At 45.4% G+C, this 576,716-nt stretch overlaps 5 protein-coding genes and 4 long non-coding RNA genes across 11 annotated transcripts; 7 read left to right on the top strand and 2 right to left on the bottom strand.

Annotated features, from left to right (window-relative positions):
• Positions 1 to 14,094: 14,094 nt before the first annotated feature.
• On the bottom strand, positions 14,095 to 16,904 carry LOC311440485. The gene is made up of 3 exons (XR_014695437.1): positions 16,739 to 16,904; positions 16,458 to 16,495; positions 14,095 to 14,463 (listed from the first exon to the last, which is right to left on the bottom strand). It is a non-coding gene; the product is annotated as an uncharacterized lncRNA (long non-coding RNA).
• On the top strand, positions 16,733 to 33,429 carry LOC311440484. 2 transcript variants are annotated; one of them, XR_014695436.1, is made up of 2 exons: positions 16,733 to 16,958; positions 17,484 to 17,842. It is a non-coding gene; the product is annotated as an uncharacterized lncRNA (long non-coding RNA). The 2 variants fall into 2 exon arrangements; XR_014695435.1 differs by lacking the exon at positions 17,484 to 17,842 and adding an exon at positions 33,024 to 33,429 and having other exon boundaries at positions 16,836 to 16,958.
• Positions 33,430 to 94,541: 61,112 nt separating this feature from the next.
• Positions 94,542 to 95,525, top strand: LOC311440786. Its single transcript, XR_014695581.1, has 2 exons — positions 94,542 to 94,626; positions 94,999 to 95,525. It is a non-coding gene; the product is annotated as an uncharacterized lncRNA (long non-coding RNA).
• Positions 95,526 to 121,999: 26,474 nt separating this feature from the next.
• On the top strand, positions 122,000 to 146,285 carry LOC311440696. Its single transcript, XR_014695546.1, has 3 exons — positions 122,000 to 122,161; positions 145,553 to 145,648; positions 145,768 to 146,285. It is a non-coding gene; the product is annotated as an uncharacterized lncRNA (long non-coding RNA).
• Positions 146,286 to 162,288: 16,003 nt separating this feature from the next.
• NEGR1 (neuronal growth regulator 1) lies at positions 162,289 to 400,862 on the top strand. Of its 2 annotated transcripts, XM_084527909.1 has the most exons (8): positions 162,289 to 162,569; positions 272,689 to 272,921; positions 309,565 to 309,690; positions 323,347 to 323,478; positions 345,844 to 345,964; positions 350,876 to 351,027; positions 374,270 to 374,311; positions 400,325 to 400,862. In XM_084527909.1, exons 1-8 carry the CDS (start codon positions 162,400 to 162,402, stop codon positions 400,447 to 400,449), a joined length of 1,101 nt encoding a protein of 366 aa, XP_084384035.1. In that variant the 5' UTR covers positions 162,289 to 162,399; the 3' UTR covers positions 400,450 to 400,862. The 2 variants fall into 2 exon arrangements, with proteins under 2 accessions (XP_084384035.1, XP_084384034.1); XM_084527908.1 differs by lacking the exon at positions 374,270 to 374,311 and having other exon boundaries at positions 162,293 to 162,569.
• A 65,981-nt stretch (positions 400,863 to 466,843) lies between these two features.
• Positions 466,844 to 478,694, top strand: ZRANB2 (zinc finger RANBP2-type containing 2). The gene is made up of 10 exons (XM_084527601.1): positions 466,844 to 467,063; positions 467,138 to 467,190; positions 467,298 to 467,406; positions 469,080 to 469,162; positions 470,569 to 470,645; positions 471,224 to 471,361; positions 471,781 to 471,953; positions 474,285 to 474,371; positions 476,162 to 476,326; positions 476,862 to 478,694. The coding sequence occupies exons 1-10, from the start codon at positions 467,008 to 467,010 to the stop codon at positions 476,923 to 476,925; spliced, it is 1,005 nt and encodes a 334-aa protein (XP_084383727.1). The 5' UTR covers positions 466,844 to 467,007; the 3' UTR covers positions 476,926 to 478,694.
• A 3,551-nt stretch (positions 478,695 to 482,245) lies between these two features.
• On the top strand, positions 482,246 to 493,567 carry PTGER3 (prostaglandin E receptor 3). The gene is made up of 2 exons (XM_084527853.1): positions 482,246 to 483,157; positions 490,489 to 493,567. Exons 1-2 carry the CDS (start codon positions 482,315 to 482,317, stop codon positions 490,774 to 490,776), a joined length of 1,131 nt encoding a protein of 376 aa, XP_084383979.1. The 5' UTR covers positions 482,246 to 482,314; the 3' UTR covers positions 490,777 to 493,567.
• Positions 493,568 to 534,127: 40,560 nt separating this feature from the next.
• CTH (cystathionine gamma-lyase) lies at positions 534,128 to 552,822 on the bottom strand. The gene is made up of 12 exons (XM_084527486.1): positions 552,625 to 552,822; positions 550,096 to 550,177; positions 549,475 to 549,570; positions 546,874 to 546,983; positions 546,162 to 546,293; positions 543,996 to 544,053; positions 542,995 to 543,072; positions 542,536 to 542,688; positions 542,176 to 542,297; positions 540,377 to 540,429; positions 538,181 to 538,319; positions 534,128 to 534,853 (listed from the first exon to the last, which is right to left on the bottom strand). Exons 1-12 carry the CDS (start codon positions 552,784 to 552,786, stop codon positions 534,827 to 534,829), a joined length of 1,212 nt encoding a protein of 403 aa, XP_084383612.1. The 5' UTR covers positions 552,787 to 552,822; the 3' UTR covers positions 534,128 to 534,826.
• Positions 552,823 to 554,985: 2,163 nt separating this feature from the next.
• Positions 554,986 to 575,545, top strand: ANKRD13C (ankyrin repeat domain 13C). Its single transcript, XM_084527485.1, has 13 exons — positions 554,986 to 555,497; positions 560,400 to 560,441; positions 563,088 to 563,192; positions 564,140 to 564,225; positions 565,621 to 565,666; positions 566,764 to 566,830; positions 568,492 to 568,636; positions 569,395 to 569,526; positions 570,502 to 570,663; positions 571,364 to 571,443; positions 572,877 to 572,975; positions 573,687 to 573,787; positions 574,803 to 575,545. Exons 1-13 carry the CDS (start codon positions 555,128 to 555,130, stop codon positions 574,931 to 574,933), a joined length of 1,566 nt encoding a protein of 521 aa, XP_084383611.1. The 5' UTR covers positions 554,986 to 555,127; the 3' UTR covers positions 574,934 to 575,545.
• The last annotated feature ends 1,171 nt before the right edge of the window (positions 575,546 to 576,716 follow it).

Raw genomic sequence — 576,716 nt, 5'->3', positions numbered from 1 at the left:
GGGAGTGTTGTGTGGAATGACATTCGCAACACTGAGTATTATGCTTTTGACTAGCATGTTTTGTGATAAATGAACAAGGAAAAAAAAATAAAAATAAATAAATCCCCTTCCACCCGTGCTTGCTGCCACAGTTTTCATCTCTTGGTGGCCCCAAGGCCCCTCCACCTGGGCAGACGAACACCACAAATAGCTGGTGTGGCAGGGCTGCTCTTGGGTGCTGGAGCTGGATCTATGGGCAGCGCCCCTCCACCCCAGCGTGCAGGAGTCAAAAGCTCGAAACCAGCAGATATGGGCATTTAAAAAATGCGTTCAGGCATATCTCTTTAGAAATTAGCTTGTGCTAGGAAAGACCGTAACACATCTGTTCAGGAACCGTCATGGGCTTTGCTTTTCTGACAGGTAGGAGAAGTTTATCTGACGAGCTGGCTACCTGCACTGGGGGAAGGTTCATTTTATGCAACGCAGTGAACAGTAGGAGTGTGCATCCAGAATTTACGTTTCCAAATAGCAGACAACACTCATCTCGAGTCAGCTCACCACCTGTTAAGATGCAAACTTAAGATCTTTGTTTTCTCCTGACTTCCTGCCTCTGCTGCTAAGACACAACCAGTTTTGTTGGAGTTTGTTTATTTGCTTATTTTTATGCTAAAAGATTGGAAGGAACTTTGAGGAGCATCTGTACACTCCAGTTATGCTATTATCTAATGATTTAGGATGTGGCACAACTTATCTGGTAATATGGAAATCATGTCATGTTTGTTAAATTAAGGGTTTAGTTGTATGAGTTAACAGATTTAATTTCTTGGGTAATAAACTGCTGTGAAATGATTTCTGAGTCATCCTTTTCTTGCCTTAGAAAATGCAGAGGCTGCAGGAGGCATAGTGGCAGGGGGCCCTGCACCATGGGACAGGGGACTCCCGCTGTGCCGCTGCCCCTCAAGTGCTTCAAGGTATTCATCCTCAGGGTGGGAGGTATCTGCAGTCAGGAGTCATTCTGCCCATCCGGGCAGACCTCTGCAGTGTCGGAACAGCTGAGGCCTTGCCTCTGTTTGTTCCTCCCTTGTAGGATCTGGTCAATTGTACTGATGACCTCAGGTCTCTGCTCCTCAGCTAACTTCTCTGGACAATCTAATTACACTATTCTCATCTTTTTCAGTATATCAATATTATCCCTTTAAGATATGAGATGATTGTAGATACAGCCAGAAGAAAAACAAACAAACAAACAACAACAGCAACCAAAACCAAACCAAACCAAAACAAAACAAAACACCTCCATGGACAGGTAAACAGAGTCTGAACATAAAACTGATCCTGAGGCATATCCTGCTTCTATCTGCTCTTAAAGAAGAGCCATCACCTTGTAGGGTCTGACCTGTAATCAGAAACTTTCCATCTCAAGGTTCTTTCAACTGATAAGACTGTAATGGCATTACAAACACATTTATCATCTCATATTTTCTCTCCCACCTGCACAGACACTTCAGATAAGGCAACGCGCTCAGGAGTTATTTATGATTAGTGTGACCATTAGCTGCATATGTGCGTGTAACGTACAGTTTCTGTAATGGGACTATAAATCGTTTCAATTATTCATCTTTCTATATTTACAGCAGTGACACTTTTTAATATTGCAACTTCTTATTCATCTTTGCTAAATTTACAGTAGTGACATTTTTTTAATATTGTAACTTCTTTCCTTACAAGAGGCAGCTACGGGTCTCTGTCGGACCGAAATGAAATTCTTTGGGAAGTGATGAGAAAAGCTCACTTCAGTTACCCGACAAAGAGATCTTTATGCAAGGAGCTTCCCAAAGCAGATAATGAAGAAATATGTGCCTGCTTATGTATGCAGCTAAACCAGCACAGATGACTCACCCTTTGATCAAGAGTCATTTGAAGTAAGGAGCCGCCTTTAAATGAAGCAAAGTATCAATGTAAATTAAAACAGGAAAAGAAGCATGACATGTTGGTCCCAGACCTACTATTGACTCCACTAAGAACAAGATCAGACTCATTATGTACCCAATTAACCAGACCTAGCAGTAGACATCAAGTGGGCACGGGATGGGCTCTGGCGCAGCACACGTTGCAGCCCATGAGGGCTTGCCAACATCAGCTTGGGGAAGGCTTACCCCAGGCTGGCTTTCACCTGTCATCTAGGCACAAGATTAACCTTAATCAGAGCTTGACGTGTATATCCTTTCAGCACAGGATTAATTTGACTACAGCTCACTCCAACACAACATATTGCAGAGTAAGTGGGACTCTTCCTGGCAGCCCAGCTTCCCTCACCTGCTGCTTCTGGACAAGAAACGACAACTGTGTGGCACCTCAGGGTGGGAATGGGGCAGCCGGTGCACTGGGCTTCTCTGTGGAGATGAAGCAGAGCCCAAGCTCACCCACCAGATTCCTCACCCAACTTTTGCTTTACGGTGAGCATGACCCGAGCCACAGGTTGGGTGCATCGTGCTTGCTGCTTGCCAGGCACGTGCTGCTTCAGGAATGGAGGCAGTGGGACTGATTTACAATCACCTTTTCTACTCTTTACAGTGATGAAAAAAAAAAAAAAAAAAAAAAAAGGCAAACTGAGGGAATGGAGAGGCTGAAGGTCATTTGAATAAGAAGGGAGAAAAGGAAGAAGAAAGGTGGATATACAGACCAGACAGACAACTAATACAGAAAAGTAAAAGTGGTCCTACATGGTCACTTTCAAAGTTAATCTTAGCAGTAAAATTCTGATAAAATTATTTTTAAGAGAAGAATTGCACCAAGTTCTTCTGCAAACCAGGAAAAGAATGAGAATAAGGCGCTTGCCAGCAGTGTTAATCCCAAAATTGGGATTCAGAGCTACAGGCTATTGCCAACACCAGAGCTGGAAGAGTGGCTTATGATCATCCTCACTTTTTTGCTCAATTTTATTCATCTCTAACCAGCTCTGAAAGCTCAGGGAGCAGTAGAGTTATGTAACTGCGAAGGCAGTTTATAAGCAAATGCGTTTGAAACTCCTGAGGGGGAAAAAAGGGAACACACTGTGTACTGGCCTGATCTCACACTTTCTGAAGTCATTCTGTGTTTTTCCTCTGACTTTAATTAGCTCTGAATCAAAAAAGGAACACTGCAGAACAATCTCAGTATTTGGGGATTTAATTTATTCATAAAAATCTAAGTGATAAATATCCTAACAATTAATCTGAGTTGTATTAAGGCATACAGTGAAGTGGCTGATTGTTGAATGTCTAATATACCAGTATTATCAGCTCTATGTCTCTCTCGCAAGGTGATAAATGGAGGTACCAGAATTGGTGAGATATGATCACATTTTTATTTATTGTTTGGTACGATGCCCTGTCCTAGTCATGGAGCTGCAAGCAAATTGCAGTTTGCTTATCAATGTCCCTGGCAAGGCTGCACTGTTGGGCTCTGCGCTCACCTGCCTTGGGCCGGTGGGGCTCTGGGGGTGCCCGTTCCCCCATGCCCCCCTGGCCCCAGTGGTGCTCCAACTCAGCAACTGCTCAAGAGCTGTGTTCTCACTGAGGCGGGAAGCAGATCTTTCTCATTATTTTCAGCAGACACTCCTGTGCTCTCAGTAGGGCTTGTTTCTGCCAGCTCATTTCTGAGATGGGTGGTTAGGAACTCAGAAAGCACTACCGTGGCTCTCGTAAAGGAAAAGAAGGAAATGGCAGACAATGCTGGAAACTTTCTTTAGAGAGAAAGCATCTGAAGATTAATGGAAGAGAAGGAAATTAGCAAGGACCTGACCCCTCATTGTGGTCCTGGGGGAGAACACCAGCTGCAGCAGTCATGACCTAACAGTGAATTTTATTAGAAATTTTATTCTCTGATGAAAAAGTTTTGGCAACATGCCAGTCGGCACTGACAGCCAGCCAGATGCGGTAAAGTCCAGCTTCATGTGGCAGACCTTGCAGCTCTGCGGAACTGAAGTCAGCACGTGCAGCCCGTGGCTCAGCACTGCGCCACCGCTGCCTCCTCTTTGCGCCTGCATGCACCGCTTTGTACCCGTGGCGGCTCTTCTCACATGCGGATACGTGCATATCACATCTGCACAGAAATGAATACAGCAGCCATTTCTTGCAAAAGCAATAAGTGAATAGAAAGCAGAGTATTAGATTATTTACACTGTCCTATATTTTAAAGTCAAAAAGACATCCCCAGCATGGTAGGGTAGAATAGGAATTTCTGAGGGATTCGAAGCACTAACAGAGATTGTAATGCTGATCAAGATGTACGACCTACGCTGATGAAAAATAAAATAAAAAAAAAATACTGAAGAAGCACAGTGTTCTAGGCGTTTGGAACCTTGACACAAATAGGGTCTCCTTGGGTAGAAATGATTTCTATGCAAAATACAGTAAGTAAATAGAGTAACTTACCAGAAAAAAAAAAAAAAAATAGTTCAGATACCCACAGAGGTATTTCTAAATATCAGGTCTAAATACCAGGTCTAAATCAGAGATACTGAAAATATTCAGGATTTAAATGAGCTCATGAAAGGCAATAAATTAATAAATAAATAAAATTGTGCGTGAATACTATTGTGCTAATAAAAGTATCACCAGGTAAATACATTCAGCTGAGACACTTGAAAGCTTCAAGGACAAGTTCAGGTTGATTTTATGGAGGTTTTGTTTGGAATTTAATCTCACTAATTATTTTAATAATTAAAAATGTTCTGCTAAAACAGGTTGTAATTAGCTAATTATTTGCTCTGTTTATGTTTCCTGCTTACTTACACATTTTCATTATTCTGCTAATTTTGAATAGAAACTCTTCAAAACTGCTGGTGCTTCCATCTCAAGTTGTCTAACCGGGAGGAGTGGGGGCACATGGGCCCTCCCCCTCCACTCCTGCGGGGCACCCGATTTAGGTGAGACTCAGAGCCAATGTCGGGAGCCAGGGAGCTTCCGTGGTACAGAAGTGGTACCACAGGAGGAGCATCAGGCCCAGCACATTATTCTCCCTGGCATCAGCTGCAGAAGCAGAATCACCACCAGCCGTCCCCAGTGGCACAGATCGGGAGGGACTGGTGCCAGCCGTCTGGCCCCGGCTCTTTTGGATTGCTGTCTCAGGCATGACGCTGTGGTGGGGCTGCCCTGGCCACAGGTTTTCCCCTAGGTGCCTTCTCTGTCCTGGGCTGAAGCTATTTGCTAACCATGTGCCACTCCCTTCCAGTCCTGCAGAAAAGCTGCACTGGTGTTTGCTGTTCCATGCATGTTGTAAAGACTTGTTTCTCCTTCTCTGCCAGCATGTGATGCGTTGCCGTGATAAAGGAGAGATGCAGAGAAATGCTGGCTATACCGCTTTTTTTTCTTATCTATGCTCCTGCTGATGTTGTTCCTGCAGTGCTTGTTGCTGCTGTGTCTGAGTGCAGGAGTAGGTGCATCACATGAAGCAAGTATTAAAAGTGGGAGCATGCATATCATACAGGAGCAGGTGTATCACATGCAGCAGGTGTATCGCGTGGAGCAGGAGTATCACATAGAGGACTGCACACAGCCACCTGCTGCCGACACGCCTCCTGCCCCAGTCTGGCTCCTGGCTCAGCAGTTTGGGGTTACACTATAATCCATTCTGTGTGCAAAGCTGGTTAGAAAGAAGCTCATTGTGCCTTCTCCTTCCATCCTGCTTTAGGGTTCACATGAAGACTGAGGCATGGTGAAGTTACACTTCCCTGTCTGTGAGAAATTCCCAAGGAACCATCAGGTGAAACTGGGGATTCCACCTCAGGAGGTCTTCAGAATTCACCTATGAACTTTTTTAGTCTAAGACCAGAGAAAATATAAAAGTTGCATATGAATGAATTTCAGGAGAAAACAACATGAAATAATGAGGAGAAATGTATCCATATAGGGAAAGGTTTAGGACATTTATTACTAATATATAACAAAGACAGTTAAACATAGATAGATGACAGCTTTGATGAGCCTTTATTGCACAGTTCTTTGTGCCTCATTAACTATAGAGAATAAAAGAAGACTACAGGACTCAAAAGACAAATCTGCTCATAGCGCTGACGAGCGATGGACCTGGGGAGACAAAGGACATGTTCCGTCACATTTGAGTCGCCACCGTTATAGCAAGATGGGTGCTGGCGATGCAGTGAGCACAGTGCAGGGGGAGGCTGATGGGAAGGAATTTCTGGGGTGTTGCCCAAGGCAAGGGAGCCCTGTTTGGTACCCAGCAAAGAGAGACACGGGACACCCCTCGTGCCAGGGAACACCCGGCTCGCTGTTACCATTCCTTCATCTCCTGCACTTGCTGTGTATTCGTCATTGTCCCACACATGGCTGGTGTGGCTGCAGGGCTGGGCCAGGTGGTGGCAGCGGGGCAGCACAGTGGGGGCAGCGCAGTGGGGCCTGGCATCCCCATCCTCCTCATGCATGCCCCGGCCTCAGGCACTCACAGTGCTAGCGAATGCTTGCATGCAGATGTAATTTGATTTCTAAAGGGGCACACTCTGGGCTGCTCGCAGAGGGTTGAACTGCTAAATGACCACGTGTCTGGAAAATTAGGTTCCTAAGGTGCTTAGCCACCCTCAAATCCTAGCCATTTAGGGACATACTGCCTGTAATATTTATGAGCAAAACTGTAAAGCAAGTCACTCGTAGGTTTAACAGGAAACCAACAAACAAATAAAAGAATAGCTAATGTCCATTGGGACAACTGATACTCCACTTGCATTGCATTTCTTAACATCCCACCAATCTGTGTGTGCATTGTTACACATCTAAATATATTTGGAAATCCACTCCAGCTCTGCAGCTCCAGCTGGCTGCTGCTTTCTGGCTTGGTGCAGATGTACCCAGTACCCAGGGACAGCTCTATGGCTGTGGTTTGGACCACTCCTTTCAGAGAGTGGCCATGCAGGGTCTGACACTGTCTGACTTTGACAGTCACTGAAGTCTATCAGCTGCTTTCCACATACCTCACATGGATATGGCATCGTCCATGCCCACAGCACAGCATTGCCTTCCCCACAAGAAACATCAGTGAGCAGAGCAGCTGATGTGCACAGCACTCCCTAGAGAGCCCAAATCTGGGAAAAAGCAAAGTGATTTGATGAGCTACAAGAGACATGAGTAATAAATTGAGAAGGGGAAGAGAGAGTCTTATGACAGGTACAGGAGACTGTAATTGGTGCTAAATGCATGACTGAAACCTTGCAGCTATTTAGAAGCACAACACTAGCTCAGCTCTGTCCTCTTACAGCTAATTTTGAGGACACATTGTGTAGAAAAATGTGCCACTGGTTCATAGCTGAACTTCAGTGGAGTGGTGTCGATATTTCACCAGAGAAAAGAAGCCTCCCTGGAGCTCAGCTCCTGTGAAGGGCTGCAGCAGCACATCCTCTGCACCTGGCTGCACTGAGCCAGGTCTTCAGCACCACGCTGGGCTTGTCCAGGCTCAGCTGCCACAGGCTGTAATGGCCTGGCAATGGAGAGACGCTATTTGGGATGAAATTGAAGTGTTCTGGGAAACCCTGGAGTCAGCAGTGAGATGAAGCCAGCAGAGTCAATCCTCGCCCCTCGCAGCAGGCGGAGAAGGGCTGGTGGGCAAAGTCCAGGCGGGGGCAGCTGCAGCACGGCTGGGCCTGGGGATGGGGCCTCAGGACAGGGTGTCAGGATGGGGCCTCAGGACGGGGCCTCAGGGTGGGCACTGCCTGGCACTGGTAAGCACAAGGCCTGTCACAGGGCCGCCCTGGCACTGCGCTTGGTTCCTCCTTGGTGTCGGGTCTGGGCTTTCCCTGGGTGCTGGAGCTAGCATGCTGCTTGCAGACTCGCCGGGGCAGCCCCAAGGGTCCATGTCATTAAAGCCTTGCATGGTTAAAGTAGCAGCCCAGCCCCCCATCCCACCCCCCCATAGGTTTTGCTTAACCCCATGCATGTTTTGAATGCTTTTTCATTTCCCCTTTTTTCCCGCCAAAGTTTATCATTTCCCTACCGATTCTATCACTTGCCTTAATCCGAATCACCTGTCCAAAAGGGTTTGGGCTGCATGTATGATGCCTTCCTCCTGACATTACTGCACCAACTCCCACCTCAGCATATGCTGAACACTGCTATGCAGGCCCCTGGTACCACTTTTCCCTCAAGGTACAGAATTATCTCTTCCAATTATTTTCTTTTTTATGAAGAGAGTTGCAATAACAATGCTTCTGTGAATTGCTTTTGCAGATAAATATACCAGGCCCTGTTCCTGAAGCAAGGAAATAATTGTACACACCTAAATAGGTGCTTTCCCCTTTATCTCTGATGTTTGCTTTCTTCTGTCAGCTATCTGATGGGTTTTCTACCACTCATTTCTTGTTCCTTCTCCTCATTCTGCTATCCTAGTTTATTTTGCTCATTCTTCTGATAATCCAGTGAAGTCCTCACTGCAAAGGAGGGAAGAAAAGAACTTTTGATTTTCCATAAACTACTTGTGGACTCTAAAACCATTAAGATAATTCTGCTCAGTATGACTCTGCTTTTATTCTCCAAGCAGCAGGATAAGGATCAGCCTCCCAAAACACAGAGCTCTTTCAGGAGGACAAGTAATGCATCGTCTGATGGCTGCTGGGTAGAGGATAGATTCACTTCAGCAGGAAAATTCAGAAAACAAATTCATCAAGCAATTTGGGGTACCCTACCAATTATGAACTCAGCACGTCCCCTTTGTAAGACACATACTAGACATCATCTATGCTGAATGCATTATTCTGTACAAAGCTGAACCCAGGCCAGACTTTATGTTTCTGCCACAAACTGTAGGAGGAAATCTTCTCCTGAGGTTTACTCCAGATGAATTTTCAGCACACTGCTAGGGAGCTGTGGGGAGGGTCAGTTATTAGATGCTGAGCACCCCAGGGTGCCTGGCCTGGTAGCCTACATGTGCCCAGAGGTTGAGGGAGGAGAGGGAGGACAGGTTGTTTTAGAGGCTGTGGTAGAAATGTTCAATTCTAAAAAAAAAAAAAAAAAAAGGGACAGAGTCCCCAGCTCTGCTGTATTTGCAGAGTGCTGCAGCTGCAGTGCTGCTGGGGCTTGCCACCTCCCACCTGCTCAGTGACATGGTGCCGTCACCAGACTCTACCAGTAATCACATTAATCACTGTGAAATGCATTCTCAGGAGAAACCCTAAATACCGTCACACAGGAGAGTACTATGTATTTATTCGTGAAGGGCATTTCAGTCATACCTGTACCCACTGATTCTAGACAAAAGTTTCTTTTAATTTCCTGTCTCACAAACAAGTAGTCAGTATACTGGTCTCTATATTAAAGCAGAATAGCCTCATTTTATTTGTCCTGTATTTTTTCTGGAACACTATTAAAGGAGAGAAGAAATGTGGGAACCAAAATCTCTGCTGAGTTCATAAAAAAGACAGAATGAAGATGTAGAGCATCTCTGGTCAGGAAGCTGTTCTCTGTCATCTAGTCATTGATATGCTGCAAGCATATGTTACATCATGTGGAGTACACCCACCCTTTTGCTGCTTAAAATATGTATGGATATAGATGTATAGATAAAATTCACTCTAAGTTGGAGAAGATGGTTCAGGCTGGAAAAGCCTGAGCGCTCATTAAAGAAAAAAAATAATGCCAGCTATATTCTTTTCCTCTAAGGGATGCCATTCAGCTAACACTGGTGTGGACTAAACACACTTCATACGCATTTCACAAAAATATCTGCTGCTTTGTCTGTATTCGGGTTTATTTAGGTGGTGTAACTACATTACAGTGTTCTTGCCTCTCTGTCTGAGCAGAGGAGCATCGTTAGCATTCACCCTTTCTCCTGCTAAAGGAGCAGTTGACGTGCTGGCTACAAAACGATACTGTAATTCAATTGCTGGCACATTAGGTTTTTTAACATTAAGACTTGCACTATAAATTCCAATTCTGTATTCTGTCAGTAACTAACAAATGCCGAATTATCTCCTTCCTTAGACATACACCATTGGAATCCATTTAAAGTGCCTAATGATGTATTAATAAAGCATGATTTTCCAGCAGAGTTTCTGAACTCCAGCCACTGGCGCCAGGACCAGTGCTGCCAATCAAATTAGAGTGTCATCACTCCTCAGTAAATAAAGGTTAATTGGATGTACAGTATGACAGGATCGGGAACGTCAGACATATCTATGGCAGGTTTGTTCTTACTTGAAAGTCTGATATTACATCCCAACTGGCTCGCATGCCTGCCCTGATGCTGCTGGCAGCTTCTGCGCCTCTTATTTTGGACATGGCCAGTTAAGCATGTTCTTCACATATACTGAGAATCTTTGAAAAAGTTCACAGACAAAATATTTAATAGCTTTAGCACTCTGGTGACCTACTGATTCCTACAGAGGGTGGGGATCTGAAGGAGTTCTCATCTTTAATGATTTCTACATAAGCCCTCTACAGAAAGACCTTTGAGGGATGGTGAGGTGCACGAGGAGGTGTTGGCTGCACTTCAGGGGGTGATGGCACAGCTCCTCGGTCTGATGGCTGTACCTCGGCCGGACAGCCCCGCATCCTGCCTCTGTGACTGCCTCGTGCTGGGGGAGCGGTGGGAGCTTCCCAGGGTTATCCTTGCCATGGCGTTCCCAGGGACATCCCCGCAGCAGCCCCTCTTCCCGCGGGTCCCCTTACATGCTGGTCAGGGGGAGGAGTGTGTGTGTGTGTGTGTGTGAGCAGTTAAAGGCAGTCCTGGTGCTCGGGGAGGCCACTGGGTCAGGGCCCCCCAGTGCCCCCGCAGCATCCCATGCCCTGCCAGCATGGCAGGGCCAATGTGAGAATCTTTGGGTGGCTCTCCAGGGAGCCTGTTAGAACACAAGTAAGTAGCCGAATAAACACAAAGCTGTATTTGCATTAAATAATGTGCAGTTTAGCATGAGCTGGAACTTCATCCCAACACATCAGGGATTTCGTTATACAAAAAGTCCGTCCTGTTTTTCAAAATCCATTAATGTATCTTAAGTGTCTCTTCTCCTTCAGAGACTCTCATTCAAACTCCCAGCTTTTGTTTAGTCTTTCGTTGCTAATTAACCCTCCTGAGCTATTTGCTCCCCGTTCTGCTCTGGAGGCCTGACCTTTCATTGAAGACATCTGATATTTTCAAGCTTTGATTAAAATATTTCCATTAAGTGCTTTTTCAATGAACAAAGGGCTTTTGACATGAACAAAAATGTAATATCTGAAATATTTGGCTTTGCTAAACTGTATCAATTTTACACAAAATTGCATTAATTGTACAGGCAAAAAATATCTTCAGTGAAAAAAAAAAAAAGTAACTCTGAAATGGAAAGCATTTTAGGTTTTTGCTTCTTATTTATAAATATGTTCTTTTGAAATCATGGAATGGTTGAGCTTGGAGGCACTTCTGGGTCCATCTGCTCCAACCCCTTCTCAGGCAGAGCCACCCATAGGGGAGGTCCAGGACCATATCCAGGAGGCTTTTGAAGATCTCCAAGGAAATAGGGTGTCCAGAGAGGTTGTGGAGCCTGTCCCAGTGCTCCATCACCTGCGCAATAAAGAAGTGCTTACCGATGTTCAAATCTGGCAGCAATAACCGCAATTTAGAAGACACAACCGGTTTTAAACTACCCATGAAAAAATATTGTTTTTTAGGATCATTATGTTTTGGTCAGGCATTTGAAAGGAATCACTACAGAAACAGATACTTAGGTGGCAAGGTCAGGGTAATTTGCCTCAGAAAGCTCTGTCTCCTTCCAAGGAAGCCACGTGGATTTTTGCCTTTAACTCTGAATCTTTGGTACGCAAACACCACACTGGTGGAGCTGACCCTTCAAGACCGCACATCATGAACCACAATGGGTTAATCATAACTTCAGCAGACCTTTTCTGTTCTGCTTTCAAATGTGCATACACTGGGCTGCTCTACAAATCTAACAAGCTAATTTACAATAAAAGTAAGCCCTTGAAAAATGATTGGTTGGCACTAAAATGTTTCCAGCTTTATAGTATCATAGCATGATATCATTAACCAAAATGAGCAAAAGTCTGGGAACAGAACAAAAACAAAGGGACGACTCTAGTAACAATGGAAAAAGGGACAATGAAGGCACTGTCTACTGGTTTGTAATACAATGCTGACACGCACTGCTATTGCGTGTTAATGCTGTACCATCAGTGCATCTCATTGTCAGCGCTTGTATTGTGACAAACACAATGCTCATCAATTAGCAGATTCGTGGGCATTGGAGAGAACTCATGAGTCTCCCATCCATTTTTAATGGGAGATGTAGTTTGTCCCACGTTTTCTGTTTCACTGATATATAAAGCACACAAAGATAATGTAAATTGAAAGCAACAATTCTAGGCTGAATTCAGGTCAGCTAAGTGAAACAAACCTGCCTGGGAAGCCTCCAGTTGAGTTTCTTGGTTTCTATAGAAATCAGGTATCACACGAAGGCACGAGGTCAGCACATAATCCCCAGTCATGCATTTTAGTTTAGTTTACCATATTTCAAAGGATTTTCAGGTCACCTGTTATGTTTTTCCTTATGTTTCAGTGGGAGTGATGTACTGGGGTGCGAGCGACGAAATCACAATGTTGTCATGTCAGCGTGTTAGCTGGCTGCCTACGGTACGTAGTTCACCAAAAGCTTCCTCTTTTCATCATCCTTTCAATTCCCCATTTTTGAGGTTTCCCCATCCCCAGCCGCGCCCATTTGTTTATGGGATGTGGCTGTGCTTCACCTGGGCTGATGTGTGAGCCCTGCCTGGTCAAACTGACTTTCTGCTGTTACCTCCTGTTTCTCCTCTCTGCTTATGTTTCTTCCTTCTACATACACCCCTTTGCTATGTCAGGGCTATTTCTGCTCCCCCCGCCACCCCGGAGTTGCCCCCGCTGTCCCACAGCTCAATGTCTGCAGGGATGGCAGAGCACAGCATTTTTCTTCCTTTCTCTTACCCTGCACTTTCCACCCTGTTTCTGTGTTGAGCAGCTCCTTTCTGATGAATTCTTAGATATTTAGAAGTATGAACAAAATCTGAATTTCAGCTGCTCCTTGGGAACAGCAGAAGAGCCCACATGTGGGGGGGATTTAAGGCCCCTCAGAGAGAAAAAGGCTCGCTCAGAGAAGGTGAATTTCTCAGCATCTGCAGAGAGGGAAGGTCTTCAGCAGCAAAGGCAATGCACTAACCTGGCACCTTTGGCAGTCCATTAGGCTGCCCTAAAATGAATGGCTTTATTTTTCACCTTACTTACAGGAACACCATGGCTTTTTAAGTGCTTGTACTAATAGCAACAATGGCCATTTCCTTGTGGGCCAAGCTACAAAAGATTACTACAAAATGCACCCTGCTTCTGTATGTAACTGCATTTTTGTTCTTTCTCATGCTTTAAAATATGCATTTTTCATTTAATACGTTGCTGAAAGCACCTTCAGGCATGAACCTCTTCCTGCAGTATTTCCACAGCCAAACTGTAGTTGTTTCAGAACTCTGTCACAACACACTCACCTCCATCAGGAAAGAGAGACACGCATGGTCACCGTAGAGGGCATCCTCAGTGCCAGGCAGGGGAATGCTCTGCTTCAGCAGAAGCAATAGGGCTTTCTGCCCCTGTTTATCACATCCCATCTCCAATTTATTTCTTGGTTTTCTCTTATTCCTTTGCTACCTCTTCCATAGTAAGGCTGGATTTTTAGGAATGTTGCTTGCTCTCCTCCACACTCCCCATGTCTCTGAACAAAAAGTTTGTGATGGAGCTAACAGGAACCTGCAGCCACCTACCCCAGGACTCGGTTAATTCTGATACATGAGTTTTCTGGTGTGGCATGAACTGCTTCCAAGGACTCCTGAGCATCCCATGTCCCTCCAGATGAGTGCAGGTATAGGAGCAATTGGTAAAGGAAACCAGTATTTGTGTGTGCAGTTTTAACTTACATAATGGAAAAGTAGCTCTCTGATCAATTAAATCAGATGATGTCCAGTCTCTCTTGAAACAGATGAGAAAGTAACATCCCTAAATGTAGGCATTTGTGTTGTTGCCAGATTGGATTATGGGTTTAAGACACTGCTCATTTTCTTGATGAAAGAAGCAGTAAACAGCAGAATATAACAAAAAAAAAAATTGGACAAACTTGGCTCCATTTTCCTTGTTATCCCACCACTTTTAATGCAAAATTTCTTAGCATATATCAACATTATCAAGATAGAATTTGTGTCTCCCCAAATATTTGTGCAACACCACCCTGACCTTTCTGTTAACCAGCATAGCCCTTCTCATTTGAGTGAGTAACATCTTCAGCAGCAACACCACTGCACAGCAGCTGCAGGAAGCACCGACCTCCATCATTTAGGAAGATTCAGTCAGAATTGATGAGTATTTACCTCTTCTGCCCAGGCCCGCCAAGGCAGATGCAGCACTGCGTGGGGCAGACCCTGGGGGCTGGCTGCTGCTGCCCGCCACATGCCCGCAGCTGCACTGCAACACCGCTGCTCTCTTTTGGGGGACCTAGTGATAGCAAGAAACATGTTTAATTCTCCAGCCATTCTGAAAATGAAAAAAGGAGATAAGAAGAGTCAAGTACAGTGGAGATGATTTCCCCTCCTACCACAGACTCTTTGGAAGCTGAAAAATTGACTTCTATTTCATCCATTTTAATGTTGAAGGGTAGGCTAGCCATGGCTTGACATTAAGATTGTGGGTGCTTTGTCATGCCAACACTGCAGCTTCAGAATATACAATGGAAAAAGTTATATTGATGCAAGATTCTGCATGAGATTTCAGTGACAAATCTCACAGCGTTCAGACCAAAGGTCCAGTGCTGCCTGTCCTCACTTCCCCATGCACACACACTAAAGCAGGGCTATAATATCAAAAAGATACTCTGGTGCGTGCAGTTAATTCCAAAGAAAGCTGTTTTTAAAAAACAGGTTTGTACTTTGTTCAGCTTATTTTCCAATTCTGTTTAGAGTCTCCAAGGGAAAGGAAAGTGTTTGTTTCTATTTCAGTGGTTTTAAAGGTAGGTCTGTGCTTCAGTGCTGAGACCCCACCCAAAATCACTCAATTTCCAAACTCCTAAACCTATGTTCCACTTTGGGCTGGTTCCAAGTTATCTAACCTGGGATAATTTACCATTCTCGAAGCCAGAGCACTGCTTGCCGGGCTGCACCACAATGATCAGCACCATGGGGCTTTCGATCAGGTCTCCCAGTACACCCTTGTCCATGCACATTTATGTGGGTATTCTGGGCATGCCACGAGGCCTGAAGTAATTTCCATCACTGCCAAGCCCAGAAAAGACCCAGGATCCTGGTAGGAACACGTCTGGCTGGAAATGAAGACAAGTTGCCTCCATTTCTCATTCCCAGATAAATGGCTGTGGGGAAGAGTATCCAAGTAATGTAAACCTGGCAGAAATTTGTCTTTTTTTGGTTCTCCAGCTTTCCCATAAAAAGAGTCAGTTATTGTTTAGCTGCAAAATATGCTGTGCTATATCAGCCCATGCTTGAGCACAAGGCAGGGTCAAGGTTGGCTTGATCTCAGAATTAACATGCTAATGATCTTCTCTTGGAACCACCCTTCTGTCTCTGTCACTTATTCTTAGCATTCTTCTCAGAAGTGCATTTCAGTATATTATTACCTCACTATGTGTTTTCTGCTCTTCCCTATGTTAAATTTACTTATCTAGCATTCCCAAATTGATAGGATTTCCATAACATATTTCAAAAACTATGTTTTAATTTAAAGCATGTGGTTTTAGTTATAATATGTGTAGATGCCAATTCTTTCAGCATGTGGTAGCACAAGAGACAGATAAAGAGGTGAAATTATTTGTGTGTGTTTTTTTGTTGTCGTTTTGTTTTGTTACATTGAAGTCATATTATTCCAGGGAAAATAAAACACAGTCAACAGAATGTCATCTACTCTTTAAACATCATTTCATGATCATAATGATATCATTACAAATGTGCTTCAAATGTATGTGTAACAGCTTAGGGATTGCCATCCATAACAAATTCCTATCTGGGACTTGTTTAAATATAACAATCTGCCTTCCCAGATCATATTATACCAGTGAATACACACTACTCCTTGGAATTAGATTTCTATAAGGAAAGATTAGCCTTGTATAACATAATGTTGCATTTTATTGTTCTCAACTATACTAAATGTAAATCATGTCTCAGTTACAATAATAATTCAAAGAGAAAATGCAAAAGGAAAGACATAAATATGAAAAAGAAAGATAGGATATATAGGAACACGGTGCTTTTGAAACTTGGCTTGAAAGTAAAATACATACCTTTTTTACAATGCTCTGATACTATTCAGTTACCCAATGAATTTCTGTGAAATAATATCATATCTGCACCTTCCTGAACAGCACAGTTGGAGGAGAATGTGAATGAGACAACATTAACTGTAAGCGAAGCCCCTTCGAAAGATGTGCTGCCTGTTCCAGTTGTGCATTCATATAGCAATTAAGAAATCTAGAAGCTTACCTAAGTTTGCTTAGGTGAAAGAACTGAAGAAAGTGGTCCTAAAATACCAACATGTGGAAAACAAGTAATGCAACTCCATGTTTAAGTATTGCTTTCATAAAAATAAATAAATAAATAAATAAATAAATAATAATAATAATAATAATAATAATAATAATAATAATAATAATAAGATTGCAAGCTTTTTAGCTGCAGTGCGTAGGCAAGCCCTTGCAAATAAAGAATGCTTCCTCTAAACCACAAATATATTTGCATCACGAAGACAGAGACACTGCACTTACCCTTGCACAGCTAAGGAGCAGTTAGCTTGGAAAAGCTGCTTGTGGCCCAGGGGAACATCAGCCACCCAGGAAGGAAGGCGGCAGCAGCCAGCTGGCCACAGAGGGGAGCAAGGTGCAGGGAGGCTTACAGCTGCTCTCCTGAGAGCAAGGATCTGCAAGGCAGCCTGGCTTCAACCAGCTGGAGAAAATCAACTGCTTTCCTCCAAGAGGCTATGAATGGGTAAGGCTGAGGAGATGCATGTGCTATGGGAGCAGGCAGGGGAGCAGCTTGGGGGAAGAGGTGGGGTGTTTGTATGGTGGTGTGGTGAACCTCAGCACAAGCAGTATGTGGAGGATGTGGGGCTATAGCTGCCTGGCAGGCACCGAAGGAGGTGAACGTGAACTGGTGAAGGCTTCACTCAGGTTTCTTAACGGGTCCTGTCCAGCTATGCTGTTCTTTCTCCATAGAGGTCTTCTTTGGGATTAAACTAAAACTGTGTCGTTCTGTAGCTACAGTTCAAGCTTGACTTAATGTCATACTTGGAGTATGTTTGGACCTAAAAATGAAATACTCTGGAGACACTTTAAATTTGGCCTGTAGGGTTTTTGCTGTATTCTTTTTGCTGTATTATTTCCAGCAAGTTCTGTAAGAGTACATCTGGTGACGCTCCCAGCATGGGAAGGGGAAAAGAGGAAGACTAGGTCCCTGCAGTGAGTGCTATATTATCAAGAGCTGCAGAATACTGACTTCTTGCCTTGTCTGCAGTGGCGTGGAAGTGGCTTATCAACAAGGCTGACCTGTCCTCCCAGGCCACGTGGAGGACCCATAGTGGAGATGTCTTTCCCTGCCTCCTTTCCACAGTGCCCTGCGCAGCCTGGCCCGTTGTTAGCGGGAGGGGGCTCCTGCAGAAGGCTGTCCTCCTGGCACAATCCATGCAGCTCCATCGCAGTGCTGCTCTTCCAAGCTGTGCTACTCACTCCCACGCTTGCTTTGTGGAGCATGCAGTTTCCCTGCTTCCAAGAAGTAGTAATACAAAATAAGAGTACAAAGGTCTGGAGAGGGTCAATGGGGCTGTAGAAGGAGTCTTACAGCAAGAATAAAGACAGCTCTAGCTCTTACTCTGATGAAAGGCCAAATCCTGCTTTTTTCTTATAACACAAATTAATCCCTGGTGATGTACAACTTGGGTTAGTAAGAGCACTAACCAATTCTCCTGTGTATCAAGCAAATCAGCCCTTCCTGCTTTAAACAGCAGTTTGTACAGATGTGTAAATAGAAAATGTTGTTTTGCTTCTCAGGGGATCTATTGTTTGGTGGAACAATAATAATAGTTTCCAAATGTATTTCAGCATTAAAGCATGTGTATTCCTGTGAAGATCGGCTTTGCTTACAGGAACACAAAACCTCTCAGTAATTACCAGGAAAAGCTGACTCACTCTAAGACTTTTCCATAAGAGCCAAGATGGAGTTCCAGAAATCTCAGGCTGAGAAACCAGCTTTGATGCTGCAACCTCATTCCTTATGGGGATTTCTAGTTTCCTAAATTCATCTTATTATCACCACATTATCCTTCAATATTTCATGGCATGCACTGAGTATTCACATGTGTTATGCCAAGAGGAGTCCATGCTTGATCTTGTTGTTAGAGGAATAATGGAGTCACGCATAAATGTTTCTGTGCATCCAGGAGACTCTGAGATGTAGAGTTGGCTTATGAGAAGGATATGATACTGGAAGAACTGGATGCTTTCTATGCTGTTAAAACCAATGTCGTCTAGGCTTGAACAGAAGTTAATGTCCTTTAGTTTGCATGCAAAAAGGCTGATAGCATTCTTCTACTGGTAATTTGGACTTTCACCACTGTAGCTTGTGTGATTTTTGAGTAGTGAGGATTTGAAGCATCATGGGTATGTTGCTTCAAAAAATCCAACATGTTGAACCTCCTCTTCAGGTCTCACCCTGTCTCCATTAGCACAAGACATGGCCAGGTGGTGATCTGGGGCTTTGCGTCAGGAGACTCTGAGGGAAGACCTTTCTGTATCATGTTAAGGCAGTTTCAGGCCTCCTTTTTGAGAATTGGTTCATCTTCTACGCTTAGCAGACTTAAAACCAGACCCATTATTAGGCTCTGAAAGAAGCCATTTTTTTTTCTTATAACTTGAAACAAAAGCATGGGATGGTACACCCCTGTTTGCAGATAAAATCTTCCTGACCAGATGGTAGAGCAATAGGAAAGGTTTTGGGCAACCGCCACTCCCCTCTCAGCTGGGGGGACAACAGAAGGTGGGTGTCCACAGTGCAAAGCCTGCACGGGACCCCGGGGTGGTAATAAATTAGAGAGGAGAGCTGGAGCAACACCACAAATGAGAATTTAATTACACACTTCTTGTGTTTCCTGAGACTGGTATATGCTGGCATGGAGTATTTTCTGAAGGAAATGAGAAGCTGGTAACTGGTGAGATATAGCTGTAAAAATCTGTATGTAATGAGTCCTGTACTGAATGAACTGCTCCATTAATAGAAATTGTCTGAACCTACATTTTTGAAATTTGTGTATCTTGAGCATTTGCTCAGCGATAATTTATCACTTGAGGAACACAGCACAGAGTAAGTGTGGTCAGACTGTGACCACCTTCTCCTTCTGCTGATTAATAGAAGATGGGCTTGGCAGGAGGTGATCAAGAGTAGTCAGTCCAGGTATTCAGGAGGACATTAGGAGTTCTGTGGGTGCTTGACCTCCATGAAGTTACAACAGATGGAGGTGACTGCATGTTTAGTCTTTGAGTGCTGCAGACACACAAGCCACAGTCCTTAATTACCAGCCCACTCCAGGACGTGTGCGGAGAGGTGGAGGTGAAACTTGTGTCAAATGTTCAACAAGAAACACCAGGGTTTTCAGAGTGTTTTGCAAATCTTTGCAACATATTTGTGTTTTCTGGCTTTCTGAAAGACAGGGAGCAGAAGGACTGATAGAAATAGCTTGTTGAAGCTAAGAAGTACTGGGGACTTTAAAAAAGCAAACCAACAACAACTCCTACCAGTTGTGGTGGTTTCACACTGGTAGATAGCTAAGCACCCCAGCCACCAAAACCTTGCCATGTAAGCCTAACACATCTTTAGACAGACTAAAGATAACATGCAGTACTGGATATATCTCAGTACCTGTTAACTCATGAGTCCATTGGTACACTTAAGAGAAAGTCAGCCTTCTAACATTTATTTATTTACTGTTTGTGTTAATATTCTCACAGGCTTTACAAAACCTTAGGGCAATCCTTTAAAGTTGGCTAAGCGTTTAAAGCTATCTCTAAATTCTGTTCTTTTTAAAGAGTAAAACAAGTCAGAACCTTCTGTTCATGATGCGAAGGAAACTTCACTGAGAAAATGTGTAGGAGGCTTTTTATAATACACCTAATAAAAATATTGCTATAAAAAATCAATGAGATGAATAAATGTAAACTTGAATCTAAAGTTGTGGAACTATTTTTACATCAACTTTTGAAGGTGGTCTAAGTATATTCTAGTGTGATAATGCTTTTCTATGTCCACAATGCCTATCCACGCTTGGCTGATGCAAGAAGCAAGCCAGTTGCAGGAATCAAGTAACAGCTGTTGTCAGGGGAAAACAGACACGCACAATTCTGAGCTGCTAATGTAATGTGAAAAAGAAATGGGTTGCAAACAGTGCTGTTGTGATACCAGCCACATGAAACTCTGCATGATAGTCTGCAGAATGGAGTACATCTCTCATCCCAAGGGGAGCACAGGGGCTGAAAGGCAAAACAGCCCAAACATCAGCAGCGATGAGAGGTTAGCTGTGTGTGAGGATGGCTTCATGCTCTCATGACCTGTGAGTACATGCCTCTCCTGGGCTGGAGTTTTCTGTGCTGGATCTGCCTGTAGGCAGCGGTCTTTTTCTGCTTTACTGACAAGTTTTCGATAATTGTGAGTTCTGAGACTAGGAGGTGGAAAACATTTTTATAACTAACAATGAATAGAATGTGTATTTTTTTATTTATTTTTTTTTTGGCGGGGGAGGGAAGGCTCTGGTGAAAGTGGATGGTAGCTAGTGCTGATTATAGAGGTGGTTCTTAATTAACATAATACCAATGTTTAGGGAGAAGAAAACAATTATTTAAAAAAATAAAATAAAATCAAAATGGATGCCTTGGGTTGGTCTATTTTAGAGGAATATTTGATTCCTAACAGAGCAATGCCCTCTGCCAGTACTAGACATAGGTGTCTTCACTGGGGACCGAGTTTTAACCTTTGTGTTCAGGACCTAGTCTGAAAGCAGGTGTGAAGAGCTTGCTGTTGGAGAGAGGTGCTGCAGGCAGCAGCAGTCTGCACTGAGGTGATTTCCTGATGCACTGAGCAAGCTCTTCCCTCTCTCCAGCCAGAGCCAGGATGCCTTGTCTGAATTTCAGAGTTAGCCTCTGTGTGGCCAAACAGTACTCTCTGCCCTCTGATACAGCTGGGATCTTTATGCCCCAGGCAGCCTTTCACTTGTGCACCTTTGCCAGAGCTCTCCCTCACCTCCTGCTTCACTTTGTTTTCAGGAGACCAAGAGGACTTGGTGCTTCCTTTGGGACCACTCCAGCAGTGGATCATCTCCTAGTGCTGGATAAGGAACAGCTGCTAACTTTCCTAGGGATTTGTTTGTCTGGCCTTGACTTCCAGCAGTTTCCTTTGCTACGTTTTTCACGGGGCACTGTAGTACCCAGTATTTTCTCTTGAAAGCATTCAGATGCTGTAATCTAGTCCCCTTTCTGTTCAGCAATACTAACCCCAAAGCCTACTGAGCTCTTTAGGTCTGTTACTGTCCTGCGTGTTTTCTTAAGGTCTCGAGTTATTTCTGTGGATCTCTTCTCCTCTTTGTCCTCACAGCCCTGACAGGAAGGCTCATTTGCGTGGGGCCAGAGCTGTGAGGAGGGCTGGCCGAGGTGAGCAGCAGCACAGTGCTGGTGGGTGCCTGCAGGCTGCCGTGCTCCTGCTGGTGCTGATTGCCACTTGCGAGTTGTTAAAGGAAACTTTGAATTGTATCAGACCTAGGAGAGGTCACGGGGGATCCTCGGTAATAACATTTCCCTACCTCCATCATATTCAGGGCCGAAAACAGTTTTTTGGATCTCATTTATAAAGCTCCTCATGCGGAGCAATTTCATAATAATATGAAGTATATGCAGTTTCTTTTTTCGTCCAGACAGAATATCAAATGCAATCAGGGCTGTTTAACCTGTAAAGCAGTGCTGATCGGTGTTAGGTATATTTTTGACTTTTTAGCACTTTGGATTTAATTGTGTAGTGCATCGCATGCACTGCCTTAATTTGATGACAAGTGATGTGGGTCATTTGGCTGGACCATTTGAAATGCTGATGTGGTTCTGGTGCTTTCCCATCACTGAAATCCCTGGTATGTTAAAACATACCCCCCAAAACACTCTTGTTGCTTTTATCACCAGACCTTTAGAGGTGTGAAATTCAAACTATCTGGAACTCTTCCTCCTTCAAAGACATTTCTTCTAGGATTTCTGTGGTAATGTCTGAAGTTTTTCTTATTGATTACTTTCCCATTTCTAATTGGTATTAAAGATGGCATTTCATTATGTTCCTTCTAGCTGAGAGCTCTTTCCTGATTATGGATTTTCAAGGCTTTTAACAAACTTATTTTAAAATAATTCTCCTCATGCTTGTTCCCACCAGTACAATTCAACTTCCCTTCACTTTAAGAAGTAATGCTTTGATGGTTTCAGTCTGTGCAGACATATATTTACTAAGTAGGGCTGCTGCCTGCCTGCATGGGGAGCATGATGTCAAGCAGAGGTTCCTAGGAAGCCATCAGTAATCAGAATAGTAATTACTCCATTTTTATCATCATGAAGTCCAAACTTTTCCCCCCAGGTTTCTTCATTACTTTTAAAAACCAATGATTTTACTATTGAATTGAGAACCTCCTGTACACAACAACCAAAATCAAGCCACAAAAGTCTTTTGCACAATGTAACCCAATAATTAAATAAGTAAATTATCCTGTTTTCAGTTGGATTCAGTAGACTGTGCTGATGTTGCTATACCTCTTTCTGGGCTTTGAGGCAGGCTGCTGAGCCATGCATGCTTGGGTTTCCTCCTCCTGAGGCCAGCTGGGACCCAGAGAAGCAATGCTGTCCCTGGAGTGGCCCTGCTGGAAGCCTACATGGCACTATATAGCCATAAGAACCCCAGTGTTGCCAGCTTGTTTAGAAAACTGACATACCTTCACTACAGGATTTCTTATTTCAGAGACAACTTTAGTCAGTTGATTCTGAAGGGGAGGAAAAAAAAATATTTCATTCTTTTCTAAACAGACTTTAATTTTTTGTTTGCATGGAAAAACCACTTTGACCTAATGAAGGTTAAAGCTGCAGCACAGCTCCACAAACTGCCTGATCCATGGATGCCAAGCAGAGGAACTGCCCCCAGCCCTCCTGCAGCCCTCCCGCTGTCCTCAGGGGCCACCCCAGCTGCAGCTGCTCTGTTTGCTGGTGCCGCCTCTTCACGGCACCAGCCGTGTGAGTAGATCAAATATGCCTGACTTTGTAGAGTGCTGTGAAGAGGCTTTTCAGTTCTCAAGGCAATCAGCACAGCATCGTAATGTCCCCCTCATTCAGTAGTTGACTGAGCAAGTCTGGGGGCTGCCAAGGAGAGACCTTGCAAGAAACCTCTGCGGAGAGGAGAAGCAGCGTGTGGCTAGTAGGGGTAACCAGACTGGGCAGGCCGCTGGACTGCCCATCAGCTCGGCCTCTCTTCCTTCAGGCTCAATTTCCATGGTGTGCAGGGTGAGGGAGCCTGCCTGTTGCCTTCCTGTTTGCATGGAGTGGTCCCCACAAGGACGGCAAGGCCTTCTTCCTTGGCAGACAGAGCACAGGGACCTCTCCTTCACCCCTGGCAGCAGGGCTGCATCTTCCCGTGGTGCATCTGCTCTCTAGATGCTAACTATGAACATGTCCAGGGTTCTAAAAGCAGCTGTTGGTGTGAATGCTATTCCTTAATTGAGAATAGCTGTAAAACCTTCATATGACCTTATTATGAGTCAGGTGCAGACAAGTATAAAATGTTTTGTATTACATTTAAAATAAAGTATCCCACTTGCTGTACCTTACTCCCACAAACAATTAAAGAAAGTGGTAATTATCGGAATCTATTGATAGCAGTATTTGGCTTAGACAATGGTAGAGGTAGAAATGATAATTCAGGCTTAACATGTACCGTAAGAAAATTGAAAGACCAAGAAATTGGAAATTTATGTAAATTTCCAAGTACCATTTATAAGGTTATGGAATATGTGGGATACGTTCTAACTAGTTCTACAGATATAGGTTGGGTTGACTTTCTAATCTGAATAGCTGCTTTCCTTCAGAGAACACCCTTCAAATAGCAGCTTTTAAATTTTAGGAGAGTAAAGAGAGTTGCTTGTGATTTGATTGAAACATCCCATTTCCACCATTGTTCCACCCTTCCTCCTCTTGGGATAAGTGGAGTACCTAGTGGCACATGCAGTGACCAGGACAGCAGATCAAATGTATCCACAGTAAAGAGCTCTTGCAGGTCCCTTTTTGGTTTTGTTTTTTTTTGGTGTGTGTGTGGTTTTTTTTTGTTTGTTTGTTTGTTTGTTTGTTTAGTCATCTTGTTTGCAGAATGTGGAGGGTACTTTTGGGGAGCAGGGGGTGTTGAGCACATACTCATATGCTACAAAGCACAACTCTGAGGCTGTTGGATGATTAAACTCTAGGGGCCTTTGAGAAACCAGAAGAGTTTATAATAAAGGGTACTCAATTATCTCTAAGCCAAGATATTATCAAAAAATACACTTGTTTTGTTTCTCTTGTAGGCTATAAGACCAGCAGTAATGGGAACAAAGGCCTCCTCACTGAGCACGTGGCTCCAGCAAGACTTGTGAAGTGCTCAGAGCTGGGGATGTGGGGGCTGCTGGTGGGGTGTGTGTTATGTCTGGGGGTGCAAGCCGAGCTCCTGCATACCCTCAATTAGCCCAACATCAGCAATGTGTGCTTTATTACATCGCCTCTGCTGGGGAAGCTAAGGGTTCCTGTTATCACTTACTCCCTGTTACCATTTATTCTCAAAGGCAAGAGGAAAGCGTTTTGAAACTAAGGTGAAAACCAGCAAGTTGCCTTCTGAAGCAGCATCTATTCTTGTGTGTTTTCAGTTGCACCTGCTGACTCAGCAAAACCCACCAGCTTTCAGTAGAATTTGCTCTTTTCAGGAGCACCAGAAGCCTGCAGAGGAGTGGGTGGGTTCTACGTTATGTACAGAAACCCCCACAGGCTCAGTCTTACTCCAATTCATATTCACAGAAAGCTTCCACTTATTTTGAAATTGCATGATCAAGCTGTAAATTCCCCCTGTGGAGCTGATTTTTGTTCATGTTTGCAACACTGCCTCAAGACCAAGGCAGAACTTAACCCTAGGAGCTTAACTCTTGGGTTGACCACAAGTCAGGAAAACATCACACATGTTTTTGAACTCGAGTTGAATTTTAATGTTCATGATGATCAAAAGTCTTAAAACTATATTTGGAAATTGCTGACCATCAATATATATTTTGTTTTGTATCTGCATTTAGAATACGTTTCTAAAGTATACTTGTGAGTTCAGATAAACCCTGGTTTTAGTTGGGGGTTTTGGTCTTGAGAAAAAGACCTTGTCCCTTTAAGGAGTGATAGGAAAAATAACTTTACGTTTTTAAAAGAACTGTGTAACTTGTTCTTTAATCTGACAATTTCCATTTTCATAAGTCTTTTCTCCACAGTTATTAAACATCTTTAAAATATAATTTAAAAAATGTAATAACCTTTGTCATCTGTTCTACAGCTTGCCTTCAGCCAGTGCACTAGTTGTGAATACAGAATTTGAAATTAAATTTACTAATCTCATAGAGAAAGGACACTTTAGAAAATATTGCATTCACAATTTATACTGCCAGAGCAAGCTAAGAACAACTAATTCTATCAAGTAACAAAATAAATTATACATTCTCTCTCCTGGTTGAGCTAAAATATTTCACAAAAATCATTCAAAAAGCTTCTCATGTACAACCAAAGGAAAATACCAATTAACCACAGTCTCTCACTACTGATGAAGTGGGACTGTTTTTTTCTTTCAAGGTAACAGGACAGAGGCTAATTATTTTTTAGCAGATGGGGCCTGGTGAGAGGGACAGGAGAAATTGCTCCACTCTTTAACGGATGCTGTAGCTGCTGGGCACAGCCCCGTCCTCCTGGGGGTGCTGGGGTCTGTGCTGAGCAGTGTGTGTAAGGTGGTGATGCCTGGAAGTGTCTGCAAGGGCTCCTGGTTGCAGGAGGCTGCTCATGCACTCCAAGTCACCTCTTCAGCTTACAGTGCACAGCATTTGCTCATGCCTTACAGGCAAATTAAGGCTCTCTGGAGAAGGATCTCTACACAAATGTATAGATGCAAAGTGGAGTTGTATATACAACTGAATATATTATTTTATGGTAAAATGAATAAATGACACAAGCAGGTTTGATTTAAAGACAATACCACTGAAATATACTGTAACCAAAAGAAGTGATTCCCTCAATTCAAGTTTTAAATAATTCAAGTGACTCTGAAATCAAGGTACTGATCCAGAGAAGTTAAAAGAATCGACACTATACAAGAAGAGTGATTTATTTCTGTTGTGTGACTTTACAGCTATCTGCAGCACAAAGGAATGGTAAGCCTGCCAGGGAGCCCCCCTCTCTGCAGGCCCCCAGTGCTTTGCTGGGTGCCTGAGGCCAGCTGGCCACGGCAGCGGCATGCCCCACAGTCCATCCCGTGGAACCAAGCAGTGACCTGGGGCCTGCGCTATTTATTGTATGTGGTTGCTGTAAAGGTCAAAGAGCTGTCCTGGGGACATCCCCAAATCTCCCTTTAACCTCATTAAAGTCCCCAAATGTTACACAAGTTAGTCCAAGAGATGGTGGCTATTGGTGCAGCCATACATGTGTATGTGGGATTTGGTAGCAGACAGTGACCATAATTGATATCTTCCTTCCTCTTTGCTTTCTTCTCTATGTGTTGGGATTGCTTTGACTTTATAAACTAATGCTCATAACCCACGTGGTCCTGATGATCTGGAGTGTCCAGCTTGGACTGACTTGGAAAGAGGTTATTAGGAAGCAACAGTTTTAGGTAGATTTTAAAGGTGATCTAGTATTCTGAGCTTAAGTTAAATCCACCCAGGAAAGTACTGGAGCAGTTTATTTTTGCTGCAATGTCATTTAACAAAAATTCAAATTAATTTCAAAAATTCAATTTGTATATGCACATATTTTCCACGTGACAGAAGAAAAAGGAGCTCCCCTTGAAAAAGACATTTATAGGAATTAATTCAGAAAACATAACTAAGTAAGATAAACCTTCCCTTGTATTGTTCTAACCACTCAGTTTTTATGTGGCTGTCTTTCTGTCCATGCTCTGAGTGAATTGCTTGGAAACCAGACAGAAATAAATGGGGAGGAATCAGCATGCTGAAAACAGAGTGCTTTGATTTGTCTTCTCATTCAGCCTCTACCTGTCTGGCCTCTGGAGCTGACCTTTATTTAATTGGGACAAGGCTGGAAGGATCATTAGAAAGCATTAGGTTCCTGTGTCTATTCCACCATCTATTTGTGAAGAAAGGACTGTCCATAGGGCACATCTATAGCTTAGCAAAGCAGGTGCTGCCTCCTGTCAGGGCTCTAACTGATGCTTCAGAAGAAGTTGAAATAAAACTCTAACACACCTAGAAAATTGAGCAGTGTTTCTCACTGAGGTGGCATTTGGAAGTGTAATCTTCAGGTACTCTATTTTGAAGAAGAAGATTTGTTAGAGGCAATTTCCTTGCTCATAGTCCTGGCCTGCAAGCTCTCTCTGCACTGTGCTGAAAGAGAGAGATTGTTAATGGAAGGAGGGAAGATCATGCATCAGGCAGGCATTAAATGTGAGTGAGTACCTTTTTGGACAAACAGTGTATTGCTAGTTATAAATGTAGCTCCCGTTTGTGTGCCAGTGATGATGCATGGTGAGCGTGCGCGCAGGTGTGCATGCTTCACGTCGCCTGGGCACAGGAGGAGGTCACCTTTTCAAAATCAGGCTCTTTTGTGTTCCCCTACTGTGGCTGCTGTTCTCACAGAATGGATTTTTTCTTTCTTTTTTTTTTTTTTTTTCAGAAAAGGTGCTTGAAAAAATATTCTTTAATGAAATGCTTTGGGGTATGTAATCAGAATTTTTTAATGATTCATGTCACAAGTGCAAAGAATTTTGGCTAAAGTAAAAGGTAAGATTTTTTTTAATCATCAACATGCTCATTATTCACTTCCCACTCTAAGCCAAGACAAGAAAAACAGCAGCTTTCTGATGAAAAGAAGAGGGATCCATCAGGTCCCACTCACTTTTCATGAACTAAGCACTGATGTCAGTGACTGTCAGATTCAAGTGATTTTCTCCATAAATCTCCTCTTTACTTGCAAAAAGGAATCATTGTTCCCTAACACTGCACAAGCTTTTTGTTCAGGTTTGCTGTGTATAAAATTTAATGAGAACAGGCACAGAACACATCAAGAGCTGAGCATGTGTCAGTTAGGAAATGTGTGTGTTTGAAAACCTTTTCCTATAATTATCTACATTTCCAGTTACCTACTCAGGGATGATGAGGGGAAGGGGGCTGGGCACTCACTGGAAACAATGGCTTCATGAAAGGCAAGAAGTACCTGACTGCAAGAATTGTAGGTGGATGGGGGAGAAAAGAGGGAGAAATGGGAAGGAGCTAAAAGGACTCCCAAATCAATCGTCCCCACGGCAATATTGCTACAGTCATTTTTTTTAGTTTGAAGTTTTTGGGTAGCGTTTCTTGACAGACCACTGCTTGCTATACTAATTGTGATCATCTGTTTTGCCACGTTTGTCGTGCCCATTTGTTGTATGTGTTTGCACCATGACCCCGTCCCAGGGACATGGCAGTCCATCTCCCTGTGGTGGTGCAGGACGTGCAGCACGGCTGGCAGGGTGCCGGGGATGGCTGGTGCTCCTGGCAAGGGTCGGGCCGGCCGTGGTGCCATCCTGTGCTGGTCGTGGCAGGCTGTGGGCGCAGCAGTGAGTGCACGTGGTCACTAGGAGAGGTCCCCTCTCGCCTGTGTGCTCACCTGCTCTGCCCCTGCGAAATACAGCCTGCCAGAAGTCGCCTTTTTCCTAAATAGTCTGTGATCATTTCTTGCCACGTGAAAGAAATACAAGTGATGGCAGTACTTGTTGACAGCAATGTCTGTGCTGGCACAGGGCTCACTGTTTTGAGGCACGAGGGTGTTATCAGGGGCCCTTTCACCTGCTGCAGGGGAAGGTCTCTGCAGCCCACAGGCCTGAGCCACCTTTCTGGCGCATCCAGGGAGGGCCGGCTCCCTTTTCTGCTCCTGCTGGGGAGAAGAGCAGTCTCCCTGGTTTGTCTTCATTTTGTGAGAAGAATGACCGCTTTGGCTGTCATGGTTTAACACAGAAGTCTATTTTTTCTTTAAGGACATTTCTTTTTTCTGAAAACAGGCGTGGTGGGGCCTTCAGGCCACGCGGGGTGGCTGCAGCGAGGCCAGAGCCCTCCTGGTGCAGCGGCCGCTCGGTGGGGCAGGGCTGGGGACCAGGGCTCCATGTCACGGCAGCACCCTCTGGGGAAAAGCACCGGCTTCACACACAGCTAACAGACACTGTCTGTAGCAATGATGGCATAAGTCATGTAGGGACTTTTTTTTTTGGCACCCACAGTCCTTTTATAGAAATAATTTCTTCTCCTCTTCTCTCCCTTTTATTTGACCATCTGCCTGCAGTCCCCCTGACCTGCAGTTCTCCCCCTGACACTTGGTGTTTCCAGTGGGGCTCCAGCTCCAGTTATTGGAAGAAAATCACATGTGCTTGGAAATCTGGTCCTTGAAAGAGAGGCATGGGCATTCCTGGGTACAGAGGTGGTGCCCCCTCATATGGGGTTAATTTGTCCTCCTGGGATGGTGGCACGAAGTGAGAGGCTGATGAAGAGCTGCCGCATGCATGGCCCTTGGCCTCCACCCTGTGCTGTGCCCGTGGTGTCTGAGCTCCTCCTGCTCTGCTCAGCCCAGGAGCTTCCAGTGCTCACCCCTCAGAGGCACCTGGTGCCCCTGCACAGGCTTTAGCAACAGGTTGTGCTTTAGCAGCTGCCACCTGAAAAAATGCTACTAACCCACGAGAAGAGTTTTTCATACCACCTTCTTCCCATTGCCCTGGAGAGGGGGGCTGAAGGCTCTGCTCACAAGCTTTTCCTTGCAGCACATGAGCAGAAGCACGTTTTGATTTGGGGTTTTGCCCCATTCCTCGTGTACTGTGGCATCTAAGGGTGGGAAGGGCTGGGGTGAGCTGCATGAGCGGAATAAAGTGTTGTCTTTCCAGTTCTCAATCCCCGAAGCACAGAGTAAATATTTCATCTAGTTTGTGATTGGCTGCTACACTCCAGTAGTTTAGTGGGAATGTTAATAAAATGTATGAAACGTGAGCTAGGTTCAATTAAAACACAGTACATGGAATTTGGCATAAGCCACACTGAGCCTGAAAGATGCAGCTGTCAGTTGCTTTTTTGACTCTTATCTCCATAGCAGCCCATTCAGTATTTGCCTTGAAGTGATTTTTGAAATGTTTACCAGTATTGTATTTTGGGCACAGTATTGAATTAATAAAAAGAGAAAGAGGTCATGCCCATAATTTATGTTTGGCATTACAGAACTTGCAGCCTGTCAATAGCATTTTAAATTTTTCTTTCCAATCTATTAAGGTGTTTAATTTGATTTTAACCTTAAACAGTAAGGGTTGGTAGTAGCCATCAACAGTAAATTAATATTGCTGTTTTGTGAGTCATTAATTGCTATGGCTGCATTGCAACAGTAGCTCAATAAAATAAAATTTTGATTTTCACATCTCGTAGGTGGTGTATCTGGAACTATGGGTTATGAAGCTGCATGAAATCTTCTGCAATTAGAACAGAGTGATCTTTATTAACTGGCCTGTGCTATGCAAGACACAGCCAGTGTCGTTCTCAGGTCTCTGATTTACTGCACTTCATTTATCGAAGTGTGTACATGAAAGCAGAGGTAATTTCCCATAACAGGGGTAGGGTGTGAGTACAATGAAGCCTAGATAGTAAATAATTGCAGCCTCTTTGAGATCCTTTTATGCAATGACGTTTTATTGATATTTCCTCCTGATCACTCTCAGCTGAGTACAAGAAAAATAAAATGGGCTACCAAATGCCTAGAAAACCATTTCAGAAAGATTATCTGAACATTTCCACGTTCTATAAATTTGACAGAGCAGTGAATGTGTAAGGGATTGTTGCTTCCAAAGGGAAGGCATCATAGTAAATGATGCAAATTGGCAGGATTACAGAATATAATGAATCCAAAGAAGATTTTAAAATATAATTGGAAAGGGTGTCAAAGAAAAAAAAAAATGGTTAGTCTGTTTTATCTGTTATTGGGACTTGAGCTTACATCCTATTAAGAAATTTAGCTGTGCCAGAGAAAAAGATGAAATGTATCGCCGACATTTGTGAGCACTATTACTGAACAGTAAACTGTGTGCAGGGGTGATTGCAGAATAGTTGTCGTGGGTTTTTTATTGTTCTTTAACTCCTGAGGGAAGAGAAAATCTGTTTCTCAGAATTTTTTTTCCTCTGCATTTTGACTTCTTCTGCATTTCCTTATGCTAATCAGACTTGTGTGATGTGAAGTATGATTATGGAAAGTGAATTAACTGTTTCAAGCTGCTGCGTCTCTCGCCTGCAGGAACAAGTGCTAACAAGCACCGCTGGGTGCGGGTCCGGCCCCCCCACGGCACCGGCAGCCCGACCCCTCCCCGGGCACCCCGACACCTCCCGGGGCGGCCGTCCCGTCCCCGGGGCCGAGCCGGGCATAGCGGGGCCGGGGGGGATGCAGGCGGCGCAGCCCCGGGCATAGCTGGAGAGGGGCGGACAGCCCTGTGCCGGTTCTCCAGCCCTTCTGACAGACGGAATCTGCCCTTCCCTCGAGTACCCTCATCGCAGCATCACCAGAAAAATGCACTGTCATCCTGCCTCCTTCTTCCTCCTGTCCCCAAACCTTACTGGAAAAAAAATGGAAAACTGGTGCTGCGGTCCAGGAATGTGAATGAAGATTCTGAGAGCCCCCAGGCACGAGTTCTCTGACACAGGACAGCCTGTGGGTGTTCGGCTCCCAGAGCCGCCGAGTGCAGGAGGGGCCCTCCCTGCACCCTGCGAGCAGACAAAACGGTGTGGCTGCATCGCGGGGACCAGGGAAACAACGAGTCAGCTTGATGCCAAAGTGCGTGTTTGTTACAGGTATACGGAAACTGAGGATTCGGGTAGCCTTAAAAAACAAACACATTGCATTAAGCGATGTTGTGCTGTAGATACTAGACAAAATACGCGTTGTCCGCAGCAGGCAGCCCCTGCAGTCCCTGTGCTGGTAACGCAGCTCCTCTTCCAATTAGACCCCGAGAGATGCAGCTGACTTCCGAGGAATGAGACCCTGCATTTAATCGTTTGAAAGGCTAAGAGAGAAGTCATTTTCCTGTAACAAGGAGACATTGTAAAGGGTGACTAAGTGGAAATGCTGAAGGCACTTAAATAATAAAATGAAAATGAAGGTTAAAAAATATGTCTTTGAAAACTGTACTGAATCACTCGCATGCAGTGTGTGTTGCTTCTTGCAGCACAAAAGCATTTTAACTAATTAACATGCTCCAGTGCTGTTTTTTGTTGTTGTTGTTGTTGTTGTTTGTTTGTTTGTTTGTTTGTTTGTTTAAACCAGTTGTTTAGCTCAGGCCAGGCTGTGATCTTGCCAGAGAAGAGGAAATGAACATGCAATGTTTTACAGAATATAATGTTACAGAAAGTGCTGGAAAACGCAAAGTTGCAAAGTAGACCAAACAGGACTTAATCTACACATATTGATGCTAGCAGTTCCTCTAAACACAAACCTAGATCGCCCTTTTCTGCCAGGTTTGGAAGTTGGGTTTGCAGTCCATAAAAGAGTAGGTTTGTTGGCTCCTGTTGTGCCCAGCATTTCTTTCAGCGCAATCCAAGTAACATGTCAGAGGTCTGAGCGGTCACACGAGTTTTTCTTCAGCCCTGGAGAAGCTGCTTGAAGCTTCTTACTGGTGGTCATAAACAAATACAATTGTTGGGAATAAAAGCAAGTCCTTTAGCATAAAAAACAAATGATTTCATAAGACTTATTCTCATTGTTTTTTCCCCTCCAGAGATGGAGCACTGCCCACAGACCCGAGACCACCTCCCTTTGGCTGCGGGGGCTGCGGGCACTGTCTGGTGCTGACCACCCAGGGCTGTGAGGAGCTGGTTCAAGTCCAGTCCTGCAGGGACATCCAGGGAGGCCGAGACTCCTTTCATTGGGAAAATACAAATGGAAATGAGATAAACCCTTAAACAGAGCTAAGCAAGTGATGAAGTATATAGTCACAGAGTTGGCAGCAGCTTTGACTTGCAAGGATCTTCACTCCAGTCATTTCCAATAGTTGAAATTGAGTGTAATTTAGTTTTCAAGCATGTAAAAATTAACTATCTCAGAAAATAAACATGCCATGTACTTAATATAGCAAACTCTGAAGGGAAATGATGCTACAATAAAGCTGCCTTAACAGTAACTGATGCCATTACAATCTGGTTTTATTGGACAGCTGCTTCTGGTTAATGAATTGATGTTTGAGTTCCCTATTAGGTTATTTTAGAAAAATTTTAGCAATATGTCCTGTCAAAGAATTCTTGTCATTATTTTATCATTATTTTTAATTCTGCTCCTTGTATGTAGTTCCTATTCCTTTCCAGCACAAATCTTGGAAGAAAGTGGGAGGAGAGAATGCAGAGTCTTGAAAAGCTCTCTGCAGTATTTCTGTTACGTTATCTGGGGAGAAGCTGTAAAAAAGAAAGATTTGGGTGATGTTCATCAGCTTTGGGAAACATCAAACCTTCTGATGAGCAGAAGTCATTAAATGACTGTTGATGGCAGTGTAAGAAACAAGTGCTTAGTCTGTGTAAAAGGACTTAGTAATAGAATCGGCTTCATGACAATCTTAATGAAGAAAAGAGTGTGAGAGGAAGTGTAGAAATAGGCTGAACTAGTTGAAGCTGATGACAGTGAATGTGAACCCAGCTGGAAGTAACCAGCTATCAGAGCAATTACAGCCTGGTGTTTGTGGAGCGGGTGACGATGAATCACGGTGGAACAATGAGGAATCTTTTAACAAGTGCAGTAATACAGTGTGCACCCACTGGGCTAGAGGAGCCACTGGGAAAACTCTGTCTTTGTGCGAGCAAATTATTCCCTTGTGTCAAACATTTAATTTTGACAAGAAAACACATATGCTATAGTACCAAAAGAATAATTCTCTGACTTTTTCTTAAATAGTCGGGTTGCAAATGGACCCAGGCCTGTTATTCGTGTTTAAGAGGCTGGAAATCACAGAATCACAGAATTGAAGGGGTTGGAAGGGACCTCAAAGGATCATCGGGTCCAACCCCCCTGCCAAAGCAGGTTCCTTAGAGCAGGAAAAATTCATGCTTAAAAGAAAATGTTACCTTCAGTGCGTAGTCTCCAAAAGCAATATGTAAACCAGTATGTAAATTGATTCTGTGAAGAAAAAGAAAAAAAAATTGACCTGTCTGTCATATGTAATGAGTGACAGGTAATAGGATTAATAAACCATCAAATTTAAATGGTAATAATATTTATTCATTATGTTTTTATTTCTAAACTACCTATTATACTAGGGCTTTAACTCTCAATTTTCTGATGCTGGAATAATTTCTACAGAGCACAGTAAACCACTTGGACAGTAATTAGCTGTCCTGGAAAAATAACAAATAAGCAAACACTGTTGCTGTTTTTCAAATAGATATGGAAAAAAAGTGATCTGATAAGGTTCAATCACTTCTGCCCTTAGCGATTTATAAGTAAATTACGAATCAAAAGATAATTTCAAGTATGCTGTCACCTACTCAATTGTATGGCCTGTTGACCATGACCATGAGTTTCTGGCAGTAACAGTAATGATCCTGGTATGTCATTAAACAATGATAAAATAAATAAATAAATAATCCAAAGATGAATATTTGGTGGGGGGAGGGAAGGGGGGAGAGATATTGTTAAGTTTATCTTTAAAATTAGATTCCAATTAACAGTTTTAGCATCTCTCCTTTTCCTGGAACTCTTAAAGCAATTTTGGACATACTGGAGATTTCTATGAAGCAGAAATCCTGACCTCTAATTAAGAGTTAAGGTAATTGAGAGATACAGTCAAGCTGTTCACTTTGGTGCAGGGCATGTCTGTAAGCAGCCTCCGCAAGAAGGCACCATGTCCCTTGTGGCTCCATCAGATGTGTCAGGGAGGACAGCTGTGCTGTTTGCACAAGTGCCACGATTACCCCGCCTGGTGTGCTGACCTGGCACTGCCCCTGCTCTGGGCCCTGCCAGGACATCAGGTCAAGTTTGGGCTCAGAACAATCACTCGTTGCTTTCCGCCTTCTCACTCCTTTTCTACACAGTAGCACGGCTGAGTATGCTAAATCAGACTTAAATTTGCTGTTTATGCACAGGACAATGAGCAGCAGCTGCCCATTGATAATGGTGTTGATGCAGAGGCTGTGTTGAAAATGTTTCTAAAGTTGCTGAAGAAGCAGAAAAATGTATGTTTCTTATTTGAATGAGTTTTACCTTTTTATCTAGAGACAGTGTGTAGCTGAGGAGTCTCTCAAAAATGCCAGGAGCCTGAACAGCACCATAAATAGATTCCTGAATCAAATGTAAATTAAGCTTTCTGCTGCGTTTCTGTAATAATCCATCCAAAAAGGAGCAGAAGCTAAAAACCATAATAACAATGGGATAAATTATACAGTCCCACAATTTTCCTAGCACTGCTGTTAGCATAACACTAGATTGATGTTGTACCTATTTTTATTTTTGCTGCTGGAACAGTCCTTGTCAAAGAAAGGAGGCATACGATTTTCAGTATCTAATGTATTTTGTGAAATATATGGAGTGCTGCACTAATATGACCTTTTCAGAATTTTTCATTTCAATTGGCTGGTCACCCTGGTCCTTTGCAACAGGTTAGACTCCCCTTTTAATAGGAAGAGGAGGAGTGCAATGGTCAACCATTCAAAATACTGAATATTAAAAAGGTCAACAGAGTATGGCACAGCAATGTGAAAATGAGACAATGCAATCCCAGATACCTCATTGCAGTGACAAAAATTGTAGCAAGAAGAGAAAATGTCACAACACGAATCTATTTCCAGGAAGGGAAGGGGGCATTGTGTAGAGTGCATCTGTCCTTGCTGCAGTTACAATTGCGTGTGTGCAGACTGCACAAAATCTTTAGCAAAATGATTCTGAATGTGTACCAAAGATATTTCCTCACAATCAAATTATACTTGTGCAAATAATGCTGGGAAACATGGGAAATTTACAGATTCTGGATGATTTTGTATTTCCTTTTTTCCATGAACAGTCCTGAGAACTGCTCTTTCCTAGAGGTCAGAGGAAGATTTGTTTAAGGCTTGTCCTTTTCCTGCTTTCAGCCATAGGAACGATGCTACAGAAAGCAACAAAAGCTGCCCACCCGCTTACCAGGCCCTGCTGCCCTCCTCACCCTGCCCAGCCGCACTGTGGTTGCCATGTGCATGCTCACTGTGGGCACCGCGATGGACCTCCTGGTCCTGGTCCTGGTCCGGGTTCTGGTCCTGGTCCTGCTTTCTGGGCTGGGGGAGCAGGGCCCTGTGGGGCTTGGCCGCTGCTGGAGGAGGTGGGCTCCTGTTCCAGCACCTGCCCAGGCCACGTGCCCACCCTGACCATGCCTGGTGTGCACATGGCATTCTTCAGCTTGCTGTCTTCCTTCATTTGAATTATTATTATTTTTTTATTAATAGTCATCAGATCTTCATTTTCCATTTAAAACACTTGTGAACCAAAATAACATTTATAAAGACCCACTCGTAAAATCTGCCGGGCTGACTGTAAATGCACAAACACTTTCATGTTTTTCCAGTGCCACAAAACACTACGATAACTTGCTAAAAGTTGCTACGGTAACTATTTATTTTGCCTTGGAAAGCTAAGTCAGTGTGTGATAAACATAGATCTAAGGTGCATGACTCGAAGCACCCTAGTTTGCAAATGGTAGCCTATAGCTACCAGGGACCGCTATTTTAAAAAATCCAAGCCTCAGAATTAACATAAATAAGCTACAATTGAAAATGGGATTTCTTCCCACCTGAGGCAGGAAGAATTAACTCACAGGAATCCTATCTGGCAATGAAAGCACTTCTCCTTTGTGTCCTCGGAGAAAGAAATAGCATTACAAATAAGTTAAAAGAAGATGTCCCAGACGTGTGGTTTTATTACAACCTAATGGGATTGCACTGTCGGGCTATGACAGACCCAGCACTTCTTTCAGAGCACTTTAAGCTTGGCTGCTTATATTTTCACTTGGGCAGTTGTAGCTACCAATCATCCTTGTTGGAGGTCATATCTTGTCATCATTTGGATGCACAACTCCTACCATCATCAGTGGAATGGAGTGGCACAGAAAGCCCCAGATTTGGTCTAACTGCCTGCCAAACTGGCATGAGCATGGCTCAGTTCATGCTTCTGATCAAGTGCCATCTGCAGCTGCCTCTCAATGAAACAAAGCAAAAATCCTGGCAGCACAAGGCACGTCCCCGCTCCCACCTCTGGAAGCCGGCCTGTCGGTGTGGGCCCTGCTCACAGGCCAAGTGCAGGCCACGAGGAGCGGCGGTAGCGACGTGGTTTGGCCAACGTGTTCCTTGGCACGCAGAATGCTTTTGCACGGGATAGGTTCAAAATCGCCAGGGGCACGGGGCGGCCAGGACTCTGCACCTGCCTGTCAGTGGAGAGAGCAGCTCCGTCCCTTCAGGGCAATGTGAAATGGTGCCCTGCGCAGCCACTGCCTACAGGTGAAAGCCATCTTCAAGCCTCTAATCCCCTTGTGAATTTGGAGGTTATGAAAGGTGGACCTGAAGTACTCTTCCTCATGACTTTAAAGAAGTGAAACTCTAACCCAGTGATTAGAAAAAGCCTAAATCAGATTTGAAACAGCCTGGAAAACATTCCAGATCAGGCACACACATCCTGCCTGCTGGGACTACAGAAGCACATGGCACCAGTGGAGACAGACCAGCGCTAGCAGGATCTCAGGGGCTTGTCCTGTGGTATTTTAGGAACAATGTTCCCAGAAGGTGCTGTTGAGTGCAGCAGTGTTAATCCTCCTTGCTATTCCAGCCTGTGCAGAGACGTTTAGGGTTTTTGCACTGAGTACACTTAGCAATGACTGTAGGCTCTCCAGCACGGTGTTGGTGAGAACCATGCACTAAAACAGCGGTTGAAAGAGGAGCTGTGGCTGTTGCCCGATGCCCACTGTCACTGAAGCAGTGCAAGAGATGCCCTCGCGCAGAGTGCTCCTCACCTGTCTGTGCTCCGTGTGGGGCTTGTATGGGTTGTGGGACATAACCAGAACCTCAGGGACCTTCAGTAAACTAAGGGGGGAGAACATGTGCATCCTGACCCCTGCCTGCCTTGCAGCGAGGAGCCTTCCCAAACCCAGCCTGAGAGTGCAATGGCACAGGTGCTTCTGAAACAGTCTTGGGAATGCAAAGTGATGATGTTTACACCCCAAAATAATTTAACTAAATCTCTATTTAGATCCAGACCCCAAAAAGCAAATGGATTTTGATAATGAATATTGCCAGACTATCATTACAGCAGTGTGGGAAATCAAGAAACAATAAATTGGTATGGAATAGCAGGACACAGGTTTGGAGCTGTGCCCACTGGGTCTCCATTCTTCAGCCCAGGCTGACCTCAGGCTGCTGTTCTGTACCCGTGTCCCCATATCTGCTGGCTGGACAAGACAGAAACGTCTACCTGATGGCACTGCGTGTCCCCAGTACGTCTTCTTTGCTACCTCTGACCAAGTGAGCTGCTCTCTTTGTCTGCACTCTCATGCATAGGTACAAAAATACACACACAGACAGGAGCTGACCGTCTCTACCCCACGAGTAACACAGCCTGCCACTTATCTCTGTGTTGGCAGAATGTATCATATGTTATTGTGTCTCCAGGGTATTTCCTTCATTTATTTCTTATACATCTCTTACTGTCCCAGTTACTTCTTGATCCATTTTCAATCCCATTTTCCAAACTCCAGGCTAACATTAAGCAAGTACTGTTATTTTAAGAATGTCATTGCACTAAATGACTCATCCTTCATTTCCTGTCATAATAATTTCTAATAGTTTTTTCTCCGTGATAAAAGTTATGTGATTTGTTTCCTCCTCCCCCCCCCAACCTTCTCTTGCACATAAGGTATTTCTGGTTACTTCTTGACTTTTCTAACTTTAAAGTTCCCACACCATGAGCCGCTGTTCAGCTCCCCAGGGAGCACCATCAGTGGTGTTCAGGCAGCCTTGATCAGGCAGGGAGGTGCTGCAGCAGGGAGGTGCGGGACAGCTGGGTTGGGGCAGCGCAGTGCCACGGTCCCACATGCAGCAGTAAAAGGGTCCTGGTGGCAGAGGGGTGCTGGATCCTGGGTGTTCTGCTCACCAATTGCTGGTGGGAGTGATCCCACCCTGAGCAGCGCACTTCGTGTGGAAGTGAGGTCCCCAGCAGTGCAGCCGTAGCGGTATCAGCTCTGATGGATGTGGCTATAGGATCTCAGGTTTGGAACACAGCCTGAGGAGGGTCACTCGGGCTCTGGTGATAATTCTTATCATGAAATAGCAACAGACTCTCCTGCAGATGCCACAGGGCAGCAGTGGCTGCAGAAGGTGTGTGCCATTGCTAGCGGTGGCCCAGGAGCAGGGCGCAGCGTGGCTGTGCCCCGACACCCCAGCCCCATCTGGCTCCCACCCCTGGCCCCGCGTGGTGCCTTCCACCCGTGGGCAGGGGCACGCTCCTCGCCTTTTGTGCTTCCAGGTGCAGTTGGTGGTGGTCCTGCTGCCAGCCCTGGCCTCACATGGTGCCTGCCAGCTGAGGGCAGGGGCACGCACCTCGCCTTTTGGTGCTTCCAGACATAGCTGCTGCTGGTGCTGGTGCCACAGTACTTTGCAGAGAGTACTTTGTTGTTCTGCTTTTCAGCATACAGGAGGACAATCGTGAACATTTCATAGGGAGGGTCTGATCCAAAGCCGAAATGAAAGGAGGAGAGGTTTCCTGACCCCCTGAGAGAACTTTAGATCAGGACTTTCTAAACTGTTCTCTCGCTTCTCTGCTGGATGTTAATTATTACAGCTTGCAACTCAAGAATTTTGTTCTCAGTCATATCCTAGTTTTATTCTCAGTATAGATGAACGACAAATTATTCATTTCCTCTAATCACAGTGGGGTTAGGATCTTTGGTATGCAAGTGACAATATTAATTGCCTGGCGTGTGGTCTTCTGAAGAACAGAAGTTAGAAAGAATGATTCCACACCCCGAGTCATTAAGAGAACAGTGCAATTCATTATCTGTGTGTTATTATTACTAATGACATAGTAATAGACTCCACACTAACAATAAATATCTTTTTATAACCTCAGCGTTTTACTTAATAGCCCTTTTCACTCACAGGCAAATGTTGGTGTCAGCCTCAGCCGCAGCCCACCCCGTGTCTCTCACGGGGAGCTGCCTGGTGCCCCAGCTGGCAGCAGTGTGCTTCACCAGCCCACCGTCACGGGTGCCTCACCAGCCCACGGTCAGCACTGTGCAGCAGTCGCAGCCCCTGGTGCATCCCCAGGCCCCCGTGTGCTGTGGGAGCGCAGCGAGCTGTTCGCACCGGGGAGTGCTTACCCCGTGCAGGACAGGGGCAGAGCTGCCTGAGCATGCTGCCTGGGTGCTGGCGTTCAGACATGCCAGGTCCCCACCTTGGTCAGAAATACATCTTCTGGCAGGGAAAATTCCTGCTAATACTTTGTTTCAGTATCTTCAGGAACAAAAGCTATCTAATATATGTATGTAAATGTAGATACTTGATCTCCCTCAAAAACCTGGACCATCACTGATCAGCTGTGCCGTGCCCATGGCATTTGCAGATGACCCATCCTGGATCTCTTTGGTCACTGCGGGTCTGAGCTGTGCTGTGACATCTCCTGGCCATGAGAGGCTCTCCTTGCCCAGCAGTGCTTCGGAAGTCCCGACTCCTGTGGATGCAGCGCTGCACAGCACGATGCTGGATTTCTCCACCTGTGCTGGATGTTTTGGTTCCTACTTGAGAGTATGCATATTGAGATAGGGAGGGGGTAGCGCCCATGTTGTGAATACAATGAGTCCTCAAAACAGCTCATAAATCAAGAGTCACTTCAAGAGGGAGGCACAGCATCTTTTTTTTTCCCCTGGGCTGCTATCTGAGGCTTACACGAACAAGCTGCCAAGAACAGGCGTGTGTTTTTTTTTTCTTTTTTTTTTTTTTTTTTTCTCAAATGACTAACTTCTTGCTCTCAGCACAAGCACATTTATATGTGGGGATGGCATGAGCCTTTCAGAAAAATGATCTTAGGAAAGGTGCTGCTTCAGACACAGCCTACACAACCAAATCAAAGGTGTGCTAAAATCCGCGCACTGTGCCAGCTCAGGGCACCTGAACATTGCTGATCTGGCTGGCAGAGCCCACGTTTGCAATCCCGTCTGAGAGCTCCTGTGTAACATCAAACCCTGAGCAACCTGAAACTACCAGGGCATGACGCAGACATTTCTGGTTTGCTCCGGGCTCGGTTTTCCCAGTGAGGGGCTGGTTGCACTCTGCTCCAAGTGACCTAATGAAGCAAGGAGTGGGAAGGTGTTCCCCAACAGGGAAGCTAAAAATACTGACTTCATGCAGTGGGTATCAATAGCTAGTTTAGGTTAGACTTTGAGTCATGCAAGGCCAGTACACATGCTCCTTGTCTTGCTAATGAAATCCCTACAGCAAAGGACTGACCTGCACATCCCTTCTTTATAATCAGGGCTGTTTTCAAGGGATCCAGACACCAGATTCTCTTGAAGCCCCCAAACTCACCCACAGCTCTGCACCCCTGCATTTAAAAGGAGAGGGTGAAGGCCAGAAATGTTGCTGAAGTTGGGGGAAGAGTGAGTTCTACCTCATTTCCATTGTCCTTTTGGCCAGAAATTAATTTCTGTCCCTTCTGGCCTTTCTAGAAGGTTTAAGGTAAAACACCCTGCAACTGGTCAGCCACCAGGGCTTCCCCTGCTGCCCAAGGGAGCGGGTCCCCATCTCCCTGCTGACCACACTCACGAAGAGCAGACCACTGGACTCGGCGTCTCTGCTTCTCAGAGGGGAATCTGCTCTTGGAAAAACACCACCTAGAGACGTTTCAGCAGTAAAGTCTGTTCTGTCCAGCCAGAGGTGTACTGAGGCAATTCTGTTTGCACAGTGGAATACAAAATGATTTATTAATGACGGGAAAATCTGCACCCTTGAATATATCCCAAAGCAAGTTTGAAGGTATTGAGACAGGGTCATTACTGCCCACTCTATTAGCAAGACCTGGAAATAGATATTTTAACTTTAATTGAATTTCATATAAGTTGGAACCTGGCCTTTTACAGAGGTTTAATTTTAATTTATTGCAGACTCAGGCATTTGCTTTAGGCTCACCAATTTAGTCTTCGGTGCTGCTGAAGACTTTTTACCCCAATTGCATTCTGGCATTGAATGTGGAAACCTTAACTAGAAAATCAGCATGTTTTTGCTTTGGTGTTTTCTAATTTAGAAGTAAGTGTGCCCAGCAGGGACCAAGTGTCTGACATTTATTGCCTGAAGTTGTTCAAATTGTCTAGTAGCTAACCGGGTTAAATTGGCTGTTAGAAGTTGAAGAGAAGTCTGTGTCCTTGTGGATCTCCATGTGTTGTGCTTCCTCAGCGACTGAGGGCAACACGCTCCTGCAGTGACCTTACGTCCACGGCCAAAGGTCCAGTGGGTACCTTCCAATCCCTGGAGCCTGTGGTCATGGTCTGCAGAAGTCCTGCTTTAGGAGCATCTGGGATCACAGGGTTTCTGATGTGAAGAAAAGAGACATGTATTGGCTTTGGTGAATAAATGTTTTTACTTGGAATCTTTTAATGTTTTTAAATCACTTTTTTTTTTTTTTTTTTTTTTTTTTTAATGAACGGGGAAAGCTTGAAGTTTGTGTTTTTAGATGAAAACTGACAAATTTTGCTGAAACATCTCCTTTAAGCCTGTAGGAACAGTGGTGAGATCTCAGGAGCACCCCATGGGAAGTGTGTAGGTGTGGTGCACACTCAGGGTCATACACCAGGAGCATAACTCCCACGGGGGTTATGAGACAGGGGGTTATGCACCAGCTGCAGGGCAGGGTTTTCCTATCACTGGCTGACGCTGGGCAGGGCATGGCCTTCCTCATTCATTCCTCCTGTCCTGGATGAGGTGGAAGAAGAAGCAGACTAGGTCTGTCTTTGGTCAGAAGATAAATCATAAGGTGACTTATGACAAAGGTGTCTTTTCTAGAGAAATCCTTTCCGTTTATGGAGATTTTCTGTGGGCTTTCTGCTGTGGAGAATCAAGATCATGCTGAGGAACATGTGAGTCCATTTCAGTGGCTCAATGCCCAAGCACTGATGTGAATTTTGGGCTATTTCCACAGCGATTCTTTAGCACACTGAACCACAATGACATTTGGGATGCTAAGCGTGCTTCTAGATTTTCCTAAATTTCTCAGTTGGTAAGATGGGGATTCAAATGGGTTCTGAGAAGAAACGGTCAGTCTCAGAAGAAATGTGGCCACTCCACCTGCAGTCTCCCAGTGAGCTCTCAGACTACTATATCTGTGAAAACACACCAGAGCAAAGAATGGAAAAGATGTGTTGATGCTACCTCTACAGGCATGTCCAGGCCAGCAGCTTCTCCCGGACATGTCCGATTAGCTGTGCCAAGCACCAGACCCACCAGTGGAGGTGGCACCATATCCCACGGCCCCACCATGGGGCCAGGAGAAGCCCTTGGTGCCTCCTCTTGGTGTCTGCCAGCAGCTGCAGAGCGCCGGGAGCACCATGCCCAGGGGTAGTGCGAGCAAGGCAGGGTCTGAGAGAGCGCGTGGAGCCACAGGAACCGCCTGGGCGTGCTTAGTACATGTGTTAAATTATGCCATAGAAAAGCAAGTTAACGTTTTAAACATACTGGAACTGTTTTTAACTTGTTTGTTTAGAAAGCAAATATCTATTTCATATTACATTGCGTTGTTGAATTATTTATTTACAGCTCAAAATACCTGCATTATTTGTGCTAGCTGCTATTACAATCCCAAATTAATGTTCATTTATTTCTCCACTTATGTTGTGGAGATTGCATTATGACTTTATCAATTGGCTTTTTTTTTTTTTTTTTTTCCCAAAGAAACTTATTTCAATCCAATTTCTAATGTCATGTTACAGACAAATGAAAGCAAAGGCCCCCCATATTGTATGTGAAATCTGTAATACCGTGGCTCTAGAGTAATGCCTTAAACAATCAAGCTAAATATGTCAAGGGACTTTTTAATACGCTGCACTGATGAAGCAAGAGTATTAAATTTATTCAACCATGAAGAAGACTTTGATTATCATACACCTCAGCTATGCTGCTATGTGTTGACCATGAGGAAAAAAATAATAGAAAATGAAATGTGATTAGTTCCTGATGGGTTGAAATGCCTTTAATACACGTAACATGGAGGGAATTCATATTAAGAGCTTCCATCAAGATTTTTTTTTTTTCATATCTACTCGATAACACAATGAATCAGTGTCTCCAATGTGTGATAACACTCTTATCAATATCTGAATGGAAACATATGGGATGGCACAATTATTGTGATTTCATTGTTTGCTGTGTTAAGTGAGACACGTATTGTGCACATCTCTGAAGCCCTGTAAATAGCCATAGCAATTTTTACTTTAGAAAACAGAAGCTATGATTTCTTTGTGCCACTTCTTGTGAGTAGATTTGATCGTGCAGATTTAGAAAATTGATTAAGTTACAAGATTTTAAAAATTATTTTTGAGCTGAAGCTCAACAAAAGCCTAATTTTAAAAGCTCAGTAGAAAAAAAATCTGTAATGCATTTGAGTGAGACATGATTATAATATGCATAAACCATTGTCAGTAGATGGAAAAATTATGAGAAAGTTTAAAAGGCTAATAATTAGTCACCTGGCTTTGGCAGCACTACAGTACTCATTTTCTGTTTCCTAGGCAGATGCTGGCTTTGCAAAGCTAGAGTATCTAAATTATTTCTAATAAAGGGTCTAGTGCCTGTGTGCAGAGTACAGACGTTTACAACTGAATTATTACAACTTTATGTTTTGCTTCCCCGCCGCCTCCACATTTACTTCACACATGCTCTCCGAGAGTAGCTGTCAGTGATGAAGCACAGAAATTTCACAGAACTCACTAAGAAGTGTGAAGTCAAGTTTGAAACGTTGAGCATTGTTAATTTGTGTGCATCGTTTGTAGAGGCAGAAGCGATGCGATTGAGGTGGAACTGGGAAGCCAGAGGAGAAAACAAAAGTCCTGCACTCAGGGGCTCCGTGCCCACAGTTGACCTGTGGCGGGGGGGGACAGGCGGTGTCCTGGGGCCTCGATGGGGCATGGGGTGGGAGGATGGAGGGCTGCATGGGGCAGGGACGGCCGCATCCTGCTGACCCGGGGTGCCTCTGGTGTCCGCAGCTGGTCTGGTGTCTGCACAAGATCCTCCTGGGGGGGCTTGCAGCCCCGGGGACAGGCACGAGCAGTGCGCTGGGGTATCGTGCAGCCTCTCACCAAAATGTGAACCCTCATCCGATGGGTGATGGGCTTTATGGAAATCATGTAGCATTGAGCTGGCTGCTCTCTCTGAGTCCAACGTATGACAGATGAGAGAGCTTGAGAATTTGTGTATTTTAATGGCGTTTCTGCTGAAGATGATAAATGCAGTCTTCATCTAACAAATTCAAGGTTTACTTTTTTTTTTTTTTTAAAGAGGGACATGCATATGGTTAGAAACGCTTGCAACATTAATAATACTTCGCTGCAAGAAAGATTGATATACGCAGCATAAATACTCATGCAACACACATTGCTTCTGGTAGACAAGTAATATTGCTTTTGCCTTCAATATCTGGGCTCAAGATTGAAGTCCAAAGCAGTTCTTTTCCTTCTGAGAGGAGTGCATTCCAAAGTGATTTCACTTGTGCCTTGCTGATGACTGCACAGGTAACATCATGTTGCCCCGTTCCAGGGCACGACCAGCCCATGAGAATTCTGTCACAGTTTTAGATACTTCAGGGACAGAGTCGTGGCACAAGCTTCTGTGTGCAACACTTGAGATAATGGGAAATCTGGAGGGGCCGGGCTCTCATCAGCTACAATCCCACCTACAAGTGCCCTCTGCAGATGAGCAGCATGGTTCAGCGGAGCGCAGAGGAGAGGCAAGTTTTGCAGGGCTGGCACTGTAGGTACTTTATTTTCCAATAACAGCAAGAAAAACTTTCTTCCTTGTCTGTGACAAAGTCATTTAGGGTTTAATCAGGCTGCTGACCTAGTGCACAGTTCTTGCTTCTATTGCTTGCTGCCCTGTGTCACTTCTGCACTGTGTTGGCACAGGCTGCCATGATGCTTCACTGGAAGACCGAGCCGTAAGGAAGGTGTGGAACATCCTCAGCAGTGTTCTGAAGATACAAGTGCATGCAAGAGAACCAGGGATGAAAAGCATAAACACAGGAATAGCTGCATGGGATCCCACAGAGCCCCTCCAGACGGGGAGCTGCAGAGCAGTGACAGCAGAGCCAGGGGTGAGGCCACGCCACCAGCACCTCACACACCTGGGGCTGCACCTGGGAGGTCCTCCAGACCCAGGGCTTGTGTCTTCCCATCAAGCACATCATATTCATTTCTTTTCTCGAAATTGTTTAATAGCAATTTGAGATCCCACAGCCTCTTGGCATCCTCCATGCCCTGTGGCTCTGAGTTCTGCTGTTGGTCTCTGATCAGGTTACCCTCCCTCTCCTTGACATTCAAGGGAAACTGAAATGTATTTTTAAGCATATTATGATATAGCTCAGATTATTTCAACTACATTTAAGAGTTAAATTTCAGCTTCAGCTTCATTACGGAGCAAGAGGAAGCACAGCTTCTGAAGAGACAGCTAGAGACATTTTCCTCTTAGAGAAAATTTCAAACAAGCACTTTTGAATAAGTTTTGCAGATCATCATTAAATCAAGCTGGATGGTCACAGTATTTAGAAGAGAGAGATGTCTGGTCAAGCAGGATACAGCTTCTTCTTCACCTCGCAAAACTTTGATGCAGGAATTGCAAATTGTGTGGCGCCCTTAGGCAGAGTTAAAATAGATTGCATCAACTGGGGGGAAAAAATGTTATGAGAAAAGCATTGGTAAGAAACAGCCTGAAAGTCAAGGCTTAGGAACGATTAGGATGCTGTTCCCCATTTAAGCAAATTGTATATGAGTAGTAGATCAGTATAAATGTCTTGATTCATGAGAAGAAATTATTTGCTATTTCCTTCCAATGTAGCAGTAGGTAGAAGAGTAGTTAGCAGGAGGAGATGAGGGCTGCTGTTTCAGAAAGGCTCCAGTGCTTGAGATGCTGCTGCCACAAGGGTGGGGGCAGGTGTCGGGGCAGGCAGTGGCTGTTCTGCACGAGTCCCCACAGAGTAAACTTCAGCAGCACTATGCAGAGCGAGTGCTGAGTCGTGCCATGTGTGAGGAACCCAATTAATATTTCAGTAGGATTCAGACAAAAGTAGGGATAAAAAAAAAATGACAGATTCACAGTTCATGGAATAATATTTGCTGATTGAGAGGCATGCAGGGTTTTTTAAAAAATATGGGGGACATCATTTGCAACTTGTTCTTGTGAAGAGAGAAGTCCCATGACACATTTCAAATATTTGGCACAGCTTTGTAACTTTATCAAAGAAAAGCTTCAAAGTGAGAACTTCGTTCTGAAAAAGAAGGGAGAAAAATAATCAATAGAAACCACAACAAAATCTAAGATCAGGATAATCATGTTGTAGCATCAAAAAGGTACAGTTTTTGTGCTTTTTGTGATGTTTTCTGCATGACAGTTTGGTCTCAATGGCACAGTGAAAATAACTTTCTTGTCTTATGATTGACAGGAAATTTAAATGCCAGCAAACAAATGCCAGTAGGAAAAAATCTCTTAGCTCACATATTCTACACCTTAATGTCAATGCCATATTGGATCCAACAGGTTTCCTTGGAAGCTAATGGGTAATTGGACCCATATGGCACCCAAAAAGTGCAATTTTGGGTTTTCAGAATGAGAAGTTACCTGGGAAACTGTCTCCGTTTAGATACTTATCAATATTCAGCGCTATTGCCAAGACAAGATAAAGGAGTAAGGCGGAATTTGTGAGCTGTGGGTAGAACGGGCCAATAAATGCGTCGGGAGATAGTGTAACCGTGCAGTACTTTCTCCTGGTATTGAACTGCCCATCACGGCAAAAATAAATGTCAGCTGCGTTTTCTACAACAGCAACACCAAATAGCCCATATCTGAGCATTTTTTATATTGCTGCCTTTTTCAGTCTTTTCTCTCTACATGTTTTATTAAAGGATTTATATGTTATTATCCCCACCCCACCCCCCTTTAATCACTTTTCCATCAGTACATCCTTGGATTAGTGGTCAGTCACTGAGGGAGAAGTGCATCTGGGACGTTGCCAGGAGCCCAGCTGTGATGCTGGGGACCAGTGAGGCGCGGAGCTGAGGCGCAGGCTGCGCTCTGGCTCTGCAGGTTGGGAGCTCCGGGAAGGCACCAGGGCACCAGGAATGTCTGCTGGGAACCCAGGGCATCACCCCAGAGCCGTGTGGGGCAAGGGTCTGCCTACAGGCCCGTCCCAATGGCCTGCACACGGCCGTGCTTTGAGCTGTGTCTGTGTGGCGGCAGCCTCTGTGCGGAGGCCAGGCTGTGAGGCCTGATGGGCGGCAGCCCGCGGGGGCCCAGCAGCAGCTGTGCTGGCTGCAGCATGGTAATTCCTGGTCATTCCTCCTGGAGACGACACCCCGGGCTCTGCAGCGAGTGGGGATGTTGCTGCTGTGATCGGAACAAGTGGGGTCGTTGGTAATGCGCAGCTTGCTTAGCACTAGAAAGGAAGAGGAAAGGAATCATAGGAAAGTCATAGCAATTGCTAGCTACGTATCGACACCCATCGTGGTACTGATTTCTGTGGCACACCTGTGAGCAACGCTGGAGATGGGGCATTGCAACAGAGCAGGCACACTGCCTCTGATTTCTTATACAGTAACATCATGCTTTAGAGACGTGGGCTCTGATGCTCCTTACCATCTGCAGGAGTGGCCAAATGAGCCCTGGAGGCTGGATTGTGTGCTGAGTTAATGATGCGCCATCGCTGGATGCCACGTTCAGGGAGGCAGACTTCGGAATGAGAGAAAAATAATTGTTTTCCATGAGTGTGTTTTGATGTGCTGCTTGTGTGTACTGGCACAGGCCTCTCATTAGCTACAGACCGTCTGTGGGTAATGTACGGGCAAAAATTCTTTCTTTCTGTCTACTTTGTCTATAAAACAATAAAACAACTTTAATCATAAAAAAAGGAAGGGCCAACAGCCTACTTTTGTGATACAGACATTTTTATTAGGTCTGAGACTGAGAATGGCTCTTGTTAAGAAATACTGGTTTATTGCAGTGAGCTAGGAGATGAGATAAGGGCAAAATACCAAACACGCACGCACAGCCACAGAATGTGTGAAAAATTGGAGTGATAAGGTCTTTGGAGCAGGTTCCTGTTAAGGTGATTGAGGTGCCACGCTGTATCATATTCACTGGAGAAGTCGAGGAAAAATGTGGTATAATCAATTAAAATTGGTGCCACTGTGCCCAGGCAGGGCTGTCTAAAAGCTAAGTATAATAAATACATTTCTTCTTTGCTTTCTGCCAAGGTTATGTGACTTTGCAAACAGGCGGTGTGGCTGCAGAAAGCATACCGCTGCCAACACAAGAGCCTGTTGTGCTGAGACGACCCGTACGGGACTCGCCTTGAGGGAGAAACCGTGGGGGCAGCGAGGCAATGCTCCCCCCCCACCCCAAGCAGGGACCTGCTCCCCGAGGCAGCAGTCCTGGAGCACTCGCATCCTCCCAGACGTGCTGAAGGTTTAGCCTGCAGACAGCTTCCCCCCATCCCAGCTGGGTGACAGCCTCTGTCCCAGTGCTTCCCGACGGACCCTGCTGCTGCCCACCTGAAGGCCACCTACAGACAAAGCGGGCACTACTTGTGCTGTGGATGGCCTGCAGCACCCACGACACTGTTTGTGTGCAGCTGGATGGACTGCAGGACACATGGACCGCAGGACACACAGACCGCAGGACACACGGACAGCAGGACACACAGACAGCAGGACACATGGACAGCAGGATATTTGGACTGCAGGACACACGGACAGCAGGACACATGGACAGCAGGCCGCTGGAGAACAGTGCCCCGTGCCCGGGCACAGCCAGGCTGCGATTGCTGCAGGAGAAACCCTGCGGGCAGCAGAGCGAGGGCGGCTTGTATTTGTCCTCTCTCCTCCCGTGCACCGTCGTTACAGCGTGTGGGTTTTGTGGCGAGATGAATTGGGTACTTTAGTTAATACTCCCATTATGCCCACACAAAATGCTGAACAAAGCCTCCCTGTCCCTGGCACTGCACTAATGTTATTTCTCAATTACTTTTTGTTAAGCAAATATGTAGTGTGCTTTAAGTACTGCATCCAATAATTATGTTGAACTCTTCAGTACTGCGTGATGGCTTTCTTACAAACCCCTTCATTATACCTGTCATATGAACTTTAAACACTTGGCAATGCAGTAAGATTACGTTTGAAAAACACAGAGATTATTTTTACACACGCCACCTGTTAGAGAACATTTGGGAGTGCAAAATTGAATGAAATCGAGGCATCCCACGTGGAGAAGATAGTATATGGAATGTCTTTAGTAAATAAGCTTGTATTTTTTTTATAAAAAGAGACAGAAGTAGAAATGTTTAATACACATACACACATATGTTGTCTGGAAGGCTTTGTTGTTCACACACACAGCTGCAATTTATGTGCCAGGAGCTGTTGATGTTAGAAAAACAGTATCTCAGTTCTCCTTATGTTAAGGCACAATTTTAGATACAACTCTAACAAATAATGCCGCTTCTCGTTCTCATTAATTTTAGCAAATAATTTTAAGGATGACTGAATTCTTTCAAGAGAATGCTGCCACTATAGAATGTGACTAATTAAGAAATTTTACATTTAAAAACTATTACAGTACTTTACAAGACTAACTTTAAGTACATAACCCATTTTATGGAGAACTTTCTTCTGTTATGCAGATAAATGTGTTACTCCAAGGCAACTCTTCTTCAGGACACCGTTCCACTATAGCCAGGAAGACAAAAATTCATAGTGTGGTGGGCACGTAACATTTTCAAAGAGGACTGTTTTAAGTTGCTGCCTTAATGACAAGGATGGAAGTTTAATTAGCACAGTACTTCTATCTAACTGCTTTTGCCTGTTGAGAAAAGCCCGGTTCTGTAGATAGATTTCATTTATTTTTCTCTCTGCAGCCTATAAGTCCTCTGAAACACTGGCAGATGCACGACTCTGTTTATGTCTCAGCTATAGCTAATTCAGAGGATTCGAATACTTCAAAGCTTTCAGTTGATTATTTTCTGTATGTTAGTTACATTTCAAAGTCAAATGATTTTTCAGTGAAAAAATCTATTGTCATTTAAATTGGGTTTGTTTTAAAACATCAAATAAGGTTCAATAAAATTTTGTTTTTGAAACACTAAAATCAAGTATTTCAATAGAGTTGACATATTTTATTTCAACAATTTTAATGGAACATTTTTGATCTTTAATTTCCAAAGAGCTTGTCCGAGTGAAGTCATTAGTGCTTATACTTAAAAAAATTAAGACTTTTGAAGATGAACATCATGACAACATTTCAGTTTCATTAAAGCAAAATATTTTTATTAATTCTAAAAGACTTTAAAATGTGTTATAAATTTCAATTTGTTTTAATTCAAATTTGAAGGAGGAAAATTGTTTCATTGAAGCAGAAAACACAGATCTTCTGCAGATGCTTAGTGAATTATCATTTACGAAATTGTGTCATAAGTTGTTGAAAGCAATCATTGCTTTTGCTGTCCATGGGAGCCGTGAGGAAGAGGCAGACACCAGCCTTAGCCTTTACTCTGCCCAAAGGCCTGCACTCACAAGGTCTGCTCCAGCTCCACTGGATGTAAGATGCTATATCCATTTGGTAGCCAAACACAGTTGTTTGCCCTTCATAAATAAATTAACATCTTTGGCAAGCATACAAAGTCTTTTCAGAACAGCGAAACTTTAAAAAGGAGAAGAGAGAAAGCATATTATTCACATAATCAGTGGAAAATGTATTTTTGGAGGATTAAGCATAGAAATACATGAAATGAACCCATTACTGAGTGTTTGCTAGACAGTCAGCAGGGGCTCAGGTGCTCCCAAGGCCGAGCTCGCCTCTGGGTTGCTTTCTCTGTGGTGGTGCTCTGCCCCAGCATCGGCAGTGCAGCCCCATGCTTGGTGCTCACCTGAACCAAGAAAAGAAAGGCCATAAGAGGTGAGAAGGTTCATAAGAAAGGCCATTAGAGGTGAGAAGGGATTTTGTTTGCTGTTTTACCTCATTCAAGAAGGAGGTGAAAAGAAGAGGTAATGCTGAAGGCAATGACCTGTGCTTTGGTGTCAGAGGGTACATGAGACAGTGGCGTTATAGGATAACTTGAACAGAAAGCATCTTACTGACCGCTCTGCTCTGAGTTCACCAGCTTCGGGGGCAAACACCCCACCCATGTTACTCTGTTCTAGGGAACAGCCACAAGCACCTGCCCACAGCCATAGCCAGCCACATCCTCGCTTCACGGCAGCAGCAGACAAGCAGGTCTGTGTGCAGGAGGCATGCCATGGGAACAACCAGGGATGGCTCTTGCCCCATCGCCCCAGCCCTGACACTCTGCCTGCCTCTTTCCACCTTCCCCAGCCCTCCTGCTGTGCTTGCCATCCTGCAGCACATGCACGAGACCCAGACAGCCGGTGGGATGCATGGGTGGGTGCACGGCATCATGAGGACAGCGTAATGAAGAGCTGCTGTGCAAAGGGAGCTAGAACAGTATCACATCATATCTGCTTGCTGTTGGAATTTAAAAATGGTGAAGCTGTTCAGGGACAAATGAAGTCCTTAAATCTGTACGCATTGATCGAAAAGTAAAATCCTCCTCCCTGCAGATCGCACGCTGCCTGTGCTGTGGCCTCCCCATTCCCCAGTGCACTGGGGAAAGTTAATTCAATGAGAAGCTCCCAGCACAAATCTCTCTGCATTGCAGTCTGCGAACTTAATTTAAACAAGTGTTTCCAAGAAATTTCATAGCAGGAAGGGACATTCCTCTGACTAAAGTGATTACATTGGCAATGTCTGAAATCAATTAAGTGTTGCTTTGGGTCTTTATTGAACCAATCCACCATAAATCTGGTCCATTATGAAGGCAAACACTGCGCAGAGATGAAGGTGGGAATGGCTCAGCCTACCCAATAGCTTTTCACTGCTCTGCTCAGACAAGGGGTTTCTCTCTAAGCCAAATATTTCAAGAAAAGTCTTGTGTAAATCTCGGGAGACGCATCTGGCAGTGGAGCAGTGCCAGCACAGCGCACAAGTCGTTCTAGCACAGCAAGGTATGCATAGTAAGTGAGTTAATTCAGCAATCCAACACAACGTCGCTTCTCCTCGTCCTCAGAATCTTGCAGCTGCAATAATAGAGAATAATAGAGAATTACCTTGAAATATTGTCTGATATCTTTAAATAGGGGTTACTAGTATAAGCAAGCTTCTTCAGGGTTTGGCCTGTGGTCTTCAAGTGATTTATAAAGTTTGTTGATAAAGATTGGTTATAGAATTTCTATCAACAGTTGGTTTACTGAGGAACTGGGTCTTCTAAAATAAAGTGACAATGTTCATTAATCTGAAATACTTTAAAAAACATTTTCATTTGAAAAGAAAGTCAACAGTTTCTCCAAGATTTTTTTTTTTTTTTTTTTTTTTTTTTAATGGAAACGTTGATAATATATATATTTTTTCTTTTTCCTCAGAGTCACACTTTCCATGCAAGGGGAATGTAGTCTTTTAAAATGTATGCCATGTTCCTGTTAAACACATTTTAGGAACACTGTGTGCACAGGAAAACGTTCCTCTGCATTGCTATATGTCACTGTATTATAATCAAGGAAAGGCAAGAGCCTCCGAAGCACTACATTTGCAGTTTTGCACCCACCGTGTGCCGGTGAGTGCCGAGGTGGGCGTGGGGCCCTAGGGTCGGTGCTGAAGGAGGTGCACTCGCATCTGCCGCAGCAGAACTGCTCAGCAGAGTCAGGCTGCTGCTGGACATTGATCCCCAGCCCTCCGCTGCAGCAGTCGTGCCATTATTGTAGCCTCCTAACTTAATTAATGGTATGAACTTTGAGTTCTCAGAACCTCATTGATTTGGAGCAAGTGTGCCCTATCAGTTTACGGAATACAAATCACACCCGGCAACAGCTTTTATTAGCTCTCTGCAGCCTGGAAGCCTACCTGGTGCCATGTAAGAAATGAGAGCGGTATGCACGTATCTGAGCTGGGGAGGTGGAAAAGAGAAGAAATTTGGCTAGCAGAGGTGGAGTTTGACCTTTATTATCAACCTGCTGTGTTTGGACAGGTCCTTGTCTCCTGCAGTGAGCAGGTTTTGAGAGACATCAGAGGACCAGACCCTGCCAGCAGCAGTTTCCTGTGCTTTTTTTCCGCCCCAGCTGTTTTGAAAATAATAATAGTTATCCAAAACACACAAAGGAAGAATATGTCCTGAAAATACTTCAGAAAATGATGACTGTCTGAGTTGTCAGAAAGCCTGAAATAAGGATGCATGGACTGTACCTACTCATCTCAGTGTATGTATGTGGCACCTCAGAGGTCCTGGGATTATACGAGTCCCACAGCTGTTGGCACAGAGCATGGAGCCAGGCAGAGTCCCGAGGAAAGAGGCAGAGACCTGCGACCCAGCTCAGGCTGCTGGGCTTTCCATGCAGGCAGCAGATGATGGTGTTGGACCAGGTGGAAATGAGTCAGGGGACAGGGCCATGGCCTGTCCCCACGCCCCCCTCCTGGTGCCGGTAGGTGCTTGGCCATGGGCCACGCTGTGCTGTGCAAAACCTGCCAGGTCTGCCATGTGCCAACTGTCACAGTGTCCGGAAAAATCAGTGGGGCTTCCAAAGGGGAAAGGAAAAGCCAATTATCCAAGTGAGTCTTGAAATAATCAAATTATTTTTCACTTAATTACAGCTATTCTGGAAAAATATCAAATGATTGCCCTACTTTAAAAATCTTTGACAGCACTCTTTTATGAGGAAATTCATGTATATTAATGCCATTAACTGGAATGATCAGTTAGATAAGGACACATTAATTATATCACCGTGAGCATCAGGCTAACCAAGAGGAGAGCACGCACCCATCTACCAGCGTGGATGGTGCTGGGAGCAAGGAGGGGGGATGGGGCCTCGTGGGTCCTCAGGGTCCGGGCTGGGCCACCACTGCTCCCGCTGTGGGTTAGAGACACAAAGGTGCCTAAGAGCTTAAGCACTTCCAGCTTGATGAAGTATAACATTTTAAATACAAAATGAGCATGCTTCATACGTAAATGTCTTTTGGAAAGATGCCTTAATGGCAGTTAACCACGAGGCATCGCCGTTCTGGATCAGCTTGGAAGAGCCAGCACTGAAGCAGAAAATCGTCAGCAGGTCTCAAGACTGGGAGCAACGAACCAGCACGCCCTGGGGAGCTCGTGGCAGAAACAAAAGGTTTAGTGACACTGAGACAAAATACAAATGGCAGAATTAATTTCGGATTCTGGATACCTTCTGTCCCCTAACTGCCACCCCAGAAAGCCTCTTCCTGCTGACAGGAGCCCCGTGTGCTGTGTCTTGCTGGTGCCCACTGCTGCAGGAGGTCCGGGGCCAGGTGGGCTCTGCAGGCACGAGGCACCGGGTGGGCACTGGGCACACGCTGCCACGTTACGGCTGCTCAGCGCAAGGCAGTGCAGTGAGGGCAGAGGCTTTCCCCCAAAATCGTGCATTTGTCACTGAGGCTGAGCTATCCACTCCTGCTCCTGCTCCCGAGTAATTCAATTTTGTTCGGTGTTCAGGATGGGAAATGGTCTGTGCTAGCTTTAGTACCTGTGTGGTGTGGAGATTTGGCTCTGTAGTGTTTCCATTGACTGCTTGTCTTTTTCTATGTGAGCATGGGGAAATATAATGGAATTTGCTGCTGCATTTACTGCCCTGTGTTTTTAAGCATAATCTCTTAGACTCCATTTGTGATATCCGGCTGGAGCCTAATAGCCCAGGCAATTTTATGAGTGATCAAGACCTTCAGCCTTTTCTTGCAGCGTGCTGCCTATGTCCCTGGACCACACCTGCATCACTTCCAACCACTGACATCCAGCCCCAGTCATAACAGCTCCCTTTTCCTATCCTCTGTCACCATCAGCCTCACCTCTTTCTTTCACAGATCCTCTTTTTGGGTAGGTGACTATTGCAATCAGATCAAGTTAGTCATCAGGACTGAGGATCCCCCATGGATCCCACAGCAGAGGATCTCCAGGTGAAAGGAAGAGATCATGTTGGAAGTGAAGTCCAATTGTCCGTGACAGACACACCTTTTTCACCTGTTCACAAGACCTCTGATGACAGAGTTTCCCCTGCATCCCTTTGCTACAGGCACTGTAGGGCGACAATTGACTTGAAACATCCTCCTCATTAATTTCACCCCATTACTCCCAGTAATTTCTCTCTTCTACCACTGTAAACAAATCCCTCACATCCTTCATGTTCATGCCCTTCCAATATATGTGTCAGCTGTTATGCCCCTTAAACATATTTTTCAAGTTGATGCAACTTCGAGATTTTCATGGTTAAGTAAAAATTGAATGATGAGCGAGAACAAAGCCTGCTATTATGAAGTAAACCGAAGCATGTGCTAATTACTGCACACAGACAGTGTGCTGAAGGAGGTGAGTTTAAGTGACACAAACATTTTCTCCTTCACTTTTACAGAGTGTGCAGCCTCACATGCCTGGCAAAGGCCAGGAGAAGGGTTGGATATCCTGGTGTCTCCTGAGCAGAGGATGAGCATTCAGACCAGTAAGGTTTAAAGGAGGTGATGAAGCATAAATGACAGGCAGCAAGACATTGATTTGCATTTGAAACGTGGTGTGGACAGCACAGGGAGGAATAATAAACACATGTCTCTTGGAAAATTATGCCCCAATGAGAAAATATATAACTGCTTCTCCAATAGAGGACCCTGAGAAACCTGGGTTTTATCCTCTTCAGGCAACACAGTTTCCTGGCTGTGGGCTATCGATATCTCCAGCCTTTGCTCTAACTACAGGCGCAGTAGTCAGTGATGACATCTTCCCTTGAAGGCAGGGGCTGTGAGCTGCCAGTCTCTCACCCCCAAAGTGGATTTGCAAATAAAAAAAGAGCCCCAGCTCCTGATCTAATTTTTATTAGAACTTATAGTAGAACTTTATATAAGGAACTTTTTAAAATCCCAAACCTGCTCCTGTCCTGCTCCCAGTGCCCAGCATTGGCACAAATTTCCCCTTGCTTTCTCAAATATGACTCAGACTCAAAGGCACCCTTACCCATGTCCTCAGGCTGCGTACAGCCCCTGGCCATAGCCATGCACCGGGGCTCAGTTTGTCTGCACTCACACGCCAACCAGCTTGTGATGGCCCAATTTACAGCCAGAAAGGAGGAAGGAAGTACAGCTTAAAAATTAAAATGGAGGAAACAGCCTGCTGTTTTAAAGCAAATGACAAAATTGCCAGGTAACATGACTAACTGAATGCATGCCACCTAATAAAAGTTACATTTTTAGTGAGGGATGGCAGCAAAACACACCATTAAGTATGAGGAATACTGACAGAAATAAGAGAAGCAAATGCTCGGAGCCATAGAAGAAAGGCTGTCTCCATTGCCAGTAAAATGAAATCCCATCTCTGCTTTGAGTCTGAGAATTCTGTTTTATTTCCTATTTTGTCTGGAAAAACCCAGTAACAACCAACGCACACTTTTTGCCCTGCTTGTTGCACACCTCCCCACCTGACCCGCAGCGGGGCCGTTCCCCACCATGGGTGCTCAGACCCCAACAAACCCAGACCTTCAGCATCTGCTGCTCCAGCCGCCTGCCCTGCCAGCCTTCTGCTGCCAATCCTAGCCCAGTAATCTGCTTTTACTGGGCAGCTGCCAAGAAAAATAGTCTCTTAAATGCCTTGTATAGTGCCTCTTGGCTTTATTAGCATTGTTATTTACTGGTTTTCTGTGCTCTATCTGCATTTTCCCCCTAGGAGATTACTGTCATGCTCACTGCTGTCCTGTGTACACAGAAAAAAGCAGAACCCTTCTCAAATGTGTGTGGTGCCTATTTTAAAGCACATTATCATGACCATTTCAGCTTTACATTTTAAGATCTACCAACGCTCGCTTTTGATCTCTGTTTCTTGTAGCTGGTTTTCTTAACCCATCACCAATGCTACTAATTTGCCAAGAATAAAGTGCCACTTCGTCCACGGCCTACTGGGAATAAAAAAAAAAAAAAAAAAAACAAGCCTCCCTTTCCTCAGCCGCCGGCAGCTCCGTGGCCCTCTGCTGGGCTCTCCCAGGCACGGCCGCGTGTCTGGTGCTGGGGAGGGAGCCCGGGGCTGCGGGCTGGCAGCAGCTGTCCTAAAACGTACTCAAGGGAAGTAATAATATATATATATATATATATTTATTGTTTATTTATTTTTTTTTTTTTGTGAAAGTCCACATTGCATTACTCTGTGAGCACCTGAGCACCTACCAATTCTTTAATAGCTACAGTAAATTTATTATCAAGAGCCCTTTCCTTCTTGTGATGCTTCAAAACTGCAGTTTTGCTGCTTGAACCTTTTGTTTCCTTCTGCTTCAGCAGGCTCATTCCAGCAACCAGTGTGTTTCAGAGACATTGCCTCCTTACACCACTCAGTGTGCTTAACGTGCAAATTCTTTGCCTCAGTCTCAGGGATTTTAGTTCATACACTTTTAGCAGCATAATTAAACTTTCTTATTTAATTAGAATTGAGAGAGAGACATTTCTCAGGGAAGGTCAATTTATAGTGTTCAATTTACAGTGAACTATCTGTGGGTTTGGGGCAAGATGAGTTTCTGCCATTGAGCAGTGTTCCAAGTTTCAGCAAAATGCCAGTCACATGGTGGCTTAATCGTAGAATATCCAGAGGTGGAAGGAACCCACAAGGATCATCAAGTCCAGCTCCTGGCTCCACACCAGCTGCATTTAGGGCTTCCCTTGCTCCTTGCCTCCCCAGTTGGAGACGCTTGGATCCTGCAGCTGCTGATGGGGCACTGGGAGGGATCCCACGGCAGCCCTCTGGTCAGGGTTCACCATCTCCAAGATCCAGATTTGGGTGCAACAGGTCCCTCATGTCTTGATAGGTCTATAAAGTGCTTGTTTCCTTCAAACACTTGAGACTTATGTCAAGACATAATTCTTCTCTTATCCTTTAAATCCTTCTTCCTACAAAAAGTGACAGCTCTTGATGAAATGACAATATGAGGCAACTAGTGGTAGCTGCAGGTTGTCAGCTGGGGTAACTGGAGGGCTTGGAAAGTTTAATTTCAATTTGAAATTATTTTATATGGAAAACCATGAGTGATAGGGTTATAACAGCAGCTGACAAATATGACCACATCTCTTCCTGTTTGTTTCCCATTACCTAACTCTTTGCCTTTCTTCCTTTTAGTGTCATATACACTTTTGGAGTCATGTTTCAGTTTAAATCTTTAAACTTGCTGGGGAAGAGGTACTCTCAATGTTTTGTTTCTGCAGAGCAACAAATACGGAGGGTCAGCAGCTGACACTGTTATCTGCAAACTGTAATTCACTGGCTTGATTTAATCTCCGAGAAAACGGGTAAGCATGATTGCACATGACATCCAGATTCCCTCTGTTGTCAAAAGCATCCAGAATATGGTGCATCCTGAATTTTCAGAAGGATAAAATTGTACCAGGCTACTCAACCAGACCATAAGTTCTGCATTTTTCAAAGTTTCATGAAGTGGCCTTTTCTGAGGTCGCATTCAGATGTCCGGGGATGTTTCTGGAGACCAGCACCCCTCCTGCAGGTAGCTCCAGTGCCAGCTCAGCACCCCGACCTGCTGGTGCTGCAGGGGAGGAGCAGGTGGCATCAGCGTCCCTCAGCAGGACCTCAGGGCAGTGCCACACACATCTCCACGTCTGGCCTCCCATCCCCGAGCACCCGCTGTGCATGCTGAGGGACAGGCTGTGACTACGACCACCACCCTCCTTGTCCCTCAGCGTACATCTCCGTCCCTGTCCCATTCCTGTAAGATGCCTCCTTCTGCCCTCTCCGGAGACCCAGCAGGGTAAGAAATGAGCTCTTTCCCCAGGGCATCCCCACGTGGCTATCATGGCAATGACTCCAGTGAAAGTCACCTTTTTCAGTCCACTGTTATCATGAACAGCACTTTAAAAAAAAAAAATATATATATATATATATACACACTTTTTTTTTTTTTTTTTTTTTTTAATTTGAAAGTTTGGTGCAACCAACAAAAATTTTCACTAAATATAAATATTGTTTGTTTCTGCTCTGTTATGACAAGCTTCTGTTTTTTACTTTCAGTTAGGTGAAACCCACACCTTTTAAGTGCAGCTATCGGGTTTCTTCAATTTTTTAAGAGAAGGATTTTGATTATATAGAAATCTAAGCTCAGAAGGCTTTGGAAATGAGCAGTATTTGAGCCCTCACCATATTTCTGTTGCTGAGAGTGCCCATCCCTGTATTTTTCACTTGCAAATATTTAGCTAACATGACATTAATTATGATTGGAAAATGATTGAGCCTGTGAATTGTGAGACTGTTCTCTCTTAACAACATAGCAAGTATCTCTTTGATTAGATTGCTCTCTCCTTTCATTACTGAACAACCTTAAGCTTAAAAATAAGTTAGAAGTGAATAATATTTGTGTTGAGAGACTCTTTTCTGCACACTAGTGTATAAATGTATGAAAGACAATACCTGCTCTTATGCCCAGCCAGATCAGTCTCCTCTGTGATTGCTTTTCAAGAAATAAAAGTAAGGATCTACTCTCAAGGACTAAGCACACTGTTTCCAACAGTTTGGCCATTTGGATTCTTCTGTTTGCAGAACCACCATACAAAATTTTCCTATTTGCATTTTCTTGAGCAGGAAATAAACTTTAAAAAAAAAAAAAAAAAAAAAAAACAAAAAAAAAACAAAAAACAACACACATTTTCTAAAATAATGTGCCAAGAACCCCTCCATATTCACCTAAAACACATGAAAACCTGGGCCTTGGTCCCAACATACAGCAAGCACCTGGAGTTCCTGTTGTAGTCTCAAGATCCTCCTGTGAAAACTATGAAACCATTTAATCAGCAGTGCTAATTAAGCTCTCAGGCCAGGTTTGGATTGAGCTCAGAAGGGCTTTATCCATTGGACAGCACAGACCTACACTTCCACCTACACTCCATCCATCCAGATGCTCATGCATAGGCCTATTTATTGTCACCATATGTGATCATATAAACTAAGCACTATTTGGTGTTCATGTGATTGTGTTCCTGCTGCGTGTGTCCCTGTGAATGCTAAGGCATGTTGGCATGGGAAGGTACTCAAAGGACCAGCTGATAAAAAAGGGTTGATCTCCATGTCCTCTGCTACTAGCATCTGTACAGTGCTGAGGATATAAAGGGAAACCCAGGGGTGACAACAGAGCAGTTAGGGTTTGGCCATCGTGATTCTCCAAGTCTGCACCTTTTCCAGCCTCACTTCTGGGAACCAGGGCAGCAGTGGAGTTCTTGAGGCAGCTGCTTTGTCTGGACAGCTAGGCTGGCTGCATCCACACATTTTCCCACCCTGCTGGAGGGTAATACCCGTCATCTTCCAGAGGCATCGCAGGAAAAAGTCCTCATGGAGGTACTTGGTGAGAAACACAGAGCAGAATGCTTTGACCTGGGAGCAGAGGATGGACGTCTCCCTCGCTGGAGAAGAGCGTTGGTTCCCAAGGACACCCAGGGAGAAGAGTTCCCCTCTAATGCTAGTAACGTTCATACCAAGGAATGTAGTCTCTCAAGTAATAACTGTGGATATGTTGGTTTAAAATCTCTTCGGTATCTTAATCCTTATACATTATAGAGGAACCTGTTTAATTTCCTACGGAAGCCCTGGGATGAGATGTAAGACAGATATGGATTTCTCACCTTCTGGACGTAAGTGCAGCCCAAGCAGGCGATGGCCTTCTGGGAATCCTGCTCACACAAGAAAACAATCAAACAATGACAAAGAAACATCAAGTAGAGAACTGTTTGCTCAATAACTTTCTTTCATAAATGTGTTATTTGCTTCTCGTGTTCATCACAGGGTGACCAGGCACCTCCAGCTGAGTAGTGTGGAAACACATTTCCAGGGGGCCCCTCTTACCACACCACCATTAGTGCAGTTTGTGTGTTTTGATGTGTTTTGTGGGGAATGTGAGAGATCTGCCAGGGTCATATTTTTTTGATACCTTACAAGAGTCCTATAGATCATGTCCAGTTACAAAACTTTGTAGATTTTTTTTTCCCATTCATAATCTAATTGAAAATTGCATATGTATCTACACAGCAGCAGTGCAGTCAGCTCTCTTTTAAAATATGTATTTTAAAATAATGGTGATTTTTGAATGAGATCCTGTAGTCTTTTCAGCTTTTCCAGGTAGCATAATAGCTAAATTGTCACGATCCATATTTGAACAGAGAAGGATCCCCCTCTGAATGCATGTATGTCAGAAAGGGCTATTTACTATTTAGCAGTATTAGAAAACCACAATAATCTGCTCTCCAGAGGGTAAAAATTCAGCAAACCTGTATTTTACTAGAGGACTACCTGAATTCCCATCAGGTGACAAGGCAGCATGTTTGGTTATGAATTTTATTTTATTAGTGATAAGAGTCAGCAGGGGATGACTTTCCTCTGAAGAAGTGTTGCATTATTGCCTTGGTTTCTAATCTGCAGTGTAAACTAGACCTGCTTATAAAATGATGCATATTTGTACCTTGTCCTTAATTTGGTCAAAAGTCCTTGTAATCCTATACAGTTTATAATTCATGACCTTGAGCCTAGCTGGTTTATGGTTATGCATTTCAAAGAGGGTGGAGCAGAAGTCCATATAGGTAAATTTGCCTGAAACCAATGCAGTGTTACCTCTTGTTGCTTCTTAGTATAAGTACTCTCAAAATAGAAATAATAAAAAATTATTGTTTGTCATGCTAAGAGAGAGAGAGCATATGAAAGCTTTCGGCATATTTGTTTTCATCTTCTTAGTGAAACTTCTGGAAAATGATTCTACACGTCTATTCATAGTGTCAATTACGCAAGGTAGGATTTGCAAGAGACTGATTTAAAAATAGCTCACGGATCTGTGCTTGAACGGGCTTTCCAAACAGGAAAGCACAGAGCCTCCGCTGCCCACCGCAGACAGCAAAGCAGATGCACCGTGTGAACAAATGGCCCATCTATCCGCCTCCAGCAGTGTGCAAACAGCACCCTGAAACCACTTGTTGTCCAGCCCCAGGAGCCTGACAGCTGTGACCAGTTGGTCCCACACCCATCTCAGACAAAAAGGACAAGTGTGCCGAGAACTAGAGTACAGATTCCAAGTCAAATGAGTAGCTGATCCCAGTCTGGCATAACACATAAACAGAAATTTAAAAATAAATTTCCAAATAATAATAATAACAACAACAAACAACAGCAATAACAATAATAGCAACAAGCATTTTCATTTAAATCCGCTTAAAAAGTAAGGTAAAAAGAGAAGCAGCTCATTAAAAATGAAATTATATCTGTTTAACATTCCAATTAAAATATGTTTTGATGTAAAACTTTTGGTCTGACCCAAACCAAATTCTTTAGTTTTATATGTAATGAAAAAATAAAAAATTAAAAATTAAAGAAAAAAAAATCAGAATTAACTGATTTTCTACCATATTTTGTTTCACTGCAAATTGAGGAAAATCTGTGAATACAACATTTTTATTTATGCATACATTTGGCATTTCCTCTGGAAATCTATGGCTCTCCTGAGCCTGGAGACACCCATATGAGAGTGAGAGGAGAGATTGCTGCTCATGTAAATTTGCTTAGCTAATTCTGAGCACTCCAGCAAGTGGGAAAATGCATCACCGTGGGACTCAATTCCGGCAGCAAAACCCAGGCACGGAGCAGGATAAACAGACTGTGGCCAGTTTGCACCATGCCTGGGCTGCCCCAATACTCTAAGCTCTCAGTCAAACTTAAATTAAGTTGGTTTCACTTTGTTTATGAGATCTAGGCGCATTGTTTCCCACAAGGTATTAAGAGTTCAGAAATGTAGTGTGGTTCACTTTAGCTCTATACTAGGCTTTGCAAAATGTTTGATCTGATATAATCTGAATTGCACACTACAAATGCCGTACAAAATATTTATTTACAGTCTTGAGACAAGGCAGCTCGACCTTTTTGGCGATGCTGAAATGAGCGAGCAGGAACACGGTGCATGTTCAGCAGAACTGAGCCAACACATCCTTCTCCTGAATTGCCTTTAACGCTGCATATCTGCTAGAGTGATTCTATAGTGATTCTCCCCCTGGTTCTCTGCGGATGCTGAGGTGGTCTTTGACCACTCCTGTTCCTGCTGCGTGCTCTTTGCAGCACTGCCGTGGCCAGGAATGCTGCCCCACGTGCAGGGGGCAGCTGCTGCCCCAGGAATGCTTCCTTCCTGTGGCTCACGCCATCCCGCTGCCCCTGGGCTGGTGCCGGGCAGGCGGCAGCACCTGGCCCATCTGCTGGTGGTGGGGACCAGCCCTGGACACTGGGCTTTGCCCAGAATTGTTTGAACACACTTTGTTTAGTGAAATTAATAGCTGTCTTTTAAGTCCCCTCCTAGAGTCTGCACAAATGCAATTGAAGATAATCTTGAAAATTCAAATACTGCAGAGAAACAGCAACTAAATTATCAAATTATAAGTAAAGATCAGTTATTTTGTTTCAACCTTTATAGTGAAAATTATTTTCTTATTAAAACAAAATCAAAGAGCTATTACTGTTTTCCTGTTTTTTTAAAGAAGTAATGAGCAGTAAACTCAAGCAATTATTCACATGCATTATTAAATGTCACTGTTAAACAACTGCATATTACGGAGAGGAAGAGACATCAATTCGTGGAGGAAACTTGGGGCTGATTTCATACTCTGTGAGCTTTCGTTCTTCAGTGTGATGCCTGAATAATTTTATGCACAGCATTTCAAATAAAGGTAGAATTTTCTTGATCTCTGTTTGACTATGAGTTAAATTGAAATGCTTCTTACACCATCTTGTGTGTTAATTCAACCAGCAAAGCCCTCAGTGTGCTCCTAAATGATACAAAATTAGATACTCTGTCACATTTTAAATATGATATGTAATGACGCTAAAGAATTTGTATTGCTTTTACCAATTCACTACCTGAGAGTTTTCAGTTCTCTTTATGCCTGACTACAATTACTCCAGCGATGGCAGTTTTAATGAAATGCCACACTTTAAAACCAAGAAACAAGGTCAGGCAGCCAAGGGGAAACTGTCCATAACCTTTGGAGAGGGAGGAGAAAAGACACCTTGAAAGTTTTCTGTCAAATGCTTTATTAACTCCCATGGTACCTAAAGGATAATCAAAGTGGTGACAAGTTTTGTTATTACATTTTTTTCTATTTAAGATATTGTTATTTGGCACGCTAGCCTCTACACTAATGGGGAAACAAAACATCAATAAAATGTGATTCAGTACGGAATATCTTAGCAATTAACATACAAACATATTTTTTTCTAATAAAAATATAATATTTATTCTACTTTTAATTCCAACTTTTCTGCTATTTCATGTAGGTGTTAGTGTTGGTTTAGTTGCCTGTGCTATAGGCTTGGTATTGGTAGATTCCCACACCGTAAATATGAGGTTGTTGCTGGCTACCAGGACGTGTGCATGAAAATAATACAAATGCTAGATCGGCTATTGAAATAATTATACTCTTCAGCCTTAGAGGTGTGAGATAGAAATTAATACCAAGGAAAGTACAGACTGCTCACTACTGAGAAGTGCAGGCAAAGGGGGGTGTAGTGTTGTTTTCCTTGACAGAAAAATCTAGCATAGAATGCAAAAAGAATACAAAAGAGTGGATTGTGTGAGAAATGATGGTGTGGCTAATTTTTCTCTATTTGTTTTGTTGTCTTTTAGGCAGTGACCCATATCATGCAAATATTACGCTAACCATGAAGGATATTGAATGCAGACTGCTCTTACACAGTTATTTTGATATTGTACAATATGCTTAATAACGGATTCATTTAGAATTTGATTGATGCAAAGTCATTTCATCTTCTTGCTGGATGTTTTCAGATGATGAGTATGAGTCTGAATCTATTATTATGGCAATCCATTAGACACACCCCAGCCTTCCATTTCTCCATTTCTGAAGGCTTATCTGTATATATGGCCTTACACACAAATACTGATATGGATGCTCAGTACCTGAGCAGCCCCATGGACTTCAAGAGAAATACACAAATAGCAGAGTTTACAGCAGGACTAGCACTTTTGTCTCCATCATAGTTCAATATAGCAATTAGACAAGAAAATATGGGAAGTCTCCTGAATATGTGTGAAGTCTTCATTTTAATTACAGTATATGACACTGCAATTAAAAAAATAATAATAATGCTGTCATTTAATACGGTGTTACAAAATGTGGTTTTGAAACTAGAATGTATGTTGCTGTAAAAGGCATTAAATACCTGGTACTTTTTGCAAAAATACAATTTACAGTATTTTGCTGCATTAAAAGTAAACAGTCCAAGATTTCTTAGAGATGAGTTGTAATTCTACCTCAGCATTTGAGTACTCAACTCAAATCTCCTTTACGGCAACTGATTTGCAGAGGCATTTCAGGAAATATGAAGTCATTTCAAGCGCAGCATCTAAAAGCTGGAATATCCCAAACCACAGCTCATCTTTGAAAACGTTGTCCTTAAGGACTGTGGCAAAAATTAAGCACAGTGTGAAGGTCTAATTTTCTGAATGACAGCATAAATCATAACTGGAGGCAGTTGCTTAATTAAAGCAGTGCAAATAAATGACTTTTCGATATTCTGGCAGTTCCAAGAAATCCAGAAGTCATTTCAGGTCAAATAAAATGGTTCATTTAACCCTTGATTCTCTTTGATATATATATGCATAATTATTTTTAACAGCAGAATGTTTAAGCATTCTTTAAGCATTTACCTCTGAAACTGAAGAATATACTGAAAGACATTTCTTAACTAACATGATAAAAATATAAGCTGAAATTACATCATAGATGACTCTTAAAATTAAGTTTTCAAGCCCTATTAGTTTTAACTTTACATTTTCCTAATGTCAAAATTCAGAAAAGCCTGAGCAAGTTTATGACACTGTCACCAATACTTCTTTCTCTGTCAAAAAAAACATTTTTGCCCATTTCCAGCTGTAAGCATGTGGGGCAGGATGGTGAGTGGGGCCGAACCAGAGCCAGAACAAAACCATGGCTTTTCCCCTGCTGCTGCCACCTGCTTGCAGGAGGCTGTGGAGACACCTGCCAGGCAGACGTAATCAGAAAGCAGTTGAAACAAATGGCATTAGAAAGACAGACGTGAGAGCTTTGGCTTGAAACAATTTAAGTAATTAAAAAAAGAAATGACAGTGAGTTTCAGAATCCCTGAAAGAGTTGGTGCTGTGGTTGGCTCTAGCACCCATCTGCCACTTTGTCCCTGGCAGTGGGCAGTAAAAGCCCCCGTTGCCCTCCTGTCCCTGGCCACAACTGAATCTGGTGCTCGGCCTGCTCAGCCATGGCTTTATCATGAAAACCAGTCAGAACAAAATATGTTCTGTGAATTTGCAGCACTGATTGCCTACCCATTGCGCTTGGTGCATAAAGCCCTGGAAGCAGGAACAAGCAGGGCCCCTCTGCCTGGCCGGCGGGATGGAGACAGCCATGTCCCCGCTGAGCTCCTCCTGCCGCGCCCCATCCCGCAGGCTCTGGACGTGCCTCTCAAGCCTTTTTATCCCATGTAAGTTCATTTCTGTCGGTGTCAACTATGACCACGCAGTAAGGAACAAAATGGAAACAAGGCAGCTTGTTGTGTAAAAACTGAACAGATGGGGAACCTATATTTAGAAAACAAACAAATAAAAAGGGTAGGGAAGGAGGCACTTGCGTATGAAAGGAGAGATTTGTGTGACGTCTAGCTTGGTAGTTATTATTATTCCTGGGCAAATACAGTGGCCAGCTAATGTCAGTCGCCTACACCAGATAACACCTGATTTTGAGATCAGTCATAAGTCCTACACATTCCAGAAATGGCGATAACACCTCCAGAGAAAGGCCAAAGTGGGCAATACTCCACGTGTGACCCCAATAAATGCCTTGTGATAAAACTGTTGGTTTCCAGCAGTCACATTTCTAGACTCAGTTGAACATTTTACTGTCTCTTGACTTCCTGATGTGCTGAAGGAGGCAAAAGGAATTCCCAAATAACACGCTATTCATTTCTTCCTGACATCTCAGCGCGATGTTTAGTGATCTATCAATCTCCTATTACAGAGCATTATTATATTCTGCCCAGGCAGGCTTCCCCTCGCCTGTTATTTAGAGTGGACCTCTGTCCTCTGCCTCTCATAAAAAGGCTTAAAAGAAACAGCAGTGCTATATATAGACCTCGCCGCCTCTCAGCACCATCTTCACACATGAAAGCACAGTATGATTTGAAGAAAAGTGTTTTCATTTTAAACAGTTTCAGCATCAGAGTTACCAAAATGTGATATCATTTTACACTGCAGTAACAGCACCGAGCCTGCTGCTCCTGCTGATGTTTGCTTATCTGGTTTTTATACCTCAATTTGACATGTTAAAAGTGAGGGACTAATAATCAGGCTTATTGACATGTAACTACTGCTAAACTGACAAGAAGGGAGAAAGAGAGAAAAACAGAATTTAGAAAAAGAACAAGTTCTCTGCCTGTGGAGAATCAACAATTAAGTACCGAGTTTTTGCTTACTGCAGGGAATTACTTAGTATTTTTCTGATCAGTGATGTTATATGATTGACTTCACCTCCACAAGACTGCACCAGCAGAAAAGGAGACACGTTTTCTTTGATGTTCGGTATCTCTGAAAACTTTACAAAAATTATATACATTACTATAAATAGAAGTCATACCTTTCTATCATTCTAAAGCTTGAATTTTAAGGACTTTACACCTTTTTTATTTTTTTCCCAACAATGAGTGAGTTTAAGGTCAAATTTAGTCTCTTGTACACATTAAATGAACTCATTTCCATATCAAGTAGTTCACTCATGGCTTCAGGGCTGACCAACATAATTCTATTTTCACTGTAATTCAGCAAAACTGTTTTTCATATACTTAAGTCTCATTGACTTCAGAGGACACTAAGCATTACCTGAAGTTGTTAATAAATTCAAGTCATAGACAGAAGTGAAACCCAGCTCAGTCAGAGGAGGATGACCAAGAGTCACTCATGTGAACCACTCAATTATAGAAAGAACCAGTGAAAATCTACAGATGTCATGGAAACAAAACTTTATTTTATTTATTTATTATTTTTTTCCAGATTGCTTTATACCTACTTTTGTTCCATTAGGAAGAAAGGGGAAGTACAAGGAGAAGTAAAAAGGGGTCTGAGACATCGGGTCATGAGGCTAATTTTGTGAGACAGTCAACCAGTTTTGCAGAACAAAGAACTTTCGACAAAAATTAAATGCACTGCCAGAAAGCATCCAGACGGCTGAAAGATGAATTTTCAGTGCATGACAGAAATGTGGTTTCTCAATGTAAGGATAAATAAAATTTTAGAAAACTCACTTCTTTTTTTTTTTTTTTTTTGGAAATATAGCATTATCAACCACAGATATTTCACATTTTCTTAAAGCACATATATCAACTGCATAGCTTCAACAACTAATGCACAAAAAAAATCTTACTATTTTCATTTTTATATGTTAACATGGTAGCATTGAAAATAAAATTGCAAAGTCACATATCTTTTCTATGTCTGACAAAATTGCACATAAAAAAACAACTGCAAAAGATTAATGACACAAGCATTTGTGGTAAGAATATGAAAAGTGATCTGGGCTATATCCCATGCACATGCTTATATGGAGGATGCCATAAATATCTCTTGGAGATCCTGACATGATGGGCTGCTGTTCCCAGGCCACACAGAATGGACCTTATGTCCCATTTGCTCCCTATATCCCTTGCTTGTGCTAGCTGATGAGTCTGCGAGACTGTGTGGCGTACATCACAACCTCTCAGTGCATCCCTGCAGTAGGCACAGCTCCACGGGCACAACAAATTCTGGAGACAGACTGACGGTGGTACAGACTACGGAAAAGCACTGCTCCCAGAGATCATAGTTGCTTCCCAGGATTAGTGGTTGTGACTGAGGTCTTCAGAACAACCTACACTAATTTAGAGCAAATGGTCATAGCAGCAGAACATGTGCTTTTGTGCTCTTCATGACTCAAGGCAACAGTGGTGAAGAGCAAAAGGAATTTGGCAGAAGTCAGCTTTCATCTTGAGATTTTTCCTGAGATGAACTTACATCACGATCATGAAAAGCGAGACAGACAATCTCACAGTGCCAAGACCGTTTGATACTACAGTCACAGTATGACAGTCAGGGCACCTCTCTTGCCCATGGCCAAGACCTTGATGAAATCACTGTCTTCCTGCAGGCTTGTTTCTTGTGTACACTGTCTGTCATTATTTAAGATTTCAGTCTAACAAAAGAAATCAGCAAGCTAACAAAGCCATCCTTTATAACCTTTGCAATTACTTCTATGTGCCAGGAAAACCATCACCAATGCTGTAACAGTGGCTGCCCATAGCTGCAGTACCACACTGTGTCCTCCTGCCCTGCCTGAGGCCTTGGGCCTGGACATCATCCCTTGTCCATTTCAGCAGCTGCACCGGGCAGAGAGACCATGCAGAACCGGCACCAACAGGAGCATTATCAGGCTCTGGAAAAGATGGCTGTAAGGAGTGCCACTCACGGAAATCTAATCGCTTTCAATCCATCTGTATGAGTTGTTTACTCTTAAAGCTCTTTAGATCCTGCCAAGGAAGGAACTTCTCAGTCACAGTACTTTTTTCCTCAAGATGCCTCAAGTTTCCATGTTCCAATAAGCATACATCACAATACTCTCTGATCACGTTTAGAAAGTCGAGGTGACTGAGAGACAGATTTATCACCAAACCGACTGGCTTACAAGACACTTGATGCTAAATAGCTGCTTGTAGTGGCCTCTCCAGAGCCTGCTGCTAGCACATCATCACAGCTTTTGCTTTTGGTCTCTAACATTTCACGCTCAAAGCCATCACACAAATAGGGTAATGCTGCTGTTTTGCCCGGGGCTTACATTAAATCACAGTCCACAAAGACACCTAGCAACTGATGTATGGGAAGTGCGACAGGATCAAGTGCTGAATTGGACAGAGAGATGATTGCCCTCTTGGGGTGCAGCTATGCTACGGGTGTACAGAGCAGTGACCTTGCTTTCTGTTGGATGGATATCCACACTCCGAGCTGTCATATGAAGAGACTCTGTATTTTTTGGGGTCATTTTTAGTTCTTTCCTGTTCCCCACTGATGCATGCTGATGCAGGAGGATCTTAAATAAAGAGATTGCATTTATTTCTACTTCAGTGTCCAAACAACACCCCCAAAACAGAATTTTCACAATTCTTACCTTCTACCTGACAAAATGGAATAGTCAGCAATACATAGAAGGCAACCTTAATTTTTGTGCAGTATCTCTTCTGGCTGCATCTTAAGCAGCAGCATTTTGTCACAAACTCATTTTCCAAAGCACATATTCACTTCCATATATTGGTCTTAAATTTCACCTGATGCATCTTAAAAGGTCTAGTTTGATAAAATTAGGGGGCTGAAAAGAAGTCATATGAAAGACAACCACAAAGAGTGTGTGGCTTAATGTAGGTCATCTCCCACTTTTAACTTACAACTTCATTTAGCTCCTAGGCATGTAACATCTATTTGACCTCAATTAAACTCACTTATTCCTATTACTCTTCACCTTTGCATTTGGCTCTTTGTTTTACAATGCACGCAGATATATAATAAAGAATAATTCCAATTATTCTCTGTGTGTGCTGATGGATTATAGATGACATACAGCTTGGTGGTGGGTGCTTGGATTTGGCAAAAAAGGGCCAGATATGAGGAATCTGGGAAAACTCTTCTCTAGTTAAGAACCATTATCTCTGCCAAGTTACAGAGCCCAAGCGTGCTGCTCTGACTTTAAATGAGGGAAGTGGCTGCCACAAACTCAAATGTGGTTTTAGAGACAAAGTCAAAACATTCATCATGGTAGTAAACATCTGCCAAGTCTCATGCCTTCAGTTCACTGCAGGACCAGATCTGCGTTGGGCAGGTAATGCTCATGTTCGGATTGGTACCAAAACCTGGCAATGCTCTTTGATGAGGTCTCTGGGGCTGAACTGTCTCAACATATTTCACGTCAGTCTACTTTCACAAATGTGGCATCAGAACAGTTTCAATCTCTCTGTCTACCAAAAAACAGGGATTAAGTGCAGTGTATGGTTGCAGCACCAGATGCATAGTCAATGACAAAACTTTAAAACAGACTTTTTTTCAGAATACTATTTAACTTTCAATATTTCATTTTTATAATTATTTCCTTATTAGTTCTTCTGAAATATAGTAATTCTGATACTGTCCAAGCTACTGAAGACATCTTAATAACACAAGAAAATGTAAATGGTTTAAAAAAAAAAAAAAAGAGAGAGACACAAAAATGCCAACTTCTTTTTTTAATGGTATAAACGAATACAGATTCACCAATGGAATCATCTTGATTTATGCCAGCTGTAATTCTTGCCCACAACATTTAACGGCTTTTATTAAATATTTAATTATCCTTTTGAATATTTTCCTTGATCTCTGCCCTTTTCTCCTGGGACGGATTCCCAGGCAGTCAACACTGACACGACTTCTATAAGAATATTAAATGTTTATAGTGATTTTTGTATTAGTTGATCTCAGACTACTGAAGAGAGTGGAAAGGATTAGTCACCTTGCCATTGAAATGGAATATGTGCTTCACTCTGCTCTGAAAACGATTTGCCATCAGTTTTTCAGGATAGAATAGCACATGCAGTGAAGAACACAATGGAAGTTTAGACAGAGCCAGAGGGTAATTATTCCTGCTGGAATCTGGCCAGGATGGCAAGATTTACCTGCACCCTTCCTTCAGGGAAGGTGTTGTGAGACGTTTAATACTGCAGTTGATTGTAGCTCCCATTTTACGTCTCATTCTGAAGAGGGGTCATGTTCACTGCTGTGGGATAGAGACTGTCTGAGACTAAGCAATGCAACAGGCTACATGCATGATTTTCTTCCTTTTTCAGCTGCAGTTTGTTACTTTGGGTTTAACTAAGTGAGAAGCTTTATTTTTCTTAAGACATAAGCCTACATCTCAGAACAACACCCAATTAAAAACAAATATATTTCTCTTCACTGTACTCTGCGTGTGCAAGTACAAAAGGTGCTGGCTATTTTAAAGGATTTAATGGACTTCTTTTACCCATGGTCTTTCTGGCTATTGGGTGAAAACAGCGTAATAACTGAAGGCAAATAGCTGAATGTGTTTTTGACAATGACTTGGTTCTGAAGGTGAGAATCAAGGCAGCAGTCTGGCATGTGCTGTTCTTTCAAAATACATGAATCAAGGGATTTCCTCATGTAAAAATAGTAATTAATTCTTGGCTTGTTTTAGGTAGCTCCAGCTTTTCATAGAGTATCCCAGCGTCTCAAGGAGCTTCTTCAAGAATTAAAATGAAATTTGGCACCTGGAATGTCCTTGCATGTTCTTTAAATGAACAAAAAGCTTCTTAATTTTAGATATGTGCAAAACATTTTGATGCACAAATACTGAGAAGAAATTACTTTCTGCTTTACTTACTTTTTCAGCAAGGAGACTGAAGGGTAGAGTGCTTATGTGGTTCTGAACAAACATAAAACGCTATTGCAGATATTAAGCTACTTTGGCTGAAAGTAACTAGAAGGAATTCGTGGTGTCATTGCCAGCTCACCAGAGCTATTGGATCAGCCCCTCACATGGGCGTGCTTGTGAGACAAAAAATCGCTGGTAACACCGTGACATTCTACCTTTTTAAATCCATAGAACACAGCACCACAAAATGTCACAGGCTTTCAGTTTGGAAATGATGTTGCTTTAATTAATATACGTAATCTGAAGCGGAAGTGTAAAATCCCAGCTGAGTTGAAGCCTAATGGCACATGGTGCCTCCCTGCGTGGAGCCCTGCCATCAGGTTTCCATGGCATTACGTGTTGACAACACAGAAATCAATTTTGACAAATGACTTGCTTTCCTAAACCTGTAGCAGTTTAACATTAAAAACATGGGGAGACAACACACAAAATCAGCCACAGAGCCTGACCAAGGGAAACCAGATCAGCCATCACTTCCTGTTAAGAAGCAAACTGTTTAACAGAGTAAATGGCTTTTACTTCCAGATAGAATATGCTGTAAGAATAAGAATCAGACTTGCACAATGAAGATCAATTTAAATATATTTGTTGTCTTCCATGCAACTGTGAGTTTGGACTGTTTGTGTACATAAATAAACACACATTTACTACACTGAATAAACTTGCAAATTATTCTTTAACTACAAGAAAATACCAGATACAAAATCATGGAAAAGTTATTAAATGGGACCGGTTTAAATGAAGGGTAGAATGTGCTGTCCTGTACTGGTCTGATGAACCAGTACATAACATATTGGTATTTATGAACCATAATAAAGATTTTCCATGTGGATGATAGTGTAGCCGCAGTATTCGGCTGAAGAATGTAGCTTAAGCTTCGCTCCAGCTTCACTGATGTGGGGTGTTCAGCCTTTAACTGCTCCTCTCGAGCAAGCATCCCAAGGGACAAAGGGTCTCTCTGCCCCTCAGATAACCTTACTAGAGCCTGCAGAGGCAATTACCTCCACTTCTCACACGGGGAAGTCCTGACCACACTGGAAGGGACGGGATTGCTTCAATAAGTCCCCAGCCTGGCGCCCCAGGGCCACAGCTGAGCCCTGGCACACTGAACCATGCCCTCGTCTCAGGGCATGGTGGGGAGCACAGACCCCACAGCCCTCAGCTGGCCAGGGATGGGGCTGGTGTTTTTGCTTTTCAGGGTCTGCCTGTGGTTAGGCTCCCAGGGCAGCCAGGGAACCTGCATACTCAGAGCCCCTGGGAGGGCCGGTGAATTGGCAGTGCTGCAGGCCCGCTTCACAGAAGTGATGCAAAAATTCTGAGTCAACAAGATTCTGCAGCCATTACAATGCTATTTTGTGACATGTCTTTGCAAGGATTATAACAATAAATGGCCTATACAAAGCTATACTATTTTAAGAGAAATTTCACAGAATTATTTTTAAAATGTAGAACCTCCACTGCATCCTGTGCATATGCATGTTATGCAGCTCTTGGAGCAAATCAGGCAGTGAAAACACGGTTCAGTCAAGGACCTGTTCTTGTCTTTTAACACCTCTCATTTTCCCGATTTCCATCCTCTCCTCATGTTCTTTCTAATCTTTTTCCTATCTTACACCTTTGACTGTCAGGAAGGGCTAATTTAGCTCAGTAGCACTCTTGTAAAGTGAGTGGAGATGAAAAATGAAAAAGCCAGCCATAAAGATGGAGTTACATATATTCGGTATGTAACGATTGTACTTAAGATGTACTTAAAGACAATGGGCAGCACCTTCATTACCGTGTTACTGGCTTTTACAGCAAAGTAACCCATTGCCAGGAAATAAATCCCAGGATCTTATTTTAAAATTACTGTGATTTTTCTTTCATGAATATCACAAAAATATCCTCAAAAAATTATGAAAAATTTTGACCAAAACTGAGAGTAGCAAAGAAATTCTGCATCCAAGATTAGCAACTTTTTATTCTTGGAAATATCAAGAGGTATCACAGAATTTTACTTATGAGAATATCTGTCAGAGGACAGCGAATCAGGGGTGGAGCAGTGGTTTAAAGACTGAGTGCTTTCCTTTGATCTGCTCCAGCTCACCCCCCTCTCCTATTTCAGTTTCTTGTTCATTTTTAATTTAAATGTGTGCTTGACAGAAGTGTTAAAAATGTCACAGAAATAAATTGTCACTGATACATTTTTAAATTTATGTTTGCTTCAGAACTGTTGGCAGGCTCTGAGATGTTGTACTGCGCGTCTCTCTTCAGAAATCAATCATCGATCACAGTGAGATGCTGGGGCCTTCCAGATTATTAGGAATTAGCCCAGCTCCACTCCTACTGGGGAAAAGCATCCACAATGACAGCAGGGGCAGTCAGGGTGTCAGTGAAGACCTCTGAAAAGCGTGCTCCATACAGTCAGGCCCATTGTGTGGCATTTCTGTGCCAGAAGCATGCAGCCTTCCCCCATGCTGGCAGTCCTTGTCCCACCAGGGAAGCTCCAGGTCTGGGGCCATGGCTCAGGATGGGTCTGTCCTCCCTGGTTGTTTCACACTTCCCAGTGGAATTTTCTTAGATTTTGAACAAAAGCCTGTACCAAAACCAAATCCTGCAGCAGGAAGTTTGAGAGATCAGCCACATGTTGCATAAAGGCTCTGGTGTTTAAAACCTGAAACCAGCTTTCTCCATTTGAAGCTCAGTGCTCTTGTCTTGGAAGAGACTCTCTTCCAGCAGCCATTCCCCATTTAGCCTCTCCGTGCTCCACATGACTTTGTGAATACCCTTCCCCACAGCTGGCTTGTTTCAGTTTGACGAGCACACTGAGTTTAAAAGTGAGTCCAAGGCAGATGCTAGCACAAATCTATGATGAGCTGCAAATACTTTAAATATATCATGGCAATATATAACTTTATTAGTATACCAATTCTAATTCTCACTACATATTTTCTGGAAAGAGTAAATGAAATAAAATCCCAGTCCTGCTAGTTAGGTTTAAGCTTCATAAGGTGGGATTTACCCTGGTTTTTATCCCAGGGAGTTTACAGCTGCATAGAGTGTCAGTGGGATTTTTCATAACAACAGCGAAGTGCTGGGAGAATGTCAGACGCTGTGTCTGTGCTTTATTCAAAAAGTGCAGGCACTTCGCAGGTCAGGTTCTGGGTGCCAGCAGGCTGTGCAGGACTGCAGGCACCCTTCATTTGGACGTCCCCACCTCGGCCCCATGGGACAGGGACCAGCCACAGGCGTGACCAGCGCTGCCTGCGTTGGCCAGACTGGCTGCTGCCCTGCCACTGCCAGCGGCATGGGGACAGAGCGGGGCGCTCCGTGATGATTAATGGCCTGACATCGCTTCTCGCCACTCCTCTGCTGACAGTGCTTCACGCAGGGATTGCTAATCTTTCCATCATACTGCACAGGCTTGCACATTTCTAAGCAAATTTGATGTAAAAAAAAAAAAAAAAAAAAAAAAAAAAAAAAAAGGAACACACAAAAGCACAGGAAGAATGATATTTATGCTATGATGGATGAAATGAAGCTCCCATTTTCACTGCAAATGGTTGGACATATGGACTATAATTGGGGAACTTTTAAGCAGAGATTTCAACTATATCTCACCACAGCAGTTAGTACAGCTGAAATGCCTGACAAATGAAAAATAGCATTGCTTCTCACAACTGCAAGGTCACCAGCAATTGATAGTTTGAATATATTTACATACACTTTCCTCCTTTTCTGTGAAGAAAATGTATCAATACGGAGGTGATTTTTGCAAAGATTTGATGTTTGCTGCTCCTGGAGACAAATGAGGTGCAGGCAAAGACAGCTTCAGCAGCTGGGCAGGGCAGTGGAGATGCTGCTTTCACACAGCAAAGCAGAGCAAACCTTAGTCACAGAAACCTGGGCAAGGCCAAAGCTCCCCAGGCAGACACAGAAAGCCCATTATTGTCACTGCGGGCAGGACCACCATCGGGACAGGCTGTGAGCTGCAGAGTCTGGGCAGCAGCTGAGCTGGGGCTGTCCCTGCAGCTTCATTCCAACAGTGACTGGCGTTCCCCATCCCCATTTTATCTTACTGCCTTGGAACCCTGTCCCAGTTTCAAGCTAGCTGGGAAAAGGGACAAGGAAAGAAAAATAGCAATGCCCTTTTCATCTAAGGACACGGGGTGGGAAGGCAGAGCCCGCAGCTCAGCCTCCTGTGATTCCCACAGCTGCTGAAAAAGATGAGATGTGTGATGTCTCTGCTCTCTCTTCCAGAATTGTGAGGACACAGAGAAGAGGTGGTGTCTGGTCCTGGGTAGGACGACCTTGGACACAGCTCCTACATGTGTGCCTGTGTTTGGGTGTGAAGCCGAGCAGTGTCTGCACACTTGTTTGCACAGCAGTAGCCTTGCAGGTGCCCAGGGGGATGTGCTTTTGCTGACTGCAGTGCAACCCACCTCGCAGGAGGCTCTCGCTGCCAGCACCTGTGTGCTCTGAGCCAACTGACACAAACACGGGAAGGGGCCGTGTCAGAAACAAGAAAGCTTGTTGGAGCTTGGCAAATGTTCTAAAGCTTGGCCCAGGAGGTATGCACAGGGGAACAGCCTACCTGCAGGCCATGTGAGCTGTGCAGGCAGGGCTGCAGAAAAATCTGTTCTCAAGGATGCGCTGCAGTGTCGCCAGCTCCTGAAGCTCACCCTCCTGGCGCCCCTCCGTCATGCACAGCTGCTCCACCAAAACCTCTCCATGATGGAGGCCCACAGATGAGACTCTTCTCATTTACAAGGATCACACAGGTGAATACTTCCCTAAGGTGGAAAATGGTACAAGCTGACATTTTGAAAGGTGGCTAGAATAAGAATTTTGAACGTATTTATATGTCTAAACTCATAAAGTGCCATGGGAAATTGCTATCACAGTCTCTGTCCAAACACGTTTTAGACAAAATCATAATGAACGTAAAAGAAAACTAATGAGAAAATTTGAGGAGTACAATTTGCCTATTGCTTTGTAGCTCATACCTACAAATTGCTTAGCACAGTTTTGTTAGTTACCCTGGGAATGTGAGTGTGCATGTACTTTTCTGGGTTATTATTATTTCTATCAGAAGACAGACCTTCCACATGATAACCTGCAAGTTCCAAACGATCATTATTAGCAGATCAAATCCCAGCACTATGAGGAGCATATTAACACCACAATTTTCAGGTACAGCTCTAATAATACTTACTGAAAGGCAGTGCAGTGCACAGAGCTACACAGTACTGCTGCTAATGTCTGAGTAAACTGCTTCCCAGATTGTTTTATGGAATATTCATCACTGTGAATTTTTATAGCTCTCACAGTATTATTATCCACCCTTTCCTTTTGACCTTCTCCAGGCAAGGTGGTTTGTTCAGACCAGTCCAGCTCTCAAGGCACCCATATTGACCACAGACCAGCTGACAAGTTTTTGCCATGCACGAGCTGTCTCCAGGACACACTGCAGCTCAGTTTTAATTGAATGCCTGCAGCCTCCTCTAATAGCATCAGTTAAATGGCACCATTCAATATTTGGACAGAGTCGCACAGACAAGTGTTCAAATAGCACACCAAGAAAAAAGTGAAGGAAAAAATTAAGCTGGAGCAGAGGTTATAGAGCTGGTTGTACTGACTGTTATCTGAACTGGAAGCTCCTGACGTTGGACTCCTCCTGGTGTTCGCTCCCTCTAGAAGGGCTGTGGCCCTTTGCTGCCCCAGGATGGCCGTGCCCCCCTCGGGGCCACCTTTCCCACGCTGCCTGCACTGCCTTCCTCACTGCTGCTCACGCTGGCTGTCCCCATCCCCATCCCCATCCCCATCCCCACAGGGCTACAGCACCCTGCTGGCAGTGATGTGGGGGGAACATCTCCTCCTCCCCCCCTCTGTGGCTGCCAGCCACTCTCATCTCAAAATCTTTCTCTCAGTATGCTTCTGTGTGGGTGTAGATTTCCTCTGCATCTAGCAAGGCCCACACAGTGCCACGGATGTCCTCGAGCTGTCATACCTTCCCCGTCGGCGCAGACTGGTGTCCTCACAGCTTTCCCACACTCACCACAAGCCGTGCACTGTGCTGTCCGTGAGGCCGCGTGTGGGACCTCTGTACAAGCTGTGATGCATTGTGCTGCCTATTTTCTTTCTCTTGAATTTCATCCACTTTAAAAGTTCAATTTCCTGGCAACCCTTTCAGCTGCCGAAGATTTACGCTGTGGTTGAACGAGTGCTGGCAGCAGAGACCTGTGGGCTCTGCTCGAGCCCTGGAGGGGTGGGCAGGGGCCGGGGAGCTTCCCACACACCTCAGGCCTGGTGGAGCTGCCCCACGCCACCATGCAGCTTCCACATCTTGCTCATGTATGGGCAGGCAACACTGCTGGCAGTGCCAAGTGCTGCTCTTGGTACCTTTTTAGTCTGAGCAAAGGTGGACCAGGATGAAACCACAAAATTCATTTTCATTTGCAACAAAAATCAAAGCCTGAGCCCACGTCTTCACAGACAAAGGGCAACTGCTCATAATGGCTGTATTGTCCAGCCTCTACTCCTTGGTAATTAGTATCGCTCAACAGTCTGCAAATGACTTTTTGCTAAATTATGGTAGATTGTTTGTGTTCTGTGTCTGCAATCAGACCCAGAATTCTGCTCTAGAGTGCTTCTAGAGTTTGCAGATGAATAATGTATGAAAGGATTTCATTCTAAATAGGCTACCTTTACGTGTCACTCTAAAGTTATGAAAAATCAGAACCGAAATCATACCGATCTTAAACTTTATGAAAAGTTTGAATGTCTCTGAAAAGCTGGCATGTCACTGGTGAAGTTGAAGTTCACTGGTCTGCCACTCCCAGTTTTTCTTTAAACAGCATCTGAAAACCAGGGCCTTTGCAGCAGTCAGAGTCTCTTTTCCTCTGCTGATTGAATGTCCAAAGGGCCTTGCTATTAAACAGGATCAGGGGGTTGTTTCCAGAGCTGTAACGTGTCACAGCAGTAGGTAAAACTTGGTGAGTATTTTTGTCAGGGTGTGTAGTATTTTAGATATTATCCACCACCACAGATAGCTTTACAGATCATAGCTGTGGAGGATGGATGCTCCCAACAGCTGGATTTTCACCTTCCCATTCTCGCTGATTTATTCCCATGTCTGTGGGCATGCCACAGACAGTACTTTCCTTGAGTTGTTGAACAAAAATCTACCTTGACAGAAAATCTTGCATGAAAGGAAAGCTGCTATAATGTTAGCGGATTTGATTTCATTTAAGGCATTTGGAAACCCAAGAAATATTAAAATAGAAGTACTTTGAGTTGTCTGTTTTGTTTTCTCTGAATGCAGAGGGAAAAATTTGAATAGCAAATGTTTGAGTTCACCAAGGAATAATAAATCTACATGCCAGAAGAAACTTCTCTTTCTTCCTAAAAGCTGTAGGTAGAACATTTCATGTTTTACACATCATTAGATGACACCCATTGAAGTCATGGGGCATTAGAATATACAATGTAGTTTATTTATATTTTTTTTCCTTAACATTACATTTTGTAGAAGACTTTATGTAAAGTCTTGACCATGACTTAGATAAAAAAGCCAAGGGATGGCTCTGGGAGCCTTGCAGCCAGAGCCCACACAGCAGTGGCATGGCCCAGATGGCATTGCTGGCCACTGCTGCGCTGTGGGGACACCCCAGTGCCACCAGTGCGCCTCTGCCCTGGCAGCCAGAGAGTCCAGCATCTGAACCATGGGGCGAGAGGACAGGGACTGAGCTGTTCGTATGAAAAAGGTTCATGAAAGAGGCAGATAAAGGGTGCACATGGCGTGCCACGTCAAGTTCTGCAAATGCTAAGAAGACCTTTGTGCTCGGGCTGAGCAGCACTCCCTTGTGATCGCTGAGTCCCGTAACTCTGTTCCGCACTGGTTCGGCTGCTCATTATCCCGGCCGAGCAGATCATAACACGGATGATTTGAATGCTTGTCCAGTCCTTGCCATTATATAAATTATTTTCCAATATTATCCCAGACAGAAATACAGTGGCATATAAGGAAACGTGGATGCTTTGTAAGAGAGGGTCATGATAGATAAAAATGATAATGGGCACTGTAGTGCCATAATCAAAGTCTAATTGTCTCATTAATTAAGAGCAATATTCGGTTATGTATTGGGTCCTAGAGTGATTATGACTCAAATGCCTGCTAAAATGTGTGAATTTATCTTCTGGCTTAGAGTTTTCAGCCAGGCAAAGCATTTGGTAGAGGTCAAAAAGTTCAATTGCTGCTTTAAAATGTAGTTGAACTTTAGGCATGAATAATCATTGATCTGCTGTTCAGCCGCGCGGTCCTCAGATGCCTCTGTGGCGCGGGGGAGTTGTCACCGCAGCTCTGAGCGCTCTCAGCCTGCACAAGGAGGGCAAGTCGCTCTCCTCGAGGCACCGACTGGCCTGGTGCACACCCGCTGCTCAGACGGGGTGCTCCGTGGGATGCACCCCACGCACCAGGGTCACCTCTCACCATCATGGGCACATCCTGGCACTGGCTTGCTGAAATACAGGGCTGCCAGAAAGCTGGACTGAAAACAATGTAGGCACTTGAAAAGGACCCAGACCACTTGCCAGTCCATTTCCTCATTCATTTACCAACAACTGTATGAGCACATTTATCTGCAAACACCTAAAAATTTCCCCCCCGACCCAATTTTCTGACACTGATCAAGCTAATTTCAAAAGTTCCCTGCCAAATATGAAAAGCTTGTAACACTGGATGTTCTGGGGTAATTAGATCAAGATTCAAGCAATTTGCTGTAGGGCCTGAACTCAGATCATCCTTCATATGTCTCTTTGCTAGATCTGTCTTTAAATTAGATTATAATGAGCTTGGCAGCACTATTAATAATACAGCAAATCATGGGAGAGTAGGGTTTTATTTCTTTGGTATAACGTGCACAATCATGCTGCTTTTGCTTATATATAGTAGGCAACTGCCTCAAGTTTATAACTTTTTTAATCATAAAAATCAAATAGTATGAAACATGACTTTCTAAAAATTAACAATACCTAAGCTCATTTAAAGTAATAAGATAGGTTTAATATACAAAGTTTAATAAATTATTCTGAAATGGCATTACTTAGTTTAAATATCACTAGGGTCCTATCTCTGGAGGTTAATTTATTTAAAGAGCGCAGCTCCCAGTTTTAATGAATGTAATTGAAGAAAACTGGTTCCTTCTAAATGATTCGGTTTCTGCATCCTCAGGTCGCAGCAGGAAGCTGTGAGGTGGCGGCGGGCGCAGGTGGCAGCCGGCGGTGACGCACGGGGCGGCTCTGCCTGGGCAGCGGGGGACCGGGGCTCTGCCAGCAGGGTGGCACGGCCTGGGGACAGGGCTGGGGGCAGCCTGGGGACAGGGCTGTGGGATGGCCTGGGGACAGGGCCAGGGGACGGCCTGCAGGCCTGTGAGCAGTGCCTTGGCTCCCCAGCCGCTGGCATCGTGCAGAAGGGCTGCCAGGACGCACTGCCTGCTCATCCGCAGAGCCAGAGGGGGAAGACGGGTCTCTTGGGCAGGCACGGGGAAGGAGTGGTGAGGTCCAGAAAGACCCAGCCTTGAATTTTCACCTGCGTGTTAGTGAGAGGTTGGATGCAATGCCGCTTGGGCAGTGGTTGGTGAGGCTGGAGAAGATGGGGCTGGGTCTTGCTGATGCATTGCTTTTCATTGGAAGCATCAGCAGTTTTGTGAGGATAGGAGTCAGTCTAAGGAAAGCTAGCAGGAACCTTCCTCAGGGTTCTTTACTGAGACTGGTTTAAAGTTTGATTAATGACTTTGGCATAGAAGGAAGGAGTTTGCTATGAAATTTGCTGATGACACAAAATTGAGACTGTCAATACGGGGGAGGGTTGGACTGCTATACACAACAAACAAGATGACCTTAAGCATCATAGTAATGCAATTGGGATGAAACTTAATTGCATGAAGTGCAGGAACATGCACCAAGGGTCTGACCAGAAGCAGAGGGAAAAGGGCCTGACCACGCCGACTGGCTGCATTTTGCGCATCATCCTCCCCTCCGGCAGGATGAGCACAATACACATCCTTACCCGATCCCCAGGCTGTGAGAGCTCACTGTTTCTGGAGGGCCAGAGGTATAGTCTTGGTAGTTTCAAGAGGATTGGTTGTAGATGTGGTGTCTGCAACATGTGGTGCAACCATCATTAGCAGTGGTTGGATTGACGGGCAGTGTAGGGTACCACTGATCAGCTGCGAATCTGGAACCGATTGTGATTAGTACCGTGTTTCTAGCTGTACGTAATGTGTTCTGTAGATAGAGAGGAAACATAAATCATGTTGATTCTTCTTTTTATATTTTATTTTAAAGAAAAAAAAATAAGCAGGGATGACGTTTCATTGAATTTCAACTTTCTGGAGCAGCTGAGAACATGGTGCCATTTTCCCAGGCTGGTTCAGTCAGCCAGAATTAATGCTGCCGGAGACTGAATCCCACTTCCCACACCTTTTAGAGAATGGACATTTCTCATTGCTTTTCTCTTAATAAAAATGTCAAAAAGAGAAACAGACCATAAACAAAAATAAGAAAATAAGTAAATAAGAAATAATTCAAAAACAAGTATTTACATGCCTTGGAAGATGGAGATCACAACATGATCTCTGTGCTAGAATACAGGAGTGGAACACTGGTTTTCATTCAGGTGAGTGTCTGCATGGGGGGAGCAGACAGAGCCGGGCTAGAATTACATCAGAGAGGCTGATCTGAATCTCAGCCAGCAGCTGAAGCGAGTGGCTGAGGATGCCGGACCTGTTAATTTTGTGTTTCTGGTGATTTTCAGTGAGGCTCCATCAGCCTTCTAAACCAGTCCTTATGTATTACATATATTAAAATCAGAAACTTACTTCCATGTATCTAGAGTGACATAAACACCAGCATAAATGATCTTGCTGTTTCCTTTTTCTCACATTAAGGAACAAATATAGATTCAGAGAGGGAGAGAGACAGCAAATTAAAATAAAATGCTTCTTCATGAGTTGTGCTGCTCATTGCTACGAGAAAACATTGACAGCATCCAATACCAAAGACAAGATACTTATCCAGACAGATATGGGGCCAGCTGAAGAGTTAAGCTATTAGCAAAAAGGAAAAGCTTCCCACACCTAAGACATGATTCTGGGCCAGCAGAGACCTGCCCCTCTGCAGGGTGAGCTACAGCAGAGGGTTTGTTTGGGCCAGCATGCAGGCCCATGCCTCACTGCCTGCCTCACTCCCTGCAGCAGTGGAGCACTCGAATGAGGATATGGCAGAGCAATGTCATGATGCACACACACACCAGCTTTAAGCTCTGTCCCCTCTATGCTTTTATCTTACCTTTCATCGCATAGCCAGTAAAAAGATAAGTTGGGCTTTCACAGTTTGACCTGAATCTGCAAGACTGGCAGAAGCAAGTATCTTCTGATTTCCACTCCAAACAATTTGATATGCAGCTCTCAGAGAGTCTAAAAAAAGAATCCTTTCATCTCAGTTTCCTGAGGTATTTTTTTGTTGTTGTTGTTTTGTTTAACCATATTCTAAATTCAGAGATAAAACCCCAGACAATTTTATTGGATTAAGAATGACCACAAACAACACAGAGTGCCTCCCCATAACATTAATATGCTCATAAATTATATATTTTTTCTGTGTTTCTCTCATTACATTGAGATCATTGGACTTACTCTTCTGGACACTATCTCCTTATATCTCCCTACATGCATAAGTGCACAGGTATATGTTTACCTCTAGTATCAAAATTGAGCAGAATAGTAAATTAAATTTTTGACTAATGAACAAATCCACCCATAATGCTATGTTCTTCCATTGCTTTCCACAAATGCGAAATGTGGCCCAGGCCCAAGTCACCAAGAGATGAGACACCCAGTTGCATTGCCACCACGTTGTCATCACTGCTGCATGCTGGAATTTGGCTGGGGGTGGTTTCAGTGCTAACCCAAATATTCATAACATATTAATACAAGCTACTAACTGGAATTCGGTTGCATGAGATGTCTGTCAGCTTATTTCTGAGAAATCATTGCTGTATTTTGTTAAATCAAAAGCTAACCCAGAGCACTATTTATTTCTTGACAAATTTCTGCCTTATTTTCAGAATTTTTAAGAAGTCCCAGTGCATTTTCCCAGCAATGCCAGATTCCTTGTCTACCCAAAATGGTCCTGAAAGGTCAGTGATCCTCTGCCTACCTAAAGATGTCATGTCCAGCCCCCTCAGTGGAATAAATTACATACCAGAGGGGGAAAAAAAAAAATGAGAAAAAAAGAAAGCATGATAAAAGGAGGAGAAAAGTTCCTAATTCAACTATGCCAGGCAGGGGGTGGTTCTCATTTTCACTTTAAATAGATTCTGGCTCCAGCTTTTATTCTACTATTTAAGAGCAAGAATAATTACTATAGTAACCTCACAGCCTAACAGTACTCGCTGCCTGCAAAAGGAATCAACCCTACAATTAGACTTGGGGTGGAATAAGGAACTTCTTCTCACAAGTAAGTGTGTCAATATTTTGTTCGATAGGTAGATTATTATCCCTACTTCAGGGAAGAATAACTGGGAAGATAGCTTTGGTTTTTAATCAGTGACATTATCTATCAGGGTATAAAAAGAAGCTTTTAAAAATGCATTATCCCTGGGTTGCTTTGACATGACCCAACTTAATGGCGCGTACATCTCCTCAGTCATAAAGTACAACACTTTAAAATGAAACTTACCTTTCTTAGGGCTGGTATCTTCTTCCTTATCAACACGAAATAGTGTTCTGCACTTGTGGGGGGACAGAAAAATAGTAAACTCATGAGTTATCAGCATTATGCAAATATATTAGACAATACAGAGATCTTCTCAGGAGAACCTAAGATCTTTCCCCAAGCATGTGCAAGTCTGATTCACACACCGCACACCTCATAGAGACAACGGTATTTTTTCCAGGTTGACAGGATAACTAATTCTCCTTTCGTGTCAAGTCTGTGGTTAAAGCTTGGATGCGGAGTTCCTTGGGGAGCATAGAAACACTCGTGTTAACTGCAAAGAGTTTTTGGCTCATGTCTTGCTCTCTGTAACGAGGTAAGAATTTGGGGATTAATCACTGTGCCTTCCCTTCCTTGTCAGACGTAGAAACAAGGACCAAGAAGAGAGGAGAAAGAGTTTCCTTCTGAGCTTGGCTGGTAATTAATCATGAAGCATGAGACTTTGTTTGCCAGCAACCTAGAACAGTGACTGTAAATGATCGTCTAGAGATAGGTTTGTGATTTTATTTTTTTTTTTTATTTTTTTTACTCAGTAGTAATTTTTCTGGCTAACTCTGGCAGTTGAAATTACATTCAACTTGAGCTTCTTGGATCTCCGCAGTACTGAAAACCAAAGAAAATTAAAGGATAGTGAATTTTGCATAATTTCACTCATGCTAAGAATTTCCAATTAGCAAAGCATAAATTGATCCTCTTTGCTTTAATATCTTGTTGTTTTTTTTTCTTCTCCCGCATACAGATAACAGCTGAGTTTTAATTCATTTTAATTCTATTTCCATACATAACCATCATGCACTGTGATAAGTATCTCTCCTGTACACAAATGCCTTTGAGAACTAACCATCAAGTACTTATTTAACCTCATTGTTAATGGGAATAATAGCGTTTATTGTACGTGTTTATTTTGCCTCATTTATATAGCAAATTAACTTTTTTACACAAACACACCAGTATTTCTTTTCCCATTGACATTCTTCCCAGCTAGGCTCCACTTTCTAGGTCGCATTCCCTAAAGGTTTTCTACATCTCTTTTAGTGTCCCACTCAGCTCATGTAACCAGATTTTTATTCTCAGGATTATTATTAAATATCATTAAAATGTGACAGAAAGTTTTACTGAGCCAAATAGAATTGGATTCTTACAGGAAATACAGTGCATTTAAATCATGATGCAGAGGAAAATTCTATTTTTCAGAAAATAAATGCTAAGTCATTACATAGAAACATGTGTGCTGCATTATATGTACTATATTATGCTAAGAAGAATAAAAGACTTTTATTGTTATTTTCCAGCTCCCCAAGACAGCTTTTTTCAGTGTTTTGCTGAAAAATTACTCAATTTAAACCAAAGTATAATAAAGAATCTTCCAGTGTGAGTGGATATTTTTCACCATGGAAATACGTATAGTGTAGTTGATAATAATTACAGACTAATGAGGAAAAGAAGACCAAATTTCTCAGCATAGCGTTCATTCTTGCTGTGACACTCACTTTGAGTTCATCAGGCTCTCGGAGTAACCAGAGGTGTGATAAATGAGATTTACACCACTCCTCACATCTAAGTGTAAATAAACGGGATCCTGGCAAAGGTCCTGGTGCTGACCAGCGGTTGTGCAGAAATCTGCCTGAGACAGCGCTGTGCCGAGCTGAGACCTGGGCAGTGCTGGAGTGTCAGAAGGTGGCCATGGGCTGCATGTCTCCTACAGAGATGGGTGTTGTCCAGCACTATCCTGGTGGTGTGAGCCTGAGGCAGCAGGAAAGTTCTGCTGTTTTGCTGTTTTGTTTTGTTTTTTTAACCTAACCAGGTTAAAAAAAAAAAAAAAAAAAAGTGGGATGCTTCTCTGCCTGCCTTTCAATCCTCATTCCGGTTGGTGGTTTTTCAAGGTGATGCAGCTCCCATCCTGGAAGTCCTGGCTGATTACTTGTGCTATGATGGAAAGTCTTGTTTTCACATATACCATTTACATCCAGCAAAGTTTATGTCTGCATTCAAGGCGATTGTCACTGATCTTCATGATTAATACCTTGCAATCGCAACACTCGCCTTTCCTAGTTGCCAAAGGGGCTGATGATAGCAAATTAGTTAATTACAGATCTAATCAAAATATTAATATCCTCTGTGTTAGTAGTGGATGCACTTTGTTGTCGCTCCACAATCATTGCACCGGAGCCATGTACAGCCCACACGCACCCCACCCACAGCAAACCACACCATTACCAGTGGCCAGGGCTGGGCTGTAGGGCTCAGCCAGGGGCTGAGATCAGGTCCCAGAGCCACCCCCCATCCCTCCAGCTGGGACTGGTTGGGGTGGCAGGTCACCATGCTATCTTCCAGATAAACAGACCACCTTTTATACCTGGAATTCACAGCTTGGGTGGTAAAATGAAAAATTCATCTCTGGGATTTGGGTTCCAGAAGGGGAAAAGTTAAAAAAAAAAAAGCTGATTCTAGTTCTACCCAAAATAACACCTTATATAAACATATGCAGCTAAAGAAAAGTAGCATAAATGCACTCAGAGCAGGTATAAACCAGTACAATAGGAAAATGTAATTTGACTAGCATCTTCTGCACACGGAAAGGAGAGGGACTGGGCAATCTGAGCTTTTTCTGCTTTGGTGACCAAACCTGGTTACATTTTCTTTGCGGTGTAACTTTTTCTCAGCTTTTCATCTCTATTATCACTAAGGGAAGATGAAGTGTAATATGGACAGGAATGAAGCACACCATTCTCACAGGGGGCTTGGGGCTGGGGACGAGGGCTGGAGGGCACTGGAGACCCATGGACGCTGCCATGGCCGGTGGCACTGACCCCACTGTGGTGCCCAGGGCGAGCTGACCGCCTCCACCCAATCACTCAGCTGATACCCAGCTGAGGACTTGGTGATAAAACTGTCACCACATTAATGCACTCCTCGTTTGTTTCCCTATCGCTTTCCGTGTCTTCTGGAAGATGGCTTTTTTTCTGCTATTTAAAAGTTTGAGAAGTTTCTCTGCAAATTACTAAACATGTTCATGCATTCCTGGGTCTTCACCTCTTGTCACAGAAAAAAAACAAAATGGAAAATATAACCATATGGAGGAGGCAGTAATAACAGGATAAAATACTGTTGACCTCTTATCACTTTCACTTGAAATTAGCATTTATTTTTTTTCTCATTTGATGCACTGTCATTACAGGGTATGCATGTGTTTTAGTATTTTTATTAATAAACATGGTAATTTAACAACCAGGTTAATGGCAGTTTTAATGAGAAAGAATATTAATTGGAGAGGATGGGAGATCTTTAGTGGCTGTGGCTTTTTCCTTAGGATCTCACTCACCCTGTCCTTGAAAATCCACAGCATATGTGCCAAGGGTTGGGGGTTTGTTTAAATGTTGATAGTTAATGCACACAGCTTGTACTATTTTGTTTCATTTCACAGAGCCTTTTGCACAAATACGGATTCATGCCACCCCAGCCATGGGATTTACAGATTGCTAAATCTTAAAAGGTTTGCATAAACAGGCGTCTTGCTATTGATAAGACAGACAATATGACCATCTGTCTTTCTTCTGCAGCCAAATGAAAATGACATAAAGTATGGGTCTTGTCATTTAAAAACTAGTAATTTCCCGGCTCCCGTTAGCATTAATTTCAGCCCTGGCACGGCAGCGCAGCGCTTGGTGGGCGATGACTGCCGGCACGGCTGCACGCAGCCCCAGCACGGCCGGGCCCTGGCCAGCCGGGGAAGCCCCCGGCCCCGCACGCTGCCCGTGCTCCTGGGCAGCCCTCGCCCCGCTCCCGTCCTGCCCCTGGTGAGTGCTGCTCACGTCCAAAATGCCCCCAAAAAGAGATGACGCTGTTCAGAGCAACCTGGGGCTCGGCGGGCGGTGTCCCTCCATCTGAGCAGGCATTTTGCATGAAGGCTGAAGGTCAGCCTGCCTCTGTCCCTCTCATTTGTCCTTCTGCTCTGCAGACAACTTCTCTGAGGATTATCCATCCTGCCTCATGCACTCAGCTCCTACCGCAGGCCCGACCTGCCCGGGCAGCAGTGTGGAGCAGCCTGGTGTGGACCCAGGGGCCATGAGTCCTGGCCCCGCGCTGCATGGGCTGATCCTGCCTGATTCACCCCAGGAATGTTGAAGTTCAAAAGGCAAATAAAAGCAAACAAATGAAAAATCCCACCACAAAACAGATTCGCTGAGCTGCTTGTACTTGTGGGGATGCTGCACACGCAGCAGCCAGCCAGATTTGCCATGGAGATACTCCGACAGAAAGCAGGTTTTCTCCAGTGAAACGAGAAATCACCAGCTCTTTAAACCAGTTTGCAAAATGAGCAGATTTATGGTGATTGTGTGATAACAATCTACAGTTTACACTGTATAGCAGTTTTTACAATATTGTCTTAATGCTGCCATCAGAACATTACAGCCAATAATGGTGTTTTCAGGCTCTCCATAAATCTTGCATGGCTAATAAAGTGAAACTGAAAATTTAGCATATATACAGCAATTCCCAGCTTGCCTCTTAATTGCTAACATTTTTTTATTATCCAAGTATCGCTGTGCACACGGAATACCAAGGATGTGTTTTCAGACTACCTGTCATCACACCGGGTACATGGGAAGACCACCCTCCTTCTCCCCCTCACTAGCGGCTGATGTACAGCTTCAGTGTGTGACTGCAGTAGGTGCGTTCTGCTGACGAGTTCCCAAATGCCACCTGCACCATTGCACAGGACATAGGAGTCCTGAGACTGTAACACTAGAGCTTGCTGCAGGTCCTCTCCCTTTCAGAGTCACGCTGTCAGTGCTGGCCAAGGGCAGGCAGGTTCCATTTGAATCCAGGAAAACAGCACGCAGCTTCACTCCTCACCCCCACTGGTGTACGCACACGCTGCTGCTCAGCCATGCAGCTCACAAAGGAGAGGTGCTGCTCGCATCCCTTTGCCCACTGGCACAGGCACTGCCTTCTGCCTCCTGCCTTGGGAGGAGCAAGGCTCTCCAGCACTCCTCTGCCAAATCTCAAGCGTCTGTGGCTTGAGAGGCTGCTCCCCAGGACATCAGGGCTGGCACGGTGCTTCCCGTGCTCCCTGCAGGTCCTGTGCTCCTTGGGATGCTCACCAAGCACAGGGCGGCTCACAGCCCTTCAAAGGCATGTTTTAAGCTTCAGCTTTGACATTTTTCATGTTAAGTCTGAAGTGAACCTTATTTTCCTGTTTTTCAATGGAGACTTGCTGTTTGCATATTCCATTCTGCCAATAACTTCTAGGACAAAATTTCTTTATGCTGAATTTGTGCAGTGTAGCATCTTTACAAAGCTCTAAGCAGTATGCAGATGATAGCGTCTCCAGATAAACAAGAGCAAGTAGAGCACATGGATTTCCCTATGACCAAGCTGGAAGTGGAAAGGCCAGTCCTGTCCACGCCATACCAAGACTTCTTTCAAAGTGAAAAATTCCTTATGGTGAAGGCCCATCAGACGAAAGGCGAGGAATGGTGCACGCTCCCACCTCCGCCAGCATTTGATGGTGGTTACGAGCACAAGCCTTTACCAGACCTGAGGGATGATGCTACAGGCCATCTTCCCCCTCCAGTCACATGGATGCAGAGATTCAAAGCACTGATGTAAAAGCCATTAGTTTTCATCTAAGTTTTTTTTGAGACTGGTCTGCAGGGATTAATCAAAAAGTTTTGCAAATCTGATCACACTATGACTGCAGACAACGTGATGAAAAGAAGCCCTGGAGGTCAGCCATCTGCCAGGAAAGGCAGAAGGTGTGAGTTTTCTTCCTCGTGGTCTCATGGGCTTCCCTGAAAATGCAACTAGTCCGTGCCCACCTCTTGCTCACAGGGCATACTAAATCAAAGATTTATCTTTGAGCTCTCAGTTTTTCCTGGGTAAGGTGCTGTCATTTCCTTGGGGTGCAGAGGACGGGCTGCAGCAGCTGTGTGTCAGCAGCTGGGAGGGAGGAGACAAAAACAGAGAGGGAGACAGCCCTGCAGCCACCAAGGTCAGCGCAGAAGGAAGGGCAGAAGTTCCCCTGGGGCCTGTGGGTAGGCAGTGGTGTACCACAGCAGGGCAGATCTCCACGCTGCAGCCCATGGAGAGGAGCCCACGCAGAGCAGGGGGTCTGGGGGGAGCTGTCACCCACCCATGGGGGACCCATGCTGGAGCAGTTTGCTCCTGAGGGATGGATGGACCCCGTGGTATGTTGCTGTGTGGGAGCAGTGCTTGAGGAGCTGCTGCCTGTGGGCAGCCCCTGCAGGCTCAGTTGGGGAAGGACGGCATCCATGGGAGGGACCCTACGTGGAGCAGGGGCAGAGAGGGACCGTGAGGTAGCAGCAAGGACGAAGAGTCAGGGACTGACCACAGCCCCCATTCCTCTGCGCTGCTCAGGGAGAGGAGGCAGAAGAAGGATAGAAGGAAAAGTGGTTTTAGTTTGCTTTTAGTTCTCACTGATCTGCTTTGTTATCAATAGGCAATAAATTACATTAATCTCCCTTGTCCTGCATCTGTTTGCCTGTGATGGGAAATGGTGAGTGACCTCCCTGTCCTTAACTTCTTCACTGAAAGGGTTGTGAGGCACTGGAACAGGCTGCCCAGGGAAGTGGTGGAGTCACCATCCTTGGAAGTCTTCAAAAGACGTTTAGATGTAGAGCTTAGGGATATGGTTTAGTGGAGGGCTGTTAGCGTTAGGTTGGAGGTTGGACTCGATGACCTTGAGGTCTCTTCCAACCTAGAAAATTCTGTGATTCTGTGATTCTGTGATGGGAAATGGTGAGTGACCTCCCTGTCCTTATCTCAACCCATGAGCTTTTTTTTCCATCATATTTTCTCCCCCTGTCCTTTTGAGGAGAGGAATGAGTGGCTGTGGCAGTGCTGACCTGCCCATCTGTGTTAAACCTCCACAGTGCTATGCTGCCAGGAGCTGTATACAGAAAAAATATGCAGGTATTTGGTAGACATGCAATCATAACGTAATACGTCCTGCTCCAAGCCATGGGTGTACAAAGATTTCAAAGTTCAAATGCACCTGCTTTTGTATTTCTTTGCTTCTTCATACATGATTACTTTTTCACCCTGAAATTTGTGTCTTTATGGCACTTCACTTTGTGTTCCCATCCACCACAGGTTATAGATGGAGCTGTGTACTGCAACCAGTTTTCCTTTAACTGATTTTTAAAAATGATATATGACTTTAATTGCCTAACTCATTCCAAATAAAATAAGACTAAAGGCAATTGTGAATGCCATCAGCTGGAATAACATAGTTTACTTCAGCCTTTTTTTAAATCTTCCATTTTTAAACTGTTCTATTCCCTCTTGCAAAGGTACATGGTAAAATATATATTTTAAAATGGTGTACAGCACCACAAGTTGTGAGCTGGGAGAGTAAAGGGAGTCTAGAACAATTCTGAAACCTGAAAAGTATTTGCGGTCGCATTATACAGCATATTCAATAGGAGTTTATGCCCCCAAAGCTCTGTGAGAGCCACCAGTGGCAGAATTCAGCTGATTTTCCAGGGTTCCCATTCCATCAAGCCCCCAGGGGTGCAGAGACATGGGGCATTGCCCAGTTACTCCGCCAGGGTCTAGTCGTTTTAGGACAACAAACACAGGATATGGCAATTTAGCTCAGAAATGTCTGCAGTGCTTCTATCTCCCGAGGCTCTGGCTGCACTGTCCTGAGAGAAGGGCGCGGTGCAACCCCTGCTGGGTCCACCCATGTCGTGCATGAGGAGCTCCCAAAGGCAGCAGCATGAGAAATGTCTGTAATCAGAGCAATTACCAGGTTTTACGTTACAGGTCAGTCTTTTATTTTTTGCCTTGGAAGGGTTTTGCTGAGTTTTTGCTGTGAATTAAAGCAAGCTGAAATGGTTTAATCAAGCAGAAAATGGTACGAAATCTTTTTAATTTCTCCAAAGTGAAGCAGATCTACTTCACTTCAACCCAAACCAAGTTTTCTTGCTCAGCTACAGAGCTGAAAAATATTGTTTGCTCAGAAATATTTTAAATCTATTTCTGCTTCCCACCTCAGCTGAAGCCTCCCTAGCACACTACATGCATGTATATCCCAGGCAACCCAACCGTCCTGAAAGGAATATGGAGAGAAAAGCTTGCTTCACCAAGACACGTTTGCACTACTTCACAAATAAGTGACTCCTATTCTTCTCTCAGGTAGCAATCCCGTGTTCAGCATTTGGCGTGTTTTCTCAGCTGAAGCCTCCCCAGCAACCCAGCCACGGGGAATTTGCGGGTGACCTCCTGACCGCGTGCACCAAGCCGCAGCTCAGACAAGCGGGTGGCAAGACAGCACCAGAAATCTTCACAGCCACAGAAAGCCTTTTGGATACATTAGAAAAGAAATGAGAAGCAAAGGCAACTGTAGGAAAGAAGTTGGGTTTTTCTTTAGCGGGTTCAAATGGGATTTCCTCAGAAATATGCATTTTAATCCAATAAAGGATCCCCTTCAAAGCCTGGCTTTCTCTTGAGCTATGTTATCAAAGCAAACTCACAATTTCAGCTGATCAGATGCCAAAAAAAGAAGCTTCGAGTGAAATGCCCAGAAAATTAGATTAATCAGAGTTGATACGAATCAACTCTGACAATTCTGCAGCGTGGATGTGACTGAAAATTGTGAGATAACTGATAAAGTATTCCAATGACAATATCTGATTAAAATAAATAAGTTCTTATTTTCACAATAATTTGTTTAGCAGTGTCACACTATGCTCTGAACAAGAAATGACAAAAGCATCTTTGTGATATAATTACTTTTAAAAAATGCTGTTAACATAACAATTTGATCTAACTGTTTTTGAGGTGTCCCTGCTTAGGGCATTCATTCCTATGACAACAGAACTGTTTCTAAATGTTTCAGCTATTTCGGGGCAGAACATCCTTAAAGGGAATTGTCCTGGTAAGATATGCAAACATTACAAGAATGATTTCAGAGAAAAATAAAATTCAGAAAATCCTCTAAAAGTGGCTTGGGACTTACAAATGTGGAAACACCTTCAAGTCTCACAAAATATGAGCATGAGGTCCCTAAAAGCAAGTTTTAGTAAACATCAGGTGGAAATGTGATTTGGGGCACGGCCTAACAGTAAAAAATAATGTGACATTCTTATTTCTTAGCCATATGCAAATTAAAGATGTGTAATATTTTCTGTTGTTTTTATTTTATACTGAAAGCTTTCATGAACAGATATTTCAATGCAAATCTAAAACACATTGATCTAGCACTTTGTTTCTGAGGTCAGGATTTCTAAAGGAAAAGTTAAATCCTTGCTAAAGATTAATCATATCAACATTTTTTTTTCCTTTCAGAAAGACAAAAGAAAAGGCCAAAGCAACAAAATGCACTTTGCAGCCCTTCAGGTACAAATCCTAAGTTCCTCAGCTTCCTAAAGTGGTACCATAAAACATAATTTACTGTAGAATTAAATTATCCCAAACTGGACGAAGGCTGCTTGTGTACTGAACAAGACTCAACACAGAATTTTAGTGACAGCTAATTAGCATTAAGAGACAATTTGAACTTTTTTTTTTTTTTCTCTCTATGTTTTTGTATGGACCAAACTTTAAGAACACATCAAGATAATTTAGGTGCTTTCTGGAAAAATATTCCCTCCAGACATCGGCTTCTTCCTTTCTCCAATGGTTTTGTGTGCCTTCTTACCAGTTTGGGGCAGCCTCGATGCTTCTGCTTGGTTTTCTTTGCTCTCTGGAGCTAATTAGGTGGTGCAGGCCAGTTTGTGCTTTGGCAGGAGTGACGCAGGGTCCCTGTTTAGCAGCTACACGAGTGCCCACTGCGGCCAAGTCAGCCCCAACCAAAGACACACACAGAGACCCAGAGCTGTGGCTGGTACCACAGAGCAAAGAGCTGAGCCGGAGGGCGATGAGCCAGCGCTGCTCCCAAATCAGCCTGGGGAGTTCCCACTTGAGTGTGATCAGGGTTTTCTCTGGCTTGTACCCAAATTTGCACAAAGACAGTATGCCCCGCTGGGCAGCGTCAGGCATGACGAGATGCTCACTGGTGTGGCTGGGCCCCGCACGCAGCAGGGCTCTGCCCGCACTCCCCCCTCGCTCCCCACCTCCATGGCATGGGATCTGAGCACCGGGCTTGGGAGGGAGCCAACGGCAGGGCTGGGGCCTGCAGGCATGCTACTTGGTGCGGCAGCACGAGGCCTGGGAGCCCCGTGAGCGAAATGAGGGCTGTGCCGGGGGCAGCGGTGCAGCCTGGCTCCTCCTGTCCTGCTCCAACCATGAGGCTGATGCTGCTCACCGTGACTGGCCTCCCCTGTAATGCTCACGTTTATGGGCATGTGGCCATCGGACAGAGAGAGCAGCAAGTGCCAATGCTTCCATCTTGTTCCTCAAGCAGGCACTTTCACAATATTTAAGGTGTTTATAAGGTACATTCTTCACGTGAAACATCTTTCTTCTCATAACCTTTTCCACAATGCAACTCTCATTAATTACCCTGAGTTATGGTGTGATACAATCGTTATTTGCCACGTGTAGGTTAGTACAGCATATTTATCATCTGGTCTGTTTTACCAGTTAACAGCCAAGGACAGCTCACACGTTTGCATCCGAACCTTGCATGGCATGGGCATATTCACGAGAGGGGCAATGAGGGGGAAAAAGAGAGAAGAATGCCAAGCCGTATGTAATCCTTGTTTTGCATTCAGATCAGAAGATTGGATCCATATGAATTAAAAGCAAATAGTTTTATTTCTTCTTCAGTGAAGATAAAGACTGGTGAAAAAAAACATAAGGTGAACCATGAAGATGCCTATGAAATGATCAGTGAATTGCCAGAAGGTACTAAATAAAGTTCACGGGAAAAAAAAGAAAAAAAAAAAAAAAAAAAAAAGTATTCATGTTAACATGGGCTGCTTTCATTCCGTGGGAATGAGTTGTTGCATACAGGACTTCTGAGCCCCTCGCAGGCAGATGAAGTCAGTGTGCACACAGGGACAGCCGCGGGGCTGTCTGCAGCATGGGGCTGTGCCGGGGGGGCACCCTGCTCGGCCGAGCTGTGCTACAGCCCCAGCCGGTGCTGGGCCGGGGGGCTCTATGGCGATGGCCATCTGGCTCCCCTCTTGTGTCACCTGTGTCCTGAGCTGTTTGGGTTCGAACAAGATGAGTCTTCTCATTCTCATGCATGGTCCTATGACTCTTGTGGCATCTGACCCCTTCTGTTTTCTGAGTAATTCACATGGAATGTCTGAAAATGTCAAATTCAGATGCAGGCAGGTATATTGTTACTTATAAGATGCTCTTGCAGGTAAGCATTCAATTACCCAAGCTGAACCAGAAGCACTGCAGAAGCTGTGGCTTCCCGTGTCCTTTCAGAGCTCCCATCCCCTGAGCACACCCGTGTGTGGTGGCCGCGGCAGGCAGGGAGCGCAGCCCGGTGTGAGCAGCACTGCCATGGCCCGGGACAGCCTCACCCCGCTGGTGGACGGCAGTGCCAGTGGGGACAGGCACACCACAGCCACGTCCCACAGTGGTGGTGGCTGCATCCATCCCGCCTCATTCCTATGGTGAGCATCCCTGAAATCCTGCCGATTTCACTGGGGCTCTGGGAGACGAACCTCAGCAAATCCCCACTGAAAGTTTAAGGACCAGCATTACGTATTCACTTCTGCTAGATTAAACTGATTTACAATGTGCTTTAATGAAGTGTGTTGCTATGGTGAGGCTACTTTCAAGGGCATCTGTTAAAAAAAAATGCAGCAGAAGAGTAAATTGTCCAAATCAGATCAATGAAAAACCAATTTTTACAGCGTTGCACCATTTTTTTGCCAGTTTTGGCTTAGCTGGGCTAGCGGCAGCCCAAGCTGAGAGGGCAGAGACGAAACCATCCCCAGCCCCGAGCAGAGGAACTGCAGTGCTGGTGCATCAGGTGGTCGGCCATCCCCACGTGGATCTCCAGTAACGGAGCGAGGTGAAGTGGAGGCAGAATGTGCTGTCAGGAAATATGAAGCCATAAAGACCCTCAGTTATTTTGGCATTTCTGAGGCACCGCTGAGCTCCCAGGAGCTGCTGGCAGCCGCTGCCCGGGGGGCTGGGGCCTGCCCGCTGAGCACATGGCGATGCCGCAGATTAAGCCATTTCCTTTATCTTTCTCTCCAAGGCTCCTTAATTAACTTTTCTATTGTGTACCTTGATTAGATTACTTTTCTGCCTCTAGGCTACTTTTCCCACTTTATAACCTCCTTAAAATGCAGTTGCCTAGCTTTCTAAATCATATAGCATAATAAAAATTAGTTCTAACCATTTTTTTCAAGATTTATAACACCCGTCTTGCTATACACAACGTATGCAGAGGAAAAACAAGACCTGTTTGCAACTGGGTCTTGCTGCACACACACACCCTTCCGCTTCCCTGCAGGGAGGGGAACGTGTTGCTGGAAGGGATGTTCGGCAGCTGAGCCCGGGGGTGAGCAGCACGGCCTGCCCGTCGTGCTGCCACCTTCTGCCCCACGCTGCAGCTTTATCTTTACCTTTCGCTCTTGCTGCACAGCACGCCTCCTGCTTCAGGTGCATTTACTTGTCAGCATCCACGAAGGGTTTTAATGAAGGAATAATTGATAGCTGCAGCTAAACAGAGCATCAGCCTAATGACGTATGAAGCTGTAGCGGCTGTTGGCTGACGTACAACTGATTCCTGACGGAGGAGATGGAAGCCTCTTTGTCCCAAATCCAAGTAAACCCCTCCTGCTCTTTATCCCAAAATCTGTTGCTCAGGATTTTCAAACCAGTAAAAAATGTTCCTACAAAAATATTGCTACAGTTTTAGGACAAAAAATTCTCTTGACTACTATTTCTAGATGAAGAAAAAGAGGAGATAAAGGAGAAGGAGGAGGACGAGGAGGAGGACCAGGAGGACGAGGACGAGGAGAGGACGAGGAGGAGAAGGAGGAGGAGGAGGAGGAGGAGGAGGATGAAGGCTCCTGCCCTCTGTGCCAGCCAGCAGCACCAGGTTCCTGGCTGAGGGACCAAGCCTGAGGAAGAAGCATCTCCAACCTGATGAGCAAAGCTCAAAGCACAAAGAAAGCAAAGAGAAACATGGAGCACAGAGCAGTTAGGCAGCTACCCTACCAGAGCCAAAATTAGCTCAATCTCTTTTTTTTTTTTTAAATATTATTATTATTTTTAATCTTAACTGGGATGCTCAGTTTTCTTTCAGTTATTTAGAAGCTCCTGAAAAGGCACTCTCAAGCCTGAAAATGATTGCTGTTGGGTCTGGGGAGCAGAGAGCCCAATTTTCCTGGCTCGAACAGACATGAAGGCTGTTGCTGCTCATGGCTCTGGCCAAAACACTTTCAAGCCCTCCTCCTTTGCTGCTTCCCACATGTTGTCTGTTTGCTTCTGTCTGGCATGGTAACCTCAACATAAATCACTCCAAACGAGGTCAGGTCCCAAGTTCTGCTCTGCGGTTTGGAGACTGGGAATTTACTCTAAGTTTTGGAGAGAACAATGGCCCTTTAAAGAGTAGGGAAAATGTGCTTGCAGCGTATAAACAGAGTTGAAATAAGGAACAACTATTTGAGCAACAAAGCTTTTTGCCATAGGACTGGCTTGCTTATTTAGTGGTGGATCGTGAGAAACGCCAGCCTCTCTTCCCAGAGCATCTGCCAGCCCTTTGATGAGGCAGAGAGCAGCAGCACAGTGCTGCTGTTAAAGCAGGCCGGTTCGCTTTCTGATGTGTATCTGCTGTTTTAGCAGGTATTTGTGCTACTTCTTGATTCAGTTTTCAAATTTCAAACAGAACTTTGTCACATGATCAAAGTAATTATAAAGGTCAAGGTATTTGCGACACAAAAGAGCAAATATAAAGGTCCTCTTCCTCCTGTCACTGCTGTCAAGTAGAGGTCACAGTTCTGCCAAATGAGTGCTAAGATTTCAATGACAGAGCAAGTGATGCAGCGCTGGTACAGCTGCAATGAGGCACCTTCCATTGCACTCACAAAAAAAAAAAAAAAAAAAAAAAAAAGGAAGTCCCCAACCCCCTTAATAGTTTCCCTGATCGCTTTTGCTGTGTTGCAGACTTCACTTGCCACTTACATCATTAACAACCTGGTTTAACCTACACAGGGAACGGTGCTCAGTCATCGCTTTGGGGTATTTCTGCTATTAGCGCTTACTCCTTTTGCTGTCATTGAGACTTCAGTAATAGTCATATCCTTGACCAACTAATTTGGAAAGGTCAAGCCAAACTCAGCAGCACTCATTAAGGTTTTATTGGCTGTACTCTAAGAGCAAAGACCAGGACAAAGCAGAAGTATTTCTCTTGAGTGTGGGCACTTGCATGCTCCAGTTCAACCAACCCGACTCCTAGAGGTATTTGTTCTCCCCCAGCAATGTATGCAATTTCATCAGGTAAAATTGAAAATCCCACTGATGCATTTGCTACCTTGACAATATAATTTCTCACTGTTTGACCACAAATTCTATTTAATTCATCCTGGGTTCAGATGATACGTAGCACTCCATAACAAGGGCTGTTTCCGAGTGTGCCCTTAAAGCTCTTCCCCTTGCCTCACTGTGGAGCTCAGACAGCTTTTACATATTCCCTGTGGTGCTTTTTTCTGTACTGAAACCAGGGAGGATCTGTCGCTACCTAATCTGAGCCTACCCAGGTCCTCCAAGTGTAATGGGGAGACTTCTCCCGGCCCCCAGCACTTTGCCCCAGGCCTGGCTCTGCAGGCAGAAGTCTCGGTGCCCCTGGTGCGGTGCTGACCACACGAGACTCGGGGATGCACGAAGTCCCTGGGCAGAGCCACGCGGGCCTCATGCTGCGCAGAGCTGCCAAAGGACTGATTGTCACGTACAGCACAGCAAGTGCACCAAGATGTTTTAGATACTAGAAATTCAAGGGATGAATACTTCAAAGTTTGTTTTAAGAAATAGTAGGAATTGGTGGAGATAAATGGATGTAAAGATCAGGGAGCTCCTATGAGAACAAAGACTCTGAGGATAAATTAGATACACTATTTGAAATATATTACCCACTTTTAAGTAACGCATAATTTAATCTGTTGGAGCCAGCGTGCCATGCTACAGAAGTCCTTGTTTTGGGCCCCATTCTTCATGCAGCCTCCCTCCCGTTCGTCAGCCACCCCCTGGGAGTGCGGCTCTGCCCCAGGCAGCCCAGCCCTGATGGTGCAGTGCCGGTGGCACGGTGCTGGTGGCATGGTCCCGTGGCACGGCTGCCCCACAGGACGCCCCCATCCAGGGCAGCTGCCTGGGGCCTGGGCATGGGGCTCAGCACCAAGGGAGCTGGGGCTGGGAAGGGACAGGCGCTTGTGACAAACATTCGGGGAGAACAGGCTTCCTCCCAGCAAAGTGCCGTCCAAAGGAGAGCAAGCACCGAGGACTCCTCTCACTGCTCCCTTCTTTATCTCTGTCATTTGCAGGGTTGGACATCTCTGTGTCATTTCTGTCCTTTGTGACACAAACCGACACCTTTGTGTCCTGAGGATGTGAAATACTAAGGCTACTTGCTGGCTGATAGTGTAAAATGGAGTGTGCCATAAGCAACAAGGTGAATGCAACAAAGGAAAAACAATTGAAAAAATGACAAAACAGAAACCACTAATTCTTATTAGGAACAAGAAAATAAGAGTTACTGAAAGAAGGGGTTCAAGAGCATGGCTTGAAACTGGGAGCAGCTGTAGAAATCCAGTGTCAGATATCAAACTGCTGGAATGAAAACCTGGATGCTACAGATCTTGGAAAATACATCTCAAATTCCGTAAGAGATGTGGGTTTCCTATAAAGCACGATGATTCCTCCACTTAGGGATAATAATCTACATTGTTCTCTGAAAGCAAGATGTCAGTAGCATAAACCAAATAAGTAATAAGCACTTCTTAGGAGTCATGAGGATAATGGTTCACAAGACAAAATGAGGCGGGTTATTTTTCATCATGAAATACTCTTGAGAGTTAGACAGTCGCCTGGGTTTTCATCCAGACATTGCAGACCCAAAGGAATTTTGTTTGAGTGTGACAGAGAGCGGGAAAGGTTTCTGTCTCATGAAAATTCATTGGAAATTACCTTCTTGTTGCTGGGAAGGCAATAACATCTAGCTGGAGTGGATGCACTGCCTAATTCATATATTTCCCGTTTTACTGTAGTTTGGTCTGTACTATGCTCATGATCCTACCCAAAAGACCATGGTACACTGAGGGGCATTTACACCACCTGCATGGCCTTGGCTTTATCTTAAAGTGAAGCAGCGTGTTCTCACATGAGCATCCCTCTGCTTGACAGGAGAAAAGAGAACTTGAGTTATTTTTCCTAAGAAAATCATATAAGAGCTGCAAAGACTAAAAGGCTGAGGCACTTCTACCCAGGTAGGATCTCACAGCTGGCAATGATGGGACGGGATGGGACGGGATGGGACGGGAGGGCTGCCCAAGGCTGCCCAGCTCAGGGCTCCTGGCACCTGGAGGGGCAGTGGGTTATCACCCTTCCTGCTTTGTCCTTCCAGCAGCAGCTCCGATAGGGAGCACCTTACTCCATACAGGTTGGAGTCTGAGTGCCTTTGTTACCAACACCATCACAACAAACAGCTGCACCAGTGCATTACAGGGACTTGCAAACATTAGCATGAGAAGATAGAAGGAAGCCTTGGAAAGCACACAGTATAAATAAATTAATATTTGAAAAATTGCTTGTGCATTCTTGACTCTTTAAATAGACCAATGATACTTTTAAAATGCATATAGCGTTCAATTTGCTGTATTTTTAGGAGAACAGCAGGGATGGTAGGAGTCTCTTTGGGAGCTCTGGAGCCAGCAGAACGCAGTGCTTCCTCAGCTTTTCTGCGCTAGCTTAATGGCTGTATGCTCTCTGTGCTCGGCCGTCCCTCCCCACTTGCTTTGACATGCACACTTTCCTTTGCCACACACACTCCAGGCATCCCTGCAGCCTCTCTGCCCAGCAGCACAGAGAGGTCCGATCCATCACTTCGAACCCTCACAGCTCTCATGGGAGAGAAAAGAAAAATCTTCTTGGCTTGCACATCATGGTGGAAGTATCGTTAGGGTCAACGTCTTTTCAAATTGCTCCCTATCTTCTTTCATCCCGTCCTTTCTGAGCCCCGCTAGCCTAGCAGAGGTGAAAAGCTTCCTTTTCATTCCAAAAAGGAGCCACAGACAAAACCCACAGACATGCATTAGAACTGCAATTCATCCCTGATCGTGATAGAGTTGATTCTGAACTGAGATAAGGAATTAAAAGAACACTTTTTTTCCCCACATTTCTTCACAAAAGACCTGTTTATACCAGATTTTCCTGATCAGATATAAAAAAACAATAAACTATTTTTACCTGATTAATTTAAAATTGTATTTGTGACATTCTCTTAATCGCTAGCTTTGTGCCTACCTTAAAAGAAATCCAAACACCATCTGCATGTCTAAAGCAGAAACCACACAGCATTCCCATCACACCTGCCAGTGGCGAGCACTGGTGAGCACTGGTGAGCACTGGTGAGCACTGGTGACCAGGGCATGGGGCCCTCGTCAGCTTCGGTAGGGTTCTGAGGGTCAAACACTAATCTCACTTTCTTTTGAACTGGAAAAATAATGACATGTGTTACTACATAAGAATGTATAACTCATGTAAATCAGGGCACATGTTATTTGTACAAAGGAAGACAAAAAGCTGGGGCCATAGTGCAGATGTCAAGTGAGTCAAACAGTCTAAATGTGCAGCCCTGGGAGGTGTGGGCACGAGCACAGCATGGTTTCCTGATGGACGAGGCCATCCTCCAAGGAGCGTGGTGTTGCAGACAGTGGGTCCCCGGCTGCAGGTGGCCCATGCAGGGTCACCAAGGGCTGCACCCACGCAGGAGGGACAGCACCTTCCCCACCGACCCTCTCGTCACAGTGTTAACTCCAGGGGTGAGTTAACACGTACTGGCCAGAGGTCCAAGGGAATTCTCATTGCTGATGCCCAGGCAGTATTTACTCAGTTGATAAAGATGATCCTTCATCCCCCAAGACTATCCATTTGACATCTGTTATGTCTACAAGGAATTTCTTCCTTCACTGCTGCTATAAAGAGCAGCTTTATAATTGACTTCAGTGCAAGGCAGACCACCCTATATCCACACACACGAATAAAAGATCGAAAACAGAAGCAATGACCTCAATCTATTCTCCAAACTTTCATCATCAGTCTCTACAGCTTCAGTCCTCTTCTTTCAAAGCTTGCCCTTAATTTAAAATTCACAGCATGTGCACACACACACACAAAATAGCAAAACCTTAAATGGCACAAATCAACAAATACGGTGATGCATTATCAAATTAAAGATTAGAAATAGAAATGTTTCTTGTAAAGTATAATCCTTGCCTTGATCCATGCATTAAAAAAATCAATAAAATAATGTGCAACAACCATGCAAGGCTTCTTTTAATGACTTGTGTCTTAATAAATACCATATTCATTACAAACCTCCATCAAAATATATTATCTACACTTGCCCACGCTACTTTTCCTTGATTAGAAAGCTTCACCTTGCTAAAGCATGAAAAATGGATAAGAATGGAATGGAATACAAAAGGGCTGCTTATTATTTGTCAGTTGGCAGGCTTTGCCCTTTTAAAGTAGATATCAAAATTTTAAATGTGATCTTATAATAGCAGCAAATTTCTTCTGGAGCCATCTGTGACAGATGCTGTGGAACTGCAGAATATTTGGACACTATTGTATTAATATTAGAAATGTTGCGTGTGTCTTTCTGGGCTTAGCATTGCTGGCTCAAGGAAGACAGTAAGGAACACATCCTGCAGGAGATACAGCCAAGGGGGAGTAATTAATGCTTTTCTCCGAATCTTTAAAGGTGCAGGCAACAAATCCCGCAAAATAACAAATTTCAGACACATGCTTCCACCCTTGTGGAAAAAAACAACAGCAAAGTAGCTGCAACGTGGGAGGCAGCGTTCTGCCTTCACCCAGAGGCTGAGGGTGCCCAGGCTGTGGCCAGAGGTCTCCCAGGACCCCCATCCCTGGATGGTCCCTTAAGCTATGAGCTTAAGGGAAGGAGCATCCCGGTCACGTCTGGAAAGGATCCGGCTCCCTGTGCTCAGCCCACACAGCGCCTCACACCAGGGCTGGTGCACACCTACCCTGTATGGCTGAAGCTCCCTGTGGGAGCAGGAAGCTGTCCTGAGAGCTGGGCATGGTGTGTAGCTGCCAGCAGCCTCCCAGCCTGTGGGACTGACGTGATGGCCCCGTGCCCCGTCCCCCCACCCCATGCCCCTGGTCCTGGCCATGGGTGCTGGTGCTGCCCACCAGCCCTCCCTCCACAGCTCCTCAGCATGGGGCAAAGCAAGATTGCCACGTCTGTGCTCACACCCTGTGCACAAGGTGCTGCTGCTGGTTCGCACACAGCCCCAGCAGTGCCTGGAGCATTTCTCGCTGAGCGTGGTACCTGGGAAAAATATCAGTGTTCGTGGCTTGCGTGTGCGTTGTTTGTTTGACTTCAGGTAGCACTCTATCCATTAGGTGAAATAATAAACTCTCTCTGTTTGCTTACCTGAAAGCCATCTGACTCCATCTTTCCCTCTTTGATCCATGAGCACAAACACCAGGAGACCTAATTTCTTCAAGATATTTACCAGAAGACTTAATAATGATTGAATTGGATTTATTGAAGAGAGACAGCATTTTTTATCTTAAACAGTACCTGAGACCCTTTTCCCCAGCTGCCTAAACCAATTGATCTGATAATAAATTCCACAAAATGAGCAAACAGCCAATATCAAACTATGTAAAAAAAAAATAAAACAAAACATTGCCCTCCTGAAATGTTATTATCTAATAGAGATCAAATATTATTGCTACCCACATATTTTTTCTGCCTTCATAAGCAAGGTCTTTTCAGATCCATTCTCCTGCCTGCTCAGAAAACTGCTCAATTTCTTCTAGGGAAATACAGCTCCTAGTTTTCTGTTTGGTGTCCAAAGCGGTGCCCAAAGGCTGCACCCACGTCAGGACACGCAGTGTGGCCGCATTTGCCTTTGTGCCTTGAGTAGGGCAGGGACGGGACTGTCCCCTCACTGTGCAGCAAATTTTACTGAGCTTTCCTGAGAAGTGGTAAACTGCTATTTCCTCTCATATCTCAGCCCAAGGAGATAAATTCGAATGAATAAATCAGCCAAATATGCACATTTCAAGGAACTATGTGAAATTTCAGTGGAATATGCAAAATTTAGCCTTCAGCTCACTTTTCCCTTCAAGCAGATTACCCCTTTCATCAGCAAATCACCGCTCCCAGACCAGAGAGAGCATGGGTGCCAGCATGCTCAGGCAGTGCTGTCTCCATGCAGGTGATGTGCACGGCTGGGCTGCCAGCTTTTAGTCTGGGGGATTTCCCTCGGAGCCCCAAAAGCAAAGTCTCCTAGCGCTGCCTCTCAGACAGAAAGCGATACTCTCAGATTTGTGAGGCCTGGCCGACTCCTGGTACATATACAGCTTAAACACTCTCTAAAGTATTTCTGAAATATCTGGAAGTTTCCAAAAAAAGAAAGTACAAATAAAGTTTTGTTTGTTTGGTTGGTTGGTTTGTTTTGTTTTTAAGTCAGTGCAGGTGATTAGTGCAAGTCAAACCCCCCTCTTCTCATATATGCATTCGGAGTTCTGATGGCACTAGACTCTGAAATCGTTCCAGTAAAGTGGAAAATTAATATTCTAATATGTCTACTTCTCCAGCAACAAGAAATAAATAAGGTGGAAGTCAAAGAGAAGAAAATGTTTTAGTATTAACCATGTATTTGAATATTTATAGCAACTTGCCATCAGACATTTGCCTATCAGGGTGCCTGCTCACTCATATGTACTGTAAACATGGTGGGACCACAGCAGTAATTATTTTCATGTTGTATAGAAAAGCAGAAGACAATTAATGTCCTAGTCTTCTGGTTAGCCTTTCCCAGCACGTTCTGCCCAGGTACCCAGCACACCCTGCCCACCTCCTTTGGCTCCCACAGGAGCAAGCATGGTGCGGGCAGGGGCAGGACGCAGGGCTGGGGCTGGGGCTGGGACCCCCAGAGCCACGTCCTGGATGGAGCAGGGGGCTGGCGGTCACCCGCACCCGAGGGCCACAGCCCCCCTGTCCCGGCCAAGGCACAGCCCTGGTAATGGGTGTGGAGACAGGGACAGCCAGAGGGACAAGGATGGGCGTGGGGACAGCCACAGGGATGGGAAAGGAGATAGGGATGGCCACAGGGACGGTCACAGGAAAAGCCCCAGGGATAGCAAAGGAGACGGGGGTGGCCATGGGGATGGCCATGGTTGTGGGGATGCTGATGGGGATGGCCACAGGGACGCTGCAAGCATCACTCCCAGGGCCCAGCTGCCAACCACCCTCTGCACCCAGAGACATGCACAGGGCCCAGGACATCCTAACCACTGTGTTTCCAAGGGCTGCATTTAACTTTAAATTCTGCTATTTGTAGATATAAGTGTCTCTAAGTGTCAGCAGCAGGGGCTGAGTAGAGCAGCAATACCCACCTGTACTTCATCTGGGTTTGCTTATGATAGAAATTGTGGCAGAGGTCTTTGAACTACAGTCTGTTAGTTGGAAGCTAACAGGTACTAGGAAAACGTGTGTACTCTCACTTTTCTGTAGGAATGCAAGGTGCTTACAAATGTGAGGAAAAATGCCTATATTTAGATTTTCACTGATATTTATAAATATTTGTGTTTGTTTAGAGCATACCACTTCATGCAACTTTATGTGACTGTCACGAGTGCATGGACTTGCTGTGAGGAAGTTCTCTGCAGCTTTGAAAGGCAGCCACAGGCGGGAGACACCGCTGGCAGTGCGGGGCAGCGCGCTCCTGGGCTCGGGCACACTTGTAGTGCCAGGGAGGGAGCAGGGCTCCGAACGGCGGTGTGCTGTCGGGAGCAGCAGCCAGATACACAAGAGGGGTCTGAGCTGAAGCACTGCCTGCGTTTGTATCTCAGCTTCACTGCCGTGCTGCTTGTGTCTGCAGCTGGTGCATGCAAGGCGCGCAGCACCAACCCTGCGCTGGCACCGGCTCCTCGCTCCTGTGAGACAGTCAGCATAAATGCACCAACGTAGTTCACGTGTGTCTGTGTACATATGAGTATGTTTAGAGAGAATTTTGTAAGAAAAAGCATATTGATGACTCAGGGGGTGGTGTGCCATGCAGACCACACAGGACGCGCTGCGCAAAGGAGGCAAGGCCCCAGGCAGGCCGCAGCCCCCCCAGGCGGTGCTCGGGATCTGTCAGGTCACACTGAAATCATGGAGGTGTGAAACTGCACAGGTGGAAATCCACAGGTTGCAGAAGTAAAAAGAAGTTTTACCAAAGCCAGAACATGCTGTATGCAATAATTCTAGGGCTGCAGAAGCAGGCTTCCACCTGCGGCTCGTACGGCAGGGCTGTCTGCACACTGTGCGCTGCTGTTTCCTGCTGGCCGCAGTGCAGGGTCTGGAGTTTGTGTCTGGAGGATTTACAGTGGACACCTGCAGCCTGCTCACATTTCTTGTACTAAAACAAGCAGATCGTAGCCCTGCAGCTCCCACCAGAAAACACCTGCATTGTATGCGATGTCAGATTTCCCTCTCGGCAGCAGGAAATCCATACGTAGTCCTTCAAGAAAGCCCTGACCCACTTAAGGATGACTGACAAACATGATCAGCCACAGTGAGCTGGCACCAGGCACTTTCTCTGTTTTGAAGTACGCTAGCTCCTTTGTAAACTCAAGACACAAAACTTACACTGTAAGGTACGTTATAATTAAAACACAGTCTAAGAATTCTAGTCTTACAATGCCACTAAATAATTATGGCTTATTCACATTTTTTTTTTTCATATCTTATGTCTGCACTTTGTGATGGCTGAATATACAGTAGGAGTGAATCATTCATTTCCGAGTATAAAACTTGTATATTGTAAGGCTGAATTATTTATATTATTCCTGTTCAGCCCTATTTCTATTTACATTCTTGATACTGAAAAATATTCTTTAAAGATGAATTTTAGCAATTAAAATTTAAAGACAGAATTTGACAATGCACATTATTAAATCATCAGAAACCAGGACAGTAAAACTTAAAAATACGCCTGGTATCAGCCAGCAGTGATGTTGTGAGCTGTTCCGAAGTGGGTCACAGTTTTCCAAAGTAGACGTAACACAAGGCTTGGCTTCCCCCTTTTTTCTTTTTTAACATCTGTTAGGACACTTGAGAGCACATGCGTGGTGCTGCTCACCGTGGGCTGCGCCCTGCCACTGCACTGCCTGCGTGGCCATGCCCTCTCTGCCTTTGGAGACAGCCCTGCTGCTGCAAGCCCTTTGTGTGCTCCCTCCCTGAGGCCCTTCTTATTTGCCCATCGCTTTTTCTGCCCATGCAGAGTTGTATCCATGCAATAAATCCTGGGGAAATAAAGAACTTATGCTAGCAACAAGGATGTGATTTATATATGCTGTGTTGTGCTATATTTGTAAATAAAAATGTTTGGAATAATAAAGCAATTTCTAATTAAATGTGCATTACAACGTATGCATAAATTAACTTAAAGGATATAAAACACGTAAAGTCTAAAACTGTCTTTAAAGGCAAAGACTTGAGGACAGTGTCAGTGCTGCATCATTGCTGTGGTTCTGAGCAAAGAAGAGCAAAGCGAGTGCAGCAACGCAGGCAGGTGAAGGAGAAGAGCAGTGTGGCCCCGCTTCCAAGGGCACTTTCAGAACTTCAAGCTCCTGGCATTGCCAGTGCCAAGCAGGCTTCCCTCCTCTGCTGCACCCCACCAGCTCCGCAGGCTGCCTAGGCACTTTTGAGGAACTAAAGGTTCAGAGGTTTGATTTTCATGAGTAAGGCAGGCTGACGCCCAGGTTCCCAAATTTGTGTTTTGCCCAGCAAGAATGTTTATATGGGGCTGAGGCAGAACTGGGAAAATCTGCACATGCACTTTCAACAGAGACCGAGCCGGCTGGGGCAGCCCCGCTGTGGAGCTGGCCTCTGCTCTGATGGATTTTAAGGCTAGAAGGGATCATTATGCTCATGTATTCAGACAGCCTGATTAACAGGGGCATAATAGAATAGCGGGATTAAAAATGATGGGAAATGATTATATTATGTAAATTCAATCCATATTTAAATTGTGAATGCGCAATTTTAAAAAAGTGGAAAAAGGTAACACGGAGCCTGTGACAAGCCTTTTCTCCACCGCCTGTGGTGCTGTGCACACGTGGGCACGGAGGGCTGCAGGGCAGCTCTTCGGGCAGGCAGCCAGCGGCAGTGCACCCTGTGCTGCTGGGCACGGCTGATGGGCAGGGGCACAGCACCCCCCAGCCAGCTGCACGAGGTCCTTGCTGCACGGCAGGGATGTGGTGCTGAGGCTTGTCCTGCTTAGAAGAACTAAGAAGTTCTTCTTAGGAAGAACTGCTTTACTGAAAGGGTTGTGAGGCATTGGAACAGGCTGCCCAGGGAAGTGGTGGAGTCACCATCCCTGGAAGTCTTCAAAAGACGTTTAGATGTAGAGCTTAGGGATATGGTTTAGTGGGGACTGCTAGTGTTAGGTCAGAGGTTGGACTCGATGATCTTGAGGTCTCTTCCAACCTAGAAATTCTGTGATTCTGTGATTTGCATTTCGTCCTGGTCTGCCTTGCCTCGCAGTGCTTTCTTGCAGCCCGCTACGCTCAGCAAACCTCTGTCCTGCCCTAACCCTCAGCGCTGGGGCTCAAGCCCTCTGCCACAAGATGCTGCCCGAGCCCCCCGGCCCACACCTGGTGCCCTCACCCTCAGCTCACCGCTGGCAGCCAGCCTGCGCTCACAGCGCTGGGCAAGGCACAGCACCAGCGCATCCCTGGGAACAGGCAGTACAGGGAGGAGGGTGCGTTTTATGTAGATTTAATCAAAAACTCCTCAGAATTAATTGGCTGAAGTGACTGGGAAAACTGACAGAGCACAGTAACCCTGGGGACCCCCCTCTGCCCCATGGGAGCGCAGCGGCAATGTGGCACGAAGGGGCTGTGAACTCATGCCCTAAAGGTGCCCCAACCCTGCCCAGCCCCTGCGCAGACGTGCGGTCACAAAGGCAGCAGTTAGGTATTGCTGTGCAGGCAAACAGCTTACCCAGTGGTACGTTCCAGTTTCTAACCCAAAGGCATAGCAGCCGTGCAAGGCTCCCTGTGCAGGGAATCACGGGGACATCATCTGGGGACACCTTCACAATCCCTGCTCTGAAGCAACCTGCGCTCCCTGGGAGCAAGGAAGGTGCTGGGCACGAGGCTGCCGCTCAGCAGAATTTTGGAGCTGCGGAAATCACTCAGAGACAGAGCCTGAAAATAGATCCGCCTTGGTTTTGTGTGTTTAATCCTATACTGAGACACAGAACCTTCTCACTAAGGTTATCCCAGGGAGTGCCTGAGCTCCCTGCCAGCTGAGATAAGAGATCTAGGATGACGCTGTCAAGAAGGCCAAGTACTGCTCTTGAGACCGTCTGCAGCTCTTGTAGTACAGCGGAAAGAGCTTGCCACACCATTTTACTCAACAGCAGGTAGATTTTCCTTATTACACTTACAAAGTGGGGGTTTTGCATGTTTCATGCATGCTTTTATTTTACATACGCCCCCTGTGACTTCATGAACATCATTATGTTCTGGGCGTTATTCATCTAGCTTTTCTTTCACTGCTGATAATAGTACTTTGGACTGTTTTCAACATTCATTAAGTCTAAACTTCCAATGCAATTGTTTTTGGTCTGAACTGGTTAATTTTCACTGCCTGACAGTAAGTCATGCTGGGCTGGTCCAGAGCCCTTCAACAGGCGGAGCTGCTTCCAGTGCTGTGTGCCACGGAGCGCGGCTGTGAGCTGACCTGGCACCAGAGCCAGGCACTGGGACACACCTTGGCCACACTCACCGGCATGGGCAGCTCCCCTGCGTGACCTCGCTGCCGGTTTTTGCGAAGCAGCAATTGCAGGCCAGCTTGTCAGCATGGCAGGGCCTTCACAGAGCGCTGCAGGAGGTCCTGCGGCCCCTTGGGGCTGTCCTGCACAGCGGCCACTGCCCAGCTGGCAGAGTCTGCATGTCCTGGTGGTCAGGGGGCTCGGAGAATCAGGGTAAGAAGAATCCAAGTGGACTCACTCCCCCCATGTGGTGCCATCATGAGACAATTTGACGTTGCCTGTGATCCCGAGGTGAGCCAACACATCACTGCCGATACAAATGCAGCTGATTTTACTTCCTTATCCCGGTTCAATTTCCAGGCTGGCCTTAACACGCAGTGAAGGCTGGCGTAGTTCCTTTTTTCCCCCACTGCTGGGGTCTGAAGGACACCATGATGCGGTGCTCTGGCAGTGCAGGCACTGGGCGGGAGGGGACCCACCAAGGGCTGGGAGCCCGTGGCCGGGCTGCGAGGGAGGCAGCTCGGGGCCGCGCTCTGCAGTGCGCAGACAGGCACGGGTACACGTGGGTGGGTGAGTAGATGGCATGCACACCATATGCAAATGTGGTTAACTCTGCTTCTCTTCAAAAACCCAGTCAACATCATGGTCAAATTTATTAACCTTTCCAGATAAATACATGTATTTGGACAAGAACGGATTCAGACTGTGAGCGTAGGTGGGATTTTGAGAGCAGCACTGGTGGCAGAGCCCAGAGCTCTTGATGTGCCTCAAGTGGGATGCTGCACTCATTTCCCTGGGCTTTTCTGGTCTCCTCCTTTTCTCACCCAAACAGACTCTCCCACATGCACCACCTGATTATTAGCAGGAGATATTTCCTTCTAATGCTTTATTATCTCCATAATGATGTTAAGAAATACTGAAATCTCTATATTTAAATTGCCCTGGTAAAATATAATACATTAATCATAAATAATTTATATGAATCTGTCCTTTCTTTCAACAAATGGAGACACTGCATCTCTCAGCAGTGTCATAGTAACATCCTTTTCACATAACATTGCTCTGTATTCCCTTATAAAAGGAAGAGTAAAGAAAAGGGGGAGAAAGAAAACTAGCTGAGTATTTCTTTTCTCTCTGCGATTCGGTGGGAACAATCCCCAGCAGATTTCCTCAAGCCAGCCTTTTAATTTTACGTAACACTAGCAGGTGAAGCACGGAGAGCTGCTGCCGGCGGCTTCAGCTACTGTCAAAAGCATTGCCATTAGTGTATCTTGTTTTATGCTGTTCAGCTTACAAGAATAATGACAGCAAATGCACTCCTGCTTTCAAGAGTGGATTTGTATCATACATAGCATTCTACTCCATTTCATGGAAGCGGCTGGGTATAATTTTAATTCATTTTCTGCCATTATATCTTTTTTGCTGGATTGTTTATAATTCGCCACTTCTCTACCCCTTATCTAACTCCCCACACAGAGCAGGGCTTTGCGACTGACACGCCAGCCCTCAGGAACCCGCTCGGTCAAACAACAGAAGAACGCTAGCAACTTTAATGACGATTCCCCCACTGTACAAACACCTGTGCTTGTGGCATACTGAGCTAAACCTCTGGTACCGAGGTCAGTGATACTGCTTTATCCTCAAATGCTGAGAGGCAAAGGCACCGAGCGGCAGGAGCGGTGCAGAGGCAGCAGGGCCGGGCCAGGCAGGTCCCGGGCTGTGGCCGGCAGCTGGGGATGCTGCGGGATGGAACAGGAGCTGCCACCACATCCCCGTGCCCTGTGCCAACCCTGCCTGCACCGCATGGCCGGCACTTGGGCGCTGGGCCTTCTGCTGGAACAGGGGGAACTAAATGGGCATCCGAACCGCACAGTTCAGCTGAAGTTCATAGAACCATGAAATGTCCTGAGTCGGAAGGGACCCACAAGGATCACTGAGTCCAACTCCTGGCTCCACACAGGACCACCCAAAAATCAAACCCTGTGTCTGAGAACATTGTCCAAACACTTCTTGAACTCCAGCAGGCTCGGTGCCGTGACCAAGGGGTCTCTGGGAGCCTGTGCCAGTGCCCGACCACCTCTGGGTGCAGACCCTTTCCCTAACCCCCAGCCTGACCCTCCCCTGTCCCAGCTCCATGCCATTCCCTTGGGTCCTGTTGCTGTCCCCAGAGAGCAGAGCTCAGCGCCTGCCCCTCCGCTCCCCTCCTGAGGGAGCTGCAGGCTGCTCCCCACCACCCCCCAAAAAAAAAAAATAAAAATTTTTTTTAAAATCCTTTTCCCTCAAACATAATCAAAGGCTTTATTTTGGCATGGGACATTTTAACAGAATGATAATATGTCTGAGAGCTAGGCTTTCCTTCAGAGAAAAACCTACAGTTTTTGGCAAGCTGTAATTGCAAAGCATCTACTGCCTTTATTCCACAAAACCTTTGGTGACTGTGAGCCCCTGTAGAGAAGACAGGGATGGAAATTTCCAGCAGAGCTGTGGGAAGAGCTGATTTTTTTTTGTGCTGTGACTTTTAGAGGCACTTTGACAGACCCTAAGCTGGAAAGCTAAAGTTTGTTTTCTTTTTTTATAGTACCCACAGTAAAAAAGAAATCATATTAAAAAAAAAAAAAAAAAAAAAAAAAAGAAGTCTTCAAATCTTAGGAACTTTTTTTTTTTTTTTTTTTTTTTTTACTAGCAATGGTGGGAGTTGCATACTGAGGTGAAGAATAGAGTATGATCTTACAGTACATTTTAAATAGCTTCTGAAACATAAGCAACCCTAATTAACATTCTTATGGCACTGGAATTATAACAAGAAAAGCAATTTAATCTGTAAAACTCTATTTGTCACAATGACAATGATGAACAGAGGAAAAAATGTGAAGAGGAAAACAGAAGAAGGAAGGGTGGAGGAGAGGCATCTCCAACATTATGCTATTAAGTGAGGGACAAAAATATTTTTGGAGAGTGGTGAAGACAAAGCAAAAGAACCTGACCATTGTACTAAGCACACAACTGGGGAATTCTTTCTCAAGTCCTTTATTCTGTGGGTTGTGTTAATGCAGGTCTGCTTTCCCTCAATCTTTACTAAAATTGAAATAGATGAGAACAATAGTGTCATGATACAAACAAACTAAAACAATTCTTGAATACTCTGGCTCACCTAAATTAATGAACATCTTTGTGCATATGTTTACAAAGTGGCAGAGATCAAGGCAAAGATTGCCTTTATTATTTTTGAACACTTTCAAGGACACTGATGGCACTCAGAAAATAGGAAACTATCTAAATAGTGATCATTTCTTCAGACCTCCATCAAGCCTGGCTCCAATCGTAAAGCCCTGGAGGTTGAAAATGCCGAGCAGTGGGCTGCAATGATCAAAGCAGCAATCTGAAGGAAGCACGGACAATTGGAGATCAATTTTCCAACCCCAAGAGGCAGGAATTATGCTATTTAAAAAGTTAGTTGTTTTTTTTTGTTTTGTTTTGTTTTGTTTTTCCCCTCAACATGACTTCAATTATTTTTTGCCATCAGGCTTCTCTGTCCCGGACTTTTTCTCACCCAATGGTTGGTCCCCCAGACTAAAAATCAGGGAAAAAAAGAAAAAAACAGTGCTGTGCCTGTTGCAAAGACCAGTGAGCATCTCTAACCACCATTGCAGAGCTCTTCCACGCATCTGCTTGGGAGCTGCTGAGCCAAGAGAATGTGGCTAGGATACAACAATTCCTTTTGGTTTTCTTTAGGTTTCAGCTTCTTCAGCTGTAATATTTGTAACACTTCCATCTTCTGTATTTGCTCAGCTGAATTTGAAACTGTTCAGAGATAGGTTTGCTTGACAACTTTGACGTGTCCAAGTCCGTCCCCCTCCCCCCTGCCCCATCCTTCCCCCTCCCTGTGAAACTCTTCCTGTGCTTTCTGTGAAATGCTACCAAAAGGATGCTTTGGTTTCCAGGTCATGCAGAGGGCAATGCTTGCACTGGTGATGTGCATGCTCCAGCTGCAGGCAGGGCGCCTTGGCCACGTGTGCTGGGGTGGATACCGAGGGCCTCCCCACCCCATGGGAGCATCCTGCTGGAGTGCCCAGCCTGTGTCTGCACAGCTCTCCTCAGGCTTACCCAGCTGGTCTGCTTTGTATTCCACACACTGAGGTGCTCTGCCGAGGTGACACTGCTCCCCGGGGCCCCAGCCCTGCCCAGTGCTCCCCAGTGCTCCCAGAGCTCCACATTTTCCAGCAGGAGGGGCTCAGCTTTCACTGATTGCTGATACTTATCCACTCTGCCCGCCTGTATCTATTTACCTGATTCTGGTTAGTCTATCTGATGGAAACCTGCAGATGTAAGTGTCCCAATGTTTATTTTTAAACTTAATTCTCCACAGAAGGATTTCTTATTAACGGGAGCACCTGGCCATGGAAGCATTGCTCATTCTTCTGAAATACAGATTGATGATGATCGCATTGCTTTTGCAGATGCTGCTGCAATGTTTATTCAAGTGATGTCTTCCATGCACCATGCATCATCTCTAGCTAGAAAACTGTATTACTCTTTAATAAATATTTTGCCTCTAATGTCTTGGTGTGAAAAGATTTATGCACTGATTGCTTCTTTCAGCCTATTTGTTTAAGGACCTGTTGTTTGCAGAGCCCCTGCAGAGCTGCACAGTGCCAAACACCCCAGGGTCTCCTCCAGCAGGCACCACCAGCCCCTCCAGCCCCACGCCCTGCAGGAACCTCCACCAGTGACTTTGCTGGCCAGAAAGCACGTCCCTCATCGTACCTGAACAGCTGCCCCAAGCCAACAGGTCACTTCTCACCCTTCTGAAACCAGACATCACACGTGAGTTTCACCACTGTACTGCCCCGCGGGCAGCAGGGCTTCAAACAGCTGCCGAGGAACACCCTCCTGTCCCAGGGCACGGCACTCCCAGGGGCTTCTCCCCTGCACGCTAATTGTTATCAGGGTTTCAGCACCTTGTATTTGTTGATTTTACTGATTCAGAAACCTGTTTAGTGAAACTTCGCATACATTGCAAAAAGGGTTTAGCCTGAATAATGAGGGGAATTTGTTTTGGAGAGTGAGGCCCGAAGTGCAGACAGATCACGTCTATGAATGCCTTGCACATTTGACCATTTGATTTTATGAAGGTACACAAGATTCACTTCTGGAATGGCAGTCTTTAAATTTCTTAATTAAATTGAATAAGCTGATGTATTTAGTTATTACAGAAACTTTCTAACATGTTAGTATTTATTGTATCTTTTTTTTTTTTTTTCAATAGCAGAACAGATACTTATTTCACACTATAATTAAATAGCAAATACCACATTCTGTTAGAAAATATGAAGTGGAGGCTACACTTATGATACATGAAACATGAAAGAATTTATTATCCATATTTTTAAAAGTACTGTCACATCTGGACAATTTTTAATCCTAACTAATGAACAAAGAACAGCAAAAAACCAACGTGGTAGTCTGACTCAAAGGATCCCAGCAAAGAAAATAAATTCACTTTCTGTCTTTCTCTCATCTCTGCACGTGCTGTCGTGGCCTTGCAACAACTGCCTCACCTGCCTTCCCAGCAGACAGAGGCAGTGCACAGGGTGTGACACAGCCCCGTACATTGTGCTGCCACCAGCTCCCAGGCCACATGTGCCTCAGACACCTGCTGTGCTTTGGGAAGAGAAATCTCACCCCTCAGCAGCCCAAACCACCGTCCTGTCACCTATGAACAGCATCAGGACCTGCACTGGCAGCCTGCTCGGACACAGGGTGCAAGGGTTTGTGTGGGGCTGCACCTCCAGCACCAGGCCCCCAGCCTCCAGCTGCTGGGCTGGAGCCGGCTGGGCTGCACCTCCATGGCCCGGCTTGCAGCGCTCTTCCTCCTTAATTAGCTCTAATTGAAAGCAGCATTCACCTGGGGCTTCTGCACTGTTACTGATGCTGGCTGTGTATCTGATGGTTGACTGCATTTGGGTGATAAATGCTGCATTTCAGCAAATAAAACAAATCTCTCTATCAGCCCAGCTATTATTGGCACTGACGCTTGTTTTTATGAGTCTCAGGAGTGATGTGGGAGTGAGACCAGCTCGGCCTGTGAAGTGGTCTGGGGAGAAAGAAGCCTACACTATGTCCACCCCCAAAGCCCCCTTCTATGTCTTTGTCACCCGGTAGGATTTATGTTCCCTGCCACATGCAAGCAGGCGAAAACTGCAGTCAGATTGATTTATTTGGGGAAAACTGCTCCCAACACCAAAGCAGACCTGAGTGCCATTTAGCCGGAAGGATGCCTGGAGATTCTGAGGTCCAGTCAAGTCAAAAGCCCAGAGCTTAAATACACCCACACGCCTGTTTGCTGCCAGAACTGGAGGGAGCTGAGTTCCCAAGCACCCAAAGCTCTGTAACATCAGCACCTGCATCTCTCTGCAGCCCATGGTCAGTGCAGGTCCCTGGGGCACACCGAGTCCTGGCGGGCACCGCGGGGTCTCTGGGGCTGGCGGCAAGGCACCAGCACCACGCAGGTGGGGGCCAGGGACAGCTCAGCCGCTCTGGCGAGGAAGGATGCCAGCCTGCTGGATTCCCCTGGCAGCTGCTGATGCCACTTCGGATCCGCCGGACAAAGCTGCTTCTGTTTTCCTACTACTGTAGATTTGTTTGTAGCCAAATGCAGTCACAGGCCCAGGACACAGTAATTCACTGTCTGATACTTTGAAAAACCTGGACAAACTTTAAGTGTCTACTGCTAAAAAGAAACTTTTATTTCAAAAAGCCCAGTATTAGTTTGATGATTATATCGCAAGATATTTTTGGGTACACTGTGAGTTAATTAGAGCTTCAGGTTTCATTTAGTGACCATCATAGTTAGTTAGTTAGTTAGTTAGTTTAGTTTCAGGTATAGAATAGTGTTTGTCAATGTAAAGTTAAACCAACTATGAATGATTAGGGATCTTTGCAGCTTGGATAACAAAGTACTACAGGCTTGATGAGAGCTCTAAACATGCAAGTAATCCCAGGTTAATGATCTCATTCCCATCTTTGGGTTAATCACATAGACAAATAGCAAGGCAAATCCTGGCATACTTATTTGCTCCTGAAGTAGCGGAGGAGATAGAGTTGGCTTCCTAGTAAGCCATGGCACAAAATAAAATATTTCAAGGTGATGCTTTAAAGAAGTGCTTCCCTTTTGTTTGTTTGTTTGTTTGTTTTCGTTCTTCATATTTTACTGTAGATTAGGTATCTTACAAGATTTTTATATTATTTATTGTTTTGTAGGATGGAAATTAATTCACATATATTACTGCAAGGAAGTCCCCACTGGTAAAGCTCTTGCTAGGAAAAGGTTATTTGTAATGACCAAATTCGTCACTGTTTGGAATCTCATAAAGGTCACAATAGAAGGTTTTCACTTGTTTTAAATAAAATTCTGTATTTTAAAAAGAAATGAGCTTAACTTTCATTTCATAGAAATATCAAACCTGTTTGCACTGTAATTTACTTTTTGAGCTCTTGACATTTACCCAGCTGCCTGTCTTTGGAGAACAATCTCTTGATTTGGCTGGGAAGCTCTCACAAGAAAACTGTCAATTACAAATTACAGCATGATGCCATGCAAAGTGCCTGGCTCCTCCGTGCTTCAGAGCGACCCTGGAAAGCGACTTGGCCTGTCGTGTGCTTCCAAAGCTGAGCCTGCTCTGCAACGTTTGCATTTGGTAAACAGGGAGTCCTCCTGGTACGCTGTGCCTTCCTACTAATTAAATGTTACTCAGAGGAACAGAGGGAATGGGACAACAAGTTAATTTGTGTGGTCATCCTGCTCAGCATATGAGGAAGGGAAAAAATGGTATATAAATGGGCAAAAAGCCTGGGAGACCTCCAGATTATGGTTCATCCAGGGAGGAGCAGTTTCTGAAGTCCTCCTGGTGCAGGAGGGGCATGCCTGGCAGGAACACCGGCACTGCCGTCTCCCTCAGCTGCCTCAACTGCTGCCTGGGGAGTCGTCAACCCATCTAGAAAGTGTTGGTTTTCATAGTAGACCCACAATGTAACATATTTTACACATTGTGTAGGTGAAGTTCAGTCCTCCGCAATTTGTCAGCATTTCAGACCAACTGTTTGCTACTTTTGTTATCCAGGTGGTAGGGTAGAACTTAATGCCTTCCAGCGTAACCAGTGGGTTTACTGCAGATAAAGTGTTATCTCCTGGCCACCCTTCGTTCAGGAGGATGCTCACAGCCCCTGGAGGGCCCCTGCTGCCTGTGCTCTCCATGGACATGGTGCTGGGGGGGACAGCGACAGTGCCCCACAGGGCACCACACTGCCGAGGGGGCCAGAGCCACTCCACTTTGCTGTTGGAAGAGACTGCTCTTCATCTGCTAAATTATTTTTTTCCAGCAACCTGAGCATTTAAGTAATAGCCTTTCAAATCGCATATCAGGGTATTGGAGGTGCATGCATCAGGGCTCAAATCACATTATCAATATAGTAATATGCCTAGGGAGCAGAGTTATTCACGCTGAAGTCATTGCTGTGTTAGGAGTAACAGTATTTAAAAATCTAGTGCTGGATTAAGAAAACAACTGAGTTAATAGGAGGCTTATTTAAACCATGCAAGCCAGCTGAGAGAATAGGATCAGTCCAATTAGTTCCAGAAATATATCTGTGTAATGTTTCCATCAGCTAACGAAGGAGATAGAAGCATTATGTCACTGCCATGCACGCTGGGTGCCTAAATAATAGTTATTTTCTCAGATACGTATTAGACAGTAACTACTGGCAGCTGCTAATTAACTCTTTCATGTGCCGACACACTTGACTTGCTCCTGCCCCTGCCCCTCTTCTGCACTGTTCCCCCAGGATGTGACCTGGTGCTGCCTGGGCAGCTCCCTGCCCATCCTCCTCCTCCTCCCAGGAGCAAGGCTGCTTTCCCTAAGCTGCCACACCACAGGTTTGCTGCCTGCAAGACATCTCTTGGTCATTTGTCCCCCTGCCTGCCCTTCTTCACTTTGTTCCTGCCACCCTTTCTCCTGTAGAAGAGGGGCTGAGCTGAGCTGAGCTGAGCCATGAAACACCACAGCTGCAGCAGCCAGGTGGGCTGCCCCGACACAGGTGGGGTGGGGTGGGCTGTGCCTTGATCTGCTCTGCTCCTGTCTCTGCCTTCTTGTCCCACTGTAGGGAGAAGGTGCCCCTTGCACGAGGGAGCTTCCCCAGCCCCAGGTGCAGCACATCAGCTGCGGGGCCGGCCCGCATCCTAAAAGAAGGTGTGGGGAGTGCAGGTGCTTGGTTTGCTTCCTTTGCTACCTGGGCTCCAAACGAGGAGTAAGCTGCAGGGCACTGGTCCTGGTAGAAGGTGTAATAAAGTGGGGTTTTGTGCTGGAGCAAAATGCAGATATAGAAAAGAAGAGCGTAAAATTATGAAACTTACCCTAAGCGTCTGCAGGGTAAGTGTTTCTGTTATTTTTACATTGGCTGGGCTGGTCTAGGGTCTCAGTAGGATTCTAAATAATGAATAGTGTTAAAACTGCCTTTTCCTTGCTTGAAGGGAGCCTTTGGCAACATGCATGAATGGGAGATGTAAGTAAAATGAAAACTATTATCTCTTATTAAAAAAGGATAGGATTGAGGTTGTTTTAGAACATAAACGTGTTGTATAAATGTGTGAGGGTTGTACATGCTGTCTGAAACATTCTTCAGTTTGCTGGGAAGATTACAAGGTGTTGGAGTGCTTCTCTCTTGATTTAAACTGGTGGCATTGTGCAAAATGTACTGATTTGAATTTATGTGATATGTGGTCCAAAAGTCATGGAAGTGTGAGCTATAATCTCAGCGTAGTCATTGCAGCGACTAGTTTGTATTACTGTAGGCATTACTTTACTATCATAAAGGATAAATAGCTAACATCAAGTAGATGTATTCAGAGGAAGTTTGGAATTGGGTGCCACGAGTGAATCCTCAGTCCTTGGTCCAGCTACCCATGGATTTCAGAACAGAACAGTGTCAGTCTGTTGAGATTGAAGCATTGCACATGGACGGATTTTCTTATGCTTCTATTGCTTCAAGAGATATTTTTTTTTCCTGTTCGTTAATGCAAGCAGAGTCCAGGCAGCTCTGAAGCATTCACACAGGAGCACCAGGCCCGAGGGGTGCTGTTGCTGGCAGTGGCTGCAGCCTGGTGCTGGTGGCACTGGGGCTGGTACCTGGCCCTCCCGTGAGGAGGGGGCTGCCCCCAGGACCCCCGGCTGTGGGTGCTGTGCCCCCCAGTGAGCTGCCTGCAGCCAGCCAGGGCTGCCTGCCCCTCGTGCTCCTGCCCTGGCGGGTGGGCACAGCCTGGTGGCTGCAGCTGTGGCCTGGCTGGGGACAGAGACCAGACCTCCAGTGACAAAGCACACGAGGTACGCTGGCTATTAGTGGATTATTTACGGAAAGCATGTTGGCACTTCTGAGGAAGCATGTATATTTGTAGCAAAAGCGTTTGTAGTCTCTGATTGCCATCAGATAAGTCTTTCTGTTTTGACACTTGGGGCTTACGGTCCTCTTCCTTTTTGTAACAGAAACGAGAGAGTGATTTCTGCTTTGTCCTTCTTTGCGAATGTGCTTCCTACTCAAACTGGTATTTGCAATCTTTGTGCAAAGATATTTTTCTCAGCTGAGTCTAATCCTCCCCACTTGACTTTTTGAAATGCCAGGCATCTCGGTGATTGAAGACAAAGAAGCTAAAGGTGCAGCAAGTGTTTCTAATGACTGCACTTTATCAGCCAGCAGAGATTGTTGCACAATGTGTGCTTAAAAATGCAGGGGGTAGCACACTGCTTAGCTGCACTTGGGTCCTGCTTTTGTAAACGCTTGAAACTGCATTGCAGAGGGATGCATCAACCTCCATCCAAACCAGTGATGCAAATTGCCCTACTTATCAACCACAAGACTTCATGAATATAGCTATAAAAATAATAACAAAAAATGTCAGGAACTTGTTCTTCAGCAAGCTGGCTGAACAAACGAGCAATCTGTTTTCCACCTGGGATATATGATCTACATCTAAAGAGAGCTCGCAAAAATGTTTTGTACGTATATCTAATTAGCTTATTCTTTTCTCTGAAATGCTCTCATTTGGGATGGGAGAGATACACTTTGACAACTCATTTGCTGTTAGTTAAGTCTGTGTTATCTACCTTCTGCAGATGGTGGAAGTGTGAAAGGGGAAAAGAGCACTTATTTGGCTGGAAGAGGGGATCCCTGGATAAAGGTCCATGGTATGGGAAGCTGGAGTAAAGCCTCTCCATGGTCTTTTTTTGCCTAATATATATGAATGGTATTAAAGCCCTGTGAGGCTGGCAGCCAAATGTTCCCGCAAATTTTGGCGATGTTGATCTCTATTGTGAATCACTGGGTAGTTAGACAATCTCAGAATGAGAATTGTTGGTTAAAAATGTCTCCTTTTGATGCGTTTCTCCATAAACTTTAAATCATTGGCAAATGTGCACTACATTGTTTGTTTGTTACAAAGACTATGAGGTGTTAGAAGATCATGAAGTTTGCTCTGAGAGAAAACACTGTTCATCTCTGGATCTAGGTAGAGAGTGAGTTGTTCACTCCTGTTCCACGTGTATTCCCTGGGCTCCCGGCACCTGCTGTGCCCCTGAGAGGCTGCACGTCCGTCAGTTCTAATGTCACTGCAAGGTTTCTCCTCAAAGCCTCTAAGCACTCACCTGCAGGTTCTGCAGGTCAGTGCTGCAACTCAGTCTTTTTGTAAAACATTTTAAAAACAACTCTGAAACAAAGCTTGTTTGGATGAGAAACGGGAGGAGCTTCTTTTCCAAATGATGTGTTGAACATTGCCAACCTTGAACCTTCAGACACTTGAACTGCAATAGGATAGAACACCAACAATTAGTTGTTGGGGGTCATTACTAAAATGAATATGGTATCACACGCAGGTTAACAAATAGAACTGATGGCCATTCTTTATCAAAGGCTCTAATTGAACAGAAAAACAATTCTGTGTGTCTCTTGCCTCAGAGGAAAACTTAGCCATGGTGGAAGTTGAAGTGCAGAACAGTATGAAAACATTTATCCTCAGCTTGTGGCAGTTGAAGATAAATATTTTATTTTTCATCCCTAGTTTCTTTCTCAAGTATTGCTATTGTAGAAGCTAGGAAAAACAAGCAAACAAACAAAAGGTATGGCACTTCTTGTGACTTGATGGTCGGCCCAAGTGCCTGGCCTCCACCAGTGCTGAGAGCTGGCTGCGGCACGGCATCCTTCGTGTGGGGCCGATGGTTTGTTCCAGGAGGCCAGGTCTGTTGAGATGGAGGTGACTCTTACTTGTGGTGAGGCTGTTGACAAGTTGCTTCTAGCTGCTTAAAGAATTTGTTTTTGTGACCTGTTAAGCATCATCTTGAATAAAAGGAAAACGGTTTCTGGAAAGATGGGCCTGATGTTTTACAGCAAATATAACCCATGTTCACCTTGATTCTTGCCAGAAACAAAAACATGATAGCTACTCTCAGAGGAAAATAACACTATTTCTTTTCCCATTAGATTGATCACTGTGCACAATATATTAGCGAAGTATACATTAAGGAAGGGAGAACATGAACCAGAGCCCCTTGGTAGTTCCCAGTATTCAAAGCATTGGAGGAGCACAGCAAGTGTGTCACAAGCTTCAGCCGTGCTCTTCCTACAGGTCAGTTTAATCTGTTATGAAAGTATCATTTTTTAATAAGACACAATGGATTAATATGGGGCTGTCACATGTGGTGTGAATCTTTCCTCTCTAAATATATTCAAAAATCAGCTCTGTTTATCACCACCAAACTATACCTACCTACAAGGAATGGTGATAAACTACTTTTTAATGACATGCTTAATCTAATAATTGTAGGAACAAAGCTAATAAAAAGAACCTTTTGTTTTGAACAACACGGATTTAATATATTGGAAATTAAAGTTTGAACTTAATGGAGAAAGTAATTTAGATGTAAACAACTGGTCTGAGCCAAAAGCCTGGGGATTTGAATAGACCATCATACATCACAGCGAACGCTTTTAAGATCAGCTGGGTTGTCTGAATTCTTCACAGCAGTTCCCGACATGAACAAACCAATCTGCTCTGGACCGTGGAAGCGGAGTGCAGCCTTTCTAAGCTATGGCATGCCCTCTGCTCTTTGGGCTCTCACCCAATAAATTTTATAGGTTACTTCATTTAATTAGCATAATTAACATGAAATATGCGCAGGTTTAGATGTTCATGACAAAACAAATATAATGTGCCACTGTATGTGTGGATCACTTTTAAATGGCCCATCAAGAGATAAGTATTAATGCATGGGAGGTTCAACTTCCCTCTCTCCCTTCAATGAAGTCTCCTTCCCAGTAGAGTTTATTGGAGAGGGATATGGAGGAGAGCCCACTTTTTTTTTCTACAAAATAATTAAACAATAACAATCTTAAAAGGTCAATGTTCTGCACTTAATTACTGTGGGCTGGAATGAGGATTGCTCAGAGCTCGTTCTTGTGACATGCCAGTGCAGGCAGGGCTCCAGTCTGGGGTTATTGCTCTGCAACTGATGCTCCAGTGTCTCTGCATGTCCTGAAGGCACCATGAGCAGCTATACTGCCTTCCTGCAGCCTTCAGACCCTCAAATTTCAGGCAACAAAGGAGCCTGTGTTCAGTTGCTGGTCTTATGTGAGTGTGATGGGGTTAAAACTGAGGTTTCATCCTGGGCAGCTGCAGTAGGAAGCAGCTGTGGGTCTGCCGATCCCCACTGATGTCCTGAATCCCCAGTCTGCAAACACTGGAGGAGACCTGCGCTATGGCTGGAACTTGACCGAGGTTATTCAGGAACTCCTTGCTATCCCTTCTGACAGTCCAGCTGTTTTTCAATCTGTGTATCTCATTATTTTGGAATGGGAAGTTTAGAACAAATTACGTGGTAATTATAGCTCTGCTTAGCATCTATGTCTTTAGACTGTTGCACTCAGGAATAAGGCTGTCAAAGTTATGTTAACAAATGAGAATGTGTCACAGAAAAAAGCTCTTCCATGTATACATTTCATATACAATTTATATCTTCTAAGATATTTTGGCTAAGAAAATGATTCCTGCAGAATTTACCCTAAGGAAAAATATGTAAATATTTATGGTTGAAGTCAACAACGAAACATGTGAATGCCAGGGTAAGATGTGTGGTTTCAGTAAGTGCCATTGGCTGCTGTATGAATAGCCATCTTAAAGCCCCTTTAAAGAATGACTTCAAGAAGGAAGGTAGAAAGCATTATATTAACAGTTAAATGGGTTAAGCTGAGCTCATGATCAACCATGTATTATTTTCCTGGGTACATATGGTTAGAATTATGAGGTCAAGGGCAACTCATTTCTGGCATGATTATGTTTCTTTGGTGTAAGGATTTTTTTCCCCCATCTAGTCAACTGGTTTCAAATTACAAAGAAATCTACCAAAGAAGAATAGATGTGCATGAAAAATATCTTCAGAACAAGTTAAACCTTTATTGAAGTATGTAGATGCTGCTGTGAAGCACAGAACTAAAGGAGATCCTCAGCACTGGTTGTGCTTTGTGGTGTCCACAGTTCCTTCTGGCTGTGGCTGAGACCACAGGAGCCCCAGGACAGATCCTCAAGCCTGGAAAGCTTTGTGGCTGGACAGCAATCAGCTCTGTGTTGTATTCAAGTGTGTTGCATGGGTATAAACCTGTCTGGGAGTTGGCAGAAGTCTGCTTTGGATAACTGATGTGCTGACTGGGGGAGTTCATTGGATCCTTCTTGCCATTCTCAGATACTTTCCCCCAGCCCGTACCACCGTGTTACAGCTGGGACTGTTCCTGGAAGGTGAGAGGCAGACCAGAGGGAGGTCAGGGAAGCTGTAGCAGCTCCCAGGTGTAATCCTGTAGCATCAGCTGTGCCTCTCACTGTGCTCGTTGTGATCTGAGAACAGCAAGGGGGGGCATACTGTGTGTGATTTGCGCACTCATGCAGGCCCTGCTAAACTGTAGCTCCTTCTCTTTGTATTGCTGTTTCACACACAAATTGCCATGTGAACTAGTTATGCCTCTGCAAATATTTTCAGTGCTGAATGATGGTGTACAATGAAAAAGAAGCAGTGTTACATAAAAACTCTGAACTGGGAGACCTGCTATCAACTCAGACAGAGGCATTTCCCGTAGTAAGAAGGTAACGACGAGGTGGAGCGCTGTACCTATTACACATGGTAATGGGAAAGTTGTTTGCCAGTAGTCACAGAGACAGAACTGAAAAATGCAGATGTTGTGGGCCAGCTTGACTAAACTCATTTCCAAAGCACTTTCTTAGCTGGATTGTGGACTTAAGATAAAGACTTTATTTTTAATGGGCACTGATAAAAAAAAAAAAAAGCAATGAAGGTGAAGATGGTCTGAATGTTTCATCTCCCATGGGGCTCAGAGCTAAGAATTAATGTGAAGATGGAAGCTGTCAATTGTTGTAAATTTTAATGGACTTTTCTGTCTTTTTTTTTTTAAGGAGACAGATATATAATTCTTTCTTTTGAAAACTGATCCCTTGTCCAAGAATGGGTCTGGTCTTCTAAATTTCTCCTTACATTACACAGAGAAGACAATTGGATTATATGAGCTTAACAAAATAAACAAAAATAAGTCATCTGATGTAGCCCTAAGGTACAATCAACTGTAACAAAGCTATTGTGAGAGATGTCTTAAATTCTAAATATTATACAAACTCCTTCGGTCCTCCATCTTCTTGCAGTTTATGCTAGCTACATTTTTAGAGTACTTTGGAAAGGCATGTATATGGTTGGACATTTTCATTTATTTTTGCGTCTGTTTTTGTAAATATAAATGTGTTTTTATATCAAAGAAATAATTATCAATATCTTCTATGAATGCATACCTGCGCTATTCATCTCTGAGTTGGGGTAATTCCCACCACTGCTGCAGGAAGCAATTTCTGTTTCTCTGTTTATGGATTAGTATATAGCTTTCCAGGGGACTGTTTTTGTGTAAGTAGAATAAATACGTACAAATTGAGAGCTCTAAATATTTGAAAGACTAAAATATCTTCTCATTTTTTCAAGTAGTTTCTCTCAGTAAATGCATCATTGGTGTGTGCACATCCTCCCTGTTAACTCTTGCTGTGTGAAGATCTCCACTGGCACCGAGGTGGAGAAGGGTTAATGCCCCAGCACGCTGCCTGCATAATGCAGCTCAGAGCTCGCTTAGGAAATGTGCTGTTTGTTTTCCCCAAGATGAAGTAAGTGCTGCAAAAGGCTTTTATGGCTCAATCCCTAGCTCAGCAATCTCATCTTGCACTTTAATATTAGTTTACAAGCTGCAGGTAGTGAGTGTGTGCTGGAGGCAAAACAAACAGGTACTGCATTAGAACAGGTGGGAGTGAGCACAAGCTGAAACATCTAGAATCCACGCAGAGAAGGCTGCACCCAAGGTCTTCAGGGCTCCAAAACACATGTTATTGGTACAAAACCCTGTACCTTGAGTCTTTGGAAGCTCACCTGCTGCTGAGTGATGAAAAGAATGGGATTTCTGAGAGAAATTGCATCTTCCCTTTTATACAAAGTTAAAAGAAGGTTCCTATAAGTATTATTGCATGCGATCAAAACAGGAACTTATTCAAATCAATTCCATGGATAATTGCAGCAATCGTTACTGACGTTGTTAGGCAGTGCTTTGCCCCCACACTAGCCATTAGGCGTAGCCCTCTCAGTATCTAGGGAGGCAGATAACACTTGCTCCCTTACGAATATCTTGCAGCTGCCAGTCAAACAGATGCTTAGAAGGAAAATACAGTCTGATTTCAGTGCCCTGTGCTGCTGTGTGCTGCCCCAAAATGTCCCTGAGCGGAGCTGGCTGGCGGGAGCTGCCCCAGTTTGTTTTGGTGCCGCTGGGCACTGCATGGAAGCAAGGCGCTGTGTGCCTGCATCCTCTCACCTGGTGCACCCCGCGGGTTTGACACGGTCTGCTTAACTCATTAAAAGCTTGTTGCTTTCCGTTAGTTTAAGGATGCAGTCATCTTTGAAGACTGGGCAGAGAGAAGTAACGTACTGCTGGCTTGTTTTCCTGAGAGGTGTTGAAGTGCTTTTTGGGTACCACATAAATATGCTGCGCTTGGGCTTGTGCTCAATGCTGATCCCAGCTTGTACCTGTGTTGCCAAGCTTGATGCTTGTAAAACAATATTCCAAACAGGAAATTTTGATTTATTGATGTGTGCTTGTACACTTAGATGCACACAGGCGTCCCTTCAGGCTGCAGTGGGTCCCATGGAAAGCCGGGAGCCACACACTGATGCTTGTGGGGCAGTGCCGTGCGGGCTGGGAAGAGAGCAGCCCCACCAGCGAGCCCTGGGCTCCCAGCTCAGCCTGCCCATGGGCACGGCTGGACAGCACTCCTTCCTGCAGGTACATCGGTCCTGGTGCTTCTGCAGCTGCAGGGCGCAGCAAGTCGGGGCTCAGTGTGCCTGGCCCTGCTCCCTGTGGAGCTCTGCATCCACAGCCCTGAGCACCAGGCTTGCGGGAAAGTTTGAAATGTAACTGAACCTCCATCAAATGATAAAACAGAAATTAAACCATAGGAAAACCAGCGTACGAAAGCAGTTTGCCTGATTCCACAGCCTTTGTTCGTAGATGGTTTTATTTAGATCTGCAAGTTAGTCCAAAGCGATAAAAGCAAAACACTTGCTGGATAAATCACAGCACCAGAGCTGGGACTGTGTGAACTCTCCAATTAAACTTGACAACTCCTTAAAAAATTTAATCCCACAGATGCAATATGACAATTCCCAAAGTGTAGAAGGAGTGTGGTATGTTATATTCAGCTGTTTCTTCATAGGACTGCCGAGTCTGCATTGTGCTTAACAAGTAGAAGGTGGAGAAAATTCAGTTAACACATTGACACCATATGTGAAAGCCTGCTCATGTCACTAGGGTGTAAATTAAAATAATTTGGAACTTAAATGTTTACCAGTGGGCTTTATTCTCCTTCCATTTTCTAACTCAATAAAGACAGCATCAGCAAGATTCAGAAAGCCTTACAGGAACTGACAACTTCTCCAGTTACCAGAAGATTTCAAGGAAAGAGGGGGGGGGAAAAAAAAAGCCAGGAGGGGTTAGTTCTTACCTGCTACCTGACAACTGTCACTGTGCTTTAAATACTCCTTAATTTAGTTCAAGTGTTCAAATTAAACTTTCCAGTAGCTGTAGTTTGCTTTCTCCCCAGGTATTCAAGATGTTCAGCACTGTGATTAATTGGACAGGCATGGCTTCTTATATTTAGAGACCACTTGAAAGTGGAAGTGAGAAATGAATTCTGCCAGGAGGGTTTGGGCTGTTTTTATGAACAGAGCAGATCAGATGGATATGAAAACAACTTTCCAATTTACAGGAGCCCATCTCCTCGCTGGTTAGGCCAGCACTGCACTGCTGCTATGGCTGCTGCAGGGCCATGTCCCTCGTGTGCCCCTGTGGTGGGCGGGTGGTGGCAGGGCTGAGCCCCTCTGGGCTGAGCAGCTGCTGGGGGAGAAACTGAAGGGGGCATGGAACAGAAAGTGGTTAAAAATGGGGAAGGAGTTTCCTATATTCAAGCATTATGAATGGGAAGGAATGTGGCTGTTTCTTTACAAAGGTTTGCCAGGCACCTGAGGCAGACCCCATCTTAAGGAGTCAGCACGCTTCTGTGCTGAAACACAGCGACACCAGGGGCAGGGGAATGACCATACTTTGCTTTTTAGTTATTTTTAAATGAGCAAACTACTTAATCTGAAGTAAGATGATATATCACACCAAAAACATGCTCAATAGGCAAATGCACCTCAGTTTTTTTCCTTGCTATATCTGCTCTTCTACACTCATCCCCTGACCTTGACTTCTGTAGATACCTCCCAGTTGCTGTGGAAGTACTGCTGGGTCTGGTATAAATGCTGTGGAGTTCGGCAAGCAGCACTGAAATCTGTGTTCAGATTAATGTTCAATTTATAGTTAGAAGTATGGTGAAATACCCAGAGTCCTAAGTCTTTTTCTTCTGCGTGTTTATTTTCAATCTTTTTTGGGGTTAAATGATAAGGATATACTTGCCATGGAAAGTCAAGCATAGCAACCGTGCGATGAACTGAGACATAAAATAACAATTATGACTTTGCATATTTATGCAAGCTCAAAAATTGTTGCTGAACACTTACTGCAACTCATCCTTCGTGCTTTCTGAAAACAGCTATTGCTCCATAAGGTATGTGTAACTTGAAGAGCATCAGCTTGTCGATCCATTTCTGTATAGTGTAATCGATGTAGCAATGCTTTGCATAGCTTAGTAACCAGGGTAATTTGCATGTTTGGCATGGAGAAACTAACCTGGAGAACTTGTAAGGTATCCTAGGCTTAAAAAGATAACAAAACAAAAACAGTTTCCTGAGCCTGACTCCTTCCTGGCTCCTGGTCTCTGCTGGGGCTGTGGTGCAGACGAGCCAGATGTTGCCTGTGCTCAGCAGAGGTCATCTCTGCCTGCCCTACTTTCTGCGGGTCCGGCTCGCAGCACGCTCGGAAGCCAGGCATTAGGGCTCAGCCCTCGCGGGGCACTAATCCTCTTGTCGAGCACTGAGCGAGGCAGCAGCTGCTGCTGTCACTTTCTGCGGCTTCCTGAAACCCCATGTCCTGTGCCCGGGCAGACCTGAGGTTTGGGTTGGCATCAGTAACAGGGTGTGCGTCCCTAGCCAGCCCCTTGGCTAGAAATGGGGCCAAGAAGTAATAAGTGACGTTAATCCGATGTTACTGTGGCATCTAAAAATGCTCTGAATTTTTACATGCTTACTGAATACTCGCAAGAAGCGTGCTTTTGCAGTTGGCTGCTTATTGGTACTTGCCAGTGGCTCCTGGGGACGGGTGCTGGGGCAGGCCCTGGGGCACCGGCTGTGTCCCATGGGGATGGGGACAGGAGCAGGAGGCTTAACCCTGTTCTGCAGAGTGAGCTGCTCCTGCATGCACTTAAAGTGGTTTGCTGCTTTTCTGCTGCTTTTCATCATGTTTTGCGGTATGTCAGAGCAGGGAATGCTGCAGAACTGACCTCCCCATGCGGCCAGGCTTCCACCCCAGAGTATGTGTCCGTGCCCTGGCCAGGGTATGGGGCCGGCGGTGGGCTGGGGCCGGCAGGGCACCCACCAGCCCTGCACGTGGGGCTGGTGTGGTTTGTGCGCTGAGGTAGCAATGGGTGGCAAAATGTTGGTGGCTGAGTTAATGCATGGCTAGGTCAGAAAAATGGAGGGGAGCAGAGAACTGAGGTAAGTACAACACGGTGATGGAGATCCTGCTCATGTAATCCTTCCCAGTGCTTACTGGCTGTGTGGGGACCTCAGGCACTGGTGTGTGAATGAGGCCATCCGAGAGCACCCCGGGGCTGTTGCAGAGAGCCTGGCCCTAACTGGCAGCCCTGTCTGAGCACTGGGGGCCAGGGTGGGAAACAAATGGGCTTTAAAGATTTTTTTTTTTTAATTTTTCCCCTCATGGGTTTTTGCACGTGTATGTATCTTGTATCCTGTAAGGGTGCTACTCAATGCTTCTGTGGCAAATGCCACTGTACCCCATTTCAGACAAATTTAAATGTGAGGTTCCACACTGACCTTACTCCAAAATCCCTGTACATCTTCCCATGGCAGGCTGAAGAGCAGACTGACACATTCTGCATCACCAGGACAATTTTGTGTCTATACTCAGGGTGATTAATTGCTGTAACCTACACTTTTTAAATGCAAAAGCAATTAAATAAATCTTTTTATGTACACTCCTTTTCATATGAATCAATAGATGCTAAAGTGTCTCTAAAGCCTTATTTATCTTGCATTAAATCAACTATAATTGTAAAAACATTCCACAGCATCTGTGATCCGAGTGCTGCTGCCCCTTCAGCTGCTGTTCAGGTGCAAGGTTCCCATCTCACCCCTGTGGCAGCCAATTTTAATGAGCCTCCGTCACAGACATCTAGCTGCTGTAGCTGTGCAAGCTGCCACTAGCCGGAAACCAGAAAACAGGTGAAGGGAAAGCCTGAATATGTGCTTTCCACACTGCATGTTTTTAAACCTTGTTGACCGTAAATCATTTTTTTGGAGCACTGAGCGAAGTTCTGAGCCTCGCCTCCAGCTGTGTCCCCACTTACTGCCCGCACACCTCTCTCCTGGGCATGGGGAGGGCTGGCAGCTTTCCTGTGACCTGGACCTGCTGGGCTCCGGTGCCTTCTGTGAAACATCTGTACATGGTGCTGGGCAAACCGTGGCTGTGGTGAGGCCAAAACCAGACATGGAACAAAAACCCCACCTCTGGTGGTATTACAGCAGGAGGCTGGGTGCATCTTCTGTTGAAGCTAACAGCACACAGCTGCCAGAGGTGCTGGAAAGGGCAAGTGTCTGTGCTCACAAGCTCTTCACCTCTCACCATGCAGCAGTTGCTCTGAAAACACACAGATCCGTCTTGTCCACTGAAGACACATGCACTGAAAAGCCCTGTTTACTGGGTAGGTTTTCTTAGAAATCTTTGCAAAAGATAAGGTATGCATTAGCTTTGACAGCAATAACCAGTATTGGAAGAAGAGATGAACTCTGCATAATTGTGCTTAACGCCAGCACTGTGCCAGCTCGGTGTACGGGGTTTTGGGGCAAAGACTGGGGAAGGGGAACGGCTGGAGCCTTCTCTCCAGGAGGTGCTCGTACCCTTGGGTTCCTGGGCCATGAACCAGTGACCGTTTACTCTCCTCATCTCTGGTTTGTTGTATTTTTTTTCCCAGAGGACTGTGAATGTGCTCATGTGCCTGTACCTCGTGGGAGGCTGAACAGGCTCTAGCTCCTGGAAGGCACCGTGCCAGCAGCGGGTGAGAGGCGCCGTGTGACACGGTGCGGATGTTTGGTGAGCAGTGTGTGGGCACTGTGCCCAGGGTGCACCCCAGTCTCCTTGTTCCACCCTTTAATCACAGATACTCTTGCCTTTCAGTCCTCCGGGATCTTCCTTGTCCTCTGCCATTGCTACTCCATAACACTCTTAGAATGGGTTTAATTAAGCACAAGGTGCTTTGTACCCTTAAAATCTGTTTATTTCATAAATTTGGCATGTGAGCTGAACCCCTGCAGTAAAAACTGTGCTGTGCCTCTGGTCATGACCCACAATTCTATGTAGAGTTGGTCAAAAAGGTACACACTGTTCTGGCTGTCTCTGGGCCACGATCCAGGAAGCTGCAGACCTATATTTTGCTTCATCTTTGTCTAATATGTTGGGAATTTCCTTCCTAAATAATTGGATTTAGGCCCTAGAAACAAAGCAGCCATGGCAGCATGGAGCTTAGCGAGCTCACTCGTTTTGCTTTGCAGGCAGGCTGCTCAGATGGGATGTTTGCTTATACATGCAGACACCCCATGGTTTAGAGTTCACAAATATTACTATTTAATATCATATGAGTTCTAGGGGGAAAAATAATCTTAGATAGAAAATACATAGCATTACCTCACTTTAGCAAATGATTGACTTCTTCATGTGACACCTGCAAATTGAAGCCTTGCCTTGTGGCTGTAGTGGGACACCTGGCTAGAAAAGGCTCAGGGCAGCTGCTGGATTTGCAGGATGAAGCTGGTACCTTTGAACTCAGCTTTTGCTCTACCAACTGGGTGGGCAGAAATGAGGCATGCATTTTTTTAAACTTCTTGTGTTTAATTTTCTTAATATGGTGACTGCTTTAAGCAATCTTCTGAGTTCTGGCATCTGAAACACACAATGAAGAGATACTAGGACATGGAGGTTTTCAAATAATTTCCATTATATAATTCTGGCATTGTATGCTACATGCTTATTCGTATTTTTAATTCCTGTCTTCAGGTGTGTTCAGAAATTGTTATACACATTTTTATACAGATATTGCTAATAACTTAAAATGTTGTTAGCATTTTTGCAGTCCTGAAATGTATGAACTGTTATTTTCACACCTTTCCTGACATTCTTCTTTGAACTGATGAAGGCACGTGGGAAGCTCGGTGAATGAATTACACAACATCTCTAAACCTTGCGTAGGCTGACTCATCAAATGCTCAGTTTCTTTACTACATAAAACACTGCATTTCCATGAAAAAGTAAAGAACCAGCTCAGTCCAGCCCTGCCAGAAGGCCCAAGCAGCCTTTCTACTCAGCCAGTAAGAAGCCAGTACTTGGTGGTTAATAACTTATTCAGTTTTAGTCTGAGCGAGGCTCTGGCTAGAGAAGCTCAGATGTCTCCAAGCATGGGCCCTGCTGAGGGTTACCCAGGGCCAGGCAGGTGAGGAGTGCATACGGGGTACATTTTCCCTTTGTGTCCAGAGGGAAACACCTGGGAAAAAGCTGTGGGAGGAGGGGAGTGGGCACTGCTGCTTGCTCCCCGAGGGACGCGTGGTCCTGGGCGCCTGCACGGCCAATCTTGGTGCCAACATCACCTCGGCACAGGGGTGAGGGTGCTGGCTGCCCCTTCCCGGGGCTGGATCTGCACAAGGAGGGAAGGTGCTGGCTGAGAAAATCAGGCTGAAATATCAGTGCTGCTGCAGAGCTGCACGAGCCTTCCTGCAGCTGATAGCCCACGGTAAACTCGCCTTGGTGCTCTGATGAAAAGTCCTTATATAAAGATAACTCTGCACACAGGATGCTTTGAAATAGCTCTTCCATGTTGCTATCGTGTTGCTTTGATAAATAATTCTTTGTTTTTAGGAAATTGTCTGATAGCTCTGTATCTCTAGCCTTTAAATCCTGCCAGAGTGGGCTGCGAATTCCCAGGCTTATTGGAAATGGGGTTAACACGCAAAACCCTGCCCAGAGCTTGAGTCCAAGAGTTGGTGGATTTACTCTGTGGCAGTAAAGCTGTGAGACATAACAGTTTAGGAGCAATGTCAGAGAAAGAGGGCTGAGGTATAGCAATAAGAACGTCCTATGCAATTTTTCCATGTCTAATATGCGTGGAAGTGTGATAGGACCACAAATGATTTGGACATGACTTTTTAATACCAGGCTTATGCAATTTAGATCTTGAATTCAGCAGGCAAACCTAGGAGGTGTTGGTTTACCTTGCAGTTTAAACTCTTAGGGGACTTCTGCTTTGCATTATCACATGCAATTGTGTACTTGAGGCAGCTGAGTCTCTTTGCACTCCCAAAATACAGCAAAAATCCTTCAAGACTGAAATTGGAACTGATAGAAATATCAATGGCTTAAAAAAACAGCTTATATGTCTGCACTTCTCTGTGCTAGATAATAAGTAGGCTCCTGGTAGCAGGAGAGGAATACATGAATATCATGTCTATATATGCTTTAAAAAAGCAGAACCACAGACAGAAAAGCCCTTTGGGTCTCTGCCTCTGATCTGAGCACACCTCGGCTGCGCTGCAGCTGCCTGGATTTCTCCAGTTCATCAGGGGTCCTGCAAAACCTCGCTGCATTTCAGCCCCCAGCCCTTCCTGTACGCTGAGATAAGCAGCCCCAGAGCAGGGTGCGTCTCTCCAGTGTTTGCTGAAACGCTAGGTTTGCTTGTATGTGGGGGACAGGATTTGTATCTGTGATCTTAACTTCATCTTCCCTGTTAATAATGATTCCAGTTTTCCTTTTCCCCATATAGTAACACTTACCTGTGCTTATCACACAGTCTGTGGTTGAGCAGGGTGAAGGGTGACAGGGCTGCTCTTCTGCTGATCTGGCTCAGATGTAAAAAAAAAAATAAAAATAAAAATAAAAAATAAAAAAAGTATGCACACTATGTATACATATATTTAATGAAATATATATTTGTGTGGCTCACTTTATGTTTAAAGTAGTGGAGAGGATTAAGACTTCTCCAGAAGTTATGATTTTTAGCCTGTAGACTCATCTGCACTGATGGTCATACAGTATTATCTTTTTGTAGCAATTTATGTAAATGTGACAAGATTCAAATTGTTGCCTTAGAGTGCCAGTATAATTTTACTGTATTTCCCTGATTGCACATTATACTATGTTCTTCCAGAGAACTTTTGTTTTATCTCTTGAATGATAATTGATATCAGATATTCATATGTTGTTCATCATTTGTGTTTCTTCTTCAGATCTATCAGAGAGAAAAAGAGCATCTCCCTCCAAATTTGATGCTAAGAACTGAAAGCCTTTAACAGTTTGAAACATGCTAAATCACGTTCTATGAAACAGATATTACTTATTTTTCAAAATTAGTTTTAAAAATATATTTTTTCTGTTGATAGATCTTTGTTTTTTAAACTTACTTGCCAGCTTGCAGTATGTAGACATTTCTCATGGATGAAAATTCCAGAGGATGCTCAGAGGATTTTACTGAAGTAGTCTTAAACACTCTTGTTGTAAGCTCATTTCATATTATGAAAGTGGAAAAAAAACAAGTTAATCTTGCTGTGAAAGGGAAGTATTTTGCATTTTACTGAAATTATATGCAAGTCCCCTAACAGTGTAGGCAAATAACTGCTCAGGCATTTGCAGAATTGATTGTTTTCAGCTACTTTAGTTCCCAGCCAGGCATCTGAACTGCTGGTGGAAGTGGTTGCTGCCCTGCCAGGGGTGCAGGAGCTCGCACAGAGGGTCTCTGCACCCAGCCTCCTCCCCGCCAGCCTGGGCTCTGCAGCCCCAGCCTGCAGCCTGGCCTCCACACCCTGCTTGGCTCATCTTCTGCTCCTCTCAGTCCCCTCACTGCTGGCACTTGTTGTGGTGGATCCACCACTGGCTTTGTGTGTTCCCAGAGCACCTCCTTGCACACCTCTGTGCTGTCTTGAATTGCATTCTTTGGGGATGCTGTGTGGTCCTGTTGCCAGTGTCGTGCTTCCTGAGCAGTTATTGCTGCTGTTTTCCTGCCTACAGCAAAGCAGCAGATTGGATTTAAAATAGTTCATTTGGGATCTTTTGTTTGTTTACCATTATATATTTTTTTTAACCACAGCTGAAGGCAGCACATGTAAGTGTAACCAAGCTCTTTTGCCTGAGAACATGAACCTGTCTCGCTGTCACCCCACCTCGCTGTGCCCCTCGCTCCTGGCGGGCTGTCCTGGGGCTGGGCATGGCGCCTGTGCTCTTCTCCATGCAGTGCTGCTCACCCCCAAATCCCAGGGCTTCTTCCTGCCATGGTTTTCTCCTCCACTCTCATGCTTCAGAATCTTGCTTTTCTGGTCTCTTAAAAAATCTTTGAATTCTCAGAGCAAACGTTTTCTTGTCTGCCGGTGTCCGCTACAGTCATATTTCTGGTATCTCGTTGCCCTGGCATGTCTTCTGCTGCATCTCCAGGGAGCTGTTCCGTCTGCCCCTCACCTTTTCTCTCTAAGCAGAGTTTTTTCCCTCATGTGCCAGCTGCCCATCTCCCACAGGGCTCACGGTGCCCACACCAGACCTGTGGGTCCTGCCCTAAAGGGGCTGCGAGTCTCGCTGCCAACAGCCCAGTTCTGGAGGAATCCTGGCTGAGCAAAGCATGGGAGGAGTGTGGGGTTCCTTCTAGAAGTAGATACTAGTCATTGAGCAAGCCCACAGACGAATCGATAGAAAACAAAAGTGGGTTTGTACTTGCCTATATACGGACCATTTACCAATGTTACTCTTAATCAATGTGGGAGGGACCATGAAAAAGATGGGGGTGGGAGGGATGGGGAACCAGGAGGACATAGCAGTAAATCAGTGGGAAAATAATTAATTTACTCCTCTTAGAAACAGATTTTTAAAACTTTGGTTTTAAATCTTAGTTTTTCTTATTGAAAAAAAGTAAGCAGTATTTGATGCCTGTTACTCAAAATCTAGACTGGAGGGAGGGCCATTCATAGACTTGCATTTTGTGTTTCAGATACTCCTGCTGCTGCCAACAATAAAAAATAAATTATAGATTCAACCAGCAGAAGGAATTTACTGGAGAATAGATGTTTCCATGCTCTGTATGCATTCTCTGAGCTCAATTTTAAACACTGAGAGCAAACCAACAGCAAGCCAGCTCTGTTTTCTCCTGCAAACCCTTACTCTATATGAGTCACACTTGCTTTCCTTCTCCATTTTCTTCCCTTGTATAAAAACATATTTATTTATTTATGTCTTATGTTTCTGTGATGGTTTCATAGGGCAGTGTTTAAACCTTGGAAACTAATAGCTGAATGACGTAAAAAGATAAGTTACTCTCAGTTCTTCTATGTTGTAGAAAAGCAGGATGTCATCCACTGAAATGACTGTTCAAAGCTTTCACGTATTTAAATGTCTTATTTTTCTTATCTAGCATGTTAATTTTGTGTGGCCAAGGTCACAACTTATTTTATTGCAGATCTTTGTTTAGTCTATTTCTTGCTCATTTTAGGTCAGCAGCCACTATCAGCATCTGTCAGTAGTTAGCTGGCTTTCTGAAGGCATGTACTGTAAAAGTGCACTGCCATCTCTGTGTCTGGGTTCTGTGGTAGCTTTTCTGATTATTTACAGTGAAGTACTAAAATTAAGGTATAAATTATGTGAAGATACCTCCAAAGTCTGGAGGCTGATAGCAGTCCCAGAGCTGTCATAGCTGAGCGGGTCTGAGTAACCTTGCTGAGCTCAGCAGCAGCATTATTGCCTCTGTTTCAGCGCTGGCCGGAGCGAGGGACATGGCAATTCCTTTCCAAAGAGATTTGGGCTCTTTCTTTCCCTAATTATAATAATTGAATAGTATTTAATTACAAGACTTTAAGTGAGTCTTGCTCCTTCCCATTAGCTGATTTATTTGAAATACCACGTTTCCACCCACAGTGCCAGTGCAGTGGGCACCGGGAAGCTGCTGAGCAAACGGCAGCACACAGGCAGTGCGGCTGCACGTGGTAATGCTCAGCGTTCATTATGCAGCCTGTCACGTGCAGCATCCTGAGGCTTCTTACCTTTTCCATTTGTGCCTGAGCTATATTCAGTAATTCTACAAGTGTCTGCAGTTGTAAACAGTATTTTGAGTCTTATATTCAAATATATGCATTTAAGCACGTAAACATCCTCACCGTCAGCTGCGTGCTAAGAAATAGTATCAAATTTCTCTCCTTAGAGGCTTGGTGCCAATGTGCTTGCAAACTTCAGAACCGAAGACATGTTCCTTTTGTAGAAACCCCCCTTAGACTTGGGAAATGTTTCTCTGCCTGCAGCCTCCTGCCACTGTGCAAGGAGGAAATCTAGAACCTGTCCCTTGCTGGCATGTGGTTTCTTTGTGGAGAAAAGCCACCCTTGCTTTTATTAATTGGGGTCAGTAGACTTCATCTGAGTGCTGCCGAGTGGTCACTGCCATCCCCTCACATCAGGGCCAGCTTCTCCTGGGCCCAACCCACTGGAGGCCTTCCTCCTGCTGTGGGAGGCCATGGCCGGCTCCTGGGGCGAGGGGCACAGGCTGTGTCCAGGGGCTGTCAGCCCCACAGCACTTCTCCAGCCACGTCCCTGTGGCTGTCTCTGGGGGTGAAGCTGTGTGGAAGCTTCTCCTGAACATGCCAAGGCCAAGCCTGACGAAGCTTTGTGTTCATGGATGGTGCTCCATCTTGTAAGTACCTTCTGGTGCCATGGGGTTAACGTGTGCCTTTCTGAACCTCCTTACCTGAGAAATTCCTAGGTAAACGTGTGAGTGAGGGCACCCTAGAGGACTCAGAGCACTTGTTGCTTCAAGGCTGAATTCCCTTTAGAAGCCCCCTCCACACACACACACGGTGTTTGATGTCAGTAATTCTCCTCAGAGGTTCCTCACCATGTTGGCCCTTGCCCCCCTTTGCTGTGGCCGCCACTGAGAGTGACGTTGTCCTCTGTGAGAGGTGTTGCATGCTGCTTGTCGTTCCCCTTGTGCGTGTTGCTTCTTTTGGGGTTGGAGATTGTGAATAACGGAAAGAATTATGCATTAAAACGCAGGTACAATTTCTGTTTCCCACCTGAAGGAGTAGGGTTTTTTCAGTACTTACTAAATTTTGGGAAGATAAGGCTGAAGTGCCTTGTGAAGACTCAGAAGGATCTGAGGATTTTCACTAACGCTCCTAGAATTTATAGCTTAAATGATGGAGTAGGGGCAATAGATAGAGACAATTTTCCACGTAGTCTGTTCAAATTCTCTGAAGGAAGCCTGAGATGGACAGTTTCACTTTTATATCTCACTGGTTAATTGGTTGCTCTTCCTTAAAAATTTACAGTGCAGAGTTACTGTAACTCGCTTGCTACCAAGGATTCACAAGTTCAGTGTTTTCAATTCTTCTTTTATACACACTGCGCCTCTGCTGTTGTTTTGCTGCTGCTGGTGGAGGTCCCCTTTCTCCAAGATGAGTGAATACCCAAGTGTTAGTGGTTGAACTCCGATGACCTTTTTTGTGGCTTGTTTGTGTGCACGTGTGTACGTTCAGTAGAGAAATGGAGTCTGTATTGATTTCCCCCCCAGCACTCCCACTGTAAAACCAAAGGATGGAGTCAGTCTTTACAGCAGCCCTGCCAGTGCTGAAGCCGGTGTTTCTGGGTGAATTCATGTGCCAGCCCACTGTGGGGCTTCATCCCAGCTGGGACCCAGCTTCAGATTGTTACACTTGTAAATTTGGAAGTGTGCTACTGAGCTATGCCTTTCTCTTCCTTATGAAAAATGATCAGAAGTCTCCTTCAATATCCATATTTAAGATGATTTCATCACATATATTTAGAAATCTAAATATATGAAAATCAGTATATCAAAGATTAGAAAACTTGCACATGGAAGACTGCAAGAAAAAGGGGACATTCTGATTTTTCAAGTCTAGTTCAATTAAAGTTCATAAAAGTGGGAAGGAGCTAAAAGATAAATGTCATAGGAAAAGTGAAACTATGTTCAGGATTTTAAACGATCAAAGCACTCTCTTGAAAAGTCAGTTGTCAAATTCTGGTGCTGTGTCAGAGCTCTTTGTGCCAGTCCTGAAGTAGAAAAAACAAAATATTGGTGATGTTCTGAGATATGAGCAAAATCATTCTTTGCTTTGGGCAAATATAGAAGGTAGAAACATTGCTGCTTATTAGGAGATTTCCCCCCTTAAAATATGTATTTTAACTGTCTAGATATAGTGTTCATTACTGCAGGCAAAATGAAATCTACACATATTGAATTGCCTCTGGCTAGCAAATATATTTCTGGGGTACACAATGTTTTAAGCAGGTAGCACAGAACAAGGCTGCAAGCCAATCTGTCTATAACTAATGGAGTATTCACAGCATACTTAGAGCAAAATAATTTTAAAAGAAAAGTCACCTGCCAGTCACTAACAAGCATGCAGATAAACTTTAATAAAGTGATTTCTATAGAAAGATTTACAGTGGAAGCACAAATAAAAATCAAATCTAGCTTATTAAAAAGATCTCTAGTCCATGCACCCACTTACTAAAACATCCATCAATTCAGTATGTTTTTAATAAGGCAGAAGATTTGATGACTAAAAACTGTGGTTTGTGAAGAGTTTTAGTTTTAGCTGACCCAGACTCTTCATCTGAATTTGGTCAAGGCAAGTGTTTAGTCTCATTGCACCATCCGTAGAGGGGGCTTGGTGAGAAATGCTTCTCCTCTGTGAAGGGCTTTAGATTTTCACATGAAAAGTGTTAACAAATACACCTGTGTTTGCAGGCCTAGCCTTAAATAATGGCTTCTTTCACACTTCCCAAGGACTTTCTTTGAAATCTACTGCACAGTTTGGAACAATAGAGACAAATCTTGCTGTAGTGTGTGGTCCTTTCAAAAGTACAAATCTTCATCCATTGTTGCAACTCTATTTTTACTCCTTGTATTAGTCAGCATCTCTCTGTGCCAGAAATACAGTTGTAAATCCTGGTAACTTCAGAAAAGTGTCTTCTGTTTTGCTTGCGTGTGATGTAAGCCTGACTAGATCATGCCTAAATATTATTGGTAAGAGTGACCCCAATAAATATAAAGGATATTTCTTAACACATATAGGTTAGAAGATTAAGTGGGAGAAAAGGGAGTGAGAAGTATGTGCTACCACTTGTGAAGGCATCTCCATTCTCTGATGTTCAGAATTGTAAGCTCAGCCCATGGTTCCTGTTCTCAGGTGATCTTGTAGAAGCATTTGAAATATTTTCATAAATATTTAACATAATAGGTGTTAGCTGGGCATAACACAGAGGAAACCATTGATTACTTCAGTCTGAATGGGGCTGCATTGAATGTCCAGACCAAGCCTTCAAGTGACAGAAGTCTTGTCCTCTAACAAATTTCTTACAATCAATGGGGACAAAAATCCAAATTAAATGAAAACATCTAGAACCACAGATGCTGAAGCCCAACTATTCTCCTATTTTTCCCTGACAACTTTTGATATCCTTATCCCTTTTGACTTCTCACTTATTCCAGATGGAAAGCAGAGTTTATAAGAATCCAGCTGTGGATGTTCCTCTGTGAGTGGCTCTCTCTCTTTGAAGAGGAGCTGAATGTGCTCCTGTAGCTCACCCCAACCATGTGCCTGAATGATCACCCACAGCTGCACTGAGGGCAGCTCTGTTTCCTGAGAGTATTTGCTGAATGTGCTAAGGCACTGAAATAATAAGAACATATATTAGCCACACAGAGGTTATCTTGCTAGTCATAGTCATCATGAACACTCCAAAATACTTTCTTGGGCTTGAAAGGCATTATTGCTGCCATCAGTTATCCGGCTGCATGAAGGCAGTTGAAAAATGTGCACACTTCTGTTCATTTTAATAAATAGATATTAAAAGGCTCAGAGGAGATGTGCCTCTAACCTGAAACAATGCGACAAACTATGCAGATGGCTTGTTTTTGAATTTAATTGATGGGCTTCAGTATTAGGATGGGCTAACATTAAAGGCATCTGCTGTTATTAATATTTCTGGTAAATACCTAGGCTTTTTTGCTTTTATCCACACAGACACCTAATATGAAGGCAATCTGTTTTCTGATGCTCTCTTCACCTCATCTGCTAGTGCACTGTTAAATACTGATAGCATCAGCGCAGGTAATGAACTCAGCTCCTGGCCGATAATATTGTTTATCATATTGATGAATGTATAGACTTCATGAATAGGTTTTGCTATTGCTGCACAATAGCAAAAACGTCTTGTGGAAGATCTCCAGAATTTCGTGCCTGACACCCACAACAGATGAGTATTAGGGCAATTGGGGTGACAGGCTCATTAGTATTTTGAGAGAGTGAGAAGTGGAGAGAAGCGGTAATGTGGAGGTGCAGTCAGAGCATTTCAAACGACAGCACGCGCAAACATGAGCCGAAAATGCATGGAAGAAATTCCCGACTGCTCTGCACCTTCAGAATGTATGGCTGGGCTCTGCCCCTAGCTTGAGCTCTCGAGATGTCAGCCAAAACCTATTAAAGTATTACTGCACATCTAGTAACCTGCAAGTGGCTGTCCAGGCACCAGATGTTTCACCATACCAGTAACGATGTATACCTGGGCATTGTCTAACCACCAGCATGATGCACGGGGGCATTGAGGTGTCTAAATGTCGCCAAGGTGTAGTGTCCCCAGGTACGGTCCTGTAACCCTTTAATCACAACCTCCATCTTCAGAGTAAGCTCAGCTGTCAAGTCATTGCTAATTTCAATTTAAAGATGTTATTGCCGGTGTAAATCTGGCTATTATGTAGTCTGCGTCTTGCCAAGAGGTTGTTATCTCTTTCTTCTAGTGCCTCAAGTGTAGATAAGGAGATCTGTTTGTTGCCTCGTTGCCTTTCTGAAAGATAGTATTGCTGACAAGAAGTCAGTTGTGCAACGCTCCACCTAGCACTGAGTTGTTGGTCAATAAAAGCCAACAAATCAGATCTGAGTTTTATGGAATTAATCTGTAGCAGCTAATGCTAACTGTGCTTCCAGATCAGGTCCCAGCTTGATTGTTCTGGCTGCATCCAAGCTGCTGCAAAAGGAAACAATCTGTTCTGACACTGCGAAGCCATCTTACTTTGTTTAATGGTGAGAGAAGTTTCTTTGTCCTTTTCTACGTCGTTCTCCCCTGGCTGGCTGCAGGACTTGCCCCTGCTGCTTTGTACGGTTTCTGCAAAGACTCTCACAAAGTGATAGGATTATTACAGCGTTTCTTAGGGGGCTGCCCTGGTACCTGGGGTCTGAGCTGAGATTAACTGCGTGGTGTGACTGGTGAGAGAGACCTGTTCGGGATGAGAAGCTCTTGGTGCAAGAAATCCCATCGGTGCGCCACGTCCAGCGCTTCACCTCGCTCCCCCTGGCAGCAGGGGGGATGCTCCTGCTGCTGCCCTCCTGGCCAGGCAGTCTGGGAGAGGGAGGTGTAGCAACAAGAGGCAGGTAGCACCCGCCTGTTTTAATTAGAGATGTTTTTACTGTGTTTACGTCCCCACAACTGGGTGAGCCTTCTAAAGAACATCGATCTAGTGCAAGTCGTGTCATGCACTTGGCACCAAGCAGAGGGTGTGGCTGTGCTAAGGCTTGCTGGTCTCTTCAGAAGCAACTCTTTCAAACTGGAAAAAAAAAATAAAAAAATAGATTAAGAATAATACAATTCTGTATTGATTGTTTACCCTTTATTTACTGGATGTCCCTGCAATGAAAATATCAGATATAGCATTGGGCTAAATTCCACTATTTTTAGATTTGCCTCAATGGGATACTTCCCATGTAAGGTGGTACCAAGTTTAACTGAAAATCATTGTTTTTTTCTTGACTTTTTAAAAAAAAAAAAAAAAAAAAGAAAAAGAAGAATCAAAATCATTGGATAAGAACCTTTATTACAAGTATTTTTTGTAAAAACACTTCTGAATAAGTTCTACAGCAAAAGAAAGGAATTAAGTTGTCACTGAGCTTATTAAATGATGGATTTTTTTAATGAATTTTTCCACTTACGCATGTTTGAAATATATATTGGTGCCAAAGATCAAAATCTTTCTGAAATTTGAGAGGGAAAGAAATCTATTTTGAAATTCACCTGTCAAGCATTCGTGCCATGTGGGATCTTGAAGACTAGCAAAACTTTCATTGGATATTAACCTAAATAGGCACCTGGGAGGGGCAGCAGCAGCCTCCACTGCCTCTGAGCCATTTGGGCATCTCTCCTTCTGGACTTCCAGAGCTGTGAGGCTTTGTCATGGTACCCGGTATCAGGATCTTGACATCCAAAGGGATGTGTAAAACAATAATCTGACACGTGTTGTGGTTCACACAGGAAATGTGACCTATTCTGGAACAGTAAAACATTGTCCTGATGTCAATTCTCAAGTAATGAAAGTGAGGAGACAATTATAATGAGCTTTTCCAAAAGAAAAGTTTTTGTTGTTGTGTAGAAATCTCTGGCTGCTATCTCTTGCAAGGAGAGAAGTAAGGCTGATGGGCTATAAAGCCAAGAACAGATTGACTGTATGACAGAAAAGCCTAATCACAGGATCATAATACAGCTTGCTTAATTAGATTACAGCCAAAAAGTAACATCCAGGATCTGAATACAAGTAAATAAATAAAATAATATTTTTGCTGTTAGCCCACTGGCCCGCACAGGAGGTGCCGAGGTTCTGCTGACGCCAGCCGTGGGACCCTTACTGTTTGCAGGGCACTGGTGACACATGGTAAAACACATGCAGACTGTGCTGCATAGCCAATACAGTGCATGACCAATACTTGTAACAACTGCACAAAATGTTTTTTTACTTAAGTAATTACATTTTTCCTGTAAGTGCCACTGAAGTTTTGCAATTTTTAATCAGTCAGTTTTTGTTGCAATTCATTTTCCGTAGAAGTGCAAGCCACCTCTGCTTCTTGGTGGAGCTGCCTTTCTGTAATCGTTCCCAGTGAGTTTCCCTCTGTGGTCTCTGGAAAAGTGATTTTGTTTTTTTGTATCTCTATAACACTGGTTGCTAATAATTAGAGTTGGTTTTAATACTTCATTGTGATTACGCTGCAGTAAGGCCAGCTACATATTCACAAGTGGTAGGTTTAAATGTCTCGTACCAAATAAGCCTGAGGTTTATTTAGCTGAAATGCTAAACAGCTAAATTTAAGTTTTTAACTAGAATAAAGGCCTACTTTTTCTGTGGCCATAGAAATTGTAGTTAGAGCTCTTCTTTTTTCCTGTCACTTTCCTTTCTTATTCATATATACATATATATATATATATATATATTAGTGCAGCACCCTAATGTAAGGATTGACAAATTAATTCTATGTGATTGATACGCTTATTTTGAGTTAGTCTTTGCCAGAATGTGAGCTGCAATGCTATTCTGTTTTGCATTTGCAGTTTGCAAGTAGAGGCAGGAGAGGAACATGCTCCAGCCTTGGTATCTGGCAGGCTCCTGCAGTAGAAGTCATGCGAGGTGGAGCTTTCCTGCAGCAAAGTTAAAAATGTCACTGGCGAAGTGGCACCCAGCAGAGTCCTCTGAGCATTGGGCTTAGAAAGGAAAGTAAATCACCCTCAGAGAAATGGGTGCAGAGATGGGAACAGGGCGGTGAGGAGGCACAGGCCGGTGCTGCTTTCCCAGAGGTGCCAGCGGGAGCAGGAGGAAGGACGTGAGCAGCAGAAGGGCCTCCTCAGGGAAGCGCCGTGCCTTCCAGCTGTGTCCCTGAGTACGGTACACACAGAGCTTTCCTCGGCACTACTGCCGTGAGTGTTCAGTGTTTCTTAACAGCGCCTTGCTTAAACCTCACCTGTGTCCACTTTAAAATCAGCGGATGAGACTCTGTTATGCTGCCCAGTTGCCGTGGCAGCTACAGGGATGAAGTTCAGTTTCAGGCTGATCTGAATGCTCAGGCCTCTCCAAAGGCACGTCACCCCTCATCTGTCCCATGTCACACACAGGGTAATGCTTGTGACATGGGCTCTGTCTGCTGGGAGCACGGCAGCACCGAGATGTTACGTATCATTCTGCTGATGAGTGAAGCAGCCCATAAAAAAAAATAATGCAGTAACTGCCTCCAAGTTGTCAAAACTTCCATGCTTCCAGAGCCTTGCAAGAGGCCCGGGACACACTCTGGTACCCCATCTGACCTTTCCTCTAGCTGTCACAAACCAAGGAACAAAACGTCTGACTTTCATGGTAATGCTGCCCTGAATTACCATGTTTCTCATGAAAGCTGTACATCAGTGTGCAGAGCTGCCGTAGTGCAGGGGTTACACAGCTTCCGAGACCATACAGATTTTGCATTTTCAGAAAAAGGCTGTGCTAAATAGAATGTCACCGTCGTTGACATAGCTTAAGTCTGCTTTAAATTTTTCTATGAAACAGTTTCTGCAGTAGAGGTTTTTGAACAATACTGTTCTTTCAACAAAAACTACTCAAGCACTTGTTAAGAGAAATAATTCTTTGACCAAAAGTGCTCAGTTGTCAAATGTTGTCTGGGATTTCTTTTTGCTAGAGCATTTTCTTTTCATAAATACCATTGCTGCCACTCACCTGCTGTAAATAAATCACTGCCTGCGTAAAGTTGAGACACTTCTGCTTCAGCCTGTTTTGACTGGAATCGGTAACAAGGAGCTGCCTTGGAGCCTCGAGAGCCAGGTGCAGGAAGGAGCGGTATTTCTGGAGTTACGGTGCTTGGGTTCTTTAGAGTGGGTTATTCGAGCCTCATTTGGAGGGGGTATTGACCTATCTGATGCAAACATGATAACAAGCTGGTGCTTCTTCCATCTTCCTTACGCGGTGTGGCTGCCATCCCTTCGTGCTGTCAGCGGGACTGCAGGCAGGCAGGGAGCAGCTTTTCCTCTGACATTTTCTGTCTCCTAGGAAGTGGAAGTTGGGCTCCCTTTTCTTATAATACAGCAAAGGTTAATTCGTTCAAGGCTTAAGGGAACAGAAATTTGTTTGATCAATTTTTGATCATCACATGAGTGGTTAGAAGCTGACTATTCAGAGGATGCTGTAGCATTAAAGTCAGCTCCCTTCCTTGCTGACCTCCGTTTCAGCTCTATGTCAGAGCCAGGGCTATTTGTACATACGGTGCCTGAAACCTCTGTGAAGATGAACTCCCCTTCCCACCTGTTAACTTGTTAGGAGGCTTAAATCTGGGGCTGTGGGTAAAGTTTCATCCATTCAATGTGAGAAAATAGGATGGCTGTACAGTTGAAAATATAGATCTCTCTGATTTTATTATTTTTTTCCAAAATGTATTTAATTAGAAGTCTCAGGTGTAATTGCAACTGAATTTGGGGGGTGAAAACAAAGTTTTCTTGAAGCAGGTAAATTAGTGGCAGTGTGTGTTTTGGACAGTGCTTGCTTCAATCAGTCCTCTTCTCGTGACACCTGCCTCTGTAAATGCAGGCAGTACCACAGGCTTCTTAAAGAGGGCTGGATAATAACTTACTCCTGCACTTCTTGATTTCAGCACACACTGAAAATAAACTTCAAAAAAATATTTCCTACTATAAGCGTTACTTATAGGGCTAAGACAGTAGAAATTCAAGAATTGCAGTCTTCTTTGAGTATGTGTGAAAACATGAGAAAGCAAAGGGATGCCAGGGAAGAGCAGAGGAGAGCACAGTTAGGTAACAGAAGGTTTCTCAGTGCCTGAGATAAAGCTGTGTATTGGAGACCAGTGTTTAAGAAAACTTCTGAAAATATATTAGCGAAGTAGTACGTTTGCCAGAATTACCTTCTTGAGCTAGTTTGTATTAAAATACATCTTTTTTTAACCTTTTTATTTCAATAAACAATGGAGACTGTGTACAGTCAGTACAGGAACACCTGTATAATACATAACGTGGTTTTATTTTAATTTCCTAGGTGTCTGAACAAGTTTCCCAGCATATTGGGAATTGCTTCCATATTCCTTTCCTGGTGTAACCACCTGCAAAACCTGAGGGCAGCCTGTGGTGGGGCTGCAAGAAGCGGGTCCCCAGCCGGGGAGCTCCGTCGCCTGGCTCCAGCAGCAAGCCCTGACACGGGCCTGTCCTCCGTGGATACTCTGGAAGAGATCATGAAGAGGAAAAGAAGGAGAGGGCTGGACCTGCCTGGCCCACGCGCTGGGGGACGGTGCCGTTCTGTGCAGACCACACCAGAACACCAAACGTGCTGGCAGAGGACAACTCTGTGAGGCTCTGGGAAGGCTGCCGAGTGGGAAATGCAGTGGTGAAAATGCCCAGCCCTAAGGGCAGAGGGGGAAGGAGCAGTTCTAGCTCCAGAGGTGCTGCTGCCCGCTGCTTCGCTCCTGGCACCCCCCGAGAGAAGAGAGCCGTCACTAGGATTGGTGCTGAGGTAAGGAGCCTGACTTTTTCTTACAAGTGATGTATTTCAGTAATGTGTAGTCACTGCACAGCAGGAAAGGAGCACTGGTGGTACTCTAGGATAACACAGGAGAGCCCTCAGGGCTGTGAGGCGGGCACAAGGCAGTTACATGCACTTTGCTGAGCCTCGCTGCCTTCTGCTGCAGCTGGCAGCTCTCTGAGCCCTGGTGCTGGCTCTGCAGCAGCTCTCTGTGAGCCCCAGGGCTGGCTTTGGTGCTGTGCTTTCACGGTGACTCTGCTCTACTCCGGTGCTCCCCTGTGCACAGCTGCCAGCTGCGTGGCGCCTCATGTTCTTGTTGGGGAGTCACTCTTCCATCTGCTGCTTTACTGGGAATGGCCTCTCAGAGAAAGTTGTGCTGCTGCTGCTCCTTGGTAGCCTGACAGTGGGATTACTGAATGCTGTGTCTCCCGACAGAAACAGTCCCTCTGCATGAGTAGAAATGGGGTGATGCAGTTATATGGTAGGCCTTTCCTGTAGAAAAATGACGTTTATCCTCCAAGGCAATCCTTTTTGGTTTCTTTTTTTTTTTTTTTTTTTTCTTTTAAGGAAGTGAAGAGGATAGAACTTGTCCTGTAACAATACTGCAAAAAAAGTTATAGATATACAGATAAATGATATACTTTTGTAGAGTGAATGATTGAGTTCTTGACAGATTATTTGTAATTGCAGAAGGGGAGTCCATGGTTTAGTTAAAATAGGGGTGGTGGCAGGATGTCATCGTCGCAGGTTCTCTGGCCATAATCGTATCCATGCCTGGCACACAAGACCACATAACAAATGAGAACTTGTGCATTATTGTATTTCTTTGAGCAAGGGAAAACTTCTGTGGCCTTTTATTTCACCTATTTTACACTTGTGTGTGTTGGGGCAGGGGTTTTGCGATCTCTGTGTTTTATCAGCGTGTTTAGTTAACTTTGTGTGAGTGTTGCTGATGGTGAAACTTGTTATTCTTCAGTTTTTTGTTTTTTGTTTTTTTTTTTTTGAGTTAAATCATTTTGGTAGCATTATTTAGTGGCACGATACATTTATTCTGGTTTATAGCATTCCTATTAAGATACTCTCCACAGCCCCCACAGTTCTGCATCCCACCTTGTTGCTATTACTTTGCCCACCAGCCAGTGCATCTGCGAAATTCAGCTCCGAGTGTTTTGATCATGCATTAATACAGAATGGTTCATCTACACAAGAGTAGTAACTTTGTCTTAGAGCTGAGTCAGTTATTTCATTAATGTGGTCACCCTCGTATCATCTGCAGATTTGCTGCAGTCCTGGTTTTGATTTGTTGTCGACTTTTGATCCATCCTTTCAAGCAGAGATGAGTGCGCTGCTACCAGCGCAGAGAAACGCTGCTCCTCACTGCTTGTCTGTCTGCGAGTGACGTGGGGAGCTGCAGAGAGCTGCCAGTACGCCTCCCGAACTGGGGGAGGCCAGGTTTGGGCCCCTCATCTCCTCTGGCTTCTGTGTTCTTCCCTGCACGTGCGTTAATTTCTCTTCTCCACAGCTTGTGGGTTTCCAGGTGCTGTGTTACCTGCAATGTAAATTCCACTAATAAATCCTGACTGCTGTAGCAATGTTAGGAACCGTGTGCTGATTCTTGTGCCTCAGGTACGTCGTAACTTCTGGGAATTGCGTGTGGATGATACGGTATTACTTTTGTAGTGGAGGTGTTATTTCAAACCGCTTGACTAATTAGTAACAAATGATTAGAATTTGAGTATCATTTCCCAGATTTTGCCCTGGGCAGACACACTTCTCTTAAGCCTTCTGTGTTTTGTTTCCTGGAGGGGGTAAAATGCTGCTGGCATTCATTCTAGCTGCTCGTTCTTCTGCCTTTCCACATACTTGGAAAAGCCACAATCAGGGTTTCTAGGATTTCAGTTAAGCCTTGAAATTAAATCCCGAGTTATTTAAAATTGTAATTGCTACATTGTTTAGGTTGGTTCTTTTCTCCTTGATCTGTCAGTCTCAAGCATTTGAACCTTGCATGCCTGCAGTAGGTAGAATATCTCTGCCTGCGTGCCAAATAATTGCATTAGTGCTTCCAGTTTGGCATTGTCTGTGATTTATTCTTGGCTAGGTTTAGCTCACCTATGTATCAGAGATTACTATTTATGCCATAAGTTCATCCTCTTATTTGTGATGCTTTCCAAAAACAGTAGTCGTGAAAGCCAGTAATTCTTTCTGAGAGCCAAACAGGTTAAGCGAATGCTGAATTTGAATAGGCCTTCTAAGCTGAGTTCATAAATCTATGAAAAAAAGAAGTTGCTGCTGGTTTTGTACCTGAAGACACGCGTTCTCCGAATGGACGGTGGGAAATACGAAGTACAACGAGGGGACACAGCAGCGTGGAGGCAGCTGCTATCATACACATTGCTGTGCCGTGCTGCAGGCTCCATGCTTTAAAATAGATATCGAAAAATTAGAGAGACTTAAGGAAAATTATGACAAAGACTGAACGAAGGTCTGAAAAACATGCCTTTACAATTATGAGCTTGAGACTAAATCTGGAGGGTTGATTATTGCCTACAAGCACCTGCATGAGGAAGCCTGATGGCATCATGATCCTTAATCAAAGGTACACCACGAGCTGATGGCAAGAGCAAAGCCACCCCAGGAAACACTGAGGATGTCATTTCTGGTAAGAATGACCTACCTAGAAGCAACTTAGATTCTCAGGCACATGCATTTTGTCTGTTTATTTTTAATCAACATTTAATCGCTTTTAAAGCAAACCTGTTTTCCCAATATTCTGCATTTCAAGATTGAGTTCTTGGTGTCTCATAAAGCATAAGCTCACACGGCGGTTTTTCTCTCAACTGGAGCACTAATAGGAGTGTATCTGGTTACTTAATTTCATGATGTTGGTGGCTACATATTAGCATTAGACCTTTGTCTTCATGTCAAATGTGATTGAAATCAATCAACCGTTTGCAAAGCTGTTCATGGTAGATATGTTTGTATTTGCAGCCTATCTGGTGACAGAAGCATCATTTCCTAAAAGAAAAAAAGAGAGAAGATATGCTAAGGCTTCAGTGGGTTTATGTTTGATGCAAAATGGTTTGTGATGGTATGGCCATGCAAAATTATTTTATTGATACTTTAGTTTAAAAACAGTAATTCTAAACTTTCTAAGTTAACCGAGATGTTCACTTTTAGGATAATAATACCTGACTCAATCTTTTAAAGTTCCTCTGATTGAGAATAGAGATTTGTTATTTAAAAATCTGCAAACGATTGCTTCATTGGCAGGTGTACTAGTGATCGTTCAGGTGTTGTTTTGTTTTGTTTCTTTTGAGTAACTGAAAATGATTGTCTTTAAATGATGTTGAGATGCTTCTCCTCAAAATTTAGCCTTTCAAACAGATCGATCAATTTATCCATATCAACCTCAGCAGTGGTCTGTCTCCATGTTACACGGGGCCAAGATTTGTTAAGAGTATTTCTGATTTGCTCTGCATGAAATGTCCGTTTGTGTGCATAAGCAAGCAGAGCCAGGTAAGTTATGTACCAGAAATAAAAGCGTGTGTGTTGGCAAGATGCACTTTTTTTGATGCATGCAGCTTGTTTTGTAAGTCTACTGTACACTAGCAGATTGTGGCTCATTTCTCGTGGTTATTTCAATTTATTTGACAGATACAGTATCTTCTTAAAATGCTGCGCTGAGGACGGACTGTGAGCATTCAAAATATGAGCCAGACGACTTGCCTGAGATTGGTTAGATAAATCAAGCTTTGTGGTGGTTATTTTGTGGCTTTGCTTGTTCTACTGTTAAATTTCTTCTCGTACAAATTCTTTATTGTTCAGAAGGATAATTGGTCTCTGATAACGTGACCATGAAATTCCATTTCCTTTCTTGGCCATAAGCGTGGCCAAAGTTGAGTTCATTTTCATTGTTTTATTCATGTGTTTTTCCTAGTAATGTCATAACTCTGTTATTATTATTGAATCCAAATGGAGCAGGTGCATTTTCACTTAAAAACACTGTGAGAAGCGGAGATTGATTTCTCAGGAAAGTGATCAACCTTTCTGATGGCTGGTTTCTATCCACCACAGCCGTTCCTCAAAGGTTCCCAGGCCCCTGTTGCTAGTATTGAAAAAAAAAATGACTGATATGCAAATGTTGTTTCCTACAGATTCCGGCAGTGCTGCGATTCAAGCATCAATTATGGAAGTGCTATAAGGCATTTCTTTGTACCATCGCCCAGAGATTTACAAAGTTACTACCTGGAGATTCCTTAGGTTTTTAATCCTAATACCTGGGGAGAAAACATGCAATCCTCACAGACTGCCAATCTAATGTTTTATTAACGAGATTAAACAAGTAAGCTAAATTATACATGTAAATCAAATAGAGAACAGAGCGGGCTAATATGAAGTCAGCACACTAATCAATTTATCAAGTTGGTTTATTTGATATGCTGTGATCAGTGGTCTTTATTTTCTTGCTCTAAAGTGCTGCGTGCCCTCCTCCCTCCCATCCCTTGGAAAAAATCATTTCCTCCCACTTCTGCTTTTGCTACGGGATAATGGGCCCAGTGAATAAGGAAAGAACTGCGTGGCAATCTACTTCATGCTAGGGTGTTTGATGTCTTCCTGCAAAACACCTTTTATAAAGAAAGCTGTGAGAAGAGCTAGGGGGACAAAGTTGCTGTGGAATGGGTGTGATTGTTCTGAGCATCCGATGTGCAGCAGGCACCGACAGCTCGGCTCAGATGGCACAGTGTGCACAGTGTGCCTCGGGGTCACCGGCCGTGGGCTGGGGGAGAGCCCGTGCTTGAGAAGCAGACTGAGGGTGGCTCGGAGGACGCCTGCACAGCGGCTGCTCCAGGCAGCACGGAGCTGAGCGGGATTGAGCAGGGCCTGAAGTGGCTTCACGGCAGAGTAAGGTCTGCCCAAGTGGCATGAAAGCAGGAGGGACAACGGCACTGTGAACCTGTTAGAGGGGCCCCAGAAGACACCAACAAGAAAGATGGGTGGGGTATGAGTGTAGATGGGGTGAATATAGTTTGATTAGCCTAAAGAATTAAAGAATAATGCTCTGGATGAGCAGTTTGAACATGGCAAGGTCTCCTATTCCCAGACAATGAGTGTATACTCCTTATTGTGCTTTAAAAAGAAGAAACAGATAATTTAAAAAATCCCATAATATTATCGTGTAGGTAATCTCCTCCCAAAGGAGTGTAAGTGATACTCCTGGATTTTTTTTTAATTCTATTTTCTCACTCAGAAAATAGGGGGTAGAGTCCCTTGTTGCAATAATAAGGGTAGGGTAGATAATTATAACACTGGGGGATGCTTTTTGCCCTTCCATCAGACCCACAAGGGTTTTTATCATCAGGCAAAAGCATCCTAACTTCTCCGATGCCTCCTGCCCTGCGTATGCAGTCTCTGCCCTTCCATCCTGCGAGGCGTGTGAGCTTTAGGAGCTTTTCTCCCAGGGCTGAGACATTTGTGAGTGGTGTCAGAGGTTATTGAGACAGAATGCTCCCTGATGAGCAAATGAAATCCTAACGTGGAAGTATGATCTGGACTGTCGAGCACACATTCACAGGTTGTCCACACTTGTTAAGTTTTGACACACAGCACATCCTGTCTGGTTTGAGTTATCAGCTCTGGCTGCAACAGCGAGGGATCCCAATACGAGCTGGTGTAAAATACGAATGTCTAGGTTAGGAAATAGGAGTCGAACCTGCTCGTTTCAGTAATGACTGTTCTGCACATCTCCAGCCTGAAAAATATCAAAGGAGCAACTATGGCCTGTTTATAAGTTTAGAATATATTGCAGATAAAATTAGTTTCTTAAAATGACCTTCTGACAGCAGCAAGAACACACACACACAAAACAACAAAAACAAAACAAAACAAAAAAAACACAACCTTTCGTGCACTTCCCTAATACTATAAACGTTTGCAAGCACTACGTCATGCTCTTCGACTAAGTGTCTTGACTCGTCTCAGACAGGGAGAGTTGTAAACGCAACACGAACTCCAGATTTCCTTTCTGTGCTCCACTTCAGACCAAACAGCGAGGGTGTTTACTGCCTGCAGAACAGTAGCCACAAGACACATTTCATGCAGGGCTTGTCTCATCTTAAACTTTTTTCAAGTTACCTTTCCACATAACCAGCTCTGTTCCTCACCTTCGTGATTCAAAGAGCTCCAAACAGTTAAGAACAAACAAACAAACAACAAAACTTCTGTGCATATTTGGAACCTATTTCTCTGCAGAGTTCTTCAGTATGAAGCTTCTTGTGGATGTTTTCAAACTGCACTCACTTGTATGCCTTAAAATAGGAAGATGTAGGCTGATCATAAGTTGACAGTATTATCTATGTATTTGGCATCAATATTAGCGAGCTTCTGTCATTTGGCAATTATTTCCATAGTATACCATATGGTGAAGAAAATGTTTTCATTCACCCACATATGACTACATTTTTGCTGATAGCCTTGTACTGTGTGCAATCTTATCCCACAGAGGATTGGTTAAGCCAACCAAGAACCTAAAGAGGCACGTGTGCTTCTGTCAGGCAGGAGAGCCGAGATGTCAGAACGAGGATCTTGAATGCGAGGGGAATTGCCGTGCTTCTCTCGTGCTAAGAAAGCTGATTTACAAGGCCCTGGGTCAGTACTGCTCTTCCTGCTGCCTCCATAAATGCTAAAGAAGAAATCGTTCCACTTTTTTTTTTTTTCTTTTTTTCCCTGCACTGTTGAGTTTCCCTGCTTGAATAATGATGGACGTGAGATGGAAATGACTTATGCCTCATGGCTTTCAGTGTGTATCACTGTGCGTGTAGCACATCCCTGCACTGCCATGGGGGGAATGCGGCACAAGTCAAGTCTTCTCAGACATGAGAGAATCCGGAGAAGTGACATTATGAACGCCTTGTGCCTGAGAAAGGTATAATTAGAGCTTGTGTTTTATAAATAGGCACCCATAGATTCATTCCTCCTTTGAGAATTCTTTATTATATGCATTTTTTGATGTTGAGTATGGGCTGAGCTTGTTCTGCAGCCGTGTTCTATCAAGTTATAAACTCAGAAAAGATGACTCAAATCTCAGGATATTAGAGCCCATTTGTTCTGGTGCTAAAAGAACGACTTTTTACAGCTAGTAGGTGCTAGCTTATACGATAGCACACCAGGATTCTTGCCATTTCTGAAGTACAGGAAATAATTTTGGAGAGTATTTTACTGAGCCCTTCTGTACGTAGTCACATTCTGGATTATGCAGAAAATGGAAAATGCATTTTATGGAAATTTCAGCATTTGCTTTCAATTGTGCTAGCAAAAACCACCCATTTTTAGTACATGTACATGATTTCTGAAGTTATCTGTGGAAGAGATACTTATTTAAAAGGAAATGTCTGTTAATTTCAATACTTGGCAAAATCACTATTTACATTTTTATATACAGTATTTTTTAAAAAGTAGATAGTTGAAAAGAGCTATACAAACTTTTTTATTTAAAGACATGAAAGTTGTCTGTCTGCGTTTTCTGAGGTTTATCCCATTCTTAACTTTCTCTGTAACCTCCCCTTGCAATTGAAATTTTCAGAGAATGCATTTTGTGGAACATTTGTGCATTGTAACTGATGATGCACTGGAACCCATCCAGATGAGCTCTTTTACACAGCAGCTCTGCGGAAACATCACAAATTGCTCTTTGAATTCTAAAACTCAAAAATTATTTGGGTGCTATAGGTTGTTTGTTCAAATTTTAGACAACTTGGAACACCATCAAAGAAGGCTGAGCTGTAGCTGTATGCTTCTCAGAAGATTTTGCACAGCAGTACAGTGTTGTCCTTACTTATGTGATGTTTTTGTACTAGGAGAGAGGGGCAAAAAAAAAAAAATAGAGAATATTGCCTGAGAATATTAGGACAGACTGCTTCTAATCTAATAATTTTTTTCTTTTTTTTTTTCATTTTAAGATTTTCAATTAAAATTTGTTAACTACTGTTACCTCTGGGAATGTTTTATTCATTACCTGGCAGATTCTACTGTTTTTTTTGCCATTGTAAAATTGTTTCAAAATTCCAAAGCATTTGTGAATTTAGACACAAGATACAACTCTGAAAATACAGAGTAGCCAAGTTTGTTTGTTTGTTTGCTCTTCGTTGTTTTTCTTCCAGGTTGTTCCAAAAGACTCCAAGTTTTCCAGAATACCTATCATGTATTTAGAAAGCAGAAACAAAGTTTTTGTTACCAGGGTTCGTATCACGGCAGTTCTCAGGTGGCTGTTCCCAGACAATGTATGACATTAAAGTCATTTGGCAACTAGGTTGAAATTCTTGAATACTTTTCAAAATATGTATCTCAGAAGTGAACAAATCACAAAATCAAAGCATCTCAGAATGGCTGAGGTAGGAAGATGCCTCTGGAAACTATCTGGTCCAAACGTTGCACAGGATGGCATCCAGGCGGTTTTGAATATCTCCAGAGAAGGAGACTCCAGAAACTCTCTGGGCCATTGGATAGATGGGAATTACCCACCTCATTCTCATGGAGCTCTGGGTAACAAGATTTTGATCTGAGCCATATACTGCAGTGTGCTTGTTTCAGAAGGCCAGAAGTACCTTGGAAATGCCACTGGCGTGGATGCTGTTAGGACCTGAAATACAACACGCACGTTTCCAGCCAATGTTAGAATGTGAAGAAATGGTCAACTTCTTGACCAACTCAGGGGCTGTTAGCCGTTGGTGGTTCTGTCCAAAGGACGCAAAAATGAAACCAGCTGGAATTTGCTGTGACCAGGCATTAGGATCTGACTGAACTGGCAGAGCTCACTGAAAATCAGCCACCTGCCAGCTCCCCACTGTGCCACGCGAGGGGCTTCCAGGAGCAGGTTAGTGCACCCAAGAGCAGCGCCTGGGTCCATGCAGAGCAGGCAGATGTCTGAATTGCTTGTTACTCTGCTCATGATGAACGCTACCTTCAGGACGCTGACCGAACATACCCAGTCTCAGAGTTTTTTCTAGTTGTTCAGCTTCCATCTTCTGTCACTAGCATTAAGATGTTCAGGAGAGGAAGAAAAGAAACAAAAAGGCAAGTGCGAAGTTTGTGAACCAGTCTTGAATATCTGTGCAAACTGTCAAACAAGTACTTGCAAACCACCAATACATGTAGCTGTTCCAAATGACTCCAAACAAAAATACGCTGCCAAATCACAGGAAATACCATACGGCCTCACCACTGCTCTGTGTGAAGTACCTAGCTCCTTGAGGAGAAACTAACGTGCTACAACAGCCACATGGCATTCACAGTAAAGTAGCTGAAGTGGCAGAGTGTGTCTGTGTCCCTGTGTCATGTCCATTCCCCCCCTTCCTGCCCCTGGAAATATTTTTTCTGTGTGTGTGTACAGCTGGTACGAGATTATTATTTTTTTTTTCTGCAAGCTTCCTGGACTGGGGGGAGGTGAGGGAGATTCAGATGAAAGAATTTAGTCTCTGGAGCAACCCTGATTGGCATAGCTGTTATTGACTCCTGACCTGCTTTCTTTCTCCATTGCTCTGCAACTAGCCTGAGAGCCAGGGAACAGGAATCCAAAAGAGAAAAAAAAAATATATTGGCTATTGTTGATTGAGATTTATGTGATCTCCCATGAAATTAATAGAATGTTATTGAGGAAATGTCTTTTCTGCTTCCTATTTAAGGAGGAGCAAATTATTTGATTGTTCATTAAGGTCAAGTAAAAGCGACATCATGTGACTCATTAAAGATTGCAGAGCTCTCCCTAAAATTAGATCTCGACTATTATATCACATCTTTCACTAGGTGATCCGAGTACTTAATGCATCAAAACACTTCAACGGCCTCTCCAGTTCCCACGTGGTTACAGGGCTTCCTCTTCTCCATACCAACACGACATACTTGTGGAAAGCATCGCACCTGGGAAAGGTCTTTCCCCCAAAGACTAAGACGTGTCGCTGAAGATCAGAGATACCTTCCGAAGTGTTCTGTCCCAAGTACTTGGGAAAAGATCAATAGATTTGACAAATGTTGGCAGAGCTGCTGTAATAGAAATGTTTTGCGTACCAGTTACACTAGGAGCCACATTGCACTGGGGACTGCAGGGTAAGGGGCTGAGCTCACGGATCTGTACTCTTTTGTCTGTTTGCTACGAAATAATGGCATTATCTAGTTTGGGTGCTTAGCTTAGTTGTTGAAAGGAAGAGCAGAAAGGCAGCCTTGAGAAACTTTTTTTTTTTCTCCTAACAAACAAAAAAGAAACCACCTTCCCCTACCCGAAAGGTTAACCTGAAAAATAGTGAGGTGTGCACTGATTTGGGAAGTGGTGGAAGGGACCATTTTGCAGCAGAGATGAGGGATTGTGCTCGTATTACACCTGAGAGACTCTGCGCAGTGGGATGGGAGCCGTGCAGAGGAGATGGCTGCTGGACTGACCGCAGCCACTGGTGGCGGTGGGGTGGTGACGGTGGTGGCGTGGGCCAGGCCTGTGTGTAAAACGGCCCCTGGTCAGTGAGGGAAATGGAAATGTGTGGTTAGAGGCTGTCCTGCTGGGAGGTGGGTGTCTGAATGCACGGTGCTGTGCTGGAAATTCTCCTGGCAGCGTTTCTGATGCCCAATGTTCAGCTTGTGCGTGCAGGAGGTTCCCAGGGCTGTGCAGGGCTGGCTGAGGAGCCCTGCATGGGGCAGCAGCAGCGCAGGGAGCTGTTGGAGCTGTCTCCTGGTGGGGCTGCGTTGTGGTGAGGGCGAGTCCTCCACATCAAGCTTTGTGCGCTGTCCTCTCCCCCTCTTCGTTTACCGAGGGAAGGGGCAGGCCCCCTGCAGTGGGGCGCAGTGAGCAAGGGCAAAGCGCCCAGGGGAAGGAGCGTGTCCCCCTAAAGCTGAGCTTAGCGGTAGGGGTTAGCGGAGGGCTGGTCAGTGCCAGCTCAGAGCCGGGACCCGGTGATCTCGAGGTCCCTGCCCACCCGGCAGTAATTCTGTGGCGCTGTGGCAGAGCCCTGGCGGGGTGCTGGCTGCTGGAGACGCTCACCGGGCGCTCCCTGCCCTCACGCGCTGCCGCTGCGCACCGGGAGCGGGGGGGAGCCGCGGGACCCCAGGCCGTGCCCCGGGGGCTGAGCAGGGGGCGTGCGGGCGGCTCGGGGCCGAGCGGGGCCGCTGCGGGCGCCTCCCGCGGTCCCCGTCGCGGCCGCCGCGCGCCCCCGCTCGTCCCTTGCGCGCGCCCGCGCGCCGCCAGGCCGGTTGCCGGGGCAACGGCTGCATGGCAACGCGCCGGCAGCCCGGGGGCCGCCCGCCGCCGCCGCCGCCGCCGCGGCGCGCAGAGCGCAGAGCGCAGAGCGGGCTGGCTGCCCTCCTCCCGCGCAATAGATGCTGCGGCGGCCGCCCGGGAGCAGCCACGCGCCGCGCTCGGGCGCCGACCGCGGGCAGCACCAAGGGGCCGGGGCCGCCGCCGCCGCCGGGGGCCGCGCTCGGGCGCCGCCGGGCCCAGGGGCAGCAGCGCGGAGCGGCGCGGGGATGGCGCGGCCGGTGCGGGGCGCAGGGGGCTCCCAGCAGTGGCTGGCGGCCGTGCTGCTCGGCCTCTGCTGCCTCCTGCCCCCCGGCCGCATCGCCGCGCCGGGCGGCGACTTCCCCGGGGCGGCCGCGGACAGCCTGGTGGTGCGGAAGGGGGACACGGCCGTGCTGAGGTACGGGGCGGCGGCGGGGGACGGGGGGGGAACCGGGGAGAACGGGGGGTCCCGGCGGGGGGCAGCGGGCGGGGGGCGCTCGGCACGGCTCGGGGACGGGAGGGGAGGGGAGGGGAGGGGAGGGGAGGGGGCTGCACCCCGGGCCCGTCCCGGTGGCTCGGCGGGACGGGACGGGACGGGACGGGACGGGTCCCTCGCCCCCCGGTGCCCCCCGGTTCCCCCGGTGCCGTGTCCCGGCGAGGAGCGCATCGAGCCCCGCGGCAGCGCTGTGTCCCCGGTCCTAACTTTTATCCGTACTTTGGTGCCGCGTTGCCGTGGTTACGGGCACCGCAGCTCCCCCGGTGCGGAGCTGGTGCCGGTGGGGCTGTGCCCGGCCCGTCCCGTGCCCGGTGCCCGTCCCGGCTGCGCCCGAGCCCGGCGCGGTGCCAGCGGCTGGGACGCGCCGTGAGCGGCTCGGGAGGTGCCGCCGGCAGGAGCTGGGAGCCGGGAGCCGCCGCGCAGCCCGCCCGGCCCTGCTGCAGGAGCTGCTGGAGATACAGCAGGGGTCTGTGTCGGGCTGTGTGTGTGCGCCTCGGCTCGGCGCTGTGTTTGGAGGCGTCCTGAAGTCCTCGTGCGTTCTGCCTGCGGAACCGGGGAGCGAAGGAAGCACAGCAATACGCCTGCCTTCCTCGTGCCGCTCCGGATCTAACGGTTGCACAGAAGGGAGCTCGGTGAGCTGGCAGGCACGCAGGTGCTCAGCCGGTACCGAGCGTTTTCAGGACGTAAACGAACGTATGTTTAGAGCCACCTCATTCAGACATCGTACAGGTGCTCTAAAGGTTTCCTCTGGGTGGCTTTCCGCCAGAATACGTGCCGTTTCCTAGGCCTGGGGTTGTGTCTGAAACTCAGCGTCTGTGCCGCTGGATAGGTTACATAAATGAAATCAGGGCTTTAAGATTAAAGCGTTGCTGTTGTCTCACAAGCGAGGGAGAATTTCTGTTTTGTGAAGAGCTGGTGTGAAAGGGAGCATGAACATCGCCGCTTAACTCCGGAACAAAGCAATTAGGTGGTGAAATAACATGGGGTTGTAGCTGGGTGGTGTTTTTTCATTCTCTTGCTCTGTGATTAATTTCTTTCATTTCTTACGCCTTTCGTAGGCTTTCCTTCAAATAGCAGCTTGTTTTGTTTTCAGCTGGGAATACAACTTGAAGGGGGAGTGCAGGAAGCCTGCAGGAAGCCTACAGGAAGGCACCTTCCAAACAGAGCACGGGAGACGGGCAGAGCTGCTCGGTGTGTATCTCAGGGTGCGCATCGGTGCTGCTCCTCCTGAGTTCTTCCTCACCAGATCTCTGTAACTTAACATGTTTAAATACACAGGAGAAGAAATGCTATTAGCGTCCTCGTTATTGGAAGCTGGCCGTTTATTTAGATGCAGATCCTGGTGAGCTGGATGAAGCAGTTTAGGGGTTAAAGAGGAGTGTTTTCTTCCAGCTCTGTAGCCCTCTGGATTTAGCTCCTCTCGGTTTCTGTAGGCTGCAGCATCCCAAGTTGGCTGCGTGCAGTAGGTCCCTGCCTCCTACTGCAAGATGGCCATCGGTGCCTTCCTGCTGCCATGTGTTGATTCACCCCTCAGCTCCTCGCTGCTCTCTGGCAATGAGGGCTCGGAAAGTTACCTCCTTACCCATTACAGATCGCACAGCGCTCCACTTAAAGCGTCTGGCGTTCTTGCTTCAATAATTAATGCTAGGAAAGGGGAGCGATTCACGTGGCTTTGAGTCAGCGTTTTGCTGGCCGAAAGAAGATCGCGGTGATTTACGAGACGCACGTTTGCGTTTCCACGCACCCCCTGGCAGGGTGCATCCCACGCGGTGCCCTCGGCTGTGTGCCAACCCGTGCGGGGGGCTCTGCGCCCCGCGGGGACGTGGCCAGCCGCCTGTGTCAGGCCTCTGCCCATGCACCTCGCTCCTACCCAAAATGTGAGGGCAGGGGGCTCGTGGCACCTCCCAGTGAGCACCGCGGGGGCTGGACGCGCCGCAGCCCAGCCTCAGTCCTCGCGATCGCTTTCCATCATCGTCACTACAAATGAGGGCTGACGCCTCCTGTACGGGTTTCCAGGTAAAGCTTCCACGTGCTAACACACAGCACATAAACCCCGCGTGCCCCTTGCCTTGCAGCAGTTAGCTCCCGCCTGTCGAGCCCACGCAGCACCAGCATTGCCCCACGTGCTCGTGGCACCGCCGCGCACACCGGCAGCAGCCGTGAGAGAATGCCCAGCTCCCTCGGAGGGCCGGGGTGGGGTGTGCCAGGGAAAGCCTCTCGTGAATGACTCTAAGGAAAACCCGTCCTTCTGCAAGGTGTTCTTTCTGGTGATGAGCTCTTTCTGTAGCCTGAACAATTAAAAGCTGGGTCTTGTTTGTTTTCAGTCCGTGTTTGGTCCATGCTGCCCCAACGCTGTTTGTTTTACCAGTTATTGAAATCTGAAGGAATTCTGTCTGACAGGCAGTTGTTTTGTATGACAAAGTAATTTGAGGAAATGCTTGTTTTCAAAGTACAAATTCTGTCCTGCACCTGCTCTGTATGCTTCCCAGGTACTTGCCTAGGATTTAACGAGAAGTCCTGAGGAAGGAGAGAGAAAGTTGTAAAAATGTTTTTATGAAAGCAACGGATCGCTACGTGGTGAATCGCTAGGAGTGCAGCCGGCAGTCTGCCTTTGCAGAACCGGGCTGCTCTGCTGACCCTTCCAAAGCCCTCCCGTGAGACAGGGATCGCCCTCGGCTGTCTCTGGAGCCCCGACACGCCGGCAGCACCGGGGAAGCGGCGGTGCAAGGGAGGTGCCAACCGCGGCGCAGCGGGCTGGGAGCAGCCGGGGGGACGGCTCCGCTCCTGCAGGGCTGCGGCTGAGGCCTCGCTGCTCGGGGGGCTGAGGCTGCCTCTGCTCGCCCTGGGGAGGCAGCGAGGGCCCCGTGGCCCTGGGGCTGAGGGCACAGTGGTCCCCAGGCTGGCGTTCCCTGGGCTGTGGCCATGCTGCCCTCGTGGCTTCACAGACCCGAGAGAATGGTGTTTGGTTACTAACAGCTCCTATTCACCTGTCTGTGATGTGTAAACAGATCCCGCTTAGAATCCCTAAAGGTACAAATCTGAGGATGATCAAAATGGTTTCTGGAACAAGCAGCCTCTTTTCCTGCATTTTGTGTTTCTATAGCTCATGGCTGATAAAAGCTAGTGTACCTGGTAGTTCTTTTGTGTTGTGCAGTCACAGGAAATTAGGGGTTAAACCTGGCACATTTCTAAAACAACAGACTTCTCTCTGCTGTGCGGGTATGGAGTAATTTATTAAATGTATGCTGTGGAATACATTAAATGGGGGGTCTTTAAAAGACATCTAGATGTGGAGCTCAGTGATATGGGTTAGTGGAGGACTGGTTAGTGCTAGGTCAGAGGTTGGACTTGGTGATCTTGGAGGTCTCTGCCAACCCAGACAATTCTGTGATTCTGTGTGGATTAATCACTGCAAAGGCTGAAGCCTCCATCAGCTGGGTCAAGGCTCCCAAAGATGTGTGAAGATGTGTGACATCCTCCTGGTCTGGGAGATGGGGCCGTGACCGCAGCAGGGCTGCCGGTGGCACCACGCAGGAGCCGTGCCTGCCAGGCCAGGGGCCGTGCAGCCGCCCCGAGGGACCTCGCAGGCTGGGCTGGCCGGAGCCTCCCAGCTCCACACGGGGAGGTGAGGAGCTGTTCTGCACGTGGAGGGGTCACCAGAAGGAGGTGTCGTGAACATTTGGCATGACCAAATATTTGGAGTGGCTCTTGTTTTCTCACATAAGGCTCAGGTCCTAGATTCATTTTTGGTTTTCTTTTTTTGTTGTTGCTGCGTTCTTGGACGCACGGTGCCTTTACTGAGAAGTGAGTTCCTGCGTGCTGGCTGCTCTCTGATAAATAAATGAGAAATTATACACTAGGCAGGGTGTGAAGCTGCGTATAAAGAAGTCATCACAGAAAATGAAATAAATTCTAGCAAAGAAAATGAGAGGTGTTTATGGTAAATGCACTCAAGTCCCTCCCAGGCTGGTGTCCGGAGGTGAGGTGTCACAGCGCTGCAGCACAGGCTTTATGGAGCGAGGGGTTGCAGCTTTCTGTCTTGTAAACACGCTTTGAGGCGTGTTAATCGCTGTCAAGCTCGCTGATTTCTTTATCACCGTTTGACTGGCCCAGGTGCTTGCTGTGTTTTCTGTTTGCTGCCCTCTTGCTTTCCGTCTGGATGCGGTAACGGCCGTGTTTGAGCCACTTTGGAATCGGCCTGGTACGGGGACGGATTCTGTTTTGGCACCAGCAGGTTGGCAGCAGCAGCAGCATCCTAGCCCACGCCTCCAGCTTCTCTGGCTCTGCAAACATCCTGGTTTCCAGACCAGGCTTCCCTTTGCAGGGGGTACAGCAGTGTCTGACCGCAGGCGCAGGGGAGCCCTGGCCAAACAAAACCTTCCTGGGACCACTTCCAGTTCCCGACTCTGCTTCCCCTGGCTGCGGGCAGTCAGGAGTGCAACTGGAGGTTTGTGGTCGTCGGCAGGGGTTCTCGTGGGGGCTCCGTGCCAGTACTCCTGGAGCTGTGAGTCCCACAGAATCACACTTCAGTGGTCCCGAGGAGCAGCCCCCAGCCTTGGCCAGCTCGGCGAAGGTGCCCATGTGGCTCAGGTGGGGGTCAGGCAGGGGGTCAGGCAGGCTCTCACCCCAAAGCTGTTGGGGTCTTCAGGGGAGGGCTGTGGGTGCCTAACTCGTGTCTAAGTTGCTGAGTGGGGGGTGGTGACTGTTGGGCTTGGGAGTTCAGTGCCGCTTTTGCCTTCCCTTCCAACAAGAGCTGTCCTTCAGCAGCAAATGGTCTTTGCCAAGGGAGCTGCAATGGTCACGGAAAGCTGGTGACACATCCACAAAACATTCTCCATCCGCTGTCATTCACATTACTGGGGAGTGGCATTTGGAATGAGAGTTTTGTAGTTTGACTAAGAGAAGCCTATCAAGAGCGTATGGCTTATTTAAACATTAAGAGACTGTGCATATTCTGACATTACAGTCCCTCTGATGCGCGTCCGTACACCAGTGTTGGATGCAGTTGTATGCAAGCATGTACAAATGCAGGTTTCTCTTTGGGGACAGGTGGTGAAATAAATATAAAAAGAAATCCTCTTTCCTTTATGATTTCAGCAGGTACATTTCTTGACTTCCGTACTCTTTTGGTATTCCTGTGCAGTTCAGGATCATAAATTATTTGGCTGTGTGAAGCTTTGTTCCCGTTTCTCTGAAATATAGCTGTGTTACGTGTAGACTGAGGTGCACACACACCCCTGTAAAATCAGGCTGGTGTTCGGGTAACAATTGCACGTTCCAAATCTCTACCAATTTTTAAATAAGCGTATTATGGCACTCGCCTCTCATCCATGCGGTTGACACACATAAATTCATAGAAAATGAAGGTAATTTATCTTTTTAAACCACTGCGAGTGTTTCAGGTGTTACACAGAGGAAACAATAAAACAAGGAATCAGGAGTGAAAAAAAGAGTTTGGTCCAAAGGGCTGTTTGATGGAGCAAGAAACAGACCTGATTTCCCTTCTTGTCATCCCGCACAAGAGGTGGCCGCAGCCCCTGGCCCAGGGCAGCCGCCGGGCCCCCCAGCCCAGCAGCAGCAGGGGGCATTGGCTCCGCGCTGCCGCTGCTGGCAGGAGCCTGACCCAGGGCTGTGCCTGGAGGCCCAGAGCTGTGCTGCAGCGGGATCGGGGACCGCTCTGGAGACATCTCAGTGCTTTAGAGACGTGTGTGGGTGGGTGGTGCGGAGGGGCTTGCACTCCACGTGTGAACATGGGTGCGCTCCTGATGCCAGCTCTGGTGCCGTGGCTCTGCGGCTCCCGAGCACGGCCATGGGTGAGTTCTCCCTGGCCGTGGTGTGCTGTGGTGCCCTGCAGTACTGGAAGTGCACTGAACTGCTTTAACACGGCAGGCCGGGCTTTCAGAGGCATTCTGGCCCTCTCTTGGACCCCTCTGCACGCGGTAACAGAACCAGCAGGGAGAAGGTGGCGATGCCGGCACTGCCGCTGCGGCTCTAACCCCCGTGGCAGGGGTGTGAACCAGACGATCTGTGAGGCCCCTTTGAAGCCAAGCCCCCCTGGGACTCTGTGAAGGCTCCCACAGCCCCGGCCGGCCGGTGGGAGCCCGTCCCCACCCCTCTCGGCCCCCTCAGCCCCGGGAGGTGCAGGTTTCTCGCCCTGCCGTGGCTCCATCCAAGCTCAGCGAGGTGCCGCGGGTGGCAGTGGCAGCAGCAGGCAGCCCAGGGCTCCGTCTGGGTCGGTGCTGAGGGCTGCCTCACCCTGCTTCAGCTGTGTGTCAATTGTCTGGAAGGGCAAGGAGCAAAGACAAACCTTTGTCTCCCCGTGAGTGCTATTCCCCATGAGGAGCACGGGGAGAATTTTTGGTTAAATAACCCTCTGTTAAGGCTCTGCCTGCTGGCAGAGGTGGGGGTGGTCTTCGGAGTCCTCTTCGGTCTTGGCTCTCTGTCAGTCTTTGAGAAGGGATGATCAGTACGAAATCCACGTCCTTGTGTGAACAGAAAGGTCCCGCTTAAAGCAGAGGAAGGAACTCTGCGAATTTGTAGATTTTCCCCAACTCAGCCCAGACTTCGGTTCGAGGTTCATGCCAGTGCAGCGATGTGCTCCTGTAAGCCGTAGGCAGCCAGGGCAGTTCCTTGTGGTCTGTGGCTGTGTGAGCACCCCGCGGCATGGGTCAGTGTGCGAGGTGGGTGTGCAGGGACACCCCCAGGGAAAGCCCCGGTGTGCAGCCTGGCAGAGGGGGCTGAGCACAGCCCTCCCCGTGCTGCGGGGCCGCCGTGGCCCCTTGTCCTGCACAGCCCTACCAGACACCTCGCGCCTTGGCGCTGCCATACCACGAGCTACCGGGCTACCCGCTGGTTTTCGGCTCCGCAGAGAAAACAAGCCAGAGACCTGACGGTCAGCATGGCCCGGCACTGGGCTCAGCATGGGGTCTGGCTGCTCTACCTGCTAGTGGTGGTTCTGCAGTTCCTGGGCATCTTCAAGCTTATATCGTCGCTGTCTGGGGTGGCTGTGGACGTATGCCAGGGTGGAAGGATTATGTCATTGTGCACAGGCAAAGTTTGGATTTTTATACCTGCAAAGCTCTTTCAAAAACACGAGATGAGCTAGAACATGCTCTGTTTTATAACAGAGAAGCTGTCAATCTATTTTAAAAGATTTTCCCTTGGCAACAGCAGACAATCTGGTGGTCAGACAGCCAAACAGCTATCATTAGTCATGCATAATTAAAACAAAGAGAGTATCCAACTGTTAGCAGTATCAGTTTTGTCTTGGAAAATCTAATTAACATACAATACTTCTTGCAGAAATCTCCTGCAATTTTTCTTATGCAAACGTCAATGTAAATGAAGGAAATTATATATATTTATGTGCAGCAGGCTGCGTTTTTTCTGTGTTTATTTAAATACACAGGAATAAGATATCCGTCCAGTTCAGTACAGCATCTGCGATGCACCCGTTGAATTTACATAACGCGCTTCTGTTGGAAGAGTGCAGGAACCTTACTCCCTGCAAACACAGGCATACACAACGCACGGTACAGTTGTACGCCTTGGATACTTCACTGGGTTCCCGTTAAAAATGTTTTTGGCTGGGTGTGATCCACCAGCACAGGACTGCCATGGGGAACCAAGGGCTCCCTTCCTGACCACCCACCCCCGTTGGGCGAGGACACGCCTGCTGGGTTTATTCTACGTGGGAGAAGGAGATGCAGGTCTTGGGCCCTGGTTTCCTCGGGACGGACCGAAGGCTTGTTGTGTCTCAGCGCACGGCTTTGAGGCTTGCTCCACGTGCCGTTAGGTGCAGAGGGGATGGGGCTGCCCAGGGCATGGCGCGGGCATCGGTGGTGTGCGGGGCCGAGAGGTGCTGGGGTGCTCCGAGAGGTGGGAAGCTGCACCACGAGTGTTGTAAGTAACCAGCTAAAGAAGAAAGCAAGGCTCCAAACCACGCTTATGCTTCTCACTGAGATGGTGGCTTCTGGTAACCTCGTCCAGAGGCACTGAGGCTGTGCTACCAGCTACAGACTGGGCGTGCTCCATTAGGCGGGGGTGACACTGAAGGCAGTTCTCTCCAAGGAAAACGTGATGGAAGAAGGGAAGGAGACGTTTCAGACAAAGTTCTTGTTGATTTAGCATGATTAAGACGTATGTGAGCATCCAAAATAAATGGTGGCACCATCCCGCCTCGCCCCAGCAGTGGATCCCGCAGCTGCCCTGGGAGGCAGGGTTGGTGCCGGCAGGACTCTGCCCCGTGCTGCCGCCGGCCCCTTCCTCCTGCGGCCTGGCAGCCAGCCCCGTGCTGCCACGTGGCTGTCCCCAGGTGTCATGCTGGTACCTGCCTGCTGCTTCCTGAGAAGGTGCTTGGCCATCCCCCCGGCAGCTCTTCTCTCCCAGGAAAACCCTTCGGTACGATAGTGTGATTTCTGGCTAAGGTGACAGATACACAGATACACAGGCACACGTAAAGGTTTTTTGTTTGTTTTTTTATAGACCTAGTGCTGGGTTTTTATATTAAAGCTGTTAATTTGATATAGAGGCTGATAGTTTCTCTTACCCATGAAATTGGAGCGCATTCCTCACGTCTCCAGCTGTCCCCTAGGGCGAGCTCAGGCAGGAGGGGGCTCCCCGGGCTCCTGTCCTGGCTGCCCCCCGCCTGGGGAAGGATGCTGGGTGCTCGCGGTGCTGCCAGCGCGGGGAGGGAGTGGTGGAGGAGATTGTGCTGCTGGTAAACACAAATGCTGCCGGAGGAAGTGAAGCCGGATTTTGCTAAACCATTTTTTTCCCTTTTTTCCCCTGCTCTTTCTGCTTGTCGATGCTCACTGCCTAGAACTTTCTCTTCCACTTGTCCCCTGACCTGTTGTGGGAAGTGCTGCATGTGCCAGTCGGCTCTGTAAGTGGCAGGATAAGGTTCCTGGTGCAGCTGAGTGCATTTAAAATCCAAGTGGGTAGTCCAGCATGACCCTTGTGTGAAAACTCTTCAATAATTTTTTTAGCATGTTTTAATAAGCCTGCCACAGTGCTGAAATATCTATGAAAGCGTTTTTACCTCCATTTCACTGGTTCTGGGTTTTAATAACAGCGGTGAAGGTTTGCAGAGACAACATGTTGGAGCACTTCATTCCCGTGGGAACAGGAGCACAAGACCTTCTCTAGAAGATAAGCAATATGCGATTGCTCTCTGCAATTTCTGGTTTATTTAATCCAGCCAATTTTACTCTCTTTCGAAATAAGAGACCTGGTAACAGCGAAAGCACTCGGGAGGGCTGTGCCAGCCAGGAGGGTGTTTGCTCCACAGCAGCCTCACCCTGCGCAGCGCCAGGGCCGCGGGCGCTCCCGGCTCCCCAGCCAGGCAGCTCCGGCAGGGCAGAGGGGGTGTTCTCGGGTATTTCTTCGTGAGCTCAAGCTAGTCTGGAAAGCTCGTAGTGGTTATTATTATCGGTGGGTGGGCACTCCTCCACCAGAAGGGGAGAACCCGTGCAAATAGCACAGCGTGGGCCTGGCGCAGCAATCCATCGCCGCCGCAGCCGAGGAGCGGTGCTGCTGCGAGCTGGGCACCAGGGCCTGCCTGGGACACGGTGCTCTGGGGAAACAGCTCCTGTGCCTCGGTTCAACCACTGTAATCCCAATTTGCTGGTTTTTATTTATCTGAAGGAAGTTTCGTGGGGAGGGTAGCTTAGCACACCATGTTTGCCCGTTCTCCGTGACTGTGAGTGCTACTCACTAAAAACATTCAGCTTGACACAGGAGCTCCAGGCATAACCTTAGCGTTTGATAAATTGTGGTGTCACTTAATTTTAAAGTAGAGCTGTAAACGTGTGACAGAAAAATGAAAATGTTAAATATTGAAGCCAATATTTTAAGTAAGTGATACATTGCAGTCTGGGGATAAGCGCGTTTTTACGTTGTGCGACACACTTTGACATAAAGTGTATATTGCTACTGCTCAGATTTCATATCGGATCAGCTACTCTGTGCTGTATGGTACAGAGCAGCCTGTCCTGTGCTGGAGGTTGGGAACTCTGTGATGCTGTGGTGTGTGTAGGAACTGGGAGGGCTGCTGGTGCCATCCAGGTGTGTGCGCAGGGGAACGCTGCGCTGCATTGGGTGTGAAGGGCGCTTGGCACAGCTGGTGCTGGATGTCAGAACCACGGCCCATGCCTCGTTCCTTCCCAGGGGAGGTTGTAATAGCCGGGGCCTCTGTGGACTTCTGCTTGGGTAGCTTTGGACCCGTGAGCACTGAGATTCCTGCGAGAGAGACCAGTGCCCACAGTGGCTCCCTGGGGGGTTCCTGCCTCAGCATCCTTCACTTGGTGCGGCCTGGCCCCTGAATGGGCTCACACAGGTAAAGCACACTGTGAAGCCCAAACGGATGGGCCATACTGCAGTGAAGACTCAGCAAGATGTAAAACTGTGAATTTTCTCTGAATTGGCTGAGTAAAGGTCAAGAGTTCTTCCTGACAGCAGAGGAGGAGAACTTCCTTCCTTGCCATCACCCATGAGTGTGAGGGAGAACAGCAGAGGTTTAGGTGCCTCAGGTGGAGAACAAAACTGTTCGTTTTCCACGAAGGCTGTTCTGCCTGTTCAGGACACCCAGCACTGAAGTGCAGAGCAGACAACAGCAGCCAGCAGTCACCCGGAGCTGTGGGCTCCCGACTGCACGGCGATGGTGGCAGTGGCCGGCGCTCCACCACGGCACGGGGAGCAGGAGGCTGCGTCCTCCTGCATCGAGGGGCACGGCCGGGCTCTGCTGCCCTGGTGGTGCCCAGGCACAGCCTGTGCATGGGGACAGGGTGGGTGCTGTGGTGCTGGGAGCGAGGCAGGGGTTAGCCAGGGGCAGACGTGGACGTGGCAGGGCTTGCAGGGAGCCCGTTGGCGGTTTCTTAATTCTCAAAGGTGTGTTGACTTCCCTGAGTGCCCCAAATTGTCCTCATGTAGCGTTTCCTACTGATTGATTGTGGTTTCTTGCTGAAGGAGTAGGAGTTACAAGGCATGCTATACCAGATTTTTAGGTGGATGAGACTCTCCTTTAGCTTAATTGTAACAGAAATTGGGAAATGGTCCTAGAAGAACTTGAACGGTGTCAGCACACTTTGAGGTGGATTATAGGTGAGGTTGTACCAGACCGTGAATGCTTACCATCTGCAGGAGACTGATTGATTTGGGGAGTGAAATCCCAAATAATTCAATAATCCTGAACTGTCCTATCAAGAGTTTTTCAAAGGTGGCCAGAGGTATGTATGCCTTGGCAGAAATAAACAGAGAAATACAAGTAGTCTGTGTTTGTCTACTGTGGCACAAAGCCCGAAAGGCTGAGGTCTTTTCTACAACATAAATGAACCCAGCCTTGTTGAAAACACGATTTAAAATCGGAAACTCTATCAGGTATAAAAGCAATTATTGCAGTTATTCTGTTTCTGACCATCATAATGTAGCAGTTTTTAATGAGGGATTTGAATCAGATGAACTAAATTAGTTAAAAAATGAGCACAGCTGTATATGAAGGTCTCAGAAAGGACTTACGTTATTAAATTGACTTATTTTAGAATCCGTGCTTATGAAGTATTGAGTCATCTGTTACAGTGCGTAACTGAGCTGTGATGAAAGATCTCATACCTAGTGAGAGTCAAAAAGGCAATGTGTTTGCAGGTGTGTGTTGCTTACAGAACCAAATAATGCATATTAATATAATGTTGAAACATGCATGTGTACAGTATTTATTCTTTTTTAATTTGATGGTATATTAAAAAATTACAAGTTAATGCATTAAAAACTACGTATGCACTTATCTCGATGTGTCATGTCATAATTACCTTGAATATTATGCGTTTACCATAGCAATTAAATCAGTAAACTGACAAAATCGCACACTTCTCAAATTTGTTATATTTACAGAAATGTTGGAGTGTTTCACTGTCTAACTACTCCTGTAGGTCATCTTGGTATAAGTTAAGTTGTATTGCAGCTCTCAAGACACTCCTTGTGATTGGACTCCCCAGGCCGCTTCCTAACTTCTAATCACGCTCCCACTCCAGCAGCGTTATATTGCTAATAACTAACTGGAATGGAAATTAGAAGTAAATCTAAAATGAAATATTTTAAATGTCGCTGAAGTGCTACTATAAACAGTCAGAAATAAGTTGATCAGTCTAAGGTGTTTGCTGCACTGAGGCTCTCTCATATGCCAGGATGCCACCCCAATCTTCACAATCTTTTCAGTGTGGCTGTAGCAATGCGCTAAAGCTTCCTTGCATCTCTCTGCAATGGCAATGGTAGTTTCCCTTCCACAAAGAAAATTCTGACCTTTACTGTTGAAGTTACTTTAATCAGGATTTTTTAGTAATGCATTTCAGGGTGTAAATTTACATAATGGTTTGAGAATCGTGGCATGCACCGTCCAAATAATTTAGGAAATCCTTCGGAAGGAAGATGTTGGTGTGTTGAATTGCATCATTCCTCATTAAGTCTGGAAATCCTTCAGGGCTGTTTCTGGAGAAAGAGGGGCTACAAAATAAACTGTTGATCAGACATTTCAGCTAGAAATTAAAATATCAGCATCCAGTTCCAACATCTACATGACTGTTGCCCTCCAGGAATTTGGAAATCCATGCTTCCAAACCAGGAGATTCATCTACTAGCAAAACGTGCACCTAGCACTTGTTGGGGCTCTCGTGGAGAGGAGCCCTTTCTTCTTCTGTTTGTTCTTCAGCCTCATAGTCCTGCTTTCTAAAACAGCCGTGCCCTCCGGTGCTGCCCAGGGGCTGGCTGACCATCCGAAGGCAGTGCCAGTGCTCCCCGGTGCCTCTCTGCTCCTGGCGGCACGAGCAATGAGCCCGTGGTGCCCGGGGCTGCTGCGTCCCCTGCCAACAGATCAGCCATGTACCAGACACGGCAAGTACAGGGAAAAGAGCAAGGCTGCAGTTCTGTGAAAGATCCCAGAAATCGTCAAGGTGTCTTACCATGAAGACCTGCCTGAAAGCTCCTGATGGTGTGGCACAGCTCTGCGGCTGCAGGTCGGGGGGTCCTGGATTCGGGGGCCACGGATGGCGATGCTGTGCTCAGCAGTTACCTGGCTGGCAGGCGGGGTATGGGGGGTGCTCTGGTGCTAGAGCTGCCAGCCGTGTGTCCTCTGAGGTCACACGTGAGGATCCCATCAATCTTCCAAGGAAAATGTTGCAGTAAGCCCACACAAGTTGTTTGCCCTGTAGGAGTCTCCCTGGCAGTACCCGTGCAGTGAGCGCCGTGCCGGGCTGTCTGAGGGGGCACCCAGGGCCGTGGCACACAGACGGTCATCTCCGTGTGTCCCCTGGCACTTCCTCAGCTCGGCTTTCGGCCTGGAGCCCTGCACAGGTACGGAGCGAGGCCAGGGGCGGGTGAGAGCGCAGGAGGCTGTGGGGAAATGACTGATGGTCGGGGCGCGGGCACCAACCCGCAGGTGCGGTGCGTGGTCACATTCACAGGAGCCTGGGCAATGAGTAGATACGTTATGAAAGCAGCCTAATTATGATGAGCAATTTTCCCCCTGGCTGGAACAATTGGACTAGAAAATTGTGCTAGGCTTTCCATTCGGAGGCTATTAAATAGCAGAAGAAAAGAGAAGGAAACACAGTTTTTGTCGCGGTTACATTTCCTTTTTTTTTTTTCAGTGTAGTCTTGCACATGGCCAGGACTTAATTTAGAATTAATTTAATTATCGCGTTCAACACGTGACTTTTTTCCTCACCTGCACGTTCAGCTCCTGGCAGAGGCGGGTGCAGGAGCCGGAGGGAGGCTGGGCTCACTCGGGGCACCCCGAGGCTCGGGCTGGGCGCGGGGCTGGCTCCGCGAGGGCACGGCCGGGGAGCTGGGGCATGGGCACAGAGCCGGGGGCAGGCAGTGCTGCTCGCAGGCCCGACCAGCAGGCAGAGCTCGGAGCCGTCTGTGGTGATCGAGGGGTGAGGGCAGGGGGAAGGTGGCGAGTCCCGAGCGCCCCCGAGCCCGTCAGCGGGTATCTGTGGGATGCCAGATGCGGCTCGACGTTTCAGATGAAGCTTGGGACGCAGCTGTGGAGTGGAGAAGATCCGGGAGTCATTAGCACAGATACAGCACACTGATTTTCTGTGGTTTTGTGTCCTTCTGCCTGTTCTGCCAGGACACTGGAGAGCTGCCACCCCCGACAGACCTGGTGCCTGGGTGGGCCCGGCGTGACCGTGCCTTGTGTTTGGATTTCTCCTCTTTGTCTTCGTGTGACGTGTCTAAACGCCCGATCACGAATTTTTGTCTCTGTAGGACACGCTTGTGACTCATTCCTGCTGGTTTTGTCTCTGGGCAATGGGTTCGAGATGAGTCCTGGCTTTGGAGCTGAGCAGAGCGCTCTGTGTGATACTCGTCTCGCCGGGTGCAGTGGTTTTGTTCACATATTTCCAGTTAACGTGTGTTCTTTGACAAATACTGCTACGACTTAAGTGGTAATATAAATAATTAATATCTTCGGATGCCTGGGATTTCTAAATATAGGTGCCTGGCACACCGGAGTAGTTCTACCACCTGGCATGTTATTTCTTTTCTGTACCTGTGGCCTTCTGTCCCCAGCAGTAGTTCACCTTTCTCTCCCCACCATCTATTTCAGCATTAATGTTTGCTGCAATGAAGCTACTCATGCCTGGGGAACGCATTATTCTGTTTATGAAAACAGTAATAACCCTGAGCGCTGCACATAGATCTGGACTTAATTCAAATAACTCTCGAAGCATTGCTCTTCCAATGGATTATGCTGATTCCTGCTTTTTTTTTTATATTAGCTAGGTAAAGTGAACAGTGAAGGAGAAGATTTTATATAGCTAAATTTATTTCTAAATCAAATATAATACTTCTAGAATTACTGTCTTGAAAGGCATACTTTTTAATATTTTAGACACATCTGAATACATTTTACAAGATTAACCAAGTGAAGGATCACAGGGAATATTGTTGTGAAGCATTCATGGAAGTAATGCTAGTGTGGCAAATGCAATACGAAGCTAAGGATGGCTCAGCGCAGTTCTATCTGCGAGCCACAAGTCGTGGCTCAGGGAAGAGCCAAGCCTCGAGCAGCGACCAAGGGAGGAGACACCCAGCCAGTCACTCACAGGGTGTACACGGGGTTTTCGTGTAAAACCTACGGCTAGTTAACCTGCTGATTGCAGCTGCAGCAAATCACAGAGAGGATCCGCTATCTCACTAAGATTACAGTTCATGATAAAACATTTTTGGTTGCAATGCTCAGTGATTGTGAGTACATAAAACAAAAGCAGCCACCAAACAACGCGTAGGCATGAAGCTTCAGATGTTCACTGAGCATGAATGGGTTGGAAATTGCTGTGGTGCCTCGCAGGGGAGCGGGGGCTAGATGTGCATTAACATTTTTGGAAAGCCTTTTGAATTCTTAGATGGAAGGTAATACATTGTAATAGCAGCAAGTAATATTATTTGGTACAGTAGCAAATGATGTTCAGTATTTACAATTCATCAAAGTTTATGTTACCCGGAATACAATTTCTGTGCAAATGTTTGCTGTCTTTGGAGAGGACTTGACACATTATTCATAAGTTAAATTACAATATCCAAAGCGCATCTGCTAGTAAAATTTCTGACTGGGTGCAGAAGATCAATACAAATCTATTCATAGCAGACTAAAATACTTCTTTTTTCTTGTTTAAGAACATTAGTTTGACTACACGGGTATGCTGATTAATAATGTACACCCGTACCTCTGTGACGGCAGGATCAGGAATGTTCTTATGCTTTATCTGGAGAAGAGTCAGCAACCTTCCCCTGAAACAGCCAGAGACATTCATTGGACTGGTCTTTGAAGGCGTCAACCCCTTTACGAAGTTGCAGTCTTGCACATCAGTTAATCAGTTGATAATAGAGAAACATTCAGGGAATGAGTAAGTGCCGTGGGCAGTGCTCAGCTCTAGTTTTGGCCATTTTTAACAGCGGTGGCTCCGTGGGGCTGGGGTTAGCTGCTCGAGGTGCTGGGTGTTGGATGGCGCCGTGCCACTGACGGGCACGCTGCTGCCGAGTGCCCATGGGTGCAAGGGCGAGCCCCGTGCTGCCAGCGGGATGGAGCAGCTCCCGCACACCTCCTCTGAGAACCGCGGCTGCGTCTCCTCCTCTGGTCTCCCTTCTGCCGGCACTGTGCAGTATTGCAGATTGAGTTATTTTTGGAAAACACTTACTGTAGTTAGCCCCCCCCCAGCTCGCTGACGTGGAGTTTCCCCATCCAGCAAAGCTCTGTGATTGCATAATTGCGGCCGTTGTTCTGGGGAGCTGCACTTTTTAGCACGCATTGGGCTTTAACAAAAAGTGGATAGTTCCTGTAATGGCTCCAAAAGCACTTTCACTAGCAAAGGAGTTCTTTAAATAGTACTCGCTGAGCGAACCGCTAATTTGCATGACAGCTTGATTAAACGTAACCTGGTTCCACACGTAATTTATTTTGAAATTGTCGAACATTTCCATTCCATCCCATTTATTTTAAATTAGTAGACTAGTTCAATTAGATTATTTAAGAAAAAAAAGTAATTTTTATTATCTTAATTTGTGTAAACTCAAATTCATACTTTAAAGTGGTTTGAAAGTGGTTATAAATAACAAAGCTGTTTGTGTCAGCATAAAGATCTGTTGTACTTGTTACTGTGATGCATAATGGAATGAAGAATTAGGGCTATTAATGTTCATCTTTAATTTTAGAGGAAGTTCTGTTGCAAATTTTGCTCTGTATTACAACAAATATTCCTGACTATGTGGTTTCTGGGAGAAATGAACCCGAAAAGATAGCATATAAGAATTCATTTTACACAGCTCTTCAGGAGGACGCTGTTCTCAACAGAAAGGGATTGCCAGCCTGGGAAGGTTTCGGAGCTGCTTCTTAATTGCGTGTGAGATGGCAAGCAAGAGTTGTTTTGAACAATTAGTGATGCTGAGCTGCTCTTGCATTTTTCTTTTCTGCTTTACTCTTGGTTCAAGTAAATCCTTTGTAAAGATTTCAGAAGTCTTAAAATCCAGCCCTGGCTGTGCTGGGTCTGTCTCAGGCAGACCCTAGACAGCAGGGAATGAAGCTATGCCAGGGCTTGTGCTTGTGTTCTGGGTGCTTGGGAGTTCAAAAGATATTTGCAGTTATACAGGTAGAAAAAAATACATCTTCTTTGAAGCTGGGCTAAATGACAATACAGTTTAGGAACTTTTTGTTAAGCTGCAGTTGGAATAATTGCTGGGAATACCCCTTCAGCTCCAGGCGAGATCTTCCCAAATTTATTTCTAGGTTCCTTTCGTTAGCTTCTCCTTCTAGGGGAAGACCTGCACAGCAGTTAGAAGTGAATTTCAGATCGGATATGAGTATGGACCCGTCAGTTTATCTGACCTACCACCTATTCCAAACTGCTGTTCTCTTGGGTATGTCTGCGTACCTACCTAGGTACAGATTATGTCAGACTTCATCAAATGTGTTTTGATCACTTTTCAGAGTGCTGTTGTCATTATTTGTGTCTCATGGCAAGACTTAATAGGAAGTGTTTGTTATAAATTAAATTTTCACTATTGGAAACAGTAGAGAAGGTTCAGCTTGCATTCTGGCTACGTAATGGATGCTACTTTTGTGGATAGTAATAAGTATTTCTTTTTAATTTCTTTCCTTAGACCCATACTAAAGCTGTTTTGATGATTCATTGACCATGTTAATTAATTTTAAAGGCTTTCTTAAAATCCTCTTTTCATGATATCTTAAAAAAATCTAAGTGACATGGGAGCCTGCAGCTTATTTCCAATGTAGTTTTAACAATTAGGATCCTAAGTATTTTTGACTTGCTTGTGTCTGAGTTATTTCTGAAACCAGGGGAAGAGGCTTCTGCAAATTGTAACCTGGTTATTGGTCAGGCCCGCTGGGACTGGCACCTGCACAAACCCAGCGACAAGCAGTGCCGGCACAGGAGCAAGAAGCTGCTCTCCTTTCTGTCTCCATCCAGCTCATGGCTGGAGCTGTAACAGGTTTAATAGCCGACCTGCGGTGCGTTTTTCCCAAACGTGTTTGTGAACATATCTCTATTTGTTTACTTTTCAAACTTATCCTTGGGATTGTTAGTTACACAAAGCATCTGAAAGGCTTTTTGTGGTTCTGCAAGGCAGCAAGGATTTTTAGATTGGTTAAAGTAACTTGTAAAACATGTCAAGTGCTGATTTTTCTGTGCATAGTAATTTTGTGTCAGGAACAGTAAAAATAACAACAAAACCCAAAGGCCAGGTGTGCTGTGAAATATGATTTATATTCATGCTAATGTAGCATAAGAGATATTTGATCAGGGCGGGTTCATCTTAATTCACTGCTGGAGATTAAGGTTTCTGGATTAGAACCCAAATCTACTGCTAAAGATAGAAACAAATGCTTTCAGAGGGCAATCTGGACACCCGAAATCTGCGTATGAATGTCTTGGGGTGGGTGGAATGATCTTCTTTAAATTAAAATAATTTGTAACTTAGGAAAGCCTTTGTTAATGTATGGCCTCTGAGATTGGTGGCGTAAACGAGTTGAATAAATCCTAAACCCATAAAAATACTCTGGAGAAAATCTTATCCTCCTGGAGCAATGTATGGCAGACAAAAAAATCTCAGAGCCACTGGGCAAAGAGCTCAATATACTCCCCAGGAACATTGAAAATGAGTGTGTAGAGGACAGGCAGGAGTTTTGCCAAAACCCAGTCAGTTTGCATTTATTGTCATCCAACTTAACATGGCCAGCTGCACTCTTCTTGAAAGCTGCTTGACTTGTAAGTCTGTCCTCTTTATTTATTTATTTGTTTATTTATTTGTCCCATAAATACATCTTTTAAAGGGTCCTACTCCATGTCTTTGCTACATGGGGAGGCTTTGGATCTCCTTTATTATTTACTCCCTCATTTCCTGTCTCTGTTCTTGGCAATTTAACTTGCTATCTGCATGAAGATGACAGATACATTTTCATTTGAAATTTGCATCCTAGATTTGCAAACTAAAATAGCCATTTCTTCCTCTGAAATCTCTTTGTAGATGCCTGCCAAGGAGATCAAGCTTTACTTTTTTCAAAAAAAAAAAAAAAAAAGAAGAAGATCACATCTTCATTTCTGCCCATCTCTCCCAGATGTCCTCTCTGCTAGCTCCCTCTTGCCCACACCCGCAGCCTGGCTGCCTGTGCCCCTCTCTCGGTTCTCCTGCCCGTGCTGCCTCTGAGCCTTGCTGGTTCCTCCTGTCCAACAGCCCCAGACTGGAACTTTTGACCTGTGAAATGAGAACTCCTATTCAGTTCTTTGTCAACTAGATTAACAAATTATTTTCCTCTGATTTTAAGAAACACAATCTGCTATGCTCCATTTCTTTATACCACCGTGACAAATGTTTTTCCAACTGTCCTTCTGGTATCCTGCTTCAGTTTCTTCTGGCTCCAGCTTCTTCGTCTCATCCGGGATAATGTGTTTGTTTTAACATTCAGGTTATCAGGTAGTAATAACCAGCCATGAAAATGAATGTCTTTAATTTGGCCACTGCCCTGGATGTGACAGTGACAAAGACAGCTCATTGTCCGTGATGGGGCGTGTAGCACCTCATAGGTCTTCATCTACAACTCTCACTGCTAAGTTTACAATTACAGAACGGAAAACAATGAAGACAGAAAGGAGAACATTTTACCATTTTAATGAAAGCACCGAGACATGTGACACTAAATATATTTCTAAAAGATAATTTATTTCCTAAATCACTTTCACTTTTGAATATGAATAGTAGTTGTGGAAGAAAAATACCTGCGTCTAATCTGGAAGTGAATGAGCATTGGGAAAAATACTGTGGGCATGCTAGTAAATATTTATTTGTGATAGATGTGCATAAGTGAAAGATAGAATTCAGCATTCACTAAGGTTGAATCCATCTCATGTTGTAATTTATAAATTCCAAATTTATGAATATATGTATGAATGACTGAATATAGACTCTGCTTTGAATGCCAGCAGTTGAAGGTCATGCCATATTTCATTGGAAAGCTAATATTCCTGGTGTATATAATAAGATTTCACATCTGATCTCAAAGTAATGATTACTGGAGCGTTTTAATACTCTATTATTGTGTAAGTAAATGTAAGTATGTAAATATTTTTCTTACACTTGAAGAAGCAAGTACTGTTTCTGTTATGTAAGAGGTACCCGATCCCATCAGTGTTCATGGCCATGAAACCTTACCAATAGGAGAGGCTCAGACTAGAAGGAAACAGTACGTTGCCTGTCTTTACATCAGTGTTAAAGTTTCCAGCAAGTAGCCGTTCTTCTTCTGAAAGGAAGTGGACTGATGCCACTTGGGAATCATGAAATGCTTTCTGAAGCAGGTGTTGAACACCATCTAGGACTGATAGCCATCCATCACCCAGGGGATCTGGATGCTCTGAACCTTGCAGTGCTACAAAACTTGGCTGAGAAGATCCCGTCTGAGTGAAAAACCCAGCAGATTCAAGTAATTAACAAAAACAGTACTATGTATAAATATATATACATGTATAGCTCCTTTATGAAGAAGGAACTGCTCCAAATCGATCAAAGTTCCTTGAGATTTGTCTGAAAGGCTGCATGTACTGAGCACTGGCCTTACTGCTGCTCACTGTTTGAGTTAGTGCTATAAAAGTTCTTCTGTTCTTAAACAATAGGGCAAGTTGCAACACCAGTAGGGCTATGGTGAGTGGTTTGAGATCTAGATACGTACGAGAAGAATCATCACTGTGAAATCAGCGCTGCGTGGTGGGAAGGGGTATTTCTGTCATTGCCCATGGAGTCAACCTGGTAAACTAGAAGCATTTCTGTGCTGTTTTCTCCCCGCAGTTATTTAACAAACAATTTATTCATGTGTCCTCTGTTCATAAACCCATAAATCTTTTCTATAAATAAGCAGTTCAATTTTGCTTTAATAGTCAATTCTACCTTTGGATTATGGAAGGCGGTACTTCTAGAACCAGTGATTTCTGCCAGGAAAAAAAAAAAAAGAAAAAGATGCCTTGGTATTAGAGCATGCTGGGCTCTGGTTCCCTCCTGAAAACCCGGCAGTGGGGACGCTCACCCTGCTGTTTGATGCAGCACTGCTGAGGAGTGTTTGCTTAAAGTGCCTCACTGACATCTTTCAATTCCGGATGCATATTAAAATATTGCGAGTAAAGAACAAAATGCCCGAAGCAGTTACTACTGCTCTGTTTTTGTATTCTTTTGGGCTCTTTCTTAGCTAGGCTTTGACTTTGTCACCAACCTGGATAATGAATGCCGGGAGAGTCGACGGCTGCTGCTGGTTAGCGGAGTGAGCTAATTGGAGGGGCCTGCATCGGTGACAATTAGGAGGAAGAACAGTGGAGCAGATCAATATCCTTGAGAGCAGGCTTTGCGTCCGCTGGGAATCTCTGCCATGACGGGGCTGCCGTGTCACGGAGAAATTAGGATATAGCTGATTGCTGTGGGTAATTTATTTGCTTCAACTTTTATACCTATCAGGTATCAGGTGTATGTTTCACACGGTAAGCTGCATTAGAGATTCAGGTATCAGATTTTGACTGATACCCCGCCAGCAGGCTCAGGATGCTGCAGTGATTATACATTTATATTATTTTCCTTTGTGAGAGTGTAACATTTACGCACGTGATGCGCTGTCTGGTATGTTAATTATTAGGAAGGTGATTAAATGCCTGCTGCCGTGGCGGGGCGGTGAGCAGCGTGGTGCCGAGGCAGCAGCTCGCCCGTCCCCGGGTTGGGAGGAGCGCGGTGCCGCGGGGTGGGCAGGGAGCGGAGCGGGGCCCAGAGCTGGGGCCTGCAGCTCCCCGACACGGAGCCAGCTCGGACAGTGCCTGCGGCACCCCCGTGGTACCATCTGGCATCCTCGTGTTCCCCTTCCAGCTGACCACAATACCCAAAACGTGAAAACACCGCCTGTGGGTAGAAGCGCTCACTCGGCATTCTCAGGCAGAGATTGCAGGCGTAGGCATAGAGTCAGTAACGGGGGAAAAGACCTTTTGGAGCATCTTTCTGCCAGCCACACTGATGAATTCACCGTTTCTGAGGCTGCCAGAGGTGGATGGGAAGTGCTGTTCCTGCTGGTCGGCCTTGCTGAGGTGCTGGTTGAGGAGCGGTCGCTGTGGCTCCACAGGTTGCTGCTGTGAAGACGAACTGGCTGGGTTAATGGGGGGAAGACCCATGCACATCTGGCACAGGATGAGCTTGAAGCTTCCTGTGTGATTTTGGTTTAAAAAATATTGCTAAAAGTTTTCAGAAAGTTTCTGCTAATGTGCCAAGAAGTCGGCGGTGCCCGTGATAAGTCACGTTGCGGGGCCCTGACAAGCGGCGCTGGAGCTCGCTGCGAGGCGATACAAATGTGCCTGCGCCGCCGCTCCTGGCATTACCCAGATGTAATGAAGATATCCTGTAATCTTGAGGATCCAATTTACTAACTGTCAGTGTTAATGTAATCTCTATAGAAGTAAAACTCTGGGTTTGACATTAACGTGGACATAGACAGAATCCATTTCAGGTGAGCATAAAAATTCAGTCTGTGAGGTACCTGTGACTGTCACAGGTGAAAATATTTGCTAATGAAGTGTGTATTAGTCCTAGACAGGTAGAGAACTCCCTTAGTCTCTTAATTTACTTTGAATAATTCATTAGCTAGCACTCTTCACCCATGACAGTCATAGGTAAATCCCAGGCTGGAGCTGCTAATTAAAGTTGCAGGATGAAGGGAAGCTACTAACGAGACGCTAGACGAGTCCTCGAACAATACAGAGGTAATTCTAAGCGCAGGAAGTTTTATTGTTGGTTTTCACAGAAGGGTAAGGAAATGCTGAGGAATTTACACTTGTTATAACAAATAATTAGAAGTGTGTGTGAACGTAAATGCGAGGCTGAGCGAGGGCGAGATGCTCCCCCGGTGCCAGCCGGTGCCTGCAGAGCTGCAGAGCAGTCCTGAGGGATCATTCAACAGCTTGTTGTGAAAATTTGTTGAATATTTCACATTAAAAAAAAAAAAAAAAAAAAAAAAGATAAGCAATGAATTTGTGGTGTTTTTTTTTCCAACACATTTTGGGATAAATATATAGCTAAAATATGACCCGTGTCAGCTTAATAAAAACTTGTTACCCATGTGATGATCTGTACATGCGCTGTTGTCAACTGAAACTCCGTAGTGTGTTTGTGGAATGAAAACATAAACGTACACTTTTGGATGGTAGAAATTAACCTTTTGCTGTTTCTACTGTAACATGAAAGTTAGAACCCTCCAAATAATGTTTTATTGGAGGCTACAGAAGATTGGATCTGTGCTCTTACTGCTGCCTGCCGGGTTCAGCACACAGAAACATCTGATGTCGGAATACATTTAAATTGTTTTATATTAGGAATGAGATCTCTAGAAATTTCTGTGGGAATATTGGGGAGGATAAAAGCACATCTTAATGCCTTATTTCAATATATAAAATACAACAGTGTATTTAGACAAAATGAAATGTGTTAAAGCAGTTTATCTTATTTAAAGAAAGTGTTTAATAGGAAAGCCTGCAGAGCAGAGCTTCACCCGACCTGGGAAAGGCGAGAGGAGTAACTTCCAAAGCACAGAGCAGCCCAGGTGCCATAATCCTCCCGAAACTTCTGGGGACAGGGGGCTGGGGGACAGTTACGCGTCCACAGGTGCACATCAACGTGAAAGAAAGGGTATCGCACAGAAGGCAGCTTGGTCTTTTGATCTGAACTCCAGAACAAATATCTGTTGTTACAAAAAGTGGCACTTGATGTGGAATTACCGGAAAGAAGTTGTGCCAAACCCGCCGAGTGTCCCTCACAGCACTGCAGCAGGATGTGGCGCTGCCGGCAGGGAGCGGTGCTGGTGGCGGCACGCTTTCCTGGGGCCTGCCTTGTCCAAGGGGAAAATAAATAGAATTTCCTTCTTATATCTAATCTAAACCTACCCTCTGTGAGCTTAGAGCCATTACTCCTTGTCCCGTCACTGTGCTCCCTTGACAAAGGAACTTTCTGGAAGAGCAGAACATGAAGTGGTTGAGGTAGAAATGTAGTGGTAATGGCGAGGATGTTAAGATTATGGAAAATGGATCTCGTGTTGGTGAACTAGCTGGTAAAGCCAACAGTTTTAAAGCATTTTGGTGTATGAACCACAGCAAACCCCCCTGTGCTTGGGAAAAACAAAGAAATGTGAACTGCCATATAGCTACGCATAGATCCCAGGCCTTAACAAGGAAATCTCCTGATGAATTCTCTGTAATTTAGCATGTTCTTGGGTTCCTGAAGGGATTCGAGCTAATTCCATTTGCAGCTCCCAGCTGAATGTGCCTGTGCCACGTACTGCCCCAGACAGTCACCGCTGCTGACCAAATGTCCAGGTGAAGCGCTCAGCCATCGTCTGACATAGCTGGCCGACTGCCGGGCTCCTCCAGCTTCTAATGAAACTTGGCGTTTGGAGAAGTTGAGCAGATTCTCTGTTTTCATCATTTTTCTGTGGGATACCAGCAAATATAGAAACTGTGATTTCAGAACCACATTTTGATGCTGTGCAGTCTTCCCGTTTGGGGCGCTCTGCCAATTGCTGCTGGTCCAGGAAGGCTTTGTGCTTGCGAGCAGCTCTGCGGTGATCCGTGTGCGGATGTTTGCAGAAGGTCTAATCCAGCAGTACGCTTTCCAGTTCATACAACTTTCTGATTTCATTCGTGCAGCAGGTGACTTTGCACCGACTGAAAGTGATTTTGACCAAAGCCACATTGTGATTCATTTCCCGTCTGTATTCAAGCGGGATCTATTTTTATGCTTACATAGAAAATGGGGTGACTACAGACAACTTGCATGCTCTCCTTAGAGTGTTTTCAGCTGCAGGTTACTGAGATGAAACAACACTGTACCTATCCAATAAATAAGGGATAATACTAATTTCCCTACATCAGAAGAATCAACAGTGCATCCAAAGAGGTGAACAAACTGTAGCATCTGCTAAGAAAGACAAAAATAAATCAAGGGTTTGATTTGTACAGACCATTAATTGGGTGTTTCAGTGCGTGTGGGTGAGGGAAGTAAAAATTAGTTTGTTTTATGCTGCAGTTCTTGCTGTGGAGAAATTTGAAAGAGAACTGCAGCAAATCAAAGGGAAGATGAGCAACAGTGGCAATCCGAACTGTATCAGCAATGCGTGATATTTATGCCTATAAAGAAACCACTTAGAGAAATTAAAAGTGCAGTTGTAATTATGGATTGGTCCCAAAAGCAAAGGGAGCCTGAGACCCTGTGGTCCGTATAAATGCTTACCTGTGCAAGGGCCCGTGGTGGGTTTGGATGCAGCACTACAGACTGAAGCCCCTTACTTTGCAGCAGGTTCTGTGCCTAAGGCATCAGCAAGTAAAGAAGCAAACCTCTCTGCAGAGCCCCTTTGGCTTGATGACTAAATTCCCTTTCAGTAGAGACATGTTTGGGAAACGTTTACATCACGGAATGGATGCGGTGTGTTGTTCAGGGCTTTTATACCCATCTTGGATCTTCTAAAAGATGCCAGAATGTTTTCTTCCACCTCAGTCTGACTTTGAGGAAGATGAAATGCAGTGATGTACTGCGCTGGTGACACTGTTGGAAAGGGATCCTCGTGTCTAAAGCACTTAATGTACAGGGCAGGGAGGTTTAGGAGCAGGAGGTTTAGGAGCAGCTGATGGCCTGCTGTGTGCAGCACGGAGGAATTGCATTGCATTGCAGCGCCCGCAGCCGCGCTCAGCAAGGAGCCAGGCACACGGGTCTCGGTCCCGTGAGGCTCTTGGGAGGCAAGGCCCCGGCACCCCATGTGTGTGATCTTTCAGCGTGTTTGACCTTGGCGGCTCGAAGCACGTTGGTGCTCAGCGCGGTGCGGGGTGGTTCTCCGCAGTGTCCCCGTGGTGCTGATGGAAGAGCTGTTCGTTCTCTCGCATTAGTGAAGAGGCTGAGGAAGCCCCGGTGGCTGAAGAGCATCCTGTACCTCAGGCTTTGTTTTGATTCCTCCAGACCCCTTCTTTTCCAACAGTAATGTATAAAGACACACAACTTCACCCTACAGCCCTACCGCCCACTTAAACAATGTCTCATTCACTGAACCCCAGTACTCACCTCTATTTCCACTTAACTTGCACAGTTTTGTTTTTTGAACTGTGAACTAAATTAAAGAAGTGCTCAGAGCGGTGTGGTCTGCTGTCACAAGCTGATGTGAACCATGCCTGTGGTCCTCAAAGTCCGCCTGTGACTGAGGAGTTCACAGCAGGCAGGGCTCAGGGAGGGAAACTTTGAGAAGAGCTGGTGCAATTGGCTATTTTCTGAGAAAATGAGGAAACATTACCATTGCACCTCCATAATAAAGTACATTGAATTGCAAATGGCAAGCACGTAGTTGTGATTTAAAATGCGAGCAGCTCTTGCAAATCAATACTAGCTATATAAAAAGAGTTCAAAATGATAATAAGAATTAATCCTACAGAGAAATATTCATGGCAGTCATGATACACTGATTTCTGCCAGTCACGGCTTGATTGCGTTTACAGTTACATTTGTGGTACTCTTGATAAATCCGTGATTGGAAGATAATGCTCCCGTCTGAACTAAATGCATCTCGGAAAAAGTCTCAGGACAGCGAAATGCAGAGCAGACCCCAGGCCTCACCTCTCCGGTCAGCCCAGGTTTGGGGCAATGGGGCTGTCCCTGTGCTGGGGCCCAGCGGTGCCGTGGCTCACTGACAGCCTGCTGAAACCCACCTGCCCCTGGCAGGGGCCTTCACCACCCCGGGGAGCTCCCCTCTCCCACAGAAAAAGGAGGAGATTTCTGCCCCAGCTTTCCAGGAAGAAATGGTTTGCCTTGATCTTAAATGGGGCGTGCTGGCACCAGGAGCTCCCTTTCCATGGGCTGTGACTCTGCTGGGTTTTGTCCTGCTATCTAGAAATAGGTGTGCTCTGTTGGCACTGGTGCACCAGGGTCCTGTATTTTCTACAAGTCCACGAAACACCATCGTTATTCAAAGTTGTATGTTCAAACAATTTGACTTGCTGGGATGCGTTATGGATAGCGTATCTGGGTGCCTTGTGCTTGGTTTTGTTGTAATTCCGGTTAGATTTTGAGAAGACCGAATGCTTTGCTTTCTAAGCTATGAACATCATATTGCCACATCTGCTCTATTTTATTTTTTTCTGACAGCTTAATATTAGGCGGTTTCTTCTTTTCTCACTTTGTTTGTTTCACGTTGGTTTTAGAGATTTGAACTCTTCTCTCTGGAAGCTGCTCTCTTCCTAAAGGTCCATTACTGCCCACAAACAGGCAGTTTGTGATTTCAAAATTGCATTTAAAGCTTAGAAGAGACTTTAGGCAGCAACCTTCTTTTCTTGTTCATGTGTAAAGCAACCAAATGATATTTGGAAAATGAATTAAATAATTGCGGAAACCTTGGAAAAGAGTATGAAAATTTGCAGACATTTTCACATAAGAGCTTTTTTTTGGTACTGTTGCACATTATTAAATTTACACAGGAGCCTTAAGTGATTTCTAAATCCAGGCTTCATTGCAAAACATATGCCTACTTCAGTTCCTCCACGGCATTCAACCTCTAGTGAATATTTTGTAACACATCCTGTTATTATCACATCCTTCCAAATTACTTTAGCTTTCATCTTCCTATGATCTCCATCTAGACTTGTGCTAACACGTTCTCATCCACGTGTTTCTCTGGTGGGATATTTTGCCTATTTCTCACGATCAGTCTGTGGATCCAGAAGCTCTTGGTGTCTGGGGAGCCCCCACGTGTCTCGGAGGCACCGCAGGACTGCAGGAGGTGCAGAGGTGCCCCCGCACCCCGCACCCAGGCCGGAGGGTGTGCGCTGCCCACACAGCGGGGTCTGGGGCACATGTGGAGGGGAGCTCGGAGAAAGGCTCCCTGCATGCAAGAGCTGCTAAAGATGAAGTTTGTATCTTCTCCTTCTCTTTCTTCCATTCTTCTCCTTAATATGAGGATTTTTATTTTGTTGATTCATAGGTTATCTAAATATGAATAGGTCCGCATCAATCAGCACTGCTAGCACTGCAGGATGAATATAAACATTGTGTTCGGTACTTCCCTAAAAGAATGAGGATGTGTCTGAAATGTAAATCCTCATCCTGCAGTCTTTTCACATGAATCCTTGAAGCCTAACTCTTTAGGTTTTTTCCCTTTTTCCTTAACATTAATCAATTATTTTCCTCCGGAGTTCTAAATCGGTTTGCAAGAATTTATGTTATCTCTGGCTTTATGTTAATTTCTGGAGGTTGGTAACAATCAAGTATTATACAAAGCACAAAAGTTAGAAATGAGAAATTTTCACTCATTCCTCCAGATGAATGTTTGAAATGTATATAGTCTGTTCAGATTTCCTATTTATTCAGTGACCAAGTTTTAAATTGCACATGGTAATTACTCGCTGTTCTCCATACTAACACATTCTGGAGCACTGAGGGAAAATTACGGTGCGCTCCTCATAGTGTGAGGAAGTGAACGGAGGCAGGATGCACCCCATGCAGGGGCTCCAGGGAGACAGAGCACGTGTACTGCTGCCCGTACGGAAGGTGCGTGCCGGGTTGTAGTGGTGCCATTGCCATTAAGTCAAGCTGCAGGTAGAAGTTTCCTGCAAGCCCTATGTGTGAAGGCAGAAAAAGATGACTCCCTGAACCTAAAAGCCTTCCCCTACAAATTGGGGCCCCTAATTGTTACTTCAAACATAACAACCCCAGAGCTAATCCCAGCTTGGCCCACAGCACCCAGGCGTGCCCCCTGCTCCGAGCTGGCACAGCTGGAGGCCAGGGCACGAAGCCGTGCATGGGGAGCAGCCCCAGTCAGCCCCAGCATCCCGCTGCTTCACGGGGCATCCCGCAGGCTCCGAGGACAAACCGCCTCGCTGCAGGGTGTTGTTGAGCTTCTGCAGCATCTCCACAAATATTTGTATTTAAACTCGACAATTAGAATGAACAGCAAACAGTGCGCACGAAGAATCATTAGCAGAAAATGTGATTATTGCACCTTACGTTTAAAATGGTTTAAGTTAGTATTCTTGACAAATAAAACACCTGACCTTTTATTAAAGGGGATGATTGGTGTTAGTAATTAAAATACGGTACGCTAAAGATAATACATCTTCCAAGTATCCCCGGCTAATTTGTCTTTTCTTTCCTCATTTGAAGATTTTTCTCACTTTTTGAGGTTTTTCTTCTAATGATTCTAACTGAAATAGTTTACTGCTTATTGAACTGAAAAATAATTCCCTAACCTTAAGCTAGAAGTTCTTGGAGATACATGGGCTTCCTTGCAACACGAGAAACACTTTGCTGCTGCACCTTTGTCATTTAACAGTTTCTTGATGTTGGAAAGAAAAATGGTCAGAGATGGTACTCCAGCAATGCGGGAGCTGCTACACTCAACCTGCATGGCCACAAAAAATTGGGTTTTCAGTCCCCTCATGGTGATGTTCTGCAGTAGATGGTTATTGAGGTGTCAGAGGTGGAGTTCAGTTGACGTGTCAGATGCAAGAATTCACACTCCACTTTCAGGCTAAAGTCCAGGCCTGCGTGGGGTTGGTCATAACATTTGCATCACGTTTATCAGCTGAGATTGAATGCTACTGCTACCCTTGGTTGAGCACTAAAGTTCCAGGTGCTGTTTTCCAGAAAACCTGGCCGAGTGCTCTGCCTTCCTGGAAGCGGCCAGGCCTTGCCCCGGGCAGCGGGGGAGCTGCGGCTGGTGTCGGCAGGGCTGGCACAGCCTGCTCTGGCGTGCTATCAGTAGCAGTGTAACAGGTCAGGAACGGGAAGAAAAGCTTTTTTATAACTACAGTCAGGTCAGTGGGATGAAATAGGAGTTCAGGACTGTAGGATTTCAGAAACAAAAGGCTTCCAGAGAGGTGGTGAGTCCTCCCGGGGTGCGTTGTGGTTGGGTTTATGTTGGGCAGGAGAGCAGAGCTCTCAGTTCCCTCTTGCATCGTTTCTGATGGTTTTTCACTCGTTGTGTGCATTAATATGAAAACTGTGTATGGCGAGCACCTTATATCAGGGGTGGTCTCTGTAAATTTAGATTGATTTTTATGGTCTTTGATATATAGCTGTTAAAGCATTAGTTCTCAAAGACTTTCCTTCCTATGGTTCTGCGTAAAGTAGTGGTGGCCAGACTTTTAGGGTATTTCAGAGTCCTACAGGTTTGGACAGGCAGCTACTTCTCTTTCTAAGAACTGTCTGAGCACACAAATTCCATGTCATTCAGTGGGAGCTGAATGTTGCTGAGTAGCCATTTCTGGAGTTCTGTTTCAGTCTTTAGGTAATTCAGGTGTCATTTTTAATCTTGCCACTAATGTGCTCTATGCAACAAAAATTTCAGCAGTGAAACTAGCTCATCTCTTACCTAAAACTTACTAAAATTTATTCTCCTTTTCCTTACCACCTGAATTTTCCATTCCTCCATACAAATCATGATAGTCAATTTTTAATGCAAATGAAAATGTTGACCTACAATTACAGAGAACAGATTCAACCAATCTTTATCATCTGGGGGCAAAGGCAGACCTTTTGTATTGTAATGCATTAGTTAGCCAATACATCTGAATTTACATTTTCTTGGATGAATATCTGGAGCAATACTTGGAAGTCTGAAGCTTAGTGCATTTTTATTGTAGTTAGCAGCTTTTGACTTGGTGTAACCCACTGTTTACTGAAGGTCTCGCTCAGTCTCAGGTGATTGCGCTGCACGAGGGCATCTCAATAAGAGGTAAGAGCAGACTCTTAAGGCAACTTGATTTAGCTTCATTGATGGCAATGAAACGATGGCAATCTAGGTGGTTGAGAGAGAGAATAAATCTAAAACATAAAATAACGACACAGATGTTCCCACAAACAGGAGTAAGTTTCACTTCTGCCCAGGAAAGCCCCACCTCACCGCACAGCCGCAGGAAGCGCTGCAGGGTGAAGCTGGTGAGCGCCGTTTCCCAAGCTGGAGAACACGGATCAGGGCCCTGAGCGGGCTGGGGAGGAGGTGCCCAGGATGCTGTGGGGGATTTGGGGGATTTGGTGTGCAGAGCACGGCATCCCTCATCCCTCAGGCATCTGCTGATGGCTTGGTGAGTGAGCACGGTAAGCACGGAGGGCTGGCCGGAGAGCACGGCCCTCACAGCACGGCCCTCAGAGCACGTCCCTCAGACTTCAGCATGGGAACCTCTTCCAGGCGGGTGCAGCAAGGACTTGGCCTGTCGCTGGGTGGGGACCCAACCCGCATGGGTTGATGAAAAAATTACCTCCTGGCTCCTCCACACCCCCTCCTTACATCAGGAGCAGAGCTGGCTCCCCGCTGTCTAAGCAGAAGGAGGAGCTTTGTGTCTTGCGCAGGAAAAGCAGGCACAGACATATTAGGTCCTTTCCTGTGTTTTCTGTAGGCTTCGGCCTCGTGTGCAGAAGGGGCAGACCGTCAGGCAGAGGGGTTTGAGGTCTGTCCTGTAGACAAGGCTTCTCAAAGCTGCGTGTTGAAGTGCCTGGTTTTGAGGCTGTCGTTAGCTGGTCCTTACGCTTGTAATTGTGAAATTTATCAATCAAGAAAGAGCAGATATTTTTACAATCTTTTAGATGCTTCTCAACTGAATCCTGATTAAATTTAGGCTCTTCATTAGATTTCTGCTAAGTTTTTAGACTAACAGAGAGCATTTGAGAAAGTTTGGGCATTTTCCTGTAATCAGGTCTCCATTATAAATGCTGCAATTCTGTTCAGCTGCTGCTCGCCTTCGCTCTTTGTTCAGCATCTCCCTTGGGTTTGGATGCGGTAATTGATAGGATCGCTGGAAGGACTTCCATCGGTGACTCACTGGGTGGGAATGCTAAGCATTCCTGCGGTGTGAAGCCTACTCACAATTCGATTGGGAAAAGAAAATGCCATATTTCACTGTAGCACAAAGGCTGCATTGACTGTCATTTGCAAAATAGTTGAGAAATGACTAGTAACTGCTAATTTTGGGTGACTAGCTGTGCTTGTGTAACGCTGTGAACACGATAGGGAAATGAACCCCTCAATAAATAATTGAGCACTGGGCTTTCTGCAGTGAAGGCCTGCAATGCTTCCCGAAAGTACTTTGTGAGATCTTGCATAAGTTTTCCTTTTTTTTTCTATTCAGAGACGAATACTTGTAATGAGTAAAGGGAGAAGAGCAAGTCACAGCAAGACTGTTAATGAGAAAACAGATTTATGTCTGTAACTCGGATGGAAAGGACAACAGAAACAGGGAACAGGTCAGGCACCCACAGCTCGGCTGGGAGCACCTTGTGCCCAGGCAGCTCTCGGAGGTGCCAGAGGAAGGGTCCTGCGGGGGCAGCACACTGGGTGCCACACCAACACGCCACAACACTCCCCAGGCAGTGCACACCCTCACATCCACAGGCCCTGGTCCTCCTCATGAGTTGCTGGAGCCTCCTCCTTGGTGGTATTCAAAGGACAAGGTCCCAGGCAACCACCGCTGTCTGATGCCTGTCCTCACCGCCACTGCAGCCACTGAAACTGCAGCGGTTTAGGAGGGCTTTGCCTATACAGCTGGGTTCTGCCTATACAAAGCACAAAGACACGTTATATATTATGCCAGGGGAGACCATCCTTTTTCTGGGCAGAAATCTAGATAGTTCTCACCAATTCCATCCGTGTCAGAAGTTAAAAGGCAAAAACCCGGTAAGACATCCATCCTTGTGCGAGGTGCACTGTGAGGCTGGGAGCACGCATCTCCCTGCTGAATTCATGTTTTTGCTAGCTGCAGGAAATGCTGCTCTGCCTTCCTCCATCTTAGCTCGCTGCCTCCTGAGACTTTTGTCTTTCCCCATCACGGAGTGTTTGCAGTGACTTTGAATTCAGATGGCAAAGCACGCGGTGAGACAGCAACACTCGTGGTCTTTTTCAGCTAAGCTGGAATAGGAGCGTGCTCAGGGAACTGTTCATGTTAAGAGCGAGTTTCAAACATTTTTATCTGTGTTTTCAGAGGACCTTCACTCACCTGACCCTCCCGACTGGGAGCAGGTGCCCATTCGGAGCACCCCTTTGCAGTGGGGTGGGCACGACGGGGATGGGGACGGGAACGGGGATGGGGACGGGGATGGGGATGGTGACGGGGACAGGAGGTACGCCGGGGTAGCCAGTGGATCCAGCAGGAGGGAGCGGGTCGGTGCCCAGGGCTCCTGAAACCTGGAGTATCTGCAGAGCAGCAGCGTGAGGGAGCAAGAAAAGCAGCTGGCTCCAGCAGCAACGAGCGTGCTCCTGCAGCGGCCGGCTTCCCAGCTGGCAGCGCCTCGACGAGCTGTGGGCCCGGAGACGCGGCCCTGTGCCGGCACAGCACTCTCCGCAGCACGTCCCTGCGTCCTGTCCTCACGAGCACAATTACTGGACTTTGTAGAGCCTTTCAGATTATTAACGTCGCTTGGATCAGTTTTCCTTCTCTGATTGTCAGACTTATTTCTCATACCTCCTACTTTGATCCAGGTTTTCGCTTATTGCCTAATCATTACTAAGAGATGACAACAAAAATGTCTTGTGTTATCTTCCCCCTCTCAGTGTGAGCTCTCATTAGCTTTGAAGTATTTTATCAAAAAAATAAGATAAATTTGTAATTGGGCATCTTTGCTGCAGGCGAGACTATTTTTTAACAAGATTTGCTCTGCAGTTTTCACTTCTAGATCCTTTCTGTTGAACTGACGATGTTTTGAGACACTGCAACAGGTTGCCCAAGGAAGTTGTGGGTTGGCCTAGATGATCTGAAGGGCCCCTTCCAACCCAAAGCATTCGGTGGTTCTGTACCAGAGCCGAGTGCTGCCTGCGGTGCCACTTGCACAGTGAAGAAGGGCAGAAGGTCAGCACCTCGTAACCTGTCAGTGTAGCATCTCTGGCGCTCCCTGAAGTCGTGCCATCTTTTACCAACGTTACATTGCTAGTCTGAGACTGGGAATGCTCCTAAGGGTGGAAGTAAGGCCGCTGGAAATGCTCATGACCAGGGTTTGGTGCGATGCAGGTGACCTAAGAGCAGGCAGAATGAACCCTCTGGGATTACAGCTCCTGCTCCCAGGCTGAAGGCAGCAGGATGGTACGACGAGTCCTGGAGGTCTGCAGTGCCAAGAGAAAGGCATGGACAGCAGAGGTGGGAGGGGACGGGGGCACAAGGGGAGGTTTGGCTGCTCCAGGCCATGATGCGATGAGGGAGCAGCAGTGATCAGGGCTGCCCCCAGCCCCCTGCCCTCCCCCTGGCGTGGCCGCAGCAGCGCTGCCCAGCAGCGGGGCGAAGGAGCGGGGCCACGTGTGTGTGTGTGCGGGACTCTGGCTGCAGCACGTCATAGCACGCCTGTGCTTTTTTAAGTTTCAACAACCACGAAACACAAATGGTATTAAATTATCCATTCCCGTCTGTGAGTTCCCACAGTCACACCTGGACAAGCTGTTTTCCTGGCGGTAGGTCACACGCACCACCAGCTTTCCTAAGCCAGATGTGGTTGCTCCCAGCACCCCGATAAATCGGATTTTTGTTCAAAATTAGTACCGCAAGAAAGGAGGTCTGCAGCTACCTGGCTTTGTAGGTGTTGGACTTGTGGAGTTCTAATGTGCTGAATTTCAGAATTAAAAAGCACTTGCAGACCAGCTTGCTGTAAGGGATTTTTTTCTTACTTAACACGCATTTTAATAGAATTTAGTATATATATATATATCTTTTCTCCAAATCTGCTTCTTGTATTTTCTTATTTGCTTAAAGCATTATTGTATTTTTTTAATGAATTAACTTTCTTTTTCTAGCTTTTTATTTTTTAAAGAAAGTTACAGGAAAGAGGTATGTTGGAGCTTTCATTATTTGGGAAAGCAAAGCTCCGAATTAAGGTGCACGTTTAACCAAGATCCTCATTTATAAGGCGTCTATAGCGATTCCACTAGAATTAAAAGGCAGAAATCAATTAAAAAATAAATGGTACGCTGTGCAGAGGTGTCAGAGCAGCAGCACCACGACGATCCCAGTGCCCCACGAGCTCTGGGCTCTGTTCTGCTGGCTGAGGTGGGCTCCCAGAGAAAGCAGTTGCCGCCCTGCAGACCGTGCCCGGGATGGTGCAGAGCGCTGCAAGTGCAGCTGTGCGAGGCTCTCCCCAGGGCAGCACCACGGCCCGTGGGTTCTGGCCATCAGCACCCTCGGGAGTGCCCCCCAGTGCCGCAGCTCCTCGCGCTCCTGCTTCGTGCTGCTGGCAGCCAGGCTGCTGGCTCGCAGAGCGTCCAGGAGAGCTGTGCCTGGCTCCCTGAGGCAGCTCTCGTGCCAAAGGCACCCCGTATTAATTGCAACATAATGGAGGGGTGAAGGTGAGTAACAAAAACATTTCCCTCTCCTCTCCTGTCTCAAAATATTTTGGGGGTTTAATTTCCTTTCCCAGCTGAGTACTTTAGGGAATGTCAAAGTGTTTTTGATACGGTGTTCTAGCGAGAGAAGTTATCACCAAATGGCCTGTTCCTTTTAGCAGTAATACCGTTCATGCATCAGCACCTGCCTCTTCATCCATGGTAGCAGCTGTTTGAGCTGCAAACAGGAATGAAACCTTGATGGCTTCCTGCTCCGTGCTGGAGCGTGCTGCAGCACCCAGCCCCGTGCTCCGGTGGGCCCCTTGGGGACGCCTGTGCTGCTGGGCAGAGAGCATCGTGCCTGTCCGTGAGGGCTTTGGGCAGCCTTTGCCTAGCAAAAGCAAAGACGGCTGGTTTTTGTGCAAAGGTTTCAGTGTAAAATCACTCTGAAATGGAGGAACATGAGGCTGCAATGAGACCTGGGGAGTTTACCCTGAGCGCTCAGGCGCACGTGGGCCGTGCCGTGCAGGCGGCAGGCGCTGCGCTGTTGTCTTCCAGCTCCACGTGGGAGAAGTTACAGGCGCAAATCCCTCAGCAGCAGGGCAGTTCAGAATGATTACACCCTCCTACCTTAACGGGTGGGGGATAGTGCTAGCGAAGTACACTTAAGTACTCCTTTAATTGACTTTGCACCTTGGTTTTCCCATCCTAAAATCTCACAGTCCTGCTCCCAGAGGGCTGTACCGCAGGCGGCTATCCCAGCCCAGCCATAGCCCTGTAAATATTGCACCCTCACACACGCTCATGCCATGCACGTGGTTTTAGAAAAACTCAGCAGAACATCATCTGCACGTTGATATCACTGGAGACAGCTCTGGGGTGAGCTGCAAAGATCTCAGTGAGGCTCTGCGCTCAGCGTACAAGGGGCTCTTGCCAGCATCTCTTCAGGTCCTCCTCTGCTCCCCAGGCTGCCCCTCGGGGCCACCCCGCCATGGGGCTGCCGGCGGTGCTGGGATCACACCCGCAGGAACAGGCATAGCCAGACGCTTGTGTTCTCCCAGTGCAATTCCCTAAAATACGAAGCGAACGAGGTGGCTCGGTTTTGTTGCTGGTGCCCAAGTGGGCAGGAATCTCCTGTGGCATGTAGGTTTTTTTACCCTGTGTTCCCAGCAAGGTGTGCGTGGGGAGCCCCCGGAGAGCCCCCGTGGGACTGCGGTGACCGGCAGGGGGAAGGCCCCGCAGCTCCTGGTGGTCGCTGTTAATTGTGGGTGTCTTAAAACTGCCCCGTTTTGTGCCCGGTGGGTTTGTTTTGAGGAGCTGCTCCGGCTGCTAACGCTGGGTCACCCAACTTGCAGAGACGCCGTCCCGGTGCCGCGGGCAGCTGGGCTGCGAGGCGGCCGGCAGGGCAGCACGAGGGACGGCTGCGGCTCGCTGCCAACGAGGCAGCTTCCAAACTGGATGCTTAGCATAAGTAAGGAGATAGCCAGTGTGATTTCTCATCATTAGGGTGAAACCTCATTCCTTTTCAGTTGCTTTTTCATGTTAATTTTGATGGCTTTCATTGGGAAGATTCAGTTACTTTATTCCTGCTCCATTACAAAATGAAACAATGGTGCAAGCTAAATAGTATTAGGAAAAAATAAGGTGTGGGGAATTGACTGTGATTGCACAGTGGTGGAATAAAACCATATTTTATTGGAAAAATAATAAGTATGGATTGGCGCTGCCGTATGGAGCAGGCTGGTCTTATTAAAGCAATCTAACTACCTATATAAAAAGGGCAAGTATTTGTTGAAACGCTGCAAAGAGGAACTGGGTCTGTATTGTCCATCACTGGGAAAATGCAATTTTTATGTTTAATCTAAATTCCCTTTCTCACTCAGAAAAGTTGTTTAGTATTCCTTGGAAGCTTTATTGATCTAGGAACTCTGCCTAGAGCTGAAAACTGTCTGTGCTGCTTCCACAAGCAGGTTTTGTAAGGGACAGTTGAAGCAGGGACGTTGGCTCCTGTCGAACCCTGGCAGCCCAGCCGCCCCAGTACAGATCTTCCTTCACTTCTGCGTTTGCTCTCCTGGTCGTCTCGTGCTGGGGTGAGGGATGAACGTAATAAATGGTGGTAATCAGTAGAGTAAAAAGTTTCCTACGAGTAGGGAAGAATTGAATCTGCTGAGCTGCAAAGAGTTTGGATTTTTCTTCTTTCAACAAAGATTTTGCTTGTCTGTCGTCGGCGTTGTGCAGCCCCGCAATGGTTCCTGTTTTCAGCCCCTGCGGCTCCTTCCTCTTCCCACTGCTCTTCCTCCTCCTCCTCCTCCTCCTCCTCCTCCCGCCCAGCAGAGCGGCCGTCGAGCAGCCGGAGGGGTGGCTGCAGGCCAGGACATGGCCGCGCCGTGCTCCTCGGCTCCCAGCCAGGGGAGAGGGCAGGTTTTCTGAAGCTCCTGTAGGCTTCACGTCTTTGGGAGCCCCACGGCTCCATTCGCTGGGGCTGTCACACAGCAGGATCAGCAGGCAGGGGGCCGTGTGGGCAGGCGGACAGCATCCCTTCACGTGGCAGTGAGGATGAAAGGCCGGTGCCTGCAAGCACCGCTGCCCACATAGCGCAAATAATGTTAACTATCCATTTTGCAGAAAGAGTATTTCTTTTTAAAGGACTCGTGGTTTTTAAATTACAGGGGAGCTGTCACCACGAACAGCCGATGCCGGTTAACGTGTGCTCAGCTTCCCTGTGGCGCGGGCACAGCGGCCCCTCCTTCGGGTGCAGAGTTCAGCCGCGTTTCGGGGGGCTGCTGTCATCCAGAACACGGGCTTCCAGCCCGCCGCCCATTTGTCTCAAATCAAGCAAAAAGTGTTTGAGCGATGGCTGGTTACGGGGAAGCCATCCTCACAGAACCGGAGTGTGGGGGCTGGCAGTCGGGCCGAGGCTGGGCCCGCACCGTAACAGGAGCCGCGTACGGGGTCCCTGGGGAGCTGCACGGCCCGGCCGCGCTGCTCGCCGCTGCAGTGACAGGGGCTTGGCGATGAGGCTGCCGTTCGGGCACTTTGCCTGATCCCCTCGCTATAAAATGCAAGTTTTTAAAGGCTAGCCTACTTGCCAACTGTTAATTATTGAAAATAAAGTATAACTGCCTTTAGGTTATTGACTAAGCCACTAATTATTAATTTAGTCGCTGTTGAAACAACGTCCTTTAAATAAGTGCTGGTTTGGATGTATTCAATAAATTATTGTCCTTTACTGAAAGGTATTATTAATCTCCCATCACCGTTTAAATGTTTGAATTTGCAATGAGCCGTTCCTGATATTCAAGATATTATTCACTTTGTTAAATCTTAAAGCAGGATTTTCTGATGTGAATACCTAATGTATGTATTTATCAATACTTCTGTAGCACTTGGCACCACAGAATAAAAGCTTACTGCTGCGTATCCTCCACATATCCTTCACAAATCCATGACTCTGTCTTTTTCTAATTAAGTTGGAGAGAAATAGAGAATGCAGACCAAAAAAATAAATAAAAAATCAGCCCTTGAGAGAGTCATCCTCTAAGAGTGTGTGAAAGCAGAAAGGGAAGTTTGACAGAGAGGACTCAAACTTATTAGGCAGATACTGAAGTAAATCAAGACATCCTTCTTGACACAAGAGGCTTTCTGCAGTGTGAAACAGAGTCAGACGTAAGGACTCAATCTATCAGGTATTGGTGATGGAGTTCAGATACAGTGCATGGCAAGTGTAAACACAGCACGGTGATGGACCTGGGTACCTACAAGCTTAGATTTCCAATCCAGGCTTGCACTGGATCCTCTCTAAATCATATTCAGTGTTTAGGTTTAATGTAGGGTATTTTGTCCTTTTAACTTCTGCGTGTCTAAGGAATGTAGGCATTTTCTGTCCTTGCTACACTGTTTGTACTATTCGCAACTATGCAGAAAGTGAATGACCTGCTCCATCTACCTGGATTTTACCTCTGTGAGAGGCATACACCAGCTAATATAAAGAGAGACTGATCTTCGACATAAAAATAGTATTATATTGACCCAGATGGGGAAGGATCTGGCAATGTGGCAGTTAAAATCTTGCACTAGACGTAGAGGAATTTCTGTGTAGCTTCTGTGTAGAGTCTAACTATTTTCCGTGGAGTTATTGGTGTGCTGCTTTTGAGGATCTGGCCCTTCGTAAGTTTGATGATGACACTAAGAGTATAATAACTAAAATATAATGGCTTATTCCTTCAGTGTAACAGCCTGAGGAGATTTTTAAAACTGTAATAACTCTCTTTACAGAATGTATTGTTTTCTGTAAAGTAACTTCTTAATGTGTTTTCATGCTCTGTATTTTTAATTCTTGATTCTTGAACTGGAAGTTAAATTCTGATGTTGATCTGGTGTTAAAATACTTGATACCTATTACCCATCAGACACTTTGCTAGACAAGGTGTGAGTGGTATGCATTGCCTCAGAACCAGTTTTCACTCTACATCTTGATCAAAGTTACATTTTCTTATTTGTACAGGCTCTGATAAAAGTGAATTTAGAACTACTCAATGCTTAGATAATTTCCAAAGGTCCACCAAATTTCTCACGTTGGAGTAAAATACAATGTATATGCTTTGAAGTATTCTATTTAACACCACAAAAAAAAAAAAAAATCTGAACTGGGAAATTTGCAATGATCAAGCAGCTCACTCAAATGAGACCTAAAATTTTCCAAATAGAGTCTCAGAAAATTCTGTCCTTTTAATCCAGCTCCCTTTCTTTCCAGTTGCTTTTAAACACGGTTAGTGCAAAGATTTTTCTATTCCAATCACTTAAACTCCCATCTTTAATGGAGAGAGCTCAGCCAGGATCCTTTTTTCATTATGCATTCCTTTAAAAAAATAATAAATTGCTTTTTCTTTCCAAGACAACGTGTCAGTTACAAACTCGTGGTATCTTTCCAGGTTGAAAGGCTTGTTCCTCATGACAGGTGTCAGGATCACTGGTGATGCAAATTAATATTAAAGAACAATAAATGAGTGGCAGAGGAAATCTTCAAAATCTTCTCCACCTAAGACACTCAGCTGTGGACCTTTAATGCCCATAAAATATGAATTGCAGCTAGGCAAATTATTGAAGGATTCAGAGCATTGATATGTGAAGAGCACGAGAAGATCCAGCTGACAGGCTCTTAGAAAACCAACCAAAGCGTTTTAGATGCCACTTGGGCGTATAAATAGCTTCCATACAAGAGTGGTACTTGGGTAGTTCGGTGTAAGGATCAAAATTGCAGTCATTATTATTCAGGTTTTATTTATTACTCATAATTCATAGCTAAATTATTTTACAAGTACATGTCTCTAAATACTACTGTTTGAAAATACAACTTTTATCATAGAAAACAGGGGTGTGTACTTGGGTCTGAAAGTGAACAGAGAAAACTTCTCGGATTACCTAGGGAAACCTAGCGTTTTGAGAATGTTTCTGTTCCCCACATCATTTTAAGCGTTATTTGTGGCCCTGAGCACTGCGTGTCCACCCCTCTGGTGGGATGGTGCCCGGGGCTGTGCAGGGTCGAGGCGCTCCGTCAGGCCCCGCGCCCCGCTCGGCCTCGCCAGCCCCAGGGACGGTGCTCCCAGGAGCAGCTGCTTTCCCTGCAGGAGATGCTTCCTGTGCCCAAAACATTCCTTCATGTGAGATGCCTGACGCCTTACTGCTCCGGGTGTAATAAATACACAGGGGAATCAGGCTGTAGGTACGCGCAGATCATAAACGTGACTGTATGCCACTCTCCACAACAAGGGAGAGACAACACAGAAGAAAGGGCTCCGTACAGGAGGCTGTGTCTGTGCTGAACCCCTGGGCTCCACTGAGGTTCCCAAGCTTTTCCCAGGGCACACGGAAGGCAGGAGCTGCTCACAGGGCAGCCGCAGAGCGGCAGCGGGCCCACCTCAGCCCGGCGCCTCGCTGGGCTGCGGGGCCTGCACAGCGCCCACACAGCCAGGCGGCGGCACGGCTCTCTCTTTTCCCCAGGCAGACTTCTCCACGTCAGGAACGGAGATATGTCCATGGGAATCCATACTTAGGGTGTCTTCAAGACATGCAAACAACCAACCTTCGGAGAGGCAGCTGTGCATCGTGTTTAAAAGGAGGCTGTCCAAAACGCATCCACGAAGGCAGTTCTTACAGATTCTTTAGGTTGATTCATCCTTTGTTACGAGGCACTGGCTTTGTATGGTCCCATTCACCTTTTCTGCGGTGAATTCTTAATTATAACCTTGGTGTCACTGGGAAAATCTGTAATTGTCTGAGTATTGGTTCTAGCAATTTACTGTTTTTGGAGTCTTCGCTGCTATAAAATGCAGTATTATGAAACAGCACAGGAAAGCTTAGTGTAAGTAATTTTTTAGGATCGATAAGTGCATACACAACTGCAGCTGCAGATACATCTGAGGGGCTGTGTGCCACAGCCATCATTTATACCGAGACTCCGGTCAGACATGCAGGGTTTGTTATCTCTGCTCTCATTGTTGAACTGCTCGTGCTTTCTGTAGAAAATAAATTTATTGACATCTTAGTCTGTATTGATTAAAGCCCAGCTCTTCTTCGGGCATGAATTTTCCTGTTTTTTAACGTGAAAATGCTATGGATAGCAAGCGGAAACAGTGGAAGGACACCTCGCACATTGATAGGCCCACAGCTGGCATGCTTGCAGGTCTTCATTCAGCTCACATTACACAGGTGAGACCAATATCTAATAGATAAAGGGAAAGGTCCCAGCCTGCTGGCATGCTCTGTAACTTGTTGTGGCTATTCCCATAGCCAATTTTCAATAACTCATTTTTTACACAGGATACCTGTGAGCATTCTGCTTAGTTTTTCCTTATATATTTTTAATAGCATGACTCCTGAATTGCTTCTGGTCAATAACCCCTTTACATTGTTGGCTATCTTTTATACATGATACAGTGAATTAAACATGGAGAAAAAATCTTTTGAAATACAGTTTCTATACATGCTTCTCAAACATATTGGTTTAGTGAGACAAAGTAAGATAAAGTAAAGTAAAATATAAAGCAAAATAAAATAAAATCTCCCTGAAGGGGACTGCTTTGTTTTTGTGGAAGTTCAACATAAATATTTATACAACTAATCCCAAACATTAAGGAAAGTAAAAAAGTAAAAATCACTACTGTTCACCATAGTGAAATCCTACTTTGTTGTTGTTTTTTTTTAGCAATATCAACTTGCTTTTATTTCATAACTGTTGGACTAAGTGACCGGAAAAATTAATGATAGGAAATGCTTGCTCTTTAGCGATCACTTTACATAAGAACAAAATCGTAGTGGCTGGACTGTATGTTGTTTTGGCAATAGTAAAGACCATGGTGGTGAAGGAAGGGCTGCAGTTGTTATCTTCTCATCCTCCTACCTTCGTGTGCGTAGGTGCTGGGAAGTACAGTGTCTCATGTATTTGATGCACACAGGGCAAGCAATTGCGTGGCCAGAAAGGCTTCCAAAAGTCTTCTTAGTCCAAAAGGACTTATTAGTCCTGCCTATTTATCACACATCCTCCTATAGAAATGATTTTTTTTCTCATCCTTATATATTACTTGCACCTTATTTAATGCACTTGAGATCTGGGTGGTGAGAGGAGAGAGATGGGGATGTTTTATAAGCGTCTCTGCTTCTGCAGGAAGCTTGCGTTCCCAGCCGGGCAGTGAGCATCTCACCAGGGCGTTCGCACAGCTCCTGCCCAGACTTCAGCGAGAGGCGGAGATGTTTGGTCTCTGCAGCTTTCCTGCAGGGTCCTCTTCTGAGCGCTACGTTTGTGTCCAGGTTTGAGAAGACGAGAGCCTAATGTCCATTCCCTTTCTGCACTGGACAGACCCTTCAAAATGACACTGAAATTCTTCCTGATGTGATGGCCTTCTATTTCATTACATATGCAAATCAGGTAATTACTTGCTGGTATGCAACCGCATGCACATTTTTTGCATGGATAATTCAGAAAATTGTGCCTCAGGTGTTAAATGTTAATCTTTTTCCACACATGCCACTCAATTATTTATTTTAATGCACTTTTTTCACATACACATCTATGTCTGCCTTGACACAAGCAAAAAATTACATCCCTTGAAAATTCAACACTGTGTTAGAAGATAATTGCAGTTTCCCATAGGAGAGAAGAATAGTTCTTTTTTTTTTTTTTTTTGATCCATAGTTTATTTTGTAGTGGGAATAAGCTCTTTGTAGAATATTTGCAATAAAAAGCTTTGAGATTGATTAAATGCCTTAGGTTCCTCTTGGCCATTAATCAAACTTGGCAGCCATTTATTGCTTTGAACAGTGCAAGGCAGGAGAGATAATCCTTTAAATATAATAAGTCCCTTCAATATAATGAAGTATAAATACTAGCATTGTGATGTAAAAGTTATATCTTTTAGTAATGACATAGTAATAATGCATTACTCATAACTGATGCTCCTACTTTCTAAATTTCTGACAAGCACAAGCGGTTTATCATTTATGTGGGGAAAAAAAAAAATTACCTAGAAAGAATTTACCTTTTTAACTTCTAGTTAGTAAACAAGCAAACAAACAAAACAACAAACTGGATAAAAGGGAGAGGAAAAAGACAATCTGCTAGGATGAGGCTCCCCTCCCCACGCCCCCAGCACAGAGCCTTTATCCAGATCCGTGCAAATATTCTTAGGACATTATTTCCCTCACCAATTGCAGAGAACAGCCCTTTATTTTAAGTATTGCAGAACCTTTGGGATTAGTCATCATTTCCTTTCTAAGTGCAGCACAGCAGCACAGCAGCAGGCTGGGTGCTGACCCTTTGGCTGTGGCCACCATCCGTGGCCCCACACGCGCCAGGCGCTGAGCACCACGCGGTGATCCCGGAGTGACGAGCAGCGCTGGGACTCCTGGGGACACCGGCTGTTCGCATGGCATCACACTGCCTTGCTTGTGAGATGCTACGAGGTGTTTAGAAGTATTTGTGAGGTTGCCTGACAGACACATGTAAATGCAGACACCCCAGAAGCTGCCCCCTGGCCGGGCGCCCCCAGATGCCTGAGCAGGGTCTCGCCTCCCCATGCCAACGGCCCCAGCTTTGCTGGTCTCTTTTTCGTTGCAGACAGCAGATCTTTCTGGAACGTGCACCAGAATTTACTGTGTGCTAGAGCCTTGGGTTTTCTAGGACACTTGCTTACCCTAAATATTTTTCCTTTCTAGTCTCCGTCTGTTTGCGGATAGACCCAATTAGTCAGATTTCAATCAGCACTGAGCTCTCGGCCTCAGGTTTAATGAAGGCTTGCTTTGAAGCTGCTACGTCTGAGACTCAGGCGGCTGCTGCTCCCCGTTGCCTGCTTGCGAGAGCTGTGCACATCGCTGCAGACAAGTTCTGGTTTTCTGTCGTGTTTTACTTGACGCCAGAAGGGCCGTTTCATCAGGCGATGGTTCAAGGACTGGAGTCTTGGTGCTGGAGATGGGACCCAGAAGGGGACGTCAGGTCCTCCAGTGGAGTTCGAGCAAGGGGTAGTTCTTGCTCTTACCCAACACAGATTGCCCACAAGAACGATGTCATCTGTTTCTGGATGCCAAAAGCATCCTTTTTCTGCAGCGGTGACCTCTGGTTTGGCACAGCTGGGCAGGGAGGTCTCAACGAGATGGGCACGGCTGCTGCCAAAGGGCTGACCCCTCCAGGGGCCGGGGGCTGCGGGGACTGCAGTAGCAGGGCTCAGGTCTCCAGCAGAACCTGCCCTCGCTGTGGTCTCCGCTCATCAAACTCAGGTTTGCAAACCCCAGTGAAGCCCCCAAATGCTACGCGAGGACTTGTCCTCCCTTTACACAGACTGTTCTGAAGACTTTATACCTGGAGTTCTGCTGATTTTCATTTTTATTATTTTTCATCTCCTTATCTTGATTTGTACTTCTATGGATAATTATGTTTTGCATTCTTCTACTCTGAAGAGTGCCTAAAAATACAAAATTTACCCACTTCACAAGCATCCTTCGATGCATAGGCGCAGAAGATCCCAGAGGACAGCGCATCCTTCTGTTCATGTTATTACAGATGTGCACGTTCCCTTTTTCTGATTAGGGGAGCTTCTGCCCTCATAAATCCCCTGGAGCCCGCAGGAGGGCACAGCGTTCCCCTGGCTGTATTTCACCACTGACCCCTGGGAGTGCAAACCAAAGCAAGTGACAAGAAGGAAGATGCGGGGATCCATTTCACATTACTTCTGTCAAAACGCGCAGGGCTAATTGCCTGCGGTGGTTAGCAGTGCCAGCAGAAGGGAGCTCTGGGGGAGCTGCGGGTGGAGGCAGCGCCGAGCGGCTGCCACGTCCAGGCACAGGAGGAGCTCTCCTTTGGTAGCTGCGCCCATCGCAGGGCAAAGTGACTTACAGAGCGCGGATCTAGCAGCTCCACCCGAGAGCCAAGCAAGGCCCCTCACCTTGCCATTTGTGGTGTTTTTTGTTGTGGATCTGTTCTTTTCCTGTTGTATTTAGTCCTGTCTTGAGTTTTGGGGATGGTCACAGCCGTGGTTCTCTCTCCCTGGCGGCAGAGCATCACTGACTGCAGGGCCAGTCCCTGCAGCTGTGCAGCGGGGTCAGTGCAGGGGCATTCGGAGACAAGAGGGAGTGTTTGACATGATGCTTTCTTTAAACATTTATAACATTACCAAGTTTGAAGTTTAGATATAGAAAAGATACTGGTTCCGAGTCCGGAAAACACACAGGATGCCTTAGAGGTTATTTGTCAGAAATTAACGTCATCAACTGGAATGAGCGATATTGGCATAATCTCTCTGGTTTTATTTCAGAGCTTCAGTGTAAAGTCTTACTTCCGTATAAATTTATTATTTACCTTTGTTGATGGAGACCTTGTCTCAAGTTATTTATCATATATATCATGTATGATTATATTTCAACTTCAAATTATTACTGGCAGATATGTCTATTTTCTGGCACCTCTCTTTATTACACTTTGTGCTGGGCAATTCATTTTTCCTGATCAAGTCAGGGTGTCAGACATACAGGCCCCATGATTTATTACTCTGCTTCCATACTATTTGTCTTGAGTATCCAGCTGTTCTCCAGCTGTTATTTTAGCACGTGTCCTACCTTTGGAAGGTTTGAGCTGTACTGTAACACCTCTAATGTAACTCATCTTCATAATCCAGTGTGATTATATTACGTACGGTAATCATTGCTGGTAATCTTCTTGCTCTTCTAATTATTATTTTTTTGAGTATTTTTATATCCTATAGCTAATTAATAATTTTTGTTGCTCTATGTGGTTGAAACATCAAAGGAAACTGTAGTTTTTGTTCGGGTAGTTCAGAGGTCAAAACAAACAGAACTTCTGCAGCACTGCGTTATAAGCACGTACTCTGTGTTTATTTGTATGGTCAGCAGCGAGCACAAAGGCTGCCGTGAGAGAAATGATGCTCTTACATAGCACTAGAGCCTGTAGCAGTTCAACAGCAGCTGTTTAAGGACATGTTAATTGTTATAAGCATTATCAGATGTTTATTTTAGTAATAGTACTTAATTTGGGTTATAATTTTAAAATTTGACTATATCTTTAATTGGTGACTTTAATTCAACCTGTGATATAGTGAAGGAATTTTTTCCATAAGACGAAGGATGTTTTACCCCATCAAAGTTTTCTACTGTTCCTGATTACATTATTTTATATCCTGTCAAGTGCTGCCTAATTTGTGTCTTCAGTGAAAACATTGCATCAAACTAACCACAGATACAAGGTGTTCTGCCATGTTTGATTGAAAAATTAGTTTGTTTTTTTGTTAGCTTGGCCCCATGGTAGTGTTTGTTGGTGGGTTTTCTGTTTTCTTTTTTTTCTTTTCTTTTCTTTTTTTTCTTTTTTTCTTTTCTTTTCAGGAGGAGGGGTTCACTTTATGCAATACAGGAAAAAAACTCTTACAGTGAAGGTGCTGAGACACTGGAAGGAGCTGCCCGGGTTGTGGTAGCTCCATTGGTGCAGGTATTCAAACCCAGCTGGACGTGGACTCTCCCAACAACTCCTTTACAGAAACTTGGCTCTTTCAGCAGTCAGACACCGACCTCAGAGCCTGCTGACCCTCGGGGCAGACTGCAGGGCTTCAGGGTGCGCCCAGCCTTTAGTCTGGGAGGATGGGGTGAGAGCGCTGGAGCTGGTTACCAATATCCTAGAGTCCTCAATAAAACGTGGTGTTGGCTAAGGCACGTTTTGTTGTGCTCGGTCTGTCCTGGCACGTTCTGTAGAACAGACACACATGGACCTAAAGTTCATTTTGTCTGCTGAGGACGGAACGATTTAAGGATTTTGGTGTTGCATGATTGGTTGTGGAAAGAAGGGATGTATGTAAAGCTGGCTATTCGTTTCCATAACAGTAATGCTAATTATTTTCAGCTGTGCAGTCTTTAAGAAACAGAAATGAAGTTTTTTGGAGAGCTTTAGGACTTGCTGAGGGCAGAGGGGCTGCAGTGGTGTGCGGCCGGGCCATGGGAGGGCTGCAGCTCCTCATCTCCGGGAGGCCCGAGGCCGCCCACCGAGGCGGTGGGGACAAAGCGAGCTGGGCACTGCCCTGCTTGGTGCCGCTGGCCCTTGAGCGGCTTCACTTACATTTTGGGAAACCAGACCAAACACAAATTTATTCCATTTTCTATTCGTAAATGGCTACCATGTCCCTTTTCACATGCCGAGCAGATCTCCTCATATTTAACTAAGGTGTTTTCTGTAGCCTGTCTGCTTCAAGTTCCTATTATTTTAGAACATTTCCTTGGGAATATTTCTTAGTGAGAGGTCTGTTTCTGCAGCTGGCACCCAGTTGGTACTGTAACTCCCCCCCATGGCACAAGCGGCGGGCGATGGGGGGCAGCGGGGCCCAGCCCATGGCACTGCCCAGCACTGTGCCAGCACCGGCACACGGGCGTGCAAGGGCAGGTCCCTATCCCGTGTGTTTGCACACCCATCTGTCATAACGGTGGTCACCCGGAATAGCGGGGAGCTGAGGAGCTGTAGGTATGCGTGAAGGCTTCCAGGAAGTTTGACAAATAGAGAAAGGTGCATATTTGTGTCTTCCTCACAAATTAGAAATAATTTCCCGTTTGTAAAGAAGTAATTTATCACACCGATCATGTTAAATTAGTAGGTGGGCCAGACTCTACTCTAATGTTAATGAATTATTTTGGTGCCATGATGCTTAATATCGAGTCTGGATACTGCCCAATATTTCACGTCGTGTTTTTCCTTTACCTCGACGTATAAGGGAAATACATTATGTGGAAGCAATCTTGTTTTACCAGATTGGAACTGACTCGTGAATTAAACTTAGAAGAGGAATCTTTCTTGTGTTTTAATTATACAAAGACAGTACGTCTGCAGTGCTGTCACATTGTGTTCCCTGAAATGACTTGTCTGGATTGCCATTTTGCTAAATCGGAGGTAATTGAGCAGGGATTATCCACAGCACTGGAAACATAGCCATTGCCTTTGTTAAGCCAGCTCCACAAAGACTTTTTTTGTGAGCAAGCATAAAGTTTTTTAAAGGGCTTGGGACTAAAATGCACAGCCCCTCTGCCAAGTGTTCATACTGCACATTTGTGAGTGTGCGTGCAAAGGCCAGTTCTTTACAAATAGGGTCCGGAGGGATTGTTAACAGCAGATGAAGGTTTCTGTGTATTCACCAGCTCTGGGATTTCCCATTTGCCAACACTAGAAGAGCACTGTATTATAAATGAGAACAGCTTGCCGAGAGCTGTGGTTTCATGTTCTCTGAGAAGAGATGAAGTCAACATGTTCCGATAAATTTGCAATGAAATGTAAGAGTGGGTTTACTTCCAGTGGAATGCATCTTCCACGCTGAGAGGAGGCTGTTTTTAATTATTGCTTCCTTACTGAAGTGCTTTGTAAATGTGGTTTTGTGAGATTCTTTGCGAGAACTTGTAGACATCTCAGAAAGGATTTTGAAACGCTTTTCTGGGGTGACAGCATTAGGAAGCTGGCAAAAATGTGAACCTGTGTTCATAATAGCCAGCCAGTTTCTCTATTTTGAGGAAAATTAAATAAAAACCATTTAATTAAATCATTCCCTACTTCCCCGTGCTGGGACTGTTTGCGTGTGGCAGCATCTCCAAAGATGGGATCAAAGGTCTGTGGAACAGGAGTCCTTCCTGGGAGAAAACACAGCCCTGGTCACACAGCCACAGAGCGGAGAGGGGAGGACAGGGCAGGGCAGGACAGGGCAGGACAGGACAGGAGACGTATTCCAGGCGTGTTTTCAGGTCCACGGGGGGCTCTGGCACAGCTCCGCTTTCTGCTGCGGCCTCTCCAAGAGGGTAATGTGGATCTCCGATGGGACAGGCAGCGTTCAATCAGTTCCATCCGAGTTCTTATTTCACAGCACAAATGTGTCGTGGAAAGGCTTTCAAACAGCACCTGGCACATCATTTAAATGATGCCGCAGGGAATATGCAAGCAAAACTGGGTGTAAATTTAGGTAAACTGTTGTCTCTGGGGTAAATCTGTGGGACTTGTGTTGGTTTGCCAGGCTAAGGACTTTACGTGCAGCGTGCGAGAAGTGAGGCTGCAGTACACGAAGGAAATTCTACACAAAGAATTCAAAACAAATTTGTATTTTCAGGCTGAAGAAATAAGGTCTTTTGAGTTAAATACATCTGTTATTTTCCACGTGCACAGTAAGAATGTAAAACTTTTACGGACAGTTACGTGCAAGATTTGTGTAACTGGAGTCGGTATTTTACATAGCAGTTGAAATCAGCAGCCAGCCTAGTGGCAGTGCAAAGAAGAAAACCACCTGGAAGCAGAGACAGGCAATGCTCGGTTTCTTTCAGAATTCAGGTCTGGACTCCAAAATAAATGTTGGGACCCAGGTACGGCCAGCACCGAGCTGCTCCCAGCCTGGTGCCCACCTTCGGGGAAGAGGAAGAGAGGGAAAAGGGAGAATTTCCTGCAACTCCTACCAAAAAGTGCAGTGCCAATTTATATTCATATTTATAATGCTTATTAATTGTCCAGTTTATAACCCAATTTGCAAATCTCACTGGAATGGTCAACTTAATTAATCAGGTTACAGCTGCTCTGCGCTGAGAAAGATTAAAAAGGGAGGGACAGAGAGGGGAAGAAAAGGAAGTGAACAGAAGGGGAGGATAGGATAGGATAGGATAGGATAGGATAGGATAGGATAGGATAGGATAGGATAGGATAGGATAGGATAGGATAGGATAGGATAGGATAGGATAGGGCAGGGCTTTCAAGTGTGCTGCCACGGGTACGGCACATTTGTGTCCTGCTGTGCAGCCCTGGGGAGCCAGGGCTGTGGAGGGTGCTCAGAGGAGTAGCAGGATCTTACTGCAAGACCTCCAAAAAAGGCTTCCTGAATGATCGTCTGTCCCAGTGAGAAGCAGATACTCATACCCGTATAATTAATTAAATAATTATAAGTATTTGGGGCAAAATATTGCCTTTCCTTTTGTCTCTGACTACCCAAAAATGAGAGCATGGTGCGCTCTAACTAATACTGCCGAATTACTGCCAGCTGGTACACTCCGTGTGCTGGCTAATTCGGCAGCCTGTGTCCATGAGAGCTGCACTGCCTTTCTACATCAGGCTGTTGGGCTCCTCAGTCTCAAAAACTTTTGCATGCTGGCAGGAACAAGCTATTAGGTTTATCACCGGCTTTCTGCCACAATGCTAAAAGTGACACCTACAGTAGCAGAAAATACTCGTCTCTCAGACATGCTATTTAATTCCAGCCATTCCCTTCTGACTTCTGGGTATTACACAGATGGTTATCCTTTACTTGGTGCATTAGAAAAGGGCTTTCCACAGGCTTGCTCACCCGGAGCGTGCGTGGCAGCCCCTGATGGCAAAGCACAGCTCCTTCAAGGACTTCATATTTATCTGCCGAGGCCTGAAATACAAGTGCCTTTAGCCTTTTTTTGTCGATATTGTGGCTTTTGACCCCTAATGGCCTTCCTCCTTGTCACGTAAGGTTGTTCTATTTCAAGGAGGGCTCCAAGCCCTGCATATGGCACATCCGAGGGAACACCCTGCGTGTGGTGCCAGCCTCCCGATGGATGACCTCGGGGCACCGCGCACCATCTGCATCTCCTCAGCACACCGATCGAGACCTCTCCGCTCAGCATACAGGGTACCTGGTGCCGGGCACCCTGCTGCTGCTCCCTTCTCACCCCCCTTGCACAGGGTTTCTGTGCTCCGGGCAGGCTCTCAGGAGGTTTCAGAGCTGGCTGTCGCTGCTGCCGGGGGCACGCCGTGGTGTGCGCGTCCACGTGCTGGCACGCCGTGTGCCTCCCGCGGGGAAACGGCACCTGCCCAGCCTGCACCGAGCTCCTGAAAGGCACGATTCAGGGAATGATACGGTGCCACGCTGTACAACTTGCATTTTCAGTATTCAGAGAACTTAAAGAATTTGTTTCTTCTTGTGAACGATGGAATATGCGACTGCTGAAATATCCCAGCAGGGCCTTCTTAGGCTTTGCTGTGGAAATTGCAGTAAAAGTAAACAGAAACAGAGAACGAGACAAGCAGAAGAAATATTTCCATGAAGCTGACATGGAGCTTTTCCAATTTCAATTCTGTTAGAAGTATGTAAAAATGGAGTGTTAAATAAAAATAATAATAATAAAAAAAAAAGATTATTTATCAATTCTCTAACACCTCTGGGTGCATTATGTGGGTTTCAGCCATACTTATTAAAAGACACAGCTTTGGTGTTTATGACCCTTTTGTAGTTTAGCTTCATTTTTTCAAAGGAGAATACAACAAACCCGGTACGCTCAGTGTGTGTCTGGCTTAGAGGGGGTTTGTGTCCTCTGTGCTGTTGGCCTGGTAAATCCATCCTGATCGCTGCTGAGGTTTTGGTTTCCACACCACACTGCTTGTGGTTGCTGGAGGATGTGGGGATGGTTTCTAATTTCCAAGCTTAGCTATATTATTGGAGCCACCTGGGAGGCGCATCAGACGGGGCTGTGCTGGGACCCGAAGTTCAGGAGCTCCTCAGAAGAAACTTGCTTGGAGAGGTACATGAGATATGGTTTTCTCTGGTGCTGCACAAACTGGGAAAAAAATCGTATTGAGCAACAAAAAACAGCAATAGCAAAGTCAGCAAAGTTTATTATATCTGTTGCTTCCATAGCAGTCAAAGCTTTGCTTGCATACAAGCAGTATATTCAGGGCATAAAGAGCGTGCCCTGACAGGGATACGGTGGCTACAAAAATACAGAGTGCATTTGATTAGGGCAGAATTCATTGCTCTGGTTCCACAAACTGCGTCCCTGCACGCATGCAGAGGTGGTAAAGAATCAGTTTAAAATCCAAGGGAAGGGAAAGGAAGGGACCTGGGGCAGGCTGTGGCAAGCCTCCCTGGGGGCTGGCACCTCCCCGTGCCCACCAAGCCAGCTGCCCTCCCTCTGGTCACCATGCCCTTACTGAGGGGTCACCCGCACTGTCCCGGCGCTGTGTCTGCTCTGTTTGCGGAGGGAATTTTAATAAAACACAATTCTGTGTGGGTCGTGGTGACCGCTGGTATTTATTGCAGTAGGAAAGAAAAGATTACCCGTGAAAATGTGAAAAATGTCTTCAACACACCGTATCCCAAAGCTTTCTGAGGAGAAAAATCCCATTTTTATGATAGTTTAATTGTTCGCAAACTGGCTGTTTGTGACGAGGTAATTCAGCACCCAGAGTGAGTAATGGGCGCGAATTGCCGAGCAGGCAGAGCAGTTATTTGCCATGGTTACACCGGGAGATGCAGAAAGGTGCAATTATTCTGAGAGGTGCTGCAGATCCTGTTTACTTTTTATTCTTACCGTCTTTCCAATGTGCTTTTTCTGTCTTCATACAAACAAAAAACAATTAGGCGTATTTATCCAATTTTGGTGCACAGCACCTGTAATTAAAAGCCTGCTCATGGCCTGGGGGCTGGCGGTGGCGGCAGGGGTGGGTTGGGGCTGGGAGGAGAAGCCGGCGGCCCCATGGTTTGGAGGTGGAAGCTGGAAACACCTCTGGGTGGGTTGGGGTCGCGGCTGTGCCCGGGGGGGCTCAGGCCAGGACGTGTGGGCGCAGTGCTGCACCCGCTCTTGCCTCACTGTGGGTGCCGGTTCCCCCGAAGGCCGGGGAGCTGAGGGCCGGAGGAGCCTCTGGGGCCGTGGGTGGGAGCACGCCCTCAGAAATGTCAAAGGACGTGCATCTTGGCACACCTGGACCACCTCAACTCAGAAGTGGCATAACTGATCAGTTCCCAGGTGCTGTTGTAGTGTCAGCAACGCGCATCTTTGCTCGGGCACTTCCACAAGGCCTCCTGAGCCCTGGGCACCTCCAGCATCCATCCGGGTGTGTTGCCCGGGCTTCCTTTTCCCCTGTCCTTCTCCAGGGCGGCTTACTGTCTGCTGCTGGAGGGAGTGCCGCTTCTGCCCCTCGCACCCCCAGCTTGTGAGCATCCCACCACCCCTCGGAGCTGCCCCGAGGGAGGCAGGGTGAGGACGGGGCCCAGCACAAACCCTCCCGGCCAGCACAGCACAGCACCAGGCCGGAGCAGCCCGGTGCGCTCCATGCTGCCACGTGCACAGCCTTCCTCCCGGGCTCCAGCTGCCTCTGCCTCGCGCCCTTGTTTAGCAGGCATGGCTTTGATCAGTCCCGCTAAATGCACAGAGCTGAGGGGATGTTTGGGGTTTGATCAGTCTCACTAAGCACACAGAAATAAAAGGATGCTTTTTCCTTGAAAGAATTATTTCTCACGTCGTAGGAGCAGGTTAGTGGAGGAATTTCAAAGGAGTTGCTCTCTCGGGTGCCCCTTCTTGCTTGTTCGGAGCCTGTTCGAGTCAGCGGAGCAGGGAAAAGGAAGATGGATTTGTCGTGAAAATACAAACTGTTGGTTACCGCCTTCAGTGCACAGGCAGGTGATGGCCAACCTGAAATTCAGCGCTGCGCTGTCCTTTGCTTGTCAGAAGTTCCACTCCTGTTCCATAGGCTGTTCCCCTTACAAAATGCTTTGAGACAGAATTAAGTAAAATAATAGAATGTGTTGTGACTTCTGCTGCTCTTTCATCTTTCAGAGGTTTTGTTTTAATATTTAACAATATCTTAATATTTAATAAAACTGGAGCTTCTATATAAGCTTGTTACTCCAGACCCTCTGGTGTGACGCGAGGAAGCTGCCCAGCCATAGGATTATTAAAACACTTGATGTACGGTTGTTTGGCTGCTCGGTAACACGCCTCTCTGCGAACAGAGCAAGCCAGGCACCATCAGGTGTCTGCTCTGGCTTTACAAAGTTCCTCTGACAGCCACCCTGAAAACAGCTCGTGCTGTAGACAGCGGCCGCTCAGCCAGCTCAGAGCAGAGGTCGGTGGCACTGCCTCCTCGGTCAGCGCTGGCATACGCTGCCAGCATCCCTCTAACAGCTCTAGCTGCATGCGGCTGTTCTCTTCCCATGAAAGCGTGACTTGTCCTTCCAAGTGTTTTCTGAGCATCCTGGAAAAAAACTCAGACCTGTGTAGAGTTTTATGATTTTTTATTCCTTAAAAGAATTTAAATAAATAAAGCACCACCACTCCAAACAAGCAACTTTAAGTGCATGAGTTGGTAGTGGTGGTGTAGTCGTGTTACTCTGGGTATTCCCTGATGGACTGTGGCTCTGCAGTACCAACCTGTGCTCAGTTTAGGAGAAGACAATCTCCAGCCTGCAGTTCTGTGATGGTAAACTTATGGGTGAAAGTGGCTACACATCCAAGAACTGGATCAAAATCTTTTCATCTTTATCTGTGCAGTTTTCTCTCTCAGTTTATGTTCATGCCGATAGGCGTGGTTTGGGGGGCTGTGGGTTTTATGGAGATGATTGCAAACCAGCAATTAACACTCCTGCTGACTGCTTTTCTCCTTGCTTGTGACATTGTATTTTGTAAGGCTGTGCAGACACAGTGAGAAAAGAAAATTTCTCAAATAAAAGCAAATAACAAACTCAGCACAGATTTTGTGAAGGCTCTATTCCACAAATACTCTCACATTTTCATGTCATTGCTGCATTTAGGTCATTGAGGTATTGAATATTTCTTCAGCTATTTGTTTGAAACACAGCACATCTTGGCAGGAAATACATTTTGACGTCCATAATCTCTGTTCTTCTACCCCCAATACCGTAAGCCAAGAAAAACTCTGACCAGCCTTCAGCCACACTAGCAGATGATGCAAGGTGCAGAGCGAAGCGAGGGAGCTTCGGTCTTCTCACTCAGCGCACTCCAGGCTGCTTCTGTCTTTTTTCCCACCGAGGAGCTCTGTGAGTTTCCTTTCCAGCTGCTCCACTGATTTCCTCATTTCCCTTTTTCTATTTTGTTCTCAGAAGCAGCAGGGAGGAGTGAGCAATCACTGCTTCTGAGATATGCTTTCTAAAAATTTCACCGTCAGGACTTAGGGTATGTTTTTTGGTCTTATTATTTTATGTTTGATGAAAACAGAAGATAGCCAATAGCCAGCATGAGCTGACGATCACATCCCATCATTGCATGCCCCATCAATAGAGCCTTCAAAAGAATTACATAGTGAAATTTTCACACTGGATGTATGTGCATCACTGCTTACTGAAATTGAGTTTGAGTGCTTGAGCACATTTCTACTTTTTACCGTGATAGAGCACGTTTGAAAATGTGATAGAAACTCTTCAGGCCTGTTACAGTATATAAAAGATGCATTTTTCTCCCATGCCAGACCATCTTTGATTTTTTTTGTAGCCAGTCTAATAAGTATTGTTATTTTTTCTTCACATTAATTAATAGCTTGTCTTGTGCTAGTTGAACTCACTGTTCGTAGTGGTGTTGGTCTTTGCAATGCCTCAAATCTAGTATTAGGAAAGTCATAATCCATATGACTATAATTTACTATGAGAAAACACGGGACTCATCTCTATCTGACGTTCTTAGGCTTAACTCCTTCTATAGATTAAACATAAATTAAATTCCCTAGGTATGGAAATTAAAGAAAACTATAAACAGTCGTTGTTTAAAATGCACTTATAGCAGCTGTAATTGAAACGCAGGCAGGGTAACAATAGGGAGTTGTGTTTGCTGTTGTGCTTCGCTCTGTGAAGAGGAGGCGTGCGGTACCACAACAGCCACCGTGAACTCGCCGCCGTGCTCTGAGCTCAGTTCCTGGTACCGGCCCTTTCCTGGCTTACCATCTGCGTGCATGTACAGACACATGCACAGTGTGCTCAATGAATACACGTACATGTTCACACGTGTATATGAACATGGATAACACACGTATGATGCAGCCTTTAAGAAGTATCGGAGCCCGTTGCAGCAAAGGGGGCAGCTCTGCGGGCGCTCCTGCCCGCAGGCTCTGATGGGAAGCAGCAGCAGCAGCAGCACATGGCCCCCCCCACGTTGGAGCTGCTGTAGCACCCATGCTGGAAGCAGAGCTCAGCACCTGCTCGTTTCACTGCCCGCACAGCACTAAGTTGGTTGCTTCCAAACCCAGCGCTGGCTTGTTCTCCAGACAGTGCCCTGTACCCGGCCAGCAGGCTCGCAATACCAGACGACCACATGCACATCCAGGGAGATGTCTGCTGGTGGCCTGCAGGCAGCTGATTGTATCCAGCCACAGAGAAAGAATAAAAGCGTTCCTCCCCAGTCATTTTGGAAAAACGGCCTGCAGACTGAGGAGGTCCCAAGTGCTGGTGTTGCTGGGGGTAAGCTCACTGTGATGTGCCGGTGGCTGTGCCAAGCCTGCTCGGGGTGCGCGGCACCTTCACAGGTCAGCAAACCTTCCCTGTGATTGTAAGAACCGTTTTCAAGATGTGAAAAGCTCCTTATGAATCCTTCCAGTTTGGGTAGAATTTCCCTTACTTTGTATGTCTTACCGGTTTTAATTTGGGTAAGTTATTCTTTGTGAAAATAACATTTATTAATGATTCTCCCGTAAGTTTTTGGCACAGATGGAGCCTGGGAATGGCTCCGCCCCATTGCTTTCAGAAGCCACTGCATATTCTCTTGGCTTCTCTTCTCCCAAGTACAAAATGGTTTTCCTACTTCTCTTGTAAAGAGCTGTTCTTAAATCACCCTTCCAGTCAATTAAATTCATTAATTAAAAAAAGATAAAGATCAGTGAGTAAAGGCTGAGCTAATATATGCTTAATGCATTGTTATATCATGCTTTGTCGAACATACTAGTAATTGCTCATTTAATTTATTCATTTCAGCATTACCGATTTAAGTGTCTTTCTGGACTTTTTGGACTCAGCTGTCATTTTTTTATGTCTGCTGGTTGCATATCAAAATGTCAGTTTGTTATGCTCAATACATTATCTACGACTTCAGTTTCCTTAAACCCTCTAATTGATATGACAGTTTTCACAAAGTTTACTCGTAATCTGAGAATTATTTCAATCCTAATATGAAAAGGCAGCTCTGTTTGCCTAGAGGTTTTATTTGTATGTCACCTTTGCATAATTGCAATGTCATGGGGACTGTTCCTCTCTCAGCTGCCTCACTTTTCAAAGCGTTATTGAAGATAGTCACAGCCTTTATAATATAAGGTCAAGTTGTGCTGTCCTTCATGTGACTTCTCCTGGCATGTCATATCAAGTCATTTGCTTCTTTTGCTTGTTATTTGTGTGCAAAGAAACATGAATTAACATATTGCAAAATAACCTGGTAGTCTTCAGCAGCCCCTGCTGCATCCAGAGAAGCTATTAAATCTCAAGGGCTCTCTATATGTTTGGCCATCCGAGGGAAAAATTGAAAGTTTCATAAATGGTGTGAATTCTCATGAAACCAGAAAGCAAACTGAATTGCACAGGCATCTGTTGAATAATAATGATTTGAAAAAAATTAATTAAAATATATAAATTGAGGAAATATTTGCCTACTGCTCAAAGAAGAATGTACCTGGCTGAACGCAGAATTAGTACAAATCTGATCCTGTCTTGAGACATCATCTAGCAGAAGCCTAGGCAACAACAAAAGACTTTACCTAAAATGTTAAAATAATTATTCTTACATGAGAGAAAAAAATAGATGAAATATTCAATAACATGTCAATTTCTTAAAGGTCTTGAGACAAATTGATCATTGTGAGGTTTTCTAAAAAGGATTTGGTTATAAACTTTCAGCAATAGTCCATGGTAACTTGTGTGTGCATGCGTGTTTGTATATACATACAGAAACATATACACGTATTGTATTTTTCTGTCAGTGGATCAGGAAGGCTAGATGGGCTGTGCACAGGAAGGATTGCTGCAAATGTCACTGCGCTGAGCTGGAGACAATGCAGAGAATGTCAGCACTTCCCTGCGCACGGGCTGGCTCCAGAACACTTTCCTTGTCAGTGTCCTGAGAATATTCAGTATTTTCTAAGTCTCCTTTCTCCAGGTCATTAATGAAGATTAAAAAACAAGTGTTCAAATAGCATTCCCTTCGACAAAACAACTAATTCTTTCAATCGTTTCTTACTGCCCAGAGTCCTAATCATTTTTGCTCTCCTCTGGGTTCTTTCGAGTTCCTTCTCCTTGGAGCTGGTGGGGCTGAAGCAGCTCAAGCGCTGGCTCTCGTCAGCCAGCTGCAGCTGCTGGGTGGGCACGAGCAGCAGCAAAAACACACATCTGCCCACAGGCTGTTTGGTCAGAAATTAAAGGCTTGATTCGAGAATAACAATGTGATTGAAACATACTGGCCTTTTTTATAAGGAGGACTCAGGTTATCATAGTGACTTCTCTTACGATACATGCTTGTGCTATGTATAGGACTGAAAATCAGTTGGAGCCTTTGCTCTCGCTCTCACGTAGCTGGGAGTACAAAGTAACAGCAAAAAGTTAGGCTGGCTCTTTGTTAATTTGGGGTGGAAATGGGAATCACACCAAACTGCGCTATGGTTCACAATGAGAAACCAGGAGCAACCTGCATGTTTGTCCTACTGACAAGTGCTCTGACACTTTCTTGACATAATTTTGGGGTTTGTGTGAATGTGTCCCAGCTCCTTTCCTGCAGGGAGAAGAGGGTTCAGTTTGGTCAATGCTATTTAGAGAGTGAGCACAAGTGAAGGGCAGTGAATAAGAGAGCACCAGATGCAGGAATAAGCTCAAGTATAGTTAAATGACACTTATAAAGAAGATCCTTGTATCTCATCTTCATTTCTATTAACCTGTGCATCTATTAATGACAGGTTGGATGGGGGCTTTGAGCAGCCTGGGCCAGTGGAAGGTGCCCCTGCCCATGGCAGGAGGTTGGAACTGGATGAGCTTTAAGGTCCCTTCCCACACAAAACATTCTGTGATTTTATGACTGTAAATCTATTTTTTTTTTCTTCTGTAGTTTATGTGGTCTAGATCTATGGCCTTATATTATTATCTAGACACCGATTTTAGCCTATGTACTTATCTGTCTGAGATTCTTGTGTAGCTGTATGAAGCTGTGAATCAACCTTCAAACTACCTGATATTCAGTCATAGGCTAAATATTTTAATATTTTGAACTAATTAACTATTGAATAAGGGATTTTTTTTTTAATAGCTAATATTGGTGGCTTATTCATTCTTTAATTTTGTCAAAGTACAAACAAGTCTGGATAAAACAGTTACCAATGAAGACACATACAAGGAACAGTTTGGAAATCTGTTGATTTTGCTAAAATGCCATGTGCCTACTCTATTGTTCCTTGTAATCCTGTTCAGCTTTCATGAGAAACTATGAGCTGAGCTATCTTATTTTGGATATTTACTGATGAATAAATACTTTGTTTGCAACTGGTAATGGCAGCAATCAGGAGAGAAATGATGGTTCAGTGCTGAAGATACAATCTCAAAAATAAGTTCACATGCATATAACAGAAAAACAAGAACATTCATATTAAAAGTAGACTTTGGCAGCAAGAGAAGTACTTGAAATAAGCTTAACCTTGGGCTACTCTGCTTAAGAGTCTCATGTTTTGTAGAGACTGTTAGAGATCAGCAATCTGTGCTGATGAGAGAAGGCACAAGTCAACATCCTCCTCTCTTGATCAGCACTATCTCCTGCTCCATGCATGGGCAAAAATAGGGATAGCACCAGATGTTACGAGGCAGTATTTTTTTGAAGGTAGAATCACTCTAGGGAAGGTAAAGTAGCTATATGTCAACATTTTATTTCTTTACTCCTAATGTATAAGAAGTCCTTTTCCTCTTATCGCTGTACCTTCCTTCTCTCGTCAGTCGGGCGTCACCTCACTGGTGGCAAAAGGTTGGCAAACCCCCGCCACCTACAGAGCTGGCTCACAGCACAGTGCAGCAGCAGGTGCAAGAGTCTATGAACTGAAGAATTTGAACAGAATAATTACTTGTGTTTTTACTAGTTCCTGTAATAAATATATTCTTATGATGTCAGGTTATGCAGAAAAATAAATTTCATCTGAAATGAAAATTATAGAGGAGATCTGATGACAAGGAACAGGCAAAAAGGGGTCACAGGCATATCTAAAAATGTGTTGTTCCTTGCGTCCCATTGGTTGGCCTCCAGTAAGCTTCATATTCAGAAATTCTTTTTTTCTTTGAAATTTTCACTTTGAAGTGCTTTTTTTTTTAATCAACAAATTTATTTTTGAAACAAAATAGTAAGACTAGTGTAAGTGGTATGACTAATAGTGGTAAGAGTACTTTAATAAATAATAAAACCATGTGGGATGGGAATATGCATAACAGAAAGATGGGGACATTCACAGGTAAAACTGATTGGACTCGCTGGTGGTGGTTTCCTCAAGAGAGTGCAGAGCCTAGTTGCTCTGAGTGTAACTCAGACTGGAAAGAGACAGGACCTGTCAAGGTCACTGATATTTTGCTCTGAATGTCAGGCTCTGATTTATCTCCCTCTGCAATATTACTCGAATCTCGGATGGTAAACAGCAATTACGTGCTGTTCTCCTGGCCAGTGTCACAGTGCTCTGTGCGTATCAGGGTCCTGCAAATTCTTCAGCCATTTTTGATCCACCTCCCAGAGCTTTTCGTAGTTTGTTTTATTATAAAAACGATTGATACACTGTTTTTGTATCTTCTTTTTCTTGGTGGATTACATCCAGGGCCACCCAAGCTCTGAAGACTTCATTTTGAAGGTATTTTCTTTTTCTGTTTTACCACTGGTCTTCTTAACCTGCTTTCTGTTAAACCAAAGCATCATTATTCTATTGCTGCTTTTTAGCATAGGTACTAAACTGCCACTGGAAATATAAAGGCATTCAAAAATCATCTTAGAAATGTGCATACTCTGTTCTCTCGTCTGCAAACAGAACGCGTGTGTTATTTTTGTTCTAATTCTCACTTCACTTCAATTAAGAGATGATTTAAGTAGTACAGCTTTATGGTGCTGCCAATTTTCCTGACTTAAAAAAAAAAAAAAGGGGGGGGGGGGGAATAAAAAGGTGCAAAACCATGTAGGAGCCATCGTAGTTAGTGAGTGGCTTACAAAAGCTACCTGAGGCATCTGCGTATTTCTGGAAGCCTTGCTAGTAGCCTTACAGGCAGCTTCCAGGCCTTGCTGCCGGCCTCTCTCCAGCTGCTCGTCCCATCCCAGCCCTGATGCCCCGGGCACGGTCTGCAGCTGAATTCATGGTGCAACTCCATCTGCCTGCAGGGCCGTGCTCCTCCTTGGTCTGCGTCTGCACCAGCACTGCTGGTGCCAGCTGATGGAGAGCAGAAACACGGGCAGGGCTGACAGGCACCGGGTTTGTCGTTCATCTGGGGCCACACCGGGTGCTCCTCCTGCTCCGTTCCCTCCAACAGGCACCGTTCAGGTTGGTGTTGGGACACAAAGAAAGAAAGAGGGTTGGTTCTTCACGCAGAGCAGTTCTGTTGCTGCAGAGGTGTGGCAAGCCCTAACCCCGTAATGTGGTGCTTCAGGAGCCTGAGATGCTCTGCTAACCTGCACCAATTGTTGGTAATTACTGCTCTTCTGATTCATTTACTGATATTGGATTTATAAGACAGTTTGTCTATGGTCCCCATAATGAATTGTAAAGTGATGCCAATGCCTTTTGAAAAAGATGTGAGGTTACTAATTATATTTAGCCAGTGAATTGAAATTGCTAGCGTGACTGTTTGGGACCATTTTGGCAAGTTGCTTATTTGTAAGTAATGAGAAATGTGTATTACTGGAATTTTATTTATTTATTTATTTTGAATTACTCCGTTAAAAAGAAGTTGTTACAGGATAAAGTTGTAGGTTGGTAGGAAAAAAATGAACATGACAGCAGCATTGCAGGCTTAGTGATTGGTATAGATTAGAGGAAATGAAAAATGATAGGATGCAGAGTAGCAATTCAAACATTTGACAGTTTTCATAATAAAAAAGCAGTTCATCTTATGCTGAAAGCCTCTGGTAAAATTTTTATAACTTCTGAAGGGAAACCAAGTGGTGTCCTGAAAAAGGAGCGAAGTATCCAACCCATTTGGACAAGCACAGCCTTGAAAGGCCGGAAGGTTTGTGACACCGCCTGCTGCAGGTGGCGTTTCTGTAGCATTGAGTTTGATGGACCTGGACCTAGAGTGACGGGAAAAGGGCTCAGCACTCACAGATGCAGACTAAGCCTGCTGGCAGGGCTGTTTGAATTCTCACTGAAATTAGAGTTGGCCAGGCTGGGCCCGTGACCTGCCCAGGAGCACAAGGCCTAGCAGCTGGCGGCGTCTCTGCAGCACAGGTACAGGGCCAAGGGGGCTCGGTGTGCCCCCCAGCAGCCCCGCCGCGCCACCTGGGAGGTGGCCATCGTTCACTCACTCCTGTCCCCACTGAGTCTCACCACCAGCCATAAAAATCTACCGGGGCTAGCAGCAGGTGGTGTCACAGAATCCCACAGAGCCCCAGTCGTGCTTCCTATAACCAACACTGTGTAATGGAAGTCAACGCAGCCCCCTTGTCTGGGCTTCGGGTCTGTCTGACGTGTGTGGCACCATTGCAGGTTCACACCAAGCACGGCCGTACCTGCTGCAGCGTTACAGCACTCAGCCTTGCAAGCAGATCAGCAGTCTTACACTTGTATTCCTGCTGTGTCCTTAACGCAAAATATAAGGAATATGGGAAAACCTGCAAGTTTTTATAAGCACATGCTCATGCAATAGCAGTTGGCATTAGAAGCTGGCTGGCAGGAGTTTGCCTCATGCTATTTTGCTTGCTGGGTTTCAAGTGACAAGGCTGTAACAGGGGAAATGTGAGAAAAAAAACAGTAAGCGATTGCTTTAGGTTTATTTGGTGACTGTTCTTTCCAGGAAAAACAAAACAACAAAAAAACAGAGAAACAGCCCCAAGACTGGCTCCATCCAGTAATGGCAGCAGGGCCGGGAATGAGTTTCCTTTTCATTAACTCCCGAGTTCTCCGCACAGCTTCCAGTGAGACGGCGGGGGCAGAAAAGGCCCTGCCCGTGCGGTGGGGGCGGCCGCAGGCTGAGGGCAGCTACGGGAGGGCTGCCTGCGGGGACACGGGGTCTGGGGCAGCACTCCCAGATGTGTCCCAGCGGCCGGGCGGTGTCTGATGGCACATCCTCTCATTTTCTCTCTCATTTTGTTCATCCTGACTGCGTTTTACAGAATTTCCCCGAATCGCTTCAGTTGTGTTCTGGGGCTGTGGTACCCTTAAAGTACAAAGTAAAGCGCTCTCCTTGCTGTTTGGGCCCAGCTGGGTTTGTTTCTCCTGGCTAACGGGTCGGGCTGGGGGATAACTGTGCAATAGGAAATCTCCTCCTCAGGCTGCACAGGCCGGCACGGTTGTGTCCTGCAGCACGGCTCTGTGCTATGACAAACCCCAAACCCTGGAAACATCAGCACACAATTCATTAATGGCTGCGTAAATTTAATGTGATTGCTTTTGTTTAACTCCAGTGAGAGAACATGCTTAGACCTGGCCCAAGCACAGGGCAATTATGCTAATAACATATGTTAGAAACTAATTTAAGACATAAATAATGTATTATTGACCATGAGATTACACTCGGGCCTGGGTTTGATTCCTTCATCACCTCGCCGCAGGGCCCAGACGCCTTGGGGGAGGTGGCGCTGGGGACCCCGGGGCTCTGGCAGCAGCAGTGCTCCCGGGGCCACCTCGTGCCCGCGGGGAGGGCCCCAGGCGCTGCCCAAACCCCGCTCCTGGGCTGCCGGCCTGAGCAGGGAGCTGACCGAGGAGAGGCCGAGCTGCTCCGGCCACGGCGTGTCCCCATGTCCCCGGTGACATGCTGCTCCTGAGCAGGGTGGGACTCCCTCCTTGCAAAGCTGGGGTACAAATCCAGACCTGAGCCAGTTCCCAGTCCTCAGTGGGTAGGAACCAGTGGTTTGTAGGTTCTGGTTGCCTGGCAGCCTTGCTGTAGGAAGTCATTTCATCTGCATTAGCGGAGGCCCAGCCAGGGTGCCCTCAGTGGGCCGCTGACATTTCAGCACCTGTGGTCCTGAACCGGGGGCAGACTCGGGTCTGTCCTGGGCACTGCTCCTCACCGAGCATCACACAGACACAGGGCATCCCTGCTGAGTGCTGCCCGTGCCGAGAGCTGATGATAGCCGTCAGTAGGGGCAGCACCACGTGGCACCAACACTGCTCCTCCGGCATGAGGCCTTTTCTCCTGCTCTCGTTTTCCTCTTGGGGATCCCCTCCCTTTCCTTTGTTTAAGAGTATGTGGCTGCTTTCGAAACCCTCATTTTCACAGTGTTTTCCAACCAGGAGTCTTTCTTCTTCTCTGCCAAATGCAATGTGAAAATACTCTATCAATACTGTGTCTTACTTCATGCCGGTATGGCAGGCCAGGGAATCTGAATGGCGCCGCCGTAACAGGGGCATGTGCTCAGCAGCTGGGAATTGTTTGCTCTGGACCATGCAAATGTTTTTCTGTGTAGGAATTCTTTCTTAAAATTACTGGTACGGAAAAAGATATGTTCACACATATGCACCACTGTTCCATTTTTTATAAAAGTATTTGTTGGGTTGGATCTCGGTGTTTGTGCATTAAGAACAGCATTCCTGCAGTGTGATATGGCATTCATGTTCCTCCCTCACTTAGCTCACTCATTGACTACTTGCTGAAAGTGAGATGATGAATTTGGCGTTCCTGCCCTGCTGCACGGTGCCAGTGGGGTATCTGAGGTATTTTAGCAGCCGTGCCAGGAACGTCAGGGATGCATTGTACAGAGTCAGAAGTTAAAGAAAGAAGAGTGCTTTTCTGGAGTTTTTGGGAAGTAAAGTAGACAATTAACATGCACGTGTGGCTGTGTGGGGAAAGCTTGCAGCTGACCCATGTTTCAGTGCCTGCACACCAACAGTTCTCACATTCCCCAACATAACAGTACATAATTTTGGATGATATTTTAGTTAAATTAAAGAATAATAAATGAGCCTTTATGTTTGATCTCAGCAGTGAGAAACAGCCAATTAGTGGACAGGATTGGCAGTGTAATCCTCCCAGAACCAGTGCTGTGTTAGTTCCGAGCTAGTGAGCACAGAAAGTACATCCTTGCTGCATTGTGTTGTTTATTAAATTTCTCTTTGTGGCTAATAATTATAATTATTTATCACAGCTATTTACTTGTGCCGTGTAGGAATGCACAGACATTCAACTAATCTCTTCAAACTGGCAGCCAGACAGAAAGAGAAGGTGCTGGGAGCTGCTGGCTTCCCCTGGTCCACAGTTTGTGCATCTCATAAAGCTCAGGTGCCCGGCGTGCAGCACGGAGGGCGTGTAGCCACCGTACGGAGAGCAGTGCCGAAGGGGGACCTAGCACTGGGTCCTGGTTTAGGCACCTTGCAGTTCGGAGTCTTTTGCAGGTGCGTGATGATGGTGACCCAGGTGGCACCGCGTGCTGCAGGGCACGTCTCCGATGGCCCGTGTCAAGGAGCCCTGGGCTGGCACCACTTGGAGACGGTGCTGAACCCACCGCGATGCTGAATGTTCTGCCAAGCGTGTCAGAAGTATAAACTGCGATTCACATCTGAAGCATGGAACACATCCAAGACATTTCTGCCACAGTGACCTCAGGAAGAAATTCAAGTGGTTTCTCTCAGAGATTTCCTGAAACGCCGGTTCAATTTTAGGTGTTATATTGCTGTATCTGAATAATATTTCAACTTTTCTTTACTCTCTGAAACTTGTGCTAATAATCTGAAAAGACTTGGCAGGCTTTTAAAATCATTCATTTGATAATTCCTCTTTACCAAATTGCTAGCTAACAATATGATCAGTTAAGAGAAAAAGATTAAATTGCACAAAGATAATTTTCTGAGACAGTGATGATTTACACCGTCTCTTCCAGGTCTGGCTGGAAGTCAGACTGTCTGCTGCCATCAACAGGGAAAGTCGTCCGGCTGTACAGCTCGTCTGCTAGAATTTGTGCATTGAAAATCAAAGCTCTGCAGCGCCAGGACTGGCATTCTGAACTCCTCTTCTGATATTTGCTGAAAGAATTCCATTCAAACAGAAATGTTCTAGCGAACAAAAATGAAATGTCATCTTTTATATCTCTTAAAGGCTTATATTGTGAGGCTGTACTACAGTCACTATAACTCTTTAGACCGAGAAAGTTTCTGCACGTCGAGTTTTTACCAGGGAGCATTGTATATTGTCTTCCCTAAATGTCACTCTTTGTGCACTGCCGCACGGAAGCCTGGACTCAAAGTGACAATGCAAACTTACATAAAACTGCCTTCCTATTAATGTTTCCTTTGGTGTTCATAGTAATTATAATCAGGATTAATTCATTCAGTCTGAGAGCAGATACTATACACTATAGGAATTTTAAAGTACTGTTTTTTGAGCATGGCAATGAACGCAGCCTTGCCTTGCTGCTTTGGTGAATCCAGGTGTAGCTCCAAGCTGCAAAAGGACGCCACCAGTCCCCGTGTCAGGACCACGCGCAGTGCGGCGCTGCTTCCCAGCAGGACAGCCCTACTCATCCTCCCCCTCCTCCTCCTCCTCCTCCTCCTCCTCCTCCTCCTGTCCTCCCCTGATTCGTGGAGTGGTGGCACCCTCTGACAGACCTCCTGTCTGCCTTGAAACTGCCTCTGGCCCCAGGCAAGAGGGCAAGGAGAAGGGAACTCAGTGCTCGCCTCTGCAGGCAGGGCAGGAGCCTGCGAGAACACCTTGGTTCTCCAGGAGATGTTGCCTTCCATGGGCTGAACGGCAGAGGCTGGACGCCCAGCTGGGGCACCTGGCTGTAGGTGTCTGAACTAAGCTGTAAAAAGATTTCCTTAGCAGCTCTGCAGTTAGGAAATAAATCGCAAAAATGCATTGCATGGAACAATTCCTGCCTGAGTTGCTACTGGTGGGTTGCAACTTCATGGCTTTCTGAGTGTCTTGGGGAAAAAAGAAAGACTGTATATGAAATACAGCCATAACATGAGAAATTGCAGTTCTACAAGGGATAGAAAACAGCATCAAGCTGTAATTAAAAAGTTATTGGAGACCTCCATAAGTCTCCAATTCAATTGTATTAATGCAACTCTCCCTCCATCAGGAAGGCAGTAATCATTGCAGCGGTATTTCAGAGGCTGCAGAGATCTGGAGTCTACCCGTTTGGAATGCTGGATGTAATGGTCACTTTCTGCTATCCACCTGCTTTTCCTAGCAGAAGTTAAAATTCTGCAAAACTGGACTCTGTAGTGGGGTCTCGCAGTGCTCATTGTTGCACCAGCCCAACAGTGTCAAGGAAAACAGTTCTGGAGCATTATGCACAATAGTGCTGCTGCTGAGAAGAGGAGACTACACAACTTGTGCTTGTCTGCATATTAATAAAAAGGGAAAGTGGGCTGTCGAAGCCAAGAATTAAAAACTCCTGTTGATTAGCTTCGTTAGCAATCAGTGTGTGTTATTTTTCTGTCAGGCCCCTTTTCTTCCGCAGACTTTCAGAGACGCGTTTAATAATTAGAAGAACAAAAATTGAAGGAGCTCTGGAGGTTTACAGCCAGAAGCTCAGCACTTCTTGCACGGCGTGGCCGGGATCCCTCACTGAGCTGGGGCTGAGCTCTCCCTGTGCTCCTCGGAGCTGCCCCAGCAGCTTCTCTGCGCTTTGGTGAGGGAGGGTGTTGGGGGGTGAAATTTAGGAAGGGCACCATTTTGGACAATAAGGATTTCTCTCTTTTTTGTACAGGCACAAAGGCAAATTCCTGAAATAGCACAGGCTGAGGACCAAAACCAGTGTTCTTAAAAACCACGCATGCCAGGATGGCCTCTGTGGAACTATTCTTTACTAGTTTTTCGCTTAAAAATGCCTGTTTCTGATCTTTTCTAGGAAGAGGATCAAATTAATACTCTTTGCTTAGGACACTTGTTTGTTTGTTGGCACAGCCTGCCTGGTATGTTATTTGCTAAATGTTTCCAAAATGCCAGCTGTGGTTGTTCTGGCAATGTTTTAATCTCTTCAGCAAATCAATTCATTTTAATTGAGTTTATCTAGATGATAATGAAATTACTCAACTCCGAGTCTTACAGACTTTGTGGTGTTACTTTATATACTTTCAGATTGGTAATATATGCAAAGGCAGCAACATTTTCAGTAATTGGGTGCCTTTTTAGTACAATAGATATTACTTCTGTCCACCTAATTGATTAAATGGATTCACTCTGAGCCCTGCAAGGACTTTACCCTACTAGGGAAATGATGCCATATACACTGAATTTAATGTCAGCATTTTTTATTTCTTACCAACATTGCCCTGATGTTACAAAAAAATACATATACTTTTTTTACATGCCAGATCTATGAAAAAGTAATTTTCACTTTACGATGTGCAGTTGTGTGTGTGTATATAGATATATAACCAATACATCTGTTTAGAAAATCAAAGATGCAGTACTGTGAGGAAAACAAACAAACAAACAAACAAACAAACAAAAAAAACAATCAGAAATATAAACTTGTGTTTAACTGAAATCATCAATACATTCTAGAGAATATTGGACTTCTTTTTCCATTTGGTATTTTTGTATAATCCCAGAAGACCTTATGGCATTTTTATCCTACAGCTTTCCAAGTTACAAAACTGAAATTTGAGCATAACTCACAAATGGATCAGAATATCGCTGTTGTGATGTGTTTGCACAAGCAGCAGGTTTGCCAAGTAGCACAGAGTTTGGATTTCACATCCTAATTTTTCAGCTTAGCAAATGTCTCAGTCATATCCTACTACTGGAATTTATAATTTGAGATAGAAGTATCCAATATTCAATATGTTTGATAGGAAACATTCGCTTACACAGCTAACTGTAACTTTTCCTGTGCTGTTCCGTTTCAGATTTTGTTTTGAAATGCATCCATTTGGAGTCGTTTGCATTCAGCGCGCCTCGCTTTGGTGTAGCAGTGTCAGTAATCCACGGCTGATACTCGCTGTCATTTTATTCCTGTCTAGATTCTAAATTACAAGAAAAATGCTTTTCAATTCAGTATGATTTCTTAAATCTTGCAAAATAACCCTAGCTGTAATTTTTTTCATAAGTGAAAGGCTATTAGCATAATAAGAATTTGTAGTACGTTCACTCGGCATTAAATAGGCTGGGGCATCTCAACATAATCAGGAGCAGATTTAAACTTTGCAAAGCAATGTTCTGGCATCAGCTGAGGCACACAGCGTTAACCTCCTCCCTGAGCTCCCTGTGCCCCTCGGGACCCTGCTCCTGCCCCGGCACAACGCAGGTGGGAGCAGGAGCAGCCGTGCGGGGGCTGCTGGGGAAGCGGCAAAAGCCCTGGTAGTTCCTAGGTGTACCATTGCTGGCATTTTCAGTGTTTGTGTGTGTGTAGTTAATTTACAGGCGCCTTTTCGTTCTGTAGCAGCGTGCCAGCAGCTATGGGAAGGTGCAGCCGTGTGTCTGCAGCAGCCACTGCTCCCCTGCGCGGTGCTGTGCGGTGCTGTGCGGTGCTGCACCCCCAGCCAGCCCCTGGGGACGGCAGCTCCGAGGTACCCGCGGCAGGAGGGGAGCACCGCACGACTGGTGATGGATGTTGTGTCAATAGCGGGATCCGCGTCTTTGTGTTTAATGGGCTTTGATGGACTTTTCTTCCATTAATTTGTCTAATTGCTTTTCGAATCCATTTGTGTGTTTGGCTTCCCCAGCATCCCGTGATAATGAGTTCCACAGTTTAATTATACAGTATGTGAAAAATACTTTCTTTTGTGTGTTTTGCACCTCCTGTCTAATTCTTTTCTGACAACCCTTTGTTCTTGCGTTCCGAGAAACAACAAATAATTGTTTGCCATTTCCCACTTCTGCTGCCATACAGGATTTCATATGCATCTTTTCCGAGTGCTTTATCCATCTTCCCTTGACTAGAACCCCTTCCAGTTGGTTAACCATTCTTGTCTCAGTTCTCACACCTTTTCTAAGTCTTGTAAATCCTGTTTGAGGTAGGTTGCCCAGGGTCCCCCCGGAGCAGGGGAGGCCCGGCAGGACGGTGCCCTCGCTGTGCCGCGGCTGGGCCGGCTGCACCGAGCGCCTTCCTCACAGGGCAGCTCTGGGGGAATCTCTCCTGCTGCCTGGATATAGGCGTGTAACTAAATTAGACACATGCTTAATAAAGGGGCCTGCGTCTGCAGATAAGCAGCATCCAAAGCATGGAGAAATACGGTCAAGATGTGTGCATCCTCCCCGTCCCAGTGGCACACGGGTTTGCAGCACCCAGAGCAGGAGCTGGGCTGCAGCCGGGCGGTGGGGCTGAGCGCCTGGCAGGGAGCGCAGGAGGGCACCCAGCGAGGAGCAGGGGCTGTTCACAGGGTGCGTGAAGTGGGAACGTGGAGCACAGCAGTGGGCACACTCCCAGCTGGAGCGAGGAGCACGCCCCCAGCCCCTTCCTTCGGTGTCAGGTGCTGGTGTTTCCCAGCACCACCGTCACACTTCAGACAAGACGGGGTGTCAAACCGAAACAGAAAAGTCATTTCCAGTATGTGATGGCAGGAAGCCGCGGGGCTGTGATGAGAGGTGATGTCCCCATGCAGCCCCACGGTGCTTGCACTGCTCTCCGGCTCTCCTCTCGCCCTGCCCTGGCCCCGCAGGGCACTGGCAGTCCCCCCCTGGAAAAAATTGCAAATGCAAAAATGTTAACAGAAATGAAGCCCTTCTGATGACAAAGAAATTAAGGTCAGGTTACCTGAAAGGCTCAGTTCTCTACCCCTTAAATGCAGTAAATGTAGAATATTAAATGCCCTAATGTGCAGGCGGGGTCACTATATGGCTCTTAGACAGTGAGTGCTAAGAGGTAAGAGATACCTCTTATGGCTGATAAATATTGAAATTATTGTAATGAGATTCATAATGAAGTAATTGGTGGTTTTCTTTCCTCTCCGTGCTTAGGCAAAAACTGCTTTGGAGAGTCTCTTGTCGGTTTGCTGGGGTTAATGGATGGAGTGGAAAAGCACGGGTTCGGAGCCTCTGTGTCCAGTTAAAACATCTCCACATGAGAAGTTAGGTTTCTAAGTTCAGTCTTTTTCTTTTTTTGGAGATGAATCAACAGTTCTATATATTCTGAAACGAAGCTGCTGCTTTAATTTGATGAACTTTCTGCATAATGATAATTCCGAGTTTGGTTGAAAAGTCTCATCAGCTTAATGACTCACCCAGAAGTGCGTGTTTATCTTAAGCAACCGCAGAATCTGTTATTTGAACATGAGTGTGCCTTTTAGCTTATTTGTTCTTTTACCTTTTCTCTCTTAGTCATCTACCGCACCTTCAGACGTCCCTTCAGGTTGTGTATTGCCCGACCAATCTAAACCAAAACAGTAAGGGTAACAGGTTGCTGGCTGGGCTTTGAATGGAAGCACAGGCAGAGAGCAGGGAGGACAGAGGCGCTGCATTGTCTGTTCTGAGGGCAGGAGCTCCGTTTGCCCTGCTCATGGCCGGGCAGTGGGTGCTGCATGCAGCAGGGCTGCTGGCACCATGACAGCCCCCTCCTGTCCTCTGTAGGGCTGCTGTAGCTGGAGCACGGCCCTACACGGCGTGGCTGCGTGCAGCCGCAGCTCTCTGCAAAGGGTTACCGGCATCAACTCCTCTTCCTAACGAGACAGCTGTAAATAAAATGTTTATTAAAGCTGACTGTAAATGATGCAGATCCTTCATTAAATGTTCCTAGGCAAGCAGAACTACGTAGGCTTACCTCATAAAGATTAGAGGCTAAGTTAGAGGGTAATTGTATTCTGCATCCAAATGTAATAAGCTGCTGCTGCTGGGGAGGGTGCGGGCTGCCCAGCTGCCAGGACAGGCGATGAAACACCCGGCTTTACCTACACATCCCAGCACCTCGCCTGAGTTCAGAGCTTAAACTTCTGATCTTGGTGCCACACCGGGGCTGTGAAATGTGGCAGACGAGAGCCACAACCCCACTGTGAGTCCTTGGGGCTGAAGTCCCTCGGACCCTTCTGTCGCCTGCACCACTGGAACGCCTTCTGCATTTTGTTTTTTCCCACCTTGGCTTTATTTTCTGTTTTTTATAGTTTTTTTAATTTGAATCAGACTTCTGGTAGCAAACTGAGAAACGGGGCAGGACAGGGCAGCAGCAGGCAGAACTGGCCCCGTTCCTCCTGGTGGCGGCAGGCACTGCAGCCTGCTCCAGCTCTGCCTCAGAAGCTGACATTTCAAAAGCACGGTGAGACTGTAAGACTGCAAGAGAGCATGTACAGTAAAAATAATTAGTAAAGTAAGATCCGCTCCATAACCTAGTCAATGTGGTGTGAATCTTTCTGCCCTACACCTGCAGAGGGACAGGGTATCCTTCTGCTCTGTTTCTAATCTCTATTTTAATCCTTTGCTGCAGTGTGATCCTAATGAGATCAGAGGCTTAAAATGATTCTCTACTACATTATTTAACATACCAGACAACTTCTGTAACCATGGTTTCCTTCGCATGCCTTTTTCACCAGAGCAGGAGCTTTCTCTTCAGTAGGGATAAATACATTTGTCAGGAAATTCTGATAAAGCCTGAGCCCAACCATGTTTATGGTGGTGCCAAACCAACCACCCTGTCAGTGAAACCAACAGCCTCGCTATTCCAGCATTGTGCAGAAGTGCAGCGGGTCCATAACGAGGGCTGAGGAGTATCACTCACACCGTTCCTACAAAAGTAACGTGCCCCTTGTCCCTGGGGGGTTTGGATGCTCGGTATCCCCTCCCAGGACAGCTAAGCACACTGGACTCGGAAACACTTTGACCATCCTCATGGCTGGGCTGTGGGGCTGGGAGGCCAGCACGGGGCCTTGCAGCCTGTTTGCAGGTCTCCCCCAGGCCCCACGGAAAGAAGCACAGGGACACAAAGAATGCTGTTTGCAGAAAGCCCCGTTGGCCTAACATAGATACATAAATGCGGGGCTATTTTCGCTCACAACACCAGGACAAGAAGACCGGGGCTTGGCGTACCGCCTCCCTGCTCCGGGCTGCCCGCGCAGCTGGCGCTCACGGAAATCAGTGGCCCTGGACCTTCTGTAGGGAGTTTGCTCTTCAGCGTCCCTCCTGCTGTGTTAATGGAATTGCCAGTTTCACGTTTAATGCATATTTCTGCAACCAGAAAAGCGCTTCTGGTCATTTCAGAATTACTTTATTTTCCTTTGCTGTGGCAGAGAAGAAAAACATTGCAACTTCTTCCATTCTCAATTTAAGATCAAGTCATACCAAAATGGTATTTTATATTGTTTTTAGCTGTTTACATTCAGTCCGTATAGCACAACGTTAACAGCTCGTTTACCAACTTGGGAAGCAGGAACGAGAGCAGGGAACGCGTTCGGCTCACAGAATTTAGACCAGCGAACTGACGAAGTGATTGCAACCATACGGGAGAAAGTTCAAAGCACTGCAGAAGACAGGCAAGCAATTATTTTCCAGTACAGGTAAAAGTACTTCATCCCATCAGATTATGTGAAACAAGCAGAACCTGCCATGGGCTTGTAAAAGCTTAGCTAAGCTTGTTAAGGACAAGGATAGGGCCTTTGCCAAAATCTTAAGTAAACAGTGTTGGAAGCTGCCCAGCTCCGCACGGCTCAGCAGAGACAGCGCTGAGGAAAAGCTCCCAGCTGCCGTGCTCTGTAACCCCTGCACAAACACAGAGCCCCAACACCGTGAGCCTCGTAAATCTACGGGCATCTCCTGAAGGCAGTTCGGTGTGATAGGGGAAGGGGCCATGTGGTTTGTATGCTTCTGGTAACTAAGGTTTAATACTTGAATTTACTGAAAGGAAAAAAATACATTTTTTCTGTGTTAGAGTAATCGTTGACATTGGCTACCTGTGGATGACAACAGATCATTAACTCAAACGTGGGTGTTTTCCTAATATTGCAGGAACCCAGAGCTGCCAGCTGCACTAATTGTAGTTGGAGCCTGCTCCAACAGTAAGAAATACGGATGTTTCAGGGAGGGCTGCAATAGAGGCATCTTCAGTTAGGGAAAGAAATAATGGTTAAAAAGGGGAAACAAAACAAAACAAGAAAATCCAAACAAAATACCGTATCTGTAAACTTCAAGAGGAAAATCAAGAATGGCAGTGAAGTGGACAGTGCAGTGCAGTGTCGGGTGCTGCTGCAGCCGTCGTGTGCTCGGACGTGGGAATCTGTGCTCCCCATCTATCTGGTTGCTGTAGCCACTAAGCCCCCTCTGGTTCCTGCTTAGCTCGATACGCAGTTGGGACGGCTGCTGTCACAGAAAGCAGCCCAGGCACCGAGGGGCGTCCTGCGAGGCCCACCGCCTCCCTCATCCCACCGAGGAGCACCGCCACCACCCTGGGGAGAGCCGCAAATGTTCTCCGTGCTGCAGGTTTTCCTGCCCCTTTGCTGAAAAACATATCACAGTACTTGTAGATTACAGTCTGTGGTCACGGTTCTGCAGTTAATGCTGTTGCCCTTGCTCAGAAGACTTCATTTTTCAAGTGAAAAGACAAGAGGCATCATTTTTTGCCCCTCTTTATACGTAGGGTTTCCATGGTTAAGACTGGTGCCTTGGGAAGTTTTAAAAGCTTTGCACGTCCATTTTCTAACTTTCTCTACGTCTCTCATGTCATTTTTTTCTCTAGAAAATACAATTTCTCTTGACTAAGTTAAAATATTTCCTTTCTTATCTAGGTTATTGTTCTACTATCACCGGATATCGCTTCATTTAGATTATTGCTTTCCTTTAGAAGGCTTTTGAATTTATTTATTTTTTGTCTCCAGCAATTGCTCTTAAAACCTATTAAGGATCCTGGAGATTTCAGGATTCCTATTGGCCTGTGGCTCTTCACATAAAATGTTCATTTCTTTGCACTTCAGCATAATTTAAGAAAAACATCAGATTCTGAAATATTTACAGGTAGACATTCTCTGAAGATGAAAATGTATAACAAAGACTGATCATCCGTGTGTCTGACAACTTTCTGTTCCTAAAGCATATATTAGAATACAAGAACATGGTAGATCTGGCCAGAGCTGTCAGACGCTGTAGTCTTTGTTAATGAATTTTTCATCACTGACATGCCAGCCAAATGTTAAGGCTGGATTTCTGAAATAACTGGTTGCACTCTTGTCATCGCCGGGGCTGCTCTGCTCTCCTGTCCACGCGTGTTTCTCACAGCTCGTGCCATCCCTCCGCCTGCACTGCGGGCTCCCAGGGGCTGTGGCTGCACCAGCGAGTGCCGGGGCTCCTAGGAGAGGATCTGTGGGGCAGAGCAGCGGGCCCAGAGGACCACGATGTGCTGCTCCTGGCTGCGTGCGTGCGTGCCCGTTAGCTGGTGCAGCGCATCGCGTGCCTTCCCCTTATCTGGTCCGGCGATGTTTCTTCATAAAGCAGTCCGGCTCGGGTGGTGTCAACCAAAAGACAATACAGAGGCAGGATCCAGGACACCTGCCTGGTCCAAACTAGCCATCTGCTGCAGAGGCATGTACAATGCAGCGTGCTGTTGCCACTGAATTCATTTATAAATTGTAAGCCTTGAAGAACTCTTCAATGATTATCTAATCGATGTGCTCTGTAATCTCACCGTCGTTATTTATCCAGTGCACAGGCTCTTTCTCAGCTTAAACACATCTTCTAGGAAGGAAATCCTTTACCTGAGGACTCGCATGTGACACAGGAAACTTATGTTATCATGGGATGAACTCTCCAGTATTAATTTAAACAGACTTCAAAATCTGTCTTGAAATTTTAGTCACTGCGTATGTTGTGATAGTTCAAAGAGTCATCTCCTTTCAGAGATACTTTTCTTCAAGTGTACTTGGGTACTTTTTTTAGGTCATCAAGTCATATCAGTCCCTTCTAATGACAGATTCGGTACGACTTGACATACCCATTTTAGATAGCAGATCGTAGGAGTGGTTTTATCAGTGTGATATCACCTTAGCTTGGTAGTCCATCCAAATATACATAATAACTTTGTCTGTTACCATGACATTCTTATCTCTACACATGAAAAGAAAGAAGAAGAGACATGGATAGCCTGACCAAAAAATTAAGATAGAGCAAAAATGCTATGAATAAGCCAGAGGACTTAGAGGTGTCGAACTTAGTCTTCAGCAGAACAAACCAGAAATCAGTTTGGTGAGCTGACAGTCCAGTGGAAGGCATGGACCTCAGGGAGGTGGGACGGCACAGGCACCAGGCAGGGAACAAGAAGTTGAGCAGCCGTGTCTGGTTGTACTGCCATGGATACTGCACATGGGTTTTTTTGCACTGAAAGTGCTAAACACAGCTAACAGCTGTAAGAGTACTGGGTGGAGAAATCAGGGAAACGTGCAGTGCCTTTGGGCTGCTGGAGGGCACAGGTACAACTCACCTGTTTCTGCAGCCTCGCAAGCACCGAGCGCATCCCAGGGCAGGGCGGCGTGGTGGGGCGGGCAGGGAACCTCCAGGTCCCTTATGGCCAGGCAGTGTGAGCTCTTCCCCAAATCGTTCTGGGCTCCCTAGAGAGCACCATTTCTAATGCTAGAGCATGTGAAGTGTAGCAGCCAGGGGAAAAGCAGAGAGCTGGCGGCGAGATCATGCACACTGCTCCTGGCTAGGAGCCAGTGGTTATGGGGTGGCTGGTTGTGGTTACCAAGAGGTTTTCAGTGGGGCTGCGGAGAGTCACTGTGGTGTGCTGTCTGCTATAGGGGACGCGCTTACGCTGCTGGAGATGAATGCGATTACCTAACCTAATCAAATTGTTTGCATAGCTACCTAATTTCTATTATTCTATTAGCATCAGAAAAAGAGAATAAATATGCATAAATCAGAAATGATGTTCAAATAAAACAAAGCCAGCAACTATTCTTCCCTGGTGATCAAAGCCAATTAAAAAGTTAGTCGCATGTGTTGCTAGTTTTCCATACAAGAAAATTCTAAAATACCTTTAAAATCTATTTCAATTCCAGTTCATTTATTATATTAATTCATTATAAAACCTTTTAGTTAATTCACTTTATCCTTAAAGGCTTATGACTTTACGATTTTAATTAAATTTCACTTCATATCCTACATTCATTAATATAGTCCTTTAAAAGCATTTATAATTCATTGTCCTTATCCATTTTACAATTAAAAATATTATTGTGGTTTGTATCTCAATAATAAGCAGCAGCTGCATCTCCAAGCAACACTAAAAAGACACTGAAAAACCTCCAACCTTATCTCCACATTTCTTTTTACTTCTTGTATCCTAATCGGCGCTTGCAGAGTTGTCAGTGACTCAACAAAAGAGTCTCTTCCTGGCAGGCAGCATCCCTGACCTTGCTAATTCTTCACATTACCATAAGCTGGAGTACATTTGGTAAAGCCGTCAGTAGTCATGCAGCAGTGGGAGGCTCATGTTTTCTCCAACTAAAGGACTTATTTAGGGGATTACTTCAAAAGTCTGTTGTTTTTTGTTTTTTGTTTTTTTTTTCTGAAACAGAAATGACGATTTTCTAACTAGGCACACTCCTTGGAAACTGTGCTGGTTAGGGTGGCTGTACACTTGGTCGTTAGTAGTGCTCGATTTGCATTATTAATGTGGTTTTTTAAAAACTGTTGTATAAAGAGCAAACTGAGAATACTTTGCACAATCACCATTCAAATGAGAGTTTAAAAAATCATCATCTGGTAGTATTGCCAATGGCCAGCAAAAGACCTCCCATTAGGGTGAATCTGTGCAGATAACAAGAATTCTTTAGGTGGAAACTTGGGTAGAAGAGAGAGAAAGGATGTGCAAGTCTCATGTCGGGTCCAGGACCCAATACCAGCATTTTATAGGCCATTTTACGTACAGAAGACTTGTGGCTGGATAAAAACACTCTGGTCTAAGTTCAGAATTTCAGGTTCTGAAAAACAAAACCCAACATGCATGGTTTAATTTGCACAAAACTTAGCTTGGAAATAGGAGACATTTCTTCCTAGAAAGAGCAGTCAGGCATTGGGACGGGTTGCCCGGGGAGGTGGTGGAGTCACCGTCCCTGGGGGTGTTTAAGGAAGGTTGGAGGTGGTGCCTGGGGACAGGGTTCAGTGGGGACAGTGGTGGGGGGGCGGGTGGCTGGACCAGATGCTCCTGGAGGGCTTTTCCAACCAGAGCAGTTCTGTGATTCCATGTTCCCTGTAGACAAGTTAGGCCAAGATGGAAGGGCTGACTGGAGTCCTTGGGAAGAACGGAGGTTTGAACGACAAGACACAATTATTGTGGCCAAATCCCAGCTGGGAATGCCTCTGGCTGGGCAGCGCTGGCAGTGAAGCAGCAGCAGGCGGCTCACGGCTCTGCTGCTCGGCTTTGCTGCAAGGCTTGGGCGCTTGTGGTCCTGCACTCGTGGGCTGTTCAGATAAAACCGGAGTGACAAATCCTGTATTACCCCCACACCCCGCCGTGGGGCCAGCCTCCCATGGCCCTGCCGTGCTCCCACCTTGCGGCCATGCTCCTTGTGTGCTGCCCCGGGGGAATACGTGCAGTGAAAACAGCCATTTCAAGGTAGTCCTCTAAAAAACACTTCACTTTGTTGTCATTTCTGATTATATAGGCATACAAACAAACATCGATGTCGTGTTAGACACATACATTGCCTTAGGTTGCAGTGCTGAAAACCTAAGAAGATAATTTAATTCCGACAGTGGCATCAATTTGATCAGTGCTCTAAATGGACATTCGATTTAGCGTCTTTTCTGACATAGAATAATTATGCCAGAAATTAGAGAGGAGATGCTGGCAAGTATTTGCATCATATTTTCAGCCTAAAGGGCACAGCTTTTGTAATGCTAATGTTCTACCTTGTTGAGTTTGTAAAGGTTTTGCTCCTCGTGCGCGCTGAGTAGCGGCGTGCTCACGGCCTGGCGCCGAGTGCTCAGCAGATCCCAGCCCAGCGCTGAGAAGCACCACTCCATCGGCCGTGGGAGTGCTATGCTCATTTACACCACTGAGAAAATGTTTTCTGTTTTCTTACCTTCCCACTGTGCCTTTCATTTCTGAAAAGCCAGAGGTGCTTTATAAGCTAGTTCTCATTCACGTATGTAGCTAGGTAATGCTTCCATTGCTGCACCTCATGATATAATGCCTGGGTTTCCCTCTCAGCTCCTCTCACTGCAGAAGAGGGCTGTGTCCCGGTACAGTGCAGGCACTCCTCGCGTCTGCCCACGAGTGCCCTGATCTGGGTCTCATTGATGCTGAGGACCACCGCTGGCAGTACCAGAGCTCACGCTGGCACCGATGCTCTGGTCGTCAGCGCTCCCGCACGCCCCTCCTGCACTGCTGTCCCCACGGCAGTGCAGACAGACCAGCAGGCTCGGTTTTTGCCAGCAGCAGGGCATGGCAGTGTCGGGCTGCTGCTCCTGAGCACAGCCGTGCAGGTGTGTGCTGTGCAGGGACAGCAGAGCCGCTGCTCCTCCCGAGGCAGGACCGCGTGCACCCGCACACACCTGTAGCACGAAGGACTCATCTCGAGAGCAGTCCCATCGTTTGTTACAGAATTGCAATCAATATTGACTAACAAGAAGCTTTGATCTGTATTAATGTCGGCAAATTCTTCAATTTTAAAGTGGTGAAGATGCTATCACATACCCTAGTGCTTTCTTGTCTTGTAATGCGATGTTTAATAGCAAATATGTGGTGGCAGCAGCAACAATGTAAATTGTGTTTGTTTTACATTTCCAACTGCCTCCTGCCTGTTGGCGTTCCGTATCCTACTCAAAACTGATAAACATTAATTTCTTTTTGACCTCGGCCTTTCTGCATTATTATGCATGCATAATTTTAGGCTAATTTGGTTAGCTAACCCTCTTCCTTCTTCTTTGTAGTTAGGTACTTGGACATGAGGGATCTATTTGTGCAGAAAGAAAAAAACAAAACAAAACAACAACAAACAAACATTAAGCTAAAAAGTAAAATGAAATCAGAATTCAGAATGTCTAAATTCCATACACCTAAAATGCACGGTCTTTGTTTCTGGCATTTATAGCTGTGAATATATGACAGCATCTATTAAAGGAAGTGGTTTCCAGGTTTTAAGAGGCTAGTGCTGCGTGGTTCTTGCTGACAGTAAAAAGTTATAATTATGACGAAGATTACTTTTTGTTATTTTACTGCATTTGAGCCCAACTATATTGGGCTGGTCTGATTGACTTTATCTGCTTCTGCAAAGCGTGATGATCCCATAAAAACCCACTGGCTGTCTTACTGGTGGTATGTAACGCAGTGTATGAATAACATTGTGCAGTGAAACCCAGCAGTAATCGCAGGGCACACGTGGCTCTGTCACACGGATGGCACCACGAGAGCATTTCCAGCTGACAGGGAGCTGTGGCCGTGCAGACACGTTGCTGGTGTGCACCAGGGCTGGAGCAGTGGCTGCGTGGTGCTGGGGCTCCCCGGCTCGTCGGGACACAACGTTGGCCTTTGGGGACGGCTGCTCCTCGCGTTTCGAGCAAACCTCTGGGCTGCCTCTCAAGCCTGGTGGTTTAGAACATTGTTTGCCTCTTCACAGCCTGGTGATTTCCCTTCTGTTAAAGAACCAGGCTCTCCCAAGATCTGCAAATATTAATATTATGCTATTAGTGTGCCTAATGGTGATGTGACTTGACTGTTCAAGTGAAGGATATGATGTCTGCTGGGCTGTGGTGCCTCCATCCTGGTGATGCCTGGATTCTGTCTGATGGACGCGAGCGCGATCAGGCGCAGTGGCTGCTGCCTGTGCTGGGCTCGGCCTCACGCTTGTGTAACTGCTACTCACATAACTAATCCCACAAATCCAAGGCTACTACTTACAGAAATGGGTAAATCCCATACACCGGGTGGTGCGGCACAGGCTCCCTGCTGTACATCGTGCGAGCGGAGAACACGCAGGAGGTTTTCTCTCCAGACTGCAGGGTACTTGCTGGAAGACTGGGAGACTTCATGGCTCTGTCTTGGTTCCTTTGTACCAAAGCAGGGTTGAATTGTTTTAATATAACTCTCAAGTGGCAAATTATTTCAACAACTCCACGAGCAACCACATTTGCGCAGTCTGACTGGCTACCCTACAGGCAGAGCCAATTTAATTATGCCGATATGCTAATGCGCACAGAAATCTGGACTCACCTTTCAAGACATCAGAGTACGTCGTCCTTTTAAAGCAATGAGGTCGATGTGGTCAGACTTTATGTTAAAAGTGATGGGTGACAGGTCTATAATTGTCACATTTAGCAAGCTAGCAACATTCATATGTTTCCTAATAGTGCTGAAGCATTTCATGTGACGATAAATACCATGCTGAGTGCAGCGATCACCGTGATGGAGTGCAGTGCGGCTCTGGAAACATTCCAGAAGATCAGGTTTTGCATTTTTATGTGCCATTCCCGGTAACCTAGGGAAGATTGTCTGAAAATCTGTTCATTAGAATTTCAGTATAAAGACATCTTGCTTGCTTTGCTAATAAAATATATCAGCAAATATAGACTTTTTCCTCAGGTGTCTGTTTTATAACTTAAAAACTTTTAATAGCTTTGTGGCACCGCTTGCTGAGAGGCATTATTTTATCTCACAATATTCTGGTCAAAAGGATTTGCTCCTAAGACTGATTGAAGAACTATGAGTGTGCTGGTGATGAGAATTCACTTCAATTGTGTAACAGTTTCATTTAGAATAAAACTGATCACTGTTATATATCATATACAGGTGCAGAAAGTCTTGATGTTCATGGAAAAATTGCTTAGCTATTGATTTTGAAATTTATGTGCCCCATTGCCATTGACACGTGTATGCATGTATGCACCCACCCCACATTTAGAGTATTGAGACTGGGAGACAGACCTTAACCACAGAAATGCATGCACTTAAATGAACCGCTGTCCCTATTTACACTACCAGTATGGATTTATTGTGTAACCTTGGCTTTGGGGAAGTCCTCGTGCCTTGTTGTGCTGGTGGTTAGAGGACAGGAGAAGCCACCCAGTGAAGTTACTTGAGCACGCGTTACATTTCTCAGCAGACATGTACCAGCCGCTGAACTCTGACGGCCTTGGTAAATTCTGCAGTGTACAGAATAGCAGTTTATTATAACTTTAATTTTCACATGAAGCATTTTAAGGAAACAATGGGCTGAAATACCACAGGTTACACCCAGGATTTTGAAACTCTTCCCAAAAACCAGGAGTCCTTCAGGATTCCTTCTACGAAGCTGTATTTTACATTTCTTGATAAGCTGTGGCAGCGATGCCCCATGCATGCACCGCATGCTCTCCTGTTCCCTCCACAGGCACGTTTTTTCTCCTCCTGTTCTTTTCTGTGCCATCTGAGTTCTCATCAGCACCTGCTGAGCAGAGATTGGAGTGTGCTGAGTTTGTCCAGGTCACCTGAAGGGGATTTGTGATAGAGCAGTGGAACTTGTTGGTAGGAAATTGTGCCATTTTTCCTCCTTTGCCTTCTTCTTTACATCCACTGTTTTGCAAGATGTGTGACACATCCTCCCTTGTTTGATTAATCTCCTGGTAGTGGGTTTAGGAAAGACTTATCATAATTGCCCTCTCAAATTTGGCATTGAACTAATAATGATACCAAAGGCACCTCCAGCAGATCGCCCTTACCCTCATTAAAGAAGATGCTTCCTCAGATGATCCAGGGCAGAAGAGTCAGAGAGGAAGATGAAGGAGGAGATGTCCCTGTGCAGAAGACACACAGCGGCAGCATGCCTGTGCCAGTGCACCCTCACCCATCCTGGGGACTCGCTAACCAACCCGTCTGTGTGGGAAGAGCTGTGAAGTGTGCAGGCAGTGAGCTCTTGTAGGTCGTGGGCCACCTGCAAGAGAGCTTGTGGATGTAGCAGGTCCTCTGAAAAGGGAATTGGCACTCATTGCTGCAGGGTCCGTGCGATGGCAACTGCAGCTACGTGCAATTCAGTAACTAGAGACTAATCTTCAATGTTTCCATATTTATTTTTACCATCATCCCTGGGGACAAGTATTTGAGCCAAGAGAGATATAACATGCTGGTTGTCAATGATGGGTGTGCAGCCGTCACCGAGGAGATGTAGGAACCAGCCCACTTTGTACAGTCACGCAGAGTGAATCGTGTTGCTGCCAGAGCTGGCCACCCTGGAGAATCCTTTCCTAAAGCAGATCACACCTGCATTTCTCTCCTGTCTGTGAGCAGATGCAGAACTGTGCTCCCCCCGCTGGCTGGATGCGTGTCACCTGTGTTTGTAGAAGTCTTTGCTGGAAGGAGTGCAAGCCGTGCTGCTGCTCTTTGCTCTCATTTGCTTCCATGAACGTAACCCAGCTCTGTACCCCAGGCTTTCAGTCCACCCCATTTTCCAAAACTGACTTGTACCACATGGCTCACTCATCTTCAAATCAGCTATTTTACCCTTTCTGTGGAAACCCAAGATGCCATAGCATGTAGGACATTTCTCACAATGAGCTGTGTACAAAGAAGATCAGCCAGAAATAACGTTATTTTTCTTAGCTTAGTAGTTTACTGTATGGCAGCAATAGCACTGGAGCTGTATGCATGTGTATTTAGCGAGCTCATCTAAGTACATCACGGGAATTTTGCCTGAAGAGGGAACGCAGGTTTTGGCAACCGTACCTACCTCCGCTTGGTGCCTGCTATGAGTGATTTCAGTGTCTGTGGTTTCGTTTCCTTTTTTTGTTTCCTTTTGTTTTGTTTTCCAGATTTTGTTGTTGTTGTTTTAACTATCGTCAAACCTCCAGTTTTATAACTTTTCCCCAGACTTTTTTGTTATTTTCTCTTCTGGTGCATTAAGATGCAATTATGTACTTTGCCTAATTGCTAGTTACTTAATGTCAACACACAGAATGTGTCTGAAATGTCCTCTATTTTTCTCTGTCAAAATCATACATAGTGCAGAAAAAAAGGCAGCTATTAAGGTTATGTCTTGTCAAGAATTTACCTGAAAAGCTGGCTGTTTTTTTTTGTTTTGTTTTGTTTTTTCCCCAATGGAACTTATCTCACATTTTTGGATGCAGTGCTATGATTACAGGCATCTAAAGTGCACAACCTGTTTCTGTTACATATTCTTAGTTCTTGAAGGACCTTATGTGTGGGACTTATTTAGTCAGAATTATAAATTCATATTTATATGTTTGGCATATTCTTGGGGGCTGATAAAGCTGGAAACATTTTACAGACTAATGTAACTGGACAGAGGCAAGTGCCAAAAAGCATTAGGAAAATGGAAATCTATTCTGTTTCACAGCTGAATGTACCCTTTTTTAGACACTGAATATGTTTGCATATTTTATTTCAAATCTGTATGTGGCAGGGGAAAAATGGTTAAAATTAATAAATGACATAATTAATAGCAGAAATAATAACGGCACACCTGGTTGCCTACTAGAAATATGTTTTCATCTGAAAAATGAGTTTTTTGCAGTTCACATTGGAAGACTACTATACTCTTATTTAAGAGCTGTGGAGGCACATCATACCTAGCATACAATAAGCATATAATAATTTACTCTAAATGAAAGTTACGAAAGATACGGAGTCGGCATTTGGGGTAGGGAAGGCTGGAAAGAGCTGCCCTGGTACAGTTGGCTACGGCTTGTTGTGCTGAGAATAGTTTCATGCTCAACTGGAAAAATATTAGTTTTTCATTTAAATAAACTCCGTGTCCTAGCACAGGTGACAGCAGGCCAATTTAAGGCTGTGGGGAAAAAATATCCTGTCATTTTCTTCTCAGCTGGAAAATCCGAGCCTCAGAAGGACACTTGGGGCCAGCAACAGGTCGTGTGCGTTGTCTGCCTTGTTCTCTGTCGGAAGAGCAGTCCCCTCAAAACGATCCATTTAAAACTCTGGTGTAATTGAAAATTAGCCAGAATTTGGCATTCCAAAGCGTTTTCCACTTGAATCACTGGTTCACAAACATTTCAGTGAGCAACCTCCCCCAAAACCGAAACCAAAGTAAAGGCGTGCAAGAAGCACATCCCTCCGTGCGGCCCTCCCCTCAGCTGTCCCGTGGTAGTGACGCTGGGCGCTGCCCTCAGGCAGCAGTGCCCACACGGCCCTGTCAGCTCCATCGGCCCCGTCAGCTCCATGGGCCCTGTCAGCCCCATCGGCCCTGTTGGCCCTATCATCCCTGTCGGCCCTATTGGCCCTGTTGGCCCAGTCGGCCCTATTGGCCTGCCTGTGGTGGCCCCGCGCGTGGCAGCCCCCCTGTTGCGGGCACAGGCCGCGGCTCCGTGCCGCTGGCACAGGCCAACCATCCATCCCTGCTATGAACGGACGGGCACAGCCTGCAGCTCTGCAGTTTGTTTGGGTTGGTGGGATCCCGCAGTCCTTCAAAACCAAGAGCCTGATTTATTGAGACTAGTCTGTTGAAGTAACGCCCAAAGGCAGAAGCCCCCTGTCCTGCACCTGCAGCCCTGGGGGCTCCCCGTGTGGTCACGCTCTGCGGTGCCCTTCCTTCCCCGCTTCTCTGCCAGGCTCAGCAGACCCCAGCTGCGCTCGCCGTTCCTCTCACTGCCTGTCCTCTCTTTCCCTGGGGCTCTCGTCTCTTCCTCCTCGCCTTATTTTCCATTTCCAAACTCTTTTTCTTCCTGTCGGTGTTACTTTCTCATTAAATTTGTCTCAGCTCTCTCCAGACTGACCGGGCATGTGTGGCTGGCAGGGTACATTTCACTATGCTGCTTTTTGTCTGCTTGAAGTACAAAAATATTGATATTTACAGAGCTTGTTGTAAAAATCGATATTGCACTAGGCAGAGCAGAGCAGCTGCTGTGTTGTAAAGCCAGCCCTGTCAGCCTTAAAAACTGATAGGGTTTTAAGAAATCGGGAAAAGAGTGAGCAAACCTGTGTTTATCACTGATGTACTTGTAGAAACCCTTATGCTGCCCTTGACGTCCCTGGCCAGATTCAATTCTGCCTGGGCTTCAGCTTTCCTAACTTCATCCCTTGGTGCTCGGACAGCATTGCTGTGCTCCTCCAGAATACGAGTTTATGAGACTTCAGTGAACAAGCACTGTGATACCATGATGCTATTTCTTTTCTTGCTTGCAAAGAGATGAGTTTGTTATGAAGCAGACCATTCTCCAGCATCATTTTTGGTACTGCAGTAGCTTTGGTATGTGTCACCCTCAGTTCAAACCTCCTCAGTGTATATTCTCTTGAAGCTGTGGCTATCAGGTGCCTGGTGATTCATGCAGGAGAAAACAGCAGTCAGTTAATTAGCTCAAGGGTGAAGCAGGTAGCAGCTACTTCCTTGCTTCAGAGAATGAAGTTTGTCACTTCTATTTGGAAAGCAGACGTGCTGGCTCCTTCAGAGCACACCTGGGCTGTGGCCCTAAGTCCAAGGCACGTTAGCATTGGCAGGAGCCGTCAGGGGTTTGGGAGCCACTGGCCAAAACAACCCCAACAGCTTTTTGCCAAGCAGAGCAGGGCGAGCGTCGGGACCTGCTGCACCCCACGGCTGCAGGCTTCACCCTGGCACTGCGGGCAGCGAGCCGGTGTGAATTCGGTCCTCAGCAGGTCAGCACCACTCCTCTGCTTTCACACGAGCAGCCTCTGTGCATGGACAGAGGTGCAAATCCTTTCTGCGAGTGCTGGCGCTCCGTTCAGATGGGTGCGAGCACTCGCCCGGCCCCACACAGCTGGGTGGGCTCTGGACCAAGCTGCATGTCATTATGTACCCTAATGAAATACGGTATTGAGACTGAGTTCATTTCATTAATTTCAAAATATTAAATAGTTTAAAAATTGATCTTTTGGGGGTCTTTTTCGCATCTAAGCAGCATTTTTAAAGCAATTTTCTAATTTAAGGACTCCACTTTCAAAAATCTTCTTTTTACATGCCAGAGGGAAAAACCACCCGTAAACAGATCTGTGAATTGATACTAATGCAAATTCCTCATGAATTTCACAGCTTCATGAACCTCTTAGCTCTTAAAAGCCTTTGGAAACCTCTTGATCCTGGTTTTATTTGGCAAATTGTTGTCAATATCTCATGAATTTCTATTTTCCTGAGTGCTAGCTTGCTGTCCACAAATATAATTACAGACTTCCTTTCCTTTGGAATTTGAAAAATTTATCTTTCACTTCTGTTCCTTGAAAAATATTTTGACACTGTCAGTAGATTATGAGGCTTGCTCTTTAAGCTTAAGAGTGGTCTAAGAAATACAAGAATTCCAATCAATTACCAGATGTGCAACGTCAGCCCGGGGCCCAGAGGCTCCCTGGACAGCACCGCTGTGCCGGGAGGGTGCTGAGCCCTGCTCAGGGACCAGGAGGTGCTGGGGGGATTCGGGGGGAGCTCCGGGGCTGCCTGGGGCTGGGGCTGGGCCCTGCTCAGGGGGGGCCCTGCTGGGGCGTGGGGGGCTGGAGGGTCCCCGGGGTGCCTCCAGCCTCAACCAGCCCGGGACTCTGTGAACCTTTCTACAAGATCTTTAGTTCTAACTGATTTCCAACAGCAGACAAGACCAGGGTCTTACTGAAGTTAGTAGAAACTTGATTACTGACTACAAGGATGGGGTTTGGTTTGTTGGGTTTTGTGTTTTTTTTTCTAATTTATTATAAGAAATGGCTTCGTGATGGGAGCTCAGAATGTACATGCACAATGAGTCATTTACTTTTCATCCATATGGGGAAAGGTTAATTGTTGTTCAAACATGCTTTTTGTCTTTTTTTTTTTTTTTTTTCATTCCTATACTAGAATTTAGAAGGGAAATAAGAGCTTAGCCTCTGAGCAAATCATTAATAATTGCTAGTATCACAGTATATGTAAAATTCAACCTTGATAATTTGCTAAATAAGTCCATCTTCCTCCACTTGAAGCTGTCTAAGGGAAGCTATAACTAAGAAATCATTTTTTTCTTAATTCCTCTCAAAAATCTATATCCTGGGATAAGTACTTCTTGCTGACTCAGGACACTTTACCAAAATGAGATGAAGGTGCTCCAGCCACACTTTCCAGTCCACATTCGGAAAATAAGATTTGTACAGAACCCTTCCCCTAGGAATCAAATCTCCAAGCAAGAGCGACGTTCCCGTTTTACCTTTCCAGGCATGCTCTCTCTTTGTGGGCTAACACAGGAGCCTGTCTGAGATATTTCAGTAATTCCTCTAATTAATCTCTATAAAATGTGTTTGCAGTTGTAGAATATTTGCGGTAAATTCTAAGCGCTTCACAAAATCTTAAATATTTACCAGTATGTGCTACCCTATTCTCTGTGAATCTTCCACAAATGGGATTTTTAAATCCTGAAGCAACTCGAATGTTTAAAGTCTGTTTAATTCCTCTCTGTCTGAGGGCTGCAGTGGGTATCTGGCATATTGCTGTCATGGAGCTCTGTTTGGTGCTCAGCAGCACGATGAGTTACCTCCTTGGCCAGACTTCCAAACATACGTGGTGGCAATCGAGCCTGGCGAGCTCACGAGTGCTGCAGGAGCTACCAGCGGAGGACCTGAGCTATCTGCTCAGACCTGAAGCTGGTCTCTTCTGCACCAGGATTAGGGTGAGGATTCGTGAGGGACTCGTGTGACACTTCTGGAGCATGCAATTTGAATGCTAATTATGAGTTCTACATGCCATTAAAGAAAGGAGTTAAAATGTAGATAGTGGGTAAGCACTACAAAAATGCTACCGTGTGCTTGGAAATGGCTTCTCTGATTTGTTTGTATTTTCTTCTTTTTGAATTTCTCCTCTTCTCTCTTCATTTTTTATTTTGTTTTCCCTGATACGGGAGCATAGTTGATATTGAATGGAGATAGCTTATGTCTAACAACTGTAAGGCATTACTCCTGTCATTTCCACAACACTGTCAGTCAGTGTTGTTGGTGGATTTCAGTAGTCCTAAGTACTTGCTGGGAATGGAGTCACTCTGAAATCACATAGTTATGATTCCTGTTGCAGTAAGGAGTGCAGGTTAGATGTGATCACCTACAGCAAAAGGAATTTTGGAGGTTGTGGTTGTTTTTTTTATTTTTTTATTTTTTGTTTTGTTTTGTTTTGTATTTTCCATTTTCCTTTGTCAATCCTTGAGTCTAGAGAGAGAACAGAAAGAAATGAAAGAGCATCTCCATCTCAACTAGCACGCCCCTCTGGCCGCTGCTCGTGGTTATCTCCTGATATCTTCCTTACACTTCATGAAGGAATCAGGTAACACAGCATGAGAAAGGAAGGGCATTTAAATCATCTACTCTCCGATGTCAGAAAACGTGCTGGGGAGAAGAGGCGTGGCAGTAGGAACGCAGACCCCTGGCTGCCTGTGGGGTGGGTGGCAGTGCTTCCACGCTGTGGGCAGGTCGCCGCAGCCTTGCTGGGTGCTGGGTGGGCACGGGCTGTGCTTTATAAAGGGTCTGCAGAGCTGAATGGGATGGGTGCCAGAGCATGGCCTGGTGAGGACGTCACCACTGTGCTGGGCCACAGGCAGCCCCTGGAGCCTCCCGGAGCCCCCCCAGCCCACGCTGCCCCACGGCTCTGCCCCGCTGCGCTGCTCCGTGGTGCTGGGGTTCCTGGGCACGGCTCCTGTGTTTGCTGCACGCTGCCCCTGGGGCCGCTTCGGGCAGATGCCTGCAGCACAGGAGCTGGCTCGTACGTGCAGTTTTGTTCTGTTCCCCACACACGACGTTGCCTGCTCTTCCTCTGCAGTGGGAGCTGGCCGTGTCCACAGGCGCAGCCTTTGCTCTGCAGCAGTTCGCGTCACCTCCTCCTTGACTTTACGAACGTCTCCTCCACCGCATCCTACATCCATGGGCAGCCGCCCTTTGCATTGGCCCCTTGGCCCACTCTCTAAGTCTGGGGTGCCAGGAAAGGCAGCATCCCGTCCCTTTTCAGTGCGATCCCAGGGAGGTGTTGCGAGAGGCTGTCATTTGTCAAGTGGCCGCGAGCCAGGGAGCTGCCGGGTCTGATCGGCTGGCATGGCTGAGGAAGCTAAATGGGACTTGCCTGCAGAAGCAGCTTAAATGGAGAACTGGCAGAGTTCTTTCCAGAAAACTCCTGGAAATTGAGACTCCATTACTCCCTTTGGCTTGAAAGGGCTTTTAATTTGTGAGAAAGGCAGGTAAATGCGGCTATTTTAGTGGCAGTGGGTGACAGGAGGAAATAAAGTTTTGTGACAGTTCAGGTAAGGAAGTTTGACATTTGTACAGTTTTATGCAGAGAAAAGTTTTTGATGTGCTAGTGGTATTTGAGAGTTTGTCGAATCGCCTTTTTAATTATTTGTCAAGGGCACCTAGAGTCTCGGAAATGTATTATTTTATGTTTTACAGGTTGAAATCTAAATAAATAAATGTTGTTGAGAGCTCAAATGACTGTGTGCACAGTGTGCAACAGCAGTTAAAATGCTTTGGTGCATTAAAAGTACGGAATATATTACAGCAGCATATTGAACAATGGTACATCTCATCTGGAGCCACGCATTCAATTTTGTTTGCCTACCCTAAGCTATAATTAAGATTGACAAGGTTATCCACAGAAGGAGAATAAATATTACAGGAATTTTTGATATGTTGACACATGAGTGAAGAACTGTAAAAATTAAATTTCCGGACAACAAATGTGAGTACAATTAAGACAAGGTTACTCCAGAAGAGGAGGGAGGGGGATACTGGCGAGGAAATGCCTTGACGTGGAGCTCTTTCGCCATCGGAGGGGTCTGTGTGCCCCTGGCACCGGGCGAGCACCATGAGCAGGCTGCAGAAGGGCTGGAGTATTTCTTGTTGTTCTCTCTGTGCAGAAGGCTTTCAGGCTGAAACATGAATGCTCCATGTACAAACGCTGCTGCTGTGCTTGTCCTAGCAGCTGCCTTGCTGTGACCTGGCAGCCCCAGCAGGCCGTGGCTGGACGCGGTGGGACGCAGCTCCCCATGGCAGCCACTGCTCCTCCTGATGCTCTCCCAGCACAGCAATGCATTTCTATCATTTTTTGTGTTAGCCACCTCTGCAAGTGTGCTAGGGGCCCTTTGAACCTCTTTCAAAGGTATTCCCTGTGCAGGCACGTGGCGGGCACCGCTCAGCCCCTCCGACAGCAGCCAGCACTGGGATTGCTGTGGAAATCTGAGCCCTGCAGCTCCCCATATACCTAAAGCTTTTCTTCCCCTACTCACTCCTACCTCTGCTCCTAACTTATCTGCTGCTGCTTTTTTTTTTTGACCATAGCCAGCATCACACACTCCATCTTTCATTCCTCTTTTCCCCTGGGGCTAACCACCTACATCCTATTTTAAGATCTATTTTCAGCTCACTCTAGCAATTAACATGCAATATTGAAATAAGTCTGGCCAGCAAAATTATTGGGTCATTCCACTGAAATGCCCATTATAGATAAACATGCAATCAGGCATCTGTGGCAGTGCACGAAGTCAGTCCTCCATTATCCTGCAGTGCATGGATAGCCATAAACACGCTTCTGTACACACAAACAGGATTTGTATTAAAAATATTGGAAATAATTAAGTCAAATTCTTCCCTGGATATAAACACAGAGCTTTCACTGCAGTTAATTGGAGCTGAGTATGTGTAACAGTTGAAAGCTAGGTCATTATTTTTTACAATGGTCTGCAAATATGTAATTTATGTGCAATTATGTAGGTAAATTCTCAGTCTTCTGCTAACAAAAACAAGAAACAAAGGCCAAACATGCTTACTTTTAAAAACCATGAGGTTCCAATTCTCCACTCTTTGCAACTAATATCATCCCTTGAAATGCATAATGTCAATCCTTGCAATCAGGCCCGTCAGTTTTATTCCCGTGCTGCCATCAAAGTGCTGTCAGCGCGGTGATGCCCAGCAGCACGTGCATCCTGCCGGCACCCGCACGCGCTGTGGCTCCGAGGGGAGAGCACAGTGGGGGTAATCCTGTGGCGGGGCAGCACAGCGGCAGCTTTCCCTGCTTCTGCGGATTGTGTAAGTCAAAAGTTGGAACGCAGCAGCTTCGGAAATTTGATTATCTGTCAAAATGATAGTGTGGTTCCCTGAGCCACAGCCCTGCCGTTTTGAGTTTTGTGTTTTGGGTCTCTTCCACTTAGTTGCAAGTTTTTCAGAAGGTCCTTCATGTGACCAGACCAGGGACTTTGGGGGATGGCACTGACTTATGTTTTTGTCTGAGGAAGTCAAGAAAGTTGTGAAATTTGCAGACACCAATCTCTTTGATTAATCAGATGTAATATTATTCCTTTAACACAAAATAAAGCATATTGCATGTACATCTACATCATTGCAGTGAAAGGAATAACAACTTTAATATCAGAAAGTTGCTAATTGTCTAGCCAAGCACCACCCTGAAAATGTATACAGGTAAATGAACATACGTGGCGTGTGTGACAGTATCGGGTGGGTCTGGACCATTTTTTTGAAGGGTTCTTTAATTTCCAGGGAAAGCCCCAGCCCCGAGCCCCAGCACTCAGGCTGCGATACCCACGGCATCACCCCGCAGCGCGGGAAGCTCCCTGCGGGGACATCCTGCACCCACCTGGGGCAGCCAGCTCCGTGGGGCTGGGGCCGTGGGCAGGCAGTGCCCAGCTCATGGCTTGGTCCATGCTTTCATAATAAGCCCGTAAATTGCAGCCCGTTGTCTTTCCTCTGTTATAGATCAGGCTAAATTATTGATGTTTGCCTAGTTGCTGTTAAAAAAAGAAGCTTTATTTTAATATTTTACAATGGGGATGTGATTTTAAGATGAGGAAAAGAGGTTAATGCCGATGTCTGTTCTTTAGGAAGATGTTTTTCTTTTTTGTTCTGGAGTTGCAGATACTGTTTACGAGACAAGCTGATTAATCTCAGTTGTATGTGGCTCTCGAAGATTAATAACCTCATTCTGATTCGTGCTATTTATGGTGCAAATGCAGGATGTTTAAAAATACTGAGAAGATGTGGAGCAAATATTTTCCAGCCATCCCAGCTCACCATCCCAGGCTGACTGTATTCCTTCTGTTCTTGAAACCCTCACTTAAAAGCACGTAGCTGCTTTCTGTTGCACCCTGCAGCAGGACTATCAGCACCGACAGCGTGCGGCTGGATGTGTTAGTGCCTGTGGGGATCAGACTTTTTTCTTGATTTTTTTTTTTTCTTTTAATGCAGTTGCTAGAGTAAGGTCTTTGACCCTAATTCTTATATAAAAATATGCTTGGGATATTGCTTGCAGTCGGTGAAGCCTCTGTTCCCGTTCAGCCCTCGCTTTGCGAAGCAGTTACCCGAGGAGAGCTGCGTGGAGGAGGAGCTGCGACGCGGGGATAATGCCGGTGTGCCCCTGCCCTGCGTGCCCACCCGAGGACAAGCACTGCTCCGTCGCTCTGTGTCTGCTTCTGAGCATTCTTATATCAGTGTGGCTGCTGCATTAATAAAAGCAACAGATAAAAGGAAACCCAGAAACCTAAAACTGGCTCAAAGTGGGCGGGCGGCTGAAACCCTTCTGTGCTCTCTGGGAAGCAGCATTTAAAGTGTTTGTCTAGGAAGGAGTAGGAAAGGTGCATTAGCAGTCATAGCAAATGTAGCTATTTTTAATGAAGTCACTCTTTAGAAATGTCACCGTGAGGTTCCGCATGGACTTTCAATTATTTCTGCCCGGAACGTGGTCAGGTTTGGGGTTTGTTTGGGTGGTTTTTTATTTTTTCTCTTTCCCAGCACTCTGAATTCAGCTTACTGCTGAGAGTCAAGCTAAATTCCTTCCAGTTATATTTAATCAAAAACAGAAAAAAAAAAGTGTTTGTTTCTTATGCTGGAGGCTCCCAAGCTCCACGGGGCTGTAACCCTCTGGTGTTCAGCAGTCCTGTGCGTGCTCGGGGTGTAACAGGCTGCGCCTGCCGGCTGGCTCTTGCCTGGCTCCAGGAATTAAAGAAGGAAACATATTTTTTCCATTAATTTCAATAAACATTGATAAATAGATGTGTGTGTGGGGGACGAATGTTTAAGCAGGATGGCGTACTGCATAGCTCCTTCAGGGCAGCGTTCCCGTTCCTGATGCGGGATGTGCAGCACGCGCTGGGGGGACGGGGGCCGTGCTGGGGGGGTCCCAGTGCCAGCGGCCCCATGGGGCGACGTGTGGTGTCACTGCACTGCTCGGCAGCTGCCTTTCCATCCTTAACAGCATGCTACCTGGTCGTGTTTGGGTTTGGCCGTGACTGATTTTACCTTCAAACAGCCTTCCGAGAAGGTGTAGGGATCCTAAGTATTCCTACAGTGACTGCACAGTGATGGGCGCACAGCACGTACAGTTACTGCATCAGTTGTCATTGATTATGTGCTCGGTGTGTGTAGCTGTGTCATACGGAAAAAGGGGAGTCATACACTGCCTGGGTAGGGACTTGGTTTGTTTTGCTTCCAGAGAGCCACCTTGGCTGCAGTGGAGAAGGGAGAGACACAGGAGGTGCTGTGATCCAGCCAAGCAGCCCAGTTACTTGCTGAGTTACTTACTGAGTAACTCACTGAGTTACTCACTGAGTTTCTCACTGAGTTACTCACTGAGTTACTCACTGAGGACGTTGATGGGGCAGCCCGAGTGCTCCCAGCTCTGCCCAACGCGAGGAGCCAGCCGTACCCAGCAAAGGGCCAGCCGTGGGACGGGAGGAATTGTTGCTGCTTCTACCACCAATTAGCTACAGTTTGTAAAACAAGTGCCCGTGCAATCGTTCTCTGGCCAGCACTGGTTTTATTAGTCAAAAATGCATAAGACATTATTTAATGTAAAAACGTACAGAGATTTGTTTGCAGCTGTTCTAGTTAAATATGAATTTTAATGTACGTGGTATGTTTGCAGTCTGATTACCTCACCTGTTAATCCACTCGGCATTTTAATACAGCACACACGGAGGTTATCAATAATTGATTCATTGTTAAGCAGCCTATTTGTTCTGTGACACCGGCGATGTGAGATCGTGGCTTTCAAAAGAGGCGGTTCTGGCGTTCCACCTCTTTTGCAAGTCAAATGATCAGCTAACGTATTTTGAACATCAGTAAGACAGCTGGATATTTTTTCAAATGGAAAACATAAAATGAAAAGAAAAAAAGGAATTCCCACTAGTTATTATTAAAGGTCTGTGTGTAGGTAATGTACTGAAGGAAACCACCGAAGAGCAGTTGGTTCTTACACAAAGGTTACACAAATGTTGTTGGGTTATATCCGACTGCCTCGGAGCAGTCACACAACCTACAGTCACCTCTGATCAGGTTCAAAAGTGGCTTTCCCAGTGATTATAAAGATATTTGCATGCAGTAAGTCGATGGATGTTTTTTTTTTGTATAGATTGCTCATCACCTCTGCGTGCCCTGGTCGCTCACATCTTCAGCAGAGAACCTGGTGAGCGGTGCCTGGCGGGCAGACACCATCCCGAGGAGCTGCTGCTGCACAGAGGCAGCGGGCAGGCATCAGACCTAACAGGCCAACATCCGTGTGGCGACCGGGCTCATTTCTGAGCTCTGCACGACTGACGCTGAGCAGTCAGCATCGGGTGGGTGTGCCGGGCTGCTTCCCACCGGGAGGCTGGGAACAGGAAGAAAGTTTGGCAGACTGGGCATCGCGTTTGGCTGCAGGTTGGCAGGGCCGCAGGTAAGGAGCAGGTGTAGGAACTGAGCGGCACCGTGCGGGTGCTGCTGGAGCAGCCAGCTTCTGGAGGGCCATGGTTGGCGCTGCCCTGAGGCAGGCTGAGCAGAGCCGGTGACATCCTGCCTTGCCCAGACCCCACACCCTGCGGGCAGCATCTCACGGCAGCCCCCGCGCAGGTGTCTGCTGTGAGCACAGAGCCAGCCGAGCGGAGGTGGCGGTGGTGCTAAGGCATCTGCTGCCTCGACTGCCTTCTGGGAAAGGCTGACTGCTCTGGTAGCGTTTATTTTTGCAATGAATGTGTCTGGTGGAAATACGGCATGGAAAATGAGAATAGGCTGCTAAGGTGCTCAGGAAGCGTTCATCCCATTAGCAGTAGAGGCATAAAAATGACAAGTCTAGGCACAACATTTGAAGATCTGTAAAAATTTAAGGCATCCTCTCAGATTTATAATAACCTATTTGTGTCTTAAGCTCAGTCCATTTTAAGAGACACGCGTAGGCCAGTTCTTACCCTCTCAGTTTGTTTGTGAGAGTGCAGAGCTTCGCGCTGCTGCCCGTCCTGCGCTGTGGTGGCTCAGCATCACCCCACAGGGACAGGCAACACTGCTGCAGCTGGGGTAACCGAAACCCCCGGTACTGTCCTCACACTTTGCAACGTGGAGGTAAAGATAGGCAGACAGTGTGTGGGATTACACAGGGGTTTCGTCTATAAAAACTAAAAAACTAAGCAGTACGTGAAACAAGAGCTCAGATTTATTATCTTATTCCAAAGCCTTTCTGCTCTGCTTTGCCATTCTGAAAGCAAATGCTTTTCTGAACCTTTTCCATTATCATGCGTGGCAAGAGTTGTTTGAATCTTCAGTGTGAGTGGTAGGGAAGGGACTGGATCCGGGATACAGCCTTTAAGAGGTGAAAATTCATCAAGTGCTGGGACTACAGAACAGATGGCGTTCGGGGGCATGCTGCTGCAGTGAAGCGAGGCCTTTACCTGCCTTTCCTCGCAGAGTGCTTAAACAGAGAGACCAGGGCCAGCACGGGGATGTGTCCAGCACAGGGCACCTCGCAGGGACCCCCTGCAGTTACTCCACAGGCACAGTTACAAAACCCTCGAGACACCGATGGGTTACATCGGTACAAAGGCTTACCCTGAGGGCTGCAGACCCTGCCGAGCAGCCCCACTGGCTTACAGGGGTGCTGCTGACACTGGGGAGCTCGCCCAGTGGCGATGACACCTGAGCAGTGCCACTGGCAGCACCAGGGAGCTGTGCTGTTGGCAGCGGTGCTGCGGGGCCAGCGGTGGCTGCAGCCGGGCTCCTGGGTGTGCGCGAGGCAGCGCAGCTCCGGCTCGAACCTCATCTCTTCTGAGAGCAGAGGTCATTCTTCTTCCTCCTGAAAGCTTCGTAATAATGAAGGGTTGCAGCACAATTAGATTTCCATGATTTTTATTTATTACTAAGATTCCAAACAGCAGTATATCAGAAAACTAAATGTTCCGGGAGATAAGCACAGACGAAATCATGTATCAGCCCTAGTAGAAGTCATGTGAATTGAGTTATTTAGTTATTAGTTTGGGTGGAAAATTCTATTTCATGGAAGCCTCTGAGATTTTAAATTTTATTTTCATTTTGCAGTGGGTTGAAAATAACCTCTCAAATATTTCCACAAAAATGGAATTGGTGAAATGGCCTTGTCTGCTGGCTGCACTTCCCTAAATGTATTAGATCCTGACCTGAAATATAGTACACCTGCACGTAGTCTCTGCTCTGCCTGACAAAGAGCAAAGATTTCAGCCATAGATCATTCCAAGTCGGGAGCAGGGACTGAAGCCCAGGCCTATGATCATGTCAGAAACTTCAGAGAAATGGGCTGCTTCTCTTGCGCTGCCTTTGGATTATTTGCGCGGTGATGAAAGAAGCAACAGTGGCTGCTCTCACACAGCACCCTGCCAGGCTGCCGAGAAATTGCTGCAGGGAAGTGTGTAAAAATGCCAAAATACAATACAGAATGCCAGAATATTTTAGTTCTTTTTTTTGTTTGCTTGTTTGTTTGTTGTTTTTTTTTTTCTTTCTTTTTAAAAATTAATATATTTTCACAATCTGCTTCTCTTAAAAAAAAAAAAAAAAAAAAAAAAGGCAAGGGAATTCTCAAATTGTTACAACAAAAATCCTAAAATATTGCACCATTAGCTGACCCAGACAGCTTGGAATTTGCAGACAAGGAGGAAAAATACCAACACAGATGTGCAGCACCCGCAGGGGGTTTGGCGGGGTGGGAGTGCGGCCGCTCCGCTGCACCCAGGACGCAGCCGTGGGAGAGCACCGTGCCCTGCCATTTCCAGTGTGTACTGGGGCACCACTGCTGCTGGATTCCTACTTGTTTTTCTGCCTTTTTTTCTTTTTTCTCATACACGCATCTTCTTTCCCTGAAGTTCTGTCGTGTGCCCTTTCCCCATGGCTCCGTTCCCAGCACATGCCGGCCGGCGCTGGGCAGCAGCTGGAGGCACCCGTGTGTGCGGTGCTTCTCTGAGCGCTGGTGTTAGAGACGGCTTCGTGTGGAGAATGCTCCTCTTCGGCATGTGGTGGGCAAACAGCACGTGTGCACATGGATGCAGACGTTCTGGCCCGACTCCTGTTCTCTCCTTTTCGTCTCGCTTTGACCAGCCTCACGGTGTTGCTGTGCCAGGCCACTGAACCGCGCGGAGAGCCTGGCTGTCCTGGCCGGACTCGCAGCTGCCTCTGTGGCTGGTTATTTATTTCTAAGCTTGCCATCTCTGCTATAAAAAGATTTGCAATACCCCAATAATAAATGCATTCATCACCACATCTTCTGTAATCACTACAGTTCCTGAGCTGCTATTTGGCACTCATTAGCTGAAACTCCCATTCACCTATAATTTATGAGAAGCATACAATTATGTGTTATCACTACTTCAAGTGATTACTACACTGTATGTTTTTAAGATAATGGCATGAAACACTCCATGATGAATTATACCTCTCTAGGTAGCTTTGCTTCTGTCATTAACTCTATTATTTTACTTAAACCAACCTGGAGAGAATTGTATTGCAGGGTTAGCATTACCTCCTCGAACAAGAGTCCCGGGTCAATACCGATCCGATAAAGGACACGACACGGTACACAATCATCTCCTGTCTTGTGTATCTTATTTACCCATAGTGTCGATATTATTATAAGTAAATCTTAAAGTACAACTTGTTTCACTTGGAAATAATGTTTTTTTCATTAAGTCTTGAGTGAAAAATAGGCTATTCAGAAAAAAAATAAATAAAATAATACATGTGAAACGTTAAACCTGAATATTAAGAAATCAGAAGGCAGAGGAAACAGCCCAATCACTTTATCCTTTTTAGAGTGACATGATTTGTGGTAATAGATAGCTCAGACAGACCGGTATGCCAGGAGTTAGTAACTTCTAAAAATACAGAATAAAGGTCTGCAGACCCGTGTGAAGGCCAGTAAAGGATCCCTGTGTTTTCTTTTCATTTTGCTTTTTCTTGTTGCATTTTTTTGTAAATGACCAAGTACCAGGAAGCACTCCTGGCTTGGCTCCCCGGGGCTGTCGGGGTGCAGCCTGGTGTCCCCACGGTGCCGGTGACAAACCCGGTGGCACGAGGGTGGCAGTGCCCTGGGGGGAGCGGGGCAGCTCCTGGCCGGCCTCCCCCCCAGCCATGCTGCCCACCTGGGCTCTCCTCTGCCTCCTGCCACCCCTGGACCTGGCGCAGCCACGCTGCCGTGTTCGTTAGCAAATTGCCGTGTTTGTGTGGCTGAGGAGCTGAGCAGCCATCCCACACTCATTATTTTTTCCCTAGTGTGTGAGACCATAATAATCTCCAGTTGTTAGCCCTCTTTTTTTGTCAGAACTTCAGTGAGGGAATCTTTGTTTTGTTTTAGCATTAAAAATGAGGACTGATGTATCTGTTTTGAATCAGAACTAACCGCAGTTAATTAGTATCATAGCTGTTTTCATTCCGCCATATATTTCTGAATGCTAACATCCTTGAAGAAAATGCTGTGATATTGAAGATTTGGAAAGTAACACAGCGTTTTCATAGCCCCGATGCTTTCTCATCCTCTAGGCAAGATCCTTTGCCTAGATCCATGGTCTCAGAGCTTATGTTGCTTTTCATTCCTTTAATTTGTGTTTCATTGTCATGTGGCGAAAAGCAGGGAAAGAATTTACCATCTGGATTGGCTTTCACCATCAGAAGAAACAGCTGACTTATCTATTGCTGTAAAACAAACATGATGGGCTCTCAAATTTTCAAAGACTCCTCTCCCTTAAGAAATAGTGCAGAATAATGAGGACAAAACCACGCAGCAAATTGTTTACTGGCTGTTCGGCATGGGAAAATTCTTTTCCTTAATTTTGGGAAGTGCGTGTTCCTGTATCACAAACCTGCAGAGTTAATAAATATCAAATGCAGCAGCCAGCACTTTGCGAAGTTTCAAACAATAGGACTGAGCCAGGAGTTACTAAAAATGAAACCAAGACCGTCAGAGCCAGTAACCTTGGTCGGTGCTGTTTCTGGGTCTTCAAAGAGAAAATCTGTGCTTCCACGAGGTAATTAAAAATAATAATTTGCAGCTTTGCGCTGTACCTTTTGTTCATTTTGATATGAAAGCATCTGAGAAAAAGGGTGGGAATATATAAGTAAAAACCCAGCCACAAATGAGTTCTGGCAGCTGGGATGCTTTCCCTGTCCCTGTCCCTGTCCCTGCCCAACGGGGCCACCTCCTGGGGCAGGCGGGGGTGCAGGATGTCCCCGGGGGTGCTGAGCGAGAGCAGCAGGCAGGGCGGATCGAACAAGGAGAAGAAGTACTTCTGCAGCCAGTTTGTCACTACAGCTCGTGGTGAACTTGCTTGGGATTGAACAAATGAATTTGCCAAAGCTCTTTTGGAGCATCCCCAGAGGACACCAGAACCTCCCTGGTTCCTGTGGCTCCTTCCCGAGTGTCCGGAGGTCTGATGTCCGCTTGCGTATGGTGAAAATGGGAATGGCCTCATGAAGAGTTAATTTAATGATTTATCAATTTCGGTTTGAAAATACAGCCTTTGCATCACATACATCCCATAGTTACCACTGCTGAAATCACCTGTTATGTCCTAAAGTCCTAAAGGATTTTAATTAATCTTTTAACTAATCCTTAATTATTTAATCTCTTAATTAATATTTAATTAATTAATCACCCTTTATATCCTAAAAGCACCCTTTAGCACAGAAACAGATAAGCACTGAATTAGAGCAGGGTCTGCTTAAATTAATGCAGATATTCTGGCCCTTGATTGGGAAAATATTTTTAGAGAATGATTAAAATGTTTTTCACAGAAAAAAATAATATATATATATACTTTCAGTTAAAAGTCTTATTATGCTACATTTTACTTATATTCTACTACTTTTCCATTACAAAGTTTCCTATGTAGATGTCACTGCACCTTTGCTCTGCAGGCAGCTGTAATCCCGAGGTGTCTCAGGGCAGCACGGAGCCGGTGGGTGCTGTGCCAGGCTCGCCGCCCCCCTGCCCTTCCCTCTCCATCGTCTGTATCCTCGGCAGGTCGGTGGGCACCAGGCAACTTTGTCGTGCCCCACTACAGGGCACAAAAACTGACCTGTCCTGGCGTTACGAGCTCTGTGTCTGTGCTCTGGAACGGTGGAAATGGCACAGGAGCAGAGCAGGGAGGTTAATTATGCTAATTACTCATAACAGTTCAGGTAGCGTGAATCCCCATTTATCTCAGGCAGTTTGCCAGATAAAACGCTCATACGGTTATCTATTCCTTTTGAAAAAGTCCATGGGTCAGCAAATATTTAAAGAGTTATCTTGGTTTCTGCCTGAACTTGCAGTTCTCCATTCCAAATGGCTGCTCTGGACAGCAGCGTGACTGCTGCGGAGCGCCACTGAACAGGCTGGTTGGTGGGGGAGAAAGTCTCCCTCTAAAGGAGAGTTATTAGCCTTACTCTAATTATGAGTAAGGGCACTGATACCGTGCTAAATGAGTTACTTAGATGCAAACAGCAGGTAAAAAAGTCTCAGACGTGTCTAGTGTGCTCAGCTTGAAAGGGGAAGATGCTGAGACATCGCTCACTTGTTTGCTGTCAGCGTGAGGCATTTGTGTGCTGCCTGCCCAGGGTGGCTCTGATTACGGCTGGTGGGAGGCTCATCCTGGTGGAGGCTCATCCCTGCTAGAGGCTCACCTGCTTATGCAGGATGTGACATTTTTCCTGGAGGGATCCTGCCTGAGCAGCTCCGGAGGGACCCCTCTCCTCCAGCACCTACTTCCCCAGTGCAAGGGCAGAGATGGGCTTGGAGACCTCCTTCCCCAGTCAGGGAGGCACACAACATCTGAACCTGGAAAGAAAACCGACTACAGCTTACGGTGATTTGACAGCTGAGCACTTTCAGAGCAAGGATCAGAGGAAAAAGGCTGATTTGTGCATGCTCCCACTTCAGCACGGAGCCAGAGCTCCTTCCACCACCAACACAACGGGAACGCCGGGACTGCTGGGTGTGGAAGGAGGCTGGGTACCGAGCGGGAAGGAGAGGGCTTGGCGGCCCCACAGCCACCGGGGTGCCGGGGAGGAAAAGCTGCAGTGGCCGTGGTGAGGTGGTGCTGTAGTGACACGGTGATGTGGTGACCTGGTGGGGCTGGGGTATGCACGGGGGACAGAAGTGAGGGGCTTTCTGGGGAAACAACGCAGCACTTGCAGTGTTTGCAGGACCTTTAAATCGAACGCTGCAAAGTTCACGAGCATTTGCTGGGAACCAGTGGCTGCAGCGAGGAAAGGACCTGAAATCTATACTCCATCCATTAGCACCACTTATCTTCTAATGCTGGCCCATCTGCTGCTGTTGCAGACATGTAGCACACACATCTGCAATGGGTTTTTATTTGCTGTGAGCCAGGAAAGGGCACGGGGCTCAGCACAGGGGGGTGAGTGTGTGCGGGGAAGGTGCACCATTACGCACATAAGCCCCATCACATCCTGGCTGAACGCTGCTGATATTTTTTGAGCAGAAAGCATTTTTACCGTAGAGCTTAAGGACCTGCCGTACAATGGAGGTGCCAGGCAAAGCCAAGTTACGTGTTAGGTCTGTTGATGTTGCTGCGAGACCAAGCTTTGTGGGTCTGATTTCAGATGCTGTTTCGCGGCAGCTGCTGGTCTCCCCGGCTTTACATAACTCCTGTTTATCAGACTTTCCAGAAACCGTCTGCAGATTTCCGGCCATTCGCGACACAACAGTCTCCCTCTGCAGGATATTTTAACATCTGCATGTTTCCTAAATAGTGTAGCTTCTTGGGGAAAGATGTTGCTTCTCTGGGTGTCCTCCCCGGCCCATCCCCGACCCCCTGTTTCTCCCCTGCTGCTCGGCCCGCGGCCGATCCCGCGGTAAGGCCGGGACATTTCAGCAGCGCTGCTTTTTGCAGAGGTTTCCTGCGCTCTGCAGAAAGGCTCCCTTTGAATGAAAAGCAGCTATAGCTCAGTGCCTAAACCAATTTCACTGGAGAAAAGATGCTGCAGTAAGCAATAACAGCTCCATTAAGCGCCTCACACCTGCTTTCCCCACGGCGAGAGCTCGCCCACCGCCGGCTGCTGGCAGGGGGACGCTGCCGGCTGCTGAGGGAGCTGGCACCCAGAGCAGCGCTTACAGCACACTGCAGACATCCTTCATGTCAAATCCTTCTCGCTTTTCAGGGAAAAAGCAAGGATCCCAGGGCTTTAGGTACACGCCATAGGCCTTGCCACACAGACGGCAGCAGGACTGCTGGTGTCAGACAGGCAGCCTACACACAGGCGGTTCGTGTCCCACCTGGGGCCTTACTGCTGGGGATCTATGGAGGAAGCACCCCGGGGTGCCACAAGCTGCCCCCAGCAGAGGGGCCGGGGGGTGGGAGCACCGCGGGGAGGCACACGGGGCCGGGGGGGCCCGAAGGGTTTGGGGCCTGCGTTCAGCTGCGGGCCTGTAGGGCAGTGTGTAGGGTTCTTATCCGCGGCTGTGCGATTCAGGTCAAGTAATTGCACGAGGACTGGGGATAATGGTGGCTTTTGGTCTTACTTAATGAAGATTTTTTTTTTGTAATTTTTAAGTACTGGCCAAGCACCATCCAGATTTAGCCCTAGACTGTGCATTTAGGGCAGTTTGGAGACGAGCAGATGGGACAGGCACATGCAGGGCAGGCCTGCTGCGTGTGTGTGCCAAGGCAGGGGCACAAGCTCCACTGCGGCACTCTGGGGGCAGTTGTGGAAAAGGACGTGCACAGCCCTAATTAAACAAGTGGGAAGGGATGCTTTTACGGAGATTAATAGGTCTGTGTTTTCATTATTGGGAAATAATGGACTGGGGAGCTAGGGGAGTGGGAGGCATCAAAAAGAAAGGATTAAAAACTTTGAGGAAACTGGGTGAGACTGTATTTCTCTGTGCTTACAAATTACAGAAGATCATCCCCATTAATAATGATTAGAAACATTGTAAAATACCTTCATCCGCATGACAACTAACATTAAAATCTAGTTTTTATGCTTGTTGAGTAGAGAATTTCTGATTACCATCATCAGTTACAAAATAAATAGTTTTTTTCCAATCTACTAAGTTTAGAAATAGAAGAAATATCTTCTGAGTTCAGCTGTAATTTAATCGATAATTTTCCAAGCAATGTAAAGGTAAAAAGAGCAAAACTCTCTTTTATTCAAAGATTGTTACGCTTTCCTTAATTGTACTCCTATGCTATTATTAACTTATAAAAATAATCGGTGCTGTGCATAGAGTTGAAAACGTGCGCTGGCGAGGTGCTGCCGTGATGCGCAGGGAGTTCCAGCGGAGGCAGAGGTGAGGAGGGGGCATCGGGCACCTCCCGTGGGGTCGGCCTGCGGGGCCCGGTGCTCTACGGGGCTCCGGCATCATCGGGTGCCGCGTCTGCTGCTCGTAGACCCAGAAGGTGCTGAGCAGGAGTCGGGCTCCTCGCTGGAGGACCGGGCTAATCGCGAGGAACTGCAGTGGAGGCTCCCAGTTCCTCATAGTGTTGCATGGAAGCAACCCTCTGCTCACACTCTCTTGAAAACGTTCATGGGTGTGCTTCAGGTCCCTGAAGGCTCTGCAAGCCTCCAGAGCAAATCTTTCCACAGCACAAAACCAAATTTTAGGCTTTTCGTAAAGCTTAGCTTGGCGACTCCTCGTTGAGGCTTTTTATCACGTTTTGCTCCAGTGCTCTGCTGCAGTCCAAAGGCCAAGGCTTGGCTCAGCTCCCCGCTGTGCCCCATCCCAACTCACCTCCCACAGCTCTCGCTGGCTCCCCCGGGAGGCCCTTGTCTCCTCCCTGCCACCTCCTGCCCACTCCTTGCCCCCAGGACGCGACAGCTTTGTTGTTCCTGGTGGTTCTTTGCAAACACTCATCCATACAAAGTCAGTTGGTTACACCCCATATTTGGGGTATGGAAAGACTGCTCTTTAGTAGAAAATTATAAATGCATGGAAAAACTGGAGACCAATCCTTCATTTAAAGGGAAAAAAAATCTCATTTGTCACCCTCGTTCCCCTGAAATTAGGTGTGGAGAGCAGAAGCTTTGCTGCAGTGCCCGGTCCCACGCCTGGGCGAATGTGCAATCCAAGCTGCCTGCAGGACACTTTGGAGCCATAAATGCATTTTCAGAAATGAGAAGTGATTTGTACACAGAAAGGGATTAAATTGGCTAGATTAGAAAACATTTCTGAGATGAATCATTTGATTGCTTCTTCCATGGAGTAAATATGCACTTTATCCATTGTGTATTGCGTGCGTACTGGGAAAATACTGCACATTGGCTGCTATTTAATTCAAAGGCTACTCTGTGCAAAATATTTCTGCCAAATTCTGCAACATTTTCACGTCATCTCATTCTCACAGGGTTAGGGAATATGCGTGGGTTCTGAGTAAATGTAGAGAAAAGGTTGCTCAGGGGTACTGAAGGAGCCTGTTTGGGGAAGGACCTGTATCTGAGCCCTTTTGAATAGCATCTTCTGTTGGACCCGATGTGCTTCCACAACCCAACACGCTCAGACAGTCTGAACAAGAGCCCCAAATGGTTTCTCCTTGTTACATTTGTAGAAATACCTTTTTTTTTTTTTCCATCAAACTTGAAAGTCTTCCACAACAACTAAAACTCTCTTCCATCTTTATCACTCGGTTTTCATGTTTTACACCGCAGTTGTGCACTGCATTCCTGTTGTTAATTAGCACTGCATAAAAGACAGCTGGTTTTATCAGGTTTTCACCTGTATCCACGACACCCCTGCACTAGGAGAGTACAGGCATTAATACTCAAAGCTTCTTTGTTTTACAAAGCTATTGCATGTAAAATACTTTTGTGTATCAGATGAAACAGCCAGAGGTCCCACGTTGCCTTCCGTGCTGCTCCGTTGTGCCTTTTCTCAGCGTGCCAGCCCCAACACCCCCGGGCAGTGTTCATGGGCAAAGCACTCAGGAGGCTGGGCTCGGTCGGACCCGTGCCGCTCCCAGACAGGACAGCAGCCGCCGTCCTGGGGCTCGCTTTAAATCTGATGGGAATCCTGCTTCTGTCGTTAATTCTTAACCACAAATCTCAACTTCTGTTAGCCCTTCTCTTCCTAAGCCAAGCTAATTTGTTCTTATGAGCTGCCCAGGCAGCGGGGCACTTGTGAGGCTGTTTTGTGTGCTGGGCAAGGAGGGGTTGGCTTCATCTTGGTGAGAGTGCCTTCCTGCATGGTGGAGGGGGACATTGACACATAAATAAATGTCAGCACCAGTGTGAAGTGAAATTGTACTGTCAGAAACACCCATCGGTAACTGACTGTCCCCAGCGGCTGCAGAAACGTGCTGTAGAAATACCGGGGAAAGTCTGAGGTTTCCCTGCTTCACCCCAACCCTCTGTTGGCTCTCATCAATATGTCAGTGTTTGGAGGACTTTCAGAGCTGCTCCTTGCACTTGTAGAATGAGTCCAGAGCCCACAGAAGTCCTGCAGGGACCCACAAGCTTCTGCTGAGCTCTGTCCTCAAAGCGATGCTTCCCCCTGACATCCCAATTCTCAGCTATATAAACTGGTTTCTTACCCCGTGCCGCACGCAGCTGCTATCAGAGTTATCTTTCTATTCAGATTCCATGTTGAGATCATTAATTAAATGACTGAATAGTTATTTTCATGATCCATTTGTGAAGAATTTCAGCCCGATGCTTCTAGTTTCTTATTCCTAATGGGAATGTCATTTTTCCCTTTAAACAATGCCACCATATGCTTAAGCTACTAAATCACCATTTTCTTCTATTTAACAGTTTCCATAGTTGCACTATTTTAATGTTTTATCAAAGAGATTTATTGCATTATCTTCTGCTGTTGGATTTCCTTCATGTAAAGAACCTCTTTATCAAATAAAAATGTCCCATTAGTCTGTTGCACTTTGAATTACTTTCCTTCAACTTTTGAAGTCATTTTAAAGCCCTGAGTTCCATTGTGGTCCCAGTGGTTAGCCTAACATTTGCCTGATTCACTCTCCCCATTTCCTTAAATGTAGATAATGGTGATTATTTTCCAGTCACATAGTACCTTTTTAGTACATTTTTTTTTTGGATTTGCAGTTTCCTGCTCTCAGACATGGATCCGTTCAGACTTTTTCCTGCCCTGGACCCCGTCAGATGCTCTGCCTGGTCCGTGCGGCGCGCTGCTGGGCGCTGCTCGTTCCGGGTCCGAGCTGCTCCTCCTGGGCACGCTTCTCCCAGCCTTGTCTCCCCGTGCTTGCTGCCCAAGCTAGCTCTGATTTCTTTTGCTCAGGTCTCACCTCCTGTCTCCTGGCCTCCTCTTCTTGCAGCTAGTGTTTCCTTGCCTGTGGCCAGGTGGTATTTGCAGTATCTCCAGTGCCTGCGTTCTCGCTGTATTCCCGTACTTCGCACAGCCTGTGCTTTGCTGGTATTTAATGGTTTTCTTCCTGTCATTATGCTTGCTTCCTTGGCTCTCTGCTCCTTCATGTGTTTTCCTTGCGGCTCACAAAAATCATCTCTCTGACTGCAGTTCAAGAGTGCATCCCTAGTCGAGACAGCCTTTGCTCATCATTATTTGCAGCCGGGTGGAACCCAGACGGCGCTGCCCTAGCACATGTTGCAGTGCCCCTGGGACTGCCGAGTGCCTGCGAATGCTGCCCAGCCTCCCGCTCTCCCACCCATCACCGGTGTCCCCAGGCTCTCTCCAGATGTTTCAGAAAGATTAATCCAAGCCCTAAGCCATCAGGATCCGTGCCTCTGTGCTGCCGCTCCCGTACCTCCACGGCTGCAGGCAGGGGAAGGCACGAGCTGCCCTTCCCAGCGAGGTGCTCGCCTCTTCCTCAAGAGCCAGTTGCTGAGAAGTGCCATCAGAATTCCTCACTAGCTTCTTACCCGCTTCCTTTATTCCTTCTTATCCCTTCCTTATTCCTGCTCTTACAAGTTTTAGTAACTGTGCTGGATGCCCTGCCCCTGGGACTTGTCAGTGACCCGTTGTAGTATCCCTAAGAGTGCGTTTCTCCTCGTCCCAGTGTGCAAGTGAGCGATATGAGAGGAAAAGCTATTTTAGAGAAATTGCAAATGTTTTCTAACGCATGACACAAAATACTGACAACAGCAGTATATTGCAGGGCCTAATTACCTTAGTAGAAGGTTGTACTGCCGTTATGCTAGGATGTTGGCTTGGGTTTTCTTTTTTGGTCGCATATCTACAGAAAAGATTTTCAATTAGCACTGACCTTTAATAGTCCTACTGGGATTTGATTCTACAGATGGTGAAATGGACTACGGATTAGATTTTTCAATACACCTTGTTCTTTGTATTTTCCAACTGATTACTTTTGGACAGTTGGCAGTACCGGGGCTGGTGCATTCAGCTCACAATTCCCTCGCAATCTCCAGTGCCGTGTTCAAACCCCTGAGGTATTGTGTCGAAATGCTGTCAAACTCTTCAGATAGATGTATTTTCATTCTACAGCTGCACTTTTTACTCAGTCAAAAAAAAAGTCTTTATGGAGGAATACTTCTGAACTACAATGTAGAAAGAAAGGGATCTGTCAGGGGTGCAGCTGCGTCTGTTGCACGGTGTCGGTACTCCCCGGGCTCTGATTAAGGCGACTCTTCTACCCCTAAGGACACCGTGTTTGATGTGATTGTGCTAATAAACAATAACTGTGCAAAAGCTAAAGAATGGCATTTTAAACAAATCATGCTTACTTGTGTCACTACCATACCACGAATGTCTTAAAAAGGTTGTAGCAGAACTATGCTTTACCTTTCATTGCTGTCTGCAGGAAACTCCGTGCTAACTGAGTGCACGCTGACTTCAAACAAGATGTCCTGAGCAGGAGATCAGCAATTTCTTCTCTGTTGAGAAGAAAAAGACATTTTTTAGATTCTAAGGTGTCATTATAATTTTTGGTGGAGAAAGTTTTTTGGTTCCTTAACTAAACGAGCAGAAGTTTATTGCGTCTTAGGAGAAGGACAGCAGTTCTGCACAGGCCCATGGCTAGTCCTCGTGGGCTGACCCTGGATGGGCTACGACAGGCAGGCACTGAGCTGAGCTCAGGAAAAACAAGGCTTCCTCCCTGCTGCTGCACTGAGCACTCACAGCAGGGAAATCAGACAGGGAGAGCATAGCAAAAGACTTATTTGTTTATTGCCTGTTTGTAAGATCGTTTTTTGGTTTTATGATGATTTGCGAATTAACAAATGACTCATGTATTTTGAGGTTCAAGTCTGAGGTACTGTAGCTGTATTCGGTGTAAAAAATCAATGGCAGGTTAATGGTGTTTGAAAATGTTTAGATTTGCGTACTTAATGGTTTCACTTTTTTTTCCCCAGGTGTTATTTGGAAGATGGAGCGTCAAAAGGTGCCTGGCTGAATCGGTCAAGTATTATTTTTGCTGGAAGTGATAAGTGGTCAGTAGATCCCCGAGTTTCAATCGCGACAGCAAATAGAAGAGAATACAGCCTGCAGATACAGGACGTGGATGTGACAGACGATGGTCCCTACACCTGCTCTGTGCAAACTCAGCATACTCCGAGAACCATGCAGGTGCACTTAACTGTACAAGGTATGTGTTTAAACTAATTGCAAATTGTCATGGAAAATGTACTAGAAAAATCTGTGTTTATAGATGGGAAAAGCCAGCTAAGCACTTTTTTTTTTTTTTTTTTTTTGGTACATGCAGCCATAGACTGTATATATTTTATAGAAAGTGTTTTCGCAATCCAATCTTTGATCTATTTAAGTCTACCTGCCCTTCACTGGTCATGCATAAAATTGGAATGTATGTTGACAGTCGGTTCCAGGTCCCAGCAAATAGATAGTACTGAATGGTTCAGCAGTTGACGCTAGCTCTGATTGCCCGTTTTTGGTAAAATTTCTGACATTGCCTGGCTTACCTGCAGCCTCTGCTGGGGGAGCAGATCCCCAGCTGCAGTCATTCCTTTGGGGGCTAGAAGTGGCCAGGAGTCCTAGCAGGCCATTTCAAGACAGACACGTGCTCTGTTGTAGCTCATGATGGCTGTCTCAGTGCACAGTTTAATGAAAAATACCTGAACATGGTTGTTATGTGGAGGGCAAAAATACGAAAGGAAAATACAAGTACAGCAGTTTTGTTCCCTGGAGTGGTATTGTGCAGGTGTCTCTCCGTTTGCTGTAGTCTCCTGTGTGGCTCAAAATGTGGTTGCTTTGCATTGTGCTCAGCCTAGGCATCGAGTATGGGTGCATGCTCACGTAGAGAGTTGGGAGAAGGTTTCCAGCCTCTGCATTGTCACACTGAAACCCAGTATTGCCAGAAACAACCTCACTGTCTTCGTGCTGCCAAGACGTGTTCAGAAATAAGAACTGGGCCGGGCAGGAGCAGTGCCAGGGCTGTGCTGCATGCCAGCGGTGAGCCACAGCTCCGGGGGCTTCTGGCTGTGCCCATCGCCCTCAGCCTGGCCGTGGGGTGGGCGTCCTGTCCCCGGGGCTCTCACCCAGGTGTCTGCATTCAGCTGGTGTGTGAAAGGCAGAGTCATTCATCTGAGCACCTCGAGTGTCTTCTCTGGTGTGTGCCATCACAAACACGGTTATAACAGCAAGAATTAACTCGTCAGCCAAATGAGAGTGAGTAAAGCAGGTTTCTTCCAAAAATATAAACGCACAATTCATTAAGAGCAAAATAAACAGGTTAAGACAAATGTAAGCTGATTTTGCTGTAACATAAAAATCCATAGTTTTTCTTTCAATGAGACCACAATTTTCTCATGGAAGTACTGACTAAGATCCCAATATCGTTAAGTAGAGAAGTCCATTTATTTCCAGGAGATGGTTTTCTGTTACAGGCGCTGCAGAACAGGGGTGTCAGCTTTACGCAGTATTGATAGCACTGTTCCAGGGTGAACAGTTCTTAGTTCTGATTATCTTTGTAATAGCTAATGCCCTCGCACAAGGGGCTAAAAAAATAGTTGGAAATTAATTGCATTTATAAAACATATAAACAGGAGCTTAAAATTAATTAGGCTAACTGCAAAAATATAGAGAAATAATAACTCAATAGTTAAAATATGCATAATTATTAAGCGATTGCATTTATATCTTCAGAAATGCAAAGTATAACCTAAGGCTTTAATTTATTAGTCTTTGGTGTAATCATCATTAACATTTTCTTTTGCATTTTTATGAGTAATAAAGCAATGAATATAAAACAGAAGAATTGAAATGGCAATCTCTATTAATCCATATGGCACACCAGAATCCCTTACAAGTAACACGTATGAAATGCTTCTCAGACTAATTATTCTTAACCGCTGGACCTTCAGACCCCGATGGTTTGTATGTTAGACTCTAACTCTGTAAGCGCTAAGGGTAGTTGTGGCAGAAAGAATATCAGGAGAGCCAGAAAGCCATCACTCAGTCATTTTTACAACTTTTCCTCAGAGGCAGCTGTTCTGTGAAGACCTGTGTGTGTTCTGCTTATATGGGGGCTTCAGGGAACACAGACGGATTTCTTTATAAGCAGTTGGGTTGGGAAGTTGAAATGAAGAAGCTGTGACAGCATCAATTATTATTTCAGTTGTGTATATATTCAATTTCTTCAATATTAATTCAGTTTTATGTAAGAAAGAAGTAGCAGCTCTGTGAATCGCAGCTAGGACAAGAGAACCATTTTCAAGACAAAGCTGAAAAAAATCACCAACTACTTTTTCCTGTGTCGTGCCATTAGCACTTAGCTAATAGCACTTAGGTAATTGCGAGCCCTGCACTCGTGCTTGCTGCTGCCTTCAGCTGCCCAGCCCCGCACCGCGGCGTGCCCGCGCACAGCGTCCGGAGCGGGTCACCCATGGCTGCGCTGCTAACAAAGCTCGTGCTTCACCTTCCCTGTGCCGGGGCTCGGGAGGTGCGGCGCGAGATTTATGTGTCCTTTGAGATGGAGGCAGACCTGTCGGAAAGTAACTGAGGCTGTAAAGGAAACATCAAACAGCTAATTGGTGCTGTAGCTTATGTGTGCTTTCCTCCAGAACGGGGTTCGCGGGGATGACATAATAACATTTTATGGAGGCAGTTTTATGTTTCCCTTTTATATTGTTCATGACTTTGTATTGAAAGATTAGAAATAACTTCTGCTAGTGGGGAAAAATAAATGAAGGGAAAAGCAGATCTTTAGCCAAAGTAAAATCATTCAGTCAAAGGGCTGGGTTTCCATTTACACTGTGAATAAATGATCAGCAGCAGATCTGGAGCGGCACATGAAATAAAGGAGCAAAGAAAAATTTAAAAGCAAAGACTTAGCCCTTTAAAATTCCTCTGCCCTACAGGCTGTATTCCATCGAATAACACTGAAAGAAGACATTCTCTTTCTGAAAATAGCAGAACTGGAGGAGCCAGGGGTGTATGCAGTGGGTTGTAAATTAAATGAATAAAGACTTATGTCTGATCATAAGCTCTCAAATAGGTTAAACTCCAGACTGAAAAATTATTTGCTGTGAAACCTCCACTTCAAAAGCTGTGTAAATCCAACTCTGCTTCCCTCTCTGTCTTCTCTCCCTCTCTCTCTCTTTGGTGAGATCTTTCTATACACACAGATCCCGTAGCTCTCATTTTGAATACTCTCTACTCTGCTATTTGGGCTGACAGTTTCTGATCTTATTTATCTAAGTGTTTCAGAGAATAAATACATTTTAGTGGGTTAAGGATGTCTTAATTTCCGTGACTAAAACACAGAAAGGTAAAGAGGTCCAAGCCACAAAATCAGCATTTCTGCCAGCCTCCCTGGCTAAGCCTGTGGATGGTTCCTGTTTTGTTTTCCTTGGCACGAACGTTCAATAAATTCATCCCGCCTCCATTACTTCTCTTCCACTTTTATCTGTTTTCTGGCACTTTACAAGAGGATCCCCAAACACAGTTTTGGCTGCATTGGACCACATGTTGTACACTCGCAGGTTAAACCACAGATCTTGTGCACAAAAAATTCCCATCCCGTGAGATGATCAGTAAAACAGCTGAAGGTAAGGAGGTGCCACTGCATCCCTGCCCCATGTGCAAACACAGGGAGAGACCCAGCAGGGTTTGGTGAGCTGGCCACCAGCAGAGCCTGACATTGAACTTCAGCCTGCCAAATCCCTGCACAAAGCTGTAGTGAGACCTCCAAGTCAAGTTTAGATCAGTGCTACTTATTGCATAGCTAGACCTTTTTGCACCATGAGAATTATTTGAGATAATTGTTAAAAAAATAAAAAAGCCTAATGTGTCTTTAGTCCCATTTACATCAGTGAAAGAAAAAACAGATGAAAGAGAGGAAGATAATCCAGTTAACTTTATTTCGGTGACCTTATTAAATGGGAGTGAGAATTATGAAGTAATTAATTAAAAGTTTAGAAGGTAGGAGTTTGTAATCAACTTAATCTACATCAGAGCCAGATGCTTGATCTGCAGAGTCGTGAACTGCAGATGATTTAAATATCAGGAGCTTGCTGTAGTTAAGTCAAAAAATGAAATACCTCTTACCATACTACATTGCCCATAATTTTCCTACGGAAAGGTTGCCATTTCTGCCATTTCTAATCTGGCATTTATTCTATCAAAGTGTAGCTTGCATCCTCCGAGCTGTGTTTCCCCTTCAAGGTGCAGAAATACTAAGACACGTTTACCAGCAGCCCCGAGAGTTAATTCTGCCTGTGAGCCAAGCCGAAGGTCACAGCCCCACTGCCACCCGCGTGCAGGTGTCAGGACGTGGTGCTGGGCGTGCTGGCCACCAGTGACGGGGGGCACCGTGTGCGACCCCCTGACACCCAGGGAGGGTCTCTGGGCTCCTTGGGGAATGCAGGACACACCAGAGGCGATTGCTGCGCTCGAAATAGCAAAATGAGGGCTGGGAGGGAATTTCGTGATGTTTAATAATACGTGTGGTGTGGGTCCCAGGACAGAGGGACAAACGTACAGCTTGAAGGACTGCACTACTACAAGACCCCAACGCCTTCGGCGTAGCAGCCCCACTGATGACACGTCAGTGCTTTCCATGAGCACCAAAGTGCTGATGCTGTGGAGCTGGGGACACAAACAGTCTCCTACACTAGTCTCTTGAGGCTATAATTTTGATTTTGGTGTGCTCTATGCTGGGCTGGGTCCACCATGCTCTTGGGACCACGCCGGGAGCAGCCCCGGGGCATGCAAGCTGCTGCCGTGCCCCTGTGCTGCCCCTGGCATCCCGTGCCTGTGTGCAGTCTGTGCTTGGAACTCCGTGCGTGTAAATAATTCAGTTGTCTATGCAAATGCAATTTATAGATTCAGTCAGAAACCACAACCTATATTTTTGATTTAAACATGTATAATATTTCCAAAGTAATACTCAAGGCCCTTTTTCTGTTTAATAAACCTCCTTAATGTCCCCTAAATATTAATGTATTGATTTAGTCTTTGCAATGTTTGCAAAGTCTAATTTGTTTCCTCAATCAGGCCGAGAGGGACTTGCGTTTGGAGCTAACGAGATAAATCTTACCCAAATTTATTTAAAGTGGGACAAAATAAATATGCAAAAGACTTCTAAAATCATATAACAACCACTTTCCAGCTAAAACTGACAATCCATTACTCTTTTAAATTGCCAGCACTCGAGTAGGATGTCAGTTTTCGTTATAAAATTAACTCACAAGTGCCAGCCACTGTTATCATCTTGTCCCTGCTCAGCACACGAAGAAAAAGGCCCAGAGGCATGGTTGCAGGGGTGGGGTGGCTCAGCCAGGGGCTCAGCAGCAGAGCCCCACCGCTGACCACGCCGCCTGCTCCCGGACCCACCTGTGGGGCTGGCTGCTACCAGGGGCTGCATCCGCAGCAGAGTTCGTTAATGACTTGTCAGGACATTTTCTCCAGTTCTTGTATTTTTCATCCATTCATTCAATCCCTCCCACATTCGTAGAGCTCAGGGCATTCAAATGAGCTGCAGGGGCTCGTTCGCTCTGAGATGGGTACGTATGGCTTTTACCCTTCTTTAAAAGCCTTAAATCATAGAAAATGTTTGCATTAGCAGGTGATCTCATTTACCAGGATGTAAATCGGGAATATTTTATCTGAAGTACAGCAGGGCTCTACTAGTCTGAAACTCATAATTCTGTGATGTTGGAGCTGCTTTACAGTCACGGCTGCAACTGAATTTCCATTATAAGCCTGAAATTTCCATCTTCTGAAATCTGCAGGCAAAGGATAATCAACACAAAATAATCATTTGCTCTCTGGTCCAAAGTATATTAGTTCTGTTACATTTGAATTAATTTGAATGAGTTGTTTTGTGACCTGTGAGAGCCTTACAAAAGATGTGTCCAGCAGAGCCCAAGGTGACTTTCAGCAGCTCCTTGCACTATACAACAGTGCCAGAAGCAGAAGGGAGAAGGGAAAAATAAGGCGTAAAGCAAAAACGCACAGCTTAGTTTAATGAGCATAGTAATTGAATGCGAAGGGCAAAAATGTGGATGATTAAATTCTGCATTGGGAGTCAGTTAGCTTAGTTAGGGTGTCCACTGCTGCCCCCACAGCATGGGAGGGGGCCGTGAGCAGCCCCGTGGCTGCGGCCTGGGGAGCTCTGTGAGCACGAGATCACCCCGAATACAGCAAAAACAGCCAGCTGGAAAAGCTGTGTGGCACTCAACTCGTCGAAAGAATGACAAACCCTTTTGAAGGAAAGATTTTAAAAAGGCTTTTAGAGAGACAGCGAATTCGGAATGCTTAGAATGTATCAAAGGGAGCCGCTGGCTGTGTCAGCGCTGTGGGGCGGTTGTCTTCTGGGGCTTATCAGCGTTACAGCAAGCACAGGGCAAATCCATAGCTTTGCATAAGAATAACTGAAGTGGATGGTGTGAATAAAAACTGGGACCCACAAGGATCATTGAATCCAACTCCTGGCTCCACACAGGACCACACAAAAACCAGACCCTGTGTCTGAGAGCGTTGTCCAAACGCTTCCTGAACTCCAGCAGGGTTGATGCCCTGACCACAGCCCTGGGAGCCTGTGCCAGTGCCCGACCACCTCTGGGTGCAGACCCTTTCCCTAACCCCCAGCCTGACCCTCCCCTGTCCCAGCTCCATGCCGTCCCCTCGGGTCCTGTCACTGTCCCCAGAGAGCAGAGCTCAGCGCCTGCCCCTCCGCTCGCTGTGAGGGAGCTGCAGGCCGCCATGAGGCCTCCCCTCGGCCTGCTCTGCTCGGGGCTGAACACACCAGGGACCTCAGCCACCCCTCACACGTCTTGTCCTCTACATCCTTCACCACCTTCATAGCCCTCCTTTAGACACTGCCTAATTGTTTTATGTCCTTCTCATCTTGTGGCACCCAGAGCTGCACCCAGATTTTTAATTTCTTCCTATTTCTACTGAAAGAGCAGATGACCTCCCTACTCTTCCCCATCTCAACAAAAAGACTTTTTGTTAAGGAATTTGCAGCTGGAAGTGTTTGACTTGGAACACATGAAGGCAATTCCCAGGTTAATGCCCCTTGGCAGTGCCTGGCACGCCGAGCCAGTGCCGGGGCTGCCAGGGCTGCTCCCTCTGGGAGCTTTCATGGTCACCCAAGGTGCTGCTCCCACAGAATTTCGCAGCACAAACGCTGATGGTCTTTTTCACTCAAGTCAATACTCTGTCAAGAGTTTCTTGGAAGACTAAAATTAAAATGCTCATTTTTTTTGTCATACTACCTCAGAAATACAATCACCAGCTGAAAATAGGTTGTGGCAATGCCGAGACTTTAGTTACAATTACTTTATTCAAATGCAAGTTCATTTGAACACATCCTCAAGAACCTTATTTCATAACAGCAATGAAGTACAGGAGTATTATTTTAAAGATGTAAAATCTGGCTTATAACACTTTGATGGGTTTGGTTACATGTAAGCACATGCTCTTCTGACTGTTGTTCCTACAGGCTCTATTATTCCTTCTCTGAATGCCTCTTCACAGTCCTGTTGTTTCAATTAAAGGCAATTGGGCTGGCCTGGAAAAACTGAGATGGTAATTATTTTGTTATTCATTACCATCATTGCAACACTGCAAGCAGCTTTGGTAGTCTCTACCCTGAGTAAACAGTGTAATATTTTATTGAGCTTTCTGCTGCCTGTCACTGTGATCACTGTGATTACTGTGATTTATCTGATTCTTTTTTCATTGGATTTCCTGTTATTTACGCTTCTGTAGTTCTAGACTGTCAGTTGACAGGAGGAAAAAGGTGTCCCATGTTTTAAAGTTAATTTTTTCCTTGGAGCATTGTTAACAAAGACAGAAAGTTAAATATATGTGGAAATTATCCCACCTGATGCAGGTTACATCTAGAATCTTTTGTTTTTCTCTTGCAGACAGGGCTTTAATCTAAATGTTTAGTGAAGTTCAACTAGGAGGCTGCAAAAACACTTATTTTCCCTAGATGAATTCTAAGCATTTTGGAAAATCCTTATCTTCTGTTTCTATGAGGTTGAGGAGAAAAGATATAAAAGTATTTTTAGAGTGAAAACTTTGGCATGGTAAGGTTTTCAGTAAGTTCTTCTGCACAGCATTCTGCATAGCAATTACAAGGTGCTACTTCCAGCATTCTGCTCATTCCAAACTAGGAAAGGAACTGATCCACATATGAAATCCACCTCAGTAAAGATGGAATGGAAGGAGACAGTAAAATGGAGCAACCCCTCAAAGAGCACTGTGCCGTGAGGTTGGGTGGTAGATGTGGTTTGCTCCTTGCTCCCAGGCCCAGGTGGGCGCCCCAGGGCCGTGTCCAAGCATCCTGCGCCTGCCTGCTGGGTGCTGGGCGCTTCTGCAGGAACGGCCTCTGTCAGCAGCGTGCTCTTAGACTGACTAAAACTAATGGCAGCTGACATACCAAATATCGTAGCTGAAATACGATAATCTGATAAAAATCTTTTGTCAAGTTCAGTTAATGTTTAAAAAGTGAAATAAATGGCAACTGAATTTATGGTCCCCATCCCTGCTTCCCAAAGAGTGAGGCTTTCCCTGCAGCATCACTTGTCTTCTGGTGCTGCTGAGGGATGATGGAGAGGATCGTGCCTCCATGGACATCAGACTCTGTCCACATGTACTTTTAGAACCCATCGCTCATTTACAGTAACAAATAGACTGTTCAAGGCTCCAGGGCACAAAAGATGATTCATTTTACCACAAATGCAATTAAACGGCACCTCAACAGCATGAAGATTTGCTCTGTGGGAATCTAGGTGCCAGCCGAGTCATGCTTCCCCTCTGTCATGTTAGCCAAAATCCTGCAGTCATTGATTGGAGTGCAGGGGCGGCCACGAGCCCCCAGCAGGGCAGGGGGCTCCTATTTGGCATCGCGTGTGGGTGCTGAGGATGGGACAGTGGCACCCGTCCTGCTTGGCAGGGATGGTAGCGGGCAGGGCAAACCTGGCATTACAGGCCGCACACCCATTGCTCTGCATGAGAAAGGTGACGTTACAGAGAGGCTGGGAAAGTGTTCAAAATATTTATTGATGCTGAGTGTCATGTTTGAAGAGGTGATGGCGTAGCAGGACCACCAGTGAGTCTGAGCTGTCGGACCTGCAAGTGCTGGGCAGGCTCCTTGGCAAGGCTGAACATGGAAATGGCCACGGGCAGCCAGTGGCATTGCAGCCACTCACACATCTTCTGTAGTTACTTACAGAGGGAAAATGAGCGATGCTCTGATCTCAAACATCTCGTAGTTAAAAATAAGCAGTAGGGCAGCGTAAAACAAAACAGAGACATGCCTTCTGCAAACTTCTTAAAGCCAGAGAGAAGAGCACCATGGAAACCTGAGGGCAGAACCAATTTTGTGTGTGTTGTTGTATACCGTGACATCGCCTGGTTAACAGCAAAGACTTGGAGAATTACCCAGTCTTTTGCTGCAATAATGAAATTCCACATTACCTTTTAAACTGCTTAGCTGGCTATATTGCAGGTCAAAGAACTGTAATTGTAAACACTGGGAATAGTGTTCCTAGTACCAGTGCAGGTGATTATGGGCATTTGAATGTAATTAAAATTACTCTAATTAAACAAACAAACAAAAACCTTTATAACACTTCACCTTTTGAAATTATGAAAACCTAGGTGCAAGTTTTCATTAACACATCACTTTGCTGAAGTGCCTCGTGGAGGCTGCAAGCTGCCGCTCTGGCTCTGGTTCCGCAGCTGCGTGCAGCCCCTGCTGCCCGGCGGCCCGGAGCTGTGGGGTCAGACCCAGCTGCCTGTCCGGGACGGTCCCAGCCTGCCTAAATTCACCAGTGCCCAAAGCATTTTCAAAAGGTTGAAGCTGTAAACACTTTATGCTATTGTAAGGCAACACGTTCTGAGAACAAGTACAAAAATGATAAACTGCAGTGATGTGATGCTTTCCAAGAAGATTTGCAAGAACCACTACAGGAGGATGCTGCTGCTAGCGCCTTCCTGCCCTGCGTCTCCCACCCCTCCTGCCTGCACCCCAGCCTTGATCCCACTTTTTACTGCAGACCAAGAGAGAGGGGCTGGAAATGGGGTAAAAATAAAGAAGCTGACAGTAATTTCTTTTAGGGAACCACTGCTAGAGCAATGCAACATGATAGAAATAACAGCCCTAACTTTTTGTTACTTCTTCAAAAAGCAGGCAGTTGGCTGCCAGCTGTGCACCCTGTCACATTCCAGCTCCTGGTGCTCTTTGCTTGATTTTGTCACCGTTCTGAATTTTCTCTCAAATCATTCTAAATTTGGTCTCTTGCACTGTACTGATCAGACATATTGGAAATTTATACAGTGAAAATTTTTTTACATTAGCTATGGACTAAAATCAATGCATTGTCAACAAATAAATAATGACTGTTCTTTTATAGTTGGACTCTGTTTAAACTAGGATTAAATTTATATAACTACTGCTAAAGAGAGAAAAGTATTATCTTGCATTTTAAGAGTGGGGACCATTACAGACTAGAGAGAATGAAAATGGGCACAATTCACAGCATGAAATTGCACTTATGATGCTTAGCAATATGAAAATCCAGCCAGCAGGGCATTGGTGGAGATAAATAAAATCGGTGGATATTTCATCCACATTTATTTTTAAGTGACATGTCCACAGTCATACACCAGATAACTGGCAGGAAGAGATTTTAGAGTCCTTGTGCCTTAATGCCATCTGTTAGTGATGGCTGTACTGGGGTGCATGAGCATATGCACGTGGTGTTTATGTGCCCAGCAGTTGTATTCAGATTTTAGGTTGAATTATGGCATCGTTCAGTACAAATAGGGTGAATATAAAGGCTGAATATGGAGGGATATTTTGTATATTTGTCTTTCATAACAGATATGATTCTGTAATTGCGAGGGATCGCTGTGTTAGCAGTGCGTGTCAGTAGCGAATGTTTAGAAGTCAGAAGTAGAAGATTTGGCTCTCTTCCAGTCCAAAAGTTCTTCTACTTACTGACTGTAATCCTGCACATAACTTTTGCTTTTTCTAACAGGTAAAAATGTTGTGCCCTAAACCCAACCAGTTGTAAGTGTCAATATAATGCGCTTAAAAAACTAAAAACATTGAAATTACTGTCTGGAATTTTGAAACCCTATTAAGCATTAGTCTTATTGGAATAATTAGACAGTAAAATCTGTAAAAGTGTGAAATGACTTGTAGTTTGGGCTCTTCAGAAAGTTGTTGACAGATCTGTTTTAGATTTCCCTTTCTATGAAATTTAAACAATCAAGCTGTCTTCTCTGAGGAACACAGCTGTAATTAGTCTCTACCATTTTTATTTTATTTGTCCCTGTACAGTCTTTGCCGATATACTTCACTTTGCTTCTGTGTCTATACACAGCTACAGAAGCAGCATTGTATCTGCTAACACTTGCAGCAGTGTTAAAGCCAGGACGAGCAAGGGCTGTGCACTGCATTAGATGGGACAGGGCAACGCGCTTGCTTCTGAGGAGGCAGGAGCACGGTCCCTCACACCGGTGTGGTTCTCAGATAATCCCTCCTCTCTGACCTAACAGGGGTCCACAGGCAGCATGTCTCCCAGATCCACTGTGGCAGCGAGGTGCTGCTCATGCTCCTCGTCGCTGCGTGGGGAACGCCGTGCACGTCTGCCCGGGTGTAAGCTGGGCTCAAAGGCCTGTCACCCAAACACGCAAAGCCAAAATGCCGGGCGATTTGTGCTGTAACTTCCTGGATTGTTCAGAGTGCCTCGGTGAAGCATCAGCAAAATTCTGGTCTTAAGTGTGTTAGATTTGCATCAGCAGCTTTCTCCTTTAAAATGGACTGTTATCTAAAAGTACCACCGTCAGCCTTATTTCTGTAGCACCAAGCCAGGTTTGCAGTTTGCAAGGTTTTCTTATTCCCTCCCACCTCGCCCCCCATCCCAACATCGCCTTTGGAGCTCGATGCTCGCCGTGCAAGGAAGCCCAGCCCGGCCGTGCCGGCCAGCAGGAAGGTGTTCAGGGTGTGGGCTGCCTTGTGGTTGTTGTTTTAAATGCTTTGCAATTCATATTTCTTTGTCAGCCTCTTCCCACACTGCTTTTCTTTGCAGAAGAATCAGCTGTAGGAATGAAACTAGGCCAAGCACCAGTAGGAATGGGATGGGGGTTGTAAGCAGTGATGAGGAGTAAACTTGGGGGACCCTGATAGGATACGTGCAATAAAAGGAGCTGGATGCTCCATGCTGCGTTTCCATCTTTAATGCTAGAGAAGCTCATGGCAGAGAGAACGTGTTTGTCTTTTATTTCTCTATACAACACAACGTGTTTGTCTTTTATTTCTCTATACAACACGTGGCATTTAAACCTGCACTGCATGCTGCTGCTCTGCTTCCAGCCATAGTCTGGTTGAAGGAAATTGCGGAGCTTGTGTACCTGCTTTTAAATTAATGACATCCTTGAGAGATGGCATTATTATCCAGAACAGTGTAGAGGATGGTGATTTATATCCTTTGTAGCTAACTCTGCTTTAGTAAAAGCTGATGCATGACCTCGTAGCATACCAGAGTATTTCATAAAGCTGAATAAATTATACATAGGCAAAAATATTCTACCTCCAGTGACCAGTCCATTAATAGAAATCCATACACAGGAAGGGGTGGAAAGATCTCATTAGGAAAATCAGACGACAGTAAAATACCTGAACTCGAACAACTGGAGATTCTGTCAAAGAAAGCGACTGTTTAGGCTGAGAAGAGGAATTCCCTTTGCTTCAGAAGCAGCCGTAGGTTGCACTGCAAAACCAGCAGCAGCTTTCTAGAAATTCACAGGGATCTCAATCCATAAGCACACACACAGAATATTAAATAAAGATGTGACCTTTCTCCATTAATTACAGAATATCTGCAGGTGTTTATAGTTGCAAGATAATCAGCCTTGAAAAAAATACATATATGTGCCATGCCCTTCTTTGTAAGGTTTTTATGTGGAGGCTGTCTGATCTATCACTGGGTGAAGCCCAGTAGGATAAAAAAATTCCCACAGTACTAAACAGTGCAGAGAGGATATTTGCGTCCATTGACGAGGATGCTGCTGCATCTGGTTCTGTTGCATGTTCATACATCTTTCCCTGAGCTACGGCAAACTTTTCTGCATTGCACAGGTGATTTAATTAAACAAAAGAATAATAATTGTGAATTAGCTCTTTAAATCCCACCTCCGGTGTATGAGGATGTGGTTCTTCCCTTTGAATTTAGTTGGTGCTACATCTTTGCATGCCTTTATGAACTGGGAACTTACAGAAGAGGAATATTTTGTATGAGGCGTTTCTTGGATTCATAGCTATGAGAGAATTGCCAAGAATGAACAAGCATGGGGAGGATTTATCGAAGCGGTTCCTTTTCACACACTTTTCTTTCTGGAATCCTCTGCAGCTTAGTTTTGGTTTTCTGGCTTAAGCGAGGGAAGGAGGATGGTGACGATGTTCTAAAGCAGCAAAATCCACCAGTTGGAAAGAGCAAAATAAATGTATATCTTTAAACAGAACTCCCGGTGTTAGTTTAGGAAAAAACCTGGAAAGTGAAGTCACAGATCTCTACTGTAATACCGAATTGTAAGGAATTTGAAAGAAAGCTTTAAAGGACATGGCTTAAGTGTTTCCTGCCTGGAAAATCTCCATTTGAAAAAGTTCATCTTTCATTGTACATCTTTCGTAAAGATGTAAAGAAAACTTTATGGCTTTTATGTATCAGATTATTCTGGGCCAGCGAATGCAGAGGTTACCTGACCTGAGGCTGCATGGTGCAGTCTCTGTGGGGGAAATAAAGATGCTGTTGTTCCCAATTCCACCATCTGAAATACCTTCATACTGAGGTCTAATTTTGGAGGGTTTAGTTTTCTAAATTGGGCCCTCAGCAGAGGAAGCTTCTGCTGCTCTGCTCTCCAGCTGGCAGCAGGGAGAGGATTTTGCCCTTTCCAAAGCTCTGCGGCGTGGGAAGCCGGAGCCTGCGTGCCCCTCCAGGCTGAGCGCTCCCTGCATGACCTCCCGCCTCCCCATCGCCTTCAGGGCCTCTCTTACAGGTACAGCATATCTGCAGGACTGGTAGGAATGTACCCGAGCAAGGATTTTACAAATAGGGAAATATTTCAGGGAAATGACTCATAGTTCTGGTATGCCTCAGTCCTTAGGTAACAAAGGAGCATTAGATGCAGAGTGACTGCGAGGACATCCCGTTTGTACTGACCGACCCAGTGTAACCAAATAGCTGCAGGTTTCATCTGGAAAGGGCCTGCATGTGGTATATGAAATGGTAATTATAATATCATTAATAAGTTGCAAAAAACAGCCCAGTAGTGACCGCAAGCATGAATTAATCTGGAATCCCTTAACAGAAAGCACAAAGGAAAGAAGTTTTTAAAATGTATTTGTTAATACTCAGGGTTTATGGTAGAGAATAATCCTAATTATTCTCTTTTCTATTTGATACTTACAGTGGTGATGTAGAGTTTTGGAATATATTCACTAAGAAAATATTTTTGGCTCTCCTGCCAGGAGAGGTGGCTATGTCAAAGGCCACTATGTCTCAATCTTGGTCTACTGCAAGCCCAGTCTACAAAGAAAAAAAACATGTCATACAAAGAACCGAGGGAACCAATTTCAGCAGAAAAGTTCAGCGAGACCCAAGTACTGCCATACTCAAACGCAGCTGCAGGCTCACAGGATAAACTAAATTAGAATACTGTTTGTAGCAAACAGTAAATCGAAGACCTCTTTGAGGCAATTAGCAAAATCAGAGCCTCCTTTGAAGCAAACAGGCATGAAAATGCCGTTCTTGCACTGATTTTGCAAATGCTTAATTTTACAACTTTCTGGAGTGTCGTGCAGTGTGCTCAAAGGGCAGCAGAGCCGAGTATCTAACACAACACTGAGTTTGGTGAGTTGTTTTTTTTTATTCTCCTGATATATAAGCATATTTTCAATAAAATGAGTGATGAAGGAGAGTCATTGACATAACCCCCACTTCTGGTGAGTTACAGTTGCAGCCAGATACCCTTTTGGATTTCCACCTTACACCCAGTGAGCAGTGACAATGACAGGCGGCAGTCACTGCGGGGACAGGGGAAGTGCCAAGCAGCAGTAAAGGGGAGAAAGGCAGAAAGATAAAACCACGGCTTCATCCAGATCTGAAGAACTATACGTGTTGTTGTTCTTCTGTGATATTTAATTCCATCTGATATATCCAGCAAAACACTTGGTTACAAAGCGAAAATATAGACAGTCCCTGTACCCTAAAGTCACGGTTCACATCTTTATCCTTCAATACTTTAGTAAAACCATTTAATTTTTAAAGGGCTTACATTCACATTTATGCTTTCATCAGATAATGCTCAGGATTTGAATATACCTCAGGATTTTATCTCCCTTTATCCAGCGTGACTAAGTGATATGGTGATATGTTGTTCCCTTGGAAGAACAAGTCGTATAACACTAACTGTTCATTTATAGGAACAAATCCTTCACAGAAGTATTTTGAAGACTTTCCTTAAAGGAACCATGTAATAGAAACTGTACGACGTAAATTACTGGGGCTGTATTTCTTGTATATTATAATTTATGATCGAGTAACAAGGATAATAAATGGTACAAGATATAATATATTGCACACCACACAAGAAAACTCTGTAGCAAAATGAAAACTGTATAGCTTTGATTTTTTGCGCAATCCTATAATATGACTCTAACTTCTATTATACTACAGCTCACAGGTCTTTTATCCTAGCTATTCAGATAATGGCTTAGGGATTTTTGCAAATAGAATAGCCTAGCCCCATGGGTAAATTTTGAAAACTGTGCTCAAGGAGATGCACATACAAAATTTGTTAATTTATGATGTATTTTTGGCATTCTTTTCACATGTGATGTTTTGAACATTCATCGCTTTGGGTTAATGTGTTGATTTAAAAGAAAAAAAAAAAGAGAAAAAAAAAGAGAAAGAAAAAAAAAATGAACAAGAGAGTTGTGAACTTGAATTTGAGTGCCCAGATTTGAATGGATTATAAAGCACTTTAGGAACTGGATAAAACAAGCACATTCATAAGCCTGTGATTTTTAAACCTACCTCAGGGCCAGTACTGCTAAAGACATTACAGAGAAAAAAAAATAAATAGTTAAATTTTGGCTTACTTGTAATGCTTTATAATACTAAGGCCTAAAGTACAGAAATGTAAGGCAGTTATTATATTGTCCCCAACAGATTACTTGTTTTGTTGTCTTTAGGATTCAGAAATGTTCTTATTTTACTTAGACTGAAGTTTTAATGATCCCCACTTTGCCTTTTACATATATTAGTTCCCCTTCTATCATCTGTAAGAGAAAACTGGAAAATTTCCTTAAAAGTTGGCAGATTTGCTAGATTTGCTTTGTTATGTAAAATAGATCCTTGGGGGGAAAAATAAAGATAATTAACACAGAACTTCCATTATATAATAAGAGTTGTTTTATGAAAAAAGAATCTTTCTGTTTGAAATAGTTCAAAGGAAGCATATTGTTTTGTTTTGGTGGTGAATTGAACGGACTGAATGTGTTAAAGTGCTTTGCCCAGAAATACCTCAAAACCCGTGCGTGTGGTAAGAGCAAGCAGTAGGGGAAGCGCCTCGCCGCTTGCTTGTGAGTCGTGCCCAAGGTTTTCACAGTTTGAAAGTACTTGCCATAAGTCTCTTCCTGCATCTCTTTTCAGATTAAAACCTCTCCTTAAGTTAAACAATTTTCTGCAGACACCTCTGTGTCACCATTCATGCAATAACTCCAGTGTTAAACACCGCATTAAATAATGGGGCACTAATTGCCTCTGCCTTTCGGACTGCTCCGCTGTCTTTCAGAAGGCTGATAAGAAGGTGGCTGATTGAATCAGGCTTTTCCAGGAAGATGTATTTTCAATATAAGACCATTATTGCATTGTCCTCGATGGCTTATTCTCTTTATTGTGACACAGACTGAATAGAAATGAAGAACAGAATCAGTACATAAATATTGTGATTAATATTTAATATAGCAATATAGATATTGCTATGCTATAATATGATTCAAAAAGATATTCAATGCAAGCCACCTGAAAAATACCTACAACTCTAGGTTTACAAGAATTGTTTTGCATCGCACATGTAATCTTTAAATGTTACAGTAATTTATTTCCCAATGCTGTATTCATCTCAAACATTTTGTAAGGTGCTGATCTTTTTAAAATTTGCTGAAGATTATATAGCTTGCTTAGACAAATACACCCCTTTGTCACTGTGACTGAAAAAGCAGAAATATTAGGCTGCAAATTTTTGCTATTTCTAATATCAGACTTAGAGAGTATTTGTTTAAAAAATATGAACGTTATGTATATTATATCTCACAAGCTTTCCTACCAAAACCAGCTTTGTAGATTAATGATTTTAAAACATTCAATTTCTGTATCTGATAGACTACAGGCAGTACTTTAATAATGTTGATGAAAAAAATACAGGCCCAAATTAGGGAGATGGAAAGATAAGAACTAATTCAGGGTTCACACAAATACAGTGAAATCAGGAAGGTTTCACCCATAGGCATTCAGTCCTTTTTGTCAAGAGTTTGAAAGCAGTTTATAAAATCCAGATCCCATTCAAGTCAGCGTTAAATTTAAATGCCATTACGTGAATGGGGTCATATTTGTCATTTACTTATCACACGATACGGCCCAAGGGGTGAATTAGGGATGACAGCCCCCTTAATGAGATGCAGGAACAGATAATTAGAATAACTCTTTAGAAATCAGTGCCTCATGCCTTCAGCTTCTTCAGCTGTCCTTTTTAAACAACTTCTGTAACCTGAAAAAGGAACACGGTTTTGGTTAAGATTTGGTTAAGATTGAATGAAACATTCATATTTCCCCAAAGAAATTGTATTGTTCTTCATTTAAATCATCAGTAAATTGCATTCAATACAACATTGTGGCTAAATATTCAGCGGGGTTCCCTGACTACATCCCAGGTACCTGGAAGCACATGCAGATGGCCAGCCCCAAATGACCAATTTCACAAGTGGACGCGGGTCTTGCACCTTTACACTCACTCATGCACGTGCCCATTTTGAGTACTGCCAGGTACAGCAGGGATATTTGTACAAGTAAGTCTGATCCCAGCAGGCAGATGGAAACGTACCTAATGTTCTGATGGAGTTTCTGTGATCGTTTCTGCAGGGCACTTGCACACGGGGGGTGTGTGTCTGCGAGCTCTGCTTTCTGCTCTGTAGCAGCTTGGCTTGTTGGTCAGAGACGTTGCACCACTTCTGATCTGCTCCCACAAGTGCACTTGGCAGGTTTCTCTCATCTGGCTTTTCTTCTTTAATTTCCATTTCTAACGGGGACACTCGTGGCAGTGTGTGCCCTTCAGCAGGGCCCGCAGGCTCTCCAGCAGTGCCCCAGAAGCGCGCTGCCCCCTGAATGCTGCTCCAGCTGTAGCGCGTGAGCTACGGTAAATTATTTCCTTCCTAATTCTGCTTCGAACAGATAGGCTGAGTCTGCTATGAACAAGAAGTAATTTCTTACTCAAAGTTTCCATTAATTTCTGTAAACAAGCCGTTAACAGCCAAGTTTCTGTGTGAAGAGATTCCCCACTCATTTCAAAGGGAAAGATTTTGGTTTCAAGGAACTCCAGCTCTCTGAGGGAGCTCTTTACACCCCATTGACAGCTCAGCAAGCAAAATTTGCATTTTATTTTACTTTAAAAAGGCATAACAAGAGAGGCAGCTATCTCCCTTCCCATGGGATATATGGAAAGTCATGTAAATTGACATGGGAAACTACTGAAACACAGGGAAAGTTGTGAGGTTTCTTTCGTAGGACAGGTGCGGTGCTGCTTGGTTTGAAATTCACGACCTTCCTTCTTCTGTCATGGTCCAGGATGGTGAGAAACGACATCCAGCGTGCACGCCTGGCATCCATAAGATCTTGTGGAAATGTTCAGTTTGCATAAATACAGTTTTGTTTGGCTTTACAAGCTCTGCTTTTTTATTTATTTGGATTGTAATCTTCCCTTCTCCCTGTTACAGCACTCACATTTGGCCACTAGAGCCAGCAGCATCTGGACTTGAGCATTCGATGACTCTTGTGGGTCCCTTCCAGCTCAGGACACTGAGAATCTGTGGCTGCATCACACCCTCAAAGCCCAAATTCGGATTTGTTCCCAGGTTCTCATGAGCTGTTCAGGGCCATCCTGAGGTCAGCACACGTCTGGGTGTGCCTCCTCTGTCACATACGCTTTGGCCCCGGCAAGGAGCCACGGAGCTCAAAACCAAAGTTAACATATTATCTTTTGCTTCAGCCATGACCCCATAATCTTTCCTAAATGAATGTAAAAAAAAAATAGTTCAAGCACAAATAAGAAGTTCCATAATTAATTCATAGTTTTAGACAATTATATCTGCTCCAGAACTGCGGTTGTATGGACAGAAAGGCCTCAACTGGTGAAGTGGTTTTAAGTCTGTGAGTCTTTAGTCTATTTCCAGCATGGAAAAATTCATTAAAATGGAGTCCCAAAACTAATATTTTGCAGGATGTTCTTAATAACCTCTGCTACTGAGCAGTGGAAAGAATAAAAACAATGTTGAGCAAATCCTCAAACCCCACACTGCAAATACCGATTTCATCCTGACAGAAGTACCCACCGATGGCAATGTTTGGTCGTGAGGCTTTCGTGCTGCAGAGGCGCCTTTTAACAGCTGGAAAAGTCTCACTAAGGATCACTGTTAAATTAAAAAATTAATTAAAATTGAAAATGGTGATGGCAGCCCCCCAACCTAGCATCCTAGCAGCGCATGACTGCATCCGGCACAAGCATCTCTGCCGTTGTTTGTATTTTCATGGGACAGGCACGTTAATGGGTAGGAGGACCAAGAGCTTTGCCAGCTCCTTGCTGGTTATCTCTTCTTGGAAAAGGGAGAGTGGCAGAGACCCGGGCAGGCTGAACAGCGTGACTGCATTCTGCACACCCGTCCCTTCCCTTCAAAATCCATTGAGCTGGACGTTAATACGTGCATATTAACATCCCATAATAGTAGTGCTTCCCATGTCCACGCAGCATCATACTGCTTGCATTTACGTGCAGTGGGGGGAGCTCTGCAGAGACTCTAGGGAAGAAATTAACAGCATGGAAAGCAGTCCCAGGTTTAAATGCTATATAATCATCACAGATTTCTAGGCTGCATATTGAGCATAAAAATAAACACCGAATACCTCCCTACCTACTGACTGCATTTGTGAAAAAATAAAAAATCTCATAAACAGCCAAGGGATAATAAAGGACAAATAAGCGACATTCATTTTTAAAGCAGGCATTATGAAAGACCAGCCTAATCTCCTTCCCAAGGTAACTTGCTCCTGGGAAAAGGTCAGGCAGCAGATGGGAGTCACACCATGACGTTAGGGAGGTGCTCACACAGTCAGCCCTGGCTTTCTCATCCAAAAATCAAGGAGAGACAGTCCAGAATGTGTGTGTGCAGCTTGTTGAAAATAATGCTGGAGAAACGGCTGTCACTGACTTACTGACTGGTGAGAGGGGGTCTGTGGTGATTCCAGGAGGATTTGGGACTGATTTCAATGGATGAATTAGATGACATAGTGGAGAATACCTGCACAATATGCAGGTGACATTGAAGTGCAAGTATTTGGGGCAACAGGCTTCAAATTCAAGATGATGGATTTCAGAAATTGTCCGGAATCAATACGATGAAATTCAATAACAACAGAGCAAGAGAGCAGCCCTAAGGAGAAATCAGATAAACAAATGTCTGGAAAGTGCCTCGTGCTTCAGAAGAGGTTAGGGGAGTTGTGGTGGGCCGTGAATGAAACCCCAGACAGCAACATAACACTGCTGGAAAGGAGCAGGTGCCAGCCGGAGACACATCCGTAGGAAGCTGCTGCGTGGGAAGGGGTCAGGGGAAGGGGAAGGGGAAGGGGAAGGGGTCTGTGCCTCTTCTGCTTCATCTGCCCTGATGAAGCCTTAGCTGCAATGGGATGCCCAGTTTGGGAAAAATAGATTAAAAATAAAACGGATGGAGACAAGGTAGAGAAAGTTCAAAGGAGATACAAATAAAAGCATTAGGAAGAAAAGAAATAAAACCAGCCAACAAAAATGTGAAATGTGTCCTTCCTTTGCAGCAGTGAGCGCTGGGGGTTGAAGCAGTCCTTTAAATATCCACCCGGCTGCCACAAAGAGGGCAGGACAAACACCCAAGAAACCTTCAGAGCACGGAGAGCCAGAGCAGGAGGCAGTCTCTGCTCTGTGAGGGGACAGGAGCCCAAGCAGGTCACCTCGGGAGCTCGCCACAGAGCAAGGCGAGGGCTGCACCGTGCCCACGGTGCCTCTGGTGCAGGCGGGGGCAGCTCCTTCCAGCTGCCCTCACTGAACTTTGCCTGCGTACCGTGGGCCCACACCACTGCTGAGGCCTCCCTGACCATCAAAAGCTTTGGGGATCCCAGGAGCTGACACTCGGCAGCGACTCTGAAGGAGGTGCGGGTGGGTGCAGGCCACGGAGCCCTGTGCTCGCCCCTGCCAGGCCGCTGGGGTGGCTGGAGGAGCAGGGGCAGGTGCTGCCTGCAGAGAGAGAGGCGAAAAATGCAGAGGAACCGGGCACATATGGTGGGGATTCAGAGAAGGGGGAGTGATGCAGTCAGGGATCTGTCAAGGGAAATGATTTTAATAACTATTTTGGGAATACAGTGTAAGTGTGTCAGCCAGCCTTACTGGAGAAAAATCAAACCCATAAAATTCTAAGAAAGAAAAAAATGTACGGTTACAAGAAAGCATCTCGGGTCGTTACAGATCTTTTATATAGTTCATAACACAGCAAGAGTGGCAACAAGTCTATTCTTGTTAATCTGCCAAAACCGTCAAATATTCTCATTTTGCCTATCAGATTACCCATAGTGTTTGCCTCCAATTTTCTATTCTAAAATTTTGTTCCTACCACTAGATGTATTTTATACATTGCATAAAAATATCTCAGTGCAAATCTCCAAGCCCACTTATGTTTTATTTCATTTCCAAAGTCTAATCCAAACCAATTTCAGCATTTTACCTGCTTCTCACTTCCCAATGGCCTCTGTTTCTGTTTGTGTATAAATACCTAAACATGCACAACAGCAGCAGCCTGTAACCCAGCAGCCTACAACCTGCACACCCCAAATAAGCAGCCTCCCCGTTTTGCTGTGAACACAATTGTTGCTTTATCTACAATAATACGGAAAGGGAAATACAAGTTTACTCCGAATTGTTACGTTATGTGGCATTGGTTTGAGCAAGCTGTGATTGTCTCTGAGCTGAATTTAAATTGGACCTCGTAGCATTTTGGTTATTGACTGCGAAGGAAAGAGGAATTGTAGGGGTTTAAGCAAATAATGTCTGTACGTCCTAGCCTAATAACCAGCAAATTATTGACATCTTCTGGAGAAATGAGGACAGTGTAGCCCACATCCAGTGGCACAGGAAGAAAGGAAGGATTAAGAACGTTTTTGGCAGACTGTAAGGACTGGGCCATGTGCTGCTTGCAGGCACCAGGCACCATGCTCAGCCCTCGCCCCGCCACCATGGGGGCAGGCACCAGCCCTGGCACCACGGGCTGCTCCCCAGGGCCAGAGCCAGCCTCTGCTGGGGGAGCTGCTGGTTCAGGGGCCTCAGCAGATGTAGGTATTTATGTAATGGCAGCAGATGTAGGTATTTAATGGCACCAGATGTAGGTATTTAATGGTACCTCACAGAGGGAAGTGTCTCTGTGCAGATCTATTTATACATCTTTGCTTTGATATTACCATCCTCTTCCAGCCTAAGTCAGCTGAACTGCAGAGAGATCTTCAGGAAGCTCCCATGGACCATGAGGTTTCTGAAGCATTCTCACTCTTTTATGCAAATTTATTCAGATTGTATTTTAACTGAAAAATGTTTATGCTCTTCCACCCAGCTGTTCCTTCCTTACCCTGTGTAAGGACTTTCTTCTTATCGTAGCCATCATTCCCCTGAAATGCTGGTGTGTAAAGTTAAGCTGGGGGGAGTCATTTTCTGAGCTAGATTGCATGCTGCATTATTCTCACCTCTGACCATTCTCATATTTTTAATCTTTTTTTTTTTTCTTTTTGGTGTACCTATTTTCTGTAATGATACACCATTAAAGCCACATTGTAGTCTAGGTGTGGATGTGCTGAATGTTTGAAACCACAAAATTGGAAAGAATCTTTAAGAACAACCTTTGTGTCTAATATTTATTTACACTATTAATGATTTAGAATAACTTCAGTAGTCAAATACTACCACTGCTACTGCATATTAGGCTTTTGCATTGATTATCTGAGATAACGCTTCCCCACATCCCCCCAGGATTGCATTCAGGTCCGTACAGAAGCAGCTGTGTGGGCATGAGCCGAGTTTCCAGTGCAGGACAGAGGGCTGGGTTTGCTGGGTGTGCAGGAGGATCAGAAGCAGAAAAGGAACCCTCACAGCATCAAAATGAGAAGTAAAATTGATGTAATTTGACAATGAAATAATTAAATAAATCACTTATTTATCAGTCTGTAAGGTACACAGAAAGAATCCCTGATTTTTTCAGAGTACTTTCAGATCGGTATGTGCTAAATTAGCTTAAACAATGCAACTAAAATAGAATATTGTCTGCGACTCAGACCTTCTACTTTGATAGCAATCAGTCACCAGCTGGGAAAACCTTAGTTCTAGCCAGTAGGTTATTGCTTTTTTCTTTCTTTTTTTTTTTTTCTTTTTCTTTTTTTTTTCTTTTTTTTTTTCTTTTAACATATCCATGATTAAGTCCTTAGTGGTTTGATTGAAGAGTGTTGCTTACTGAAGGTGAGAGGCCTGAAATCTCCTGCGGGTAGCGGGAGAGCCCGCTGGGCAGCTCACCTCCTCCCTGCAGGCGGCACGGCGCGATCCCGCACACAGACCTTCCTCTTCTGCACCCGCACGGGAAGAATTCCCAGGCAAAATAATTCTTTTTCTGCCCTTGCTCTGACAGCCCTTATTTTGCACAAACGGGGCTCCTCTCTGCAGCCAGAAAGCATCCCTCTGGTCCCTGCCCAAGGCACACGTGTGGGATGGGAACGCTTCGAGGAATTACCGGCTTGCAGAAACACTTTTTTCTCATTTTCTGTTATTTCAATTTTCTACACCAGGAAGACCACACTGCATCATCCCATAGCAGTGGTATTAGAAGCAGGAATCAGTAAGGGCTGCTGTAACTCAAGTGCCCTGCTTTTCATTTTAACCAATTTCAGTTGTGCTTAGAAAAGTTAAGAATAATTTCATCACCAACAGAACAATGCCGAAGTATTTTCAGCTTGCTAAGTACAGCTGAGATCGTGATTGAAAGAGGAGAAGTACTGGAGTCAGAGGGAAATGCACTTGGTCAGAACCAACATCACCCAGAGGGGACAGTCCTGGGGACAGGCAGTGGGGGCTTTCTGGCCAGTGGGGCTGTGTTCGCCCAAGGGGACGAGCGGGCTGGGGAGCCAGCAGTGGGCACGGGAGTGAGCCTGTGGGCAGCTCCCCACCTGGGGGAAAAAGGTGGAAAGCTGTGAAAGAAAAATAAAATAGCGCTGGCTTTTTGTTTCTGTAAGCTTTTTCTGCTTTAAAACTAGATTTTTGCAAATCAATTAACAGAAATGGCTACTGTATTTTCTACATTTCTTCTGCTTTACAAAGCATCAAACTGCTGATAACAAATCCATCTCAAGGCAAAGAATATAGCTTTTCTATTTCTGTATTTTCTCAGTGATAAATTGAGTACAGTAATGAAAAAATGTAGGAGAGTGATGAAAGGGCTGCAGAGAGAACAAGTGCTCGTCCTTTCCCTTCTCTCTGCATTTACCAGGTGAACAATATGAGTCACAGAAAATAGGGAAAATCTATGGCATCAGAAATTGAAGAATGATTATCTGCAGAGAGCCTGCTTCTTCATTGATGGAAAAATGGTTGCATGACAAAATAACTGTGGGTAAGAGATGAAGATCCTTCGATTTACTTGGAAAAAAGAAAGCTGTCATGTTCACCTCTCAAAGAACTTTCAGCGTCACAGCGCATTGTGCCCACAGCCTTTGTGCAGGGCCCGTCCCCTCGCGCTGCAGGGCAGGCTCCTGCTCCAGGTGAGGTTTTGGGGCTGTTCTCTGCCTCCCCTCCTCTGGAAACGCCGGGGCTCGGGCCGAGGCGCTTGCTGCACGGGTTGCTTGCGGGTCTTTGACTTGATCTCTCCTTCCAGTTCTGCATAGCACAACTCTGTGGGACTTTTCTGTAATTTAAGGCTATTGTTCAGAACAGTCTAAAATAAATTGATTGCTGATAACAGGTAATTTACGGGTTACATACACAGATAACATGATGATAAACTTCCAGTTAAAATATAGAGGATGTTACGGTACTTTATACAAATGATGGTTATACTGCTAATGATACGAGCAAGGTAAGAGGCAAAGAATTTAATCAAAACCTAGTAGAAAAGTACTACTTTTATGAGGTTTTCCTCACACTTTTACATTGACATAAATTGGGAAAAAAAATAATAAATCAAAATACAGCCATCTTTCTTCACTGCCCACCCACGAGTTACTCTATGGGAAGCAGCGTGCCCGTGCCGCTCCCGCACACGAGACCAAGTGTGTTTAATAAGGAAGAGGTGGGGACCGTAAGGCAATGCTCTTCAATCATGCGGCTGTTAAGATCTAATCATGTAAATGCAAAGAAGGAAAAAAACCTTCTCGGTTCTCCCAGCTGGTGACTGATTGCCCTGGAAGCGAAGGTCTGAGCCACGCCAGCACAGGCTGGTGGCTGCTTCCTTGTGTTATTTAGGCTACTAATTTACAAACTGTGCTAAACATGCTCTCAAAACCATACATGTTTGGGGGCTATGTTATATGCTACTGAATGTTGGGCGCAGCTATTCTGTGCTGTCACTCTGTGCTCCGGCAGGGCTGTGTTGGGCAGGGCTGCCCCGAGCTTGCTGCCCCCCGGACCCCCTGTGCCGCCTGCTCGGGCACACGGCCCCCGGAGAGGAGCAGAAGGGTCTCGTGGTGTGCCAGGTTCAGGGGAGGCCCCGTGTTGCAGTGTTTGCCTGTGGCAAAGCAGCAGAATATAATAATATTTCTTGGGTGGCAGTTGTAGTGCATTCTGAAAAAGTAATAAAAAAAGAAGTATATGAAAGTGGAGCAGGCTTTTTTTTTTTTTTTTTTTTTTTTAAGCGTTGACAAATGATTTTAAAACTCTGAAAAGCACAATTATCTTTTTTTATGATAGTCTGTGGTGCAATATGTTCGACTACAAAAATGATTTTGTTGAAAAAAATCTTTTCTGTGGTGCTTAGGGTTGTGGGTTGTTGTTTGTTTGTTTAAATAAGGTATTTCAGATGTGGCATTTAGAGGCGTACAGAGGACTGTGAAAATTTTGTTTACAGGTCTGAGGATGAAAACAGTGTACGTGTTTGCCAGAAAGGCAGAGGATTTATATAGATACAAATAATTTTAAATTCTCGACAAATTTAAGGGCTTTTTGGAACAGTGAAATAGTTGCTTGCTATTATTCGTATTCAAAGCACCCTGATTTATGAGAACTTCTGCATTCTGTACCGTGATGCTGTGACTTTCCCTTACCACTGGGCTGACGGTGATCTGCACAAAGCTCAGCCTGAAGGAGTTCCCTGAGACCCTGCTCAAGGAGCTGGCACCAGGCAGTGCCCGGGCTGGGGGCGGCCTCGCTCAGACACCCCCAGGAGCTGGGCTGGGACTCGAGGACAAGCGGCGAGGCCTCGCCAGCACGGGCGGGCACTGTGCAGGGCGAGCGCGGCCCCGCTGGCTAATTAGCCCCTCCGCTGGATTAGCAGTATCAGCTGCTGCGCGGGACTTCGGCCAGCATAATCTCCTGGAAATAAATTACATCTGTTTCTGCTAATTAATACACCTCACTGTAGTCGCCATGGTCCGCAGTTGGCAATATTATGACTTTTGTGTTGCTGGGTGGTTGTTAGTGGCGAGCTCTGCAGATGGTGCAGTGGCCTTTGCGGGCACTGCTGGCGGTTGTTGTACCCACACCCCCCTTACATTTACATATGGCTCAAACGCAGTCCTTACTCCTAATAGCCACGTCTCAACCTAGGAGATATTTGTTTATTTATTTTCATAAGAGCTTTCCTTTGATTAACTGCCTTTTCTTTTCTTTTTCTTTTTTTATTTTTTTTATTTTCACATACCTGGGTGTTATGGTTGCGTTTGGTTATTTGAGTCACAAGTTGCTTTGTCTTTCTGTCTAACACGGAAAGAGATGGAAGGAAAGGAAAGAAGAGCAAATTAGGGTTTTCTTACCAAAACCAAATCTCAGTGCAAGTGCTGGTGCTAAAATTCATGAAAACTTTTGGAATGCAGAATCATTTGTAAAATGCAGGTTTTCCAGATGCTGGGAGATCTGATGGTTGCGAACTGAAGCCGTATAGATTCTCAATCAGTGGCAAATGGAGTTCATCACTGGTTTTAATAACCCTCATAAGCACACTTTAATTTTTTTCTTTTTATTTGTCATACAAACTAATTATTATGTCCAAGCCATAAAAAGAAGAACAATAATCTATTTCTTATGTCATGTTAGTAATTTCTAGATACTATACAAGTTAATGAAATCAATATGCATATTAGGAAAGCGAAGCGATGAATTATTCTGGCTGCAAAGAGAAATCAATTTTCACCTTGTTCTTTCCAGCACCCACACCAGACAGCTCAGGGCAGAAGCTCCCAGCCCCAGGCTTGCAGTGGTGCAGAGGCAGGGGAGGTTTTTTAAGCGGCCCCTCTCCATTCACAGCCGGGGGATTTGCACCACGCATCGCTCCTGCCAGTGAGTGGGGTCTGGGCCGCTTTGCTGCAAGAGGAACCAGTTTCAATGAGTTGCACTTCAGCAGCATCAGGGTGGAATAAAATTATGGTAGTTATTATTAACATGATCATTATTATTGCACACTTGCTTCTTTAGTAGCTCACTATTAAGGCTTGTCTGAACTTCATTCTCATTCCATTTGTTTTAATTGCTTTGGGAAGCATAAACAAATTTATTTCTCTCTGTTACAAACAGCCCAAGGGAAAATGAACACGTCGCTGTGTCCCTCGTGCCTGTGGGTATGTGCTCCTAATAGAGGTGATTCATTCATTTAATGCAGTAGTGGATATAAGCCATGGTAAATATTTAAACAAAACACTGTGAAAAACAACCAGATAAACAACAGGTTCTGAGAGTGTCCCTTGTCCTTTTTGCTATCATATAATGTGGAGAAATTGCATATTAAAGTTGTGTATGATGACTACTCTCAACAAAGAATTGAAAAAATCAAGTAATGGAAAATTCTGAAATTTTGCAGGTGCTCATCATATACAGAAATGTTTTAGAGAGCACAGTCATCCACGCAGGGCCAGGTGCACATATAAAACTTTGTAAGGAGGGGCTGGCACCCGAGGATCACGCTGTAACACGGGGGATGTTGCATTGCCTGCCTGCCTCGCTGAGAGGTTGAAGTACCCTTTGGTTCTCTGTGTTGCTCTTTTGCTCCGGGTTTTTCTCCCAATTAATCTAAATTAAGTAGAGCAACATAATAGACTGCTTTCTGAACAGAAGATGAAGCTCTGCTGAAATGTAAGGAAAATGTAAGATTTTTATCATCACTTTAAATTTCATCAGCAAAACCAGAAAGAGTCATTTAATTTTTTCTCATTTGTTTTAGATAACACCAAAATGTTTCCATTTATTTTGGACTCTTGGAAGATGACCAAGGGCAAAAGGGCCTTTAATATTTGATATGGCTGGCAGTGTAATGTTGGAAAGGTACCAGAGGCTGGGGGGGTCGGTAAGATGCTTCCATCTCGCAGAACACGAGGTAGCCAAGAACATTTCCTCCGTGCAGCGCTTCCCACGCCCCTTCAGTGGCTGCGTTCAGGTCCAAGGGCGGATGGTGGCACCCTGCAGGATCAGGCTCCTGGTGTATTCCTCTCTAAGCTGTAACAAGGCTATATATAAAGTTCTTAAACAGGAGCGTTGCAGAGCTTGTACATGTTGGTTTGGGGGAATTTCTCAAGCTCCTAGTTCTGTTTCCTGGAGATGCTTTTCCACTGCACTGCAGTGCTGTCTGCCTGGGTAACGTGCTGCCTGTGCTGCTGCTGGCACCGCTCTCGGCTCTGTCTGGTTCTCCTAGCCCTGCAGAGGTGATGTGCGGTGTTCCCGGCACTGCCGAGGGGCCCTGGAGCAGCCATGCCCTGCTGCACCCCATACCTGTACCCTACAGGCACGTCCTGCTGCACCCCGCTTCCCCGTACCCATCCCCGCAGCCGTGCCCTGCTGCGCCCTGTGCAGACACCAGCCCTGGCTGCTGGCACTGGGGGCATGAGCGCATCCCCTGGCAAGCAGGGTGCACACAGAGAGCGAGTGTCACAGGTGTTTAAGGGCACATTTTAGGAGGTGTTTTGTGGAAGTGCAATGCTGCTCCACCTGGTCCCACGCTGCTCCTGCCCCCGCCAGGCTCTGTGCCGTGCCTCATCTCCCTGCTGCAGCGGGGAGTGCTGGCCGTGCCTGAAAAGTTCGTGTTGTCAGCTGCAGAACGAAGCTTCTGTAGGCAGCCTCTGCTTCAAAACTGGTCAAAGATCTTTGAGAACCTTCCTGCTCCAGCCCGGCAGGCTCTGGAGGTCTCTGCTTGCTCTTGCTTTGCTTTGTTTTGTTTTCCCTGTTGTGTTGTTCCCTCCCAGCTCTGGCAGGGTGTGCTGAGCTGTTCCTGTACGGCTGCCATGGAGAGCTCCCTGCTGCTCGGAGGAAAGCACCGGGATCAATACAGAGCTCACCGGAGGCACGGCAGCTCTGTAATTTGAAGTTTGCAGCGGGGGAATTGGTGCCCAATCACTCAAAATACTTAATTGGAAAGTCAGGCCAGGGGCTAGGCTGTAGCAAGGCAGCCCTGCAGCCTCGCGGCTGTTCCCCACAGCACCCACCCGTGGCTGTGGCCGTGCTGCCCACACAAACCCCAGCGGGGCAGAGCTGCTCCCCTGTGGGGTCTGTGTCTGGGACCAGCCCCGGCTCCCCACAGGGGCCTGAGAGGGCTCCACTGCCTGCCCTGGACGCAGATCCCCTGGCTTCGCCTTGGCAAAGACCAGACTGCTCCCAGGCTGAAGGCCAGGCTTGATGTGCAAGCTCACCCATCACATCTAACCATGCCATAGTGCGATTTGTTACAGCTATGGAAAGCAGACATCCAGCTTTGATTCCTTTCCCTGTGTAGTTTCTGCAGTCTCTATACCTCGCCCTAAATGGGAAAGTACATGTATTCTTTTAAAACCATCTTAACAACGTTAATGGCTGTGAAGCACTTTTCATTTTGGACCCCTGCGCAGAATTCAGCTGTGACTTTAATTCATCTGCCATCCCTGCTTCTCATCATGTTCCTTATGCGTTTCTTTAATCTATTTACTGCACAAGTGTTTATTCATTGCTCTGTTGCAGTTTTTTTCTGACCCTCTCTGTCTCCATGTGGGAGAGGTGAAAGACTGGGGCTGCTCAAAGGCCTGGGAGCTCTGGAGGGGATTTAATCTGTCTGGGGAGCTCAGCGGAGCAGATATTAAAAGCTAAACCTGCTTGTAGATCATAGTATTAAAAGGTATTATGGGAAGCATGTATACAAAATGAACGGTTTTTAAGTCTTCCTAAAATGTTAACCTTCCATTGTGAGCATGCATACATATTCTAGCCATAATTAATACATTTCACGGATGTTGGTGATCTGGGTGTAATGATCCCTGAGAGTCAGTAAGGAGCAGAAGATGTAGCAGCGACCAGCCTGCCGGGAAGCATTGCCTCGAACACCGAGGTGCCAGAAATACTTGCTAGAGAAGCCAATTTCTATCGTAGCAAAGTTCTTCATAGAAAATAATTGATAAAATAAAATCTACAATTGTTCATGAGTATGATCCTATTGTGTAGTTTCTGTAATTGTACAGAATTACATTATAGAGCAGGACTGCTCTGCCAGGTTTACCTGGGTGTTACTTCAGTTAATGCATCGCTTGTATTCATTTGTTTTCTAATTCTGTTGTGGAAATGAGTAAATTGTGCAACCTGTTCAGTCTCATTGCAATAAGACTTTCAAACATCTTCTACTAGATTGTATTTAATTTCCCCATTACAAACCCTAGATTAAAGCAGAACCCAAGCAATTAGAAAATAAACAAGGCGTGTACTTGAGAGAAAATCACTTAATCTGCACTCTGTAAGCCTGAAAAACTCTCCGTCATCTACCATGTCGCAGCTGAAATCTTCCCTTCAAAATATCGCAGAGTTCCTGGTGATAATCCTTAGAAAGAAGCACAGGCGTGTGCACTTGTAGATCAGACCCTCCTCAGCTGTGGTCCTGCAGCAGACATGGGGCAGGCCGTGGGGGAAGGAGCACCCTGCGGAGCGGACACCGGTGGGGAAGGACAGTGGTGGGCACCCAGGACAGTGGTGGGCACCCTTGCACTGCAGCCTCCCTTGTGAAAAGAGGCACTTTGCCTGGTTATAGCCACTCTCCTAGGCGTGGCATAAGTGCTATTACGAAATACCACGCGTTTCAAAGCCATGTGTGTGCATTGTTCATGTTGGAGGTGCTGGATGGGGCACCAAGTGCCGCTAGCAGGGTGGCACACGTGCATCCTGCAGGCTCCCAACAGCCATGGGAGGAGAATCGTGAGTTGTCCTTTGGGGTGTCTGCCCTTGGGGTGTCCTGCCTCCGGGAGGCATGGCAAGGTGCAGGAAATGCCACACGAAGGAGCAAATTCCTGCTGTGTGTGGGGAATGCGAGTTACCGCACGGTGCCCGTGCCAATGCCCCAGCCAGCACGGCCACAGCGTGCGTGGAGCGGCCGAGAAGCTCCAGGGGCTCACTGCGAGCTCCTGCTGCAGGGCAGGGCTCTGCCTGTCCCAGTCCCTATGTCCTCCAGCAGCAGCAGGTCTGCCTGCCTTACGCCTGCTGCTGCCTCTGCAGCTGGATCAGGGCCGGGCCAGGCAGTGCTGCGCCGAGCTGCTCTGCTGCTGGGGCTGAGCCCTCGCACCTCACGCTCCGGCTGCCCTCCGCTGCAGCCCTGATCCCAAACTGCATCCCTGGTGCCCCAACACAGCCTGTAGCGTGGCAGGGCGTAGTGCAGGGGAGCCCTGGCACGTGGGGAGTGGATGTTTCCCACCCTCCTGTGTCATTGCTGCTGCCTGCTAGGAGCACACGGGCATTTGCACAGATGGATCAGTCAGCGAATTAATTCCAGTCCAGGAGAAACGGCCAGTTAAGCTGCTGAAACCAGCATCTTCCCTCCCCACTCCATGTTTATGGCTTAATTATGAAATTATAATCAGCAAAAAATCAAATTACCACTGCAGACAGAGAGGTGGGGCGTGCAGCCCAGTGTTTGGTTGAAGAACTTCAGGGTATTGGGGATTTTGGAGAAGAGGCTCTGCAATGCTTCCCTTTCACCAAAAAAAGTCACTCCTCATTGGAAAGAAAGCATATGGACATTCAGCTAAGCTGATACCAGCACAAAAGCTGTACTTGCAGCACCTGGGAGGGATGAAGCAGGTAATTCTGCAGATTCTGGTGGCAAAATCTCTCTTTCCAAAGTCCCAGATGTAGCACTTCTATACTTACAATCCAATCCTTCTCGCAGCTTTTGTATGTTCTGTCGGGTTTGCCTACATTCGGTATATGAAGGGAATTATTGCATTGTGATCTGAGAAGGGATTGGCTGCCATATGTCTTAATGAACGTTACAATGAAATCGTGGTTCATAGCTTACCACCTTTACCGGGGACACTTCCCAAAGAAACCGAGCTGCTCGTCTGGCCACACAGGTTGTGGGCTGGGGCCGTGCGGAGCTGCTGGCAGCGAGGGGCTGATTCCAGCGGGGAAGAGCTCAGCACATATCTTAAGGATCAGGATGAGTCCGTGTGTGCTGAGGCCCCGGGTTATTTATCTGATGATTCTAAGTTGTGATGAAAATCGGGCATCCTATCCCATCTTCAAAAAGCAACAGCAGCCACAGGAGCAGCTCGGCCCTGCAGTAATTCCCACCCCAGCAGTAATCTTTATTACGCTGCATCATTTATGTGCACTTGAATGTAACTGAGAATATAATTCCAGTCCTTGGAAATGAGAAATGAGGCTCGGTGAAGTGCGGGCTCACCATCAGTCCCACGCAAAGTAATGGCTCCCATAATTCTGGTCCGCAGGCAGAGCTATGGGCTCAGACATGCTGTCACCTCCATCAGGTCCCTTCCGCGGCCGAGAGGCACCTGAGAGGCTCCCGTCTGCCTCCTCCTGCCTGCAGGCACCAGCTTGGGTCTGCGTGGTTCCCAGGAGGAAAGTTCCCAATGTTTCTCGTAGGCAAAGAGGTTCCCAGGGGAGTGCTCAGGAGGGAGCCGCAGGTGGACGTGCAGTAGGGCCAGCAGGAGCCTCTGGGTAGTCAGGTCATTCCTAAATCATTTAGCAATTCCTAAATAATTCAGGAATAATAATTTAGCATTTAGGTCATTCCTAACTCATTTAGAAATTCCTAAATAATTTAGCAATAATAATTTAAAATTTGGGTCACTCCTCCTCACACGTAAGGGATGTTTTTGGCCATGCAGGGGACACGTGCAGCAGCCGCCCACCTCCAGCACTGCCATTCGCAGCCCCCGGCCCCTGCTGCTGCCGGGCGGGCTGCAGCGGGCAGGGGAATGGGACAAGGGCCCGGAGGAGAGCAGCGGCACCAGGACAGAGGGAACACAGCTGAGATAACACAGCGGGCTGACTGCTGTACGCAGCGTTGTGCAGAGTGGCTCGCTGGGCCATTATGCCTCGTTCCACTGTTCACATGTCAGGATGATTCAGATGGTCCTCGGAAGAGAGAAACAAATATTATCGAGGAAGCCTTACAAAAATTAAGCTTGTGGTGCTTAAATCATCTGCAGAGAAAGATGAAAAGGGAGGTGATTTATCATGTTTTATGGGTCCTTACTCATAGAAAAGATACTTGATAGTAAGGGGTATGTTCAGTCTTGCAGACAAAAACATAATAAGATCTGATTTCTGAAAGCTGAATTTAGCGAAATGCAATTTTGAAGTAAGATGCTATTTCCCAGCAGCGAAGGAGGTATTTAATCGCTGGCAGTGCTTACAGCAGCGTGAGCATCACCTGGAGCTGTGGGACACGCTGAGGCAGCTCCCTCCAACACAGCCCTTAGCCAAGCCTCTGGGACACATCTGGAGCCTGAGGGTCTGAGCCCAGGCTGCCCCGAGCAGCCCCTCTGGGCAGGCATCCCTCAGTCACCCGAATTTCACTCACGTCGGAGCTGTGCTCCGTGACTGTGGCTTGCTTGTGAAATCACCGGGGAAAGATTTTCTGAATGTTTGCCTTTAGAACGTATGATTTTATCAAAATCCAAACTTTTGACAAAATAGGATGTATTTGGTTTTTGAGCAACGTGGGCAAAACCTGCCTCAAAGGGCGAGCGGCAGCGGCACCGTGGCGCTTCGGGGCGCAGGGTTCAGGGGGCACGGCCTGCGGTAGGACAGGCTTCTGCAGGGTGAATTTGAGCGATGGGCTCATTGCAGGGATCCGCAAAGAGACCTGATTAAGGAGTTGTTCCTTTCCTGGAAATAAATCTGTTGCACATTTCAGCTCCTGCAAGCTCTCTGCAAGGACTGGGTGCTTTTTCAGGTCCTGAAGGGAAGGAGGAAGGGTGGATTACTGCCTCTGAGCTGGGCTGGCAAACTCACAGCTCTCCTGTGTCAGTGGCTGTGTGTAAACCTGTTTGAACTTCAAAGGATGGCAACAATGAACTTCCCTCTCGTAGGAGATGGCGAGGGCTGAGCCTGCCCCAGCCCTCTGATTTCCCTGCAGACGTGTTTCTCTGCTAATTAACAATACACCACACAGACTTTTAATTTTCTTTGCTCACAAATGCATAGCCACGAGCAAGCGCTGAGGATTTGCGGCTTGTTTGAAGCCTCCCGACCCCGGCTCGTTTTGATGAAACAACTTCCAGTCAATGACCGGTGACAGGGCTGGGGAACGTCTGCAGGTGGAGGTCCCAGAGCACGCAGAGCCACTCGGGGCAGGAGCCTTGTTTATCCCAGAAGAGACGAGGTGCCTGGCCCCGCAGGGGCAGCCCGCGGCCCCCAGGGTGGGCACAGAGGTTTGCACCCGTGCAGGGTGCGGGCTGCAGCCACCAGCCCCGGGGCTCGGTGCGGGGCTGTGCGTGGGCACGGCCGTGGGGAAAACTTCCTGACGGTGCCTGCCAGGGGCTGCGCTCAGCATCTAAAGACAAAACCCACCACCACAACAAGCGGCTCACTGTAAACAGCAGCTCGGAGTCATTCAGGCAGCCTGCAAGTGTCTGAGGGAGGGACGTGAACAGTGGCTGATTGTGCAGCGCAGCCACGGCCTTGGCTCAGCTGCTGCAGGTGCTGGTGTGCCGCCCCAGCACTAACCCTACAGCTGCCCAATTCCACCCAGCTGGGGCCCTTTGCACGCCATGAAACGTGGAGTTGGATCACTGAAAGGCAACTTGCTTTCCTTGACACCGCAGGTTGTTATTTCTGAAAAGGCTCTGTACTTCCCAGGGCACACAGAGGGGATGCTGACAGCACATCCCAGGGGATGGACCGCTTGCTGCAATGGTCACACAGGTGTGTGTTGGTGGGATTTGGGCTCTGACAAACGGGAGCAACCCAGTGAGACATGACTGGGGCATTAGGGAGAGAAAAGCTCCAGCTAGGGGTGTCCATTTAGGAAACAGGAAGATCAACATATATTTCTCTTCTCATTTCACTGGTACTCATTTATCTTGCAGAATGCTTTGATTTTAACTCAGTCCTTACGGAAGGTTCTGAAACACCCACGTGTCAGAGCTGCGACTTCCACACGTTAGTTATTAATTACTTACAGAAAGGTGCCTTTCCGAAACATCAATAGGGCATGACTTGTTCCTGTATCGATTTGCTTTCTATAGCAAGCATACAATGAAATAGGTAAAGGAATAATAATCCAAAATGAATATTAATTTTGAAATCCCAAATCCCTGCCTTTATTGCTGGAGTCCCGAGATCCCTTCTTCCCTGTTTAAGGTTACAAGTCCTGGTGCGCTCCTGTAAGGGCAGGCCACTTACAGCTTCCCGTTGTTTTCCATCCACGTGGAGCTCTGCTGGCGTATGACCAGGTGTGTGGATACTACAGAAAGTGGAGTTTAGAAAATAATTCTGCTGATGATTTTCTTCCTTAGCTGTGTTGATATCGTAGGCCAAAAAGAAGTACAAAGCAACAGAAACAAATGTATTTTGGTCTTCTCCATGAACAGATATGACACTCAAAGTACATATGGAGTAGAGGCAATAAGCATCATTGTTTTCAAAAGTAGAAGAAAAAATTCATTTTGTTTTATTTTCAAGCTGTCACAGGCCAGCTCAGCCTTCTCCCACAAAAAGAGCATCCTTCAGTAGCCATTCACTGGGAACCCAATAGCAATGCCTGCCCTGCACAAACCAGAGGAAATTGCTGCTTTCTTATTTGCAGCATTTCTAATCCACGGGCTGTGCATCTGCAGACATGATGGAAATAGCTGTGGTCACACTGTAACACGATTTACACAGCTTCGTTTTGCATAGGTGCATGCTTTGTGTATTCCTGGAGGTAATGGCGATACGCATATCATGGCTCTGCTCCGCTACCTGGGGCCTGGGGGGGTTGCTCTGGTTTGGCTGCTTTCCCTCACAGCTTCCTCTTGGTTTCCTTTCAGTTTCTCCGAAGATATTTCGTATTTCAAGTGACATCATTGTGAACGAAGGCAGCAACGTTACCCTCGTGTGCCTGGCCACAGGGAAACCAGAGCCTTCCATTTCGTGGAGACACATCTCACCATCTGGTAAGTGCACGTAGCTGTCACTTCGAGCTTTCTGCAAAGTCTCACCACTAACAGCTTTTGCATTTTCAGTTTCGGAAGTGGGACAGCATTACTTTTGCATGCCTTAAAGAACGTGTGCCTAACTAGACTTGTAGAAAAGGAAGGCTTCAGAGCAGGTTTAAGCTGAGATCACTGAAAACCGTAATGCTACTGTAAACTGGGAAGGTAGAAATAAAGGCACCCTAAACAAGAATATGTTTTTAATTTGGGCCTGGGTGGCTCCCCAAGGACACGGGTTAGAGGCAGTGTCAGTAATAGCCCAAGACCTCTGAGCCGAAGCTCATTTTAACAGGCTGCAGACGTTTATCAGATAAACCCAGTCAAGGAAATAATGAAGAACACAAAGGACTCTCCACAAGTAGGAGTGAGGGCTGAAGGCACCAACACATCATGCACCAGACTCGATGGAATTTCACTCCCGTTCGACCTTTCAGTCACTCCGTGACACGGTGCCGCTTCTTAGGATGGTTTTATCAAACACACTTACACGGGCATAAGAAAAACTGCAAACAAAATGCCATCTAAACCTACCGCTTCTATTTAATCCGATGTTCCCTTTTGTACTCGTAATCCCTCATCACACATTTGAACGAAACATTTAGCCCCACACGACAGCACCCCCGCAGTGTTGGGGGCAGCCCCGGCAGCTCCCCTCTGCCCGCGGCCACCTCCCGCGCTGCCGCACGCAGCCCCGGGTGCGAGGCTCTTTGACCGGGCCCTGCAATTCTCATTCCTTCTGAAGCGAAGGGCTTTCTGTTTGTTCACACAACTTCTCTGAAGCCCGTGTAATTGCAGGGAAGAGCGGTTTCATGGGCTATTGCAGCTTTCCGCAGGGTGTCATAAGCCCGGTAACAGTTTCCCCTACGAAGCGAGAGTTGGAAAAAAAAACAACTTTTGACCTTTAAGACAATGACAATGAATTCTGCTGGAAGTGTCCATCGAGGGAGTAGGGAAAAAATCAGTTGCAGCAAAAAATGGATTTTAACTAAATGTCAAATAAAATTTTATTGGAAATTGTGGTGATACTTCAGAGTAATAGCTTAAAGCATTAGGTTTCCTACAGAAAGCAGCCATTACAATTTTTTTTTGAGAGGAAAAAAACAGAAGAGGGGAATTAGTCCACTCAGACTGGAGAAGGGGCCTGAGAAAGAGCTAGATCCTCCTCATCTCGAGTCCAGACAAAATTGGTGCACATCATCACAAGGGCTTTCAGTGAACCGCTGATTTTGTGTCTTGACCGAAGGACTGAGAATGGCAAGAGTAAAAATGCGATCCGTGCGGCAAGGGACTCGTTGCACGTACCACGGTGACAGTGGAAATGAAATGTGAGGAAAAGGCACCCACACCTCCCCTGGGGCAGGCTGGGTCTGCTCTGGGGTTCCCCAAGGCTGCACACAACCTCTGCTGGTGCTTGGTGCCTCACATTGGAAAAAAAAAATATATATATATATATATATATATACATGTATATATATATATATATATGTTTAAATGGCAACTCCCGTGTTTCAACGTGAGCCCTTTGCCTCATGTCCTGTCGCTGCCACCCCTGAGAAGTTCGGGTCCATCGCCTTCTGCCCCCATCGGGTACAAGACCCCAGAGCCCTCTCCTCCGCAGACTGGACACGGGTGGTTTCATCCTGGGGGTGTCACGGCAACTTGTTGGCATCCAGGGTCCTTTACCAGCAATATGATGCTCGTGTTTGAGGTTTCTTCTTCCCCCCGCTCAGATGCCTTCAGGGTCCATCTATGTGCCTGATGCCCGTACACCTCCCCCCTCATTGCTCTGCAGCTCCGTGGTGCCCCTGGCTTCCTGCACGCCGTGCCTCTGCATGCACCCGATGCTGTTCCTTGAGCTCCCCCTTACCCCGTGCCCACCCTCTCCAGCCCCGATCCCCACCTTGTTGCCCACCCAGGGCACGCTGCTCACGGCCGTGGGGTCTCGGGTGCTTTGTGCCCAGAGCCCCTGCAGCACGCAGCGGGAGCAAGCAGAGGGTGAGCAGGATGCGTCCTGCCTCCGTGTCTGACCAAACGGAGAAGGCTTTTCCCATCTCAATAACACCAGGCCAGTTCTGGTTCTGGGTCTGGTGTAGGGACAGTTATAAATGGCACTAAACTCCAGGTAAAGGCAGGAGAGTTGAAAAGCTCAGATTTCTGTAAGGGTTTATGTTTTGTCTGCAGCAAGTTACCTTTATCTACACATAAGCTTCATCTGCACTTTATAATTTCTATCAGTTTTCTCCCGTAATTCCCAGTGGCACTAATGAGGATTACGTACAAGCATCACATCTAGAATACAACACTAAATGATATTAAAGAATTATATTTATAATATTCTGGAATTGTTTGTCAAAGCTGCTACTGGAAGATAAGAAACTGAAAACTCTGAATACAAATGATTCAATGTAGACTAATGCCAAAATATTATCGTGATTTGCATCGATGCAGCCTTTACTTGGATAAGGTCGGATTCAATTTTTTTTGAACAAGAGATAAAATGAACCTTTCAGAGGAATAAAAATAAAACGTATTTAGAGGTGATTTTTAACTTAGTACATAAATTATTGGCCTGTAATCTTTATGGTGCATGTTTAACTTGCAGTCATTATGTAAATACATTCATTATATAAATATTCATTATAGAAAGCCATTATGTAAATCCACAAAATCTACACATTCAGCATAACACCGTAAGGAACACAGAGCTGTAGCTTGTAATCTGAAAATCTTCTATTGTTGAAATGTCATCGGAATAAATTGCAGGTATTACTTATTTTGTTCTGACATTTAGGAGCAAAGTGCAGCATCAATAGTTTAAGAATGAAACCAGAATTTTAAAGAATTAAGGTCTGCCTGAGCCGTAATTCCAGCTCATAGCACTTGTAGGCACAGTGTTACATTTTCATTTTTGAGAAGCAACCTCTGCAAACGCTGCCACAAACAGCAAAACCAAAAGCTGCTCAAAAGACTTCAGATCAATGTTACTACTTGGCAAAATCCAGGTGCCTTGCACGTTGAAGCCCCTTCCCACTTGGGTTTTGCCCACGCTTTCCAGAGGAAGCTCTGCCGGGAGCCGGGGCCTTGGCCGGGCAGCCACGCTCCGACACGGGACGCAGTGAGCCCTTTGTGGCTTTCTGTTTGAAGCCAGCTCCCTGAGAGGCACCGAGCTGCTTCCACTGCCCGGCGGGGTGTCTGCCATGGCCCTGCTGCTCCCCTGGGAAGGGCACAGAGCTGGCAGGGCCCGACACGCGTGGCTGCGTCCTGCCACACCAGCCGAGCCCCTGTGTCCGTGCTCCTGGTGTGACTGACAGACACCTGCGGGTAGGCAGCAGTGACCAGGGCAGGTCTCGATCAAATGCATATGGAGAGAGGAGCATACATAATTGCAAGAGCAGCCCCACCTTTGTGTTTAAGGTGCTTGACTCCACCGTCGTGTTTACCATGAGTGTTTTCAGATGAAGCGTCACACATTTCAAACATTTCAAACAAGCATTTTAACCCCAGCTTGTTCGTGCTCGAGCTGCATCGTTCCCAGAGCACTCACGAGCAAGGTTAGGATGTGACACTCCTGCTGCAGTCCCTGGCAGTTTAACGGGGCTGGACCTGCCTGAAGCAAAGCCCCCAAATACCCACCCTGAGGCTGTGGGTCCTCAGTGCAGTGCTAACCTCCGCATCTCCCCCGTCGTGTGCACCACCTGCTCACGCAGACTGAGCAGCAGCCTCTCAACAACAGGCAGGTGTGGTGGTGTGCGTTTTGCTAGCAGGACTCACAGCTGCAGGCAGAAAAAGTGACTGAGATATGAGAATGTCCTTTTTTCTGCAACCGTGCTGTGGTGTTTACTGACCCCACTGTTGTGGCTTATTCATACCAAACGAACCCGTGTCCCCTCTGCCTTCCATGACTCCCTGCTCTGGATCCTCAGCACGGTCCCTGGTGACTCCGAGCTTCATCTTTTCCAGCACTTCCCTATCCTTTTGCCCTTTTCTCACAGCTTTATCACCATTGTTTCCAGTCTAGTTTCCTGTTATTTTCCTAAAACACGAGGATGAGCAGCACATACATATACACATGCATTTGGGAGTGCAGTTTTTCAGAAATTATTAGTTTAGCCGAATGCAGACAGTTTTTCCCATGCTGAGTGAAAGGCCACTCCCTACCACCAGGGCACTCTTGTTTTGCTCATGCAAAATAACAGATTTTTCACAAACACTGAGGAGAGCTACGATTTTCCAGAAATTGCCCTGACTTCAGGTTTGAACATACTCGCATCGTGCTCCCTCTGCTTCACGCTCACATTTCAGTTGCCGTTGGGGGGTGTGTGCGTGAGCGCGATATGACTGAGCTGAGCCTAACAGCGGTCCTATTGTTTCTGGACAGCCCTAAAGCTGCGAAGATGTATTGCATTAATGTATCATCATAGCTCTGTCGTTCTGACGATGTATTAGTGTAATACATCTTTGGCACGCTCAAATGATAGGGCTGTCTGGGAAGAAGGGTCTAAGAGCTGATTCAATTCAATTACAGGACAAAAGGCGATGCCAGCCCCTGAACATGCAGAGTGTGATTCCTGTGAGATGTAGTCTGCTACAGAAGGCTGGGATTTTATCCGGGGGGGGAAGTGTGAAGAAATCAAAAAGGCTTTTTTTAAACTTCTAGCTAAATCCTAAGAAACAAACAAAAGCTTGATATGAGCTCAGCTAATGTCAAATATTTTGTTCCATTTGCACTTCTGCTGGAGAACCACAATTTTTCAGATGTTATCCACACATCCACACGTGACAGAAATAAGAAGCATTTCCTTGACGTGCAAGTACTCTGAACCTGGATTTTCAGGCTGAAAATACTTAACTGACATGAATTATTATCAGATTTCCAGGGCTTTGTGGGTGTACAAAGTGTGAACTTGTCTTTTTAAATGCTGCTTCTATTGATTCAAAATGGTTTTAAAGCTGAAAGTTTCAGCAGAAAAAAATGTTTCTGGCTTATATCTTTTGCCCTTCTAAATACTGAAAAGCTACCAGGCAGCACTGCTGCTGAGGGTTATCCCACACCCACCATTTCCCTCTAACATACTTGCTTTGTGCATGATGGGGGGTAAGAAGCTGCTACCACCCCCCCTGTGCTCGCTGCCAGCACTGCCTGGCAGAGCCCATCCCAGCACTAACCAGGCTGGGTGCAGGAGCTCACTGCAGAATCACATCTCCCAATTTCACAGCCCCACACCCAGCCTGCAGGGGCTTGGGCAGCCTGGGAGCTGTCCCACCTGCAAGAGCTCCCTGGTGGGGCCTGGTGTGGGTGCCAGGTCTCATTCACTGCATCTGCATCGTCCCAAAGAGCTTAAAACAGGTGATTATTTGTGTTCTTGCTTCTTGGTTTGGATTTGCAGTGTGCTGAGAGCCACTGTTCAGTGGTCTCCCTCCTCCAGTTACCCCACCTCTCTTCTCCAGCACAAGTAAAAGCTTTTCTAACAGTGGAGCCATCTCTGCTCAGTGGGATGTCCCGCAGAAGAGGTGCTCTGAGCCTGGATCCAGCGATGTGAGCACTGTGGGGTGTCACGGGCACCTGTGCCACTGGAGACGTGGGCTGCTGGGTGGCCCTGCCGCCCGCCACCTCCCCTACCTGTGGGCAGATTTATGGCCGCGTCATACCAAAAGCACAGCTCGTTCCCTCCAGCTGTCCGGGAAGCAGAATGTAAAATAATTCAGCGCTCTAATCTGATAAGCAGCGACAGTGATGTGCCTCCCTTATGCCATCATCACTCATCTCGCCGGCAACAGCTTCATTACGGGCCCGGCGCTGAGCTCCTCGTTCAGGTGAAGCATTACCCGGCTGAGCCGAAACATCTGCTCCTTGCAGCTGAGCTGGGAGGGCTGGAGACAAGCCAGGAAGCCTCCAGAGCTCCACCAGGGCGAGGACAATTGACGCCAGTGTCAGATGAGGCCGGATAGGCAGAGGTGCCACCACGGCTCTGTGTGTTCCCGGCCACCCGCCCATGGCTCCGTGCTGGCTGTGAGGGGACAGGGATGGGTGCTCGGCCCTCCAGAGCCACAAATGGAGCTCACAAATTGCACCTCTGCTTTGGAAACGTGGCACCAGCTGGTGCCAGAAGTAATGCCTTTGTTTCCAGTGCATGGTGCTGACAAAGACAAATGCTGATCTGGGGCTCAGGTGCCTCGAGGTTGTACAAAGCCTTCGTGTGCTGATCCCAGACTGGGTTTGTGGAGGAGACCCCTTCTTCTTCTACCTCGACTTGAGCTCTCCATTCTGTGCTGGCCGAGGCAGCCCCTTGGCCCTCAGCCCTCGGTCACAGCACCACGTTTCAGGGCTTTGGGCAAACCCCTTGCCCTGCACTGCTCCTGGAACAGGGGTGCCTGCCCCAAACGTGGCTGCGTCCCGCCTGGTGCCCTTCGGCCTGACGGCCTGTGCTGGAGCCCCGCTGGGCGGCAGGGCTCGGTGCTGCCTGCCAGCAGAGGCTTGCCCAAGGTGTGCAGCTCATGGGCTTGCTGAAAGCCCAAAATGGAGCTGCTTCACTGCTGTCACCTGCCTGAGTCACTTTTTCCCCTGAGGTGCTGCGGGCCAGGCCGGCAACTCCTGGGGGACATGGCGAGGCTGGGGCCTGCCTCAGTCCCCATGGCAAGGGGGTGCGGGGGACACCTGGACGTGGTGGGCAGGCAGCAATTGCGTGGGTAGATCAGTCTGTGTTACACCCGCTTGGGGAATTAAAGTTTTGTGATTAATACTGGATATGAATGTAATGGCCCGAATGTGATTCTGAAGTGTTCGGCTGGGGAAGGCACCACGTGCTGGTAAATCAGCGGTCCCGTAACATTAAACAGGCTGGCAGCTTCCCAGGAACTCAGGAGGAAATGGTGTGGAGTTCCACGCAGAGTAAATGAGGGGATTAATTAATAGTTTAAAGGCAGCAATGCAAATATTAGCACTTAATATAAACTGCTTGTTGCGATTCTTTCCTTTGCCTTTGGATAAAGGGAAAATAATGATCCTCCAAAATCACACCTCGCCCGTACAAAATATGATGGCTTCTGATTTCAGGCTATGGGCCTTTTGGCCTTCTTTTTTCCTTAATGATACTCGTAATACCATTGCTGGGGGATACGCGGCGTATTAGGATCCAATTAAGTGACATTCAGCATCACGATCCGTCGCACCGGGGTCAAGTGACATTACACTGGCTGCGATTAGTGGGAGAATTCTTAGAAAAACGTCGTTATTATCAGGCCTGTTCCTGAACTTTGAGCATCCCTTCAGGAACAATTAAAGGTATTCCTAGAAATCCTCATGTCTTTTAAAAACTTTAAACAGCCTGAAAAAAAACCCTCTTGTTAGAATGCAGTTGTCAGGAGAAGAATATTCACGCTAAGATGGTCGAATAATTGGGTCTTTGTGAAGGAACTGAGGGCTGAGAGTAAGATTACAGTCTTAGTGATATAAGAAGGTGAAAACCGTACAAAAGCATAGCATAGAAATAATTATGGATTTTTGACAATTTTATAACAACAGGAAAGAATTTCTTGCTTTTCAATAAAAGTAGATTAGCTCATTAATAACTCATAAAATGCTATGAAAATTTAAGTTTTAATGCATGCTTAGTTTACTGCCCCTGATATTAGTTCATTTTTATTTGAGAGTAATGCACTCCTGAGTGAGCGGTTTATGAATCATTGAAGATATTTCAGTGAAACAAAGTCTTTAGTGTTCAAAACCAAACAACTGCAGATTCCCCCTCTCTCTCCGTCCTTTGATGGAGCATCCTTCACGGCTGTTTTGATACTGGTCTTTGAACAGAGCATGCCAGTGCTGGGGCTTGCACAAATATTTTGAGAAAAGTAACAGCTGATCTCCAAAATCCAAAAAGATTCTCCTTTTTCCTATTTAACTTCTCAAATACATTTTATTATTATTATTCCTTTATGCATATAATTATCGTTTCTACCTTGCCCCATGTTGATGGCTGGAGCACCTCGTGCTGTCCCTGCCCGGGGCTGCAGGCAGATGTCGCAGGCTGGGCACACTCTGGGGAGGTGACAGCGAGCGAGCTGCAGGTACCAGGCTCACAGTACTTCCTTTTGATTTCCTAGAATCATCTCTTCTGGCCATGTTTATGAATAAATCATATTTTAAACATATTGAGAATTATTTTAAAATGCACACATTTTATAAAAACTGGTAATACCTTTTGAGGGATATGAAGAAATATGAAAAAAAAAATAGTCATTAATGATTCATTTAACTCTAGTAATGCCTCCAGTTTCAACAAACTACAGGCAGAAAATTAATGGGAGGGATCAGCAAATGTGCTTGAGTCGGATAGATCTAGCCAAGTAGCTAATAGGATATCACCTGCAGTGCATCATTTTGAGATAACAACGTGCAGAAGGGCTGCCGTGCAGGCATCGAGCATCAGAAAGGCTTTGCGAAGGCTGTGCTGCCGTCCTTTGCTGCAGGGCACACGCGGGGGTGACGCCGTCCTGTCCCCCTCTCCTGGCTGCCTGGGGCACCGTGCCTGCCGCCGGCCGCGGGCAGGAGGAGAGGACTGGCCCCTGCCAGGGACTGGGCAACAAGGAAAGCGCTCATGGGCTTCACTGGGAATAATTAGCCCTTCCCAAGAGCCAAATCCCCACGTGAAGTGCTATGCATTATAAATAAGCTCAAGTGAGATTTAATTGTGTAGCTTTCATATTAAAAAGAATATTTTCCCGTTCTTCCCTACACGGGTTTAATTTTGATTTTGTAGAGAAAGATTTTCTAGGCTGTGTTAAGAAGATGCTCACGCTTAGCTATTTTCTGCAGTAAGAGGATCTCTTCCCAGCTCCTCCTGCCGAAGGGGGCTTTGCATGTCCCGACGCACGACGGCCCTCATCACGGCGGTGAGACTGTCAAACCCTGAAGTAATGATGCCAGGGGAAAGCCTGGCATCTGTGGCAGGCTGCACTTGCACCTCTGCAGAAGTACCAATATTTGAAGAGCTCAGAAGAGATCAAAGAGTGCAATCTGATAGCCATGAATCTGTAAATATCCAGAAGACATGCCATGCAGATACCTAAAAGCACTACTGTCTCAAGTGGGTTGTTTTCTCTTCCCAAATAACATCTGGTTGACCATGTTGTCTCTACGAGTGCTGAAATGGAGCTGTCTCTCCATCATACTGGTATTCGGCTGCTAAGGCAGAAAAGTCAGCACATATTCTGGAGCATGAGCTGACCGTGTGTTCCCTGGCATGAAGTCTGCAACTGAAAGATTCAATATTGCTCCAAAATGCCATAACGTAACGTGTCCCAGGCACCTAGTGCAGCATGGCAGCTGTCCCGTGCAGAGACAGAAACCAATGAATGTAACTTCAGAGAAGGAGGAAAACTAAATGTGCCTGCTTCCCTTGTAGGGCCAGCCTGTACTCCAGTGAGTCAGAGAAGCTCCAAAGAAACAGTGGTGAATGAAATATCCATTGCCCTTCTGTCTCTGTTAGATGAAAAAAAAACAAGAACAAAGGGAAAATGTGTTTTTCTTTAATGTGTTACTTGCTGACTTACCCTTCATGGTAAAGGGACACTGTCACACAGCTTGATCAGAAAAATGCGAATTATTGTGACACACGGCGTCCCTTGGTAGCTGTCTGAGATTTGCATTGCCCATGCGATGAGCACGCACACAGCCGGCTCTCCGAATGCTTCCCTCTGTACCGATATATGCACATACAGATGTAACCTTGTTTGTCTCCACCTCTGAAACTTTCAACTTTGTCAGCCTGTGTTCACATCTCTTTGCTTTTATCAGCACGCCTTTCTTGCAGAACTGCTCTACCCGCTTTTCTTGTTTTGTGCCTTCAGCTGGGAGATCTCCTCCAGCTCTCAATTTATCTGGCAGTTTCAGATATTTTTTTCTTTACATTTTATCTGATTTTTCTTTTCAAATGTGGAGCATGCCTTCTCTAAAGCTAAACGGCCTTACACCGTCAATGTTTAAATGGTGCCTAATGCAAGCTGCTCGGATTACCTGCAGTTCCTGGGAGAGGAGCACATCCTATACAATTACAGCATTTGATGTAATTTTAAACCCTGAATGCATAGCAAGTAATAGTAACAGCTTCAGACTGTGAATCCAATTGCTTAGCTTGTTCTCAGCATCAAGTGACAACTCTGGGAAAGAATCAAGGTGCCTCTGTGCCTCCTGGATCCTCTGTCTCCTCCCAGCCCCTGAGATCAAGAAGGACCTTATGGACTACGGGCTGCTTAAAGCCTCAGTGATAACGGGATGGCATCCTGACAGCATCACTGCTGGAGACCTCCTGCTCGCTGATACTGTGCCCATACGAGGCAGTGTACCTGCGGATGAGCCCATGCCGGGACCTTCACGCCGCACAGGAGACACCAGCCATGAGAGCTGGACGGGTTTCACAGCTCCTAGGCTGGGGCTGTGTTGCAGTTCTTTAATATCCCAGCAAATAAGGGAACGACAACAAAACAGACTTGGCCCAGATGAAGTCCTCAGTGTTTTTCCGAGCTACCCTGGACTTACACCAGATTTTTCCTCTTACTGACTTATGTTTAACACCGGGGGAGGAAAATGCTGCCGTTGTAAAGCTCATCCATCCACGCCTCGAAAACCTGTCCATATGGCTAGGTGTATGTGTGCTACACCTGATGCCAGATACCATATGCGTGGTAAGAAAACACAGTCTTAATTGTGTACTCTCCTGGGGAACTACAAATGTGATGATTAACAGGCACCTCACCACCGGGCAGCAGCAGGAAGCAGGCATTCGAGCTCAGTTACACAGTGTTTCCCTTCCTGGCTAGAAAACCCGGCCCTATAACCCGAGATATCCATGCAGGTTCCTACAAATCCGTAAGCATTTCAGCATGCTGAATTAAGAGGTGCTCTGAAGATCCATCAGGGGCTTCTCAGACCCGAGGCACTCTGGTGGTTGGGTGTTCAGCAAGCAGTGGTTCCCGTCACCCAGCCGAGGCCTCCTGAAACTATTCACTCTATTCACTATTCGCTCCTGATCTATTCACTCTTTCTCTTGCCAGTCTTTTTGGGAGGCATTGCAGAAGCGGATCTGAACAGTGAGAAAACCAAATTGTTGCCTGATGCTCTTCGTACCCCACTATCCCCATACACAATTTATTCTCTCAGATGCCCATGGATATCTTCTTTGAGCTGGCCATGTGCGCAATGTAACATAATGTTACATACACTTATGCATCTATTGTTCACATAACACAATTTAATTTCTTCCATATAGCCACGGGAAATCTCTGAAACTAAAAACAAGTTAAGGAAGATGGAATATTATGTGAAAGAATAGGAAAGATGAAACACAGTGTCTGTATATTCCCCAAGAAAAATATTTATCTCTAATATTTACTAAAAGCTTCCTCATGTGATCAGGATGCAAAATTTCAGGGGGTATGAGGGTTTAAAAATGATTTAGTTTTAAATTTCCAAGCGCGTGTGTGTGAATTGCATAAAACGGGGCTTGCAGCTTTATAAAAATACATACATAGTTGTGCAGCATAAATCAGACCAACAGCTCTGCGTAAGATCCTGTAAATGCAGGGCCGTGGAAGGTGCAGATGGATGTTTGATGGGCGCAGCGTGTCTGTGTAGTGCTCCAGCAGGCAGGACCGCGGGATGCCCAGCCCAGCCCCACAGCACAGCCCTTTGGGGTGCAGCCCCTCTGCCCGCAGCAGCACCCAAGGCTGCCACCAGCACCGCCAGCAGGATTTGCTGTCCCAGCAGATGTGGCTCCTGTTGGTGTTTTTTGGCCAAAGCAGTGCCTGCTCACCCGAGCCGAGGCCCAGCACAGAAACCTGTCAGCTCTGCCTGCGGTGGCCGGGGGCGCTGAGCGCTGCCACATGCAGGTGGCAAAGCACACCCAAAACACAGCTGCAGGCAAGGAACTGTTAGAAAAGCAACAACGGGAGAGGAGGAACTAGGTGCTACGTTTGCATTAAAGCAAAGGTTCAAAGCGGAGGTTTTAGCTGTACTAAACTCAAACGGGAACGGCTATTTTTATGAAGTTCCAGGCACTTAGAGAATTCTGTTTTATTTTATTTTCAAACTGATGCTGGGGACTGGGACAGAATGTGATGTAAATAGACTGCAGGATTCAGTATGTGATATTTTGGTGTACACTGTATAGCCAGAGATGTACTTACACCGGAGAGCATTACGACCTCATAACTTAATAGTCGTTTTTAATATGAAACACGGGCAAGTCCTGCAGTCTACAGGATTTTATTGGTACCAGAAAAAAAGCAGAAGCAAACATATAATGTGCACTTTGTGTGGTAGAGACGGAAAACATATTTCTCTGTTCAAAGCAGTAGGAAGTAAAGTTCTGGAGATCGAGTGAGCCTGGCCAAGTGGAGCAGGACAGTGCCCACTGTGTGAAGAGAAACAGCTGGGACCCCTGGGGGCTGGGGAGGGTGCAGAGTTCATTCCTATGGACCGCAGGGAATGGCATAAAAATCATCCCCACACGATTTTTCGCATACTGTATGTCATTTCATTGCATTTCATTTTATGAGTGTTCGGTTCGATGCACAACCGTTTTCCAGTCTCAGTGTTATCTCTCTGCTTTGCAAAATCACTGCTTTCCCGGGCTCTGTCCCATGAACAAGGCACGTGGCATGCCAGGTGAGTGCCATCGTGGTAGGCAACGCGCTGCCATAGCTGCTGTGCTGAACCTCACTCACCTCAAAACACCGATCTGCAACAGAGAAGGAAATGAAATTATCCGCTGTGATGGACACGGGCATGGTATTTCTACTTGCTTCTCACTACCCAGCTCCAGTTTTAGTCACTGCTCTGTAAATTGCAAAGTTATTAGCAGTCAATAAGTATAGTTAACATTTTTTTTCTTTTATTATGTGGTAAACGCCCTCTGAGGAATCTGGGGTAATTAATTTGTTCTCTGCTGGCAGCACACTGCTCTGCAGACACGGGCAGACTTTGAAGCAGGTAGCAGTTTTCATCTGACGGGTGTCAGAGGGCTCACGGCACGGCAGGCACCGCAGGAAGGCACAGCCAGGAGATGCTGGGAGTTAGAAAACTGCAAAAATTTCAGGGTGGGTTATGACTCTGTGCCAAGTGGACAGAAATTACCTTCCAAATTACAATTTTCTTCTTGCTCTGTAAAAAAGTTACCATTTTCAGATGTAGTGCCCTGAGGAGTTATATGTACCAGTTTCTCAGCTGTGTCTTTGTTTTGCATCAGACAGATCTGATCTGTAACTCTGATGTCTGCCAATTTTCACAGGAGCTCACGACGACTGTCCTTACTTCTGTGCAGAAGTCAGGCAGTGTGGGTTGTGTTCCTTGGGTCTGTGCACGCAGGGACAGGAGAGCTATTATTTTATTTTTTTATTCTTCATTAAAATCTGAAACATTTGTTAGGGCAGAGCACACCTGGTCTGGCCTCCCCGGGAGGGATGTGCCCCCTCGGGGGGTGGCTGCTGCTCGGGGTGGGCCGGCTGCGCCCCGGCCTTGCTCTTCTCGGGCAGGACTGTGCGGGTGTAAGAGTGAAGCCAGATGGATGTTGTTGCTTTGTGCTCAGCCTCCTGTAATTTCGTTCTCTGGTTATTTCATTTCAGCAAAACCATTTGAGAGCGGACAGTACCTGGACATCTATGGAATTACGAGAGACCAGGCTGGGGAATACGAATGCAGTGCAGAGAACGACGTCTCAGTCCCAGACGTGAAAAAAGTAAAAGTCACAGTAAACTGTAAGTCGTGTTGTTTTTTAATCGCTAAATCCAATGGAGAAGAGGGACGCGGCTGAGAAGAAAAGTCTAATGCACTGTACTGCTGCTCGTGCTGGAGCTGTAGGTCGGAGGGGTTTTTGGTGCTGCAGGAGCAAAAAGCCTGCAGTGTTTGAGTTGGTCTGGCCCCAGGCAGGTGATGCAGGACTGGGGCTCGGATCCTGCTGTTGTCTGCCTGCAGTGCTGGTGTGTGGTGACAGGCTGAGCTGCCTGTGCTCACTGCAAGCTGGGCTCTGCTGCCGGGCTCGGACTTTTTGGGTAATCCTTGGAGTAATTAGCTGCGGACTCTGAGTACTTTCCGAGGACTGCTGTGATTGTTGGACTCAATGTTTCTGGTTTAATTCGTCACGGTTGTGCAACAACATAGGGAGATGAGAAACTTGGTGAGTTTTTTTGTTGGATGATTGGGTGGTGATGGACACCATGGACACGTGCGGTGCTCTCACCAGGGCTGGGGGACGTTCAGGCACTGCCTGCCCCTGCATGGGGCGAGCCTGCCAAGTGCCCCCGGGTGCCCCCAGCCCCCGATGCGCAGCGGGCGGTGCTGCAGCAGGCAGGCACAGCCGGGGACGTGGTGCTGCAGCCCACCAGCTCTGACCTTGTCGGGTTTCTACAGAAACGGGCTGCTTTCCGGTTGGGATTGAATTTGGTTTAACATTCAGTGCAACATGAAACATTCAGAACAGTGTTCTTTTTCCCTCCAAATTGTAAAAAATGGAAAGAATATATGAATAATTACACTAATTCATTCCACTTACGAATTTTCTTAGGCTAAGTGCAATTACCTTGTAATTTGTAGCAGTTCCTACTTTGAAAATTGCTGCGGCATCATTACTGACTCTATAAACGTTTGAGGCTCTGGCTTTGTGTCCCCTCAGCGGGTGCCGTCCCCGTCCATGTGCTGTGGGAGCAAAGCCCCAGTCCCCAGGCTGCCGGTGTGGTTATGGGCTCCCAGTGGGCTCTCCTCGCTTCCCAACAGCTATCAAATAGTTCAAGTGTGCCACAAGTCTCACAGTTTCTGTGCTGCTGAGTCATGCGCAAGCAGCAGTGCAAGCAGCCTCGTGCTGAATCCATCATGGTTGTCTCTAAAAACTGTGGGCTACCTGGGAAGAAAAAAATGGGGGGGTGGTGGCCCATGGAGCAAGTGACCGCTGTTTTTTGTTGAGTGTGTTGTTACTGGGACACTGTTGGTAAGGGAAGTTGAGCAGACACTTGCATAGATGTGGCCTGGGTGTTGTGGTGTGACACCTTTCACGCAACCTGTGCTCCAAAATATTTCATCTTGTTAAATAAATGACTTGTGATAGAGACCCGGGAGGAACAGGGAGCTCAGTTTAGTTTTATCAAAACAAAAACTGCTTCTAAGCAACTTCATGCGATGGGAGTTTTAATAAGTGTGGCTGGGTCAGGAGCTTTCTAAGGGATGGCAAAAAGGGAGAAGTTGATAATGCTCCTTCACGCTTGTTTTGTTTGAGAAAACAGAGAGGAGGTGATAAAATCATCAAATCCACAATTCTCCCTCACCTCCCGAGCCAAGGCTGAGGCTTCTGTGAGTCCTAATTCAGAGGAAAGCATCAACTTGGTTGGCCAAAGCCAAAACTCAAGCTTAAATGCAACACAGGGCTGGTGTGCTGGTTGGCGCATGCCCTGAGCTGTCCTGTCAAAGCCCTCCCTCGACACCAAGCTGGGAGCACTGGGAGAAATGGTGCTGCGGAGCTGGAGGACGGGCAGGCAGGGAGGGCTGACCACGGGCAGGGCTGCTCAGCTCCAGCTGCAGCAACTCCTGTCCGTCAGGAAGCGCCTTTGGCCGTGGTGGGATGCACCTGGCTCTGAATTCCTGTGCCAGGCTCAGGCGAACTGCTAAGTCTGCACTGGGGACATGCAGAGCATTTTTTTTTTCTTTCTTACAACTAAAGAAGAAAATGGCCAAAAAAAAAAAAAAAAAGGCAATGCAAAACTAGGATCTGGCTGCAGCATGAAGCCGTTTGTCTATGTGAAAGATTTGTCATAGTCAGCTAATTGCTTACACGCTTCTGTTTGATTTGTACATTGTCCCCAAGCCAGTTGAGCGCAATGCAAAAGCTCTCCCAACATCTGCTCCCTGCTGCTAACGCTCATTAATTCTGACCAGGCAGAAAAGTGGCTCACTGCGATCAGGAGAGGCCTGGACAGGAGCTCACCGAAGCTGGGAGGGCTCGCCCCGTGCCCACCGTCCCCACGAGCCCACCCCCAGACCTGGACAGCCCAGTACCGAGGGTGTCCGGCTGCCCCCAGCCCTCTTGCCCATGCTCTGCACCCCTGAAGGAGCTCCATGCACGTGGCCAGTCAGCCAGGGCTGAATGTCTCCTCCAGGCGGGCTGTGGTTTGTCTAACCAGCTCTGGTGCTATTTAAAAGAAATTAGTATTAAAATTATTTTCAAGTGTAAAACTGGGAAGGACTAAATGACAGAAATACGCAAGAAAAGAGGAAGATTTGGGGTTCTTTTGTCACACTGGGTTGAGCAGAATTTTCTTGGTTGAACATTCTTCAGCTCTGTTTCTTTTGCTAAGGAGATTCTTGTTCAATAAAGAGCAAGGCTTTCTGCCCCCAGCTCCCCCCAGAGTCCCATCCCTTTACTTCCTTCGGTTTTGCAGCCTCCCTCAACTCCTACAGCGTGGGCTCAGTGCTAGCTCGGCAGCACCTCTCCCTCCTCACCCCGCGTGCGTTATTCTGTGATCACACTTCTGGTACAGGGATTTGTGCCCACCACCCGGGTGGCTCCAGCGGGTGTTTAATTCCTTTACCTGTGACCCAGCTCCTCGGTGAGTGTCACTTAGCAGCGACCAGAACAGCCGACTCACTGGCAGCGGGCCTGCTCTGGCCTTACAGGGCCCTGACTGTACTCCACAAAACGCCTCTCGCCTTGCCCACATACAGTGCTTACTGCAGGGAAGGGCCTTGCTGTAGGAAATAGGACTCCTACACTTGATAGGGGTGTGCTGGGAGCTGGAGCAACCCCTGCTGCATCTCGGCCCTCCTCTGCTGCAGCTCGTGGTGCAGCGCCCCGACGGACCGTGCCCGGCGCAGGGGGTGATGGCAGCACCACACCGCATGAGCATGATCGCTTAACTGCTGCTTCTGACAATTTTAATGCTGTTTGCTTGTTAATAAAAGGAATGTTCTCTATGGCAGACCTGATAAGTGGAGAATAAATCAAGGCTTTATTGTGTCCAGCTAATAGAATGTATCAATGAACCCCGAGCGGCTACAGTGAATATAAGCATAATTGTGAATATGGATACTCATTTCGTATAGCGGTTGTTCAGTCATCCAAGCAAATACAAGAAAATGACCAGGTTTAAATTACTTTCTGAATTTCAAGTTCCTTAGCTGGGCAGCTCCCAGCCAGACATAAAGCACCGGTCTGCTCCCTGCCCTACAGTGCATCCATTGTAACTCCAGTGACTTTGGTTTAGGTTGTTTTTTTCTTTATACTGTTTCACATTGCATAATCTACATTTTCTACTTAATTTATGTACGTCCCCCCTCCCATCATTTCTCTTTTTAAAATGGTGGCCTGAGAATTGTGGTGTGTTTGTCTGAATTCAGAGAGAGGGAAAAAAACGAGATCCTAGCATAAGATTGTGTGAGGATGCTGGTTTCTGAAGGAACACTATACCAAACGAAGTTAAAATAGATAAAATATAATCCAATTTCACTTCAGAAGCAAATCTTATTATCATTTTCTATTATATTTTATAAAGCAAATACTGATTTATGGATGATAATCTTGAAGCCCCCTTTGAACAAACCAGTGTGTGGATTAGGAAGATTTTAATGTCATCTGAAAGCTGCTCTGTAACTATACACATGTTGCTGTAGCTCCACTGCCCCTCTGGTTTGTTACTGACAGACTTTAAAAGATTAAAGGCAGTTGCTAAATGCAAAAATCTCCAGAAGTGCTGAGGCCACGCTGAGATGATGAAGAATGAGACGTGTGCATCATGAAGCTGGCATTTATTTTAATTTACGTAAAATTGTCAATTACCTAAATAAATAGCAAACGTGGGCTTATTTTAAGGTGGAGCTGCACTGTAGTGATCCTTCTTCTCAGATGCCCTTATCATACACACTCGGGGCCTGTTTTTCTGTAATTGTGTCTCAGACAGCTCTGTTAAAGCTGGGTCTTGTGGACCTTACTGAATTACAAACCAGTGGCTTCGGAGAGGAAAAAAAAGCATTCAGCAAAAATTAGGAGGCAGTGCTGTAACTCCAGCCTCTGAGAACCCCATCACACTGCAAACCGATGACCGAGCTCACCGCTGCTGAGCAGGGAGGTGAAAGCCAGCTGCAGCAGCACAGCTGCACCCCAAGCAGGAGTCCAGGGGGATGGGGTGCAGTGGATGGGGTGGTACAGAAGGAACTCAAAATACTCCACATCCTGACCAAAGCTTGCTTGGAAAGCTTTGATTAAATTTTTCTTTTATATCAGTGGTCAAACAAGCCCAATCCTGTGTTTGGAATGGTGCTGCCTTTCACAGAATCGCAGCATGGGTTGGGTTGGAAGGCACCTTAAAGACCATGGGGTTCCAATACCCAGCCACGGGCAGGGGCACCTCGCACCGGGCTGGAGGGGCTTTGGGCAGCCTGGGTGGGGGCACTCTCTGGGTAAGGAGCTCGTCGGGGTGCTCCTGGAGCAGCACGCCAACAGCAACAGGTGGCTGTGCACACATCTGCCTCGCTCCCTGCCTGCTTCTTCCCTGCTGCGATGGCTTGATAAGATATTTTATGTCGTGGGCTGTTTTTCTGTTGTGGTGGTGGTGGTTTTTGTTTTTTTTTTTGTGATTTTTTTTTTCTAATAGAAGGAATGTGTGAGTTTCTTGTATGAATTTTAAGTAATGTGTTTGTTTTTGCTTGGACAGGTTAGGGTTTTTGCAGAACAGCTTATCTCATTAGCATTTCATGGAAGTCTGCCTTACTGTTGCTATGGCACTTGCATAATATTATGCATAATACTCTGATTTTACTTTGAAATCAGACATACTGTACAAGCCACTCTAACCTAATTATATCTGTAACCTTAGGCCTACTGGGAAAAACATTATAGGGCTTCGGTGTTTGCTGGGGTTCCTGATAGCTGGACACAGGGCCGTGACTTTATGCTCCCAGAAAGCGCATGGCTGTGCATCGCTGATGACCTAAGAAAAACATTTCCTGGGCAAGGTTTTTTATTTTAGGTTCAACAAAGAAAATTTCCTTCAATCAAGCTGAATAAAAAGATGACCCAAACATTTTGCAAAGGTCTCGTTTCTGTCCTGCTTTGGTACCAAGCATGAAAACAGCCAGGGCAATTGGCAGTTTTAATTTCCATTTTCTTTTGATATGGGAGGGGACGGAGGGATTCTGTTTAAGCATAAATAAGCAACTTTGATTCTTTCCCTTTTTAATAGCCACAGATGTGCAGCCTGACTAACGCCAGAAGGCAGGGGTATTGTCAGCAGCAGCTCTAGGAGAGCAAGTGAGCGGGGTCCTCGTGTCAGAGAAACCAGGAGGTCTGCAGAAGTTTGTTCTGAGCCGTAGGTGCAACTTCATTGTTTTTCTTAAAGTAGCACGGACGGTGTACCAAACAACTGCAAGCATCTGCGTGCAGCTTTGCTTATGCAAGGCTTTTTTGTTTGCTTTGATGATCCCAGGATGGCAAACGCAGCCTGAGGAAGCAAATTCTCTGGTGCCTGCCCTGGGTGCAGCTTACAGACTAGTTGTGGGTTGACACTGAGGTGTTTGTGGACCTCTAGGTGTCTGTCTGGGGGTTCTCAAAGCTGTGTGGGGATACTTTTGCATACAATTATGGGCACAGTTGGGGCTGAGCGAGCTCACAGCCCACCAGCCAGAGGTACAGCCCCTGTGCCTGTTGTGCCGCAGGTGGAGCACAGCGGCTGCAGGCAAGGGTACGCCTGATGACGTCCGACAGCCTGAAGGACCTCAAACTGGGCCAGAATTTTTTCTATTGGTGAGGACAAGTCCATGCAATGACAAGGATTTTTTCTTTTCAACCAGTTAACACCAGTTCCCGTAAAGAACATAACCGTGTGGAGAAGTTATTGCTTTTCTTTCCCGTGCCTTTTATATACAGTAAACTCGGTCACATCAACTCTTCAAACACTATTGCACCCAGATGAGATGAACTTGTATGTTCATATTTGACCGTGGTGCAGAAGGACCTTATCTTGAGGTGGCAGTGGCTGACGTTATCCGTTTGGCTGAAATTCACACGTTTAAAATTGCATCATGTGAGCCAGCCTTTCTTTAATCACAAGGGTCTGAAGTATTGCTCGGCGTTGTAGCAACGCAGAGCAATTTGCAGGCACTGGGTAGCCACAATTCCCACTGACCATTTCAGGAGTTACGTGTGCACAGTGCCTTAGAAGATTGAACTTTGCAATACTGTTTTGAAGTATCTAAATTACACTTTTAAAAGTTAAAAGCACTCCGGAGTGCGGTTTCATTGACTTCCTGTGAAACATGCTTCTCTGAATTCTCCAGTTAACTTTCAAAATGGGATTTTGGCTTCTAAGTCACACTGGGGACTCCTGAAAATCTGACTGCTGGTTAATATTTGATTCTGTTAATAGATTGGTGGAGCTCAGTGTGTGTGAGCTTTCCAGAAGTCAACTCCTTACTCTGTTCAAGTCTTCTTGGTGTCAGATCTGCAGGTAAGGGCAGTGCTGGTGCGCACCATGGGCTTGCATCGTAGGGCTGAGTCTGCGGTCATTGGAGAGGACTATGGCCGGCACGAGCTGTGTCCGTAGTGTCACTTCAGGCTGCCCCGTTTTTCACAGATTTTCTGTTTTCTTTGGGATGAAGGCTGAGTATTGGTCCCCTTTCATCTTGCCCATCTAGCACAGACCTGGGGAACACACAGAGTCCTCCCCTTGCTGCACTCTTCTGTTTGGAAAAGCTGTCCCAGCAGAGCAAACACACAGAGCTGGGTGGATGGTCTGGGTGGTAAGAACAGCGCTGCTCCACGGCGTGCTGCTGGGGACCAAGGAGCAGCTTCTGGAAGGACGTGTTGGCAGGGAGTCAGCAGCGACGTGGGTGTGGGGTCTGTGCATCAGGACCATCCCCTGACCTGTTTGTCCTGCCATTGTTAAATATTAACCTAATTCTCAAAATCAGGTTCTCTGCGTTGTACCGATGTTCTGGTTCAGTAGGTGTAACATTTATGTCTGAGCTACTATTTTAATTAAAAAGATGTAGGAAGACCTTTACTTGGAAGGATGGAGAAGATGTCTTTCCTGCATCACAGAATACACAGCTGAGAGCAGAGAAATAACGGTGTAATTAGTTTCTATATCTGCGGGTCAACTATATGAGGACACAGAGCCACCCACCCTAGCTAAAGGAGGTGAGGTGCTAACGCAGTTGGTAGGAAAACTTGGATTGTGATTTGAGTCAATAATAGCAGAGCTTGTCTTTGGGTCCAGCCATCCAGAAGAAGAGCTAATAGCAGAATATTTCAAGTTAAACTTGTGCTTGTAAGAATAGTTATTCTGACCTAAGATAAAGATCTTTGAGGAATTTTCTGCTATTCTTTAAATGGAGATTTAAAATTTGATCATGCACAATGTAACCAGGGTTGCAGTTTTATACTGTGGTTTTGTTGGGTTTTTGGTCAGCATTAGGGCTAAATTCTGATTTATTTAATTTGCAAACTATTCTTATCACTGACTGAGATAACTTGTATGAGTTATATGATGTACCATCTCATAGTAACACTTAATGAAAAACAACTTATACCGGTTCAGATCAATAAAAACTAGTCATGTGTTTAAATCCATCTCAATTGGAGTGGGGAGGAGAATATAGTTGATATGAAGAAAATAGTTTTCTTCTCACTGGTGGGGAAAGAAGCCTCTTATGAAAGTAATGTTTGTCATTTTATGTCCTTCAGGTATTTTTATTAGCATTTCAGAAGTCAGATTAAAACAATATAGTTCAGGTTTCTGACTCAAGTGCAATTTGGCTCCGAAATTAACATTGATTTCTTTCTGTGGTGTAGTAGTTTACTATTAGGTTCTGCAAACTGCTGCGTGGTTGGTGCTCATTTCTGAAAAGTGTTGCTTATATTGAAGCGTGACAGAATTGATTATAATGTTCCTTCACGTAGATGGCATTCTGCTGCCACAGCTCATAATCAAGGGCTCTGGCAACACGAAATGAGGTCTTGTATTTGAAGTTAGAGTATTAGTACTTAAGATATCCCTCCAGTAGATAAGGAGTCTCTATTTCATATTGAAGAAAATTCTGCCTAGCCCCTCCGAGTGATTCTTGGCTTATTTTGGGGGTGAGCAGGGGGCTGCACCCCCTGTTTGGCAGCGGTTAAGTTAATGAAGTTTTTAACAACTATTGTGTACTTTTCTACTTGTGCTATAATTTCAAAACCAAAACAAGGTTACGGTGAGGTTGCAGACATCTCTGTGTATCCGCTGCTGGTGAGGCTCCCTTTCTTGCACCTCCCGGAGGCAGCAGACCGATGGGCAGGAGCAGCAGCGCAGCTCTCCCCGCGGGGCTGGCTTCGCAGGGTGCCCTCCTGGCCCCCCGGAGGCTCCACGTGTGGCTTGCTGTTATGTTCAGAGGTGATCAAATTCCAGATCTGCAGGTGGGATGTGAACTCCCTCAAACCTGGAGGGATGCAAAGTGAAAAAAAATGTATGTAGTGACTGAAGAAAAGCACTTCTGGGCAGTAAATCCTGTCTGGAGAGAGTGCTTTCTCCCAGCTCTGGGCCACTGCTAGCTCCTCAGCCTCCAGGTGATCCCACTTTAAATACTAGCTGAAATACAGTTCACAAAAATTAAAGTATTAATAGAAGATGACTCATCTGTAAAGAGCTTATGCATTTCAAGAAGCAATTTAAAGTATACAGCAGGCTCTGTAATACCCCAGACTAGAGCCAAAATTAATGGAGAGCTCTTCAGCTTCCAGGAGTGTTCACTTGCCCAGATTGCTCTTCAGCAAAAACAATTACTTAAAATATTTCTTGTAATAGTCTGCACATTGTAAAGCAATATTTCTCCTGGTAGCTGTAGTATTCCTTGTAGCTGTTGGCCTGTCCTCCCTGCCCCTTGCAAGGGAAAAGCCTTCACAGGGTGAGAGTCTAAAGGGCTTCTGAGTGCAGCTGGTGACGCCAACTGGAGCCAGGAAAGGCAAGCCTGTGGAGCGTGCCACTCTTTCAAAACTCTCAGTCCCCTGATTATTATTTTTATCTATTTCTTCCAACAGCAGCCACGGCTGCTTTGAAATGGTTCTGCAACAGAGATCTGTTTAGCATAACTCGTGGCTGCCTGGTATGGCCACAATGCCACGCAGCGACAGTCCCGCTTGGCTCCTACCCCGACTACGCTCGGCATTTCAGAGAGACATCCAGTCCCTGATAAGGCTGTAATGATATTGTTACAACTTGTTTGTACCCTGGTGAGATTGCTAAATTAGGTTTTAATAACTTCTGCAATTTGGCTGGTATTAGGAAGTGTGTGGTATAGGCACTAGATCTGAGCTAGGGGAGCTTTGAGAAGTAATATTTCTGCTTTTATAGTTTAAAACAAAGCAGTGCAGTCGACACGGAAGAAAGGAAAAATTGCCAACGTCGTTCTTCAGGTGTTACAATCCATAAAGCTTTTGTCTGCTTCTCTTCATATTTTCTACCTCTTTTCAAATAAGAAGGAACTATTTTGAGGTTGGTATGGTTTTTGGATTTTGCAGGTACAAAACAAACACAAACACTTGCAATGAAAGCTCTGAAGCCTTGCAGCAGGGCTGCACTTGGTGCTCTTTCCTGAAGACAGAGTAACATCACGGACCATATTGCTTCAGTGCTTCAGCTGGTTCAATAGCTGTTGCACGCTGTGCAATAAGAACGCAATCGGCATTTCTAGACTGAAAGAAGATAAAAATGCAATTCAGAATGCATGGTCTCCAGTGTAATTTGAACAAAAATATGATTGATATCAAAGTCAAAATTCAGGTGCTCACTGCTTCTGCACCTGGTATTATTAATGGCAAAAGAGCATCTCAGGAATTATCTCTCAGTGCAGCCACTGAATGTGTGAGGGGAAAATCCCAGTATCCCAGACTTCAGGAAAAGAAAGTCATGTCTGCATCCTTGTGCTGAGTTGAGATATACTGCCTACTCTTAAAAAACACGTAGACATTATTTAAAGACGAGCAGTTGTAAGAAAAATACTAAATGTTTATCAGTGACAAAGCTGCAGAGCCCTGGATGTTTCTGGTGTCCATAGGTGGCTGCTGTCTTTTGGCTTTGGTCTTCTTCAGAACAAGGGCGCATTCTTTGTTTTAAGCAATGATCTCAAAATCGAAGGTGGCATCCATTGTACGCACTTCATTGGCTTTTATCCATTGAAACACCACAAAACTGAGGGAGAATGAATTACTTTATATGAACAATCTTATAAATAAATGCAGAGAGAGACCCCTGAGATGCATTTGCTTCAATAAAATGCCTCCTTTACAGCAGCCAGCTAATTTTTGGTGATGTGTACACACAGATGATGTGTGCAGTGACGACTCTGAGGTTCTGCAACAGAAACGATTCTGTGCATTCACTGAGATGATCGAGGAAGCAGGCACTGCGCTGGCCACACAGCAGTGGCGGTGGTGGCTTTGCACGGGTGTTTGGGGTGTGCTACGGGAAGCAGAAGCTGATGATCCCTGTCCCACAGAGCTGCCAGTCGAAGGCATCGACACAGATGCAGTATGTAAGAGAAAGTAAAATGTGTTTCTAAGTGAACTGGTTCTTCTTTGAGTCACAGTTCCCTGAGAAGGACGTACTCCAGTGGATCCCCCTCTGGGCTAGCAGGAGGTCTGGGAAGCCTTACCTGCCTGTCAGAGTGCCACTGGGTTTTATTTCTATAATTACTTTGTTTTGAGCTACAGAAACTTTTCCTGCGAGTGTCTGAAAACAATCAGTACTTTGTGACTTCATTGCTTTTAGTTAGAAAAGGGACTCTGCCTTGCCTTGGTGCGCATGTGTGCTTGTCACATATCAGTACGCTGTCCTGTTCCTGCAAACGTGTACCTGCTGCAGATTAACACGGGGGGAGGCGACAGGGGGACACGTTTATGTAAACTTCACTTCTTTTTAATATAGAGCAATTGCTTCTAGACTCTTTATGGCTCTTTCTCATTCTTCATGAGATACATATGTATATCAGCTATAACACACTGTCAGCGAACAGTGGTTTTCAATCAAAAAGACTGTCAGTAAAGCTGATTCACTAACAAGAAAGCTGTCAAGCTGTGACAGCTGCTGTCTTTGCAACCCCAAACAATCTGTTCAGTGCTAACTCTGACTTATGCTTCCATTTATTATACAGTAGTAATGAGTACTGTCCTTAGAAATATCATTTTGGAGAGTACACCTAGCTACTTTGTTATGTATGTAGAATATATCAAATCAGATCCAAGCTGTAGGAGATAAGTTTTCTACAAAAAAGTTCTACTTGTCATCTGATTTATTTTTTTTCTGAATTCTATATCCTTTTTCAGTATTTACTTCATTTTTGTAGCTAAGCATAAACCTAAAGATTTTATTACTATTGGAAGTGTGGACAAGTATAATTTCTCTTTTTCCCATTGTGCTGAAGAATGGTACCCAACCTTAAATACAACACTAGGATCTACAGAACTGAGTAAAGGAGATTGCCATTAAAGGAGCTGTTCTGATGCTTAATAATTCCAATGTCTGGGAGATCACAAAAATCCAACCCAAAGGAGGAACTGAGCAGTCAATCTGATGCTGCTGTCCAAATGCAGGTGCTGATATTTTTTTAATTAAATAAAAACACATCAACATTCTCTTTAAGCAACCTCTTTCAGCAATAAGTTAGCTTTGCAAACCTGAACCTCTCTTGGTTCAGTTTCAATTTATCATTGCCTGACCTGCCATAAATGAGATAGGGAAGAGCTGATTCCATTTTTCTTCTTGTGCATATTTAGTGAGGTAATGCACTGCTAGTAAGTCATCTCTTTCAGCTACACTAACCCCAAGTCCTTCAGCTTTTCTGCACTTGGTACTTCAGCTGAGACCATACCAGTGCCCCATCAAGCCCATGGTTGATAACACAACTGTCCTGCCTCTCTGGGAAGGGCTGGCCTCCCTTCGCAGTGCTGTGCATTGCCAGCTGCCTTCCTGCAGCTCCTCTGTGCTGTGGTCTCACAAGATTAATAGTGCTCAGCCTGCAGTCAGTAGGGAACAGTCTTGTATAAGCTGTTTTCTGGACACATCAGATGATCCTGGTAGACTTCATCGAAGCTCTGCATAAAGCAAACCGTGATTAAACCATTGCTTCTGGGACCTTGGGAAGGCTGGTCGAGGTGCTGGGAACTGAGCACCCGTGTGCCTGATGCTCAGAGGTGCCACCACGGGTGTTTCGGTGGTCTGGGCACCATACAGTGGTAGTACTGAGTAGCAGAATAGTTGGGCCCTGCTGTCTTTTTCTATAATGCTACTAACGTACCTATGGCATGGTTTCTCACTACCCTTGATGTCTCCTGCCTACTTCATCTGCTTCTGTGCTTTGACTTCCCGAAGGTGCTCACGTAGGACTTCAGCAGCTCTCTTACTGCACTTACGACCTGCGCTGGGGTATTTTGTGTGTTTGTTCCAAAATATCTTTCCTTGAAAAACTACCAGCTTGCTTTAATTCCCTTTCTCCTCAGCTTTACTGCCAAAAGACCTACTCAGTAATTCCTGGAACTTGTTGAAGTCCGTTGCTTTTATCTTCCTTGGAGGAAGAGAAGTAGCACAGTAAAAGCACTCCTGTTTGTTCTCGCCCAGGCTCCCAGCCAATTCTTCCTTCTGGATCGGCATCAAATGCACAGAAGCATCCCCTCTCCTCCTCCTCTTTCCTTAGTACGGCTCCAGGATGCTGACACTCATTTTTCCCCTCTCACCTCCACACACGCATTTGAATAACTCTCTGAGATAAAGGAAGGGCGGCAGAGCCGAGGGCTCACTGCCTCAGAGGAAGGTTTCCCACTCAGCTGCCGAGCGAGGGGGAGCCTTGTGGGTGCGAAGGCCTGGGGGGGCCGGGGCCGGCCAGCAGAGCCCCCAGCCCCACGTCCTTCTCCCCCACAGACTGAGGGGTGCTGCTCCTGCCCTGCGGTTACGGCCCCATCCAAAGATAGCTGCATTCCTCCAGCCTTGCCCCAAGACATTGCTCTTGCACATGCCGTGCACTGCAGCCTTTAACAGCAAGCTGGCCCGAGTGAAATATTTCTCTTTGCCCCTCACAGCTGTTGCCTGCCTCGCAGCACAAAGCTCACGGCCTCTGGGATCTCCTGGCCCCAGGGACTGCCCGGGCCCACGCAGCAAAGGCACCACTCTGCTTCTTCATCATCTGGGGCTTGGCGATATGCCCCTCCACCTCCCTGCAGACCACAGTCAGCCTGAAATCCTCCCCTACAGATCCCCTTCAGGTGCTGCAGAGCAGACAGTGGTTCTGCTGGTTCCCCCCAATGCTGTGTTTCTGTTGTGAGCCAGAAAAGTATCTTTTTGACTCGGGTAATTACAGACCCTCAGCCATTCTTTGCTGATGAGAAAGTGTCGATGACAACTTTTCCCTCAAATTACAGCAGTAAGAGCAATGGTGCACAAAAATAGGCATCACATGACAGGAGTTATTTTGTTTCACTGGTGCTCTTTCGAGTTGCTTTTTTTTGCCTTGTTTGTTTGTTGGCTTGTTTTGAAGACTGTGAAATTCCCTTTTATTGCAGGTCTTTCCAGGCCTCATTCGAAGCCCACTGAAGTCGACACAAATACTTTGACTTCACTTAAATTTGAATCAAGCTTCAATGGCCAATGAAAGATTAAAACCAACTCCACTGTATCAAACAATGCCAAACACCAAGCGTTTATAGCCCCCTTTATGTCTCGTGCATCTGTTCCTTCCAATGACAAACAAGCCTTGTATGCAAACGTGGGATTAGCTTCGTGCTCGTTCATCGTGGATGGGTGCAGGCAGCCATCGGACGGGTGTGGGTGGGAGAAGCCCTGGGCCTGGTGCCAGGTCCCATGGCACAGGGCAAGGCCTGGGCAGAGGGGGCACAAATGGGGCCAGGGGCCCAGCCTGGTTCTGGTGGAGGTCCCGCAGCAGTGTCTGGCAGCAACACGGGCCTGGGCAGCACCAACTTGGAGGCAGGGAACGTGGTCAAGGAAAGTGCCTGCATTCACAGACAGGTTTTGCTGACCCGCTGTAAAGCAGCAGCTTTGTCCCTGTTACAGAAATCACAAATGCTGTGTGTGGCCCCATGTACAGGTAACGCCACGACTGTCCGAGCGAAGCGGTGCTGGCTGGCGTGGCTGTGGCAAGAGGAACCTGCCCTGAGGCTACGAGGGGAACCCGGGCATTGCTCCAACACCAGAACATCCCACTGAGCATGAGACAGAAGTACCTGCACAGGGGCACCTGAAGGGAATGTGGTTAGGAAAAGGCTTTGATGGAAAATGGATTAGGTAGATGAAGCAGTAAGACAAAATCTGCTGGACAAAAAAGCAAAGCTGCCCTTCCATCTATGTGCTCGCCTGCTTACACTGCATTATGTAGAACTCTAGAGGTACACATTTGCTTTGTTGGGTCTTGGAGTTAAGTTTATTCCTCTTCTTTCTTGTCGTGCAAGTACTTGTAAAACACATTGTTAGGAATTCCTGTCTGCTAGCCTATTATTTACCAAGTATTATTTTGTGTTGCTGTTTTGGGTTTTTTGTTTTGTTGTTTTTGTTGTTGTTTTTTTTTTTTCCACAAAACAATTACTTACGGATTTTAAGCTTTCCTCTCAACTTAGCACTGGGAGGTTTTATATTCAAAAAATATAAATTGCACAGCAGCCGGTGATTTTGATGATCTGTTATAATGCAATCCATTAGACACAGCTGAGGGAGACGCACATTTCAGGAAATTCTGATGCACCCTGCAACATGCAAAATGAAGCTAAAGGATGCTTGAGATTCTGCTTACTCTCTGGCAGCTAGCTCGAGGTATTTGCGTGTCTGTTTAATTAATCCATGTATAAAGTATAATGTTTGGTGAAGTTAAGTTCTGAATCAGAAAGAGGAGCAGAAAAGAGATGTTAGGTCACATCCAGAAATGCAGAAGCTGAACTGAATGCTTACTTACAGGTTGTATGTTTGCATTTAAAATGTATATGCATAAATACATCAAGACCCTACTGAATTCAGTTTTTTTTTCAGAAGTCATCAAGAAGAGATGGAAAAAATAAGCCTTTTACTTGTTTAGCAGAGTGATTGCTTAAGGACGCTTATCTCAAATATTGCCACAGCCTGGAGAAGTTTCTGATATGAAGAGGCAGCTATCAAACTATTCGTTTGGGAAGGGCTGGGGCTGCTGCTCTGAACGAACTAGAGAAAATAAAGCCTCTAGACTATGGGAAGACCACCTTTATTAGTTAAAGTACAAGTAATACTGTTTCACTTACAAAGATTCATTCCTTTATTGGGAGGATGCAATACATCCATAAAAAGTAAATATATGAATATTGCTTGTACCTGTTTTTCTGTAGCCTAAAACAGATCTTAGAAAACCTGTTTTCTTACCTGAAAGGCTCAATCTTGACACACTGGAGAGCAATTTCACTAATAAAAGAGTACGTTAGGATGCCAAATTAAAATCTGATGGAAACAGGAAAAATAAAAGACTTTTTTGACATTTACAATTAATGCCACAAAAATGTTAGTTTAATCAGACAATATGGTTAATCACAAAGGTGAAATTGAAAGTTGCCAGCCCTGAATGCTAGTGTAAAAGTTAATAAATTCAGCTCTTAATCATTATGCACATGCTAGTTATAATAATTTACTGTCCATACCAAATCTTTATAAGCATTGTAATTAAATATAAAATGCACATTAGAATTATAATGAGTAATTAGGGCAACATAACTAATATGCATAAAAGTCCCGAAGCTCATTAAAATGTTAAAAGATGAAACCTGTTCTAGCTGGAGGTTTTTTGCATATTTTCTGCGCCTGTCTGAATGCCAGTGTATTTCATGCATTGTTTTTAGTGTTCCTTCAGACATTTAAAAGCAAAATGAAAATATTTGGGTAGGAAACCAGACTCTGCAGTACTTTGCGTCGTTTTTGGATGGAACATAAGTTGTAGAATTTGATTTCCCAGCACAAACGCCTGACTCATGCAAACATGTTGGTGGTATCAGATGAGCAGCAACTGAGCAGAACGCAATTACAGAGCCCTTTTAGCAGAGGAGAGGGAGACGAAGATGATAGTTTTCACGTCTTTCTCATTAACGCCCTGGGGGAGAGATGAAGTGCAGCGAGTACTCAGCACCATCACATCAAGCTTTAATAGGAGTATTTTTAAAAGCTTCAGTTGTTTCACCAAAATGTAAGGGGATTTGCACCCACCGAGCGTTGTGTTGCCTGCTCCCCCTGCTGTTGTGTCCCCCTGCTCCCACCCTGACTCGCAGACATCTCCTCTTGCATTGGGTCAGGACAGGAGCACCCCAGCTGCTGGCACTGCACTGTGCTCCCATCCTGCTTGGGGCTTCCTTGTGCTGCTTCTGATAAGAAGGGAAGTACAAATACATTTAAACTATTAGTGTTCCACAAGAGTTCCTCGTTACCATCAGCGTTACATTTCACTGCAGCATCTTTGTGAGCCCACTGGCTCTTGTGCTCTCGCTCTGCACCAACCTGCGGCTGCCGTCCCCTCCTCGCGGAGGCTCTCCCTGCCCTGCTCTCACTCTACTCTGTTGAGACAAGTTTCTCTTTCGTCACTCGCTTGTGTATTTATTGCTGTTTGCAGTGAAGTGCTACAGGCACACCCAGAAATACATCTGTGCCTCTACAACACAAACAGAATCTTTTCCTGCATAAGCTGAGGGAGAAGAGACAGTGACATCTTCAGCTCTGAGGCTGTGGAGTTTAAGGGATGGCTGAAGCCTTATCCACCCAATGCCTCCCTTTGGCCTTGGATTCTCTTGTATTGATAAATTTCTCATATATTTCCACTATTGTTTCCACTTGTAATTAGATATTTTAAATCTGCCTTTTAAAGCTGCTCATCCTGTTTATTAACTTTTTGTCAGGTCTTTAAGCTTCTGCCCACCTGTATTTATTCCTTACTTTCTATTGCCCACTAAAGACATGTGCTAGCATCTGTACGTTCAGTCAGTCAGCAGAATATAGCAGGACTGAATCCTTAATGACACTAAATGATTTTCTGCAGCAGTTTGTCATCACTATTAAACTCCAGAATGAAGGTGGCGTGCTGGATGTGCAGTCCGCACCCTGTCGATTCACCGAGCAGCAGCAGGACCAAGGCACAGCCGCCCGCTGTCGGCACGGCTCAGCAGGGTTTGGTGTGACAGCGCGATGACTTGTGGTGTCAGCGGCAGGAATGCTACTGCCACTTGGAGAGCTCATGATGGCCTCGCAGGAAGCCTGCCAGGAGGCTGGGGAGGCATCTAATTGCCTTCGGGTTGAGCAGGATTGAAATCTTCTCTCTCGCAGCATGAGAGAGCTGGGTCCCCTGGCCCTGAGCAGGGTGGGCGTGCTGGGTGCCCCCAGGACAGGAGCTAGTGAGGGGTTGGTGCAGCAGGAACCTTTGGAGCTGGGAAGCACTGGGTGCTGTCCTGGCGTGCAGAGGGCTGTGAAGAGCCCCCCTGCAGGCCATGCTGCTGCCTGGGACATCCAGGGACAGGCTGGTGGAGCTGCTGTGGGACGAGCTGGGACCCAGGGAGACGTCCACGTGTGGTGGCAGCTGCCACGGCTCGAGCCTCCGCCTGCTTCAGCACCTCACCAAGGGAGGCTGGGCCACGCTGGCCTCCAGGAGGGTGAACTGAGAGCATTACAGCAAGGCTGATAGCAAAGACAAGATCAAACCATAAATGTCTTCTCCAAAATGGGTTTTTGCTGGCTGAATGGAAAACATTTAGAAAATATATGAAATTGGAAGCCTGAGAATCTCCTCCCATGTGTTTTTCCTCTCCAAAACAAACCTTGGCAGCCTGAAGCAGCAGGTCTTCAGGTGCATAATCTCATCTGAATTACCCTCTCTCCCGTACCAATGGGAGCAGGAGGCTCTGAGGAATTTGGGCTCAATGCCCTGATCACTGCACTCAAAGTGTACCTGAATCACATAATTTGTCCTTACACTATAAACGAGAAAATAACCTGACAACAAAAAATATGAGAGAACGATGATTCTAAGCTGTCTTTGGTTTGTGTTTTAATATCAATGTTAGCCAGGGATTTCCTAGAGCAAAGAATATTGATTTTTATTTGTATTTTTTTCTGAACTCTGAGCAAACAGAAGCTGGGCTCCTTCTGAGAGGCGATCTGAGGAAACCTCGGGCTCCTGCCGGATGGGGCTCAAAGCCATCATGGTGGGAGCGACAGGAGGGCAGGCAATGGCGTGGGCGACAAGGCTGCTGCTGCAGCAGGTCCGAGACCCCAGCGTCTGCCTCAAGTTCTGCTGAGCTCTGCCTGGGGCTTCTGAGCTGCTCTGCTCTGTGTCTGGAAAGTTACTCCAAATCGTTAAGGCTAGATTGAATTGATCTTTTGACTGCACGGTCATACAGATATAAAGAGCAGCGCCTAACTGTACATTTTTATGGATCAGTTTATTTTTAAATTTATTGCCAAGAGATGGTCTGCATTTATTAACACATGCACACACACAAAAAAAGCAAAAGGTGAGCAGGCCACATTGAGAAGTTTGAAAGTGGTACTTTGGAAAAAAACTTCCTGTATTACGCAGGTCTTTGCTGGCCTTCTATTTTCTGTTCTTGCCTAACTCATAAGGATTGTATATTGTCCATGTAGTGTCCACGCAGTGTGGTATATTTATTTCAAATTCCAGCTTTGTTGCTAATAATCCTGCCCACTCTGAGTTACAAGAGCAAGCACTCCCACTCCCCAGGCATAATGCAGAACAGCATTCACCTATGAGGAAGCTTTGCCAGGAGGCACCGTGCAGGGCTGTTACAGGGGGTTTGGATGATGTACCCATGCCTGCTGCTTTAGGGCTGCGTGCTGAGCACGCTGAAACCACACGGAGCCGGGGTGGCCGGGCTGTCCTGCGCAGGACAGGCCCCATGGCCACAGCGCCAAGACTCAATGCCACGCAGGATCTGTGGCACTGCCTGCCAATGCCCTACAGCCGTGGGACGTGGGACCTCATCCCCGTGTCAGGGGAGGGATTGTCATGCTCGAGCACGGCTGGGCACAGCCACACGCTGCTGGTGGGCGAGGTGGTGCCGGGCTGCGGGCACCAGGCAGGAGCTGGGCCCAGCACTGCCCTGGGGCGCCTGCTGGCAGAGCAGCGGCGGGGCCATGTGCTGCCGCCTCGCTGGGTGCTGCTCACCCTCCTGCTGTGTCTTTCATCTCTGACTCTCAAATATTGCCTCTCCATCACACACACGCCTTGGTATTTCTTGTTCCAAGTTGAGATCTCATAAGCAAGAGAGGTTTTGCAGGTGCCCACACCAAGACGAGAGCCTGGGCTTGCTGTCGGGATCCTGTCCAGCTGCTGACTGGTGCGCATTTGAATAAATTGTGACTGAAATACGTGAGATGGCAACAGCTTAAACCAAACTTTCAGTGCATGAAAGGTGTCTGCGGGGCCTGGGCCAGGGGTGGGGATGGATGCTGGGACATACGGACTTGCCCAAGCTCTGATACTACCCCTCGGAGCAGACAGGATCTGGAGATGTTCCCAACAAAAATGAAAAGCTGTGGTGAAAATAAAGGGGAAAGGAGAAGCGTGGGGTGGCATCCATGCACAGGATGCTGACTCGTCAGGTGTAAGACGGGCAGTCAGGCTAACTGGGGCAATGGGGGAAGAAGTACCTCAGTGAGGCAGCATTGTGGGACATCAGCATGGCTTGTGTGTATAAAAACGTCGCATGCAGACTGTACGGGGCCATCCCTCTGCTCCACTTGGCAACGTCTCCCTGATTGCACTGCGTCTCGTTTCGGGTGTGGGTTTCCAGACACCAGAAAAAACAACAAGCAAGTTTTTGGGGGAGTGTGATCTCTGAGATGAAAGAACTGAGAACCTTTTAGACTGAGTGTGTTTAGATAAATGAGGACTGAGAGTAAGAGTGCACAAGTCTTTAAATGGGTTAAAGCCTCGCTCCAAGAGCAACTCAGTGGCACTCTTCCTATCTTGGGGGGGAACCCAGTGGCAGCTCAGAGCCAGGGCTCTCCCACCACGCAGCCAGGCAAGCAGCAGGACCAGGTCCCAGCTTTCGGCAGCCTTTGCTTGCCAGGTGCCTGTGCAGGTGGCTTCTGTGTTCTTCTGCTGCTCAGGTGCTGCTTTTGTATGGTTTATCTTGAACAATTTTCATATTACTCCTTTGAACACTTCGGGATTAGGAGCTGAGTTGTGAACTTTGTGGTGCTTTTGGCAGCTGCTGGTGTCCTTCAGTGCTGCTGGAGCAGCAGCAAATGTAACCGGTGTCTTCATGTGCTCCATCTCACTCAAACTTATGCCTTAAAAGCCGCGGCTGCATGAACTGCAGCATTGCTCAGGAAGGAGTCAGGTTTATAAGTACTTGCTATTTTCATGGAGTCACAGTTTTGACAAAAAGATCTCATTTGTTCCTGTGTGCTTTATGGAGAAGTAGTCATGCAAATTGGTTATGCTGATTATCCACTTGAAATTTTAATGTTACCAGTTGAAAGTGAATATTTATTCACAGACGTTTGTATGGGTTTGTTCCATGTAATCATTGGGAAGAGGAAGCAGAAGGGTGAGGGTGTGCTTGCCCTTGGCAGAGGAAGCTGCTCCCACATCCCCAGCAGCAGGGCAGCCCGGGCCGGGCCCCCTGCTCCCTTCCTGCCCCACACTTTTACCAGGAGCAGAGTTTCTACAGGCTGGGCCCGCTGCTCCCATCCCATCCCACACTTTCACCCAGGTGCAGCGTTTCCAGCTGTGGGGACAGTGCATGGGACCCCGTCCGGCCCGCGGTCACTGCGGTGCCAGCAGTGCCACCAGCTCCGGAGATAGCTTTAATTACACTTCAGGGCAATTTGTGTCAATGAGTGCCCGTGTGCAGCGATGGGAGCGCCAAGGGGAGCACTGTGGGTGAATGCCCACTTCATGGGCTCTTTCATGACATCGAGCTCCTGCCTCCTGCCCGGCACAGCCATGGTGCGGTGCAGCCCGTGCAGGCTGCATGGCTGCTGCTCTGCTCAGGAGTGTATCCAGAGCTCCCTGGGCGTAGCTCCTGCCATAAAAGATTATGGCCTCTTAGCGTGGCGTGCTGAACTGTGGATGAGGTGGGGAAGGAACAGATGCGAGGCAGTCAGCGTTTTACACGTACATAAACACCTTAAAGCAACATCTGGAAAATTGCTTGGGAAAAAAAAAAAAAAAATCAACAGATTTTTATTTATAAGTTCTGTGGTTTAGATTTTATAGTGTTTTACGATGCACATAAATTGTTGTTTAAAAACAGAGAGTGTAAAAGAAATTCCAGGGGGAAGGCAATTGTTGTTCAGCCTTAACTTCGATAATCTCTTTCCTGAGGAATTCACCATCTTCTGTTTTCAGCTTACAGTTGCCTTTCGCTGGCAACTGGAAAAGTCAACAATCGCCTTTTACCTTTATTTGTATCCGTAATTCCAAGTTTAAAATGTTTATTCAGATTTATGATGTTTGCTATTTAAGACAAAATGTATTTTCTGAAATAAATCCGTACCCAGTGTAACAGTGGGAAGGAAGGTCATGCCTGCTATATGGTATTTGGGCTGAGTCGTACTTGTGAAGGTAAGTTTGTCTTTTTACTATGCAACAAGAGATCCCAAAGGCCACCCGTGCCTGGGGGCGTTTTGGAAGGCCTGATGCAGAAGATGGTGGCACGAGGCACGGCATGGCTCGGGGCTCAGCACCCCAGGGCGGGCACACCGCTCGCCTCCCCCGACCCAGCCCCTGCGGCACCGCACCGTGCCCGTCGGGGGGGTCTCAGGAACCGAAAGCACCCTGCGTGACAGCGACAGCCACACGACATTGTACTTCACACTGGGTGACCGAGGTGAACAAACAGATCGTTCGGTATGGGATTAATACTCTTTGTGTCTCAGTTATGTTTTCACACCAGATACAGAGATCTGTGTCAGTCTGCTGTGTGGGATAAGTTTTACACTGCTGGAGGAAAGCATGGTTGAATGTGAATCGAGCTGGAAAACACGCACCAGGCTGAGTAACGCAAAGCGTGCTGAAGAGAAGCGGAGTTAAACAGTCTTTGTATTTATGTGCAAATGTCTATTTTACAATTTTTTTTTCAGTTGCCCCCACAATTCAGGAACTTAAGTCCAGCGGCGTGATGCTCGGAGGGAACGGACTGATACGGTGTGAAGGTGCAGGCGTTCCTGCCCCGGTCTTTGAGTGGTACAGAGGAGAGAGGAAGTAAGTAGCCCTGCCTGCCCTCGCTTGGTGCCGCTGGGGCCACTGGTGCCACTCGCATGTCCCCGCAGGGACCGGGCTGCAGGAGAGCTGAGGCAGGGGCAGAGCTTGTGGTGGCAGCGGGTGCTGGGGTTTTTCCCCCAAAAAACACAGCACAGGCTGCTGCCCTCACACCGCTCCCCTCGCTGCAGAGCTGTGCACGGCTTGAGCAGCGCGGCTTCGGAGGTGCTGGCTGCCAGCAGCTGTGCTGTGTGCCTTCTGAGGGAGTTTCTTCGTTTTCTTGCAGTCTTAGCTTTTGTGCTCATAAATGAGGCATAATAGGACTGTCCGTGGCTGGGCTGTGATGGTGATAATTGCCATAATGAGCCTAAGGTTTAAACATGCTTTAGTAATTGCAGCCTTATAAGTATAGTAACCAGAAAGGCACTGAAAATGCCTGATGAAAAAGCCTACTAAAAAGAGGTATTTTTTTTATAGAAGGCTTTTTTAAAAAGAAAAGGAAAAAAAAAAAAAAAGCCATCATAGCTTTCCTACTGAGAGCTTCGGGGGTGAGAAGGCGGGCTGATTAGCAAGACTTTCAGCCAAATCTTCATGGCTACAGTTCTTCACCCAGTTGCACCGTTGGCGGTGGGAATGGGTTTTCAGTCCACTGGCTTGAGCAGAGCTGCTGCACCTCCCAGCATCTGAAGGCGGCCAGGGGCACACTGCCAGTCCGAACCCTAAAACTTCATCGTGTGCTTTGGTGTTGTTCACAGCCAGCTTTGCTTTCATGCCCTTAATGCTATGTGATGATAACTGGCATCTCTGTAGGATCTTTTTTTTCGAACAGATTTTGTTTTACAACTCTTACCTTACCTAAGGTATTATTTCTCTTAAGTTTGAGTATTGGTGCAGGTGACAGTGGCTGTTCTCCCTGATAGGCAGCTGTCCACACACATCTTCTGGGTTCTGGAATTTCCCAGCTTCTGAGTGCTGGGTTTCTCATCAGCTCTAAGATCCCATTAAACCTGGGAGCTGACATGAGAATATTAATGACCATATTTCATAGGAAACCATCTGTCAGCTCATTGCTCAGTGGCCAGCTGCTCCCCTTTAGGAACACTGCTCTTCTTCCTTCCCAACTTCTCACGGCAGTCATAACCATCGCCCTTTGACCATTTATTAAAGCATTCTTAAAAACAATATAATTGACCTTTACTGTATATAACAGTAGAGGTTTTCCCTCTGTTGGATAAATTAATCTACATCCTGTTTCTAAAGATGCGTATTATATTGTACATATGTTGGGGGGAGATGTAACAAATATATTTTATGTACTAACTATTGTAGCACAGGTTTTAGTATAAACCATAGCATTCTGGATTCAATTAACCATTTCCATGATAATCACCTTCCTATTTATGAAAGTCACCAATTCCTTTCTTCATGAGTGCATTCAGTGTCACAAGAGCAGCAGGAAGGAATAAACAGAGCATTTCAGGACACTGAAGCTGTGCCTTCTGTTTTCCATTTCAGTTGTTGTATCACCTGAGGCTTGCTGTAATCAGCAAGACATGTACTGTCCTATTGTGTCTTACCGCTCAAATATTCTGCTAAATCTAATGGTACATCTTTTTTTGCTAAACTGCTTTTTACAGACATGCTAAACACACATGACTACAAAGGTACTGGGAACCTCCAAACCACCACTTGCAGGACAGAGGAAGGTGTACACACGTTGTTTTGCCTCCAGTATTTCCCCTTTACCTTGCAAAGATGGAAGGCCAGCACAGAACGAGCCTTGGACAGCTCATTCATTGTTATAAGACAAAACTGAGAAGAGTTAGCTTTCATAGATAGCTGAGAGTAGCATGTACATTACCCTGCAGATAATTTGCTGGTGTATTGCAAGACTATATACGGGGAGTTCACACCCTGCTATGTATTTGGCTAATAGAATAGAGAGAATCCCATTTTCTTCTGTTAGTCTTGGACTGAAACCCTTTTTTCTTTTTGTAAAGCAGGATGAATCTTTGAATAAATGAATAGTGGGAGTTAGAGCCGAAATCCTAATATATGTTCAGTGTCTGAAAGGAGCCTTTTGGGTCTGTAAATTGCATTGTTGTTACTTAGGTTGATGTAAATCAAAACCCACAGTTTCCAGGCTCCTGGGATCATCTCATCGTAAAACAGTCATTAAACCTAAAAATAAAAGCAGTCACAGACTCCATCCAGTTACACCTACAAGGAGCTCGCAGGGCTAATTGTACCTCATCACCAGGCTTACAGCAGTTCTTGCTCATTAATTTTCCTTAAGCGTTGGCTATGAGCGTGCTGTGCCATGTCCTTCCACAGCCCAAGGTGAGGAGCATGAAGCCCTCAACGGGTAGCCCTGGGACCTGTGCTTTTTACCTGAACGTGCAGGTTGACCACTTCTCCTGTCCTGTTGCTGGGGAAAGACGAGGAGGGGTCTTGCAGTCACTTTAATCTGCAAAAATGGTGCCATGAGCTCCGTGCAGGAGCCTGTGCTGGCTGAGATGCCGGGGGTGCCCAGCAGCTCCCGGCGGTGGCACCGTGGGGAGGGAGCTGAGGAAGGGCCATCGCAGTGACTGGGTCTGAGCACTTTGACTCCCCATTAGGAACCAAAACACACAATTGCATCCCACTGAAAAGGGACTGAAAGTTTGGGGAAGAGTTAGTAAAAACTTCTTAAAATCATAATAGCATTTGGCTTCTAAACCTGCACAGGGATCCCCTGTGCGGGGGGGAGGCTTTGCTGTGCTGACTCCTTGCATCTGAAACTCACAGCTCAAGTATATTATATTACAGGGCTACGCAGAAATTACATCTCAGAAATTAAACAGCCACAGGGAAGAAGCCCAGAAGTCACTAATCTAAAAATATTAATTCTCTTATACTTGATAAAGCAAAGAAGACCTACATTTGAAATAACAAAACTCATTATAATGGCTTAATATATTGTAATAATATGAAGGTATTCAAATATGAAACGAAAGGTAGATATCCCTTGGGGCTGGTACTGACACATGGTCTTCTCTCCATGCGTAGGCATAGTCTCTGAAATCAGACTGCATTTCCCTGTGCAGCTTGTGGTACAAAGCAGGAAGGTGAAGCAATGTGCAGGGTGGCTGCACACAAGTGAACATGCTGTTGCAGTCCGAAGTGTGGCTTGGTGAAACCCACTCAAGTAGTAAACTCCACATGCAGTAGAGTAGGTAGAGCAGCACATGGCAGTAATTAATTTAAACCTAAAAGCATCAGGTTCTTACAATGGCAAACAGAAGTCTTTGAAGCTGCTGAGTGTACCCTAACTAGAGCTGATTGCTCTGTCCCGTGGTCCTGTGGCTCCCCTCTGCCTCCCCGCACAGGGAGGGCAGGCAGCTCTGGGCTTCCTCTCTCAGCGGGGTGGGAAAAGGAGGGAAGAACATCATCAGGAACAAGGAGAACCTCCGCATGCAGTAGCATGCATGCAGGTTGGAAGGACAAACTTCTCTGCCTTTCATCAGCCCGGAGAAAAGACGGGTCTCCCAGCGGCAGTGCTCACCCAAAGCTGAGCATCTCAGCCTCAGCCTTTTACACTCCCCACAAAGCACTGTGCATCCCCAGGACGTGCTCTGTCCTCTGCCGGGGGCTGCACAGCCCAGCCCCACAGCAGCGAGGGGCAGAGCAGGACCTGCAGCGGGGTGTGGGGTATGTGGAGGCAGAGGTGTCCTTGTAACGCCGAAAGCGTTCAGTGCTTGGTATGCAGAAGTGCAACTAATGGTAGAATATTTTTAGACAGAATGCTGGAAGACCTCATTTGTTTCCAGGATATACGTTTGTATATTCTAGTGTATCAAATAGAAGTTGGATATTTCATCCAGACCTCTGCTCTTTATGGGAAATACAAGGAAGTAGGAGTAATCAGCTACTGCTAGAATCTTAATTGTGTGGTTACCCTTCTCAACTAGCTGTCTGACAACAACCAGCTGCCTACAACAACAAAATTTAAATTGGTCATCACCCTTTGTGCCAGTGCAGTGGTATTTATGACCTGGTTTGGAAGCTACACTAACTTACCTGGACAGTGCGTGTGAAATTTGACCACGGAAAGCTCAAAGTCAGGGGAACAGAGCCCAGGAAAACAGTAGTGTTTTGGCATTTTCCTGTGTTTTGTTGCCTGGTTTCTGTTCAGGTTGCTGTCTCAGGGTGCAGTGTTGCCGTAGCACATCCTTCTAATTGCACATATAATTTGTTGCTATAGAAGCTTGTAAAATAAATTGTGGTCACAATCCTAATTAGTCACTTTTCTAGCTACCTAATCCTCATCAGCCATCAGTTAAAGGTGCGTAACGTCACAAGCAATCACCAGAGACTGAAAAAACACTCACTCAAAGATCTACCATAGCACTGAGAGGTGGGTGCAGAGTTCCTTTTAGGATAGCACTCACTCTCCCCTGCTTCCCATTCTTACCACGTCTCCTACTAAAGCTGCTGCCCCGCTGAGCCCCACATGAGCTGGCCACCCCACTGACTGCCCGCAGTCCTCAGGCACATACCCACAGGGCCAGGAGGGAGCACTCCAGTGCCAGCACATCCTCCTCCGGCTCCCTGAACAGGCAGCACAGTGACTTTGAACACTACCATTTGTGCCCTCAGTAGAGTATTTAAAGTCTCAGTCAGTTTTGCCCAATTTAAAATCTAAGCTCCCCAGGTGACGCTGGTGCTGTCAGGTGGCAGGGCAGGGTGTGCTCTTCTCTCATTCCTTTAGACTGCAGGACAAGCTGGCAGGAGCTGTTCTCACTGCCCTACACCTCCAACGTTGCCAGTAGCCTCCCAGATCAGCCCCTGTGATAAATTATATGAGTTATAGAGGTAGACTCATATATGGTATATGAGTTATAGACTTTTTTTTTTTTTTTTTTTGCCTTCTAGACTGATCAATGGTCAACAAGGAATAACTATTAAAAATTATAGTACAAGATCGCTTCTTACTGTTACCAATGTGACAGAAGAGCATTTTGGCAACTATACCTGTGTTGCTGCCAACAAGCTTGGGACGACAAATGCCAGCCTGCCTCTCAACCGTAAGTAACGTGGACATGTGGCAAGTGTTCGTGGTTGTTTGTTTCCACATACACGGATTCAAAAGAAAAAAAAAAACAGTAGTATGTTTTTGTTTTCCCTGGTTTGCTTCACAAGGCGTATAAATACCATTGCAGTCCTCAGCGGTGGGAAATAGTACACCTGGCTGTTTATTCTGTGCTGCGGAAGGGTTTCTGTTTGGAAAGTGATGATACATTTCGGGGGCATCAACAGATTATGAATCTACAAAGAAACACACAAGGAAACCCAGCCTGCTGTCAGGGTACAGCATCGCAAGTAGCATGACAAAACCTTTAAACCTTCCTGCTCAGAGCAGCGATACTTGGTGGCCGAGCACTGTAAGCACCATTAAGAGCCCTTTCAGTGAGCTTTACGGGGTGCTGCTGGGCTGCACCACTGCCGTGGGCTCACCACAGGTCGGGCTGCCCTTGGCCTCCTGAGCAGGCGCTTGGGTGAGCTGAGGGGATGTGCCGCTGAATCTTCTGTTGGAAACAATAAGCACCGACGTAGGCAAAGTGCTGAGATATTTTAACATGAAGCTTACATAAAACGGGTCTCAAATGTCCTACATGAAAGATATTTTTAACCATGATTTCATAGTATTTCACATTTGTTGACTATCTAGCCATCTGCTAGTGGCATCCAAAGATGTTCATGGTTGAACTTCAGTGATAATCTGTTCTGTTTCAATAGTGATAGCATTGAAAGGCAGACGTACTCTTCCCTACATAAAGATACTCCTTACCGAGTGAAAATTGGAGTGCAGATTTTCAGTTCCTTAAATCCTGGGGTTATTACCTTCTAACTATGAAGTTTTGTTCTTATATAGTTACTCTGTGATACGTATTGTGATACATATTTGAAATTACTGCAGAAGTGTAATAAGCAGAAAATAGCACGAAGGCTTTCCTTCCGTTCTATTTAGTATTTGAGGAATCATTAACAAAGTGAAAACAACATAGCACATCTTTTAAAGAGAAAATGCAAAAAGCGAAAACAAAGGAATATTATCCTAGAAGCAGATAGTTTTTGGTGCATTTGCAATTCAGAGAAGGTAACATTAAGGTTTGGTTTAATTTTGAACAGAGCAGAGCTGAGTCTGTCTCTTAGTTGCTGCTGGGATCTTATCAGCTTTATATTGTTGAGATAATAAGTACCGCGTGCCAACTGTTAAAAAGCACTTTGAGGTGCAGAGGTTGAAAATGTCAGATTAGTACCAAGTTCATTGTTACAAATAATAAAAATACATGTTCTCCATTATGAAAGAGACGGGATATGTGAAGCAGAACAGTGTTAGAGCAAATGCTGAATTCTGGATCTGATCCTGATCTCCCTGAATGAAATACGGGGTTGGTGTTAGCTCCAAGGTTTGTCTGAAAGACTGAGATGAAATGACTTATTTTATACTGTGATCTTTCTGATTCTAATCAAAACAAGGAGAGGTTGCCAAAAGGTGGTGATCTAGATTTCAGTTGGGAATTAAGATCAATTTACATGGGGTTGGGCATTTCTCCTTCCTCACAGATTGCATTAGTATCATCTAGAAAGAGGTTTTTTTGTTTGTTTGTTTGTTTTTGGTTTTTTCTTTGTTTTTTAATAAAAAGAAAAAAACCTCACAGAGTAGCAATGTATTAAATATGGATTCCGTAATACTTCAGAGGGAATTTTCTCTGGTAAAATGGTACTTGCATTTTATTTTGTTGGCAATGACAGAGCAGAACATATGCGCTGGTTCAGGTATGCGCGGGGGAAGCATCAGCAGTTACTGGTTGGTTGATAGTCAAATACGGTGTTAAGCATAATCTGATCATCACATTACTTGACAAATGTTAAAAATTAGAGATGGATGCCTTATTTTAGAGTAATTTTGAAGTGTTAGCTGCGTTGGCACGGCACAGAGCGAGGTGTGGCTGCCCTGCACCCTGCAGTGGGAGCTTGGGGACATTGCGGCTGTGTCAGGACCACGCAGCTCTGCTGTCAGTGCTGGCACACTGTCCAGTGTCTTGGAGGGGCTGCTAATTAGCTGCTTCTCTCTGCTCCTCGTGTATTTTAAGGAAATTTTGTATAGCAGAGAATCTGTATTTTCTTTCTTTGTACATTCCCACACTACACATAATCGGGAACTTTGCTGAGCACAGCTGGGAGCACCTCTCAGGGGCAGAACTAAGCGTGGTCTCTGCTCTCAGGGTCTGCATCCTGTGCAGACACATAGCTCAAGGTTCCTAGGAAAAGGATTATTTCTTCTACTACCAGGAGGGTGTGGGTTTCAGTGATCCATGAAAGCAACCTTGAGCTAACTGAAGTCACACGGGGATGTCAGGTAACAGCTGGCTGTGTGCAGCTGCGGACCCTGGGCTGAGCAGAGGACCCGCGGTTGAACAGAGCGGTGCAGGACGGTGCCAGCAGGGTGCACGGGGCAGGAGGCTGCAGATGCTCCTCGGGGCCTCGGGGCAGGCACACCACAGAGTGCCAGGAGCCCAGCCTGCGGGGCTGGGGCATCCCACGTCCCACCAACGGAGCCAACATTGCCACTGCCCTGGCTGAAGGCTTGGTGGTCACGTCTAAGATCTAGCTATTAATAATAAATCCAGCAGCTGTAAAATGCAAAGACTGAGCCTTGCGGGAAAAATACAGAGCAGTAGTCATTCCAATAAATTAATAATGAATGGCAATTTGCTAATTATTCATGGCCAAGCCCTTCATATCATCCAAATGTGTTGTTTTTTGAAACTATTCCTGCCTGTCCTGTGGCTAAGCTTATGATGTAGAGGATCCCCCCAGAGCACCGGCGTGATGAGTGTTTGTTGGACAGTCCCATCCTGCCATCTATGGGCCTAATTTATCAGATGCTTAGTGCTGCCGTTGTTGGCTTTTCCCAGAAGTTTTGGCACTTAAGAAGAATGTAGTCTTTACTGTAAGTAAAGCCTGGACTTGCTGATTCATTAAGCAGTTTCTGCAGTAAACACAATATGGTGCGGGCACAGGGCAAAAGGTTCAATCTACCAGTGAGGAATGGAGTGGCCTTTTTTATAATTAAGCAGATCTTGCTTTTAAATTACTGCAATTTTAATTCAAGACAAAAGACATGTTCCTACAAACAAGTTTGCAAGGCCACCGTGATGGGAGTGAGTTGCCATTAACGCCTGGCGCTGAGGTGGGTTCATTCTACCATTTGCACTGACAAATGGCCAGAAGGGAGGCGGTTGCATTGCTGCCAGCAGCAGCGTCCCTGCGAGAGCGGCCCCTGTCCGGGCACTCTCCTGCCTCTTGGCCACACACAGCGCCCACCTGCATCCCAGTACATGGATTCGGGGCTGGATTGCTTGTTTTCTCTTTACCAAAGCTGAGTCACAGTGGAAGACTTTCTCCTCCACCTGAGCACTTGTTACGTTATGGCAGGAAACTGGGCAGCTGTTGAAATCCTGCATTTGTAATCTGAATGTAGATTGAATCTGTACACCTCTAGAAACTATAAATCTACTTAGGAAGAGACTGTTCACAGAGGCATAAAATTCCCTGCTACGCATGAGCTCTGTGTCCCCACAAGATAAGATATACACAAAAGTCCGGATTCATGTAAACCATCACCTCACAGAAGACGAAAATAATCATCGTGTCTCTAGTAGACATGGTTTTGTTTATTCTTAGGTAAAGGTATTAGTTTGTTTGTGTTTTTAGAGAGCATCTCCTGTACATTCCTGAGTATTTTGTACGAATGCTATAAATGGCTCACCCGTGAAGTGGTGCCTTCTTAAGGAAACTTGCAATACAGAGGAAGCGTCCGTGTCTGTTAGTAGCAGCTGCCATAGAAATGACTGCTCTTAAAAGGCTGGGTTTGTCTTCCACAGTGTTACAGGGGGTTGCACTTGGAGGATGTGGCTTATACAGAAATCTTAGACATAGTGTCAGGAGTTGTTCTAAAACATAAATAATTGCGCAGGGCTGCAGCAAAGGTCAGTTGTGACGTTTGGAAGGGGAAGGAGAGCATTGCAAGGTGTGTGAGCAATGTGGTAGTATTTTCTGTGCTAATGTAATTGCTGCAGCTAAACAGAACTACTTTATTGAATAAGCATCCAACTGTGAACTTATGGTTAGTGCAACATGCTTATAATCTTGTCTCAAACATTTCTGCAAGCCAGAAAGCACCAGACCGTGCCCTCGATTTATATGCGCTGATTGCATTGTGTCCTGGTCCCTACATAAAGACTCCTAATCAAACTACTGCGCCAATATTTTTAATACATTGAGTTTCAAGTCTGAAATGCAAAAACTTAATATTCTTCCCCAAATCTATATTAACTTACTATAAACAACACACTGCATGTAATGATATGCGTGCTCCTTAGTATCATGGGAGCAGCATTGGATATGTCTAAGGGAACAGGCGATCAGAGGCACCGTGGGTATCTGCAGAGCAGTGTACTGGTCTTGCAATGCCACATCTTCTAAATAAAGTTAGTACTGCGACAGAAAGACATTTTCCTTGGCAATTTCCTGGCAGTCTTAGTCATGGGATAGGAATCTGCAAACTTTCCCCCTTCTGCCATTGGAGCCATAAAAATCAAAGCAAGCAGGGATTTAGGGGACTTCAGAGATCATGCCAGTCGTCTGACCGAGGGCATGGCAATGATACTCCTGGCAGCTGTCAGACCCGCTCCCCATCGTCCATGACCATCACAGTCAGGCTGGACCCAGGTGGTCTTTAAGGCCCCTTCCATCCCAAACCACCCTGCAGTTCTGTGATTCTGTGACCCAGTCGTGCTCCCGGGCTGCAGTGGCTGCGCTGCTGGGCACCACGGTGCCAGGCCCATCCTGCATGCTGACTGAACCCCTATCCTCCTTCACCTGGAGCCCAGAACCACGTGCTAGTGATGCCAGCAGCTGCATCACCGCTGTGCCACCCCTTCTGGGCTCTGGGGAAGCTCTCCTGGCTGCCTGCCGGCCCCAGAGGGACAGCGCTGGCACAGGTGCCGTTAGCAGCAGTAACCTAGGGGGCTGTTAGAAACCACGTGAAGACTGCCTGGGACTTCTGCTCATATGGTTTGTTGTCATTGTAAAACTCAGCAGTTTATTTTTATTGACAGAAATTGCATTTTACTGTATTTTCCGATGTGAAAAAATCCTATTGTTTAGCTTTGGCTGACCTACCACATTTGACATTTCTCGAAAGAAATTTACTCCCCGTGGAAATTCCCTTTGTGTCCACAGTTTCAACCCTTGTCCAATTACCTAAGAAATATTTTACTATTTTACTTCTCAAATGCTGGTCCTCAGAACAAATCACCCTTTAATTGGCATTGTTTTACATTATGTCTTAGTCAGGTGGGACAGCTTGCACACACACACGAATTGCTTAGATATATCCATACAGCTATAAAAATTTATGTGAAAATTCCTGTATTCAGTAGAAGCCTATTCAAAGACTACTGCAGTCAGCCAAAGACATTTAATGATGTAACAAGGTTTGGCTCAAGTTCAAAGTCTCCTGCAGGCATCACAGTGCAGAGAACTGGTTCCATAGCCCCAGATTTTTCATTTGGGGTGCCCGGTCCTGCCCCCAGGGCTGCAGTCGGTACCCCAACCTGCTTCCCCAGCTCCTGCTGAACATGAAGCAAAAGCCTCTGCCTTCACTTCCCAGGAGTGGTGTTGGACAAGAAGCAGATTTGCAATCCATTTTGGGGCCTCAAAATCATTTGTAAAGGGATTGTAAAATGTCCGAGCCAACACACTTCTTGTGGTGGCTGTAAGGGACATCTGGGTGAGGGTCAGCCAGGTCCATGCCCATAGGTTTTCATGGTACGTCCCTTAACAAAGCCAAGACAAACCTTTTTGTGGTGTGTTGTCCCATCTGGAAACTCATAATGTCTGTCCTACATTTCTTCTGTTATAGACTGAAGGTAATTTGTTCTGCCCTTGGTTTTGCTCGCCATGTCCTAGTTGGCCTGACAGGGCTGGCTGCAGCGGGAGAGGTGAGGCGCCGTGGGAAGGAGCTGGAGATGGAGCCTGAGAGGGACACCCAGCTCCTGGTCCTGTGGTTGAATCAGGGAATTAGGGAAGGGAGTTATAAATCTGGAAGTCAGTTCCTTGGGGACCTGCCTCAAAGATCAAGGTATTCATCCAGGAGATTTTAATTGAGTGAATGTTTTCCTAATGGAAAACTGCTACCTGAAACCTTCCAATGCCTGCAGTGTGATTCACAGCAAGGCACAAACCTCTCTTGTCTCCCCTTTCTCACACAGGGTAAAAAGCAGATGAATGATGCAGCTGAACAGTGCACAAGTAAAACTCAGTTTTCTTAAATCAGAAATACACCTGAGGGACTGGTTTCCTAAAGTCCTGCTGAGACAGGTAGCCCAGCAGTGTTAAAAAATCAGCACCTTGAATTCATATATTCACACAGAATAAGACAAATGGCCAAATCTTCCATTTATGCAAGTCATAATAATTCTGTTAGATGTTGGGTTTGAGATGCTTCCATAAGCATGCCAAGTACTGCTCCGGGTAGCAATTACTGGGAGTTAAGGACAAATTTTCTCTATATCCATTTTCCAGGTTGAGCTTTATTCTGAATTATGTGACAATGTGACTGAGATGGGACTGGGTAGAAATAACCAGTCCAAGTAAAACCAGTCACGTATGATTCTCCTTGACATTTAGAAGAAACTTTAAAGGCCTAAAAGCATATTTGTGTTTGAGGGGAAAAAATGCCTTTACTGTGGATTCTTACAGAAGTTGCCTTGTTGCCTTTTATGTTCCCTTTCATTGAATTTGTATTCATATTCTTAAACTGTGTAGTTGTAGCCGTATGTTTTAGACATGTATTTCTACTGAAAAATGATGATTTGGAGAGGCTGAAGTATGTGTAGAAGCGTGTCTAGCAGCATATCTAGATCTTCACTCTAAGTATCAGTTAATTACAGTGATTAAAACATTCAAGGTGATCTAAGGAGCTCCCCTACAACATGCCCCTGTCAGGGGGAGGCGCACCAGAGGTCAGAGCTCCTTTTGAGCTGGAGTTTCTTTTCATGATACAGAAGGGGTAGGAAAACTTGAAGTAAGTTAACTTCTCAGAAAAACTGAAAAATCCAAAGAAAATGCATAACAAAGTGTGGGAAAGCTAGAAGTGCTATAAATACCGAAATAAATATATTTTACGACTCAATCTGGTATGCAGACTGCAGACAATATGAGAAATTCTGCAGAATGGGGTGGGAGGGAGGGAGGGAAGGTTCATAAAGGGGTAGTAGGAAACAAAGGGTGAAAAAATCCTCTGTCAAGAGATTAGAGATGAGTACTGTTTATCTTGTAAAGCAGAAGGCTTACTGAAATACTGGCTAGCCTACAGAAGGTATATTAGAAAGTTTTCTCTTAAAACAAGCCCAAAAGAGTTTTAACTAATCAGTGGCAGGTTTCACCCCAAATGCAAAACACTTGTTCATTAAAATATACTTTTAAATGGAGAATCTGTTTTTATAAGATGTTGTTCAGGCCAAGGTTTATGGGACTTTGAAAAAAAATTAGCTATTGATCAAGAATAACAACAACAACAAAAAAGAATAAAATAAAATCATGAAAAACATAGAATTGATTTTAAACTCAAGACTTCTGTATTTAAGTGATTATCTGATTACTACACATTAGGTGAAAGCCTGAATTCTGCTCATGTTACCTGTTGGGAACTTATTTTTTTATATTTTTAAATTATTTTTTTAACAGCAACACAAATATGATTTGACTAACAGAGAAGATGATTTACAAACTAAATTCTAGGTTATTTAACAGAAACAGTCACTTGAAACCAAACAATATTTATCTGAAAAATTTGCTTGCATATATCATGCCATGTGTTCTCTAATAAGATTACTAAAAAAATAGATGTAGATGATCTCCACAGCATTTATTTACATTTCCTTCAAAGCTGTGACATATTCCTAAGCATCCAGTTTGTGAAGTGAGGAAAATTAGAAAGAAATTTCTTTTTTTTTTTCTTCTTCTTTTTTTTTTTTTTCCCCTGCAGGAAAGCTAAAAATAGATTCAGAGGTTTAAAACTGAGAGCTTTCTCTGTGAGCCCACACTATAAACACTATCTCTTCTGTACTCAATCACCTAAGAAATAAAATGCTGAGATATTTCAGTAAGTCTCTCAAATAAAGAACTCAAGCAATGTTTTCCTTAATTCAACCTACAGATTTATCTTTTTCTAAACCTCAGACAACAACCATTAGCAGCAGATACTTAGATATTTCTTGTAATATTAGAAATATTTAGTGAAAAAGATCTGTGATTTATTTTTCAGAAATACACTTTTTTTCCATGCATTATCACAAGTAACAAAACAGATATCTTGACTTTATAATGGTCTGCTTTGAAGCCTTTACAACAGTAATCTGAATTTTGCTATGCAGTAAGATGCTGTTTCTGTTATAGACCTTTTCTGTAAAATAGATTCAGATTTTCAGATTGTGCAATATTTAGATTTCATGAATTTTATTCAAACATAAAAAAACTTTGAGAACCTGATTGTTTATCTTCTGTTAATTTACTCAGTTAAAACACTATACCTAGAAAAAGAATAAAATGTTTAATTATAAATTATGGGGGACGTGAAGGAGAAAACAACAAATCCCATGAAGTAATTACACCATAAACTAAAGGTACCACACAATATAGCACTGATGTACAGCTTTTATTTATTTAGCCAATAAAAACTACATCTGGTACCAGTCCCTTTTCTTTGCTAATGCAGTTGCTGAGCTTTCCACGGTGTTGCAAATCTGTAAGAAAATGTCCTTCAGATTAGAGAAACAAACTTTGGAGTGAACAAAGTTTTGTCTAAATCAATAGAGATTTAAATGCTTTCTAAATTATAGTTTTACGGCTAAAGATAGTTAGCTGTGCATTTTGTCATCTTCATTTTTTAAGCAATGTAATTTCATTGTTCTTCTTAACCTGGAGATGAGATTAAAAAATAAATTCCTGAGCAAGTGGTTGATGTTCTGAGGCAAAATAGCACTTTTTGTGAAATACCAAAAGGCTTTCCCTGAATTCAGATTTCTGAATTTCAGTACGTCGCCCATCAGACGTGTGCTGTCCCACCAAGGAAGCTTTGCCAGCCAGTCTGTTTGTGTTTGCGAATGAAAGGCTTCTTCTTGACCTTTCTGCATTTGCTCTCGACCAGCAGTTGCTTAAAGTGCTTTGGGCTCTGTAAATACTGCTCCATAGCCTGGTGCACAGCCGGAGCAGGTTGGCACATCCAGGATACACAAGGGGCAATGCAGGTGAGAAAGGGGTCTCGGCTCGATGTGGTCTTCGTAGCTGTTGTACAGAACACCCTACAAAACTTGCATTAGTCTAAGCAAAATTCCCCATCTGGGGCACAAAACTATCACTCCGACTCTTGTATGAAGAGTTTCCCCAAGTGCCTGGGGCTTTTCTTGGACATAAAAGTGCTCCCACTCATCCTCTCTGTGCACTTGCACAGTGATGGGCTCAGCACTTGGGGGTCAGGAGTGCGGTGTGCCCAGCCTGCTGGCAGCAGCTGTGGTGGGAGACAGTTACTGAGCTGCTAATTATTTTTAATTTCTGCTGGGAGCTCAGTTTGTCCAGGGTTTTGGAACCGGGACCTGGCTGTGATGCTGCATGTGACAACAGAGTGAAAGGAAATTGCCCTTGAATAAATATTTGAGTAATGCTGGTCAAGCAAAGCAAAGCCTCGAGTAGATTGTCTCTACGTGTTAATCAGTGCACTAAAGCCCTGCCTGGGAGAAGAACCATTTAGGCTAAGGGATGAAGCCGGTCCAAAAATGAATGGATATGGTCTTGTCATGAACAAATCCAGGCTGAGAGTGGAAGATTTCTAACTGATGGGACAGCTGGGTTCTGCACCATTCTTCCATGGGGAGCCGTGGGGAAAGCAGACACAGTTTTTCAACCACAAAGTTTAGTGAGTTTATCAAAGGGATTTGTTTTCAGTGCTAAAGAAATGAACCTAAAGCCTCAAGCCTGCTCCACAGAAAAAAAATCACAAAGAGATGATGCAATTTCCTTTCTGCTGTCTTCCCTTGGAAGGTGTGTGCAGGGAAGCCCCTGGTCCTCCCGCACTCCCAGTGGCTCCAGGTGGCCTTGAGCTTTGGACACAGCCTTAGGGGGATGCAGTTCTCACCCTCTCCTCTGGGATAGCAATCCACATTTGCAGGGATCTCAACAGCTCAGTTTTCTTGTCTTTGATTTTGCTGAAAGTACAGTATCCAAAAGAACAGAGAAGAAATTTCTCTTTCCAGAAATAATATGCTCAGCTCTTGCGTGCTACTGGTATACTGATAACGTGTTCCTAGTCGTCCACCTGTGTGACGAGACTCCACGCTGCAGCTTGGGTTTACGGCTCAGGCTGAGCAGAAGCAGCAGCAGAAGGGCAGGTCCACCTTGGGCCTTGGCAGGGAGTCCTCCTTGTTTGGGGTTGGATATTCTGAGGCAGGATCCTTACACCTGAATAACAGGTAATACAGTTTTGTACTTCCCTACCTTGACCAGGAAAAAGTTACGTGCTTTGACAAGTCACCACAGTCTGAGGAATCACAATCCCTCACCGGAGAGGATAAGTGAGTTCTTTGCAAAGTACCTGCTGCTGTTTATGTTAACCCACTGGTGTGCATGCTCGGATCCTCTGTGTTCTTGTAGGCTATTTGCAGCAAACTTCTGTTCCTTGATCTCAGCTTTTAATAGCTCCCTAGGCAATAAAAGCATTTCCTTCCTCTGTGTGTCTGCATGATGACTTGTTCTAGAGATCTGTTTCTCTTCTACCTATTTTCTAAACCACACCTGTGCCAAATGAGAAACAGTTGTGCTTCTCTGTAACTCATTTATCACTTGAATAATCCACATGAACTTTCACCGTTGTGTTCCTCTCCTTTCTCTTGGAGGCTAACTCAGAGCACTTCGTAGCATTATGTGGCTCTGTTTTTCTTGGAAAAGTTCAAAGTCAAATCATATAATGTGCTCCTTCTGCAACTCTGGCTAGGGATGTGCAACTCTAACTCCAGCTTAATTAAGTTTCCTTTTACAGACATTATAGATGGTTTGTGAATTTCATCATGACATTGGCACATTTCACCATGTAATTTATAGAAATTTATAATGATTCATTTGATAGGCATTGTCTGCGGATTTCAGTTCATCAGGGATCAGTAGAGCTATAATTACATAGTAATTATTAAATAATTATTCACAAATTGCTATGCCAGTGAGATCAAATATCAGAGCAGTTGAGCAGCATCTAGCTCTTCTAAGCACTTGTGATATACATACAAGGGCTGCGGAGATCAGGGTGCTTCCTCTAAACCTGCTGTAGTGCGTGGAGCAGGCAAGAAACTCATCAAAATTAAAATTAAACTTGAGTTCAAGAAAGAGTTGTCAATGCCTGCATTGCCAGAGCTGGAAGTGGCAGGACAAGACTTTCACCGTTCCACAAACAGCTTTCTCATCTAAGCGTATACCTCAGTGTGATACAATATCCCGTGGAAAAATGGGAAAAGCAGAATTACTCTTGCTGGTTGCAGAGCGCAGCCTTTTACAGTGCTTCTGGCCCACAGATAAAATCTTTTGCACAGCCCGGATCAGGCATACACATGAGAGAGCAAGTGCTGCCAGGCAGATCAAGGAAAGCCAACGGGTTCGGGGTCAGCCCCTTTGGGATGGGGCTGCCCCTCCTGCAGGTAGCGCACAGCTCCCGCTGTGTGCCCCAAAAAGCAAGGGCACCTCCCTGCATCCAGGCTGCCTGTCCTGCAGTTCGGCAGGGTGACAAACGTTCTTTTCTGACTCGGCTTTATGCAATTATATGTTTACTACTTTATGCTTATTGCCATGAACCTGGCAGAAACATTTGTTCGGAAGTGTTATCGGTGGCAGGTCCACCGCTATAAACACAGCAAGGAGGTAGCTCGGTGGCACGCATCGCATTGCATCTCCGAGGCGTGTTTTGCCTTATTTGCTTCCAGAAATATAACGACGGTTGTGCAGATTTAAAGAATGACCTCTGAGAACAAGAATATAATTGTTGGGAAGTGAGAGCAATGCTAATCATATGTTTCTGAACAGCAAAAATGCTAACAGATTTCTGTGTCTACATTATTCATGAGGTTTCAATGTATACATATGAATGAAGGACAGAGCTAAAAAGAAGCAGACCACTTTGTCACTTTTCCTTCATTTTGTTGTGGCCTCAACAGCTGTAAAAATAATTAAAGCAGCAGTTTTCTCTGGAAAAAATCTGAAATAGGAAATAAGAAGGAACATGTAAATACAGTATGTCCTCTATAATATTAGAAGTTGAATAAGTATATAAAAATATTTTATTTCATGTAACTTTCATTATGTAGACATAATTAAAATATTGATAGGAACTAGAAATCCAGTAAGTTTCTCTATTTGCTTCACCCTTTTTTTTTTTGCCTATATCATAGACCACACATAGGTGACATGACACCAGGAAAGAAGTAGACTCATTAGCAGTCTCATTAAACCTCTGGCATCAGAAGAATTTCATATTCAGTATCATGGCTCTGAAAATTAGGCTGTCTATCTTTTCTGTTTCTTTGTTCGCTGTGCACTGTGGCCATGCAGCTCTGTTCCGTAAACTTGAGTTAGAACAAGCTGGGAGGGGGTTAGTTAAGCATTTATAGATTACTTTCAGAAGACTCTGAAGATGTTCCCTTTACTCTTCCAGAAACAGAACCATTTCTTCTCCTTCATTCATTTTAATTAAGAACCATGCCATTTACTTTAAAGCTTTTTCTTTTGTGAGGATCATCCTCGCTGGTTTCCAGCGAGATGCTTCACATGTGCAATGGAAGGAAATTTTATAAATCATATCCGCAACAGTGCTCTTCAGGTAAAAGTTACAGGAAAAATTGTAAACCATGTGGAAGTCTTCTTAAATACAGGTCCTCCATAGATGTCTGCAAACTGGCTCTGCCATTTCTGGTGATTCTTTGTAGTGCCTGGTCGCTGAGAGAAGTGCTTTTTGTTTGACAACAACATCCTCTTGGTGCGTTTTCTCAGAATGCAAAAGTTCGGGCTGAGGTATCCCTCCTTTGGGAAAGCAAAGAGTTCATAAACTGCGGTTGGTGTCCCTAGGATAGAAGCTGGGTGCTTTAGAAACCGTTGTGCAGACACCTGAAGGGTCCTCGATTGCTTTGGAAAAAAACTACCCTGCGTGACTTTCTGTGGAATCAGCAGTCTGTCCCTAATAGCTGGGTGCCCAGACAGTTTAGATAACTGTGGTGTTTGGCAAAAAAAGCAAGGTCTGCAAGTTCTGAGGTCTGTGCTGAAATCTGTAAAGATCTCATTATGCAAATTATTTTTCTTCCTTGAAATGAGTTATGCTTTACTTTTTCATTTTTGAGTGCTTTAGTCTTGTGAATGTCAGTGCAAATATAAGACCTTAAACTAGTGGGTATATTTTTGCAGTACTCTAAAAGAAGGCTGCAGTATGGATGGGGGCTTTTGCAAAAATCCCTTTGCTCAGGATGAAAGGTTCCCTGATTTGTTCATCTCCTCAAACTGCAGGCATTCCTGAGAAAGATGAAGCCTTGAGCAAATACAGGTGTTACAAAGGCAAAACTCTTGTCATTAGGGTTGGGGGGAAGTACTGAAACTGAATATGTTAACTGGCAAGAATATCAAATGCATGACGGGTATTTTAAATAGTATTTTGAATGTCTTGTGTGTGGTTCTCTCATCCAACTAAAAAAAGAAATACGCCCACCTCCTGGACAGTTTTTTTCATGCTATAAAATATTTTATCCCATATAAAGTGATTATTCATTCTGGAACTTACTAAAATGAAAATTAAAAGGAAAAGACTTCGGTAGACTCCACAGTTAAGCAATGTGTTATTGCACAAGAAAATCAAATTCCATTGGAATTTTAAGTAAAACTCTAGAGTCGTCCCAGGACTTTCTGTGTGCCAGCTGAGTGTGCGTGCTCAGGCCTGGCACTCCACAGCGATGAATTTCAGTGAGTGCCTTCATTAGCTTTCATTGAGCTTCTTTTAAAAGGATACACTAAATGGTGTCATTAACATCGTTTTCTACAGGCTTCAAAATATCGAGATATTTATTGAAAAAAAATCTTGCTATCAAGCAAAACCAAGCTACATTAGGTGCAGCATAGTGAGGATGGCAAGAAGGATGGAATGTGTAAACTGCTTAGCAATTTCAGGTTTCAAATTCAAAGTTGTTGTGTTGTGTTTTTTTTAAATGTCTCCCAGACATTGAGCTATTAAATACTTATCATCCTGTAATAAAGGAACAAACCATTTTAATGAAATAAACCATCACTTGGCAATTAAGGTGTAATAAGTCAAACGTGTAAAGGAGCTCAACTTGTAATTGCAAGATATTAATGGTGAGTAAAAGACACAGAATAAATTAAGGTCATGTCTGTCCCCAATCCACTTGCACTTTCCATCCAAAAGATTTATTATTAAATATGTTTTTCCATTTACCATTGTACTCAAACAGTCTTTGGTTTACCTAGGCTTAAGGAGCTTTATTTCAAAGGAAATCATTAATCTTCAGCATAGCTGACATAGCCCAGGGGAGATTAGATTAAATAAGCCTGGTTAATTATCAAAGGCCAAAAATGAAAATAGTTGTGAGGTTTTTCTTTCAATGAATCCATATGTTAGTATTTGATTGCCAGCTACATTCTAGACCAGTTATTGATTTATCTAATACATGGAAAGTCTAAATATTATTACAGCGAAATCCAACAATTTTACTGATGCAGACAGTAAGAAACAAGCTTTCTTTATTCTTATGTTACAGAATGCTTTCCATATGATCTGTAAGTGTGCTAGTCTGGTGGCATCATGTTTTTACATTTTTTCAGAGTTAGAAATGGCACTCTCATTAGATAAGGTGCTGCTGATACAACCACCCGTCCTATAATGAAATACCTCATAAAGTTGGGGGGAGTGGTTCCTATGCAGTGTATGTAAAAGCCATTGTAGTGTGAATATGAATATCTAATCATGCATTTTCAAATCATTTGCATTTATCTTAGCAAAACACATGGCGTTTTAAACTGAGTATAAGGAAATTGGATTTTTAGAGTATTGATGATTAATATCGAGATTGCAAAACACTAGAATAAATAAGAATAATGCTAGAAGGAGGAAAAATTGAGTTTGTGCTGATGCTATGGTTTTGTCAAATGAAATGAGTGTCCTTTCTTCGTTGTGTGTCTGACTGCACCCCTGTATACTCCTCTGCTTTCATAAGAAAATCCTATTGAGCAGAGTGGATTTCCATACTCTTGTGTGTGCCATATCCTAAAACGCAATTTCAAGAATCATCAATTTTTAGCTGAAGGCAACTTGTGCTTCCTCCTGTAGTCGTTTCACACATGGGATCCAAATACCTGAAGAGTGGCAGCAGTTGATGTTACAATGTTGAGGGCTACAGAAATCAATTAAAATATTTCATAGTTTCTGTTCATCATAGCTATTATAAAATAGGATAGACTTTCAGTCACCAGAATAATGAAAAATAAAATAAAAATATCTCAAATGTGTAGAACTTTGCTTTTTGTTCCGAAATACAGCATTTGAGTGTAGTGTATGGTTTTAATGATAATGGGAAAGATTGTTCATTTTTAAAAACTGGCATCCTCCTAATAATATCAATTACACTAGCCAAAACAATTTCATTTGCGAGCAGCTGCAGAGTGTAAAAATAGGCTCTCTTTGTAATAAAAAACTGAGTCCATAGCTTTAACTCATCTCTTCTTCTGCAATGGCCCCAGTGATGGGCTGGTGCTGGTCTTGTGCTGGGAGGGTCTTCATGGCACTGGAAAGCGCCCCATCATTTCTGTACATCTGAAGAATTTTCCTTTCGTGGTGGATTGACCTGGGCTCTGCCGTGGCGCTAACACCCACTGGGAGCAGCCGGAGAGTGCTGGTGGATGGCCCCAGCATCAGCAGCGGCGTGCGCCTGCATCTGCAGCCGTGCAGCCCAGGGACAGCGCCTGTCACACGTCGAGGCACCCGGATTTGCTTCAGGGAGGCTGGTAAGTGGCAAGATCATTGCTAAGCCTCTGGCTCTTCCCTTTCTAAGCATGGAGCAGTACTGGATTGGTTCAATGTCAGTGAAAGCCTTCTGTGTTTTGTGATGTGTGGCTTTTAAAGGCCTTGGGTGGCAGAGAATATCCCTACAGTCTTCACAGACACACACACATATATATATACAGTTTAAATATTATTAATATGAAATTAATTAGAATATTTGAAGCAGAACTGGGCTCCAGCAGTGCCATCCACAAAGATGCTTTGTTTTCTGTTACTTCGGAGGCGATAGTTTTTTAAGGGGTAAAGTCATCTCAGCAGACTCAGAAGGGCAAGTACCGAGTCCAGGTGCTTCATGTGCCTTGTCCTTCCCAATTTCTCACTAAAGGTGGGAGTACATGAGGAGTTGGGAAGGGTACTGTGAATAGGAACCTCGTGCTGTCACAAGTTCTGTGTATTGTTGATGGATAATATTTTGCAAGCTATAGAGGAGGTGGGGAAGGAAGGGGAGTGGGAATACCGACTGACCCCTCTTCTCTTTGTGTTTGTACAGAAGCAGTGCTGGAAAAGCAGCCACCTCCGAGAGGAAGGAGACCGAAGGCCTACATCTGATGTGGCCCCGTTGTGTTCCACATTCCTGCAAACCTCTTTTTTTTGTATCTTCACCATTGCCGCTCCCTTTTGGGATCTAACGCTGTACTAACGCGTGGCCGGCAGCCCCACCAGCACGGGAGGTGCGGCTCCAGGGGAGCTGCAGTGCAGCCCCTCCCCTGCAGCCCGGACGGGGTTGTGCAGGGCTGAGCAAACAATAAATTAACTTGCAACACCAAGGGGTTTCAGTGATTACATCTCCATTAAACAGCAAGCAGGTTTGGGTTCTGTCAAATTTCTTTTTAATTCGATTTTATTTAAACTTGCTGTGTTAGAAAACTTGCAGTGTTTGCAAGTGCAGACTGAGGTTTTTGTAGTTCTTGTGGCTTTACCAGCAGATCCCCCTGTAGGGACCGCAGCATTTTGTAACTGGATGCATCCAGCACCAGTCTGAGGTCTGCTGCGTTCCTGAATTATGGCCCCACTCTGCAGATTGCAGCTTGTCAATGAAACTGTTCGCAGAGCTGATGTGGTAAAGTCCACAAGGACAAACTGTGTTTGGGGGAAAACTGACGACACCCTTCTGTGTGGGACTGTACGGTTAGGTTTGAGCCCAGTGGCGCTGGCTGTGCTGCGTGGGCAGGGGGCAGGGGGATCGAGCTGTACCTCACGGGGAAGGACGGTTCAGCGGGGTGTGCGGGTGTCAGGAGTAGTGATGCACCCGTCGCTGTCATGTCTGGGCATTGTGAATGGGAGATGTGAAGGATTTTGGGGTGTGTGCCGTGGGTGCTGCTGTGCCTGCTCGTGGTGGTTTGGGGAGGTGGGAGGAGGGGATGGGGCCCTTGCGCTCGGGCTTGCTGCGGCCCTGCCCACGCACTGGGGGCTCGCAGGCGGGTGCACTGCAGGCAGCAGACAGAAGCATCATATTGCTCGCTTCTGCTGAGGGTTTTTTGTATTCCCTTGGGAAGAGAGGTGGCTGCACACCATCGAGATGCCGGGACTGGCAGAACTGCTGGGTCAGCAAACGTGAACCCCTTGTGGCACAGGCTGCTCCCAGGCAACCCCTTCCCGAACCGGCTGGGTTTCCTCTCAGCAGGAGCTGGTTTTCCTTCACAGGACCCCTGGTGGGGGGGCAGCGTGAGGACAGCAGTGTGTAAAGGCTGCAAGGCCACTGCTGACTCTGAATGTGCCCACTCAGTCCCTGCCTGTTGGCTCGTGCATTGCTCGGTGCAGAGCCCGACCGCTGCCACGCTGCCCGCACTGCCCTCCCTGAACATGTCCAGGACTCTCAGCCCTGCTGGACCCGCTCTCATCCCTGTGAAGTCACTGCTGGTTTGATCATTTTGTGTGCAAATTTATTAAAACCCCTCTGATAAGAGTACCCTGAGCTGCTTGAATTTTGCTTTAACTTCGGTCTGGCAATTTCCATTTCCATTTCATTATTCAGCATGCCATTTTTTAAGCTTTTGCTAAAACTGAACCAAAAAATTATTTTTAGGTCCATGCTTAATTTCTCCACCCTGCCTTTGTGAACAGAGCTGCTTGCATTTTTATTATTGTACGGGTGGGGATGAAGTGTTTCGCAGCAGGTCGCTGTAGTTTCCTTTCCACAGTGCCAACCAGCTTGTGGCTGGGCAATTCCCTCCTCATCCCAGCTCTGCTGGGGTTCCCAGGCATAGCTTCTGTAATGGCCAGTCCTTCTTCCTTGCAATTTTCCTCCTCGTGCTTTGTAGCCTTTCTTAGGGTGGTTTCCCATTATGTTAAGAGGTTTTCTCTGCAAGCTTTTTCTGCCTGGGATCAGAAAGATACTATCTGCTGCCTGTTGCTAAAAGGCAGTGTTAAGTGTCTGTGACATTAAGCTGTACCTCCTCGTCCTAGATTTCTCTTTCAAGGTTTAGAGCTGTAGTTACAACTCTATGGGGTTTATTCTTCCACTTTAGTTAAACTCTCTCATCTGCTGATTCTCTAAGATTATTTCCAGCAGTCTGCTCTAAAATATGCTCACCACTGCCAAGCAAAAATGATTTTAGAGGCATATTGCATTTTCAGTGACTGTGTGGTAAAGCTACCTGTAAATCTTGCACCACGTTCCTTGTTCCTTCACCTCTGAGGTGCCAGCCTTTACACCAAGACCTGCAGGTGCGCTTCTCCATTTAAACTCTCTTTGTCTTTACCAACACCTGACTTTGCAGATATTTTGTTGCTTTGTCCTAAGATGACTTTTCTCTACCTTTCTTTCTCAAAGCCAAACTAACCCAGATAGTTCATTTTACCTATGTTGTCAGTTCTTACCTCTCTGTACTCCATCACAACACTGGTGGAGGTCGTAATGCTCTTCTTTGTCTGGTTGCTGCCCTTTCCCACCCTTGCTCCACGCACTGCAAGGCTTGTCCCCACCTTGTGGCTAGGACTCTGCATTGCTTACAAGCATTGCTGTCACTTCTCCCTGGACACATTGCCCCTTCTTGTGGCAGCCACACTCTGCTTCTCCCCCTTTCCCTCTCAGAGCTGCCCAGCTCAGCAGTGCCACCTCCACCCATGCTCCAGAAGCCAGGCCATAACCCCACAGGCTGGCAGTGTGCAGAAGCACCTTGGAAATGGCAGGGCAGGAGCTTCATACTCCAGACATGCCTGTTGCAAACCAGTGGTGTGAAGCCCTGCCTTTCCTGGTGACACCTCTGGCAGCAGCAGGTTGGCAGGTGCCAGCCCCTGTTGGAGTTTTTGTCCCAGGAGAGCTGAGCCAGGAGCTTTGGGGCTGCAGGAGGGGTCCCAGCGGGTGCTCCCTGCACAGCCCACGCAGGAGATTGTCCCGTAACGCCGGGATGCTGCTAACACAGGCAGGCTGACAGCTCATACTTCATGGGGGTTATGGCATTCAGGCCTTGGTAGAAGTTACTGCTTTCCTGTGTACATTTATTTATCAGCCAGTGCTGCAGCAGCAGGATCCCTGTGCCCAAGGTGCTCCAGTTTCTGTCTTTTGGTCCCAGCTTGTATTAATATTTTCTTTTGAAATGGTAAGATGCTGCTACCAGTGTTCGTGTCTGTCTCTGGCAGTCAGAAACCACATGGCCTTTGGCTTCATTGCATTGGTAAGAGGTGTTAGCAATCTCCCCAGTCTCACTGCTGCTGTGCTCGTGACTTCAGCCTCTTGCACTTCTGCAGCAGGGGGATTACAGTGGGGAGGTCTTCGGGTTGCAGCGGTTCTTCCAGGGTCTTAAACTTCATCTTGTACCAAAACATTTTGTGAACATTTATCCATAATTCAGGTGTTCAGCAAAGACAGCAAGTTTGCTCATGAATACAGTCATGCTGTAGTACACGAGAAGGAAAAGCTCCATCAGTTCCTCACTTAGCAGTGCTTTATACGGAGTGTGTGATTACAGCTATTCAGGTTAAGCTACCAGAGATCTAATAGACTCCCCACCAAGACGTCAGCTGAGCTGAGCAACGTGCTGCTAGTAGGGCACATCACCCTACAGGCAATGCCTTTTCCTGTCCTTCCTTGTCACTCAGCTGACGACTGCCTCACCAGGACAGATGGGTCTGAACACAGCAGCACGGATCCTGCACGCAGCAGCTCCTGTGGCACCCAGTCTGTAAGGAGCAAACTGCAGAGATGGTGTAAACGTGTCGTTTGTTCTGTGGGTTTGTGGCATCTAGGAAGTGTTGCTTAAGGAGAATTCTCCACTGAAGTCACAGGAATGTCCCAGAATATGATGTTTTTCCATTACACTTTCATATTTTTCCCACAGCCTTCCTTGAAAATTTGAGTGCTCCTGCTGTTGTAGCACTGGGGTCCAAGGGCACTGAAGTACAGACACTGCCCCTGCTCCACACCCATCCCTTCCTCCCAGGGTTACCGAGACATCATTAATTTTAATGTACCAGTCTAACACACTTACAGAGAAACCAGCTGGTTTTGTTTTCTCTCTGCAGACCTGAACAATTTCATAAATAAAGATTTCCAAGCAGTTTTAGAACTTGAATTTAGCAACATCCATTGCCCCAAATCTTTGTTCTATTAATGTATGAGAGCAAGGTCTTTGCCAGAGTACATGGTATTCTAGTCTTTTCTTGCAGTCTCGGTGATGCTGCAGTTCTGCGGCTTTATGAAGCACTACCTTTGAGCACCTATGATTAAGTCTAGATCGCACATTTGCAGAAGAAACACAAACCTAGTAAAAATTCTGCTGTTTTAGGTATGATATTTTGCCTTTTAATGGAAAATTGCATTCAGTAAGTGTTGTGTTTTTGGATCGTTGCAAAGAACGTTGTTGTTCTGCAGCAAGAGGAATCTTTCCCTTTACAGGAAGCCATAGCAACAAGCGGGGCTGACTTGTGGATTTGCAAGAAAAAGATCTTGTAATTTTAGGGCAACCCAAAAAATAACTTTAGTCATCCTTGTACACTGCATTTGAAGCAAAGCTGATAAATATAGGCGAGAAGCACGATGTAATTACTCAGAACATCAAGATTTGGAAGAAATTAAGGACTACTAAGGCAAATGATTATAAAATGTGCAAGACTGTTGTTAAAATACTAAGCTGAAGGATTCTTGATAATCCTTCGGGTTTTTTTGGGTCTCTTGTTCTGGCACAATCTCCCCTTCTCCTGGTAAAATCGTGTTTGCTGTGTGCAGGCGTACAGCCCTGTTTCACAGGCTGTGTTTCTGTAGGCAGCAGGGGGGTTTGGTGGCACTGGGCTGCGCTGCCCCTTGCCCCCAGCACCATCCCCTGCCCTCGGGTCCTCCTCATCAGCAGGAAGGCAGAACTGGGGTTTCAGGCTCCAAACCCTCAGCCCCATTGCTATGGCTATTGCACAGGCTTCTCATCCATGCCAACATAACAAAGACCATGTTTTTTTAAATTGCACATTGCCGAAATCAGTTGAGCTCATCAGTCATCACTGTGCGATCATTATTTCTGCAGCCTTGTCTAATTTTGTTTTATATCTGTGAACACACCGGGGAAAAAACTGCCTGCACAGCAGCCAGTTAAGCAGCAACCTTACCTGAGACACACTGCAAACCCCAGGAGAATCCCCTCCGATGGTTTGTTCCCTGCAGTGGGATTGCCTCAGGCAGCATCTTTCTGTGCCTGGTGTCCTGGAGAGCACCCACATCCCATTCTCCCGGAGGCCAAATTGCCGTGCCAGGATGCCCGGGCACTGACTGACAGTCACAGCCCTCCCCAGCCCCCCTTCTCACCCCTGTCCCAGCTGCACAGAGCTCCCCTGAGCAGCAGGGGGACATCTCAGTGCTAGACCTTGAAGCCTTTTTATCTTACAGGCTGCTGAACATGTCACCAATTTTAAATTTCAAATAAAATTGTAAAGTTGCAGTAATACAGTTGGAATTCCATTTTATTCTACAAATTATTTGAATTTGTCAGCAGCAGTGATGTGTTTGTCAAGAAGTCAAACAAGTATTTTTAAAACCAGAAACGTTCATCCATGTGGGCAGAACTCTTAGAGACGGTAATTTGGTAAAGAAACTTTGTAACTTTTTAATTAAGAAAATGTTTATCTGTTACTTCACTTAGAATCATTTTTGATTCATATTGACCTGAAAAGTAATTGTTGGAGAAAATATGCAAAATTGGATGAGCATGGAGAGTGTGTTCAGATCTTCGGCTATTACCTGCACATCCATTGTTGTCAACTGGCTCACATTTTTTTTCATTAGTTTCTTGTTATAGTCAAGATGCGGTCAATGATCTTTTGAGCTTGGTAATTTTGTTAAATCTTTTTTATTACAATTATTGAATTGCTACATTGAAATGGTAGCTTGCTTCCATGCAAGATTGATTGGATCTGGTATTTCATTTTGCATAGCACTATATGATGCTAATAAAAAGGCACAGAATAATGAATTTTAAAGTAAAATTATAATGAAATCCACAAATGATTGTTTCATTAGACAGAATGCTGGAGAATTGTGGTCTTCTGTTAACTTTTTCTGTTGTTTGTATTGGTCGCCCCAGGTGAAGTAAACATCTTCAAAATGTGTTTGATGTTTTTGATAAATGTTTTCTTCTGAAAAGTTCAATAATTAAAAAGATGTGCATTTCAAAAGTTCACAAAAGTGCAAAACTATTTCTTAAAAACATTCTATGCTCAAACTTGTTACCTTGGCTTATATCCATCGTAAAAAAATACCTTCAATAAATTGAGGGGGGGAGGAAGAAAAAAAAAAAAAAAAAAAAAAAAAAGCTTTTTCTAGGCAGGTTTCAGCATATCCCAGGAGAAATGTTGAGAGCTTCAAGGGCAGCTTTGCAAAGGTGCCAAGCAAAAATATTTGCATATTTGGAGTGTGATAGTCCTCGTGTTGTAAACCACTGACACATGAATAAAGTAGCTGGAAAAAGAAAGACATTGATGTGTAGTTCACAGAAACACAAGTCTGGTCTACTGCATGTTCGTCCCCGGCCTCGGATGGCCAGCCGAGTCTTAAAATAAAATCGTTGTGTGTGTCTGTTGCATGACTGTTTGCTGTCTCATTCTGTATTTGTCTTCCATGTGTGATTAACTCCCAAATGTTCTCTTTTTTTTTTCCTTTTCCCTTTTTGTAGAAATTATTGAGCCTACTACCTCTAGTCCTGTCTCAAGCCCAGGTCAGTAGCCACATACATTCACAAAGTATGTCTGGGTACTTTTCTCAAGGAATCGTGACTGATGCATTGCCATATCAATAACAAGAATTGATTACGGGCAGTTTTGTCGTGGTGGTGCTGAACTGTCTCCTTCCTGTCTTTGTGCATTCATTGCTTTGTCTTTCCTCAAAACGTTTATATTTTATTCTGTTCTTAAATTTCCCCTTTTGAGAAAACTCTTCCTTGCATCTCTTTTTCTCTATCTCATTCTTTTGCTGCCCCAGGGTAGTGTTGTAGATGTACACAGGGCAATGCAGCCGTGCAGTATAATTATTGTGTGTTTTCTCTGTGATAACCTGACTGTTCTCTGCTGTAAACATGAACGTTGGTTTGAGGCTTATACATTTCTTCCTGTGTCATTGCTGAATAACCCATAGGACAGCTCTAGGTCACTGCTGTGAGGTCTTCCTCGCTCATGCTAGGGTGCCAGAAGGTGTTCCTAAAGAGGTAAAAGCCTGTTCTTCTGCTTGGCCATCAGTAAGAGGTCCTAACCACCTGTGGTGGCTCCCCATTTCACAGGGTTTTCCCGTTTTTCTCCCCAGCACACAGCCAGTGGAGCCGGTCAGCCCGGGGCTGGCCTCTGACCGGGGGCTGCCCAGAGCCTGCTAAAGGATGGCACTGGGCCGGCCCCTGGGAGCATGGCCAAGCACTGCCAGCTGGGCTTCGGACTGGCTGAGTCTGCTCTAGCTCCCATTCCTCCACGTTAAACGTCTTCCCAGGACGTGGTTACAGGGGCAGGCCAAGCAGGTTAATATTATTTCCATGTGCATACGTGGTAAGATGCGCAATGGTCAGGGGAGGGGAGTGGCATTGCCATGGGGATGTGCCGTTTGTCTTACATAATTAAATAATTCTGTCATATTCCCTTTACTTTTCTAATTTTAGCCTGGTAAATATCCAGCTAATACCATCAATATTGCTGTGAAGTTACATAGCTGCAGAGGCAATTAGAAAGTTTCCAGTGTCAGACACGAGTCCCTGGTGTGCTGCAGATCGGCAGCAGAGAGGGGTGGGAGATCATGGCACAAAAACAGGTGCCTTGCTCTATAGCTGATGATGACAGTAAAATATGTGTAACTTTGTTTAAAGTCAGACTCATTTAGCAATTGTTTGAATACATTCTTCCTTATATTCACTCTGATTCTGTTAGCAAAACGGGAAAATTGTATTAATACTGCCATTATTCAGGGATAATACTTGGGTTTGGCCTGAGAGCAGGGAAGGCAGTAGTTGTATCCATTTTGTGTAGACTGAATTTATTTGTAAACCCACATTTTGCACACATTCTGCACCAGTCGGACAGGGATCAGTTTGACTTTCTTACACAAGTGTAGCTGCTGAGCGGTGGATTTGCCTCTTGCTTCCCTGGATACCGGGACTTTGTGAACTTGGTATTACTGTATTGGTATCAATAGTACTCTACCCTGCAGGGCAGTTTCCTTATCTTTGACCAGCCAAGCACCGCAGGAGCAGGCTGTCTGAGGTCGAAGGCTGAGGAGCATCTGCTCCAGCCCTGCCCGGGCAGGGGCAGCCAAGGAGGTTGCTCAGGGCCATGCCCAGCTGCATTTTGATATCATCACGGCTGCAGATGCCACAGCTTCCCTGGGCGACCTGTGCCCAGTGCTGGGCCACTCTCACAGGGAAACAAAGATCTTCCCTTTTGTGGCTGCTGCCCTGTCCCGTCACTGGGCCCCTCTCAGAAGAGCCATCCCCATTCCCCCATGCGCTGGGGTGCGTGGGGAAGGTCCCCAGAACCTTCTCGAGGCAGAAAAGCCCCAGGGTTTTAGCTACAACGTCCATCAGACCCCATCTGTCGGTCTGCTTACCCATGTGCAGGGATGGGAATGAAAAACATGGATAAAGCAGTACAAATGCATTTCTCCTTGTGTCTTGCGTCGGTCAGAAACTGAAGCATCAGCCTCCTTCCTGAATCTAGGGCTTGCAACTAGTTAATTTATTAGTACTGTCATTTGTAACTTCACTGCAGCTTCAGTGGGGGCTTTTCCTGGAGAAGGTCTTGTTGCTGGAAGGAGATGGATCCTTCTCAGAGGGAGGAGTGCAAATGAACAATGTCGCTGGCATCTTCGGATACTCAGACCTGGAGCTGCTCCCGCCTCTGGCTCCCACAGTTCACTTGTCTTATCAGTCATCTATTTTATCAGTTTTGCTTAAGCACTGGTTAGGCAAAGAATAACAATAACTCCCACCTAAACAGCCAAAATACAGCACTGATGATGAGGTTCCAGCATTTTCTACTTCTCTTAGTGTGCAAACTCTGTCAGCATTGAAACTGGTACATATAAAAGACCTTTCATCTGACTGATTTTCCTTCTCATATTCTGTATAATTATTCTAAGTAACTACTTCTATTGTTAACACTTCTATTGTTAAAAGTTATTTATAAGATATGTGTAAAATTTTATTGCAGAAGTTTTATGACATTTTGTAGATGTTCATAAGCCATGTGACAACAGCCTCAAAATGTCTTTCAACACTTGCCTATCAAAACCAATGTGGTTTAAAAAAAAAATCCTTAATGACTCCTTGCAGTCCAAACAATAAGCTACAAATCAGTCAAAACATTTATAACAAATGCAAAACTAAGAGTGTGTTTGAGAGCCGTGGTCACGTATGTGTGCATTCCACTTCTGGAACATTTGGGAGTTTACTTTCTCCATCTTTAAGCGCAAATGCTTAAAGCACATAGAATTAGCTGCAAAAGTTAAAAATTTGGGGCCACAGTTGGTATCTCTTTTGTTAGCCATTTCCAGGAGCTGTAGTTACTTACAAGTCCTTCATCCTTCGGTGTAATTAGTTCACAGGTGGTGTCTGGGAAAGTCTTTGAAGAAGCTGCTGAATTCTTAACGCTGACTAAATAACTAACAGTGACAGGTCAGAGAGAATAATTGAGGAATCTTCTTTAATTAATGATTTCACATGTTATAAGGCACTTTTATAAAAATTGGACTTAGAGAGAGGGGGCTTTAACTTATTTAATATTCTCAGGAACAAAACCTATGCTTAAATGAGCTGTCTGGGCAGGTTGGACAGCTCCTTGAACTTCAGCTACTTCTCCCTGATCTGCCTCACTGCATATCTAGGATGTTTTAATATGTCAGGATACCAAAATAATACCTGCTTTCCGGCAGGCTCTGTTTTGTTTCACAGGAAACATGTCAGTTCCCCGTTATTTTTTCTGTTCTCATGAAGTTGCAGTTCCCATTTTAATCAATACATGATTTGTATAAGGAAAATCTAGAGTTGTATTCTGAATCTCAGAATTTATGGCGTTGTTTCTTGCCATTAATTTTGTCTTTATGTGAAGAAGGCATCGTGTCCACTGAGCTAGAGACTTCTGCATGTGGGCAGCAGCCACGCGGTGCAGCCACGGCTGGCGCAGCAGCGAACCCTGCGGCTCGGGTGAGCGCTCGACCACGAGCCCCAGGAGGGAAGGAGGCTGTCCCCAAGTGCCCTCCTTCTGTATTTGACCATTAGGTCACCTTTCAGAAACATAACAACACCATAGGTCATGTAGCCCCAGTTTACAGGCATAAAGGCATACATAAGGTTACTGAGACTTGCTATCAAAAAAAGCAGGCATCAAAAAAAGGAATTAATCCTATTTAGTAATTTTATAAAGTTTCATATTCATAATGTATTGTTGGCATTTCATGTATTTCAGAGTGCCAGGCAGATGTGAAACTCCAGCATGGTGCTCTCTGCTGGAATAAACACAGTTTATATGTTCACCCACTATTATGCATCTGCACACTTTATCCGGTGTGCAATGTGTTACTGCAGGAACGTGCAGCAGCTCGATGCAGGTTCTTAAACCAGTAACTCCTCAAATTATATACCCGCTACACTATGGGGAACAACTGCCTTAAAAGCATTATATTCACCTGCGGTTACAATCAATTAATGTATGTTTCAAAAATGTTTCTAAATCAGTCTGTGAAAGCTGCATTCTCAAAATCTGTGGCAATAGGTAAATGTTTAAGTAAAATGCATGTTTCAAGTTACAGTCTATGCTCTGTGACATTCTCTAAACTTTAAAGCCTGCATCATTTGAGAAGTGTACTATTCACTGCTCGCTGACTAGATGTATTGTTTAATATAAAAAGGACTACTTTCTATCAGCTGAAAAATAGGATTAGAAATAGTTCATTGTGAGTCCATTGATAACCTACTTGCTAAGCTAAAATGTAAAATGCAAGAGTATCTTTTCTGATATTTATTGCCTACGGGCCTTCTGTCATGGGGGATTTCAATATTAATGAGTTTTCCCACAAGCCTGAGAAGCCCACATGGGTGGCAAAGCTGCTCTGACACTCACCAGCTTGCTCAGCCAGGGCTTCACACAGAAATGAGAACACCCGAATATTTCAGAACAGAATTCAGTGATCATTTTGCTGAAATATCATGTTTTAACCAAGAAGAGCTCTTGGGAAAGGCCAGGAAAGCAGTGCAGGGACATCTTTGAAAAGATGCTTGTAGCATATGAGGAGGGTAGAGGAATTGGGAGGCAGGCAGGGACTGCTATCCCAGGAGCTGCTGCTGCCTTGGTGCCCCCCTCTGTCCGATGCAGCGCAATGAGCCCCCTTCCCCGGGGCTCTCGGTGCTTCGGGGCATGCTGAACGCCACACCCCAAGGCCTGGTGTCAGTGCTTTATCCTTACAAAAGCCATTAATCCGCCCTGGGACTGGGAGCACTTGTTCCCAGGCAGGCTGGGGCAGTAAGCCCTGGGCTTCTGCTTTTCATCTGCAAGTGTTGCTTACTGCCCCAAAGCATGCCAGAAATCAGGTGTTTGCACACTTGGCGTGTAGCACTCCAGGTGTGACCCCACGCCAGGGACTCCCAGCCATGAGCTGCAGTGCTGCACCAGCACAGCAAGGGCACACCAGTACCGGGTCTCCCAGTCTGCGACTGCAAGACAGTCAAGCTGCTCCAGAAGAACCTGCATATACGGACATGTTGCGATTGAGCAACGAGAAGTTGGAGATCCAGAATGTGATTCATTAGCAAAAAGAGAGCAGTCTTTGTTTCTATTTATCACATAAGGGTATGTTTTATGTGAAGGTTTTATCAGCCAGAATTGGCTGACTACAGTCATTCATAGAGGAATAAATATGCATATATCCATCTAGATGAGATGTGCAGCCATGTGCAGAACTTGAAAATGTGTATGTAACTGTGTATATATAACTTCTGGGAGGGTCCCAACTCTGCACAGAATGTAAAAGAGTCTGCAGCTACAGGTTGGGAAGGCTCTGACAGCCTTGGGTTGCTGCAGGAGGGAAGGCTTGGGGGAATAGGGGACTTGTCAGAAAATGCCCATTTGAAAGCTCCACGAATATGTCAGTTTTAAAGAAATTCAAATACAGGACTGTTGAGTTTTGAGTGGAAAAAAAAATACTGGCTTCCTTCCAGGCTACCCATCTTTTCCCAGGCTGCACTTCTTTTCTTGTCTTTCCCTGTCTGAATTTCTCACCAAATGGAAATTTCAGTTTCTTGCCAGCTTCATCTACAGTATCTATGCAACGTGGACATTTAGATGCAGTTGGCAGCAATATCTCTAGCTATGTCGGATGAAAACCGACATCCAAAGATAATGTGGGATCAGCCATTTCCTTATTCTGAACCCAATATTTAAAGGCATATCTTTGCATCTTTATCTTTCCTTATTAAATACCAATCACGAGGCAGTCTACCAAACTGTTTTTTAAATAGTTTGGTCCTTTAAACTTTCTAGATGAAATCTTAAGCATCTCATCAGACAACCCAAGAAAGACTGGATTATGCATTTTACTTCCAATATTCTCTTCTTTGTTAAAGAAAGTAGAAACTTATAGGGAAAAATGTAGACATGATAGTTGGGCCACCTCATGTCCTTTGAGGTGTGCAGTCATGAAAGGCTTACGTAGCAGCTCTGAATAGTAAAACAAATGTTGATTTGTCATGAGTTGTCACTGCTCCCAGGGTGGTGCATCTTGGGTTTAGCCTGTTTTGGTGCAGGACTCTACAATTTTTGAAGATGAACCTTCCACAGAATAGGAAATGGTTTTAGAGGCACAAACACAGCAGTAAGTGCAGCAGAGCAGCCCCTGAACACTCGCAGTGGCAGGAACAGCCCCTGGCTGCGAGCAGATGGAGGTCACTCACTTGTGGAGCTGCACTGAATAAAACAGAGATGGTTTGCTCAGAGCTGGACCAGAGCTCAGCGTCTCGCCTGTATCGTTCCGGTTATATACAGAAGCCACTTACACAGTGTCCTGCAGCACCATGACCTTTGCTGTCTTCCGGGCCCAGGTTGCTAATGAGAATTTATGACCTGAATACTAAAAAATGAACAATCTCTTTTGAAGGGCATAGGGCAACACTCGGTGTGAGTGTGGTAGTACCAGAGGTTTGTCTCTTTGAGCAGCAAGTCTTCATGGGAACCTTACACCCATTTAGGACCTAATATAAAAGTAGAAGGAAAAACATTAAGAGCCCAGATGTCAGGCCCAATTCACCATATGCTACTCCATTTATCCAGTAAGTTTTACAAGGAAAATTTACCTTGTAACTGTTCCTATGATTTGGCTCCTGTATATGATTTTCATTAAATCCAGATTTTAATTGAACCTCTGAATTTTGAGGTATTGGAAAACCTGTGGAGCCAGCTGGTGAAAGTTTTAAAGATGGTTTTCTTCAAGATGAAAGTTTTGCCAAGTATTTTGCCACTTATCCACCTCTGAGTCAGGCATTCTGCTAAGAATCTCTTGGTGTTAGGCAACAGGAGGCTAACCTGTCCTGCAGCAAGGTCCCGTGCTGCACCATACTGCCGTTGGTGACACTGGGCGAGAGGGGGACGCGCAGTGCTGCCTGTCGAAACACACATGAAACAAAGTGATTGACCCTGAGCCGTTTGCACGTTAAGTACAAAATGTTCTCTCATTGTTAAGGTCCATGTCTCAGCTTGCATTTCTCTCAGTCATATTCCAAATGGTGGGGATGCATCTTTTTGGCTTCAGAAATTTTTTGATAGAATTTGTCCTTCTTAATATCTCTGATTGCGGCTGAAATGATTGCCTACCATTCAGCCTCCTTATTCAACAAGCACAGTATATAAAAATACACCGAATGAGTTTTCTGCCAAACTGAGGCAATTCAGAGAACAACTCAGATTTGAAAGATCAAGAGCATGTTCACTTGAATGAGCAGGGTATGGATTTTATAATAGGAAAACAGCAAGTAATTTGAATAGTCCGCAGTAAATTGTCAAAGCAAAGCACTCGAGCTATAGAGACATTTCGGGAATAAGTAATGCCTGCAATGTTGTTTGTAAGGTTTCCATACCTGTGGTCCCCCATGGCCTCCCATTTAGAGTACTTCATTTTAAATGAAGGAGGAGATGTGTTTTACAAAGAGGTAGAAAGCCTCACACCAGTAAACGCAGATTATCGCTACCCAGGTCTCATTGAGTTATGTGGAAGGTTCATTTTGCAGAAACATGAAGAATTTTTGTAGCTTAAGGGTTATATGCAGTACAATTTAGAAAAAAAAAATAAAAATGAATTGTGTATGGAACAGAATATGTCCTTCTCCCCTGTGTCTCAAATAGTATCAGAGGCAGTTTTAAAGGACTCCAAATCCATCTCTGTCTTCCAAAAAGCCTAGCTCTTTAGAAAGGCATGACATAGGGTATGCACACAAACTGTGACTCCAAAAGCACCCTTAATTCCCACCGGGGTTAGAGAAAGAGAAAGGTGAAACTTTCATCACCGACTGCCAAGCTTTCCTACTGCCCAGAGGGGGACATACACCATTTTCCCTGCCATTACTTGTTTGGTTTTTTTTTTAATAATATGACATCCATAACTACTTTGAAAGTTGCTAGCATTCCTGCCCAGTGCCATGTGTTGTCTTCTGTCCCGTCTCTTAAAATCCTGCTTTTGTTCCAAAATCGATGGCAAACTGAAATTGCCCATTGGCCGGATGGGAAACATTCTGACAGTCTGTATGCTGCTTTCACATGATCCAAGGGACATACACGACGTTAAGATTATCTGGTTGCTACCTCCAAATGCTGCGTTATGTGAAGAAGAGCTGAGCTGCAGCTCACCTACAAGGTGATTGCTGAGGATATTAACGAACCTTTTTGGCATGCTATTTTCCTGCTTCGAAGTGCATTTCAATGTTAAGTGCAGCATATTTCTACTGAAAAGAACAAATTTGTGAATTCAGAAGGGTGTTGAGAGCAGAAGGCTCTTGGCAGCTGTCCCCAGGCCCCCAACAGCTCTGCGGCTCGTGTCAGGCCCTTTGTGACAGGAGCTCAGGCAGCAGGGAGCAGCCCCGTGTGCCTTTGCTGGTGTTGTCCCCAGCCTTCCTGCACGTGTCACTCACGAGGCCGTAGCCGCTGTAGCTCATCTTCTCTTTTCACCATGGGGTACCTCCTCTATATGTTGTGCCAGCAGTGCATGCAGATGCAGATACGCGTCCACACAGAGACATTTGCAAAAATCTGGATGGTTTCAGACCCAGCTGCCTCTATACCACTGACAGTATTTCATTGATAATTCTGGAAAAAAAAAAAAAAACAAAAACAAAAAAAAAAAAAAAAACGTATTTATAGATCAAGATACAGCAAGGTGCAGACTTTCATTAGTGCCCAACAGGTTTATATGTTAGCTGGTCAGGGACCAGTAACTGCAAGAAGTGGGGGACAGAGTACCAGGGCTGATGCAGGCAGCCTACAGATGGGGAAGGGGCCTCCTGCTGAGGCACGCACTGTCCCTTCTTTCAGCGGTCTTCACCAAAATGTTATATTAATGGATAGAGACTTTCAAAGTCACGAGTCTTAACAGGAGTCTTATGCCTAAAGCTGCCAGTCACATTTGAAAAATCTGTTTTGTGTGTTGTTTTTTTTTTCCTCTCTCTCTTCTACATAATAACACATGCAGAGCTGAGCCATAATGTCTCCAAAATCCTCTGGATTAAGCTGAAAAGCAGGTGGGGAAGGCTGGTGCATGAAAAGCCTCCGAGTGCCAAATCCTCCACCGGCAGCACCTGGAGGGGGCCTGGGTCTGTGCAGGCCTTCCTTCAGTGCGGGGGCCTTCACTGCGGGGTCCAGCGTGTGCAGCCAGAGGCAGGGGGTGCCTGGTTCCCCCACAGCCTCCCCCAGAACCCAGAGCAGCTGCTGCTGTGTCCTGAGCTGGGATAACCCCACACTGCTCATCGCGGGCAGCGGTGGCTGGAGATAAACCACACAGCATGCTCTGGTGCTGCACTGCTGCTAAAGGCCCCATGTCCCCAGGCCGTCCCCCTATGTCCCCAGGCCATCCCCAGGCCATCCCCGTGTTTACATTTACACCAGAAAGTGTGACTTTTATCCGCTACTGTACTATCATAGAAAAAAAAAAGCAGGAATAAGTATAACATAGATTTGGTCATGTCAATGGCCTGCTAGCACACCATTTTCCATTACAGGATGCACATCAATGAAAAGTAGCTAAAACTGATCTTTATAGTAAGAGTTTCTGGTTTGCAGTAAGGAATTAAAACACTCAGTTCAGTTTCAGTTTAGAGTTAGCACTTCAGAGGGACTCAGTAGGTCATGGTGATGGTTGGATTGGATGATCCTGAAGGTCTTTTCCAACCGAGGTGATTCTGTGCTGATAAGCGCTTTCTCTATTTTTTGTGGCTGTAGTTTATGTGATGTTTGCTAAATCCTCAGCTCACAGATGGTGGACCCCAGAATTAAAGCAACAGCTTTAAATAAAGGAATTAAAATAACAGCTTTAAAGCAACAGCTTGTGTCCCTGCACAAGCAAGAGGTTGTCAGCCTCAAAGGATTAAACCTTATCACAGAGAGGGGAGGATGTGCCTGAAATTCATATGCTTACATCACTGTTGTATAACATGAACACACTGAAGACCAATTTAAATTCATTGAAATGAGGGTCCCATATCCAGTCATACTGACAGCAGGGTGTGTTGCACAATCTCAAAAAACAATTAAAGCATAAAATAGCTTCTAGAGTCAGACAACAGGTTTTCACAGTTTAAAAGCTGCTTCGCGCTTTCCCCTAGGATCACCATCTTGCAAGCAAGGAGAACTGTCGGTGCAAAAAGATACTTGGGTAGCTGGGTAAGAATAGCTACAGGTGCGATTTATGCTTAAGAAAGGAGAAAGCAAGTTGTCAAAAGGAAAAATCTGCTTTGCTAAGTGCTGCTGCAGAAGGGTTTGTTATACCTGGAGAGTTTAGCATATGTTAAAGAAGAAAGGAAGAAATCACATTTTCGTAACGCACAAGGTGGCCTGGTTCCTGCCACCCGCGGTTTGTTTCCCAGAGCCCCACGTGCTGCGCAACAGCCAAATTGTCCTAATGGGGGTGAAGTGACAGAGGAGATGAATGCCTTTCCCTTGAGTCATTTTCTGATAAAGACACATCGCTTAGCTGCAAGATGACAAACTATATGTTCAAAGTGACAAATCATTTAATTAAAATTTACAAGCGGTTAAATACTGTTTGACCCAAATGGAGGCAGTTATCATGAATCAATTCATGGAGGAGGAACTAGGCTTCCCAGCAGATCGATAGCTCACAGCTACAGTACCTGGACAGTCTCTGCATTTCTTATGTGTTAAGAGCCCTTTTGCTGGCTGCTGTGCAGTCTAGCTCACAAAAGATCTCAATCAAGTTGAAAAGTAGTAACAATTTTACTTAGGCAGTGTTTGAACACTCAAGTTTCATGAATAGTTAATGTCACATCATGAGTTCAAGAAAAATGGTCTTCTATCTTAAGAGCAAATAGCTCAACTTTTGATGAGTTATGTTTTTTTATTGCATATACAGGCCAGTGGAAATTGTAATCATCTTTCATGAAAAGGCTCGACAGTTTTTATTATAGGAAAGTAAGGGTGGCCATTGCATTTACTAACTAACGTAGTAATGTGAAATTGCCAGGGTAACACACTTTTTTATTTATGCTGCCAAGCACATAATGTTCTGGTAGTTTCATAAAAATATATATTAGAGGAATTTCACATGCCAGCAAGCTGTAGATCTCTTTTATGTATATGACTTATCCAGTGTCCTTCAATTTAAGACATACCCCATTACAAAGAACAAGATTAAGCAGTATTGACATACAAGACAAACTCAAGAGATAATACTGGTCTGACCAGACATAATTCAAAGTGGCACTGTATTTAAACTCTTTTGGAATTAGTAAACAGTTTGACTTTGCTATTTATTTCATCCATCACCTTATTATAATGAGAGCACTATTGATGATTGATTAGATATCAGCATGGTTCAGCAGTAGACTTCCATGAATTCAGGGGGGTTTAATTCACCTGTAAAACCAGAGCAGTATATACACTATGCAGAAATACGACCAAGAGAAATCCCAAAGAAGTGCTTGAGAAATTCAGCAGAATAGATGAATAAAAAATAAATCTTTAGAAATCATCTGACAACTTCCCCATTGGAATATTTGTTTAAGGGTTGTCAGCTCCTCCAGCAAAAATGTTCCTTTTTCATACACATTCACCAAAAAGGCAAGAAATCATGTACTAACCTGTTAACTCAATATCCTTTGTCAAGATCAGAAGAATGATGTTCAAATTGTCCAGAAGCTGTAAAGTTCAGTGTAACAAAATTGTCATTCGCAATGTTATATGACGTAGCCTGAATGTAGCAGAACCAACAAAATCTTAATGATATATGAGGACTATCAAAGGTTGCCACTGAATACATAGATTTAATATGCTGCTTAATTCAAAAGCTTATTTACAATGTCACGCTTCATATTGAGGAAAATGATTCTGACAACCAATCATTTAAAATACAGAAAGAATGATTTACAAAAGGTCAGAAGTACAAATATTTTACATATTAGCTACTATCAAATTCATTTCCTCTAAAAGTTAGAAGGATCAGCAAATGTCTTCAAAGCTATTTACAATATTTCAGCATAAGACCCAACCTCTAATTACCAATATAAGTCATAAATAATTGTCAAGTATGCAAATGAACCCAAAAAATCTATCAAATTAAAGTAATTAGCTCCCAAGTCAAATTTTTCTGTCGCATTAAAATGCTTTTACTTTTCTTAAATGTGACATTTAAAAATGAAGGCAACATTGTCAGGGAAGCAGTTATTGTAAGCTGTCAAAATTACATGCATAAGTACCCAATTGCACATGCCATGCATATTATTTCAGAAACAATCTGACTGTCTGTGTCTTGGCAATTGGCTTTATAACCCATAGCTGCTGGTACAGCACCACACTTCTGAACTGGGCCCATTTATCAAACCCGGACCCTTGCAGGAGACTCAGAATTGCCCACTTTATATGAAGATCTGAGCGTGGTTATCTGGCACAGGGAGCAGCAGTTCTTGGCCAGGCTACCCTGGAGAGCCTTTCAGACATGGTGCTTTGGGGTCTGGATGGGAATGGGTCCCCCCACGTGAGGGACCACAACGCAGATATGGGGGAGCAGTGTGGGGCAGCTGGCTTGCTTGTCCCAGTGCTTTCTCCAGCACTTTTCTAGTTGTCTTCTCAATGGCATCTTCTCCAAATCTGCATTTGCCATGTCCAATGGAAGGCCATGACCATCCAAATCCATTTAATTTTGGATGTCCATAACAACAAGAAATTGTAATTTATTTGTTCCTTTCCTGCAAGTTTCCTCAGAATGATCCCTTTCTATTGCCATCCCATTCTACCTCTGTAGTTGTTGCTATTCTGCATCTGCCATTCAAAAAAAAGGGATCTAGACTCAAAATTACAAGCAGGTTTTGTGTTTCCTTTACCATGGCTGTGGCAGGAGTGACAAGGGCGAAGCATGCTCCTGGTGTGCTCTTCCCACAGGGGTGGCCCCGTGCTGCCGACTCCTCCTGAGCACAGCAGCACGCTTCTCGAGCATGCATCTGCAAGGGAAGGCTTTCACAGGGGGAATAACACTCTGGTAAGACCTGCAGTTGAAAGCTATAGTGTATCTCTTAAAACATAGAAATGTATGTCATACTTAGCATGTTAGCAAGCACATCGGTCTGCTGAGCACTTTTGTGAAATAAGAAAGAATTGCTTACTTTTGAATAATGAGAAACATGTATGCTAAGACATTGGAATAAATTTTTGCAAGCCTAAAATAGTAAAAGAAAAAAAATGAAAAAAAAAAAAAAGCAAAAGTATCAAATAGAAAATGTGTCAATAAAAAAAAAATAGCGTACATATGTGCATCAGAGACAGTGTGTATGTTGTACTGCAGGCATACAAAAAGTCATCCTGCTGTAAGCAAATCTTGGAAGACAACTGTGACATCCATATTTAATGACTGTAGTGGAGCTCCAGAACTAGGTAGCCACATGCATTACATGGGCCTACAGTACATGGTACCTGTTATTGCCTAATATATTAAGTTTTCACATAAATAAGTTCAATAGAATTAGTTCTGATATCAGTTACAAGGAAGAATTTTCAAGTAATGAAGGGCTTTAGTAGACACATCATTTACAGAACTGATCTAAAAGTGTTTGTTCATTCTCAACAAAGAGCTTATTTTCTCCAAAATCTGAGGTTTTGCACACATAAACTACAGAAGAAAAAAAAAAAAAAAAGTGGTTTTCTTCCCAAAGCTGGGGCAAGAAGGACAGTTTGGGATTTGTACATCTCTCTTTTGGATTACAGCTGAAAGTATGCAATAATTAAAAATAGTCCCAGTTCAGTATGTAGTCAGAACTTGTGTCTGAGTCCATACATTTCTCAAAACCAGACATGTAGATATCTCTACTGATGTCTTTTTGGAAATCTTGGGACATATGATGAGGAAGTCATCAATTCTGTTTGCGATTATCATGCACTATCCCATAAAAATACAGCGCAGGTACTCCTGCATCAGACCACTCAGACTGCTGCGCAGTGATGCCGTACATCTCTACATATACACACCAGCACATTTTAATTCTGACGTCATTATTTTTTACCATATTCTCTCCTAACAGCTAGAATATGCTGTTCTGAGCAATGAACAGCTTTCTTGTAAGCGAAGTCAGACCCAAGCTGTGTTTCCTGGCTTTGTTGACCACACTGATGTTATTGAATTATTTTTCTGCTGGCAGATAATAGGATGCTGTATGTTGTACTATCCAGTTTACACAAGTCTGTATCAAGGTGTCACCCTTCCTCTATAAAGCAGTAGTAATTCTGAAAGGCAGTGAAACAACAAGCAGTCATGTCAAATTCTCCATTCAAGGAATTAATGCTTTAGCCAGGACATTTAGTGAGCTTCAGGCATCTACCAAAGTGCCTGGTTGGTGAAACCAGCCCCCAGCCAAAGGCTGTGGCATCACGGCACCATCAGCCGGGTTACACGGGGGTCACTTTTATTTCAGGTCTGTGCGGCTGTGTTTCAGCCTAGGAAGCACAGCGCTAATGGAGACATCTGCGATTAGACTTAGCTTGAGGGACTTTGGGGTTTTTGGCAGAAAAGGGTTTTGTCTGGGGCTTGTTTTCTGCCTAGACGTGCTTGCGGACAGGTTACACATCTGAAGGCAACCTCGTGGCCGTGCCTGCAGCACCAAGCTGGGCAGACAGCCAGGCCTTACCATCCCCTGACTTCTGTTTGAATTTTGAATTGCAATTCTTGCCATTTCGAGGACCAGTTTTATTAAATAAGCCTTGTATTGTTAATAAAATCCTAGCCAGTGTTTCTAGCTCATTAATATGCAGTATCAGATCGTATAAAAATGACTATCAAGCTGTATTAGGCTTGCATTTATTCAGCTTTTCTCATATATGCTCCGAAGCGGCAGGGTGGATCTGATTCCAGAAAGCACTCTTCACTTGGCCTTTGGGCTAGGCAATAACTTTTATTTGAAAGCAAAGTTATTTGAGTCACAGAAGGTAACCTTTCCAAAGATATTACTGCTGAAATAAAACAGGAAATAATATTCCCCATCCCCCCCAAAAATCTTACTTTTTTTAATAATACCTTGGGTATATTATTTTTAGCATACCTGAAGAAGGGGAGGAAAGCCAGGCAACCTCAAAGAAAATGGAAGTCAGGTTTTATTTCAAGACATAGAAACAATAGAGCCCTTTGACTTATTAACAGTTCCAAGGAGGGAACATCTGTGATAATTATAGCCCTTTGAAATCAGATACCACAGAGAAATGGGTTAAAACTGCAAGTCAAGTATTTGAATCTGGTTTTGATCTTACTATGTAAAAAGAAAGAGGAGAAAGAGGACGGGGACTAGAGGAGGGTGCCTACTCCAACCACACTGCAGGTGCCTGTGGGCACAGGCAGTGAGGACTGCGAGGGGAGGCTGCCCTCCGCAGCAACACACGAGCATCGTCAAGCCAAAGATAAATTTATCCCGCAAACAAGAGGACTCCTACCCATTCCGAAGTGCAGCTGTAGAAGAACTTTCCATGGCTTGCTCCCGGTGGAGGAAAAGTAGCTGCTTGTATGATAGATCTGAAATTGTTTTTGAGGGAAATCACCAGATACGTGCAAGAGCAGAGCTGGATGTGATAAGACAAGAGGCTAATTGCAGATTCTACAGCTGTGCTCATTTTTCTGTGAGAATTAAATGTCTGTTTAAAGTTTTCTGCACATATTGCATACAACACGCATGTCCTTAAGGCATAGGAAAGAACTTGGAGCCAATTTCTAGGGAAGGAACCGGAGCCCCAGTACAGCCCATGCACAGACTGGGGAGCTGGCTCCGAGAGCCCCCGGCTCAGGTGGCTGATGCCTGTCTCTGCCAGCACCCACTCTTCTTTTCTTCCTGTGGAATATGTTATATCTCAGGTTCTAGAAGAGAAATGAATGTTTCAGTCACCTCTACTTATGCTGTCTTCCTGGAGTTTTTTAAAAGGCCTGAAGAGAACACCTGGAAGGCTCTCTTCCCACCAGCAGGAGTTGGATATTTAGTGTCAGTTTTGACAGATATTTGTCCACACTGCTCTTAGATCCAGCAATGACCCAGATTCCTCACCCTCCCCACACAACCCTGTGCTGAGTTTTCCTTCATAGCTCTTCTGGCCCCTACCTGCTGCAGCTCAGTCCTGCTGCAGACACGGGAAGTACTGCCTTACCTTCTCCAGGGCAATCTTCATGTACATGTATATCCCATCAATACTCTTCCTCCTCCTCCTCCTTGGCTTTTAAACTGCCCTGCTATTCCAGCCCCCCTCGTGGCTGAGATGTTCTCCGTGTTCCTCTCGGGGCTGTGTCCAGGCTGTGTGTCCGTCCCTGAGGTGACCCATCTGCACAAGACACCAGCTGCCTCGCTGCATTGCCTGCACTTCTGTTTACACATCACAGAAAATATTTGTCCTCTCATGGCAAAATAGCATCGATGATTCACCGAAATCACAGATGCGTTTCTGAGGAATTGTCAGAGTCAAGCCTTGTGCTTCCAGTAAGCATGCAGTTGGCTATTTTTGTTAAAGTGCAGGTGTTTTTTGTTTGTTTGTTTGTTTGGGGGGATAATTAAATTGAATGTTTTCTGTTTTTGTGTGTGTGTGTGTTTGTTTTTACTAAGTTTAATTCACTATTCACTAAGTTTAATTTGAATAACCCTGCCTTCCAGGATGCTCGTGGCTCCTTCCCCTGGCAGCACATGCAGCTTTGGCACCTGGAGGTCCATGCATTAAAATGCCAGCTCAGGTGGCCCTGGCACGGTCTTTGTGTCAGCGCTAGAAGAGCAAGGGCGTGTGATTTAGGACTTGCCCACATTGCTGTGTGTTCCTGCTTCCGAGCAGCTATGTTCAGGCTCAGTCTGCCTGGAAGGCAGCGAGGTGTCAGCTCACTGCCGTCGATTACCTGCTCTGCTTCACTCCCCAGACAACGCACTTGGCCATTTTCTTCTGTCCCCTTTCCTGGTTAGATGTGGAGCCCGCGTGGTTGCACGGGTTCATCCCAGCACAGTGGCTGGTACTTGTCTGTCTGCCAGAAGTGGTTTCTGACTTTCGAGGCTGGTGTACATCAGAAATTCTCAAATTCTTGAAGGACATTTCATTTGTTCCAATACGAGTGCACAGTTCATCTGTGGAAAGAAATTTGAGATAACTTGAATATAAAGGTTGATGTATGAAGCCAAATTTTATTTGATTCCTTCACAGTAATTTTCCTCATAAATACTTCTTGGTATTAAGAAATATTACTTGCAGTAGGAATGGGGTATGTTAGGGCTGTACTATTTTATCCTGCTAAACATTAAGGCAGTCTGTGCTTAGTGCCTGCTTCGTTTATCCCATTAATGTATTAGCAGGGCTCTTTTCCTTTGCATTATTTAATGGAAGGTTTTTTATCTGAAATGATCAAATCCATCTGTGTCTAAATGAAATTCCATTAAAGATACACCGTACAACAATGTAGGAGGGTTTAAAATTGTTTTTGTTTTTGCAGTTGCAACAAAGGCATGTCTGTAATATCCGAAAGATTAGAGTGAGCCTGCTTTGTCTGAGCAGCACTGTTTTTCTGATTTTATGATACCCAGCGACATTTGCTTGAAGAAAAAACTTGATAGACAGCAGCATGTGGGGAATCTATTATTTACACTGATTATCTACCAAACAGGCTTGTGTGTTAGGGCTGCTATTGTTAAGAGTCTCTCCAAATCACCATTGCCCATTTTTCCTGAGTTATCTGAATCCATTGTAAACATTTAAATGTGGAGTAACAAAAAGGGTGCGTGCCTGGCCCCATTGAGAAGCCCACACTTAGAAGCCATGGAGTAAGAACAGCATCAAGACCATATAATTAGAGTGAGCAATAACTATGGGGATTTTAGGTACCACTGCGTGATAATTGCTTTTAAACTGGAACTTTTCTGTTGGCAACCATATGCTAAAATTTAAAATGCAAGTTTGAAAACAAATCACACCTAGGCAATAAAGTTTTAACAATACCTTTTCATTGTGAAAACAGTCGCGGTGTAATTGTGCTTGCATTCAATGTATTCCAATGCAGGAGGTCGGGTTGTGTCACGTTTCTTAACAATTTGACGGCGTGCTTAAAAGATGCTGAACAGAAAATGCTCACAGCCGCGGTGGGTGCTGTGTGTTACAGCAGTAGCAGGTTGGTGCCGAGCTCCTTTAGGAGCACACGTTGGCACCGATGCCCAGGGCGCTTCCTCTGCAGGTGGACGGGTGATGGCTCTGCAGCCAAGCGCTGTGCACCGGGGTGTGTAACAGATTGTATGGATCATATGGATTATAAGTTCCGTAACAGAGGAAGTGTCCAAAATCGAGGGTTTTTAGCTATACAGACCTTCTGTCTGATTATAAGCTATGCCATGTGCCTTCCTCCTTAGAAAGGGTTTTTCTTCTGATATGTGAAATGCTCTTCAGCAGTAGCATCCATTTAATTGGAATGAAAAGGTTATCTTACCTTCTCTCAATTAAGTTACCCAGATTTTGCCCATCTGTCTGTTACTTTACTTATGATCAAACTACCATCATTTTTTTAAGTACTCATTATCTAGAAAACTTACTATTTATAAGTTAGAAAATCTATAAATTTGTCTTTCTCTAAAATAATGCTACTTTTCCTACATCAAATGTTTTACTATAAATAATTGTCAGATTTAAACCTGCGTTTCCACAGGAAGAGTCACTGACAATTTGGAAAATTAAACATTAGATTTTTTAGGGTTCCAGTTGTTATCACAGCTGTTGGCAGTGGGCTGTCAATAGGCGAGAGGCTGCAGGGAGGCTGTTGACCCAGGTGGGTTACCCTAAAAGGCAGTGAAAATGGGGAGATGCAAATAGGAGACAGCAAAAATGCTGAAGGCAAGCAGATCGGGCAGCCCCTTGGCACCGTCAGCACCCACGGGGCATGGCTGCTGCCCACCAAAGCTCTTCCCAGCACCAGGGTCACATTTCCAAACACAGCTCTGCCAAATTGCCGGGTACATCTCTGACTGCATCCTCTGCCGGAGCACGGGATGCTGCACGTACCAGTAGGTCTGCCCTAGGCACTTCTCAGAAGTTGCTGACTTTGGAAATGCTTTGTTCCAGAGGGTTATTTGAGAGCAGAAATCAAGACAGTTAGAAACCTTTTGCACGTAGTTAACAACCTCCATCAGTCATGGTTTTGCTTTCTCTATCACCTTAATGAAACACAGCTGTTAAGTGTTCACTAAGGAGGTGCAGTTTTAACAACTGCAAAATGTGTCAGGCATGCCCCAGCCCATTAATGAGCAAGCAAAAGCCATCTTGCTTAAATTTTACATTACTGTGTATACTTTTTATCTGCTTTCAGGTCAGTACTTCACCACTGACAACATCCAGCGTGAATTATTTGTGGGTATCCGAGTGGGAGCGCTGGGAAGGGCAACTCTGCCTGCCGCAGGGGGCAGGGAGGGGATCGCACCTGAGCTCACACCTGGCTGCTGCCCCATGGACCTGGCTCTGCACAGCCAGGGAACCCGAATTCCCAGGCAAAGATCTCCTCGCTGATGAAGTTACAATGATGAATCGCTGAGATAATTGCCATGCTTTGATTATTCCCCTATCTTTTTAGCCCTGTAAATATAGCATTTTATATTGGAACTCAGTCAGAAGTATCAAGTACCGGTATCAAATTAGATACAGAGCATGTTGCAAATGGGGTCCTTATGACTGAAACAGGAAATCCTAAATTATTAGTGTTAGGTCAGAAGTTGGACTCGATGATCTTGAGGTCTCTTCCAACCTAGAAATTCTGTGACTCTGTGATTATTTTCTGTGTATTCACTAAGATACATGCAAACATACATGGGGGTAATATTTCATTTTAAAACATTGCTGATGGCATATTGATCCCAAGTATTTACCAAACTAAGCTTTAATATTTTAGTGCAACAAATAGTTGTTTTCTACTTTCACAGTTAGAGCAGTAATCTTGTATTCTTTGTCTTCCTATCTAAAAACACAAAAATGCTGCATTATTCATTTAAATTAGAAATAAGGAACAAATCAGTATAAACCATTCATTTTTTACCATTTCTTCATCTAACAGCAGCTTTGTGCGCAGTGTGGACGAATAGGACCTGACAACTGCTATCATTATCAATCCTCTCAGTCTCTTTGGGGTTCAGCTTCTGAATCTTTCTGCCAACACTCACACTTCAGAGAATGACAAAGCCACTCCATTAAGGCCCTCGCAGTCTGTGTCCTCACAGCTCTGTGTCAGAAGAAGCTGAAGAAGTTGAGTAAATCCATCCAGGCAGAGTTAGCTGATAGGCAACCTGTGCAATATTGCTTGCCTTATTTCTCAAGTATTTTCATGTATTTGTCTCAGCAGTGCTAAGTGACTCCTGCCTACTAAATATATGAAGATGAAATTCTACCCCTTGACCTGGAGAATGGCTGTGTGGGTGTTAACAGAGGACCAAATGTGGCTGCTCCCTAGAGCAGAGCAGCGTATCAGATGTAGGTGAGGCTGCAGCGAGGTGCAGTCCCCAGCATCTTCCTCCCTGCTCCTGCCATCACCCTTTGTAAGCAAGAACTGAGACAAGCGACCGCTGCGTGTAGGCAGGAACACGCCCAGCAGAGTGGAGCCACCTCATCTCGCAGTCTGTCGTGCCCAGTAATGATGTTTGTCAGGCTCCGTGAGCCATTACATGACATGTTTTTCACTTCTCTGAGGGGTAGGGCTGCACCGCTCTTAACTGATCTCTTCTCTTGACTCCCATCACTGTGATAAGCAAAACATTTTGACCATACATCATTTATAAATAATCTCTTGCAAATGTATGCCTTTATTTAAAATATAAGCATTTTGCATTTCAAATGCGTTCTGGGGATTTCGGCCTGTGCCGTACGCAATGTTCCTCTCTCATTAAAATGAATTTCGGTGACTCATAGCAGTGACACAAGGACATCAGAGTGGAGTGGACCTTCTGAGTCATCACCTCCAGCCCCCAGCCACCACAGACACGGGCTGAATGCCGTTCCACTTTCCTAAATTACCAGCATTTCCCAAGCAGTATCATTGTGGTCAAAGCTCTGCTTAATCAAAGTCTCCATCTGGCAGATACTTTGAAAGGTTCAGATTTATCAATTTAACTTAACCAGTGAATTTTCCATCACTGTAGATTTCCTGCCTCGAGAATGATTGCATTTGCATAAGACTAGACAAATTGGTGTCCTTGCTGATTCATTGCTATACACAGCTCTTGGGTTTTCTTCTCCCAAGGTCAAGCTCCCTGCAATCCCGTCTGGCGTGCAAGGCACAGAGCACGGTTTCTCTTCTGACAAACATTCCTTTGGCCAAAACACTCATGTGCCTGCTCTCACACTCTCCTAGCAGATTACCTCTCCTATCACAAGTCATTGCTTTCTAATTCAGTCTTTTATAGACTGCCGGCCTGCTCCTCCAAAGCCATAAATCCTCAACTAACTTCAAGTGTCACAATATTTAGAGATGTTATCTGTGGGACTCAAGTGAGCCTTCAGAGTCCCATTATCTTACAATCTTCTCTTTTAAAAAACATTTTTGACAGCCCAGACTTCTTCGTCTTTTTCTTACTGCTTTGACCTTGAGTTACTTTATCCCTGTCTTCTCAGTATATTTGAAATTTTGCATGCAAACTATTCAGGCTTTCTTCATGCAAACTATTAAGGCTTTCCTATAATAAATCATTAACCTGAATATAGTTAAATGAAATGCTTATTAACTTCTCTGTGCATAATCCATTTAACAGAATTACTCTTGCTTATTCAGACAACCCAAAGAGGTCCACGCTTTTGTCTACAAGGCATCACAATTAAAGCTTATAATTATTTCTGGTTAATGCAGTCCTTGGTGTTAGCAAATGTTGGTTTACACATATCAGCATAGTACTTTTCCTAATCTCTTGTGTTAATTAGAGATAGTGATATAATATTACTTTGCTCTTTTTTATTCACTACCAGGAGAGATGTAGGAATATAATCCTATCTGTGTGAAGAGTACGCTTAAACATTTTCACCACTGCTAAGTGTTATAAACCGTTAGGATGACGTGGAATAACCGGTAACTTAGGAGGAAGGAGTGCGTGCACTTGGGCGGGCGCTGTGGTGGTCACGCTGCGGGGCCAGGGCCGGGCTGGCAGGGGCCTTGCCTCCTGCAGGGTGTTTGGTTCAGGTCAGTCAGTGAGAATGGAACCACTTTATTGAGCAGTGCTGATAGCACAGGGAATTACTGAGCAAGAGCAGAATTACTGAGGCGAGAGCAGAAGCTTTCTCCATTTGTCTCTGTTCCTGCTGTAGCTGGACGGGCTGCTCGCACAGGTCTGAGGACTATTTTAGTGTACTAAGGGCCCAAAGGTGCTCTAAGGACCCAGTGCAATACGTGCACACTAACCCAGTTCCTGCAGCCCATGGCTGTGTGCAGATACTGAGGGCTGCTCTTGGCACGCGTGGATTCCTGCAGCCCCAGCCACTGCCCAGCTCCTGGCAGAGCTCCCGCAGGACACGGCAGCAGCACAGCACAGAGAGGGCAGGCGATGCTCCTGGGGACATGGAGAAGCATGGCTGGTGTTGGGAGTCCTGGGAGAGCCACGGGACGAAGGCGGCCTGAAGGGGAAACCTGCAGGGCAGTGGAGAAGCCACCTCCCACGTGCTGTGTGTCTTTTCCAGATTAGGAGTAGTGTGGGAAAAGCATGATGGAGCTGGTCTGAAAATTCAGTTCAAAGTTCCTGAACAAGGAATCTGGAAAATTATCTTTGATTAATCTAACAATAAAATAAATTACTATCCCTCAATGACTGAAGCAGACATGTTTTAAATGTATTGCATCTTGTAAACGCTGGATGACATTATATTCCCAAACACCAGCCTTTTCATCAAGCTCATTTTAATCTTCTCCTAGATGAGAATTCACTTGCTTTCATGGTACCTCTACCACAGATTGGAGCAGAATTTGCACTGCCAGATCAGCACAAGGGGAACAAATAATCTGACCTTGGTTTCTATTGGAGACAGTTACCAGGATGTTGTTCTGAACGAGTCTTCAGACAGAGCAGTAATCCTCTGCGGACCAACTGCTGCCCTCCTACTTGCTCTGTGCTCCGGAGCTTCGTATGCTGTGAAATCAGATATAAACAGAGTGCTCCACTGTAGTGGTAGTAGGAATTATGGAGGTGTCTAGGATAGCTGCAGACGTAATGAGGGAGTCCAATAATCCATGCTTTTATTTAATGACTAAGCATACGTACCTCTAGCACTATCTCACTGTAGAAATATAAAGACTGCAAATATGTGTGTGTCTGTGTGCATAAAAAAAATGCTCAGTGCTAAGATCTTAATGGGAAAAAAGAAGCTGTGAGTTTTGTGCTATTTTCAAGCATTTAAGCCTTTTTGCTAATTTCTAAACTTTTTTTTAGAGTGATACAGAGATCCCTAAAAAAAAACAGGATGAAAAGTAACCAGTCCAAGTCCAAAATGACCTTGCCTGGCACTGCATAGCAACGATAATGAAAGCAAGGACTTTTTTTTACTTACCAAAAATGATTATTCATTCTAGATGAATGGCCAGGCAGATCATACCAATAATTTTTAAATTTCAATAGTAATTTTGTTTTCTGTACAACGTTTGTAACACATCACAAGAGATCTACAAAATTGTATTAATATTTGGGAACAAAAATTTCTTTTGCCACCAAAACAATCCAAGTGACACAGGAAAAGTTAATCAGAATACCAAGGTGAGAAAGTAAAGAACTGCAGAAACTTGTTACATATTCAGGAATTTTTATGAGCCAGGCATGCCATTTTAAACGGTATGCCACAGCATACTCACTATGACATTGTAATTGATGCCATCCGTTTGGCACCAACAGTGAGAGGCAGGCATCTGCTTATAAATTCTCTTAGCAGCCCAGAAACACTTGGAGATTCCCAGAAGCCACATTAAAGTGGAGATGCACAAGAGCCTGGCAGGATTTCCAAAGCCGTGCTCTCCATCGGCAGCACCCCAGCAGCCACACAGGGGTCCCCTGGCTGGCACAGCCCTGCAGGGGTGCTGGCCCGGAGCTGCAAAGCATGCCCTTAGAGCACGCCCAGCAATGCCAGGCTGTCTCCACTGACAGCTGAATCAGAGGGCTGAAGCATCACACCGTAATGTACGCGCTGTGCTTCTCATCCTTTGCACTTATACTTCAAGTGTTTTCCAGCTGCCAGTTCCAGTTTGGTGGGTGAGGAAAAATGGCCCAGCTTTTCGAGCCTGCCTGTCTCTCCTGTGGTATGCAGCTCCAAAAAACAGCCTGCAAGGCCAATTGCTGGTCAGATTGCCTGTAGGCATGGCATGGATTTGGGGACTTTCCACAGTGAGAGCACTGCCTTTGGGGTCTCTTCAGGCCTTCGTGGACCAAAACTGAATAGCTCCAGTTTGGTTTTGTTTTTCTACACTGAATACCACTGCAACTCTAAGGAAAACTTTATCCATTGGATTATTATTGGCAGCGCCTAGTGACAGCAGGCTTACACCAGCTTGCCCTCCTTAAAAAATGTGAAGAAATGGAACAGGTATTGGAAGGGCTGGGGAATAATTTTAAGTGTTGGCTTCATCTCTCTCCCAGCGCCAGTCCCTGTGAGCTGGCACAGGAGCACTGGCTGGGGTTCCCCATGGGAACACAGCCCCCCCACCGTGTATTCAAATTCAGTCCCTTACACTTCTCCAGATTTCTTTCTCCTTCCGTTTTCTATCACATCAAATGCTTTTGGTTTGTCAGCTTTGGGAGACATAATTCTCTTCTATTATTTACACAAGTATATGTGTTTTTCCCATTAATTCACCTAACACCTTTGTGCTGAAACGATCCAGATATGATTTAATAAGCTTTACAAAGATAGTGGTGGTTCATATGCAGGAAATCAGATTTACATAATTTTCCACTGGCTTTTAGAGCCACTGAAGTTCAAATTATCTTTACTTTGGGAAAACTCTTTTAATATGCTAAAACAAAATACCACCTCCACTATGCTTGAGCTTGGTATCATGGTTTTTCTAATACATCAAATGTTTTTTTTTCTGATATGTTAAATGTTGGCTTGCCATGCAGGTTTATCACAGAAAGAGCCTTTTGAATGAGAATGGGAGTGCCCAGTCCTGTAGTTAGTCATGGTTGCAAGTCATTAAACTGACTGAAGGTGAAACTCTAAAAGCAAGAACTAATTTGGTTGTCGTTTTTTTTTTGGTTTGGTTTACACACCTGACTTTGCAGAGTGTAAGATCAGGTGCGTCTGTGGGCTTTAGTGCTAGATAGAAAGTGGGTGAGCGGCAGAGGTAATGTGGTGCTCCCGGGCTCTGGGCAGGGTGTTTTACCGTCCCTTTTCTTTTCTGCTGTCTTGTATTTCACAAGAACAAGACCATTGGTTTCTGCTTCAGCCTTCTCCTGTGCTGCCCAGAAGGGCCAGCACACCGGCTGCTCACGGCGGCTGCAAACGGTTGTCTGTCTCCTCACTGTTTTCTTGTATTTTAACTCTTGTGCATGCATTTACTGTAATACTTAATTAGTTGTTCGAGAGAGGCTTTGTATTCAAGCAAGTAAATACAGTTTCATCAGAGACTGACAATAAATGTGTATCTCTTTGGCTAAGCAAAACTTTCAAACTTTGGCTCCAAAAGTTAAGTAGAAAACAAGTTGTTTTCCAACAGAGCTAAATATATTCACCTCTCATTGATTTCAGTGGAGATTTAATGCTCAGTAACTTAAAAACAGATAAATTATTCAGATGTTTAAACATGAAGCACTCATTTAATGTTAAGTATTCACATTTTAAAATGTTTGCATTAATAATGTTTTGTGCTCTTTAACACAACAAGTAATAGTCAGTGAGCATTGTCATGGGAGGGTTGTCTACTTTTGCAGCCCTTTCTCCTGTTTTCAGAAGAAAGCTTTTGCTGCTTTATATGTTATCGTAGAGGAAGTACTGAATTATAAGTATTTGGGGTTTAAGAGTAGGAATTTTCCCTTAACCCTTTTCTTTTCTCTTTGCAGCTCCCAGTACAGCCCAGTATGGGATCACCGGTGATGCCGAAGTCCTGTTCTCCTGCTGGTACCTTGTGTTGACACTGTCCTCTCTCACCAGCATATTCTACCTGAAGAACATCATTCTGCACTAAATGTAAAGAACCCTAAAAGGCTTTTAAGGATTCTCTGAAAGTGCTGATGACTGGATCCAATCTGGTAGAGTTTGTTAAAAGCAGCGTGGGATATAATCAGCAGTGCTTACGTGGGGATGATCGCCTTCTGTAGAATTGCTCATTATGTAAATACTTTAATTCTACTCCTTTTTTGATTAGCTGCATTACCTTGTGAAGCAGTACACATTGTCCTTTTTTAAGACGTGAAAGCTCTGAAATTACTTTTAGAGGATATTAATTGTGATTTCATGTTTGTAATCTACAAGTTTTCAAAAGCATTCAGTCATGGTCTGCTGAGTTGCAGACCGTAGTTTACAAAAAAAAAAAAGATAAAAAGGAAAAAGAATATTGCAGTAAAAATGTGCTTCTTTAAGGCTGCAATACAACATTCAGTACCCTTCTTTAAAACATTCTATCCACATTTACACATAATCTTTTATTTCTTTTGATAAAAAAAAAAAAAATCAATATTGCCTTCAAAATCTCTCTTCAAAATATTACACATATCTAGATTTTCTTCCAGCATGATATTCAGGTTTCAAGAATGAGCCTTGTATTATAACTGCATTGTGCAGTACTGCTTTTTGTTTTCTTCCTTTTTTCCTGCAAATTCAGCATGGGTGTGCCTTCATAAAACACTACTTTCCTCTTCCACTCCAACAATTTTGGAATGTGTTTTGGGAAATGCTAAAGCATCCTTTTGAGCATAACAAATCTCTAACTGAGGATGAAGGTGCTATTGGCTAGAAAGAAAACCTCCTCTCCCATCTCCAGTGGGTAACGGAACTGCTTCAGATGTATATTTTTAGGCAATCAGTGAAGGATAGCACCAATTCCTTTTATTTTTTCCTATCTATTAAGCAGTAGATGGTCTCTGTAAAAAACTAGTTTTCCCATTACAAAAGAGAACACAAATCATTTTGAAACATCTTTTGAACGTAAGAAGGTTTCTCTTAGTTATTCTAAATCAGAATTCTTAAATGGCTGTAAATGTGAGAAACTGAATTGTCCCTTTTATATTCCCGGCAAAAAAAAAAAAAAAAAAAAAAAGTGAATTGGTATTTTTCTTGCACTTAATTTTGTACTGGTTTGGCTAATTTAGCAATGATAAAGGATGCTTTTAAATATTAGATATCTGAAAATACATAAAGTATCAAGCAGAATTTTATATATATATAATATATATATAAAATACATATATATATTAAAACAAGGTTGCTCTAATAATTGTACTGAATTGCATGCTGCCGTCAATGATGCATCTTTACAGACAGGACTTCATTACTGACATACTAATACTGTACAAATAGCTTACCACAGCAGTTTAGTTCTCATACATGATTTCCTAGGACTGCAGTCTATCGAGATAAGACTCTCATTAACCTCAATGAAGGATCAAGTTTCAAAATAGCATATAACATTACTATTTTTTCTAAGCAGCCCCATACTGCATCATTGCAAAATGTTGCTCACAGTTTACAGCTGAATTTAAAAATGCCATCCGTGTAAATTGCTGGGACATGACTGTGTCCAGCAGCCTTTGAATACAAGATCTCCTATTGACAACAATAATAAAACCATTATCTATGTTATTATTTCCCTGTTTCGTATGTGAACTCTAATAGGTGACACAGTTATTATAAATATGACATTCTTTCTCCTAACAATAAGGCTTTGTAGCTAGCAATACCAGATGAGTACTGTGCATATGCAGCAGTTCCAAATCGAGTTTACAAATATCCCAGTTCTGAAAAGGTAAATTGTGAGTTTGCTTAGACTCAATATATATACTGTCCCATGCTAAAAGGTAGTCCAAATATTTGGTGAACCTGTTGTTACTGATTAGCTCAGATGCAGGGTATGAAGTGAAATATGCTGACTCCAAAATATGGCAATAAATTGTCCTAGGTCACTCTGCTTTTGTTCAGTGACAGGTTGTACTATTTCTATTATATCATTTGCAGCTGTGTGCTGAGCAGTTACTATTTTGAGAAATGTGGCATTTTTTACAAAACTTTGAATAACATGACAAAATTAATTCTTTAAGGAAATGGTATAAGACCAATTCAAATTATATGGTACACAGTCCTGATATTCTGATTTCCCTTGTATTGCAGCTTTAAAGTGCTATGTTATAGAACCCCTTCATAAGAAACAGAGGTGCTGCAGATATCATGTCAGTACAGTTTAATGAAGAAAGAAAAAGGGGTGCAAGTAACCCAACTCTTATGCCATGTCTCATGTAAAACCGAGAGATGGTTGTATTCTGGGGCTGGATCAAATTATATATTTCAATTATATATATTTCATTTCAGTGATTCCTAATATCTGAAGCCTAACAATTCCAGCAACAGAATAGAATGAACAGCAGCTTTATTAAATGTGAAGAAAATGAGGAATGAGGTATTGACTGTTAGCAGACACAGAGCCACTGGGTAACATGGACAAGGCATTTGGTCCCAGCTCTGAATTTTCACTTAAATTTGTGGGGACGTGATTGTTGTCAAGTCCAAAATAGAAAAAAAATATATATACAAATATTCCTAGGTGCCAATAGCATTTAGCATTTTCGTAGATGAGATAGGTTCTTAAACACCAGTCGGATCTGCGTGTTCAGCAGCGGACACGTGCGCACCCACCCGCTCAGCCCCGTGCACTCGGGCTCGCGCAGGCGCCCCGTGTGCCTCGGTGCTGCGGGGCTGGGCTCTGCAGGACTGCTCAATCCTGCAGCCCCACATAGAGGCAGAGGAGCTTACCTTTATGCACTAATTAATTCAGAGGGCGTGGTGCATGAAGATAAGCGTCCTTGATTTTTTGCAGGATCGGAGCTATAGGCAGTATTGATTGAATAAAGGAACTTGGCTCCTCGGTTAACCTGTTCCTTGCGGTAAACTGGTAATTGTGCAGTTTGGGACTTACTGGGACATTCTTCCAACGCAGACTGTGCAGACTGCTGCCAATTGAACTCAACAGCATTTGACAAAATCCATTCACCCTTTAGTTTGTGGGGTGCGTTTGCTTTAGGCGACTGTTTGACGGTATGTTCTACGCTTCTTCAAATGGTTAACCCATACTGTTCATATCTGTTGGTCAAATATTATTATATTTATTCCCACCTTTAAAACGTGAAAAATAAATGGCTTAGCTCCAAGCAGTATAACTGAATATTTATATTAAGATCGTTGTCCACATTGGAAACCCCGAAGTCTGTAACACCGTAAGTTCCTACTCATGCAATAACTCAGGTCTGCTAATTACCATTGCATCGGTGACGTACACAGAAGCAATGATGCTCTAATTATACCGTTGCTGATCCAGATTATACTAATACTGAATTAAAGGATGTCTCACAACTTCTTGAACAAATGCAGTTTCTCAAGGGTTTATAACTTGGCAGGAAATATACTCCTCATAGCTAAACAGCTTTTTTTAAACTTTTCAATATATATATTTTTTTTAGAAACTGTGCTGTTTTTAAGATACAGGAGTGTTAAAAACCATCACCAGGAAAAGCTGCTTTTTTGCACATTTTCAGAGTTAGCATTCTAGACCAACAATGGTAAATGTTACGCCTACCAAAATCTCTGCTTATTCCACATAACTGTGTTATAAAGAATGTGTATACCAAAATATGTATTTACGTGGATAAACAATATGCCTTAAAGACTAGATATGCATTTACTTCTGAGATTGGATCAGCTTTGTGCCCAGTCTGGAGGTAAATAATTCATATTTCGTAGCCTGCCATGGGAGGTTTTGTTTCTTTCAAAAAAAAAAAAAAGGAAAAAAAAAAGTGAAGAAAAACATTCAGTTTCTTTTAAAATAATCTTAACTAATTTTAAAATTCTTGCATAAGCTGACATATGTGAGGAAGTTTAGGAAAAGGATGAAGTTTTAGCTCTAGCCCTGGTAGTGCGCGGCCCCCTTTTCGGAGCTTTTCCAGCACCAGGCTGGGCCAGGGGTAGCCCCGGGGCCGAGACCCTCCGCACGTGGTCACAGGGCACAAGAGCTCGCTCGCTCTCAACCTGCAGCCACCTTCCCAGCCCAGCACCTTCTCCTTCCCTCCACCTCCTGCCCCTGGGGACACGGCACTGCCCATCCCCGCCTGTCCTCCTGCTGTGTCCCTGCTCAGCCTCGCCTCCGGAGCTCTCCAGCTTTCTCCCTCCTGTCTTGGCCTGAGCCCCCATTAGCAGAATAAATTACATTTCCCAAAATTTAAAGTTGGAGGAAGGTGAGAAGGAGTGGGCATCGTGCTGCTGCTGCCACTACGGCCACAGGAATTTCCCCTCATATCTTCCAAATATGAAAGTATTCATTATTCCTCCAAACCTTTTTTTTTTTTTTTTTTATGCTGCCAGATAAAAAATGCTTGTAATGATGATATATATTATATTTGGTATCTAGAGGGCAAAATCTCTTCTCTCCTAATGCACATCCATCCTTCTCTTTATTATTTTTCAGCCAAAACCGAAACACAATTCGCACATTACATGATGCGATTTATGTGCAATAACATCAGCTTTTCCACTTATCAAAACCATTACAGTCATAAGCACATAACTCCCATTAACCTCAGCGACAGCAACTTAAATGTGAACCACAAGTGAGAATAAACCTTAAAGATGTCATTTAGCAGCAGCAGCCTTGTTTTCTGGTATGTGTCTAATGGCGAGATGGCAGGCTCATTTCTCTCCTCCCCCAACCCGCCTTTTTTTTTTTTTTTTTTTTCCTCCTGACACGAAAGTACACTTTTCTCTTCGACAGGGAGATTAATTCGGGTCCGAAGGTGTAGTCATTTAGATGTGTTTAACGTTCCTGACGCATCGCTTCGGGCAGTGGTGCTCCGTTGGGGCGTGCGGGCGCGAGAGGTGAAGTGTCCTGGGGAGCCGCAGCGAGCTGGGCAGGCTGCTCCCACTCAATGCTAATGAGACAGCTTCTCGCGGAAATTTCGGCTCTGTAGAAGCTACGGGAGGTAGCACGGTTCATTAGGCTACGAAAGCTTTAAAATGTTAAAGGAACTGGTTTTCCTCTCTCATTTAAGTGAATTGCTAAAAGCACTGGGTTGTTCTTCCACGGAACTTCAAATTCACTATTTTCTTCATTAACTTTGACCTTTTTACATCTATTACAATAAGAAAAAAAAGTTAACTTCAGAGTAAGCTACTGCAAACTCACTTCCCCCAGGCTTTTACAAAGCCTGAGAGCTTGGGCTGGGAAAGAAACGGATCTCGTTTGCCACTATTTCCTATACGAAAGGGATTTAGTGTTAAGGATCCTGAGGTCCTCTGAATCATTTCTAATTACTTTCAACAGGGCACGTGCATGTATGCTTTTCACCCCATGCTTATTGATAGCAAAAGGACAGAACGCCTGGTGGTGCTCCTGGCACGTGGCCCCTTCCCCGTAGGCACAATTCGGGGCAATTTTTATGGGATGTTCGAGTAAAGCTTTTGAAGCAGCTGAAGACACAGCCGTGTGCTTTAGCTGTAGGTGAGCAACAAGCCCGATTAAAGAGAGCAATGGTCCCATCCCGCCTTCCTCCAGGTATCCCTAAAAAAGCCTTTCCCAACCAAGCCCGGTTTAGTTCCAAAGGCTGCAAAGTTAAACGTGACAATAACATATCAGCAAAGTGTTTTGCCCTTTCCAGCCCAGCCCCGCTGCACTGCTGAGGCATCCACCACCAAAAGCCCTTCCATGTGTTGTTGTTTCCTCTTTTTTAAAGCAAGGGTACAAGTAGTGTGCTGCTCTGCTGCTCTGTGCCTCATCTCATCAGAGCTTGTTTCCTGCATTATCTGACTCCCAGAGCTGCTGTCACGGCCGTGCACAGGGTGCAGGGCAATGCCTCCCTTCTGCCACTGCCCTTTCAGCTCCTCGCTTTTGGCAGGTGGCTGGGACGAGGAAACACCCCGTGTTTCTCTAACAGGGCTGGTTTAACACATGAAGCTGAAAGCTCAGTGGTGGTTACCTGACTCAGCCAAACCCTGCTCCCTACATCGGGCACGTAAGTGCTGCTGGCACCAGCGCGGGGTGCAGCGTGCAGGTCTCCATCCACCCCTTTGACAGGGTGTCACTTCTGTCGCGGGAGTCTGGATAAGTGTTTCAGCCTTTGTTTCAGTGCCTTAAGCACCTTTTTTGCAACAGACCATAATGTAAGAGAGTACGTTTTTTAAATTAATTTCAGAAAGTTAATCACCCCCAGCATCTTGGCTCCCCGAGCAGCTGCTCCCAGGCCAGACTTCACACCCGGCCCTTGGGAAGCGCGGTGGTGGCACGGTGGCTGCGAGGCCGCAGAGCTCTGCCCTCATGATGGCTCTCGCCAGAGGGTCTGCCAGAAGGCACCTGGCTCTAATGAAAAACCTTGGCCGAGGGCTTTGACCTTCGATTTGAATGCAGAATTAGCACTCTGGTAAAGGTTAATGAACAGAAAGGGGTAGAGAGTTTTTGACTGAAATACTTCTGAAACGTTTAAACACGTGAAGGTCGCAGATCAGGCCCACTGCTGCAGAAAGCGCCTGCTTCCCCTCGGCACAGGAGGAGGAGGAGGGTCTGCTGGCATTTGGTGTAGAAATCTTCCCAAGTGATTAAGCTCTGAGCTCTTTTCACCTAAGTATAGATTCATTCACCTAAATATAGATTATATCCCTGCATCCCTGCCATGCGTGCTGCACTGTGCCTGGTCCCCTGGAGGTGACATTGGCCCCACAGTGAGCTGACTGCGATCGGGCACAGCTCCAGTAGGCCCTCCTCGCCTGCTGGGCAGCTTCGGGATGCTGGGCTGGCAGGGGATGAGGTGTGACCCATGGGCCCGTTGTGTTAGCTGCCCAGCTTGTCCCACAGGCAGGCATTGGGGTCCACTGCCTTCTGCTGGTCTCGGCTGAGACCCCTGCAAGGACAGCACGGGACTTGTCCTTTACTGTCTAAATGTGTTTGCTTTTCTGATAAACTGTGGTCTTGAAATGCAGTTTTTTCCCTGTTTCTTCATCAAGTTGATGGTTGTGAAAAGTAATTATTTTAGCATATGGTGAAATGTGCAATTATTACTGCTAGGCTCTTCATCTAAGACAATCTGCATTAGCATGGATTGCCTATGAGCACTGACAACAAGGGGGTCAGCCAGTTCAGGCACAAAAAAAAACACTCTCCCCAAACAAGTTCTTAATTTCTAATTCCTGTCCCATCCAAAACCCATGACACCATTGTGGTAAATGGCAAATAATAATGGTAAATACAGGGATGGAGTCTTAAAGTGAATCACAACAGCTAGCTGTCATGGGCTGTTAGCTTAATAATTGCTTTCAACTATTGTGTTCATTATTTCGATTATTAAGGCATTTTGCCTACAGGTAATGCTCACACTATTAGCAAAACCTGTGACTTGTGAAAAGTTCTTTAATGTTGCAATAAATCAGAAGTTCTTTGGGAAGAACTCCTGCCTTCTTCCCCTGGCACAGGCAGAGAGTACGGGGCAGAAACTTACCCCCCGAGGGGCTGAGGCCAGGTACCCCCTCCGGCTGTGCAGAGGTGCTCAGTAGCACCCAGCCGCTCATCAGGCAGTGTTTGGAAGGGTTAGTAAGATCAAATTAAGCATAGGAGAAAAAACACCCCATGGTTTGTATTTGTTGAAGGCAGAGAGGCACCATTTTAAAACAAAAGCCAAGTCTCCTGGAGGCAGTGAGCCAAATCTGTGTGTAATTATCATTTACTTTTCAACAGAGTATTAGTAAAATAGCTCAAGTTGCAGCACAGCCATCATGCCCAGTTTAGAAGAGGTATAAGGAATATGTATTTATTCCATAACAGAACATGTTTCCACTCCTCCATGCGATGGCACCTCCTCTGTCACCAAGGCAGACCCTTTATGGGGTCCGTGCCAGGGGCTGAAGGCGAAGCCCCTGACCCCGCAGGCTGTTCTCCCCAGCCACAGCCCTGGCTTGTGCAGAGTGCTCTTTGCAGGGGCCATGCACTTTCTTCCAGAAAACCAAACCCCTTGCCAGAACTGACAGGTTTGAGAGTGGGTGACTGAGGAGCAAAGAGCGGTGCCGTGCTTAGGCAAGGATGGCTCAGCCCAGCCCAGGTTGGTGCCCCAGGCAGGTGCTGCCCAGCTGGGAAGGGGGCTGGCACCCAGCACGCAGCTCAGCGCCAGCCCCTTCCTTCTTTTTCCCCCTAGGACCAGCTGCTGCTTGTCGGCAATAGCATCCCAATGTCAGGTCTGTGCCTAAGGGTGGCTGTCGTGGTCCCCTGGCAATCTCTGTGATGGATTTGTCAGCTTAACCCCCTGCTCATCCAGCAGTGCTGTCCCAGCCCACAGGCGCCTGCTGTCACCTCCTGCGCTGCTCCAAGGAGGGGGCAGCTCCCAGCCCTGAATCTACAGCAGATATGCAAATGCATTTAGCAAAGCGCTCCCGCAGATGTTCTTAATTAAAACAACCCAAACCCACATAAAGTAATAACCCAAAAAACCGCCTCACTGCTCTCATATGTTCTGAATCACTGCTGCAGAATACTACAGGAATATTATTTTTATAAGAGTAAACCATTTGCTAAATAAGCCACCTGTTAAATAAACACTCCCTCTCTCCAAATATTGTTGTTTTGTTTTCCAGACTATGCACAATCTGGATTTTTTTGAGATGAAAAAAGATAATCACTAAAGAAAAAAAACTGTATTTTGACTATTTGAAACTATCCATCTTGTGCGCACATCTGCTCCTTTGCAAGCTGGCAGAGCTCTTACATTAAAAGAGAATCATAGGTACTTATTCAGCCAGGAGCTAATGAATTTCCATCATCACACCATGGCAGTCTTCACTTTTTTAACTTCTTCAAGCCTCAAATTGTTTCTGATTCACCTGGCTTGACTCGCCAGTAGAGGTGTCTTCTCACAGGGACAAATCCTGAACCAAGATTGTCTTAGCAAAGTTGACACGGGAGCAAGAACAGAAGGCAGCTCACTTTCATTGGATCCCTTTTTCCATGCTCCCAAAGCCAAGTTCGCCGTTATCCCACCTCCAGCCTGTCTGTACAGGAGCACCCTGCTGTGCACAGCCAGCACACAGCTGCTCCTTCAGCTGCCCCCTTCCCCTCCCGTCAGTGGGTTGCTTCCAGAAAACACCCGGTTAGTCATACTGAATGCATGTCCCCACAAAATAACCACGCACACACACACACATTAAATAGCAATTAGTTAAATAAAACATTGCATCTGGCATCTTTCCTTCAAGCAGTGGACAGCAGCTCCAAGCTTCCTGCCATCTCCTGGCACCACGCTGCTCCATCCTCCAGCTTGGTCTCGTTGCACCTCTTTTGGGTCATCTCAGAAACAAGATCACTCGACTCTTCATGCTACATAGAGAATAATTTTATTCTGATCCTTAAGGTGCTGTTTAGAGCAGGACATAAAAGGCTACAGTGAAAAAGTGAAGGGAGCAAAACCAAGCATAAAGGAGAGGGCTTTGGGCCACGGCAAGCAGTGAATCCCAGGAGCCAGCTTTGCTCCTGCCAGGGTACCCTGGGCTGCAGCTGATCTCCTCTCTGAATCAGCTGCAGGAGGTTGCTGTTTGAAGGGTTTGGAGTTCACTTTTGAAGAACTTCTCAGAAACTAAGATTCAGAGTCCTAAAAGGTGCAGAATTAGTGTCTCCAGGCACTGTGTGATGTCCTTCCTGATCCCAGAGGAGCACTTTCCCACTGTGGGAAGTGAGTCCTTAGAGATGCTCTTGCCCACACCCTGTTATCCAGCCTGACACAGACCTGGACCCAAAAGTCAGAGTGCAGATCTCTTGGGTGTGTTGTGCTTAGTCTGGGCTGAAATAGGTGCCGATGGCATGCAAAGCAGTCAAAGCAGTCCTGTCAATGTTTCTTCGAGCTTCACTGGTAAATGTGTGACCAGAGAAATGCTTATCATCTATTGCTAATGCTGAGAACTGGTTGCAAGAAGCCACATGCATTCTGTGTGTGTGCAGTTGTTTACCAGGGATTTAAAATGGCTTTAGCTGATTTTGTGTCCTCAGATCTGAAAATAATACCTAGTTGTCACAAATAATTACGCAGCATAGACAGAGGCTTGCAGCAAGTTTGACATCCTCATCCGCGCAAGTCGTACTTGCACAAAGTCCGGTTAACTTGTGAGCCTACTTGTGCATGCTATTACACTCTGTGAATAATGGTACCTGATATCTGGCCCATGGAAACCTCGCTGATTGGCAGTAAAAGCTGGGTAGGTGATCACCTAAGTGCATAAAATGTGGCCATAAAGATGCATCAGCATTATGAGTTCATATAAAATTGCAGGCACAGAACTGGACAAAACTGCTTTTCAAAATCAGCCCCATTATATCCTGTTCTTTTCCACAGAGAGCCTTTGTGATAATAATCCTGCTGCTATTTTGCATGTTCACACATATTTTCTTGCTCTTTGACACTCAGCACCTAGCAACTTGGCTCGTTCACCTTTAGCTGATGTTTTTCCCATGCCTTCTGAACAACACAGCAGCAAAATCCTCTATGCAAGTCTCACACTCTGTCCATAAAAAGAAGCCTTTTCTTCCAAGACAAGTTCAGTTTTCACCCAGCTACAGGCTCGCCTATATCTTTTAAGCACTAAACCACGTCAGGTTCTGATTTTTTCTCCAAGAGCTTTTATACATCTTGACTCTAACGCAGATTCTAAGAAAATTTCACAAAGGTTTTATTACTCATTTCACTTTGAATGCAGCTCACAAATTAATGGTGCCTGTTAATTAGGCAGCTAACCTGGAAAAAAAAAAAAAAAAAAAGTAATGCTTCCCTTTTGAAGGTAATCTGCTGTAAAACACATGAAAGAGTTGAGTCAGATTTTAATAACTAAGAAAGCCTTTAGCTTTGACATATGAACCGAGTAAGCCTGCAGTGCCCCCCACACACACACAGCCATGCCCCAGCACTCACCCCCCTTGCCAACTACCTGGTGCTTGCAGCACCGACCTCCTTGGCCCCAAACCAGTAAATGCAGTGTGCAAGGACAACGCAGCCAGTCCCACCCACAAAGCATCCAGAGCAGGCTGCTGCCCGCTTTGCTGCCCAGACCCGCAAGCCTACTGCATGCCGTGCAGCCCTTGCAAAAACTCAGCACCAGACCTAACTGCAAATGGTGCAAAACACGGCGCAGGTCGGGTACTGCCTGATAGGTGAGCAGCACAGAAGAGCCAAAATAGGCTGCCAGCTTTTGAAAGACTGCAGTCTTTGATGATTAGCAGGGAAGAAAGGAAAATGTTTTGCATACCTGAGTCTACATTAAAGCACTAGTGCAAAAAGAAATTTATTTGGAAATATTGCAATGGCTGTTAGGAAAAAAGAAAAGAGAATTGTATCCATGTAAGACAGACCCTTCCCTTACCTCCCCATCTCATCCTCTTCCATATAAAAATCCAAGATTTGTTTCATTCAAAGAATAGACTTTAAATTTCTATACTTGTGTCAGGGCAACATTAAATATTAAAGCAAGATATTAAAATTTCAGAGAAACTAAATTAAACCTGAGGTATTCAAAAATAAGTGTTCCTGAATATTTAATACTAGAAATTTCATAATTAACTTTAGAAATCTCTCATATTAAGAAAATGAGGATCTGCCTAAAAAAAATGTGACCACAGCTGTGACCTTCCAGGGGGCTGTGGTGGATGCGCTGAGGCACAGAAAGGTGCGCGATGGCTTTGCTATGGAAGAGGCTTGGATTTACTAGGAATAAGAATGAGGCTGGAAGCAAAGTAAACCAAAGGTGGATTGATTGGGTTTGTGTATCTCTGCAAGCAGGTCTTTCCTCACTACCCATAAAGTCAGGTAGGGGCAGGTACAGGTGGGCCTCCTGCTAGTGTCTGCCAAAATTCCCCCAGCTGGCCTGCTCTGTGTCCCACCATCATAAAGCATTTTGCAGCGTGCCCCTCCACTAACACTTCTAACATCTGCTCCAATATGCATATAAAACCGGGGGAGAGGTCCACATCAACACAGGAGCTGGCCCAGTACTTAGTGTAATGGAAAAAAAATAAGGTGGAAAAAAAAAAAAAAAAAGCTGCTTGGTGGCTGTCCCCGCGCGGAAGGGTGCTGCTGGTGTGGGGACACCGCAGTGGGTGGCGAAGGGCTTGTTCTCCTCCACTCATCCCGAGCAAATCCTGCATGCAGCAGCTGGCTGTCACCCTGGGTAGGTTTCGGATCAGCTAATGCATTAACCCAGTGCTTGCTCAGGCTCACTTGCCCAGCTGAGCTGGATGCCCAGGCACAGGGCATTTTTTTCTCCCTTCACCTAAGATCCCAGGGCTGTGAAATAGCTCTAGTTATAAAATGGTTCATAGAGATTTAAAGCATCAGAATTTATTATTATAATGTCTGCGTCCCACATGCATTTTTATAAACGGAAAGTTGCTTTAAATCAACGGTATGCCAAATTTTTAGCTCTCTCAGAGAATTTGAGCATAGCAAACAAGGCCAGTGATTTACAGCACAGCCTGCACGTGGCCAGAAGTCCTCCAGGTGCCATCACAAGCAGCCAGCTCGTACGCTGTGTGCTAAGGCTATGGACTGAGTGATTGTGCCTCTGCTTAAAACTGCATAACTAATAGTACAATTAGCAGCACTCGTAGCAGAGACTGTGCCACGGCTTATGAACACTGTGTTCTGCCTCTGCTCATCCTACATCCATAGAAAAAGGTGATCTTTTCATCAAAGTCTCTTGTATCTGTGGAAATCAAGTAGAATTCACTGTGGATGGAATAGAGAAAGTTGGTGGATTCATTCACTGGATGGGTCTAAATGCCATCCCCCTGTAGAACATTACCCTGCAGTAATGGGCAGAGGAAAACCAGTAGATTCACTGGTACAGGCAGTAATTTGACATGGTCAAAGCAGCGCCCTTGGGACCTGGCCACAGCCACAGCCCTTGCCCTGGTGCTCCTGCTGCCGCTGCACACTCAGGCCCCCGGGAGCAGGGCGAGGAGCACCCATGGTGAGCAGGCCCACGACGGGCAGCAGGCTGCAGGTCATGCTGTGCTGGGCACCGCGGGCCGTGACTCGTTATGGTGGCTGCTAATTTGCACGACTCATTTAGAGAGCGCCGCACGGTGCGATAGCGGAACAACACTCACTCCCAGCAAAATGTCAGATTATGGATGGAGGGGAAGAGAAGGGGCTTGAAGAGATAAAACCATATACTGACAAAACAATAAAGGAAAAATCAATCTTTATGACAGATGAGAAAGGAGATTTACAGTGTAATCAGAAATCACAAAGAGATTCATGGCTTGCCAGAATGGTATCCAGGCAGCATTATTCTATAGAAGGCAACACAATCGTGCTGGCAAGATCTGTTTGCTTGTTTCTGAACAAATCTCTCAGCACGTTCTGTTGAAGTGGGCTGCTACAGGCACAGATCTCAGCACTTCATCTGCACGGGCATGTGTCTCCTTTCACTAAGCGCTCAGCTCCACAATCCTTTGGCTTTTCCGATGCGATCAGCCGGCACAGAACATGTACTCCAAAAATTGCCTGAGATAAGGAGCCGCCCCGGCGGGAGATGCAGTGCCATGTAGCCTCCTCCTCACACAGCCAGAGCAGCAATTAGAGTGAAAATCAAGGCAGACCCACTCTGCTAATGATCTTCTGGCTATCAGGTGGTTGTATTAGTTCTGTTTAGTTTGATCTAATGTCTTTTAGATAAGGTCGAAATGACCAGTCAGCTAGCCTTCAAAGAAATCCTGATCTATAAATTTAATACCATGTAAAGCTTATACTTCAACCTAAACCAGTGTAGATTGCTTGGCATTTTTTATCTAAAAAGCAAGAATCACATAGCAAGACCCTTAGGTGATTTAATCATCCAGTTACAGCAGTGAAAAAACAAAATCTCTCTTTTTTTTTTTTTTTTTCTTTTTCTCCTCTAAAACCTCTTCTTATTGTATTACTGATGTATATCGTGGCCTTCAAAATCTGTTCCTTCCTGTCACCAGAATTAACAGTGGTCATTTACAGTGGGTAAATTGGTTTGCCCCTGCGTATCTATGGAAAGGGTCCTCAGCATGTCCAAAACCTGAGCTTGGGCAATCCAAGTTCACCAGATCTGCTGCTGGGTTGCACAAGTTCTTGTAGGAGGTGCGATTAAGTCTTGGCATGGGGCATTGTTTCATTTTGGCTATGTCTTTAATTTGCATCGCTTTGCCCTGAAGCCGAGCAAGGCAGCCTGGCAGCCCCTGCTCGCTTCTGCGCTTGACTTCGGGGAGGCCTGGCAGACTGGGCAGGGCTATTTCCCTACAGATGTGACAAATGTCAACTGAACGGAGAAATCAGTCATCACGTATGTCAGAATAGCTTCTAAAACCACCCTTTAGGATGCAAAAGGATCTGCTGAGGGAGATAGGACTGTCCCAGCTGGGACCTCATGCCCTCGCCTCAAGCCTTTCGGTGCAGCGGGGCCATGGGGGCTGTGCTGGGCCGCGGGTTGTGCTCCCAGGGCCTGGTCTCCTGCCCCGGTGACTGCCTGCCGGTGCTCACAGCACCTTGACCCCGTGTGGTGCCAGGCAGCCCACAGAGCCCCAGCTCTGCCCTGGGGAGGGGAGGCTTCCCTGCCTCCCTCTGCTCGGCCTTCGGATGTCCTCGGCACCAGCTACAAGGCACACACATTTCGCACTCTGCCCCCGAGCCCCGGCATCACAGATGAGCAGTGAGATACATCGACAAGCTCAGACTCAGTCAGGGGAAGCAATCCAGTCTTTTTTTTTTTTTGTCCCCAGCACCTCTTAGAACATCTGAGAGGTGTTCTGGTGTCAAGTGCAGACCTAGAGGGAGCACAGAGGAGTTCCCTGGCAATATGCAGTTGCAAAACAAGGGTTAAACACAGGGGCCAGTCTCTAGTATGGATATAGGTCTGTAGGCCTTATCACTGGGTCAACTATGTAAAGAGTAATTGATGGAGAGCATCACAAAAGAACAAGTTAAAACAGGGACCCAGCAGAGTGGTGGTGAATCTTCCAGTCTGTTCCCGGTTTGTCACCACTGACACCACCAAAGAGCCTTGGCTCTAATATAGTGACACAAGTTACATGAATGTCAACAAAATCATTAATTTGCACAGCACTATGAAAATGCATATCACTGCACAAGGGATAAAAATGACTATGATACCAGATACAACATTTACATATTGTGGGGAATTAATTCATCCTTCATGCAGGTCTGCACCATTATGGCAATAAATCAGCTGTCTGATGAAGGCAGCAGCAATGAAAAATTACATGATCTTTTGGCCTACTGACTTGGTCAAGAAAATGACACAGATTGGAAACCGCATCGCACTCTCCCTTGGTCTCTCTCTCCCTTTGCTCCAGTGAAGCCTTGGCTGGTGCTCACAGTTCTGCCTTTTGTGTTTAGAAAGAGTCAAGAGCAGAAATCTAATCAGAGCAAAACCTTGAAGGCATCAGGTTTATGCCACACTGCTGCAAGTAAAAGACGACTGAATATGATCCTTAATTTTCCCAAGATAGTTTCAAAACAATGAGTTTATCATTTTCAAGCCAAGCCATTTGTTTATGCCCTTTTCTCCTTTGTTCTCAGATGGTGGGCAACCTGGGTTTTATTTTGCACAAAGTTCTTTTGCTAGTATTCATCCATAATCATCAACAAAATAACTTAATATATGTAGGCGACTATAATGACAGTAAATGCCGTGTAGGTGGGATAATATGTGCTTCATTGTCAATGCTTGCATGCTGAATTAAATACCCTATTCTGGTCAAATGCTAATACATTCTATGAGCACTTGCCTATAAACACATTTTTAAAATGTGGTAGAATACAAAGGTGATATGAATAATATATTGAAATAATCTGATATGTGTGAGTTTAAGAACTGGTGTTTTTCTGCAGTACGTTGCTTGGTACTGGCACTGAAAAGATCTGCATGAAAAAAAGTATTCATAGTAATATCAATTCAGTCCTAAATACAGTACACCCATCAGGACTACGGTAGCATCAGTCCTCATCTGTAAAGGATGTATTCTTTTCTAAATGGACTCAGCCACAGCTGGCTGCTCAGCTGGTGCCAGAATTATGTAGCACATTACACTTCGACTTCTGATGAAAACCTAGGTGAGGTACAAAACAGGTGGAATTTAAATTTCTGCAGATCCTTAGAATTTAAAGCAGCTCAGACCTCAGCAGCACTTCTATCTCAAGAACACCTTAAAATCAATGGCAGCCTCTGTGCCTGATGGTATTCGGGTGGTTGGTTTTATGCTGGTGCTCAGTGTTGGGCCACTGGACAAAAAAGTGATTGCAATGACGTGAATCATCTGGCAGACAAAGTGCATAGTAGCTGTAAAGACTTTGTGTGTGAAGCTTTTATTGGATTCAGCAACAGCTATAGGGGCCGGGCTAGGGAAAGACAGCAGACTCCCTGTGGGAACAGAGCACCCGGTGCCCTGGGGTCTCAGCTGCAGCGCTCCTGGCTTGCCTTGGGATGTGTTTGCCATTTTCCCGAGACACCACCCGATGTCTGCAAAGCCAAAGAAAAAAAAAAAAAAAAAAAAGTTAAGGCAGGGACAGACCAAGCCCATGGTCTGCACAAAGCAAAGGGACAGCCCATGGGACTTTCTGGCAGCCTGGTTGCACCGTGCTGTCCCGTGCAGGATGGGCACGTCACTCTGCCTGGCCACAGACCAGGAGCAGGGGGGCTGCGAGTGGGGCTGGTGAAGGCAGGGCCATCACGCTTCTTTTCTACTGGCAGGAGCAAGGTGTGGTCCCACTGGCAGGCATCAGCTGACGGCGAGGTAACAAGGGCTGGGGAGAGCCTTAGCAGAGCTGAGGACAGCTCTTCCAGCACTACCATGTGCTACCAGCCTGCAGAATGCCGAGCACGGGACTGGCAGCCGTACTAAACATGCCACAGGCTGATCAGCTTGATTGTTTATTCACTTCTCTTAGATCAGCGGATGTAAAATAGATTGTTCCTCATTACAGAGTCAGGCTTTTCAATTAAAATGTATAATGCACTGAACTGGGAGTATATGTATTCCGAACAATCAGGTTCAGTTCGACAAGAAATAAAATGTGAGCAGTATTAGCTTGGTATAGCCAAATGTTTCTGCGGTTTCTGCAGCGCCCAGCCCCGTGATGCATGGCACAACCTGGCAGGGTGCTGCAGTGCAGACCTGGGGTGATGTGCCCCTCACTTTCAAGAAGTATTGCCTCATCTTTGAGAGCCCGTAACTATTGCTTATTCCGTCTCTCTGATACACTTTAGATTTTTTTTCTCTTCTGTTTTACATTGCAGCAATCTGGAAACCTAGGGATACCATGTTGTATCGATGCCTTGAGTACAAATGCCCCAGGTACCAGTGCATCTAGCTGATGTTTTAATTACTCTCCTAATACAGCAAGGATTTTAAAGAGCAGTAAACAGCAGTGCCCTGAATTAATGCCTTGCTTCTGGGTTGTCTGTTTTTCACAGATGCATTTTCCTTAGTGATCTGGAGCAAAAGGCTTAGTACATTACCATTGCATAAGACAACTTAAAAGAATAAATAAGTCCTGCAACACAGAGCTCAGTATTAAAAAGACAATGTGACAATAATGTCTGAATGATACTACATATTTTAGAGCTATAACTAGATTAGGAAAATCAAAGCACTTCTTGACAAGTAATGTAAATGGGTATTTAAGGTGATCTACTACAAACTACAAATCAGTTCTGGCTTTGTGCTGAGTGCTGAACAGTGAAATTGGAATAAATATAAGAATTCTGCTGCATTAATAATTTGATCTGAAAACATACATGTATATATAATATGCTCAGTGGTTGCCAAGTGAGGACCATGACTTAAAATACAGATTTTGTTTAAAACCTTTATCTATCTAGAAAAAAAAAAAATAGCAAAGATATAGATCCTGACCCTAAAAACAAGAAGGGAGAGGCGATGTTCTGTGTTGGTGATTTACTGCAATTTTTGCTCACTACGCTTCCTTGGGTCTCTCTCATGCCTACATGATACAGTGCCACAGATCATGAGAACAGGTTGTAGATGTCTTAGGGCAGCCCACAAGTTGCAGAGGTTGGGGTGAAAAGCAGAGAGGCATCCTCGGGAGCTGTGGCAGCGTGCTCCCCATGATGTCAGGGCGCTGCTGAACGTCCCCTGGGACACACGGAGACAGGAGGAGTTGGGGCTGGCAGTCCTGGCTCGGAGAGGGCTCTGACAGCCACAGGGAGAAACAGAGGTGAAGATGTCATGGGGGGACCAAACCAGATCTCTCTGTGCTGTAAAATAGATGAAATTTGCACAACCCAGGGAATAAAACACTATTTTTCATCCTTCTTTTCAAGTGGAACTCTGCCTGTAACGCTGCAGAGATCCCAAATGTCCATTAGCAATTTGTAGCTTCAATAGCTGCCATTGGAGTTGCTTTATGCAATATAAAGACCAAGCTCAAAGTGTCGTGTTATTTAAAAATAAATAAATAAAATCTTTGCACCAGACCAGTTCTAACATGGCTAATGCCCAAATAATTCTGACCATTTCAAGGTTACTTACTCCTAATTACAAACTCACAAACTTTTACTTTATTTACAAAGTATGCCACACTTAATTGCATGTCTTTCTAATATCTCTTGGTCAGGAAAATGAAGCAAATGCTAATCTGGTAGACCTAAAAATGAATGCCTCACTAGTGGAATTTGGAAATATAAAGCAACTGCAATGCAGATCTGCAAAATGTTCTGGAGTGCTTCTTGGAGGAGGAGCTGAGGTGCATCCCTGCCCATGGACTCAGCTGGTCACAGGAACCGAATGAATTACGTGAACCTGCGATGGCCTTGAATTTTCTCATTTGTTTCAGAATTAGCTCTCTTTTCAGTCTAATGTCAATACTTAGTGTTTGAACTCTGATGGGCTGGTTTGCTAATTATCATCAGTGTCTTTTGTGAAGCAGCTTACCCAGGCTTTTAGAGCACAATTACCAGCCTGTTTCAGCAGACAGAATGCCTGCAACATTTTACATGCTGAAAATAAATACATAAAATATAATAAAGTAAGATTTTTATTAGTAACATACTTCTAGGGAAGAGTATAAAATATCCATTAGAAACCCTGTTAACAGTATTGGTCATTATGACAAGAGGGAAAATAGCTTTCTTAGGGATTTGATTTCTTTTTTTCTTCTTAATGGATACTACCCTTTTGCTGTCACCAGTAGACAATGTTGTCTATTAACATTTACTCAGCAGTTATCATTTTTATATTTCTTCATAACCACAGCAATTCAAATAATGTTGTTGCTCTACTTCTGTCTCTACTTTGATAAATACAGATAACGATCTGGCACCAAAAATGCCCCCACTCTCATTGACATTGCACAAGTCACCAGGTACGGTAATTTGGCTAATTCAATCCTGTACCATATTATTAATAATAATAATAATACATTTAACATCATCAAATAGAGTTTTGCAAAACAGTTGTTTCTCAATTTTTCTTCAACAAAATCTGGACACCTTGTGTCAATTGGACCAGGGACCTTGTGTCAATGGGACCTCTGCACAGGGTGGTCTCTCTCCAGGAATATCATATTGGTGCTTGCAGGAGCCTCAGCTGAACATGGCTGTTGATGCATGGCTTCATTCTGTAAGGACAGAGCTGGGAGAAAATAGTTGTATTAACAGGAGGCTCAAGTATATCCATTTAATATTTCCATACTGTATTTAATTGACACTCTGTGTGCGGTGCAAAATCAATTACAGTGTAACACCAGATTTAAATACGATGTCAATCCAGCTACGCTATTGCAGTTTGGTTTGACCTCTGTGAACCAGGGGCAGGCTATGTTAGAAAGCAGTGAAGCAACAACCATCTCAGACTTTTCCAATTAAAACTGGAATAGCAAATTATTAAAAGGGTCTGCATTATTTCTAACTGTGAAAAACATACAGCAGATAGGATGAGTTCCATAAGGGGTAGCTCAAAGCTCATTTCTAGGAGGAGAGGAATGAATTAGGAACACCCATGGATGCAATAAATCTGCCATAATGTACTTATTATTTTTTCTTACAGAGCAGGTCTCATGTATCACAGTATGGTATATTTTGTATTATACCCTGGGCCCAAGATGTTGTCGTATCTGTTAAACTGGTCTGCATAAAAAGTTAGGGTACAAACTTGACATTCAAAGCTGAATCTTTCTGTCAGCATTTAATAGCTTTAAAAAGCTTGACAGATAAAACCCAATCTTAGCTATCAAGCACCAGCTCTTGATTACACAGTTCTGTAAACAAGATCAAAGTAAATTCATGAGCAAAATTACTTTCTGTTGTTAATGCCTCTTTCAAAAAATTAATACAGTTGATATAAGAATTGACACAGGTTACAAAGCTAAACCCCATTTTAAGCCATGTGCAGCAGCTTCATCATTTAAATATGTTCTCATGCAGTATATCTACAATAAATAATTTGCTTACCATGGCAAGTCTTAATTTTTAATCTAATGAATGGATATCTCATATATGCTGACTTTGATCCTCAATCTCCCGAGTCCCACGCACACGTGGCCTTTGTTTTGGCAGGTTTGACACATTTGACCTTTACACTGCCCGAGTTTGGTGTTTAATTACCAGGCGGTACTAGCTGGGCTGCAGAATGCAATCACTCGCTAGTAAAACCTGCATGCAGAGTGATGCTGCACACTGTGAGATTTGGCAAGTGCTGCTCAGTAGGACTCCTCTTGCATTTGGGAAATCACTCAGCAGAATTACAGCTTTTGATGGCAAAGCTACTTAAAAGCAAATAAGGTCAAAAAAGCATTAAGAAGCCTGAAGGGAAAGCCTGGCATTATTCATCCGTTCAGAACATAAAGCTCCTGTGTCAACTGCGAGCAGTTACAGTAAACATTTGTACAATACTTCACCTACGTAAATCAGATTAATGCTAGCGAATGATTTCTGCTTGGTAATGTGATGACTTCCCTGCGAATAATGGAAGACGAAAGGGTGGGTGGAGTGCAGCACCGCTCCCAGCCACGTCTCCCCTCATAGCACGACCAGCAGTAGTGCCATGTCCCCACTCGGGGCTGCAGGGCACTGCCTCGCATGGAGGAGTGCTCCCTGTACCCCCAAGAGAGGCTGCGGGGTTGGTCTTCAGCTCTCATGCTCGTGTGGCACAGCCTGTGAGAGCCCCAGCTGGATGAACCCGAGGAAGTGAGAATTGAAATAGTGCTTATTAAGATGAGCCTAAAAAAATCAAAAAAACTGTGGAAGGAACACAGCATGGGGAGAGCTGGAGGCTGCCCCTGAGAGGGGCATCCATTTTGTATACAGGTGACAAATGAAAACAGATGCTTTTCCATTAATTTTAATATCTTAAATGCTAAAAAGTCTTTTTGCAAAAGACCAATATAGCTTTTATTACACAATAAGTTACTGGAACCTCAGTGTTATTTTGCAAATATAAAAACTATTCTTTCAAAAAGAGTATTTTAAATGGAACCTGCCAGGTGTAATGTGTGATGTTATAACTGATGACCCACAATTAAAAAAAAAAACACCTTATTAAAGTAAGTGCAAAATCAAAATGGAAGCACAAATCCCTTTATCGTAAGACCAAAAGAAAAGCTCTAACTTTTGGGAGTTTGACTCACAGACCATATGGCAGAGGTGTGCTAGAGAGCACCGCCAGGTGACTCTATCAGTAGAGCTCTTCCTGTAGATCTGTAAATACTGTACATAATCCCCAGAATTTCCATGCAAAATCAGATTTTCCCTTTGTTGTGCCAGTGCTGGCTTCTCCATGACAAATTCTGACACCTTTGAGCGAGGTATGTGCTTTTGTGCAGCAGGACTTTTTACCTGGCAGCATATTCCCAATCCCCAGCCGGGTTGCTTTGCAGAGCTGCTCTCTAACCACGTTTGCATGTACAGGGGAGCCATGCACATGTACAAGGAACTTGCAATACACGCTGTGTTCTGCTGCAGCTTCAGCTTTGCAGTCCTGGAACCTTCGTGGTTTAAGTGCAGCAAACCTTGCTGGGATTAGTATTGCAGAAAGTGGAATTAGGCCTAGTGTATTTACGGATGAATCTCCATCGTGCATTCCTGGTAAATGTTGGGCTTCCCATCTCATTTCCACTCTACAGAAAATGAGGAAGAACAATGACATTAAAACATGTAAAAGAATGAAATTCTGCCTATGAACTGAGGTGTCTGAATCTCATTCAGGGGAATAGTAAAAGAGACAGGCTAATACTAAGCAATTACAAAATGTTTCCTACAATCGACCTTATTGAATGAAATACATACTAGTAATCCAAAGAAAGGAAGGGTGCACTGCATGACATGGACTCAGACTCAAGACATGAATTTAAAAAACCACAGAGATAATTACATGCATTAAAGTTATCCTCCACACACACCTTAAGTGTAAAAGAAACCATTATTTTTCTATACTGCCCCAAACCTCAGCTTCGTTTAGGTTAGGTAAATTTCTTCTAATATTATTAGTAATCAGATCAAACAAAAATCAGTCATGACAATCTACTCTTGATGAATTTCACAACTGTGAACTTTTAGCTGAGGTATTAGCAAATGTCAGCAAATAATGCTCTATTTTATTCCAGAACAACTACGATATCATATAGATAAAAGCAAAAACTTCTGCCCATATTTGTGCCTAGGCAGCTTTCTCACAAGTAAATTGTTGCATAAATTCCAGAGTAAATCTAAGAATAATGCTGAGAGCAACTTGAAATGCTTCAGTATAATGTGCCACTCGCATCATGTCAGAGCCGGATTTCGCATTATGGATGATACCCATCACACCTTTATCTGTCTTCTGCTGATGAAATTTCTGCTGTGAGTCAATGTACAGCATCCGTGTCAAAAGATCAGATATTGTATTTGTTTGTTTTCCAGCTTGCTTATAGCTGATAACAGCATAAGCCAAGTGAATCCAAGGAAAAATAATTCATCACAGTACACTGGTCACCCTTGCACTGCCACAAAAAAAAACATTCCCGTGCCTAGTGTGAATCCAACTGCATCAAATTCTGCTTAAACATCATCAATCAGCAGCACAGAAAGCACTTTTCTAGAGCTCCTGTAGGGGTTGATGGAGTGAAGCCCAACTGAATATATTGGCTTAAGCCCCAGTCAGGTCAGTGCATTTCTCAAAAACCAGACCCAACATTAAAAAAAATAAAAAAAATAAAAAAAAAATACCCTGCTGCACATACACCTCAGCCTGGCCAAGTGCCTGTGCAGTGCTGGGCTCCGTGGTGGTCTCTCTTTCTCCCTCCCTCCCCCCAGCTGTGCCGTGTCCCCATGGCTTGGCACCACGAGGCACCACGTGGCTCGGGGACGTCACATCCCCTGTGCCTGCAGGGCCACTGGCCGCAGAGGAGATAAAGCCATCCCGGGACAGCGAATGCCTGGGTAACGGGAGATGGTTGAGTTACTTTTCCCTGTGTTCACGTTCCTTCTTTTGAGGATTGTATTTTATTCTAGAGTCAGGCTGGGGGTTGTGCCTCGCGTTACAACCAGAAACGTTGTACCTATATATTTATATACTGCTCTTTTGTTTTTTTCTAAACAAATCATCTCAAGATGACAGGAAAGGGTGGGGGTCTAGTTTTTAAAAAGCGGTTTACAGTAACTAAATTAAACGGATGCCTTATTTACGAGGATTGAAGGATTTTTTTGAGGAAGCAATCCCTACTCCAAAGGTAGCCCAAGAAGCCCCAGCAGGGGACCCCTCAGCAGCGAGGAGTGGCAGCAGGCAGGACGTTTATGTGTGGAGCCCAGGCAAGGGGTGACAGCCCGAGCAGACAGAGATGCTGGTGTCTGAGAGGTGCCTGGGGGTCCCAGCCGTGGGGGCTGCGTGTACTGGGGACACCCAGCACCTGTGCCCGGCCCCCGCAGCAGCCCGGGGCTCAGCACCCAGGGGCGGCCCTGGGCAGGGGATGCAAGCCGAGGGAGAACCAACGTCACGCGAGCGATGCTGCAGTGCTAACGGATCCGTCTGCGTAGCCGGGCTGATCTTGATATTTGCAGTGAAAGAAAGAGCCTCTTCAAAACTTAGAGAAATGTTTTTCCAAAGCCACTCGGTAACTTCCTTGTGACCTTACTACTGTACAATGAGTAGGAAGAAAATCACTTTGCCATAGGCCATCAGAAAAGACTTGGTTAGGTGAACAGCAGAACTTCTCCCAGGATTAAAATACAGTGACATTTTCTGTTTTTTGGTTTGTTTGTCTGTTTTGGTTTTTGTTTTTTAATGAGTTTAACCTGGAGTCAACAGAGTCCCCAATTCTTTCCAAATCTCAGCAACAGCCTACAGGGAAGAATATATTTATTTCCTGCATCTGTTCTCCAAATTAAATCAGAAAATGTTTATAAAGGAATAAATGGTTCTTGGTAGTCCCCGGGGAAGCTCTTATGGAAACCTGACATTATAGAGATGCTTGCTGCCAGTGATCTCTGTGTTGCAGCATGGCTGGAACCTTTCTTCACGGAACTTTTTTTCCTCCTTTTATATTGTACTAATTGTAAGGGAAATATAACACCACTGCAGGGTTAAAATCTGGTTCCAGTGAAGTCAATGGCAAGAATTCCATTTATTTCATTGGATCAAGGATTTCATTTCAGATGTTTATTGTGCTGTCAGAACAGGGAGCAAGCAGACTGCGTGTCTGCAAGGCACGCAGGGTATCTAGCAATCAGCCTTGGTGTTATATTGCAGAATCATTTGCGTTTGCTCTGGCATTAGGAACATTGTTCGAGGGTGTTTTAATTGCACATATGAACACAAAGGAAGAGTCAGTGTGCCATTAATACAACATTGATGTTTAGCACTTACGATAAAGCACCGTGTGGAACTATGATCAAATCTGACAAGTCCAAACTTTAAACGATGTACAGCATTTTATGATGCATGTAGTATTTTTAGTAGCAACAGACTATGACATTTGAGGGCTGCAGCCTAGTAGGATATACCAGTGTTTCCCGCTTCTATGTAATATTTTGTATGGGTTTAGAGAAGATGGCCTCTGTTGTGCATTGTTTGTGAAATGTTTCTTATCCCAGAGAGGTGTATGATGTAAAATACGTCAGTGAAAAGTGTATATTTTATGTGAGAGGAAAATACATTTTAATAAAGGTAAGCTTTGTTAGCTGTAAAAATGGCAACTGTTCAAGTGTACAGTAACTTCTTACTAATGTACGAAAATCTGTGATATTTTTGATTTGATTGTATTTGTATTGCCCAAATAAAACATTTTGGCTGTATTGTTCTTAACTGTTACTTTTTTAAAAAAGGGATAATGCGCATTTATTTCTCAAGAATGTGGTTAGTGATGGTGGCATTTAAGCCATGATGCTTTTCCTTTTACCTATTTTTTTTTTCTTTACGGGAAGATATAAGCTAAAAAGTTACATCTGGAATTCCAGACAACATGAGTCAGCTATATCCAAATGTAAAACCACAAAAATGCCCATGCCAGAAAAGCAAAAGGATGATGAGACACCTTTATTTTATCAACATATATGGTAACTAAGTTCCTTTCAAAAACATCAGCAATAAAAGGATGCATCACCTGTCTAGAATGTCTGTTTGGGTGCAAATCTAATGAAAAGGACCCCCAGCTGCTCGGTTCCCAGTAAAATCAAACAGCAAGACACCTCTGGAGGCAGCGTGGAGATGGAGGGCAGGACGGTAGCAGGCTCTGGAAGATGACAGGGTGATCCCACGGGATCTGAAGCAGCTGGGTCCCAAACGAACTGAGCTGATGAAGTGTCTCCTCCAGTAACCTACCACACACGGAACTGCCATCATCTATCAAAGAGTTTTTTTAGAAGCGTCAGCTACATCAACCATGTTTCCTAGCCAACCCTGCCAAGCAAATACTCATGCTTCAAACGTTTCCGTGGAATTATAATAATAATATAATAATAGGCCTCATAAAACAACTTTCATTTCAAAAGGGTCTAAAAACACTTTAGAAACATTTGCATACTGAAGAATTGTTTCACCTGACGCTGAACTGCAGCTGCCTGCAGGGTGCAACAGGGCGACCCGGCAAGAGCACAGAGCTCACGGCAGCAGTTCTGAGCCCGAGATGAAGATGTGACAATGACAGCACGCTGCTCCAGTGGGAGCTTGTGGAAGGGAGGTGGGAACGAGGCTGCTCACTGAGATCTGTAAGACCCCAGGAGACGTGGAGCAGCTGCATCCCAAATGAGCCTGGCTTGATGAATTGATAGTTCAGAGGGAATTGAGGCAGGCTGAATACAAAAACTCACAGAAATTAGCACAGGATCTGAAGATTGTGATGCTACACTTCCCCAAGCAGTTGTACCTTTGATACACCACGTATCATAGCATTAATTATCTCCAGAAAGAACTGCACAAACATGGTGAACATTACTTTTTCCTGTGGGGTGCCTGTGCCAAGCCTGGTGGCAGCGCAGCCCCCAGCACGGAGACTCTGCTGCTGCCTGGAAGAGATTTATCAAAAGCTGGGTGAGAACTCACATCACGCTAGTTCTTGGCCAAGCAAGCTGTTCACTGCTGTGGTATTCAAATATCCAGCTGTGATATCAGGCTTTCCCTTGAGATTTGTCCTCATTGTGGGCAGGGGCTGGGGCTGGAGTACAGCACCTGGTGGTGAGTGGTACTGGGGGCTGTGGGAAGAGGCCCAGGGCTGGGGGCATGAAGCCCTCAGTCCCAGGGCCTGTCCCCCCATGGCCTGGGAAGGGCAGCCATGCTCTCTTTAGGCTGTTAGGTATGAATGAGTCTGATTTTCTTTGGAGATGGGAGCACACCGTGTACTCTGTGAAGCGGCTGCTCAGCACAGCATTTGGCCATGGCGATGCCGGTGTGCATTTCCTTGAAATTGTCTTGTTTCACTGAAAAAAAAAGTCTTCTTTACATCAAATTGCATGCATTCTGGCTGGACAAAGTCACACGGTTTGAGGTGTGTCTATAAGTACGGGTTATGTGTAGTAGCTGAGGGTGGCTATTACACTTAGGTCCCTCTCTGGCTTAACTCCCATGAGGACAGCCGCTCACTCAGCCCCTTCGGAGAGGTCACAGCCAAAAGAGAATCCAGGTTTAGAAGAGGATAAAATCCAGAAGGCCAGGGGTACAGCTTCAAAGCAGGGGAGGTAGCTTTTACATGCAAAGCATTTAGTGCCACTTCGGAGCACACAGCCTGGAAAGCCTCGCTTACAAACAAGTGCTTGGCCCAGGAGCCCTGCTGACAAAACCGACTGACCCGTGCTCGTCCCCACGGTGTGCTCGAGAAGCAGTCAGTCCAAGCGGGACAGCCCCCAGTAATGGGGCTTCCTCCGAGCACAAAAGCACCCTTGCCACTGTGGTACCAGCTCCCATCTGCATGTTCTGCAATTACACCGAGTGCCACAGCTACGTGGTGGGGAAATGAATTGCATCGAGTGCTGAACCTTGCAACACTCCCAGTGATGGCATTACAGCACTCCCAAGAATTAATTTCTTTCTGTCTTCAGGTTAATGAGTTGAAAACAAAAATATATGGTCTCAGGCAACAACAACAAAAATATTTATCTAAAACGCACAATGTTTCCAGTTGTCAGATTTATTCCACTCTTTTTACAATGCTAATGTGTGATGCCAGGCTTCTTCTTTCAGGGAGAAGCACAAGGTTTATTTTTCCGGATCTGAGTCAGATGATGGCCTCATTTAATTGTTTGTTTTTCCCAGAGTGCATTCACCCTTACCTGCTGAATGGAGTCTTCTCAACTATGGGAAGGGAAAACAAATTGAATTTTAATCAAAGGGTTTCTATTCTGATCACTGCTGGTCTACTTTCACTTTATAGTTACCAATAAAATGTTAAAGAGAGTATCACCGGTGGATTTATTTTGATTGATTGCATCTGCCCACTCTCTTGCATTTTAAGGTACCTCATTACTGTACATTCAAGAATTGCATTTCTTAGCATGTTTAATAAGCCTTAAACTTTAGACAGCTAATTGGTTCAGCTGGCGTTTCTGTGCCTTAGCGGAAAAGCTAATAAAAAGAAGCACAAAAATTGAAGAATATTAATAGTTCCTACTTCATAAAGATAAGCTTAACGGGCAGTTCATGCTTTAATTAATACATGGAAAGCAAAGAATGCTTAAAAAAGATAGATTACCATCAGAGTAAAGACTACCTTGCAATATTTTTTTTTTCTATCCCCCATACACATTTAGGTGTTCATGTCCCATATAGATTCTTTACCTGACCTTTCAGATTGTGAGAAAAAGAGAATTTGTACATTTAAATCCTATAGCAGTAAGAAATGTACAAGAACATTTTAAATGTCATCTTTCACAATAGGATCTTCTCTAATAATTATCTTTATTAAAATTAAAACATATTGTTCGATCTCCCTCACCACAATTATTTTCAAACAGAGGGACAAAAAAAGAGGCAAAATGTGTCCTGACAATTTTTGGTGGGAATAACTAAAATGTACTTCTTTGAATACCTCAGTCTATAGCAAGTTAATTGATGATAATATGTCACCAAAATATAATAGAGAATTTTGCTGCAAGATACTTTTAAGCATTTTTTTTTTTTGCTTCTTGTTTATAGTGACTCAATGATAGTGATTCAGTGACTTAGACTCTTAGTGACTTTAGAGAACAAGTCTTAAGAGGAGCAACTGAGGGAGCTGGGGTTGTTCAGCCTGGAGAAAAGAAGGCTCAGAGGAAACCTTATTGTACTTTACAATGACCTTAACAGAGGTAGTAGGAAGGTGGGGATCAGGCTCTTCTCCTAAGCACCAAGTGATGAGGGCAAATGGCCTCAAGTTGTGCCAGGGGAGGTTTAGGCTGGCTGTTAGGAGAAATCTCTACTGGAAGGTTGTGCAGCATTGGAATGGGCTGCCCAGGAAAGTGGTTGAAGGACTCAGAAAGGAGGAGTTATTAGCTGTGCACCTTGTCCTCGTTACAGCTGCAGCCCCATGTCAAGTAGCCCAGGTGAAAGGAAACATATCCCTTGGTGTGACCAGGCATGAAGGGGGACACTCTCCTATAACATGACCCATGCCACATTTTGGCTACAACAAACTTCCCACCTCTCCAGAAATACAAAGCAACCCTCCCTCTGCTGCTGACTCCTGTCCTGGCCAGGTTTGCCACTGGCACCAGCTGACTGCTGACACCCAGGACAGGCTTTTACCAGGAGACCTTGCCAGAGCACCACTAAGAGATCAGATTTTCAAGAGGGAAGCATTTGGTTCTTCCTTTCACGTCAGAGGTAAGAAAATACTTGTATCTGGATAAGAAGTGACTCAGCAACCCACACAAGCCTATGACCATCCTGAGTGGCTAAGGCCAGTCCTCCACATCCTAACGCCTTACATACAAGGCAGCTGGATTCTGGCCAGCTTGCTGGCCAGGCCACCAGGGAAAAGCTTCCATTAGATTTGTTTCTAATGAACAGCCTGTCTGGAAAATGTACTTTCTTGCTTTTCCTCCCTGGAAGTGCCAACTAACATTTTTAATAGGATATTTGATTTGCTTGAACAAATGCAGGCTCCATTAGTCATTGTTGGTGGTTCTTGTTTTTTTCCCAGTGATAGGCAGTAGTAAATCCCACACTAGACTTCTGTGACTGTGTCTGATAAATGTTGCCTACAGCCCGAGTACTATCTTTCAACAAGCACAAATCTTGCTGCTACAGTGTTTTGTGTTCTTTCTTCCAAAAAATAAATATCTGCTGATGCCTTATGCTTCCCCCAATCTGTCCTTTCTTGGTAGAAAGGCTCATTTTTTCCAAGACACCTGAGCTGAACAGGTATTATTGCCTATGCTTTTAAAAAAAGAACAAAAACAACAGAAAACAAGCTTTGTCTTTATTAGCTGACTGGTTTCTGAAGACGCTATGATGACAGTCACTTTCTGTAATACCGGTGTAGTCCTGCTACCAACCCTGCTATCAACACAATGGGCATAAAGTGATGCCTTGCGATATCTGTGGATCATTATACCTTCTTACATGCTGCCGGGTGGAAGTTACTGATGATTTCTGTCTACCATCTAATGCCAGAGATCACCTTTTCAAGGCATATTTTTTTTCTCTATTGCTCTATAGTTTTATGGACTGATACACACCAGGAAAGTTATAGAGGACAAATCTGCAATATCATAGCACTTCACAACTGAACAAATATGCCTCTTCCCCCTTCCTGCTGTGGAAGAGTTAGAGAAATGTCTTTTAAAAATGTGACCTCTCCAGATCAGTTTATAGCAGAAAGATCAGAATGATGAAAGTTCTTATTTACTGCAAATAGTCTTCTGGGTCTGTTTTGCAAAGAGCATGAATTTTCTGTACATTTGCGTCATCCCTCTGAACACAAGGCAGACATAAAACTTTGGCAAAAAGGGGCAAGTCCCATTGCTGTGGGTAGCAGTCCTCACAGTAAATCAGGCATGCTCCTCACGTTCCCAGGGCCCTTTCACTTTTGTTTTTTTTAGTGGCAATTTTCCTTAAAGGTAGTGCCTGAGCAGCAAGAGGATGCCCAGGCACTGCCTGCAGCCTGGCAGCGGCGCTGGCATGGAGGTGAGTAAAGGTGGCTCCACCATGGCACGACCGCAGCACCCTGCAGCACCTGACTAGCAGGCACAACTTTTCCAAATAACCTAATCTATGCATTCTTTCTCTCATTTAACACTTAAAATTAGCCCTTATCTTATGGATCAGTAATGGCTAAAGAGGAAACTGAAGCATCAAGTTATCTGGGAATATCTGAGGAATGCAACGTTACAAATGGGTTAGCTTTATACCTCAGGAATAAATATTTTGTGTTTGTACTGACACTGCCAGACATCAGCAGGTATTTCGGTGAAGCTGAGTGTCAGACTATGATGCACAGCCCCACATCCCACAAGGTGGGTAAATGTGCCTGGAGGAGGTGGATGTTAACTCGCTGTGCTAACATTTGCATCTCATTTACATCTGGCTGAGGTTTCGCTGCATGGCTCCTCCTTACGCTACGCAGACGTGCCCCTGGTCTCCGAGGCTCCTGCTGCAGCTCCTGGGCCTGTGCTGGCAGAGACAGCAGGGACCTGTCACCGACGAGCTTCCCCAAGTACCGGTGCCTCTGCACTGCATTATTTATATATATATATATATAAGTTAAGCACTTGGTGCCTTTCCAGCCTGTAATTTAACACTTGTGTCACGGGAGTATGATGATAAGTTTCGGGGGCTGCACTTACCAGTATGCCCACTCTGCTCCTGCTTCACAGCCAGTAGATGTGGGAGTGCAGCAGACCTTGCCTGGCCGCCAAACACAGCGAGTCACCCTGACATGGCTATCGTGATTCATGCACAAAGGTCGTTTCAAAGCAGGTTTTTATTTGCTACCATTATTTTTAACATTAAAACAAGACCGTTACTGAGTAATCTGACTGTTACTCATTGTTGATAGTCATTGGGAAATCTTTTTCACTTGCTAGACTGAGGAACCTAAAATAATAGGCTGTATTTCAGATATTGTGAGCTGCTAAATGTGTACTGTAACTCTTTAGCAGCTTTGGGAAAAATCAAGGCCCTGAAGGTAAGTGCAGCTGCAGCGCGCTCTGAGAAGCTGGCCAGTCCCCTCAGAGGGGAGGTCTCTGCCCCGTGATTCTTCACAAAAGCAGTTTTCATCAATTTTTATCTGTCCTGCATCAGAGATTATTCACAACAAGCATTCAGCTAAAGTCAGTAGGACTACCAAAGCTGTAGGTGTTCGCCAGATGTGTCTTAAAGAAAGCAGCAGTTGGAAGCAAGGAATGCCTCCTCATACTGACTTCGATTGTCCTGTGCCCTCTGATTGTCCGTGCCCTTCCTTGCTTTTTGTAAATCCATTTTGCAGGTCGATGACCAAAGCTCAAACACAAGGCTGTCCAGGCAGCTGTCTCTTTAGAAATGTGCTCTCTGAATGCAGTGCAGCAAAAGCTATCTCCTGTGAAATCTAATTTAATACATTAATGTGGATTCATAAAACAAAGTCACACATTGTGCGAGCAACATTATTTGTGGCACTGGAATCTTACTGATTACAACAATATATAATACAGTGTCTATCACTGGGAAAAAATATAAAATCAGCTAATCCACAAGAGCAATGAAGAGAACAGGAACAATTCTGTCCTCCTTGAGCGTGGTAATTTTGTAATGGTCTTCACAGTCTCACTTTCTGAAGCAGCCAGTCTCTACTCATGTGGTAATCACTCGGGGAAGATTCCCTCCTGCTCTTTATTATGTGAGTGAAGCTGCCTGTTGCTGCTTCAGACCAATGGGATTATAACTCTTCAATAGTCCCAGCATGACACTAGCAAGATTTCAGCTTAATCCAGGGCCACAGTTCAGCCAGTAGCAACCGCTTCAATTTCTATTGCAGTTTACTTAGGCTTAACACCAGCAGCAAAGTGCCGCACCCTCCCCGCCTGAACATGATTAAACCACTTTCATGGCATTACGTGGAAAGTAAAATCCACAGCTTTCCCTTACGTGACTGTTTTACATAACATGGGCATCAACCAGGAGGAATAACACTGCTATTACTTAAGAAAAAAAAAATAAAAGCTCTCAGAGTGCTTGCTGGCCAGTTGATTTATCGCCACTGCAGCTGCAGACATTTTCCTAAATGAGTCTCAAATTATGTATTTATATCACTTCTGGGCCCCGGCATAATGGGGCCAGATCTTCTACCTCTCTCCACTGCACTTCGTTTATATAGATCCAGGCCATTTTCCTCTAACTGGGGTTGGACCATAGCACTGATGTGCAGGCAGGTTTTGGATTATCAGTACCCTGGAAGAAATCTGCCAAACATTATACTCTGTGTGTTAATTACTTTCCCAAGATCTCTAATGTGCAGGCAAATGGTTCCCCCTGCTGCACTGAGCTATTCTTAAGTCTCCTCTAACCAAACACTTCTGTTTAATAGGCCATCCAGTGTAGAAGCACTAGTCCAGGGAAGTGTGTTAATTTATGGCAGGCTAAAGATACAGCTGTGCCTAGTTATATTTAGGTAGCCAAGGGGATAGTTTCCTTGCATTTATTCCCTTCAGATGTGCATTTTTATACTAAAACCAGACATGATCTAGAACATAATACTTTGTCAATGTTCACTGCCACCTGCCAGGAAAACATTGCATTTAAAAATATTCTCCAAAGTTTTTGGAATCTGTTCAGCAAGTGCTAAATTTATGAATTCTAGAAGCAGCTTTTGTGATCGTACTGAGAGGTGAACTTGGTAATGCACAAAGATACGATTGCGGGTCTGCAGAAGTCCCGCAGTATCTGTCTCAAACTCAAATCAGTTTAGCAGCTCAAATGTGAGGCATCTGAGTTTGGAAATTTTTCCCAGACAGCCTTCTTTGGGTGAACAAGTTTTGATCAATAGTCTTGATTTTCAGTCATAGGGTCTGAAGTACACCATCAAGAGTCTATTTGAACACCTCAGAATGGCCATTTATATTCTTTCTGCACAGTTTTGCTATCTTGAAGATGCATATTTACCATCTCTCTGAGAATTCTGAAGAGCATCAAAGGATACTGTTGAGTTCAGAATAACAGGACAACTCTTTCTTGTGCTGAGTACCTTGTTACTTCAAAATATTCCATATATCCACTGTGAATGGTATGTTTGTGGCAAGAGCTGAGAGGCTTGAGTTACAAGCAAGCTGTAAACATGAAAATCGAGATTATTTTTCAAGTACAACTGTGGTCTATCTGGGTACCTTGGCTGCACCCTTCTGCATGCCACATACTCCACAGTCACTGGGTGGTCCAGGAACTCCGCAGCAAGCTATCTGCATGGTAAGGCAGTGGATATGGTGAGGAAATGGACCAGTTTGAAACCTAGATGACGTGCTAGACCCACACACAAGACTGCGCAGTCATGTGAGGCTGTGGTCAAGTGTATCATGAGAAGTGAGCAAAGCAGTGACTTGAGGAGTCTCTCCCAGAGCAAACTGCAGCTGTCGCTGCAAGGGCTGCTGCAGCAGAGACTGCCACCACCGCTGGACAGCAGGCAGCCAGCCTGCTCAGGAGATCTGATTCCCCGTGGGAATATTCCCCAGTGCCAAGATCTCTATATTTATTTATTTTCATTTTAACAAACACTGTGTCTGAGTTCTTGTGCAACATGATGAGGGGCAATGTGGAAGAAAAGGTAAACTTTCCTAATCTCCTGGTACTTTTAATGCTTTTCTAGTACACTGCTGACTCTTCGGTTGTTCCTCTCTAATTTCAGTGGCCGGATCTTCCTGTATTCCCTTGTGGAGGCAAAGAACCAGGGACAACCATGTTTAGGGATGGGCTTTTGCAGGTATTTCTTTTTAATGTCCAAATACAAATTCAGTGGAAATATTAAGCAGATGTATAAACAATGCCACCCCTCTTACACAGATGCGTGCGGTGCTGGCACTCTGTTTTATTGGAGCGGTTAACATTTGTAGCTCTAGAAAACAAAGCGCTCTGTTCACACTTGAAGGTGCTTTATATTTCCTCTTTAAACAGTAAGGCTTAGTATGGGCTTTTCTAATGATGGTTTTTCACAGAAGAGCAGTGCCTAAGAGTAAATCATATTGCTTTTGTTCTCAATCTGAGGGTCACTGTCATTAAGTGCTCCATGAACAGGAGTTGCTTTAGTTATCCTGAGAAACCTCCATACAGTAATAAATTAATTTCTCACAAATAACCAACTGAGCTGAACTGTTCCAAAGGCAAAACTCTTTATGAACTGGAAATGCATAACCCAAAATATTCACCTATATTTGTTAGTAGAATAATCAAATATTTATCAGTAGTTTCAGAAACCTGACTATTGCTGTCTCATGTTCTCCTCCTTTTGATGTTCAGAGCTGCAAATGTCAAAAACACGCATCAGTTTTTTTGTGTTTACCTACATCATTCACAAATGCCTGGAGCTTCTCATTTGTCTAATTGTCCTCAGTTGCAAAAGGATACAAAAGGAAGTAAACAGCTATGAAAAGAACTGTTTATACCAGCCTGCCTGTACATCTCTCAGAGGTTTTTAGGCAACTTCTCAAATAATTGTATTTCCTTTAAGAAACATTCAGAGAGGGGTGCTTAGGCCCATAGTGAGACATTTTGGCACCCATGGGAGGATATTAATTTGATTTTCTTCATCTGTTGAATCTGTTGAAAGACAGCTACAGCTGGTAAGTGAAATACACACACAAACACAAACACACACACAGCATTGCAAGCTTTGGATTAAAGAAATAATTCACCCCATTGAAAAGGCTTTTTTTTTTTTTTTTTTTTTTTTTTGGATCCTTGTGATTTCATTGTGTTTCCTCCATTATTTTGGTGTTTCAGTGTTACGCTTGTTGTGGTTCATGCATTCCCTCAGTTTTAATAGCTAGCTTCCAGTATGGAATGTCGACTCTACTACAGTAGAAATTTTAAGAGAGAAAGTTTGATCTGAAAAGATTTAAAATCTATTATTCAAATAGAAGCAATTTGTTTAGTAAAAGCTTTGAGAGTTTCAGGGGGAAAACTAAAATTTTGTTCCTCCTCTCTCCCACAACAGATTACACTCTATGAATTGCCTACGAATCAGCCAAAATATGCGTGGGTATTTCTGTTTATATAGAACTGAAGATTGAAAGGAAAGCAGGCAGTTTTCCATACTGTTTTATGAGCTACCTGAACTTGTAAAAGGAATGTATGTCGGTCAAACTTTGCCAATAGAATTAGGAAAACAGAGTGTTTTGCATACACACTCCAAGATGACATGAAAAGGAGTACAGGTGCTGCACACCTAGGTGTGCTTCTGAGCACACAAGTGCACAAGCAAAGTATACATGTAATTCGGTTACACTTTGATTTCAAATGGGCTGCACCAGCTGGTATTTAATAGTCACATTAAACCAGCATTGGCACCAAAAGAAACATTCTTCCTTTCCTCCAGCACCAGATATTTACTCCTTCTCTGTTTCTTATTTGTAGTGGCATAACCTTTTGTTTGGCTGCCTAGGAAATTTAACTGGAGAGGTAATCCTGGTTGAAACTAACCCCTTTTTTCTCAATATTTTTAATCGGTTCTACTTTCTCAGTCTGGTTTAGTACTACCAGAATACTTGTCTGTATTTGCATGGTCAGGATTTGTCTTTTGCAACATAAAGTAATGCAAATGCTTCAATAATTATTACAAATACCTATCCTGAGATATCTTTCAGGACTGAAATTTCAAAGGTTGAGGAATATGACAGATGCTTGACTTAATAACTGAATCTCAGTCTTCATCGGGGGGTTTCAGGTAGGACTGCCATCCTTAAGAAACCTCCCAGCTCCAGGATCCTTCTGAAAAAGCAGAGTAAACTTTCCTTTACTCTTAAGTTTCAATACACATTTACATGATTGAAGGCTGGCAGTGGAGTTGAAAGAAATTTCACTGTCACTAGAAAGAATGCAGAAGGGGACACAAGCTGGATTCAGAGCCACCGCTCATGTACACATTTATAACTGCACTGCCATTGATAAAAAAAAAATGCTTCAGAGCAATTTCTTGGAATAGTAAGGATTTGTGTGATCAAAGCTATGGTTACTTGCAACCCAACATGATAGCAGTGAGAAGCTGTCTCAGTTTGATAAAGATTATGACTGACTCTTTTCAGGAAATTTCTCCCACAATTAAAAATGCATATTTTACACTTTGTTCATAATTTTGGAGGATCATTTTAATACACAGGTATATGCTTTTCCTCCAGTAATTTTTTCTCCCTTTTTAATCAACATATTTTGCTTTAGCTATCTGGAATTCCTATTTTTATCTCTAAAAAACAACCTTCCAGAGACATGCTGGATTCTGAGAGCAACTGATAAAACCACAGAAATTCAGAGATAACGGTAAAATTTGTCTTATGTATTTTTATTCTTCTCCCTCTACCAAGTTTGAAATGCAAATTATGGGAACCTGCACAGTGTAGTGCTTAAAGATAAGCACATGCCGTTTCAAGTAAAAAATATTGTAAGAAACAAAACTCACAGCAAGGATTCTCGGGTTCAGTCCATGCACCTCCAGCTCTGAAATGCCACGGAAGGCACGGCTCTTACATTTTGTCCAGAATATGACATGCCAGAACAATCTGTGCAGCAAATTAATGCAAATACTCACTATGTGACATTTATCTAAAGGGCCCATTTGCTAACTGGTGCTTTCTCCCTGCCATTATTTTTGATATTCAGCATTAATAAAATTCCTTATGTTTTTGATTTTTGTGCTTCTATTTTATTTCAGCCACCAGTACAGGAATTTCCATTAGTGATTTTTCTAAAGGTTCCATATTCCAAAAGGTTAAAGGTGAAATGAAAGCCATCACATTGCTTCAAGAGAGACAAGAGGAATTGTCTTGCTTGCCTGCATCTGCCTCTTTCAGCAGACCAGTGAGAAATATCAAAGTTTTTTCTCATTCCAAAACTTTGAATTTTCTTCATAGGAACAATTCAAACTTTTTTATCTGTTGCTGATGTCTCTGAACAATTTACTGAATTCGAGTGTAAGGGAGAGGGGAAAGTTCAGGAAATTGCTAAGGACAATTCCTGCTGCATCAGACAGGTCTCACCCTGAAGAGCCAGGATTGTGGAGTGTTATTTTGGGCTCCAAGCATCTCTTAATACCTTTATACACTTCATACCTTTATGCCACAATGAACTCAGAGAAGACAAATTAGAATCATTTGTCTCTCGTCTGGCACATTCAAGTCATAAAACCGTGACAACCAAACTGTCTTGAGCATGGCCCAGGATCACGTGGAAGTTCTTTCCTCACCAGGTGTGCTCTGGCAACCCCTCTGCTGCAGAAGCACTGCTCTCACTGCAGAAAAGTGCTGAGGATTGGAGTGGTTCCATTCATCTTCTCTCTGCTGTGACATCCCTTCTCTGTCAGAGTCCTAAGTAGAGTTTAAGCATTTCTCTACAATGAATGCCACTGATATTGCCTGCCCTTCCCTCACATCATCTGAAGTTTGCTGCAGCCTGGCCAGACAGCTGCTCATGAACTGGAGAGCATAACCCAAATCTGCTGCACTCAGGAGGGGGGACTGCAGCATATCTAGAGGCAGCAACAAAGCCGTGGCAGCAAAACCTTGGCCTGGTGCTGGGTGGCTGAAGCCTGTGCTGCCTTTCACCTTGCTGCTGACAGGAGGTGGGCAAGCTCACCGTGACAGCAGACACCTCCTGCATTTGCACGTCAGAGATGGGCATACATGGTGGATTGATGCCTTTAACAGCATTAAAATATTTCTTTTGTAATGTAAGTGACTTCAAATATTAAAAATTATATGCATATATCTTAAGTTGAAAGTGTTCAGAGGCTGGCTTTCTGCACTCAGAGCTGCCTGTGAATACTGTGGTTGTCAGTGGGCAACGTTTCTAGGTCATGGCATCTGGTTTAGGTAGTGCTGCTACACAGGGCAGAAGGTCAATAGCCCTGACAAGGAACTTTAGCCTTGTCTTTCTCTTCTTTCTCTTAGGTGTTAGTATCGTTCTAAGGACCCTCCTGTCTGTTTTTCTTTCTTTCTTTTTTTTTTTTTTTATTTTTTTTTATTTTCCCAACTACATAGGTTGTAAGTGTGTGCTTTGCATTTTCAGAATGTTAATAGAATAGGTCAGGGACAATTGGTTTCATTAGATTACTGTATCTGAATAGACTCTTGATGCCTATTGGGCTTGCTTTCTTTTTCTTTATGTGTTATATTTAGCTGTGACCTTGAATTTTGTTGTCTTTTGTTCATTCGTTCGTTACAGAAAAGGTTTTTCTCTCTCTCCCTATCTTGACAAAGATGAGAAATGGATTTTTTTTTTTCAAACTCATACACGAGCATAGTACATTTCCTAACAAAATGTGATGAGCATACAGCACTGGACTTTCCATCAGAAAGTGCTTCCATCTTTCTCATACCAGCTACGTAATATTCTCTTTTTCCTGCAGATGGACTGATCATTGAACACGATTTCTTGTTAAGCAGGATTGTTTTGAAAAGCCACAAATGACAAAGTAGAGAATTCCCTTTTCTTTTACAGACTTTGCTTTGCATCTTGTGTTGTTTCTGTTAAGGACTTGGTAAGTGCAGCACGAAAGCAGACTGGCAGAGTCACTGGCCCCAGACTGGCTCCCCTTCTGCACCCTCCAAGGACTGGAGGGTGCAAGGAGGGGTTTCTGTCTGTGTGGGGGGGCAGCAGCAGCCGTCACTGCACTGTCCCATCACCGCGAGGATACAGTGCTCCCTAACATTGCAGTGTCACCTTTGGATAGCAGCCATAGGACATGAAAGAAAGCATTTACTCAGCATCCAGCGTTGCTCCTCGGACGTTCCCTGAAAGGCAGCTTCTGGAAGCTGTGCTGAGGGCACGGGCACCGGGCATCGCCCCATGCTGCACAGGGCCTCTGCTGCTCCCTGGCCGCCTCTGGCTCTGACAAGAGAAGGGTCCCAGGGCTCTGTGCAGGCTTCCTGACCCAGGCATAAATCCATTCAGTGGATTTTCTTGACTGAATAAACTCCAGAATTCTGATTTGAGTGAATGGGCATAGTGTTTGCATCAATGGTTATGACAGCCTACAAAATTAACTTCCAGTATTTTATCTCCACTAATGTAAATATGAGAAATCAAGCACGACATCCCAGAAGACATAGTGTGAGCTTGACCATAATCTGCCACTGTACTCCACTAGGGAAAATGCAGAGCAGTCCCCAGACGTGCATCTGACAGTGGCTGTTTTCCTCGGCTGCGTGGTGAAGTGAGCATGTTAACCTGTTGCTGCTGCTTCCTCAGCAGCACGGCAGCTAAAATTCAGTCTGCTAACACTCAGTCTGGTTGAACAAACAAATTCAAGCAAGGTACTGGAAACAATCTGACTGTGGAGGCAAAAGCTCCATGCAGGTTACATTTCCCTGCTGATTTTCTTTCTGTGTGGCAGTCAGTCACCTGTAGCTCAGGCATCTCTGCAATGCCTTGCTGTGTATAATGAAATACATCCTGACATGAGCCTGACAATTTTAATAAAAATCACCATCAGAAAAAATATATATAAATATATACATTAATAAGCTTTATTTCTTGATATTCTAAAGCTTGAGGTTTTGATAATCTATACTCTCCAGGGGAAAGCCCAGTAATTTCAATTTCTGCTTGCAAAGGTTTTTTGTGACTGCATTTCTTATTCACCTTAATAACACATACATCCTTTTCACTGACTGGTAGACTGTAAGTCTGCTATGACAATATAAAAAAAAAAAAGGCAAGGGACATCGGATAGATATCCAATATATCTATATTGGATTTCTGTATCCAAAGCATATAAGACAGACAGTTAAAACAACCCTATAACAGATAAAACAAAGCATACGGCCAGACAGATAAAACAGCCCGACTGAGGTCTGGCAGAGCAGCATTCAGAGCAAGAGCCCCGACTCCAGCAACCAGGCCAGCACCCGGGGAGTGAAGAAGCAGGCAGGGACGGTGGGCTCAGCCCGTAGCCACTGCTGCTTCGCTTGGGGAACAGCACTTAACCTTCTGCTGGCAGGAGAACGTATATAACATCGGGCTAAATGACAGGTTTTGAACAAAAATACAGCTCTGACTTCTAATCCTGGACTCAGTTTCAAAACTATGATAACGTAAAGGTCAAAAGATGCAGCTTCTATTTCCAGAAGACCTGTTTTCCTTTAGAGATGTAATAGTTCAATCTTCAAGCTTTCCCACACTTTCATGATTCCATTTCCTTTTATAACGTGCGTTGATTTTATTATACTTGCGTTTAATAAAATCAAATCCAGTTGTCTTAGTAAGTCTTTGTTCCTCCTATTTAGAAATATTTAAGAACTATGGAATTGTAAAATACTGTAGCATATCACACAAGATTTTCTTATCCAAATCTTTTTTCTAAACCAGAACTCCATGAATATACTCCCAGTCATGTTTCTCTGCATACTGCTTAGATTGCAAGACATGGATACTTTGGTGATGTGTGCGATTTTAAGATTCTTCAGTAAAAAGCATTATGAAAGTTTTGTGTCACTAGGTGTTGTAGTTAGACGTGTGTAACGTGAGGAGCTGCAGTGATGCCACACTGCAGCCTCTGTTGGCTTCAGGCACAGTGCTGGCTCTGGGCACCTCAGTACCACAAAAAATGGTTGGAGTTTGACCAGATGACTTCCAGAGACCCCTTCCAACTGGAGCCATTCTGTGATTCTATGAAGAGATGTGTGATCTTTCACAGGAGCATGACAGTCACATATATCCAAGCTAGCCAGCACGGCTGTGACAGTGCAGGGACATTCTGCAATCCATTGCATCCAGTAGTGGACCATGATCTGAATCAATGTCTGTAGGAGCAGCCACCAAAGTGCTGTTCTCTCACACTTGTCACATGAGCGGATGTTTAAAGCTAAGAGCTACATTTTTATTTTATTTTTTTCTCTGAGTATCTTTGACTCGATTGTGGAGAGATGGAGGCAGAACCTGATAAAGAATTCCTGCAGCCCCGTGGCACCTGATTATCTGCCACGGCGCCATCAATGAATCTGCAAAAAGGATCATTTGTCTTCCATTACCATAGCAACCGATAATTTCGATTCATGTGCATTCATGTGCATGTATGTGCTTGGCACCCTGTTTCCATGGCGAGACCACAGCATCGTGCAGAAATAGCAGGCGCCCTGCTCTGATCTCGCTCGCCCAGCCTGCGGTGCCGAGGCAGTCGGACTGCGGCTCTCTGAGAAACACGGCACTGTCAGGCTCGGGAGAGCTCCTCGCATCTCCTGCATTATCTAGCCCAGAACCAAGCAGTAGCCTGACATTTTACTAATCTTCAGAGCACGGTGCAAAAGATAAGGAGCAAAGGTCACCAGAAAGTTGAGATTCTTCATCAGTGCAAACACAAATCCAGGGGAAAAAAATGCATACATCTCAGGATAAAGAAAAAATAAATCTCAAATATCAGACAATTTGTCCTTCCTCTTTCTTATAGTTTCTTGCTCCATAAATCATTTTATTTATATAATGGAGAACAATAAAGCAAGGCAGATTTAGAAAACATTTTTTTCCTGTCCAAGAGTAGAATGATTGATGCTGTACAAAAACACAGTATCTAAGTAAAAAAAAAAAAAAAAAAAAAAAAAAAAAAAGCTTTCAGGAATGATTTACTGAAATACACAGAAAGATTGGATTTGGACGCTGAAAAATGCCAACTATTCAGATGAAATAAATTAATTAAATATTTGGGCATGGCCTTGAATAGTTAGAACTGAACAGAAGGAAAAAAAATGTGTCAGATTGTCTTCAATTTAGACCCACTCTCCATATTATAAATAGAAATGATTTAAGAATAACAATGTAACCCAAATATCTCAAAACAGGAGTGAAGTTTTCAGCTTAAACAGTGGAACTCTTATCGGGCTGCCTTGGCATTTGTATGACAATGTATTAGCACAGCACTAGAATAATAATTCGCTGCTGATTGTAAGCAAACCATTTTTCTAAGTCTTGTGTTCCATTTTCCTTTTAAGATAAAGCTCTGGTGAAGTACCGTACAATGAACATGTATTGCATGAAGTGTCTAATAGAATTTGGGTTTATACGCTGCCTTTCGTACTCAAGTTGTCCCCAAGTACACTGCTTTAATGCAGTAAGTCAGAAACTGGTTGTGCTGTAAGCATGTAGGCAAGCATTGACTGTCATTGTGCACCAGCTATGGCTCACACAAAGGAGTATCTTTTTTAAAATGAAAATGAATAAAGAAACAGCAGCTTTGGAGCTGGCACTGGAAATGCGCCTGTGAGCTGATATTTCCACGTAATGAATCAATTGTGTAGACATTGACTCCCCTGAGCCAGTGGTAGCTGCACAGGCAAGAACACGCAGCGTTAGGTCCTGGGACAGACACGTGTCCCGTCTCTGCTGACGGACAGAGGTCGTGCTCCCAGCTCTGACCTGCTGTGGGACTGAAATGTAAATCTGAGCTTTCACTTTAAACAATTTGTTCACCATCAACTACGTTCATGTCAGCTTCTGCTGTACCAGTTTGGGGGTCTGCCTGAAAGCCAGAGCCAGCCTGAGCTCTGCTGAAACCCTCAGCTTAAGGTCTTCCATCAGGATACACATGATGGAAGAGGGAGTGGGTAGCAGCAGTCAGCTACGTAATGAGGGACAAATCTGTGAAATGCCTTTTCCTGGCTTCTGTCTTCATCAAGAATTTGTGAGTATATTTGTTATGTCCTTCAGCCTGGCACCTGAGCAAGTTGTACCATATTGCCGTAAATGTGATAAATTAAATCCTGAACTTTATTAGATTGACTGTTGCTACTGTGCTGGAGCAGAGGCTTTCTGGGAAGAAAAAAAAAAAAAGAAAAAAAAAAAAAAAAAAGAAAAAAAAAAAGGCAAGAGAGGTATTTATGTTTTAAATTCCAAGTCCTGTGCTCAGAGCTCTGTAATTCTGGTGCTTGCTGGCTGCATGTGCAAAAAGCACCCAGGAATGCAGATGGAAACACTGGTCAGGATGCTGAATTCCTGTTAGCAGGGCAAGGACTGGCCCCCCACCCAGCAGACAAACAGCTTTGCCTTTCCTTCAAATTGGTAGGAATGCCCTTGGTCAGTTGAACTATAGATAAGAAATATGGGTCTTATCACTTTGCTCTGAATATTTTGGGAGCTACCTAGCCTGAAATGCTTTTTGTTGTGGTATTGTGTGTTGTTTGTTTTTTTTTTTTTTCTTCCTTTTTCTTGCTTGGATTTGAAGCTTTGGCAATCCACAAACACTGCATTTATTCAAAGACTTTTCCATAGATCTTGACTGATCTGAAAATATGTTCCACAGATAAAAACATAAACTAATTCAAAGTTGCCAGCTCTCTGTATGTTGTGACCCAAATGGTTCTGTAATGCTCTTACTGGAAAAGGTCGTGTAGATCAGCATATGTGCTACTGGAACAATGCAGGCATGTCTGTTCGGCATGTTGCTGCGCACTTTTTACATTAAACCCCCTCCGCCTGTACTTTGAATCATCTGTCTGTGATCTTCGCACATTCTCTGCTTTGAATCCAGTCTCAGAGGTGGCTACAACTCTGTAGTGCCATACACAGAACACAGCAGAATGATTTCAGAAAAGTGCAGGGTGAGGAAGTAAAATATTGTGAACAAGTTTTCAATTTTTCTCTGTTGTAAATCATCACATTGAACTGTATTTCTGTTTGGAGTGAGTTGCTTCTGTTCTCCACAATACTCAGCTATGGCTCATGCTAGTGAGAAAAAAGCATCAGATATGATCAAATGCAATGCCATCAGTGAGGAAGACCAGAAAGGCCTCGCAATGAGTGGGCAAAAAGATGGTGGAAGAACTTCAGTTAGGTAAATGTAAGATAGGGGATATAAGGAGGAAAACACTGGACATGCTGACGGGAAGGTGCTGAGCTCAGAACAGGCAGTCACAATTTGGAATGAAACCTTACAGACATCTCTGACAGCTTTCTGAAATCACTGACTGGCAGTATCAGACAAAAAAAAAAAAAAGTCAAGGAAATGTTGAATGTCATCAGAATGGCTGTGGCAAACAGGATAAATGCATTGCTTGCCACTACAGAAATCTTGGTGTGCCCACTTCGTGTCCACTACGTCTCTGCATTTTAAAGATTTAGTGGACTTGGGGAAGGCACAAAGAAGGGCAACTGAAGACATCAGCAGAGAGAAGAGTTGTCTTAGAAGGAGGCAAGAAGGCAGCGCTTCTCCAGTCTGCCTCACGAGAAGACAGAAGGAGGACAGAGCTGAGGCTTACAAAACCTGGAAGGCATTGAATAAACCGAACATGGAAGTGTTGTTCGGTCACACACAACGAGAACACAGAAGCAGCCCATGAGACTGGGAGGAAGAAGGTTTAAAATAGATAAAAGAACATTTTCCTTCATGCAGCAGGTCATGAACCTGCTGCCACAGGAGACTGTGGAGACAAACAGGATCAGTGGACTCTGAAAGGGATTAGAGAAATTCACGAACAGCAGGTCAATGGCTGTTATAGATAATAGGAAGGGATTTGCCTTTTAACATTCCTAATACAACTCACCTGTGTGCTGGGGGAGTACATGGGGAATGGGCAGCAAGAATTGGTAAGACCTGGATGCTCTTCCTGACTTAGAGTGTTTATTGCCATGCAAAAGACAACATACTTAGCTAGATGGACCATCACTCCAACCCAGTAAGGCACTTATAACGGTGTTATATTCTTATCTATTTGCTTACATTTGGCAATCTTTTTACTCAGTTTGAATTTTAAATGTGAATCCATTCTACCCAGATTCAGACACTGATCCCAGGTAAGGGGGAATGCCCTGCCATTCAAGCTATTTCTCTTCATTGCCTTCAATGCTAGTGTAACTGACAACTAACTTTGGATAGGTAAAGTTAAACGAGACAAATCCTACAAATTACACTAGCTCCAGTGTATCCGAATCCATGAATCAAACCTTAAAAGAACATTAGATTAGTTCTCAAATTGTCCCACACTTTCCCCAGCCATATACCTCTTTCTCTTCCCAACACACTACATTTTCATGCTTGTTTTTTGGCATCTCTCACATCAGATCACTTTGCAGGAGTGAGGTCAGGTATCTCCATGCCTTACCATCTACAGCTTACTTCTTACACACCAGGATGTCATTCTTGCAGCTCTGCCTGTCACACTTCACCCTAGGGAATTTGCATGTCATTGGCAGATTTAAAGTTTCACACCTTGACTAGAGAAATTTTAGGTATCTGCAAACTCAAAAAGTTTGAAAAGTTACTCTTGGTCATTGGCTGGGTAAAAGGGGATAGGGTGGTAGGAACATTGCTCTACAGAAGTTTGAATAAATTATTATTGTCTTTTTCCTTTGGGTAAGGTATATACTGGCCTTTCCAGACTACTGAAAGGAATATGCCAAGTTCCACTCAGCAGGGTAAGATGAGGATTTTGAGTTGTTCCCTGTTTGGCATAGAAGGTCACAATACAAAATTACAAGTTGCTGTTCTAAGGCACTGAAACACGGCAACCTTATTAAAGAAATCTGGTAATCTCCTTTTAAAACATGAAATAAACGAGTGTTTGCTACTAAGTGCCTGTATTTTTAATCTCTTTATTGATTTTTGTAAAAATTTCTAAAAGCTACAGGAACTATAGATTTAAGGAAATTTGGAATTTACTAGCATAGTCAAACCTCTGAGCATTTTCAGAGTGCCCATGCCTCCTTATCTTCACTTTGTTTAATTCAGAGACTCCTCAAGAAGGTGGGGGTAGGTGGAAAGGAACAGCTGAAGTTCATATGGGACTGTGTGCAGATTATTGCTCAGCATGTCTATGTGCAAAATGTGTGCTGTAAACTGCCTCTAATGACAGCTAATGAACCCGGTTGAGAGAGGTAATGCAAACAGTAAACAGTGTTGCTACAGCAATTTAAAATATATTTTATTAAACGTTAAAAGCAGCTGTTCAATGATAAGATTAACATGAAGTGAGGTGGATGATGATGAATTCACAGTTTAGTTAGTTTGCAGCTAAGTGTCTTCTGAGGATCTTCTTGGGCATTTCCAGAAAGCAGAGGAACATTCCTCAAACACAAACTAACAAAAAACTTATTTCATCCTATGTTTTGCCTTTTTTCACTGTTAAATAGGAAGATGGAAGTGTAGGTGTCCAGTGTAGTCCTGGACAACTGTGAATATATAAACTCAAATTCCACTGTAATTTACCCTTCATGCAGTCTTATCTGAGACTGCACGATACAAACCTGAAAGTACTGAGTAGTGACTGTGGGCTCTTTACAGTATGGTCTCAGGAACCAAGACACCTGCAAGTCACTTTTTCTTATGAAATGGCCGCTCAAGCACACCCCACCTCACACGCATGAGCGGGAATTACTCTTTGACGGTCTTGAGCCTTTACAGAAAGGTGCATTGGTGAGATCCACAGCAGCAGCAGCAGCTCATGCTTGTCTACCAGCTTGCTATGGATGATCCCTCCTGCTGCCCGCGGTGTCAAGCTTCACTCCCCTGTGTGCTTCTCCACACCTTGGTGCAGAGGGAGCTGACAGACGGGCACTCACGGGAGATCCCCTGGCACTGCAGGGCCCCAGCAGGCACCTCTGCAATACCTGTGCTCCTGCAGCGGGGACATCCGACTTGGGGCTTGGCCAGGATGCCTTAGCACAGCATGTGCGGGGCTGCCTGTCGGCTTGGTACAGGGCCAGCCTGTTGATTTTGTACCTCCAGACGCTATTTGTCACTCAGTTCACCTTGCATTGCAGAATTATTTTTTTTTCCTCCTTAGAGAGTGCTTTAGAAAAAGATTATGTACTGTTTTCCCACAAGATTTATATACAATCTCTATCTCTTCTAGGTAAAAAGAAATGGCTTCTCTTTACCTATATTAGTCTGATGTGGATATTAATCTCTAGAAATATCCACACAGACTCTATCACCTCCAGGTATCTATCTTTAATATACAGAGCATTGAATCATAAGCACATGAAATCAAAACACACTAAAAATAATCCTTTTTTCCATTCTTATTCTTTCCTTTTTTCCCCAAGCTCAGGACTTCATATAGCATTATGTATCACATCTTTGAGGAGGACTTTTTTGTTTCTTATATGTCTCCAACTTTGAAATCAGTATCTTCTGACTTCTGTGAGAATGAAGCTTAAAATATAAAAACTTCTTAAAAAGAGGAGGTGTTTTTGTTGCTGTTGTTGTTGTGTTTTGTTTTGTTTTATTTTGTTTTAACATAGTAACCAGGCTCCAAACAATAATTTCTACAGCTTCTTGAGGACAAACCAGCTTTAAATTAAATAATTTGTCAAGCTATGTTTTAAGAACATGCAAATATTTTCCAGAAAATTATTTTTACGGATAAATGCCACCTCTAGTAAAAGTCTTTGGATTTTGTTGAAACACATTCATATTTCATTGCCACAGATGCCCAGGCAGCTGTATAGGAATTCATCAGTGGCTGAAACTGTTGAAACATAACTGACAATCAGTCTGCTGGGAAAATAAAATAAAAAGAGCTAATCCTGGAACAAATGATATGCAGATGACTTTCATTTTAATGGAAAAAAAATATAGCTAAAATGCAACAACAAAAATATAATACATAGCAATGAAAATTTATGAACATTTTATGACATCTTTTCAGAAGTACGGAGCAGTGGATGTCTAGGAAATGGATTTACAGCTCTGATTAATTGCTTTCAGAGGTGTTTTATCCGGTGAGAGTTCTCTCTCAGCACGATGGGTCAGAAGTGCTCATTCTCCACCAGTCATCTGGGCTGGCCACTGGTATTGCCTTACCCTGAAAGGATAAATTACAAACTTGACCTCTCCCGCTGCAATGATACTCAAGAGTATGCAAATGGACAGGAAGGGTGGGTTTAAGATATTATACACAACTCAAAGATACAGGAGGGAGTAATCTGATGTATTTTTTCCTGCTGTTGTATTTGAGGTAGGACTGAGAATAATAAATTAGCCAAGTTTTAAAAAACAAAGAGTTGGATTTGAAGGTAGCAATACAGATCTCTTTTGTCATGCACATTCACACATGCACACAACCACATCTACACTACTACACCATGCAACACAGTCTTTTTCAAACAGTTCATAAACATGACTATTTATTTGTCAATTTCCTCCTTTTCAGTTATGCTTAGCATCTTCTGGAAACAGCATTTATTCTCATTTGTTATTAATTTGTGGGCAATACAGTGTTTCCCAAAGTTAACACTAGCAGCAGCAACTGCAAATGATGATGCATAGTCAAAGTTCAACCCATCTGATTTTAGTACTTGGAACACATTTTCCTGTTTATCGTGATTCAGCCTGTTGCTGTCTTGACCGCAGACAAGTAGTTAATGGATTAGCAGTGCAGTAACAGCCAATTATTAGAACATGAATATTTTCATATTTTGAAATATCACAGATTACTGATAAAACAGATAAATGTATGTGCTTCCAAATTAAGACTTTAATTATCTCATTTGAAAGTGTGATTGTTAGTATGTATTAGTAAATATAAAAATAGTTAATGATGTTGTATATATTTGTAAAACTTCTGTTGTATCAAGACAGTGCATTTTAACCATGCAGTACTTCACAGCACTTTGCTATTGCAATCAAGTGATCTTTGTGAACGATTGTAGATAATGCTGTGGTACATCTTTATTGCTTCTGCAAAGGTACTGTATCATTTTCTTTATTTTCTTCTTAGTAAGATAAATATTTTTGAAGTTCTGTTCTAGCCATACTAGAATTATTTCTGTGATCCACTCCATTTGCATGATGTCTTACATCTGACAGCCCACCATGAATAACTGAGAAATTTCTTCTGCATAAACAACGGTAAGCTCATGGCAATTATTGTTGTCTTTATTGATACATGCCAGATCATTTCCTTAAACATGCCAGAAAATAAAAAGCTTTTTGCGGGGGATAAGAGGGACATATTTTCATTATTGATCAAAAGTGACTGTAATACAATAGGAACGTAAGTCAGCTTACAAAAAAAAAAAAAAAAAGGAAAAGGAAAGAAAAAAAAAAGTAAGCTTATCCGTAAATCATGATTGCGCTCTTTGTTTGCCCATATTAGTATACTGAGCCACTATGCCCCAAGTTTACCCCACAAAAATATGGGATAAAATAGACTTTACACAGCAAAAAGGCTGAATACAAAGGACATCCCTAGCTGAATTTTACTTGGACGAGAGTTATTCTGAAAATGCTTCTCAAAAAATGGCAATTAAGTCATTTGGGTATGAAGTTTGCTGAAAATCTGTGACAATTTGACTTTTAAAGTGCCAGCTACTGTTGTTTAAAATCAAGTATACAGGGTATATAGAAGTACACCGAGCCTCCCAGCACGACAGACCTGGGCATGCTGGGGAGAGCCCAGCACGAGAGGACCGGGAGGTGCTGGGGGGCCTCAGGGGGAGCTCTGGGGTGGCCTGGGGCTGGGGCTGGGCCCTGCTCAGGGTGGGGGGACACCTAGAGGTGCCTCCTGCCTCAACCAGTCTAGACTTCTATGAACCTGTGAAGCGATCTTAAGGAGATGGTGGTTTGGGCAAATGCAAGAGCTTTCATTAAAGATAGGTCAGGGCTGGGCCCTTAGAAGTTCCTCCAGAAATGTGAATAGTCAGAAAAATACTTCTTTGTCATTCGTAGTTCTTTGCCTTGCTCAACTGAGACCGTTAGTTTTCCCTTGCTCATTTAATGTATGTTTGCAAGGAATCTCAGCCCTGTGTTTTAGGGAGAGTCTTCTTCTGCCTTGGCTGTCCTCTGAAGCTCTCACTACACCCATGTTACTCTCACTACTCTCGAGCTACACCCATGGAGCCCACTACTTCTTGTACAGTCACCTGATGAATCAGAAGCTCTTTCTACAGTCTCCTAAGCAGGATGGTCACCTCCAGAAGGCTGAAGTCCTCCTTTAGACTGCTGACTTCAGGTTAGCATTGCCAGCGAGCTCTGCAAACCCCACAAAAATGTCTTTCTCTCTACCTTTCGACTGCCACACCCTGCCAGAAGACCTGCTTTGCTCATAGTAGTCACGGCACCTTTATAATTAAATGTATTCATGGAAATATCTGTGAAGCATCTGTTGCCTATAGCCATTAATTAATTCTTAAAAAAAAAAAAATTGTTCTGAGAGCAGCTTACCTGGGTAGTATTTTCACAGGCAAAATTTGAAACATGATATGTGTCTGCGATTCTCATTCTGATTAAGCAATTCAGTGCATTCTTGTCAAGTCGGAGTGTTCTTATGATAGCACACAAGATTTTCTTTTTAAGCTTTCTAATTAACTTCTGTTAACTTTACTTTGATAACAAGGTTTAATCAACTGTATCATTGCTTTGTGTAGGTCTTCAAAAGTATGACTGATTGATCATCCCTTTCTTTACTCATTTGATCGATGAATGAAACAGGAACAGCTGCTGTAATGGGAGATGGAAGATCATCCTACGGGCCCAACCTCAGGTGTTGGGCAGGGTTGACCGACCCTGTGTGGATGCAGAATAAGCCTCCAGTTCCCACATTCCTTCTCTACCACACCACCACCCTCTGGCTGGAGAGGAGGCCATGTTGCTTCCACAGGGATGCTTTGCAGTACTCCTCTGTTTAAGGAGCAAATCTTATTCTCCTTGTGTATGGCTGGCCAGCAGAGTGCATTCCCATGGGACCCCCTTCAGTACTCACTGTGGCATACAAACAATCTGTTAATCTCCATGGATCTGGATCAGCCTCAAGATATTACCCAACCACAGGAGAGTTCCCTTTGGAACCCACCCAAAGGAGGTTCCCGTTAGAGAAGGACGAGAACCCAGTCCCACACCACAGCTGCCTTTTCTCCTGATGTTCCCCAGTGGCCCTGAATATAGGCAGTGGCATTGGCAGCTCTCTGGGTGGTGTGCAGTCTAGATGGCACCCTGCACAGCCTTCTCCACAGAGAACTGAAATACTGGCTTGCAGTTGGCAGACTGCTTTCAGCACCTAATAGAAAGGAACCCTTGTGGTTTCCCAACAGTCATGGTGATGAGATATACTAGCTGTGACTTTCTGAGCAGTTGCCACATAAACCAATGCAGACACTTCAGGCCTAAGGCTTTTACCAGGTGTCCAGGCAGCTGCTGGCTGGCATCGTGTCAATGCAGCCTTGCGTGCTAGATTGTTGTCTGTAAGTTTGGATAGATTGGGTAAATTCATCTTTGCTTTCCAGTAAGTTTTGTCTACTTATTCTAGCTTTGAATTTGGGCTGGCACATTAGCTACAGATACAGTTATTTCAGAAAGTAGCTAATGAAATTATCTTTATTAAGTAGTTTTTGATCAAAACAGTTTTGTTGATAAAATCTCAGCCATCACAAATATGAAGGAGGGGAAGATCTGGTGAGCAGGAAAGCTTCTGGTAGAAGTCAAGACATCCACCAACTTCAGATTGAATCAGATCTGTAAAACGTACATTCATATAAATATTGGAAGTTTACTGTGTACTTTTACTGTGTAAAAGTCAAGATTCCTATGAACTGTAGCCAATGAAAGATAAGACAAGTACTGGGGGTGTTGTGAATGCATTATGGGGAAAATGCTTGGCATTGTTTTCCAGTACATTACACTGATGGAAGTTGCTGAGGTACTTGGCTAGCAGAGAGATGTGGCAGCATTTCCTCTTAAAATGAAGAACTGCTTTTGAAGCATAAGGATCTGTAGGAGCTAGGGGAAAAAAAAAAAAAAAAGTGGAGAAAATGGGAGCAAAGGAAGAATAGGCCAAAAGAAAAAACATAATTACTAGCAAGAATTTTATCATAGGGAATGGAACATGCAGAACTTCATAGAACAAGTTTTTTGTTCTGAATGTACGTACATGAAACCTAAAATTACTCAAATATTTACATTTTTGTCAATGGCTTTAATCAATTTTGCCATTTAATTACACAAAGCCATCTTCCACAAGAATATCTGTATTTTTAAAAATAAATTGTGTTTTTAAATTAAAAAACAACAACACATAAAAGGCTACAGATGGACTTTTTATATACAGTTGTTTGCTCAGTAGAATACTGAATCCTTCACCCATTAAACGTGTCCCCGCCACAGATTTGCTGCACCTGCTATTTTACATCTCAGTGTACTCGGTACTGAATATTTATGGCCCATACACAAGGCGGTGCGGGCAGGCCGGGAAGGACTCATAGCGCCATGGTGACACCTGCTGGAAATGGCGGCGGTGCTCGGCCTCTACTGGGACAACCCAATCCCACTGGGACAGCCTGGTCTCACTGGGACAGCCTGGTCCCACTGGGACAGCCTGGTCCCACTGGGACTGCTGGTCCCACTGAGTTAGGGGCAGGGCAAGCAGGCACTGGGCAGGGGTCAACACAGGCACTGACAGCCATTTTGGTTGTTCTTCCTTACTCATCTCCTAAGTAACAAAAGACACTCGGACGTTGTACTAAGGAGACACAAAGTCCTCCCTCAGTGCTTGGAGACCTTGGGATGAGCAAGGGTTTCCAGCCCCACCACTGCAGTCAGCCCGACAGCAAGCAGCGGTTTGTTCCCGAGAGCCCACCAGCACCACACACAATGGGGTCGCTCGGGGGGACAACATGGAGCTGGAGGGCAGCTGCTGGGCTGCAGGGAACGCTTCCAGCTTGGGCCAAGACTTGGCCACCAGTCTCTGAGCTTTTTGATGGTTCCCAGTCATTAAACAGTGGCTTTGTTCAGGAAAGACTGGTAGTAACTGTTGGTAATGCCACACCACGATGTCCGTGAGCTTGTTTTTAGTAGGCAGTAATTTCTCATGCCCATGTAGACATCCATTAGCATGGGTCAATCCCTTTGGGACGCTGCTGAAGTTCCAGCACTTGGCTAGCTTTGTGCGAGGGGGAAGGGGCTCGTCTGTATACATGCTCTTGGCCCTCACTACAGGGAGATCAAGGTTTGGTTCCTGAGCTCGCACTCCTCCTTGACCCAGCCATCGGCCTTCTTGCTTGAGCAGCAAACTGCAAAAGGACCGTACTGGCACTTTTATAGCTGTTCTCCCCAGGACAGCTCCAAGCAGTGAGCAAAGACAATTCACAGTTCATATGCCTGCTAGGCTTCAGCATCTCAGGCACCGGAGTGCTTTGAAGCACCACAGTCATGTGTTTGTGAGGGGCCGCTTTTCGTGTTTCCCCTGGCTTCGAAGACTACAGAGCAGGCTTCACCAACAAAACCAGAGCTGTTTCAAGAAGCAGGTTGGCACTCAGCAGAGTTTGCAAAGGCAAGACCAACGCTCTTAGAGTTCCACTTCATAGGAAGGATTTGAAGAATTTTCCCCAGCAATTAAAAATATTCTGGGAGAAAAAAAAAAAAAAAAAGAGTTTAAAAGCCACCAAAGAAATGGAAGAACAGCTTTAAAAGGAAAGCATCAAGATCAGTCAAAGCTGAGAAGGAAATGGTCAAGTGCAGAGCAGAGCCGATGAAGAGGCAGTGGGAATAGAAGTGCACGATCTATACACAGGAATGCTTGAAAAGTTCAAAACTTAGTAACTTTTTCCAGTGCTAGTGGGATTACCAATTTTTCTCAGGACACTTTAACCTTAAACAAAGAAAAAAGTTTATTTTACCGCAGAAATAAATCCAAAGATTTTCAAAGACATATGGATGTTTTATTTTTGTCTTGAGCACGTTGCCATGCAACTTAGAGAGGCATCAGCTCCGTTGCAATGATTGCCACAAAACTTCCATCCAATTCACTTCATTGTGTTCCTTGAGTTTTGAATGACCTCATATCCATCTGCCTATATTCTGTTTAGTTCTCTTCCTTCTAAACAAGCAAACCAGAACATCTTGACCTTTCTTTTAGAGTCACTTCTCCACTGCAGTGCTATTGAAGACAGTGGAGTTAGACTAGTACTTCGGTGGCTATTAAATCTCAAGAGTACTCTTATTTCTCATTTTATTGACTTTACAGCACCCTGCCACAAAACCCAGAGAGATTGGCAGGGTCTCTGGGTGCAAAAATTGGTTTTCTGAGGTATTTGGATCCAACAAACAAAGAATAAAGGTCCAATACCTAGAAAATATATAAGACAGTATACACTCCTTAAAAAATAAACATTGAAACAGGTTAGCAGGAGATGGGTCATTCTCCATCCTGAGAGGTCTCTAAGTCAAAACTGTAAGTCTTTTTACAAACAAGTGTATCCCTGAAGAAAGTGTTTGGATGGGATGCAGAAATCTGTGGGTGTCTGAACTGCCTGGGCCAGAAATAAAGCTGGAGAAGAGTGTTAGAGCAAGAGGGCTCAGCAGTCATTAATAAAACCAAATGATATCCAGCATCAAGGAAAAGACAGACTACTGAAGTTTCCCTGGGAAAAATATCTGCTGGAAAAAAATATTCTTAAAAGATACAAACATAGGAGAAAAGGGAAGCAAGTTCTCTGGTAAATCCTTTTCAAATGAGCTGGGATCAAAGAGCAAACTGCAGTGCGTTAAGCCCTGTTGTTCATTGCCATTATGGTCCTGAACAGGCTCTGCACCACACCATTCAGCAGCTGTGAAGAGAAAGAGAGAAGCAGTTACCAATTTGTTAATTGGGGCTTTAAATGGACAGGTTCAAGCACAATATGCTTTGTTTCATAAAGGATTCATCGGGGACCTGCTATAATAATTTATAGTTTGTGGTTCCGTGCAGAATACTAATTCAGCATGAAGCCAGTCCCTGTAAACAGGTACAGCCAGCACGTCTGAACAGTAGCTGGAGCGGATAAGGCATCTTCTCTGTGTAAGGGACGCTGGGGAAAGCTGTCGCTCTGATGAAGGTTGAAAGCAGCTCTACAGTACCACAACTGCACTCTCCCACTCCCCTACCAGTGCTTGGGGAATCGGCGTAATTAAGCAGAACCTTTGAAGGTGCAGCAGGAGAAGGAATCTTTGCTCCGCAGTGAAGACATTTTCCAAAATTAACTGCAGGTTGTTGCTCAGATATCTCATGTATGGGCTCTCTTACCAGGGGGTACTATGCAAGATGCAGAACAAACCACGCTATAGTGAAAGCCAGCAGAGACCCAGGGCTCTGCCATGAGAGCTGGTGCTGCCAGAAGCCTCCGGAGAGGTGCAGTGAGTTCAAGTTCGGCTGGTGGCTGGGTCCTGCACTGCCCCATGTGCTGCTGTGTCCTGGTGGCAGTGTGACTATGGTGATCTGGGGTATCTGGGGCATGCCTCTTGTCTGTGTTACTTTGGTGGGACAACAAGGAACAACAGAAGGCAGCAAACACCTCTGCCAAGAACTCGTATCAATTCTCAGCACCGCTACTGCCACCGCTTTGTTTCCTGGCTTTGTCTGAGAACTTTCCCCAGGACATCTGGGAGAGCGTGGCTAGGTTTTCTGCTTCACCTTGGAAGAGTGCACTGTTTCACTCAAAAATCAGACACTCCTGAGCTATAGAAAACATGTCATGAATATACAGTGTAGTTTCTAACTACAGTGACTTGGTTATGATGCACAGCTTCTTCCTCCGTGGAGAGAACTCATGTACTGCACTACTGAGACTGCTGCTTGTGTCTTTGTCTAGGAGAGTAGGCACACAAACAATGCCACCTCCTGGAGCCTTTACTTTGTCTTCTATTTCAGTATTATTTTTTTTTAAATGAGATCAAAGTCAAGCTTAACTGTCTCTCAAAAATGTTTGTTTGGGAGGAACATCACAGAACAATTTTAGGGATGGTGGGCAGCCAAGTGAAGCCTGTATACAAGCATGGCGCACCAGCAGAAAGGAGAGGCATACAAGAGAATAAATCTCTGGGTTGTCATTTATTATAAATTCTAATGAAAATATCGAGAGGAATTTTTATTTCTTTCTTCTGAGCATATGTAGAATTTTAACATGAGCATTTTATTAAAAAGCAGCCCGAGTTATGAATCATTCATCGCAAACGAATGACTCCCACACGTTGGCAGAATGACCCATGGCTTATTCGCTGGCAACAAATAAAGCAGTTCTTAATGAACCCAGACAGGTTATTCTGATGGCACTGAAGAAGCAAAATCAGGTGCATTTTAGGATTCAGAAAAGTTATATATTTTGTCAGGATCTCACTGGGTGTTTTTTTCCTTTTTTGAATAATGAATGAAGTTGTTTTAACATAGTGTTAATGCTGGGAGTGCTGGGTGAAGAAATTCAATTGAAAGCCTGTCACAAGGCTCTCTTGTTTCACTGACAAGAGTTGTCATGTTCCCGTGACACCTGATGTGCAGAGCACCAACTGATAAATAGCTTAAAGATGAAATTGTCAGTCACCATTACCTGCACCAGCAATTACCTGGTGCTGTGCCCTGGGGTGCTGGGACGAGGAGCCCATGGTCCCCAGATGGACGGGTGCCTGCACCCTTCTCATCCTGGAGGAGTCATGCCACGGCTGCTGCTGGGGGACTGTCAAAGGCTTGCCACTCGTGATCATCTGGAGATCTGTTCTGTGCTTACAGCCAAGAAAGTGCCCGGTAAGACAGGGTAAAAAAATGAAGGGAAGAGGGGAGATGAGAGAATACATGGATAGCTTTAGCTTTGGGGAGGGGGGGGGGAAAGGAGCTGCACACACTTGTACAAATTAGTTCCAAAGTTTTAGGTTGGATACCTCCTGGGAGATAATTTAAATTGAAAAGTTTCCAGCTGTAAATGAATTTTATATTACTTAGAACTAAGACGATGCCACTCACCTAGTTTGCCACCTTCACTCCCTGACTGACAGCAGGGGAAGTATTTGAAAAGCCAGTGCTGCTTGAAGATGATGCTGAATGACTTTCATACCATCCCCGGGATTTTTCTCATTTATGGCTACTTCTAGAGACTGGCAATGGCTGTGCTATAACCATAGCAACATGGAGTTTTTGCACAGCGTTCAAAATCTCCGCTGTTAACCAAAAGGCATAGGTGCTAACAGAATAAGGACAAATTTAGTTCCCACTTGCATTAAGCAGGTGGAAGAAGGTGTGTTGTATGGGCACCCTTTTGCTTTTGGCTGAGGCCGGGGCTGGAGCTGTTGCAGCAAGGAGAGGAGGGACCGGTGGGAGCTGTAAGGGAGCTCTGGTGCTCCGTGCTGGGATGGACTCCACCTTCCCTGCAGTCCCCAGGAGGGACAGGAGGGTTTTATTTCTTCTGGGGATGTGCTGTAGGGTTAGGGCTGAAGACAGACAAAGCTGTGGCTGGCCTGAGCCCATACTGGTGACAGAGCTGCTCCAGGCAGCAGGTGGTACTCAAGCACCTCCAGAAATCCCTTATGCATAAATAAATAAATAATAATAATAATAATAATCTGTTCTTGCTTGTGGAGGTGCAGAACACTTGTCCGTGGCACAGTCAGCACATCGGAGCCTATGGCTCCTGACCAGGAGACCCAGCATCTCTCAGGAGTGGGCTGTACCTCTGGATTCATTTGACTTGGTTTGGTTTGGTGTGGCATGTTGGCTCCAAGTATGATGTAAACTGGAAATGCCCTTTGAAATCCCTTGCCTATTTGTAATTGCAATTTAAGGAAAAATAAAGTTTATTCAGGAGTTTCCTTCTCCAATAAAAGAAAGAACGGAAAAGAGAAAAAAGAATTGTTCTCCTTTGTGGCTATTCATTTCTCTGTAAATAGGACACTTGTCAAAATGATTTTCTGTGCCTGATGTTACTGTAATTGAGCGTTCTGGAAAAAGAAAGAGACCATCTTCACTGAAATGTGCAAATTTGTAGCAGAATTGACTGTAAAAATGAGGACACCAAATTGCTTTTGCATTCTGTCTGGTAAGCAGTGATGCATGAGAATTTACAGAGTCTGCTGGTGAAGGAATATCCATGGTTCCCCTTGGACATGGCTGCATGGGTGCACCGCCGAGAAATGAACAGCAAACCCTGGGGTATTGTGCTGCCTGTCTCCTGGCTGTGGTGTATGCTCATGTCCTGACCCACATTCATTTATTTGTTTTTTTCTTTCGTCAGAATGAAATTTGGAGGAGAAGCAAGGCATTTCACTTCGGTAAGAAGCAAAAAGCAAAACCACAGAAATGAGCTGTAGGTGTGAGGACACCACTTGGAAAATGGAGGAGGGACTGGCAGCCTAATTCTGACTTCAGAGTCCTAATCTGGTAAAATACAGAGCCCATTAGTAAGAGTACAGCTGGGAAGAGTAGGTTGGGAATTAGAACAAAAAACTTTAGGTTCATTCTTTTGGAATTGTTCCTAACAATGCACTATGGCCATGTTTCTGTCAGCTGGGACACGTGTGATTGAACTGTGTTCCTTGTTTTCAGAGAGAGTGCCGGGGCAAACATACTTGATTTACATGTTCGGGGACGCGGTAGAAAATAAAGAATAACCTAGCCTGGCTGTGAAGGGGTGAGCTCTTTCTGCGACCAAGTTACACTTTTGTCTGCTCAACTCCAGATTTTGGTTTCGTGCTAGGAGGAAACACTGCTCTGCAAGATCTTCCTTCCACACCGTGCTGTTATCTCAATGAGGGCAGACAGTGAGCAGGCAAGCAAAGGACATAGAAAAGTAGCAACACCTCCCACAAAGGGCTGGGGACCTCTGAGCCCCCAGGTCCATGCAGGGAAGGGTCCTGCTATGCTCCTCCAGAGCTCAGTCAGTCAAAATCCAGCAGCCCCTCCTGCAGCAGGGAGCTCAGCAGCACCTTAATTAGCGATGATGGCAAGCAACATAGGAAGAGCAGAGGAGGACGAGCATGGGAAAGGTTAATCACACCCTGTTTGCTTGACAGTGACTCCCTGAAGGATGAACTCTTTCCAACCTGGCTTTTAAAAAATACATATTAGATCTACTTTATGCATGCCTCACCTTTACTTCTAAGTTGACTGCACTTGTCCATTAAATGCTTTCGCTCAAACAAGCTTGTATGGAAAATAAGCTTTCATGAACTGTGGTAATTATAGCTGTCAGTTTGGATAAAGGGCGTTATTTATTCTGTGTCTCACCTACATGGTGCTCAGATATACCTTTTGAGCATCATAAAGATTGGCTTATTTATGTATATGCTTCTTAAACATGTCACTCCTTTAATCACTGCGTGTCAAGGGTTTGTGTTCTGCTCTTCCTGCGGAGACCTTACTGCTCCTTTAGGGACACGCAGGCACAGAGCCTACCAGATATCACCCTCCAGAAACCATGCACACGTCGTCATTAGAACCAGCATCACCCGCTCACCTGCACTGCCAGGTCTGGATGCAGGAAACACCCTCTGTGTTTTAGGGAGGCAACAAGAGACCAGAGAGGAAGGAGACCAAGGTAACCCACAGAGCAATTGGCAGAGATCGTGGGGCACTGGCACCTTGCTGGAAAAGGAACAAGCAGTGTCTTGGTTGTTTGTGGGCTTTTTTGTTTGCTTCTTTTTCTTTGCTTTTCTGACAGACTCATAGAATGACAGAATGGCCGAGGTAGGAAGGGACCCCTGAAGATCATCCACTCCAACCCCCTGCCTAGCAGGATCACCTGCAGCACTCCTCTGATCCCAGAGAGGAACCCTTCGGTCCTGTCTTTGAAGACACTGCAGTGTGTCAGGGAAAAGAGAGGGAAGAGAAGAGAAGTGAGGGACCCCAGAGGCCCAGCAGCCCCAGGGCTGTCCTGTTAAATCCAAATGCCCTTCCCATAAGTTTACCAAGCCTCATCTTAAATTATTTGGAATCTTCACTCATTTTATTTGGAAAGCCACAACAGACCTTTATTTCTTGGATGGCGAGACTCTTTTTTTCTATCAAAATGTATTCATGATCAATTCATAACTATTTGATCCTGTCATTTATCCTGTAACTCAGAGAATCCTTACCCTTCATATATATTTACCATCTCTGAATGTATTAATAAGGAATCACCACTGCTCCTCACCACCTGTACTTGGCTAGGGCACGTCAAGCCAAGGTCTTTCAATCTCCATCCATCAATATTCAATTTCTGCTATCAAGTAATTGGCCTCACCGTACCTTTTAGCAATTTATATTTGTCTTTATTAAATTTGGTCTCAGAGGCACCTTCCTCTTTTCCCTACCTGCTAAAAATGTTCCACCTGGAGCTGCACTGGCTCTTTCATGTTGTCTCATGGGGCAGCTCCCAGCCACGTTCTGCTTGTGGCACACATTTGCTTTGCTTCCTGAGCCATCTCCTGCATTGAGGGCTGTCCTGCATTGCCAAAACTCCTACAGATGACAAGTGGTGGAGCCGGAGCTGTTAAACTGCAGCACGAGCTCTATTTCATCTACCACTGAGGTGGGGCAGGTACTAATTAATTTCTGAGACAAGGCAGTCCTCACCAGTGGTGTCCAGCTTGAACGAGTAGCTCAGCTGTGTCCCTGCTTATGTCAGCTCTGGCATCTCCTTGCTAGATCGAGCTGCCTGCAGAATATTTAGTTGCTGCATTACCAAGTCTTCTGATGGTTTGGAGATACTGCGTCAGTGCAGCTCCCATTCACGGGCTGCGTCCCTTTTAACTGTACCTTTCATATACATGGAAACATCTCTGCTGAATAGGTTACTTCTCCTAAATGATGAGGTAACGTGTTACTTTATTTACAACTGCTTTGGAGATTAAGTTTAAAAACTCTACCAGATCTCCTGTGACTCTTAAAAAAAAAACACACCCTAAACTGTATTGCAAATGTCAACTCAATTGTGGGCAAATATATGCTTGGATTTTCCTGTCAAAAGAGTGACGTGTATCACGAGTCCTTATTTATTTCTGAGAAGGAGCACTAGAACTAAAACAACTGCCTGACAGGTAAAAATTGCTGGAGAAAATAATGCATCCGTATCACAACTCTGATTGCAGGAAAGGCTGTTGTCAACACCACTGAGAGCTCGGTTAGAGAATATATTGTTATTGTTTGGGAGTAAAAATGTAATGATGAAATATGATCCATTTCCATAGTCCCTAAAACACATTTGTCTATTGAAACTCCATGTTACGTCTCAATTATGTGTTGATGGTGGATGCAAAGGCTCGGTAGAACCAGAGCATAATGTAAAAAGCAAGCAGGGAAGGTGTCAAGACAATGGGCACGCACATTTTTCCTTTTAAACAGGTAGTTTCACACACTGTTTAGGCCAAGTATTTCCTATTTTCAGTTTAGTAATGGCATGTAATAATATTTATAATATGGCATTATGGCAAATAACAAGCCTAGCTTCAAAAAAGATACAAATTTTATGTGAAAACAAAACTTGGGTATGTCACATTGAGCGTCATTTCACTCCACTGAGCTTCTCCACCAAGCAGGAGGGAAATAGCAGGGTATGATCCGCCCTCACTTGACAAAGTCTGCGTCTCATCGGTGTGACATTCGGGTGCATCAGTCGAGGAAATGCAGTCCAGCTTCAAGCAAACAGAAAATCAAAAGAAATTTGAAAGATCAGTTAAGTATTCATAATTACCTTGATATCTGGAGAATTGATCTCAAATTAATAAAAAAGAAATTGAACTCAGATCGCATGCAAAGTGTTAGACTTTGAACGAAGAAATCAGATACATGTCTTAGATAGTGAATAAGTGGACTTGCACTACAGAAAGCACTGCTCTATGGTGAGCCACAAACTGAGCACAAGTTCATGATGTGATACTGTTGGGAAAGAAGTCTCTTCCTAACAGGCACGAGCGGGAGTACTGCACAGAAGCCAAAGGAAATCTCCCCTCTCCAGCCCAGTCCTCAGCTGCAGCATGGCACACAGCCTGCACCCCTGTGCTCTGCTGCGCCTGCCAAGAGCACAGCAACAAAAATCCCTGAAGATCTAGAAAACTGGGGCCAGGAGGAGAGTTTTAAAAATACACGTCTGTTTGAAGTGTAGAGAAGAGGAACAGTCACTTCACATTTGCAAGAGGCTGGCGATAAAAGGGAACAACTGATGGAAAAGCAAAAAGTCGTCTGCTGGATCTGCAGGAAGGCAGATTTAGGTGAGAAATATTTCTGACTGCTGCTTGTTGCTTGGCAGTAAAGGGCAGAGGCTGGGTGACAGGGCGGCTCAGGGAGCATGGACAGGGCATCTCTAGGTTTGGATTCAGCCGGCAGCCCCCACGAGCGGCCCCGTTACCCGGCTGTACCTCCGGACAGAGGCAGGGGCTGAGCGCCTCTGGGAGCCCCTTTTTGTCACACCTTTGTATGAGCTAGGGAACATCTGCCAGCCCTACTCTTACTAAAACAATCATATCTAAACTGTTATTTATAACATTTATGTTGTGATTTAATGTACCCTCAGCGGGATTGATATATTCTGTAATTATTAAATTATTAAGTGACAAGCAATGTCTAACCTTCTGTAAAGGTCGCATTTGAAGAAAATCTTTCCTCCAAAAGCACGTCAGTTTGAGTGACATGACAGTACCCATCATTCGCCTGAAAAATTCTATTACCAAGCGTCTGTCAGTCAGGAAAATTGAAACAAAGTTTGGAAGGCCAACTCTCCAAATGTACATCCTAAAGCTGCTTTGCAGCACAGCAGTTGTTATATTTCATTGTACATCATAAACCCGGGAGTGTCTTGAATTGTGGACAGCGTTCAAACTTTTTAACATGGGCACTGCGTTTTCACAATTTCTTGCCTAAACACTATCAGTCAATTCTTATTATTTTTTAAAAAATTCAACAGTCAAACATTATGTTGCAGTATACTTCTGTGTATGTTCAATTACAGGAACGCAAAGGTTTTTATAACAGCTGATGGAAGCACATTGCATTTTTAACTCACAAGTATGAAATTATTATTACTATTGTCTCTTGGAAAGCATCAACAAGGCCTCGAGTGCCTTAAAGTGATGCTTAAAAACCTAGGTGCCCCATACTGCTTAATAAAGAGCGTGGCATGGCAACATCGTACCGGGAGGCGACATGAAGAACAGAATGAAAGAGCAATGAAGCACGGGCAGCCTTCCTTTAATTACCTGGCTGGGATCCTGGCTGGCCTTTGTACCATTCAGTTTTTGTTCAGGAAAACTGATGTTCTGTGCTTGTTGGTAGGCATTGGCTGTCTAGAGCCAGGCCAATTAAATAGTTTTCTATACATTTTTTTCATTCTCAACTGTTCCATTTCATTATGTTAAAATGACGGGTGATGTGTTTCTCATTTACTTGGCTATTATCAAGTGCTTACATATACTTGAAGCCAAAATGTATTGTGATAGAAACAGGAATCCAATAAAAACATTCACAAACTGTTTTGAAATGAGGAGTAGATGTTTTAATGAAGCTTTGTGTAAGAAACACAGGGAAAAAAAAAAATCAGCATATCAAAAATCTTTAAGCAAGGCTAATTGGTTTATTAAATAAAGGGAGTACCCTACACAGCCACTGAGCTGAGTTGATTGTGCCTGGTCACAGCACCCTTCAGGACTTAAGATCTTGTCCATTTGGATCTTGCTCCATAAATTAATTAAGATGTTCATAAATTAAATAAATTTATTCATAAATTAAACGATAAGCCATGTTTTTTTCAGTCCTCAGTAGTCTTTTCAGCTTTTAATATAAGCTTTGAAGTAAATGGACTGAAAAAAAAAAAAAAAAAAAAAAAGAAAAAAAAAAACTGAAGTTAGAGACACACTCCCTCTGTACTTACAGGGAAAGGTCCTGTTTTCACAATCTGGCTGATTGCTTCAGACTTTAGGCTGTAGCTACCTGGCTAGAGACTTCTCTGGGGAGTCTCCTTCAGCAGAAGACAAATACCACTGAAATACTCTTCTCATTATTTTTGGTAAGTTTTAAAATATTTAAGCCTGAAATTATTATCAGGTGAATTACATTTTTGCCTATGCTTATTTTTAAAACAGAAAGTACATACTCTGATTCATTTCTTAACATTAAAAGTAAGATTTATCTGCCTTGATTTCCCTGAGGAACAATTCGGAGATTAGGAACAAATTCCTGTCCTTGAACTTACTGATAAGGGATCTTCTTTAATGACCTGAACAGCATGAGCATTTTGTCATTCACAACAGAGACATCCTCCATGCTCATTTTAATTTTTGTTCAGTTGAACTCAACCCTTATCTGCACAGAAGCCACCCGAAAGCAGTGAAATCCGAGCAGGCTCTGTCCATCCCTCAGTGCTTCTGCAGACACCAACCTGGGACAGACCCAAATTCTGGGTGTTGTGGTGGACTCACAAACAGCAGCTTCAACGGGAAGGCAGGAGTTCCAAGCAGTGTTTTTCCTAAGCACATTAAAGTTCAGTCCACCTCTTACTGAGGTCAACAGATACTGATTTTCTAATACATTGGTTTTAGACAAGTAAAAGAATATTACAGGTGAATAAAACCTTCCATCACACTGCAGTTTATTCTGTAGATCTGGATGCTTTTTGTTTCCCTGACATCACGCTGTATGACTGACACTCCTGTTACTTCTGAAAGGCTCCTTCCTGAACGTACGTGGGCATGAACTGACTTTTCGGGGCCAGTTTCTGGTTCTGTTACTGCTCTTATCCCCCTGATGTAAGCAGAGCCTGCCCTGTGCAGTGGGGCAGTGTCAGCGGGCAGCGGAGATCAGCTCGCAGGAGGTCTGGGTGCAGACACTGCTGCATGCTGTGGGTGCGGACACGCAGTGCCTGCATGCTGTGGGTGCCCCGTGCCCCTTCCCGTCCCACAGAACGTGCACGCCAGGAATGCTGCATTCAGCTCCCGTGCATTCAGCTTCCAGTGTTGGTCATGCATGACCAACTGCATGAAGTAACTGCAGTTAACTGCATGAAGTTTAACAAGTCCAAGTGCCGGGTCCTGCACCTGGGGTGCAATAACCCCAAGCAGAGCTACAGGCTGGGAGATGAGTGGTTGGAGAGCTGCCAGGCAGAGAAGGACCTGGGAGTGATGGTTGATAGTCGGCTGAGTATGAGCCAGCAGTGTGCTCAGGTGGCCAAGAAGGCCAACGGCATCCTGGCTTGCGTAAGAAACAGTGTGACCAGCAGGGCTAGGGAGGTGATCGTCCCCCTGTACTCAGCTCTGGTGAGGCCGCACCTCGAGTGCTGTGTTCAGTTTTGGGCCCCTCACTACAAGAAGGACATCGAGGTGCTTGAGCGGGTGCAGAGAAGGGCGACGAAGCTGGTGAGGGGCCTGGAGAACAAGTCCTACGAGGAGCGGCTGAGGGAGCTGGGCTTGTTCAGCCTGGAGAAGAGGAGGCTCAGGGGCGACCTTATCGCTCTCTACAGGTACCTTAAAGGAGGCTGTAGCGAGGTGGGGGTTGGCCTGTTCTCCCACGTGCCTGGTGACAGGACAAGGGGGAATGGGCTTAAGTTGCACCAGGGGAGTTTTAGGTTGGATGTTAGGAAGAACTTCTTCACTGAAAGGGTTGTGAGGCATTGGAATGGGCTGCCCAGGGAAGTGGTGGAGTCACCATCCCTGGAAGTCTTCAAAAGACGTTTAGATGTAGAGCTTAGGGATATGGTTTAGTGGGGACTGTTAGCGTTAGGTCAGAGGTTGGACTCGATGATCTTGAGGTCTCTTCCAACCTAGACAATTCTGTGATTCTGTGATTCATGCATGGTGACAGTGACGCTCCTACTCATTTATTTATTTACTTATGTATTTATTTGCTTAGTTGTTTATTTACTTATTTATTTATTTATTTACTTGTTTGTTTGTTTGTTTGTTTGCCGGGGCCCGCTTTATCTCCACATTAACGCCTGACTCCCGCAGCCCTCCCCCCCTCTCCCCTCAGCAGGCCCCGCGCTCCCCGCCCGCCGCGCTCCCGCAGCGCCCCCCTCCGGCCCCGCTGTGCGCATGCGCGTCACGCGGCCGGCAGCCCTCCGGCCGGCTGGGGGCGCTCCTCCCTCACCCCCCCTCTCCTTTCCGCCGCGCTGAGGCGGCCGCGCCGCTGCCTGAGCGCAATCCCGCCCGGCGGCCGCACAGCTCACTGCGGGCTGCGGGCTGCAGGCGCCGCGGGGCAGCCCTCGCGGTGCAGGACCCCGGTCCTTCCCCCCCCCTCTCCCCACACAGTCCTCCGGCGGCTCGGCGGCGGCCGCAAGATGTCGACCAAGAATTTCCGCGTGAGCGACGGGGACTGGATCTGCCCCGACAAGAAGTGAGCGGCGGCCCGGGGGAGGGCGGGAGGGGGGCGGCGGGGCCGGGCCCGTGTCACCGTCTGCTCCTCCGCAGGTGCGGGAACGTCAACTTCGCCAGGAGAACCAGCTGCAACCGCTGCGGGAGAGGTGAGCCCGGCACGGCCCCTCACGGCCCCTCACGGCCCCTCAGGGCCCGGTGCCGCTTTGGGACGAGCCCGCCACGGGGCGTTGTTGTTGCTGTTGTTGTGTTGCAGAGAAAACGACGGAGGCCAAGATGATGAAGGCCGGGGGCACGGAGATCGGCAAGACGCTGGCGGAGAAGAGCCGCGGCCTCTTCAGCGCCAACGACTGGCAGTGCAAAACGTACGGGGCCTGGGAGCGACACCGGGGGGGGCCGGGACCCCACCCGTGGCCTGTGTGACCCCGCGGGGTGCAGCGCTGTGTGTAGCCTTGGCAGCGTACAGGCGGCTGTGCCCTGCGGACAGCGTGCCCTTTTGGTTGGTGGGCGGCAGGTATTTGAGTAACAGGGCTGGGAAAAGGTTAAAAAATCAGGGCCAGAGCAGTAGAAGCTCGTGTTCCATGTCAGGTAAGCCGAGACACGTCCCAAATTAGGAATAAACAGATGTGAGTAACAGCTTCACTGCAGTTTGGAAGTTCTTTTCCAATAGTCGCTAAATACCTAACGAGTAAAGTTTAGCACAGAGTTAAATAGCTGATATCGGAAGCCATCACTTGAGAATGTGAAGGTCTGCATTAGCAAAGGACTGCCTTCATGAAATACTTCAGGGGATTGGGGGTCTTTTTATAATTTGAGGGCTTTGAACCATTTGGGGTTTTGTTTGTTGACTGAGCTTTCTGAACTCTTTAACCGGTGAAACTCGGCTGGGTTTTTTTCCCAACTTGTGTTTGCTGCAACCCGAGCCCAATTTTACCTCAATAAAGCCAGTGCCAGCAGTATGCAAAAGCCCTTGCACACGTTGGTGCTCCAGGCTGTGTCAGGCTGTAAGAAAACAGCAGAGATCCACGTCTGTATGTCCGTTTGGCAGCTGTGTGACCGAGCATGCAGTTAGCACTGCTGCACGGTGCATCCTGCGTGTGCCAGCAGGATAACAGGGACAAGGGGCAGTCTGTGTGCGGGGATAACCAGCACTCACAGCACTCGCCTGTTCTGGCAGTGCTCGGCGCTGTTCAGTCTCCCGGTCCTGCAGCCTGGGACCAGCAGGCGTCACTGAGGGAGTCCGCTCGATGGCACGTTCCAGGGCTGCTGCTGCACCTCCAGGTTTAGGGGAGGCTGGGCTGCCTGATGGACCACCTGCTCTGCTCGTTGAGATTCAGCAGTGTCCCGGTGGTGATCATACAGGTGGTTGGAGTGCGAGGGGCACTCGAGTGCGCTGTGAGGTAGCAGTGCAGTAACGGAGCTGTGTGAGTGCAGCTGTGCTGCAGGGGGTGCTGATGCCTGCTTATAAGCGGTATTCCCCTGGGGGGAAGGAATAGTGATCCCCCACCCCTTTTTGTGGCAGTGGGGTTTGTTTTCCTTCTCTTTATTACTTCTTCTCACATTTTGGAATGGAGATGTGGTAACACCAGTGGTTCCTTTATCCTTTATGGATAAGATCGCTGCTGGCAGCTACTTTGCCTTCGTGGAGTTGGTAGCTGCTTCAGAATCGTGTTGTTAAATAGCTCTTCAGGTTTTACATCAGATAAAATATAACTTGAATTATGTGTTAACAAATTTTGGACGGTCTTGTTTCTGTTAACTTACCTGCCCATTAGTTTTAATTCTTTCCCCATGATTCATCTAGTGCAGTCCTCATCACCCTGTGTCATCTTCGTGCTGACAAAATACCCCAAGGGTCCTGCAGTTCTGTCTGGGTGTTGGCCCAAGAGTTACCTGTGCTGCGTTAGTGACTGCAAATCACAGCTGAAACCTGGCAGATAGATTCTTAGGATTTCTTGAAGCGTTGCCTTAACACGTAAGCTCTATAATTTGAAATAAAATGTTTCTTATTTATGCTTTGTGTTCTTCCCCTCTGAAGATGCGGGAATGTGAACTGGGCCAGAAGATCAGAATGTAACATGTGTAACACTCCCAAGTATGCCAAGTTGGAGGAACGGACAGGTAGGTTGGTGGTGGCTTTAAAATACTCCAATTACTGTAAGAAACTCCTTTGTATAAATCAATATCATTTAATCAAAGGGACTGTTTTCATGGTAGAACTAGCAAAATTGAATAATCTTTTGTATGTAAACAAATCTGTGGGTTCTTACACGTTTAGTAGCGTAGAAAACTATGTGATGTCTACATTTGGAAGGTCATCCAACATTTGCTCTAAACCACCACAATATTTGATGTTGATTCTGAAGAGTTTGGAAGGAGTAATGCAGTGTTTTCTAAACTCAAAGAACTCTAGTATGCGCTGTGCCCGTTTACAGGACTCTGCAGACACAAGAACAGCGTTTCAAGGCCACACAGCTCAGACTGTAATTTTTAATGAGGTTGAAAGTCTGGTCACACGGATGCATTTTAAGTTCTTTCTTCATTGACAATGAAGCTGAGCAGTGACAAGAACAGAGGATATCCTTATGGTGGGGTCATAACTGTTCATAACGTTACCACTGCAAATGGGATCAGGCAGTGAGTTTAATGCAGGTTATGACATTAAAGCGTAAAAACAAAAAAGCACAGAGCTTATTATTTAAAAATAATATTTCTAAATTTCTTTCAAGTTCTGGTATCCTTCAGAGTAAGGCTGTGGTTGTGTACACGACACGTAGCATGTCACGGGTACCTGCAGGAAGTTCCAAACTAGGCTGAAATTGCACTGAGTAGTTGGAGTTTTCCACTTGTGTTATGTAAAGGAATAGCGAGTTTCTTCAGGGAATCTTGGCAGCTGTGCAATTGAAAGCAACCACAGGACGTTTTTATTCTTACTGCTCCCTGAGGGTCAGTATTCGGCGTTGTGTCCCAGAACAGCTGTGGGAAGGCAGCAGACCGGGGTGCCCAGAAGCCACGAGGGAGCTGCCTGTGGGAAAGGCCTTTGGCAGCACCAGCAGCGGGAGAGCAGCCAGCGAGCGTTGCCCTCGCCTCTGCCGCTGGCCGCTTCCTGAGCCTGCTGCTGCCCGCTGGCACAGGGGCGTTGGGCTTCGAGGGCAGCGCCTTCGGTCAGGCCCCTGGAGGTGTGCTGGTGCTTCCCCACACCGAGCAGCTCCCAGGTGCTGCAGCCCTGCCGTAGCGCTTCTGTAGAGCCGGTTGCTCAACAGGGCTCTACTGACTTAAAATGTTTTAATTCTTTTAAATGCTGTCACATCTCTGTTTATGTGACTTAATCCGTTTTCTCAATTAGGTTTCTCAGAAAGTATTTTTAATAGATGTGTGGGAACAACTCATGTTCTTCCTGAGATCACACTGCATTCTCGTGGCATATATTTATAAAGCCACTGAAGCCACTTATTCTAAAGTTTGTGCTTGATGTAGCTGAATTTGGCGCAGCACAAGAGCTTGTCTTATTTTACCACTTTTTAAAGGATACGGAGGAGGATTTAATGAACGAGAAAATGTTGAGTACATAGAACGTGAAGAATCAGATGGGGAGTATGATGAGGTAAGCTGAGGTGCATGCATTGCTGTGGAGAGACATACTGCGTGTGTTGAGGATGTGTGTGTTTACGTTTGTGTTCCTGAGGGGGGAAAATGCTCGTCAGGAATAATACCTTGTGGTGCATCTCTGCCAAATGCTCAAGTGTAAAAGTTTTGAACTGAAATCGAGTGCATCTGCGTTGTCTTCTGTGAGCTACAAAATGAGAATCAGTTCAAGTTCAACTGCTACAAGCTGTGTTCGTTAATGTGCTTAAGGAGTTGGTTTCAGGGCAGTGCATGCTGTTTTCAGATACATTCAACATTATTTTTATAAACACAGCATAAACACAAATGTAACAATAGTGCTTTGTTAAAATTGGATTTCCATTGATCTTGTCTGGAGGTACTAATCGTATCTGACAAACATCTCTTTAAAAGTTTTCTTGTTGCTAATTGATATTTCCTTCTGCTTCTCCTTTCCTTTGAATAATACCTCATTTAAAATCGGTGTGCATTTATTTTCGCATAGAATAAGTCTTATCAAAAAATAGAGTTAGAAATGATTTTTTGTAAGTGATATTCTAATGGAATGAAATTTTTTAGTTTGGTCGCAAAAAGAAAAAATATAGAGGAAAGCCAGTTGGTCCTGCATCTATCCTGAAGGAAGTAGAAGATAAGGAATCGGAAGGGGAAGATGAGGAGGATGAGGATGAAGATCTTTCCAAATATAAATTGGATGAGGTAGTGTCATTTTTTGTTTGGTTTGTTGCTAGCAAATTTTTAATGACTACTATAATGTTGTTTAGTAGTAGGTAAAGTTTGGCATAAGGTGAATGTTCTTGAAGTTTAGTTACAGCCTTTTAAAATTACTTTGTAAAATGAAACTTCATTAAATAATATAAAATGGGATAGTGAAGACTTCAAATGTTTGTTTGTAGTCTTTTTATTATTCTGTTTTGAAACACAAATTTTCAGTCCCTCTACTGAATAACTTTTTAGATCTCATTAGGTGCACTTTAGGCCTCGTTTAATGCCCTAAGAACAGTATTTTCAAAGGTTGAACTAAACACCAAATAAAACATACGGGTTATGTTAAGAAAAAAATGACAAACACAATGAAAATATTTCCTAGATATTTCTAGAATATCTGAATTTTTCAGGATGAGGATGAAGATGATGCTGACCTCTCAAAATATAATCTTGATGCCAGCGAAGAAGAGGACACTAATAAGAAAAAGAAATCCAATAGGCGCAGTCGTTCTAAGTCCCGATCCTCCCACTCACGATCTTCATCGCGCTCATCCTCTCATTCAAGCTCAAGGTCTAGGTCCAGGTAAACGGGTACAGGTCAAGGGTAACGCCAGGCAAAATGTCAGTATCTAACTTCTCTATTTACTTTTTTTTTGACTGCCTTACAGTTTTAGTTTAATAATGTTAACAATTTTATGTGCACAATTTACAGAGGTAGACGATGTTCTGTTCTGGCCTTCTGTTGATCCTCAATAAGAAGGCTTTTTGTCTTGCTGCTTTTTGTGAATTAAGCTGGTATTTCAACTGAATTCATCGAATGTTTTTTCTAAACTTATTTTCAGTTTTATTTTTAGGCTTGTTGACCATAAGTGGTTCAATGGTTGTGCTTGGTTTCAGTAATATTGAGTGGAGGTATTGAACAGTGAATCAGATGGGTGGGGTTGTTAAAGAAGGAAGAAGTAGCAGAAGAGGGCAGCGATGCAGTCCAGACAGAATGGAAGTTATCCTGGAAATAAAAACAAGAAACTTGAACTTAATTTGTTGGGAAGCAGTAAAGCTTTCAATACGGTGGCAGTGCTGTCAGAGTAACTCTGAAGTCTTATTTAAAAAAAGACAATGTGATCTGGGTGGTGAGGCGGTAGAACAAGTTGCCCAAAGAGGTTGTACGTGCCCCATCCCTGGAAGTGTTCCAAGTCAGGTTGGATGGGGTTGGATGGGGCTTTGGGCAACCTAATGTAGTGGAAGATTGGACTGGATGATCTTTAAAGGTTGCTTCCAACCCAAACCGTTCTGTGATTCTATGACTTCGGTTATGGGGTCACAAAAAAGTCTGCTGGGCAGATTCAAGAGCTCACTTTATTATTTACATCTAGTAACATATGAACAGTTCAATAATTTTTTTGGAATCCTGTCACATGAAGCCTGTTACAGCTTTTCAGCTGCCTCACAAGTAATACAGTGATGATACTAATAGGTTTAAGACCAAATTGGTGCTAGCTCATCATAAACATATAAATAAAGTTCAAGTTTCTTCTAATCTTTGTAGCTTTGTAACTGCACCTCTCAGTTCTGACTGCTCTGATTGCTGCCCAAATTCTTCAGACCTTCATACTAACCAGGTGTCAGCTACTCTCTCCCTTCTGCCTTTCTCCACATTGTTATGTTTTTTTTTCATGCTAACTCTTCTGTGAGATATGTTCTTAAAAATGTTCACCCTCCCTACTCGTTCAAATGCCTCCTTGAGACTAATAGCTGCCATATGGTTCCGTGGAGGAGCATTTTGAATAACACTGACTGAGCTGACTGGCTGTTAGCGATTTTTGTGAATAAAGTGAGATGTGTAGGAAGATCCTGTCACTTCTGAGGAAGTATTGTCCCACGTGAGGACACAAATGCAGCCCCTACTCTTAGGTTTAGGGGTGGGAAAGTCAAAGAAGGCAGAAGAGTTAGTTTCATATGGCCATAACCTCGTTCATAACTCCAAAATGTTAACACCCAACTAAAAAGTAGTTTCAGTTGACTGACATTTGCTAGGGAACTTTAAACTTTCTGCTGTGCTTCTAGTTACAGATAATTTATTGGCAGAATCAGTTGGTTTGGTTTTCTTTTTTTCAGCTTTAAATACATTATTCTAGTTAGAAAGCAAATGTTGGTACTGCTTTTGTTTGGCAAAGTGAAATGAAAAAGACGTGTTAACAGTATAAACTGGGAGATAGACAGCATGTGTATTTTCCCTGAAAAGATTATTAGAACTTGCTTCTTTTTACAACTGTTACTGTTACAACTGTTACAAGCCTCCTGCCGTTTTTACATATTCATTGTGGTTTGTGCTTTAAAGAAACTCCATCAACATGACAAATTTGAAAAGACATTTAAGTAGTCACGAGTAGTGTTAGACCTGTCTGTATTTTAGTCAAGAGTTAACTACTGTTTGATTTTTAATGCAGGAGAAAATCTTGGCAAAACTGAGAACTGTTTACAGAATGCTTGTGAGAACTGTCTTGGAGAAAAACTTGAGTTCCAATACTCTTAATCTAATCTGCTTTTCAAGGAAAATGGTGGTTTCCAATTAAAGCACAAACTAAAAGTTCAGGCGTTAATTTCCTGAAATAATTAATGGCTGTGCAGTTGTTTGATTCATTTTCCAAAACAGCTGCAGCCCTGTTTAATGTTTGTGCTTTGTTTTAGGAAACATAATAAAAAGCTGACTTCTCTAAATTTTTGAATGCACCATCTTACTGTGTTAAAGTTACTGTTATCAAATATAACCTGTCGGGAGGTAGGGCGAAGTTGGCACTCTTGTAGTGAATCTAGCCCTTGTCTTTGATGTGTAGCTGTTTCTGCTGCTATCAGTAGCAGTTACTCTGCTAAATAAAAGTCAGATACTGGAAAAATATCTTTTGTGTTGTTTCAGGTCCCATTCAAGAAGTTCTTCCAGTTCCAGATCAAGATCTCGTTCCAGTTCCAGAGAACACTCTAGATCTCGTGGGTCGAAATCAAGGTGAATGAGGTAGCACTCTCTCCTTGCAGAGAGAGAAAAAAGGGCAGAAGAACCAACCACTTGTTTATTCCATCGTAAAATTATGCTGGTCAAAAAACATTAACTCGTTTTTATCTTGGAAATCAGAATTCCTGGGGTCTCGTCACAAGATTGTTACCACTACAGATGTGTTTCATGAGAATGCGAGGTTTTGTTTGAAGAGTTTAAGTCTGATCTAAGCTAGACGAGTGGACGCCACAGATCTTCACTTTGAAGGAAGAAGAATCTGAATGCATGTTTACTTGCTTCAGTAATTTTTGCTGTTTCCACTTGGGCTACTTGATGTGGAAGAACACTAGAAAATATGCTATGCTTCTATTTTTGTGTGTAGCGATAACTTAATTTCCGCTAGATAGTGCTGCCATTATCTCTATAAATGTGGGGGGAATGTATAAAAATGTTGGACAGTAAATCATGTGAAGCTGACAGGAGCTTGAGCTAGCTGACATTTGCCATAGAGCAGGTACTGCACTGGGCGGGAGAGAGTAACAGAAGCCTATAAATTCCTGAGGTGTCCTTGCACAGTCATCCCATTGCTAAGTCTCTCCTTTTGCAATGGAATGAAGATGGCTCCCATCTCCATGCATATAAGAATCTTAAAACTGTAAAATAAGGAAAAGAAATGGGAGCTGAGAAGACTGATGCCAAATGGTGCCACTGCTCTTTGGTGGCACAAACATTCCCTGGCTGTTCACATGAGGTTCAGTGTCAGGTGGAGTTGGTGCTTTTAGGAACACAAAAGTGCCTGTGCCCCAGTAGATGCTGAAGCTGGTCAGCTGAGCTGGGTTATTTGCTTGTACCACGCAGCATCCACCGAGTGTCCTCAGTGCATTAGCTTCCATGAAATAGGACTGCTTCGTTATTTACAATGAGAATCCTGGAAATATTTTACCAACAACATGCACTCTGTTTTTTCATTCATTTGTGTTTTTTCTTCTTTTTTTTTTTTATTTTTTTGTAAAAAGTTCTATCCATCTTACTGAAGAAAGTCTTGTTAGGTACTTTTATATAACTTATATAATTTTGGAATTATGGTTTAGGACTTTCTAGCTCTGTTACATTTTCCAGAAGTGTGATTTTTTTATTTATTTTTTATTACTTTTAGATAACAAACTTGATTTTTAAGTGCTTGTAAGTGAAGCTCGTTCATCTTTTTTAAATGGTTATTTTAAAACCTTTTTTAAAAGGTTATTTTTTTAATGTTTTGGTAAGTCTTACTATCTACCCAGATTTATTCTGAGTTTTGTAAATACTCCTGAGGGTTTTTCCCGGCTCTAGTAAGATGAAGGCAAGTTCTGTTGTGAAACATCCTTTAATAGCAAGAAACGTCTTTAAAAGCAAGACATGGTTAAATTGGTACGTGATTTTCACACCATTTCATTTTTGTGAATGTAACTCCTGAGGAAGGTCCTTACGTATACCGGCTGTCTCCTGTCCCAGTCTCCCATTGCTTGTTTGTCCCATTGCATAGTACTGATGAATGCTGGAAAGAGGTTTCCCAACAGTTGGTGGTCTGCGTATCAAGAAACACTGTATTTAGCAAAATTTATTAAGAGAGCTCCTACGGCAGTAGAAGTTTTTATTGGCAGTTAACTAAGGAGTAAGTATTAAAGCATCCACAAACTTCTTTTGATAAAACACTGATGTAAATAGAGTAGTGAGTCTTCATGAGAACTGTCTCTTTTTGTTCTTTCTTTGTTCTTTCTATATTATACCAGAATTAAATCTGATTTATTTCTTAATCAATAAAGATCCAGCTCCAGGTCCTACAGGGGGTCTTCAACCCCAAGAAAAAGATCTTACTCAAGCTCTCGTTCGTCATCATCCCCCGAGAGAAGCAAGAAGCGAAGTCGTTCTAGATCTTCTTCATCTGGTGATCGCAAAAAAAGACGATCGAGATCACGGTCACCCGAAAGGTTTGGGTTTATGTAGAATAAGAATGGGTGTATTTAAATGTGTGATTTTTTTTTTTTATGAAGATCTGAGATTCACTGGGAAGCAACTGAATCTGAGCAGTTACGTTGATATTAAAACTAGTTTTCTCCCTTTCCCTGTTCTATTACTTCATATTAAAACCAGTAATTGCGCTCTTTCCCCCTTCCCTCTCCAATAAAACTTCCTCCTGTTAGGAATGTGTTCCATAGAAAGACTTGGGTCACCATTCTTTCAGTGTGTGAAAGTGTTAATGTGTACATTATTGATTTATTTTCCTAAGTAAATATTGCATTTAGAAGTTGTTTTCTACTTTCAATATTAAGCTTACTGTAAGTTTTTAGTATTAAATTCATATTCATAAGCTTAAAGTGGTGTAAAGTTATCTTTATATTCTGATAAGGCCCCTATCAGCTATACTTGGCTTCCAGCTATTATAGGGTACAGACTACTCAAAGTGGGTGTTAACGTTGATTTCAACTTATTTCTTTGCATGCTTTCTCCATTTATATCTTACAGACGCTGCAGATCATCATCTGGATCTTCCCATTCTGGTTCCCGTACAAGTTCTAAAAAGAAATAATGTATTAAAGGTCACATTTAAAAAAAAAAAAAAATCCAGTCAGTGCATGAGACATTTTTAAGAAGTCGGTGTCTTACTTGGTCAGAAGTGCTAAATCTGCTAGTAGAGGTGCATGTCTGTCCTTGCTTTCTGGAAAACTGCAGCTTTGTTCATTCATGAAACAAAAAGTGAGATAGCATTTTAAGCCATAAACTCCCTAGAGGAGGTGTGAAGTTTTTTGGGTTTTGTTTGTTGTTTTGTTTTTTGGAGTAAGGTTTTTTTATCATTATTTTGAAAGATTCAGTTACTTGATTTCTGGCGCTCTTACGTATGAGCGGTTGTGGGTTGGATATGTTCAAATGCAACTCTGCTCTTCATGTGGCAATTAAAAAAAAGTATCTGAGGATATCGGAGGAACCCATGAACTTTCTGCATCCAGCTCCTTGTTTGATGTAGCTCTTATGGGACCACAAAAGATTAGTGTAGCAGTAGGGCTGTTGTTGCCTGTTGGATCAAAGTAGTGAGTTCTTTAGGTCGAAGTATTTTTTTTGTTTTTCCATGTTTCAGTAAAAGTGTAGATCAGTGCCCCCCTCTGCTGCTCAGTGCAGAACAGCCGTTAAGTACCCATCGTACAGTTCTGTAGAGTGAAATGGACGTCATTCCTTCAAGGCGAGGATGTTTGAGACGTGGGGCACTATCCTCTCCATTGCTCAAGTCTCTTAGCTGCCAGTGCCTGTCTCTGTAGAAACTGTTTGCTGCAGTCAGCAAAGTGCACTTTCTGCAGCTGGTACTGGCTGCAGTATTTTCACATGCATGGATCCTGGACTGTGCGATCCTTTCTTACAAAAGGATCGTTTAGGAGCTACTCTTGAGGAGGAAAATGGAACTAGCTTCTTGGAATCAAGTGAAGTTTCTGCAGGCCATCTGTAAAATTCATTTTCGGCAGACAAATTTTCAAGGTATCTGAATTTTATTTATATTTAAAAATGAAAATTAATAAAACTGTAGAAAGTTCTGACATCTTAAATGTGTTCTTCATCAATCACTCTTTTTCCCTTAAATGTTTAATTTATGGCTTAAAATGCTGTATGGAATTTAATTTACTAGTAGTATCACATTAAAACTTGGTCTCTCTTGAGCTCCGTTTGATTAAGAAAGGTTTAAGTATCTTCAGTGCCATCGCAAGGTAAGTATGCTAAGGAAAATTGTTCTTTTTAAGCAAGGAAACAGCAATATATCTACAATTATTTCAATAGTAAAATTTAAAACCCATAGTTGACAGCTGATTTTTAAAATGAACTGCACCAAAACAAACGGAGCAAACTAAAAACTGCATTCTGCTTTTTTTTTTTTTTTTTTAAAGACACTTCTTTTGGACTGTTATATAAGCAACATGTTTTTTGGTGTAGAAATATTTTGATAATCTTTTTGCAGAAAAAAAAAAAAAGCCCTGCAATTTCTTCTTTAATGCTTTCTTTATATCTAACTTCCATGCTAAATGTGTGTAGATTGCACAAGAGCAGGTTAGTCTTGTAACTGTGCCTCTGACGACTTTAAAGTCCAACTACTAAAGTGTAAAAATCAGATCTAATAGATGCTATGTTGTTACCCCTTAGTTTTTTTCTTGTGCTTTGTATTAAAATTGTTGCTGTACTTAACAGATGAAAACTTTTAAATTTAGCAAGCGATAGCCTACAGACAAAGGAAAATTATGGTTTCATTTGGCTTAGATGAAATGTAAAGCAAAATGATTCTGTAGACGAGTGTAAATAAAACCTGTGAGTCAACTATGTCATGAGTGCTTTTTCTTAGACACACAAGCAAATCTTTCTTTATAACATACACTAATGTTTCTTTCTGCTACTGCAGTGCAGGAAGGACAATGTGTCCATTTGCCACATGCATCATAAACTTTCAGATTGCTGAAAGAACTGAAAATAATTTTGGAATTAAGCAACATGTTTAAAATATTTTTCTGAAATTTCAAGATACCTGGTATGTATTCCAGAGCTTCTGAACATTTTTGGAGGAAACAATGTTTGAATTATTTTGATTACTACAGTTTAAAATACAAAGGCACAGCAACTGTGGAAGTCCTTCCTGCCTGTTACAAATGATACAAAATGTCTTTAATTGTCAAATTGGCAAATAAATGACTGAGCATGGCCCACCTTGGATGAAACACAAAGCTAGGTTAGGCTCAGGCTGTAAGGAGGGGAAAAAAAAAAAAAAAAAAAAAGTGTGTTTGCTTTTTGGTTGTCGGCTTTGTTTTCCTTAGTTGTTTTTGTTGGGATTTTTTGAAGGTTGGGAACTACCCTTGGTGGCCCAGCAGTAAATTTTTTTGTAAGCTCTCTGTGCCCAGCATTTAGCCCCTAGGACCGGATAAATCGATGCCTATGGAAATAGAGGTATTTCTGTGAAGCTTCATCAAAGACCAGTGAAGTCTGTAATGAGCAGGGAGGCCAAGTTTTGATTAGGTTAAGTTTAGTTCTAATGTGTTTTTCTAAGAATTAAATGCAATCATGAATTGTAATGTTGTTTTTTGTGTAAGCATTCTTCTGTAGTAATTGAAAGCTAGAAAGTAAGTCTTTAAAAAAAGGAGACTAATTTTATGCAGTTTGGCAATAGAGTAAAATCCACTACTTTAAAATCTTTTTACTTTTAGTAGTCTAAATTCAGGTATTCCATTAATACCCAGCATTACAGTGTACAAGTTGGTGCATCTTAGAGTAAGATTGCTTAATCTCTGTACCAGGTAACTAACTCCTTGGAGGAGTTAGGACATAGCTTGTACACTCATGTCCAGTACAAGTAATTATGATGAACCATCTGAGATTAAGCAGTTGTTTTTTGGGGTCTTATTTCACAATATCTTCCTTTAGGAAGGATAATGATCAAGTCTTTTTCAAGTCAAATACCAAATGAGTCACTAAGATCCTAATGTGAATGTGCTTACACAGTCTGAAAAGATAAACTTTAAATGGCAAAAGACTGAACCAGATGGATGTTTTAATTATACCCTGGATTTTTGACTGGTGTTACGTGCATCACCCTGTCTGCGTGAAGTCTCACTGCCACCCTTTCAGAACGGGGGTTCTCAAAAGGCTGCTGAGTGATCCAGTCTGTGACACGAAGATCGTGCACAGCCAGCCCAGCAGCTGCTGCTAACTCATGGAGACGGAGTGGGAGCATGTGGCGGGGAAGCTGGGTGATGCTTCATCGTTGATCACTTCCTCACCTTGCAAACTTAGGTGTTTGAACAATAAGCACTGTTATATTGATCCAGAAACTTTGGTGCCTCTCCTTGATGCTGCTTGGTGGTGTGTCTAGATATCAGCCTGTACATCATTTACAAATGGGCTACTACAAAGACCAAACTCCCTCCAAAACGTTTGAAGCTCAGAGTCCTCTTACACATGGGGGCATCTCTGTGTTAATGACAATGCCTCAGGGTCAACATGTCCCTGCCGTTTATTCCTATCTGAGGAGTTTCTGTACTAAGGACGTTATCTCTGCTTGAGTTTCTCTCCAAAACTTCCATTTTAACTTCCATTTTACATGCTTATGGGGAAGAAACTCTGCTCTTTTAAAAATCAATTTCATTATTTGTTCTTGGAGCATTAATGAAAAAATTATCACTGGTTATAGAATTTCCTGGAAGGGATCCTTTAACATAAAGGATTTTTTCTTCTTTAATCACAAGTAACATGAGCTAATAGGGTGCCTCTTTTGACTTATTTTTAAATGCAAGAGTGCAGATAGTTGTACAAAGTGTTCCAAAATTTGGACAAGGGAGCAACAGGGAAGAGTGATGTACTTCTTAGAGTTCAAGTATGATGACAGATTTGAGCAAGTCTTGTGCAACTTAGTAGCTTTACCTGTTCTACCATTATCAAAATGAGTTGTATTTTTAGTGGAAAAAGGTTGCTTAAGTATTTGTGGAAGAAAAAAAAAATCCATGGAGTGCTTCATACTTAGTTTGGAAAAATAGAAATGATACTCTGGTGCTTTTTTGTGGTTGTGGACCCCATCCAGAAATAACACAACTGAGCTAGCAGGGAACATTTCCACTGTAAAACCAGGGGCCGTGAATATAAAGCACAGTATCAAATGATGGCATAAGAATTTTCCAAAAGGCTGTGGGGGGGAGGACATGACAGAAGATACTGTGGCAGTCTTTGGGGCTTATCATTGTTAATAGCACTTGTAATCCATAAAACTCTTAAAACCTCTTTAAATTGTTAACTCTGCTTTGACAGGAAAGATGAGTTAAGCGAGTTACCTGTCGCTGACTATAGAAAACGAGACAGAGATTCCTGCTCACGAGCAAAGAAAATATTGTAACGTGAAACGAGGCTATATAACAAAATCGGCACCAGTTCTACCAAGGTGTAACAATATCCTTAGACATCCCACCAGCTTCAGAAAGTCTTGGCATCTTCAGCACGTGCTCTCACAGCTTTGAGCCATAGGTGTTGTGTTAGCTCAGGATCTTGTCAGCTGAAGAGAAAAAAAGACAAACTGAACAAGGTCTGTCTCTGAAGAGTTTTCTTGGATTTTGTGTTTGGATTTCACTGATGATTAATAGATGTGTTAGTGCATCTGTGAGCATGTAGTGAACCAAAAGCGATTGCAGGACGCTGGTATTGGCATTCACAGCGTATCGTCGTTTATGGTCTCAATTTGCAAGCAGGTTTATTACAGCACTAACACAATAACACTCTGTGTAGGTTGAAAGCAGTGACTGCGTGGAATAATTTAGGAATGGTGGGACAAAGAGCAAGAAAGATTATCGGAATTTTGTGTGCTATAACATGGGAGACCCGACAAAACAGCTTCCGAGAGACGGATATAAGGCACTGCTGGCAGCAGCAACCACTGCCAGGTACAGGCAGGAGCCCAGCTCCTTCCAGCTCCAGCCCTGGTCAGGGAGAAAGGGAAATGGTTCAGTTTCGGGTTTCCTCGGTGTAGGAAACCTGCCCCGCTGCTGCCCGCCTGTCGGGAAGGGAGCTCACTCCTGCAGGTGAAGGGAGTGACAGGAGCCTGACGGAGCCTGCCGGCAGGGAGGCTCCTGGGCTCCAGGGGGACGCAGGGGAAGGCGAGCCCGGGCGGCAGGGCAGGGACAGGGACAGGGGCTGCGGGCACCGCGCGGTGGAGCCGCAGCCCCGCGGGACGCAGCGGGCCCGGGGCCGGGCGGGGGTCGGGCACGAGGCGGCGCCCCCTGAGGCGAGCCCCGCGCCCGCCGCTCCCCTCCCTCAGGGCGGGCGGCGCCGCCCCCGCCCCCGCCTTTAACGGCGGCCGCCCGCCGCGGGGCCGCCACTGCCGCCATGGGACGGGGACGGGGACGGGGCTGGGAGCGGGAGCGGGACCCGCAGCGGGGCCGGGGCTCGCCGCCGCCATCGCCATCGCCATGAGCCGCCGGCCGCTGTGCCAGGGCGGCCCCAACGGCAGCGAGCCCGGCGCCATGCGGCCGCGGGGCAACGGCACCGGGCGGGCGGCGGCGGCGGCGGCGGAGGGCTGCGGAGCCGTGTCGGTGGCGTTCCCGCTCACCATGATGATCACGGGCATCGTGGGCAACGCCCTGGCCATGCTGCTGGTGTCCCGCAGCTACCGCGCCAAGGAGAACCGCCGCAGGCGCTCCTTCCTGCTCTGCATCGGCTCCCTGGCGCTCACCGACCTGGCGGGGCAGCTGCTGACCAGCCCCATCGTCATCGCCGTCTACCTGTCCGACCGCGCCTGGGCGGCCGTCGACCCCTCGGGCCGCCTCTGCGCCTTCTTCGGCTTCAGCATGACGGTCTTCGGCCTCTGCCCGCTCTTCATCGCCAGCGCCATGGCGGTGGAGCGCACGCTGGCCATCCGCGCGCCGCACTGGTACGCCAGCCACATGAAGACGAGGATGACCAAGACGGCGCTGCTCGGCATCTGGCTGGCCGTGCTCTCCTTCGCCCTCCTGCCCATCGCCGGCCTGGGCCGCTACACGCTGCAGTGGCCCGGCACCTGGTGCTTCATCAGCACGGGGGACAGCGAGCTCTCCGGGAGCTTCTTCGCCTCCACCTTCGCCGGCCTGGGGCTCTTCTCGCTGCTGGTGACGGTGGCGTGCAACCTGGCCACCATCGAGGCCCTGGTGTCTCGCTGCCGGACCAAAGCGGCGGCGCCGCACTCCAGCAAGCAGTGGGGGCGGATCGCCACCGAAACGCTGATCCAGCTGCTGGGGATCATGTGCGTGCTCTCGGCGTGCTGGGCACCGCTGCTGGTAGGTCACCGCCTCGGCCACCGCCGCCTAACCCAGCCCTGTGCCCAGGTTCCTCGTGGGCACCCAAGGGGAAGGGAAAGGGGGCAACAGCCGGGATGGGGACGGAGGCAGGGAGCGGTCCAGGAGGTGGGCGCAGTGCAGCACATCGGGAAAAATAACACCAAAGAAATGCCGTAGAAAGGAGGGGTGATGAGGACAAGAAAGGCCGTGTGAAGAGGAAGAGGGCAGGACGTGAGGAGTCGGTGGGTCTGGGAGGAGGGCGCTGAGGTCTGCACCCCTGCCCTCTGCAGCCGGACGGGGAGGTTTACCCAGTGGGTGGCACAATCGGGATCTGAAGGTGCCGGAGCAACGGGACCAGAACCTCCCTGCTCCTTGTTGAGGTGAACCTGCCAGCAAGTTCACCCAGCCCCTTTGTGATGGAGCCCTGTGCTGATGGGAAGGAGTTATTTCATAGTTTTTGTTCACTCCTGCTTTGCACCAAAACTTATCTCCGTGGTTTATGAGGACGGGTACAGTGTGTGACTTTGTAAGTGCCCACTAGTTTTCAGCAGGTTGCTCACTCTATCTTATGTAAGGCAGCGCTTCTGGCTTTCTTGTTTCTATTTTCGTTTTTTTTAAAGGACCCCTGAATTTCTTTCCATTATTTTCTTCTTCCTCACTTGCGGCCCTTTCTGTCAAGCTGGGATGAATCCTTCCTCGTGGTTTAGGAGTGGAAGAGGCTGAACCCACCTCTGCTCCTACTGTACGGGCTGAGGGCACATCTGGGAGTCCGGTACCCTCTATAAGATAGCCAGTGTGTCCTGCTGCCAGAGGACAGTGTGGCTTTCGGAGAGTTTGTGCTTGGAATCCTTAAGCAGGAAAGGGCTGAAGCTTGCTGTAATAATTCTGCAGTTACATGGCAGGTACTGTGTGGCCTCGGAAGGGTTTTTCTCCCGCTGTGCACAGAGAACTTGGCTGGCCCTGTCCAGACCGCGGCACATCTCCATGAGGAGTGTCGGGCTGTCCCACCGATGGGTACAGCCAAGTCCCAAGGGAAAACGCTGGGATTTCTTTTTCTCTGGAAGTTAACTGCCACGTGCTTGTCCTCAGTAATTAAAAGGATGAGAACATGAGAAGGCCGTTATTAAATGCAGGAAATGCATTTGCCTCTCAGTCCTAGGTTTTGCATTCTCCCCGTCTGGAAGCAGGTTCTGCCCTGTGCTTTGCCACCTTCCACCAAAGCTATCACACGGGGGGGTTTAGCCAGCCTCGTAGCATAGAGCAAAAAGGGGATGAGAGACATCTCTTCCTTCAGAACATGAACACTCTGGAAAATCAATGACGAGGCAGGGATTCCCTTGGGTGGTTTGCTGCCAGTGGTATTTTTGCAGACTTAAAAACCAGAGGTCAAGCCAGTGCAGCTGAAAGGACCTGCGGGAAGTGGAAAGGAGGCCCCCGCGGCGCAAGGATCAAGCAGAGGGCAGAGCTGCTGTAAGCACTCCGTGGCTCAGAGGCTCTTGGGGCCGCAGACAGTGCTGGGAGGTCGGCGCCGCCGGCCCTGGCGAGCAGCCGGGTGCTCCGGGAGAGAGCGGGGCTGCGGGGAGGGCGCTGCCAGGCAGCCCCGGTGCTGCTGCTGCGGCTGGTGCTGCCCGGCCGGGGTGAATCTGCAAACAGCTCGCTTCCCAGCACAGCGGCAATGCTGCGAAGCGATCGCTGGGGCTGTAGGGTCCTGCAGGGCTGCTCCGTCTGGTCAGCCTGCCAGGTGTTGTAGTGTCAGAGTCAAGCATCACAGCTACACCAGAAGTTTTGTACTTCCATTTTTTCTATACAACTGCAAAGGACAAATCAGGAACAAGTGGCCAGGTTTTTGGAAAAGTGAGCTTGGAGCAAGGCAAGTGCATTTTCAGTGAAAGCCAAATGACAGAACTCATTTAACTATAGCTGCATCATTTAGCAGTTGTAAGAAACCTCATTTAAACAGGAACCTAGGGGTTTGCAGAGGAGACTACATTAAAAAAGAGTCTGAGGTTTATACCTGAGAACTAATGGGTGCTGACAACTGTTTGCCTAATAGAAACAATGCCCCTTCACACAGACCTGATCTGTTGATGAAAATGAGAATATCAAATAGGATTTCACAGAAAAGTGAAACTTCCGATGATAGCGGCCGTGCGCTGAACAGCTTAATGAGGTGTCCCTCCCCGAGATTTATGGGATGTTTGGTAGAAGAGAGGAACTGTGTTCATAACGCAGGTATGAGATCTCTTATTGTGCAGTCAAGACTTTACTTGAGTTCAGCATGGAGAACCCGAAAAATGCTCCACTTACATGAGGCATTGCTTTACCATGGTTTCCAGTCTGCACCAACCTTCTGTGTATTTTGGTGTTCAGCTGCTGAACGTACCCACTGGAATAAGCCAACAGCAGACTGAAACGAGTTTGAGGTAGCCTGGATAAAGCCCTTCGTTGTTTGCACAGAAGCACAGCTGCAGCACAGGCTGTAATTCTCATAATAATGCTTTTAGCAGCTCCAGGTTACAAAACTATTCCCTCCCAGGGCTTTACAAAATTGCTCACTCCCGGTGCTTTCACGGCTATTTAAAGCTGAACTGCTCAGATATTGTGCTGCTTTTCCTTTCAACATACATGTTCCCCTAAGCCCTCCCATCAGATAGAAAGCAATGATAGCCTCCTTTACAGGTGTTTTTATTATAAACGTAGTATTTGGTAGTATTTTTAAATGCACAAAACCGCTATGGAAAGCACCTTTACTGAGGGAGGGAGGGCAGTGGTATCACTGCTGCACACACCTCGACTTCCACGAGCCAGCAGTTCCTGGCGGTGCTCCGCTCCCCTCTGACGCCAAAATAGGCGCCTGGTGCAGGTGTCCCGGCCTCCTGGTCGCTGTGCTTTGCGTGCTGCAGGGAACACCATGCACCTGCCAAAAGGCTGGATTTTGCCAGACGATATTTGTCTTAGGTAAGGGCACAACCGAGCAGTAAAACGTAGAGCACGTGCCTGTTGGAAGCCTGTTGGACTTCCCCGGGATCTGTCACGCTTCCCCACGTTACTGCCCTTCTGCAAACAGGTTTTCCATACTGAAATCCTCAGCCTTCTCCATCAGTTCTCCAGGAGGATTGCAGTGATTTCACTAGCATGGGTTTCACAGAAACAGAGAGGGGGTTTGCTTGGGGTCACCCCACAGTCCTGTAGGACTGGCAGATGTGTGGGCTTGTCCCAGCTTTGCCTGCGGCAGGCAGTGTCCCTGCTGTACAGGAGAAATCCCCATCGGTTCCAAGCAGTGGCAATCCTCCTTCAGGGCTCCACAAGGAGCGTGGAGCCGCAGTGACATTTGGCTTGCTCAGGCTGAGGTCTTTCATTCTGCCTTAGCTTCCACAGAGGGAGTAGAAGTGAGTCCAATCTTGACTTTAAAATAAGTTGGTACATGACTACAGGTATTGTCTCTCCATCTGGGCTTCTGCACAGTTCGCTCACCACAGCCATTATTTGTATTCCACCAGGAGAATCCTGTATTCCTTCTATAGCTGTCTTTGCTATGTGGGAGAGAATTATTTCTGCAACAGATTAGGACGAATGGGAGCAGAGAAGCAGTGTAAACAGATAAATCCTCCTGTCTTCACGATGCATAGAAAACATGCTTGGATTTTTGGAAGCTATCTCATGAAAAGATTTTGCAGTTTGGGACTGGGAAGTTCACATCGGATTCTTACCCCACATTCCAGACCAGCTACTCACAGCTCTTGCTTCGCCTAAAAATACATACCTGCAAGCAGAGCAACTGCTTTATTGTCCATCCCTTACTGCAGCCCCATGGCCCCATGGATTTTGGTAAATGCCTCCTAGCTGGGGCAGGGCAGGAGCCTGAGCCTGTCCGTGCCCAAGTGCTGCACAAAGAGCTCTGCCATGAATTCCTGGTGATCTCCAGTCAAAAAAACCTTCCGACCTAGTTTGTAAAACTGGAAAAATATCTTTGAGAAAGACTTTTTGTCTTTTTTTTTTTCCTTAAATACAATGAAAGTTCATTTCAAATACTTGGTAACGTGATAGCAAGCAGCCTGGATCCCTGAAGTAACAGACCGCCCGTTTCACGCTCACCCCGCGGCAGCGTGTCACGGGGCAACAAACTTCATTCAAAACGCTGTAAAGATCCCTCACAGAGCATGCCTGGACATCGGCTATCAGTTCAAAAGCCACAGCAACGGAAGCTGAATTGAACTGCATTCAGTGACAGCGACTGTTATCTTATCAATTAAATGTGATTACCAGTCGCATTACTACAGGCATTCTGAGCCCATGCTTTATTGGCATAGATCGTATAGTTCAATGGGCTTTATTCCACCCGATGTTGTGCCCCTTCTTTTTGCAGTCTTCCTTCCAATAAATTTAGCAGACCAGTACAGGCCGTGATAAACGGCCTCTAAGGATATCAAACAGAATTTCCAGCAGAGCCACCGATGGCCCAACAAGTATTCCAGTAATGGAATATTATGTAAGAAAGACAAAAATAAACAGCAGTTGCGTGCTTGAGAAACGCATTTTATTAGTCTAATATTTTTGTAGCTCCATGGATTGAGTAACAAAAGAACCAGATAACGAGGTCTGCAAAGCTGCTGCAGGGTTCCCCAAAGGTGGGCTAGAAGAGCTGATTTTGGGCTCGGGGCGCTGCTGAAGGTGCTGCAGGCCCGCGGGGACAGGCGTGTGGTGGACCTGGGGCTGTGCGGGCCTGGTGCATGGCCGCCTGGTGTGCTTTGGGTCTGTATCATGTGTTTTTGAAAACCTACACCAGTGGCTACTTTTCATTTTATTTAAATTAAATGCAGCAGATGGAATTCTCAACTGCTTCTATTTAAAGAAACAAAAACAGTTCTGCCTTGCTGTCGGAGTGGCCCTGTCTCCCGGACTCCTCCGAGCTTTCCCAGGCCACCACACGGGTATTGATCCCGCACCCAGAAGATTCCTCCAAGAGGTCGAATGCTGCCCGCGGCCAGCTCCCAGCCGTGGTGCTGCTCTCTGACAGCAGTGCTGGGGAAAAGCCCAGACAGGGCTCACGTCGCTGTGGGTATGAGTTGTGCTGGCTCCTTTGTGAGGCCAAGGGCAGGAGCTTGCACGGGGCTGTCAGTAAGTGACCGGGAGCCCGGTCGCTTGGGCAGTTCCCTGCACATTTGGGACTGGCACCCGTCTGGTGCCTGGCACCCCCCTCGCAGACCCATTGAACATCACAGTGTGGTGCTGCACCGCCTGTCTGACATCCGCTGTGGGCATAGAGATTGCGGGGCTACTGCCTCCAGCCTGCAGGATTTCCTGGCATTTGAGGCCTTCGGTTCACAACCAGAAAAGATTTGTGAGCAAAACCAGGACCTGTCCAGGAAGAGTCACAGCACGCAGCAAACCCAGCACAGAGTCCCCATGCCATCCATCCCGAGGGGCGGGTTGCTTCCTGCTGCCACGGCTCGGCTCCTACCGGGGCACCAGACTTGCTGGGGTGCATCCAAAAGCCGGCCCTGTCCTCCCGTGGTGCTGGCCTTGGTGTGGAGCAGGCAGGAGGCACGGCCAGGTGCAGGAGCAGAGGCATTGCCCCGTCACACAGCCAACACGTCGCTTGGCAGCAAGCTGCTCGCCGAACGCTGCTCAGTTCTTTTGGTCCCTGTGTTTGGAGGCTCCTGGGGAAGACTTTGCAATACAACATGTGATGTAGCTTATCTGCAGAGAACAAGCTAAACGCCTCTGAAGCAATATATTTTAAAACTGCTGCAGCTGATACAAATTGTGAAGGGGAAAACTTCAGATAGCAGATACCAACCAGCTAAACGATGGGAAATGAATATATCTGACATCTCTCAAAACGTGATTCATATTTCCCATAGCTGTATGTTGGTATATGAGAGCATCACAATGCCCAGCACTGTCTCACCAGCTTTAACAAGACAAAGGAAAGCTTCTTTCCCTTTTTACCTGGCTGAACAGCAGCCCGGTGACTCAAAGCCCGCGCTCCTGCAGCCGGAGCCCAGCGCTGCCGGGCCGAGCCCCCCTTCAGCTGGGGGTTTCCTGCACAACCCGCAGCAAACCAGCCCTCAGTGGGACCTTGCAGGAGTGCAGGTGTCCCTGTGTTCTGAGGCTCCTTTTGCTGGCAGTTGTAAAGCAAGATTTTATCTTAATTTGGAGAATGAGGAAGCCCAAAGTCTCGTAATTTTGGTTGACTGAATCATTGCCCTGCAGCCTTCAGTCACTACGTCCTTCACCAACTGTGAGCTGTGTAGCCCAGCGGCCTTGGAGGCAAAGCTGCCTCGTCTTAAACGAGTGAGCGACTACTGCAGCACCCGCGGGGCTGTGTCCTGCCATCTGCCACCACGCAGCACCCGGGGCAGCCCCGTGCTGTGGGACTGCAGCAGTGAGAGCACCGCCGCTCCTGCTCGCCCTCAGCCCGAGTGGCACCGACCCGCGCGCAGCGCTTGGCTGCCACCGGAGCTGGCTGCTCCGAGCCCGAGCCGGGGGAGACACTGGCCACAGAAACTTGTGCTCGTGTGAAACATTTCGCCGGGTCGGTACCATCGCAGTCATGCCCGTCTGGATGTCGTGGGAAACGGATTCCTGAATGCATCGCTGGGTGCGCCGAGGGAGCGGACTGAGGGCAGCAGGCGGGGGTTAGAGGTCAGGTTAACACAGAATGCCGTCTGCGGCTTTCAAAACAAAATCTATTTTTTAGCTGACATAAAATACTTTCTTGTCCTCAAGTCCAAAGTGCTTTCATTAACCCTTTTCTTTTGGGTCACTTCATAAGCAGAATAACTTACCTTAAAGTCTAAAATTTACGTCATAGAACAAAACATGCTGGTTTTACAAGAAATGTAGACATTTTAATATATGAAAATCTTTATCCTGACATCTGCTATTCATAACATAATTTTGAACTACTCATTAGGAGTTATTCAGCTGTTGTTTGCAATTCTGATAACACGGAAATGATAAAATGAGTCCCTCTGAATCAATTTTGCCAGGTCAGTGATTTCCCTTTCTAGCCGCCGGGATCTAGCACACGGCTTTCTGCTAGGTGTCAGGCAGGGGAGCAGCGTGTGCTTCCTCGCGTTAGCATGGGATCTGCAGATCAGCCGGATGGGTGGCTGGGAGGCAACAAGTTTGTCATGCTCGTTGTACGTGCACACGCAGACTGAGCTGCTCTCTCAGAGCTTGCTTGCTTGTTACGGCCTTGGTCTGAAATCGAAGAGGAAGGAAAAAATCCCTTGGCAGGATTTTATCTTCAGGGGTATTTGCATGTACCGATACAGATCTGGTCTCTTAACTTGTATTGTTTTTTTCCTCCTGACTTTCTTTAGATAACGATGCTGAAGATGATCTTCAGCCACACATCGTTTGAACACTGTAAGGGATTCTCTGCGGAAGCCCAAAGCTCAGAACTGCACAAGGAGTGCAATTTCTTCTTGACAGCCGTGCGCTTGGCCTCACTAAACCAGATACTGGATCCGTGGGTTTATCTGCTACTAAGAAAGATCCTCCTGCAGAAGTTCTGTCAAGCAGCCAACGCTGTCTCCAAGTGCTCTAACAACGAGTGGAAAGACAGATCAATCACGTTGTCAGATGAAATCCGACGGACAGCGGCGTGAAGGAACGTTGATCCACTTGCATGGAAACTGCTTTCACCAACAAGTGGTTTTAAATCTTACTGTGAATCAGGGTGTTTGTAACGCGCTCGCATCTGCATAAATAGCTGAAAACGGCATTACTGAGTGGCCTTACAGTGCCAAATTATTATTTATCCAACGTGCCAAAAATTCTCAAGTATAGACAAAGCAATTGGGTTTGTTGCTAAATTCTGTTGTTATTGCAATTCCTAACTGAGCTGCAGAACATGACTTTGTGTGTGTCTAAAATAGAGTCTGGAGGGATTTTTTTTTACATTAAGGTAGAAAAAAATGATTTTCCTATCAGGGGACATTTGGAACAGATTCAACAGTTTAATTACTGAAGAGACCCACTCCTATAAATAATTTTAATACCAAGATAATTTGTTTCAGAGAGTCTTTCTTCCTCCTTTTTTTCTGGAGGGACAAAGAGAGAAAGGGGCAAAATGTAGAAGAATTAAAGGAAGATAAAACTCAGATTTTATTTAGATTTCCATGGCTTAAAGCTGAAAAGGTTGTATTGTACCAGTGATGGTAGATCATCAATCTCTTTTGAGAACTGAATGTAGCCTGTGTCTCATGACACATATTGTCCTGACAAGTACTCATTCTGCGTGGATGCTAAAGTTAGCTTATCTGCTGAGTAGGATGTAGCACTGGGACACAGCGTAAAGTGAGAGATCTGTGGTTTGTGTTGCGTTTTTTTTAATAGCAACCTATGAAACACCCAGGCATAACAAGCCTTGCCGTTAGCAAAGCACACTATAAAACTACTTTGCGCAGATGGAGAGAGTGATAAACAGACTGTAAGTGACAGTAAGTGTTCTTCTTCCTGTAGATAAATGGCAAAGGTTTACAAAGCCAGAAATACCGCTTTCATATGGGTGGTTTTATTTGGAAACGCACATGTCTGGGAATCAAATGAACATCAAACGATTCTTAAGTAATGAGGATACCACTCAAAACTTCTTAATTATTAAAATGCTCTACACGGTAGCCAAAGTATTACCTGAGAACAACTGATCTCTTTCTTCTTTCCTCCAAAAAGACAAATTTGAGAGATGCGGCAGCTTTGGGAATTTTTCAGATAATGGAGACTGGAAGAGATGGGTAGAATTATGTGCATCAGTCAAATCTTTCCTCCAGGTAACTTTCAGGTTTTATTAGAAAACCGAGTTCTAACCCATTTGTGTCACATCTGAAGTTTATTTTCACAAGGACTGCATTTTTTCCTATTTTCTTTGCCCTTTTTCTAGATGATAGCCTCTAATGGATCCTGTTTAATGGCCTCTTAGGTGAAATTACCTGCAAAACAATAAAATACAATATATCGTGTAGTGGTACACCATATACTTTGTGCCAATAATAACCAATTCAGGAGCCTTAAAGGCAAATATAACCCTGCATCTGCTAGGAAATTCTCATGGGAAATTGAATTTTAATTGATTTTTGCTTCCCTTCCTTTGTTTGTAAAAGTAACTACTCAACAGAGAAACCAACTACTCACTTGCCTAGTTCCGCTGCTGCGTAGTCCAGTTGTGTATCTTCGTGCCAGTCAGAAGTAATTAATCTGACAGCAAAAGCCTCTCTGCATAAATGTAATGTGGAGGCAGGGGGGTGCGTTTGAGTGCCACCTAAACGCTGAAGTCTTACTTTCACTCAAGGGCCAGCCTACCACCACGGCGAGGCACTTTGACACTTGGCAGGGTGCCGCCTGTGTTCTGCAGCACTCCCCAGCTGCTCCGGGAGGCAAACCTCTGCCTCCAGCCTCACTGTGCCGGGCAGAGGCTGCGGGGAGCTCGGCCAGCCCCAGCCCCACATCCTTGTCAGCACGCTGGGGTGTGTGGGGAAATAAAAACTGCACTGGTTCTCTTGGGAAAAGTGTCTTGCAGGATTCAAACTTTTTTAATGTTATTTTGTGATATACAAAGCCTCTTCTGTCCGAAGGATTCAAGTTGTTCAGTTTGTGTACACTAGCTGTTTAAAACTAATAAACAAGCCCAGTCCCTTGTAAAGTATGTCGGGATGACCTTCATAATTAGGCCGAACCATTTCTGAATAGCAGCACGGCCGGAGCGTACGGCTTGCCGAGGGACAGCGAGTGGTCAGGGGGGAGACGCGCTGTGAGAAGAGTGACTCAATACCTCGGTTCTCAGCTCCTTTACAGCCGCAACAGGAAAATGCTGTTTTTTCTTTTACATAAAGAATCAAATATGTGGTAACGATTAAATAGCCATGGGCTTGTTATTCTTAAAAAGGTCAGGGATGGTTTCACCATTCACTTAAAATAATTCTGTTCCTCCGTGCCTTTCCTTAGTGAAGTAGGACACTTCTGAATTTGGAAAAAGTCAGTTCTTTCCATCTTTGTGCACAGTGATATGAAGGAGAATATACTTTACATATCAGAAAATGGGAAAGAATGTCTGCTTTTAATTTGTTTACAGAAGAGGAGTCTGAGCACTATTTGCCAGCCATGCCTGCCGTAACGTGACATGGCTGGAGGAACGCACTTTCAAAAATGAATCAGAAAGCTTTAGCATAAATTAAAGTTTTTATTTCCCACTTACTTTTTTCCAGTGGGAAAGTGTATTTTTGTTGCCTTTCTTTAAAGATGCCTCATATGTGATGTATTTAAATTCCAATACAAAAGTATTTCTAATACTGGTTTTAATATGTTGTATTCCTGTCAAAGATTTTATGGAAGCAGTAGCAAATGGGAAGCCTACTTTGAAATCATCGTTTGCCTTATAAACTAGCCTGTTTGTGTACCAAATCAGTGTGTGTTGTATCTGTCAGAATAAAAGCCCAGCAGAATGACCGGCCTCCCGTGCCTCGGTTCCTGCCGCCGGGACACGTGCCCTCAGCAGCCGCAGCCACTTGAAGCAGCGCTGCTGGTGGCCCTGCTGCCGCTTCACGGCCTCGCGGGGGTTTGCAGGGTTGCACCACTGCTTTTTGATTTAAAAGAATTGTTTTCAAGCTGGATCAGCTCAGGGATCCAGTTTACAGCGCAAGCCCCAAACCCACCCTGTCTGCTGGTGAAGGATTTGGCACAGCCAAAATGTGACTTACAGGGAGGGCAGGGTTCACCCTCACACAGGGCGATGAAGCACAGGGCCCCGGAATGTGGCAACTTCGATGCTGATGTATTTTTCCCTTAAAAGTTCCTGCCCCAGAACTGAATCAGAATTAGGTGGAACTTGCCTTAGTAAGAGAGAAATAAATACATTATTTACATGATTTATTTTTATCTTTTTATCACATTCTGTAACTTGAGCACAGACCTCTAGTGCCTCTAAAGCAGTTTTATGCAGAAGAGGAGCGCAGAAAAGCTGTGGTGAAACACTGGGAACATGGCTTGGACAAGCAAAACCAACCCCCCAACCCCATTCCCTCCTCTGGTGAGTCAGTGCAATGTCACCGTGTATGAAACGACCTTCAGAAGAGAAACAGCAAATAATTACATGCAATTTTCCCTAATTTCCAACATCCTGCCCGTTCCCTTGCTGCTCCATAAATTTACGCTAATTGCCGTGGTGGTACCACGTCTCCACTCGGAGTTGGCACCCCAGAGCATGGCCACTTGCCTTGACCAAGCAAAGTTTGTGTTTTCCCCATAATTTACTTCAGTGATCGGGTTTCTTGGCCACCCTTCACAGGTTCTCCCGATGAGAGGGGCTCTGCAGCACGCAGGGCAGGTTCTCCAGGACACGTTTGTGGTGCAAACACCGTGCTGCTGCTGGGCAGGGCTCAGCCAAGGGCTGGAGAAAAACCTCTCCACCAGCAGCTAATGACAACATTTTCTCAGGCAGCCATGTCACTGCAGGCGCTGGTGGTGCCGGCAGCGCTGCCGGTGTCCTGCACCCAGCAGGCCGTGGCGATGGGCCCGTGCCCCCAGCCACCCAATGTGGCCTCCAGCTGAGGAAATGCCTGCGGGGAGCCCCAGGCCCTGCACGCAGAGGGACTGCGAGTGAGGGCTGCACACAGCAGGAGGAGGAGGAAGTGGGATAAGGATCAGCGCAGAGCCTGCACCGCTGCCCCGAGTGAGAACGTGGCGGGGAGGTGGCGGCCTCCAGCACACCCCGTGGGGGGTGAAACCTCACAGGAGACCCCTGCAGATCGCTGGGTTTTCTGATTCAAACAGACTTCAGAAGGCAAGAGGAACAAGAGGGGACCGCAGGGCAGGGGCTCTGCTGCTGTGGAGCCAGCTGAGCGAGCCGGGGTGTTCAGCCCAGAGAGGAGAAGGCTCCGGGGAGAGCTCCAAGCGGCCTCCAGCACCTAACGGGGGCTGCAGGAGAGATGGGAAGGGGCTCTGTTGGGGTGTGTGGGGATAGGACAACGGGAAATGGCTGTAAACTAAAAGAGGGGAGATTTAGATTAGATGTGAGGAAGAAATCCTTCACCCTGAGGGCAGTGAGGCCCTGGCACAGGCAGCCCAGGGGAGCTGCGGATGCCCCGTCCCTGGGGGTGCCCAGGGCCAGGCTGGGGGCAGGGGGGGGCTTTGAGGTCCCTTCCAGCCCGAACCATTCTCTGATTCTCTGAAAGCCCAGATTATATTTCTTCTGCTCACTTGAATGAGAAATGTTTTTAGATAAGATAAGATTAAAGAACTTTGAATAAACACTTGAAAGCATGCTGGTGACAGTCTCACGACAAGTGAAGGCAATGACAGCCGGCAGCCAGCCCTGCACAGCCTGCTGACCACCACTCCCTTTAACTTTTTTTTTTTTTCTCATTTATGGATTCCTCCCTGGGGTTTCCCAGTGCAGAGCAGCAGCTCGGGTGCTGTAGGGCCGTGGTGCTGCCTGTGACAGGGCACCCGCCTGCCCCTGCCCTGTGCCCCTGCGGCACAGCTCAGCCTAATCTTCCTTCCATCGGGTCTTTTGATCTCAGTTAAGAAAAACAAAACCACTTTCTAAAATGCACGTGGAAGGGGTCAGAAAAGGCCATGAACTGCCAGTGCTGGAGCCACAAGAGGTAAGCTCTTCTGTCTGGAGCAGTGGCAGGAAGGCTGAGGGTCCATGGGGTTGGCTGCCCGGAGTCACAGCAGCTCCTGAGAGAGGCTTGTTGCCTTTTGACAAATTATAAATGCAACAGCAAAGACAAAAGATAAACATTTTCAAACGAAGGTGAGAAAATGGGTTGCTAGAGGCATGCAACAAAGTGGCCTTAGAGGCCAGCAGCTATCTGTAACACGGGAGCTCTGCCTGCTTTGTGTGCGTGGCTGTGGATTCAGTGAGGCGTTTTAAATGATGCCAAAGCAATAAAAGCATTTTACCAGAAAAAGGTGGCAGCTCACAACCAGCAGGCAGCAGGTGCTGTACTCTGCCCGTGCAGCATGCCCGGCTCCTGCATGCCCAAAATTCACCCGTCCCCAACACTACCTGCATCAAAACCGAAAATGTGCTTGATGCTCAAACCTGCTTCCAAACCACCGCAAACACCAGCGCTGGGTATCTCTAAGCCAAACACTTCCAGGCTCTCTCTCCGAGTGTTTCCATTCCTGTTGGAAGGGGCATGGGGCGATTTCCCATTGCTGTCGGTATCTGAGCTTCTTGTGGGGCTCTGCTAGAGACGGTCAGGCTGCTGGGGTGCGAAATGGCTTGGAGCTGTTTGGCATGGGGCAGGAGCGGGTTGGTGAGCAGTCAGATTTTATAGATTTCTTGTTTACATGAAATGTTGGGAGACAAGTCTGTGCAGGTGCATTGGGAACAGATCGTTCTCAAAAGGTCCAAGAAGCACCGAACATGAAGTGGGGGCCAGGTGAGGCAGCACACGGTTTGCACTGAAGGGACACAGCGCTGCATGCGTGGGCACACACCCAGCGTGCACCCAGAGAGCTCAGGGCTCACCCCAGCCCCTCATCGCTGCTGGTCCCCAGCGGCATCGCCCCCAGCACAGAGCTGTCTCGGGGGGCACCAACACTGATGCTCATGGGGATTCAGCCCTTGCTTTGCTCCTCTGCAGAACATAAAAGAACCACTTTGAATATAAAATATGTTAAATATGTTCAAATGCATTTTACTAAAGACAATGTGTTTATATTTGGGGCTGCTTTGTTTTGGCAATAAATCGTATCAAAGGATAGAAGCCCCGGTTATTATGACTTTCTTTAAACACATTGTTTAACAAACCTTGTCCACCCTTCAACACGCAGGGTATTTGCATAGAGCGGAGCCACGGTTACTACACGCACAAATAATTTCAGCATTTATAAAAGCTCATAGCCCTGCAGATGAAAGGAAATACACACCCCATTCTGGAGTGACTTTATAGAGTGAAGCATTAATTCCCAGCAGTTCTGCAGTTTATATGACAGGTTGGAGTCAGCTGGATTTTTGCCTGATGTGTTTGCAATTCACTGGCTCTGGATGTGAACAGCCTTTAAAGTGCAGAGACAAAAACTCGCCCAGGAACCCTTTGCCCACATTTGGGCATCATTTTTTCCCACCCCGACAATTTAGGAGCAGGTCACCACCCGCTGCCATCCCCGTGCCACCGTGCCACAAGCCGGTGCCTCCAGCCCTGCTGGGAAAGGTCCCTGCCAGGAGGCCGGGGCCAGCCGCTGCTGCGGAGGTCACAACAGCCCAGGAGAGCGGTGCCACCACCGAGATCGTGGCTGGTTCTGGGGCAGGGCACGCATGCAGAGGCTTGGATGCTGCAGCTGTGCAGCACTGCCCACCCCGGGCACCATGGCTGGTGAGGCTGGGGCTGCCTTGGACCAGCTCCAAGATGTCCCCATCGCTCTGCTCCATCCCAATGCTCTGCCCCATCCCAGTGCTCTGCTCCTTGCCAGTATCCATGTGGAGCTGCATCTTTCAGCTCAGGTGTCAGTCTAAATTTGTAACTATTGAAACTTGACCACTGCATTATAAGGAGCCTTTGAAATACCAGCATCTCTTACACTTTTATATCACAAAGGCAAGGAAACGCCAGCTCTCTGCAGGGCATCTCATTTAGCCCATTAAAATGCAGAGGCCCAAGGCTAAAACCAGACAGTTTCAAATTACCAGTGGTGTGCTGTGTGCTCACAGCACTGAATGCGGCCTGAAACAAAACCACAGGACATTGGTGGTGTCTCTCCATCTCCTGGCGTCATCAGATCCCAGCCTGACTCTTCCTCAGGCTGCACCAGGACAGCTGGAACCTCTGCTGATGGGTTTGCTCACCAGGCCCTGGCACCCAACCTCCCGTTTGTCCTTCCTTGTCTCCAAAAGCTGTTAATTTTTGTCTTAAATCTGTGTTGTTGCTGTGCATCTAATGAACATGGGCAGAGTCGGTCATTTACAGGAATGGTCTGTGGCAAAACACTCTGGAAACAAACGGTTTAGCATCGGAATAATCAGGTTTCCCCCCTTGCCATCCCTTTCATGCTGCTGCTCCTGAGTTTTTAACTGAGGAGGAAGCGGCGCTGGGAACAGGCACGGCCAATTTCCCTTCTCTGGAATGGGAACGGGGCCTTCTGCAGGCAGCCCCATGCTCCGCGAGCTCCTGAACCAGCAGAGGAGGAGAGAGCCGGATTGCTTCAAAAGGGACCGCGGCAAATTCTGACTCGAGCCTTTCGGTGATAACGAGTTATCCACGCTGTAATAACAAAGCGGGCCCTGCTCCGCCAGGGAATGTTGTTTTCAGCAGGCTCAGCACGGGTTGGACGCACTCCGTGCTGTTAGCAGTGCCGGCCGACGATGTGATAAGGGCAGTGATAAAGTCTGGGGGTTAACTCCAGGGACGTTCGCATTGTGAAGGGCAGGAACGTGTTTTCCTTCTTGTCCTCGGCAAGGACGCTGTGCCCGGCCGTCACTCCTGCCCCAGCCCCCGGGGATGCTGCTCCTGCTGCCCGACAGCTCACTGCCAGCCAGCCCCCGGAGGCCTCCTCGGTCTGCAGAGGTGCCCAGCAGCCGACCGCAAGGTCTGCATGGACACAAGCTCTCCCAGCTCCATTGGAAACCAATGGACCTTTGTCTGTCTGCAATGTGAAAGGATTTCACCCCGTGGCAAAATCCATTCCTAATTTTTAAACAGCTGTTCCACATACACGGATCGGGAGTTTAATAAAGATAACATTGCGGTCACCTTAAGGAAGTTTAATAAACTGAGTGTTATTGATTATCTTTCTTACTAAATACACGCCCAGTTCTACCGTATGTCATGCTGATACCGTACAATTAAAGCCTACATTTGGTACAGGACAGCAACCAGGATATCACAACGGCACAGCCTCTGACAGTGTTCTCTGCCACCTTCCCTGGCGTGACTCCAGAGGCCGAGGACAGCAACACAGCCAATTTTGCTGTCCGCTGCGAAGCACAAACCCCAAAATGCAGAGAAGGCACTAAACCTCTGCAGGCTGGCACCCCCCAGTGTGCCCCTCAAGACCCCAGCCCCTCGGCTGTGTGCCACGTGCTGGTGCCTTCGCTCAGCCCTGGCTCAGGAGGCTCCTTCCAGATGGCACCAAACCTCCCTGCTCCGGCACACGGTGGCGTGATGTGCTGACTGTGGGGGCTGTGGGAGGCCAGGGACACAGCCACCCCCATGTCACCAGGGCATCTCTGCAGCCCTCCAAGCCCTGATTCTCCCCCGACAGCCAGACTTGGCCTCCATGCTGAGATCTAGATAGCACAGTGTTCATCCCCGTGTCTCCAACCTACACAAATACAAGTCCCCTTTGCTGATGCCATGGATATCTTTCAGCATCTAATAAAGCACTCGCCCAGAGGTTATTCTGGTCAGTCCTGCAGAATTAAGTTATGGATGAGTCATTCCTAGCAAAGAAAAGGAAAAGATAAGCTCTGAGCAGCCAAGCAAGCGTGCAGCCGGGCCGTTTATCACTACGTTACACTGCCAGTAGCCCACAGAAGGCATGCCTTAGCTTGTAAAGCATGTGTACGTGTGCCTCTGGAGGAGGGAAAACATCCCAAACCACCACCTGGATGCCGATGTGCAGCATCGATGTGCTGCGGTGCTGGGTGGGCGCTGGGCACCCCTCCTGCTCACAGCTCCTTGCTGCTTTGGCAAGGAGCCCACCGAGGGCACGAGTGGCTTTGGAAACGAGTGCTTGGATGCACCATTTGCAGAGTGTTTGCTCACTGGTGTAAATCTCTTTGTTGTTATTTTGGTGGTTTGACCAGAAATCTACACTTCAGTGATCATCAGACAGCTCTGTAAGTCACCTCATGTTCTTCATGGGGCTTTGCCACAGGATGTGCTGAAACCCCTCATGCCCTGGCAAGGCCCTGGGCTGCTGCGTCCCCTGGGGGTCCCCCAGCCTCCTGCCACCACCCAGCAATGGGCACAGGCTGGGCCCCAGAATCAGTGGCTGGTTTCTAAGAAATCGGAATTCAAGATTTGGGCTTCCAAGCTGATGTCTAATGGCTCAAAGGAACGGCCTAAATGTTGCTGCCTTTGGCTCCTGTGCTGTGTGTGGCAGGAGGCACATGCCAGCATCCAGCAAAGTCCCAGAGGCCAGGTGCCCGTCACCCCCCTGTGAGGGGGCTTCACGGCACCCCTCACCCAGGTCAGGCTCCATGGCTTCCTCCATCAGGGGAAGGCAAAAACCAAAATACGCTCCGTGCCAGCAGCTGGGCACAATCGCTTTTCCTCTTCCTATTTTCCTCTCATGCTTTTAAAACCTGGTTACAAAACCACCATGGAGGGGTTTGGCCCCGCTCCCCTTTCTCTTCCCAGGTATTGACCTAGCAGAATTATCTAATGTCCTGGAAATGGATTAGTATTGCAGCTATGTCAATAAATTAGCTTGATTACGGTAACAATGCCAAAGTTAATAATTCAGCTGGCATTTTGCTGGACTACTCAGTCATCGCCTGCTATTGATCGGTTTTACACAGACAGTTCTTGCGAGTAAACCCAGCGCGTGGGTCACAGCTGTGCCGTTTGCCTGCCAGCGGGTTTGGAAATGTGGGAACTGCTGCAGGGGCACACCAGGAGGGCTTGGTTTGTGGGTCTGGGCTGTGCCTGGGGAAGCAGAGCCTCGCGGGGCTGCCTTGCACTTGCATTTCCAAGTGACTGCAACAGGGTGGGAATGAAAGAGTAGGAGGAAGCCTGGGGGAGGAGAAGAACAAAGCTCTCTGTGGAACATTTGACCCAAAAACATTTCAGGAAAAGCTGGTGACATCAGGTCCCCAGGCTCTGAGCGCCTGTGGGAAGCGATCTGGGACTGTGGCAATGCCTTCTGGTGATTACTAACAACCTCTGAAGCACATCTTCCCACTGTCGCTGCCTCCTCCGTGAGCAGGCGGGTCGGTGGCCTTCTGCTGTCACCACACGATGTGTGAGCGAAGCACAGGGTACAAGGTGGACCAGATGACCTTGGAGGTCTTTTCCAACCTTAATGATTCTGTGTGACAGGGTACAGGGACGCAGTCCGACCCCAGAGGATGACCACTGGTGTGTCCGGCACCTGTAGCAGCCCAGGAGCCTTCTCGGCTCCAAACGCCTCAGAGGGGATCATGCGGCCTCTGCTCCTTGCAGACAAAGCAAACATTTAGACATGCTGGGCTGTCCCATTGCCCTCCTCTTTCCTTAAACAACTGGGGCAAGAGATATCCCACAAAACACAAGCCATTAACCCAAGTGGGAGGGCTGTTGTGCAAGCTGACCTCTGGGCCTCCTGCAGCAGCCACAGGCGCGTGGTGCTGCCCGGGCAGGGTGGCGAAGGGCGGCCAGAGGATGGGGGCGACGTGCGAGGCACAGCCGGGCCGTCCCCACGGGACACTTGCCACCCGCCAGCCCAGTGCTGGCAGTGCCCAAATTGTGCTCGTGACACCAGCAGGGCATTGGGCCCAGGCCCAGGAGCCTCCTTGGTGCTGACGGTCACTGCCTGAAGCTTTAAAAGCTGATTCTGCCGGTCACTCAGGTGGCACAGGTGACACAGGAGAAGGTGAGGGCGTGTCAGGAAGGGCAGACACAACACAGTTAGAGGAACAACCTTTGTACATTTTTCATTGATGACTCTTGGCTGCTGGCAAGGCTTGTTTTTACATTTCATTTGTTTGTCAGCAATCCTTTTCCTTTGGAACGCAATGTTACTTTGGCAGTGCTCCTCCAAGGGATCTCTGCTGGAGTACTGAAAACATTTCACAACAGAGACTGGCAGCCTCAGTGAAACGCTGCTTGTGTAACAGAAAGGGCGATTATTAATTACCACCCCACGTGAGACCTATGGGAGGTACCGGCAGGGCTTTACTCCTCCTCAAGTGTTTGCACCAGGGCTTGGGAGCCAGGAGAAGCAGGCGAGCTGAGCTCAGCCCTGTGCCTGGCAGGGGGATGTCCCCACCGTGTCCCCCCGTGCCGAGCTGGGGCAGGGGCTCAGCTGGGCAGTGGGCATGCAGGGCCAGACAGTGCCATGCCAGCCAGAAATACCGCTGTGCTCAGAGGCCATGCCCAACAGTTGTAACACAACAGGGTTTGGCCCCCTGATGATTTTTTCCCCCATTTTTTTCCCATTATAAAGTGTTCTCCTTCCTAGAAAGCAATGCTTTATGGTAGAGAGGAAAATACATCAATGACAAAAGCATTAACAGGGAAAGAAGTTTCTGTGTAGCTGAAATAGGCATTGAAATTTCAGATCTTTGTTTAAACACTGAGTAGGTGACAGCTCAGTCCATGAAACTGGCCCAAAAAAGCAACCCAGTAGGCACTCAAGGGAACCAGAAAGTGGCACCATCCATCGAATAGTGCCGGGAGGGTGGGGAGCGGTGGGCCCGACGTGTGAGTTACCCGTATGGCCGAGTGGGTGCAGCGAGTCTGTGGCTGTCTCACCAGGCCGGCCCTGTGCCCTGGGCTCCCCCAGCACAGAGCACATCGCTGGGCCACGAGCAGGAGGCAGTTCTGAGGAAGCAATACTCACCATTTCCACCCCTGCTCTTTTTTCCCCCCAACTGTGAAAGCTCACGATTGTGCTTGCAAGATTTGATTTAATTTTTTTTCTTCCTTGTAGCAATAGTTTTCACAACAATGAAGAACTAGCTCATCTTGTTGCTGAGGGACGTACACAGTTTCTGCTGTTTCAGAGCACAAACCAACACCTATATCGCCAGTCCCTGCTATGCTGGATGAGGAGGGACAGATGTTTGCTTTCCCCTGGCTGCCACTAACATACCGCTTCGTACGGCTGCCTGCGCTGTGCCACGCTGGGTGGCAAAACAGAGGCTGAGCAGAAGCAGAGACCCTGGCCGGGGTTCAGCAGGCTGCTCCTCGTCTGCCCGGAGGCACTGTGTGGGGTGTCCTGGGGGCACTGAGGGGGGACGTGGAAGGCTGTGGGACTTCAGGAGCAAGGGTGATAAAGCAGAGGTACAGAAGAGTGGGCTACCTGCTGAACTTGGGCTTTGCAACTGCTTTTGAGTATGATTCATGCTCTAAGACTAAGGGAAGAACCCAAATCTGTAGTCTCAAGGAGGTTTTGGAGGCCCTTAAGGCACAAAGGATTTCTTGGGACCATCAAGGCTGATGCTGGTGCCATGGAGGAGCTCAGCAGGGGTGAGGTTTGGCATGAACCGCAGCCTGGTGGAAGCACCCAGGACCCCCTTCCACACGTCATTTTGGCCCTGAACCTCTCAGAGCGGCAGGACGGATGGTGGTTGGGCACCCACAGCCATGTGTCGGAACAATTTGGGTAGGCCCCAACTCTGCAGAGTACTCCCCTTCTCAGTTGTATTTTAGGATATGACTTAAACAGCAATTACTGATTGTCTGACTCAAAAATGGTGTACCACAGACCACACGGTCCTCTCAAAAACCTCTTTCCTCCCTGTGGCACTGCTGACATAGCATGGGACAGGACTAGCTGCGGAGGTTGCACCTTGGGTTTCTCAGAAGCCTGGCTTATCACCATAAATTCGGTACAACAGCAGTGATTTGTTCCTTTTCTGGAAAGCTTTGCACAAAGCAATTTTTTATCTCATTGGAAACATCTCTGCTGCTCACCTTGCAGAAAAAAAATCCTCCTCCCACAAACCCGCAGGGAAAGCCCAGCCCAGGAAGTTTGTAGAGGCCAGGGGCATGCAGGGGCGGGTGTAAAACACTGTGGGCATGCAGATGGGTTGTGCACTTCTGGAGCTCTGCGTCACCAACACACTGCACCTGTACGTTAAAACTTCATGGGGGTGGCAGTGAGGTGAAGGAAGCAAAGGGCAGTGTCGCTGCCTATGCACTGCAGCAGGATTTCAGTCAGAGTGCAGAGGCCTGCCAGCATCTCACCTGACTTACTTGCAAAGGGATGGACACAGTGAGTAGTTTTATTTGGACTCTACCCTGTGTTTTAAGCCTAGCATGATCTGAAGGTATTCAACAAAGTCGATCTATTTGTGCACTGGTCACTAAATTATGCTCTTTTTTTATATATATAAAATAATTTTTCTGATGTTATTTAACATCCAAGTATATTTCATTCTCTTAAGTACATCAAGTAACATCAGGGTTTCCAAGGCAGAGAAAGGTGGTGTCTTCCAGTCTGATGTGTGGTCACAGAGGGCCGTTCTCTGCAGTGTTGCACGTTCCATTGGGAAGAAAACCTTCACACATATTTTCACCCTCATGTTGCTTTTTTCCTGTTCATTTGTCACACACATTGAAGATTTCTTTCAACCTGACTTTTTTTCCCTGGATGTCTATGACAGCCTGCTGGAGCTAGCTGCCCACCTCATCTCCCAGGGAGAAGCAGAGCTCATCACCCAGCCTCTCCTGGTGATGGGGTCGATGCAGGACAGCCTCGCAGGGAGCAAGGCACCTCAAGGGGCTGCACCTCAGGGATACCTGAGCACCTGAGAAGGAGAGTTTGCTGCCTACAGCTCCGCATGTTAAGCCATCAGGAGCCTTCTCCTCGTGTCAGAAACCCCTCAAGGGGCTGCAGTGCTCAACCTGAGACTTACCCGATCGGAAGGAACTATGAACTCCACCTCAAAAAGGAAGGAAATAGCTGCTCCAGCAGCCATCACTTCTCCATCTGTCACCTCCTCCACCTGCCCACATGTGACTTAGGTGCAGCACTAACGCATCTGTCACCCTGGCTAACCAAGCAGAGGTCTGGTGGGGTCTGCTTTTGCATCGTAACACTCGCATGTATGCAAAGCAACTGAATGCATTTTGAGGGAAATTCAAACACTGCTAAGCTGAATAATTCCATTAGGGCAATTTCTACAGCCTAGGAGAACATAGAGAGTTACCCATCCACCCACTTAAGGCTGTTAGTAATTCCAAAGAAAGCCATCTAAAGCTGCTTCTGCTATTCATTTGCAGGCTGAAATTAAACATGTGTTGTAAGCACCAAAGTGAGATAAGATTTTATTTTTTTAATTTTCACTTTCAAACATAGCATTAAAGTAAATATTAACTGAAGTGAAGTGTGTTTTACAAAACACATTGATTCATTTCCTGTGCAGTGCAGAAAGGAACGTCCTTTTGTATATATATGCGAGAAGCGCTGAAGCATTCAATGAGACACAGCGCTGAGGCCAAGGGAGCCAGCACCACGCAGGAGCCCGGGGCAAGGAGGGGGAGGCAGCTGGGGCTGGGGGCTCGGGCTGGCAGCAGCAGCACCCACCCGCAGCACCACCCACCCACTGCTCCCCAGTCTCTCTCCTGCCTTTCTCTAACCTCGTTAGGTTGCTGATCTGTGCCTCTGGTGCTGCTCTGCGAAGGGATGAATGGGGGATTTCTTGAATGGGGGAACGTTCCAGTCTCTGTTTAAGAGTACTGGTAGCCAATACTTTTTGCAGGAGAGAGAAAATTAAAGAGTAAGTGTTCATTTGTCCTAATGCCAATAGCATGCATCTCTGTTACACCGATATTTCACTGATGCATATGTAAGTGTACATGTATACTGTTACAGGTAAAGTCTGAATATCAAATAGAGCAAGAATGGTTCAACTACCAGGTTCTGTCCTCTTCTTGTTTCTTATAAAAATGATGATTACTGACACACTGTCAGTACTCACACCACATTGGAGCATGTACTGTAATTTGGGGTGGACATGTATTTCAGATATTCACAGTAGCTGAATCCCTCCTGGAAATGCAAAAAATCATCTCAAAAGATGATGGCAAAGCTCACTTCTTCCTTTACTCACTTGCTATGGCTTTTGCTAAGAAACCAGCGAGCACAGAAACAGCAACAGATTTGCAGCAGCTCAGTGCTGCTACAGAAAGCAGGTCTGTGTACCACGAGGTGGTCTGGCAACCCTGCTGCTACAGAACGTGTGAGCTAACACTGTCCTTGCATTTGTGGAGGCAATTCTGAGGCAACATTAGGCAGTGCAGCAACTAGGCTCAAGCAGCTCATTTCATAATTCAGCTTTTTTCCATCCTGGGTGAGTGATGCTCCTGGCACAAACACAGTGTGCTTGCAAACAGCAGCAGCACTTCTAACGAGGTGGCCAACAGCCAGAGTCCCTTAACAAGCACATCCACTACCAGCACAGCACTCGCAATGCTTGCTGATGGACAAAAGGACCATTGCCACCCTTATGGATTTGATTTTTTTTTATTATTTTATTTTTTGTTATTTTGATTTGTTTTGTTTTCTGGCCCATGAGCCCTTGAAGAATGAATTACACCAGCATAGTGGACTATACTGAACGTAGTACCCCGGTTTGGAGAGCAGGATTATGAAAAATGTCCTGGTACAGCCTCATATAATCACTGTAAAGAGGTGGTGAATCTGAAGCTAGTGCCATAAAATTAGAGAAATAGCTCCTGAGAAATAGCTCCTGAGAATAAAACATTGTTGAAGGAAGTTGACCAGGACAAACAAAACCCACAAGTTGCAGCTTGGGCCGCAGCACACGAAACACAGATTTCAATAGAACTTCCCTCTGTTTTCAAAGTACATTGATGGGCCAAGGGAGATAAGAGCCACACAGGCTTGTGGCAATCCAAACCATAGTTTTTTTTGGAGACAAAAACAGTCAGTAAGACTGTGAAGACACATAGGAGAGCATTGTTGTCCAGCACGCCTGGATGAGGGGGCTCTCCAGTGGTGGACCCCGCAGCGATGCTCACTGTGGTGGTGGTCCCAGCAGACACCACCTGGGGCTCCAGACAACCCAAGACTGTAGTGCGAAGAAACTTGGGCATCACCATGGGCGCTTCAGTGAGAATGTCTGAAGAGACAGCTAACACGGCGCTAGTTATTTCCATGTGCTAGAGATACATGTAGAAAATACTAAAAATTTATAGTGCTTGTGTAAAAGACCGAGGAACATCCTGACCTGGACTGCTAACATGGTATTCCAAAGGGACAGACATGAAAGGGTCCGGAAATAAGCACCAAGATGATTAATGGGACGGAGGACTCCAGTGGCAGGAGGAATGGAGGAATGTTTCCTCGGGATTACCCTGCCTTTTTAAGAAACACTACAAACACAGTACTCCTCAGCTTGCCAAGCACTTTTGTTCAGACCTGTTCCAGCGGCGAGCCCACAGCGTTGGTACTGCTGCAGATAACCAGGGCGGTCGCCTGGACCTTCCCCCAGCAGAGGTTTCCTCCCAGCTTTCTGTGCTGCTGGAGGCCAGCCTTCGGCACCTGGTCTCTTCCTCCTTCCCCTCCCTGCATGGGGCCGAGCCTGTGCCGCGTGCTGGCAGAACAACACCAAGCCCAGCAGTGCCCTGATCTTACACAGTAGCCTCTCTTCATAAAGAATTAGAGACACTCTGCCTCTAACAAGTGCAACTTCTAGAAGTCTTTCTTGAGAAGGGGGTGAATACTTTTACTAAAAGAACTAGGACAGGTACTTTATGTTTTTAGCACATTCTGTCCTTGCACGTGCACAGCATCCCTGGGCAGGCAGGAGCAGGGATACGGTGATGGCCAGGGGATGAGCAGGGCAGCAGGCAGGACGGGGACAGCTCAGGCTTTGTGCCTGGGTGTTGCTGTTAAACCAGTTGAATAAAAGAGGAAAGCAGTCATTAAGAGCCTCAACTCTTAATTGCACATGGAAACCTGGCCCAACAGATACTGTTTAGTGCATTTGTGGGGAGTGGAAGTGGTGCAGCAATGTTAATAGTCTTTTTTTTTTTTTTTTTTTTTTTTAATCTAGAAAGCAACTAACTGAATTTGACACCATTCTGTGAATGTTTAAAAGAATTATTAGGAAGTAGTCATACGTTTCTGTTTCCACAGAGCTCAGAGCTCAGCCTGCCTTTAGCCCTGTATTATTGCGCAGAACCTGACAACACAGTCATAAAACATCACAATGAGTCTCTTGAAGTTAATGAGTGACCCTAACGCACAAGGGAAAATAAAGAATCCAAATATTGCTACTGCTAAATACTGTGTTATTTATACTTGAGGCTTCTTATGTTTATCTGCTCCTTCACACCTGCATTTCCAGATGTCTTGCACAAGAGTTAAACCCTGTGTCTCACAGAATTGTCCCAACACTCCTTGAAATCCGGCAGGCTCAGTGCTGTGCCCACATCCCTGGGAGCCTGTGCCAGTGCCCGACCACCTCTGGGTGCAGACCCTTTCCCTAACCCCCAGCCTGACCCTCCCCTGTCCCAGCTCCATGCCGTTCCCTCGGGTCCTGTCGCTGTCCCCAGAGAGCGGAGCTCAGCGCCTGCCCCTCCACTCGCTGTGAGGGAGCTGCAGGCCGCCATGAGGCCTCCCCTCGGCCTGCTCGGGGCTGAACAAACCAAGGGCCCTCAGCTGCTCCTCATACATCTTGTCCTCCAGACCCATCACCATTTTCGTAGCCCTCCTTTGGATGCTATCTAATAGTTTTAAGTCCTTCTCATGTTGTGGCACTCAGAGCTGCACGCAGCACAGAGGACAGCGGGACAAGGCTCCCAACAGCCCAGCGGTGCTGAGCCCAATGCTGCCCAGGACATGGCCAACCCTCCCGGCTGCCAGGGCACGCAGCTGACTCGCACTGAGTCACAAAGTTATTAGGCATATTTGGTTTTGTGCACTTTTATTTCTCTCTTTGCACCAAAGCCCTTAAACCTAAAAAGAGAGTTCAAGCAGAAGCATGTTGCCCACATATCTACGTGGTGACTGGCACATGCGGGTATTGATTATTTCGCAGTTACCCAGTTGCTATGACACCAAACACCACCGATCCACAAGCAAACGTGCTCTCTCTGTAGTTCATAAATACCAATTACGGTGGAGTAGCTCAAAATTTTCCGTTCAGAAAATCTCTCCCAGTTTCTCCCCCATCTTTTCTCTAAATGACATTCTTGCTTTTTGTTAAAAATTTACCTTTTTTAATTACCTTTTTGCTTTTACCCATGCTAGAGCGAGGTGCTGGCAGGGCACTGATTTCAGTTAGAGGTTAAAGTGAAATGCACTTCTGTGTTTCTTTTAAGCCAAGAGAAAGAAGAAAACAGGCAAAAGAGCATTCCTAGCACCCCAGGGAAGCAGGAGCGGGAACGTCCCCAGAGACAACAGAGCTGGAGGGACCTGAGGGCAGAGCACGAGTTTGGGAGACTGATACACAATGTGCTAGCACGTACACCCGGAGTGGCGTGCATAGCTGGGATGGTGAGCACAGACACCAGTACCAGCATCTGGTGGAGATTAAGGCAGCCCTGCATCTTCCAGCCACTTATCTGTAGCTCTCAAGTCTGGATCATGCAGAGGATGGGCGGAAAGTCAAAGAAAAATAAAGAAACAAGCAAACAAATAAATAAAGCGCCATCACTTGATGTGGCTACATTGTCACATCCACTTCACCTCATCTGAGGCAATCTCTCAGCTTTGACTCAAACTCCATTTGCAGCAGAAGTTGATCGCTGTGCAGCACATGCGCTGTGCAACCCAAGCATTCCTCAGGGACTGGAAAGCTGCACATTTTGAAGTGTAAGGCTGTCATTCCAGATCACTCGGTGACATGGAAGCGGCAAGCTGGTGCATATCTGAACCTCTCCTAATGTTAGTGACTGAAAACCATCATGTAAATAATTGCGTTAGTACTGGACTCCACCAGTGCCCCACAGAAGCATCCCTGTACAGCTTTTAACCTCAAACCTCTAACGAATGAACTAACTTAAACTCAGTAATTTAAGATATTCTTTAGAGTTTTCAGGCTGGAAGGTCACTGCGTATAATTTTACAAGATGCAGGATGGAGGAGGGGAAGTGAAAACTCTGTTGACATGGGAATGGTTTTAAAGATATTCCAGAGCTGTGTTCTGCTGAGATTCAACCTATCTTTTAAGCACCAGTAGATTGTTTTTGTCAAGTTATAAAACAGCAGCACAGTATTTGGTTCAGCAGGATCTGTATACAATACTGGTGATGGAAAGCAGCAAAGAAATTTGTTTAAATAAAAAAAAAATCCAAGTTTTTTTGCACTGGTACCAAGCCAGGTTATGTTCTCCTAAGTATCCTGCCAAGATATACAATGTATGATAGCCGTAGCTTCCCATAGCTTCCAGAAATTCGAAAGACACGGCAGTCTGCAGCTGTGCTGTGGCCTGAGCATGTCACAGAGCTCATGAGACACACAGGACCTGCGTGGACTTTAGAGTGGCCCCACATTTCCATGGGTCTCCCCAGCGCAGTGTGAGCTCGGGCACCACAGGCCAGGCGGGGAGGAAAGCAAAGGGATCGCTGCCGTGTTTGTCCTTCTGGCTTGTTTACTTAGCACTGCAAACCCTGCTCCGGTTGCCCAGCTCGGGCACAAGGAGCAGAGCTCTGGGCATTCCCCCATCCACCGCTGGTGCCTGCAGATGGGGTTTCCCCTGGATCATGCTTTGGGAAGGGCTGTCCTGCTGTGCCTGCACACCGTGCTGCCGCTCCACAGAGAGCACTGTGCGGGATGGGGATGGTCCTGGGGGAGCTGGGTCAGAGTAGCAGTGGCTGCTGGAAAGTGGGGCTCCTGCAAGTGTGTATGGCACAAGGGGGTCAACTGAGAGCAGAGTTCATCCCACAGATTGTATCCTCGCTGGGGATCAGCAGCCAGCCTGACACTGGTCAGAGCGCTCCAGCCCCAGCGCCGTGGCAGGTCCCACCACCCCAAGTGGAGCAGAGCGCGGTGGCTCTTCCTTACCACCGTGGCAAATGGAACAATGAAGTCACCAATTCCCGTATTTCTTATTTTTCTGCTGATCTTGTCTCTGAGATTCCTCATCCCTGGGACAAGGCTTTGCCTTATCTGGAAGTGGAGGAGGAACTTCAGTTGCCCTGGTAAGCAGCTCTGACTCTCCAAGGACGCAGCAAGACGCAGCGGTGATGCAGTGTGCCCCAGCTGCTGCTGCTGCTCCAAGCTCACCCGGGTGTTTCAGGCACAGCAAACATCAGATAGGGGCCTGGTGCTTCATCCCAGCATGTCGGGCAGCATTTATACACCTCTGGGCGGCGGTGAACCTCTGTTCGTTGGCTCATCCTGCTGAAGCCTCGCACAGGGGCTGTGGGGCTAAGCCCTGGGTATATGCTGCTGAAACAACATCAAACGCCATCTGTGCAAGGCGTTTTTCCAAGCGCTATCAGCGTGAGCTCTTGTTTAAACACACGATAAATCTGAGCAAAATGTTGTTCCTATTGAGACAAGTTGAGAATAACCATAAACTTCGAGAGGCAACACGCGAGATTGCACAAGTGGACGGGACCCTCATATTTCACCGTCCCCAGCCTCTCCTGCGACGGCAGCCAAGGGCTGCACTGGAACTGAAAATACATGGCCGTGCTAACCAGGGCCATGCAAGTGTTTAAAGCTCCAGGCGATTTTTGCCCTTCAACACATGCCCTTCATGTGTTGGTTGGTTGTTTTTTTTTCTTTTAAAGACACAATGTTTAAATGCAATTTGATCATTTGATGTAAATGCGTGCTATGTACAGGCTGGAAGCAGGGCGCAGCAGGACCAGCAACAATGCAACAATGAGCTCTGTGGGTGCAAAGTGTTACACCCAGGCAGCTGAGTGTAATTGCTTGCATTTTTCATAGAGGAGGGGGGAAAAAATGTTAAAAACAAAACAAACAGACAAACAAAAACTGTTGAGGGAGAATGGTGTTCCCCTTCAGCAATCAAAGCCAGGGCCAGTCTTTCAGAAATATTCCTGCTTCTCTGTGCCATGACACCAGAGGCCAGCGCCCCGTGCTGTGCACTAAGCTGTGGGGTCCCTCGCCCACCCCACTGCTGTGAGCCCCACAAGGAACGACTCCAAGGCATGGGGCAGCTGCTCTCCTGCCTTGGACCTTCTCTCTGCAGCCTCTAACAAAATCCCTCCTGGCAGATCTCTGCCCCATGACAGGGAACGAGGGGCTCCTGCTCCTCCCAAACGCTTGCAGCCCATGCAGGGGGAGGTGGCACTACGTCGCTCGCCGTGGGATCAAAGTCACTTCCTCGTTAGTAGCATTCCCATTTAGGTGTTTAAAATTCAGTCACGCATGGGATAAATATCAACTTCAGCACTTGTTGTTTCCCAGCTCTTTTTTTCTGGGCTAAGGTAACAGACCAAAGTGTGACAAATTTCCATTTATGTGTTTGCAAGTTGATAGCTGCAAATCTAATTGGTGAAATATTGGGCTGTAAAATAATGAAGTAAATGTGGGGCCTGTAATTAGCCTGCTGCACCCATCTGTGGCTATTTTTTTCTGAGGTTTAAGAAAGACAAATCAATCCATGCCTGACCAGAGAGGCATGCCGGCTGCACAGCACTGTGGCCGTATAAACGGCAGGAGATCAGGCCAAGCAAGTTTTGCTGCTTTGCTGTGATTTTGTCTTCATTATCAAATCACAAAAATCGTAAATAGCTGAAAGATAACTTGCATGCGCTTAAGGGCATTTTATACATAAATGCATTTGTCTTTAGCAGCCAATGTTTATTTCCATGTATTTGTCAGCATGGTGGGCCGTCGTTGCCAGTGTACATTTGATGCTTAGTGTGAATCCTTGCTATTTTACAGAGCTTTTTAAGCACTCTTTTGAGAAAAAAAAAAAGAAGTCATGTTAAAAGGTAGGTTCAAATGGGCACAGGACACGTATATGTGAATACTTTGTAGGCATCCCATTGTCACAGGTGTCCCCTTGTGTTCCCAGGTGGGCTCACTGCCCACTGCCCACCGCCCACCCCTCCTGCGCCCTGTGCCTATGGGCAGCAGCATCCCCATGCAGCCGGCCCCAGCCACAGCGAGCTCCTGCCTGCGCCTCTGCTGCTCTCCAGCTTTGGAAGAGCATGAAGAATGAAGATTAATTTCCTTACTTTACAGTGACCAGTAAGAAAAAAACAAAGAAGAAGAAGAAGAAAAAAAAAACTACCCAATTTGGACAAGAAATGTTCGTGTACACAAGTTTTTCTAGATAAGAAAAATTACTGAATTTGTTAATATGTCACTTTGCAGTGCATTTGCAGTTCACGGCAGCAAATTTTCAAAACAACTTTGACTTTTACGAGAGAACAAACCTTATGAACATTTCTTATTTTATTTTATTTTTTTAATGAATCAGCCATTCCACCTCCAGTCTGAGTCCAGATCCCCTAAAGGGAATCTATAAATACTGTCAGAAGAGGATTTGGGGAACCGAGAATGGAGGATTTGTGGGAGACAGTTATTTTATGCACGTTGGGAAAGCTAAACCCAGCAGCCCCCTCCCGTCCCACCGGGACATACCCTCTGGCAGGTGGCTGTGCTTCCTTTAACACACCAAGGTGCTGCTGCCTCTTCCAGCCCACAGCAGTCACAGGTACACACACTGATGCACAGGGCTACAGCTGATGTGAAGCCAGTTGCACACAAGAAAGCATTGTCCAGGCTTGTCTACACATTTACTCAAAGTACCACACAGACTTCTGCTTTCCCCAAGAAGTTCAGTCCCAGGGAAGCAGTTAAATTCAGTTGAAGGCACCCTTGCAGCAAGATAATCTGTCACCGTGCATGGGACAACCGGCCAGACCGCCCAGTGTGCAACACAGCTTAGGGCTGGCCTTACGGGAAGGGATTCGCCATGTATCAACCATGTCCTGGGCAGAACGATGCTTCAGGGAAAAGCTTTCAAGCACTTCAGAAGTGCTCATGTGAGCGTGGAGCGCGAAATCCAGGGCAGGAACCAGGGCCCTGAAGCCGCAGCTGCTGGGGTCTGGCTGCCTGCCCCGGAGTCAGCAGAGGGAGGAAGAGGCACTGTGCTGTGTGCCGGGTGAGTACACCCTAAGCACTGTGGAAGTAGTCATTTGTTTAAAACAGCACGTTGACTAAAACCATAATAAGTTTGTTTCTCTCTTATTTAATGCCAAATCCGGTACAAAGCTCCAGCTTCACTGCTGTGGCACGTCTGACGGGCATGCCTTGTCCCACATCCTCACTCACTCTGCTGCTGAGGCTGAACTATTTCTGTGCAGCTGCTCAAAGAGCAGCGGGAAGAGCAGTTCTCGGCACAAAGCTCACTTACAGGACTGCTACACATTCAGTTCCTGTGCCGCCACTCCCCAAGCTCAGTTTTCCTCATTCAGTTGCATGTCGGATATGCATGTGTGTAAAGGAGAGATGGTGCAGACGTGTTCCAGGACAGAAGTTACTCTCTCCCCCTTTGTAACAGTGAGTTTCTGTGTATTTCTGTGTATTAGCACACACACATTTCCCCATGCACACCTCTGCTCCTGGCAGTGTGTTGGTTCGCCCAGGTGCCCACAGAGCAGCAGCAGCAGGGTGTGAAGCCCAGAGACCTGTAAGCAGCCAGGGGAAGGCTCGCAGGCATCACAGCACACCCAGCACAGGACAGCTCCAGGCCAGCTGTAGCACAGGCTTTGCTGAAACTGCTCAGATCACAGCTGGAGGGCAGGTTTCGCCCTGGCCACATGCCCTGATTTCCCGAAAACCTTGCCTGCAGAGCCCAAATGGCCGTGTGGTTTGCTCTCCGCTTGGCACCAGCGCCATCATGGGATGGGCTCCACATCCACGGTATCTGTGCTGTTCTCACAGCAAACTGAGCGATGAGCTGACAGCAGGAGGGTTCGTGCTCACCCCATGCTCCAGCACCAGCTCCAGCCAGCCCATGCTACCTCTCCCTCATGCCCTGCCACAGGCCTGCAGAGCCCCAGCTGCCTCCCAGCCCCGCCGTTCCAAAGTGGGGCTTATTAAATTACATCTTTAACCACTGAGTCCAGATGCCCAACGCTAAAATTTCGTTTGGAAGACAAAAAAGCAGAGAAGACAAACAGCCTTTTTGTCTTTGGTGCTTTGTGAAGCTGGAGAGCCATGGAGCGAATGAGCGCTGCCCCCGGGCACGCTCCTGCTGCATCCCTGGGGGAGTGGGGCTGGCTCCAGCAAGCCGGCCGCAGCAGGACACGGTGTGCTGCAGGAGGCTGAGCCAGGTTGTTAAACAAATCCAGCTGAAGATGTGCCAATAGTTGCTCAGGATTGGTAAAATAAACATTTTGAAGTGGAAAGTAACTCTGTGCAATTGCTTTACGGGGATGTTGCCCTCAAGTCGCCGGTCCCCGGGCAGGCTGTGGACCCTCCATCACCACAGCTGCTTGGCGGCTCTGCAGCAGCTCACCTTTTCCCCAAACGCTGCAGTGTGGCCGTGGGACTGGTGTGAGGGATGCAGCGTGGTGGCAGCTCACAGCCCACACCAGCACCCAAGGGTGAGACTCCTGCATCTGCACCCAAGCCCCTGGACAGGAGACCAGGCACCAGCCAGCATCCGCGCCTTGGACATGCAAGCTCAGGTTTGACACCTGGGGCTAAGGAAATGCCACCTCCCCTCTGCTGCAGGTGGGCAGAGCAGCAGCTTCTCCACTGGGAAGAGTGGAAAAACTACAGATAACTGCAGATATCCTACAGATAGCTGCAGGAGCAGCTGCTCGGAGCTGCCCAATCCCAGAGGCACAGCTCAGCAGCAGCTCTGCAGGGTCCCTGGGGGAGCTTTGCGGAGTATGGAAATGGCACGAGTTAGAGTTAAACGCTGTATAAATGTAGACAATTAGGTGAATAATAGCCCTTTGGAGAGTGTAAAATTACAGGAATTTGTAGTAGCTGAAATTGTTTTCTGCTAAAGGAAGGTGGTGGTCAGGAATGCAACACAGGCAAGATAAAACAGCGCATAAAATCCACCCTAAAGTGTAACAGCATCAGTGCATCCCGGCACTGCTCCAGCACTGTTTTCTCGTTCCATTCCTAAGTACAGTCCTCGCGTGCCTCTCCCCGAGGTGCTGGGGATGTTGGCAGGGTCTTGCTGTGGACATTTCCAAGCCTTGGGAAGCCTGTGTGCCAGCCCCTGTGCTATAAGGGTAACCGCCGGGCCCCTGAGCACCAGGAGATCCTGGATGGGATGATACCCAAGAACCTAACTCTCTAATCTTCCTTTCAGCTTGAATTATGGGCACTATAAAGGCGTGTTTAAAGAAATTGCTTTGCTTCGAAAGCCGCAGCAGAAGTAGTGAATTCTTCAGTGCTTTATCCCAGTTCTGTGCACATGCCATGACGAATGTAACTGAGACGTATGACCTGTAATACATGAGGACAAGCAGGCAGGCAATAAATATGCATTATTGCCTAAGAACTGTTATAAATGTCTCTAGGATTATATAGATGCCCATTAACAAAAGCCAGCATCCAGTCTGTCTGAAGCCCGTGATAATTATTTTGTGCGTGTGAAGAATGCCTCCCTATTCCGCCTATTTCATCCTTCTTCTCTCTGCTCTGTTTTTATGACTTCTAATAATCGATTGAAAATGTGAGTAGGTATGAGAAAGGAGAAGAATTTATTGAAAAGCAGGGGAATAGGACAAACACAGCACCCTGCTGGGAAGTGTATAGACCGACCAGGACGCCTCTGTGCCCTCTGTGTCAGAGCCTGGGGCTGCGGCACCAGCACCTGGGGCCCCTCTGCCCCCAGTGGGATGGGGACTATTTTGGCCACGTACACAAAGCCGAGTGCTCACCCCCCTTCTGAGCCCACCTGCGTTTTGGATTCAGGCAAGAGCACACAAGGAGTTCAGTTCTCAGTGGCTGGTGGTGTATTCATGAACTTTCAGGGCAAAGCCTGCCTTTAGGTCACAGGAGGAAAGGGAAGAAAAATCAGGCTTATTAGTGGATTTGCATTTCCAGCTGATTTAAGAAAGGAGTTGCTCGGTAGAACTGAATTTGGCATGACTCCACTCGAGCAGCGTCCATTCAAGTCAAGTCAAACCAGCGTTAAAGGGAACGAAAACCTGGCCTCAGTCTATAGGGCAGCTAACGTAAGGGCAGATTTAACCTTTTCTAAAATGAGAGGAGAGAACAGATGCTGCTTGCTCCCTCTGGCTGAAAGAGACACAAAAAAGACACAGAAATGAGTTACACAAGATGAAGAGTTAAAATCAGATCCGCAGACGCTGGTAGGCCTAAGACGCCGTCACAGGAGCTGCAGGGCATGGCGACACGGGCACGGCTCATTGCCGCGGCTCCGCTCCCCAGCACCTTGCTCTGGGAAGGCTAAACAGGAGGAGGTGGCGGCTGCTGTGCTTTGCTCAGCTTTGCAGAAGGCTGAGCTGGCTTTGTGCGAGTCCCTCACAACCTGGTGACGTGACGGATGCGAGACCGCCTATAAATCTTGGGCCTTGACCACGGGGACTCGAAGCAACAACTTCCTCGACGGTCTTACATAAATAGGAAAAAGAAGTTTACATTTCCCACACTGCCATGGGAACACGCTCTGAGGAGCTACAACTGGAGATCTGCGGGGTGCAACTTCAGGGGAGGGCTGTGCCGGGAGGATGCTGTGTGCTGCAGGCGGCAGGGAGCGAAGGGTGCTGGGCGCAGGGGTGCTGAGCTGGACGGAGGCTGCCAGCTGGTTCCTGCGGGGCACTGCAGGGTTAAAAGAAGGGGATAACATTGGCAGAAATTCCTGATGCTGGCACAAGGTTTTAACACCGTGGTGCAGTGTGTGTGGGATTTTATAGCAGGAAATATTGGGGAATACATGTATTAGAGCTGCCCGGCTGGCACATGGGGGTGGTGCCACCACCAAAATCAGCACAGACCTCGCAAAATCCTGTCCTTGGAGGGACAGGGACTGGGCTCTGAGCCTTGCTTATTAGAAGTTAATGCTGGTCTTTGGTGGTAAGGACCAGGCAACAAGTCTGTAAAGAACTGGTGACACTTTAACCCTTTGGTTATTTGCTGCAAGGCAAGGATATTTACGTGCACATATTTCCATGTGCAGGGGGGTCTCTCAGGCCATGTCAGTGTCCCAGCTCTTCAGTGAGCGTTTCTCAGTGATGTGCTCTGCCCTGTGAGCAACGAATGCTGCAGCACTTGGCGCAGCACAGTGATGGGGCCCAGCAGTGACTGTCCTCATCCTGGCACGTCCCTTCGTAGCTGCAGAAGGCAATTCAGAAAGGGCTGATAGGGCAAAAAAAAAACAACCGGACAAAGAGAAACCGCACTGTTAGCTGCCCACCAAAAAAAATCTCACACACAAAGCAACAACAAAAAATGCCATTATATTTGACCACAAAGAGATGCTGGACAAACCAAAGTTACTCTAAAATGATTTCTCCACATACACCATTAGCAAAATAACTCTGGTTTGTGCAGGCTCAGGGGACAGGAGGACAGAGGAGCCAGGGCAGCCGCTTGCTCTGAACGCCGCCACGCTCCGGCCCCCAGGCCCTGCTGTGTGGGCAGCTCGGGACCAGGCTGCACGCTTCTGCACCCCCGACAGCTGAAATTCCTCCTCGCAGTCACCATCCCTGGAAGAAAATGTTGCTGCCATGGCAACTGGCTGTGATAAGCAGATTATCCCTCCCGAGGCCAGCCACACATCACGCAAACCACACACGGCTGCCCGCCCTCCTCGTCCCCGCTCGCTCCCAGTGCTCCAGCACCGAGGGTGCTGTGGGCCCAGTGCCTTGCCCAGCCACGGCTGTGGCACCAGCAGTGACACCACCACTCGGGCAGGTGATGGACATCACTCATTGCTCGCTTTTCTTTGCGTGTGACAGTGTTTTGAGCGTCTGCCCAGCCTTCGTGCTCAGGCACCCCACAGAGCTGCAAAGCTCCGGCTGCGATGTGACCAGCGGCGCATGCCAGGAGCACCCTGCCAGGGAGCACTGCACGGTGCTGGCAGCTGGGCACCTCCAGGGACAGGCAGCATCGGTGTTCTTGGCCATCCAGTCCTGATGAAGCAGATACAGCAAAGATCTTTGTGGCAGATCTGCACAGTGGGGCAGGAAAGCCCTGTCTTCAGTTTTACGAGGTGGTAATGGTGAACGGGATGTAGGTATGCCCTCACCAGTTATTGTCATCCGCGTTTATTTGTCTGCTCATGGTTATTGTATTTCTACTCCAACAAGAGAACTCAATCTAGTCTCAAAAACTAAAATTAAAATAATTAAAAAGACAGTTTTCCCTCTGTAATGAAGAACAAGTTTTTCCTCTGAAAATTTCCAATTGCTTCATAAAATCCATGAATGCCACACCTCTGCTAGCAGATGGGACTGGTGTCACTGTGAAATCGTAAAACAGATAAATCACAGTAAGATGAAAGAGCCCACTCTACCTTTGGTTTATGACTTTGAAGCCAGGCTGTGGGACACGCTGCTGACAGCACCCCGGTGGCAGCCACCTCCCCTCCTACAGCAGGTTTACCCTACAGATCGTGGGCAAGGGGACTGCACCAGCCCCTCCTGGAATAGCACGTCCCTTCAGAGCCCCAAACATTACTTATCTTCTGATCTGTTTATGTTTAATGGGGGAGGAAAGCTCCACTGCTACCTTCTTCCTCATTTATTACAGGCATCGAGTTAAACATCACTTCCTCTTAAATTCAATCTAATAAAATTAATATCAGCAATGCACTGAGCCAGGCTAATCCAATTAGTGTCAATATTTAATATATTTTCTGCAAGTTGTACTGGGAATTAGCTTCTTGCCTTCCATCATGAAGTCTGGAAAGAAGAAGCATTTTCTTCCAGTTCAGGAATCCACACCAAATATTCATAACGGAGGGCTGGCGAAGCTGCCATTTGCTATCCTGGCTTCCTCCTGCCCTCTGTGTACATCAGAAATGCTCCATGAGCTGTGAGAGGTCCGGCTGCCCGAGCATGGGGGGAGTTGTCTTGGAAAACAACTGTGAAACACAACAGGGGCACTGGAACAAGGTGATCTTTAAAGGTCCCTTCCAACTCAGACCATTATGGGATGCTACGATTTGATGGTAACTGAGTCACGCACAGCTAAATGTACCCTGGAGTCCTGCTTTCAGGAAAATGTTCGTTTTGGCAGCCTGGCTGAGCGGCCAGGACTTCTCTTCATGATGTGATGTGGTGTGGTGGGGTGGGATGGGATGGGTTAGAGTGGGATGGGGATGGGATATTTCGGAACCAGCAGCAAAAGTATAATCTCACGTTGTATGAAGAGCTTGCAGTGACAGTGCAATGGGAACAGACAGGGGATGTGCAGGGAGAGCCCTGGCCACTGCTGTGTGCCACGGGGCCGGGACAGCGAGCAGAGCATGCCCAGGCTGGGCTCACCTCTGCCCAGCCCTCTCCCTCAGACTTCCCAGCCATGCTGCTGGCCGGAGGCAGCCACAAGGCTCATTCCCAGGAGCAGTCAGAAACAGGAACGTCACCCTGAGCCATGCAGGTGGCTGCAGGAGCGCCTCAAAACCAGCTGCAAGGTGAGTGGAGGTGCATGAACGTCTGTGGTGTGAACAGACACATTTTCTATACAAAAAAAAGCAAAATACAGCATCAGCTTAGAGGCTGAACTCTGAAGCGGAGATGTAGCTGCAGCTCTGGTGCCAGCAGCATCTTTCCCAGGGCTAACCCACTCAATGCTCCCATGGTCACCACCTGTGGAAACGTGTCCCTGTGCTGCGGAGGGCAGCAGTGGTGCCACATCCCCTCTCCTGCCACCTGTCCCAGGCTCGGGGCACTCAGCTGCTCTCTGTGCCAGGCAGCGTGAAGGCTGCTTGTGTGTGCATGGGCACATGCACGTGCGCCTGGCTCTCCGACAGCTCTCATTCATCTGGAGCAGATCTGAACTGCTGTGTCCTGGAGCAGTTGTTACCTTTCACCTTTTCACTTGTTTTTCAGGGCAGGAAATTTGAGCCTCAGCAACCCAGCGCTTGCTGCTGCTGCTGCGTGTGTGGCTTGTGTTTTGGTGACCCTGCCAACATCATTTTCCCTCAGAAACTTGACCACAGCTTCAAAATAAGCAGGCGCTCACACCTTTTACCTGGATGCAAGGATCTTTATATTTCTGCTATTTGCAGTGCACATTTTGGGAACAGCCAAGAGGGGCATGCGGGCTGGGTGGCTCCAGGCACGGAGCGGCTGCAGCCCGCAGGAAGCCCCGAGCCGCCTGCAGAGACCTGGGGAAGTTCTGCAGCTGCATAAATATTTTTCTTGCACAGTCAAACACAGACACTTTATCCTTCCTCACCGCGGTGATAAAAAGCACACTTTAAATAAACAGAGCTCCGAATGGATGGCTTGGCTTCGCCTGCTCGGTGCCTTGGTTCATTCACTGAAACACGGCGTTGCTGCCGGGAGCAGGTGAGCGCCCCTGGCCCGGCTAGTTACATGCACATGGAACATACGCTACATTTTCCCAAAGCCTTTTATTCAGTTACCTTTGATTTTAATAAATTACTGCTTGTGACAGAGACAGCTCAGGACACAGGCTTGTGCTCTGTGGCTTTTTCTCATCCTCGCCGCTGGAAGCGCTGCCCGAGCCCCTCCTGGCCGAGCCCCCGCGGCCCCGGCGGTTTGACATTAACAGACATGATCCGATTACAAGTAGTAAATTGGTTACTCGCGGAAACAGACTTTTTTCCCCATTAAGGAGACGTTCACAAACTGCTGCAGATTTCAGAAGCCTATTTATTTTCAATCGGCAGCTGCAAAGTAATTTGCAAACAAATTTCGGCCTGGCGTATGTTTGCAAACCGCCACGCGCCGCTCCTTGCAGGCGTTGCCTCCCTGTGGTCCAACAGCGCTGCGCTGCCTCTGGTCACAGCACCAAGCCTTTGTGCCCCTTTGCCACATGATATTAATATAAATGCTCGTGCGCTTGCTTGATGCATGACAAGTTCTCTGGCATGCACATGCGTGACACTGGGCTCACTGCTTGTACCAGTTCTGCACAAAGCATCATGGCATCAGAGGGGGCAGGAAAGGTGTAGCAATGTCAAACCTTTCAGGTAGAGGATGCTGTGGGTCTGAAGGAGGCTTGGTGTGAAAGCTCTGATACAACTGGTGAGTTACCATCAGTCACAGTGAAGCTGTTACTCCAGCCCTTGTTGTCTTATTGGACACCTAGCAACCCCTAGCCTAGGAGGTATTGAGCACTGTCGGGCTTCTTAAACACGCTGTTTAGAATATGTCTGTCTAAAGCTACATCTGTTTAAATATTTCTGTCTAAAAACAGCATCGTGAGGATTAGACACCCACGTCCAGACGTGTCGGAGGCGTCCCCAGCCCTTCCAGGCAGCGCAGGGCAGGCGCCGCACGCAGAGTCTGACCGCAGACCTGGAAAGCCCACTTGGGCCTACAGGATGCGTTTCCATTCCCCTGACACACAGAGAAGAAAAATCACCATGATCTTCCTCGGTCCGCTAGCACATGTCATCTCGGGTAGTGCAGACCGACGCGAGGCAGCTGCCAAGAACAAATAACTACCGTTTCGATAGATTAGAAGATGAATCATCCGCAGTATTTTTAGCAGGTTGTTAAGAGCTGGCAGCAAAATTTGCAAACTGAGTTGTGTTTTTTCTTATTCATGTTAGCATAACCTTTTAAAGAAAACATAAATGGGATTTAGTACAAAGGAAACTCAAGGACTGGAAGTAATATCTCCGAGTTTTGAGATGGCAGTGAGAAATTCAACAAAATAGACTTCTGCTCACCGCTCGCTCATTTGGGCATCACGCAGCTAAACAGAGCAAGGTGAGAGGCTTTAAGTAAAAACTGCCAGGGAAAGGATTTCCCTTTGTGCTGTGACCATTCCCGTGTCCCGGCAGGGATGCTGTGGCTGCTGGGAGCAGCAGGAGACGTGGTTTTGGCAGGGCCAAGCCTATTCGTGCCCTAGCACGGGCAGGTTTCTGCTTGGAGGGCCGGAGGAGACGCGGTGCAGGTGGCTGATGCAAAGCCTTCGGCCCCTGTCACAGCTCAGGGGGTGGGGATGTGGTGCAGAGCTTCCCAAAACGTGTTTTACAAAGAAATCATGAGCTGCTTAGTGAACATTCAGCTTTTAACAGGTACTTCTCCTTTACTGTGGTTTGCTGGTGCGAAGGCTGTTCTCAGAACAGAAAGGAGCGTCAGACCTGGTGCAGTCCCTGAGCGCCGAACAGAGCTGGCAGGATTGTCACCGAGCCGGCTGGTGCCCCGGGCTGCCCAGGCATTTTGGGCTGCCCCACGCTCACCGACACACACACAGGGATGCAGGGAAGCTCCTGGCCTCAGTGAACAGGGAGGTTTTGAGCCAAAGAGGAGCAGTGCTCAGGGAGGTGCTAAAAAGCCATGTGCCTGAGCATCCCGCGGGAGGGGACGGCTGCTGCCTCGTCACCTGCTCTGCAGCTCCTGGTGCAGCCCCCGGCTCCTTCATGAACAGGGCAGCACAACTCGCTTCTCTCTGGGGATGAAGTAGGCTGTATGAAACAGGCTGTGTCCACTCCTGCAGCAATGCCACCAAGTGATGAAAATCAGCTCCTGCCCTCCCCTGCGTGTCCCCGTGCTTCGTTATTTGGTCTCCTGCACAAACACATCCATACATGGATGTGAACAACACTCTTTAGAAAATAATGGAACAGATGGCACTGTTCCCAATGGCGAGGGTGACACTCCTTTTATAAGAAACAGCCACACGGCTGGACAAACACCACACACCGACCGGACGGTCACAGCTCCCTCGGCACGGCACGGACACCTGAGCCCCGTGGGTGGGGGACAGGAGGCACACTGCAGTGATCTGCTGCACTGAAAATCCTGCTCCGGTTTTGCTTTTATTTTGCCTTGAAGAATGGGTTTAATATGGAGCAAATTGAATTTATCGTTTGCTGTAAATGGAAGCATTTGTTTCTTTGAGCCTCAGGGGGATTTTTCATTAATTATATTGGGTCCAATGATCAAGCTGGCAAGAAATTTGCTTCCAAGATTAAAAAAGAAAGCCAAACGTAGATTGCAGCACAGCTTTTGTATACAATATAATAAATGTTTCAGCGCTAGGAATTAGCAGTGAATTTTCCCACCTGAAATATCTCTGAAGGTGGTATGCATGGGGTCGGGCTGCCTGCTGAAAGCAGTGCTGGGACCCCGCTCCAGCAGGGACCTGCGGCCACTGCAGGATGGCAGCACCCAGCGTGGGGTGTGCTCGCTGCACTGCTGCTGGTGGTGTTCCCAAACCCAGCCAGAAACACCAGTCCTCCTGCTGCCTGGGCACAAGCATGGGGACAGAGGGAAGGGTGCTGGGTGGAGGGAATGGTGCTGATGATTGGGAACTGGGGCTGTTGCTTGCAAAGACATCACTTCAGCTAAAGCTGCAGTAAATTGTGTTCGGTGTGGAAGCCCTCATGCAAGATTTGTTACGAGGAACCGAATCGATTTCAGAAGACCCTTTTGGAGAAGGCAGCACTAGGCTTGAGGGAGGGCTTCAGCAGAGTTCTCCAAGTGCAGACGTTTCTGGAAGGAAGGCAGGGAGGAATGGAGAAAAGGAGGGCAGGCTTTGTCCACGGATTTCGGTGTGCTAATTGAACTTTTTAACCCTTTTTAAAAATAATGAATTTCTTTTGTGAAGGTAATTTTCCTCAAAAAGAGACTGATGAATCACTTTCTCCCTCCTGTATGTGGAAGCAAACCTGTGAGAGATCAAGGACAAGAGGTGCTAAGCAGACGGAAAGCACGCCGGGCAAGCACAGCTCCGCCTGATGCTAAAAGAAGGTTGAAGCTGCCTTGCTGTTTGGCATAAGGAAAGCTCAGCAGCTTAGAACAATCTTTTAGTAATAACACAATGTACATGTCAGAGATGAAAGGATGAGAGGGATTTAACCGAGTTAGTCACAAAGCTCTTTTGCTTCATTTTTCATGGGAGGTTGCAACATGTGAGCCATCGGTGACACGGCTGTGCTGGGCAGTCTGCAGGAAGAATTAGGAGGGGAGACGGGCTCTGGGGCCTGGGCCAGCCGGGACGACCTTGCACTAATTCTTGTGCCACCGCTGTTCGTGAAGCAGTGGGTGAGGAAGGAGATGGTGTCCCAGCCAAACCTACAGGAGAGCTCAGCTGCCACGCAGAATGTGTCCGTGCAGGAAGCATGAACTGAGTCTGAGGAGACCTGGTCCCAAATATTTGAAATCTGGGGAAACCTTTAGGATTTAGGCTATTTGATTGGTTTTTCTTGCCATTAGGTTATTCTCTGTCTTGTTTTTCATTCATGTTCACCCTCCTTTCTATTTTGCCTACAGCAGAAGCATCCTAATTTCACTTTCTAAGTTCTCACTTCAGGTGAATGTTGGTCTTGATATCAGAAATAGTCTAAATTTTAAATCTAAACTCCCCATTTCTCCATCTTGACATGCTGCTGAACGTAGCTGTGAGCTTGCTCCCTGGACGAAATCACTTCCCAAAAGCAGGCGTACAAGCTCTGACATGAAGCCTGGGAACAGAAAACATTTCTTGTGACTTCAACAGATCTGTTTCTGCTCCTCTCCATGTACCCAAGTGAAATAATTCCATTTACATTCATATGTCCTCATGGCAACTTGAAAGAGGAGAAGAGATAAATGATTAACATAATCTAAATATAAAGATTTTCTTCATTCTCAGAGCCTTGTGACATGCTCTCCTGGGAAATATTCCCAAATGAACTGGAATTTCACTCCATTCTTTGCAGATCTGGTATTCCTCTTGTGAAGTGTAGGAGGTCTTTCAAAGCCAACTTCAAGCAGTAATCATTATGTCAACAATTGTGCCACAGTGAGAACTCATCGGGCATCTTGAAAATACTGGCAAACGTGCAAATATTAATGAATAAATAAATAAATATTGTGTTTCCTACCCAAAGGCGCAGCAAGGAGAGAGCCATGTTGCCTGCAGACACCGCAGTGGCACCAACCTGACAGCACCGAGGGCCGTGTCCATCCCAGCCAGCAGGAAATGTCTGTGTATTTATGTATAATGTATATATTTGCCTGCTGCCCCGTGCCAGCCCTGCATGCAGTCCGCGGGCTGCTTGAAGGCTACCAGATCTCCCCATCCACACCTCAGCCAGGCAGGAGAGGCTTTGCCCATGTGGGAAAGGGAGAGGGGCGAATAGTGTGCACAGGTCGTGCTCCCCAAACCATAACTGTGTGATGAAAGGCCTTGTGTGAGATCGGATGTTGGAGCTGACCTCACCTTCTCATTAAATGGGCTTTGCAGATAGGCTTTAAATCATGGAGGGGAGCTGTGGAGCACTGGGAATGTTCCCAGTCCTTATACGGGACCCTGCAGGATCCTTTCCAGCTCCTCTGCCAAAGATGAATTCACGATGAAATTACCAGTGCCAGCATGATTGTCTCAGCTATATATAGTGGGTCCCAGCAGTGCTCTGATTTACAGGCTGAGGATTTTGCAAATCTAAATAAACTGATCACAGACAGTTACTTGAAGTTAACAGAAATACACGTCTGAGAAAACCAGACGGGAACTGGTCTCGAATGTGGACGACAGTCTGAGCTTCATATTGCTGTACCTTAAATAAACTCTGCTGCTACCAAAACCACACCACATCTAAGAGGAAAACACAGTCTCACAGTCTTGACTTGGATTTACAGGCTAACATAGGAAACATAGGTGTCCAATTTCTCAGGGAATTGGTAATCTTAATTTCCTAGTGGTCCTTGGAAAGTCATAAATTATGGATCCAACAAGTACTTCTACATACTTCAGAAATACATGTAAACAAATACTGTATAGTTTTAATAATTGCAGTAATGATAAATCAGAAAAAAAAATCCAGAATTTCCTATTGAGGAGTCTTGGCAATTCAGGAACTAATTCTGTGCCGATGTGAGTGACAGAGCAGCAGCACTGCAGCAAGGCAGGAGCATTCCCTGAGGCGTGTGTCTTGGCCAAGCCCTGAGGAACCCTGGTCCATGCCTCTGAGGACTTTGTTTTCAGCATCTCTGATGCACTGACTTGGGCTTCTGCAGCTCCCAGCTCTCCCTGGTGCTATGTCTGAGTAAAAAGCTGTTCAGGCCTCAGTTTGTTCTTTCCAAGGCACTTTGGTGTATCAAGATACGGGAGAAATTCTCATCCTCCACTTACGTTTCTTCATTAATTCTAGACACTAATGTAGATTTATGATTTTCAGGCTTTTTAAGAGCAGCTTGTTCAGCATTCCACATGCAAGAAATTCACCCTAAATTCCTACTGACCAACCTAATTAAAAGAATGGGAGGAAATAATTGCAGGATCCTCTGCGATTTCTAAAGGATATCAGTATCTGTGGTCATTAATTCATATTCTCTCTCTCAAAGACCACACTTCTAAGGGCAAATAAATCTTCGCTAGATAGAGCAAATACTCCCAATTAATAGGTGTTGCTAATGGGATCTTTTTCTTTTTGGAAGTGGCAGCAGAGCAGGGCAAGGATGCCACACACGCAGTTTGGCATGACTTGTACCCTGCAGGGCTGGAAGCCGATGGTTCCCCATGCAGCCAGGAGGGGCTCGGTGCTGCGGGGGTCCCTGGGGTGCACAGGCAGCCAGCAGCCACCCCATTTAAGCCTCTCCTCCATTGTGCAAATAAACCCAACCTTCTGGTTTCCATCTCTGCAACCTGTGCTGGAGACATGCAGGCGCTGCTCAGCCCTGGAGCAGGGAAGCAAGAGGAGGACGGGCATGGGGGAAGAGCCTCTGGGGCCCTGCGGTGGCTGAGCCCCCACAAAGTGGGGACTAACAGGGTCCACAGCAGCTTTGGGAAAGCAAACTGCTTCCACACCATGAGGACCTAAATCCCTGGCTCGCTGGAGGCTGTCCAGAGAGCAGTGTCAGGCTCCAACATCTTCTCTTTAGTCAAATCTTTCCCTTTCTTTCCCCTTCTTCTCCCTTCAGGCTGCAGCCTGAGCCGTAAAGCTGTCACCGGGATGATCAGCGCTCCCAGAAGCTGCCCTACAGGGAGCTGCACGGAGAGGGGTGAGCGGTGCTGATGTGCTGCTTCCTGGGGCTCACCTGGAGCAGCGACAGATGCTGTGCCTGTGCCCACTGAGATAAATGTCTGGGGAGGGAATCCACACAGTGAGCAGGGCCTTTTGGTCTAATAAATCAGTAATGTGATATAATAGGTGAAAAATGTGTTGTGCAACTGAGCAAAAATAAAAGTTTATGCTTACTTATGGAGATAAGGCTGAAACACGGAGGAAAAAATGCTGGAATTCCCCCTGCTCTCTTGAGCGTTGCTCTGGCATCCCGTGGGCTGTGCAATGGGATGGAGACACGGCTCCAAATCCAAGCACTGTCCTGAAACAACGTCTGTGCCTACAGAGACTGAGGTGCACTCACCCCAGCACCGATAGCATCAGAGGAAACCTTGGTGGTGCTGAGCTGGGTTTGTCCGAGGTACAGCTATGGGATGAGAGCCACAGCTCTGCCCCCATCATATGACACACGTCTTTTTAGCAGGGCATGGGAAGATCAGTATTTCCCTATAGGAAGATGAGAAAAGGGAGGAACAAAAAATGCATTTGTAAGTCAGCTACCACCCACATCAGCAGACAAAACAATTACAAAGCACTTACCAGTCTCAAACTCCCTTTAGTGTTTCCCAAAGGCATGGCTGCAGTGGATAGCAAGCAGCACTACCACGAAACTGCGTTTGGTTTGCTGGCGTTAATGCCTTCGAGGCCACGAAATCGGTGAGCATGCGGGACACCGTGCTGCTGCCTCCAGCCCCGCGCTCTGCCCCGGACCTACAGCAGCAGGACGCGAGGCAGCAGCACCGCTCGCCTGGTGCAAGGTCCCCGGTGACAGCCAGGGGTCAGCCGGCAAATCTGCAAAACGGGTGAGCCTCTGCGCTGAAGTGGAAAGTATGCACTGTCTCACTTGACATTTTCTATCTATATTAGTTTATATCATTATGACAAATAGCAGATTTCAACTACAGCAACTTTCCTGTAAGTAAAAGCTGGAGGTTTCTAAGAACTGTTCTGACTAATGTGGTGCGGCTCTTGGCTGTACTGTGGCTGGAAAACAAGAAAGCCCTCCAGCAAAAGGCTGCAACTGTGACGGCGGCTGAAAAATGCCAAAAAAAAAAAAAAGGCCGAGTTCAGGGAATCTGAGGCTTGGAGGGAGCACGGGAGCTGAGGACTCCCAGACTTGCTGCCATTTATAATGTTGCCTGCCCCCACTTCTGCGGGCATTTCCCCTTGACCCGTGGCTGATGGGGATGGCTGTGCCTGGGCGCTGAGCTCAGGGCTGTGGAGGGGCAGGGGAGAGGCATGGCTGCTGCAGCCCCTGCTCCCCGAGCCGGGGAGGTGGCCCTGTGCTGCGGCGCTGACCCCGGCCCCGCTCTCTCTGGTCTCCCAGGTGCCGTGCTGGGGCACAGCATGGCAATATCCTGCCTTGGGCATCACCGCCAGCAGTGGAAAACAACCACAACCAAACGCACGTGGCAGTGGCCAGGCCTGCAGGCATCGGGATGGATTTATGCAGAGCTGCCACACCTCATAAATTTCACTTTATCCCTAATAGCATTAGGCTACCTTACAGCCTTCATTTTCTTTGACCAGACACTCACTAATTGTTCTTATTTCTGGGCCTAGGTCTATACCGTGATTTTCTGGGGAGCAAATGCGATCTTTATTTAATACAAGTGTGATCTGGACACAACATAAAAAAGAAATTCCCCTTGAAGTGTAACGCAATCTGTATCCACATGTGCGAAATCTAATCAGGGGATGAATCTCACCCTTTGAACTTCAGAAAGCTATATGTGAAGTACACATCAGGTCAGGATTTGCCCACTGAAGTCCAGAGGGAGATATGCCAAAATCTTTTTTTTAAATAGCCTTACTTTGGGGGAGGGGGGGTTATTTTGAAACATTCTTTATTTTTTATCATTTGGTGACCATACGCCAGGTCTATCAGGTTTATTTTATCACTTTCCCAGTCCCGTTGCTTGCAATGGGTTTCGTGTTATTTACAACTACACAGAATAACTTATTCTGGGACAGATCGATTGCAGTAATTTCCATAGTGAAATAGTGTGATGGTTTCCTGGGTCCTCACCTCAGTGGTCTCAGAACTGGAAGATGGGAAAATATTTTTTTTATTTTCCAGTTCAAGTAAATTATTGCGTTTGAGGCTTCTGTCTATGACTGAGGCAGTCCCAAGAGAGCTAGGGAAAGACTACAGCTAGCTGGTGGCATTGATGGACCAAAGCCAGGAGAACATCAGCACTGCCTGGCCGTCAGAAATTGGGATTCCAGGCGTGTTGAAGGCACGGTGGTCAGGGGGTTGGTGCTGGGGCTCCTGCCGGGGAAAGGGGGCACAGGGAGGATGACACCAGGAAGGCTGTAGGGGGATGGATGTTCAGAGAAGGTCTCAAATGATTGCCTCCTCCTGGTTTGGATTTATCATCAGCTTTTTAAATTCCTGTACCGTTCGCTCTGACTCCCCCACAGCAGGAGACAAGCTCCTGGCAGGCCTAATGGGGGTGAGGTTGTCCTCCTGCCGGCCGCCTCCACGTGTTAGGAGACCCAGTGAACGGCTCTCCGGGAATCCAGCTGCTGGCAGTTTCATCTCATTTCCCCAAAAATACAGTACAAAGGAAATTCTTATCTGCAGAAGCCAGCTGCCAAAGACTTCAGAAGCACACAGGCTATTTATTTAACGCTGGATGTTCTCTTGATGGGAACCAGGCCGCGTGCCCCGTGGCAGGCTGTGGAGCAGCCATGTGGTCACCAGAGGCTTTCTGTGGCCTGGCTTCCCACTGCTGGCTGGCAGTGCCCCTGTCTGCATGCTGACCTGGGGGAGCCTCAGGGGAAGGGAGGCGTCTTCATTGCTCAGGTGTTTTACCACAGAATCGTCTAGGTTGTAGGAGACCTCCAAGATCACCGAGTCCAACCTCTGAGCTAACACTAACCAGTCCTCCACTAAACCATATCTCTAAGCTCTACATCTGGACGTCTTTTAAAGACTCTCAGGGGTGGTGACTCAACAGCCACATTTAAAACTTTCCAGAAGACAAGCACTTCCAAAAAAAAAAAGATAAGCTGGAAGGGACTGAAAGTGCCAACAGCAGCAGGAGAAAAGTTAAGAAAGGCAGCGCTGTTTCACATGCTTTACAATTGCAGGTGTTGCTGAACTCGCTGCCACGGGGCCTCACAGATCGGCACCACAAATGCCCTAAATCTCATTTAAGATCATTAGGTGGCATTGTTGGGCACAGACCAGATGGGAACACCAGCTCCACTGCTCTGCTGCCATGCTCAGAGCCCGGCCATGCAAGATGCCTGCAGTGGGGTGGCACAGAGATGGCATGGGGACAGTGTGGGGACGGCTGCTCCTGCTGCTCTGACTCGTGCCCCCCTTTCACACAGCTCCTGCACCAGCCCCTGCCCCAGTAATAATCCCAGGGACTGCTCCTACGTGGAGCTGCCATGTCCAACATCGCCGTGAAACTGCACTTTGACTTTTGATGGATATGAAGGAAGAATTATGGAAACATCTCTGGTTCCTGATCTCCTGGGAAGGGGAAGACAGCAAGCTGCAGGCCAGGGAGCTCCAGGATCCAGCCCAGTGCTGCCGGGAAGGGGCAGAGCCCCGTGGCCTTCCCGCTGCCCCCAGCTCCTCGCACACAGACCCACCTGCCTCCTCAGCTCATCGCTCACACTGCTGCATCTGCTGCACCTAACGGTAGCAAAGACCCTACAAAAACTCTCCTGGCTGGGAACAGAGTCCGGCCAGAAAGTTGAGAAGTGTTGTAACCACAAGCACGAACAGTGAAGCTAGAGGTTCATGCGGAACAGGAGATGGTTTTCACGGGGATGGGAAGCAGCTCACACCGCACGATCACGATGGCTTTGAGGCTGCTCAGCACCAGCTGTGAATTTTTTGAAAAATTCTCAAGATCTCCTGGTTTTCACACCATCCAGCAGCCTACCCCCCACAGAGCATTTTATTCATTTTGCACATGCTTTTATGATGTACTCAGCAATGCAAATAAGTAAGACATTTGTCAGGCATGCAGGCCTTCATCTCAGTTTTCCCAAGACCTAATCTCCATTTAATCATTCTAGATAATCGAGACTGCTCTGTTTGAGTGTCAATACATGTAATTGTTTGCTGCTCAAAAGGCTCAGTGCCTAGACAGGTTGATAGGGTTCTGCGTGTGCTCTGTTCTCCAGTATTGACCCGGTGCAGAAAGCAGTCTTAGCTTTAATTACAACAAGTAGAAGTCTTTATTTAGAGGTGCAGTCCAGCAGCGGTTCTGCTCCCAGCACTTCAGGCCACCCCAGAAGCTTGGAGGCAGAGCTGGGCAAGAAGGCTGGGCAGCTTTAAATCCGCTTCTTTTTAAAAGAGGTGACTGCTGACAGTTTAAAAACTATGCAAAAGGAAGGAAAGCCGGAGCTTAAAGCGGTGAAGTCTGAGCAGCATAGGGTGCAAACCCAGCACAGAGGAACATAAGCAGAGCATCTTCAGCCTGACCTGTGTGGGTCCCTCTGAAAAACAGCCTTGGTAAGGAACCCATGGGCAGCTGGCCTCAGACCAGGAATGTAAAGGCTGAATGGGGTAAGTAAGCAGTGCAACCATAAAACACACCTGGCATGCCCCCTACCCCCTTTGCCAGGCTCCATCTGTGGCATCTCACAGCTCCTTCAGAAAGGAGAAGGCAATACAGCTGCAGAAAGGAATTAAAAACTAACACGAACCCGGCTGACATCTTCTAGAACAGCGAAAGCTCCCTGCTCATCTATGCAGAAAGCAGTCTCAACACCCCGGGTTCTATCTTGGTGTGCTAATTTATTTTTCCTGCTGAGTGACTCACACTTCAGAAGCATCATCATGATGGTTTGGTTAAATGCAGGTTGAATACAAGGGCTTCCATGAGTCAGCAGGCAACAGTGGTCAATATAAAATATAAGGAAAATCCTTAATCATGCCAACGCTTCTCTTTTTTTCCTCCCCCGCCCCCCCCTTTTTTTTTACAACTCTAATCATTGTCCTAGATTATGAAATTTTGGTTTGCCAGAGTTGAATAAAGTATTTTTTTTCATAGAAGTCATCTATTCTACACCCACTCTTTTAATGTATAAAAGATAGCTAAAAAAATCTTACAGTCTGTATATGATAATCACTTCTTAACAAGTAAAAACGACGTCTGTGCAAGCCAGCCACTCATCTTTTTTCCAATTATGAAGGATGGGAAGTATTATGAAAAGAATGAAAGTAGTGGAGCACTTTGTTCCCTTGTTATCTTTGCCAAAACAAAAAGAAGGAAATAAAAGGAAGAGTGAATAATCCTATGGTTGTACTTGGTCGATCTTCTAGGTACCCAGGGTAACCAGTATTGATAAAGCTGTACTCATAATTATGTATGCAAAAAATTACTTGCCAAAGTTTTTCCACAGAAATTAATACAAATTTGCTGCTTAAGAGGAAAAAAAAAAAAAGAAAAAAAAAATCCTTACAGCATGGTAACAATGCTTATCCTGTAGAAGTCAATGAAAAGCTATCTGCAGTGTTTCCCATACCTTACAGACAAGTTCCCCAAGAATGAATCATACAAAACACTTCTAGGGCCGAGATGCAAATTGAAGGGTTTCATCTAGACTTTCAGCTTTTCATCAGCTGATGAGGGAAAAGTCCCTGAGCTAGCACTCCCTATCAGTTCCCATTCTCAGGGAAAGAAAGAACCCCACACCCCAAGCAGGCAGTTTCCCGAGGCCGCTGGTGGGTTCCCACCTGTGGGGTGGGAGCCCCAGGTCCGCCTGCCCTAGGGACCACAACTGGCAGCAGGTCCAGGACGGCAGGGCCGGGCTCGGTGCCTGCACTGGGGCCAGCTGCAGCTTCCTCCAGCACAGCACCCAATGCTCTCTGCTCCTCACTTACACCACGGAGCTGACTCTGGTGTTAGCATCAGTACCCACGCTGCCCTCCTGACCCCAGGGACCAACACACAGGCCCCTCAACCTGCCCAAGCTCAAAGCACCAGCAGCTCCCGTGCAGGAAACCATTCAGCTGTGATCAAACGCCTCTTTGTGAGACAGCGTCTCCTGTGCAAGAGAAATCCTTGCTTGCCTGAGTATTGCAGTGTGCAGGATAAGTTGTTATAGATTGGAATTTATATTTCTTTTTCTTGGCAAAAGCAAAAATATTAATGACATCATTTGCCTTAGAAGAATATAAACAGACCCAGGGTTATTTTATCAACCGATTCTGAATGCAAGTAGCATACTCAACTGTCAAAACAAGTAATACATCAGGGAAATCAAAAGCGTATTTTAATCAAAACTATCCCAATTCTAACTATAAACCAAATCATTAGTACAATCAGCATTACATGATTTTTTTTTTTTTTTGAGTCAGAGAATCACCTTTAAAAAGCTACCATTGTTTACCAGGTATTGGATTTAGTTTCAATACTCCATACAATATCATGGGGTGAAAAAGTACTACACATTTCAATACTTGATTTTTAAAAATCTAAATTTTATCAACATAATTCAAGTTGGACCGTTGGATTAGAAGTGATGAGAACAAATAATTTTGCATCCTGAAGAGCAGTAACAGAAACAAACCCTACTGACCTAATACCCTTGCAGCATTAGCAAGACAAATGAGCAACATTCATCTTCCCGGAGAGAACCAAGATAATATTCCTGAGTGTGTATCACGGCTGCTCTCAAACACGCATTACTGACCCCATAAATTCCAAAGACAGAGGATTACAATACAGCAGAAACAGACACACAGGAGACCACAGGCTACGTGCCATGGTGCACAGCAACGTACAGCCAGACACAAGGTACAAAGTGAAAACTCCCTAGGCATCCAGAGTTTGATTGAACAGATTTCAATTCTCAAAGGCAAATCAAAGAAAAATTGTTAGCAATTTGGCTTTCCGTGTCATCTTCTTTAGATGTTTCGATTTCTAACGTCCAACTTCAGGTTTCAGTTGTCACTTCAAAGCATTATGGTCTGGGAACTGCAATAAGAAGGAAAAATATAATTAGGCTATACACCTATTTTGACCATGCACCTTTCTTTCATTTTCCATAAACAGAATACAGTTTAGCAATATATTGTCTTCATGGTCTGTACTGGCATATAAAAACACGTGTAGTTACTGATGCTAATTTTTTGTTGACTTTCCCTATCACCAATTAGAGAAAAGTAATAATTTCCTGACTGTACAGTACACCAAACTACTACACGTCTGTTAAAATTGGTGGAAGACTCAAATTTATATTTTACTCACCAATACCATCATGTTCTCTCATACAGAGACAAAATTCTGTATTTCAAAACCCTTTATTTTTCTAAATCTTCTTTTGTGTACTTGCCAACCAAGGTGGCAGAGGAAAATAAGTGCTGAACCCAGTTCTACTTTGGCCATTGACGTAGAGTTGAGTCAAAGTCCACTAAAGACTAAACTCTGTCCTCTGCATCGCAAGGACTGCTGAGGAGTCACCAAATCCACAGAACTGCCAATAGAAGCAAACAAACCAACAAACCAACAAGAGCTATGGTGCTCCAACAGGGAGAAAGCACAAGCTGGGAGAAGGGAAGAAGGAAGCTCATGCTTTTTTAGTCTGTTTTTGAATTAAACTTCATTCCAATATTGTTGAGGCCCCTCTTAATGGGCTTTGCTGCACTCCTTGGTTTGCCTGGGGCCTCTCATTCTCATCAATCCCTTGCTGATCTCAGGAGGGAGGAGAACACTTGCCAGGGCACAGTGCGTGCTGCCCCAGTGAAACTTTCTCACAGCATGGCAGCAACATGTCCTGTGTTTGCCTGGGTGGGAACAATGCGTGATCAAGTGGATACAAACAGATTAAGAGTCTATTCTGATCTTGTAAATCAAAGGTTTTGACTTTCCAGGAGTAAACCTCTGTGTCAGGCATACAGAATACTTGGGAGAGGAATCTAAAAGCTAATAAATATTGAGAGAATAATAAATTTTCTGGGTGGAATTATGTGACAGTAGTTGGCAGTTCTGAGAACAAAAACTAAGTTTGTATCTAGAATCAAAGATTTAGTGCACATCCTCGAGTAATGGATGTCCTGAGACATCCATTGGAAATGCCTTCCAACAGCATTTGGAAGGGCTGGCTGACACACTGCCTGCAGCCATCCCATACCTCTGGGCTCTGTTTCTTGTCTGCCGGGATCAGGAGGAAATTCCCCTTCCTCTTCCCAGCACATAATTAAGCTTATGAAGGCTGGAAAGATTTTAGCCTTCCATTGAAGCTCTGGAGAACAGGCAAAATTAGAGATTAAGGTAGAGTGCCTGGGTAAGCTCAAGGGCATCTGGTTCACATGTCTTGGTCACACATTCAGATCTAAAGCTGTCATGAGACTTCACATCAAGGGGAGCTCTCCTGCATGCCAGACAGTCAGGGGCCTCCTTCTGGGGAAAGGAAAGGACCTTGCAGATGATGTGGCCTGCTTCCGAGGATCATCCCAAGCAGAGCTACAGGCTGGGAGAGGAATGGTTGGAAAGCTGCCAGGCAGAGAAGGACCTGGGAGTGATGGTGGACAGTCGGCTGAATATGAGCCAGCAGTGTGCTCAGGTGGCCAAGAAGGCCAACAGCATCCTGGCTTGTATTAGGAACAGCGTGACCAGCAGGGCTAGGGAGGTGATCGTCCCCCTGTACTCAGCTCTGGTGAGGCCGCACCTCGAGTACTGTGTTCAGTTTTGGGCCCCTCGCTACAAGAAGGACATCGAGGTGCTTGAGCGGGTCCAGAGAAGGGCGACGAAGCTGGTGAGGGGCCTGGAGAACAAGTCCTACGAGGAGCGGCTGAGGGAGCTGGGCTTGTTCAGCCTGGAGGAGGCTCAGGGGCGACCTTATCGCTCTTTTTAGGTACCTCAAGGGAGGCTGTAGCGAGGTGGGGGTTGGCCTGTTCTCCCACGTGCCTGGTGACAGGACGAGGGGGAATGGGTTTAAGTTGAGCCAGGGGAGTTTTAGGCTAGATGTTAGGAAGAACTTCTTCACTGAAAGGGTTGTGAGGCACTGGAACAGGCTGCCCAGGGAAGTGGTGGAGTCACCATCCTTGGAAGTCTTCAAAAGACGTTTAGATGTAGAGCTTAGGGATATGGTTTAGTGGAGGGCTGTTAGCGTTAGGTTGGAGGTTGGACTCGATGACCTTGAGGTCTCTTCCAACCTAGAAAATTCTGTGATTCTGTGATTTTGTGATCCGGGAAACCTGCCTAACAATTTATCTGCTACTGCAGAACCAAAGACATTGGCAAGGCCTTTGATATGCTGCAGTGTGACAAATACAAAGTACAGTAAAACACAGCATATTCTGCACTGAAATGCTGGTGCATCAAACTTCAAGTCTGCAGTTTGGCAGTTTCCAAAAGGGAACCAACCATCAGACTGATGTACTGGTTTAAAGTCAGGTGCTCATCCCTTGTTTTTCAGTTATGTCTAGTTCATTCCATTGAAAAAGAAGGATGTAAATTATTTATTTTTTTGCAAAGAAACATTAATCCTTTAGTCACCATATTAGCCCATCTCAAGCACAGCAAAAATCTGTGTAGGACCAAAAGTCAAGAAAGGTTTCATTAGTTTCTCCCTTGGACATATGTGTGTCAGTGTACTCATCTACCAGCACACATACACCTCACATATTTTAGGAGATCTGTCTTGAGAAGACATGATATGGCATCACATTAATTACCACACGTAAAGAACAGTCTCATCTACTGTGTGAAATACAGAACTTTGGATAGAGGAGTAGAAGTAGTACTTGAGTAGAAATTGTACTTGTAAAGTAAAAAATGTTACTCAAATATTGGAGTCTGATGGAGGCTCTTTTGAAGCTGCTCGATGTATTTCAATGCTCTCAAAAAATTTGTCGTGAAAAACTGGTAGTGCAAACACTCCTATTAAGCAATTTGATGCCTACACAAGTCTCCATTCAGGCTGACTTTAGCAGCTATCCCCATCACTCAGGCTCCAGGGATATCCCGTTTACAGCAGGAATCCACATGAACATCACATCACATCCACATCACATTCAGTTGTGACTGACAAGGATCGCAAACCTTGCTGCAAAGGGAATGCTAATGATGAAAGCTTTAAAAACACACATGCACGCTGTATTTTTTTTACTATTTAAAAGTAATTTGAAAGTTAAGTGAGGCAAGGTATACCAAGAGAACAGTTGCTGCATTTGTTCATTAACTTATTCCTGAGATTCAGCATAAATGATGAAAGAGCTCACGTGTCATTAGTGAGGAAGGGAGAGGACTAGAGAGGAAATTATTTTTAGAGTGATGGCACTAAGTCAACACCCAACTTACTGCAGCTTTCAGAGCTTGATCTAGGTCTTCCAGTAAATCTTCTTCATCTTCCAAACCAATGGACAGGCGAATTAATGTATCACTGATTCCAAGAGCTTCTCTATCTTCCTTAGGCACTGACGCGTGAGTCATGATGGCTCTGGAAGAAGAATTAAAAGCAGCATTTTTTCTAAGACATTTTATTTGTATTGGCAAAGATCAATCAAATTGGTTACCTGCCAGCATTCCCTGTAATTCCATTAAAACTTTACACCTTTTATGTACAACCTGCTGGAGAGCCACAGATTGAAAGGGATCTTATCATCAAATTATGCAAATTATGTCAACTGCAGTGAAGTAAGTGGCTTTTATCTGCCAGCCAGCACAGTATATCCAACCTACAAATGGTAAGTATGAAGTGGATACTTAAGAATCTGGAACGGAAGTAGGGAAAAAAAAATCACCTCTCTCTTCCTTCCAGATATATTTTAAATTTTCTGGTACGGAGTATTTAAATGATTTGGAGAAAGATCTGTAGCATATAGCATCCCATATAAAATCCCGTTACTTGTTTTTAACTTCTGGTTTCTAAGATCACTCATCAAACTACACCATTTATGATGAAGAGTTTATTTTCCCCAGCTATGGAGGATATATGGAAATAGCTAAGAAGCTGTTTTTCCCGTGTGCTCAGTCACTGACATCCACCACTTGGCACATACTTAAGTATTTAAAGATTTGCTACTATTGTAAAATGAGAAACTGAAACGATTTAGAATATGTTTAGTCATAACTTTCCTTGTATTTTTTGACAAGCAAATTGGATTTCAGTAAAATAATCTAATTATATAAAGATCCTATTTTTAGCCTTTTAACCTAGACAGCAGCAACCAAGTATTACTAAAATCCCCACAGTCTGCTTGACGTGAAGACAGACACCGTTCAGAGCCGCATACCCAATATGCCCTCTTGTGTAAGCTGCCAGAACAGCAGAGCTCTGCCCGCACAAGCGGGATCAAATCCACTCAATTCTACTTATCCAAAACCACACTGATTACTTGGAATTGTGACCATAATAATAAATTGCAGCTCAGTCTCCCAGCAAAACCGAGGAAGTGTGGAAAGTATTAGCAGTAGTACTGCTGAAAATAGTGTAAAAGCCTTGCTAAAATTTACAGTGCTTATGGAACAATTTGTTCCACGGATCCAAGAGCTATCCGGTAATTCCGGACACAGCCAGTGGCACCATAAAGCAATTCTGAGGAAATGGAAAAGTGACCGTTGCTGAACCTGCCTTGATATTTGTTTAAAACGCAGGTCTAGATATAGCCAAGAGAGTTAGCCAAGAAGACAGAGACGAGCAGAGCAGCTCAGGCCATCTTTGCGCCCTTGCAGATGCTGCAGCTTCCCAGTGCAGTCCCCGGGCAGCTTCCAGGGGCTGCTCCTCTTCTGCTCCTACTAAAGCACTGCGTCCTTCTTACCTCTCCGCAGTAGGTTTGGAACAGCCTGTTTACTGTAACTGGGCAGTGCCATTTGTGTGTGTGTGTGTGGAGACTGCAAATGAATAAACACAGCTCTGAGAAGCTGGTGCCACACAGCCAAATTTCACTAGAGACGCTGGAAAGGCAGTGCAGAGCAGTTTCGCTTTGACAGGACAGAGGTACAAGTGTTACTTAAACTACGTGCACTTTTTCCTCCCCTATTGCTGGTTGTGTTAGCAGTTGAGATTTTTGAACAGGTGATTTTGGAAGAGGCCCACAGCAGGGAAGAATTGCACCCATCTGACTCCCGCCTTGGGAGATGGGTGACTACAGCCAATTCCCAGGCTGTGGGCAGGGAGCAGGGGAACCATCCAGCCCTTGCCCACAGTGCCTGCAGCAGTGGAGACTTCTCTGCAACCACAGGTCTGCACGTTCACCTCACACCACTCTGACTCCTTCACCGGGGTGAAAACAAAGAGCTCCTCTCTCGTACTCCTAAGGAGGTCTTTGTACCGCTCCAGCCAAAGCACAAAACTGATTTTCACAAAGGTCACAGACGTTTCTGCAGTAGACACTGGCTTTTGTGTTGTATAACACAGCATCTTGTATCTCAACTATATGCAAACTATCTTAGCTTAGTACACTAGAAAATTTTAGAACTCCCATAAAAATAGACCAGGAACTCTTTTGTTACTCTGAAGCTTCTCTCAGACTGTTAGGATGAAGAATGACTTACGGATGCTCTGCTAGGCTCTCATATCCTCCCAGACTCTCAGCCAGTGCAAAAACCTGCAGGAAAACAGTAAACAGATGTTAACATAAAAAGTGTAAGGTTACAAATACTTAGAAAGAGACAGTGAAAGAACAAGGAAGTTCCATTTTTAGTACTTCTGATTTTTTTCTATTTCTTCTTCTACAGTAACTTTTGTATTTTAAAAGGTGTCAGTTATAATAAGGGGAAAAGAAGTATACATTTAGCAGTTAAGAGTTACTAAGATTCAAAATAAAGTATGCCTAAAATGGCTCTAAAGAGATGCTAATGCAAAACTAAAATTAAAACATGCCCATGCTGAGCAAATACAACTTAGAATTAGTTCCTATATCACACAGCACGGTCAGCAACACAGGAAGAGCAGAAAGGAAAATAAACATTAGGGCGCAGAGGCTGCCTGGACACCACCAGAGCTCTCATTCTGGTCAGAGGCAGGATGGAGCAGGCTGGGGGAACAAAATAGTCTCAGATCCCCAAATTTTCAATTAAGGTTTAAGTGATTATAACCTATCCTTCCATACTCTTCTTCCAGCACCAGCACCGCTCACCCATATTTGCAGGTGACACCTCTGCTTCTCAGAGCTGCCAAATGGCAGATCTGTTTGGGTGGGGAGGGGTTGGGGGCTGGAAATTAATTCTTCCCGCAAGGCTGCACTGATTTTTCCACTCGTTCTTCCCTGGGCCTGAAGGCTAGTTTAGTGTTTTGAAAAACAGCTTAAACTTCTCAGTGCCTAAAAGGACACCTCTGAGAAATGGTTGCTGTTAGTTAAGTGGTGTTTTTTAGCATTGATCTTTAAATTACGGGCATATATTTGCAGATGTCAAAAAGGCTCTCTAGAGAGTCAACTGCACTCAAATACACAATTCCTCTGCTGTGAATGCATTTACTGCCCCCAACAACTCTTCTGTATCAACCTAGTGATGAACTGATGGCAAGTGAAGTCAAAAGGGTGAAGTGACCATATCACATGGAATTATTCTGCAATGTACTTCATGGTGCTTGTTGCCAAAGCTGGGTGATTTCATGCACCAGGACCACTCAGGCAAAAGAATATTTTGTGGGAAAATTGTATTTTTAGTATATCCATTTTCAGCTGATGATATTAACTGGTAAAGCAGACAGAAGTTCCATTTCATCTTGTCAATTATTACTGGTTTGTTTCTCCAGGAGCAAAACAAAAAAAGTGCGAGAGCGGGAGGCACACTAACCAGAGACACAGAGTAGGAAACACATGAAAGCATACAGGCAGAACTGGTGTATTACAAAGACAAAAGAAAAATTCCTATGGTTCAGGTAAAATAAACAACTATTTTCCAAATTGAGGAACTCCCTCTTTGCTCCATGATCCATGTCATTTCTCAATGGCTTTTTCTCTTGACAAGTACTTTGAAATATTACAGCAGTATTACACCAGCCACAGCTTCTCTGCTTTCAAATACTAGAGGTAATTGCAAAAGGCTGGTATGTCAGCTCTTTGTGAGGAGCAATGCCTGGGCTAACCTGGAAATGCTACATCATTCCGTGTAAACAGACACCTCAAATGAGCTGAAGCACCCTTTTCTTCCCTCTCATTAGTGTCGCATTTATGCATAATCTATTATTTAGAGATGGTTACACCCAAAAGAAATTAGGAGCTTTAAAAGTACAGAGGAAGACTCCCTGCCCCAACAAAAAAGGCTCCCTGCCCCACTTGCTTCCATCATCGCACTCAGAGAGACAGATTCAATTCCCTTTAGGGCAGAGTATATTTACTGTCATTTACCTTTAAATTGTTGAGAAAGGCAGTAGCGTTTTCAAGATTTCCTTTAATGTAAAAGGTTATCATCCCAGGACAGCCAGTGCACTGCCGCTTGATCAGCTCATGCTGAGGGTGTGAAGGCAATCCTGGAATTTGTAGGAATTGCTGTAAGTTATTTAACATCACTTCAAAGAGTAAAGCAGCTCACCCTGAACTACGTAAAAACATCCTTCAGCTGGAAAGGAATGCAAGGGCCATTGCCAAGGCAGACACCTAACTGAGAGTCATCAGACGTGAGGAGTGTGCAAGCGACACGTACTATTGCAGTACCCACGTCCAGCCCCACGCCAGGACGCCACCCGCTCTGAAGCCTTGCCAACCTACCAGGGAAAATGACTTTCTCCACCCGGGAATCTGACTCAAGAAACCGAGCAACAGCTAGTGCATTGTGGAAATGTTGATTCATCCGGATCTTCAGTGTCTTCAAACCACGGTTGCACAGGTAACAGTCAAACGGAGACGGGACAGCTCCAAGAGCTGCAGAAATTGAAACACAAAGTTACACGTGAAAAAAAGAGGGCTTTATTTTTCAGTAAAACGAAATGCCGTTCTAGTTTCCCAAATTTCTTCCACAGAAGAAGACATGTACCACGTAACCACAGGTGCTGTTCGTGGGAGAAATGTGAGCTGCCCTGCACCTGATGCTTTCTGTGTGTGCCACATCTCCTGCCCTGCTGTGTGACACACAGAGCACATACTTGCGTGCGTGCACCATGCTTCCTCCTATGAGCCGGTATATTCAATTACATAGATTTTAAGATATTTCCTATATTGACTACTTACAGTTTTGTAAGAATTTAAGCCTTTCGTAGAGGTCGTCACAGTTCACTGACACAAGCCCCATTACAACATCGCTGTGCCCTAAAAATGCAAGGAGAACGTAAGAACAAAGTTATCTGCTCCGGGGTTCTGTCACAACCCCCCTCTTTTTCTCAGCCTCGGTGCTGAAAGAGTCCCATTTTGGCAAAGCCCTTGATTCCTTACCACAGCTGTCCTCCCTGCACCCTCACATGAATCATAGGCAGATTTGTTTTTTTCTGAGGCTCGCCTTGGCGGTGTGCTTTGCTGCACGCTGCCCTTATGCCCCCGGGTGCCTACCAAACCCGCTGCAGCTAGCTGCCAGATAGCAGGACTTTGTACAGACATCGCTGAGCTCCTGTGGGGCAGCAGCAGCAGCCTGCTGTTTAACGAGAGCAAACCCCAGCCAGAACGCTTCCACTTTTATCTGCACCACAAGCGGACGTGTGGTTACAGCGCAGCCACCGCAGCCGAGCTACCTCTTAGCCTGGATTGTCTGGGAAGTGAATGTGCTTTTGAACAGGCTCCAGCACTGCCATATAAACTCCCTTGAACTTTGATATAATTTCCGGCAGCTACCTTGTACGAAGCCTTGCATTTGGTTTTACAGCTGTGTGTATGAACGTGGCGCATTTCCAAACCCCACTTTTGGCTTTTTCTTGCCCTAGACAGCTCTGTAAGACCAGCTGAACCTGGGGGGAGCCAGAGTTTGAAAAACACAACCTCATCTTGTGGATTTGTTCTCCTCATTAAGGCCAACCATCTGGGCATGATCACAGTGCAAACCGTGTTTGCACAACATCACTCACCGGTGCCATTAGCAGCAAGTTGGCAATAGCTATGTGCAGATTTATCAGTAGCAAAAGGAGTTTAAAAGCTTCCATCAGACATGGAAGAGGTTCAAGAGGTGAATGCAGAAAGGCTCAACAGTAGCTGGAACAGCTTTTAAATAACCAGCCTGAGCCGTGTTGAATTCAAGTACCTACCGTTCATGTACTTGGTTGCAGAATACATGCAAATATCAGCCCCCAGGGACAATGGACGCTAAAATGATATGAAAATAATAGGTCTGATTAAACTTATTTTTGCCCTCTGGTTCGTTTCAAGCTATCCAGAAACACTGTGATCAAACACAGAAAGTAACACTAGAAAGAGAAACTAAGAGAAAAACACAGAAATCCTAACACAAAAGACAAAAGCTGAGAATGAAGCAAGACAGAACGTGAGACAGAAAGCAGCAGCACAGGAAGGCACTCAATTCACAGTAAGCACAATAAAAAAACCCACAATAAATAAAACACAATTTGAAAGCACTGGTCTAATTCTCACTGGCTTTAGTGAGGGAATAGAGCAATTAGAATGAAGTGCAGCATGTTCACACAGGAAAAAAATAGTTATATTGCTTAGCTGGGGCAGGGAGAAGTAATGATGCTTAAAGTATATTTCCTTAAAAAAGGAAGGCCTCCATACAAGTTACAACATTTCAGAGTTCTCTGGGTATCAGTATGGGTGATACTGCATTAAAAGAACAACTGAACACCTGCAGAGAGCACAAAGGGGTTGGTTTGCCAAGTCTCTCTCCTCTAAGGCACTCAGCTTTCCTCACAGAAGCCTTTTTAAGGGGAGAGACAAACCAAGATGATGATGGGCAAGAAGTAATGAACAATCTTCTTTCTAAATTAGTCACTAAGTAAAGGACTTTGTGGTATAATATAAACTTATTATAAGGACTGAAGAGTACTAATAAATTAAAGGGTGATAAAGCAAGCAGATTTAGAATAAAAGAGCGCTGCTGTCAGCTGAAGCACGTAAGTCTACTCAGGGAACATGGATAATGTGCATTCCCAACGTGCAGCCAAGAGGATGGTAGCATAAACACCAGTGCCTTTTACATTCAATATTACTATACAAATCACTCCAAAATTATGATTTTCCTAGTACAGTGCATCAGCAGGAGTCTGGAGGAGTTTAAAGACATTACCTATTATGCTTACTAGGCCTAATTATTACAACTCACTTTCTCCTAGGAGCAGGCCAATAAAAGATACATTAACTAGCTCACATATCCAGATGCTCAATTTTCTTCTTTCACACACATCTTTCAGAAATAAAATAAAGGTAGAAAAAAACAGAAAGCCTTTGGTATCTGCAAGACAAACTCGAGTGCTGCTCTAGCTAAGCATTAACGCCTTCTAAAAGGCTCTGTTAAGGACACCGAGTTCTCTGTAAATTAACAAAAGCAGACACCTTTCCTTTGGTGCTCCAAAATAAGTTTCTCTTTAGACCTAAAATATAAGGGAATAGGTTGGTCTCCAGGGAAACACACAGGGATATTTCTAGCCCATGTTAAGATGAACAAGACTTTGAAGTTTCTTATCGAGACAGTTTTAGAATTTTAAAAATTGCCTTTACTTCATGTACTCCAGTTATAAAAGCAGAAAAAAAATAAATCATAGAATCAAAAAGATGATGAACCTCCACGATCATCTGGTCCAACCATCCCCATTCCAGCAATATTACACACTAAATCGTATCCCTAAATATCACATCCAACCTTTTCTTAAATGAGTTGTCTGAGGTCAAAATTACAATCTTAAGCCACACATGCATCAAAATATTAAAGAAAAAGGTAACTTTAATAATCTCAGAGACACAGTCAATATATTTTGCTTATTTTAACTTTTTTCTCCACTTCCTTTTTGGAATACCAGGTGGTATGGTACAGATCATGAACAGCACATATAAAGTAACTGGTAGAAAAAGAGCAAAGGTAGAAAACAGTACACTATTTAACAGGTCTGCTATGATTCCCATCAGTTAGATCTAACAAATATGTGACTTTTGAATGACAGAGAAGCCTTTCTCCCAGTGGCTTAACTTACTTTCTTGATTGCTTAACTGTTTACTTAACCTCTAAGCTAAGCTATATTGTTTTTGTCGGTATCAGACTGGTGTATAGCTAGCTATAAAATACTTTGCATGCCATCTTTGCTAATTTAGAGAGGAGCAGAGCATTGGTTGTATTTAGAAGCAGGACAGGCAATTTACAACACGTATCAAAACCACAGTTTGTTGGCAGTGGCTCCATTTTAAAAATACATCTCTGAATACACTGAAATAATGCGGTAATTATAAACAAAGAAGGCGCTTACCTGGAAATATGCAGACATAAAAGTGTTGTCTACTACCAGAAGAACATCCTTATGCTTATGTACAACATTGGCACAGCCCTGAATATCAATGACCTTCAGCGTGGGGTTTGTGGGTGTTTCAATCCAAACAAGCTGTAGTGATTCAACAATACAAAACATCGGTTTAGAGATACAACAGTGCTGGTACTATCTCTGCTACGTGTATACATGTATAATGCAGTGTGCAAAGCAAACCTTTCCTCTCTTTTATGTATTTTTAAGGGTGTCAGTCTAAAAAACTAGCAATGCGTGAATATCCAGACTTCTCTCTCCACACATATACACAGGTTACTTTTCTCATCATTATTTATCATCATCATCTGTATCACTCAGGATAATTTTCTTATCATCAGTTCCACCATCACAAACACTACATCTTTATTTTAAGAAATTAATTTAGAAGTCATAAGGGCTTTTAAACATAACAGGAGCAACTAGCACCATCCCAAAGCATTGCTTATTCATTTTCTTATGACAACTGCTATTCCACTAACCACAGCCCTGGTCTGTGGTGGGGCCGCTGCAGCTGTGCCCCAGCCTCCTCCCACAGAGGCCACCCTGTGCCCTCTTCACTGCCAAAACGTTGCCACATACACCCGATACACCAGTAGCACCAATAAAATTTTTAAGAACATTAAGCAAATAAGCTTAGCTTTTTTTTTCTCTCCCCTACCTTGGTTTCTGGTGTAATTGCAGCTTCCAGGTGTTTCAATTTTGTACAGTCAACAAAAACTACATTTATACCCATCTTCATGGCTACCTGCCTGAAGTACCTGTTTGTACCTTTAAAAAAAGAAAAGGGAGAGAGATGACACAAAGTGAAACGACCTCCCTAACTTTCCTTTACTGACCTCCAGTCTCTTGTATGCATCCATAGAAAATCAGCAGTGTGTGGTTTTGTGCCATACGCTACAAAGGGCTGATTAGTATTATTTTATTTCTGAAGCCTCTAAAGATTGCTGTGTTTTTAAACATGGAAAAAGAATAGTGGGAATCATGCTGATTATGAAGTACTTTTAACGAATAGTTGCTCAGTTTTTTTGTTTGTTTGTTTGTTTTTGTTTTTTTTTTGATTGGAAAACAAAACAGAAAATGAAATCCTTTTGCTGGCAACCGAGCAAGCGCTCACAGTCACTAGGTGCTGTTCTTCCAGCTCTTTGGTATGCACAAGCAAGCGCTTGCAGTTTCTACTTCAATTTTCACCAACCCCGAATACAATGACAACTTTATTCGATCTTGTACTTTCAAGGTCTTCCTTCTTTTTAGTGAGCTTAATAAAAAATTTGGGAGAGGAAGAATCAAGGGGTAGACTCCAGATACTGTGTTGCTTATCATTCCATTAAGTTAGCATGTGATGAAGACCTTAAAAAATTGATTATTCCGTCCTTTCTATTCCTTTCTGTTTCCTTTCTTTTGGAAGCCTTTCCCTGGAAAGCTTATAAGAAAAAAAAAAAAATGCTCATTGATCACTAGATATGTAACATATTGACCACCTGGCAACACAGCCTGGATTAAAAATTAATTTGTTAGGTCTTTCTGCCAAGGTTATTCAACATTTATTCACTTCTGCAGATAGCCAGCTGCCATCTTGCCATAAAGGCATTGGACATGCAGGGTTAGATTCTGTCTGAGCACTGTGTGAATGATTTTTATTTTAGAAAATACTTATATTTCTACAATAAACTATATACTGGTTTCTCTCTTGTGTTGTACGGAGCTTATTCAAGCACAGGAAATTTTCATATAGGCTGTGAACTCTACAAACACAACCCACAGAAAAGCTGCTTTGTAGTAGTTTTATGTACTTTTAATAACAGCCCACCACACAAAACGTTTGTTGGAAATGAGTGGTTACACTGAAGGAAGCCCTTCTAAAAATTACATCAGTGGCCTAGAATTCAGAGGCGTCAACTTCCTCCAGCTCCTCCTCACACATCCCAAAACTCAGCATCTCTTAAGCACATCCCAGCCAATATTCTTTCCACCATGGCCCTTGAGAGCTTCTCAGTTGTTTTTTTTCTGTTCTTCTGACAAACTTGAATACTGGGGACTCACTTGATTTAGCAAGCACAGTACGGCCATCCTAACCAACAAGGCCTTTTACAATGAAATTCATCACTACAAAACTGCTGTAGGCTGGGGCTTTAATGAACGGGTGAACTGGTTTTGCTGGAAAACTGCACCCATGGGCCTTTTGGGAGTGAGGAACTGATAAAATGCTTTGACCAAATTGCTTTGATTTACTGTTGTGTGGTGGGAGGGCTGGAACGAACGGCACAGACTGCTGAGTAGGGGTTTCTGCTGGCTTCACTCAGCTTGGTTTCAGGTGTACTTTGGAGAAGGGCTATCTGGCATGACAGAGCTCAGATGGTAAAATCCAATGTGTGTGTTTCTGTTTGATGTGCACAGGCATACAGAACTGGCTGGCAAACAGCAGTCACTCCTAGCCGTGAGAAAGGTGGTTACTCTTGCTAGAAAATTTTCAAGCTATTGCTTGGGAAAATGCTCCTCGTTGCTGGCCTCTCCAACCTTCCTTTGAAAACAGAGCAGATTTGATCTCTTTGTATCAAAGTTTTGAAATAGTTGGAGGGCAATGACGGAAGATGACGAGCTTCACTGGTCTGTGAAACACAAGAGTGGGGCACTGAGGGCACCGACAGTTGCAGGGGATCCTGGCAGACTTCCCTACTGCAGACTTCTGGGTGGCATCGACCTTTTGAAGGATTTTGGAACAGGTGGATGCACTCTGTTACTGGGGAGATTTTTGGAGGAATGGCTCAAAAAAATTATGCAAGATCACAACCTACTAGTGGGCTGCAGTGTCACTGTTGCTTTCGGAAGACATGGCCATGACAGACACGAGTTTTGCATTCTGGGAAGATGACAGAATAGAGTTGTTTAAACAGTCCAGCCAAAATGCAGGTTGGTAAAGGATCAAGTCTGAGAAAGGAACAGTAGAAATAACAGAAGCTGGAAAGCTGTACTATGTTGGACAGAAGACAAATCTGTGCAAAGCTAGGATATTGCTATTTTTCCCTCATAATAGCATACGTTCCTAGTTAGCTATATTTTTGAAGCCTCCATATTGTGCAGCAGATTTTTTCAAAGTTTGAATTTCTACCACCAAACTCAGACAGGAGTGTTCTGTGTTCTCATGAAGTCAAAAAACTTTTTAAAAAAGTTAGATCAAATCAGAAAGTTCAGGAGAAACGCAAGTAGATACATTTAATCATTTGCACAATGAAGATCAAAAACACACTAGTGCCTTACTTACCTCCATAGACATCATCCATGCAGATAATTGTATCTCCTGCCTTTAACAGGTGAGTAATATTCAAAGTAGCAGCTAAGCCAGAAGCATAGGCTAAACCTAAAACCAGAGAAAAGTGGCAGACAGACCATATTTTAATATGATACAACCTTGTCAAACTTGCCTTTGCATTCTTTACTTTGCTTTTAAAGGAAACCTGTTCCGTCACTCTCCCCTGTGCTATCTCGCTCTCTAAGGAGATTCAATAAAAGCAGCAGGCCTTTTTTACACAAGGCGTGACCCACAAAGAACGCAGGTAGCAGCGGCTGCCTGCCTCACCCTCATGTCACCGAATTCAGTGCTGCTACACGAGGATGAGCTCAGGACAGGGAACACCATGCTTGGGTTTAGCTAAGGCACCTGATGATGCAAGAAGCAAAGTCATGATACGGGGAGCAGGGACTGAGCTGGGCCTCCTGAAGAAGCACCAAGCTCTCACACGTTACCAACAGACACTGGCTGTGAAAGCCTTACTGTTGAAGTACAGCTGGTGACAACTCTGTGTCCTTGTCTCCCCAAGATACATCTCCTGTAGCCACCATCAAGAGGTGCACGATTTCCCTCAGGAACCTGTTAACTACTTACAGTATTTAGCTCCATCCAGCGCAGCCACAGCCTTCTCCAGGCAGTTCCGGGTAGGGTTTCCACTCCGGCTGTATTCATAGCCCTGTTGTGAAAGCAAGAACGAAATACAACTTTAGAGAGAGCTGTGAGAAAGTTTTGGACAATAACAGTTCTGGGTTTGCTCTAAAGGGGTGTCTGGAGCTCAGCTGCAGTCACTGGGCAGCCACTGCACCGCTGGCAAAGCCAAGGGCCGGGCGTTTAGCTGCTACCGACTGCAAGGCCCTGCCTCGGAACTGGGACAGCTGAGGCCCGTTTTAGTGTCACACAACTTTAAAAATCAAGCTTTAGGTAAAGAAAATCTAGACTGCTGTTGATTGACGGGCTGTATCTCAATGATTAAAGAACTCAGAGAAAACAAATTCTCTGTTCTTTGAGGAGAACCCGTGTTCTAGACAGCACCCGCTGGTCTTTGACTATTCATCTCGTTGCAGCGATTATCTAAGCGGATGTTAATCACCTTGTTTAAATCTACATGAGCCAGAAAGCCCATTATGCACCCCAAAGTGCACCGTGATGCCTCGGAGGCCCAGCCCCACGAAACGAGGAGTGCCTCCGCTCCAGGTGAGCTCACCGGAAGCCACCCGTGGCGCTCAGACCCAAATACTGGGTAGTCTGAGCCCGATCACATACCCCTGAAATTAACTCTGGAATTCAGTGATGACTGGTGATCACCTGAGCAGCTGCCAGGAATGCTTCAGTACTCGAGACAAGAAGTGAAATGCCTCCAAAGTGGTCTCCTAGCCCTTTATGGACATCCCCAACCTGAGGGTGGTTTCTAGGAGAACGAGGGACATCTCATATTGCTTGCCCTGTTCTCCTACTTTTTCCACCTCCAGTCACTTGTGGAGAAGAGGCTTTGCTCTGACACAGTGCCTGTCAGAGCAACGTGCCCCATCTCCGTGATGCTCTGCTTGAAAGACGCAATAGGGCACCTGCAAGTGCCAGTCTGTACCAGATAAAAAGCTACCAAAAGCCCCAATGTGGAATTCCCTGGCATGCAGTCATGCCAGGTTCCACGTTTCTGTGCAGCAGCTTTTACACAAATACTGAAAAAGAAATTAACGAGAAAATACATATTCATGCTGCAAGGGTACGCTTGTGACACAAAGAACCTGGGTGAGCATCTTGGTATTTGCGTGCTTTCCGGATTTCTGCTTAATGAGAACTTCATCACGTTCAGGAATCTCACCGAGCTTCCTGCAAGGCGGTCGCTGTATCACCAGCACGTGAACGCAGCGCCGTGTGACTGCTGCTCCCGTGGTCTTCACAAAGCTATCTGCTCATCCTATGCAAACTGCAGGCTGGGTTACAGATCCTGCGTGGCATCAAAGATCACAAGGCAAAAACTCCTACACTCCAAGCAGCAAAGCGTGACACCCAGGCCCGGGGTTTGAACAAATCCTGATTTGTGTGTTGCAAATTTGTGTTATTTCCCTTGTACGCACACTGCGGCCATGGGAAACTTCACGACCATTCAGTGCAAACACTTGCAGCGCTTTATAAAACGCATCCCCAAACTGCTCGTGGAATATTTATTCCATCAGGAAGGCCAATCAAAGCAATCTCTTACATGATCTGTGTAAATGAGAGGTATGTTCCACCCAGCCCAGAGGGAAAGAGAACTATTGTTAGCACGCAGCCTTAACAAAGACCTGGGACCTCAAAGCGTCCCACGGCTGCCTGCCCGTGCAGCACCTGCCTCTGCCTCTGCCTCCACCAGCGCAGGCTGTCCTGCGGCCCTCGGGGCCACATGGTGCCTTCTGTGGGACAAGGGTGTGTGGTGGGACAGCAGGGGACAGTGCAGGATAGCACAGGGCAGGACAGGGCAGGATGGTGCAGAACAGCACAGGATAGAGCAGGACAGCACAGAACAGCACAGGTTATTGTAGGATAGAGCAGGACAGCACAGGACAGCCCAGGATGGTGCAGAGCAGCACAGGTTAGTGCAGGATAGAGCAGGATAGCAAAGAAGAGAACAGGACAGAGCAGCACAGCACAGGACAGCATGGGATAGAGAAGGATAGAGCAGGACAGCACAGGATAGAGCAGGACAGTAGAGAACAGCACAGGTTATTGTAGGATAGAGCAGGATAGCACAGGATAGAGCAGGATAGAGCAGCACAGGATAGAGCAGGATAAAGCAGGACAGGACAGCACAGGATAGAGCAGCACAGCACAGGATAGAGCAGGACAGCACAGAACAGCACAGATTATTGTAGGATAGAGCAGGATAGCACAGCATAGAGCAGGATAGAGCAGCACAGCACAGGACAGAGCAGCACAGCCCAAGATACCACAGCACACGCTTAATCCCAGGACCCAGCACGAGGCACAGCCACCTCCCTGCTGCAGGCTGGGGGTGCCTGGGGGTGCCCGCCGGGCTCGGGGCAGCCCACGGGGGTTGCCACAAAGCCTCGGGGAAGCTCACCCCGGCCCCAGCGCCGCCACCTTCCGCTTCCCGGCCCCGGCCCCGACCCCCGCCGCACTCACCGCGTGCTGCCCGGGGGCCCGCTGCTTGAACGTGGTGGAGAGCGACAGCGGCGGTACCACCGCCCCCGAGCGCCACTGCTCGGGCTCCTGCCCGGCGTGGATGGCCTGGGTGGCGAAGTGCCCGAAGGGCGCCAGGAAGCCCCGAGCAGCGCCGCGCTCCATGGCCCAGCCCCGACTGCCGCCGGCCCCCCCCCGGCCCCGCCGCCACCGCCGCCGCCACCGGCACCGCCCCGCGGGGGGCACGGCCCGGGCGGGGCCTCGCCGCCGCCACGCATTGGCCCGGCCACGGCCCCCGGGGGCTGTGGGGGCCGTGTTTGGGCTCAAAGATTCTCCTGACATCCTCAAAACGTGCTCCTGACGCTTACAGCTTCTTCCCTGAAAGCCGAACTTTAAATAATTTGATCAAAATTGGGAGTAAATTCAGAGTAAATCTGCATTTGAGTGGAAGAAATACACCATTTAGCCCGTTTTTCAGCCCAGAGCAGAAGCATGAAGTTTAGGAAGGGATTGAATCCTCTGGTGGCAAATCTGCGTCCCGTAGGCCCGTTGGAAATGCCCACATAAATCACTCAAAGCACCGCTCTGAACCTCAGTCACCAAGTTTCTTCATCAAAAGGAATTAATACTTTAATTTATAAAGCAGCCATTGAGGCTGCAAGGTCTGACATTTTCTTGCCTACTTTTTCCTGTGAAATGTCATTTTCTACACAGGTCTTTGTCACTTTGGCAGGTGTATTGCTTTGTAGCATCTCTCCCAAGCCAGCCATTCCGAACGCCTGGGAAAAGGAGAAGTTAATTTCTCTACAGAGAATCCCATCCACTGTCCTCCAGTAATTAATTTATTTCTGTGTTGCCCTTTGGAAATAGGAGAGCTACAGGAGAGCATTTCTCTTTACATGGGTGTTTTCAAGACTCTGCTGGGCTCTCTTTACAAGTTTAAATGTAACACACACTTACAGGATATATATTTTTATTTCCTACCTACTGTTGGCTTTTGAACATTTTTTGTTTTAGTCTTTTATTCCTCCCTGTTTTGTGACCTGTTCATTTACACACTGAAAAAGCTGGCATTGTTCCTACATATACCCATGAGAAATCACTGCTCTATTAGTTACTTCCTGCACGAGGAATCCCATAAGTGAAGTTTCGTTAGGCTCACAGCCCAGAAACCTGCAGAAAATGCAGTTTTGTGTAGTCACAATCCCTGATCCTACTTTTATCTAAATTGCCTGGTGCTCGGAAGGGGCGAGTTAAGTAGCTCAGGAAGATGGAGAATACAAACACGACAAAGTTGAGTTGTTAGATAGTTAGATAACAAAACAAAACAGATCTCTCAAGGGTTTGTAGGTGCACAGTCCTAGCGAGGGAGGACTTTGCTGCAAACTCCAGTTTCCACAGGGCAGTTGCCATTAGTAATGCTCTCATTATGGGTTGAATAAGGGGTCCGTAATAAGCTGGTAAACAGTGACCTCATGCCTCTGCCTGCTCTTGGCTGGCTTTTGGTAATTACAAGGGCACCGTGAAGCTCTGAGCACCCTGAGGAGCGTCAGGGGAGCTGCGCTCCCTGCAGGACTGGCTCTTGTGGGGTGCCAAGGGCTGCTTGTGGACGGATAGTGGACGGCTGGTGGGGTGCCCATCGCCTGACCACATCCACGGCGTCAGCCTCTGTTGGAACGGGTTTGGGTTTCCTCCAGCAATAAGAAAACCCGGGGAAACCTCGCAGGATGGACCCAGGGACTGCAGAATGGAAGTGATGTGGGATAAATTTTTTTGGACTCGATGATCTTGAGGTCTCTTCCAACCTAGAAATTCTGTAAAAGTGACTTATGTAGAACTCCCTGCTCGTTACAAAGAGCTGTGCTGACACACCGATGTCGGCAGGTGCTGAAGCTGGAGCTCCTCATCCTCATCTTCATCCTCACCCTCACCCTCCTCATCCTCATCCTCATCCTCATCCTCACCCTCACCCTCACCCTCACCCTCATCCTCATCCTCATCCTCATCCTCATCCTCACCCTCATCCTCACCCTCCTCATCCTCACCCTCACCCTCACCCTCACCCTCACCCTCACCCTCACCCTCACCCTCACCCTCACCCTCACCCTCACCCTCATCCTCATCCTCACCCTCCTCACCCTCACCCCCTCAGCCCCAGCCCCAGCCCCGCGGCCGGGGCGGGAAAACGGGGGGCGTGGCCTGCTTCATAGGAGGCGTGGTCTGATCGATTGGGGGCGTGGTCTTGTTACTAAGGGGGCGTGGCCTCCCTCCGGGGCGTGTCCCCCCGCCTCTCGCGGTGCCGCCGGTCTCGCCCCGCGCCGCGCCTCTCGCGGGAAGCGCCGGCCAAGATGGCGGCGGCGGCGCCGGGCCGTTGAGAGCCGGGCCCCGGCGGGGCGGTGCGGGCGGTGCCGGGCCTGAGGGGCGGTGCCGGCTGTGTGTGTGGGGGGGGGGGCCGGAGGAAGGGAGCGATGCCGAGCGGCTGCCAGCGGCTCCCCGGCGGCCGGCCATGACCGGCGAGAAGCTGCGCTCGGTGCGCCGCGAGCACCGGCCCTGCAAGGCGGGCGGCGGGCTGCTGGGGCCCGGCGATGAGGAGGCGGCGGCGGCGCCCGGCGGCGGCGGCGGCGGCGGCTTCACGGCGGGACGCGCCAAGGCCGCGCGGGCCGGGGGGCGCCGCGCATCGGGCCCGCAGGCGCTGAAGGCGCCGCCGGTGGCTGGAGGAGGAGGAGGAGGAGGTGGAGGAGGAGGAGGAGGCCCCGGCGCCGAGCCCGGCAGGGGCCCCGCGCACTTCCCGGTGCACGAATGCGTCTTCAAGGGCGACGTGCGGCGCCTCTCGGCCCTCATCCGCACGCAGGGCATCGGCCAGAAGGACAGCCACGGTGAGTGGGGGACGCTGCCCGGGCACAGCCCGTGCTCCGTGCCCAAATCGCTGGGAAAATGTGTTTATTCCGCTAAGTTCTGTTCAATTATGGATGTGGCAGTGTTTAGGGATCACCCAGGAGTGGCTCCTTTGGGTTATCTTTAGGTTTCCCCCCATGTTAAAAAAAAAAAAAACAACAATTGACAGCCTAATTCTTTGCTTCTGGGGTTTGAAAGCACCAAAATCCTGTCACCAGCCCCCCTGCAGGCTTGCTTTGGACAGAGAAGCAGCAGCAGAAGTAGAAATGTCAGCCTCGTGCTACTTTAAAACATGTCTATGTTCAAAACCTGCCTATTTTGTAATAGGATGCTTAATTTGGGGAATATTGTACATGGTTAAAGAGCAAATCTCCCCGTGGAGTCAGCTTGCATTCCATGGTGAGTTCCCGTCTGCGTTTCCTGCCTGTTTGGGGTCAGGCCACGCGTCCGGGAGAGTGGGAGCCGTGCGGGCCGGGGCTGTGCACAGGCTGTGATTACAGGGCAGGGTTATGCTCTAGTTCTGGCCGGGAGATAAACGTCCCCTTTGTGTTGCTTAATTGTGTTACATAAAATAGAATCACCTCCTGAGATAGGGCAATCTTCGGAATTGGTACAATCAGCAGAATAACTAGTTAGCAACGAAATCCATCTCCGTGGTGGGATCAGGCACTCTGCAACAAGCAGACGCGTGCTGGTTGGTGTAACTTGCAGCTCGGTTTCCTCCGTCGGGATGGGGAGGAGTATTTCTTACAACTGTCATAACATTTTTCTAAGTGGTTTGCTATAAATACAGCCACGGATATATTTATCCTGCCATCCTCATTCCAAGCGTTGCAGCAAAGACTAGGAGAATGAAAGCACCAGACTCGGAGGGAAATGTTGTCGCTGTGTGCCTTCTGCTGGCTTCTCCCCTGCAGCCCTTCTCGTTCCTCATCTAGCTCGTCGGTGTGAGCTTGGGGTCTTCACTTTGAGGGCTCTTCCTGGCACACCTCTGCTGCACTGTCATCTGCAGCGTGTCACAGACATCGATACCAGCTTCTAAAACATATAAAAATATCCACTTATCTATATATCTACATACTAATATAAGTCTTTTTCAAACGATCATCTTTCTTCTTTCTCGCTGCTGATTGCAGTAGGAGTGCTGTAGATTTATCTCTTGGTCTTTCTCCAGACTCTTACTTTCAGTGTTTCTTTGTTCTTAGACTTCAAAAAAATAAAACAAACAAACAAAAAAACACAGCAAAACTAAACCCAAACCCTCGATGTCTGGACGTTCGGAAGGCCTGACAAACATTTCCTTGTTGTTGTTTTCTTCCTGCCTGAATCCACCCCTCGCTTGTTGACGTGTTTGAGTTGTGAGTTACCTGGGCAGGTAGCTGCAGCTTACAGCTGCCCTCAGAAGTCAGCCCGAAGAGTCCTAGCGCGCGATGAGGAAGTGATGGAGGGGAGGAAGAACTTCTAGTAACAATTGGTGTTTATAGTTCGGTTCCATTTTTAGCATGTGGTTAAGGGCAGAGAAGCCAAGTCCTGGAGAATGTTAAACTCACAGTAAAACAAACACTGGTGGTGGTTTATAAATGGAGCGCAGCCTGCCCCACGCTCCGAGCTAACCTCAAAAAAGCATCACCTGTCGGTAAGGCCAGCGCCGGCTTTCCAAAAGAGGGTTTCTTTGGGGAAGCTGGTAGGTATGTGCTTTAGCTTACTGTTATTTTTGCTATAATGTGCATTTAAAAACTTCAACATAGATTTAAAATAAAAATGTTGGTTTTGGAGTAGGCAAATCTTGCTGAATTACCAGGGGAAAACACTCGTCCTCCTCTACGTGCGTGCACGCAGAAGGTCTGCCCTCCCGTTAGGGCAGTGCTGGGCTCTGTGTTTGTGCAAACAACTTTTATTTGCATGCCCTGGCTGCAGACGTGCAGGGTTTCGGGCCCTGTTGTACTGCTGCCATCTCAGAGTAAGGCCCTGAGGGCTGCACGGCTTAAACTCGGGCAAAATCCTCGTCCTGGTGGGCCTGGCGCTGCAGCTGCAGCTTGTCCCGGAGCCTGACACCCCGAGGTGCTCGGGTGTCCCTGGGGCTGGAAGGAGCAAAGCCTTCTCCCTGCCTGGCCTGCCAGGGGAGCGTGGCTGTGCTGGGCAGGGAAAGTGTGTTAGTGAGAAGCTGTGCACTTCCCATCAGGTTACTTTAACTAGAATTAGCCCGTGTGCTCCGGGTGGGGACTGTCCTAGAGGGGCCTCGGCCGTGACCCGTTAACAAAATGTGTTTGATGTCCGGGCGGTGGCACTGGAGGCTGCAGCACGGTGAGGTTGCAGCGGGACCGTCCTGCTCCAGTCCCGTAACAGCCGCACTCTGTGAGCATGGGGCTTGTAGGAGCTGGGTGCTAGCGAGGGGGTTGGCGTGCCCCTCGGCAGCTGCTGGGGTCGAGGATGTGCTTGCAGGTCCCCAGCCTTGCTGAAGGAGCAGACGTGAGCTTGTCCCGATGTGTCTGCCCCCAGCCAGGCTCCTGAGATGAAATCTGCAGAGCTCTTGTGCTGCTGCCTGCTTCGGAGCCTGCTCCGTGCAGCGGGTGGGGTGGCATCCCGAGGCCCCTGCCTTCCCTCAGCTTCCCTGGGCTGAGCGAGAGGTTTGGTGAGCGAGGGGTCTGCTCCGACAGCGCTTCCCGTCTGCTGCAGGCTGTGGGGAGATGTTCTGTGAACCGAGGGACTTCTCGCCATGATTCCTGCCTTCTGTGCCAGGTAACCTCACGTGGCTTGCTTTGATAAACCACCTAAATGTGCTACTGATAAAAAAACACCTTTGCTTGCCCCAGAGCATCGAGGCCTCCCCAAGTTATCAGACCTTGAGGCAGGTTAGGGATGACCCGTGCAGAATGCTGTGCCCAACGGAGCTGGCTTTGGCCCTCAGCTCCTGCTGCCACTGTCACCTCTGTGCAGGGCACCAGGAGCGGGCACTGCTCGCTTGGCAGGCCTGGAGCAGTGCCTCCATGTGCATGCCTGGCTTCCCGAGGAAGGGAAGTGCTTCTTGTAGAGCAGCGATGGGACTGGGGTGGAATAAAGCCCCGTGTGAGGTGAGCTGCTTCTTGTGGGGCTGCCTGCAGTGCGGGTGGGGAGATCTGCCTGGGGCTGCGCTGCTCGGGGTCAGCGGGCTCTGAACAGGGATTTGTGCTGGGCCCTGCCAATGGGCTCGGCTGCTCCGGCAGTCAGAGGGGCAGTTTTTGGTTCCCTACTTCTCGGTGTGATGAAGGTCGCAGAACCAAAGCGAAGTTGGTGCTGGAAGAGCTCCCTGGAGGTAACCCAGCACAGCATCCTGCTCAGAGCAGGGAGCCTCCAAATCAGATCAGGTAGCCGAGGAGGTTGCCCGGAGGAGTTTTGAAACGCTGCGTGTTGTTGCCCAACTGCAGTTCCTGTTTACCAGCTGAGAGATTTGCCAGTTCTCAGTGTAGCTGTCACAGGCCCGGTTATTTTGGTGTTTCTTGCCAGTGTGCCAGGCAGTTGTACTCACTGGGCTGCCTGCCTCCTAGGCTGCAGTGGTTTGTTAAGTAAACGTAAAGCTCAGTTCCTACACTAACGGATGGAGGAGAACACAGATGTGCACAGCTCCTGGTGAGGTGCTGACGAGGGGAGGAAAGCTTTTTCCCCAGACTTGTGTAACTTGAGTTCCCTGAGCCTGTGGTCGGGCTCCCTCTCAGGCTCGTTGCTCAGGAGCGTCCTTTCCATCCCTTAAGGAAGCCTGGGTGCACCCAGGATTTGGGATTGTGGCTTTGGCTCGAAGGTGTTATGGAGTCTCTGAATAGATTTGAGGTTAGCCGAGTGAGGTGTGTGCGGCGGGCTGGGAGCCGGCTGCCTGAGAGCCTCAGTGACCCGCAGCAATAATTTGTGCTGCCTGGAATAGCTGATGCCAGGCCGCCTGTGACCTCTGCCTTTGCCTGCTGGCCTGTCCTGATGGGGGATCTCGTGGTGCTGCAGGTCACTGGTAATCACCGTGCAGGAATGTTTTGGAGCACGTCTGTTGGGTGAGCAGTGCAGCATCCCTGGTGTGCAGCAAGGGCTTCTTGCTGATGCCATAAAATACCCCCAAAATCCAGTGCATGTGTTGGAACTGGCAGTACGCTTCGTTAGCTTTGCTAGAAGATGTTTGAGCATACAGAGGGACACAGTTAAATGAAAGAATTTTACAGCCTTAAGTTACAAAAGTGAAATGCTTTGGAATTAGCAGTGATAATGCAGCACAACAGCTCCCTGTCCCTTACTGTGCGTGTCTAAGAACAGCAGTACCAAACGTGTCGTGTGTAGCCAAACAGCCCTGCGTATGGTACCTGCTGGTAATCCTGGCAGCTTTCTTTGGAAAGATGGCACTAAGCTAACTGCAAGGTCCCTGTGCTTTTGGAAGCGACGTTACCATTATTTTTCAACCTGTCCGTTTGCTTTTTTAGTAAAAATTGTATTCCAAGTCTTTGAAAAATTCATAAAATATGCTCTTAAAACTTTAATCAGTATTGTAGCTTGGAGTAGCTTTTACCCTAGATGTGTCATTCTCTGTAAAATACCACACTCGTCAGCCCGTGTGAGAGGGTTGGGTTATCACTCTTGAAGATGTGATTGTACCGCTTTGGCCGGAGCAGGTTTCGGGATGTAATTATAAAGCTCTGTCCCATGAAATGTTTCAGCTGTGTTTATTTTAACAAATATAATCAAAAGACTGTACGTGGGACTTGCTTAAAAACCTAACTGCTCTGGTGCACGTCAGTGTGCTCCTTCACTGCGTCGTGTATCTGAAGTTTCTTAATGCAGAGCGTTTGAGCTGTGTGTGCAGCCCTACCGGGAGTTGCACTGGTTTCTGTGATGTCGAATCTAATATCTTTTTTTCCACTCTATTTTAGGAAACACTCCTCTGCATCTTGCTGTGATGTTGGGGCATAAAGGTTGGTAAAAATATCCATTTTGTTGCTCTTATATTATCTTGAAGACTGAGGGGCAAGAGTAAAGATTTTTTTTTCTGTTTTTCCTGAATGTGGTCTTGTGTTTCAAATTACTTCAAAGTTGAGGTTTTCCAAAAAAAAAAAAAAAAAAAAAAAAAAAAAAATAGTAGTCATGCAGATTTGGAAGAGAGAAGTCTGGGTGTTGGTCAGGCCAACATCAAGGAACGAGGTAGGCAGTGGGCTAGGCTGGAAAGACGGACCGACCCCCTTCAGCTTTTTCCCAGCTATAAATAAAAATAACATTTCCTAGAGTAAGTGACTCAGCGTGGGTGAAAATCGCTTCCCTGCTTTTCACACACTCCTTCGTTCACTTATTCAGATTTCTGACCCACTGCCCAGCTGTTGCCTTGTGTTTGAAGACCGACTGCCCTGCGCAGGGCCCAGCACGAGGCTGCGGGACCATGGAGCCTGGTGGTCCGTGGTGGCTGTCATCTTTGTAGACATCCTTTGGGAATTTTTTACAGCAGGATTTCCAGGCACAGGATTTCTATTTCTAATAGAAAGCACTGAAGTAGGCATATTTTAAGACCGGGGAAAAAACAGGGAATATAATCGTTCAGTCTCCATGACAGAAAAATTCTTGTTTCAGTAGTGAAAAGGAAGAATGCCTTGGTTTTGGTAAGCCACGGGAGTCCTGCACCTGGCATGTGCTGCTGCTCTGCTGCAGAGCTATTGTCAGCTACAACAGCACCACACCACGCTGACAAGTACAAATGATTTTGAACAAAGCTCTTTCTTTAATAACGCTGATATAGAAGAATTTATCACCTTTAATTCAGTCCAGTTGAGTTCTAAGTCTCTTTTGAGCTGTGGTTATTTTACCTTCCAGCTCTAAGATTAAAAGCCCTCTCTGTGCACTGCTGACAAATCCCCTGGTTATCGCAGCCCAGCATGGCAAGGAGGGGCAGTTCTTCCTGTCGCTCCTTTTCCCATCGGCTGCATATTTGAGATTTCAGTTTGCAGTTCCCCTCTTGGCTCCTTTGTCAGTTGTCCCATGTGTGAAGCCCTAAATCACTTAGGATGTGTATGGTAAGCCTTTCTGTAGCTTGGCTGGAGCAGGAATATTCACACGGGATGTCAAGAGCAGCACCTGGGTGTACTGCTTTGACTGACTCCTGCTTAGTCTTTGATCCACCACGAAGCCCAGGTCCTTTACTGCCTTGTCAGTCGGTCTCGTTGATCCTGAAGGTCAGTTTTGTCTTTCTGGGCTGGTGCACATGCCCTGTTCAGCCCTACATGGCAGCATTATAGCCAGACTTGTGAATTCCAGGGTGAATTTACATCCCGTGTGTTTATCTGAAGGTGTAATCTGCCTGTAAGCCTATCTGCCTCTCAGTGCACAGTGCTGCTCCTGATAGGCACTATCTAAGCAACCACAGAAACACCGCTCTGTGCGTGGACAGAGCAGTTAGGGCTTTTGTTCCCTTCCCACAAGGATGATGTACTCAGCACCGAGGTGTCTCTTCCTTCCCGCACGGTGCTTGCAGTGACTCAGGGTGGCTGTATCTGGCGGGGCTGGTAGGGTTTCCTGTAACAGCTGCAGGTGAGGAATGCAGGAAGTGCCCCTGTTGGTGCTGATCTGATTCATAATGAGAGGGTTTGTTCAGCCTGTGGCGCCGGCTTGATCCTGCTGTATCGCTGCAGATGGGTCAGGGTGATCCTAATGAGATGCGGTGAGGAAACGCTCCGTGCTTAGAAACGGAAGGACCATTGAAAAGGAGGGCAGCTCATTCACAACGTGGAACCGCTGAAAGCTTTCTCCCCGTAGTTTTAGGGGCTGCTCCTGATTCCTTCACCAGCCTTTCCCCTTAGGGAAGGGAACGCAGGCTGAGCTGTGGCTACGCTAGGAGCTTGTGTGATATTTATGAGACATTAACGTTGCTCTGACAGCACGGCACGTGCATGCCAAGTGTCGGGGGGCACTCATGTCATGCATATTCTGAGGCTTTCCGAGGTCCAAGTGTGCTCGTGTGCCTCCTGTAGATGCCATGTTGCCACAAGATGATGTATCATGTAGGGATACGTTGCTGACAGGTTTTTCTTTCCCTCCTGTATGCGCAAGGTTGTCGAGACTTAATAAAAACTCCGTGCCTCCATGTGGGTTTCTAGGAAATGAGTTCACCACTGACCTTTGGGCAAAGGGGGTGAGATAAGGAGAGGGAAGCCTGCGCACGGCTTCCACATGTGGAAGGGCACGAAACGTCTCCTAATAAATGTATAGCCTTGTGCAATGTGAGAGGTGATGTCAGTCTTACAATACCTGCTATATAGAGGGAGGGATGTACACGCACAAAAATGCTGCTTTATAAAAAGCAAAATACAAGAAGCAGAAGGAAAACTCTTCCAATGGTGCTGTAATTGGTCATTGATTACCAATTATGCTTTTAGTGCTCATATTTAATAGGAAAATACTACAAGTACTTACATGAATGTTTTTTAAAATGTGTTTATAGTTTGTGTTCAGAATTTGGATGTGTGTTTTGGTAGTGTTTAATATATTGAATATCTACTATTTCTTATATTACTGTTTCCATGAATGATATTGATGGATCCATTATGCTTACTGTAATTATTACTGCTTTGTTCCAGAATGTGCCCACTTGCTTTTAGCCCATAATGCTCCAGTAAAGGTGAAAAATGCTCAGGGATGGAGCCCTCTTGCAGAAGCCATCAGCTACGGAGACAGACAAATGAGTAAGAGCCTCTGAACCTCTGCTTCCCAATTAATCAGAAATGGAAGCCTCATTCAGGATAGGAAAACAAAGGTTTTCAAGCTATTTTTTATATAATACCCACGCTTATGTTCTCTGCAAAATTTATCTTAATCAGATCAACTTTTTTTAATATTTAAATATGATTTGATAAGCTTGACACATGCCCATTTCCTTATCTTGATAGGAAAGAAATTGCATTAGGATACATAACGTTGAACAGAGTTAAGATTTTTGGTTAAAGCCATTGTAGAAGTTACAAACTAGCATTCTGTATTTAAATTAGGAGTTACGGTGATGGAGAATGGATTTCAGCTATATGAGATTGTTTAACAGGAGCTAGGCCATGCATAGTAGCCGTATGGATGATATTTGATGTAACAGTTGGCAATGGGACATTGCTTTTATGTTGCATCTCAGCAGGTCAATAGACAAATACGGCGATTGAAGTGAATTACTTCAGATATGAAGTAGTAGAGTAAATCATTCTGCTTCTGCTCGCTAGTGGGTGTAATAGTATTTATTTTTACCACATCTTCCAGCAGAAAACTTGCTGTTCTACTTCACAGTATATTAATGCCCTCGTTTGTAATACACTAACAACATTCTGCATGTCGTCTCCTCACTCCTGAAGAATTTTGTCTATCTGTAGGCTTATGTTCAGTACTATACATGTTTACTAAAACATGTAGAAACGTGTAAAAAGCCTTCTTGATATGATTGAATACGTTATATTATTAACAGTTTGAGGCTTTTCTTCCTGTTGTGATCATAGTGGGCTATGTATAGTTACTATAACTTTATACATCTATAAATCTAATGAAATGCTACATTGGCATTAATTTTTTTCTAAATATGTTGAATGCCAACCCTAACCTCCAGTTAACAACCAAATAGCATAGTTTTTCCTCATCGTTAATTTCTGTTCAGTTACAGCACTCCTAAGGAAGCTTAAACAGCAGTCCAGGGAAAGTGTTGAAGAAAAGCGACCTCGGTTATTAAAAGCCCTGAAAGAGGTAAGTTCAAGGCAGTTACGTTGACAAAAGCATGGTAGAAAATAGTGGCTTATGGTCATTTAGTAAGGATGTGCTAGCAAACTATAAAAAGACTTCTTACTTGCTTGTGCAAAGCTGGTTGCTCTTAATAGTAACCTTAGCTTACCATGTCCATTTTAAAGGGTCATAGTATTATGTGTGTTTTAAGGTACTTCCTCCTCAAATTCTAGGAATTCGACCAGTTTTATGTAAGACCTATTAGTCATCTCTGCAGTCTATAAGTTAAAGAATGTATTTTTCATCTGCACTTTTCGTTTGATTTTTTTTAAGGCTTCCTTAAACCCAAAAAAGAGAAGATTTTTTTTTTTTTTCAGTCTAGTTCTTCACCTGCATGCAGCAGCCAGTTTTTCTCAATCACAGTAAAACTTCCCTGACTTTAGAGAAACTAAGAAGAAAAGGCCAGATTCTTCTGTTCCAGCATTTTACTGCTACTGGTAGTGTGCTAGAACTGTGATTACAAAACACGGGTGTTTATTTCCCTCTAGGTGGGGTGAGCTTCTGTGTAGTCAGATTGTAAAAACAAGTGGGTTTGCAGAAAGCAAACCAGTTATCTTAATTAAACCATATATCAGAAAACTGAGCTAAGCTTTGTCAGCAGTGCAGTCTTTGAATGTGCTCTGCCCATGTTCCTATGTTTTTCATTGATCCAAGGGAGGAAAAAAACCTGCTGTCTATCTAGAAGTGGAAAAAAAATCAGGTTTTGTGTGAGAGCAAGCAGCCTTACTAAAACAGCTCTGCTGTTCCTTGTTCCTACTAGTGCAAGGCCTGGCTTAGAGTTGCATGTTTCCTTAATGGAGTGGAAAAATATGACTACCTCAGTGTATTATCAACATTGCTGATTTTTTTAATCATGTCAATCCTTACTTTGCTTTTGCATTTGCATACAGCTTAAAGGAACTGACTGGTGCATTTATGGTATTAAGTGTATTTCCAGAAGATAATTTGAAATGTGTATATGTGGATGCTGGTAGCTGAAACTTGACTCATTAATTTAAGCTATAATGTATAATTCCATGACATTGGTTGTGGTCAATCAAAGAAAACAGCGGCTTTTAGTTTTTTTAATGGATATTTACAATTAATCTTTTCAAATCCACTGCTTACTAGCTGTGTGAATTGTTTCAACAAAAAAAATAAGTCAAAATTGCTAGCTTAAATGAATTACATAACTTTGTCATTGTTGATTCTACTGTAGTTAAAGCTTCAGAAATGTTTAATTTTAGTATTGATTCAACTACTTGCATCAGAGGGTAAAGAGTATTCTTTGGTAGAACACAATTCTGCCTCTAACTTTCAACAAATTTTACAGTTCTCACTTAGACTAAAATGTTTGTTAATGTATTCTTCTCCTCTCAGCTAGGTGACTTCTATCTAGAGCTTCACTGGGATTTTCAAAGTTGGGGTAAGTGGCTGTGTATCCTCTTTCATAGGGAGATAACCTAGTCAGTCTTCAACACACTAATTCTTTCAAGCTGATTTTTTTTTTCTGATTTTTGGAAAATTCACTATCCTGTTGAATAACTGGACTGGTGCCATTTAATTCCTTGAATTTCAGTCTGTACTCTGAATGCCTGACTTCCAGTTAAGTGCAGCTAGCTACGTGTTAGTGTTCAAACCTTAATCTGAATGTGTTTTTGTGTGGCAGTAGAACATACAGTGTTTCTTGATTTCATCTTCCTCCTATCAGAAGCATAAAAGTTTAAATTAATTAACAAGAATGTGTTAAGAATGGTCACCGTGTCTGAATAATTTAAAAATGCTGGTGATATCTTCTGCTACTGGTGGAAATTCTAGTAATTCTATATACCTGTGTATAAGCATAGTCGAAGTACTTGATACACTATATGCCTCTTCCAATATTCATAGGGGGAATCAGGAGGCAGCCTGCTATGAAATCTTGAGCAGATCCTGAACAAAAACCTTCTTTTTTATGTAATTGATCGTGCACTTTTCAGAAGAGTCAGCATGAAAAAAGAGTAGATACAGGCAAGGAATAGGACATTGCTCAGTGATGATATTGTGGCCTGTCTTGCAGAATATTATCATGGCAGTAAGGCACTGCACAGAAAAAGCTCCGAGTGGTCCTCTTTTCCAGGGGTCTCCCTGTGTAGTAGCACATACCTTTTGTTCAGTGCATATCTTCTGTTCAGCTGATATAATAAAAATTTAAAATATCAAATCATGGAATTAAAATTTCAATTGGCTGGAAGACAAATCATTATAATCTCTGTATGGTTTAGCTCAGTTAAAACGAGGACATTTTAAGATCTATCCCAATGCTGAAGGTACTCTGTACAGTTATGTAGCAGTCTTACAGTTATCAATTAGAAAAACACGGTGTCAGTCAATTGTACTTGTGTAGAGATTGTGATGGAAATGGGCATGTTGTATTTCTGTATGACAATGTGTAGAAATTCAAGGTGAGGTATAGTTTTAATAGACATATCTTGCAGAGGAACCTCAATGTTCTAATTGTATGATCTCTGTCCCTACTTGCAGTGCCTTTACTTTCCCGAATTCTGCCTTCTGATGCTTGTAAAATACACAAACAAGGTATAAATATCAGGTAAGTACCGATTTGTAGTTTGTGATTCCTAAGTCACAAATATCTGTACGTTAGTGAAAATGCTGTTTTCAAGTGTGGTGTGAAAGAACACCGAGGAGTGTGCAGATGCTTGTGAAGCACTGTTGTGTTGGTACGTAGGTATTTAGAGGCAGGAAGTGGTTTGCACTACAGGAGTCTTTTCCACTGTCAAATTGATGTTAGCTTTAATTCCTGAGTCACTTAAGATACAGCAAAAACAGTTGAGCTGTGTAAGGCTGTATCTACGAGGCATGACAGTGACTAATTGAAAAAAAGGAATTCTGTGGAGTAAGAAAGATTGTACTGTTTGTTTTTAAAATGCTCAGTGCAGAAGATTCACAAAATCCTGGACTTTTTTCAGCTGTTCAACTGGTTTAAATTGTGTTTTCAGACTCAATTGTCTTTTCTGTTTAGGTTCCAAAACTTTAACGGGAAAAAATGTTAGGATTCAGCAGGTTATATCTATAGAAAGTTATTTTCTTATTAAAGCTTTTAGAATAGATATATGAAATGACTTTTTAGGTCAAATTTGAGTCTGAGAGCATTTTTTTCCTCCTTTCTCTGCTCCACTTGTATAGCTGGGAGTTATGAGACTGGCTCTCAAAGGAAATAGATCCAGATTCTTTCTTGAATTCAGAGGCCAATATATGACAAGCATTAAGGAATCACCCCTTAAAGCTGAAGTGGTTACTAAATTCAGGTTCTTTAACCATCTGTTTTGGAGGAGTAAATATTCTAGCACTAATGCATATGAGTTGCTAGAGAGATCTTTTTCCTTGGCTCTGTCTCTAAATTATTCAGGTCAGCAGAAGCCTTTCTTTTGTGTTGGCGAGGGGAAAAAAATAGCAACAGTAACTAAAATATATCAAATGAACAATCAGTCTGTTTTCTAGCCCTCTCTCTAAGATGGGTCACATCCTGGTATTGCTGCTCAAATCAGTGGTTGCTCCCTGTGGGATAGGATGCTTGCCACGTGGAGTAGTTACATTTCTCAACACACATGCTGGCTACGTAATTTGTCACTTCCTCATTCTGTCAGCTTTGAAATAAAGATGAACTTTTCTTTATAAAACACTGTATTTTAGATTATGTCCAATACGAAGGGTGCTCTAGCACCCAGGGCAGGTTAGTTTGGAACCAGCTGCAGCCTCCACTTTTTCTTCCAAATTTAGTGAGATGTTCACCCCATGGTACATGGGGTGGTTCCTGCTGGCGGACAGGTGCTTGTTGACTTGTCTGCATCGTTAGGAGGTCATTCCTGGTCTGAGGCTCTGCAGCAGCTCATGCTGTCTGCCTCCTCTACTTTGTGTAGGTTTTTTTTTGGCCACCATGGTCGCTCACTGCATGCTGGCGAGATGTTGGCACATGATGAAAGATGGAGCTTACTCTATGAAGTTAGTGCAAAAATAGCTCGGAGTGCATCTTTGATGGTAGACGTTGTAATGTGAAACCTATTACGTGGTTATACTAATTTTCTATTTCTACATCCAGGCTTAATTTATGGAATATTTTGTGAAGACTTAGGTCTTAATGTGTTTGGTTGTGACAAAAAAAAATAATAATTCCTGCTTAAAAACAGAACGTACCAGTCTATTTGAGTGTTTGCAGGTAACTTCTTTTAAAATACTGCTGTATTTTCACAGGCTGGACACAACTCTCATAGACTTTACAGACATGAAGTGCCAACGAGGGGATTTAAGCTTCATTTTTAATGGTGATGCAGCACCCTCTGAATCTTTTGTAGTTTTAGACAATGAACAAAAAGTTTACCAGCGAATACATCACGAGGTGGGTAACCGTGTGAAGGGAGGGTGTGAAGTACCTCAAGCTTTTTACTGCCCATCAGAAGTCTGACTGAATTTACTAAACAAAGTGTGCCTCTCAAAAAGACCCAAACTATGAAGTAATACAAACCAAGTATTCTTTTGTTCAGCTGATGTAACTGAAGCTCTGTTGGTGACGTAAAATTGTCTTAGGAAGAACTGCATTAGGATACAGACTTCTAAATGGGGAAAAACCTAGAGTATGAAATACCTGTTAGAAAAGACTGTTTGTTTCATTCTGAGTAGGTAAATGGGTTTTAAAGTTTGAAGCATGACACTTCATCTTTCCAGTGGGCTTAAGTTGGGTGTCCTCGGGTAGGTTTTCAAGTTTACTTGCTGCTGCTTTGCACCCGTTTAGTCACTCTGTGGCCAGTGTAGCTGTAAACAGTGCAAGGCTATGACTCATTGGTCTCCTAGTATTTATTTGAGTTTATAATTATAGCTTCACCCACCAATCACTTAAGCATGGATCTTTGCTTATGCAAAGGGTGTGGCTGGTGAGCTTCAGGATAAGTCACCCTTAAATATTAATGCAGATGAAATGGCCAGGATGAAACTGTTCTGTTAACCAGCTCAGCTTCTGTAAAACTGGCTGAGAATTCAGGAAATGCTGATTCTGGGAAAGGTTCCAAAAGAACCTTTGGTTAGGTGCATTGATTCTAGGTTTTAAGAAGTAATCATTTATCATCAGTTCTTTGCTGTATTTGGAAATTTTCCTTCTAGGAATCGGAGATGGAAACAGAGGAAGAGGTTGACATTCTGATGAGCAGTGATATTTACTCAGCAACATTATCAACCAAATCAATTACCTTCACGCGTGCCCAAACAGGATGGCTTTTTCGAGAAGACAAAACAGTAAGCTGAAAGAAGATTTCAGTCTGGTGTTACCGGGGACAAAGTTCAGAAAGTCTTATGGCAATGTGATTGTGGACAAAAGGAGAAGAGAAGGAATAAGACATTTGAGGGGTGGGGTGGTGATGCTTTCCCTGCCCTCACTACTGTCCCTAGTTTGACCACGTAGTGTATCTGACAGACTCCCTTCGTAAGAAAATGGTAGCCTGGAAGCAGATAACTGTAGCTGGTGTTTGTGTGCGTGGGGGAAACAGACTGTACAGAAAATAATGTTATTCTGTGATTATATAGTCTGTGCAAAGTCAGTCCAGGATTTATGGTAAGGATTCTTCTATATGCTCCTGTGTCTGTGAAATGCAGGAAGATGAAAGCGTTCTGGGTACAGTTTCCTTTGCATGTTCCTTCCAGTTATTGTCGTGCTGTTTGAGGTACAAATTCGTAGCTGTAAAAACATTGAAGCAGCCACCTTCAGAGCTTCTCTAAGTAAGAAATTGCTTTCTGGTGACTAGCTCTGAAACATTTTGTTCTCACCTGGATGTTAAGTTGTGCCATTTATAGACAGTTTTCTGCTGAGCTAGTGTTTCTGAGCTGCATCCATTCATGAAATAAGGAATCCATATTTTACATGTGTAAAAAAACAAACAGAAAATCCATGCATATAGACTACAATGTAACTTGTCATTGAGAGAACTTTTAGTCAGATTTCCCTTGGCCACTCTCAGATTCTTAAACAATCTCTTCTCACTTAATTTCCGTTGATACAAAATAATTGTTTCTGATGGAACTCTTGTGTTTGTGCTGTATGTATGTTAGTGGGAGTGTACGGAGATAGCTCATGTGGTTGGTTGTGTAAATTTAAATTACAACATCTCAATCCTGCAGTCGTCATACAGTAATGTAATTATGTGTATATACAGGAATTTAGATGTTTTTACTTTATCTTCTGCAATTAATTCATGTCTAATTCCTTTCTTGCAGGAAAGAGTAGGAAACTTTTTGGCAGATTTCTACCTAGTTAATGGACTTGTATTAGAATCAAGAAAAAGAAGAGAACATCTCAGTGAAGAGGATATTCTTCGAAATAAAGCTATCATGGAGAGCCTGAGTAAAGGTGGCAACTTAATGGAACAAAATTTTGAGGTATAATTATGTCATTCTTTACACTGATTTTTTTTCAGAAGGGAATAAACTTTCACACGAATAATTTATGAAAGTTTTTGTTCTATTATGACTGTCTGTATTTTAAAGTAATAAATATTACCAATAAGTGTAATTGTAGTCATTAGTTTGTTAATTATCCTGATTAGTGCACACATTGAGAAATTTTTTTGGTTATATTGAATATTTCAGTCATAATTAGTATCTTAATAAAAGATGATGTTTTTAGCTTTGACAAATCGCTAAGTTCTTTACACCAAATGTTTGTTGTTTAGAATGCCCTTCTAGTTCTTTTTCAATCCTGTTTTCCTTTAGCTTCATTAAAGTGGACTAAGTCTGTTATTATCTCCATGAAATCAAGAGCTATTCAGAGTGAGCCAGACATCATCTGGGAACATGCATACAGCCTTTTAAAAAGGATTAATTTATTTCTGTATTAGTTTGTGGTTTGTTACTTGTCATTCAGGCTCTTGAATTAACTGATTAAGCAAAGCATTAAAACAGGCAGCTTCTGTGTAAATCGCTGTTTGAGGCGTAATATCTAAATGCAGCCTATGAAAGGAAGAGTAGGAGATGGAAAAGCTGTGTGCAGTATCAGCTGCAAACCAAGTACATCTGTTGAATAGTAAAATTCTGAGAATATATGGAAAGATAAACAGCTATGATGTGTTTCTCTGAACAGCCCGTCAGACGGCAGTCACTTACTCCACCATCACCCAATACAATTACATGGGAAGAGTACATATCTGCTGAAAATGGAAAGTAAGTGATTTTGTTTCATTGCCATTCACTTCCATAGACACTGTTAGGTCGCTGGTACTTTTTTTCAGTGTCCTGTAGTTTGTGGGTGCTTTTGGTTTTAGTTTTCAAGGGACAGGAATCTTGTTGATTGCTTGGATGTTTCATGTGTGTCTGTGGACGGAAGAAACTGGCTGGGAAGCTGATACCTGTGTACAAACAATATTGTGTCAGGTGACGATAAAATACAGTTTGGTCATGTACCTGGTAGCTATGGCTTGAAATTTAAACACTTTGAAAATAGCATCTTAGCTGGCATTTTTTTAAAGGAAGGCTTCTGTCAATTTCATTGCTGTAATTCACTGATGTCTTCATGTGATGATAATAAATATTCCAATTCACTGTGTTTAAAATTCAGTGTTTAAAATTTAATGAGCCTAGTAGCAATGTCAGTGTGCGAAAACACACTTCTTCCAGAGTGCAGTGGCATACAGAACTGCTTGTACCAGTGAGGTTTTTGCAAGATGCTGTGCTCTAGGCATGTATTTAGGTATTAAGCAGTTACATTTTAAATTAATTTGCAGTAGCTTCACTTGTAAAATATTCAAGCAGTTGAGGTTTTTTTCAAGTGTTAAATGTTTCCCAGCTGTTGCATGTAGAAGGGCCCAGAAGTAAATAAGTCCTTTTTTTTTTTCCCCAGATACCATAGCCTATGCTATAGGCAGATGTAACCAGGGAAGATGATGACATTACAGTTCAGGCTTACTAAAAATGCACATGTATTTTTTTCACTTTCATTTTTATGTATTTAAATAAAATAAATATTCAAGCATAATAAATAGGTTATGCTTGATCAACATAGAACGTGTCTGTTTTGATAAGAGCAGCATTTAATAGTCTGATAACCTAAAGGGTGTTCAATGGAAATTTGAGGTTCTAGCTAATAGAAATCAGATGCCAGTAACAGCTGTTACCTGATGTTTGTTCTTCTGTTTCTGTTTTTCTGTCCTGTTTTTCATTATTGTCTTCTAGTGACAATAACTTTTCTGCTTTCTCTGAGATTGTTTCAGTCTCTTCACAAATTTAACACTTAAACTTTGCTACTTTTTTCACATACAATTTTAGCTTACTTCTGCAACCAGCTGGTGAATGTATTTCTAGGTAATTGCTGTTCTATAGCAGTTATTAATGTAATGTTCATGTGGAGTTATTTGAAGACTTGTCTTTTCCCTAACTGTATCTGTCTTGCCTCCAGGTTTAGCAGAACTCAGTGATCTAAATTGAGGTGCCTACCAACTGATGCCTTTTTTCTATGTACAGCCTCTATTTTGAAGTACTTGCTTTGATTTGGAGGTTCTTTATTGGCTTTTCAAAACTGAGTCTTGATTCTTTCCTTTAAAAATGAGGTTCCACTGAGAGGGGGGGGAAAAATGACTTTGTCCTTCTCCCCATTGCAGGGCTCCTCATCTGGGTAGAGAGCTGGTCTGCAAAGAAAGCAAGAAGACCTTTAAAGCCACAATAGCTATGAGCCAGGAATTTCCCTTAGGAATTGAATCGTAAGTCAAAATTACTGGCCATAAATAGTACTTACATGTAAGAAATATGTTAATGCAGAATGCTTTGTATCTTCAGGTTAGGGACTTCGGTGGTTTAAAAACCATGTATGAAGCAGTGTTGTTAAGCAAGCAAACTGTTAACATTATAGACCTCACTGCTGGTGTGCCTGCTCTGAAAGAGCTAAGTACTCACTCCCCTGATGAGACCAGGGGCTTGATAAGGTTTATTGTTAATTGTCACAATGCTCATGTGCCCGATCCTACAGAATACTAAACCAGTTGTTATGGGCACAAGTTTTAGCACAAAGTTATATCCTCCATACAGAACCATGTCAGGTTCCATATGTCTTTAGAGAAGAGGGTGCGGTAGTATGTGCTTCAGCTGCTGGTGTAAAATGAGGGCAAGAATCAAATGTCTTGGTATTTGTATGCCCTGATAATTCAGTATGGATCACTAAGAACTGAGTGTGACGATGATGTTGAAGCCATACATAAGCACACATGCACAATTGGCATGATGTAACTTTTCAAATCCTTTTTCATCACCTTTTAACATTTTTAAAAATCTTGTATTGTCTTCAGGCCGACTTCCTCTATTTTAACAGATTAATCTGTGTGTTTGCAGCATCGTGCTCTTTGGGTTATTTTTATCTCTTCCAGAGGGGAAAGCCTGCGGAAATAATTGGTAATGAAATCTGTTCTCCTTTCCAGATTATTGAATGTTTTAGAAGTAATTGCACCCTTCAAGCACTTTAACAAACTTAGAGAATTTGTTCAAATGAAGCTTCCACCAGGCTTTCCTGTAAAATTAGGTAAGGCTACTCGAACAATTCTTGGGGGTTTATTTTGCCAAGATGTGTGTGTTCGTTCTATACAACGTATTCAAAAATTCTGAGTTCTGGCAAAGAACTTCTACATACATGTCAGTGTGTGTTGCTGTAGACTTCAGGGGAATGCAGTTACAGTACTGCAAACAATGTTCGGTTTGAAAAAGAAAATCTGCAGCTCAAAGGAGATTATAGCCCTAGCCAGGAAGAGACCTCTGTAATTTACGTTTTCCTAATGCTAGGGTCTTGTTCTAAGAATAATACAGATAAGCTGAAGCGTCCTTGCCTTAAAGCATCATCTTAGTCACGAGTTAAGTACTTTGTAGCATTTTTGTATTGCTTTTTTTCTCAAAGTTTATAGGTGACATATTATTCAGTTACAGATAAATAGAAATGAAAAGATTACCCTTGCTACCAGATGTAAACATATGAAACAATTTATTTATGGGTATTGATTATCGCAGTGCAAAGTGTCACAAAGTAATAGCACACTTCCTAAATGTTAGAGGATTTCTTGGTACCAGTAAGCTTGGACATTCTGAACAGACTGTATTCTGCCCCCTGTCACACTTGCACAGTTCTGTTAATGGATTGAGGCTTGCAAAGTTCTTTCCCTGTCTCACTGTGGGGGAGTGAACGACTGGCTGTGTGGTGGTCAGCATTCTTCCAGGTTAAACCACAACAGTAGGGGAAGGGTTCCCTGGTTATCAGTCTGCATCAAGAGAGGAAAGTCACTGAGTTTATTATGTTAATATTTTTGAATGGTGTATTGAGTTGGATATCGTTTTACTGCTCAGGGTATCTGAGCATTTTCTGAAGTAACTTTATTATAAAGCACCTCTTCATTTTTTTTAGGAGTTTTGAATTGCCATCTTGTGAAATATTAAACAAGCTTCTATACATTAAGCAAGTCTGAAGTTACAATTCATTAAAAAATAGTTGGCAGTTATTGGTAAGCCTGTGTACCTCTGATTTTTCCCTGTCTTCGTTTCCTGTCTAGATATTCCTGTATTTCCCACCATCACAGCCACTGTGACTTTTCAGGAGTTCCGTTACGATGAATTTGATGAATCCATCTTCACTATTCCTGATGATTACAAGGAGGACCCCAGCCGTTTCCCTGATCTCTAATTAAACTGGAAGGTTAATGGTGAATAACAATAACAATACCAGCGTACCACAGTGAGAGCAAATGGATGCAAATAGCCCACAGATGTAGATAAAGGAGTGGGTCATAAAGGAAGGGATAAACTTAATCCAGAAGAAAAGGGAACGTGCATCAAATGACTGATGTACCAATACTCACTCTAACGGGCATCTAATCTAGTTCCTGATTTACAGCAAGTCTCCTGCTGTGTTGTTCACACTTTTATACATCCAGTACTGCAAGCGTGGTAGTCTGACACCTCAATGACCCTGAGAATACTTAACAGCTGTGAGGACTATCATTCGTTTTTAAATTTTTTTACATTTCTTGGTGATACAAAAGGCACTCTTGGACCATTAGCATAAAAGTGGAAATGTCTTAGCTGGATATCAGTCCTTTAAAACATCCCACCATATTTTAAGATGACGGTATTACATTCTTTCAAGCTTTGTTTTTGAGAATTGTAAACTATGTATCATTATGTATAGTTCAGTAATTTGAATGTTAGTTGAATGCATATTAGGAGGAATGTATTTTCTGTAGTTGAATGAACCAAATGGTAACCATTAAACAATTGCATTTTCTATTGCAATGCACTTCAGAAATAGCATTCACTCTGCAGGGAATAAGGTACCTCCTCTAGCACCTTAGTGCAATCCATTGTGGTGCTATCCATGTCTCTGAACCATTAATTTCTTCACTGAGCTGTTTGTTAATCTTGCTTTCATTGGCCCTGCACATAACTTCTCTTCAAACTGGCTTGGAAAAGCCTCTCTGTGTCCATGACGCGTCTTGATTAGCGTGCTTGGAAGTTCATTAGCTCGAAGTCACCACTTCTCATCTGTCATGTTCACTTAGGAGACTTGCTCCGTAATGGTTGAACACCAACTAGGTTATCTCGTATTTGTATTTAGCAGCCACTGGAAAACATGGGGTGCTTATAAAGAGTTCCTAGAACAATAAGCTCAAGCCTTTGTATGACGAGAAAGGTTTTCTTGAAGTTAGTTCAATTGTAGTGCACATTGAATAGGGCTCACCTTAGAGGATTTTATTTGCAAATGCTTAGAATGTTTCCAAATTATTTTTTCCCCTTATTTTTAATAAGTAGGGGTTTCAGTACCCTGGCTTCTTGAGCTTATTCTCATTCCAAGTGGTTCCAGTCTCCTAATTTGACAAAAATCCAGCTTTTTGGTTTGTTAGGAAGAATTTGTGCAAAAGGCTAATGGTGCTATTTGTTTTAAGAAATTTAGATTAAAGTGCTGTGGTGTAATTGTACAAAAATGTAAATATTTTCAAAATTATATTCTTTGTGCACTGTAGTTAAAACTTTTTCTGGAAATAATAGAGTTAAGTATCAGAATTTATTATGAAGAGTACCATCAATGCTTAGTAAAGGTAACCAACCTAACTAACCATGCGGATGATACGTGGAGATAGCTTATCACAAGGCAATAAAAGCTGACTTGTCAGGCACATTGATAGAATGTGGAAATACGTGTCTGAAGGAGAAACTCTTTCTGAACTTCTAGAATCTACCTGTATAAAACCCAAAGAGGCTGCTCTAGAGAAATACAGTATCCACTCTATAAACGAGTCCTGGTGAATCACTATCCGCAAAGTAAAGATGAGGTGAAAATAGGAAATTGAGGTTGATCCTTGTCCAGCATCACTTTAAACCTGCACCTTGGATGGGTGAGTAATGCTTACTTTGCAGACTGTGACTGATACACTGGAGTTACTAATTCAAAATCAAATAAAAAAAACAAT

This window comes from Aythya ferina (genome assembly GCF_964211825.1).
Source record: "Aythya ferina genome assembly, chromosome: 8".
NCBI lineage: Eukaryota > Metazoa > Chordata > Aves > Anseriformes > Anatidae > Aythya > Aythya ferina.
The sequence above is the reverse complement of the archived record's forward strand: the minus strand, read 5'-3'. Positions and strand labels throughout refer to the sequence as shown.

Bases quoted from the DNA above. Each gene is read 5' to 3' on its own strand.
- ANKRD13C (XM_084527485.1), top strand. From the start codon at position 555,128: ATGACCGGCGAGAAGCTGCGCTCGGTGCGCCGCGAGCACCGGCCCTGC. The intron at 560,442-563,087 runs GTTGGTAAAAAT...GCTTTGTTCCAG, and splicing joins TGTGATGTTGGGGCATAAAG to AATGTGCCCACTTGCTTTTA. The intron at 569,527-570,501 runs GTAAGCTGAAAG...CCTTTCTTGCAG, and splicing joins TTTTTCGAGAAGACAAAACA to GAAAGAGTAGGAAACTTTTT.
- ZRANB2 (XM_084527601.1), top strand. From the start codon at position 467,008: ATGTCGACCAAGAATTTCCGCGTGAGCGACGGGGACTGGATCTGCCCC. The intron at 467,064-467,137 runs GTGAGCGGCGGC...GCTCCTCCGCAG, and splicing joins TGGATCTGCCCCGACAAGAA to GTGCGGGAACGTCAACTTCG. The intron at 476,327-476,861 runs GTTTGGGTTTAT...TATATCTTACAG, and splicing joins AGATCACGGTCACCCGAAAG to ACGCTGCAGATCATCATCTG.
- NEGR1 (XM_084527909.1), top strand. From the start codon at position 162,400: ATGGCGCGGCCGGTGCGGGGCGCAGGGGGCTCCCAGCAGTGGCTGGCG. The intron at 272,922-309,564 runs GTATGTGTTTAA...GTTTCCTTTCAG, and splicing joins GGTGCACTTAACTGTACAAG to TTTCTCCGAAGATATTTCGT. The intron at 309,691-323,346 runs GTAAGTGCACGT...ATTTCATTTCAG, and splicing joins GAGACACATCTCACCATCTG to CAAAACCATTTGAGAGCGGA.
- CTH (XM_084527486.1), bottom strand. From the start codon at position 552,786: ATGGAGCGCGGCGCTGCTCGGGGCTTCCTGGCGCCCTTCGGGCACTTC. The intron at 546,294-546,873 runs GTAGGGGAGAGA...GAATCACTACAG, and splicing joins CAATTACACCAGAAACCAAG to CTTGTTTGGATTGAAACACC. The intron at 538,320-540,376 runs GTAAGTCATTCT...TTCTTCTTCCAG, and splicing joins GAGAGCCTAGCAGAGCATCC to AGCCATCATGACTCACGCGT.
- PTGER3 (XM_084527853.1), top strand. From the start codon at position 482,315: ATGAGCCGCCGGCCGCTGTGCCAGGGCGGCCCCAACGGCAGCGAGCCC. The intron at 483,158-490,488 runs GTAGGTCACCGC...GACTTTCTTTAG, and splicing joins CGTGCTGGGCACCGCTGCTG to ATAACGATGCTGAAGATGAT.